The sequence below is a fragment of the Phoenix dactylifera genome, chromosome 6 (genome assembly GCF_051530095.1).
Source record: "Phoenix dactylifera cultivar Ajwa chromosome 6, Ajwa_hap1_PhDact_Kaust_v1.1, whole genome shotgun sequence".
NCBI lineage: Eukaryota > Viridiplantae > Streptophyta > Magnoliopsida > Arecales > Arecaceae > Phoenix > Phoenix dactylifera.
Window position 1 is genome coordinate 4,697,501 of NC_143195.1, and position 517,500 is coordinate 5,215,000.

Here is a 517,500-nt window from a genome sequence, read left to right on the forward strand (position 1 = left end):
ACATAAAGATAAAAATGAAAAAAGAATATATTATGTAATGAAGAACAACTAAGTAGTTTCATATAAGGTATATGAATTTACATACCGAGCTGACTGTGCAAAAATACAAATTGATATGAACTCGTCCAACCGAACCATTCCCATCTTGTTCTTATCAAAGCTCTAATGTGATCAAGAGAAACATTAAACAATAGTTCTAACAATTAGAACAATACAAATCACAAGAAAATGCAGAGGGCAGGCATAACACATATACCATCTCAAGATATACAAACATAAAATGCTTTAATGAGATGTAAACATTATGAATATAATCCTAACATGGTCAAAATGTTGCATTTCTTTAGTAAGTACGTTTTAAGAAGTGGTACATGCAATGACAGGTGCAAGTATATGTGAATGCCATCTAGTGACAGCACCACCTTGGACTTGCACTCCCCATATGTGGTTGCACCACAGAAGGTTGGTAGGTGCCCGCATATGCCCATGCAGCACGCAAGTGTTCAAAGCTCCATGCAAATGATAGCATGTTCTCCTTCTCTTCCCACTTTACTTACATAATTGATAGATTACTTTGCTGCATTTTCCAACTTGTAACTTGAACGTGGTGTATAGAGTAATATTATTAATTTACTCCAATACATGTCATACTAAGTTAAAATAGGCTCTCAAATAAATTTGTGAATCCTGATAACTTTTTAATATGGTTAAAAACTGAAAACACAAACTGCACAAGCATTACACAATAGCCCAACCACCTGCTACTGGAATACATTTTGAAACAGTGAGTGAGTGGGAAGAAGTTGTTAGTCAGGAGACAGAACTTCAATCATCTAGTAACACACAAATCCATGTTACCAAATCTTATATACTATACAACTTTTGCATGAAATTTGGTTGGCTTCAGATAGAAATGCAAGTGTCTGATCCATGTTCAAAGAAAGATCCATTAGTCAGGCATGGCTCTCAAATTAAGATGTAACTGCCAATCAGGTTTGGCATGGGCCTTGGATTATTGGAACTCTAGACCTGATTCGAACATGGAGAAAGAGACTCCACCTAACCAGATACAGGCCTAGGTCTAAACCTTTGGTTTGGACCTAGGTCAAGCTGGACCAGGAGTGGGTGATTCGCTTGAATTAACATGAAAGGTGATTCACTAAACACACCTGCTTTGTAGGCGAAAACCATCGATATGAGCAGGTAAAATAGCTTTTCTTTTGTTGCATTCATTTTCTTCCAAAAAAAAAAGGTTTTGCAGGGGGTGGGGGGAAGAGAGGGTGATGAAGTCTTTCTATTTTATCCTTGATCACTTATCTGGAATCAACCTAAAATCAAACAATGGGCAGATAATACACAGGAGTTTAGCAGCTTCATCCTGTGCTTGATGCTTACATTATATGGACCTATTCTTGTTTAACAACCAAGCTAACATAGAAAACATAAATAGGAGGTTTATAATGATCCCTATTGATAAATAGCCAATAAGATGGAAGCTTATTTCATTTTCCATGTTTGTGACTCCTCATACTATGACAAAAATTTGCTCCATCTTTTGAAGGTAGTAATCATCTCTGAACAGGATATAAATCTCTCATCGGAGGGCTTGCTGATCTAATATTTGCAATTGTTGATGATTTGAAAGATTAGGTAGCGAGGATCCATGTAATCCTTTGTCTGGAAATGGCCAAACAACACTTATGTGTTGAAAGCTACTAACTAAACTAATTGCACAAGTTGCATCATTGCTTTTAGAAAAATTATTGCTTTTTGTGATATAAAAGCACAGATGTATAGTACCTCACAGACTGTATAAAAGGCAGGTGAGTCAAGGGAGAAACCGAGTTTGACCAGCGCCTGTGACATTGTTTCAACAGTGGTCCTCAACTTAGAATTCACGATAAATAGTTAACATTGTAATAGAAAAAATAATCAAGAGAAACAAATACAAGGATCTGCATCATGCAAAACAAAATTGGGCATGAAAAGTATGTGCAGGTGCAAAGAAGTGTAGAGCAAAGGCATTTACTCATGCTTGCATACTAATAAAATAAATAGATTGATGTTGATGAGCATCATGTTTTCATTCATGGAAAAAAAAAAATATGACCCAATTTTCAATATATCAGGCACATCAACTAGGTCATGAATAATAGAATTCTTGGTTTGCTGTCACAATAGACTCAAATATTATCTGCAAACAAAAAGAATCTGCACAAATGGAGGTCAAAATCACATAGGACAAAATGCTAAATTGCAAATGATGAGTGCACTGTTCAAATGGCCAAAAGTTTGAGCTGTAATTCAAGTGGGTTGGATCAGATTGAGGGCTAACCCAAACCAAACCAACTCTATGCATGATATGAACAAAAAGTACCACAAAGTAGGGATGAAAGTGGACTAAATAATATCCATCCAGATCGATTTTCATATCCAAATTTCTCCGGATATGGAAAAACTTGAGCATCCAATTAATATCCGTATCCATATCCATATCCGTCAAAGAAAAATAGATATAAATATGGATAGACAACTACCATATCTGTATCCAAATATCCGATTCTATTTCTAATCTTATTTAATTTAATATAGTACTCATGAACTTTTAAGAAAATATATGACCACATTAACATGCTATTAACTTGATTTACCATCCAATTAATAATATCTTTGATTTTGTGGTCATAAAGTTTAATTATCCAACTTATATCCATAATTATATCCACACTTCTTGTATTCGATTTGTATCCATATCCATTTAAAACAAATATAGATATAGATATTTGCATCAACTAACATCTGTAACCATTTCTGTATTCGTCAAATAAAACAAATATGAAAATGGTATATTGGTATCTGATCCATATCCGATCTGATTTCAACCCTACCATAAAGACCATTACTCAAATTATAAACTATTTAAGATAGAGAATACCTCATAGACATCATCAAGAGTGAGAAATCCACGGCCCCTATAGAAATAAGCAAAACAAGATAATAAGAGCCAAGGTAAAGATTATTTTAACAAATGTTGATTCAAGCATGATATGTGATCATTACAGGATAAAGTTAAAAAATCCAAAATATGAAAACTCGCAAATTTGAAACATATAGTCATATATAGAATAATGCTAAAGTAAATTGTATGATATATCCATGTCGAGGAGAATAAGATCTATACAAAAGAAGACACATCTTGGCAAATATACAAAAGCACAAGCATATCAAAAGGTAAGATGAAATTAGCAAAAACATACAAATTACAATCACCACTAGTATATAACCACACTGTTGCAAAGAGATTGAACCGATGTTACCTAGACCTGTGATATAGGTGTATAGTGTCCAAGTATCTAGAATAATATGACAGGAATCTTCTAGAAATCACAGACATGGAGAGACATGTAAAGCTTATATACATGAAAATTGTATTAATATATAGGTATAATGAACAACAAGCTAGATCTATGCTCCTTAACTTCATAAAATTTAATAAAATGATTGCTAACTATTATGTTAGAATTAAAATACATGTCCTAAAGTAGAAACAATGATGATGGCACCATAATTTGATGGAATAATGGGCCAAAGAGTGTCATGAAGTAACCCAAATGTTCAAGTATCCACATCAGATTTAGTACTAACCTGTGAAGCCTGTCATATTAGGATTGCACAATTGGCCTGACTTTGATTCATGATATCTCAACATTTTAGATGTCTACTTTCACATGGAATTGGTTTCACTCAAAACTTTGAAATGGTTTTCAAGATCTTCCCAGCCGAAGGTCAGAGGGTCATTATCAGTATTTGGAACTCATTGAACTAGACTGACCCACTGTGGCAGCTAGTTCATGGATCACTGGTTCAACCCCAGTCCACCTGCGAGTTGATCGGGAGAGGAAATAAAAGGTAATGGATGGACCACCCTCTTCTCAATCTTTAACCCTCTATCTTTTTCTATCAAATACTCTCTGATTCTCAATTCCTTTTGTCACATCCTAGCACTCTCCCATCTCATACCCTCTCCAGACTCATCCCCCCATAACATGACTTCTTCTCCTTTGGTGCATCCCTTTCTCATCTCCAGGCCCCGTCGCCATTCACATTCCCTTGGCATCTAGCTGTCAACATTGAGCCCATTAACATCATCCCTTCCCTTGTTCATCCTTGCCTCTAATTTGAAGTTGAGACCCTTGTCACCAGCTCTATCCTACTCCTTGGTGTAGATGAGATGAAGGAGATCGACGAAAGCAACCTTGGTGGCCTTGCACTCAACCGATAATGGAGATAGTGACAAGATAAAGAAGCTCTCCAAGATACCCCAAAAGCGAAGCAGAGAAAACAAAAGATTGTGCCCTAAACCCATTCCCTTTTTATGTTTTTATTCAAATTTTATGCTACTGAATCAAACAGGTGGAAACCAGTCAATCCATCCAGGTCAACCAATTCAATCAGGTATAGCACCGGGTCAAATAGGTTCTTAAGGATGCCAGGTTTCTTAGTAACCCAACTAGTTACGGGTCCTAAGTAACGGGCCAAGCAGGTGGACTCGGTCGATCCACTAGGATCTCTAAACATTGGTCATTACCACTGCATGCTTTTATAAATCTTTAATAATTTAATGCCACTAAATCCTTAACAACCCGAATAAGCACAATATAAAGTGTGCATGTACATAGCATAGATAGCAACTATACACAGCATAAATAAAATATTTAGTTAAACCTAGGGATGTGCGGGATATTATTGGCATACCCACAAATAGCTTCAGAAAGAGTACTGGGCCACATTGACTGTGTAATTCTCCTTGGCCCCTATCATCGTACTCTAAATAAAGGGAACCACCTTAACCATTTCCTTAAGTGTCTCCAAGAGGAGTGGCCTATACTTAAGAGGTGTACAAATAGGCCTTCAACAATGATAATTTTATCCTCCAAGATACATGATCACCACAAAACATGTTGCTTCTACATTATCTTGGTGTCACATCAAGGACATACCTACTTTATCTAGCTTTATCGTGAAACTCATGTAGAGAGACCACAAGTCTCAAATAAACAAGGTTTGGAAGCTCAAAAAGTACCATCACAAAACTGAAATAGATTGTCCAAGAAAGCACAAACTTAAACCACTTCGAGCCACATGAGAACTATATATATCAATTTTCCAAAATAATCTAGGGGCAAAAAGGACAATTGTTGACAAAGGACAATGGCAGCAACAATGTTGGTATTTTTAAGCACGAACCGACCAATGATAAGCATGAGCTATTGTCAAACAAAAACTGCATGCACCATAACTTTATGTCGATGATTACCAAGATATTGGACAAGTGTAGGATACCGTCCGCAATGATATTAGAGCTAGTGGACAAATCAATGCTGAGAATGATAAAGGTGGAACAAAACAAGCAGAGGTTGTCGAACATGAAACGAGTTATGCACTTGACAACTTGATAAAGGTGATAATTGGGTTTAAGATGCTCCCAACAAAATAAAGTAATTTATCTTATTGTTCTTTCTACCGGTACATTAAGATGGTTTTAATTTTGATTGACACTCTGCTACATGGCAATGGTGATTTTGGTATGTAGAATTTGATTGTTTTGTTTTCTCATTTTTCTCCATCTAATTTTATGGTCAATTATGTCCTTGTGCTAATTTTTTTGGCTCCATAAACATAACCAAAAGGTTCATTTCTTTTGAATTGAAATTTCCATAAAGGCTAAAGGAATGCCTCGAACTATAAATCTTAGGGAGCTTTGACATCTACCTCCAAAAAGTAGTGATTGTTGTTCTAACATGGAGCATTTAGTGACCAGAATCTAATTTCCAATTTAATGGTACTACGAAGGCTCACTACCATGGTTGTCAAATAACATGGAGCATTCAGATTACCTCTCACGTTGTCAAATAACATGGTTCAGAGTTTTGGCTGAAGATACATTTTGGCTTGTACACAAATTTGTTTTGGTGATAGCATAAGTTTGGCCTCAATATTAGGGTTCCCTTTAAGATCAAAATAAATAAGTTTGGCATAAAACTGACCAAGGTTAACCGAACTGGTATTGGGACATATGCCGGTCGACTACTGGTTCGATATAGAGTGAACCAGGCGGTTCCACCAGGTTCAATAGACCATGATTCAATCCTATTAAAGAGGTAAACCACTCAGTTCGCACCAGTTCCGCTCCAAACGTCCAATTCGAGGAGGGGGAATTTCGAAATTTAGGACCGAGCCGACCTGATTTTCCACCAGTTCGGTTCAGTACAAGATGAACCGGGCAATTCAACCCATTTCGGCATACCTTGAAAATTTTCTATATCATTACCAAAAAATTTAAGGTTCATGTTTTCTCCTTTTGCATTGAAGAATTGACTTGTGGATGATATTATACCCTTAAGGAGCATTTTTGCAAGACTAATCTTGAACTTTGCATGTCTTAAGAAAATTTGAATTAATTGGATGTCTGATCTGAAAGTTATTGGTTATTTTCATTCAAATCTTCATACTAGTTGTTAAGTTCAAACAATCCAAGAATTTAGGAAATTCCATAAATTTGAAAAATACTATTGTATGAACACTAAGGAAAATTGACTTATATAGCTAGTTTCTACTTCCTGATCTAGGGGGAAAACACTTTTGACATGAATAGTACATGTCATGAAACACAAATTTTGGTACCAAAAATAATTCTAAAAGAATTAAAAAGATTATATTTCCAATATTATTCTCTATGAAAATGAAAGTTCTAGATTTCTTAATTTCAATATGAATACACATGTATTAAGACAAAGTAGGTTATATTATCGATAACTTGTTCGAACATAATCAACTACTGGTTTATAATTTTATAAATGTTGAGTTTTGAAACGTAGACACATCAAAGATTCTTTTTGGTTGTTATCATTCTCGATTGTGATTCCCAATCATTCTTCTACTATTTGTACAATTCTTACCTAAGTTGAAATATTCAATAGCCCAGTAGTTACTGGAACAACAAGGTAAACACTAATATTATACTATAAAATAGATTTCTACTCTATAAAATGGCATCTACAATATTTTTCTTCACCTTGTAATCTTTCCAAATTTCTATGATTTTCCATTTTATTCTTCCCATTTTCCTTTATTAATTTCAAAATGAAATCACAAAAGCTATATGCCTAAACAATATGATAATATATCTTAAATTGATGCTTATAGATCTCCATTTGCATTATTTTTTTTATCTTTTCTTTAATTTTCAGAGTTTTAATATATTTGTGCAAATGGTTTTTTATACTTTTTGCTGGTTTCAAACCAAGCAATGAATTTAATCCAACACTACCAAGACTATTAAACTGAAGAAGAACAAGTTTTTAACTAAAACCAAACTAAGTTCCCATAAATCACTCTATTATATCCTTTATATGTTTTCTCAATGTAAATATATACCACATGTAGATTCTTTCTCATGGTAATATTGCTATTTCAAGGCACTTTTGCCCTTTCAGATAGTTTCTGTTGCGCATAATGGCTCAGCAGAATGTTAATTCACTTCAACTATTTCACTAATGCATCATGGTCCAAAGTTTGATCAAGTCAGAAAGTTTCTTCGATAATTTTAGTTCCAATCTAGTCCATAATTATCCAACCATCTTTCCTAATGACACCAATAAAACAATATAATAATTTGGCCTTTTCATTTACAATTGTCCAGCACAAACTAATTCTACTTGTAAGCAATAATACAAAAATATTCATGTAACCATGTAATATACAAACAAAAATAACTATGAAAGATTTTAAATCTTGGGTTTGGCTTCAATTTTGGTCTCCTGGGTAGATTTTCAGTTTCAATGGTTCAGTAATTTTACTCCCAGCAATTTTAACCAAAAAAGTCAGAAAAATCAAAAAAAAAAAGAAAAGATAAAAAAAATCAAGGAAAATTATTTTACATCATTTCATTGTATCTTGAGTTATCTAGAATCCTAATTAATGTAGTTTAAGTAGTTTTGGCCTGAAATCGGATCCTATTGAAGCTTAATGCATTATGTGGATCACAATAATGTACCAGTGTATTAAGTACCAAAGGGCATCATAGTGCACGAGGCTCCCGCCACCGCAAGATCTTGGGAAGGGTCAGATGAATGCAGCCGTGCCCCGCATGCGGAGAGGCTATTTCCATGTTTTGAACAGATGATACATAGGTCACAATGGAGCAACCTTATCATTATACCAATGCATGCCCTCTACTAAGGTATTAAGTATAAAAACCAAAATTCATTCAATCAAGCACAATTAGCAAGACTAAGTACATAATAATATAGAATTAATTATATACTTATTCAGTATCACAAGAGTATAAAATCGACAACCATCCAACAGAAAACTCTTCTAAATATATTCCATTTTATTTTATTTAATTACCCATCTAAGCAAGAAAAAACTAATCTAAGCATATCCCATTCTAATGACCTCAACAAATGTTATTTTATTTCATTTTAATAACCTACCAAATTAAGAAAAACATTTTACCCATCTAGATAAAAAACATTTTATTTGATTATCCCATTTTAATATTTCATTTCTTTCCAAAAATAAAAAAACTAAGCAAAAAAAATTATTGAAACACAATGCTTTCTAGTTAGTAAACAAATTCAAAGACAGAGAAACAAAGAAAAGATTAAACATATGAATCTGTTAACCAAAAAAAGGTGGTTTCTATTAGTTTTGGCCAAAACTAGTTGAATCAACAAAACTAATCAAAACTAACTGAACTTGGCCAAAAATGTCTGAAACCGATCCATTTTAGCCAAAACTTGAAACTTTAATAACTATAAATCTAAGAGATAAATTGATGTGAAATGAAAATATAATAACATAAGATGCTCCACCTTAGATCGTGCCAGACAAATGATAAAAAGTTTATGAATGAATAGTGATAGCATGTACACATAGGATGGATGCAATGGAAGACCTTTCCAGCGCTGAGAAGACATTCTGAACCTACAAAGAGAATAAATTATAAATAAGAAAAATTACAGCACGTCTTTCATGAACCAAATAGAAACACATGATTGGACAAAATTCATCATTATGAATTTTTATAAAAAAAACAACATAATGAAGTTCAAGAATATATTCAAAATTATAGCTCATAATTGAACTGAAAAAATTAAAATAAACTCTACTTCATACAATGCACAGAATAGCAGAATTTGATTCTTCTTGAATTTATAATTAGATAGAAACACCACAGCAGCAAAGAGTTAATGGGCAAAAAGGACTTAAGTATATGGACTAGCACATACATCTACATTCACACTACAGATAACAATCAACTCTAATACATGATGAGCTACCTAACCTAATCTCATATATTCAGAAGCGGTATTAGCTTTAGAAAGACCCCACAGGATTGATGTACAATGAAACTCTAGATCTGAATCTTTCAGAACAGATCCGAATTTTCTGCTTGCATCTGAAACTTCCAGATCTCCCTTGCTGAAAATCAGCAAGAGGAAGACAAAACAAACCAGAGAAAATTTCATTCAAAAAAAAGCAAAGATAAGATGGCACTAACAACTCACATAAGATCCCTAGGTTAAGATCAATTAGATTGTGAACTTCAGATCTCGATTGAAAGAGCCAATTCATGGATCATGAGATTTAAACCAATCATTCCATCTAAATATCAATCCATGTGAATGGTGTCTAGATGGAGTGCATTTATCCAACTCACACTATACTCAACCTTCATAATTCTTGCGATGAAATTTCATCATAATGCTTCACTTGAAATTCAACCGTACAAGAAAAGAGATTTCAGAGAAAAGGATGAAAAATTGAAATGAACAGTTCTCTAAATTGCAGCCACAATGTTTGCATGTATAGCCATATTCAATTCAAAGTATTAAATTCAATCTAGCAAGGTCCGCCAAACTGGTACTGGGACCCATACCAGTCAGTAGCCAGTACAGTTCGATACCATACCGAGGCCGGTACAGGTAGGGCGTGTCGGCTAGGATGGCTAGGGATATTTGGGACTCCTGCTATGCTGATTCAGCACCCAGGTTCGTCCTTGTTTTCTGAGAGCCCCCACCCTCCGGCCATCTTAAAGTGAACTTTGACGGTAGTGCAACCGGTGATGGAGACAGAGCAGGAGTGGATTTTGTGATCAGGGGTCACGACTCACAGATTATAGCTACGGATGGGCGATGCACTTATGGGCTGACAACCTTAGGGACGGAGCTCAGAGCAGCATGGGAAGGCATTTCCTATGCTAGGAAGAGACTAGGGGCAGAGCGCATCATCCACGAGGGAAACTCGAACACCGTTATTGGTTGAATACGAGAGGAGGGGCGTACGGAGGACGAACGCCCTCTTATCGACAACATTCGACGGATGGTGCGAGATTGCAATGAGTTTCAGGCGGTACATGTGTATAGAAAGACGAACAGAGCCGCCGATTGGGTTGCCTCTTATGCAGCGTAGCATTCCGGAGAGGTCCTCTGGACGCATCAGAGAACCCCTCCTCCATGGTTATGCCGTTTTGTAGCTCTTGATTCTGTTGGCAGCACCTACACTAGGATGGGGTGAGCAGCCATTGTACCAAAAAAAAAGGAAAGAAAATCAAGCGAAGCGTACCAAACCACCTAGTTCGTGCCAAATTGGGGCCGAATTAGTTCTATCCCCACAAGTTTGGGGGTCAATCTAGGCAAACCACCCCCAAAGCAATCAAACCACTTAAGGATCAAGCACATTCCAAACCAAGCCTAAATAGCTCAATGTGATACTACTCAATACCCGTTGAGACCTCAAAAATAAGCCCCATTCTCCCTTCCCCCCCCCTGCCTAGAAAGGAGGCAGCACCCTCACTATAAAGACAGCATTTGGCCCTCCAAAATCCATGGTTTTGAGCTTGGAAAGACAAATCCACAAGGTCCATCTCTTCTCTCCGCCATTTTTTATTTTTCAAAAAAAAATCTAAGCATAAATTATGCTAAAATAGCTAAGTAAAAAAAGAGAAACTCTATCAATTTCTTTTAGAGAATAGATCCTTGAAGGATTCATTCTTTAGAAAATTATTTGGTGCTGAAAGAGTAGGATTTGGGGTTTTTTATGGCTAATCCAAAAACCTACACCCAATATCCATTTAGTCCAAAATTAATCCTATCAAATGGTGTTCGTTCAGATTGATTTTCGGATATGATGTGGGGGGTATGGTGATTCTATAACCATACTAGATTAATTATTCTTGCTATTATTGATTTAAAAATAAGTTTACAAAAAATATTTTACAAATAATATGTTAAATTTGAAAAAAGTTGGTACATTATTTGCACTTGTCACATGCACAAGCTACAAAATTTAAATTAAAAAGGGATCAATTAGAATGCTCAAGCTCCACTAGAGCCTGCGCCTAGAAATTAAATAAATTTAAAATTAATCTGTGAAAGATACAACCGTTTGAGTTGTTTTTTTACATGGTGTATATACAACGCTGAAAAATACAAAAGCCCTATTTCACATTTCATGATTATTTAGAATTTTTAAAATTAAATTATGCAGTAATTATTTGTAAAATATTTAAAATATTATAATCTCAAAAAGTTATGCATGATGTGCTAGGTTTGATAATGCACTTTGTTTCTAATAAATTTTTCATTTTTGAACTTTTAATAGCAAATTTTGAATTAATTATTTATAAAGATATTAAAAATATGTAATTTTGAGAGTATTAAATTATTATATGTTGATTTTTGAGATAGCTGGTGCATTTTTAAAATAAACTCTTTTTTCTATTAACCTTATAACTTTTATCTTTAATGAACTAGAAATGTATATGCGTTAAAAAATTAAGAATTCGATCTTCAGAATAGGATAAATAAATTGATGCATCTGCACACGTAATGTGGTGCATGGTCAAAATGCATGCAGTAAACTTGCACTTCTACCTCATCTTAAAAAATCTAAAATTTCACAAAATGAATAAAAAAAAATGGGGAGGGATTGTTTGGAGATTTGAAGAATATAATTTTCTTAATGAATGCCGTTACAGACATATTGTTCTTTGTTGTTTTGTCAAATGGTTAGTTTTACTTCTAGATTTTTTTATTACACATTGATCCATGAGTTAGAATAGTTAGTATGCCCCTTCTATAAAGATTTATGATTTCTAGTAATCTAATTGCTTTTTAAATGCTAATATGAATGCCTATATTATATATGGAATTTGGATATATTGTTTATGTGATACATATGCATGTTTCTAACTTTAGAATGCACATGAAATTATAACAAGGATAGTTAACTCGATATCCGCGCATTCTTCCTTGCAAAAATATCAAATGTTAGAGGATATGTAAAACCAAATTTGGAGGCCAAAAAAGGAGGTATCTGTCAAGGGTGTTTGGGGCATATGCAACCCAATCCCTTCATCAATACAATCCTTGGCTCGCTGCATAGCATACACACCTCTAGTCAGTGCAGGTACAATCATCGGCTTTTGAACCTTGGTTACAGCATAGTGTGTTGGTATGATATCATATCAACACCATATCAACTCGGCTCCCATTCAGTACTAGCAGCCATATCGGTATCTTAAACCTTGAGAAAATATCAAGGACGTAATAATGCTCACCTAAAATAAATATAACCATTTTTGCCACGAGTTACTTGGATATGTAATTAATCTTTCATGAATAAAAATAGAACTATATTAAATTTATCTTTTAAGATACCAAGAAAGAACTTATGCTTCCTTCATGTATTTGCAGTATATCCTGCATAAGCTAATGATACACTTTTTCATATGCTAGCCCATGCCAATACTCAACATCATATGATACAAGCTTTCAAAGATTGCGAAAAATGCCATGAGATGTGAAACTTAATGCTGGGCAACAAATGAACAGCTGAAGTATAGGCATGCAACACCCCAAGGTCTATCTTAAGTTCAGATATAGTACTTGAAAGTCCATAAATTCTTAATAAAATCACTTGTTAGAAGTACTAACCTTGAGCAGAAACTTGTTAAGAGCGAGAAATTCTGCAAGATTAAATCATAGAATTACAAATATGGCTTTAATACGACAAAGCAATCCATGTGCAATTTTGTTAATGTTAAAATAAATCAAGGTATATGCAATAGTAGCCATGGTGACTCAGGTGCATGTGCGGGCGTCTCCAACTTCAGAAATAGAGGTTTATTGCATATAACCCATAATTAGATCATAAATGACATTTTCATATACAAAATTTACTATGATATAAACAAATTCTTATACTAAAATAAATAAGATTGATCCCTCATTTTTTAATCAAAAAGCAATATATTAATAAAAAATGATTATTACATAACAAACTAAATATTGCATTAATGAAAATAAAAAAATTATTCATATATGGAACAACTGTGGATTAAAAAGTGTCATCCCTGCTGATCAGCATATACATCCCATACCAATGCCATTCGGACAGACAGCACTACCACCATGCCGGATAGATGCCAATGCTTGGCACACCATTGTGCCAGTTAGCCAATGGATTCCATATGTGCCAAGCACCAGCATTGCATCACACAGCATGGTAATATCATGCCAAGCCGGCACTAAACCAGCATGAGATACCAACTAAACATTGAATTAAAGAACATAAAAAAAAATATTCATATATGGAACAACCATGGAATAAAAAGTGCCATCCCTGCTGAATGGCATGGCACCATACATACCATACCGATGCCTCACCAACGCACAGCACTACCATCATGTTGGATACATTTCAGTGCTGGCATACCATCGTGCCAAATAGCCAATGCATTCCAAGTGTGCCAAGCCAGCACTAAACCAGCACAAGATACTTTAATCCTTAGAAACAACTACTCCAATCACATGCGAATTTTTTTAATTCATCAAGCTTTTGTCAATTCATCATTGTTCAAAAGTTATGTATCCGATGTATGTGCCTAGACCATATGTGTTTATGTATATGTATGCGTATGTCCAGATGAGATTATGTCAATACAGTGAATCCAGGCTTTCTAAAGCATACATAAGACAAGGTTTGGCAAGTTAAATGATGCATATCAAGCAGCCAAAAATCTTTTTTTCAGAATCAGTGTAATTTCGCTTGATAAAGCATCGTCTGCTTTTTTTGTTTCAATGGCATAACAAGCATGTGGACAACGGGGTATCAAACCAAGTGTTTAATAGACATATAAGAAACGCATACAATTATGGGCATACGCATAATGAAATCTTTTATAGTCAATCAAAATTATTTTACCGATTGGTTTATAAAAGCAAAAATTCATCAGTCCATACATTTGATTAATGGACCATGGGGTGATTCAGGTAATAGGATCATGAGTAAACACAAACTTAGATATATGATCATTGTGTAGTCCAATTTACATGTATAACATGCAAACCCTCAGTGTAAGAGCTACAAATGAACTTTTAACATGGAAAAAAAAAAGATCTGAATTGATAGTAGTAGCAAAAGAGAAACAATTGGAGAGGTAAAAGAAGAGGGTAAATAAAAAAAAAAGAAAAACATGTTGATAGAGAAGAGAGATAAGATTGAGGGAAAATCTCCACAATGGAGCTAAATAATTTGGAATACACCAAAAATAATGCGCATATTCATCACTCCTCCATAAAGCCCAATTTATAGGCCAATGTTTAGTGACCCACTCAAACCATCATCCAACACTTATATGGGTCAGGTCATGGTCAAACCTGGAATCTCCTAGAACCCATTCGACCCATCAAACCAAGCAATGCAACCATTCAAACCGCCCAGTAAAACTATTGTTGACCTACACATGTCCATATATTAAAGTATAAAAAGGACTTCTAAACCAATACCGAACCCATGCCAATCGGCTACCGGTTCAATACGAGATCAACCGAGCGGTTCACCTCGGTCAACAGACCATGATTCAAGCCTTTTGAGATATTGAAAGAGGGGGGTTGGGGCAAACCATTTGCAGTCTAAACTGCACAGTTTGGAGCAGTTCACGCTATTTTCTAAAAAACAACGTCAAACCGTGTTCAGCTCGGTATGGGGTGAATGGGACAATTCAGTTCGATTCGGAAGACCATGCACAAAACTGTCCTCGCCGCCTAGGGATGGGCATGCTAGAAAGCTTGTTTGAAAAGACAACGGCAGGACAAGTAGATAGATGTGTGGGCATGCCACCGGCATTAAAGCAATCTGAAAGACGATGATTGAAGGAAGGATATGAGAGTAATGTGGGTCTAAATGCCTTGACCTTTAAAGATTTTTGTCATCATCACACCACAATTCAAGAAAGATAGATTAGGATAGGTTATAGCTTGGGCTATGGTAGGAGAAATCTAAGTTAACAATACTTCCAAGGTAGAATCCCACTAAAAAGTAAAGTGCAAGATAAGGTAAAGCTAAGATAAGATCAAATTCATTGATATTGGATGTCGAAAGATTTCTTCACAGAATACAGTTCTATTTATTTTTACTAAAAAATGATAATTGTCCACTCTAACGGCTGCTACCCAATGGCTGCTACCCATGTTAGGTATCCACTTCTAACCAAGGTATGCCGTACTGGCCCAAACCGAACGGTATAGAACGTACCATACTTTACCGATTCGGTACCGATATCCGGTACGGATGGTGTACTGACACTCAATACGCCCAAAAAAACTCCGTACCGTATCATACCGACACTGTGCTAGTGTGGCACCGATATGAGGTCCGGTACCGAAACGGCGAACCTTGTTTCTAATGGTTATGATAACTAATGCTAATTGTTCTCACACTACTTGCATTCATTAGAACAGTCACTATGCAGCGACTGTTACAGTGATACTTATACCCTATCAATCTTGACCTATTATTAATCTCTTTTCGGCCTATCCTGGCATGGCTTACATAGGTTGTCTTCTATTAATCGGCCTAGAGCATAGTCTTTTGCATTTGGGAATATCTTCGAGGCCAATTCGGTCAGCTCTCCTTATACAACACTTGTCCACCTCAATTGGCCATCCGGGCATCCATAATAGCATTTGGCCTTGGCTCAAAGCTTTGGTAACCCCATCTAATTCTATTTCAAAGCCGTCACATGTACGATGATCTTTGGATGTTAGGATGTCGTATAAATATTGCCTTCTACATCCCACCAGTCGTCAATCAGGAGGGTGATGAGATGTATCTGACACCACATCTATCAATCTAATTTTAGACTTGGATATCATTCAACTTGGTTGATTTCAAGATCATGGAGGATTTGATAGAGGCAAGACTTGAGCTTGAGTAGCAAGTAGAAACCATGGAGGCTCTAATGGTGGTAGGACCCATCATTGTGCTTGTCTCTCAGCCTATGGATATGGTGGATATGGTGGTAGTTTGAATTGCTGCCCCTATCTGTTGCTCTAAAGGGACAACCATTTCCAAGGCAAGAACATGTGTCGGCGTGATTCCACTGACGTTTTCCTCAACAGTTGTCTGCAATCAGGATGGTTGAAGCCCATCTCGAGCTCGAATATCAGCCTAATGTTGACTGAAGCATCGTTGTTTTTCTATTCAATCTGATCAGCTCCAACATTCACTTGTAGGATCTCTTCTTTATTGTCTCGGTCTATAGATTCTGAGGGCTCCATAAGATAAGGTTCGGCCTCTTCCTTTTGACAAGCTGAAACTTGATAGTTAAATTTCTCGCAAATCCTAACATTTCTATGATGTAACAACCTACGATCTTATTCATCCGCCATGAAGATAGGATCGGCTAATTTCACCATTGTGTACACCAGAAGGTGTTGTGGCTTATAATATCGGCTCTTAACAACAGAAACAAGTTTTTTTGACCCGTTCCAACATAAAAAAATAGATGCCATGTAGCACTCCATAAGTGGCTTTAACATGATGGCCACTTTATTTGCAGTGGCTTCATTGATCTTCTTTTATAGCAACATGATGACATCTATGCAACCATCTCATCGAGCATGCCAAGAAACTTGTTCAGAGTACAAGGCTTTTATTGCTGCCTAAAGATGGGCATGCTAGAAAAAATGTTTGACAAATCAATGGCAGGACTAGTAGATAGGTATGCAGGTGTGCCACCAGCACTAAGAGCAGCTAGAAAAAGGATGATTGAAGAGAGGATACAATAGTAGCATGGGTCCAGGTGCCTTCATCTTGAAGGACTTTGGCCACCATCAGAACACTATTCGAAGAAGATAGATTGGGATAGAATGTAGCCTAGGCTATGATAAGGAAAATCTAAGTTAACACTACCTCTAAGGTAGAATCTTACTGTTAAGTAAAGTGCGAGATAAAGTAAACCTAAGATAAAATAAAATTCATTGATGTTGAATATCGAAAGGTTCCTTCACAAAATACAATTCTATCTATTTATACTAAAAAATTGTAACTGCCCACTCTAATAGATGCTGCCCACGTCTGGCTCTACTCCTAACGGTTCTGAACTTCTGATAACCTATGCCAACTGTCCTCCCACTACTTACATTCATCAGAATAGTCACTATATAGCAACTGTTAGACCGATACTCATACCTTATCGGTCTTAACCTTTTATTAACCTCTTTTCGCCCTATCCCAACATGGCTTACATTGTCGTCTCCCATTAATCGATCTATATCACAGTGTTCTGCATTTGGAAATATCTTCCAAGCTGATTCGGTCAACTCTCCTTACACAACACTTGTTCACCTTGATTGGCCATCTACACATCCATAGTAGCATTAGGGCCTTGGCTTAAGGCTTAGGTAGCCCCATCTGATTCTACTTCAAAGTTCAAAGCCACCATGTGTACGATGATCCTTGGGTGTTAGGATGTGGTGTAAACACACTACCAAGGAAGGAAGGCAAGGACAAGGTCTAGGATTTGAGAAGAGGAATGGTAGGTTTGAGATGGGAAATTATATTACAGCTTACCCATTGGTTGACCCATGGTTGATGTGCGGTTGAACCATGAACTAGTGATCTAGCAAACAAAATAGTTTGGACCGGGTCAATGGTTCCAAACACCATGATAGACCTTCATATAGGGGTGGCAAAATCTGAACTGCACCCACCAACCCACATGAATAAATGGACTTGGTGGAGCCTTTTAAAGTCAGGTCAATTCCGAGTTAACCATAAATGAACAAGATTATACATGGGTAGATTAGGTTTAGCCCATGGACCTAATGGTTCACTCAAGGTGACCTAGTCGGAAAACGACTAGCTCCCAAACCGAATATAGTTGATAGTTCTCTAATTTTTTCCATGCGGTTTGTTTCCTTTTTAGAGAAAAGGGGATTCCATATAGAGTGATGGATAGGACAGACCATGAGATTTTGTAATTTTGAAGTTTAATTTTAGCTACTTTCATTCTTTTAGTTTATGACTTCATATACCCTGGATTTCTAAGATTATTGTGATTATGATAATAATAAGTTATGTTAAATTTGGTTTTGTTGTTTGTGATCTTTGCATACCATATTTTGCTTTATTTTTTAATTTTAGATATTTTGTAATTTTAAGGTTGAATTTTAGCTAGTTTTATTCTTTTAGTTTATGACTTCATATATCTTGAATTTCTAAGATTATTGTGATTATGATGATATAATTTAAGTTAAATTTGGTTTTGTTGCTTGTGATCTTTGCATACCATGTTTTGCTTTATTTTTTAATTTTATGCATGACTGATAAGTGAAAACTTAAATGGGTCAACAGGTGAGTATGGATTTGCATAAAATAAATGGGTAGGGTATGATTTGAGAATTTTTGACCTGAACCTGGCTCAACCTGAACCAAACCTAGCCCAACCTGATACATTACCACTCCTACCAACAAACAAATCCAAAGCAATATTTTCTATCTCTAGGAGGACTCCAAATTGACCTATTACAAGCCTCGGATTGTAATATACATAATCTGACTCCATAAAGGACTTCTAAACAACTTAAAACTCCATAATACTTAAATTATCATCTTCCAAACAAACAAAAGAAAGCTAAGTACTTCTAAGGAATAATATTTTTTGTCATTCCACGGAATATTACACAGAAAGCAATCCACATTGTAATGACCCAAAACCTCATCTTAGGCCACATAGATCTAATGTAGGACCTTAGACAATAATCTTGCTCACAGAAGGACTCAAAAAATCCAAAAACGGTCCACAAACCTTGGCCAACATATATAAAGAAAAGACTGCTAAAACTCAATAAAACAATAGATTAATGAAAAACAAAATCCAAAAATTTTGAGAAAAAAAAAACACCTTGTTTAAATCTAAACTACATCTGTATAAGTCTCTGTGCACACGCGCACATGTACATGTAGTCATATACAAAAATATAGTACATGTTTATATAAAGGGGTAACAAGTCTTGTCAGCTTTAACCTAAAAATGCAAAGAAACGGCTAGTGCTAAAGTTTTGAATACATCCGTTATTACTTATCAAGATCAAACAATATGAAGGCACCATATGTAATGAATACCGCTGACTGGACTACTCAATAAATAACCAAAATAACATTGAGTCAACTTTAATTAGCAAGGTGTATTTGCACCACTTCAGGCTCCCCATTCTTCTATATGACAAAGGAGTTTCTTGGGTCAAATGTATGTTAGATGTATGCCCTAGAAGCCAATCTGGCGGACACATTATTAATTGTGGGACATAAATTTGTACTTGACTTTATTATTATTGAATAATAAATGGGCATCTTTTCATTCATATTATTTATGTGTCTATGAATCGTCCAAGGAATTAATAAGATGATGATACACATTCTCAAGAGTTGAGAATTTGAGCCATGTATCATTGGTGATTAATTTCTAAATACTCCTGATCAATGGATCATCACGAGGACGGTGATCGATCCGATCAGTGCACAGATCACTTTCCTTCTGGATGGACGAGACTCGAGTCCACAGTGTAGGGACACTGAAGTGATAGTGCATGTGCTTGTTAGAGAACAAGGGTACTGAGCATGACCAAGACAAGAAGTCACTTGAATGTCTATCCACTCGTCAGTGACTTACTTGATGTTGCAGTAGTATGACTGGTCCTTTGACCTGCGATGCTTCGGCTACTCACAGTGAGGTTATTGTAATTTGACTACACGTATACATGGTCTCTAGCCATATGGGTCCTTGTAGTGTAGATTGACTGCAGTAAGTTCTCTGTAGGAGTAGGGTATGCACTTACATGGAATCTATCGACCTTGATAGAAGAGGAGTGATCCTATGTGATTTATTAGACTGAGTTCTAAGACTTTGGCCAGGGCAGTAATATAAAGTGGAGAAAGAGTTTTTCACTATTGAACTCAAGTCGAATAAATCTAGACATATGACAGACGACGGGGTTTGACGAGTTATCCATGACCTCCGATCTGTAGGGATCCACGATAGGACTGTATCATACGATAACTGCACCTAGAGATTCATCATTCTATTCTGCTGGATAGCCACTACATACTGCTAGGTGTCACTGGTGGATGGTGAGACTCACAGGGATCATCTCGATGGTCGATAATCCCTGGTGAGTTGAGTTGGAATTGTTTCAACCCATTGAAAGGAGTTTTCAATGATATTATGATAGAGATCACAATATATCTCACTACCAGTCAGAATGGAACCTATGGGGTCACACACATTAGAAGTATTGACCGATCCGATGGTTGAATTGTGATTAAGAATCACATATGATCAATTAGATTGATAAATGGTTAACCCGCTAAGAGTTAGTGGTTAGAAGAAGAAACAATTGCAATCGGATTGCGATTTAATTTAATTAATTGGATTTAATTAATTGGACTTGATCATGAGTCCTACTTGGAGTGGGATTCATGGAGTCCTAATTGGATTAGGATTTCAAATTAAATTAGAGTCCTACTTGGAATAGGATTTCTAAAGTCCTAATTGTCTTAGGACTAAAATTTGGACAAGTCCTAATTAGATTAGAATTTTTTTAAGTCCTAATTAATTTTAATTTTAATCTAATTAATTAAATGACTCCTAATTGGATTAGGATTGAAGAGTTCAATAGAGTCATGGTTCAATTAAATCCTAATTAGATTAAGATAAGGAGGAAATTGAAATGGGTTCATACAAATCCTATTTTGACTAGGATTGGACTCATGCAATGCACCCAAATTAAAATACCCTTTAATTGGATTAAATGGCAGATTAATATGGACTTGAGGGAGGGGCTTACGCCCCTCCTCTTGGGCATTGCGTGGGAGAAAAAGGAGGGGCGCACGCCCCTCCTAGGTGGCATGAAAAATGAGATAAGGATGAGCTCCTAAAAATAGGAGCTCATCTTTATCTCTTAATATTTCAAAAGGGGAGCATGGGATTTCGGCCAAGGTTTATGTTTTTCTCCTCATTCCAGCCGTGAGCACCCTCCTCCATCTTCCTCCTTTGAGCCACAATCAAGAGAAGAAAAAGAAAAGCTTAGGACGCCCTCTTCCTTCTTCATCTTGGTTTCAAAAGGAAGAAAATGAAAAAGGCTGCATAGAACCTTGTTTTTCTTCTTCCTTGGTTCTTCCTTCTTCTTCCTCCTCTCAAGCCAATCAAAGGTTGATTCAAAGGAGAGGACTTCAGCTATCCATAGCCATCTCTGCAAGGGAGCTAGCACCCCGGTGAGATCCAAAGGCTTCGATCGAGTCAGTACTTCGTGTGGATACCTGTAGAGGCCGGACGCGTGTACGGCTTCCATTGAACCCTCATCAAATACCACGTAAATCAGATTTGCGGAGACCATCTACCCGCATAAGGTGAAGATCTGATCTTCTTAATCATGATTTTAAAATAATTTATTAAGAATTTAATCCTGATCAATCTATAAATGGTTTTAAAATACGTTCATGCGATGAACGGGATATGCACATGTCTTTTCGCTGCATATCTGAATTTTTTTGAATTTTCAGCGGCATGTGCTAGATCCTAACAATGTAAGCCTTTGAGCAGGGTAGAACTTTTTAAAAGACAACAACAGGGTGTTCGACAACAAAGAGGGCCTCAGGACATAAGATGAGAGGAAAAAAGATGATAAAATTAAGGTTAGTATATAGTGAAAACAAGGACATGTTAGTATGAGTACATCATAAGAAGAAGAGTTGCACCAATTTAGGCTAAAACAATGAAATGATAAAGATCGTATGAGAATGTCATGCTATAACTAGAGGCTCCTATATGGAGAGTCACCTAGAATTTTCAAGAACATGGGAAGGAAGGCCAAAAATGACATGAACAGAAGTTTGCCAAGATGATTTTGTCAAACTTATCAGAAACAATGCAGCTGAAATCAACAAGCCAGATTAGTTGGCACAGCTTGTTCATTGTGGTTTTGGTTCAAATAACTTCTAGTGCAGTATATGCCAAAAATTTACTACAATTTGCAGATAAACATAATTTATGTTTATTGAAGCTAAATTTATTGTCAGAAGCATGAAATTATATAGAATGGACCTAATTACTTTATAACATAAACAAACTAACTAACAAAGACTGCAATTTTTGAAACAAGTGAAAACAACATCTATGACTATCCAAAAAGAAAAAAAGCTCAACAGCCAAGACACATGGTAGCACTCTAGTCTGATTCATAATAAATCCATGGCATAACCTGATCTTGGGGGCTCGACATGCTACATAACTAAAGTTGGGGACTTGGCACGCTTGCTCAAACATAGAAAACTTTAAATTCATATGCAATGCATCAACAAACCATAACAAACTTCTCGAGAAGTTCAGATGCCATATTCGATTACCACACCAAGAAAAGTAAAACAGACAGCAGCAAGATCGATCAGCTACTGATCTGAAATTCAATGGTTGCAAAGATTGCTTTCCAGTGATGCAGTACATACTCAAGCATCATCAATTTTGAGAGACTGGAGTGAAATTATTTAATAACCCAAGCAACAACTCAGATTGGTGAACGAAGATATATTCTAACATTCCCACTTGGAACCTTTTGCAAACAAAATAAACATCAATATTTTCCTAAACTCCCAATCTAGAAGATCATGCTAAAAAAATGCATGTCTAAAGATGCAGCGCATACTCAAGCATTAATGCTCAATCAAATTAGATAAACAAAGTGAACATATTAAATTGCTGAATGAAGTTTCCACATTTTTTTTAAAGGAAAATAAACTTTAGAATGAAACTTCTTGTCCTGCTGATGTTTAACTCTCGATAACGATCATCATACAGACTTACCAGAGCTAACAAGAAGAGAGAGAGAGAGACAGAGAGAGAGAGAGAGAGGAAATGGGATGTTGCCGGTATAGCTAAAGTTTTTCATCATGACATGGTGGAGAGCTGTCATAATTCCCATTTCAGACATGGGTTCGAATAAGCATGTGCATTGGATGAATATGGATCCATCTTAGAAGTATATTTTAACTCAATGTCAAGATTTGCAATCTCGATACCAAATCCTTTACTGGTACAATTGCTGGTACAATGTTGCCCGGTGTGGTGTTGGTTCAGTTAGTGAACCCATCTTACTGAGTCTCGGTTTGGTATTGGTACGGCACACTATGCCCAGTATGGTGAACGTTGCTCAATCCACTTTTTTTTAAGCCAATCAGAAAGTAAGAAGCATTTTAAAGATGAAATTGAGGAGATAATATCAGAGAATTGATGGAGGATCCTATCAAGCCAAGGATCAGGCACTTCCTATAGAATGTGAGACATAACATACTACTGACGTCGACTCAACAATAAAGAAATTAAAGGTTGTCTAATGCCCGGTGCCTTAGGTGTCAAATGCATGACGAAGACACCATTCATTTGCTGGCACACTATCATAGATCCAAGCCAGTACAGAACATATATGAACAAAACCATGGATGTCAAGAAGTTTAAAAAAAATGCATGAAATGTGATTGCAAGTTAAGGGACCATGTGAAGGGCATTTGTGATTGGCTTTCATTTGTTGGAATATTTCATTGGATCATATCATACAAAACATGTATTGCCACGCTGTCAAAGGCTTGTACAAAAATCAGTAGGGAGGATTATCATGCCCAAATGGTAAATAAAGGAAAAACTAGGGCTCAGGACATGAGAGCTCATCAAATAATTTTAGCAAACTGAATGCCCAAGCAACAATCTATGAAGCTAAACAAGGAAGATGCATCCATAAGTATTAAGGAGGATGAGTCAAGTTTGGATGGATTTGATGGAAAGAAAATGGAAGATTATACTATATGAAAGCTGAATCCATTCATGAGGACATTCGAACTCTAGAATTTTACACTTTCTAATCAGGATTATGTACTTCCATCAGTGAAGGTTATAAAAAAATCTAGGCCACAAAGTGAAGATTGGTTATGGGGTGTATTGTTAGCAAGTTTGTTTCCCTATATTTTCTTATTACAATAATACAGGATACTTGGATGCTGACTTGTGAGATGGATGAGTTCAAGATCTCCCATATTCACAGGGAAGAGATTTTGTGGTGGGCTAGCTGGACATGCTGAAAAGTGCAGAAGAATGGGAGGAATACCATCCACCTGAGAGATGATAGAGTTGTATATGACTAGCTAAGAAAACCGCACACATACTCCCAGGGAGAGGGGGGTGAGGGGGTTACCGTAGACGAGCTTTTACATCACTCATACATCACTCAGCCTCAGAAAATGAAATGGCTTCAAATTACAAATCAGAAAAGAACCAACCTACATTAACGACATCAACTACATTGGCACAAATTGTGATGTTGATGTGTTTAGAACCTACAACTTGGATCAACAGAAAAAGCGATTATGAATAAAAGAATTGCTCTCCATGTCAATTGAAGCAAAACTTAGGCCTATAAAACTACGTCTCCTAAATTCTAATAGCATGATTTACTATCATGAATAACATGTGTGCCTAAAAATATTCTAACATGAACACAATGCAAACAATGAACGAGTGCAAAATATTATCAGATGGTATTGATTAGATAAAATAAAAGTTCTATCACTGCCTATCAACGTCGCATAACCGAAACAATATATATAATCAAACAGCAAAAAGCAAACACAGAGAAAGTAATCACCAAATATGCATCTGTGATTGAAAGAGCGACAAGACTCACCTTCAAAGTTCATGGTCCCGTTTCTATCAAAGTCGTACATCCTGCAAGGCCCAAAGCGTCAGAAGTTCTCCACATCATGAAATCAAAAAATAGGGGTTTTCTTGAAGTGAAAGATTAGGAGGATAACCTGATCATCTGCTGAACGATGGAGAGAGGGAAATTGAGGTTTCCAACAGCCAGCGCTCTCTGATCACCGATTTTCGAACCAAAACATGTAGAGAGGGAAAAATTGAGGGCTAATATTAGATTAGGGCAAGAAAAGAAAGGGGCCAAAGAATAAGAAAAGATTAGGGTTTTGGTAGAGGGGGAAGGAGGAGCAGAAGAGAAAGAGAACCTGAAGCTGAAGAGCGGTGATGTTGCCGGTGTGGCTGGAGTCTACTCGCTCGAACCACTCTCGCAGAACCCCAGCGTTCTCCATCGTGGAAGTAACCAGACGACGATCTTGGAGTGGGGCGCGTGGTATTTATAGGTAATGGTAGGTCAACGGGTGGAAACGTGGCTGGGAAACTTGGTTGAGAAGCGCCGCGGATTCGCGGCCCAAAAACATAAAAAAGATGCAGACAAAAAAATTTATATAACACTTTTTTTTTTATTAGCCAATAGAGAACAATAATATTTTTTTCCATCCAGTTTTTATGACGCTCGTATCATAATTAGCTCCTCTTTGAAAAAAAAAATCTACCATGGCTCAGGTACTCAATCCCGTATCTCTTAATGAGAGCCCTATATAACTAATAAAAATGGTGACATACAATAAATCTGACTTTGATGCCACGTATTATAGACTCGCAACCCAAAAGCTTAACTATTAGGAGGAAGACCAATCCATGCCCAAAGATCTGTATGACACTTTTTTTATTAATCAACGTAAAAGTATAACATTAGGCAGCCTAAAGTGGAAAGACAACTAGAATTTCTCTTTTTTTCTAATGAGAGAAATGAGGGAGACGTATCTACATGCTAGAGTCTAAGGATGCATGGATGCATCATTCAAGATTCAAACTAGAATAAAGGACTATATATGACCACCAGAGAAGGGGAAGGCCTTAGATCATGCTTTACCCAATTGAAAAAAAAAAAAAAAAAAACTCTTAACTTCCTCAAATAAATTTAGAGGGATAATTGTGGCATACCTTTTAAATTAACTATTGTATTATCGATGTGTTTGGATACATGCAGTTTGAAAATGGATGTAGTTGGGATTGCATGTACTTGTAGTTATTGCATTTGCAACTACATTTCCAGGTTCAATGGATCACTACAGAAATAGTAACATTTGCCGGCGTTTTTCTTGATTTTTCCCGACGCTTATTAGCGTCGGCCAAAACCCAGCCGACGCAACAGCAAGCGTCGTAAATGCGTTGCCTGAGTGGAAAAGGTTTTGGCCGACGCAAGCGGAAAGCGTCGGCAAAGTCCACGATTTACCGACGCTTAATAAAGCGTCGGTGTATCTTCTTTTGCCGACGCAATTTTGCGTCGGCATAGACCACTACTCGGGCGAGCCGGTGTTGTTGGGGTGGTTTTTGCCGACGCTTATAAGCGTCGGCTAAACCGTTTAGCCCGTCCCAGATGTGGTTTTTAACGACGCTTTAAAGCGTCGGCCGTGGAATTTTTTTAAAAAAAAAATTAGAAAAACACATGCTTGTCATAAATCACCATTTACATCAATATGAACCTGCATTACATTTATATCAACACAAATATTCAGATCATTCAAAACATTCATATTGTCATATAATTAATAAGTTTAGAATTACAATGTACTTTGAAAAATATAAGAAAGATACATAGAAAACTCCTTAAATAACAGTCTAAAAAGTATCACGGACCGGATGTAGCGCCATCATTATCTCTACGAGCTGTTGAAGTATCAGGAATCTACAAAAAAAAAAGATTTTAGAAGTTAAGAATATGAAAATCATTAACTCATGCAAAATAAATGATACATATGTAAAGTCATCAAATACATATAGTTATTTACCTGAGGAGGGAGAAATCGCTGTAACATAGATGAAATATTGTCAAGCTGAGACTGCAAAGTTTGTTGGTTCTGCTTCAACTCCGCCAACTCTGCCTGATGGCGATCCTTCATATCTTCAATTGTTGCCCGAAGTCTACTAACTTCTGCATTGCTACTACCTTCTCCAGCATTTCTTGTATACATGCCCACTGCAGACAACTGAGTGGGGGTAACTCCAACGCCATAACCCCTCACTCTACCATAACGCTCTGGGCCCAATAATTCAGCGAGCACCTGAGCTTCGACATGACTGGTCGCGTCGGATGATGATGACTCCCCGACGCGCTCTGAAATAAGAGTTGTTGCCCTGTCCTATATCTCTCAAAAGAAAAGGTCATATTAATGTATGCCAATAATATAACTAATAAAAATATCGTTGAAAGATTCAAAGATGAATACATACAACTATATCTCTTGATTCCTCCCGAACAAAACTGCCATCTCGGTGGGTGTGAGTCATCTTATAAAACTCCACCTTACCAGGCTCCCTTCCATTATCATCCATCTACAACAAAAGATATATTGGCAAGCTAGTTATCATGATACATGCTATATGATAGAATAGTTTAAAATAATTTCAAAAAGTTTCAAAAAAACTTACGAATTCAGCTCTACGTCGAGCATAACTCATCGAGCCTGAAGTATGAGGAACAGTCTGAGAGGCTCGTGCAACTCTACCAATGTTGGAATATGTCTTCCCAAAAAAGGAATAAACAATATAAATTTGTAATCTAAATTATTAATAAATACAATATAAGGTATTGAAAAAAATATACACAACCTGAGCTTTCTCGGAAAACCAATAGCGGACAAGCTCCCTCCACTGATGAGGGATTACATCAGGAGGACAAACACGGGCAACCTCCTCTTCTGTCATACCATCGTGCTTCCAATCCGCCTTTAACTTGGCCCTATATTCTTTCCACTTGCGATTGACGGACTTCAGCACCCAATCATGACTCTCTTTAGGGAGCAAAAACTTTTTCTACATCAAAGTAATTAAAGAATGTTATAACAATGTTAAATCAAAAAATAAAATTGTGATAGTAAGCAAATTCAATTCTTTACCTCAATAACTTTAAGAAGCTCAACCTTATACGAAGGAAGCATTTCATTCCATTTCGTATAGTTGAGCGGACACAACTGACCCTTCCGCGCAATCGATCCTAGAAAAGTCGATAAAATGCTTGCAGCCCTCTTGATGGGTTGCCCCAGTTCATTGCAATGTACCACGATCTTCTCATCCTCGCGTAGGCTCCACACGTCCCGTGCTCGAGTGGGTCCTTGTGTCCTCCTCACTCTCCCCAGTCCATCTATAAAAATAAAATAAAATATCCATTAATTAAAACATTAAAGGCAAATGATTTAATATAATTAGATTGTAAAAAAAATTAATATATAAAATTAAATCAAATTACTCTGGATGTGCACGTCATCCATGTCTGGACAATCAGCAGGTGACACGTGCTCAGACTGCGACTCGTGCTGAGTATGAGACTCATGCTGAGCATGGGACTCGTGCTGCTGGGGCTCGTCGGGTTGCTGGGACCGCAGGGACTGATCGGAAGAAGATCCCACGGATGTGTGCTGAAACTCAACATCTCTGAATCGTTTTCCTCGCAGCATGTTGTTACCTAGTATGCACAAAAATAAGCAATATTAGTTAAATTATAAATAAAATCTAAATAAAGATGCTGGCGTGGTAAGACGTGACTTCATTCATTAGATGGAGATTATGCTTCTGATCAGTGTCTGTATGCCGGTGCACAAGTAAATAAAAGCCCTTAAGAACTTTTTGTATGTGGGCATGGCATCATTCATCAAATGGAGATTATCCTAGTCTTTTAAGGATTTTCTATGTTCACCAAGAGTAAATAGACTAGCTAAAAATTCAGTATGGCATCAGTGGACAAGTAACAAGGTCGTCTTGACTCTTGAGTTTGAGGTGCACGAAAAACTACATCTTTAGCATAGGAAATTCCATGGCAGGACTGCATGACCAAACATTCAAACTTCTAAACAAAAATGGTTGAATAACATTAACCAACTCATACATTAAATATGCAATAAATGTAGTTTAATAACAGAATTTCCGAAGGAAAGATGGGCCCCCCTCAAAAAAACCCTCTGAGGACGAGTTCAATGAATGCCCCCCAGCCACACCATTGACTAACGGAGGCCAATGCCACCCAAATTTTTTTAAGTGAGAGAAACAATATATGTACAGATTACAATGTAGAGAAGGTGGAACAGCACAGGAAGTGCTGTTGGAGTTTCAGCAGGTTAGAGAATGGAAAGGGCGTAGAGAATGTAAAAGATCATAGTCAATATTTGTGTAAAGATGACCTTGAGTCTGATACCCAGAATGGTTTTAAGGGTATCAACGCATTAGAAATAGGCCGATATTCTGCTTGGCTTGAACCTAGGCTTGATCAGCTAGTTTTAGTTACATTTCTAAGTCAGTCACAGTCAGGGGCTAGGGGATCAGTTATGTGGAGCTCATCCTCATGTACTCATTTTCTGATTTCCCATTGATTAGCCTCATTCAACTATTCCCTCATGGTTTTGGCTGCTTTAAATTCTGAAGTCTTCCAACTTAAACCAGTTGTTCAAACACTCTTTACTCGAATTTTGTTTGTAATGCATATGCTGTTTAGTTTTCACCAATTGTTTTTATGGATTCAAGGTTATCAACATTCCTAAGCTCATCCAAATGATCAACAGTCCCGGTTGTCTCTGTCAAGATTTAGATTTTGCTGCAGCTGTATTAATGGGCAACATTAACAGGAATATTCTACTTCACTTAGCGAAGCAGCGACATCCCCCTTACGTAAATTTAAATGATAAAATTTAGCTTAGCATCTTTCCCTCAAATAGTTAATGTCTTTGCGATGGTTACAATTTTGGACAGACCAACTCGGTCTTTATCGTGAAAAATCCAATTACTAAAGGTGAGTGCTATTCACGCAGTGGATTGCAGTCTGAGTTAATTATTAGAGTAGCATATTTATCAGCAGTATGCTGAATTGGTCTCTCTGTGCAAATGAATATGTAGGAGAAGAGAATGAATGGCTATGGTTTGTATTGTCAATTGAACTCTGTCAAGAAGAAAAAAGAAATAAGAAGACGAGTGGCTGCAAATAATAACTTTTGTTCATTGAATATAGCAGTTGTTAAAATTAAGCAATACAATCGATTAAATCTTCTGGCATGGTGTCTGTCCATTTGTTTTAGCAAAGCATTCATAACTGGGTAAAGAATAGAATTAAAAATGTAGAATTTTATCTAACCAACCAAAATATATTTATTTTCTCTCAGTTGGGTGATTCCAAAAAGAAGCAATGATTGCTCCATTCTATACCATGGCACCAAACAGTAAAATCTCTCAGGATGGGATCAAAGAACATCTCTCAGGATGGGACTGAGGCAGTTGGCTGTTATTTTTCAAAATCAGTAACAATGTCCCTTCCCTTGCAGTCATAAAGAACCTCAAAGAATTGCAAAATTTGCAGAGGATTTAAATAACAATTGGTGGACCAGCAATACGACATCTGATGACGGATGAGTACTGTTGCTGGAAATTGGACCCGGGGGCGGCCGCGAACCGAGGAGGAGGAGCTCCGGCGGGGCACTGGCGGGCGGCGATCCGTCGGCGAGCGGCGTCCTCCGTGGGGGGCCTGCAAAAAGCCGGTGGCCGGGGTTTCCGGCGCCGGCCCTCCGATGCTTAAGTCAAAGGGGGGCTCAATTGTGGAGAAGGAGAGGGACTGTCTTTCCAGTCCGAAGCCTCCCTTGGGAGGAAGAAGCCTCCAGCCCCCTTTTTAGAGGGAGAAGCTCCCCTTTTATAGGAAGAGTAGCAGGGTTACCTGTGATGTGACTGGGCGAATTAATGGGTTACCGTCACGATTGGACGTGGGCGTGTGAAGTAATGAGTTGCCGTGGATGGCCCGTTCCCATCATGGGAGGAGGTTGCGTGCAGCAAGAGCTTGCTTGTGGCGTGCAGTGCAGTACATTCTTGGGAATGGTGAGGTGTTGACAGACGTAGCAGGGTATGGTCCCTGATTAATATGTCGTGGCGTGGCCGGCAAGTAAAGCATGGTGCGGTGAGGCTGCTGCAGGGGATGGCCGCAGCATATAGACGACGAGGTCGGCCTTCTGAGGTCAGCTCAGCCTTTTGGTCTCGGCCTGCTGTGCTCGGCCTTCTATGATTAGCCTTCTGTGCTTGGCAGCCTTCTGGATGAGCTCGGCAGCCTTCTGTGCTCGGCGGCCTGGATGAGCTCGGCAGCCTTCTGTGCTCGGCGGCCTGGATGAGCTCGGCCTGGATGAGCTCGGCAGCTTCTGTGCTCGGCCTTCTGGGCCTTAGCCTTCTGAGCTCGGCAGCCTGGATGAGCTCGGCAGCCTTCTGTGCTCGACGGCCTAGATGAGCTCGGCCTGGATGAGCTCGGCAGCTTCTGTGCTCGGCCTTCTGGGCCTTAGCCTTCTGAGCTCGGCAGCCTGGATGAGCTCGGCAGCCTTCTGTGCTCGACGGCCTAGATGAGCTCGGCCTGGATGAGCTTGGCAGCTTCTGTGCTCGGCCTTCTGGGCCTTAGCCTTCTGAGCTCGGCAGCCTGGATGAGCTCGGCCTGGATGAGCTCGGCAGCTTCTGAGCTCGGCCTGCATGATGAGCTCGGCTCGGCTCTCTGAGCTCGGCCTGCATGATGAGCTCGGCCTGTATGGTGAGCTCAGGCTTGTTGTCAGATTTGGGTGCTTTAATTGTACGTGTGGGGTGGTCTATTTTTCCCCCCAACACTACCCCCCGACTTCCGAGTTCGAGCTGCTTTTTGGCTCGGACGAAGGAAGTAGTCCAGTCGTTGATCATCCTGTGATATAGCCAAATATATATGGAGATGTGCGTGCCAAGTAGGGTGTACCTCTCATGCAGTTGGAGTCAAGTGCTTCAGGTCGACTCAGCAGCCTTCTTTGGCTTGTGGTCGACTCAGCTCTCGAGAACGTCGAGACGACGCGGCAGATCTTCCGCGTCGCACTTCTCCCAGCATTGGAGATCTGTGTGGGCGTTGCTTTGTTGTTATCCACGAACATTTTGAGGGTGCTTTGTTGTCAATCACGAACGTTTCGGGGGGCCGCGAAGGTACTACCCCGTCATTCCGAGGTCGAGGGAGCTCGGGCTCACTGTCGACTCGTCGGGGCATCTCGACCTTAGTCGAGGAGGCGCTACGGGAGGCCGCGAAGGTACTATCCCGTTGTTGGTGTTGAGCGCCACGGAGGGCCGCGAAGGTACTACCCCGTCTTCCCGAAGTGTCGAGGGGTCTGGGCATGCACTATCGACACTCGGGGCATCTCGACCTTAGTCGAGGAGGCGCTACGGGGGGCCGCGAAGGTACTACCCCGTTGTTGGTGTTGAGCGCCACGGAGGGCCGCGAAGGTACTACCCCGTCTTTCCAAAGTGTCGAGGGGTCTGGGCACGCACTGTCGGCACTCGGGGCATCTCGACCTTAGTCGAGGAGGCGCTACGGGGGGCCGCGAAGGTACTACCCCGTTGTTGGTGTTGAGCGCCACGGAGGGCCGCGAAGGTACTACCCCGTCTTTCCGAAGTGTCGAGGGGTCTGGGCACGCAATGTCGATACTCGGGGCATCCCGAACTTAGTCGGGGCATCATTGGAGATACATACAGGAGATGGATTTCGTTGGCGATCGTGCGCCCTTATTTGGAGCGGGGCGACGTTGGAGATAAGGATACCCGTAGGTCGTTTTTTGGATTCTCCGACCTGAAAATAGATGAAATATTGAAATTATTTGAAGCCAAAGTGGCATCCTGTACCTTTTGGAGATATTTTGATGGCTCCGAGCTTCGAAGTCCCTCAGGACTTGGCTCAGCACCGGCCTTCTTTGGCTCGATTTTCTGGGAGGGGTGTTCTGCACTCGGGCTTCTGAGCTCGGGCTTATGAGCTCAGCAGCCTTCTGGTCTCGGCATTCTGAGCTTGGCCTGCATGAGCTCGGCCTGGATGAGACTGCTGCAGGTCGTGGCTGCAGCATGTGGATGACGAGCTCGGCCTTCTGAGCTCGGCTCGGCCTGCATGAGCTCGGCCTGGATGAGACTGCTGCAGGTCGTGGCTGCAGCATGTGGATGACGAGCTCGGCCTTCTGAGCTCGGCTCGGCCTGCATGAGCTCGGCCTGGATGAGACTGCTGCAGGTCGTGGCTGCAGCATGTGGATGACGAGCTCGGCCTGCATGAGCTCGGCCTAGATGAGCTCGGCAGCCGTCTGTGCACGGCCGGGGCTTCGGTGATGGCGACGCTCTGAAGGAGAGCAACGTCACGAGCGCCGTCGTAAGGACTTACACCCATGAGGAGGGAGTACATAACTCTCCTTCTCCAGACCTCAGCTTTTATTTCTCTTTTTCTCCAACTCGTTGATGTGAGACTTTGGCTACTACTTCTCACTAGTTGCCCCCACGTACGTCGTTGTAGCGGGAGCCATGCCTGATTCGAGATAGCTCGGGAGAAAGTTTCTTCCTCTGCTTAACATGAACCCGTGGAGGCGGCACAGGAGGAGCCTCCACTTGTTGCAGGCTTTGGGCTGCAATGGCTAGCGCTTGGACTTGCTGCACTAGCACGTCGAAGTGCTCGGGTTGGACTTGTGGAGCTTGATCTGCCGGAGGTCTTGGTGGTGGATTCTGGACTGAGCGCCCGGGGCTTGGAGCATGATGTCGGGAGGTATCAGAGACTCCTCTGCTCCTTAGTTTCATGGCCACAACTCGGGCCCTTCCTCTAGCGCCAACTGTTGCTGGAAATTGGACCCGGGGGCGGCCGCGAACCGAGGAGGAGGAGCTCCGGTGGGGCACTGGCGGGCGGCGATCCGTCGGCGAGCGGCGTCCTCCGTGGGGGGCCTGCAAAAAGCCGGTGGCCGGGGTTTCCGGCGCCGGCCCTCCGATGCTTAAGTCAAAGGGGGGCTCAATTGTGGAGAAGGAGAGGGACTGTCTTTCCAGTCCGAAGCCTCCCTTGGGAGGAAGAAGCCTCCAGCCCCCTTTTTAGAGGGAGAAGCTCCCCTTTTATAGGAAGAGTAGCAGGGTTACCTGTGATGTGACTGGGCGAATTAATGGGTTACCGTCACGATTGGACGTAGGCGTGTGAAGTAATGAGTTGCCGTGGATGGCCCGTTCCCATCATGGGAGGAGGTTGCGTGCAGCAAGAGCTTGCTTGTGGCGTGCAGTGCAGTACATTCTTGGGAATGGTGAGGTGTTGACAGTCGTAGCAGGGTATGGTCCCTGATTAATATGTCGTGGCGTGGCCGGCAAGTAAAGCATGGTGCGGTGAGCCTGCTGCAGGGGAGGGCCGCAGCATATAGACGACGAGGTCGGCCTTCTGAGGTCAGCTCAGCCTTTTGGTCTTGGCCTGCTGTGCTCGGCCTTCTATGATTAGCCTTCTGTGCTTGGCAGCCTTCTGGATGAGCTCGGCAGCCTTCTGTGCTCGGCGGCCTGGATGAGCTCGGCAGCCTTCTGTGCTCGGCGGCCTGGATGAGCTCGGCAGCTTCTGTGCTCGGCCTTCTGGGCCTTAGCCTTCTGAGCTCGGCAGCCTGGATGAGCTCGGCAGCCTTCTGTGCTCGGCGGCCTAGATGAGCTCGGCAGCTTCTGTGCTCGGCCTTCTGGGCCTTAGCCTTCTGAGCTCGGCAGCCTGGATGAGCTCGGCAGCCTTCTGTGCTCGACGGCCTAGATGAGCTCGGCCTGGATGAGCTTGGCAGCTTCTGTGCTCGGCCTTCTGGGCCTTAGCCTTCTGAGCTCGGCAGCCTGGATGAGCTCGGCCTGGATGAGCTCGGCAGCTTCTGAGCTCGGCCTGCATGATGAGCTCGGCTCGGCTCTCTGAGCTCGGCCTGCATGATGAGCTCGGCCTGTATGGTGAGCTCAGGCTTGTTGTCAGATTTGGGTGCTTTAATTGTACGTGTGGGGTGGTCTATTTTTCCCCCCAACAAGTACAGCATCCAGCCGCAAACCAGAGACAAGAGATTAGATAAAAACTAACACAAGAGATTAGATTTATCAGCAATCTGTTTGCCATCTCAACGAGATTTGTTTGCAATGGTAGACAATTCGTACAATCTAGAGGTTTGAACAAGAAAAGTTATGAATGTTTACTTGACCGAGTTGGTCTGTCCATAATGAGAATTATGCAGCAATATAACCATTACAGAGATGCTAAGTTATGAAGCATCTTTCCCTCAAATAGTTATGAATGATGCATGAAAACTACCATTACAGAGATGGATGTTCTTACCAAGAACACAGAGAAAAGTATGCATCTAACCTTGCTTTGTTTCTAATCCCAACCTTTTGTGAGATTTGATTGTCTTTGCTAGCATACTTCCATTAGCATTACTCAAATTCAAGAAATGCAGTAATACTCGGTAAAAATTTTTTGAATTACCTCGGTCTCAGGCGGAGGGAGATGGGGTCGGCTGGTCGGCGCCGCAGAGGAGGGAGGAGGAGAGGAGGATGCGGACGGTCGCTCGGCGCTGGAGAGGAGGGAGAAGGAGAGGAGCTTGCCGTCGGACGTCGCTCGGCGCCGGAGAGGACAAGGGCCGGCCGCTCGTCGTCGGAGAGAAGGGAGGAGGAGAGGACCTAGGGCTTGATCGATCGGGATGCCAAATGAGGAAGAGGGGGCTGGCCGCTTGGTTTTGTTATTAATTTGACTTTTGACGACGCGTATACGCGTCGTCTTAGGATGCAAATAGGACGACGCTAATAAGCGTCGTCTTTTCTTAAAACGCGTCGGCTGTTCCTGTAACATTACGCCAACGCTCAGGAGCGTCGTCTGTTCTGGAGAATTACCGACGCTTATTTAAAGCGTCGGCAAATCTTGGCGTCATTCAATTTTTTCCCGACGCTTATACCTAGCGTCGGGAAAAATGCGTCGAGAAAGGCCATTTTTCCTGTAGTGGATCTATAGTTGCAATCATATTTGTTTGGATGTAAACAAGAACTGCAACTGTATGAAGATGACTCAAAAGTCTTTTTCCATCCAGTTGCATTAGTTTGTCTTACAGATAATTTGGCTATAAACAAACTAGTTCGAAATAGTCTCCAATTGTAGTTTGGTTTACACGTTTTGATGAAATTAAAGCAATCTAAATACTAAAAAAGTGCAGCTTCTGCAAGTGGAGGTCACTTACGCCCAATTATAGCTATCCAAGCACATATTTAATTATCTGTCGATTAATAAGTTTATTCTCACTTTTTAGTTTTAACGGTTATTACATATTTGAGATGGAGCATGCTTCCCTTGAGAGGATAAGGTATCTAGTATTCTTGACTTTAAATGAAGAATGAGGCATCTAGATCGAAGGTACATACTGTAGACAATGATCTATATCACTAAAGAAGGCCACTTTAACTTCTATGGATTGAAGATTCTCTATTAGAAAATATAATTGTTGCTGGAAATTGGACCCGGGGGCAATCTTCGGTCGAGGAGAGGGAGCGGGAGGTGGTTACTCACGGCGGGGCGGTGGTCCGTCGACGGGCGGCGTCCTCCGTCTGGGGCGATCGGCGAGAAGGAGCGGCTGATTCCCGCGGCTGGGCGACGATCCGACAGTGGGCGGCGTCCTCCGTCTGGGTGCCTGCACACGAGCCGGTGGCCGGGTCTTCCGGCGCCGGCCCTCCGACGCTCAAGTCAGGGAGGGGGCAAATCGTGTAGAGTAGAGGTAAACAGTGCCCGTCCCCAGTATCGATTTTCCAACCCCCTTTTATAGACCGGGGGTCGGTTTACCTGCGATGTAACGGGGCGAAGCCGTAGTACGGCTCGGCATGTCGTTCAGGTCGGCGCTTGGTCAGGCGAATAATTGCACTGATGTCGGCGATGAGGGCGTTGTACAACCCGAACTAGCACGCTACCAGGCGAATTTATTGCATCAGTGTCGGAGGTATGGCCGAGATCAGAGACTTATCACAGTTGACTAGACCCTGCTGGGCTTATTTGCCGTGGAGAGCTGGGAGTCCGTAGATGACAGGAGTCACGTGCATTAATTGTTGAGTGAGCCGAAGATCCACATTTATTGTGGAGTAAGCCGGAGATCCGCATTTATTGTGGAGTAAGCCGGAGATCCGCATTTATTGTGGAGTAAGCCGGAGATCCGCATTCATTGTGGAGTAAGCCGGAGATCCATATTTATTGTGGAGTAAGCCGGAGATCCATATTTATTGTGGAGTAAGCTGGAGATCCATATTTATTGTGGAGTGTGCCGGAGGATCACAGCAGTCATGCGCCATAAATGCCGGAGGGGCGTCATAGTACGGTCTCTGGCCGGACCTCGGAGACGTATAGCCGTAGTAGGTGGCTGACAAAAGTAGGCCTCGGGCATTGGGGTTTCTCTTAGGTCGGAGGTTCCGAGTTCGGGTGCCGACTTCGGCCTTCCAGGGTCGACGATTGTGCGGCTTCTTTGGGGCATTCGTGTCATTTGGGGGAAAAACCTTATTCCCCCAACACTACCCCCCGACTTCCGAGTTCGAGCGGCTTGTGGGCTCGGACGTAGGAAGTAAAGTCCATCGTTAAAGTTGGGGGGCGAACTTCGTCCGCACCCTCATGTTTCTTGGAATTTTTGTGGTAGGACCTGCGCCCTTGGGCGTTTCGAGGTTACTTTGTTCGGCGAATTAATGATGGGGTCCATATCCCTACGTCTTTCGAGGCGACTATAGCGGGGGCGGTGTCTCTTGGATTACCGAGGTTGGTTTGTGAGGCGGACCCAGGATGAGGGTCCTCGGGTTTGACGAGGCGGCGCCTCGGCCCCACAATCGAAAGTTCCCGCTCATCAATGAGCGTGCCATTTTGGGTTTCAAAACGGACACGCGGCATGACCAGGGGTTGGACGCTTCCGATTTCGTGTTACCGGGTCATAATTTCGGGGGAGTGGAGGCCACACCGGGGCTCCACGTGTCCCAGATTTTATTAAACGAGGGGAGCGGGGGTGCCGTCCGCTCATTCTTCGAGGCGATGGGATTCTGTGGACCCATAATGAGGTCCCGAGATCCGATGGAACAACACTTTGATTTCGTATTCGATTTATTGATCCGGAGTGGATGCAGTGCCTCGGCCTCAGAGGTCGCCACGTGGCGCAGCCCGATCGGGGGATGGAAACCGACCCCATCGATCCGGGCCATCAGGGGGGTCTATATAAACCCCACGAGTCTGCCCTAAAGGTCTTGTTTGGCTTCCCCTCATTTTCGTCGTCTTTTTTTCCCTTGTTTTCTCCCTCAACCGAATTTTGCCGGCGGTGCCCGGAGCAATTTCTGGCAATGTCCAGTAGGTTTTCTTCCTGTTTTCACTAGAGTTTCCTCTTTTCTTCTCCTTGCCAACTTCCATTTTCTGCTCTTAATTTTTACTCCATTCTTCTGTGAGAATGAGTCTCGGTCCCGAAGAAGTTGGGTCGAATATGTCAGAGGAGGAACTGGAGACAATCCGCTCCCGTTTCTTCTTCCAGCCCGGGTTTCGTCTTGAAACCGCAGGGCCGGGGGACAGGGTGACGCAGCCGCCCCCAGGTCGGATCGCGGTTTACCGCGAGACACTCTGGGCGGGCCTGCGTTTTCCCACCCATGAGTTCGTGAGCAGCTTGCTGGCCGAGTACCAGCTCGTCCCGGCGCAGTTGGCTCCGAACTCATGGAGGACCATAATCGGGTTTTTGTCCCTGTGCCTCGGGCACGGGATCCCGATCACGGTAGGCCTTTTCCGCCGGTGTTTTCTGTTAAAGAAGAACCCGGCGGACGCAGGGTGGCTATATTTCGCCTTTCGGGGCGGTATGTCACTCTTCCGGGGCGCCCCTTCCTCGATCCACGAGTGGAAGGTGAAGTTTTTCTTCCTGGCGTCCGCGGCGCCTTGGGGGTTTGAGCCGAGGTGGGGACACCCACGGCTGAAGGCCCTCAACAGACTCTCTGAGCCCACGGGGAGGGAGCTGAGGATCCTAGACTCTGTGCGAGCCCTCGGGAGGGGCAACGACCTGACCGAGCTCCTGCGGGAGGACGCCCTGGCGAGCGTGGGTCTGAGCTCGGCGCGCCCCGAGGGTAAGGGCGGCTACGTTATTTTCATTCTTTGTCTTTCGCTTTTACTGCCACTGGCCCGACACTTAACAAAATTTTTGATTTCAGATATTCCCCGCATGCCGACCAGTAACACGTCGCTTTTTTCCCGCCTGAGGAGGCGGGAGGCCGAGGCCGGGGGGGCTAATCCCCAGCCTCGGAGGAGGGCGAGGACAGACGGCGCTTCCTCGTCGGCCGGGACGAGTGGCCCCGAGACGGGGGCCCCTGCGGCCGACCCGAGGCGGGAGCGGGTGGTCAGTGGTGCGAGCCCATCGGCCCCTCCTTGCCCTGCCCCCCTTGCCCAGCGGGGGGAATCATCCGTGGCCCGGCCGCAGCAGCCAGGACCCAGGCCTGCCCGAGGCCCCGAGGCGAGCGGCTCCGGGACCTCGGGTCCGATCGTGCCGAGCTCTTCCCGAGCTTTCCGAGAAGAGTCGGTTGAGCCAGACTCTTCCGTTCCTGAGGGGAGCTCGGCCCTTCAGGACGCCGAGGTCGCACGCTCCATGTTGCGGCGTGCAGTGCTCCCAGCGGACCGGGCCGTGTTCCGGGGGATTTCGCTGGAGGAGGTCGCCGGCAGTGCTTACTGCAGCACCGCCCGGGTAAGTTCCCTTCTTAATTTTCCTGAGTTATTAGCGTGCATACGTGCCTTTCAACTCACAATACCCTCGCTTCTTTTTTTTTTTTTTTCAGCATATTCTCGAGCTCGACACCATGGCGTTCCTCGCCCACGGGTATCGAGAAGAAGTTCGGCAGCTCGGCCAGCAGCTGGAGCCGGCCAAGAAAAGAATCGCCGAGCTAGAAGCGGTGTCGGCCGCGGCCGAGGCTCGGTGGGCGGCCACCGAGGCCGAGCGCCTTGCCGTGGTGGGGGCGCTTGAGGAGGAGAAGGCGGCTCACGCCATGACCAAGGCAACCATGCGCGGCACGGAGGCGCGCTTGGGGGAGGTCCAGGCCAGGGTCGCGGCCCTCGAGTATGAGGAGAGGGCCCTTCGCCTCCGACTCGAGCAACTTGAGGCCCGGGAGAGGAGGGCTCTCGAACGAGCCGAGCACGCCGTGGAGCTCTTCAAAGAGTCGCAAGAGTTCCGCGACATGTTGGAGGAGGAGACGGTCGACGGTTTCCTTCGAGGCTTCGAGAACTTCCGAGAGCAGGTGCGCCTGTACTGCCCTCAGTATGACTTCTCGACGGTCCGTCCGAGGGAGGACCGGGGCTGGGGGTCCGACGTGCGAGCCCTTCCCACCATCCTGACATCCGAGGCGAGAATATATGAGCAAGACCCCGCCGAGCCTTCGACGAGGGTAGCCGAGGCGGACGGTGTCATGGAGGTGGCTCTGGCGGCCGAGACGGACGCTGTCCTGGAGGTGGTGCCCGAAGCTCCTGCTCCCGACCCCGAGCCTGTTCCGGAGGAAGGTCTTGAGGTCATCAATGTGCCGGACGACCCCCCGGATGTGGCTCCCGCCGCTTAGGACTTAGCGTATTTTTCTTTCTTTTTCATTGTATCCGAGGTCGGCCCTTGAGCGGCCGACTTCCAATTTTGTAATTGGCCTTCCGGCCCTTTGTTAATGAAAAAGTATTTTTGCCATTCCGTGTTCATCTTTCCCTCTGTTGTCGTGACCGAGGCCAGGGCCTTAGCGAACAGCCTCGATGGCCTAGCTTTGCATTTTAATTTCCGGGCTGCTTAACGAAGTTGCCCTTCTTCCCGGGCTACGTCTTAGCCTTCTCGGATTCCAGTCATCCCGACGAAGAGGAACTCCGAGTCTTGAGTTTTTTTTTTTTTTAGAAAATTTCTCTAAGTCCTATAGCTCGGATTTGGGAGTCGTGGAGGTCATCGCGTTTAGCCTTTAGGGAAGTCCCAAGGTGTCGAGGTCGGGCCTTAGCCCTTTAACTAAGACCGGACTAGGTCTGTGCGTGCCGCTAATCGGGGAGTTTAGTCGGGTCTCCGAACTTAACTCCAAACTCCTCAGAGGGAGCGCGGGCCAATAGGCAGGTTATTACCGAAGGTTTTCGTAGTTATTGTTCTCGGACTCTGCCGAGGCTTCGGTGAGCAAGGCTGGGGTTTTCAGAGATTGCCTTGGTACCCGTGTTTGGCTGGCGCATTCGTGGCCGGGACCACTTTTTAGCCGGACGTAGGAGTTTACGTCGAAGAGCCAAGTCGGGCACTAATTTATGAAATCCTCTGTACCAGTTTCGGAGACTTGACGAACGGTGCATGCATAATGTAATTAGGAGGTCGATCCTAAGCCGACCCGTTAGAGAGGCCCGACTTTGGGGCGAGATAAGGCTTCAACATTAAGATTCCGCTCAGCAATATGTAAATAAAATTTGACAAGGAGGGCGTCCAGTTGAATGTACCTCTTTTATTCTCAGAGTTATGCTTCGCATGGTGGAGTAGGCTGCTTCCCTTCCTCGTCGACCTGCGGAGTCATTTTTGACTTTAAGGGGGCTCGGGCTTCTCACGGACCCGACAGCACCCGCCGAGGTTGAGAGGGCTTGGGGAGACTTTATTGATTTGTAGCTCTTTGCGAGGTCGAGGGAGTTTGAGACCCTGTGGTCGGACCTCGGGGCACCTCAACTTTGGCCGAGGGGTCTTGTGTCAGGTCGGCGGGTCCGCGGACGCTTTGCTGACCTGTGGTACCTCCCGAAGTCGAGGGAGTCTGATTCTCTACGGTCGACCCTCGGGGCATCCCGACCTCAGTCGAGGGATCATACGTCAGGTCGGCGGGTCTGGGCACGCTCTACCGACCTGCGATGCTTCCCGAGGTCGAGGGAGTCTGGTTCTCTACGGTCGATCCTCGGGGCATCCCGACCTTAGTCGAGGGGGCGCTACGGGGGACCGCGAAGGTACTACCCCGTTGTTGGTGATGAGCGCCACGGGGGGCCGCGAAGGTACTACCCCGTCTTTCCGAAGCGTCGAGGGGTCTGGGTACGCACTGTCGACACTCGGGGCATCTCGACCTTAGTCGAGGGATCGCTCGCTTCGGGGATCGGGGATCGTCGACCGCTCCTGGGGGTCCACTTCGTGGCGCCCCAGGTGGAGCCACCCTTTTCACCCCTCACGGCGCCTTCCCGAGGTCGAGGGAGTCTGGTTCTCTACGGTCGACCCTCGGGGCATCCCGACCTTGGTCGAGGAATCGTTCGTCAGGTCGAGGGGTCTGGGTACGCACTGTCGACCTGCGACGCTTTCCGAGGTCGAGGGAGTCTGGTTCTCTACGGTCGACCCTCGGGGCATCCCGACCTTAGTCGAGGAGGCGCTACGGGGGGCCGCGAAGGTACTACCCCGTTGTTGGTGATGAGCGCCACGGGGGGCCGCGAAGGTACTACCCCGTCTTCCCGAAGTGTCGAGGGGTCTGGGTACGCACTGTCGACACTCGGGGCATCTCGACCTTAGTCGAGGGATCGCTCGCTTCGGGGATCGGGGATCGTCGACCGCTCCTGGGGGTCCACTTCGTGGCGCCCCAGGTGGAGCCACCCTTTCCACCCCTCACGGCGCCTTCCCGAGGTCAAGGGAGTCTGGTTCTCTACGGTCGACCCTCGGGGCATCCCGACCTTAGTCGAGGAGGCGCTACGGGGGGCCGCGAAGGTACTACCCCGTTGTTGGTGATGAGCGCCACGGGGGGCCGCGAAGGTACTACCCCGTCTTTCCGAAGTGTCGAGGGGTCTGGGCACGCACTGTCGACACTCGGGGCATCTCGGCCTTAGTCGAGGAATCCTGCTCCATTCCACGTTTCGTCGTCTTGCGATTCTTCCCGAGGTCGAGGGAGTTTGGGACTCTACGGTCGAGCCTCGAGGCATCCCGATTTTGGCCGGGGAATCTGAGGATCACAGACGACCCAATATTAAAAGAGGATTACAGTTATCAAGGTGAGAGAAATATTTGCAGAAAAAGGAGCTGAGTCCATTGTCCTGATTGTTTTGAACCCCTTAGGGTTTCATTGGTAATACATCCGTAGATTCTCGGAGTTCCAGCTTCGTGGGATCAGAGTCCCCTCCAGGGACTTCAATTTGTACGCCCCTGGTCGTTGTACCCGGGCGATTTGATACGGCCCTTCCCAATTTGGGGCGAGCTTTCCTTGCTCGGTCGGTTGAGAAGCCTCGGCTCTCCTGAGGACGAGGTCCCCTACTTTGAAGAGCTTGGGCTTGACTCTGGAGTTGTAGTATTGGGCCGTTCGCTGTTGGTATCTCGCCATGCGAACCCGGGCGATCTCTCTCGTTTCTTCGACAAGGTCCAAGTTGCTCCTTAGCTGGGAAGAGTTGGTGTCGGGGTCGTAATGCTCCATTCTGGGGGAAGGCAGGCCGATCTCCAGCGGGATGACGGCCTCAGTGCCGTATGCTAGGTTGAAGGGGGTCTCTCCCGTGGGTAGTCGGAACGTGGTCCGGTACGCCCAAAGGACATTGTACAAGTCCTCGACCCACTGTCCTTTGGACCGATCAAGCCTAGCTTTAAGTCTCTGCAAAATAGTTCGGTTAGTTACCTCGGTTTCCCCGTTTGTCTGGGGATGGGCAACCGAGGTGAAGCGATGATCAATGCCGAGTTCAGAGCAAAACTCCCTGAAATGAATATTGTCAAATTGTCGACCATTATCAGATATAAGGATACGGGGTAGTCCGAATCGGCAGATTATAGACTTCCACACGAAATCCCGCATCTTTTGCTCGGTGATCCGGGCGACAGGTTCGGCCTCGACCCATTTGGTGAAATAGTCGATGGAGACGACCAGGAACTTTCTCTGTCCGGTGGCGAGGGGAAAGGGCCCCAGGATGTCGATCCCCCATTGGGCAAACGGCCAGGGGGCGATGATGGAGGTCAGCAGAGCTGAAGGTCGGCGCTGGATATTGGCGTTTCGCTGGCACCGATCGCACTTGCGGACGAAATCTGTTGCGTCTTTTTGGAGTGTGGGCCAGTAACATCCCTGCCGCAGGATCTTATGGGCCAAGGCCCGGCCCCCCAGGTGATTTCCGCAGATCCCTTCATGGACCTCTCGGAGAGCATAGTCCGCCTCGGAGGGGCGGAGGCATCTGAGAAGGGGGGAAGTAAATGATCGTCGATAGAGCCTGTTCTCGTATAGGACATACCGGGGGGCCTGGCGCTTGATTCGGCGAGCCTCCATCTCGTCATGAGGTAGGGTTCCGTCCTGAAGGTAGCAGACGAGCCCGTCGATCCAGCTTGGCTCGGAGCCGATGCACATGGTAGGCTCGGGTCCCTCCGTGCTGGGGGTCTGAAGATACTCGAGCGCGGTTCCCTTAGGAAGCTCGCTCATGCGGGAGCTTGCCAGCTTGGATAGCTGGTCTGCCCTGAGGTTTTCCGTTCTGGGAATGTACTGAATGTTGAAAGAATTCAGGGCAGATATGAGTTCCCGCACCTTTTGGAGATACTTTTGCATGGATGGCTCTTTAGCTTCAAAATCTCCTTGGACCTGGTTCACCACCAGCTGGGAGTCGCTGAATGCCGTCAAGTCTCCCACGTTTAGTTCTTTCGCCAGTTTGAGCCCGGCGATGAGGGCCTCATACTCGGCCTCATTGTTCGAGGCCGGGAACTCGAGGCGCAGGGCTTGCTCAGCCACCACTCCGTCTGGACTAGTGAGGATAAGTCCGGCCCCGCTACCCCCCGAGGTCGAAGACCCGTCCGAGTGCAGGACCCATGGCTGCCTCGGGGCCTCCTCCGCGGGTCCAGATGGCAGGTCAGGGTCGTCCGGAAGGGTGCACTCCACGATGAAGTCGGCGAGTATCTGAGCTTTAATAGCCGGCCTGGGCCGATATTCGAGGTCGAATTCCCCGAGCTCGACCGCCCATTTGGCGATCCTCCCCGCACGATCCGACCTCTGCAATATTTGCTTCATGGGCTGGTCGGTCAATATAGCTATCGTGTGGGCTTGGAAGTAAGGCCTGAGTCTCCGAGCCGAGATGATGAGAGCTAAGATGGTCTTCTCAAGTTTAGAATATCGGGTCTCGGCATCCCTGAGAACCCGGCTGGTGTAATAGACCGGCTTTTGGAGCTTGTCCTCTTCCCGGACGAGAACTGAGCTCACTGCGGCTGGGGAGGCGGCCAGATATAAGTAAAGGACCTCGCCTTTCCGGGGCTTGGTGAGCAGCGGGGGAGAAGCCAGAAGGCTCCGAAGATCTTCAAAGGCCTGCTGGCATTCTTCTGTCCACCGGAAGTCTTTCGGCCGTTTGAGGCTCTTGAAGAAGGGGAGGCAACGCTCGGCTGACCTAGAGACGAACCTTCCCAGGGCGGCTACCCGCCCCGTGAGCCGCTGCACCTCCTTAACTGTCTTTGGAGGCGACATCTCTTGCAGCGCCCGGATTTTCTCCGGGTTGGCCTCAATTCCGCGCTGGGTCACTATGAAACCCAGGAACTTGCCCGAGGTGACCCCGAACGCGCACTTCGCCGGATTGAGTTTCATTTGATATTTTCTGAGCTTGGCGAACGTCTCGTCGAGATCGGCTATGTGGTGTTCCGCCGCTCGGCTCTTCACCAACATGTCGTCCACGTAGACTTCCATGTTCCGGCCGATCTGGTCTTTAAAAATCTGGCTGACTAGCCTCTGATAGGTGACCCCAGCGTTTTTCAGGCCAAAGGGCATCACCTTATAGCAGTAGGTGCCCTTGTCGGTGATGAAGGCCGTCTTCTCCTCGTCTTCTGGCGCCATTCGGATTTGATTGTATCCTGAAAAGGCGTCCATAAAAGTTAGCAGTTGGTGTCCCGAGGTGGAGTCGACGAGCTGGTCGATGCTCGGGAGGGAGAAACTGTCTTTTGGGCAGGCCTTGTTCAGGTCGGTGTAGTCGACACACATACGCCATTTTCCGTTAGCCTTCTTTACGAGGACTATGTTGGCGAGCCAGTCTGGGTAGGAGACCTCCCGGATGAAGCCGGCTCCGAGGAGTTTGTCCACCTCCTCGGCCGCAGCTCGTTGTCGCTCGGGGGCGGAGCCTCTTTTCTTCTGCTTTACAGGCCTGCTGGTTGGTTTCACCTGAAGTCGGTGGACCATGACCTCAGGGTCAATTCCTGGCACGTCCGCGGGCGACCAGGCGAAGACGTCGGCATTATCCCGCAGGAAGCTGATGAGGCGATCCCTCTCATGGGCGCCGAGGCCGGAGCCGACCTGCACGGTTAGCTTGGGAAAATTTTCTCGTAGTGGGATTTGAATTAGGAGCTCACCGGGCTCTACTTGCTTCTTCCAGGGGGTGTCCCTCGCATCGAGGGTTTCTATGGGGAGTGAGGGGCGCGTCGGGCGGTCTGGCGCCTCAGCTGGTTGTTTCACTGTGTGGGCCGCCATGTAGCATTGCTTGGCGACCAGTTGGTCTCCGCGGACCTCGCCTACTCCTTGGCCGGTGGGGAACCGCATGAGTAAATGGCGAGTTGAAACCACGGCTCGGAGGGTGTTTAACCCTGGGCGCCCAAGGATGGCGTTGTAGACCGAGGGCAGACGGACCACCAAGAAGTCCATCCTCACAGTGCTCTCCCGGGGGGCGAGGCCAACTGTGACAAGGAAGCTAGCCTCACCTTCAACCGAGACCGCATCTCCGGTAAACCCGACTAGCGGGGCATTGATTCTCCGGAGATGTCCTCCTGTCAACCCCATTTTTTGGTAGGCATGGTAGTACAAAATGTTGGCTGAACTTCCATTGTCAACTAGGACACGCTTTACATCAAACCTATTTACAATCATGGAGATGACCACAGCGTCATCGTGAGGGGTCTCGACCCCTTCTAAGTCCTCGTCCGAGAACGAGATGACTTCATCAGTACGTGGGCGCTTCGGGGGTGTTCCCTGGGCGGCCGTTCCTGCCGAGGCCCGCCCGATCATGTTGATGGTGCCGGCGATGGGCCTGTTGTCGCCTGGATTTTCGGTTGGTGCGACATTCTCCGCCGGCCTTCTTTCCTCAGGTCGATTCCTCACGAACCGGTTGAGTACTCCCCGTCGGATGAGCGCTTCTATCTCGTCCCGGAGTTGGAAGCAGTCCTCCGTGTCGTGCCCACGGTCTCGGTGGAAGCGGCAATACTTCCTGGTATTTCGGGGAAATCCCGTGTCTCGCATAGGAGGCGGGGGTCGGAAGAAGTCCCGACCCTCAATTTCCATCAGGATCTCGGCCCGGGGAGCATTGACGGGTGTATAGTTCTCGTACCTCGCCTGGTACGTCCGGGGCCGTGGTGGAGACCTCGGACGAGGAGGTGTCCTCTGCTGAGGTCGCCCCTGCTGACGGGGCGGACTCCTCAGTCTGGGGAGATTTTTCTTTCTGCGGGGAGACCGGCTCCTTTGTCGGCCGCGCTCCTCGCGGCGCTTCTTCTGCTTCTTAGAGGCGGGCTCGATTGCTCCCCGCCTGGAGGCGACTGCCTCCTCGGCCTTGGCATACTTCCGGGCTCGGGCCAGTATTTCGGTGAAGTCGGCCGGGAAGCTCTTCTCGATGGAGAAGAGGAATCGGTAGGAGCGAACCCCAGTTTTCAGAGCCGACATGGCTATCGACTGGTCTAGCTCGCGGACCTCCCATGTGGCGGCGGTAAAGCGGTCCAGGTACTCTTTGAGGGACTCCCCCTCCTTCTGCTTGATGTCCAGGAGGGAGTCTGATGTCCGTCGCTGGCGCCAGCTGGCAGCAAAGTTGGTGGCGAACTGCCTGCCGAGCTGCTCAAAGGAGGACACCGTGTTCGGCTTCAGTCCAGAAAACCAAAGCCGAGCGGTCCCTCGGAGGGTCGCTGGAAAGGCTTTGCAGAGTATGGCCTCCGAGGACCCTTGTAGGGCCATGAGGGCCCGATAACTCTCCAAGTGGTCGAGGGGGTCGGTGGTTCCGCTGTAGGGCTCCACCTGAGGCATTTTGAATCTCACGGGAACCGGCTCGTCCTCGATCTGGCGGGAGAAGGGGGACTTGGCAGTGAACTCAAAGTCCCCTTCCTGTCTTGCCTTCTTGCCGTGGAGTGCCGCAATCTGGCGCTCCAGATGCTCAACTTTTCGGTCGAGCTCCCCCACCCGTGGGATTGTCGTTGTGGTTTGCGCCGGCCCTTGGCGGTCCGGGGCTGACTCCGCCTCGGAAAGTTGGGGTCTCCGATCGAAACCTTCTCTCGGTAACTCCCTACGGGGAGTAGCCCGTTCTCCGTTGTTGGCTCTGGAGGAGCCATGCAGATTTTGACTGGGGAGAACCGGGCCGTTGGGGAGACACTCCGGCGGGGCCTGGGCCTGCGGGGGAAGCGCCGATGAAGCTTCCAGCGCCGTAGGCCCTGCACGGCGGCGGCCAGGGCCTGGACTTGCTGTACCAGGGCATTGAACTGTTCCAGCTGGACCTGAGGACCTGGGTCAGCTGGAGTTGGGGAATTCTGGACGGAGTGTCCAGGACTTTGCGGGGGACGCCGGGAGACGTTAGAGGCTCCCTTACTTCTCAACTTCATGACTGCTACTCGGGCCCTTCCTCTAGCGCCAACTGTTGCTGGAAATTGGACCCGGGGGTAATCTTCGGTCGAGGAGAGGGAGCGGGAGGTGGTTACTCACGGCGGGGCGGTGGTCCGTCGACGGGCGGCGTCCTCCGTCTGGGGCGATCGGCGAGAAGGAGCGGCTGATTCCCGCGGCTGGGCGACGATCCGACAGTGGGCGGCGTCCTCCATCTGGGTGCCTGCACACGAGCCGGTGGCCGGGTCTTCCGGCGCCGGCCCTCCGACGCTCAAGTCAGGGAGGGGGCAAATCGTGTAGAGTAGAGGTAAACAGTGCCCGTCCCCAGTATCGATTTTCCAACCCCCTTTTATAGACCGGGGGTCGGTTTACCTGCGATGTAACGGGGCGAAGCCGTAGTACGGCTCGGCATGTCGTTCAGGTCGGCGCTTGGTCAGGCGAATAATTGCACTGATGTCGGCGATGAGGGCGTTGTACAACCCGAACTAGCACGCTACCAGGCGAATTTATTGCATCAGTGTCGGAGGTATGGCCGAGATCAGAGACTTATCACAGTTGACTAGACCCTGCTGGGCTTATTTGCCGTGGAGAGCTGGGAGTCCGTAGATGACAGGAGTCACGTGCATTAATTGTTGAGTGAGCCGGAGATCCACATTTATTGTGGAGTAAGCCGGAGATCCGCATTTATTGTGGAGTAAGCCGGAGATCCGCATTTATTGTGGAGTAAGCCGGAGATCCGCATTCATTGTGGAGTAAGCCGGAGATCCATATTTATTGTGGAGTAAGCTGGAGATCCATATTTATTGTGGAGTAAGCTGGAGATCCATATTTATTGTGGAGTGTGCCGGAGGATCACAGCGGTCATGCGCCATAAATGCCGGAGGGGCGTCATAGTACGGTCTCTGGCCGGACCTCGGAGACGTATAGCCGTAGTAGGTGGCTGACAAAAGTAGGCCTCGGGCATTGGGGTTTCTCTTAGGTCGGAGGTTCCGAGTTCGGGTGCCGACTTCGGCCTTCCAGGGTCGACGATTGTGCGGCTTCTTTGGGGCATTCGTGTCATTTGGGGGAAAAACCTTATTCCCCCAACAATAATGATAGATCTTCCAACCATAAAAGAAGTGCATGATGTGTGCGAAGGCTGTCTACTTGATCAGCAACAAAGATAATTATTCAATTATGGAAGAGCATGAAGAGCAAAGAATTTGCTAAAGCTGGTGCACAAAGAGGTTTGTGATTCCATGAAGACTCCTACACCTTCTCAAAGGCAATGTATCCTCTTTCTTGACGACTACAAAAGAATGATGTGGGCATATTTTATGAAAGAAAGATCAGAGGTGATATGCATCTTCAAAAAATTCAACAACTACGTGGAGAAGCAAAGTAGCCAAAGCATAAAGGTACTAAGAAGTGATATAGGTAAAGAATAAAAATTGGACATCTGATTTGAATTGCTTCTCCTATTCATAGCCCTGATGTGCTTTATATACAAGTTAAGCTCTCAGATATAGTAGAATACAACAATAAATCTCATGATTAAAGGAAAGATATTACGGATCGGATATAGTGTAATACAATAGCAAAATCCTATGATTTGATACAAATACTAATTTTGAATATGACAATTAAATCCTATGATATTTAGTGATTAATCTGAGTTGATATACTTAGATTGTGCATGCAATATGTACCAGCACCTCCTTAACCGAGGGAGAAGGGCGGGGATGTGGGATTGGGAGGTTTAAGTAGGGAGCAGGAGGGTTGCACCTTCTTAACTGAGGGGTGCAGGGAATCAATAACCAAGTGCCACACAAACGAGCCATTTTCCCTGCTACGGATGGAATGCGATGGGATGGGGGTCGTGCCAAGCTCAGTCTCTTTGTTGGATGCTACGCCTTTAGTACAATTAGTGGGGCTTCCCCTTGTACCATGTCCGCTAGTCTTTGTGCTTCCTTTTTGGCATTTTCACCTTTATTCTCTTAATCCTCTACTCTCTCTCTCTGTTCGTTTCTCTCTTCCTATTCATTGCGGGCTTCAACGCCTCTTTTAAAACAATTGGCAGCGCTTCTTTGAATTACTAACCATTGCAATTAAATTAGTAACATGAAAACACATATAATATTATATGGCATACATTTAAGTAAGCTTGGCATGTAGTTAATCAATATTTGAACACTTAATCTAGCCTGGCACACAATTACGCTTTCTCGGTATACAGTTAAGTAAGCTTGGAACATATTTAACCTAGCCTAGTACACAATTAAATCATCTCAGAACACAATTAAGTCTTTTCTGCACACAGTTAAGTCTTTTCAGCACATAAATAAACCTTCTTTATGCACAATTAAGTTAAGATAGTACAATATTGCAAAAGGTTTGAAACAAGTTAATAAAATGTGGTATGCACTTAATATAGCTTGGCATATGGTTAATCTATATGTGAATGCTTAATCTAGCATGTTACAAAGTTAAGAAATCTTGAAACATATTTAATTTAGCTCGGAACACGCTTAAATCTAGATTAAGTATTTACATATAGATTAACCATGTGCCAAACATATTAAGTGCGTACCACATTTTATTAACTGATTTCAAAATTTTTGCAACATTGAGTTATCTTAACTTAACTGTATGCAGAGAAGATTTAATTGTGTATAGAAGACTCAACTGTATATAGAAAAGACAACCATGTACAGAGAAGACTTAACTATTTACAGAGAAGATTTAAGTGTATTCCAGGCTAAATTAAGTATGTTCCAAGATTTTTTAACTTTGTGCTATGCTAAATTAAGTATTCACACATTGATTAACCATCTTAACTAAACTATATTATGCTAGATATTAACTTAACCATATATTAAAGGCTTTGAAATCAATTAACATTTCTCTACAACCATCTATTAATTTTGAAGTGCCTTCTATTCCACCCATCAAGTCATTCTTTCCGTCTCTCTCCACTCAACTTCCCCGAACTCGCCGCCTCCCTCCCGCGCCCCGCCACCCTCTCCCCTCGCGATGACCAGGCCGCCGCCGCCATGGACCTCTCCTCCGTCACCCACCCCACCCATCTCGACGAGTCCTCCGACGAGCTGGGGGAGATCGTGGAGCTGCCGCGACTCGGGGAGGGGCTCTTCGACTCGGCCAAGTTGGGGGGCCGAGATTTCATGCTCCACGACTTGTCGGACCCGTGGGCGTACTTGCTGTCATCTCTCGTCTCTCTGCATTCCACAAAGCACTGGACTCCTCTTCCTCTCTTCTCCCTCACAAGCCCACTTCCATACATCCAATCTCCACAAGTAATTTTGATAGCTCTAGCATTCGCCAAAGAAAAAAAAATTCCAAGGAAAAGGAGATGACTGGGGGAGTGCTGGGCTGTAGTAGTGGACGGAGGCATTGCTACCAATGGAAGCGGAGGAGCAGGAAGAGAGGAAGGGCGGAAGAGTGAGGGTATTTTCATCTCATGATGGAAAATAGTGAAATATCAAAATATCGCTGGACCGATTGTTATAAAACTGGTAAACAGGAACTAAAAATTAGAGTCCGATCCAAAAATATATCGGCCATTAATTTTTTTTTTTAAATAATTGGATGGATGGACCCGGAATTCCTTTGCATCTTATCTTGCCTTTTGGAAGATACATCATACATGCCGAGGGATACGATTTTGCAAGAGAAGATTTCTCTTCCGGATAAATATATAAATCATAAAACCTACCCTCTCACGTTAAATCACGTGACTACAAGCTCAACCGCCTCTCTCGCATAAAGGTTTCCGTTCGGACAAACGCATCGTAACCGCCATTTGTGACATCATCTGGCGTATCGTCTTGTCGCACCGTCCGCGTTTTATGCGTGTCGCCTGCAGGCAAGCTTTGCCCACCTCCGCGGCGGAGAGCCGAAAGGTTGTCGAAGGCCGAGAGCGAGGAGGGAAAGGAAGCCATTTTTTCCCCGTTTTGGGTGGGCAAAGGCATCTCTCCCGACCTCTCGATCTCCTCTCATCACTCCCTCCCTCCCATCCACCCTCCCCTTCTCTCTCAGCTAAAATTCCCCTCTCTGATTGCAGATCGGGACCGGAGTCGTCTCCGTTTAGGGTTTGGAAGCCCCCGATCTTTGCGTGGCATGAGTGCCGAAGGCGATTCCGGCGGCGCAGGCGATACCTGCGCGGCCGGCAGCTGTGGCAGCGCCACCGTCCACATCCGGTGTTCCAATGGGTCCAAATTCTCGGTCCAGACATCGCTCGACTCTACCGTCGAGGCGTTCAAGGCTGTTGTTGCCGGGAGCTGCGACGTGCCGGCCGAGCAGCAGCGATTGATCTATAAAGGTCGGATCTTGAAGGACGACCAAACCCTAGCGAGCTATGGTGCTTCCTGGACCCTTCCCTTGATTCATTTTTTTCTTTTGCTGTTAGCCTAGTTTTGGCTTGGATCGTGATTGTTGCTTGCTGCTTTCTCTGAAATCTTGATTTTCCCTAATTTGTTAGCGGCAGGATTTGAGTGGAAGATTATTAATTTTTTCTTTTTTAAGCTGCCAATTCCATCAGTTTACGCAGTCTTGATGGTAATGCCATGCATTTTGCTGTTCGATTTGTCAATTGGAAAATAAAAAGTTGGGTAATATGTACCTCCCCGTTTCTTTCACTTGTATTCTCCATTTCTTTATGTAGTTTTAGGCAGTCTTGGGTTGATGATTTTAGAAAATTTGCCAGACGAATTGGCGAGGACTTGGTGGAGATTGGTCTTATTTATATATAATTTGTTAAAATTGAGAAATCTCCTAGTAATTGGTTATCCTTATATTCGTAGACTTTTGAATACAAGAAGATTCCATGATTAGATATGTGTTGGTGACAGCATGAAGTGCAATGATTGTTTTTAAGTGAGAGCCATCCATTGAGCAGGAGGTTTGTGAGTTACTCATGTTTGGCTGGAGATGGGTGAACTGTCTGATAGCAAATGAGCTGAGCTTGAGCTAGGTTTCCGAGCTCGAAATAAAATTAGCCAAACACGTGTCTACTAGGCTCAAATAAGCGTGATAATTGATGTGTTGCTCCTGTTTTTAAGTGGGCATGTGCCATGCATATTTTGCATTATATACCATTATTATTATTTTAATTCATTTACTTCTGAATTTATGATGGGTTCGTATAATGATGCTAACAGACTATAAACAAGATTAGATAATTATGATTATAAAACGACAAAAGATACAAAAAGAAAATTATTTGTGATATTTCATTGCATCTTTTTTCCTAATACTCTATCATATAAACTATGCTATTCTACCACACTGCTACATTTAATTGCATCTTCTTTCCTAAAATACTAAGATATCTGATTGCATTTTCTTTCCAAATATTTCATGATATTTGATTGCTTTTTCTTTATTTTCTTTATTTTTCTAGAATGGTAGACATTTTTAGAATTAATTTAAGGGCATCGTCATCCAAAAAGTTGACTCTATAGGAGAATATTCCGAAGTTCGAGACTGTCTCTTTTTTAATATACTATAGATATAAATAAAAACACAATTAAAAAATATTTATGTTTAATTTTTGATGTTAATGTATTTATGTAATTACAACTAGTAGATCCCAATCTGACAGCTGCTATGTGTATTTCTTAATGATAATATCAGCTGTGAGGTTGAGGTTTAACAATTGATATTAGACTTTATCAAACTAAGATATGTTGCCCAGGGTCTCTCTACGCTAAGTCTTTTCCGCTTCTATCCTTGTGCTTCCCTTCAATATCTTGGAATCTGCCATCATTGTTCATTCTTATTCCCGATGTGGTTGTGGTTGTGGTTGTGTTCTCGTGATGCCATTGGTGTCTTCAGTGACATTTTATTTCATCTGCAAAAATTAGAAGCCCACTCATCAGAACTTTTGAGTGGTAGGTTTTTAATTAACAAGATCAGACTGTCAGAGGCATTCTCGATAGACCCGGTCCTGGTGCCAAAGCTGGTACTTTAGAGATGACAGGAGGAGAGCAAGAGGATGGCAATGTTGGGAAAAGCACACCTTTCCTTCATAGTTGTTGGTTCCCTTTCTTAGTCATTGAAAGCTGGCAAGCCGTTTTTATACACAATCTCTGATTGCCTTTCCTCTTACCTGTTGGATTTTTCTCTCCATTGCTTACTCTCCTCTGTTGGTTTTTCCTCTCATCAATTGACTGATCAAGTCTAACTCAAGCTAGCTCGATATCAGTTGAGCTTGGCTTGAGCTGAAACTTTATGACATGTAACAAGCTTGAACTCAGTCTAGCTTATCTCTTTCATATTTGTTTTGTACTTTCCCTACTACATGCTACTAGTTTCCTGACAAAGTCTTATATAAGCTTCTACATAAACTCATTTGAGATGTCTATTATGCTAAAGCTGACCTTTTTGTATAATGGCTCATTGTCAACCATTCTTAAAAAAAAATTGAACAACTATACATGATTTAATGAAAATCTGTTAAAACATGAGAAAAATTAGTTTAATAAATTTACTAACCTTATATAATTCAATGAAAATCTGTCTTATATAAGCTTCCAAATCTTGCTTGCTAAATCATAAATAGTCTCCATATTGTTAAAAGTAAGTTATACAGCACACTGGTCATCATCTTGTATATACCGATCATGATTCAATTTATAGGTTTTTGTTCATGTCCTTGTTAATCTTTCAACGATCCCTAGTTCTTTGTTTTAAGATTTTCTAGCTAACCTCTCAGAATATATGTGTTTTCTGATCAGGCCTAAAAGTGCTTTTTCGGAAAGCTCCAAAATGGAGCTTCTCCTAAAAATCTGTTTTTAGCTTCTGTGAAAGCTAGAATAGCTTTCTGAAATTTTTACCAAACACCTCTATTTCATCTAAAAGTGCTTTTAGAAGGCCAGAAAGTGCTTTTTGGCCCTCTAAAAGCTCCCCCAAAAGGGGCTTAAAAGGGAATGCTGAAGACTAGTTATCTTCTTGCTATTTTATGGGGATTGGAGCCAGTCCAAATGTGTTCAACTTATTGGGCCTTGAGATGCCTTAGTTGGACGAACAATTGAGCTAGTCAATTGGGCTAATCCCTTTGGACTATTTTATTTTATTTTATTGTATTTTTTCATGTATCAGGCTGATATGTTTGTTTTCAAATAGTAAATAATTCTCTTTTGGAGTTTAAGGTATTTAGCTGAAGCAAGAGACAAGTTATGAGTACATTTAGAGGTTTGAAAGGTCACTTTTGGTTTTGATTGGGTCAAAATGGGTTTAATTTCTGCAATATTGGCAGTCCTAATGTTTGATTGAAAATTAATTAAAAATTTAAGGAATTTGAATAGTTAAAATAGTTTTCATAAAAATAGAAAAATGTAAATAAATCAGGTTTAAAACATTATCTCATTCATCATTTGAACATATTGTGTAAAGATCTTGCTGAAACAAACATAACTAGCTTCAATAGAGAATGCTAATTGAGATGGATAACAATAGATCCAATTCTATAGTTTCAGTTCAGTTTATTTTGAATAAATTTCTGAAGATCTAAATGATCTGGACATCGAGGAGTGTATTCAGTTTCATCAATAACAATGAACTTTCTGAGAATTATGAAGATTTGTAGTATCTCTACCTACTTGTATCATTGTCGAACCTTACTCAGTAAATTGCTTTCCTTTGAGGGAGTTTAGCAGAGTCAATGCAGATATGATAAATCATTAGCTTATGTTCTTTTTTAATCATAGCGAAAGCCTTCATGTTGGATAAATATGTAGGTTGCAAAACGATTTACTGTGGCATTGCGCAACTCTTTAACTGGAATAAAGTGAGTCTAAACAAGAAACGAAGTTGCAGGGTGATAAGTAAAAAGGTATAATTTGGGCCTTCTTCAATAGGTATTTTTTGGATGCTTGAGTGCTATGTAAATACTGTGCTGAAGAAGGTAATTTGAGAAAGATATTATAGACATGATGATGGGATATTATATAAGAACAATTTTAATCTATGGCTGGACATTATTAGAGTTCTTAATTAGTTTTGAGTTGGGACAATGCTTGATGGTTATGTTTATAGCTGATCATTTTCAAGCATGGGATATGGTTTTTTGGTGGGCATGTAAATGTATTTGGGGAGAGACTCGAGTATTTTTGGCATGCATTTCCTACTATGTGTGGAAATATTATAAACGGAGTGAATAATTTAGTGTTTGTGATAGGCCGTTCATTACTTCATTAGAGCATTTGCTTTCAGGTAAAGGTTTTGATCTTTTGGTGGGACTGGTATCTAGCACTATCTGTAACTTAGCTAGGAATTGTAAGTTTTATGAAAATCAATTGAGAGGGCTGAGTGGGAATTCTTGTACTGATAGAACCAATCTAATCTTAGATCTTGACCTGCTTGATTTAATCCATGATTTACCAATCCCCGACCCTTACAACCTTGCCCTAAAAAAATGCAGAACAAAAAGTTAAAAAACTCAAAGAAATGAACAAATACGACCATTAATGGAGCTGACTGGGTTTGACAAGATTGGATCCTGTATGGTTGTTTGGTCCCCATTTCTCTGTGTTTTACCTTCTTCCTCTTCTTTTTTTTAACTCATCATGCAGTGAGTGACATGTGGACTGGTGTAAATATATGTGCTTACACACTTTTAGAGCCCAATATGCTAAAATAAATCGATAGGATCTGGAAATATTATATTTTGCAATTCTTGAAGAATATATTAAAATGTAATTACCATAATCCAGTAGACTTCCACTTATTTACAGATGATCTCTTCTTCTTCTTCCTTTTTTTAAAAATAAGACTAGATTGTTAATTTTATCTATTTTCTGATGTCAGTAATCCTATAATATTATCTATTCAATTAGGTGTGAATTCTCACTATTCTGTAATAGAATCATAGTATGAGTTAGTTTATATGGCCTTGCATCTATGTGGTGTGTGTATCTTGGTTGCTTTAGTTTTTGATCATACGAGTTTAGTCAAACTCTTCTAAACAACTTTCCTATATTTTCCTTTGGTTGTTTATATTGTGATGGTGTTTGTCAAGGTCTACCATACCGGCCCATACCTTTGAGATTTGGTTTGGTATATGAGCCGAATCGGTCTGAACCAAGCAAAACTGCTCCATACTGCCTAGCATCGACCGTACCGCCCAATTTTGGGTGGTAGCATGGGTGGGAGTGAGAAAAGTATTGGAAGCATGTTCCGGTTAGGGTGCATACCGTTCCGTACCGACCATATTGTATTGAACTAGTAATATACCAATATGGTTCTCAGCATGGTCTGCCGTACCGATCCGTACCGGTCCGGCCTGGGATCGGTACCGGATCAGCGTGGAATCCGGTACCGGTAGTTTATGGTTGAAAAACCGGTTTGGACCGGTACGGGACCGGTTCGGGACCGGTACGGGACCGGTTCGGGACCGGTACGGGACCGGTTCGGGACCGGTACGGGACCGGTTCGGGACCGGTACGGGACCGGTTCGGACCGGTACGCCACCGGTACGGGTCGCCACCGGTACGCCGACTGGTACCGGTATGGCGGACCTTGGTTCTCAGTATTGGTTTGTGGACCTTTTTCATAATGTATAACTGCTTGCCAAATGTATACATATGATACAACTATAATCATAGCTCGCATTGGTGAAGGAGAGGAACTGAGGAAGAGGAAGAAATGTGCTAATCACCCCATAAGTACAAACTACTAGGCTGCAGAATAGGAAAAAAATATCTAGTCTTTACCCTCAAATTCTTATTCTTAAGTCATTCCTTGAAATATGGGATGACTTCAAATTTCACTACCAAAAACACAGCATAAAGTTTAAACAGTAATTCTAATTTTATACTACTAATAAACAACCCAAACTTTTTGTTCTCATTGCAATAAATTTTTAGGATGCTAAGTTTGTGACACTGATTTGGCGATGCAAGTTTAAGATTCCTAATTATTGTGTCATTGAGATCTGATATATTAGAGCAGTGTAGTGATGACATGTGAGTTTGATTTTCCTCATACTTTTGTCAATTTATTAGAGCAGTGTAGTTATTTAATTTAGTGACATGGTCTGAACCTGACCCTTTCTACAATTCAATTCCAGATTTAAAGAGAAGCAGAAAAGGTAAATCTAGATAGTCCATGATTGAATTAAGGGTCTGTTTGGATATTCCTACAGGATTGGGCTGAAAATTTTATAGGATTCATGGATTGGGCCATCCATTTATGTATGACCTTGTAACAACCAAACACCACCCATCCCAAATCTTGTGGGAAGAAAAAAAGACCTCCATGGGTTTTTTTTTTCTTCTTGCAAGCCAAAGGCTAGGATCTGGGCTGGGTTTGGACAAGATCTTAGAAAATGTAAGATAGATAGGCCAACAAGTCTGATTTCTATAGGATTTTCAACCCAATCCTATAGGAATATCCAAACAGGACCTAAACCTAAGGAGCAACCTTTGATGCTTAACTTTCAAAAAAGACACCACTTGCCCCAAGGCAAGCCAAAGAAGCAACAAAAAGAGCAAAAAGAAAATGGTTAATCATTTCCGCTGTAACATGTATGCTATTAAATGAGAAAAGTCAGCAGTTTTGCTTTAGCAGAGGTAGAAAATCATTACAAATCCATTTTAACACAAACAAGTTCTTTGCTATCTAGATTTTGTCCCACTTTTGAGGACCTTAATGTTGATAGGGTTTTTTTTGCATACATACTCTCCTAAATATTGGAATTTGTGTGAATACCCTTCCAAATTTGATATTTACATGTATACCCTCATCAAACACTTATTTTGTATATATACCCTTCTTTTATTTTTTTTTTTGCATATGTATCCATGCTATCTAATGCCGTTAAGAAATTAGTGGTTTAAAAATGAAATGACGAAAACACTCTTAACGGGTAAACATGTAAAAAGAAACGTTTATAAGGCTATACATGTAAATAGCAATTTTGGAAGGTATTCGTGCAATTTTATATTTTTAGAAGGGTATACATGCAAAAAAAATCGAACTTTTTTATAAATACCCTTCTACATATTGAAATTTGTACTAATGCTTTCCAAATTGATATTTACATGCGTGCCCTCACAAAATACTATTTTTGTATGAATACATTTGAAATAGCAATTCAGCGAACATGATTAAACAAAATTATATTTATTTAAAATAATAATTAATTAAAATTATGAAGGTATCTTTTTATTTCTGAAGCGGATAATAGGCTAACAAGTCTCACTAAAAACTAATATCTCTACCTCATTTGAAAAAATTTTCGATCTCTCTCGGCCCTCTCTTTCACTTCTCTATCTGAAATTAAAAACATTGCCTTGACCCCCTTCTCCACCATAGACCGCCCTTCATTGTATCCTTTTTTACATGAAGATGGTCAGATCCTGGCTTTAGCTTTATAAAGTATTTAAAGAAAAGTATTGTAAGAGATCTCATATGAGATTTGCAATGTTTATCTTTTAGAGCTGAAAATTTTTTTATGTGCAGACTGGTGGCTGATTTAAAATTGCTGTGACAAGTTGGGCCCCATATACTAGATCTTTTCTTGTTCTAGAAAATTGAAGCTCCAAAGAAAAGTGGCTTAAGGTATACAACGTAGGGGTGGCCTTCTACCACATGTATGCAGAGGTTGTTAATAAGTTTAAAGGGTTCGAAGTTCTTTAACGATTTTGCTTGGAGATGGTTAATGTTGTTCTTCCACCCATGAGCCTAGCAGTAGCAAGGAAGCTTGGTTATTGCAATCTATCATGTGCCATTGAGAGATTTTAATCCTTTTCTATATTCTAATACATGCCCTCATATATGCATCTATAACAATAAATATTATAAACTATGTTTTGATGAAATAAGATATAGTGGTTGTTATAAATGAAAAAGAATAAATAGAATAATTTCATGATTAGTGAAAGAACTTTTATAACTCTTTTTATTATCTAATTGTCGAATCAATCTTTTTCTTAAGCAATATTTTTACGAAAACCATTGAGGAGTAGGCACAAGACAAATCCAAGTATTAAAATAGGTTGAAATAAAAAAAAGATTTTTTTTTGCATATAAACCCTTCTAAATATGTAAAATTGCATGGATACCCTCGCAAAGTATTATTTGCATATATGCCCTTATAAATGTTTCTTTTTGCATATCTACCTATTAAGAATATTTTAGTCATTTTTAATTTTAAACCGTTAATTTTTTGACAGCATTAGATGGTGTAGGCACATATGCAAGAAAAAAGAAAAAAGAAGGGTATAAATGCAAAACAAATATTTTATAAGGGTATACATGCAAATATCAATTTTGGAAGGATATTCATATAAATTTCAATATTTAGGAGGATATGTAAGCAAAAAACCCATGTTGATATTAGATGTTACTTATGAAATAAATATTTGGGCGCCAAATGAATTTTGAAGAGAATATTTACATGCCAAGTCAGATGCATGTTTGTCAGGATTATGCCTACAAAATGCTGCTGAGTCATTAATGTTCTTGATTATTGATTCCTAAACAAGACTAGTTCAAAATTTTTCTAATATGCGAAATTAGAAAAGTTCAGAAAGGATCTTATGATGATTTGAAGCCTCGATGCCCCATGTGTGACTTTAATTGCATCGAATGGGCATACCATTTTGGCTTTTATGAATCCAAACCTCATTATCCTAACAGGACTTGCATTTCTAATTATAGATCCAATCCCCAAAACACACTAAAAGAAATCTTTGGAATAAATTTTAATCAAATCATGGACCCAAGCCTCATGTGGTCCTCAAATCTAGGACTTCTAACTAGACCTAGAAAGTAAAGAATGCTCAAATTACCAAATTAGTTATTTTGATTCACTCACTCACTCAAATTACATGACTTACTCCTTTTGGCTTCTATTCCATTTTGTCGTGTTGACATTGCTTCCTGTTCCAGAAAACCTTCCCTGAAGCTTAATCTTAGAATATAAAGAGGTTTTTTAATAGGATATGAAACCAAGGCTCGCCGTACCGGTAGCGGAACCCGTACTAGTGCCACACTAGTATAGTATCGGTACGGTATGGTATGAAATTTTTTTGGCGTATCGAGGATCGGTATGCCACTGGTACCGAACTGGTACGGTACGGTACGTACGGTACTATCCGGTATGGTACGGTACGACATACTATGCATGAAATCAATGAAGAGACCCTACTTAAAACAAATAGAAGGGAAACTTGTATCATTAACTAGTGCTGTTAGGAGAATACCAAATTTAATGAAACAGTGATTCTTTGAGAGACTTTTTTATATTGTTTAATCCAAGCTACGCTGAACCGGTACCGGTAGGCATATCGGTTGCCTACTGGACCAATTCGAGACCGGTTCGTATCGAAACCGGTCTGGTACGAACCAGTCTTTGTTTATATTATTTTTTTTGGTTCGCAGATGCGTGCGGAAATTTTTTTTTGTTCGCATCCGCGCGCTGCCTTGTGCAGGCGGGGGAATCGTGCTCGCGTGCTGTGAAATCGTGCCGCGCGCGGTGGAATTGTGCACTGAAACGCGCAGGGGGAACCGCGTGCGGGCGTGCGGCTCCGCGCCTGCGTGGGGCGCACACCACAGCGCGCACGCTGTTGTTTAAAATCCATAGCACGCGCGTTGTGGCTAAAAAAAAATGGTACCGACGCGAATCAACCGGTTCGCAATGGTACAGGCTGGTACGCAGCCGGTACGCATGCATACCGGTCGGTACCAGCCCGAAAATAGCTGAAATCGGTACCCAGACGACTGGAACCGGTATCCACGCCACGCTGTCCAGGTACCAGTTCCAGGCCGAACCAGTCAAGACCCGGCTGAAGCAGCCGGTACGGACCAGTTCAGCAGACCATGGTTTAATCAATGTGTTGTCAAATAATTAACAAGGTTTTCATTTCTGTCTTGCCCAAGTGTCCTGACTCATTCAATATTTGCAACCAAGGCTGGTGGTATTTTCTTTAAGAGAACAACATTTTATAGCAAAAGTATATTTTTCAATTAAAGGATTAATTGATTAATTCTTTCTTCTAGGGGTTAGGAGACCAACAAAAATATTGTTATCAATATTAATTTGTGGTATTTATTCTAATATTAAACCCAACCTCCCAACTGCCACTCCATTCATTGGCTGTCAATCTCCACATCCCTTCCTCAGAACATTAACTTTTATCTGATCTAAGTGTAGTGCAATTCGTACTTTTGAGGGGGAGAAACAGATATGCGCACACTCCCAAATTTGGAGTGTATTTACTAGATTATATGAATAATAAAATAATCTTTAGTCAGTTTGAGGTTATCAAAGTCATCCATACTACCTCTTAAGTACATGGTGGATTGCATGTGCCAAAGTCAATCTATATGTATTACAAATTGGAGGTAAATCCTAAGCTTAATATTTTTTAGCTGATATTTTCTCTCTGTTTCAGAAAATGTATAAATGATAGAACAAAGATAAAGGTATCTTATACCAGTGCATTGTCAGCTTGGCACTTCCATTGGAAGGTACACGTCATGCTATGCTAGTGCCTGACATGCAATGGTCCACATGCATTGGCACAATACATGCTGGTTTATGCTGGTAGTGTTGGTCGGCACTTCAGTCCTTGCAGTAGAAGTACGAAGTCTATTTATATGCAAATTTAAGCCGGAATATTGGAAAATTATTAGGATTACTAAAGGTATAGCAAGGGCAAGAATTGGATGGATTTAATTCCGATAGAGATTAGTAGTTTAATAGCTTATATTGGGCGGTGACACTTGTAACTTAACAATGGAAACAAGCATTTGGTTACTTAAGTGTGGGTTTGTCATGCCAACCATTGATTATTTTGTACATAATTTGGGGAAAAAGTGCAAGCATCAAAAGATTACACTAAGGCAGAAATTGAAGGTGCTAATTGGCTTATTGGTAAAGTCTCTCTATTTCTTTGGTAGTCATCGTCTATTTTTTTGGTAAGGTCCATATACCCCTAAACCCTCAAATCCTGGTGGAGGCAGGATTTTGAACCTAGGTCTCTCTGGCACAACCACCAAGAGACTTGACCAGCCTGGTAAGCTGGCATCTTCCATTGGAAAAGTCACTTTTGGTGGTGTAACAAGAGACTTGGTATTGACTCCCCCTATCAATGGTTATCAAGGGTTTAGGGGCTTTGTGGAAGTGCTAGTCCCCATTGCTTAGCCCATTAGCAAACACAAGAAAAAGGACTAGCGGTCAGTGATGATTATATCACAGGAAAGAAGGGACATGAGGGTGGGTTATATATAATGAATGATCATATTGCAGGAGTTGATTCTTGATTTCGTTTATAATTAGATATGAGAATCGAGTTAGAGGTCAAAAGATGAATTGTTAAGATTGGCATGATTTCCTTCATGATATCTCCTTGAGATATTTCCAAATCACATAAAGTAACCCATGGCTCAAGATGCTTATGCCTTGCTGTAATATAATAATTGGGGAAGTGTGATTTGTTCCTTCGGCCAAACTATAATTGGGACGAATGTTCCTATACATTTGCTTTACAAAATTAAGTTGTTAAATGCTAACAATAAATTGATATACAACCATTTTGTCAAAATTTAAAGGACAGGCCTCCTCCAATTGATGAAGGGGTTTAGACAAATTGAAATTCCAGCTGTACTATTCTAGGATATGTTTATTTGTGATTTAGGTAGAATAATGCCCAGTAACCCTACATACTTAGCCAAACAACCATTTTTTTGCTTGAGGTTAGAGGAGTTTAAAGGAGTAAAGAAGGAATTTTGAAGAAATTGACTGGTTCCATGTTTGGAAAACTGCGGTATGGGACCTCAGGTCCATACTGGTCACTGGTTGATACAGTGTGTGCCATGATATGGGCCCTTATTGACCAGCACAGTAAGTTGGTACAAGGCTGGTATGGTTGGCACATATCGACCAGTATAGACTGTACTGATGTGATACTTGTATCATCAGTTTAGCCCCACCTTTACCTTTTTCAACCTAGTTAGCTAAGATAAACCGGGTCAAAAATATTTTGCCAAAATGATGGACTAAAATTAACCCTCTCTATCCCATCACTTCTTTCCAAGATATTCCAGCTAACCCGTTTAACCTATTTCGTTAACCCTGAACCAGACAGCCTTGATAGATAAGGTGTCTAACTTTGCTCTCACCAAGAATTGAAGGGGTTGACATGAATTTGGTTCTTTGAAGTAGATGAATAGGTTGAGGTGATCAGAAAACTAGCTTTCTCTGAGAGATGGGGTTTGAGGTGAATTGGGATTCTGTTTTTGTTGTTTTCAGGAGATGAAAGAATCAGTTTCAGGGGAAGTCCTAGTTCTTCTCTTACATGCGTCATTTGACTAAAAGTTGTATAGATGGTATATATGGTATATATCATGTGGGTTAGGCCTTACCCTTACAGCGTGTTCTAGAGTCAAATCCCAGGTTTAACTTGCTAATGTATTTTAGTTGTAGGGCTCTTTAATCAGTCCTTTAGGTGTGCCTACTGCCTAGGAGTTTGTTGCTCTGATTTTCTGTTTATTAGGGCCTTTTGCTGAAGTAATGGTACAGATAATAGATAATTCAGATAGTAAATGGTAAAGATAATGGCGAGTTCAGATTAAATATTACCTGGCACTTTATAGGCTCATTCTAGTCCTTTACTAGTCCTAGTTAACATGCTAGTGGCTGGCCAAGCATATGGGCACCACTTTAAGGAGAGGGAGCCCTCCAGTCTCGTTGTTTCTCATACTGGGGGATGCCTGTTTTGTTTTGGCCTGCAAAGGGATAAGATGAGAGGAGAGAAGAGAAATAAAATAATGGAAAAGGAAAGAAAGAGGATACAGAACAGAAAAGGTAACTGAAGAAAGAAGCAGAGAAGAAGAGAGGTGCCCTTTTCCATTCTCCGGACTCCAGAGCCTTCTCTCTTCTTCAAAATATTGTCGAATGATTAAGTTCTCATCCATATAGTTTGTAGGATGCAGTATATGTCCGTATTGTTTGTAGGATGTCTTATCAATTTTGTATGGTTTGGAAGGGGGAAAGGATGAGGTGTAAACCAGATCTGATGAACTGTGAACGGAATATCTTGTTTCCATTCCTTCTTTCTCTTCATTGCAATTATTAGTTAATTGTATCCGAAGTTAATTATTGTTCCCAGGACAAAATTGCGATCCTATCTGGTGGAAATTCTAGCAGTAATAACAAACCTCTAATTTGCAATTAAAATTTTTCTAGAAGTCTGCGAGAGATCTGGTTGTGGGCTTTGGACTTTGCAATATCATGTGTATAATGACTGAGATTTCATGGATACATGTGCAGTTAGTAAAGTTGGACGATATTCATGAATCCAACAAGATTTCATTAAGCAATTTCCAATAATTCCTCTCTTCCCCCAGCCGAGGTTTATAAATAAATTTTGGCAGCGAAGATATTTGGATCCTGCTTTATTTTGGCCGCCAAAATATATTGGTAAGGAAAGGAGAAGAGATGTGCAATCCTAGAATGAACTGTGTGGATTCTTTTGGTCAGATGCAGCCAATAATGTTATTAAAAGAACAATTATTGCAGAAACAAATAAAGAACATGTCATTCATGCGCATCCTTTTCCCCCCATGAGTTCCAGAACATTTCAAATTTTAAGCAAAACCAATTTTACTATTTGTGCACCTTGAAATTCTGGATTGCTGTTGCATATCCTGCTTGCTGAAGTATGATGCCACTGCATTCTGTGTATGTATGATAGGTGCTGGTTTCTAACGATGCTTTAGGCAAATAGATAAAGAAGGAAACTAGAATAGGAATGAAAATAATGGAACCCACAGCAACTAGCAAAAGTGAGGAAATAATGGAGGAATAGAAGAGACAAAGAAAAAAGGGAACAAGAAGAAATGTTTACAAACTGCTGTTGGTGAAAGGAGGAAAGTGAAACTGAGAAGGAAAAATAAATAGACACTGTTTTTGCAGGTACTTGCTTGTGTGGCAAGAAAAGAGAAAAGGAGCAAAAAAGGAAGAGAAAGAAGTATAGTAAAAGTTATGACTAGAAGGTCAGGAAAGGAAAAGGTGAGAAATTGTACAAGAAAAAGAAGTGAAAGGAGAAGAATTAAAAAAATGATACTAAGAGGGAAAAATGATGACTTAAGAATTTATTCTGTCCTTATAATCATTTTTGTATAAATTAATATCAATCTTAGCTTGTAACAATTGCATATAAGTATTTCAAAGGCATCACCGAATATGGATTCTACTAAAAGTTTTGCAGTCTAATATAATTAAGTATGAAAATGGATCAAAATGTCACCTCAGCATTTGTAATCTCATTGTATCAAACAGTTCACTTAAAAGGTAATGTTGTTGCCCTTTTTAATTGAATCATGGTTGTCAACAAGAATAAGACTCTGACCTCCCTAATAAAATGCATATTTCAATATAACCAAGTTATGTAGCATGTTGACATCTTGTTGCGCAGAGCTAAAGGAAAAGAAAGTTACTTGCATGTTCTTTAACGAGTCAAATCATTCTTTTGTTTTGATAAAAAATCTTTTCTTGTTTCTTTATGAAGTTTACATTAGATTTCCACGAAGCAAGTGCATTGTTCTACTAAAATTCTATTATTAAAATGGATGTTTAATTCTCAGGATATTGTGTTAGAAATATAAAACAGCCTCTGTAGGATGCATACGTGCATACATTCATAGCATCTTGACTATATTTACATTCAATGCACATGAGAGGGTAAGAAGCATATAAATTAGATGCGCACACCAAATGCATGGGGTTTGTAGAAAGGTGCTAGTGTGTTTGTGTGTGTGTGGGGTTGGTTGGTTGGTGGGGGTTTGTGTGTATACATTTATTTTGTATCTAGATGATTTACATTCAATGTGTATGAGAGGGTAAGAAGCATATAAATTTGATGCATGATACCAAATGCATGTGTTTTGTAGAAAGATGGTGTTTTCAATTAAAGTTATAATCTAGAATTTCTAGATAGGGGTGTGTTTTTGGGGAAGAGGTCTGCACCCAGCTGGAATAGGAGCATGTAATACCATTGTATGATCGAACAGTAAGCATTAGTGAGGAGACAATTGGAGGTTGTGACATTGGTAATCGCCGAAGTATTATGGTATGCAAGAGGAAGAAGTTCTGTAATGCCAATTTATATAGCTGAAGTATTGATTAGTTTTTCTTCTTGCACCATCTTGGCCTTCATTCTTGCTCTATTTGGCTTCTGACCAAGCCTATCTCTGATTCTCTTTTTATCTTGGTTAGGCGTGGAGTCAGACCATACCATTCATTTGGTCCGTGGTGCTGTGCCATCATCAGCTAACACTGCTGCATCCAACCTAGGAGCTTCAAGTACTCCAAATGAAGGTAGTGGCCTTGGTGGAGCTGGTTTTGGAGGCTCACTATTTCCAGGCCTTGGTGCTAATGGGCTGGCTGGATTAGGGGGATCTGGTTTATCTGGGATTGGATTTCCAGAACTTGGTCAGGTGCAACGGCAGCTAACTCAAAACCCCAACATGATGAGGGAAATAATGAACATGCCTGCCATCCAGAACCTTATGAATAACCCTGACTTGATGAGAAATATAATCATGAGCAATCCTCAAATGCGCGAGATTATTGACCGCAATCCTGATCTTGCACACATCCTCAACGATCCCAGCACTCTGCGGCAGACACTGGAAGCAGCAAGAAATCCTGAGATCATGAGAGAGATGATGCGGAACACAGACAGGGCTATGAGCAACATTGAAGCTTCTCCAGAAGGATTTAACATGCTCAGGCGCATGTATGAAACCGTACAGGAACCTTTTCTGAATGCCACAACAATGGCTGGGGACAATGATATGGGGTCAAACCCATTTGCAGCTCTTTTAGGGAACCAGGATGTCACCCATAACAGAGATCGGTCACCCAACCCATCAGCTACTGGTTCAGAATCAGTTGCTGGGTCTCCTTCGCCGAACACCAACCCACTTCCCAATCCTTGGAGCAGCAATGGTAAGTACCATATGTTCTTTATGATTGCTGAGTCTTTGAAGTTTGGCGTTCTTTGTTTTCGTCCAGTTATGTAAGAAGTTAATTCCACAGCTGAAGGTCCGCAGCCAGTTAACACTAGGTCAACTCCTGCCAGCGATACAAGGGCACCAGGCATTGCTGGGTTAGGAGGACTTGGTTTACCAGATTTGGAACAGATGGTTGGTGGAGTGCAGGATTCTACCCCATCGAGTCAATTTATGCAAAATCCAGCCATTATGCAGATGGTGCAGAGCCTCCTTTCTGACCCTCAGTATATGAACCAGGTAGAATCTACTTTATGTTGAACGACTCAAACCTTGGTCCGAGCTTTCTTATTTTGTGATTATTTGATTGCTGCTAGATACTTAATTTCAATCCCCATATGCGTGGCCTATTGGAATCCAATACTCAGTTAAGAGAGATGTTGCGAAATCCAGAATTTCTACGCCAGCTGACTTCTCCTGAGACAATGCAGGTAGCTTTGGTATATTGCTATCTTTGCAATCAGTTTTCTGGTTTGTTCTCGTGTGAACTGAACAGCTCTTTCCTGCAGCAACTTTTGTCCTTTCAGCAATCACTTTTATCCCGGATTGGTCAGCAACAGTCAAGCCAGTAAGTCATCTTATACCTAATATTCATCTGTTGCCCAATTTCTTTTCATGTCTGTCATAAAAGTTGTTCTCCATGAGAAATTTGAAGCATTCTTTCCTATATATCGGATCAATATTTCATGTCTTGGTACTGGACTCTATATTGGTACCTTATCAATGCAGGCCAGATCAGTATGATATGCCCCATACTGGTGCATGGTACGCTGTTGGACTTGGTGCAGTACCTGTACCATGTGGCAGTATGGGACATATTGCAGGTGCTCGGTACTGTACCAGGTTGGTACAGTACGCCCTGTACTAGCCGGATGGGGGATGGTACTTGAAAGTTGAAAACCTTGCTATGGATTTTCATTTATGTTTCCTGTTGCTTGTTTTTTCATTTTATACTTTATTCTGTAATTCCTTTGCAACTTATTCTGTCCTTTATTTCGCTTTTCCATCACGATGGTTCTTGAACATTTTTATTTTCTTATATTCCTAGATGATTTTAATTTCTCATCCGTTCTTTGTACTTAGCTAGCTATACTTGGTAACCACTGATACATGAATTACTTGGTCGCAGGGAACAAAATCAGACAGGTGGTGGAGCAGGTAATTGATAATCTTCTTCACCTATGATTTGGTTTTTGGCTGTTTCGCCGCTGTCACTTGATATCTATATCATTTACTAGTATATTCTCTTGTATATCTGGATATGTTGATGAGTTGGTGGTGAAGTTGACTGGTAGATTTTCTATATTACTAGAATATCTGGCATACTTAGGGATACTTGGTTGATTAATGCTGTGGATTATTGGCAAATAATCAAAATTTTTGCTGAGAACTGTTCAATCTGATTTAACCACTTATTTATTAACTTATACTTGAGTTATTGCTCACTTGTGTGTTTTTGTTCTCTCTAATTAATATTGTTTGTTGCCTCTGCTTATGCATGTAGGATGCAACATCCCTTTTCCTTTTGTGTGCGCATCTTGGGCATTTATGTACATGTGCATGCATTTGGAGAACCGAGTTTTCTTTCTGTTCTCTCTCTCTCTCTTTTTCTCTCTCTCTGTGTGTACGTGTGATCTTAACACATACCTACTGCTGCTTCAGTTCGGGCAAATATGGGCTGTTTTACTTTTCGCTAGCCAGCCACATTTCCTTTCTGATATTGCATTTTCTAATGCCACTTGGCCACAGGTACACCTAACAATGCAGGGCTGGAATTGCTGATGAACATGTTTGGGGGACTTGGTGCTGGAGGTCTTGGTGTTCCTAACACCTCTAATGGTGAACATCATATTATTACCATGAATACATTTTAGTGTCTTTTCATGTAATGAAACCATTCCATCTCTGCTGAACTGGTGAAATGAATGCTTGTCATTGCAGTGCCACCAGAAGAGCTTTATGCAACCCAGTTGTCTCAACTTCAGGAAATGGGTTTCTTTGACACTCAGGAGAACATCCGAGCACTGAGTGCCACCGCTGGGAATGTCCATGCTGCGGTTGAGCGGCTCCTTGGAAATCTCGGTCAGTAGATAATTATGAATCAATGATCCTTTCTTTTATAGTAGCCTACATTATGTGGGTCTGTAAGATTAGTCAGCGTCACCTGTCTACATAGCTTTCAAGACAGCAAAACACAGATTCAGCTTCTATTCTCAGCGTGGAATAAGTAGAGGTAATTGCCAAGGGTGGTTAAATTTTTTATGTTGGAGCCTTATTCATGTATTTCTATTAAGATATTATATTGAGTCTGTTATGTATGTACATATACTAGTTAAAGGCTGTATTTTGTCTTGTGAACTGTACAAGCAGTGAATTTGTTTTGGTCCATGTGGTTACTGACAATTTCAGTTTCTCCTTATCCTATATTACTAAATTTACTGAAGTTGTGTTTAGAGAAGGGCAAACACTCTGCATCTCTAGTTGCAGCAAATCTCTATAGTAGAGCCACTCAATCTATGATAGCTGGAATCCATCAAATTTCCTAAGAAATTTGTATATACTGATTTTGGAGCTGTAATTTGAAGGCAATATTTTTTGTAGTTAATGATTAGGTCACCATATTTGGAATATTCTGCACCCTATTTTTTTTAAAATCTTATCATTTTCTTAATAGTAGTTGGTGGTTTAGTCCATGGTAGCCGTGCATGAATGCAACATGCGGATTGAAGCTGGTCTGAACTGAAAATCGAGACGACTTTTGCCTAGTTATGGCTTGCAATGAGTAAAAGGGAAAAATGCGATCATCTTCAAGAAATAATGAATATCTAATCCTGAATATAATTAAACATGCCTCGTAATATTTATTTCACATTGTCGACACGGGGATCCTGGATAAATTAAGGATAAATTTAGTTGAGAATGAAAAATGCTGAGACTGAGGCATTTATTGGTGTTGCAAGTATCATGTGGATGCACCAATTGATATGGGAGTGTACTATCGTATTGGTAATTATGCATAATTTTTTAAATTTGACACATGGATATCTGGTGAAAATGGTTCTCAATTTCCATGAGGATGATAGAACTAATCCCTAGTTTTTAAGAATAAGGTAAATCACCTTGAAAAGGGATGAATAATCCTTGAAGGATTAGTTCTGACTACCTCGATTTCGATGATGATGATTCTTGCCAGGAGATCTTGTTAGAGCAATACGGCAGTACCTGGTCTGACCGAACCAAGTTAATTGAGTCCATCAATGAACGAGTAGTGATTCCATTAAGAAACTTTTAGGCGCCAAACTTAGCAGTGAAGGAAAAGGAAATTGCTCTCAATTAGTAGTAGAATATGGCTACCAGAATTCCTGGATTTGTTTCAACTATTACCATTTTTTTTCCCTTTGGGCCGGGAGGTAAGGGGTCCTCTCTTTGGCTTGGGTATAAAGGCTAGGTATGAATGGTAGGTTGAGTTTTGGGGTTGGATGGAGGTAGAAGATGACATGCAGAAAGAAATGAAGTTCGAGGATTTTTGAATGGATTTTGGTAGTCTTCCGCTAATCGTTCTATGTTTTTCCTATTTTCTACTATAATTTTGGAGTAGAATAAAGGGATATTTATAAAGGATGAGAAGTGGTTAAATATTATTTTTGGGGTTAACCCTAACCCCCCTCCTCATCCCAACCGGGAATGCATCTCATCCTTGGATCTGAAATTCCCGGGAAGATTTCGAGCGATAGGTCTTAGAGTAAACCCAAGCGGCTACAACTCAAAAATGTTCTCTCGCAGCTATGTGCCATTGTCCAAATGTAAGTCTACCACCCTGGTACAAGATACCTAAGTTTGTGAAGTTTGATGGGAAAGGTGACCCACACCATATAACTCTATCAGGTTATTAAAAAGATTTTTTTTAGAAACAGAAACTCCATCAAGGATTCATTTTTGAAAAGGAGACTCCACCAGGCAAAAGAAGCTATTATTTTGAAAGAAAACTGGATTGGCACTCTAGATAGGTTTCTCTAGGATTATAAAATATCTTTTGGAATTTTAAAAAATATTTTTTAAGATTTTTCTCGAATTTCAAAACATATTTCAAACTTTTTTAGAAATTATATTTTTTTTGAAATTTAATAATTTTTAATTTTTTGAAGATTTTTAAAGCATGCGTGAGGTTTTTTAAGGATTTTTAATTTTGATAATTTTTGGATTTTAAAAGAATTTTTGAGATTCTTTTGGTTTTATATCATTTTTGAGATTTTTGGGGATTTTTAAAGTATTTTAATATTTTTTGAGATTTAGGATTTTTTAATATTTAGGATTTTAGGTGTTTCTAAAATTTTAATACATATATATACACTATATATGTGTATATGGATAAGTATATGCATGCATATGTGCATGTATGTATATATGTGTTCACACCATATCCTTATTCGAACTAATATGTGGGACATACATGCCTAAATTAGCCATATGTTGCGAGAAAATGTATAGTGAGTTTTCCAAGAGCTGAGACCAAAAGAAACATTATATAGGAGGCCGACCAAAGATAACCTGATAGAGGCCGAAGCGAGAGCATCCCACTAAAGACCGAATATATGAAATGACGATATAAAGTAGGCCGAAAGGAGTTATAGATAAAAGCATAATTATGGATCTAATAGGTGATACCAGGACAGGTCAGAGTAATAGGAGACAACTAGTGTTAGTTAGTAAAATTGCTAGACATAGAAGTAGAAGTGGGCAACAATCATAGTGGGTAGTTATTTTATTTTAGTATAAGTATTATAATTGTACTCCATATGAGGGCTCTTCGATAATAACCCAATGCATCTTCTATCTTAATTTCACTCTTGTTATGGGGGAATTGAGCCGCCATGCCCCACGTGATCGGCACGCGTATCCAGGAAAGCTACAGCTGCCCTATGATCCAGCATTCCGACCCCGAATCGGAGATCTTTTGATAACGACAGGCTATTCTCCAGAGGCACGCCGCGGCCTCCTGCTCCACTACTCCCTGCAACGGCTGTACCCGATGCTGCCCACGATCTCCTGTATCGACCGTACAAAGCGGAGCTCCACTACGCCCTGCCATGACCGTACCCGGCGCTGCTCCACGACGCCCCGTAACGGCCATGTCAGTGGCCATTCTATCGTGCCCCACGACGACAAACCCCCCTGAGAGACCTCCCAGCCAGGCATATATGCGGCTGGGGGGAGAAGGGGGGGGGGGGGTAAGCAATACCTCCCAAAGCACTCTCTCCCACTTGTGATTATCATCTCTCCTCCTCCAATCTCCTCTGACTTGACCGTCGGAGGGCCATCACCACCCTGGTGGTGGTGCAAGGCTTGTTTGCAGGTTCCTTGGCGGAAGGTGGAGCGCAACCAGCACCAACCAAGACAACTCAGGCGGAACCCCGTTCACACCGTCGTGTCAATCGTTCTCGGTTTGGACCACCAGCAACAGTTGGCGCTAGAGGAAGGGCACGAATCTCAGAACGATCGTAATGGCACGGCGAGGTGGTCGCGGAGCTTCCAATGCTTCCGGTCGCGGAGCCTCTCGCGCCTCTGGCCGGGAGGCTGCTGCGTCCCCAACACACTCTCAGCAGCATTCCACCGCTTCTCCTCCCATTCAGACGGTCGAACCTGCTCAGTTCGACCAGCTAGCCCAGCAGGTTCGCACCCTCGCGGAGGCAGTGCAGAATCTGCAGGGTGTGATCTCTCGGGTGCCGCAGCGAGCTCAGGAGCCGCTGCTCCCCGAGCACTCGCCTCTTCCTCACAACCCGCGCTCCTTCCTCTCCCATGGAGAGGAGCGCCGGCGCGGGGAGGATTCTCGAGTGCGGTCCATTCTGCCAGGACCTTCTCATCGGAGCTGCGCGGGGTACGAGAGGCGGACCCGGGCGCGTTCTCAGACACCCCAGTCCTCGAGGGGCCCGCACTCCAGTCGGTCCCCCTCGCGCCGCTCCTTGTCTCCCACCCACCGGTCGCGCTCCCTGGACCGGCGGGTGGACGATCTCCACAGACAGCTCCAGGTCCTGAAGGGCCACTCCAAAGATCCCTTCGCCGACTTGGAAATCTCCTCCCAGCCGGCGCTTGCCTCAAGGATCCTGCGAACCCTAAACCCGCCGGGGTTCAAAATGCCGGCGATCGAACCCTACGACGGGGCGGCGGACCCACGGGACCACGTGGAGAGTTTCAGGACTCTTATGCTCCTCCATGGAGCATCGGATCCTCTCCTCTGCAAGGCCTTCCCGGCGACCCTCCGCGGCCCGGCAAGGGCGTGGTTCGCCGGCCTGGAGGCTAATTCCATCCAGTCCTTCCACCAGTTCACCCGTCTCTTCATCAGCCATTTCGCCGTCAGTAGCCGGCGAAGACTGGTCTCCGACTCCCTCTTCGATGTCCGGCAGAACGAGGGAGAGAGCCTGCGGGATTATCTCACCCGCTTCAACAAGGCAACACTGGAGGTCCGGAATTTGAGCCAGGAGGTGGCTCTCTCAGCCCTGAAGCGAGGCTTCCGGAAGGGCAGACTCACCTTCTCCCTGGACAAACGTCTGCCGCGGAGCTTCCCGGAGCTGTTGTCTCGGGCAAACCAGTATGCAGACGCCGAGGAGGCAGCCTCCCACCGGAACAAGGAGGCCGCCGAAGCCCCTCTAAAGCCCGGGAAGAAAAGGCGAAAAGAGGCACCCCAGAGGAGGAGCCCGACGCCTCAACGCCGGCGCAGAAGCCCGTCACCAGCAAGGAACCACGGCGCCACACGCCCTCGTTCTCCGCACCGACGCTTCAACCGGTACACCCCACTCCTGGCCCCCCGGGCCCAGATCCTCATGGAGGTCAAGGGGCGGGAGGACCTCCCGGTTCCGAGGCAGATGAAGAAGATCCCTGGGAGGAAGCCTTCTCGGGCGTACTGTGAGTACCACCGAGACCACGGCCACGATACCGAAGACTGCTTCCAGCTTCGGGACGAGATCGAGGCTCTCATTCGCCGAGGACGTCTCGGTCGATATGTAAACGACCGACGTCCCCCCGCAGACCCGCGTCCAGCCGACCCGGCCCCTCAGGAGCCTCGGGAGCAGAATCGACCCGTTGCGGGAGTGATCCACACCATCACTGGGGGCTGCTCTCGGCCCGTGAGGAACGCAGGGGGCTCGGCGGAAGTATCAGGAGTGGCCGTCGCGAAGAGGCAGCGGGTCGGAAATGTAATCACTTTTTGTGATGAAGATGTAAAGGGGGTTCAGACTCCCCACGATGACGCCATGGTGATCTCTCTCACTATGGCGGACTATGATGTAAGGCGTGTTCTTGTGGATAGTGGAAGCTCAGCTGATATTTTGTATTACGAGGCCTTCCAAAAGATGGGCTTTTCCCGACAATTGTTGCACAAAACATCCACCCCCCTCATAGGATTCACTGGAGACGCTATCTCGGCCGAAGGTGTCATCGAGCTGCCTGTGACTGCGGGCATTGCACCCGCAGAAGCCACGGTGCGGCTCGGGTTCTTGGTCGTCCGTGTCCCCTCGGCCTACAACGCTATCCTCGGACGACCCGGACTGAACGCCCTTCGCGCGGTGGTTTCTACCTACCATTTGCTCATGCGGTTCCCCACAGCGGCCGGGATTGGAGAGGTCCGAGGTGACCAGCCGACCGCACGGCAGTGTTTCCTAGCAACTCTCAAAGGGAAGAAGCCCATGGAGGCCCTAAGCGTCGAGTCACTTGACGCCAGAGACGAAGTGGCCTTGCGGCACGGGGAGCCGGCCGAGGGCGTAATCGAAGTTCCCCTCGAAGAAGGCCGCCCGGACCGCACGGTCCGGGTCGGTGCCAATCTCGACTTGGAAGCTCGGCTCCGGTTAGTGGAATTCCTCCGAGCCAATGCAGATGTGTTTGCCTGGTCGGCGGCCGATGTACCTGGGATCGACCCGGAGGTCGTTTCTCACGCCCTCAACGTCGACCCGACCCACCGACCGGTAAAGCAAAAGAAGAGACACTGTGCCCCGGATCGGATCCGGGTGGTCGACCAGGAGGTAGACAAACTCTTGGAGGCAGGTTTCATAAGAGAGGTGAGCTACCCCGAGTGGCTGGCAAACGTCGTACTTGTCCGGAAGGCGAGCGGGAAGTGGAGGATGTGCGTCGACTACACCGACCTGAACAAGGCGTGCCCCAAGGATAGCTTTCCGCTTCCACGGATAGACCAACTGGTCGACGCGACTTCCGGATATCAGCTACTGTCTTTTATGGACGCCTTCTCCGGCTACAACCAAATAATGATGGCTCCACAGGACGAGGAGAAAACTGCCTTCATAACAGACCGGGGGCTGTACTGTTACAAGGTAATGCCCTTCGGTCTGAAGAACGCTGGCGCCACTTACCAGCGCCTCGTCAATAAAATCTTCAAGGAGCAGATCGGTCGGAATATGGAGGTGTACGTGGACGATATGCTGGTAAAAAGCCGCCATGCAGACCAGCACATTGCAGATCTGGAGGAGACTTTCACCACCTTGCGAAAGTTTCGCATGAAGCTAAACCCAGCGAAGTGCGCTTTTGGTGCTTCGGCCGGGAGGTTCCTCGGTTTCATTGTCAACCAGCGCGGGATCGAGGCCAACCCGGACAAGATCAAAGCCATCCAAGATATGTCCCCTCCGACCAAAGTGAAGGAGGTTCAGGAGCTCGCTGGAAGGGTCGCCGCGCTCGGACGATTTGTGGCAAAGTCGGCCGAACGCTGCCAACCATTCTTCAAGGTGTTGAAGCGCCCAAAAGACTTCCTCTGGACGGCCGAATGCCATGCGGCGTTCGACCAGCTCAAGGAGTACATGGCGTCTCCTCCCCTGCTGTCCAAGCCGCAAGAGGGGGAGATGCTCTACCTTTACCTGGCGGTCTCCCCAACCGCAGTCAGCGCAGTACTGGTTCGGGAAGAGGCAAGACTTCAGAAGCCTGTATACTACATCAGCCGAGTCCTCCGGGATGCCGAGACGCGGTACACGAAGGCTGAGAAAATCGCCTTCGCGCTGCTGACTGCGACCAGGAGGCTTCGCCCCTATTTCCAGGCTCATTCTGTCACCCTTTTGACCGATCAACCACTGCGGCAGATTCTCAGCAATCCAGAGAATGCAGGACGGCTGGTGAAGTGGGCAGTAGAACTTGGTGAGTTCGACATCCGCTACCAGCCCCGACCAGCCATCAAGGCCCAGGTACTCGCGGACTTTCTCGCTGAGTGCACTGTGCAGGAGGCGGAACCTAAGCCGCCGGAGACACCCAGCCTCGATCTCCCGATCTGGACGCTCCACATTGACGGGTCGTCGAACCCTGAAGGTGGAGGGGCTGGGCTGGTCCTCACCAATCCCGATGGAGTGATAGCCGAGTATGCCTTGAGGTTCGGATTTCCAGTGACCAACAATGAGGCGGAGTACGAGGCCCTAGTCGCGGGACTCAAACTCGCCAAGGAGCTCGGCATCCGGCGTCTGAAAGTCTTCACCGACTCCCAGCTGGTGGTCGGGCAGGTTCGAGGGGAGTTCGAGGCGCGGAGCCCGACCATGCAGAGCTACGTCCGGAAGGTGCAAACACTCATTCCCGACCTCGGCAGTGTTGACATTCAGCAGGTCCCGAGGAGCGAAAATGCCAGGGCCGACAGGTTGTCCCGCCTAGTGGACGCAGACGCGCACAACTTGTCGAGGGCAATCTACCTGGAGACCCTGGATGCCCCGAGCATTGACGGGGCTGGAGCGGTGATGGCAATTGATCCGGAGCCGTCTTGGATGGACCCGCTCGTCGCCTACCTCGCCGAAGGAATCCTCCCTGAAGACGAAGATCAGGCCCGGCGGCTTGTAAAGAAGTCCGCCCACTACGTACTTTATGAAGGGAGGCTGTATCGGACCTCGTTTACCGCCCCCCTCTTAAGGTGCCTCCGCCCCGCGGAAGCGGCCTACGCCCTCGGCGAAGTCCACGAAGGCATCTGCGGATCGCACTTGGGGGCTAGGTCCTTGGCGCATAAGATCATGAGGCAAGGCTACTATTGGCCGACCTTGATGGAGGACTCGAAGGACCACGTGCGGAAATGCGACGCCTGCCAGCGCCACGCCAACGTCCAGAGAGTCCCCTCTGTCCCCTTGGCGCCAATCACCGCGCCCTGGCCCTTCGCACAATGGGGAATGGATATCCTCGGACCATTCCCCGTCGCTTCGGCCCAGCGGAAATTTTTGATTGTCGCCATCGACTACTTCACCAAGTGGGTGGAGGCAGAGCCACTGGCCACCATCACGGAGGCACAAGTCCGGAAGTTCGTGAAGAAGAACATCATTGTCCGATTTGGAGTACCTCGGGTCCTCATCTCGGATAACGGTCGACAGTTTGATAACAAGCACTTCCGGGACTTCTGCGAGGAATTTGGGATCGAGCATCGGTTCACATCCGTGTCGCATCCCCAAACCAACGGCGAGGCCGAGGTCACAAATCGGACAATCCTCCAAGGTATCAAAGCGCGGATCGGCCGGACGGGGCAAGCTTGGGTCGAGGAACTCGAGAATGTCCTTTGGGCGTATCGGACCACACAACGGACTCCTACTGGAGAGACGCCTTTCAGCCTAACCTATGGCACGGAAGCCGTTGCCCCCGTGGAGCTCGGACTCCCCTCGCCTCGGGTGGCCGCGCACCGACCCGAGGCCAATTCAGAGCAACTCCGAGGGAACTTGGATCTCTTGGAAGAGGCAAGGGAAATGGCTCAGGTACGGATGGCAATGTATCAGCAGAGGGTGGCCCGATATTACAACTCCAAAGTCCGACCGAAGCTTTTCAGAATTGGAGATCTGGTGCTGAGGCGAGCTAAGGCATCTCAACCTACGGAAGGTGGGAAGCTAGCGCCAAATTGGGAAGGCCCGTATAAAGTTCGTTGGGTAAACCGACCTGGCTCCTACCAGTTGGAAGCCCTAGATGGCCGAGAAATTCCAAGGGGCTGGAATTCCGCTAACCTGCGGATGTATTACCAGTAGAACAACAAGGCCAGAAAGACAATTTAAAAAGGTGCAATACTTTTCATTTCAATAATTTCTGGTTACAGTGGCGTGCTCGTGTGATTACAAGGAATTCCCAGAGGGGAATTAGGGAGTAAAGAAAGTAAAGAAGAGGTGGGGACCCAAACCCTCAACCCAGGGCGGCTGCAGTCCCACCAGAAGTGGGTGCTTCTAACCGGAGGCGCCGTCCAGCACCTCACCAAAAAGAGGAGGAGCCGCCGCAGAAGAAGCTCCCGCTGCCCCCAGGGGAACGCCGCCTCCAAAGGATATTCCCATCTTCCCCAGTGGTAGGAAAGAGAAGGGATTCGAGGGGGAAGAGTATATGGAGGCGCGGTCCCGGATTGAGCGTCCGGCGCAGAGCTCAACCGGGAGGCTGAACTTCAAGGAGGGGAGATGTGATCCCGGATGAAACGCCTAGAGCGGAGTTCCGCCGGGGAGACCCTCCTTGTTGATCCCAGATGAAACGGCTAGTTGGCTGAAGTTGTAAGGGGAGCGCCTCCCCTTTCCTTCGACAGGAGTCTCTCAGTCATATGCCAAGGAGGAGGTCCGCGATCCATGGCAACCTGCAGCTCCGGCTTAGCAAATTCCATCGTACCTGCACCTGTATTTATAGCCAAGCTGCGGCCCCCTGGTAGTTCCGATACGGGTGGTTCCAATAAATGCAGGCGCACTGAATCCGGAGCCGTTCCGGCTCCCGAGGCGTATCTCTCCGCGATTTCCTAAGCGTCATTCTCCTTAAATCGCATTCTTTGTGCAGGACGATCCGGGTGACGTATACCCCTAGGTCCACGTGTCTCCGCTCGCGCCCAGGCCGCATCCTCCTCGAAGAACCCGCGTATCGCGGCCGCTCAACTAACACTCCTCACCAGCAGCAACTGGCGATCCGATTTCCCAGGTAACGCATTAATTAGCGTTTAATACCCTTCTCGTGTTCCCCCCAGGCAACGCTTGGAGGAGAGGAGAAACACGGTCGCGGCTGGGCACAGAGAAACCCCGATGGGCGGCGAGCGACAAGTGGCCGACCAACGAGTGGAATCTCCCGAGGCTCGGCCCTCGGATGCCTGGCTAACCCGATGATCATCCCGGGAGCAGACTAGCCGGAAGCCCCGACCGGTCGCCTCGGCTTGCGCCAGCCTAGGCCGACCAACGAGTGGAATCTCCCGAGGCTCGGCCCTCGGATGCCTGGCTAACCCGATGATCATCCCGGGAGCAGACTAGCCGGAAGCCCCGACCGGTCGCTTCGGCTTGCGCCAGCCTTGGCCGACCAACGAGCGGAATTTCCCTGAGGCTTGACAACCCTCAGATGCCTGGCTAACCCGATGATCATCCCGGGAGCAGACTAGCCGGAAGCCCCGACCGGTCGCCTCGGCTTGCGCCAGCCTAGGCCGACCAACGAGTGGAATTTCCCTGAGGCTTGACAACCCTCAGATGCCTGGCTAACCCGATGATCATCCCGGGAGCAGACTAGCCGGAAGCCCCGACCGGTCGCCTCGGCTTGCGCCAGCCTAGGCCGACCAACGAGTGGAATCTCCCGAGGCTCGGCCCTCGGATGCCTGGCTAACCCGATGATCATCCCGGGAGCAGACTAGCCGGAAGCCCCGACCGGTCGCCTCGGCTTGCGCCAGCCTTGGCCGACCAACGAGCGGAATTTCCCTGAGGCTTGACAACCCTCAGATGCCTGGCTAACCCGATGATCATCCCGGGAGCAGACTAGCCGGAAGCCCCGACCGGTCGCCTCGGCTTGCGCCAGCCTAGGCCGACCAACGAGTGGAATTTCCCTGAGGCTTGACAACCCTCAGATGCCTGGCTAACCCGATGATCATCCCGGGAGCAGACTAGCCGGAAGCCCCGACCGGTCGCCTCGGCTTGCGCCAGCCTTGGCCGACCAACGAGCGGAATTTCCCTGAGGCTTGACAACCCTCAGATGCCTGGCTAACCCGATGATCATCCCGGGAGCAGACTAGCCGGAAGCCCCGACCGGTCGCCTCGGCTTGCGCCAGCCTTGGCCGACCAACGAGCGGAATTTCCCTGAGGCTTGACAACCCTCAGATGCCTGGCTAACCCGATGATCATCCCGGGAGCAGACTAGCCGGAAGCCCCGACCGGTCGCCTCGGCTTGCGCCAGCCTTGGCCGACCAACGAGTGGAATCTCCCGAGGCTCGGGCCTCGGATGCCTGGCTAACCCGATGATCATCCCGGGAGCAGACTAGCCGGAAGCCCCGACCGGTCGCTTCGGCTTGCGCCAGCCTTGGCCGACCAACGAGCGGAATTTCCCTGAGGCTTGACAACCCTCAGATGCCTGGCTAACCCGATGATCATCCCGGGAGCAGACTAGCCGGAAGCCCCGACCGGTCGCCTCGGCTTGCGCCAGCCTAGGCCGACCAACGAGTGGAATCTCCCGAGGCTCGGGCCTCGGATGCCTGGCTCAGCGCCGGAAGAGTTTCCTGAGGCCTAACCCTCGGATGCCTGGCTTAGCGCCGGAAGAGTTTCCTGAGGCCTAACCCTCGGATGCCTGGCTCAGCGCCGGAAGAGTTTTCTGAGGCCTAACCCTCGGATGCCTGGCTTAGCGCCGGAAGAATTTCCTGAGGCCTAACCCTCGGATGCCTGGCTTAGCGCCGGAAGAATTTCCTGAGGCCTAACCCTCGGATGCCTGGCTCAGCGCCGGAAGAGTTTCCTGAGGCCTAACCCTCGGATGCCTGGCTTAGCGCCGGAAGAGTTTCCTGAGGCCTAACCCTCGGATGCCTGGCTCAGCGCCGGAAGAGTTTCCTGAGGCCTAACCCTCGGATGCCTGGCTTAGCGCCGGAAGAATTTCCTGAGGCCTAACCCTCGGATGCCTGGCTTAGCGCCGGAAGAATTTCCTGAGGCCTAACCCTCGGATGCCTGGCTTAGCGCCGGAAGAATTTCCTGAGGCCTAACCCTCGGATGCCTGGCTTAGCGCCGGAAGAATTTCCTGAGGCCTAACCCTCGGATGCCTGGCTTAACGCCGGAAGAGTTTCCTGAGGTTTAACCCTCGGATGCCTGGCCTAGCGCCGGAAGAACTTCGGGAATCAAAAGTCAGCAAGAAGCAACCAAGAGCTAAAAAAAAAAAAGAGGACGAGGGCGAGATGAAGAAATATTCAACGTGCATTAATTTTCAGGGCCGAGGCCCATACAATTGGGCAAAACGCCGACATACAAAAATAAAAAAGACAATGGAAGGTACAAGAGGTCAGCTTGGAGGAACTCCCGGGTCGGGAACGCCGGGCTCGTCCGCGGGAGGTAGGGAAGCAGCAGGAGAACCAGCAGGCGATGGCGCCGGAGAGGAGTCCAGGAGGGAGATCTCGCTCAGGTCAACTTCGGGATACTTAGCCGACACCCTTGCCAGGCCCTCCTCGAAGCCCAAGGTGAAGGCTTCGGCCCCCGCGTCCGACGCGTCATGGACAAACTCGTCAGACTGGCGATAGGTCCGCACTGCCTCCGACATATCATGGGCGAACTCGGCGGACTGGCGATAAGCCTCTACCGCCTGACGCCCGATTTCCGCCCTCTTCTCGGCCAGCTCCGCCTCAGCTCGCTCCATAATCTGAGCCTTGGCCTCCAAGACCTTCGCCACAATCCGGCCTTCGGCCTCAGAGGAGACCCTCAGCAGATCAGCCTGAGCCTCTTTATGCTTCGCCTCGGTAGCAACCCGAGCGGCCTCGGCTTCCTTCAGGCGCGAACGGAGCTCTTGGACGTCCGTGCATGACTTCTCCAGGGCCGACTCCAGTTCGCCTAGTTTGGCTTCAAAAGAGCGGATTCGGTCGCAGGCGTTGTCGGCAGACCGCTGGGCCTTCTCCCACCGCTCTCGATAGTCCGCGATCTTCCGGGACTGCTTTTCAGCCCGTTCCTCCGCCTTCTTGACCCTGCTTTCGAGGCCCGAGGCGGCTTTGAGTTGCTCCCGAGCCTCTGACAGTTGCTCCTCCAGGGCGGCGAAGCCGAGTGCCCGCTCTTCGGCCTCCCGGAGCCTCGCCTCGAGGTCCCCGGTCGTCCTGCCTGCCGCAGCCCGGCCTCCCTCTTCCATTGCTTTCAGCCGGTCCTCGGCCTTCGCCAAAAGCCCCGCCTGTTCCTTGTAGCACTCCTCCAGACGGATCATGTACTGGGCGAGCTAAGAAATAGGAAAAATAAGGGAGTCAGGCGGAGAACAACAGAGCCAATAAATGGTGAAAGACGGCCAGAAGAACACTCACCGACATGAGACAGACGCAGCTGGCGGCCCCAACGTCAGAGACATCCAACTCCCGGACCCGCCGACGGTCCTTCTCCAGCAACACTGTTTCGATGAGATTTCGGGCGCCATCGGTAGTGAAGGCAGACCCCGATTTCTCCCCGGAGCCGGATGGTGGTTCTGCAGCCTTACCCTTATCCATCGCCTGGGGAAGAGTCCGACTGATCGCGCTCGGGGCGGGGGTCGCCCCAGGAATTGATAGGGTCCCGCTCGGCCGGGGCCTCGGCGCGTCCCTCCTCGAGTCATCAGGAGCCGACCGAGTCGAAGGCCGGGTCGGGGACCGATCACGTCCGACCCGTCCGTCTTGAGCAGGCTCAGGTGGCACCTCCGGAGTAGCGGCAACCTTACCACCGGAGGGCTGGTACAGCGTCAGCTGCCGGTCGGTGCCCACGACATCTCCCTGACCGGTGGGCCCGGACTCGTCGGTCGGCATCGGAGGTATCTCCTTACGGGACTTCTTCGCCGGTGGGGCCCCGCTCGGAAGAGTCGTTTCCTCCTCCGGACTGCTTCCAGCAGGGACGCCCTACCAACAGCCTTCGACTTCACCGACCGCATGACGTCGTCGACCTCTGCAAGAAGGACGGGATGGTCAGGGACTGAGAAACCGAAAGGAAGAAGGAACGAAAGAGAAGAAAAGAGCTAAAGAAACGATGGCGGACTCACGGTCGGTGGGGACCGAGCTCAAACCGACGTTCACCAAGGTATCCTCAGAAATGAGGCGGCCCACCGGGGGAAGCTGGCCCTCGGCGACCAACCCCTTCAAGGCGGCGACGCCCTCGGATTCCTCCCTCGACAACTTCGACAGGCCAATTGGGGACTTCACCGGCGTCCCCCAGATTGCCCTGATTTCCCAGGAGGGGTCTGCATCAACGAAAAAGAAGCGCTCCTTCCAGTGGTGAATGGAGGTAGGACCCTCCTTGACAAGGCCGCACCCTCGCCGCGCTGCGAAGCACCACCACCCTTTGTCCTGGGGGTGGCCGCTCAGGCCGTAGAGCTCCCAGAAAACGTTCAAGGTGGCGGGAATCGCATGCAAGCGACAGAGAACCTGGAAGACCGTCAGAGCACGCCACGAGTTCGGCACCAGTTGCGTCGGTGCCATTCCTAAACCCCGGAGCACCTGTAAGACTAGGTCTGAAGGGGGAAAGCGGAACCCGGCTTGGAGGATGCCCTCATTGATGGCGATCTTCCCTCGGGGAGGATGAGACATCCTCTCCTCAGGCCCTGGGAGCGTGACATTGCAGGCCTCGGGAAGGTGGTACCGAGCCACAAATCCGTCTAAGTCCTCGGCGACCAGTTTTGATTTGATGCTATCTGCTCCCACTTCGCCCATCCCTAATGGCCAATCTACGGTCAGGACGGGGTCAAGAAGGAGGGAAAGGCCGGAACGACTGGGGTGCACTAGTACAAAAAGAAAAAGTATGAAGAGCTCAAAGTAGAAGAGTGGGAAACTCACTTGAAGAGGAGGAAGAACGGCTCCGAGAGCGTCAAAGGAAAAGCAAGCGAACGTTTCGGCGGCAACAACGGTAGCGCAAAGGAGAAACTCGAAAATGTCCGTAAAGAAGAAGACGGACGGGGGAGGGCCCCCGATTAAATAGACGAAAGGGCAAGTGACACCTCGATGACGCCAGAAGACGCCTGGCCGCCGAAGGGTCGCTCGCACCCCAAAGGCGAATCGACACCATTAAGGAAGGATGTCCGCCGAAATCCTCAGGTTGCCAGGTCAGCAGCAACCGCCATACGCCATAAAGAAGGCGGGAAGCTTGAAGCGCGCGCGCCTCTCCGAAGGATGGCGGCAATCTCGAAACATCACTCCCTTCACCTGTTCCCCTTCTGGTTCCAGGCTCGGAAGTGGGGGGCTACTGTTATGGGGGAATTGAGCCGCCATGCCCCACGTGATCGGCACGCGTATCCAGGAAAGCTACAGCTGCCCTATGATCCAGCACTCCGACCCCGAGTCGGACCTCCTCGGCTCCGCAGCCCGACCCCGGGTCGGCTGCCCTATGATCCAGCACTCCGACCCCGAGTCGGACCTCCTCGGCTCCGCAGCCCGACCCCGGGTCGGCTGCCCTATGATCCAGCACTCCGACCCCGAGTCGGACCTCCTCGGCTCCGCAGCCCGACCCCGGGTCGGCTGCCCTATGATCCAGCATTCCGACCCCGAATCGGAGATCTTTTGATAACGACAGGCTATTCTCCAGAGGCACGCCGCGGCCTCCTGCTCCACTACTCCCTGCAACGGCTGTACCCGATGCTGCCCACGATCTCCTGTATCGACCGTACAAAGCGGAGCTCCACTACGCCCTGCCATGACCGTACCCGGCGCTGCTCCACGACGCCCCGTAACGGCCATGTCAGTGGCCATTCTATCGTGCCCCACGACGACAAACCCCCCTGAGAGACCTCCCAGCCAGGCATATATGCGGCTGGGGGGAGAAGGGGGGGGGTAAGCAATACCTCCCAAAGCACTCTCTCCCACTTGTGATTATCATCTCTCCTCCTCCAATCTCCTCTGACTTGACCGTCGGAGGGCCATCACCACCCTGGTGGTGGTGCAAGGCTTGTTTGCAGGTTCCTTGGCGGAAGGTGGAGCGCAACCAGCACCAACCAAGACAACTCAGGCGGAACCCCGTTCACACCGTCGTGTCAATCGTTCTCGGTTTGGACCACCAGCAACAACTCTACTAGTAGTTTTTATACTAGAAGTAGGCGTAATTAAGATTTTTACCTAGCCCATTGCCACACTTCTACCCTAGCTCTTTGCTACACTCCTTATCTACCTTCGAATGGCAGTATGATGGTGGTAAAAATTTTTGAAAGTTAACCATCTGGATCTTCGCTACTTTCTATCCTCCATTCGATTTCCATCATCATCTTTCCGTGTTAATCAGACGCTGATCGCATGCTCGTGCGTGCCAACCTTTTTGCTACTGAAACTCGATGCCTTTCTCCTCCAACAAATCGAGTTTTTTGGGCCAAGTACTTGCATCACGAGCCAAGTTCACCATATGGTTACTTTAACCTAAATATTATATGCTCTTTTGGACTTGACTCTCTCTCACATATAGAAATTAAGAAAAATGCACTGGTGAAACAAATTATCCACGAGATAAAACGACAATAACAACCAAAAGAAAGAAAGAAAAAAAAGAAGAAATCTTCTGTTCTAGAAAGAAGCATCTATCCAACATGCGAGGACCAATGAAAACAATCATATTTTTTCTATAAAAAAAAGAAGATTTAGGATAAATTATACCCTGCATTATGCTGGCGGTGCACCATGCCGATCAGATTTTTCGATCCCATGGATCTCGTTCATCATGCGGCTTGTCTCGGAGTGTTGCCTCTTTCATCTCATCTTGGAATATTCCTATAGTGTACTTCTAACTTACTGCCCCTGGTGTAGGGTACAATGAGCCATTCTTTTGAGCCCTTTTTGGTGTAGTTTATCATCACAACATTTTTAAGGTAATAAAAAGGGGACACGTGCCATGGTGGTGCCCGCTAAATATAACTTTTGTTGATTATTTTCAGTATCATATTCTGTCGTTCTCAAAAGTATTTTCATGCTACACTCAACTTGTTAATGTAGGAGATAACTCGAATGTACAATAGCCACAAAAATTGAATGGAGGTGGTTTCAACTGCGCCCAATTGAAGTATGGTCTCCACTAACCATTCCTGTGGCTCCAGTGAGCCAATTTGAGATCAGTCCTTGGGCCAATATGTGGACTTCATCCATGCACACCAATGCTCCAGTGTCTTCGTATGGCATCTTTCTTTTGAGCAACAGTAAATAGTAACTTAATTTAAGATTATTTTCAAGGTTATTTTTATTAAGGTTATCTTCATTATTAATGCATATACAAAAGGCCAATATCAATATCTAATTATTCCCACTGTATTGCCGATATACATTCTTAGATAATTATTTTCGAAGACTATACATAATTATTTCGCATATATATAGTAATAAGGTCACTTAAATACAAAGTATGTCTAGCATCATTATTTCATTGATCTATGATGAATGATGATACATCTTGCTGCTATGACTATAACACAAAACTCAAATGTTAAATAAATAAATAAAGTCTTAGATTGAACTATATTATGAGCCACATATATTTGATTGAATCATATTGAATTGTTGTGAAACCCTTCGTTTCAAACTAGTTCATGGTTCACTTGAGTTGTTTAGTAAATTAAGTAGCCAAATGCTGCTTTATTTTTTTTCAACAACTAGCCCATGCAAGTAAGTAGGAATAAAGATAAGAAATTAAGGGCATGCCCTCCCATAAAAATTGAGATCATGCTCTTCTTATATCTCTCCTTTATAAATATTTCATCTTGATTAGTTCCAACCATCTAACTTTAGTTTCCAATATTTATAGTAGAATGGATACATGCAGTGCACTAAATAATATATTCTTATGATCTCACGCGGTGCTCTCACAAACCAAAAAGGGCACCGTTGTAGCTTTTTTAATAATACAGATAGAGATAAAAAGAAAAAGAAGAGAGCTCATCTGCCAAAAGTGAAGATATAATCAGTAATTTATACAATTTTTCTTTAAAAAACAAATCTTGAATCAAATAGAACCACATGACACCTATTAATAAATCGATATGATATTCAGCGAATACTCACCTCAATTAGGTCAATTATATGGGAAGGGAATTACATATATTGCATGCTCATTATGCTTAGTTTTTTGTTAATGAAGCAATCCAATCTCTTTTATCTCCATAAAAAAGGCAATTTTTAAATTTTTTTCAAGAACAAGGATATATAGATGTAACTTTACAAAGTAACCTAGCCTTTTTTTTTATTAATGTAAATAATTTGTCTACTTTTAAACTTTCACAGCCATACCCAAAAAAAAAAAGAAAAGAAAGAAAAGTTCCCAAGAACTACATATCAAGTGCTTTACAAACAAAGCTATTCTAGCTGCTGACCTGTGGAAATTCATAGAGTCACCGGTCGCCATGTCATGTTTTCTTTATTTCTATGACCATTTTTGTTCTTTTTAGCTAATCGATCGCTGCCTTGGCATCTGAATTCTACTTCAGCGGTCCAGCTTCTTCAACCCTTGTCCTATCATCTCCCCCTCAGCATCTTCGCGTTCACACTCCGCGGTCCCCATCCTCACAGGGAGAGCACAAACTCCAAAGAACCCTAGCTGACGCGTGGCAGTTGTAGAATGATAACACGTCAGCATGCAAACAGGGTGGTTATAGAGAAAACCCAAAAGAGATAAGAAGCCATGAGTCCATGACGGGATGGCGTTCATAAAAATTTTTAAAAAGAAAACTTTTAGAATTAGAAATTCCCCCAGACCTTTGTCCTCTTATGACACTACTTCCCTTCTATTAACTTACTTTTCCATCTCCATTATATCGCGATAAATTCGAACAATTCGCAAGTTTTGCTGGGTTTCTTCTGATCACTGCAGTGGATTTTTTCCCCCCGAGATGAGACTATTCTTTTTATTTTTCTATCACCAGAATATCCTCACGAATTCGGTAAATTTTATGATTAATTTCATAAAGTTCAAAGCTATGTATCAATCATACAAATACAAATGAGAAACAACTTACAAATCATATAATTCTCTCCTCTTCAAAAGATGCAAGCCTTACAGCTTTTTTAGGAATAAAACTGCAAGAGTTAAATGAATGGCTTATAGTTATAAAAAAGGGCATATATACAACATTTCATAGATGGATAGGTAACAATATCTTAATGTGGACAAAAGATCATGATCAAAGGCTCAAAGGATCAATTTGTCTTAGGTTGACCTTGTATTTCCGATTATGACTAATATAGTCAAGAATCTTGTTAGTAGAGCAATTTGTTAGGATGGGCTTGTTCTGCAAGACTAGCTAGGAAAAGTAGTGCATGCTTAACCTAGCCCAACCACAAATCTATAGTTTTTTTATATTGAATTGGGACTATCTTAATACTTCTAAATGTCACTTTTACTATAACTAAGAAAAAAAACAAGAACAATGAACGATACAAGACGATTAATTTATTTCTGCTACTAAAATGTAGCCTCCATAGGTTGAATAGTTGGCACTATTGTCCTTCTTCACGTATCACTGTGGTACTCCAGCTTTTGATAAATATCTTTGGTTTATATGTGTTGTTGAACATCATGTACACTACAAAATATGCCTAGAAACTAAAATTCATGTATTTTGATGATCTCTAACCTAATTATTAAGTTGGTGTTGAAATGGAGGGTTTTAATAATAAGATACTGAGGATGATAGTGTTATTTTGATGATTAACACAACCATTGAGGAAATATCTAATTAAATACTACAAGTTAATTTGATACATCAATACTGAGTTCGACACTCTCGGTACATTAAAAGAATGAGATCAAGATGTATTTCAATGATTAATAATGAGATAAAATTTGCAATAGAAAAGAGATAGTGAATTCTAAATTCTAATTCGGCAAAGTTTTCAGTGAAACGTACTCTTAAGGGGACAATAGTAATTTTCATTGTTAAGAGTATGTAGCAATACCATGGCATACATTCAAAATTACTTGAAGTATATTTCATTGATTATACGGATGACTCTAATCTTAAGTTGCAGCAAAGTGTGGAATGAGTCGACCCCAAGATTGATGGAGTCGACCCTGGCACATCATGAAACCATCAGGCACACTTCTGCAAAAATGGCACGGATGAACAGTAGTTGAGTCGACCCCAAGCTTGCTTGAGTCGACCCCATCTTCAAGCCTCAAGAAAACAAGTCTCTGGAATTTACTGAGAGGGCCGACCCCAACCTTCCTTGAGTCGACCCCAGATTGAGTCGACCCCAATGGAGTCGACCCCAACTGAGCATGAGTCGACCCCAAGGCTGTGTCGTTCAAAGATGTCTCTCTGGAATCCCTGAGAGGGTCGACCGCAATGGAACTTGAGTCGACCCCACTGAACCTTGAGTCGACCCCAAAAAGAGTTGAGTCAACCCTAGTGAAAAATGGCTGAAATATAAGGTTCTGTGTTTCCTGAGAGGGCCGACCCCAATATAGCATGAGTGGACCCCAATGAAAGTTGGGTCGACCCCAGTGAAAGTTGGGTCGACCCCAGTGAATGTTGAGTCGACCCCAAGTATGATGAACAGTAGTTTGAGTCGACCCCAGGAAAGGTTGGGTCGACTCCAACACGGGCAGAAGCATGACGGCTAGTTCTGCAGAAGTACTTTTTGTCCTCCCAACAGTAAGTAACGGCTAGTTTTTGAAATCTAACCAATGGGGGGTGTCCAATGGATGAGAGAAACTATTTAAAGTGACACTATTCATCAGAGAAAGTATCCTTTTACGAAATATCAAAGCTTACACAAGAAAGATAAGTGCCCTAATTTTCTTCATCCAAGTGCTTCACTCAAAGAGTCAAAAGAAAATGGTAGAGCAGATTCTAAGGAACATTAAGAGCTCCATCAACCCTTGAAGAGTGAAACAATCTTGACAAAGAAGAGAGAAGTCTCATCAAGCGATAACTATATTCTAAACTCTTCTTTGTAGCTTATAATTGTTATATTTGCTCATCTAGGAGTTTCAACCTTCTTCTTCTTTTTAATCACCTTGTAAAGGTTTGTTAGTGAGCCCGTAAAACCAACGGTGTAGGTTTGTTGGTGAACCCGTAAAACCAATTGTGAAGGTTCGTTGGTGAGCCCGTAAAACCAACATAGGTTTTTGGTGATCCCGGAAAACCAAAGTGTAAAGATTTTTGGATTGTGAGCCCGGAAAACAATTCAACTATAATCCACGGGATTATAGTGAATTCCTAAGGGGTCGCTTGGGGAGTGTACGTAGGTGCTTAGGAGAGCACCGAACCACTATACTTCTTATGTGTTTGCATTGTGTATTGTTTTAACATCACTCACTCATCAATTGACTAAATTAAGATAGTAAAAATTTAGAGAAACCAATTCACCCCCCCTCTTGGCTTGTCACCTTGGGCAACAAGTGGTATCAGAGCAAGGTGCTCGCATAGTATTTGTTGATCTCACAATCAAGAGACAAAGATCATGACAACCCAAGTAGGATGTTCTATGAGCGAGGGGCAATCCACAAATAGACATCTTCTGTTTGATGACACTAATTACACATACTGGAAAGCCGGGATGAGTATATTCATTCAAGCTCTAGACTATGAATTGTGGAATATCATAACTAGAGAACCACACACACCCACAAGTAGTATAGAGGGCACAATCATTTTCAAACCAGAAATGGATTGGAATGAGAGTGATAGAAAACTAGCACAACTAAATGCTAAAGCAATTAAAGTATTTTATGTTCACTAGATGTAAGTGAATTCAATAGAATATCTACATGCACCTCCACGAAAGAAATTTAGGATAAACTGGAGGTCACACATGAAGGAACTAATCAAGTCAAGGAGTCAAAGATAAATATATTAGTACATAAGTATGAGTTGTTTAAAATGGAATCCACTGAGTCTATAACTGAAATGTTTACTCGATTTACGGAAATCATAAATGGGCTAAAGAGTTTAGGAAAGTCTTATACTAACTCTGAACTAGTGCAAAAAATTCTCAGGTCTCTACCAAGAGTTTGGAAGGCCAAGGTAACAGCAATTCAAGAAGCAAAGGACCTCAATATACTGTAATTGGAAGAACTTCTAGAATCACTCATGACCCATGAGTTGATCATGAGACAGAAGATGAGGTCAAGAAAAGAAAGACCATTGCCTTGAAGTCTACTACTCCAAAACAGAAAACTGAATCAGAAGAATCAGATGATGAGGAGGAATATGATGAAGAAGGAATGACTATGCTTGGAAGAAAGTTCATGAGAGGAAAGAAGAAATTTCATAAAAGGAAGCCCTTCCTCAAAGGTAGCTCAAGCAAGAAAAAGGGAAAGGACAAAGAAAAGAAAAAGGAAACACCAATTTGCTATGAGTGTAATAAGCCCGGACATTTCAAGATAGATTGTCCGGAATTGAAGTGGATGACAAGAAAACTTAAGAAGAAGAACTTCATGGCTGAATGGAGTGAAAGTGAGGAGTCAAGTTCGGAAGAGGAAGATCAACAAGAGACGGCCCAAATCTGCCATATGGCCAATGACGATGAGGTAGATTCTGAACTTGAATGTGATTTTACTGTTGAAGAATTATATGATGCATTTTTAGAACTCATGGAAGAACACAAGAAATTAATCAATAAAAATAAAGTTCTAAAAGATGAAAATCAATCTCTTATCCAAGAAAAGCAAAAACTATCTAATGACTATGAAACATTAAGTAGGAGATTCACCAATGAAACCAAAAGTCAAATTGCTGAAAATGTCAAATTAAAAGAAGATGCTGAAAAATACAAATTCTTAGTGGACAAGTTTACACTTAGCTCAACTAAATTAAATATAATTTTTGATAGTCAAAAAACTGTATATGATAAAACTGGAATAAATTAGGAAACAAAAATACTTAAAGAACATATTTGTGAAAGCCAAAAATGAAAATATAACTTGTCATTGCTGTAATAAATTAGGACATAAAGCATATGAGTGTAACTATAGAAAGTCTAGCTACAACAAATTGAGTAATAATTATAAGCTAAAATCCAAGAAAATTTGGATTCCAAAAGGAACATCAAGTACTAACCCTAAAAGACCCAACATAGTTTGGATACCTAAAGCATATTCTTGATCTTGATTGTAGGGGTGTCTTGCAGCTAATAAGGTGGATAAACGATGGTATCTAGATAGCGGCTGTTCAAGACACATGACAGGTGACGTAGAACAATTTGTCATCTTGGAATCTAAGAAGGGTGGAGTGGTAACTTATGGAGACAATGGAAAGGACTTATCATTGGAAAGGGTAAAATTTACATTACTCCATCCACCTTTATAGAAAATATTTTATTAGTTAATGGTCTGAAACATAACCTACTTAGCATAAGTCAATTTTGTGATAAAGGTCTTAAAGTCACATTTGAAGCTTCAGTATGCATAATCACAAATCCTAAAGATAATAGCATTGTACTTATAGAACAAAGGCTGAGAAATATTTACATGGTAGATCTTCATAAGTTAGGCAAGAAAAATGGATTATGTTTAATTACTAATGAAGAAAGAAAAAATGAAACAAGTTGGTGTTGGGAATTGTATCCTAAATGTCAATCGTCAGCATATTGATGATTGAATTTTGTAAATGAATTGATAAATTAATAAAGTATTATTTGGCATTATTCATCATTTCATCTTCAAATGAACTCTTATATGATGAAGTCCTTAGGATTTATGTTATGATAAAGGAGGATTTATCTTTGAGTCTTTAAACTTGTTCATGACTAAATGATATGTTGTTACTAGGACGACAACATTATCGAGATTAGGTCGTTGTGTGACATATACGTTGGTTGTCCTCTTAACCAAGGAGTGTGGAGACACTGGTATGCCATACAGGTGAAGTGTAGGAGTACATTTCACTGAACATGACCAATTCCGGAACGCTCTACTGTCAAGAGATGTTCCGAGTGGATATGGGTATAAGTTTGGCCCTCTGACCTGAGATCGCAACCTGTGACTAGCAAGCAACTCACTGTACTTTGGTACCGGACTATCTGAATTTCTAATTCTGTGACGGAAGGTCACTGGGTGTAGTCAAGTACTTGCGTAGTCAATTGTGAGTCGAGATGGAATTGACCCCTCCTGAAAACAGGAGATAATGTCTTGTGATTAATTTAGCAAAACCTTGGCCAGGGTAATTCCAGTGAGGAGTCACGGGATATCTAAAGTTAATCACATAATGGATGTACTAATTATAGGGTTGACAGTGAGCTCTAAGTCATCCTGGCATTAGGAGTCAAAGGGATTGAATTATACAGTAACCATAGTCCAAGGTTCCAGAGTATTTGCTTCGCTTATATTCGGCCTATCCGGACATCGGGTACCATTGCTAGATGGTCACATCGATTAGTATAGGAAGATGTTCCTATACTACCGGCTTAGGTTCGAACCTATGAGGTCACACGCATAGAAGTTTCTAGGTTGATCAAATGGCTGATTGATGATTAAGAATCATTCAGGGGTAATTTGGTCAATTCGATTGACAAATTATCCTAAGCAAAAGTTGCATTAAAATAATTATTGAATTATTGGAAGATTAATTAACAATTAGATTGCTAATGAACTCAATTTGATTGAGTAATTGGGCTTAGGTTGAGCCAAATTGAATAGGATTCAATTTGGGCTGCATCAGGGTTTGACCTAATTGGATTGGGTTCAACCCAAGTAGATTGAGCTTGACCTAATTGATGGGACTTGACCCAATTGGATTGGGCTTGATCCAAATCAATTAGAAGACCTTATTTGATGAGGATTATGAGTCCAAATAATCAGAATTGGATAAGGAGAAGAATTCCTAAATTTTAGGAACCCATCCTTATCTTCTTGGAGAAGAATTACACCTTAATTTATTTCCAATATTTTCTACGCCTATCCTCTTTATTTTTAGCCAAAAATTGGCATGAGAAGAGAGGAGGCGTGGGGCTATATTGTCTATAAAAATGGTGCCTTAAATCTTTCTAGAAAGATTTAGATGAATTTTCTAATTTTTAGGGATTGCATGGCGCATGAAATAGGATGGTCTGCGGCTGAACTTTGGACGCATGAATTTATATCTTTTAGGGATCCAAAATGCACAAAATTTGGATATGTTTATCTCCTCTTAGCTGCCAAACCACCAGAATTTTTTGGGAATTTTATCAGCCAAATTAGTTGGCTAAATTAGGTGTGAGGCATGGGGTGGTCTTTTGGCTATAAAAGACCCCCATGCCTTGGGTTCAATATATACTATATTTAGAGGTTTCAAAAAATTCTGAAAAAATTCTCTGAGGGCCTCCATCCCTTCTTCTCCTTCTTCCTCATGTCCATCCTCCATCTCCTTGAAGAAAAATCAAAGGTTGAGTGTTTAGAAGGAGAAAGCTTCAGCCATTGCAACGTTCCTGCGCGAGCTAGCACTCCCGCGGAAGACGATCTACCTAGGGCTTCGCATGTACTTCTCATAGAGGCCATTCGTGTGCGTGGCTGCGAAGTCAAGGATCAGATCCACAGGTTTCTTCTATCATAAAAGATATTAATCCCACATCAATATTTTATTTTGGAGTCAGGGTCTAGGTCTGATTCCCCGAGGTTTTACCCTCCTTTGGGGCTCCTCACGGAGTTATCTCCAGAATCCATTCGATGGATATTCGGAGATTAATCGGAATAGAGTTTTTACATTTCAGATCTCATAGTTAATCATGCATGAATGTTTTAGCATAATTGTTTAAACGATTCCGGCATAATCCTATGTGTTCTTAAGGTGCTGATTTCTAGATTTGATCTTGTAAGCATGCATGAATTAAATTGTTTGATTTAGTTTTTCCGCTGTGTTTTAAAACTTAAAAAGAACTACGTATGGCTTGATCCTGCTTATGAAGGGGTACGTAGGCAACCCGATCAGGTTCAGCCATGTTTTTTTTTTAAAAAAAAATTCAGCATGCTTAGTACCGAAGAACCTAGGAATCACTTTCAGTTGGCTTTGGCATCGTAGACTAGGACATGCTAGTATGGATTTAATATCAAGACTAGTCAAGAAGAATTTGATAAAGGATGTGCCAAAATTGATCTTTGAAAAGGACAAAATCTGTGGACCATGCTCATTAGGAAAGCAAACAAAATCATCCTTCAAATCAAAGAATATAGTATCAACCACTAGGCCTTTTGAACTCATACACATGGATCTATTTGGACCCACTAGAACCGCAAGTCTAGGAGGGAAGAAGTGTGGACTAGTTATAGTAGATAATTTTTCAAGATATACATGGGTTTCATTTCTTACACATAAGAATGAAGCATTTTCAGCATTCTTCAAATATTATAAAAACATCTTAATTGAAAAGAAGCTCACCTTAATAGCAATTCGAAGTGATCATGGAACTGAATTTGAAAATCAACACTTTGAAGAATTTTGTAATGAAAATAGTATCTCACATCAATTTTCAGCACCTAGAATGCCTCAACAAAATGGGGTTGTTGAAAAAAAAAATAGGACCTTGGCAAAAATGGCACGCACAATGTTGTGCGAGTCAAATCTTCCAAAGTACTTTTGGGCTGAAGCTATAAGTACTGCTTTCCATATTCTAAATCGGTTTTAATACGACCTATAACCAAGAAAACTCCTTATGAACTTTGGAAGAATAAGAAACTAACTGCTAAATATCTTAAAGTATTTGGATGTAGATGTTTCATTTTAAACAATGGCAAGGAGGATCTAAGTAAATTTGATGCCAAGTCAGATGAAGGTATCTTCTTAGGATACTCTACATCTAGCAGGGCATACAGAGTATTCAACAAAAGAACTCTTGTAGTTGAAGAGTCAGTTAATATCATTTTTGATGAGTCTGATAGTGAGTCTCCTAGGAGAGAAAATATTCTTGATGATGATGCAGGAATTATTGACTTTAAAAATTTGAATCTTGATGACGTGCCAAATCAAGAAAAGAAAAATGATCGCGTGCCACCACAATCTCAAGACTTGCCAAAGGAATGGAGGTATGCACATGGACACCCTAAAGACTTAATCATTGGTGATCCATCTCAAGGGGTAAGAACTCGATCCTCTCTTAGAAATTTAAATGATTATCTTGCTTTTGTTTCACAATTAGAACCTAAGACTTATGAAGAAGCTGAAAACGACACAAATTGGATAAATGCTATGCAAGAAGAATTAAATCAATTCAAAAGAAGTAATGTATGGACAATAACTGAGAGACCAAAGCATAACTATGTAATTTGAACAAAATGGATCTTTAGAAATAAATTAGATGAAAATGAGGTAGTTATAAGAAATAAAGCTAGACTTGTAGCTAAGGGATACAATCAAGAAGAAGGGATAGATTTTGAGGAAACATTTGCTCTTGTGGCCAGATTAGAAGCTATTAGATTACTTCTAGCTTTTGCATGCTTCATGGATTTCACATTGTATCAAATGGATGTAAAAAGTACCTTCTTAAACGGTTTTATAGAGGAAGAAGTATATGTAGAGCAACCTCCTAGTTTTGAAAATCATGAATTGCCAAATCATGTGTTTAGATTACATAAGGCATTATATGGATTGAAACAAGTACCTAGGGCTTGGTATGATCGACTAAGCAAATTTCTACTGAATAATGATTTCAGTAGGAGAAATGTAGATCAAACACTTTTTCTCAAAAGAAGAGACAAAAATCTGCTAGTAGTTCAAATATACATAGATGACATAATTTTTGGTGCCACTAATTATAATCTTTGCAAAGAGTTTGCTAAATTAATGCAAGAAGAATTCGAGATGAGTATGATGGGAGAACTAAATTTCTTTCTCGGATTACAAATCAAGCAAACTAAGAAAGGTATCTTCATTCATCAAACTAAGTACACAAAAAAAAATATTAAAGAAGTTTGGGAATGAAAATCACAAGGGAATAGGCACCCCAATGAATCCCACTAGTAAGCTAGACAAAGATGAAAAAGGAAAAAGTATAGATATAAAGCTTTATAGAGACTTAATTGGATCTTTGCTTTACCTTACTGCTAGTAGGCCATACATAGTATTTAGTGTGGGAATATGTGCTAGATACCAATCAGATCCTAAGGAGTCACATCTAAGTGCTGTCAAAAGAATCCTTAGATATTTAAGAGCAACCACAAACATAGGTTTATGATACTCTAGAGACTCCTATCTAGATTTATTTATATATTCTGATGCAGATTTTGCTGGTTGCAAATTAGATAGGAAGAGCACTAGTGGAACATGTCAATTTTTAGGGAATAACTTAGTATCATGGTTTAGCAAAAAGCAGAATTCGGTAGCATTGTCAATGGCTGAGGCCGAATATATAGCTGCCGGGAGTTGCTGTGCTCAAGTACTATGGCTCAAGCAACAACTAGAGGACTATGGAATTAAACTTGACAATATTCCTATAAAGTGTGATAACACTAGTGCCATTAACCTTACTAAAAATCCAGTTCAGTACTCTAAAACCAAACGCATTGAAATAAGATATCATTTCATTAGAGATCATGTGCAAAATGGGAACATATGTATTGAGCATGTATGTACTGAGAAACAATTAGCTGACATATTCACAAAACCTTTAAGTGAAGATAGATTTTGCATGCTTAGGAGGGAATTAGGCATATGTGATCCTTTTGATTAAGGAGATATAAAAAGGAGCAAATTGTCTCATGATACTCTCCTCCCATTTCGAAAAACCCATGAAACATTAGTCAAACTAGTCATCTATAGATTCCTTACTCATGTATCATTGTCCCATAAAGAACTTGTAAGGATTGGAGGAAATGAAGAATTTTTAAAAGGAAAGGAAGAGAAAGAAAATTTTCTGAACTGGAGCCGACCCGAGCCAGAATGGGGTCGACCCCACGTTGAGTCGACCCAAGAAAATCCTGGGGTTGACCCAACGGCGGGACCTTGTTTTTAAAAGAGGGACCTGTGAGCTATGTTAGAGCACTGTTTCATCTTGTCCTCTTCCTAAGACTCTATTTTTCACTTTCCAATCCCTTCCAATCATCTCCAAATAGTGCTAGATTGCTTCCCCAAGCCGTTAGATCAGATCTTGGAAGGAATGGGACCCAAGCGAGCCGTTGCTAAGCGATCCGGGAGAGTCTCATGGCCAACCATTGTTGATAGGCATGCTAGGGACTCGTCTACAGTGCCTCCACAAGGTGAGACACGTGCAGAGTCTCCTCCACCTCTTTTCCCTTCAGTTCAACTTGCAAAATATGCGGGGAGACCGGTTACCACAGGGAGAAGGATCCAATCCAAATTTCTGGATTAAGAAGGATTCCGTTTGGGGGATTGGATCCGAAGGCAAGGATGGGAATATCTTTGCTTCCTAGATTTGGTGACCTACCCGGGCTTGGTTCGTGAGTTCTATGCCTTCCTAAAAGTTGGAATGGGAGGGCTTGTATCTGAGGTCCGAGGAGTAAGGGTTAAGATTTCAGAAGAAAGTTTGAGTGAGTTGCTTCATCTCCCCTGCGAAGGAGCTACACCGAAAAGACCAGAAAGTAAGTTGAGAGCTCTACAGCTGATTTTTGAAAGAGAGAATTTTGATTATTCAGAAAATTTAGTAGCTAGCTCTCTATCAGCTGAGATGAGGTTGTTGCATAACTTCATAGGTCGGATATTGTTTCCGAAGAGTGGGAGATTCGATCACATATCTGAGCGAGATATGGTCATTATGGAGCATGTCATTCAGGGCATTCCCCTGAATCTTCCAGCTATGATGATCAGGCAGATACGAGAGGCCATATGCAAATCGAGAGTCTCTTTGCCCTACGGTATGATACTCACCCTGATATTCAGACAGCATGACATATCTGTGGAGGGAAAGATATCCAGGCATCTGCTATTCACTGACACTTACACTGCACGGTCCCTAGTTCGCATGGGTTATGAGAAGGTGGACGGGCAGTGGGTGCGTGCAGGAGCAGGGATACATGCACCAGAGGGTGATGCACCAGAGGTTTGAGATCCCATCCCTGAGGCTGAGCCTGCGGATCATCCTACAGCACCTTCAGAGGCTGGACCTTCGTCATCCACACCCACGGGGTGCATAGAGAATTTTTGGAGTAGGATGACTGAGCTTGTATCAGCTCAGGTGAGGACTCTCTCTGACGGATTAACGAGCAGGATGGACATTATGACTGCAGAGCTCAGCGACCTCAAAGAGGAGGTGGGAGCATTACGGAGAGAGAGAGAGGCTCATGGTCCATCTGTGCCCCGAGCAGCTGAGTCAGAGATTTCGGCACAGAGTCATCCAGCTCAGCGAGGTCCACGCCAGACTCAGTCCCATCAGGCTCGACCTCCCCTCGCTACTTATGCTAGGAGGATGAGGACTAGATCACAGCCTTTAGATATCCCCTAGGCTGATGTTAGCATTATGATTAGTGCCTAGGATTTATCTAGTTCTCATATGTATTTTGTGTTGTTCATATACTTTGCACTTTGATTGAAGAACATTGTATTTTTGGCGTTAATGTACCACAATGTTCCATATTGATCAGTAAAACTTGACTGTTTATTATTTACTGCATCTGCTTATCTATTGCCATGCACCTATTTGATGATAACAAAAAGAGGGAGAAGCAAGGAAAGAAAGAAGTTGCAATAAGTTGACAAACGAGGTTGAAAAATATAATAGGAGATAATATACACTTAAGGGGGAGCAATATGTAACAATGAAAATGTTAAAGTCTAAACTTTCAATCAAATTTCAAAATTTGGCACATATCTCTCATACCTCGATACATAATCTGAAATTCTTGCTTTATCTCAAATTTTTGAAGTTTCATCTTTAACCAAATATAAAAGAAAGGGAGAGAAAATCAAAAGTTTAAATTGGCAATATTTGGATGAAAAAGGGGAAGACTTCACTCTCAAATTTGAAAAGCTGAAAATCAGCAACTTGAGCTCTTCTAAAACTAATTTTAAGATAAGTATCAATCTGCTCATACTCAATATTTTGTAATCATCAAAAAGGGGGAGATTGAGGATGATAGTGTTATTTTGATGATTAACACAACCATTGAGGGAATATCTAATTAAATACTACAAGTTAATTTGATACATCAATACTGAGTTCGACACTTTCGGTACATTAAAAGAATGAGATCAAGATGTATTTCAATGATTAATAATGAGATAAAATTTGCGATAGAAAAGAGATAGTGAATTCTAAATTCTAATTCGGCAAAGTTTCAAGTAAAACGTACTCTTAAGGGGACAATAGTAATTTTCATTGTTAAGAGTATGTAGCAATACCATGGCATACATTCAAAATTGCTTGAAGTATATTTCATTGATTATACGGATGATTCTAATCTTAAGTTGCAGCAAAGTGTGGAATGAGTCGACCCCAAGATTGATGGAGTCGACCCCGACACATCATGAAACCATCAGGCACATTTATGCAAAAATGGCACATATGAACAGTAGTTGAGTCGACCCCAAGCTTGCTTGAGTTGACCCCATCTTCAAGCCTCAAGAAAACAAGTCTCTGAAATTTGCTGAGAGGGCCGACCCCAACCTTCCTTGAATCGACCCCAACCTTCCTTGAGTCGACCCCAGATTGAGTCGACCCCAGGAATGCTTGAGCCGACCCCAATGGAGTCGACCCCAACTGAGCATGAGTCGACCCCAAGGCTGTGTCGTTCAAAGATGTTTCTCTGGAATCCCTGAGAGGGTCGACCCTAATGGAACTTGAGTCGACCCACTAACCTTGAGTCGATCCCAAAAAGAGTTGAGTCGACCCCAGTGAAAAACAGCTGAAATATAAGGTTCTGTGTTTCCTGAGAGGGCCGACCCCAATGTAGCATGAGTCGACCCCAGTGAAATTTGGGTCGACCTCAGTGAAAGTTGAGTCGACCCCAAGTCTGATGAACAATGGTTTGAGTCGACCCCAGAAAAGGTTGGGTCGACCCTAGCACGGGCAGAAGCATAACGACTAGTTCTGCAGAAGTACTTTTTGCCCTCCCAACAGTAAATAACGACTAGTTTTTGAAATCTAACCAATGGGGGGTGTCCAATAGATGAGGAAAATTATTTAAAGTGACACTATTCATCAGAGAAAGTATCCTTTTACGAAATATCAAAGCTTACACAAGAAAGACAAGTGCCCTAATTTTTATCATCCAAGTGCTTCACTCAAAGAGTCAAAAGAAAGTGGTAGAGCAGATTCTAAGGAACATTAAAAGCTCCATCAACCCTTGAAGATTGAAGCAATCTTGACAAAGAAGAGAAAAGTCTCATCAAGCGATAACTATATTCTAAACTCTTCTTTGTAGCTTATAATTATTATATTTGCTCATCTAGGAGTTTCAACCTTCTTCTTCTTTTTAATCACCTTGTAAAGGTTTGTTGGTGAGCCCGTAAAACCAACGGTGTAGGTTTGTTGGTGAACCCGTAAAACTAATTGTGAAGGTTCGTTGGTGAGCCCGTAAAACCAACATAGGTTTTTGGTGATCCCGGAAAACCAAAGCGTAAAGGCTTTTGGATTGTGAGCCCGGAAAACAATCCAATTGTAATCCGCGGGATTATAGTGAATTCCCAAGGGATCGCTTGGGGAGTGGACGTAGGTGCTTAGGAGAGTACCGAACCACTATACTTCTTGTGTATTTGCATTGTGTATTCTTTTAACATCACTCACTCATCAATTGACTAAATTAAGATAGTAAAAATTTAGAGAAACCAATTCACCCCCCCTTCTTGGTTTATCATCTTGGGCAACAGATACTATGTTTTATTATAATCTAATAATCAAACCTAGTTAATTTGAATCTATCTTATTTTAAGATATAAAGATTATGATATATAATATATATTTTTAACTTATGTACCCTATTATGTGTTTTACCATGCTGATGCAATTGCTATTGTTCTTTTTTTTTGTACCAAATTGATGCATAAGTTAGAGACTATTAAAATTTATGAGTTTTAGTTTCTTGCTATTTTTACAATGTAGATTATGTTCAATAGTTTGGATATTGAATTTGGATGACCAATACACACACACATGCATACATGGATATGTCCATCACCATACATAAATAAAAAATATTTTTTGATGAAATATGGATCTCTATATGAAAGATAATTAATATTTTGTAGATTTATTCATACAAGAACAATCTTGAGAGAAGTAATGGTTGAAAATAGAAGTCACTACTATCACTAGGAGGATATTGCATCATTATTTGTAATCCTTAAGTGCTTAGCTTGTAATTAAATTGATAATGCAAATCATCATAAAATTGACATAGTTGGTAAAGTTGTTGACATGCATGGTGCCTGGATTTGATCTAGTCTCCTCTCCAATATTCAATAAAGCTTTCAACCATCCTACTTTTTGAAAAAATATGATCATATCATAAAATCTATAAATAGTTAAGAATTATCAATTAACTTAATTATTTAAGAAAGATGGGAGACTCATTTAGCAAGGAAGAAAAGCGATGCAACTTAAAAACTGATAATTTGGTGTTTTGTAGCAAGAAAAATCATAAAAAACTTGTTTTTCTTCAAAAAAAAAAAACAAATATAGAAAATCTTTTACTACATTTATGAACTTATCATAGAAGTCAATTTTTTTTTTCTTTCCCTTTGTGATGAATTTTCTTGCAACCAAATATTTCACCCTATAAAGAAAAGTTTTGGGTTGCTTACCCAAAAAAAGAAAAGAAAAGTTTTAGACTGATCCTCATATATTGTGTTCATTTCCTATTTATTATCACGCAAGATGCAATACATTTATGTAATTAGATTTGATCCACCAAAGTTTATTTAGGGCATGTTTAGATTTTTTTTGTAGAATTTGGCTAAAAATCTTATAAAATTTGTGAATTGGACCAGAACAGCCAACATGATCACATACTGCGGGGTTGAGCTTCACAAAAAAATCCAAAATAGCTTTGGAGTGGGTTAGTCTAAATTTCATAAGAAAAAAAAAGACTCAACTCTGGGTATTTTATGAATACAGGCTTATGATTTTGCTGGTTAATTGATTTAATCTATGAATCTACACGATTTTCAGCCTAATATTATAAAAAGAGCCAAACTAACCTTAATTGTTCATTTCTGGTCAATCATTATAGTTGTTGTATATAGCAATTTGAATGGGCTCAAATTGATAAGTCTATGAAAAAATTATATCCTACATCATGTGCTCCACATGGTTGTATACCATACCAGTCATAGATATTTGTTTCTGTGAGCCAATCATCAAGCTGAGTGCTTGATCATAGCTCATAGAGTGTGCTGCATGGTGTAGGATATAATACCAAGTCAATTGGGGCGTTCGACTTTAACTGGGACCTGATTCCAGAAACTCACGAGATATCGGAAACTGATCCAATTTCCGATAAATCTGACTCAAAACAAAGGTTTGTTCATTCGACGCGAGCGGGTAGAACGTGGGTGCGCCCCAATCTTTCTTGGTGGGCCCCGGCCCATAAATTACGCGCCAAGCGCCCGCCACCCCACGCTCTCCGTCTGCTTCTATAAATCCCTCGCTCTCCGGGTTTGATTAGCTCGTGGATGAAATCGCAGACCACGCGAAACGAGGGAGAGCCGGCACCCACCCAAAGAGAGAGAGAGAGAGAGAGAGAGAGAGAGAGAGAGGGATAATTTAACCCTTGCTATCCCTCCATGGATCCATACAAGGTACCTTTTTTTTTATTTGGGAAATATTTCATAGGAGATTATCTTGCTGGCTTTCTTTTCTTTCTTGTTGATCCTATGTCCAGCTGCTTGTGGCTAGTTCTTTGTTTTTTTGTTTCTTTACTTAATCTTTTGTTACGGTTCTTGAAATCTTTTAGAAGTTTGAATTTATCTCATGATTGTAATCCTCCCTTCAATCAGAAAAAGAGGAATTTATATCATGATTTCTGTTGTTTTTATTGGAATGAATAATGAGTTATTGCTTTTTTTATCAATTGATTATCTCCAAATGGTCGATTTTTCTTTTTCTTTCTTGTACTTTTTTCATCCTAACTTTCCTCTTATCAGGATTGTTTTCATCCTTTGGCCATGGTTCTTGGAATCGTTTAGAGATTTAAATTAACCACGTAATTTCTAATGTTTACCTGGAAGTACTACCGCCCCCAAAGGTTTGATTTTTTCGCTTAATTGTTATATTTCCTTTTCATTATAATCTTTTTGTCTTATCAAGAGTGTTTTCGAATCATTTTTTTTAGTTTTAAGTTTTTATATGTTGAGAAGTGGATTTTTGGTCTTATTTTCTGCTTCTTGGGTTGTTTTTAATCGAAATATTTGTTTGATTGCAACTTCCTTATGGTATTCTGGTTTGTTGCAGTACCGCCCTTCCAGCGCCAACAATTCTCCCTTCTGGACCACCAACTCTGGTGCCCCTGTTTGGAACAACAACTCCTCGCTCACTGTTGGAACCCGGGGTAATACCTTTTTTTCTCCTTATTTGTTTGATCTATCTTTTTCTTTTGTTTTTTTTTCCAGATGTACTTGTTGACTGCATTAATCTTTGCCATCCGGTTTTGTGAGCTTTTGTTCTTGCCATTCCGAGATGCTGAATATAATGTTGCAGCTGGAGATATCTGTTGTTTTCATGGGAAACATTGGGATTTATTCTCTATTTGTTGTATATTACTTTTGCTAGTTTTACATGGTTGCGCAAAATTGGCAGTTTGTACCTTTGTGGAACTCAACAATCCGATGGACTAATTTGTTCATTAAATTGAAGTTAAAGTAAGATGAATCAGCTTTGTGCATTGAAAAAACTGGTGGAGGTTAAATAAATTTGCATTCAGTTATATTGATGAAATAAATGCTTCTAGTAAACAAAATTCTTTGTTAACTTCTGTCAGTATGCGTTTAGTACTAAAGTTGAGAATCTTTTTTTTTTTTCCTGATTGGAAAGGGAGATTGCAGATAAAGCAATTTGAAAAATGTCATTTCATTTCCATTCATAATATTTTCCTTGCTTCTTGCATCAATACCATGATATCCTCGGTGCAAAGACAAGCTGTGGAGGGATAAGGGGAAACGGTAAAAATTTCTGTTAAAATTATTTATTTTAGTGTATTTCCTTAAGGGCTATGTTTAGAAAAGTTACTTGTGTAGTTAATCATCTTGCATCTTACTAATATTCTTTCAATAACTGTAATAATGGGGAAATGATTTTTTTAAATTATTATGTAAATGAAAAGATCCTATTGTAAACAGAACCAGAATCATCAGCTGTGGTAGAGGCATAATCAACTTTACTTAATAGGGTTTTGGAAACAATAAAAGCTTGATGCCTTTATATCTCCATTTTCTTAAAATGTCTTGGTTCTGCTAAAGAATACATATTTCAACAGTTATGGTATAGATTATGGTCATTGGATGTCTGATATTTTCTCAACTCTAAATATAACTGAGCAACTACATCAACTTTGTTGTTTCCCATTATTTTGATGATGATTTAATGCTCATAGAGTGTTTGTGAGTTGAAATGCAATTTAGTATTTTTGGCTCTGTTCTAGATTTATATCAAAGGACTTATCTTTGTGATGATATAAACTTACTGTTCTTACTATAGTTGTTTCATTGGTGCTCTTAATTTAGTCTATCGAGTAAGGTCCGTACTGACACGTTACTGGTTTGGTACGATATGGTTGGTACGGTATGCACCGCATACCAAGACAACTTCCGATCCCTTTTTCTCACTTTTTATCATGGTACCATCTGGTTCATAGGTCATTATGGTATGGTACAAACTCTGGTTTTGGGTGGTACCGAACTGTATGGTATGATTTAGATCGGTTCAGGTTGATAAGCTCAAGCAACCTTAAATAGTTTCGGTATGGCTTGCCGATTAGTTTATGTAGATTGATGCCGACCATAACTAATTGAGTTTGGTGTACCGATAATTATACAAGAATGAAGTAAATCTGGTGCAATAATTGGACCAGTTATTTCTATTTTTATAGTATATTTTGCAATTTCTTGTTGCTAGTGTGGTTCAATATTGCTAACATTGTTTTCATTTGTAGGGCCTATTCTCCTTGAGGATTATCATGTCATTGAAAAGCTTGCTCAGTTTGATAGAGAGCGCATTCCAGAACGTGTTGTTCACGCGAGAGGAGCTAGCGCCAAGGGTTTCTTTGAGGTCACTCATGATGTTTCTCACCTCACGTGTGCTGATTTTCTCCGTGCTCCAGGGGTCCAGACTCCAGTCATTGTTCGCTTTTCAACTGTTATTCATGAGCGTGGGAGTCCTGAAACCTTGAGAGACCCACGAGGTTTTGCTGTCAAGTTCTACACCAGAGAGGTAGCAGGGCTTGTCTGTTCATACACTGATGCTTTAGCTGCAAAATCATGAAAATGCTTCTGCATTGGTTTAAATGTTTTATTTTCGTCTTGTTGTTTATGCTTTAACTTTATTTTTGTAGTACTTGGATGTCTTTATTTCTTTTTCTTTCTTGTGCTAAACTTCTTGTTATTGAGCCAGCCCTAATTCTCAGGTTCCTTTTTCTGCCCCATCTGATGCTTAATTTTGTGTTGCTGTGGATATCGAAACAGATTATGTTATAACTGTATGCCATCTAAATTTTAGTCCTATGCCACTGGTTTTGTTCATCTAGAGTGACCACTGTAAAATCCTACTCCCCATGAAAGGGAAAGACTTCTTGGTGAGCATACTTTGGTGGTGATCTCATATCACATGTTCATAGTAAGGTGGCAAAATACAGGCACACTATTTGGCTGTAGGATACCAATATTTCTTCTGTAATCAAGTTCGAGTTTCAATTAATTACATTTTTGTTTCTAAACTCAAGGGGTACAACTGTCCCCCTTTTCCTCATAAGGCTATTAACAAATACATCTATCTACCTAAAAAGCCACATATACATTTATTAAAACAATGTTAACCTTTTCCTTGTACTCAGTTTAGATATTTGTAGGGTGGAAATTCTTTTATGCTTTCCCTGAGATCCTGATGCTTGTGACTCCAAAATTTTGAAATTTATATCAGATTGAAGGATGAACTAGAGATTTTGATTTTTTTTTTAAGAGTTAGAGATAACGATTTCAAAATTGAAGTTTGTGCTATTGTTTATCGGCCTCAGGGTAATTTCGATCTTGTTGGAAATAACTTCCCCGTGTTCTTTGTCCGTGATGGGATAAAGTTCCCTGACATGGTCCATGCCCTCAAACCAAACCCAAAGTCTCACATCCAGGAGAATTGGAGGATTGTGGATTTCTTCTCCCACCATCCTGAGAGCTTGCACATGTTCACCTTTCTGTTTGATGATGTTGGTGTGCCAGCGGACTACAGGCATATGGATGGTTCTGGTGTCAATACCTACACTCTTATCAACAGGGAAGGAAAAACTCACTATGTCAAGTTCCACTGGAGACCAACATGTGGAGTGAAGTGTTTGTTGGAGGATGAGGCTGTGATCGTTGGAGGCAACAACCACAGCCATGCCACCAAGGACCTTTATGATTCAATTGCTGCTGGAAACTATCCAGAGTGGAAGCTTTTCATTCAGACCATCGATCCAGATCATGAGGATAGGTTTGATTTTGACCCACTTGATGTCACCAAGACATGGCCAGAAGACATCTTGCCTCTCCAGCCAGTTGGACGCATGATCTTGAACAAGAATATTGATAACTTCTTTTCAGAGAATGAGCAGCTTGCCTTCTGCCCAGCAATTGTGGTTCCTGGAATCTATTACTCAGATGACAAGCTACTCCAGACAAGGATTTTCTCTTATGCTGATACTCAGAGACACCGTCTGGGGCCAAACTACCTGATGCTTCCAGCTAATGCTCCCAAGTGTGCTCATCACAATAATCACCATGATGGATTCATGAATTTCATGCACAGGGATGAAGAGGTAGTCTTTAATTTTCATGCCTCACTTTTTTCTGTGGGGTGGTCTTCAGATTCCACTGTTATACCCCTTCACGTTCATGTTTTGTGTTGTTTTGCAGGTGAATTACTTCCCTTCGAGATATGATCCCGTTCGACATGCTGAGACGTTCCCAATACCATCCTGCGTTCTTACTGGAAGGCGTGAGAAAGTGAGTGCCTGTCAACAAAGATTTGTCTAGAGCCTCTAGACCTTAATCTTCTGTCATTTTTTCCCAAGATATTAAATTGTTATATTGCTACAGAACTTTAAAGTAATGCTTCTATACCCTAAAGAAAGCTATTCAAACTGCAACTAGAAATAATTATGCTTTATTAACTTACACTGAAAATATTTCAATATTAACTGTCCAATAAAAAAAAAACTTTTGCTGTTAAACTGAGTATCCATCTTGACAGAGTTTTAAGATAGATAGCACATTAAAGAAAAGATGCTAAATTATGACTCCTTCTCAGTTATCCCAAAAATATATAGGAGTTGAATATGTGAGGAAATAAAGTACAAGGTTTCAGAAGGCTGTATTAGGTTTAACAAAAATAACAATGTTTTCCTGGTGCTTAAGAGAGTTAACTAATGTTATTCTCTACTGGTAATTTCAGTGTGTAATTCACAAGGAGAACAACTTCAAGCAGCCTGGAGAGAGATACCGCTCTTGGGCTCCTGACAGGTTTGCACATCTATATGAAATTTAATCCTCAGTTATGCATACCTATTACACTGAGCTCATGAGCTAATTTCTTTCCAGGCAAGGGCGTTTCATCTGCAGATGGGTTGAGGCATTGTCTGACCCCAGGGTCACCTATGAAATCCGTAGCATTTGGATCTCCTACTGGTCTCAGGTTAGTCTTCACTGCATCTCCTGCTATTCATACTCATCCTTGCCCCATCTATATACCAACAAGCCCTCATGGGGAGGTCTATCAGCTGATGAATTTTCTGTGCTAAGTTCATTAGCTTTTTTTATTAATCAAATGAATTCTGAACGAAGTTTTCTATGGGATGCAGTGTGACAGGTCTCTTGGTCAGAAGATAGCAACTCGTCTCAATGTCAAACCAAGCATGTGAGGTGATGCAGTATGGTCAGAAATTGGTCTTGAGTGATAGTGTTATATAGAGAAGGGAGTCATGGTATTCACATAGAAACTAATGTTAATCTTAGCAACATTTGAATCTACTTATGGTACTTCTGGTTTAATAATGTAATGATATGCTTTTCACATTCCTGAGAGGAGTGCTTTTGAAGGTTGCTTTACATTGTTAATTACTGTCTGTGCCTTGTTGCTGATATCTTCGGCATTTATTTCTCATGTCTTGATTTTTCTTTCCTTTGTCTAATTTGAACTTAGATTAACTTCATCGCTTGTTTTCCGTATAAAGAGAATGAGAAGAGTATGTTAAAAAAACAAATAACTTGCCTTTGGCACAAAGTGATGGTGGTTTGTGATCGGTAAATGCTCATTGTTCCTGATTCTAGTGTCAACATGGCAACATGCTGTACTTGCTCATTCTGGTTGTGATTTCCTTCCTGCTTGTTAACTTTGTTTTTGCTCTATCTTCTCTTCCCATTAGACCTTTTTTTAAAGCACAATGTGAGATTCTTGGCCTTTGTTGTAATCCAGTGCTAAAGTGGATGGCAGAATCAGAGTAGAGTGAAAGTGGGTGCAATGTGGCAATGTTGGCCGCTCTGTTGTGGAGGTAGACGTACAATTGGAAAAAAAAGGTGGTAGTAATGGAGGTAATGTGTGGGACTATTTGTTGAGATATTGCATGGATTACATACTACATTAGGAGCTGTTTGTTGGCAGGTCACAGTTTTTTAGGTTTTTGGAATTTCACTTTTGCTTCACTTTTGTCTAGCTCCCCTCTTTCCTGCAACCCATCTCAAATTCGGGGTCCGGCAGGAGTCTGATTTTTTTTTTCCTGCCTAAGGATATAGGTTGCATACATTGAAGTGCAGATGTGTGTGTGAGAGAGGGAGATGAAAATTGGATGTTTTAGCTACTTATACCATATGTTGTCTAAGTTTTTTAGTTGCTAGGCTATATACATATAGGTTGGAGTACTTCTAAGAGTATTTTGCTGCAAATATTTTCTAGTGAAAATCAATGAAGATCCTCTTAAATTGAAAATTAACACTGCTTGTCTTTTGCAAAATATATAATATGACTAGAAACAAAATATCGTGAACTTTTGAGCTCTTTTGCCTATGCATCCAGTTAGCAAAAGATGAAAGGAAACAATATAGCTAGCCAATAAATATATATCATAAAATCAATGATTTTCTAGTGAAAATCAATGAAGATCCTCTTAAATTGAAAATTAACACTGCTTGTCTTTTGCAAAATATATAATATGACTAGAAACAAAATATCGTGAACTTTTGAGCTCTTTTGCCTATGCATCCAGTTAGCAAAAGATGAAAGGAAACAATATAGCTAGCCAATAAATATATATCATAAAATATTTAATTTTCAATTCCAAGCTATTAAATTTCAGCTAATTCGAATATTTTTGAGCTTTAGATCAAAATAAAGCATAATATTATGCCATTGAAGATTTGCTACCTCTTAAAATCTATAGCTCACCTCTTAAAACTGTAAGTACCTTGATTGGTCAAAGACTTGAACATGATATCCACTCAGAGAGAATTCTCACCCATATTTGGGCCGAAAACTTAAGGGATAACATCGTTCAAGTTTTGAACCCTGAATCTTGGTTTGCTAGACATGCTTCAACAATCAAACAAATGGATTAATAATTAGTTTAGATAAATGCATGGTAACAAGCTCAACTTATGAAACTTTGCGACAAAAGGAAAAAAATTGTAATTACAAGGTCCTAGCGGATCACCATTAAATTTCTTTAATTTGATGATTTGATGACTCTGGAACCTATCTCAGCACTTTTTGTATATTAATATAGGGTTTTTTGTGCCCATATCTTCCTAAATATTGAAATTTGTATGAATACCCTTCCAAATTAGTATTTGCATATATATTGTTATAAAATATTTGTTTTATGTATGCCCATACCATCCATCGTCGTTAAAAAATTAGCGGTTTAAAATTTAAAATGATTGAAACACCCTTAATAGGTAGACATGCAAAAAAAATATATTTATAAGGGTATACATGGAAATAGCAACTTTACAAGAATATTCATGCAATTTCATATATTTTGGAAGGTTTATATGCAAAAAATTCTAATTTTATTTTTGTCTATTTTAACTTATTTTAATACTCGGATTAGTCTAGTACCTGTTCCTTAATATTTTCTACAAAATATTTCTTGAGAGAGATAAATTCGATAATTAGATAACAAAAGAGTTATGAAAGTTCTTTCACTAATCATGGATTATTCTACGTTATTCTTCCTCATTTATAACAACCAATTTATCTTATTTTAACTAAAATTAGCTTGTAATATTTACTATTATAAATGCATATATGAGGGCATGTATTAGAATATAGAAAGGGATTAGAATCTCTTATTAAAGGCACCCGATAGATTGCAATGATCAATCTTCCTTGCTACTGCTGTGCTTATGGATGGGAGAATAACATCAATCATCCCTAAACAAAATCATTGAAGAACTTTAAAACTCTTCAAACTTACTAACAACTTTCGCGGCTACGTGGTAGAAGACGACTTCTCACATTGTGTATTTAAGCCACTTTTCTTTGGAGCTTCAATTTTCTAGAAGAAGAAAATATCTAGTGTCTGGGGCCCATCTTGTCACAACAATTTTAAATTAGCTACCAGCCTGCATATGACACCTTCTTTGCAGTGCTGTTCTCTACTGCATCTAAAAGATAAATCCTGTAAATCTCATACAATGTTTTTTTTTAAATAATCCATAAAGCTAAAGGTAAGACATGATCATCTTCATGTAAAAAAGAATATAATGAAGGGAGAACTTCGGCAGTAATGAGAGGGACTCAAATAGAAAACAATGAAAAGATGAAAATAGAAAAAGCACTATAGTACTAATTTATAATAATAAAAGTATTTAGGTGATGTGGGAGTAACTTGGTCGATTAATTCATTTAATAAGATTTTAGGAGCTAGAAGATACTTGATGAATAGAGTAAAAGCACTATAGGACTAATTTATAATAATAAAGATGATATTCAAAATTATTCGAACTATTATGGTATTAAATCTATGAGTCATGCTATGAAACTTTGGAATAAGATGATTAAATATAAATTGATTTGTAGCATAATAAGATCAGAGAATCTATTTGGTTTTATACTAGGAAAGTCGACTATCGAAGCTATTTTCCTCCTTTGGAAGTCAAAAAAGAAGTATAGAGAGAAGAGACAAGATTTTTATGTTGCTTTTATTGATTTAGAGAAAGTACATAATAAATTCCTTAGAGAAGTTTTGTAGTGAGTGTTGGAAAAGAAAAAATATTTTATTAGATATATTAATATGATCAAGAACATAGATGATGGAGTGATTACTAGAATAAGAACTACTATTGATAATATTAGTGAGTTCTCAACTATAATAGGTTCATGCTAAGGATATGCTCTGAATTTTACCATTTTGTTCTAATTATGGATGAGCTTACTAGACATATTCATAATGATATTTCTTAGTGCATGCTATTTATGGATCATATAATTTTAGGGTTAATTGTAAATTGGAATAGTGGAGGAGTGCCTTAGAATTCAAGGGATTTAAGTTAAGTAGGATGAAGATGGAATATGTGGAATGTAGTGTGAAGAAAGAATTGGAAATAGAGATGAAGATGCTGTAAAAATTCAGGATCATGAAGTTCTTAATGGTAATCATTTTGAGTAATTAAAATCGATCATTTATAAGTAAATAGAGATTGGGAAGGATGTTATCCATAGGATTAAAGTAGGTTGGATAAAATGAAGAAGTGCAATTGAAATATTATGTGATCATAGGATATCTATAAACTGAAGAGAAAATTTTATAGGATATACTATCCAGTGTAGAGTCTTGGGCAGTTCAAAATAACATGTGCCTAGTATAAATATGACTAAAATGGAAATATTGAGATGGATATATAGTAATTCAAGAAAGATATGATAAAAAATGAGATCATTCGTAACAAAATGGAGGAAGCATCAATTTAGGATTGAGAGAAGGACGATGTTGTGTTTGGACATGTATAACAAAGGTTGAGGATCATTCGCAACAAGATGGAGGATCATGGAATGATTTGACACATGTACAAGAAAAGAGGAGTATAGATAGACCGAAAATTCTATAGCGTAAAATACTATGGAAGGACGTGATATCTCAATGTCTTTTCAAAAATATAGTTCTAAATTGTGCGGAACGGAGGAAAAGGATCCATGTAGCCGATCCCAATTAGTTTGGAATTAAAACTTAGTTAGTTGAATTGACTTATATGCACATGAAAGTCTGGAACTTATTTTGTTTTTGACATAACAATAAAATCATATAAATTTCATCAACTCATATTCTAATCCTAAGATACATAACATTTACTTTCCTAAATTTAGGTTTAAAATTGTGAATTCTGTGGTGAGTAGGTTATTTATCAAATAAACTTGAATCATTAAAAATAATTTTAAAGGTTTAATACATGGATTGCCACTCATATTTATAATCAGAAATGTTAGCTTCAATGTTGATCTATAATCTGGTCCTCACGAAGACATCTTATGAGTATTGTTTACCCTCAAATTGTTCTGAGAACTACCTTTATGCTTTATTACGTAGCTATATATAAATAGGAAACCAATAAAACGAATACCTATAAGGACATCTTATTGGGATATACGTGATGAATTTTTCCGTATGTTGTAGATATTTGTCCCTATCAGGAATTACTCACTCATGAACTGTGAGCTACATGTGAATCAATGTTTCGAATTTGTTATTTGATTTATGATTACCATTCATGAATAATGTTAAGTTCCTCCTACTCAGCAGCACCTTATGGTAGTATAGACTTAATGTTAGCGTCAAGTGAAGAAAGGCATAGGGTAGATTGCCATATGGTTGGAGATGGGAAAGGGCATACAAAGTAACAAAGTACTTTAGCGAGTAGAAGATGATCATAGAATAGAGGATCTCCAAATATGATAACTTTTGAACTCATTTTTTCAATCGAACTACCCTAGTAGCCAAGGAAAAAAAACAGAAAATTGTCTCATTGTTTGAACTCATGATTTGAATTTCACACGCCCCAGTACATGCTCCTCGATGCAAAAGGACATTCTTTGAGATCTGGAGATTTCATGACACTTTTTAGTGGCTGTATTGTGTTTACGTGATGAGTGCAAAACTAATAAGAACAGCACTTTAAAGTCTTGACCAATAAAAAAGTATCTGCTTTCAAGATCATATAATCCTAAAATGTATTAAGCATTTTTTATTCTTAATGTCAACAATATTAATGTCAACAATATTTGTAAGAGAAGACCTTTTTTGTTTTTGAGAAAAAATGTCAGACAAAATTACAAAATTTTTATTAAGGTACATATAAATATGTGCAAAAGGAATTAAAGGACCTAGACTATATTTATAGAATCTAACTAATACTTTGTAAATGATATCGATTCCTATCCTTTAGATATTAAATCAAGGTAATGGAAAGTGACAATTGGCCAAGCTACTAAAGCTTTTGGTAGTGATACCAAGAAACCATGGTTCAAATCCCGACTTGACAAATATTTGGAGGGTAGGAGCATTTTGGGGAGGGCTACCCTCAATAACTGAATGGCACACCTTAAACACTTCAAATCCTTCAAAGTACAACCATATAAGTTAAGAAGATAATGCTTATCAAAGTTAATATATAAAAAAATAGGAATATAAACTTCAAACAAAAATTTAGTTTTCTTACAAATAAATAGTTTAGCAAAGAATATTATCTTTGTTCTAGATCACTTATCTTAATGTTCCATCCATAGTTGATAGTTTAAAACTGTGTACAGAAGCAGGGATGAATATGATGCAACTCAACATATAGTCTTCTAGCGATCCAGATATTGTGATTCTTTCTTTTTCTATTTTTTCATTTTTTTTTTCAAGAGAGAATTGGGCAACGCCCAATATTCTTTATTAAAGAGAAGAAAAGCAACAGTTAGCCAGTGCTAACTGAAGCAGCATGAATTAAAAATCAGGTTTAAGTAGATCCAGTACCGAGGTAAAACGAAACCAAAAGTAGCTAAAAGATACAAATCTGGTTTAAAGATATCCAGAACATGTTAAAGTAGAACTTTTTTCTCAGAGCAAACAGACTTCCAATTGAAATCAAGAATTCTACCTTCTTGGGTTGAGACTGATGCTTAGGGGCAGCAGACAGCTCTAACGAAGATAGTGCAAGAGTTACCTATCCATCTCTTCATTGCACTTTAAAAGAACAAAGTCAGCTCTAGCAGTATTACCACCTGAATTGAACACCTGAATATCAAGATGGAAGAACTCCTGGATTCATTAATGCTTTACTGATTTGGTACATTCAGTTGACATCAGCAACATCATGACGCCAACCATCCTTACGGCGGCAGTCCACTCCCTGCATAAGAACCCACATCCAAGTTTGTCAAGCCACAGATTAAGCTCACCATCAATCTACAGAAATCAGATTACACTTTTTTTCTTGAGAAATATAGATTAGCTTACATATCCGACCGTCATTGAGAACCAGCTTCTCTAGCGCTTAAGCCTGCATGGATTGTGTTTGGCTTGCTCATAGGCTCCACCAAGCTCTTTTGATTAGAAAGAAAACCAACCTAACCTTGTCCAGGGCTTGACTCGTAAACAAGCCAAGCGCAAAAATTATAGGCTTGCAAAAATAAATAGAACCTTATGCTTGTCTAAATAACTTGTTTAATTAGGACATAGACCAAGTTTGAAGAACTGTAATTGGGTTCAGCTTAAGCTTAACTCAAGTTTGGACAACCCCACTGCATATGATGAGCAAAGCCTTCTCCCTGATTTATCCATTTATTTTTTTGTAGCTGTTTCATAAAAATCATTTGCATTTTGGAAAAGTCTCGACAGGACTGCTGGGCAAATCCAGTTACATCCTTCAGGATATCCTAGTCCAACATCCATACAATGAACAAAATGAGGGACCATAACCATACAAGTTAACAATTTTTGCTACCTGAGAACTTCGAACATTTTGGTTACAATCAACATTAATCAGTTCCCCAGAGCAGTATGGCTACCCAGTTCTTAATAGAATTGATGCTGTTATTAATCCTCACCACCTGAACATATTTCTCTAGAAGATTCGGAGCATTGGAGCACCATAGATGGATACTTGATGTTTCAAGTTCAATCATTTTCTTTTTGCTCGTGCACTGTGATCTGGTTTCCAGGTTTACATGATGATACAAGCTACATATGCCTTATTGCAAGCAAAAAAAATGGATATGCACATACATGGTTCCATGATACACAAGCTTCAAATGCCCCATATATGTAACATGGGTACAGCATTATGAGATTTTGACCAAGTTAGAAATTAATTAGCTTTGCTGAGTTGAGGTTGTCGGCTGAATTTCTGGCCTGTTGACAGGAATGAACCTTGAAGGAGGGCCACAAATGCTCAACACCACCTGCACACAACAAAGCAATAATTAACACAAACTTCACATATCCCCAGGCCAATCATATCATAGAAAGGCATGTTTCAACAACATACTGGCAGGAACACGAGTCCATGCAGAAAACCAATAAGGACCAGTGCTAGATACATTTTAAAATAATAAACCTGCAAGATCATGTTCAAAAACAGAGATTTAAAACTGGTGGTTTTGAGGATAAATATGAAAAATTAAAAATCTAGGGTTCAATTAGAGACCACAAAGAGTTTTGATCTTGAGAAACGCAGGACAATCACTCCGACTAGCTTTGTCAGTGTAATTCCACTGCAAGAAAAAGGAAAACAAGTATTAGAATAGTTTCTAGAATCTAGATAAGCTAACAATGAAAAAGCAACTCAAAATGAGTGTATTTCATTAAATGTAACATCTCATGCGTTCCTTGGAATCTTCAAATCTCTGGAATGCTATTGAATTCTTTCCTTTTCTGATTATGGTTTTGATGCTCCTTATAGTACTACAGAATGAGCAGCTTGGGGAAAGTGAATATTTTATTGAGTGCAATTGTCAAATTCACCTGTGATGGATGTTTGGAGTCATATGTGTGTCAATTAACCAACGGTGCCGTGTATAGGCTTTAGCACAAATTCAACATACCTTTCAGGAAAAGGGTAAAAAAAAAAAAAGAAAGAAGAAGAAGGAAAACAATAACCTTCAGTAATTGCTGAACTGACATGAACCAAGCGGTTTGTCTCAAACCGAACCGAACCAATGCCAAATCAGAATGGTTCACCGGGTTGAGTTAGTTTGATTATAAGTCCCTCTGCATTCGATGGTTTGATGGTTCAAGAACTTGATGATTAGGTTATAAATCCCTCCATGTTTGATGGTTATAAAGCCCCCCCGCCCACCCCCCCCCCCCCAAAAAAAAAAAAAAAAAAACATTTGATTGTTTGAGACCTCGAAGGCTCTCTCATTCGCTTCACTGCCGGATGCTGCTTGCTCTCCCTCTTCGAAGTTGGCCCTTACCGGATGCTGCTTGCTCTCTCTCCTCTCTCCCCACCTTTCCGTGCTAGGGAATTACTCTAGGGTTTCAGATCTTCGGTTCCCATCTCTTTTTTTTTCCCTCCTAATATCGATCAGAAGTGGAATTGGAAGAACTGTATGCTTGCATTTATTTCGACGGAAAAAGATCGATCAATAGTGGCTTCCCTCAAGGTGAGGAGGACAGAGGGATTCTAGGGTTCCACTGCAGTGGAGTTTTGTGGGTTCTAATTGATTTAGGGTTTGGTTTGGGAAGAAGGGGTTGGAGTTAGGTGCAGGTTTTGTGGGTTCTGATCTCTCTCTTTCCCCCTTCCTCCCTCCCTCCCCCTCTCCCATCCTCTCTCTCCTTCCTCTCCCCCTCCATCTCCCTATTTCCATGTCCTGGAATGGCATGGTAGGGACCCATGCTGTACCGAACTAGTCGTTGGCCAGTATGAACCCCAGTAATGGTTCAGTAGACCTTAAAACCGTTGTTTGGTGGGGCTGATAAAATGGACAAATAGGTAATCTAGAACTTCTTTGGAAAAGAAAAGAATAAATTCACTGGGTTAAAGCTATTTTACCATTTTGGCACATTAGTCTAATCCACTCAGCTCGATTTAGGTGGATCAGATAAAGCAAAGGTAGCTGTCAGATTTTCTACAATCCCCATTCTACCCCTTCTAAAAGGTACTCTAACCAAGTAGCAGGAGTGACTGTATGGCCGAATACATGCAATAAGAAGCAATAAAAGGGTTCTTATTCCAAATTAATCCCAAACAAGTTTGGGGCCCATGATGTACAATACCGCTTGAAACCAATCGATTCAAAAGTTCTCTAGCCATAGTGCATCTCTTGGTAAGACCATAATGGAGGGCCTGTATGGAAATGATGCAACTTTCCTTCTGACATGGGACTATAAAAGCTGCAATAGTAACTTGCCTTGATAATTAGATATACAAAACAAAATGAGTCAAAAACAGCAGACAATTCATTCTTGAGCAGTGACAGTTGTAGGATATATCTATAGATAAAGATTTTCATGAAGGCAATCACATCAACAGTACCTCCTGGAGTGTCATAGTTATTCAATTCAATAGCTTGCTGTTTTAGTAGATGGTAAGTACAAAAGAAAAAGAAAATAACATCTTACCTGAATACAGAAGCGCCCATTGTACTCAGAGCCTCTTTGACCCTGGTCTGCCTATCCCCATTGCTGGCCTGCGACAAGCAGAACTATGATAGGCTCTGAAATCTAAAGCTTCCAACAAACCCATAACCAAAATCAAAACATCAGAAAACTAAAAGAGACAGAAAGTTATGACAACTTTTACTCAGTTACGGTAATTCTGTGAACCTTGGCTGATTGAAGAGGGATCAGACCTGGGTGCAAGGAAGTGGATGTCGGAAAAAAAAAAGAAGACAGGAAGTGCTTGGGAAACAGGTATGGGAATGAGTTTCTAGAGAAATTCTAAATTGCGTGCGACACTCTAAATTTATGTCTTCTATGGACATTTTAACTGAATTAAACCATCATAACTGAATAGCTTATAGTGTCATCAGGTTGTTGGATGTCTAGCTCAGTAATGTTACCATCCGTGCTCAATCTAAGTTCATAACCAGATCAAGGCCTGTTAATGGTCAGGTCATAACTTGAATCCATTCAATAACTCAAATCAGGCAATTGTTTTCCAGTTTATAGCCTGATAATGATCTAAGTCTTATCGATGCATTAGTATGAATGGCTGGTTCGTACTGGAAACCAATTTCATAACTCAAATCCACCAGCAGTTTTCAGTCTGGCAACCGATGGGTCTACCTAATCCATCCATCAATAGATGGACAAGATTTAGATTGAGAGCAAACTGACAAGATGGTGACAAGATCCATTAAGTAAAACAAATTTACAAAACAAAACATGTAGTCACATCTACAATTGAAGTCTAATCCCAGTGAATCCTGCTGCCACACTACACCAGTAATTTGCTTGCTTTACCACCATGCTCTCTATCTCTGATCCCATGATCACCTGCACCATTACAATGCCTACTTTATCACAAAGAAAGCTCTCTCTCTCTCTCACACACACACATCTCAAGTCCCATCCACCTCAAGTCAATCCGTTCTCCTTTCCCTTTCTAGAAATCCCCCTCCACCAGCATCCACCATAGTCATCCTCCACCTCCATATTCCCTTTCCTATGTTCCTCTTATCCTCAACCGTTGCTCCTTCATTATCATCCAATGCCACTTCCACCATTTTTCCCTTAACAAGTCTCTCTCATCTTCAAACGCCAATTTCTCCAGTCCCCACTCACCTCACCTGTAAGCCTCCTCCATACCTGCCTTCATATAATTAATATGTTGTACGCCAAGGATGCATACCACCTTCTTATGTGATCAATGTACAAGAGAATCCCACAAAAGACTTCAAGGACACCAGGCCCACAAAACACATTGATGGCAAGTCAGACTGGAAGACCCGGCAATGAAGTCAAAGCTCAAAACAGTTCCACTCTTATCAGATCTAGTTTTCCAAAAGTGACTAATGGAGTCCAGATAAGGAAAATATCACCCAAAAATTGACAAGGTGCCACTGTAAATTCTGTGGGATTATTATGACATTGCAAATTGACTGACACCTAATTTCTACCTTTAGATTCCATGAAAATCATGTAACTATCAGTTAACATGGATAGCCTATATTTTGATTTCTTATTAGTAATATGAGACCTAGTCAAGTTTATAAGGGATTTCCAGGAAACTTAAGCATTGTAAAGGCCCCTAGAACTTATAAAATACCAATGTATGGTATGAGAACATGCAAGAGACTTGTAGTGCAAGGCAACGGTTAAGAAAAGTACTTGGTCTGAGGCTATGCTCCTTCAATCAAATTCAGATAAAGATATTGGTTTGAAACTGGAATCCTCTATCAAAGGCTTTTGAAGCCAAAGGGGCAAAGCTAAATTTTCAGCATATCATGTTACCGAAACCGTCACGAGTCATGACCATATCAAAGAATGTGCCAGAACAAGGTTTGCTGTCTCGGTACCGGTGCCACACTAGCATTGTGTCAGTACGATACGATATAGGATCTTTTTAGCATACTAAGTATCGGTATGCCGCCCATACCAGATACCGATATGGAACAGGTACGGCAAACTAAGTATCGGTATGCCGCCCATACCAGATACCGATATGGAACAGGTACGGCAAACCATGTGTCAGATCTTACCAACAAGTCAGATATGTACTACACTCAAATACTCAACAAACTCTTCTATTGTATATTTCACAAAACGGTAGAGACAAGACCAAGATATGCCGTTTCGGTACTTTGGTGCCAACCTGTTATTGTGTCGGTACATCCGGTATGGGGACTAGTTCGGCATACCAAGTGCAGTACACCTCTCATACCATGTACCAATACCAAACCAGTATGGTACAATATGCCCTATACTGCCCGGTTCGGTATAGTGTGGCGTACCTTTAGACAAGACCTTTTCATTAATTATTTGACCCACAATTATGACAGCAGAAATAAGCTTTTGTTCCTTTGAGAGATTGTACATTTTATAATTTGGTAAAGACTTGGACCATTTCACAAAAATGTCATGTTTCTTATATGCTTAAACTAATTTAGTACTTTGACTAAGAAATCTGTTTGTTTAAACTTGAAAGTCATATTCTAATGTTTTCGTTTTAGTAGTATTGGAAACATAATTTATTTAATTTTTTTGTCCTGCATGTGTCCATATTCCTTTGTGTCCTCTTCCTAAGATGCTTGCATATGTATATGGACCTCATTCTCACACTCATATCCACATAACACTGTTAGAAATAAGAGGTATGACACCTAATGTTCGTCTCATCATCAAGAACATACCTTTCTTTGCAACATTCTTTTTTGCTTATGCAATCTTTTATTTTAATTCACTTTCCTGCTTTCTGTATTTGATTATGCTTTATATATTCTATATGTTATGGGCTAAGGGACTTCATATACCCACCTATATGATTGAAGTTTCCCTCGTATCTCTAAAAACAAACCCAAATGCTTCAGTTTCAATCAGAGTTAAAACAAAACTAGAGCTAGTTTCAGAGTTTTGCTTGTAAGTTGTAACTAGTTTGTGAGGCCAAATGAGGTGTATATATGGGCTATGTTGCTTCTGTTTTCTTTCTACCTTTCATTTTTTTTTCCCAAAACATCAGAAAACATTTTCTTTAAAGTCTAAACCAAACTTAGATTCCATGTCTTTTCAGAAGATCTGGATGAAAGCATAATAGAATGATATGAACAAAAATTGAAATTACTTGCCCAGAGGCTTAAGTAGCATGCAAAAATTTTCTCGAGGGCTGAGACAAGTCACATACTGGGTTACAAGCTACTTTTAATTTCATAAGTCTAATTTAAGCAATATAACATAATTCTTCCAATTGCATGCCCAAGTAGTGCAAGGTACTACCTCCAATCTCTATAACCTCATTAGGTCCCCAATCAGATCTACTTTTCACATCAGACAAGCCTAAAGGACTTCTCCAAATTCTAACTCCAACTAAGGAATGATAGAGAGAAAAGAGTTGGGGGGCTAGCTTCTTGGAGTAAAGCAAGTTATTCGAATTAAAAGTCAAACCAGGGGCATTAGCAATAGTAGGTTGACTGTGCATGTATCTACATAAAATAAATGCATGTTTATATTCATATGTGCTCCAAAAATGATTTTATGAAAATGGTCATAATCACATAGAAACATTGCTATTGCTGGATTGTGCAGAACGAAACAGCAGAACTCAAATAGTTGTGAAGAATAATAGAACCTACTTTATCAATGTAAATTTTCGTAGCATTAATAGTTGACAAATGAGAGATTATGAGACTAACCGAGAATGCATGTGTGATATGCACACAAAACTCAACAGCAATTCCTATTGACATGACAAGGTTTACAACAGAAACTGCATTCAGTTGGATCTCCAGGATGGCCATAATTCCCTGCCAGGATGTGCAATGTAAGAATATGGAAAAACTAAGTTTTGCAGTATACATCATCATAACAAGCAAAGCAATAGAAATCAAGAGTCCAATGATTTTATAATATATGTTGCAGGATTTGCCTCGCAAGATTCTCTATTTGTGGGAAAGTTGAAAAAGGCCCTTGTTCAGTCATAGGAAGGTTTGAAAAAGCATCATCATGGAGGTTGCTTTTCAGCAACTCAGTAAGCATTAGATGTGATAGTGTCAGAAATAAAAAAAAGAGAGCATCTTGGGCTGGTCCAACGAGGCTTCTATCTACCCAAAGACCAAAACTAATGGGCTAGTGCGTGAAAGGCTGGTTGACAACATCGACTGACTCCAGCATCTGACACGCTCATGGAACCAGTGTATTGCTTTGCCTGCCCAAAACAGGGCCAGGGAAGAAAGAGCCCGTACCAACATCTGAGTAAAGAACCATGCCCTCGCAGCATCAATCATATTACCTCCCAGCATATCGAATTGAGTGTTTTTTGAGTACTCGGTTCCCCTTTAACAAAAAATTGTTTTGTTTTAATTGGTCTCCCAAAGATTAGGTTACACGCTAACCAGTCTAAAAGAAAGTACTTTTCCTATGGGGTATGTTCTTTCGGGAAAACCTCTATTTCCGATGTCTATATGTGCCTATGTGGTATATTACATTTCATGATATGCTACAGTACAAAGTAGAAACAGTTGGCACCTTTTGGACATAATCCAAAAGGGAAGTAGAACTAAGGCCGTGCATAATCCATGCAAGATAAGGTTAAAGAAATCTTCATTATTGTCCTATAATAGAAAATTGCACTGTAAATAGACTCAACCTGTGGCATGACTAAGTTCTTATAATATCTGAGTTTTCCTCAAAGTGCAATCATAAACTTTTGTATCCATGCCCACTTAGAATTACCAGGTATAATTGAGAGTTAAGGTCCGCCGTACCAACCATACTGATGTACCCGTGGGCACTGGTACCGGTACGGTATCGATACCGTACCATACCGAACCGAACCGGGTCATACCGACCTAGCTCGGGGACAGCGCGCGCGAGAGCGTGCAGGAGCGTGGGCGCGCACAAAATACGTTTTCACGCATTTTTCTCATTTTTTCATTTAAAACCGCAACCACGCAACGCGTTTTCCTGCGCCGTTTCCCTTGTGGACGCGTTCCCCGCGCGGGCGCATTTCCCGTGTCGAATTTTCTTCATTCTTCCTGAGCCTTCTCGTTTCTTCTCCTCTTTCCTGCGCTCTTCTCCTCTCTCCTCCAGTCTTCTCCCGCGAGCAAGCCCCGACGAGGATCACCCCGATGAGGCCCGGTACCTGTAAGTCTCCTTTTTCTCTTCCTCTCCTCTTTCTCTTCTTCTTTCTTCCTCTTATTTCCTGTTCTTCTTCTTCCTCTTCTTTCTTTTTCCCCGTGCCGGTACCAGATGGTACCGGTGCGAACCGAAGTGGTTCGCATCAGTACGCAGCAGGAACCAGTCGGTTCCGACCCCTATGCCGAAACCGTTTTCCACGGCCGAACCATACCGGTTGGCCTCAGTACCGGTACAGTACGTACGGGCCGGTTCAGCATACGTTGATTGAGACAAACAGTCAAAAATTTTCTGTGGGAAAAAGTCTGCAAAATTTGCTAAATTAGCTTGTCGTAAGTAAAAACTGCCAATATGTAATCTATATATCTTCATGTAGGCAAAGAATTGCGCCATATTAGAGATCCTAACATTAAGCATACAAAAAAATTCTTGTTGGACCCATAAGTAACCTAAGTTAAACTCTTACTCTCATTTCTTATGCAGTCACAGACATGAGAAGAACTGATGTAGATGTGATCTAGCAGAATGAACCAACAACAAAGGGAACCAGAATAAAATTTCAAATCTGAAATATACAAAATCTAAATATATTTCAGATTTTCTGTATTGAAAAACTGCTATCAGGAACAAAACATTGCCCTTGATGGCAATTATTTCCATGACATGAGGTGATTAATCAAACCCAAAAAGAGGAAATGAGTGTTCTAGACAGCACATAAATAGATCAGAAAGCAGTCATATGGATTATTCATCACCAAAACTGACCTCACGCTCTTCTTTTTCTCCTTTTACATCATGACAAGACTTGATGACTAGGAAATATTTTAAACCTTTCTCCCTAAGAAAGAAATAATAAAAAGAAACAAATAGGACCCTTCAAGCATTTCCTAGCAAAACATAGTAGAAGACTTCCTAAAATGGAAAAAAATTGTATTTCTAGGGTACAACCAAAAAGAAAATCAAAACCTTCATGACTATGGAACTTCTCAACCCAACCTTGATCCAAAGACTGCAAACAACAAAGTTTTCTAAGACAAGGCAACATAATCGCTTAGACAAGAGCCTTGAATTTGCATCAGAAAAATTGAAAGAAGAAAGCAAAACCAGTTAGAATTACATCAACCAAGATTCACAGTACTGGTGCATACCGCTCTATACCGAGCACATTGTACTGCACGGGTACCAAACCAATACTCATACCCTCATACTAGGTGTACCAATATGGTACTTGTGAGGACCCGTGTGGGGGTGTATTTAGTCCCACATAGGCTATGCATTAGGTAGATCTTGGATACTTATACACGGTCAAGCAAGGTTCGCAATCTCGGTATCGGGTACCGTATCGATATCTTATAAGTTTGGTACGATATGATACGCTCCTGTACAGAAATAGCTCTTTAACAATTTTTGCTAATTTTTATTTTATTATGCCTCAATACAGGTCAGTATAAGGTTCGTCATCTCGGTATCGGACTCCGTATCGATGCCACACTAGCACAATTCGGTACGGTACAGTTTGAAGTTTTTTTGGCGTACCAAGTGTTAGTACGCCATCCGTACCGGATACTGGTACCGAACCGGTATGGTACAGTAAGCTCCAAACTGTCCAGTTCGGACCAATATGACAAACTATGGGTTAGCATGCTTCAGTATGGACTGGTATGCACTTCGGTACAGCTCGGTACAGGTTAGTACACCTCGGTACGAGGCGGTATGCATTGGTACGAGGTGGTACGGGGCTTGTATCGACTCGAAGTTAAGTTTCGAATTAGTTTCCTCCTGGCACAATACGGTATGCCCCGTACCAAATGATGTGAGGGGGTACGAAAACCATATGGTCAAGAAATCTAAATAACATCTTCTGGCTAACTTTTTTGCATGAGGTCCTAGGTTGACCAAGCCATATCGTATCAAATCAGGCGGTAAGGGACGTACCATAACAGTACCAACTACCAAATCTGTATGTAGTACAGGAGATGTACTGACACTCGGTACGCAAACCGTCCTCCGTACCAAGTGTATCGACATAATAACAGGGTGGCACTGGTACAAGGCCCAGAATCGATACGACGTACCTTGATTGTGACAAATAATATCAAAGCAGATCCAGCCCATGGCTCGTGTGGACCAGATGATGCTACAACATGGGCCTATTTGGGTTGATCACATGTTGTTTGTGGTGTTTGTGATTGAATTTATGGTACTTATAAATAGATTTAGATCCTAAGCTTGGCGAGGATGTTAAGGCTTAAATAAGGGAAGGATGTCAGAATCCGTGCGGGCGTTTGTTGAGTCCCATATCAGTTAGATAGATTTTGGGTACTTATATAGGACTAATGAACCCAAATAACACTTTCTGGCTAGACTTTTTGGGTAAGGTCCTAGGTTGTGATAGTATTGGTATGGGATCCGATACCAAGATTGCAAACCGACACAAACACTACCAACCTAATTTACTTGAAGAATATTGTGAAGTATGGAATAGAAACCCTTAGAAAACATAACCAAATATCAGATCATATAGCATTCTTTTCCAAAGACACTTATTTTTGTTTCACCACTATCATGGGCTTATTTTGTCCCAAATATCTATCCATTGCCCAAACTAGTGTTACCTAGGTTACAATATGTTCATTATTGCAAATCTATCATGTATCGATGCAGTAAATTCTTATGATGTATTATACCCTGCAAAGCTGATACTTATCCAATTGAAATTATGTTAGATAATCCATAGGTATATTACCAAGTACCAAGTGTCTACAAGAAGTACTTGATGCAAGGAATGTTGAACTGGCCCGTACCGGCCACTTTAGCCCGTACTGAACCGGTCCAGTTTCTGACTAGGTCAGTGCGGCCACAGAAAACGGTCCCGGTTCCTACAAGGCTGGAACCGGCCGATACAAGGCTGAACCTGAAGAACTGGACCGGTTCCGTCCGGTTCGGTGAGAACTTGATGCGAACCGAAACCTAATTCGGTTCGATTTGCCATAGCATTATGGTTGTGGCATTAAATGCCACAGCAATGCCACAACATGCTGTGGCTTGTTTGGCCGGTTCGGTACCGGTACCAAACTGGTCCAGTGGCCGACCAGTATGCCGATTGGTAACGGTTCGGCGATTCTTGACTTGATGGGTCATACCAATATATAACTTAGCACATTTATTAAGCCAAGCTAATTTTTTCAAAAAAACATATCATTACTTTTTATCTATTAATGCTAAAAATGTGCTAACATGCGTTCTAATGATTTAGCTCTGCTCATCACATGATTGTGTTTGAGATGTCTCATAACAATTGGACTAATCTGATTACAATTTCTTTTTCAAATTCATTGATTGATTTGTTCAATCTTTCGTTCTTGCTTGCTGCATGCATGCTTTCTTTCCTTAGCTTACTTGCCCGATATAAAGTACATAGATCCAAATATCTTTCTCATTGCCCCAAAAATGGGAAAAAAAGGTGATATCAGAGAACTAGATAACTAACAAAGAATGAACATGACACTGGCACGCTATTTCCGCATGTAACAGTCAAACATAGCTTTCCACACCAACTCCCATCCTAATACAATAACAATAACTATTAAACCTACCCGAACCAAGGGGTTCGAAAATCACTAGGTTCAATTATAAAACCATCGGTTCAATTGTAAAACGCTTGGTTATAACTCGTGATGGTTCAAGCCCTTCCCCCAGTCTCAAGATGTTTCAAGAGCATCCCCCCTCCCTTGTTAGAGGATCAAAATGGTGTTGAACATTGCATGTCATTCACTCTCAACCTAGTAAGCCCTTAACCCTCCCCTAACTCCCTCCCTCCCTCTCCCTCTCTCTTGCTTAGCTAGAGTTTGTATTCGAGTTTAGCCCTCAACCCTCCCTCTTCCTCTTTCTTTTTCTCCCCCTCCCTCTCCCTATTTTCGATATGCCCCGGAACGGCACGGCACAAACCCGAACCATGCCGAACCGGTCACTGGCCGGTACAACTGCTGGTCTGTGAACCTTGATCAAACCCATCCCAATTATTTGAGGTCAACTTTTCTGAATTTTCAGTTGCCAGGCATTCCTATTTGAGGCTATGTATTATTTCATCTCAAATTTTTCATATCCTTTTTCACAACTTCCATCCACGTTACCGCTGGTCTTCCCTCTCTTGTCTACTTCCTTTCAAAAAGACCAAAGCACCTCTTCTTGGTAGAGCCTTCTCAAGTGTTTGTTGTACATAACCGCACCATTTCAATTGATTTCTACAAACTAATATTTTTTAGTAAAATTCAAAAGCTAACATTATTAGGGCCCATTTCAAGCACAACAGGTAGTTGCTATCGGCTTGATAAAAGTGGTGCTTGGCTTGTAACACAAAGGCAAGATCCAACATCATGAGCTTCATGTACTTGATGTGTGCCACTTGAGAGCTTATAGAAAGTGAGGGACTGATAAAATCTACTCTAATGACATTCAGGTCTTATATAACTAAAAGACTTATCATGTAAGCATTCCTGTTAGACTACAAAAATACGCATTCCCAAGCCTGACTTATCCACAAGGGTAATTGAGTTGCAACATAGGGTTGGTCATATGGCTTAGAGCTAATTCTAGGCCAACAATCAAGTACTTTTCAGCAAGAGAACAAAGAGATGAAGGTGAATGCAGAATATTTGACAACCTCCAAAAATATTTGGGAGCAATCAATAGTAGGGACGGCTCGAGCTTTAGGCGACTGCAGCCGACTGAGGCGGTTGCCTAAGGCCCCCGGCCCAGGGAAGGCCCCCACCCCACGGCTCATTTTTTTTTTTTTGGCTTAATTAATGCACAACTTTCGGATGTGAAAGCTAGCTCATAGCTGGGCAGTGGGCGACGGCTACTGGGCTACGCCGCTACAATGCGTCCCTTCGGCGTCTCCCCGACGACAGACAGTTAGGCGCCTAGGCCCTAGGCAACGGCTACGACAAGCAACAGGCATTTTCTCCCCCTTCTCTCCCCCCTTCTCTGCCGGTGGTTTCTTTTTTATTGCTGAATCTTCTCCGGTTCTCGACAGACTCGGCAGCTCGGCTTCTTCAGTTCTTCAGCTCGACAGCTCGGGTTTCAAAGCACAAAAGAACGGTTTGAAGCCTCCGCTCCGGATCCTCTCCAGGCTCCACCGCTCCATCTCTCCTCGCCGTCCTCGGCTCCTCCGAGGCTCCGACCTTCGGGCTCCGGCCTCCTCGGCTAGTCGGCTCCGCTCTAAAGTCCACCATCCTCGGTCCTCCTCCTCCGGTTCCAAAAAGACAAGAACCCGGCGAGTGGCAAGCTGCCAGCCGGATCTCTCCAGCTCTTGAACCGCCGGCCGGATCTCCTCTCTAGATCTTGGACTACCCCTGCTTCGGATCTCCTCTCCAGCTCTCCTCGCCGACGTCGCCGTCCTCGTGTCCTCCCGTCCTCCAACCTCCGAGCTCCGGCCTCCTCGGCAGCTCGGCTCCATCCTCTGAGAGGAGTCCTCTCTAGCTCTCCTCGCCTTCCTCGGCTCCTCCGACCTCCGGGCTCCGCCGCTCCGGCCTCCTTGGCAGCTCGGCTCCGTTGGACCGTTAGCATCCCACTGATCCCTGGCAGTGGTGACCGGTGAGAATCTAATCCACCGTCTCTCCTCTCAGTCCTCTATTAGGCATTAGCTTCTGAGTTAGTTTATTAATTAATCTTTTGGTCTAATTAATTTTTATTTAGTCAAGTTAGAGACACTAGAATTGATTTTTATGGTACAATTGTAGATTGGTTGTGACTTCGGCGGTTCGGCCTCTTCTCACTGTCGAGTTCGGCACTATTCGGCCCCTTCTCGCCGTCGAGTTCGACACTATTCCGCCTCTTCTCGACACAATTAAGGTCGGCACTACTTGTTGGGATCCGAGTTTGTTTTTTTTTGACACAATCAAGTTTTATCATTTTTAACTTTTTTATATTTTGATTTGTTTAAGGTGTTTTTTTAATTGCTTAGTTTGATAATATTATTTATAGATTAAAATGTCTAATAGAAAATATAACTGTGGGTATGAAAAACTCAAAAAGAAAAGAAAAATCGATAAACTCATTCAATCTCAAAAAGGAGCTCTAGATAGATTTGTTGTTACAAACAAACAAAACACCACATCAAATTCAACTCAGGAATTAGCAACAGAACAGGCACCCGAAATAAAGTTAAAAAATGAGATTGCTATTGAAACAATATCTAGTAAAGAGCACAATGAAAAATCAGATGGAGATAGGATAAAAAAGAAAAAAGATTGTGAAACTAGTTCTATTCCTACAAATTTATATGATCTTGGTTAATAGAAAAAGATTGATACAAAATTTAGAGATCTAATAGTGGAAAGAGGCCCAATTAGAGATTATGATTTTCATTTTTCTAAGGATGAAAATAATAGACACTTCTCTACGATATATTACATTCGTAAGTTACCTAATGGTGAAAAATATGATAGAAGATGATTAGTGTATTCGAAAGATTTGGATAGAGTATATTGTTTTTGTTGTAAATTATTTGATTCAAAGCCTAGCACGAGTCAATTAGTCAATGAAGGAAGTAGGGATTGAAAAAAATTAGGTATCAAGCTTAAAAGTCATGAAACAACTAATGAACATATCATTAGTATTAATAGGTGGATTGATTTAGAAGTGAGATTGCTAAATAATAAGATAATTGATAAAAGTCTCCAAGAACAAATAAACCAAGAAAAGGATCATTGGAAAAAAGTACTATTGAGAATTACTGTTGTCGTAAAAAATCTTGCAAAAAATAATTTAGCATTTCGAGGAAAGAATGCAAAGATCTATCAAAGCAATAACAGAAAGTTTCTAAGTTTTATTGAAACGATTGCAGAATTTGATCCAGTAATGCAAGAACATGTTCGACGCATTCAACATGGTGAAATTCACAATCATTATTTAGGTCATAATATTCAAAATTAATTAATTCAAATGTTAGCATCTGACATTAAAGCTATAATAATTAAAAAGATTAAAGCAAAATAATTTTCTGTAATACTTGATTGCACTCCTGATGCAAGCCATCAGGAACAAATGATCCTACTTTTAAGATGTGTAGATACTTCAACAAGTCCAGTAGAAGTAGAATATTTTTTAGAATTTTTAGAAGTAGATGATACCTCTAAAAAAGGCCTTTTTAATGAACTTATAAATATAATAAAAAAATATAAACTTGAGGTTAATGATATAAGAGGACAAGGGTATGACCGGATCTAATATGAAAGAAAAACATCAAAGGTGTACAAAGAAGATTATTAGATATAAATCCTAGAGCGTTTTACACACCCTGTGGATGTCATAACTTGAATTTAGTATTATGTGATATTGCTAACTCATGTCCTAAGGCTATATCTTTTTTTGGAGTGATACAACGAATTTATACCTTATTTCCTCATACAAACAATGAAAAATGTTACATAATAATATATCCACATTGACTCTAAAACCCTTGTCACAAACACGTTGGAAAAGTCGTATTGAAAGTATCAAAGCAATTAAAAACCAAGCTCCTAAAATAAGATATGCCTTAGTTCAATTAGCGGAAACTAGTGAAGATCCTAAAACAAAGAGTGAAGCCACATGTTTAGCTACATATGAGATTGAAAATTTTGAGTTCTTATTGGGCATGAATATTTGGCACGATATATTGTTTGCTGTTAACTCAGTCAGTAAGATTTTACAATCTGAAGACATACATATTGATTTTGCTATAGATCAATTAAAAGGTCTTCTTTCTTATTTGAAAAGTTATAGAAAAAATGGATTCATGAATGCTTTGAATTCATCTAAGAAATTGCAAATGAAATGGAAATAGAACCTACATTTCTTGAAAAATGTGTGATCCGTAGAAAAAAATATTTTGATGAAAATAGTGATGATGAGACAACAAGATCAGCTGAAGAATCTTTTAGAATTGATTACTTTTTATATATAGTAGATCAAGCTATTTCTTCAATTCAAAATAGGTTTGAACAATTTATCATATATGAAAATATTTTTGGTTTTTTCTTTAATTTTAGAAAGTTAAAATCTTTGAATGAAGATGATCTGAAAAAGTGTTGTCTTAATCTTGAAAACTTTTTAAAACAGGGTGAATATTCTGATATTGATGGTATTGATCTGTTTTCAGAGTTAAAAGTTTTAAAAAAAGTTTTACAAACAGAAACTAGTACCCCTATTGATATTTTAAGTTTTATAAAAAAAACATATTCTTTTCTAAATGCATGCATTGCATATAGGATATTATTAATAATACTTGTAACAGTTGCTTCTGCTGAAAGAATTTTTTCCAAATTAAAGTTGATAAAATCTTATTTGCGATCAACTATGTTACAAGAAAGATTAAATGGATTAGATATATTATCGATTGAAAATAGTATTTTAATGGATATTGAGTATAAAAGTTTAATTAGTAATTTCGCTTCTCAAAAAGCTAGACGAATTATTTTTAAATAAAATTTTAAAGTTTTTTTATACTTATTAAAATTTTTCATCATTAAAATAATAATAATAAAAGGCCTCTTCTAATGAGTTCACCTTAGGCCCCCAAATGTATTGGGCCGCCCCTGATCAATAGCCCACAAGCTTTTCCTCTGTAATTCATAGCTTCATGCTGAATGCATATTGCTAGTGACCATACCATTGACACATTGTCCTGGTGCCAAGCTAGACAATCTATAATCAATAACCTCTTCAATTTTATTCAGGGTTTTTAGTTTATAAGCATTTAAAAGAAAACAGATGGTTCATTTAATTTATTAACCTCAAATATTCTAAAACCAAGTTTTGTGATTGGTTAACAACAAAGATTAGTACATAATAAAAAAATCTATGGTTGTATTTCTTTCTAGTTTTTGTTTACAGAAATTTACTGAAAACTTATTTCAAATCTTGAGGATGTTGTACTTGTATCATTTTGTACAGTGATCTATTCACCGTATATTTTTTGCAGCACTTCTTGCAACACTAAAAAAATAGATCTGTGCAGTGCAATGCATTTATATTTGTCAATATCATGTGCAAAAGTTGATCTTGTGCCTTAAAGATAGCAAGTTAAATTGACAAATCGTTATAAATAATCTAGTATGGAAAAACTAGGTTACATAAGCCTCACACTTGCTTGGACAGAACGGTTTCAATTGGAGTGAAAAATTATTTTCATGAGAAAACAAGCCAAAGGCATGATAGCCCTAGATATGAATATAAATGATTGCAAAAGTAACAAACGAATTTCTGCATAAACTTTGGTAGGTCATCCATGCATGACTGGATGAGTATCAAGAACTAAAAAGAATATTTGGAATTGCTATTTGGAAGTTACCATCATATCAACCAAAATCATTGCCAACACTATTAAAATGATTGCAGAAGTCCATAAGCTGCAGCCAATAATGTAAGCATTTAGAAATGAGAACCCAAATGACAATGTCGGCACTTTAAAGGAAAAAATCCATGATCTACAATCGTATAATTATGGCAACAGTGTTACAAACCTGCAGGTAATGACAAGACAAACAACCAACACAGCACCTGTTAAAATGAAACATTGTTAGTATCTTGCATTATTCTCCAACTTACTGAAAAGAAACTCTAATCGTTCTCAATTTTATCAGTAAAAACATTTTTTCTGATTTCCTACTGATTAATAAAGAAATCATGGTCTACGAACATTCTTGAATTTTTCAAATAACTAGTGGTCTTATTTTTGCAAAATCTTCACCAAGTATTTGCAAACAACTTGAAATTTTGTCTATATGTTATACTTTTCTTTTTAATTTGATTCTCTTCTTTCATACTTTAATCTCCAACACCTCCTATATTTCTTCTGAAAACTTGCAGTATTATGAATTTTTGTTAATAGAAAATTAATCATGAAGCCTGAATTTGTTACGACAGTGCATGACTGCAAGTTAAGTTAGATAAGAGCTCCTTTAATATAAGCATCCACCATGACATGAGTGTAACAATGTAAGATATGGGGCTGAAGTCGGCAGCCCCAGCCGACTTCAGCCCCGTTTCTATTTTTGGGAGGACCGGAACAGAGGATCGCGATTGCGATCCTCTCCGGCTCCTCCGGGGACAAATGGGGCAAGGGCGCCGCGGGTATCCCGCGGCACCCCCCTTCGGTCACACCGCGGCCGATCACGGCCGCGGATCGCGCTCGACCGCCGCGATTTTCGCGGCGGAGGGCCGTTATGATGGGGAGATAAAACCCCCATCTATCCTTCCCTAGGGCCACCGCCGAGTCCCCTTTTCTTCCTCTCCTCCCTCTCCTCTTCCTCTCCTTCCTCTGCTCCCACTTCCCAAGTCGCCGGTGAGCCGCCTCGGCCAACCACCACCACCACTCAAGCTTCCCCTGTTTCGAGATCTCCTTCCTCTTCGGAAAGTGCCATCGCCGCCGCCGCTTGACATCGGACCGAGCCTCCCTTGGCCGAGAGCCGCCACTTCCGTCGACCGCCGGTGAGCTTCCCTCCTCTTTTGCCCTTGATTCCATGCCAAATAACATGCTTGATTTCCTTCCTTTGCTTTGGCCCCAAACCGAGATCATTCGGTTTTCCTTCGACGCCCGTCGCTGCAGCAGCCGCCGGCCGCCACTGTAGTCGGCCGGCCGTCGACCGGGCAACAGCTCCCGGCCGCCTAGGCTGACCCCCCCCCCCCCCCCCCCGCCAGTCCCTTCTTCCTCTTCTTCTTTCCCTATTCGTGGGGGTTTGGGGAAGGGCCTTGTTCACGGGCCCTATTCACTGCGGGCCCAACTTGGGCCCGGTTCGAACCCGAAACCCGAAACAAAAAAAAAGAGAAGAAAACCCGAAACCCGAAATCCAGTTCAGACCCGAAACCCAAGATCCGAAACCCAGTTTAGACCCGAAGCCCGGAACCCGAAACCCGAGTCCGTTTGGCCAAAAAATGCAATTTTACAGTTAAGCCCTTGATAGTATATTATTTCACAAAAAGGTATTCTGAAATTTGTATTTGATCCCTGTAGGAAAGATTTATTACATAAAGGCCCTCAACTATATTTGTTTGGTCCTTTTACCCAAGTTTTATTACGGAACGGTGCTATGTAATTAGACATTGGTCCCTGAAACGAATTTTTATTGCATAAATGAACAAATTAGAGGCCAACCTTGGGAGGGCCCTATTGGGCCGAGTCTATGTGGGCCCATTGGGCCGTGTCTGATGTGGGCCCTATCGGGCCATGTTCATTATGGACCAACTCTGGGCCCTGTTGGGCCGTGCCCAGTAGTATTATTTTTGGATTTTTGCTTAGATCTGAAATTAACAAGGAATTAATTAAATTTAAACAGGTGAACCTGATCCGCCTATCTGAAGTAGGGATTAAGCGAGAAGAGGTAAGTAACTTAATACTTCAAGTGCGATTTTCAAATTATTTGATAAATAGATTAAATTCTGAAATATGTTTTGTATTTAGTAAAATGGGTCTGGCATGTTAAATTTCATTTGAAAATTATGCTCTGAAATCCGTAAACTATGACTGGAAAATTTGTGAAATATGTTTTTATATATATGTATTCTCAGCATGGCTATGATCTGTTCTGTTCTGTTCTGGCCCCGCTAATGGGGATTATACGTTGGACCTGTCGACTTGTAATCTGTGAGGAACCGGTTTCGACACCGCGCCACCGGTGATTAGAATAGTGGTTTCTGGACACCGTTTCCACCGGTGACTAACAATAGTGGTTTCTAGCACTCTGTGCAACCCATGCCACTGGGTTACGTGGTCGTAGCCTATTATGTTGAGATTCTGGTATCAGAGTTTTTGAAAAAATGATAATAAGTTTTGAAAACAACAAAACAATATTATTTATGATTTATTCCAGAAAGTATGCCTCTGCTTCTTAGTCGAAGGGCAGGACCAGGGGGCATCCCTTTAGTGTCGGAGGCAAACAAAAAACATCAAGGACAAAGTAAGAGAGAGCAGAGAGGAATGCTTTCGCATTTCCGACTTTGATTTTATTTGCAAAAGGAAATGTTATCCTGTATTTTGATCTGATATGCTCTGACCCCACTTTGGGGTATTTTGTTGCTTACTGGGCTAGTCTAGCTCATTATTCTATTTTCTCCATTTTTCAGATCCAGAGGCTTGATCTCACGGGATTGAGGAGTGCGTTAGATTTTCCGACGATTCCTTCAGTTATTGGCATTTTAGTTAGATTAGTTTGGACATTTAAATTATGTTGACATATGCTATTTTGCAATTTTGTAAGACTGCTTTTGAATAAATTTAAATAATTATGTCAGTTTTGAACATTTGTATTTGCTTTGATATGATCCGATGCCTTGCACGCCTGTGCGGCCCGCCGTGCGGGCGTGCGGCGTCTGCCGCGCCTCGGGCTCGGGGCGTGACATATTTGGTGGTATCAGAGCCAGGTTTAAGATCACTAGGGATTGTAACTGAAACAATTATATTGAGCCTAAGTTTTAGGATTCCTAAGATCCGTCAGAAAGGTTGAGAGATGGGTAGGAACCAGATAAGGGGATAATGTTTATTTATTTTATTAACTATTTCGTAATATTCTGTTTGGATGATTTTATAACATCTATATATTTTTACTAAATCAGAATGCCGCCTCGTCGTGTCCGTAGCCTGAATCGGATGGTCAGAGGCTCTCGGGGAAGAGCCCCTACCAACCAAGCTGGCGAGGCATCGCATAGCTCAGGACCCCAAGGTCAATCAACTCCAGAAACTGCCGCCGGAAATCAAACCCGGGTGCTCGAACTGATTGAGGAGGTCGTTGGGTTAGTACGCCAACAGAGGCAACAACCTCAGCAACCAATCCAGCAAGTCGTTGATCCTCCGGAGCAAAGAAGGAGTATAGCTGAATTCAAGAGAATGGCTCCTTCGGTTTTTAAAGGCACCACTAGTCCTTAAGAGGCCGAAGCCTGGATAGAGGAAATGGAGAAAGCCTTCAGAGCAATGGAGTGCACCGATGAAGAGAAGGTCAGATTTGCCACCTATATGCTTCAGGACCGAGCTCATCATTGGTGGATGTCTGTGGAGCGCACATTGGCACCCGAGCAGGAGGCACTTACCTGGCAAAGGTTTCGCACAGCCTTCTACTCCAAGTATTTCCCTTCAAGTCGCCTTAGGGAGCTAGAGAGAGAATTTCTAAATCTGCCTCAAGGAACTATGATCGTGGATGAGTATGAGGCAGAGTTTGACAGGTTAGCTCGGTTTGCTCCCACCCTCGTCATAGATGCAGAGTCCCGGATGAGGAGATTTGAAGAAGGATTGAAGCCTCAATTACGTCGGGGTTTGGCCGTAGTGCACTCAACCAACTATGATGACCTGGTAGACAGGGCCAAGAATATGGAAATTGTCTGGAAGGAAACACAAGATTCAAAAGATAGAATACAAAAGAAGAGGAGCAGAGATGTGAAAGAGTAGATGCCCTACAAGCCAATCGCAATATGTATTGCGAAAGGTTTTTTCTTTTGATTTGTCCAAATCATGTACATGACATTTAAATATGAATAAAGGCGTTATGTTTTATCATATGCTGTTGATTATATTTATGATAAACTCCTTAGATTAGGGCAATGGTTTTAAGACTATGATGAGATCATACTAGTGAGACTTAAAATCCTAAAATCCTAATCTTAAATATTCCCAGTCATTGGTATATTGAGTCGGGGATCAATGATTACCGGAAAGACTGGCATGTCTTATGTATGCTCGATGCAGAGGATGATTGATCTCACAATCATTTGTGTGGAGACACTAATACAAAGATGTGGGTGCTCATTAGAGGAATGAGTTCACTGAATTGACCTACAAAGAGAAATCTTATGAAGTCTTACTTACATGTTAAAAGATGATTCTCTTAGTGGGAGTTGTGCAACTGATCCTATGACCTGAGATCACCATGGTATCTTGTGCACATGAACCCATATTTTGGTTTACACTCATTCATGATAATAAGTTATGTACGAGGTCTTCTGGATATGGTGAATTGTGTACGAAGATTATGAGTAGGTCAACAAGGAATTAATCACTTCTAGTAAGAGAAGATAGCATCCTATTTATTCTAATCATATGATAATTCAGGAAACCTTTGATCAAAGTAGAATGAAAATTAGAAAGAGTTTCTAATGTTTCATTATTTGAATTATCATTAAAAGATTGAGAAAAATATGAATATGAAATTGAGTTTGACATATATTCATACTCATATGCATTTTTGGGATGCAGTTTGATTAAAGGATTGAATTGCATGGTAACTTGCCACTGAAGGGTATTTTTGGTATTTCCACCAAATTTCATATTTTCCGGATAGACATGACACGTTGCTAGACGTCAATCTTGTTTTATAGGTTTGATCAAATTAAAGAGTTAATTCGATCACCAATTAGAAAGGATTCTAATTGTTAAGTTCGGGTTCGCGCAGTTTGGACTTAAATCGATTAGAAGAGTTCTAATCAAGTTGGGTCAACTCGCACTCACACCTATTGCTGGCTAAGTATGGAACCCAATGGGTCACACACAAGAAAACTTATCAAGGGTCTAATTGGATTAGATCATGTTTGCAAGATAAACATCCTAGCAGGTGTTGCAAACCTTAGCTCCTAATTCGAATTGGATTCGAATCTGATTCGAATTGGATTCGAATCTGATTCTTAATTGATTTAATTTGATTAGATCATATTCTAATATGGGTTAGCCAAGAGTTGGCACCTAATTGGCTTGGTTTGAGTCTAATTGGATTAGATTTAATAAATCATTCAATCTAGACCGTTAGATCTTGATCTACCGTTGGATGAAGACATAATGGAGAGTTGGTTTAACCCAATTGGATTGGGTTAGAGGATGGCTACCATAATTGACCATTGGATCTTAATCCCACCATTGGATGAAGACATAATGGGTCAAGTGAATGGCACCTTGCATTGGAGCCCTTGGATCATCATCATGAAAGATCAAGAGGTGAGGCGTGATGGACATGTGATTAGCATGTGATGTTGACTTGGTCAAAATATGGCACCACATGAAAGGACATATCATTTGATACACCTCCTCACTTGATCTGCACCTCCTCTTATTTGATATGGCCCTTTAGATGATGCCCTTTCATGAAAGGATGTGTGGATGGGATGCATCCCTTGGAGATGCATCCCTACACCTATTATAAATAGGTTAGCACTCCATGGGTTTCATCATTCCAATTCCACCCCACTCCTCTTTCTTTCTTTCTTACATTAGTTTCTTTCTTTCTAGCATTGCTTCTAGTGTGTCCTAAGCCAAGACAAGGTGGTCTTCTTTAGGACAAAAGGATTAGAAGTGATTTTAGAAGGCTAAAGGAAAATAGAAAGGAAGGAAAGCAAGCCATTAGAGTTCTTTAGAAGAATTCTGCATTAAGGATCAAAAGTCTTTGGAGCTAAAGTCTTGATCAAGTTTTCGTGTGGATCACCATTGGAGGGCGGACACTTGGACGCCTCGTGGAGATTGTACACTTTGGATTAGCGTTTGAGGTATTCTACTAATTCTGCATTTATTTTATATCATTTGATTATAATCATTAAGGTGATCTAGGCTTAAAAGGGTTTCATGCATAGGGACTTTATTAAGAAAATTTTAAAATCCCTAGCTTCCGCTGCGCATTATAACATGCTAAAACCCTTCAGTGGTATCAGAGCCATCCTTAATTGGTTCAATCAAATAATTATGTATGATTATTAATTTACTATGAGATAGTTATGTCATATGCTTAGAGAAATGCTGAAATGTATGATTAATATATGATATGTTATGTAATAAAATATCATGATATGAAATTTTCCATATGAAAATATGTTGAAGCATGTTAATTAATTGCTTATGATTTATACATGCTATGAGATAGCCATGATGCATAATAGTTTATTTTAGACATGTTAAATGTATGTTACAATTAAAGAATGTGCTAGAGACTAGTAAGCCCTCAATAAAAATTATATTAAGTCATAGTGTTGAAAAACTTTGAGCTAACCCATTCTAGAACAATTAATCTAATTGGTGTCTAAGGAAAGTACTAAAGGTGGTTACTTAATTAGGACCTTACTCTCTGAGTAAGGGGAGCCTCCCACCTGCTTACCTGGCCAATTGTTTGATTGCCTATTATGGATAAGCTTAATATTGATATAACACTATTGATAGCCTTCCTTCATGCCTCGATATTATTATGTCAAGATCCATGCTAGTTTGTTGTGCTAACACAAGACTTGCAATGGGGACTGATGTTATACTGTCTTGGTGCATTAAGATGCTTATGGCATATTTTAATATATTGCCTTGTTGTGCAACCACAAGGGCAATATTATTCGAATATGACTATATGGAAATGAAGGGTTTGACTTAACTAAAATATTATTGTTTGTTGTGCTAACACAAGGCAATAAGTATTTTAAGAGGACAAGATAAAGTTGAGAATTGCATGAGATGCAATTGGAAAGAGTTTTCTACCTTTGAACTCATAAGAGTTTGTTGTGTAAACACAAGGCTTTTTATGATGAATTAGGATCTCAACCCTACTAAGAAAAATTATATTTTCACGTTTATCATAGGGGAGGGCTATGATATTCGATAAAAATAGTAGGAGACAAATTAGATTAAAGTCCTTATCTAGTTGCAAACATGTCATCATGATTGGTCTGCTTATATTAGTTTTGTTCTTGCATATGTAGAATTATTAAGTGGCTTCTTCACTTTCACTAAGAGGCATCTTAGATGCCAACAAGTTGACCGGACCAAACTATATGGACTGGTTGAGGAATTTAAAGATAGTACTCACTCAGGAGAAAATTTTCTATATACTTGAAACCCCTGATCTTGGAGATCTAGGGGATGATGCTACAAAAGAGGAGGTTGCCACACATAAGATGTGGAAAAATGACAGTGTGACTGTCAAATGTATCATACTTGCCTCTATGAACAATGAATTACAGAGGCAACATGAAGGCATGGACACTCAATCCATACTTTTCAATTTAAAAGAGTTGTATGGAGAACAAAGCAGGACTGCTAGGTATGAGATATCTAAGCAGTTGTTCCGTGCTAGAATGAATGAAGGAACTCCAGTGCAAAACCATGTTCTTATGGTTATAGACTTGATCACCAGATTAAGTCAATTAAGTTTTGCTATGGATAGTGAGCTCAGTCAGGATTTGATCCTGCAATCACTGCCTGATTCATTCTCTCAGTTTGTTGTGAACTTTCACATGAACAAGCTGAACACCTCCCTGCCCGAGCTGTTAAATATGCTCAAAACAGCTGAAGGGCATATTAAGAAGGATAAAGGTCCACTCCTTATAAATAGCACCTCTATGAGGAAATCGGGAAATAAGGGTTCTAAGAAACGATTGAACCCCAAGAGTAGCATCAAAAAGAAAAAAGGAAAGAAAAACTCCGGATCAAGTACCTGTTTTCATTGCGGCAAAGCTGGCCACTGGAAAAGGAATTGCAAGAGTTTTCTTGCAAGTATGAAGACCGATGCAAGAGTTGCATCAAAAGGTATGTTTATGTTACATGCCAACTTGTCATTAAGTTCTTCAAATTCAAATTCATGGGTATTGGATACCGGCTGTGGTTTTCACATTTGCAAATCTTTGCATGGACTACAGAAAATTAAAATTTTGAAGAAAGGTGACTTCGAGCTGTATGGTGTTGGAGGAGAGTCCATCCAGGCTGAAGCTGTTGGAACCTACAACTTGGAATTGCCTTCGGGAAAGCTCCTACAATTAGAAGATTGTTATTATATGCCCAAAATTATTAGAAATGTAATTTCCATTCCTTTGTTGTTAAAGAAAGGTTTTGAAATTAATGGAAAGGGCAATGGTTGCTCTATTTATTTTTCTAATAAGCATCTTTGCAATGGCATTATGGAAAATGGTCTTCTAGTTTTATTACTTAATGACAATGTCTTTCATATTAATAAAAGCAATAAAAGAAAGAGAGAGGAAGTGAATAATACCCTCCTTTGGCATTGCCGACTTGGTCACATAAGTGAATCAAGAATCAACAAGTTATACAAAGAAGAGTTCTTTGATCCTTATGATTATGAATCATTAGGAACTTGTGAATCTTGTCTTATGGAAAAAATGACCAAGTCTCCATTCACTGGACATGGAGAAAGGGCAAGTGAGTTATTAGGACTTATACATACAGATGTATGTGGTCCTATGACAACTCCAGCTAGAGGTGGATACTCTTACTTCATCACATTCACTGATGATTTATCAAGGTTCGGATTTGTGTATCTTATGAAACATAAATACGAAGCCTTTGATAAGTTTAAAGAGTATCAAAGTATGGTTGAAAAACAAACCGGAAAGTGTATTAAAATCCTTCGATCTGATCGAGGAGGTGAATACCTTTCTAGTGAATTTTTAAATCATCTTAAAGAAAAGGGCATTCTCTCTGAATGGACACCTCCGTATACGCCACAACTAAATGGTGTAGCTGAACGGAGGAATCGTACTCTATTAGATATGGTAAGGTCCATGATGTGCTTTACAGATCTTCCTATTTCCTTCTGGGGTTATGCCTTAGAAACTGCTACATATGTGCTAAACAGGATACCTTCAAAATCTGTATCTAGTACTCCATATGAGATATGGAGAGGTAGAAAGTCCAATCTTAAAAATTTTAAAATATGGGGCTGCCAAGCATATGTCAAAAGAAATTTTGGACATAAGCTAAGTGCTAGATCAGATAAATGTACATTTATAGGTTATTCCAAAGAAAGTATTGGATATCTCTTCTATCACCCTACTGAACAAAAGGTATTTGTTAGTAGGCATGCCACTTTCTTAGAAAAAGAGTTTATCTTAGAAAAGGGCAGTGAAAGAAGAATTGAACTTAATGAAGTTCAAGACCAAATAGAAACACAAGAAATTCTTCAACCAGATGTACCCATTGATGAAGTACAACCACAACACACATCTCCTCTCCAAAGGTCAGATAGAGTGCGAAATGCACCTAAGAGGTATGGGTTTATCATTGAGAATGATGAAGCCCACATCATCGAAAATGATGATCCTCTGACCTATTCGGAAGCTATCATGAGTAATGACTCTAACAAATGGTTAGAAGCTATGAAATCCGAAATAGACTCTATGTATACCAACCAAGTATGGACTTTGGTTGATGCACCAGAAGGTGTAAACCCTATAGGTTGCAAATGGGTCTATAAGAAGAAGATTGGAGCAGATGGCCAAGTAAAAACCTACAAGGCTAGATTGGTGGCAAAAGGTTTCAGGCAAAAGCAAGGAATTGACTATGATGAAACTTTTTCACCAGTTGCCATGCTTAAATCTATTCGGATTTTGCTTGCAATAGCTGCATACTATGATTATGAAATTTGGCAGATGGATGTCAAAACCGCCTTCCTTAATGGTTATCTTGAGGAAGAGGTTTACATGACACAGCCAGAAGGATTTGCCTCAAGTGGGAGAGCAAATCAAGTATGCAAGCTTAAGAGATCCATTTATGGATTAAAGCAAGCATCGAGGAGTTGGAACATCCGTTTTGATACAACAGTCAAAGAGTTTGGTTTTATCAAAAATGTGGATGAACCATGTGTGTACAAGAAGACTAGTGGGAATGCCGTTGTCTTCTTAATATTGTATGTAGATGACATACTAATCATTGGAAATGATATTCCAATGTTACAATCGGTCAAGACTTGGCTATCAAAAAGCTTTTCCATGAAAGACTTGGGAGAAGCATCCTATATACTTGGTATAAAGATCTATAGGGATAGATCTAAAAGGATGCTAGGCTTGTCCCAGTCTAAGTACATAGATCGTGTGCTAAAAAGATTCAGCATGGAAGGAAGTAAAAGAGGTTACTTACCTATGAGTCATGGCATACGTCTCTCTAAGAAGATGTCTCCTAAGACATCTGAAGAGAGGAATAGAATGAATTCTATTCCCTATGCTTCGGCAGTAGGATCAATTATGTATGCTATGCTATGTACTAGGCCTGATGTTGCTTATGCCTTAGGCATAACAAGCAGATTCCAGGCTGATCCAGGAGAAAATCATTGGATAGCTATGAAAAATATTCTTAAGTACTTAAGAAGGACTAAAGATATTTTTCTAGTTTATGGAGGATCTGAGTTGAAACTAGAAGGATTTTCTGATTCTAGTTTTCAATCAGATCCAGATGATAGCAAGTCCACTTCAGGGTATGTCTTTACCCTAAATGGTGGTGCAGTGAGCTGGAAGAGTTCCAAGCAGCAAACTGTAGCTGACTCAACTACTGAGGCAGAATACATCGCTGTAAGTGAAGCCGCTAAGGAAGCTGTCTGGATGAAGAAGTTCATCGCTGAGTTGGGAGTAGTTCCTGAGATTGCTGGACCAGTTTCAGTTTATTGTGACAACACTGGAGCTGTTGCTCAAGCAAAGGAACCAAGATCTCATCACAAATCCAAGCACATTCTAAGACGCTTCCACCTCGTTCGAGAGATCGTCGAGAGACAAGACATAGTCATTGAACGAGTAGACACAAAGAACAACTTAGCAGACCCATTCACTAAAGCTCTACCACAACAGCAGTTCGATCGCCACCTCGATTGTATGGGGATAAAATATAAGAGCGATTGGCTTTAGTGCAAGTGGGAGATTGAAAGAGTAGATGCCCTACAAGCCAATCGCAATATGTATTGCGAAAGGTTTTTTCTTTTGATTTGTCCAAATCATGTACATGACATTTAAATATGAATAAAGGCGTTATGTTTTATCATATGCTGTTGATTATATTTATGATAAACTCCTTAGATTAGGGCAATGATTTTAAGACTATGATGAGATCATACTAGTGAGACTTAAAATTCTAAAATCCTAATCTTAAATATTCCCAGTCATTGGTATATTGAGTCGGGGATCAATGATTACCGGAAAGACTGGCATGTCTTATGTATGCTCGATGCAGAGGATGATTGATCTCACAATCATTTGTGTGGAGACACTAATACAAAGATGTGGGTGCTCATTAGAGGAATGAGTTCACTGAATTGACCTACAAAGAGAAATCTTATGAAGTCTTACTTACATGTCAAAAGATGATTCTCTTAGTGGGAGTTGTGCAACTGATCCTATGACCTGAGATCACCATGGTATCTTGTGCACATGAACCCATATTTTGGTTTACACTCATTCATGATAATAAGTTATGTACGAGGTCTTCTGGATATGGTGAATTGTGTACGAAGATTATGAGTAGGTCAACAAGGAATTAATCACTTCTAGTAAGAGAAGATAGCATCCTATTTATTCTAATCATATGATAATTCAGGAAACCTTTGATCAAAGTAGAATGAAAATTAGAAAGAGTTTCTAATGTTTCATTATTTGAATTATCATTAAAAGATTGAGAAAAATATGAATATGAAATTGAGTTTGACATATATTCATACTCATATGCATTTTTGGGATGCAGTTTGATTAAAGGATTGAATTGCATGGTAACTTGCCACTGAAGGGTATTTTTGGTATTTCCACCAAATTCCATATTTTCCGGATAGACATGACACGTTGCTAGACGTCAATCTTGTTTTATAGGTTTGATCAAATTAAAGAGTTAATTCGATCACCAATTAGAAAGGATTCTAATTGTTAAGTTCGGGTTCGCGCAGTTTGGACTTAAATCGATTAGAAGAGTTCTAATCAAGTTGGGTCAACTCGCACTCACACCTATTGCTGGCTAAGTATGGAACCCAATGGGTCACACACAAGAAAACTTATCAAGGGTCTAATTGGATTAGATCATGTTTGCAAGATAAACATCCTAGCAGGTGTTGCAAACCTTAGCTCCTAATTCGAATTGGATTCGAATCTGATTCGAATTGGATTCGATTTGATTAGATCATATTCTAATATGGGTTAGCCAAGAGTTGGCACCTAATTGGCTTGGTTTGAGTCTAATTGGATTAGATTTAATAAATCATTCAATCTAGACCGTTAGATCTTGATCTACCATTGGATGAAGACATAATGGAGAGTTGGTTTAACCCAATTGGATTGGGTTAGAGAATGGCTACCATAATTGACCATTGGATCTTAATCCCACCATTGGATGAAGACATAATGGGTCAAGTGAATGGCACCTTGCATTGGAGCCCTTGGATCATCATCATGAAAGATCAAGAGGTGAGGCGTGATGGACATGTGATTAGCATGTGATGTTGACTTGGTCAAAATATGGCACCACATGAAAGGACATATCATTTGATACACCTCCTCACTTGATCTGCACCTCCTCTTATTTGATATGGCCCTTTAGATGATGCCCTTTCATGAGAGGATGTGTGGATGGGATGCATCCCTTGGAGATGCATCCCTACACCTATTATAAATAGGTTAGCACTCCATGGGTTTCATCATTCCAATTCCACCCCACTCCTCTTTTCTTTCTTTCTTACATTAGTTTCTTTCTTTCTAGCATTGCTTCTAGTGTGTCCTAAGCCAAGACAAGGTGGTCTTCTTTAGGACAAAAGGATTAGAAGTGATTTTAGAAGGCTAAAGAAAAATAGAAAGGAAGGAAAGCAAGCCATTAGAGTTCTTTAGAAGAATTCTGCATTAAGGATCAAAAGTCTTTGGAGCTAAAATCTTGATCAAGTTTTCGTGTGGATCACCATTGGAGGGCGGACACTTGGACGCCTCATGGAGATTGTACACTTTGGATTAGCGTTTGAGGTATTCTACTAATTCTGCATTTATTTTATATCATTTGATTGTAATCATTAAGGTGATCTAGGCTTAAAAGGGTTTCATGCATAGGGACTTTATTAAGAAATTTTTAAAATCCCTAGCTTCCGCTGCGCATTATAACATGCTAAAACCCTTCAAGATGATGATACTCATAGTGGACAGAATTCTAGTAGGACAGCAAAATCTCGCAATAGGTCTGGGCAATCAGAAAAGCAGGGATCTTATGGAGAGACTATTCAACAAGACCAGTCTAAATGTGAAGCATGTGGTGGTGCCCATAAGACAGAACTCTGTAGACGATTATCTGGCGCATGTTTCAGATGTGGCCAACAGGGTCATAAGATAGCAGAGTGCCCTCGCAATCGGCAAGTATCACAATCAGATCAGAGGCCTCAAGCTACAAGGACCCAGCAAGTGCAAGGTTCTCCTGCTTCGGTTCAGTTTGCTCAGCCTTCTTCTCCTAAGCAGCAGATAGGAGGGAGACTGCACACACAGGGTCGTATTTATGCGCTGACTCAGCAGGATGCTCTGGCATCCAATACTGTGGTGTCAGGTACCCTACCGGTTGCTTCTGTTTATGCTTATATACTGTTTGATTCTGGTGCTGCACATTCATTGTGTCATGGATATTTGTGCGAAAACATGACCTACCTTGCGTGCCGTTAGAGTATGATTTACATGTTAACACCCTGCCGGAAGTGGGATGATTGGTAATCAGGTCTGCAAGACTTGTCCGGTTCAGATAGTAGGTAGAGACTTGCCTGCTGATTTGATAGTTATAGATATGTATGACTTTGACATAATTCTTGGTATGGACTGGTTAGCGTCACACTTTGCTACCATTAACTGCCATGAAAAGCGGATAAAATTTCAGATCCCTGGATACATTAAATTTAGCTTCGTAGGTAGTGGTGCCTATATTTTCCCTCGAGTTCTCTGCTATGCACGTTAGGCAGCCTATACGTGTGGTTGATAGAAAGGAACATGTGTTGAGGAGGTGCATAATTCCTTATCTTAAGATCTAGTGGAACAATCACTCAGAAAGTGAGACTATATGGGAATTGGAGGACGAGATGAAGGAAAAATATCCGGGTCTTTTTGCAAGCTAAGGTATGTTAAATTTCGAGGACGAAATTTTTCTAAGGAGGAGAGAATGTGAGATATGGGGCTGAAGTCGGCAGCCCCAGCCGACTTCAGCCCCGTTTCTATTTTTGGGAGGACCGGAACAGAGGATCGCGATTGCGATCCTCTCCGGCTCCTCCGGGGACAAATGGGGCAAGGGCGCCGCGGGTATCCCGCGGCACCCCCCTTCGGTCACACCGCGGCCGATCACGGCCGCGGATCGCGCTCGACCGCCGCGATTTTCGCGGCGGAGGGCCGTTATGATGGGGAGATAAAACCCCCATCTATCCTTCCCTAGGGCCACCGCCGAGTCCCCTTTTCTTCCTCTCCTCCCTCTCCTCTTCCTCTCCTTCCTCTGCTCCCACTTCCCAAGTTGCCGGTGAGCCGCCTCGGCCAACCACCACCACCACCACTCAAGCTTCCCCTGTTTCGAGATCTCCTTCCTCTTCGGAAAGTGCCATCCCCGCCGCCGCTTGACATCGGACCGAGCCTCCCTTGGCCGAGAGCCGCCACTTCCGTCGACCGCCTGTGAGCTTCCCTCCTCTTTTGCCCTTGATTCAATGCCAAATAACATGCTTGATTTCCTTCCTTTGCTTTGGCCCCAAACCCGGTTTTCCTTCGATGCCCGTCGCTGCAGCAGCCGCCGGCCGCCACTGCAGTCGGCCGGCCGTCGACCGGGCAACAGCTCCCGGCCGCCTAGGCTGACCCCCCACCAGCCAGTCCCTTCTTCCTCTTCTTCTTCTTTCCCTATTCGTGGGGGTTTGGGGAAGAAGAAGGGCCCTGTTCACGGGCCCTATTCACTGCGGGCCCAACTTGGGCCCGGTTCGAACCCGAAACCCGAAACAAAAAAAAGAGAAGAAAACCCGAAACCCGAAATCCAGTTCAGACCCGAAACTCAAGATCCGAAATCCAGTTTAGACCCGAAGCCCCAGAACCCGAAACTCGAGCCCGTTTGGCCAAAAAATGCAATTTTACAGTTAAGCCCTTGATAGTATATTATTTCACAAAAAGGTATTCTGAAATTTGTATTTGATCCCTGTAGGAAAGATTTATTACATAAAGGCTCTCAACTATATTTGTTTGGTCCTTTTACCCAAGTTTTATTACGGAACGGTGCTATGTAATTAGACATTGGTCCCTGAAACGAATTTTTATTGCATAAATGAACAAATTAGAGGCCAACCTTGGGAGGGCCCTATTGGGCCGAGTCTATGTGGGCCCATTGGGCCGTGTCTGATGTGGGCCCTATCGGGCCATGTTCATTATGGACCAACTCTGGGCCCGATTGGGCCGTGCCCAGTAGTATTATTTTTGGATTTTTGCTTAGCTCTGAAATTAACAAGAAATTAATTAAATTTAAACAGGTGAACCTGATCCGCCTATCTGAAGTAGGGATTAAGCGAGAAGAGGTAAGTAACTTAATACTTCAAGTGCGATTTTCAAATTATTTGATAAATAGATTAAATTCTGAAATATGTTTTGTATTTAGTAAAATGGGTCTGACATGTTAAATTTCATTTGAAAATTATGCTCTGAAATCCGTAAACTATGACTGGAAAATTTGTGAAATATGTTTTTATATATATGTATTCTCAGCATGGCTATGATCTGTTCTGGCCCCAGCCAATGGGGATTATACGTTGGACCTGTCGACTTGTAATCTGTGAGGAACCGGTTTCGACACCGCGCCACCGGTGATTAGAATAGTGGTTTCTGGACACCGTTTCCACCGGTGACTAACAATAGTAGTTTCTGGCACTCTGTGCAACCCATGCCACTGGGTTACGTGGTCGTAGCCTATTATGTTGAGATTCTAGTATCAGAGTTTTTGAAAAAATGATAATAAGTTTTGAAAACAACAAAACGATGTTATTTATGATTTATTCCAGACATTATCCTGTATTTTGATCTCATATGCTCTGACCCCACTTTGGGGTATTTTGTTGCTTACTGGGCTAGTGTAGCTCATTATTCTATTTTCTCCATTTTTCAGATCCAGAGGCTTGATCTCACGGGATTGAGGAGTGCGTTAGATTTTCCGACGATTCCTTCAGTTATTGGCATTTTAGTTAGATTAGTTTGGACATTTAAATTATGTTGGCATATGCTATTTTGCAATTTTGTAAGATTGCTTTTGAATAAATTTAAATAATTATTGCTTTGATATGATCCGATGCCTTGCATGCCTGTGCGGCCCGCCGTGCGGGCGTGTGGCGTCTGTCGCGCCTCGGGCTCGGGGCGTGACAAACAACCCAGGATGTCACACAAAAAAGGTCAGCCAGAAGCTCATTGATTGAGGTCCTTGGCTCTGCTTAAGCATCCAAGATGATGCAGAAAGAATAGAATTCCAGCAAGAACAGGAGATTATAGCAAGGAAGTGTAAAACTGAATGAGAAAACAAAGGATTCTAGATTCAAGAGTCAAAGGAATTCTCAGATCTGCATTATTTCCATAAGACTACAAAAGTGCTTACAAAGACTCTTAATAGACCAGGTCTCTAATAAGCCTAGCATCACAGTCCTTAATTAGATAAGTATTTATGAAATCTCGGCCATCCAAGTTCATTAAAAGTTCACACTCAAGCATGTGATTTTTTAAATGACTTGGAACATAGCTACTGGTTAAAGCTTCAGAGAAAACATAAGAGAGAATAAAGACTATGTTCTTAATAACTAATGAGCTCGTCCAATGGACTTAATGGGCCCGATTGGACTTAAAGTCTTCTTAGATGCTCCTGCATCAACCTCTTCAAATGAGAGAAAACTTGGCTCTCACGAGAAGAACTTAATAGTCTCATCATGAATTTCCAGGTCAATCCTCATCAGCTCTTCTTCTGCAATCCATGTACTCTTACTAGCAGGTTTTCCCAACCATTTCACCAAGAAACACTGGTATGGGCTACCCCTCCTTGCTTTTACCTCTTTAACAACCAACATATCTTCAATGACATCAAGTTGGCCCTTTGATAACACATCAGCTTGGTTTTGCCAGCATCTCCTTTTCCATCAAATCCTTCCAATGAACACAAATCAGCAATATTAAAGATGCGGTTGATATGCAAATCTGGTGGCAGCTCAATCATCTACATGCTTGAGCTAATCTTCTTCAACATCTTGCATGGCCAGACTTTTTTGCCTTTAGTTTTTAATAAGTTCCCTCAGAAAAACTGTCCCGCCTTAAGTGCACCAATACCATGCCTCCTTCAAAGTTCTTGTCTCGTTGATGTTGGTTTGTTGCATTGGCATAGGCTTCATTACTATCCTTATATCAGCTCTCATTTCCTCACGAACTTATTTAATGTGATCAGCAAAAGCCTCTCCATCATCACTTACATAAGCATCCTGAGGTAGTGGAACAAAGTCAAGAAGGACAGGTGTCTTCTTGATGGCCTGATTCACCGAATTATTATAACCAAATCCAGCTTGCAGAATTACTAGTTCCCATGACTTGACATGATTTCTCAATATGCACCTCAACATATTGCCAAGCTTCAGTTAACAACTTCAATTTGTCCACTCATTTTATGTCTGCTGAAATACTTCAAATCAGTTCCAAGATTTCGCCATAATGTCCTCCAAAAATGCCCCATGAGTTTTTTGTGTCTATCAGAAACAATGAATGTTGGAACACCATGTAACCTCACTACTTCTCCAAAAAATAATTCAGCAATATGTATGGCATCGGAATTTTCTGAATATGGGATAAAATGAGCCATTTTTGAGAACCAGTCAGCAACAGTAAGGATGAAACTCATGAAATCATGTCTTTCTACTGTCCTTGGAAGTCCTAAGATTAAATTCATGCTCACATGAACCCAAGGAGGCTTAGGATTCGGTAATGGGGTGTATAAGCCTGTATTTGCGAAGTGCCCTTACCTAGTTGGCATGCTCGACACTGCTTCACTATCTTTCAACATCTTCAGCCAAGAATAATGATCAGCTACCATAGCCAAAGTTTTACCTCTAGCCAAATGTCCTCCCAAATCATTATCTTGGAGTTCCGTTATGATTTTCTCCTGAAGAGACTCATCAAGAATACATAATTGATTGCCCTTAAATAAGGAACCATCATGGAATCTTTACGGTGAATGGCCTAATCTCATTGGCTGTTTTAAGTCATCTATTACATGGCTGATGTATGGATCAATAATTCAGTATCATCAAGGATTGCCGCCTCCGTTCAAACTTGGTTGGAGGTCTCAAGCTCCTGGAAGTGATCGAATATCCTTTCTTTATTTTTCTGCTCAAAATATTGTTGGCACACAATTAGGTTCCTATCAACATGGTATTGAGCACACTTGCTGCTACATACCCTTGTGTGAAATCTGAAGAAAAAGCTCAGCATCTCAGATCTCATGTCCTATGTTTTGGCAAAAAAATGTTCTCAACAAACAAAAGACTGAACAAGAGACTCACAATAGGAGGCTGATATTAAGGCAAAGTTTGATCAAAAGCTTAATTAACTCAAGGAGTTCCTTCAGCATCAGTTGTTGCCAAGGATTCAATTGAAGAAAAAGTGGAAGATATGAAAGATCAACACCCTTATGCAAAGAATAGTAAATATACTAAAGGTAAAGGTATCCATCGTTTTCTTTGAGAGGAGAGTATGGTATACATCATGATTGAATCTAAGTTTTCTTGCACAAAGGTGGATGTTTTCCTTAATGGAATGATCGTAAGCCATCAGTGTGGATAATATAAGCAAAAAAGTATTTCCTTTTTTATAATACATAGGTAATCCAAAGGTTGAGAACTTGAGATTGCCTCAATCAATCTTACTGGCGATGCAATCGAGTGGTATGACCAGTTTAAATCATGCCATGTGATTCATATGTGGGAAGAATTTGGTGATGGATGCTTGTCTGCTTGGGTCCTAAAATGAAAATGTTGATGGTGAACTTGCAAAAGTTCACTAGGCAACAATTGTTTGGAGTACCTTACAAATTACACATGCAATTTTTTTGAACGAAAATATAGACAATCATTTATGTAATTAAGCAAATCAAAAAGGCCTCAGAAGTATTTAAGTGGATGTTTAAAATGTAAGCAGACTAAACGGGAAGCTAAGCATTTAAACAAATTATTGCCTCAACCAAGGTATGCTGAACCGACCGGAACCGGTCGGTTCAGCCTGTACCAAACCGGTGCCGACGGGCACCGGTACGGTACACCGTTTAAAAACGGTTCCAACCCAAACTGGGTCGAAATCGTTTGGTTCTGTACTTGGACCGGTGCGAACCGGCCCAGTTCGCACCGGTCCAAGCCACTCTTTCCTCGCACGTGGGCGCGCGGGGCAGCGCACCCCGCGCGCGGGGAAAAGCGCCCACACGGCTGGAGCCCGCGTGGGCCTCTTAATGCCACAGAGTCCGCGCGGACGCGGTTTTTTTTTTTTGGGAAACGCATGCGGACGCGCGAGCAGAGAATGCGCGCCCTCGCGCAACTCGCTAGCAGGGAATCCCGCCCGAGCGCGGTTCCCCGCGCGGCGCACCGTGCCCACGCGGGCTGCCAGCCCGCGTGGGGGCATTAAATGCCACAGAGTGGCATTTGACGCGTCCGCGGACGCGAGTGGACGCATTTTTTGTTGTTGTTTTTTTGGGAAATGCGCGCGGACGCGCGACGGAGAGACATACGCCCGCGCGCAATTCCCCGCGCAGGAACCGAGCCCGCGCACGATTCCCCAGCAGGGAATCGCGCCCGAGCGCGGTTCCCGCACGGGGCATCGTGCCCACGCGAGCTGCCAGCCCGTGTGGGGGCATTAAATGCCACAGTGGCATGAATGGCATTTGACGCGTCCGCGGACGCGCACAGACGCGTGTTTTTTTTTTGTTTTTTTTTTATGTCTGTACGCGCGTGGCCGCGCGCGCGGCTATGGTTCGGTACCGGTTCCAAGCCGGAACCGTACCGGTGCCGGTGCTCACCGGTACACCGGTATGGTCGGTCCGGTGAACCTTGGCCTCAACTGATAAGCATTGCAAAGACATTCAAGCAATAGTTAAGGCTTAAAAGCTTAATTGGTCATTCTTAATATGACTATGAAAAAATTAGCCAATGACTGGAATTAAGAACTTGATTAGTTGTTTCAAGACTATAAGGCAACTGAATAACTTCGCAAGCACAAAAATACATCTTCATTTTGCATTACTAAATGTGAAAAGAGCCAATGAAACAAATGGCCTAGAAATGCTAGAAATTAAGCAACACATATTGACAATTAGTCCCATGATGAGCTCCTTATCAGAATTTGACAGTACTAGATTAACAAGTAGAAATATGAGAATACTAACCAAGACCAATAGAAATGTTGATCAAAGCTGTCTTCCATATATAAAGATATTGTTCGAAGAATACATAGAACACCGAGTATGGAAAAATTTGCATCTGCATCAAAATGTTTACACAAGCGATAATATAAGATGATTTACTGTGAACAAACATAAAATATCAAAAATACAATATATGAATATCCATAAGATGTTGCATTTTAAAATCTCATTATCTTCATTAAAATAAAAGGTTGCCTAGACACTTATTGACTTTTATTTGGCTAAGTAGAACATATACATGTTATCACAAGATTAAAACATTCTAGATGAGTTAGCAAACTAGATTAAGAGTATGAATGTAGGACCAAATAAAGTGGCCTACATAGGAGTGGAAGGAGATGAAGGGTTTGGGAAACTAGCAAGGCTGGAGGAACCAATACCGGGTACCGTACCGGTTCTCCGGCAGGATGACTCGGTACGGGATCGTGGGAGAGAGGAAAAGAGAGAGATCGAGCAGGGGATGGAAGGCCAGAAGAGGGTGGCGGACACCAGCGGAGTGCCGACGGAGGTCGGAGGAGGCCGACTTCACTTAAAAATCACGAATTTTTTTAAGGCCGCGCTCGGACCCTATTTCGTTCGAAACAGGGTCAGCGGCCGCAGCTTCACTTCCCGCGATGAATTATATTTAAGGTCGTGCCCAGACCCTGTTTCATTTGAAACAGGATCGGTGGTCGTGGCCTTGCTTCCCGTGGCCAAGGCCAATGCCCACTGGCCTCCACCGGACTCCGCCGGCGTCCCCCCTTCTCTCTCTCCCTCCCTACCCCGCTTGCTCTCTCTTTTCTTCTCCTTCTCTAGCTCCAACAACAGGTTTCGTTTCTATTACCGGAACTGTACCAGTGAGCCATGGGTACGATTTGGGACGGCCGGAATCGCCTGATTTGGGATAGTTCCACCAACCTTAAAAATAGGATTTAGGTCAAGAAATCTCTCCATTGTCCTATTATTAGTAAACAGGGAAGGAAGTATTTTTTGGTGATTCTAAATTTCAACAAGGCCAAAAACAATTCTATTTTAGCTGTTCAGACGAGGCATAGGTCTAAATAAAAAGTTTCTAGTCAATTGGCAGCCCTCCATAGTAGTCCTTTCACTGATGAGGAGGTATGTAGGAGGAGAGATCTTGAGACCAGGAGTCATACGGTTTGCTACCAACTATGTTGCAGTTGATAGCCTTCTTCAAAAAAAAAAGCCCTATGTCAGATGTTTGTTAGTCCCAAGTGGTAGAAAAGTAGATAAGCGAGAGCCGACATTGAAGGGAGCAATGTTGAGGACTTGGTGATGAGACAGACATTCTAGCAGCGGGCCACTACGATATTGAAGGCTATTAGACATTGTATGAAGTGCTTCGAGCCGTAGACAGTGAGAGGTACCCCCAGATGGGCTTCCTGTATCACATGATAGAGAGGACTCAAATCATAGAGGCAGTCTAGCCCAGAAGTACATCGACATCATTGAGCGGTGGTGGAACGACCAGATGGGTAGAAACTTGTATCTAGAAGGTAAAAAGAACATTGAAAATTAGATTGTTCCTGTACTTGTATAATTTTACTAAAACAATAACGAACTCTGTGTAGCATACTATCTAAACCATCAGTTCTAGTACAACACAGCTAGAATCGATATGGATGACGAACTTCTGGCCGCTCTGTGTAATATCATTTACAACATAAAGCCTGATCCAAAAGTTGTAGCTCTATGTTTAGAAGAGGTAAGTCAACTTAAGTGACATGTGTAAGTTAACTAGTATCTCGATATCTTCTATTATTAACATAGTACAACACAGTTCTTTTTCATAAATCTAAATATTTAGAAAGAACAACGATAGATTTAGAGTCTCAACAGTTGTCGTAAGAAATCATTTTGGGATATGAATCTAGATATGTTATACACCAGGAGGACATTACCTGACATTAGAAGGTTACTAATATGGTAGTATGGTACTATCTTATATCTTATTTTTTTCAATATTTTAGCTGAATGATGAATTCATTTTGGGATGTCCGCAAAAAATCTTAAGCGGCTTGGTATCCGAATCCTGTCCCAGACGATCTCTTCAAGTGGATGTGAGTGCAATATTTCACGCGTTCTTCTAGTTGATCAGCCACAACTACAAGATAGCCGATCACCACATGACTCCTTGTCCGAGACAACCTCTCAAAGATATGATCGGGAGATGCTTAGACGAGGCCATTGCACTGTCCGGTCGACTCGGTCAGGAGGGCGACATACATCCAGCATAGCAGAGGACACGAAGGGTTAAAAGGCAGCTGCCTAATGTTAATAGGATCTGCAGGATCCTATTTACATATGGTTTCCATAGCAAATCTAATTACCTTTATTTCCACAATCTACTCATTTCCTTTATTATTTCTATTAACTATGTATAGCTTAGTCTTCCTAATTTAGCTAGCAGAACTAATTGGCAGATTTATTGTGTATAGCTATCTATAACTAGTTGCCATGTATTATAGCTAATTTCCTTGTAATGTACAGGTGTCTATAGCTAACTTCTCTGCACGGTTTTTCTATTTAATGAGATTCTCATAGAGATGAGAGATTATTCAGTCAATTTGACATGGTATCAGAGCCTATGTTATGAATTTGGTCATTAACGCTTTCTTCTTTCGGTTTTCTCTAGTTTTAGTCCAAAGGGCTCTTGGTGTTCTATATTTCTGAGTCTCGGTAGAGCCTTATGTTTTCTAGATTCTGAATTCTTGGTAAAGTTCTCTAGTTTTCTGGTTTCTAGCTTTCTTGGAGTTCTTTTTCTGGTGTTCTTTCTTTTGGTCATAATGTCTACAGAAGCCTTTTGTGTTCGTTTCACTGGGAAGAACTACTCTGCTTGGGAGTTTCAGTTCAAGATGTTTATCAAAGGCAGGGAGCTTTGGGATCATATTGATGGCTCTTCTAAAGCACCAACGGATGCTAAGGAATTTGCTCAATGGGAGACCAAGGATGCTCGGATTATTTCTTGGATTTTGGGGTCCACTGAGCCGCATATGGTGAACAATCTGCGGTCCTTTAGCACCGCGAAGGAGATGCGAGATTATTTGAAGGCGCATTTACAACCAAGACAACAATGCAAGGCGGTTTCAGTTGGAGTTGGAGATTGCAAATTATAGCCAAGGTAATCTTTCCATTCAGGAGTATTATTCTGGTTTTCTTAATCTGTGGAATGAGTATTCCGGAATCTTTCATGCTAAGGTGCCAAAAGAAGCCTTGTCCGCTATTCAAGAGGTTCATGCAACCAGCAAACGTCATCAATTTTTGATGAAACTTAGGCCAGAAATTGAAGTTACTAGGGCTGCGCTATTAAACAGAGATCATGTTCCCTCTTTGGATGTGTGTCTTGGTGAATTGTTTTGTGAGGAGCAACGAACACTTACCCAGGCTGTTATGGCACAAGAGAAGCTGTCCTCAGATGTTGCGACTTGTGAATGTTGCATATGCTGCTCAAGGGAAGGGAAAGGGCAAGGACAAGGTCCAGTGCTATTGCTGCAAGGAATTCAGCCATATTGCTCGCAACTGCAACAAGAAATTATGCACTTACTGTAAGCAGTCCGGACACATCATTAAGGAGTGTCCTACGCGACCTCAGAATCGCCGAGCCAATGCTTTTCAAGCTGCGGTCAGTTCTGCTTCTGTGGATCAGTCCGCAAGAATCACATCTGCTGCAGATACATCAGCAGGTCCTAACCAAGTTGTTCTTACTCCAAAGATGGTGCAACAGATGATTATCTCAGCCTTTTCAGCATTGGGACTTCAAGGTAACGGTAAGACAATTTCTCATCCTTGGTTTGTTGATTCTGGAGCATCAAATCACATGACTGGCTGTTTTGATTTTCTGCACAATGTTCGGTCCTATAACGGTACACAACACATTCAAATTGCTAATGGAAGTAATCTTCCTATTACTGCTATTAGAGATCTTAGTTCACCTTTCCGCAATGTGTTTGTGTCACCTAGACTCTCTACTAGTTTGATTTTAGTTGGTCAATTGGTTGATAACAACTGTGATGTGCATTTTTCTCGAAATGGTTGTCAGGTTCAGGATCAAGTGTCGGAGAAAATGATCGCGAAGGGGCCTAAAGTTGGAAGATTGTTTCCTCTGCATTTTACTCTTCCAAGTCTATTGTCTTTGGCTTGTACTGCAGCAACAAATCAGAGTGAGGTTTGGCATAAACGCCTAGGCCATCCTAATTCTCTTGTTTTGTCTCATTTAGTGAAGCATCGTTTTTTGGGCAATAAAGATCAGCTCTCTTCTTACAGCATGTCTTTTGATTGTACTGCTTGTAAACTTGAAAAAAGCAAAATTCTATCTTTTCCTAATCATGGTAGTCGAGCTGAAAAATGCTTCGATATTATTCATTGTGATGTTTGGGGCATTACTCCTATAACATCTCATGCTGGATATAAATATTTTGTGATGTTCATTGATGATTATAGTCGTTTCACTTGGGTGTATTTTCTCCGCTCCAAATCCGAAGTATTTTCTATTTTTCAGACCTTTGTGGCTTATGTTGAGACTCAATTCTCAACATGTATTAAAGTATTAAGGTCTGACTCAGGCAGAGAATATATGTCTCATGACTTTCAGGCGTTCTTGCATCAAAAAGGTATAATTTCTCAGCGATCTTGTCCTTATATACCTCAGCAAAATGTGTTGCTGAACGTAAGAATCGCCATCTGTTGGATGTTGTTCGCACCTTGTTGCTTGAATCCTCTGTTCCTCCTAAATTTTGGGTAGAAGCTTTGTCTACTGCAGTTTATTTGATTAATCGACTGCCTTCTCAAATTTTGGACTTTGATTCCTCTTATTATCGTCTCCTGGTTACAATCAGTTTCATACTTTTGGATGTGTTTGCTTTGTTCACTTACCTGCTAATGAACGTCACAAACTTGCTGCCCAGTCGGTTCAGTGTGCCTTTATGGGTTATAGTATTGCTCAAAAGGGTTTTGTGTGTTATGATGCTGCTACTAACCGACTTCGTGTCTCTAGAAATGTAGTTTTCTTTGACAATTAGTATTTCTTTCAGTCCAATGTTGCCTCATCTTCTGATCTTGCCATGCTTCCTAGCTTTGATGATATATATCATTCTATTGAGCGTTTCAAACCAAATATTGTGTACAAGAGACGTCGGCCACCTCAGCCCCTTCCCGATACTGATCCACCACCTGAGGCGCAGGGAGTCCCTGCGCCTCGGAGGTCCACTAGAGCCTCCCATCCACCAGATAGGTATGGATTCTCACATACATTACTCAGTGTGACTCTGTCTACCATCACGATTCCTACTTGTTATTCCCAGGCAATTAAGCAGGAATGTTGGGTGAAGGCCATGCAAGATGAGCTTCAAGCTCTACAAGAGAATCACACTTGGGATATTGTTCCATGTCCTTCTGATGTTAAATCCATTGGCTGTAAATGGGTGTATTCAGTGAAGCTACGTCCTGATGGGACTGTGGAAAGATATAAGACTCGGTTGGTTGCTCTTGGTAATAGACAAGAATATGGAGTAGATTATGATGAGACTTTTGCTCTGGTGGCTAAAATGACTACAATACGGACAGTTCTTGCCATTGCTGCTTCTAAAGGTTGGGCCCTACGACAAATGGATGTTAAGAATGCTTTTCTGCATGGTGATCTCAAGGAGGAGATTTTTATGACACCTCCGCTAGGTTTATTCACTACACCATCCTCTAATGTGTGCAAGCTGAAGCGCTCTCTCTATGGCTTGAAGCAGGCACCTCGTGTTTGGTTTGATAAGTTTCGCTCCTCATTACTTGGTTTTTCCTTTGTCCAAAGTCAGTATGACTCTTCCTTGTTTCTCCGCAAGACTGAGAATGGAATTGTTCTCCTTCTGGTTTATGTTGATGATATAGTTATTACAGGGACAGATTCTGTGTTGATTCAGCAGCTTCAACAACACTTACAGGCTTCATTTCACATGAAGGATCTTGGTTCTCTTCAATATTTTTTGGGCCTTGAGTTAAAGTCTGGACCTGCGGGTACTTTCTTGCACCAACATAAGTATACACAAGATTTGATTGCTTTCACTAGACTTCAAGATGCTTCTTCTGTTGACACACCTTTGGAGGTGAATGTAAAGTATCATCGTGAGGAGGGCAAGCTTCTTTCTGATCCCTCACTGTACCTACAGTTGGTTGGAAGTCTGAACTATTTGACCATAACTCGGTCTGATATTTCCTTCGCTGTTTAACAAGTTAGTTTATGCAGACTCCTCGATACCTTCATTTGGTTGCCATCTGCCATATCATTTGCTATCTGAGAAGCACTCCAGATCGTGGCTTATTATTTCCTGCTGGTTCACCTATTCAGTTGAGGGCATATAGTGATGCTGATTGGGCTGGCTGTTCAAATACGCGTTGCTCAGTTACGGGCTGGTGAATGTTTCTTGGCAATGCACTCATTTCATGGAAGAGTAAGAAACAGGACCGTGTTTCTAAGTCTTCAACGGAGTCTGAGTATCGAGCCATGTCCTTTGCATGTTCTGAGATTATTTAGCTTCGTGGATTGTTGGCTGAGATTGGATTCCCTCAACTTGAGCCCACTTCGCTTCATGCAAATAACACTAGTGCAATTCAGATTGCGGCTAATCCTATCTTTCACGAGCACACCAAGCATATTGAGGTGGATTGTCACTCTATTCGTGAGGCTTATGATCGACGTGTTATCACTCTTCCTCATATCACCACGGATTTTCAGATTGCTTATGTGTTTACCAAGGCTATGACTTGTCAACGTCATAAGTTTCTAGTTGGCAAATTGATGCTTCTTGATCACCCAGCATCAATTTGAGGGGGGATGTTAATAGGATCTGCAGGATCCTATTTACATATGGTTTCCATAGCAAATCTAATTACCTTTATTTCCACAATCTACTCATTTCCTTTGTTATTTCTATTAACTATGTATAGCTTAGTCTTTCTAATTTAGCTAGCAGAACTAATTGGCAGATTTATTGTGTATAGCTATCTATAACTAGTTGCCATGTATTATAGCTAATTTTCTTGTAATGTACAGCTGTCTATAGCTAACTTCTCTGCACGGTTTTTCTATTTAATGAGATTCTCACAGAGATGAGAGATTATTCAGTCAATTTGACACCCAACACATCAAAAAATAAAAGGCACCTGTAACCCCAATGGAGTGTTGATGAGGATTTAGTAACTTGGATTCAAATACCAAGAGCAGTAGCTATGACAATTTTGGTGGTCATGGATTTGTCGACTATAAAGAGAGTGGACAGGAGACCACTATTTTTAAGACAGCTGCAGGGTGGTCTTCGATTTACTAGTATCTCAGTTTATTCATGATACACAAGATAGAGACCATAATATACGATCTGATAGAGCCTACAAAGATACGATTGCATATAGGAGACGAGCTCCTCGAGGTCATTCAGAAGGATACGATACAGCTATAGATGTGCTCGCACGTGGAGTAGAATTTATAGACATATCAAGTTTCGAGTCGTATACTGGATCATATTATTCGTAGCTACAAGCAGCCTACGATCCACACAGATACGGATATGGATATGGTGCGTCTAATGCATATTTCGATGGATACTATTCTACGCAGCTCGGAGCATCTTATGAGAAGAATTTTGCTACAGGTATATTCAGATGGGCTCCTTCATAGCCATATTATCAGCCAGAGGACACCTCTTAGAGCTAGAGCTTCAGCAAGAGATTCGAAAGTGCTTATAATCCAGCAGCTTTCCTTATGGGATGAACATACAAGACTACAATGCTGCTTAGTTACAGGGGTGGGCTGATGTGCCTCCTGACTATACTAATGATCCAGATATCTGCCAGACGCATTGCCACTCAACCTAATTTTAGATATTAGTATGTATATTACACATTAAATGTATGTACTTGATTATATTATTTTTTTATTTTTACGCCACTACTTGATTTGAGGGATATTTTATATTGTTCATTGTAGAATGCAACATCTCACTAATTATTTTATGATTTGAATCATTTTAAAGCAATAAGATGCATCATCTAGGTTAAACTGAAATCATAGCAACATCAAAAAACATCAAATTAGACTTAAAATTATTAAAAAAGTTCAAAAAGAGTGATTACCAATTAAATATTCGTGAAAACTAAAAAAAATTGAGTGTGCCAATACGAAATTGGCATGCCTATCTATACTGGTACCGGTTCGGTACCGAGCCATCCCGGCCGCGGACCTTGGTCTGATCCTTCTCAACCGCTAACCCACTCTTGAGGAATCCTAGTTTGGCATCTACCTCAGCTACCTTCTCCCTTGCTTCTCAAAAGGCCAATTGAACCATCTCTAAGCGATGCTGAAGATGTCTTTTCCATGGAGACTCCATCCTACCAAGAAGAGAAAGGAGGATCGGCACAAGGGTTAACCTCCTTTGAAGAAAAGGAGAAGCTGCAAAATTGATACCTAAAATTGATTAAGAATGATTCAACGAAGCAGGTTCCACAAAAGCTTCTCAATGTGACAGAAAGGATGCTTTAAATCTCCCCATATACAGCGGATTTGCAAAGACCTTCCTCCTTGGATGAGTGGGATTGATCCAGCCGGTCGCCCATTTGTCCAGAAAAAAGATGTGTCGCACCCCTTACTCTAGATAGTCAACATCTCCTTTGAAGACCAAGAGTCAGGATCCATCCTTCGAGGGACCACCGCCTAGAAGTTAATGCCCTCCATAAAGTGGTGCAAAGTTTGACAAAGCAATTACTTCTTTTGCAGAGATGCAATGGACTCAAAAGTGACGGGCCATAATGTGGAGATAAATGACAAGTGATGTGGTACGACCAGATTCATCCAGCTTATAACCAACATGGTGACCCAGGCACATTTGAGGATTCTCTGAGGCATTTTGGTTAGAACCCTCCATCCGACTTGGAAGATGGGACAAGCAGACCAAAAATAGCCTCCCTCAAGAGCTGAAGCCTCTTAGCTCGACCCGACAGCTAGACAATCAACCCAAGACAAGCAGGACCTTCTCGCAGTAGGGACAGCTTAACCCTTTTAACCAAATACACATGAGGTCTTGGTAATTCTGTTATGTGCTAGACGGTTGCAGCACGTCTCTGGGTTGTTATGCCACAACAACAGGTTGTTACAATATGACCCCAATTTTGTAGGGATATGATTTGCTGGAGATTCGAGATCCTTGTTATAAATAGGCCACACGACCCTCACTAAAAGGTAACCCTCAATCTTGCTAGAGCATCTCTAATACTGGCATTATTGCAATTATCTCAATTCCTTCTTATTTCCCACCAAAAATCCTCTCTGACATAAACATCAGAGGGCCCGGACAAAGACAATCTAGCAATCTCTTTAACCTTGTCCTATTGTCTCGCAGATCCATGGAAGTGGTCCACGTCGGCATCTCGAGATTAGTGGCAACATTAGTTATTATATCTATAGTCACATCATGATGTCTCAGATTATCAATTTATTATAGTCTAGCATGATGTCTACTAGTTTTTCATCTTACATATTTTTCATGAATTCTCATACTATTCTATACAAGGTCTGCCGAACCGAGTTGAACCGTCCGGTTCAAACAGTATTGAACCGACCCGAAGTGAAACCGGATTGGTTGGAAACCGGTCCTTTTCGGGTCGGAACCGGCCGGTTCGATCCGGACTTAGTGTGAACTGGTCTATTCGCACCGAGTCAACCCAATTTCAAACAGGGTTGACTATGGGCTTGCCACTGTGGCATTATTACCACCATGCCTTACTATGGCATGATTGCGGCCACTATGGCATGATTGTGGCTGTGGCCATAAGATGCCTTTAAAAGGCAGTAATTCCATTGGGAAGGCATGAGAAGGCTTTCTATCGCTTCTCCTTTCTAAAAAATCCACAAACATCATCGATTCAAGCTATCAGAAAGAAGAGCCAAGGCCAAATAAAGTGCGCTTCCTCTCTCCTATCTCCTTCCTTTTTTTTGAGGGGGAGCTTAAAAAAATAGCTCAAAAATTGCAAAATAAAAGATCATGCCAAATTTTTCAATTTGGGTTTGATTTTTTTATATGTTATAGATCTATAGACGATGTACATGCTGACATAAAAATTTTTAATTTTCAGATTATATATAATTTTAAATAATTTAATATATATTTTTGCATTAAAAATGATAAATTTTTAAAAATAAAAAAATGTAAAAATTAAATGTATTTAGGAGCATGCAAGCTACATATGTTTACAATTACACATTTTTCTTAATAAGGTCACCCAAATGATTTGGTGCAGGTCCTCGACAAATTTGGATGCCAAAACCAAAATTTGATCCTTGATCTTTGTTATATTTTTGTTTTGAGATCATAGTAAGGATGAATCCATCCAATCACATAAATTTCTTAGTATTTTAAATCTGTTTTTGTCCTAGTCTATGAAAAAAGATATGCTATGAAGAAACCGTTGGTTATAAAAGGATAAGGAAGATGTCAGTAATAAGAATATAATATAAGAAAATAATATAATCCACCATACCTTCAAGGAATCAGAAATTTTGGAAGTGAAATCCCGTGCAGCTCTCATTGAGTTCACATAGTCACTCTGAGGGCAAATCCAAGCAGATCATGTCAACTTTACAGAATAACATTAAAAATGGCATTTGTACCAAAAAATGTTAAAAATGGCACAATAATAAGATTAAATAAGAGGTTTTTTCTTCTTTACTTGTTTATTAAGGGGAGTATGGTATGTACGAAATGATGCTGCTTGAATAATTCCACTCTTGTAACCTAAGAATTGGACAAATTGTCAAGTTAGACTATAATGAAACTACACATTCATATACTAACCATGTGAAATAAGTTGCTAATTTATGATTATGATGGATAAACATTAACTGTTGCACTATTGTATGTCACAAATAAAGGCAAGGAACACGATACAGACCAGTGAGATCCAAACTAGTGGTGTATGCTCCTTTGCCACCCTTAGCACAATCTGAGGATGGCAATGCATTGAGAAACCATGGGAGCTTTTCCTTGAACTGTACCGTAGACGGACGGCCATTATGTAATTCTGAATAACGGAAGCACTAAAACAAAAAACATTGAGTAAATTTTCATAAACTTCTTGACTATCAACTCATATATCATTAGGCAATAATAAAGAATCGAAAATTATATAAAATTCATATAGTAGTTGATGCAGCCAAAAACCAGAGCGATAAGGAAAAAAACACCCTTTTATTCAGAGTAAATGCATATTAATTGCATTCCGTTCAATTTCTATAAAGGGATACATCCTTAATCTTATGTGTACCAAATATAGAACAAGAGCTAGATCTCTGAAGATAAAATACCGTGGTACAATCTTTGCAAATTTCACCCATGCCACATGATCCTTCATCAGGTTGACAGCAAGGAGGCTAGTAAAGAAACAAATGAAAGTTTCAGTAAACATACTATTAAATAACACCATCAAAAGTATCAAAGCAAAAAAAAAAAAAAAAAAAAACCAAGAAAATGTTTATGAACAGGTTACTCTTAGACACATGAATATCAATTTAGAAAAATAAGAATCTTGAGATACGTAATAAGAAATATATAGCCTGAATAGTAAACACACATAAAACTACTCTTTCGTAGAAGCAAAAATAATACAGGCAAACCATATCCCATCTATATAAAATCATCTTTACGATGAAGATGTGATAATCGACATTTGAAAAGCAGTTTACCAAAGGTTTGCTAGCTGATACCATCCATTGATGAATTGGAGCTGGAATACAAAAAGCAACTGATAGCAACGGATGGGTTTGACTGACATGTACAGGTTAATACATAAAAACTCATGCAGCTGCAAAGCATCCAACCCATCTTGGTCCAGACTGGGAAAGTAGCCACATTGACCTTATCTTTTTATATACCTAAATGTAACACAAATATATTTCATAGCAAACTCTATTACTAAAAGCATTGTTGGACATGTATGTCTAGTTGGTACAAAACCACTTCTTGTTGCACAAATTCACACCATAAGTCAAGAGAAAGCTTAGTGTAGTAGGTAAACAAACATATTGCAATGGATCAGAGTTTAAATCCAGCAATCAGATCTGCCAAAAATAAAGCTTGCACTCTATAAAAAGGACATTTGACAACATCTCATTTTGGCCCACCGCCCTGCGGCTGCACTCCATTAAAGCTAATTTTTATTTCTCAAATGAGAAAAATTCTCACTTCATTATTATCAAATAACCAAAGGAAGACAGTAACGGAATTCCCCATAAGGCAATAGATCAACAGTTTCTAGATTCAGAAATCATATTTCTACCACTCAATGCATTAGAATGAGGTGCACAAAAACACATATGCACCCGCATATACATATTCAGTCCCTTGACCATACTACATGCCCTATATGTAGTTCCATATGTAATCGGGTACATATGGGCCAAAAGACAGTTTGTTAGCACTTTTTAGACACATAAGTAGTAAGGATTAGGATTATCTGGTTGCATAGAGGCCAACTTAGCATTGAGACCACATATGTGGCTTTTTTACACAACCACATATGTGGGCACTCTTCTGTAGGCCTATGTAAATAAGGCAGGTTAAAACTAATGGTTGGTTTGGATGTGGGTTTCAAGCAGATCAGGTAGAAATATAAAGTTATGAGCAGTACAAATATGTTATTTATGCTATAATTATTTCTAGTAAAAAGAAGTACTAAGTAGCAAGCACTAAGCACTAGTTGCTAGAACTTTCTATTATTAACAATGCTATTCTTTGTAGAAATATTGCAATTATCATTGCATATAACATATTCTATTTATTTTAAACATTTAAAGTACTGGTGACATGATAGGCCGAACCGGACCGAACCACCCGGTTCTGCCTGTACCGAGCTAACCCAGGGGGGACCGGATTGGTTCGTATATTAAATTCGGTTTCGGCTCTGAATCGGATGGAACGGGTTCCGAATCGACCGAAACTGGACTGAACCGGACCAAACTAGCGGAACCAACCGCAACTGGCCGGAATCGTTCGAAACTAGCCAGTTTAGTTCAAACTCAGTGGGAACTGTCCGATTCGCACCGAGTCGACCCGATTTGGAACCGGGCCCCCAACATCTTTTCCATTTGGTAAAGACTTTAAGTCTAAAGGGCTCCCCCTTTACCCTAATTTGCAAAATTACACCGATTCATCGCGATTGAAGAAAATCCAAGGCTAAATAAGGTATGCTTACTATTCTCTCCTATCTCATTTCCTCTATTTTTTTGAAGGGCGCCAATTCGCCAAAAAATAGCTCAAAATTTGCAAAATAAGGAGAGATCATGCCAAATTTTTTGATTTGGGCTTGATTTTATGATATGTTGTAGATCTATGGATGATATGTTGTAAAACTAAAAGCATATTTATGGGCATGCAAGCTACTCTCCAGCAAAATTTAGTGTCCATTTATTCAAGTTTTGATGCGACTGCGCACAATGGCCTAGGTCTAAATTTGAATTTTTTTTGGCATAATCACTCCTTTTTGTGCAAATTTTGAGCTATTTTTTAAAGCCCCTCGCCAAAAAAATAGAGGGAATGAGATAGAGGAGAAGAAGCACACCTTATTTAGGCTTGGATCTTCCTTCAATCGCGTTGAATCGATGTGATTTCGAAAATTTGGGGGAAGGGGGAGCCGTTTAGGCCTTAAGACGCTAAATGAAACAGAGAAGATGATGTTAGGAAGGTTGAATTGTTTTAACAAAAGAAGGAAAGGGGGAGGGGGCCCGGTACTGAACCGGGTCGAATTGGTGCGAACAGTCCGGTTCAAACCGAGTTTGAACGGAACCGGCCGGTTTTGAATGGTTTCGACTAGTTCAGTTCGGTTCGGGCCTTTTCCGAACCCGTTCCAGCCGATTCGAAGCTAGAACCAATTTTAATGGACAAACTGACTTGGTTCTCCACCGAGTCGGCTTGGTACAGGCCAAACCGGGCAGTTCGGTCTGATTTGGCCTACCTTGCTATATCCCCATATGATATCCATTTGACACAAATATAATTCTACTGTGGTGACTCTAGCACTCAAAACAAACTGCATGCAACATAACTACTTTTGCCCATGACCGCTTTGCAAAAGCAAACACCTTGACACAAACAGAAATATCATTTGAAAAGCAAAAGAAACAACAGTAACGCTTCTAGCTCAAATAACTTATAAAGGGGGCCGGTACGGACCGGTACGGCAGACCATGCTTTTAGGACATGTAATGAGACTAGATCAAAATTCAGAAACAAAGCAAGATGAAAAGCTCTGCAACCTGATCATCAGGGGGACAGTAACTCCCGTTCACAAACTTGCGGCAGCAACTAAATGCTTCTGGGGATAGCCATATAAGAAAGTCATCAAGCCATGAAGCAGCAGGCTTAGCAATGTAAGTTGACTCAGGTATCAATGATGCTTTTGCAATCTGAAAGAGGAATTATATATATTTACAAACATGCAGTAAGGTAAGCCAGTAAGGATTAAGAAGGTCCTCTAAGAAGAATGACTTGATTATACTGATTACACATTACAGTGAGTGGAGCAGCTAAGTGTCAGTGTTAATGTACTTCTTATTTAGGCTTTTTTAATAAAAACTATAAACATGAAAGGCAAGATATTTGGAACAGGTGCATGCTGCAGATCCATAGCAAAAGACGTGTCCAGATTTGGCTATTTTAATGTTTTACCTCATTCAAGAGAGAGTTTGAATCACATTGGCTGATGGAACATATCTTGTTTGTGTGCCTCGACTCCAAGCTGGAAAAGATCAAGTTTAGTCAAACAGCCTGAATAATTAGATGAAGAAGTCATTATATTGCTAACGTAAGTTATCAAATAAGCAATTTAGGGTCTTTCTTTGAATAAGATGAGATACTTTGTAAATTGGATAGTTTTTCTATTCACAATTTTAAACTGATGTGAGACATCATTTACAGATGTCTATCATGAAGGGCATCATGACTGTGTTGTTATGATAGACTGATAATAAACAGAATTTTGGGTACAAACTACATACGCATTACATGGCATAGAACAGTACTTCAAAATGCAACAATACCAAACACAGAAATGCCTGTTAGTACCTGTAATTAAAGTCCTTCACGACAAAATACAATGGTGGTCCCACTCTAAGATACTTTGCAAGATCATCAAAATAATCCTACAGAAGTATCACTACGACAATGTTACAGACCATCAAAATAATTGTACAGAAGTCCCACTATGACAATCTTACAGAACTGAAGAAGCAACAAAAGGAATCTTCCATGGAGAACATTAAGGTACAAGAAAAGCATGCTTCAAGGCAAACCTGAAGATACGAATCTTGGGGAAGGACAACTTTCTGCTCCAAACCAGGTTGAAGTCTAGTACACAGTGCCTATTAGATTTGAGAGAACAGGTATAAATAATTAAGATCGTTGGAGAATCAACCTTCCATGTTTCAAATAAAGTGTACATATATGTAGATTCATAAGTCTCCAAAAATGAAAAAAAAGTCTCATACAAGATTAAATGCCCCATAGAATATTGATTAATTTTTTTTGGTAGAAAAATATTGACTAATTCTTGAGCATGATTGCTGATATAGCTATTGTTTGACAAAGTAAACGAAATCTTGCAACTAATTTAGTTTTCATGGTTAAAAGTTAATAGTGAGAAAGCATCATAAGTAACATATGTAAGACTAGATTACAAGAAATAAGTGAAAAGAGGGAAAACTATAGGCAGTGCCTCCAACCCTCACAGGCCTGCGAGGTGCTCAGGCCTCCCTCCCACGTAGCAGATGGTCCCCTACCCATAAAACTCTCACATTGGCCTTCAGGTGCCCCCTTGCAATACAAGGTCATTTTAGTTCCACTTCCATCTGGGGCACAGGACTCCTAAAGTTTCCCCATGAGGATTCCTTTCCTCGTAAGGCCCTTTACATTATGTCAACTGTCAAAATAATTTTAAACTCCATCATAACAGTTTGTGGCCACTATTCTCTTTTAAATCCTCTTGACCTTATGATCTTGCATCCATCATTCATAGATATAGCTCCTTTACACTATGAAGAATCCTATTTCTCTAAAGCAGTAAGAAATCTTCTAGGATTTTACGTACCAGTTGCCTATTTTAATAGGAAAAGAGATCTGTACAATATTTTCTTGAATCCCTTGGACTGTAGACACATGAGCAAAAGAGACTAAGAGAGATAGAGACAGGAAATTGACTCCATATTCCATCATATATAGAGATAAAGGAAATTCAACTATTCAATAATAGTGTACTCATGCTACATGGTGTAGCCATTGCTTGCCTCAACTACCAATCTGTCATGAAGCAAGTGCAAGTTAGCCTAAATTTTTTTTATTTTCTAATGATGTTTGATATAATTCTAAATCAAAGACATCTAGTGGGAGGACATATTGGAGTCATTGGACAAATTTAGAAAGAAAAAATTGCACAAGCACCAAGTTATTGGACAAATAATCACAGATATGAGCTAGTTATTAACAATTTCATTGTATAAGTGAATGTGAGTGTTCTTAATGAGAAATCCTCAAGTATTACTTTTAATTGCGCCTACAAACAAATAATAATGTGGATTTTTCATACATTAAAGTTTCAATAACTTATTAGAATTTAAAAGTAATGATTATCCCAATTTTTCATGATTGATTATAAGATGATGAGATTGGTGAATTATGTTATATGAAAGAATGTCAGATGCAACTTAATAAACTTCTATACCAAGGTCTGCTGAACCGAGCCAAACCGCCTGATTTAGCCAGTACCAAAAAACTGGATTGGTTCGCTAATAGGAAATGGTTTCGGTCCATACGGGCCAGAACGACAATGGGACCGGCCGAAACCGGTCCTTTTCGGGCCGGAACTGGTCTGAACCAACCGATTCAATACCAACCGATTCACATCGAGTTAGGTAGCACTGTAGCATTATTGCCATAGTGCGGCCACTGTAGCAATAATGCTACATAATAGGTGTTGTTGATTCATTTTGGGTTGTCCGCGAGAAATCTTAAGCAGGTAGCTATCTGGATCCTCTTCCAGACGGTCTCCTCAAGTAGCTGTGAGCGCAACTGGTCTACCTTCGCCCTCATCTACAGCAAGCAGAGGAACCATTTGACACAGAAGCATCTCAACGACCTTCTATATATCCACTACAATCTGAGGTTGAAGCTAAAGTGCATTCAAAAAGAAGTGGAGCTCAAGTATACAGATCCGATCCATAGTGCTTGCGTTGATGATGAGGATGATCCTATGATTGGATGGCTTGTTGGCCAGCAGCAGGAGTCGGAGCTTGACGAGTCATGACCACCTCCATGACCGGCCAGCTTCGTAGCCAGCGAGGCTAGGGTCGATGCAGGGTAATAGGCTGAGCGCAATATTCCACGCATTCCTACAGCTGATCGGCCATAGCCACAAAGGAACCAGTCACCACATGACTCCTTGTTTGAGATATTCTCTTAGATATATGATTGAGAGATGCTCAAACGAGGCTACTATGCTACTCGGTTGACTCGGTCAAGAGCGCAACATGGCCAGGTAGAGACAGGCATGAAGGATAAGAAGGCAGCTGCCCAGTAGACTAAAAAAGAAAAAAAAAGGCACCTGCAAACCCAATGGCGAGTGTCAGAGGGAGTCCTAGAGCAACAACGATGATAGTTCTAGTGGTCATAGATCGGCTGACCATGGAGAGAGTAGAGGACAAGAGACTACTATTTATGAGACACAGCCGCAGGGTGGTCTTTGATATACCAATAAGTCCTAGTTTACAATCTGGAATAGAAACCACGGTGTACAATCTGGTAAAGCCCGCAAGGATACGATTGCATATAGAAGACGGACTCCTCGAGGTTATTTAGGAGATGATGCAACTGCAGATGACCTCGCACATTGAGTAAGATCCATAGACATATCAGGTTCTGAGTCGTATACTGGATCCTATTATCCGCAGCTACAAGCAGCCTATGACCCATACAAATACGGATATAAATATGGTGCGTCTGAGACTTCTTCGGATGGCAACTATCCTACGTAGCCCGAAGCATCTCACAAATTGGATTTTGCTATCGGCAGATTCGGTTGGGCCTTTTCATAGCAGTATAATCAGGCAGAGGATACCTCTCGGAGCCAAAGCTTTAGCGAGAGATTCGAGAGTATTTATAAACCGGCGTGGTTATAGGATGAACATACAAGACTACAATACCACTTGATTAGAGGGATGGGTTGATGTGTCTCCTGACTATGCTTATGATCCGAATATCTACGAGGGCTATCACCACTCGACCCAATTTTAAATATTAACATGTATGTTGTATTTGAAATGTATATAACTAATTGTATTATTTTATATTTTTACGTCACTACTTGAATTGCAGCAATTTTATGTTGTCCATTTTATAATTTGCATCATTTTAAAACAATAAGGTGCATCATTTAGGTTAAACCGAATCATAGAAACTTTAAAAACATCAAAAAGAATCAAGAAAACATCAAAAAATATCAAATTAGACTTAAATTTATAAAAAAAGTTCGAAAAATGCTTACGAATTAATTTTTTTGAGAACTGCAAAAAAAAATTAGGGCAAGCAGGTTCGTGAACCAGCACGCCCTAGCGGTTTGGTTCGGCACCGAACAGATACAAAACCGTATCGGGCGCCGACTGGTACAGGTTCCGGTACCGATTTGGCGGACCTTGTTTATATATTAATAGTATTTATGAAAATTTTTTAATTTCTATTTTTTTATTATTATATAGTCTTATTATATTATGTTGGCCAACCCCCAAAGGGAAAATCCAGGATCCACCTCTGTAGCCTCTTCTACTTAAACAGGACAACCTTGCAATCGTTACTTTGATTGAGACATGATCTATTTTGGTGGATGGTCTTTCCTCCCTCCCACACCCCCTTCCAAAGTTTTTGTTGGTGACAAAGTTAGGATGTTCTTTTCATTTTCATAAATTTTCACCTAATGAAAGAACATAGCAATATTCTGTTGTGAATGAAGCTTCAATAGCGCAACAAAAGGAAAGGTAAATGTATGCATATCCTATTGATGTATTCCCTTTTGTAACTAAACTTCACACGATAGAGGTGTGACAAATGTTAATATGTAGAGCAGTTGGTACTACCAAACAACTAAACATATAGTCAAACCATATAAATCTTGTTTTCATCAAAGTGCAATGTGGACTTATTTTATCAAGCCATGATACTTCTGTAGAAACAAAGGGACCTGATAATTTTGGAATATTAAAGCTTATAAGAATCAGGTAATGGAAATCATAGGGCTGACTGTTGAGCCTTTAATGTTTCTTCCACTTGAGTTCTGTCCCACATAGAGAGAGATGTAGGAACTACCCTCACTAGTTAGTACAGGTAACCAAGTCGTGCATTCAGTTAATCTGGACTTCCTTGGAGGTAATCACCTGATTCTAAACACACAAGTGATCAATTATAAGGAGCAATACTCATTAGGGATCAGCATCTAACAAAAGGGCTGCCACATAGCCACTATGACATAATCACTGCCATTATCTCATCAACTTCCTAAGTACAGGTAACCAAGTCATGCATTCAGTTAATCTGGACTTCCTTGGAGGTAATCACCTGATTCTAAACACACAAGTGATCAATTATAAGGAGCAATACTCATTAGGGATCAGCATCTAACAAAAGGGCTGCCACATAGCCACTATGACATAATCACTGCCATTATCTCATCAACTTCCTAAGGCAGCTTTGCTTCAATTTAGACAATTATCACACAGATGCATGGTTATATCCAAGGATTGCCAAACCTGGCCGAACCTCCCAATTTGGCCTGTACCAAGCCTACCCGACGAGGGACCTAGTCTGTTCACCTCTTTTTTTCGAAACCCGATCTGAATCGTCCGGAACCAGTCGAAATGGTTCCGTACTGCACAGACTCCGTCCAAACCGGCTGGTTCTGCATGGAACCGGTGCGAACCCGCCAATTCGCACAGAGTCAGACCGGTTTCGAACTGGGCCTCCCCCTCTCCTCTTTTGACTTTAAAAAGCCCAATGTTCTCTTTCAAACCTCCCAGCCAAAAACGTGTTGATTCAAAGAGGATCCAACCCAAAATAAGGTATGCTTCCTCTTCGCTACCTCATGTCCCTTTTTTTTTTTACATTGAACACCTCGAGATTTGCAAAATAAGGGAATATCATGCCAAAATTTTTGATTTTGGCCCGATTTCATGACATGTAGATCTACGGATGATCTACATAATTCCACAAAATTTTTTGATTTTCGAAAAATATATAATTTTTAAAATCAAAAAATATGTTTTTGTATTAAAAAATAAAAAATTAAAAAAGATTATAAATGTGAGGACCCGTGCGGGCGTGTGTTTTAGTCCCATATCAGTTATTCGCTGGATAGATTTAGGGTACTTATATGGGATCAAGGAACCCAAATAATATCTTCGGGCTAGCCATTTTGGGTGAGATCTTGGGTTGTTATAAATGGTATCAGAGCGAACCAGCTTATAACCTATGTAGACTAAGAAACACTGCAGCACGGATCCATTGAGGCTAACCATGGCCCGATCATGGTGCTTGTGATTAGATTTGAATAGATTTGAATGCTTAGCCTGACGAGGACGTCAGGGCTTAAACGGAAAAAAATTGTGAGGACTCGTACGGGCGTGTTTAGTCCCACGTCAGTTATTCGCTGAATAGATCTTAGATATTTATACAGGATCAAAAACCCAAATAATACCTTTCGGCTAGCCATTTTGGGTGAGACCTTAGGTTGTTACAGTAAAATCAGAAGCTTATTTAGGGGCATGCAAGCTACTCTCCAGTTAAATTTGGTATCCATTTAATCAAGTTTTAATGCAATCATATGCAAAATGACCTAGGCTTAAATTTTTTAAAAAATGACAAATAAGTAGCCTTTTATGCATGCTCAAGGGCCTAAAAAAATATATGTAGCATCCATGGTAGAATTCTACATGAATCTGAGCTTTTAATTTTTAAAATATTTTTATTTAAAAATTATTTTTTAATTTAAAAAATGATTAAAAATATATAATTAATACAAAAAATATGAAAAATTAGTAGTACGTATTACATATTTCAGAAGTATTTTTTGAAATAAAAAAATATATTTTTCTAAATTTATGATATTTAAACATATTTTTAAATTTTAAAATATATAAATATATCAAAAATATGAAATGTATTAGATAAGTTAGATGTATTTTATAAAGTAAAAAATATTTTTTTAATTGTAATGATAATATAGTCTCAAAGCTCTATCTTGGACAGTTTGTGTTTTTTGTTGTTTCTGTGTTTTTCATCCAAAGCCATGTTTAGACTTAGATTTTCAGTCGAGTCATGAACTAAGACTGTCAAGCAAAAAAGGTCCACCTAGGTATGATAGAAAGTCCTACCCAACCCCAAACCACCATAATTGCTTGAGCCTTGGCCTTTCTTCAATGCCCACGGCCATCACTCATATCTAGAAACGGAGAATGGATGAGTCTTGAAAATAGAATTATGCATATTGAATGTATGGAAGAAGGAAAGTTAGAAAAGAAAAAAAAAATATGCAACATAAATCTGCAGAAAACAGCACAGAAAAAAACACTGTTCATGTGAACAGTAACCCAACCCGTTACTATTCACAGAACAGTAATCTGACCTAGTTACTATTACGAAACAGTAACTCGGCCTATAAAAAGAGAGGACAACAGCCAAAAAAAAGAAGAAAAAACCCTAGAAAGATGAGTGCCACCATGGGCGAAGCCCTGAGAGACCCTTTTTCTTCCTCTTTCATCCTGCTTCGTGACCTATTTCTTCTTGGAGCTACCTTCTTGACCTCGTCATCCTTCATCCGATACGTTGGTGGAGTGCGGCCTGAAGATTCTCATTGGACTAGAGGGACCAAACTCGCAGAAGTAATTATCTGACTAGTTCTATCACCATCTTTTGCCCATCCCTCGTTTCTTCGTCCATTAATCATTATCTCCACCCATCACCATTACCATTATTGCCATCTATCAGATTCTTGAAACTCGAGTTTACTGGCAGTATTTTTTTATTGTTCTATTGTGGTTATTTTCAGTTTGCTGCACTAGTTATATTTCATTAATTAGACTTCATTAATAAGATATCTATCATGTTCTGTTTTGCGTTCACATACCTCTATGATATTCCTTTGAAATGATAAGTATTTGCTAAAGTGTCTAATCAATCACCATAATTAATTATTATGAAATCAATCTACACCTGTAGTAATCGATTATAGGTTGCACCAAATAAAAATTTGCTATTTTTAAATAATCGATAAACTGACGTATTTGATAAACCTACAGAAATGGAACCATCAAAGAAAAAAGACCCAAAGTGTGACATTGGTTGGGATCATGGGCAAATGCTCCAGGGTCGGCACCACTAAAGTCAAACTAGTGCAATATAGAGTTTAAGGGAGGAACGGTAACTAGGTTAAAACAATACCTAGCTGGTGCCATTCAGGCGAACCTAGATGGTCAGTGGCAGTAGGATGTGGTGGCTAGGCACATGGCTCAATTTGGACCCTCACACTACGAGTCGGGCTCCAATTCTGCAAGCAGCAAGGCAGATTCAGAGTTCAGGAGGACCTTAGTTAGGAAGGCCATCAATAAAGGCAGTGACCATATTGCATCTAAATCAGGAGCTTTTGGTAGTAAAAAAAAAGTTCTCAAGAAAGATTCCACTAGAAGACACTATCCAGAATTTAGATCCACATGCTTTCCAGCAAGAATTCGAAGCAGCAAAGGATTGACACAATACTAAAGAAGGATAAGAAAGAGAATATGTGGCGAGCTATTAGATCCTGGTTTCACTTCAGCCACATCCTGCAAATGCGGCAGATAATATATACTATAAATCTTTCATTTTTGCCATACAGACTACCGATCCCAGTGTGGATCCTTTAGAAGCAAAAGACATCTATGGTGAGCTTCTTGACAACAATAAAGAGAAGCTAGAGAAGTGGAATGCCTCATACATGAGCAAGTGGCCCATATATGAACTAACGATGATGTATGATGGTTGGATCGGTCCTCCCAGGTGGAGCATCAACTTCTTAACATTCTGATACGAAGACTTTCTTCTATAAGTCGGTTGATGCTTCCGATCAGGTGCACAAAGCCACATACATCCTCAGATTGATGGAGGTGATTGATCAGGTAGGAGAGGACAATGTTGTGCAGGTCATCACTGATAATGGGCCACAATATAAGACTTTCAGGGAGATCTTGATAAAGCGGTGGCTGCATATTTTTCGGATTTCATATGCTGCCCATTGTATCGACCTCATGTTGATGGACATTGCGAAGATTCATATGGTGCAGCAGACAGTGAAGACAACCCAAACCATTATCAAGGAGAGAGTGGAGGACATAAGACCACTGTTTATGAGACAACTATAGGATGGTCTTCGATTCACTAGTGAGTTCTAGTTTATACATGCTACATAGAATAGGAACCACGATGCACAATCTGGTAGATCCCGTGCGTCTACGATTGCATATAAAAGATGGGCTCCTCGAGGTCATTCAGGAGGACAAGATGTAGTTACAAATAACCTCAAACGTAGAGTAAAATCTGTAGACGTATCAGATTCCGAGTCATATACTGGATTCTTAGTGCAACCTATAATCGATTACTACAGGTGTAGATTGATTTCATAATAATCAATTATGGTGCGATTGATTAGATACTTCAGCAAATACTCATCCCAAAAGATCATCATAGAGGTATATGAACGCAAAACAGAACATGATAGATATCTTATTAATGAAGTCTAATCAATGAAATATAACTAGTGCAGCAAACTGAAAATAACCACAACAGAAAAATAAAAAAAAATACTGCCAGTAGTCTCGGGTTCCAAGGATGTGATAGATGGCAACGATGGTAATAATGATGGATGAAGATAATGATTGATGGTCGAAGAAACGAGGGATGGGCAAAAGATGGTGGCAGAACTAGTCGAATAATTACCTCTGCGAGTTTGGTCGCTCCAATCTAATGAGAATCTTCAGGTCGCGCTCCACCAAAATATCGAAATGAAGGATGACGGGGTCAAGAAGATGGCTCCAAGAAGAAATAGGTCAAGAAGCATGATAAAAGTGGAAGAAAAAAGGTTTCTTAGGGCTTCGCCCACGACGACACTCATCTTTTTAGGGTTTCTTCTTCTCTTTCTTTTTTTTTTAGATGTTGTCCTCTCTTTTTATAGGCCGAGCTACTGTTCCGTGAATAGTAACCAGGTCGGGTAAATATTCCGTGAACAATAACGGGTCAGGTTACTATTTCACGAACAGTATTTTTTTTCTTTGTTTTCTCTATACTGTTTTCTGCAGATTTCTGCGTATTTCTGCAGATTTATATTGTATCTTTTTTTTACTCTTCTAACTTCCTTTCCTTCTTCCATATATTCAACAATTCTATTTCCAAGACTATCATACATCCTCCTCTATTCCTAGAGATGAGTGATGATCGTGGGCATTGAATAAAGGCTAAGGCTCAAGCAATTAAATGTGGTGGTTTGGAGTTGGGTAGGCTTTCTATCACACCTAGGTGGACCCTTTTTGCTTGGCAGTACTAGTACATGACTCGACTGAAAATCTAAGCCTAAACATGGCTTTGGATGAAAAACACAGAAACAACAAAAAACATAAACTAAGTATAAGATGGAGTCCTGAGACTACATCAGTTCCCCCCAACTGGGAACTCGACTCCTGACGAGTAGGCCTCCTGTATGCGCTGCAACAAATCAGGTCTCTAGTGCCTGAACTCTTCTTCGCTGATCCATGAACCGTCTAACATAGGTCACCCTTGCTAACGCACAAGAAATCTGCGGTACTGCCCACACCTAGTGTCTACTGATCGCACGTCAAGAATATTCTCAATACCCTCATGGAAATTGGACTCTGACCTGGTGCTGGGTAGATCTGAAACTGCAACTGCTTCTGGTGGATCTCCATGGAACTGGTACCGGTCGGCGACGTTGAAAATTGGGAAAATCTAGACGTTGTCTAGAAGATCCAATTAATAGGTTCTTCAGCTTTCGACGTATGCAGAATGGACCATACTTTCGCGGGCTAAGTTTCCTATAACTGCCCAATGAAAATCTCTCTCCTGAAATAGTTCATCACCAGATCGTCCTCTGTAAAGTGAACCACCCTGCGATGACGGTCAGCATCATCCTTATACCTGGCACTGGAGTCAAGCAAGCGCTAATGGACTTTTCGTTGGATGTGATGGACCTGCTCAATAGTATCCTCTACTTCGGCACTTATCCGACCATGATAGAAAATAGAAGTACGATCGAGTATGCGTGGAATAGAAAAATCATAGATGATTTCAAATGGAGACTTACCAGTAGTACGATTTATAGAACTATTATATGCAAATTCAGTCTGTGCTAAAACCAAATCCCACTGAGTAGGACGCTTCCTAACCAAACATCTAAGCATGTTACCAAGTGTACGGTTCACTACCTCTATCCGACTATCTGTTTAGAGTTGATAAGCACTGCTAAAGTTTAGTTTTGCTCCTAATTTGCTCCAAAGAGTTTTCCAAAAATAACTAGTGAATTTAGTGTCCCTATCAGATGTGAATGATCTTGGAATACCATGCAGTCTAACAATTTCTTTAAAAAATAAATGTGCTATATGAGATACATCAGATGTTTTTCTACATGGAATGAAATATGACATTTTTGAAAATCAGTCCACCACAACAAAAATCGAATCAACCTTCCTAGCAGTCATGGGTAGTCCTGCAATGAAGTCCATGGTGACATCTTCCCTAGGGCCACTAGGGATAGGCAACGGAGTGTACAAGCCTGTATTCTAGACCTCTCTCTTTTTCTGCTGACAATGTTGACATTTTCGCACGTATTTAATGATGTCGTCTGTCATCTTAGGCCAGAAAGATTTTGAATTTAGAATTAAAGCCCTTAGAGTAGGTTCTTTGTCTCTTTCACGGAATTTTTCGTGTTATATCCATACAATTCTTTTTGTGGGTAGAGTGTGATATTCATTTTATCTTTCACAAAGGAGTATGTATTCTTTTCTCCATCATGTGGATCTTTCTATCATACTGCCAAGGCCTACCTAACAACACGTGGCACACCTCCGTAGGCATAACGTCACACCATACCTGATCTTGGTATCGTTTTCCAATGAAAAACTCTACTAGACATCTGTGAGTGACCGGAACCTCAACTCTCTCCTAAAACCAAGATACCTTAAATGGTTTATGAATCTTTTGTGTAGGTATCTTTAGTTTATCAACCATGTATTAAGACACGAAGTTTTCAGTACTGCCACTATCAATCAAGATAGAACATCTATATCCCCATGCAGTACCTATAGTCAAGAAAATACCTTGCCTCAACCAATTGTCCTAGACAAGTTGCTTAGGTGCGACCAAGACACGGTGAATCACCATGAGTGGGCCCACCTTATCACCTGTAATGTGAACATCGTCATTCTCCGACTCATCCTGCTGTTCAGACTTACCCTCATTTGCCTCTGGATTGGGTTCATCTGAATCGTCCTGGCGTCCTTGCTCAATCAGGTGTGACTGAAACTAAAATTTTCTTAGGGGACATTCAGAGGATTTATGTCCAAGTTGTCGGCACTTTGCAAATGATAGTGGAATCAGATGCCAGTGCCAGTACGCCTTTGCCCTTGATCCATAAGTCCTTATTAAAATTAGGCTTTAGGGCAGTTGTGGTCTTGGTAGGGTTCTGACAAACTTGTTTCCAAACTGACACTTTTCATGGGTAATGGAGTTTCCGTTTGAGTCCCACTTCCGACCACTAGTTCGTCTTTGTTGTGCTTCCACTCTCAGTGCACGGCAATGGGCATCATCAATACTCAAGACATCGAACATCTCCACTTGGTCCAGGATGTCCCGTCTCAAGCCATTGATATATCTACTAGCAATATGAATGGGGTCCTCACTAAGGCCATTTCTTGCTTGGAGCTCATAGAACTCCTCGGTGTACTCATCCACGGTCCTAGTCCCTTGTCGAAGGTTTCGAAATTTCAAGTAGAGGTTTTGGCGATAATCCAATGGGACAAATCTCTTCCCCAACTTCTCCTTCATCTTGCTTCAGGTACGGATCTTATCCTTACCTTGCTGAACTCTTCATTCCTGGAGTTGCTTCCACCAAACCAGTGCATGTCCCTTTAATTTGAGGGTCACAAATTTGACCTCTTTATCCGCAGGAATTTCCTTCCAATCAAAATATTGCTCGATTTTGTCGACCCAATCAAGAAAAGCATTTGGTTGGAAACGCCCCTCAAAATCCCCAACATCAATCTTAATGCTAACATCCCAACGTCTGGCACGAGGGGGTTCTCTATGTGGTGGTCTCTCTCTGTTCCTACATGGTGGTTGGTTATCTAATTCATTTTCTATCTCATCTGATTCACTACTCTCGACTACCCTTTGATGGACTCTGTCTACCTTGAAGTCGACTCTACGTTTTGGTTCATCCTGATGGTTTTTCTCTCTCCTAGATCTCTCATCTCAAGCATGGTTTGCCGTACCCGTCTGTACCGGCCGGTACGTACCGGTCCGGCTTGGGACCGGTACCGGATCAGCGTGGAATTCGGTACCGGTAGTATATCATTGGAGAACCGGTATGGGACCGGTACGGACCGGTCCGGGTATGTTCGATTCTAGTCTAGTCATGAAGTTGGAGAGGTCTTCTACCTGTCGTTGGATCTGCTCTAAGATTTGTTGTTGGGTTCTAAATGCATCTTGCCAATTATCAGACATGATTGTAGGCTAAGATTCGACCCAAAACTATTTCGGAGGTGCTTCTAATGATAGAGGTGAAAGAAATTTTTTTTCAGAAACTTTTTTCAGACTTTTTTATTTTTTTAATGCCGAAAATGAATATTTTAATACCAAAATTAATATTTTAATGCAGAAATATTTTTTATTTTTTAAATGCGGAAAATGAATGCAGAATTTTTTTTAAATGCAGAAACTAATTTTTCTGTATTTTTAACCCCAAAAATTAAAATTTCTGTAGTTTTAAATGCAGAAAATATAATTTACTGTTTTTTTAATCCAGAAAATATATTTCTTTGTTTTGAGAAGTGCAGATATTTAATTCTCAGAATTTAAAGTGCAGAAAAATATGAATGTTAGGATGCAAACACAATAATAATGATTTCTAAAAATACAGAACCTATTTGATCTAATACCACTTTGGTGCAACGTATAATCGATTACTATAGATATAGATTGATTTCATAATAATCAATTATGGTGCAATTGATTAGATACTTCAGCAAATACTCATCATCCCAAAAGATCATCATAGAGGTATGTGAATGCAAAACAGAACATGATAGATATCTTATTAATGAAGTCTAATCAATGAAATATAACTAGTGCAGCAAACTGAAAATAACCATAATAGAGCAATAAAAAAAATGCAGCCAGTAATCTCGGGTTCCAAGGATGTGATAGATGGCTACGATGGTAATAATGATGGGTGGAGATAAGGATTGATAGTCGAAGAAACGAGGGATGGGCCAAAGATGGTGGCAAACTAGTCGGATAATTACCTCTGCGAGTTTGGTCCTTCCAATCCAATAAGAATCTTTAGGCTGCGCTTTACCAAAGTATCGAGATGAAGGATAACGGGATCAAAAAGGTGGCTCCAAGAAGAAATAGGTCAAGCAGGATAAAAGTGGAAGGAAAAGAGTCTCTCAAAGCTTCGCCCACGGCGGCACTCACCTTTCTAGGGTTTCTTTTCTTTTTTTTTGGATGTTGTCCTCTCTTTTTATAGGCCGAGTTACTGTTCCGTGAATAGTAACTGGGTTGGATAACTTTTCTGTGAACAGTAATGGGTCAGGTTACTATTTTGTGAACAGTAACCGGGTCGGGTTACTGTTCCATGAACAGTAACAGGTTAGGTTACTATTCCGTGAACAGTAACAGGTCAGGTTATTGTTCGCATGAACAGTATTTTTTTTTTTGTGCTGTTTTCTGCAGATTTCTGCGTATTTCCACAGATTTATATTGTATCTAACTTTTTCTCTTCTAACTTCCCCTCTTCTTCCATACATTCAATAATTTAATTTCCAAGACTATCATACATCCTCCTCTGTTCCTAGAGATGAGTGATGACCATGGGCATTGAAGAAAGGCTAAGACTCAAACAATTAAGTGTGGTAGTTTGGAGTTGGGTTAGACTTTCTATCACACCTAGGTGGACCCTTTTTGCTTGGCAGTATTAGTACATGACTCGACGGAAAATCTATGCCTAAACATGGCTTGGGATGAAAAACACAGAAACAACAAAAAACATAAACTAAGTATAAGATGGAGTTCTGAGACTACATCAATTCTATTACCTCCAGCCATAGACAACATATGACCCATATGGATACGGATGTGGATATGGTGCGTCGGAGGCAGTCTTTTGGTGTCTACTATCCTATGTAGCCCGAAGCATCTTACATATCGGATTTTTCTGCCGGCATATTCGGATGGGCCCCTCCACAGTCGTATTATCAGCCGAAGTTAGAGAACACCTCTCAGAGCTAGAGCTTCAATGAGAGATCCAAGAATACTTATAACCCTGAGCACGTTTCTTTTGGGATGAGCGTATCGACCACGCCGCTTAGTTAAAGGGATGGGCTGACGTGCCTCCTGAATATGCTAATGATCCGGATATCTATAAGACATCGTCACTCGACGAAATTTTAGATATCGATATATATGTTGTACTTTAAATATATGTAATTGATTGTATTATTTTATATTTTCTATCGCACTAGTTGATTTTAGAATATTTTATATTATTTTTTGTAGCATGCAACATCTCACTAATCATTTTATATTTTGTATCACATTAAAACAACAAGATGCATCGTGTAGGTTACATCCGGATCATAGAAACATTAAGAAACATGAAGAAACATTAAATTATACTTAAAATCATTGAAAAAGTTAAAAAAACTGATTACCAATAATTCAAACCTAAAAAGCTTTAAAAATAAAAATTGTTCGTGAGCTTTAAAATAAAAAAATGGGCATGCCGGTTTGGAACTGGCACGCTTCGACATACCGTAAGTCGGTACCGTACCAAACTAGTACCGTATCGAACCGTCTACCGACCGATATGGGTCCGGTACCGGTTTGGCGGTCTTTTAATCTTCAGCTTTAATGAGCTACTTAGAACTTGGTCTAAAGTTGACCTTATTGCCTTGACTAAATACATATTCCTTCTGCCCAACCCGGACAATTCTGTGCCAGTTTGTCTGTATTTAGCACTTATCTCATACTCATGCAGAAGAAGCGGAGAGTAAATCAGCACATCACATTGTCTTCCGTTACTACTAGTAATGTGCCCTTTATGTCAAATGTAACTTCATATTTCTTAACACCACCAAAATTTCCAGCTTCTTAGCAATGGATGAAGAGAATTCAGCAAAATGAATAGAATACATTAATATCATAAAATTTAGACCATATTTATTCTAAGCATAACATACAAAAGTGGGAAAGTAAACAATGAAAGAAAGAAAAAAACAGGCACCATGAATGGTGAATACATGGGGAATTAGGTAGTAGCAAAAAAGCTAGGACAGAATCATTCCTTACAAGTGTTAACAAATGAACTATGTTAAATTGACTTGAAAAGAACTCCACATAATATTTAAGATAAGGAAATTGACACAGGCAGATTTTAACCTGATTGCAAGCTGATAAAGACTGGCATGACAAAAAAGGTTATATGCAAAATGCAATATCTGTCAGTTGTTCGGAAGGCTGAAGATGAAGTTGCACCATCTCCATTTGATTATATTAAAGACAAAGAAATGGAAATCCAGCCGCATTGCAGCTTATCAGAAGTATATAAGTTGAATCAATCGAACCATTCAAAAATTGATGTTTTCTTTGGTATGAAAGTTTGATGTTTCAATGAAAGATAAAATAGTAAATTAATGAATTAATCTTTCAAGAAAGGAACGGTTATTATTTTAATTTTCATGATGTGGTTCCATAATAATCACCATAACTCAAGCAGTATTTTAAGTTAAAAGGTAACTCAAAGTGCAAACATATCTAGAAGACTATAAGCAAAAATTTATTAACAGCAAAACGACCACAGGATACAGTAGAAAAGTTAACTTACAATGCTTGCCAAAGCAAAGCCAACAAATACAGCGATCACTAAAATTTTAACTCCAAGAAGACCAAGAATAGGCGCATGGACATCCTACAATAATATCCAAGAGAACTTTTGTAAAATATAACCAACTTAAAAGTATTTAAGCAATCGCTGGAGACTGCAAAACTCAAACGGACCATTCAGAAAAAAGTGTAGTATCTAAAGATGATAAAATTTCTAGATGACAACATTCTTATGCTACCAACATACATGGACATCCTACAATAATATCAAAGAGAACTTTTGTAAAATATAACCAACTTAAAAGTATTTAAGCAATCGCTGGAGACTGCAAAACTCAAATGGACCATTCACAAAAAAGCATAGTATCTAAAGATGATAAAATTTCTAGATGACAACGACATTCTTATGCTACCAACATAGCAACAGACAAAATAGTTCATCGAATAATGGAATTTCTTTTCTCTTCATACTTAATTCAATATTCATAAGTGAAGAGCATGAACAAAACCAAGATGAGAAGCTCAATTTCCCAAGGTTCCAAATCTTGGTCTCAGACCAGTGTTGGTTGGAGACCTGATCAGTGCAATACCTGGATAAAACCGACACTCAAGACAACCTAGCATCCCCATAATTCACTAAGATGCCCTTTTTTCTGATATTTTCTCTGTTGTTTATTGCTTTTAATGGCTTTTAGAAGATTTTCAGAATTTGTTTAGGTCATAAAAAGTTTAAAGGTCCTTTTCAAATTCTTTAAAAATATTTTATTCCAAGAATAACATGGTTACATTAAAAAATAAAATCCACAGCTCGGCCAAATACATTGCCCACCTATACCATATCTAAAATTCATGCCGAATGAAAAAAAAAATATTTCATGGTTTTCCCTTGTTATTTTAATTTTTGGAACAATAGAAAAAAAAAGATAAAAAGAAAAGGTGGGAGAGAAGACAACCAGGTTTTAATCTAGAATCGGGCTTGCAGGGGGGCTGGATCTAATCAATAAAACATGGAATTAAGCTCTCTTTCCTTCTTCATCTCTTTCTGCCTTCTCTCCTTCCTCTTGCATCCAAAGCAAAGAGCGGAAAGGAATGAGGCTCAGCCACCAACTTGCTTATAGCAGTCAGTACCAAGTACCAACCAATACAAACCGAGATTATCTAGGTTATCAAGTACTAGGTTCCCAAACCTGTCCAAGGATTCCACGTCTCAGCACTCCTATCTGGAATGGTCAGGAAGACCAGTATAGATCAGGTTTTAAAACCTTGCCTTATCCTCATTCATTTAAAATCAGTTTTATACATCATATTACATTATAATTTTCTATCAACAACTCTGAAGTCAAACCAGCTTCTAGTCCTCATAAAAGTTCTTAAAGGCTCGAGGCGCACTAAAGCACCAAGTCTCTTGAACAAGGTTCGTTGTCTCGGTACCGGGCTCCATACCGGTGCCACACTAGCACTGTGTTGATACAATATGGTATGGACTCTTTTCGGCATACTGAGTATCGATATGCCACCCGTACCATGTACCGGTGCCGAACCATAATGTTAAATTAAAATATAAAAAAATAGCAAGGGTCTAGTAAATATATGCAATGTACCAGTGCCGCACTAAAGATAATAAAAAAGTTTACAAAATGAGATGTGCGCCTCTAGTAAACAAAAAATATAAAAAAAAGGAATGAACTTATGTTGTTAAATACATATGACAATTAAAATGAAGATATCTGACAATTGAAATTATACAAACAAGCATTCAGAGACACTGTACACACAAATGAATACATGGTCGTTACTCATCACAACATAGCACAAAGCCACAAACAACAAAAGACAACCACCCATTGTCACACAAATGAAGATATGCATACGCATATAAGACAAACAAAAAAATAAAGGGAGAGAGAGGATGAGGGGAGATATGGGTCCGTATATACGATCACAGCCCCATTCTCAAAAACTATGCCATGAAAGATGACATAGGGCTATGTCCTACTAGTCCTCCACAAGATAAATAATTGAATAGATTCTACCAATTGATCTAAATACAAATGAGATTTGTCGATAATGTTCAGATCTAGCATCAAATATACGTTCATGAATTGTATGGACAATGGATTTTAAACTGCAACAGCTAGAGAATGCCCAAAGAAGATGTATAGTCCTACTTGGATTATACTACCACTTCTATGCTAGTATGCATATTTTATGCCATAGGTGCCATGGTAACTCTGCTGCTGGCGATCTGCTATACTTATCACAATGTAGCCATCATGAAGTACACTTGATGGTCCTCATGTTAGCTAATGCATTTGTTAGGAAGGATACCATAGCAATCACCAAGCCATATGCTAAGCATTAAAGAAGATCAAGCCATACATATTGATCATGTATTGAATTCATATCCATGTTAAACTTGGGAAAATAATTTCTACCAATTTGGTATCCATCTCAACTCATGTAACTAAAATTTGCATATCACATCGTATGCAAGTAGTTTAGTTGCAGCATCAAAGAGGCAATGTCTTTCAACACAAGCTCTACTACCAGGGAGAATCTATTGAAGTAACTAAGTTGCTTAAGATGGACACTGCAATCTTCTAACCTAAAATGGTACATGGTAGCGTAAAAACTGCAAGTCTAATACGTTCTTTTCATTCTTGCTCAAGCTTTAAAGCAAAAAGAGCAAGAGATCTCTTAACAATTTAGACCTTCAAAGGCATGCACTCAAGTACTGCATCAATTACTCTCGCTAGTCATGGGAAAGCTTGGTATGGTATTGTACCATGTTTTGTCATGTTGACCACATTTCCAACCATGTGACTATGCCCATGACAAAAAATTGAATTCATTCAACTCTGCATCTATATCAGTTTATGCTGACTGGTGCATAATGGCATGGACTAGTATGTGCAACACAGAATATGAAGTTTTGTACCCCTTACATAGGCAAAACACATGTCATAGCATGGACAATCACAACATAGATGCATGATCCGAAACCTGGTTAAGCTACTCAGGTTGATGTGTTTGACCCATCACCTTTTAGTTTGTGGGTCAGCTTGGAAAAAAAATCCACAAAATTACTAAGTCCATTCAACTTGACCTAGATAGATCAACCATCTTGTGATTGAACCAGGAATGCATGCCCTAGTCCATTGTCAAATTAGGGGGGAAATCAAAAAACCCTCCCATCTTGGATCAACCATTAGCGAATGAACACGGGGGCTGCCAGAACTTGTGGGATAGAAGGCAGGCCCTAGGCGGTCGCCTAAGGCCCTAGCCCAAAGAAAGGCCCACGCCCACCGCAGTCCGTTTTCTTATTAGAGGTGGCGATCGTTTTCTTGTTTATTTTCACTATTTTTTCTTATTTTTCAGCACTTTCTTTTGCTTTATAGAGCTTGGTGGTTCGGCTTCAATGGCTCGGACGACGTACTACCTCAAAGAACCTTGAACTTTGTATTCTCTCATGATCTGTTCGTCCTCGACCTTCATTTGATCTGCCCCAGCTCTCGCGATCTAGGGTTTCTGTGAGATCTCTGCCGGATTTCAAGGTATTCTTCGCTCTATTTTGCTTCCCCGATCTCAAGATCGACGCTCCAAGCTTGGGTTTTCTGATCTGCTGTTTTTTGTTGGGGGAAAAAGCTAGGGTTTTGATTTGATTTCATCAGTCGGAGAATCAGAGCGATATTGAGGATGCCGTGCGTGGAGGCAATGGATCCGCCGGCGGCAGACAAGGACGTAGAGCCGTTCCTAGAGGTAGACCCGATGGGGAGGTACAGGCGGTACGACGACCTTCTTGGTGCCAAGGCGGTGAAAAAGGTGTACAAGGCATTTGACCAGGAGGATGGGATCGAGGTGGCGTGGAACCAAGTGCGGTTCCGGACATGGTTTGCCATACCGGCCCGTACCGGCCCGTACGTACCGGTCCGGCCCGGGACCGGTACCGGATCAGCGTGGAATCCGGTACTGGTGGTTTATTGTTGGAGAACCGGTTCGGACCGGTACGTGACCGGTACGGACCGGTCCGTGATCAGTGCCGGTACGCCGACCGGTACCAGTACAGCAGACCTTGGTTCCGGAGCTTCAACGAGAATCGAGCGATGATGGACCAGCTCTTCGCCAAGGTCTGGCTCATCCGGGAGCTCCGGCACGAGAACATCATCGCGTTGTACCGGGTGTGGATGGACTTCGAACACAGCACCCTCAACTTCATCACCGAGATCTGCACCTCCAGCGACCTCCGCGAGTACCGGAAGCGCCACCGCCACCTCTCCCTTAAGGCTCTCAAGAAGTGGTCCCGCCAGATCCTCATGGGGGGATCTTTGCCGAGCACGTTCATTTTAGAAGGTGAAGAACTTTGCCTCTTTTTAATTTTAATAATTATGTTCTTTCTTTCCTTTTTTGTTAGTTTTGTAAAATCATATGTCAATTTTTTTTATGGAATTTTAGTAAGAATAGAGCAATTTGTAGGTTTGTCTTTTTTTCCTCCCCTTCTAAAATCTAAAGTTACCATTTTGTTGGATAAAAGAGAGATTTTGAAGGGTTTGCTGGCTTTTGGGTCCTAAGAGGACTCACGAGTATCTGTTCCTAGGGTTTTAAGTTTTTTAGAGGTGAATAAAAGGAAAGACTAAGAAATTTGATTGGAGTTATCTGAACCTTTCAATTTAGAGTCACTAGTCCGACTTTTCTTCTTGTTTATTCCTTATCTGGAGTTTGGAGAAGTTAGGGATTTAATGATTCTTTTTTTTTCAAAAATAGGTTTGCTTTTCCAGGAAAAATAGTTTCTTTAGGGATTTTTTTTTCAGAAATAGTTTGAAGAAAATATATTCATTTCTTCGTGATGGTAAAGGAAAACTTTGCGTTGAAAACTTAGTACAAAAGTTTGATTAGTAATTTTGCATCTCAAAAAGCTAGATGAATTATTTTTAAATGAATTTTTAAAGTATTTTGTACTTACTAAAATTTTTTCATCATTTAAAAAAAAAGCCTCCCTTAGTGAGTTCGCCTTAGACCCCAAATGTATTGGGCCGCCTCAAGGCAGGCCACTGAATTTTCCCCAGATATGTTAAAGCAAAATATTGAGAGGACAGAGACAAAGGTAGTCAAATCCCATAGGAATGGAGATGGGATCCACTAGATCCATATTGGTAGAGGTATGAATGGTAGATTTCAAGGGGGTAGAGGCAAGGGTACTGAATATTGCAGGGATGGAGGCCCTGGCATTGGATCCAGTGTGAATGGATGCATAGGAGGACAATTCTCAAGCAAACAAGGGAGGCTAAATCTCACAAGTGTGAAGGCGAGGCCACTGGATCTTACAAGAATGGACCAGAGACAACGAGGACTTAAGGTGATGGAGAGGTCGTAGGCAAATTTGTGCCTCTTCCTCCTTTTACTAGGTAGTTCAAGATCCAGCACATTAACATGGGAAGAAGAAGGGCAAAAAAAGTGGTTGACTTGCCATTAACACATGGTCAAATGGAAACCCATGACTCAGCCACCACAGAGGAGCTCGGTCTAAGTCAACTAGTTTAGATACATGGACAATCGCAAAAAACAATTTAATCTATGATAAAAGGCACTTCGATTACCAATGCTAACTTTAGACTGATCAACCGAACCTGTAATGAAACACCCACGACCTCACGTAAGAAGCAGCCAAAAAGTTATTAATCAGGGTCCTTGACTTTGCTGAAGTACCCAAGATCTCTACAATGCACATTTGATATGGGAATATGCACACAATGGCAGCCTTATGCACATCCCTTTTTAAGCCCTAGCATCCTTGCTAGGAGAAGGGTCCAATCACAAACACCACAACTGGTTAGCCTGAAGAGGACCTACACTGCAATGTCCCTTAGCCACATGGGCCATGGGTTAGGTCAGCTATGATACCATTTATAAAGACTCGGGACCTCGCCCAAAAAGGCTTGTGGGGGTCCTTGGTATCCAAAACCTCCCAACCACACACCTAATATAGGACAAAACAGACACACCCACAAGGCCTCACAAGCAAGATCTATTACTTAAGCAAAATATAAGCATGTGCACTTATAAGGACAATTTTTATTCATATTATTGTGGCAAACCAAACTATTACAGCTAGTTGATGTTAATATAAGATTGTTCATGATACTACAACTTTCCAGATAAATAGAATAAAAAACATACAAACTATTTTCTCAGTGGAGAAACTATTAGTCTCTTAGAATATGATAAATATTAAAGAAAAATTTATGGACTTTTTTTATTAATAGAAATAATTAGAGTGATAGACCTTACCTTCATATAGTGTTAGACCTTATCAACCAAATTTAAAAGGAAAGTGTTAGACCTTACCTTCATATAGTGTGCTAGCAATCCAAGCTCTCGTTGGCTATCACCTACATTTCAATAGAACATATGTTTATTGAGGAATAATGTGAATAATCAAAACTACCAAGAAAAAGGCATTCATGATCTATAGTAACTAAGACAATCAACAACTACTAATTAATAGAGAAATAGAAGAGGACTAACAACATACCATTATTAGAGTCAGTGCTAGATGAAAGTTTAATACATGGAACACAATCAACCCTATCATCTTCAGCTCTTAAAGCGTCAAAGATTATCAATGCAACGAATGCTGTAACTTGCAAAAGGAAATCCAAAAGAACAGCTAATGCTGCAGAAAAGTAGATCAAAGTGATCAAAATCTAGCATCAAAATTTCTTAGAGTGAAAGCAGGATTAAGTAAAATGATCTAACCAGCAAACATGGAGAACACACGGCATGCCGGCATGGGGATAAAACTACCAACAGCAAAGGCTACAACTTCGGATAAACTAGCAAGAGTAATTGATGGTCCAACTTCCACAAGCGCATTACTTATCCTCCCTTCTAATGGCAACTCTAGTGGTTGGCGTTTGACAGCATGCACAAGGATACACATATTATCCACTCCAACCTGATATATATAACATATGACAAAAGCACACAGTGATTCTAGGTTGAAATAAAAGGCACAAGAAAGCAATGTAAAGTGGATATGCTTGCACATGAAATAAAATTTCATAATGAAATGAAGTAAAAGGAAAGCTATATTGTTCTTTATATAAATGATCAGCAAAATGAACTAACAGAAAAAAATGTTATTCATTTCAGCTCCAGTTATTTGACCTGAAATGTTATCTAAACATTAAAAGGACGACTTCACAATCTTAGTCTCGGATAATGTACTGGTTCCTTACTAGATCGATATGGCATAGTACGCGCCCCATACCAAAACATCTCTAATCATTTTTCTAACTTTTTATCACGATACACCTTAGTACAGGTCGGTACACACCTATATACACCTTGGTACACCTCATCACATCCGGGTATGAGACGGTACACCTCGGTATAGGACGGTACGAAGCCTGTATGGGACGATACGGCAATCCATGACATATAAATGATGTGGGACTAAATACAAATCTGCACTGGTCCTCACACAGTCCCCCCATTTAAGCCTCAGCATCCTCATCAAGCTAAGGAATAAGGATACAAATCCAATCACAAATACCATGGTTAGCCCGTGCTTAGCTCCAAATAGGTCAGTGCTGCAGTGTCGCTCAATCCACATGGGCTATGAGCTAGGTACGCTCTAATACTATTTGTAATGAACCAGGATCTCTTCCAGAAAGCTAGCTGGACTTGTATAAGTACCCAAGATCTACCTTGTAAGGACTCATGCGAGCATGTATTTAGTCCCACATGCACTGGGAGATCTTGGATACTTAGGGCTAAGAAATCCAAATAACACGTTATGACTAGCCTTTTTGGGTGAGATTTTAGGTTGTTACAAATGATATCAATGTTAGCCCAGCCCGTGGCCTATCTAGACTAAGGAACACTACAACATGCGCACTTTTACGACTAACCATGAGCCAATCGTATAATTGGATTTGACTGAATTTAAACCTTGGCTTGGAAAGGATGCTAGGGCTTAAACAAGGAGTATCTATGGACCCGTGTTGGTGTGTGCTTGGTCCCACATCAGCTATTTATTAGATAGATCTTGCATACTTACACAGTGCCAAAAAGCTAAAATAACACCTTCTGGCTAGCCTTTTTGAGTGAGATCCTGGGTTGTTGCATACCTAGTATATAATCAATGTGAGACTAAACACATGCCTAAGTCCTCACAATAGAAATTAACCCATCCAACCAATCTACTAAGTAAAAGAAGGAAAATAGAGGCTACAAATAGAGGCTAAGAATGGTAAACAAAGGAGAAAAATGAAAGAGTGCTTTGGTCTTGTCAAAGAGAAAAGGAGAGAGAGAAGGAAAGTCTTCACAGGAAAATTATTCATTTCTATTGCATCATATTATAAGTAATCTTGCCACATCCTAAATTGAAAATCTGTTTTGTGTTTTTAAAGCTTATTGCTTCCTTTGAATAGTCATTTCTAAACGTAAAATCTGATATGTTTATAGATCCTACTCCACGTGTGAGGTCATCTGCAGTAGCATCGTGTCCTCCTGAATGACCTTGAAGAGCCCATCTCTTATATGCAATCGTATTCTCGCGGGCTCTACTAGATTGTCCGCTGTGGTTCCAATCCTGTGTAGCATGCATAAACTGAGACTCACCAGTGTATCGAAGACCATTCTGCAATTGTCTCATCAATAGTAGTCTCCTATCCTCCATTTTTTTCATGGCCAGTAGATCCATGACCACCAGAACTGCCATCGTTGTTACTTCGGGACTCCTCGACACTCTCCATTAGGGCTGCAGGTGCCTTTTATATTTTCTTTTTGGTCTGCTGGGCTACTGCCTTCTTACCCTTCGTGCCCTCTCTGCCTGGCTATGTCGCCCTCCTGACCAAGTCGATCGGATAGCATAGTGGCCTCGTCCGAGCATGTCTCGATCATTTTTTTGAGAGGATGTCTCAGACAAGGAGTTATGTGGTAATTGGCTCTCCTATATCTACGGCTGATCAACTATAGAAATCCGTAGAATAATGCGTTCAACCCATTGCCCTGCACAACTCTAGCCTCGTTGGCTACGAAGCTAGCCAGTCGAGGAGGCGATCCTGGCTTGTCAAGCTCCGGCTCCTCTTGCTACCCCATAAGCCATCCGATCATAGGATCATCGTCATCATCAACGAAAGCATTATGGATCAGATCTGTATATTTGAGCTCCACTTTCTTCTGAATGCACTTTAGCCTCAATCTCATATTGTAGTGGACATATACAAGGTCGTTGAGACGTTTCTGTGTCAAACGGATCCTCTGCTAGCTATGGATGAGGGCGAAGGTGGACCAGTTGCGTTCACAGCCACTCGAGGAGACCGTCTAGAAGAGAATCCAAATAACTAGTTGCTTAAGATTTTTCGTGGACAACCCATAATAAATCCACCATTCAGATGAAAAAATATTGATTTAAAATAGTTATAAGATAGTACCATATTAGTAACCAACTAATGCTAGATGAATGTCCTCTTAATGGGTAACATACCTAGATTTATAATTGTCTTACTCACGACAGCTGCCCGATGTCCAAAATTGTTGCCGCCCTCTCTCAATAATTTGGTCTGTAAAAAAGAACCATATTGTACTATGTTAATAATAAAAGATACCGGTTAACTTACATATGCCACTTAAGTTAAATTAACTCTTCTAGACCTAGGGCTGCGACTTCTAGATCAGACCCCATCGTGTAAATAACATTACGCAGAGCTGCCAAAAGTTCTTCATTTATACCAATTCTAGCTGCGCTGTACTAGAACCGAAGGTTCAAGTAGTATACTACACATAGAGAAGAACGTTTTAGTAAAATTATACAAGTACAGGAGCAGTCTAATTTTCAATGTTCTTACTTACCTACTAGATGCAAGTTCCTACCCATTTAGTAATCCCACTACCGCTCAATGATGTCGATATACTTCTGGGCATGGGCTAGATCTGCCTCGTTGATTTGAGCCTTTGCCCTCTCCATCATGATACAGAAAGCCCATCTAGGGTACCTCTCGCTATCCACAGCCCGAAATACTTCATATAATGGTTTGACAACCTTTACTATTGCAGTGGCCCCCTGCTAAAATGTCTACCTCGTCACCAAGTCTTCGACCCTACTCCCTTCAGTGCCGTTCCAGGAATATCTACATTTCTGCCACTTGGGATTGACAAACATCTGACGCAAGGTTGCTTTTTCTCAAGAAGGCTATCAAGCGCAACATAGTTGGTAGCAAAGCGTGTGACTCCTAGTCTCAAAATCTCTCCTGCAAACCTCCTCATTAGTGAAAGGACCCAGATATGGTTGTAAATATACCTAGTGATGGTTTGGGATGTCTCCACTGTATGTTGCATCCTACGGATCTTCACAATATCCATCAACATGAGGTTGATACAATGTGCAGCAAATGGGATCCATAAAACATATGGCTGCCGCTTCTTCAAGATCCCCCGACGCCTTATATTGTGAACCATTATCAATGACGACCTGCACGACATTGTCCTCTCCTACCTGATCAATCACCTCCTCCATAAGTTTGAAGATGTACGTGGAGTCGTGCACCTAGTCAAAAGCATCAACCGACTTGTGGAAGAAAGTCTTCGTATCATAATATGTCGAAAGTTGATGCTCCGCCTGGTACGATCGGTCCAACCATCACACATCACAGTCAGTCCATATGTGGGTCACTTGGTTTTGTAGAAGAAAATCCATTTCTCTAGCTCTTTATTATTGTCAAGAAGCTCACCATAAATGTCCTTCGGGCCTCGAGGATCTACACCAGAACTGGTAGACTTTATGGCAGAAATGACAGACCTATAGTACATATTGTCTGCCACATTCACTGTGATATGGCTAAAGTAGAACCAAGATCCAATAGCTTGACACATATCTTTCTTATTCTTTTTCAGCATTGAATCAACCCTCTACTGCTTCGAATATCTACTAGAGAAGGCATGCGGATCTAATTCATGGATTGCTGCTCCTGATGGAATCTCTCTGAATGTTTTTTTTCTACCAAAAGCCCCCAATATAGATGCAATCCGGCCACTGCCTCTACTGACGCCCTCCTTAACTGAAGAAGTCCTCGTGAACTCTAGATATGCCCTGCTGCTCGTAAAACCGGAGCTCAACTCACAGAACGAGGGCCCAAATCGAGCCCCATGCCTGGACACCTCCTGCTGCCACTGATCATCTAGGCTCACCTGCATGGCAGCCTAGATCTGTGCCTCAACATATGGAGTAGACACCTGCTCTGACTCCCTGAAGTAATAGAAAAGTGGCTATGCCGCTCGACGTTCCACCTCCGCCTTATTCTTAGCAGCCCTCTCCTTTGCATCTTTGAAATCAGCGAGGTTCTTCTCATCAACTGCCAAACCTCCTATGGGCATTTGCGACACATAGATCCAGCACTGTAACCATCAACTAAGTGCTGCTTGAACTGGGTTACCCCTCTTTGAAATTTTGGTTGCACCAATTGCACTACCACTAGTGCCGTCCTGAGAGCATTCGCCCACGCTCTTAGTCAAAATCACGCTCCGAGTTTTTTTTTCCTTAATGGCTCCATTCCTACATCGGATCGATTAAGTATGCTCTGGGTCCCTTTTTATCTCAAAATACATTTGATTTATCTAATAAATAACTCTAATTTTTCTTATTTATTTATTTATTTATAAATTTTTAATAATTTCTAGTTTTAAAACTATTTATATATCATAAATTCAAAAAAATTTGATTTCTACCTCAGAAATTACTTCTAAATTATATAATACGTACTAATAATTTTTCATAATTTTGGTATTAATTATATATTTTAAATTATTTTTTATATTTAAAAATAATTTTTAAATAATAATATTTCAAAAAATTAATTTCAGCTCAGAGTAGTGTAGAACCCAATAATGGATGCTAAATATATTTTTCTAGGACCTCGAGCATGCATAAAAGGTTACTTCTCAAATTTTTTCAAATTTAGGCCTAGGCTGCTGTTGCATGATCGCATCAAAACATGAATTAATAGACACTAAATTTATATATATAGTAGCTTGCATGCCCATAAATACTTTTGTGATTTTACATTTTTTATTTTTATTTTAAAAAAAATATCTTCTTTTAATCTAAAAATATATTTATATTTTTTAAAAATTATATATAATCCAACAATTAAAAAAATTTATGTCAGCATATGCATAGTCCATAGATCTACAACATATAAAAAAATCAAGCCCAAATCGAAAAATTTGGCATGACTCTTATTTTGCAATTTTTGAGCTATTTTTTCAAGGTCCCTACAAAAAAAAAGAAGATGGAAAAAAAAAGGCATACCTTATTTAGCCTTAGCTCTTCCCTCTGATAGCCTAAATCAGTGTTGTTTGTGAATTTTTTGAAAAGAAAAAATCGGTTCCATAAGCGGGCGCTGTGGCAATAGCCCCCGACTCGGTGCGAACCGACAAGTTCCCATCGAGTTTGAGTTGAACTGGATGGAGGTTCTATCTGGTTCCGGCCGATACCGGCTAAAAAATACTAGTTTCGACCGATATTATTAAGGTTCCGACCTCGTAGATGCCGGAACCGTTCCTATAGCGAACCGACCCGGTTTGAGACCAGGTCGGCTCAGTTTGGCCTAAACCAAGTGGTACGGCCTGGTATAACTAGTGTAACTTGGTTTAGCAATGCAGACAAGTGGCCTCAAGGATACAAAAGAAACTTTATGTGATACCATGTGAATTGATTGAACTCTTTTCCAAGTAATGTACTCTAATCATTTCACAGTATCCCATTTGTTAATAAAAATCCAATTTTCCTGTATCGATAAAAAATATTTTAAAAGACAATTGTTTTCATTGGACACCTAAATTCTTATGACCATGTTTGGGTTAATGAGTTGTGCATGTCACTTTATCTATCATATAATTATTTGAGTGATTGGTGAAGTATATAGTGGATCCTTTCAAAAAGGGGATTTCCCGTTTGAAGTTGCTTTTGGATCAAGCGATTATTGAAGCAACAATGGCAATATAGTAGTCTGTGGCCTGTTACTATTTTAAAGATATAGTTTTATGTGAAATAATACATTAAAATTTTGTAACCTTTTTAGCTATGTTTTTGATCATACAGTTTGTTAAAAATGCTTCACTATTAAATTTAATTTTCCACCCAGATTCAAAAGTCTACAAAAGTCCCATTGTTTCAATGCATAACAAACGGAATCGAAAACATACTTGATTATGATAGGACCAAATAAATAAGGCCATTTTAGAAGTAGAGAATATCTCACTAGATCCAAGTAATACCTGCTACAAAGGTTTGATGACTTTGATCCATGGTATGTTGTACCAGCCTGAACCGGACGGTATGAGGCGTACTATACTATCTCGGTTTGGAACCGATACCTGATACGGGTGGTGTACCGAGTACTGATGGTGTACCGAGTATTGTTGGTGTACCGACACTCGGTATTCTAAAAAAACTCCATACCGTACTATACTGACACTGTGCTAGTGTGACACCAGTACAGGGTCCGATACCGAGACGATGAACCATGGTATGCCATACCGACCCGAACGGAACAATACGGAGCGTACCGTACCATACCAGTTTGATGCCGGTACCCGGTAATGGTGGCGTAGCGATACTCAGTATGCCAAAAAAAATCTATACCATACCATACCGATACTGCGCTAGTGTGGCACCGGTACAGGGTCCAGTACCGAGACAATGAACCTTGCAGCGAACCTTGGTTTGACCTATTTGTATTCAATATCAATAATCAGCAGTTGCTAACTTACTATGCATCAGGGACCTTACAAAATAGTCAGAATAAGTCCAATTTCTCTGAATAATACTCTCTCATGGAAATGTTATGATGGGAAAGAGACTGAATTGAAATATCACAGAAAGGTAACAAACTTACAGCTAAAACAAGAAAGGGAATCACTTCCATTATAATGAGTGTTGACCTAACTCCAATGGCACTAAAGAATCCAATTGATCCAAGAACAGAAAGCATAACAAGAACAACTCCTGACAGGCCAAGCAATACCTGGAATATGCAATACTAATTAGACAAAAAAAAATACACAGAATTAAAGGACATACTGACAAGACATTAAGTAAAAACTCTTTATTACAGCAAGAGATTGTGTAAGTTCATAAAGGACAAAATTACATTATGATGGACAGCTTCCATTTCTAGGGACAGGCTTTACACACATTTAAGCTAGCTTGAGATGAAGATGCTGCATCAGTAATGCAAGTTTGCTTCATGAAATAACATTTAAGCTAGTTTGGATGAAGACAGTAATGCAAGTTTGCTTCATGCAATAATTGAATTTCCCATACAAAACCAGATAATGCATTGATCCAGCAGTTACGAACTAGTAGAGCATACAGAGATGTAACAAATGATAAGATTATAATACTCATGTATAAAAGGAAGCCAGCTTGTCACCAACATACAATCAAGTGTTGCATATTGTACCATAGTAATCAAGAACCAGCACATCAGAAAAGCCATACCACATTATGCCAACATAAATATGTGTGGAGTATCCCAGTGAGGAGTAGAAGAGTGTAAGTGCCAGCCCAGTTCACCACTAGTTTCTACAAGGAGCCAAGCTTAAACAACAGGGATCACTACCCATCTGTACCATGATGGCATGATGTACTCCATAGGATAAACTTGTAAAATTCAACATGAGCTCATAGTGAACTGGCACAGATTGACATAGTAAGTCACCTGATTTTCCATTATCATATCAAGCCCCTAAGTAGCTGTCACAGTGTGTATCAACTAGTCTAGGTTAGCATGCATTCGTACTTATGTTCTTGTTGCCAACCTACCAAGCCTCTCTACATGGAACATACAAACATGGAAAGATATGTAATATTCAGGGAAGCAGGTAACTAGCATTGATCGTTGCAATTAAATAGTGCTCCAAACATTTCAATGTTAATAAGATAAATAGGCTGGATTCTAAATTCTAAAAGAGCTTGTTACGCAGCTAATAGGCAATGCCTTAATTTTTTCATTGATTCTCTCTTCTCGATCCACAAATGCCTTGGTTTTTTCATTAATTCTCTCTTCTCCATCCACAATTCCACTACCAACCACTTTGAGAAGCATCATATAAACCCTCGCCATCACTGTTCAGTAGTCTATGAGCTCTTCACTGTCCCATATAACCATAATATGCGCTATGAGAGCCAGTTATCCTATTTTTTAATAGATTCTAATAAAACAAGGTTTGATCTGTATCATATTTCCACCTTTTGTCCCTTCAATTTATATAAGCATCCTTGATCCTTAACTCATATTCATTTCCTCAAATCTTATTATGGCTTGATAATATGCTAGATACAGTTCTTCAAAAGTACATTTTACTTTATATTATTTGTAATTCTAACCTCCTCATTTAAAGCCCCGATTAAGCTTAATCCTTTTTGAGAGTCCAACATTGATTATTTTCTCTACTTCTAGAATTTTTTGCTGGATCATTTAGACAGTTTCCTCATCCTGTCCACTAATACACCATTTCATTTTTTGTATCCCAATGTCCCCAGCGAGCCAAAAGGGGACATTGGGATCATTTTTTCCTGTTTGAGAGCCCAACATTTCATTTTCTAGATCCTTTTCTTTCATAACACCAAATATATAGCAAGTATTTTGTTAGTCTCCAGGTTAGAACTCAACTGCGGGACCAATGATGCCGCACATGCCTAGTTTATAGTTAATTCTATATCAGCTTAGCACGCTGTAAAACAGAATATGTCACAATAAAAAGAACTAGCAAACTTCCCATATATGCTTGCCGACAACAGGTGTCTTGTCATCTAGATGCAATATAATTTGAGACTCAAATGCCTTCTTGTCCTGTCTAGCGACTCACGGTAACCTATATAGCAAGCTTCCTTCAAGCTTGTTAATGTCTACTACTTAGTGTTCTATAATTCAACAACTTAAATTTATTAACAACCCAATTTTCATTCCTGCCAATCAAGTGCTTTGGGTACCATTCACACCTTGAACCATGGTTTTCCATACCGCCTGCTTGGTACGGGGCAAATTGTATTGTACCGGAAGAAAACCTATACAAAACTCAACTTTGAGTTGGTACAAGCCCCGTACCGAGTCATACCACCCTATACTAATATGTACCAAGGTGCGTACCGACCCATACCAACCCATAACAAAATATACCGAGATAAAAATTGAGAAAAATTGTTAGAGAGCTATTTCAATACAGGGTGCGTATCGCATCATACTGCACCGACTATACCAAACCGATAAGGTACCAGCCTTGAACCTATTTATCTAGTAGTTTTTACAGTTAGCATTACCACCTCATCAGTTTCAGCTTCTCCCAATCAATCTGAATCACAATTCGAGGCTCCTCTTCCCTAGACAAACACCATCTACTATTGCACCTTGGATCAGTGATACAGCATCCCATAGTAATAATTTTGTACTAGCAAGCATTGGAGATTTAAGATATCTGGGTTGATGGAAGATTGGTTGATATAGAAAAAGATACAACATATAAATTTAACTACCAATTTATATCCTAAACAATTATATTCCAACCCACTTTTCTCTAAGCTCAGATCCTCTCCAGACCTTGACCATTGCCTTTCCAGGATAGTTGGTGGGGCCCACCAAAATAGATATTGGTTCGTGACTTAATTGGAAAGTTCAACAAAGAAGAAAAATCAAAGAAACTATTGTTACTGTGATCCTCATCCAAAAACAGATTACATTTAAGTGACAACCAACATAATCTTTAATTCTTGGGGAAGTACGTGCTTCATAATAGGCGTTATAATGTTTTGTCAAGAGCCTTGCTAACACTCTAAAGAGATCTAGATGTAGAAGGTGACCCCAAGTTTCACGTGAACAGGAGAAGGAAATACCTTCTCTTTCTTATGTTGCTTCTTTTCCCAAAATTCCTATAAGTTACTTTGGAATTCAAGAAGGAAAGGAAATACTGAATCCCAAAGGAGACATTGAATCGTGAAAAGAAAAGAGCATCTACTTGCAAACATTGCAAATTTTATTTTCTTTTAATTTGCTAAAATGACAAGCTGATGAGGCAACATCACCATCGTCAATAAATTTAAACTGTTCATCTAATAATCTTTACATCTAATGAGTCATCAATAGCATACGCATACTACAATTCAGCATTGTTATTATAATTAAATATCTAATTAATAGATAAATGATTGACAAAATCATAGCTGCCAATGAATCACCCCATCTCAATTCGTAGACAAGGTCATAGTAGTATAAATAAGTACTCCTTGACGCCATGATTTGCGTTATATTATTTTGTTATTGGCCTCATACATTGATCATATCGTATACGGCCATAAGTTATTTTTCAGACAAATTTTAAGCATATTGCCATGTTCACAAATGCAGTTCTTAATATTTCAACTTTCAAGCAACATATTTGGCAAATAGCTATTTGTATTAACTTTATATGCTAATATTTATTTTTTCATTGTGCATTGCATGTGCTAATTTGCTAGTAACCACAGAAATGAAATGAAGAATTACAAGGAAATTAAGGTTAGAACTTAGAACAGCAGCTAAAAGAACAAGACGAACAAATGGAAAAGAGAGGCCAAAGCGTAAAACCATTCATATGATGATTGCCATCTCTAGTTGGTCAACATCTAGTTATGATCCTCCATCTGAGCTTAGCTCATGTGCTCTGTGTGAAAGAAAACCTGAATCTCAAAAGTTTCTAGTGCAAACCCATCGCCTAAACCTTTAACCAAGACAACTGGCATTTAACTTCACTTGAACTAGCATATCTTCACCATGTCTAGCTACCCAACATAGCACCTATTCCATAGAAAAGATTCTTGAAACCAAAATACAAAGATTAATGCAAATAATTCAGGGTAACCTAGAGTTCAAAACATACCCTTATTGGTTATAGAGAAATAAATAAGAAAAGAAATTAACAAGTTGTCATACCTTAGACGAAATAAGAAAGGAAGACATACGAGGACTATCACCCAGCATGAAAGATATGTAAGCAAACATCACAAGGTAGCTTACCTGATTCAAATTCAGAAGAGACAAATAAGTTAATAATCTTCAATTTTCTAATGGTCTGCAGAATATAAAGTTTCCATCACTTTCCAGCAAAGGGAAAAATCAATTTGGCATTGCACAGGCAATACAGACCGCTATAGTTATTGCATCAGCAGTACTTTCTCTTTTCAGTTCTTCCTGGATAGAACTTTCTGATGAAAAAGAAAGAGTAAGATTTTGCAGCTGAACCATCAGCCCTAGCTCTTCCTGCCATGTATGGACATCATTTGAGGACGATAACATAATAGAAAGAAGATACCAGGAAAAGGATAATAATTTGGATGCAAACAGGTGCAGAAATAATGCCATTAATTTAAAAGTATCCAGAAGTTCCAGCATGTTACCAGGTCTCTAGTGCACAGAAAAAAATGAGACTTGGCCAGTATCCATATATCAAGCAATAACATTTTATTAAGTTGTTTTATTGCATAAGATCTATAGCTTTTGGCATTGTCCTCAAGCAATGATCGCCGGACCAACCCGAATCGGGCAGTTCAATTCAGTAAGTCAAAATGGTTCAGCATCACATCTCGGTTTGGTCACAAAATCTCCCCCTCACTCCATTTGATGGTTAGAGAGCCTTCGAGAGCTCTCTCATTCGCTTGGCTGCCAGAAGCCGTTCATGCCCCCCTTTTTTTATGCTAGTCATCATCGATAAGCTCCCTCTCTCTCCCCCTCCCTCCTCTCTCCCTGCATCCACAGCAACCCTCCTCCCTAGATTCTGGCCCTCCGCCGATGAACATTGGCCCTCTTCCATGGTCCCCAAACCCCCAATGGGCCCCCATTAGACCCATCCCGTCGAATCTTGGCTGATCTAAGTGGATTCAGTGTCATGTATGACATCCGTGCTTTTGACCAACCAAAATAAGAGAAATTTGTCACTAGTAACGTAGTAAGCCTCCCCCCTCTCTCCCCCTTCCTCCCTTCCTTCCTCCCTCTCCCTCTCCCTTCCTCGCTCTCCTCCCTCTCCCTCTCCTTGATTTGGTATTGCACTAGAATGGCACGGTACAAAGCTCACACCGCGCCAAACTGGTCGCCTGCTAGTATAAGTCCCAATACCGATTCATTAGACCTTGTTTTATAGTGTTCCAAATGGGTACAAGTATAACATAGCTCGTTATAGGTCCTAAACTAGCTCCCTTCAAGGCATAAAATAATCACCACCACATAAAGTCAGATCATTGTCGGTATAACTTTTCTTATGTTTTGATATTTATTTTATTTTTACTAAAAATTTATATTTTTCTATGAAATTAATAGAAAAATAAAGGAGGTGTTAGATTACAAAAATTAGCATCATGCTCGGGGCATTTTCCACTCAAAACTAAATAAAGGAAACTTAAAACCTTGAAAAGAACAATACTTTATGGGGCACCATAAGATACAATAAGGTGTGATATCGGTACCATACCCAGTCTCATAGCAACATGCAGTTCAATACCACAACTATGATCCTTGGGAAAAATGTTGTCCATGCATGTGACGATTCATCCAAAGTTCCAAACTATCTTAGTTAATATTAGGGGTGATAATGGACCGTATAATATTCTTCCAAATCCATTTTCGTATCTAAGTCTATCCAGATATGGTTAAAAATTAGAGCATCCAACTAATATCCATATCCATATCTGTCAAAGAAAAAAAGAATATGAATATGGATAGAAAACCACTCGATTCATATCCAAGTATCTGATTCTATGTGGAACCCTATTTAATTTTATATATCGCTCAGAAAATTTTAAGCAAAATATATAGCCATATTAACATGCTATTACCTTGACTTACCATCCACTTAGTAATATCTTTGATTATATGGTCATAATGTTTAATAATTCGACTTATATCCATATTTATATATATACTTCTAGCATCCAATTCATATCCATATCCATTCAAAACAAACATGGATATGAATTTTTACATCCGACTAATATCCACAACCGTATCTATATTCATCAAATAAATAAAATATGGATATGGATATACTAGTATCCAATCCGTATCCGATTTGGTTTCAACCCTAGTTAATATGCTTGCCCATTCAATATGATTATTCTTGCAACAACACAAACATTAGTGAGTGCACACCATGGCACCAAATTCTGTCCACTTATATACAATGACATGTGGCAACTAATCAATATCGGGCAGAAGTTATGGCCAAGCCTTACTAATAATTAAGTTCTAACTATTCGTTAGTTCTATTAGTTCCCTCTTCTTTTTAGGTGATGACTAAAAGATCAATTAAGATGACACTTCTCACGATATTAGATACATTATGTCAAAGAGAAGGGAGACACATGAAAACATATGTTAAGAGAATTAGAGCAAGGTGGATAAATAGTGGCAGTAAGGATTAAGTAAAACAACATTTAAACTTTAGGATGATTCATAAAGCAATCATTAAGTCTACGCTATCATAGACTCAAATTATCAAACAAAGAAAGCATCCAAGGATGTGATTGAGCATCAAAAGCAAAAAAAGTAAGAACAATAAAGCTAGAAAGACTATTATTCGAGGGAGCACTGTAGTTGGATCATCCTATGGTCACAAACAATGTAGATGTTCAGGCAACCCCATGTCATAGGATACTGTAGTTCATTATATCATGTAAGTGTATTTGGTCTCAAGCAAGCACATGAGCATAAAAAGACACAGGATTAATAGAAGAAGAATGACATATGCATACTAACATCATAATCTCTATTAAGATATCTGCTCCTTTCTTCCCCTCTCCGCACTCTACAACAAAGTGAACATGCTGCAACTTTTACTAATAACGAATTCCAAGATATATATACCATGTTGCTTCAAATTTCAAAGTGCATATTTGGATATATCCAACACGTATCAACTACCAGTATTTGTTGGACATGGCCAGGATACATGTCAGATACATAATTCAAGTTTTAAGTTTCAAAAGAATTAACGGAAAAGATCATAAAACTTCTCGCATACACCAAGGATACTTCCAACATACTTCTGGACAAGGTTCGCTGTACCGGTCGGTACCAGTCGGTACCGAGCGTACCGTACCCGTACCGATGGGTACCGGTATCGGTACACCAATGTCGGTACGGTCGGTATCGAGCGTACGGTACCGTACCGACACTCGGTACGCCTATACTAGTGCGGCACCGGTACGGGGTTCGGTACCGGTACGGCGAACCTTGCTTCTGGAGATTACGGGGACAACGTTTTTAAATTAATTTTGACATTTTAATGATAAGCATGATGGATGGTTAATATAATCATGAGTTGCCTGCTTTCTCTCAATTTGGCAAGTTTCAAGCCCCTGGTTTTGTGTATAAATAAATAGTACAACTGAATGGAATGCTCGATAAACATGGTAAAAAGTTAATCAATACAGCTCGTTATGGTCACCAGCAAAAATACTAGTTTAAGGCATTGAAAGCATCTTTATACAACAGTATTGTAGCACTAATGACATTACATGTGGCATCATACATAGGAAGGAGGAAGAGCATGAAGCCATGAACCTTTACTAAACGAATGAAAGCCTTTTCCCAAGCCACAGCCTTTCCATTCTCCATGCCAGTTTTGTCAATTTCATTGTTCACTGGATATGTCACCACAAAAGCAGAAGCCTGCCAACAGAACCAGTACTAAGAAGTAGTACAGTTTGTATAGAAGAAAACTTACATGTTAAAAAAGCCAAGAGAATACCTCAGAGTATTTACTACCAGAAAATCCCCCTAATGCTGTCGCTGGATCCAGAGGAGCCTGAAATGCACTTAGACATGTTTCTGCAGAAGTGTAATGCTGATGGCCATTTGCAAATGGTGCAGGGCGTTTGCAATCAACCAATGGAATTCATTAGCCGGTAAACACAATTGTCAATACAATAGTTAAGTCAATAATGTCTACCATAAGATTAATTAAGAATTAAAATTTATCCAGAGAAAAGCAATAACTGGAAGCAAAATATTTTTGTGTTTTATAGTCTCTTGGAATAATTAGCAGATGCATTATGCATGCATTAATAAAACTCATACGTCATACCTACTAGTGCATAATGATAAAATTGCATCATGGAAATATGAACAGTCGGAAAGATGAAACTAACTTCTTTGCATCTCACAATTGGGCAGTGAGAGGTCCCGTAAAAAAATAGACAATAGCAGAACATAGGATGGGCATACAATTGAGCAGAAGTGCATAAACAAAATTAAGATAAAAATATATGGCTAATCAAGATTATGAAATAGAAATAGTGCATTCTGGGAACTTGGAGCAAGAATAGAAAAATATCTATGAACATAAAGTACAAAGAATTTACCTGAAAACAATACTCAGCATGGTTTACGCCGCCATAACCATCATAATTTTTTGGATCCATTTTGTAATACTGGTAAAAGAAAATTCTTACAATAATCAGATAGAAGATGCATTGAGTAGAGCATAATATAGAAAGAGCTGGGAAAAGCATTCTATTTTCTCAAGAAAAGGTAGAGTATTTTGACAATGAATGTCTTTGGCCCATAAATAGGATATAATTTCAATAACCTATTAGGATTGTCCACAACAACACTCATGCCTAAAATAACAAACGGTGTCATATCTAACTGCAAAAAAAAAAAAAAAGCTACATCTAGGACATGTCAAAAAATAAAAACATCTAGAGAAAACATAATAGCCAAAGTACATGAGTTCTACGATGCTACTTCGCTATATGAAGTTATGAACAACAGAAATCTACAAATTGTTATGAAAACAAAAAAAATGCAGGTACAAAAGTGATGGCTTTACGGTCGGCAGAACCGTCCTGAACCGGGCAGTTCCGACTACTCCGAGCCATACCGGCAGCTCACCGGTAAGGTTCTGGTAACCAAAACAAAAGCCATTGCCGGAGCTTGAGAAGGAGAAGGAAAGAGAGAGCGAGCGGTGGAGAGAGAGAGAGAGAGGGAGAGGGCAAGAGGCCGACGGAGGCCGCGGCCCTCCGCCGGCGTCCGCCACCCTCCCCTCTCCCACTTCTCTCTCTTTTTCTCTCCCCCACGGTCTGCGTGTCGTGTCCTCCATCGGTACGGGCCGGGCACGACCGGTACCGACTAGTGCCGTCGAAAAACTTGTATGGCGTCCGGTACCGGTTCTGCCGACCTTGGATGGCTTAATAGTGATTGAATACAAGGTTGGCGAAATCGTCCCGAACCGCCTGGTTCAGGACATCCCGAGCCGTACTGGCGGCAGACAGGAATGGTTCCAGCAAAGAAACTGAGACACCATCGCCAGAAGAGAAGAAAGAAAGAGAAAAAAAGAGAGAGCGAGCAAGGGAGGGAGGGAGAGGAAGAGGAAGGAAGGCGGAGGCCGACGCTTGTGCAGGTGGCGGAGGCCACAACCAGACCCCTGTTTCATTTGAAACAGAGGTCCGTCTACTAAAAAATTTTGCAATTTTTAAGTAAAGTTAGTCGCTAAAAATTTTAATTTGCCGACTTCACGTAAAAATCATAATTTTTTTTAGCGGTCGAACCCCTGTTTCGAACGAAATAGGAGTCCGGCCACGGCCTCCGCCACCTACACCAGCGTCGGCCTCCGTCAGCCCTCCACCACCTCCCTCCCTCTCCCGCTCGCTCTCTCTCCTGCGGTCTCCTATGTTAGTACAGGCCCGACACGGCACAGGCCTATACCGACTCATACCGTCGAACAACTGGTATGGTGCCCGATATCAGCACAACAGATCCTGATTTGATGTTTAGTAGATCTAGAGATATCTTTTAGAGAATCTGAATGATAAAGGTTTAATCCCACATAAAGGCATAAATGAGCTGAACATTAGCGAGCTAAGGTCATATCAAGCTTGTCTTGAAAATTAAGCATGGCCAACTAGGCTAGAGTTGAGGTATCACATGTCATGGACATAGCTAACATGCAACTGATCCGATGTACGTCAAAGGATAACCAAAGGAGCAAATTTGTTCCACAGTAAATTCAGATCTTAGTTTTAGAAGCTTGGTGTAGATTAAAAAACAAATATTGGAGGTATAATGAAATAAGAATTACATAATCGAGTCTAAACAAATTTGGAAGAACCTAGTATCAAGATAAAATAGAGATATTATCAAATTCTTATCCAATCACATCTAGATTGTTTGTAATCAAAGATTGCATAACCGGTGCCAACAGGCATGCTAGACACCAGTGATCAATATGGTACGGTAACGGTACAATTCCATATCGTACTAAACCGCTATATACCAAAACCACGAGGAGGAGAGGGACAAGGCCGGAGAGGAAAAAGGAGAGGGAGGGAGAGGGGGCAGAGGAAGGAGAGGGATGGAGAGCGGGAGGAGAGAGAGGGGGGCATCACCAATACTGACAAGCTTCAACAGGATTGGACGGCCATTGACAGCTTTGCAACAATGGAGAAAGGCTAGAGAGAGGTCAGAGGTCAGATCCGGACAGGAGCGAAAAGCTGGGGTCGATTCCAAGCTAATCCATTTTTGTCTTCCATCGAAGTGATGTTATCAGAGCCGATTCTGAGCCCTCGTCTTCCAATTTCCGCTTCAAGGGGCGAAGAGAAGCAATCAAAGCTTCATTTTCCTCTTCTCTTGCATCATCGGTCACGGTAGCCAAGCCGTTCTCGGGGCCAGTACTCTCTTGACGGCGTCGGCGATCGGGCCATCAGGTTGCTCCAGTTGAGGATTAGGATGTAGCATTTTTCGGGAAGGGGGAGAAGGGAAGTGGTAGTGGGCTAAAGGTTTCGGAAGGGGGAGGCAGAGGGATTGTGGGGATCTAGGGGTTGGGACGACGAATTTGAGGGGTCGAGGTTTGGGGATAGAGCGAAGGAGAGCCTCGAAGGCCCTGGAACGTCGAACAACTCAAACTATGGAGGGTTGTTACGAACCAAAGAAAGAGAATCGCTCAAACCATCGGGTGTTATTACCGAACCGTAAAAATCCCTACGAACTATTCGGACTTGGCATCGATTCGGTTCAATACAAGGCCAAATCACCTGATTCAGATCTGTTCGACAATCAATGTTTCTAATATTTACTTCGACATTGTATCAACTCAAATCCAAGCAAATTATGGGAGATTTTTTTCCACAATTTTTTTCCATATTTTTTAAAAAATTTACTACCCTTCCAGAAGCAAACGAATGTGGGCACATTCAAGGTCGGTTCGAGGAGGTTGTACAACTGTAAATAGGGGTTCCTAGCTAATGTAGAAGTCATCTTAAGTTGAATCAAATTTCTAGTTCTCTTCTATACATTTGATGATTTTGAGATTTATGTTTTTGTTGCTTTCCACCTATCTTGCTACTCTATTGTCGAGTAAACCTTCCTCCTCTATGAAGAAAGATCATTGCGTGCGATAGGAGCTCAGAAGGCCCAGATCAAGCTTAGGCCAATTAATTATGAGCCTAACTTGCTTAGGCTTGCTTCATTAGTAATAAGCTCCAGCGCAATTGATGATGTGGCGCCAAGGCCAGTTTGGCATACCGTGATGCCTTGGGGTTCAAGAGATTAGGAGTGACAAAGGATTCAAGCAAAGGCCCATCAATGGTGCTGTCGTCATCAAGTCTACCTAGGAATTCAGTGAGCCTAAACCACTTAGACTATGGCCAACTGGGTACTCCTTCACTAAAACTAGTACTAAGCATATGCAATGCACATTTGAGGGAAAAGAGAAGAAAGTGATAGAGTACAATTTGTATAGGAATCGAATCAAATAGTCCAACAAGTTTGGAGCTCAAATTAGAGAAATATACAGTCCAATGACTCCAATCTATTTGGGAGTTTTATAAAAGTATCTAGTTTGATTGAAAAATGACGAGAGAGTATGTGCGGTAGCTAATGCAGTTGACGAAGTTAGTAGGCTAATTAACATATTTTTAAGAGGAATAGGAGTGTATTCTTGGCAACAAGGTATGCCGTCTTAGTACCAAGCCCTGTATACACCAGTACGGAGGCCAATTCAGCATACCCAGTGTTGGTATGCCCTTCGTACCGTATACTGGTACTATACGATATGCTCCGTGCTGCCTGATTCGGTATGGTATGCCATACCTTGCTTGGCACAAACAGAATCAAGAAAGAATATTTTCTTATTCCAAAACTGCCACTTTTATATATAGTATGGAATTATGGATCATGGTTCAAAGTTTCGGCCGAAACGAATCCCTTTCAATGGAAATAGATCAGTTTTGACCTCTATTTTGGTTGAAACTAGTCTGAAATGACCGAAATTTTCAGTTGCAGTTAGCTCTAGCCGGGTTTGACTAGTTTCGATCACTTTTGACTGATTTCAACCGAGTTTTGACAATTTTCGCCAAACTGGCTGAAGCTGAAAGTTTTGTTATCTATATTTGGCTTCACAAGTATACATGTTCAATGTATCTAATGTTTTCTAGCATTTTAAATATTATTAAATATCACATTTATATAAGGCTTTAAAGTTTAAACCTAATTTATCTTATTTTTGGCAAAGTTTTGTAATTACAGTGGGCAAGATGCCAATTTAATGTGTCTTTACTAACTAGAAAGCATTATGTGTTCTTATGTTTTTTCTTAGTCAAATGAGACTTTTTTCCTCTTTTTTTGGAACAAAAAGAAATATTAAAATTGAATAGCAAAAGAAATTGGATTTTTATTTAGATAAATCTTTTCTTCTTTTTGAATTTTTAAAAGGTAATATAATGAAATATCCTCAAATGGTTTTTTTTATTGCTTAGATGAGTTATTAAAATGAAATAAATATGCTTTCATGATTCGTTTTCTTAATTTTTTTCAGTTTTTGGATTTTTCTTTACTTTTTCCCCAAAACTCAAAAACTTGGAGCGAAACTATAATTCTAAAACTTGGAGTGATACTATCTAAACCATCGAAACTAAAACTCTACTCAGACGATGGAAACTGAAACCAAAACAGAGTTTTTGAACCTTGGTCTAAATATATGCACACTGCCTTTTTGTCCATAATTTATTTTATTTTCCCAACTGTGATCAGCCCACATTTATATGTTTCTTTCCATACTTCCCCTTCTTCCTTTTCTTCTAATTCATTCTTCCTGTTTTATTCTGCTTACACTTCTCTTTTGAAATATTCTTTCCTTTTCACTCTTGTCTTCCCCTTCTCATATAAAAGATCCTTCTTGTTCCTCTCTCTCCTTTTTCCACTTTCATTTCCCTTTTTCCATCATCTTCATCCTAAATTTTGTATTTTCTATGATTTTTTTTCTTTTTTCTGTTTTTTCCTTGTTGCAATCTATTCCTAACATGAAATATGGGATTTTGAATAACCATATGACCTATGAGATCGAGTTTTTTCTTGTTTTTTATCCTTCTCAAATTTGCACCTATCATGTTTGACTTTTAATAATTTTCTTTTGTTATCACCTATCATTCTTACAATTGAAATGGCAGATTAATTTGTGATGAAATCCTGACAATAATTTTGATTATCACCTATCATGCTTTAATGGTTTTATCATTCATATGAATGATTAAAAAACAAAGAGAGAGACAGTTCTTTATTATTTGACCCATGTATTTTTCTGCCATTTTAAAATGGACCACCTAGGTCCCCATGGAGTATATAAGTCCCTATCAACTAGGACAGCCTAGCCAACTTGACAACCTTGGCTGTCAGCAGTTACATGGAAGTCAAAGACAAGCTTGTCACAACACAGATTCCCATCCGCTGTAGATTACTTTTAATTGGGATGCCAATCTACAATGGATGGAAATCTACATTGAGACAAACTACATGATCACGAGACAAACAGAAAGTCTCAACAACCATGACTTCCAAGAGAGTAAACATTGAAAACCAAACAATCATGAGATTCTAGAACAAGATTTCCACAAATAAAATATATTTAGCTTAAAAAGTATAGAATAATAAGTAAATGGATGCCATTAAAATAGCAGGACTTAGTTTTGCCAAAGCAAGAGCAGTAGATTTATGAGAAGTAATAGTCAAAATAGATAAATAATAGCATGGGCAAATGCCTATCAAAAATAAAAGCATTTAGAAATTAGGATACATTAAAACTATACCATGAGTTATGAAAACAAATATAAGCACGGAAACCATTGATACCGAGAAAGGAGCCTGAGGAAGAAATCTTTATAACGGTTGGAGATACTACAAGTAGCCATGGTAAGGCTGCTCGACAGGGAGCCTTGGCACAATGATAAGTTTCTCCATTGTGACCACTCGACTCCAAAATTGTCTAGCCCAAAACCAGAATTTGAAAAAAAAAAAAAAAAAACTCTTTTAATTGAGCACGTGCTCTGCATTTGCTGTGGGAGTGTGGGCCGCACATGCTGAGAAAAGGTGGACTCCCGATCGGAGTCGCCTTCTTCTCCAAAGCTTGATTCAATTCCTATTTATCCCCATGGATCCCTCCGACCTCCATCATTATTATCAGGCCTCAAAGATGAGCATTGCCATTGTTTTTCTTCCCTGTTTTCATCTCAAACACTGGCCACCACCATCACTATGGCCGCGGCCAAATGTCACTGGAAACCAGGAAACGACTCCTCATTCTTTTAATTAGTCTTGCTTTCCATCTTCCTTAACTTTAGGATCAAGGATTCCATCCAATTAGTCATCGGATTTGGCTGAGAAAGGATACCTTATTTTGGTTTTCATTCCCCTATTTTGGTTATTCACCAGAGACTTTGGGTTCTAAAAGGCTCCAACCGCCAACCATGGCCACGCTGAGCTCTGCATCTATGACGCCCCGAGCTGCCCCCGACCATGGTTGTCCTTGTAGCCATTCTCAAGGTGTTTCGAACCATCGGAATGATCTTTATTTTCTTCTCCCTATTCAGGCATCGCCCAGGCACCGCCATTTCCACCGTCACTAGCCGATGGATCTTCCTCATGGAAGGCTGCTACCAACTGGAACCCTACAATTTTTCTCCTTTTTTCCATGTTAGGGAGAGAAAGTAGAAGTTCCCTTGTTTTGCACCATCATCATGCCCTTTCTCTCATATTTTCCCACTCTTCTTGTGTCTTTGGAAGGCTTCTACCAACTAGAACCCTACAATTTTTCTCCTCTACTCCATGTTAGGGAGAGAAAGTGTAGTTCCCTTGTTTTGCACCATCAGCATGCCCTTTCTCTCATATTTTCCCGCTCTTCTTGTTTCTTTCTCTTTTCTCTCTCTTCCTCTCTCTTGTAATTAGTCATTCCTTATTTTTCTCTTCCTTCCATGCGACTTTGGTCGACTCTAGTAAAAGGAATTTGACTACTTTAGTAGCCATGCAATGTGTCGGTCCCTGCCCGACCCTCATTACCTACTAGACTCCATTATCGTTAGCCCCTGTTGTGTTATTGTTACCCTGGTCCGACCCTCTTTCTATGATTTGATTGATTAGATTTCATGATTAGGCTAACCGGATAGTTGGATTCCACTATCCGCCAGTCCTAATTTTCTATAATCGTCCGAACCTTTTCTAATTATTGGACTCGATTCTATACATGCGTGTAATCATCTGGACAAGATGTCCAGCAAGGGCATGACATGATTCATAATTGAGGATTTGAGAGAAAATTTTTGGAATTATTTGGATTTGTCAGTGATTGTGAGTTAAGTAATGTAACTCTTTTTCTAGATTTATCAACATATTATTGATTATTATAATAATAAAATTTGAATCGTACTATTTCATGATGTATAATTGATGCATTAGTACTTTATTATTGAATATATCTTATTCTGGAAGATTATATGATGCATAGCAAACAACTGTAGAAGTACTATAACACGGCATATTATTCTCAATTTCTAATAGTATTATCTTTGGATTACACTGTAGCCACTAGCTAAGTGCTCCTTCAACCTATTTACCCCTCCTCTCTTGAATTTTGTGGTACCAGTTGCACTTCCAATGGTGTCGATCCGAGAGTATTTGCTCATAATCCTAACCAATATCATGCTCTGGCTCTTTCTTCTTTTTCTAAATGGCTCCATTCCTCCAGATTTATCAACTATGTTAGTTTATCAATTATTTAAAAATAGCAAAATTTGGTTATGATGAAGATAAATTTATTATGTCAAAAAATACATATGATTTATCTAATACATAATACTAATTTTTCTTTTTCTATTTATTTATATATTTTTAATAATTTTTAAATTTAAAAATATGTTTAAATATCATAAATTCAGAAAAAATATGTTTTCTACTTCCGAAATTACTTCTGAATTAAGTAATAAGTACTACTATTTTTTCAAATTAAAAAATAATTTATATTTTTAATTATTTTTCAAATTAAAAAATAATTTTTAAATCTTAATATTTGAAAAAAATTATTTAACTCAAATCCATGTAGAACCTAACAATGGATGCTACATATATTTTTCTAGCCCCATGAGGTCAAAGGCTACTTATTTTTCAATTTTTTTCAAATTTAGGCTTAGACCACTATGCGCATAATCATATCAAAACTTAAATAAAGGAACACCAAATTTGGCTGGAGAGTATCTTTCATGCCCATAAATACGCTTAATTTTACATTTTTTTATAATTTTTATTTTTTATATTTTATATTTTTTAATCCAAAAAATATAATTTTAATTTTTTAAAATTATATATAATCCAAAAATTAAAAAATTTTATGTCATCATGTAGATCATCCATAGATCTACAACATATTAGAAAATCAAGCCCAAATCAAAAATTTTGGTATGATGTCCTCTTATTTTGCAATTTTTAAGCTATTTTTTCAAGCCTCCCCAAAAAAAAAGAGAAAATGAGATATGAGAGAAAAAGCACGCCTTATTTCGGCTTAGAGCTTCCTTCTGAAGTGCTGAATTAGTGTGATTTTTGTCGAGAGGAACAAGAAAAGGTGGAAAGCTCTTTGCCGCTTAGAAATTGTAACTCAGGACCTCACCCAAAAATAGCTAGCTGCTTAGAAATTGTAACTCAGTTCTGGCTGGTATGATCTGGTTCGGTCCTTTTTCGGTTGGTTCAGGGCGAAATCGACTCTAATGGATGAATGGACCCGGTTTCCCACCGGGTCGGCTCGATATGGGCCAAACCTGGTGGTCCGATCCGATTCGGACATCCTTAACTGTAGCAGTATTGTAGCACGGCATATTATTCTAATAGTATTATCTCTAGATTATACTGCAACCATCAGTTAATCAAGATTGAACTGTAACATGAAGTCAATCTATTTAGAATAATTATAAATGTTTATGTTTCATAATATGATCATCATCTGCTTAGCTTCTTAAGCTTATAATTAAGTGATCAGTTAATAGTTAGGTGTTTAGGTTTTTATCTTGGGTTTGAGCTGCCTAGTATATCCTAGGTGCAGGGATTGATTTCGGTAGATTGTTGTGCTACCCTTCAGATATTTCCTATACTAGTAGCTGACTTGCCATATGATGTAAAGAAGGATGAAGATTTAAATAGCGTTCACCACCCCTTTTGTACATTACGAATGTACTTGAAATAAAAAAAAAATAAGTGAAGTCGGCAAGGCACATAAAACAGAAAAATAACATTCAGAACTAAGAAACACAGACATAGGCCAAACTTCAAAGACAAGGTGCATCCCAAAAAAACATTCCTTGTTAAGATCATGAGAGAAAACATCACAAAAAAGTTTATTAAAAAAAATAGTTCTGCACCTGCAGTACACTCTGAGTGGCACAATCTTCACCAAGCGGCTTCAAGCAAATATCAGTAAGGGATACAGTAGATCCAGAATAATTTGCCCGTAGACCATCAATCTTTCAAAGCAAAGTAGCAGAAAATCAGAAATGAGCATCCATATTACATAAAGTTGGAAAATTGCAATGATAATTGTTTGCATACCGTGTACCTTTTTTTGTATTTCAAAAAGCAACTTTATATTTTTATCGGTCACAATACTAGGTGGCTTATCATGTTTTGAAACTGGAACAGTGGCTAGGATGAGCTGTAACAGAAACAACCATTTATTAACACTGAATTAACCCCAGAAGAAACAGAACAAAATGTCTGATGAAAAAGAGACTGAAATGTTTATTATCAAATGTACTTCATGATGTAGTTTTATATTTATCACAATCAATGGAATCAATGTAAATTAAAATGGATGCAGTAGTTTCATAATACCACATCAAAAGCACATGATTTCATTAAAAGAAGTCAAAATACATACATCATCAAAGCAAGGTTTGCAGTATCGATGCTAAACCCATGTAGTACCCAACCAGTACACCCCATACCAAGTGTTGGTATATATTATTTGGTTCATATCTCAGTACCGACACTCTATACATGGAACATATCGAGTCTCGATACTCTATCAGTACAGTAAGGTGCACCCTGTACAGGATCGTACAGTCTAGAAGAGCAAACCATGCACAAAGTCAGCACATAAAGGAGTTTGAATACAAAATCACTATTAAGCAATATATAACCATCAAAAGAAAAACATCTATTATTCTACTAACAATATGAAAACAAAGTAGAGCAACTACCATATTCTCACTATATAACAGAACCCGTATGAATATATAATAGTGAAATTCTATTAGTTCAAATAAAGCATTTCAAGGGAACCTTTTTGAAAACAGGGAACCTCCCACCATCTTATCTGGATCAAGTGCACCCCTCAATCAAAAGAAAGTGACTCAACTTCATAAAATAATCTAAAGATATATTGGCCCATTTTATGCCTTCACTTCTTAGGTCTGCGGCATTCCCCAAACAATCAACACGAGTAACAATGCCCAGACCATTGTCCCTTAAACTAGCTATAAACCATAACAATCTGTGAGCTGGAACTCAGCAAGGAATAATGTTTAAAAAGTAAAATATGAAATGTGCAATTTTCTACATCACTAATTAAAATCATTTGGCTTTCCCTCTGTCAAGAGTTCGTACTTAGCAGGGTTTTAGAAACTAGCAATACCATCCCAGCAAAATGATACTGCAACAGACCCTTGGATGATGTAACCACTTGGACCAATACATGCCTCCCATATCAGTTTGTACCGGTCAATACTGACAATTATACTGAACTGACAGTAATAGTTGCACACTAGTTGCTTTTAATTCTTATTGATTCTGACAGTCTAGGTCTGTCTACCAATACCGTACTGCAAGGTTCGCTGTGTCGGTATCGGACCCCATACCGGTGCCACACTAGCACGGTGTCGGTACGGTATAGTATGAGGTGTTTTCAGTGTACCAAGCAAGGTCCGCCGTACCGGTCCGGTCCGGCGTACCGGTCGCCGGCCGGACCGGTACGGTACCGGTCCGGACCGGTACCGTACCGGTCCGGACCGGTACGGTACCGGCCGGGCTCCACGAGTCAGACTTTTTTTTTTTTTAATGTTGTCTCTGTTGGATCTTAAATTAAATGAAAATTGATGTTTTTTTATTACTTTTTTCATGATTTTTGATATTTTCATATTTAAATTTAGGGTTGAAATTTGAAACATATATGATGCATGATTGCATGTTACGTTTTCCTCCCGTTCGAAATGATAAAATCATACACATAAAATATCTTCGAATTAAGATACAATCATTTACATACATTTAAAGTACTCTAGGATATCTAAAATCGGGACGAGTGCCGATGGTTCTCGTAGATATCTGGATCATAAGTATAATCAGGAGGAGGCAAATCAACCCAATCAGAAGGAACACGCGCCAGGTTATAAGAACTGTCGGATCTCTCGCTCACGCTCTGGCTCTGAGAGGTGTCCTCTGATTGTGTAGGGGCCCATCCAAATATGGCGGAAGCAAAATCCAATGCACCATATCCGTATTCGTCAGGCTGAGGCTGTGGATAATAGAATCCGTATCCGTATGTCCTCGGATCTGCAGTCGTATCCTGTCTTCCTGAACGACCTCGAGGAGCCCGTCTTCTATATCCAATAATATCCTCACGATCTCTATCAGGTGGTCGACCGTGGTCCGTATCCTGTGTAGCACCCATAAATTGGGACTCACCGGTGAAATAAAGACCACCCTCCGGCTGTGTCTCATGAGTACCATACTGTCCTCCGCTCCCTCCATGGCTAGAAGATCCATCACCACCAGAACCTTCATCGCTACTAGTCCAAGTCTCTTCCTCGACACTCTCCATTGGGATTCTTTGTTTTCCTTTCCTGGCCCTCTCTGTCTGGCTCCCCTGTGCCTGCGGCTGATCAGCTCTGGGAGTGCGTGGAATATTGCGCTCAGCCCATTGCTCTGGATCGACCCCAGCTTCGGTGGCTATGAAGGTAGCTGGTCGTGGAGGCGATCCTGGCTCGTCAAGCTCGGGCTCCTGCTGCTGGCCTACAAGCCAGCCGAGTAGTGGATCATCGTCATCAGCGGTGAAGGACCCGTAAATCGGATCTGTATACTTGAGCTCCACTTCCTCCTGGATGCACTTTAGCCTCAACCGCAAATTGTAATGCACATAAACAAGGTCGTTGAGGCGCTTTTGCGTCAAACGGTTTCTTTGTTTGCTGTGGATAAGGGCGAAGGTGGACCAATTGCGCTCACATCCACTAGAGGAGACTGTTTGGGAGAGGATCCGGATAGCTATCCGCTTTAGATTTCTCGCGGATCCGCCAAAATGCACCCACCATTCAGCTGCAAAAATATTTATGAAGATTACATATATGATAGTTCCATAATAGTAACTAAGTAACACCAGGTGAATGTTTTGCTGATGTGTCACGTACCTGGATTCATATTGTGTTTGCTGACGACAGCCGCTCGTTGGCCAAAACTGTAGCTACCCTCTCTAAATAATTTGCTCTGTGAAAAATAAGCATAAGAAAACCATGTTAATAATTGAAGATGCTGATATACTTACACATGCTAGTAATTACTAAATCATAATTACCTCTTCAAGACATAGGGCCGCTTTTTCTGGATCTACCTCCATCTTGTAAATCACATTACGCAAAGCATCCAGAAGTGTTTCATCCATACCAATTCCATCTATGCTGTACTGAAACTGGGGGTTTAGGTAGTATGCTGCACATATACGAGACTATCTTAGCATAATTATATAATTATATCCATCACTATAATTGTCACTATAATTATATCTTAGTTTACCTGCTAGATGTAATTCCGTACCCATTTGCGCTCCCCACCGTTGCTCAATGATGTTGATGTATGACCGGCCATGTGCTGGATCTGCCTCCATAATCTGATCCTTTGCCTTGACCATCATGTGATACAAAAATCCCATCTGGGGGTAGATCTCGCTATCTACGGCCCGCAGCACTTCATATAATGGTTTGATAGCCTTGACTATTGTAGTAGCCCGCTGCCAGAATGGTTGTCTCGTCACCAAGTCTTCTATCTTGCTCCCTTCAGAGCCGGCATAAGAATATCTACTATCATACCACTCCGGACTGGCAAACATCTGACGTAAGGCTCCTCTCTTCTCGAGTATGCTATCAAGTGCGATGAAGTTGGTAGCAAACCGTGTGACTCCTGGTCTCAGAATCTCTCCCCCTGCATACTTTCTCATCAATGAAAGAACCCAGTTATGGTTATAAATATACCTCGTAATGCGTTGGGCTGTCTCCACCGTTTGTTGCACCCTACGGATCTTTCCAATGTCCATCAACATAAGATCGATACAATGTGCAGCACATGGGGTCCAGAAAATATGTGGCCGCCGCTCCATCAAAACTTGCCCGGCAGCCTTATATTGCGGCCCATTATCAGTGACGACCTGCACGACATTCTCCTCTCCTACCAGATCAATCACATCCTCCATAAGTTTCAGCATGTACGAGGTGTTGTGCACAGAAGCCGAAGCATCAATCGACTTGTGGAAGAAGGTCTTAGCATCACAGTATGTCAGGAAGTTGATGATGCTCCGCCTGGTCGGACCGGTCCAACCATCGCACATGATGGTTAGTCCATATATGGGCCACTTGCTCTTGTAGGAGTCAATCCAATTCTCCAGCTCCTCCTTATTGTTGTCAAGAAGCTCACCGTATATATCCTTCGGGCCTGGAGGAGCTACACCGGGACCGGCAGCTTGTATGGCGGCAATGGCAGACCTGTAGTATGTATTGTCTGCCACATTCGCTGGGATGTGGCTGAAGTGAAACCAGGATCCAATAGCTCGCCACATAGTTTTCTTCTTATCCTTCATCCACATTGTGTCTACCCTCTGCTGCCTTGAATCTCTACTGGGGAGAGCATGCGGATCTACATCATGAATTGTCGCTCCTTCTGCAACTCTTCTAGATGACTTCTTTCGGCTACCAAAACCACCCAGCATAGATGCAATCCGGCCACGTTCTTTGCCGACGCCCTCCCTTACTGAAGTTGTCCTCAAGAACTCTGGATCTTGTCTAGTGCTTCGAGAACCGCCGCCCGACTCGTATGCAGAGGGCCCAAATCGAGCCCTATGCCTGGCCACCTCCTCCTGCTGCCACTGATCATCCAGGCTTGCATGCATGGCCGCCTGAATATCTGCCTCCTCCTCATCTAGATCCTCGACCTCCTCTGGCTCCCTAGAGTGATAGGAAGGTGGCTCTGCCGCTTGGCGATCGACCTCCGCCCTCTTCTTGGAAGCCACCTCCTTCGCTTCTTTGGCCTCAGCAAGATTCTGCCTCATCAGCACACGAATCTCGTTAGGACAATTTCGGCACGTAGCAACCTCACCGGAATTTCCGGCTAAGTGTTGCTTCAACCTGATTACCCCTCCTCCCTTGAAAACCTTGTCGCAAAACTTGCATTGAAACTGGTGTCGTTGCCCCTCACTTCCAAGTCTTCGCCCATAAGACCAGCCAATATCACGCTTTGCAGGGTTCGTTTTTCTTGATGGCTCCATTTCTATCATAAAAGGACAACTTATCAAAAAATTAAGCTAATAAAGTAAATTTTTGCATTATCTTATTATTTAAGTAATTTATAAACTATTTTTTTTAAATAAATTATTAACAAAATTAATGAAATAATATAGGATAAAAAAACCGCACCTTAAATAGTCTCCGCTGGATTTTTTGGGCAGGACCTCCTCCTCGCTATCTCTCAAATCTTTCCGTCTCCGCACCTTAAATAGAACCCATTTCTATCATAAAAGGACAACTTATCAAAAAATTAAGCTAATAAAGTAAATTTTTGCATTATCTTATTATTTAAGTAATTTATAAACTATTTTTTTTAAATAAATTATTAACAAAATTAATGAAATAATATAGGATAAAAAAACCGCACCTTAAATAGTCTCCGCTGGATTTTTTGGGCAGGACCTCCTCCTCGCTATCTCTCAAATCTTTCCGTCTCCGCACCTTAACTAGAACCTCTCAAGTCTCAACCTCAAATTGTTTGGGAAAGAAGTGAGCCTCGTTCGGTTTTTATAACCGAACGAGAGGCTTAAGTTAATCCCAGATTAACAGAAAATTCCAGCTTAGTAATGTTAAATTCGTACGGAAAGAAGTGGCCGGTCGGCCGCTTCTTGGTTTTTAATGGGAAGGAGTGGCCTCCGGCCACTCCTTTTCCTATTAAAAAAAGGGAGAAAGCTGTGGCCTGTCGGCCACAGCAATTTTTTTTTTTTTTTTCATTGAAAGAAGTGGCCGGTTGGCCACTTCCTTCACAAAACCACGCGCGGCGCGTGGTTTTTGAAACCACGCGCCGCGGTGGTTTTGGGAACCACAGCGCCTCGCTGTGGTTCCCCGAAAAAAAAAAAAAAATTGAAAGAAGTGGCCCCGTGGGCCACTTCTCCCTAAAACCACGCGCGGCGCGTGGTTTTTGAAACCACGCGCGCGCGTGGTTTTTGAAACCACGCGCGCGCGTGGTTTTTGAAACCACAGCGCGAAGCTGTGGTTTCGTAAAAAAAAAAAAAAACCACCCGTACCGGTGCGAACCGGCCGGTTCGCACCGGTACGGGTCCCGTACCGGCCGGTACGGGGTCCGTACCGGCCGGTACACAGATGAAAACCGGATATACCGGTTTTCATCGCTCTCCGGTACCGGTCAAGCACCGGACCGGTTCGTACCGGCCCGTACCGGCCGGTACGGACCGGTACGGCTTTCCTTGGTACCAAGTGTCCGTACTGATACAATATGATACGCCCTTACCGCCCAGTTCGGGCCGGTACGGTGAACCATGTTATACTGGTAGCATACCATTCCCAAAAAAACCAATATAGGGTTCAGAACATGTATTTGTACAATTGGTACAAGATGAGAGCAACAACCATATGACTCTGCCTTTCTAGCTAGTGAAAAAGGTAGAGCAAGAATCCCCAGATCTCAAGATTTTGTTTGAGCCTCAGCCTATCCTTGCGTCCCTCTTCTAAACCCATGTTTTATCACAATGCCAAAGCTAATAACAAAGGAAAGGAGTCTATGTTCATCCATATTTATTCATGCCAATGCCAGTTTGTGCTGGCAAGTAGACCATAGTATGTAACCATGTATCACCTGGTATGCAAAACATAGGCATCTGCACCCTGACACTCAAAGAATGACCTTGGTTCCATGAAGAAAATAGCCCTACATTTTCCAAGATCGATTTTGAATTTCTTATCAGAAGTTGATCATATTCATCACATAGAAACATCTAAAAATAAAATAAGAATCAAGTATAATATTTTGTGTTTTATTCTCTGAAAGGTCGCAATTTTTTTCATATTCCTTCAACATATGCAAATTCTAATACAACCTACCTATAAAACAACATAGCAAAGAATAAGCAAGTACCTGTTCAATTCTATAAAAAGGGGCAAGGTGGCTATCAAAAAATTGCTTTTCCTCCACAGCCCTACTTCCAGGACCCACCCAGAGCTGCATAAGAACATAGAATATAGAAAAACTAAAATAGCTATAAGCCTATAATAAACAGCTGGAAAACAGATATTAAGAGCCTTTATAAGATGTACAAACATCCATGCAGAACAGATACAAGAGTATGTTAGAATCATCAAAACAACATGTCCTCCCAGGCTAAAAACCAATAGAATTAATCTGAGAACATAAAACTTGACAGTAAAAACTTGACTTTTACAAATTTTATTTTTTGAAAGAGAAATTACTCATGTAGATAACATCTCAAACATTCAAGATGTCACACCAGACTGTTAGGCCAGCATACCAATGATGAAACTAAAAAGGTTATGCATTAGTAATACCAAAATGCTAGCCTTCAGGATGCAAAATGACCCCAAGATTTGGTGAACATACTGTTATCACATATAATATAGTTATTATGGATAATCAGATTGGAACCAAAACACGTACTGGCCTATTATCTATAACAAACTAGAAAATGTTTGCATTTCCAGAACCATAAAAATTTTAGACAAAGAAGCAAGACATGATACCTTTTCCGGTCGTGTCTCAACCTTGAAACGGAGGAGACCTAAGCAAAGGAGAAGAGGAACGGCCATTGATAAACACAAAACCAGCGTTGGATTTCTGGAGACAAAGGATCCATAAATCCTGCAAAGGATAATTTATACATGATAAAAACAACATTCAGCAAGCAATACGAATTCAATCACAATGGATAAACAACCTGAAGAAATTTGATATATGTCCTTGAACAAAAGAGGGATGCAGCATTTTAACTACTGGAGGAGCCTCTTCAGATACCTGAAATTGAATCCCAAAATTTCATCCATCAACGCAATTGCTAATATTAAAATACAGCATGTTGGCAATGTTAATTTTAAACCAAAAGGTTATATAAGCCTAACAAAAACAAAGTCTGTGCTAGAAGTGAACAGTCAGAAGTCAACAAAACCACAGATATATGAAAGTATAAACGGTAGTATCCTGCTTCCCAAAAAAAAGGTTGTGTCCAATATATTACATAGTAAGTATGAAGCAGACAAACTAACACAAACACACAAGAACAATCATATGCAAACATATATATAATTGCAATAATATATAAATAACACTCTTGAAAAGAAAAATAGTTGACTTCAACGATATTGATTTAACTAAAGCCCCGTTTGGCAAAAGCTTTTGGAGGATCAGAAAGCACTTTCTGGCTCTCCAAAAATACTTTTGGATAGTCTAGTGGTGTTTAGTTAAAAATCAAAAAGCTTATTTGGCTTTGCTAGAAAGATGAAAGGTCTACTTGGAAAAAGCTCTATTTTGGAGCCTCTCCAAAAGTGCTTTACGGCAAATGTCAGAAAGTTGTTTGGGTTTTAATAAAACTTTCTAATGACCAAAATGCCCACCAACAAATTTCATGATTACATCTTATATTATATCATATGATACCATAATATATTATTATACTATAAATACAATAAAATATAATATTATAAAAAATTAATAATATATTATGTTATATTCTATTATATAATTACATTATAATAGTATAATATATTATATTATTATCATAGTATGTTGTACCGTACCGTATCGAATGGTACCAGACATACCATACCGTACCGGTACTGGTGGCATATCAACCAAGGATTGTCGAACCGGTACCAGTAGGCGTACCGGTCGACCACCAGACCGATTCGAGACAGTGCGAACCGGTACCACTAGTTTAGCCTAGTTTACGCATCCAAAAGCTCAAAAAAATTTGGAACCGGTACGAGCCGGTATGGTTTGTCCAGTTCGGATTGGTACCGTCTGGTCAAGGTTCGCCGTACCAATGGTACCGACGTACCGGTCAGCTCCGGTAACGGTACGGTACCGGTGCCGAACCGAGCCGAACCGATACCGTACCGATGGGGCACATTCGGCCTGGTTTCGACCCCATCGTCGTTTTTTTTTTTGGAGTTCTTTCACTTTTGAATATTTTTTTGACGTTTTTATGTTTAGGTTTAAGGTTAAAAGTAGATGATGCAACTTATTACTTCCAAATGATTCAAATAATGAGATGAAGAACATAAAATATTTTCAAATTAAGATACAATCAATTACATACATTTAAAGCACTCTCGAATATCTAAAATCGGGTTGAGTGGCACTTTGGAAAGTGCCCCAGTGCGGTACTTTTGAAAGTGCCAGCCTCTGGCCAGCGCTGTGGTGTGGCGCTGGCACTATTTTTCAGAAGCGAACCGGTGCGAACCGAGCGGTTCGCACCGGTACGAGGCTCAAACCAAACGGTTCCGACCCATATTGGGTCGGAACCGTTTTATACCCCTGTACCGGACCGGTGCGGCTCGGTACCGGTCCGGTACGGGCTGAACCGACCGGTACAGGTCGGTTCAGCAGACCTTGCGTCTGGTACTATTTTTTAACGCCGAACCAGTCTAGTCTTTCATCGGACCGATTCGATACAGGCTGAACCAGCCGGTAAGGGCCTGTACCGAGCAGTACGGGATGGTACAACAGACCTTACTTGTACGTGTATATAACATGGGTGCACAATTGAAGTGCATCCAATGAACTTAAACTTCTACCATATCTATAAAAAAATCCTGAAATCTCGAGAAATCTATAAGAAAAATAAAGTAACAAAGTTATTTCCTGCATTCCATTATAGTCATGTTTCTTGATTGTTTGATGATTTATGCTTCCAGGTTCTATGATAGCTGATATGGGCAAGCACCAATAGAGGGATGTTGCTTGGTTACATGAGAGAATGTCAGGCCAGCAACACAAGTGGCAATGCAACTATTAATGAAAGATAGGTGATAGTAGTGGGAACGATAGATTGAAAAAGCACCTTGCAAGGGTTATTTAGAAGTAACCAAGTGTGATAGAGTATTAAAGAAAGTCAAAGAATAGATGAAGCATCTATCCAATATATAAGAAGAGAGAAGATGAAGTAGCTGCAGATGATGTTGATAGATGGACAATACAATGCTCAATGGACCCATAACAGGGGAAGCAATATAAGGAACAATTGAGCAGCAGCATAGGATCTCCAATTAGATGATGAGGAGAGTCAACCTGATGTTATGGAGGCTCCCGGGTTGAGAAAAGCCAGAGAATTATCCAACTATCAATGGGGGAGCATAAGCAAAGACAGGGCTTAGTTTGGACTAACACAATTTACAACATGGTGGTAGCTTTGGCTTTTCAACAGCCAAGGGTTTGCATACAAATCATCGAATAAATATGTATGCTCACACGTAACCAAGGTTCGTTTTCTCAGTGGACCCCATACTAGTGCCACGCTAGCACTATGTTGGTACGGTACAATATGGAGTCTTTTTGGCATACCGAGTATTGGTACACAACCCATACCGAGTACCAGTACGGTCTGGTACGCCTTGTACCATCTAGTTCGAGCCGGTACGGCGAACCATGCACATAACTGTTCTAACATGTGCCAATTGATGTCATGGGAAGATATTTAAGGACAGGCTAGGAGCTCCAAAGATAAGGATGCAATTAACCCAAGAACCTCTTACATATCCCCAAGTATTAGTTTAATTCAAAACGAGTAAATTAAAACATGTAAGATGAACCTTATGTTGATATTATTCTTTTAGTTGCAGCAGAGTGGTCGATCCAATATGGTAAATCTACTCCTATACTGAAGAAGTTTATTGTTTGCATCATCTCATAGACTATTTCATCAAGTGACTGAAAGAAATTGGAGCACCTTTACAATTTTTCATTCATAGATTAAGAACAATATCATGCATGACAAACTTATGCAATATGTTTGCGTGCATACAATATGTAATTGAGGCTTTGGTAAATTGAGCAACAATATGTATATGCTTATGTGTACCAATCGATACCCTTCATTGGTATGATCTTCAGCTGGCAAGTACCATACCGCCCTTGGTATAGGTTCGATGTCAGCAAGGTAGGCCAAACCAAACCAACTACCCGGTTCGGCCCATAGTCGGGTTCCAAACTGACTAGAACCTGCCGGAACCAGACCGAACCAGCCGGAACCGTTCAGAACCGACTAGTTCCATTCACACTCGTTGCGAACCGAACTCGCATCGACCAACCCGATTCAAAACTGAGCCCCCTCTCCTTTTCTTTCCTTTGTTAAAGGAAAGTGTCTGTTTCGTTTAGACTTGAGTCTACATGGCTCTCCCTTCCCTCCAATTTGCAAAATCACACTGATTCAGCGCCATTGAAGAAAGATCCAAGCCCAAATAAGGTGTGCTTACACTTTTCTATCTCATTTTCTCTATTTTCTGGGGGGCTCCAAAAAATAGCTCGAAATTTTTGATTTGGTCATGATTTTATGATATGTTGTAGATCTATGGATGATCAAAACGATGACATAAAAATTTTTAATTTTCAAATTATATATAAAATTTAAGAATTAAAAATATATTTTTAAAATAAAATATATATATATATATCATAAAATTCAAAAAAAATTGCAAACTCAAAAGCGTATTTAGGAGCATGAAAGCTACCCTCCAACAAAATTTAGTGTCTATTTATTCAAGTTTTGATGTGACCATGCACATAGTGGCTTACGCCTAAATTTGAAAAATATTGAAAAATAAGTTACCTTTGATGCATACCTACGAACCTAGAAAACTATATGTAGCATCCATTATTGGATTCTATATGAATCTGAGCTAAAATTAATTTTTTAAAATATTTATATTTAAAAATTATTTTAAATTTAAAAATTAAAAAAAATTAATACCAAAAATTATGAAAAATTAGTAGCACATATTATATAACTCAGAAGTATTTTTTGAAGTAGAAAACATACTTTTATGAATTTATGATATTTAATTATAACTCTCCGCTGTCAGCGTACTTCTCCGTTGTCGCCGCGGTTGCAGCAACGGTCCATAGATCCCCGAACTTGACTGCTTCGAGACCATCTCCGGATCTAGCCCCAACTTCCCCATTCCAAAAACTATAGCCAGCTCCAGCTTTTTAATTGCGTCCAGCAACTCGCCTCGCTACATAATCTTCACCTGCCTTGCCACTAGGTTGGAAAGGCTACATTAAATCATACTTGAAAATCAAGGTATCTAATTAGAAATTTTTAAACTATAAGGACCATGCAAAAACATTGTGAAACTTAAAGGAGCAGAAACATAATTGGTGCAACCTATAATCGATTACTACAGGTGTAGATTGATTTCATAATAATCAATTATGGTGCGATTGATTAAACACTTCAACAAATACTCGTCATCCCAAAAGATCATAGAGGTATGTGAACGCAAAATATAACATGATAGATATCTTATTAATGAAGGCTAATCAATGAAATATAACTAGTGCAGCAAACTGAAAATAACCACAACAGAATAATAAAAAAAATACTACCAGTAAATTCGGATTCCAAGAAGGTGATAGATGGCAACGATGGTAATGATAATAGGTGGAGATAATGATTGATGGACGAAAAAACGAGGGATAGGCAAAAGATAGTGATAGAACTAGTCGGATAATTACCTCTGCGAATTTGGTCCCTCCAATCCAATAAGAATCTTCAGGCCGCACCACGGTATCAAGATGAAGGATGACAAGGTCAAGATGGTGGCTCCAACAAGAAAGAGGTCAAAAAGCCGGATGAAAGTGGAAGAAAAAGGATCTCTCAAGGCTTCGCCTATGGTGGCACTCACCTTTCTAGAGTTTCTTCTTCTCTTTTTTTTTGGCTATTGTCCTCTCTTTTTATAAGTCGAGTTACTGTTTTGGGAATAGTAACCGGGTCAGGTTACTGTTCCGTGAAAAGTCATGGGTCGATTTACTATTTCGTGAACAGTAACAAGTCGGTTTACTATGCACCTAAACAGTGTTTTTTTCTGTGCTGTTTTCTGCAGATTTTTGCGTATTTTTTTCTCTTTTCTAACTTCCCTCCTTCCATACATGCACAATTTTATTTTCAAGACTATCATCCATCCTCCTTTGTTCACAGAGATGAGTGATGACCGTGGGCATTGAAGAAAGGCTAAGGCTCAAGCAATTGAGTATGGTGGTTTGGAGTTGAATTAGGCTTCCTATCACACCTAGGTGGATCCTTTTTGCTTGGCAGTACTAGTACATGACCCGATTGAAAATCCAAGCCTAAACATGGCTTTGGATGGAAAACATAGAAACAACAAAAAACATAAACTATGGATAAGATGGAGTCCTGAGACTACATCAGTTCTCCCCAACTGGGAAGAACTCGACTCCTGACGAGTAGGCCTCCTGAATGCGCTGCAACAAATCAGGTCTCTGGCGCCTCAACTTATCCTCGCTGATCCATGAACTGTCTAACATAGGTCTCCCTTGCCAACACACAAGAAATCTGCGATACTGCCCACGCCTAGTGCCTGCTGCTCGCACGTCAAGAATATCCTTAATACCCTCATGAAAACTGGACTCTTAGCTGGTGTTGGGTAGATCTGGAACTGCAATCGCCTCTGGTGGATCTCCATGGAACTGGTATATATCGGCGCCGTTGAAAATTGGGGAAGTCTGGACGTTGTCTGGAAGCTCCAATAAATAGGCATTCTTCCTCAGCTTTCAACGTATGCAGAATGGACCATACTTTTTCGGGCTGAGTTTGTTGTAACTGCCCAATGAAAATCTCTCTCCTGAAATAGGCCATCACCAGATCGCCCTCTGCAAAGTTAACCTCCCTACGATGACGGTCAGCATCATCCTTACACCTGGCACTGCAGTCAAGCAAGCGTTGATGCACTTCCCGTTGGATGTGACGGGCCAGCTCAATATTGTCCTCTGCTTCAGCACTTATCCGACCATGATAGAGAATGGAAGTACGATCAAGTATATGTGGAATAGGAAAACCATATATGATTTTAAATGGAGACTTACCAATAGTATGATTTATAGAACTGTTGTATGCAAATTCAGCCTGTGCTAAAACCAAATCCCACTAAGTAGGACGCTCACTAACCAAACATCTAAGCAAGTTACCGAGTGTACGGTTCACTACCTTTGTCTGACCATCTGTTTGGGGGTGATAAGCACTGCTAAAGTTTAGTTTCGTTCCTAATTTGCTCCAAAGAGTTTTCCAAAAATAATTAGTGAATTTTGTGTCCCTATCAGATGTGAATGATCTTAGAATACCATGCAGTCTAACAATTTCTTTAAAAAATAAATGTGCTATGATGCACCAGATGTGTTCCTACATGGAATGAAATGTGCCATTTCTGAAAACCGGTCCACCACAACAAAAATCGAATCAACCTTCCTAGCAGTCATGGGTAATCCCGCAATGAAGTCCATGGTGATATCATTCCAAGGGCCACTAGGGATAGGCAACGGGGTGTACAAGCATGTATTCTCTTTCAGTTCAGCCTTGAAAGATTTTGAATTTATAATCAAGGCCCTTTGAGTAGATTATTTGCCTTTTTCTTTCACAGAATTTTGTTGTGTTATACCCATACAATTCCTTTTATGGCTGAAGTCTGATATTCATTTTATCGTTCACAAAAAAATATGTATTCTTTTCTCTGTCATGTTGGGTCTTTCTATCGTATTGCCAAGGCCTACCTAACAACACATGGCACACTTCCATACACATAACGTCACACCATACATGATCTTGGTATTGTTTCCCAATGAAAAACTCTACTAAACACCTGTGGGTGACTGGAACCTCAACTCCCTCTTTAAACCAAGATACCTTATATGGTTTATGAATTTTTTGTGCCGGTATCTTTAGTTTATCAACCATATATTGAGACACGAAGTTTTCAGTATTGCCACTATCAATCGAGATGGAACATCTATATCCCCCTGCACCTATAGTTAAGAAAATACTTCGCCTGAACCAATTGTGTTGGACAGGTTGCTTACATGCGACCATGACACGGTAAATCACCATGAGTGGACCCACCTCATCATCTATAATGTGGACATCGTCGTTCTCCGACTCATGCTGTTGTTCAGACTTATCATCATTTGCCTCTGGATTGGGTTCATCTGAATCATCCTAGTGTTCTTGCTTAATTAGGTATGACTGAGACTGATATTTTCTCAAAAAACATTCAGAGGATTTATGATCGAGTTGTCGGCACTTATAGCAAATGATAGTGGAATCAGGTGCCGGTGCCAGTACGCCTTTGCCCTTGTCCCATAATTCATTGTTAGAATTGGGTTTTGGGACAATTGTGGTCTTGATAGGGTTCTGAGAACTTATTGCCTTATTTCCAAACTGACTCTTTCCTTAGGTAATGGAGTTTCTATTTGAGTCCCACTTTCGACCGCTAGTTTGCCTTTGTTGTTCTTCCACTCTCAGTGCACGGCGATGGGCATCATCAATACTCAAGACATCGAACATCTCCACTTGGTCCCAGATGTCTTGTCTCAAGCCATTGATATATCTACTAGCAACATGAATGGGGTCCTCACTAAGGCCGTTTTTTGCTTGAAACTCATAGAACTCCTCCGTGTACTCATCCACAGTCCTAGTCCCTGGTCGGACGTTTTGAAATTTCAAGTAGAGGTTTTGGCAATAACCCAATGGGACAAATCGCTTCCTCAACTTCTCCTTCATCTTACTCCAGGTACGGATCTTATCCTTACCTTGTTGAACTCTTCGTTCCTGGAGTTGCTTCCACCAAACTAGTGCGTGTCCCTTTAATTTGAGGGTCACAAATTTGACCTCTTTATCCTCAGGAATTTTCTTCCAATCAAAATATCGGTTGACCTAATCAAGAAAAGCATCTGGCTGAAAACGCTCCTCAAAATTTCCAACATCAATCTTAATGCCATCATTCCAACGTCTCGCACGAGGGGGTTCTCTATATGGTGGTCTCTCTGTTCCTACGTGGTGGTCGGTTATCTAATTCATTTTCTATCTTATCTGATTCACTACTCTCGACTACCCTCTGATGGACTCTTTGTCTACCTTGAAGTCTGACTCTACGTCTTGGTTCATCCTGATGATTTTTCTCTCCTAGGTCTCACTATCTCAAGTATGTTCAATTCTAGTCTAGTCATAAAGTTGGAGAGGTATTTTACCTATCGTTGGATCTACTCTACGGTTTGTTGTTGGGTTCTAAATGTATCTTTCCAATTATCAGACATGATTGTAGGCTAAGCTTCGACCTAAAACTGTTTCAGAGGTGTTTCTAATGTTATGGAGGTGAAACAATTTTTTTTCGAAAATTTTTTTTGGATTTTTTATTGTTTAATGCCGAAAAGGAATATTTTAATACAAAAATTAATATTTTAATGGAAAAAGTTTTTTTTATTTTTTAAATGCGGAAAATGAATGCAGAATTTTTTTTAAATGCAGAACAAATTTTTCTGTATTTTTAACTTCAAAAATAAAAACTTCTGTAGTTTTAAATGCAGAAAATATAATTTACTATTTTTTAATCCAAAAAATATATTTCTCTATTTTGAAGTGCAGAAATTTAATTCTCAGAATTTAAAGTGTAGAAAAAATGAATGTTATAATGCAAACACAATATTAAAGATTCCTAGATATGCAGGACCTATTTGCTCTGATACCACTTTGGTGCAACCTACAATCGATTACTATAGGTGTAGATTGATTTCATAATAATCAATTATGGTGCAATTGATTAGACACTTTAGCAAATACTAATCATCCCAAAAGAACATCATAGAGGTATGTGAACGCAAAACAGAACATGATAAATATCTTATTAATGAAGCCTAATCAATAAAATATAATTAGTGCAACAAACTGAAAATAACCAAAACAGAATAATAAAAAAATACTGCCAGTAAACTCGGATTCCAAGGAGGCGATAGATGGCAACGATGGTAATGATAATGGGTGGAGATAATGATTGATGGACAAAGAAACGAAGGATGGGCAAAAGATGGCGATAGAACTAGTCGGATAATTACCTCTGCGAGTTTGGTTCCTCCAATTCAATGAGAATCTTCAGGCCGCGCTCCACCACGGTATCGAGATGAAGGATGGCGGGGTCAAGAAGGTGGCTCTAAGAAGAAATAGGTCAAGAAGCAAGATGAAAGTGGAAGAAAAAGGGTCTCTCAAGGCTTCGCCCATGATGGCACTCACCTTTCTAGAGTTTCTTCTTTCTTTTTTTGGTTGTTGTCCTCTCTTTTTATAAGCCAAGTTACCGTTCTGTGAAGAGTAACCGGGTCGGGTTATGGTTCCCGTGAACAGTAACGGGTCGAGTTACTATTCCGTGAACAGTAACAGGTCGGGTTACTGTTCACATGAACAGTATTTTTTTCTATACTGTTTTCCGCAGATTTCTGCATATATTTCTCTTTTCTAACTTTCCTCCTTTCATACATGCACAATTCTATTTTCAAGACTATCATCCATCCTCCTCCGTTCCTAGAGATGAGTAATGACCGTGGGCATTGAAGAAAGGCTAAGGCTAAAGCAATTAAGTATGGCGGTTTGGAGTTGGGTTAGGCTTCCTATTATACCTAGATGGACCCTTTTTGCTTGGCAGTACTAGTACATGACTCGACTGAAAATCCAAGCCTAAACATGGCTTTGGATAAAAAACACAGAAACAATAAAAAACTTAAACTACGTATAAGATGGAGTCCTGAGACTATAATACATAGATGATGATGCGGCGTATGGGTGATGCTGTGGCACTCAGCAACCGAACACTTTTTGGCTGAAAATTCCACAGCAAGTGCCACATCACACTCAAATGCTGCGTCATCAAAATAAAAAAAATCATCTGTTATGACTTCTGCCACATCATCACCAATTGGCCATGTAATCACCTACCTAAGCAATTTCTGCCACATAATTGGCCATGTAATAACTAGTTAATGCCAGCAGGGATTTCTGGTGAAGGAAAGTGGTTAGAATAGGGGGGAAGGACGCTATTAAAATAGTTAATGGAGACCAAATTTGAGCTTTTTGAAATTCAGAGAGTAATTAAATATTCGAACTAAACTTAGAGGACCAAAAGGATAATTAACTCAAATAAAACAATAGAATGTCAAATAAACTAATATGAAACTAACAAATGGAAATTTATAATAGAAGGCATCCAAAACCATTATATTGGTTGTCATTTTAATTTGGTGCTATTCCGTAGTCCAAGGTATAATAAAAAATTAATGTACAATTACTTCAATTGTAAGTAAAACGAACTTAAGATATCAAAATGGGGAACTACCATTCCTTTCTTTTCTTGTCAGTCCTACATTTTGTGTGCATAAAATGAAATAGGAATGGTCCCTTATTTTCCAGTCTCCAATTCCCATTCCAACTCTTTCATTCAGGTAACCCTTTTGACATATGAATGTTAATTATAACAAAAGAACATGCCAATGTCTCCATCGTATGAATTATAACCAGAACCCGATAACCCAATCCAAACCATTTTGACGCTTGAGTCATAGTTGAACACTAATCAGCGGTCAATCCATGTTTCTAACTTAAAATAACCTAGCCCCCTTCAACACCTTGTTGTCTTGTAAAATTACGGATTACAGAGGCCACCCACCTTTCTCTATGATGCCTCTCGATTCCAATATTGCCTCCATTGCCTCTAATGCCTCGCCGCCGCCGCCCTCTCATCAACGTTGCTTCAATTTTCCTTACAACAGAGCTTGTTATGCCTCTTGTTGTGCCTCATCTTCATCAAGTTCTTCTCCTTTCCATGCACAATAAAATGATGGCTACAGCAAGATCTCTAGGTGTGGCCTCCTCATCAGGCTACCACGAGACACGAGTATAGAAGAGATGGAGATTAAACTTCTCCAGCATCAACCACCATGGTGATGGTTGAAGGAAGATATAAGATCTGGTGAGAAATGGAAATGGTGCCCATAAGATGAAAGAGATTGAAGAATTATTTTTCCTTTTATTTTACCTCTTCATTTGTTAACATATGCAAATCATTCCATGTGACTTAATCGGTTCACACATTGAAGCATCCTAGCATAGCAGTTCGCATAGGTTTTCCATATCTTTGGATTTTACATCCACCTAATAGTTCGACATGAATGGGTGGCGAGTCAATTCTAACATCAAGATCTTCAAAAAAACAATACAATGTTTCAGTTTCGCAAACAGGTCGGGACAACCTATGATCCAACCTAGTCCACACTTAGGCATGATTGAATCCAATATTTTGATCAGATTTGAAAAATGGCTTTTTCCATTATCAGGTTGGCTATGGGTTGCTCCTTTTTCCACCTAGCCAATGTACTAATCCTAACCATGTATAAAATAGGTCAAAAATGGGATGAACTAGCCTGACTGGGCATGGTCCAATCCTACTCAAGCTAAAGAACCATGACTTCAAAACACCTAACGTTTGTATCGTGTATCCTGTTGCCATGTCTTGGGACAAGAGATGGGTATCGGACCGTGCCGGACCCGGCCCGGCCCAGGCCCACCAGGCCACAGACTAAACGGGCCGTGCCTGGCACGGCCCTAGGCTCGTGGGGTAGCGGGCCATGCCGAGCCAGGCACGGGTCGTGCCAGGCACGAGACTGTCCTTCCTCTTGAGCTCGAGAAGCAGTTTCCATCCCCTTGGCAAGTCATCCCCCACCACCGATGCATCAACGATCTTCCTCCTCTTCCTCCAGCTCCCCACTGCCCTTCCAAGCCACTCAAAAACTGCAGCAGTTCCTCCTCCGCCTTTAACCCCGCCGTCCTTCGCCTCAGCTTCTCCCCGAAAGGATCCACCATTTCCCCCAACCCGACCAAATCCACCGCCACGCCCTTGGCATTCAGAACCTCCCGATCCCTATCATCCACCACTACCAACACCTTGCTACTACTATCACCCGCGTCGGGATTCCGATGGTTGGAGATGGGGGTGGCTACAGTTAGCGCTAGGTTGGTTTGAGACTGGGATGGGAGTTGGGGAGGGGGTGCGGAGGAATCCTCACAGGCGAAGAGCTGGCGGAGGAAAGAGACGATCCGCTGATTCTTGCGGCGTCCTGGGTCGTCGTCTTCGGCACTGGTGCTATCGGTGGCGGATGTGGCGAAGCAGGATTGGGGGGAGGAGGAGAGGTGGCCGCGGGGGCGGCGGCGGGCGATGGAGGATGAGGAGAACGAAGAAGGGGGGGCGTCGAGCTTGTGGGGGGCGAGGCGGAGGCGAGAGTAGGTCTGCTTGCGGCTACCGGCACTCTCATTGAAGACGGAGTGGTCAATCTTGGGGACGACGATATCGTCGCAGCGGTGGGGGTCGAAGGCGTTGGGACAGGAGAGGGAAAGGGTGTTGAGCTCGGCCTGGGAGAGGAGGCTGAGGTCGACCACCAGGATAAGATCCGTCTCCATGGGAAGAGGAGAGAGCGAGCTTCGAAGGAAGGGATCTCAGAGAGAGAGAAAGAGAGGGAGGCAGGAAGGGAGAGCGGCTCATGGACGGGTCGGGCCGTGCTTGGCCCACGAATCGTGCCAGCCCAGGCCCTTATGGGCCGTACCGGGCTCGGCCCGCGGGCCAGAAATCCTTAACCCAGCCCGGTCCCTTTTTATGAGCCATGCCTAGCACGGCCCGTTACTGTAGCAAGCGGGCCGTGCCGGGCCATGGGCGGCCCGGCCCAATGCCCACCTCTACTTGGGACTTTAAAATACCTAACCTTTCTATCACATATCCCGTTGCCATGTCTTGGTTTGGACTTTGGAGTTTAGATATTGAGGCTATATTATTTATAGGTTGATGGCTCAGTTATGCTTGAACTGCATCCTTGTTAACAACGCTAGTGGAAGCATTGCACACCAACATCCTTTCTTAGTTCTATCCACTGGTTATCCCATCACTATTAATTTTCCTTCTAAATAGAATGAATAGTGAGCTCTTCTTTTATCTTGCATCAAAGCTGAACCTGAATACCATATGTTGGGTTGGGGTCATGCATGACGTGGCCCAATATGAATGACCGGATGGGTCACAAAAAAATTTCCAAGAACCTGACCAAACCCAACCCTATTAGCCAAGGGGTTTAGTATAGGTCTAAAATTTTGACCTGAAAGGAACCAAGTCAAGTCTGGTTACTCTGGAGGCATTGACTCCAACATTTAATAACATAAATTTGTTGCAGAACCAAAAAAAAAGATAAAAACTAAAGAACGCAATGCAGAGTAAACATTAGAACAAACTAGATAAGGCTATCAATATTATCATTACGATTATAAAGAATTAAATTTTTAGTCAACAAGCAATTTTACAAATTCTTAAGAAAAATAAATGAAAGATTTTAAAGCACAAATGCAACAAGACGTAAAAGGGAAAACGCAATCACTTGAAATCTGAATATTTTACTGGGCAAGGAGACAAGCTGATAATACTTCCAAGTACAAAATAGCATACCGTCTACAATGCAAAAAAGAGAAAAAATGATAACAATAACAGCACTATGATCGTTGGATAACAAAGAGCAAGGTTCATCGTACTGATCGGTACCATACTGTATCGGTACCAAAATGGTACATAGTCTCGTACCAAACTGGTACAGACCAACACTATAATAGGATGGTACGGGCTCTGGAAGCGAGACAGCGAACCTTAATGAAGAGAGCAAAACATACTTAAAATTACAATATAAATTAATATGCACCTGAGTAACCTGAGTAGAAATTTCCTGCTTATTAACAGAAAGGAGCTCATTTTCACCCATAACATTCACCAAAGTTTTTGTTCTAGAAGGACCTGTTCTTTCTTGTTTTCTGTGTAACCAACACCATACTGAAAAAGCAGAAACTAAGAGAAAATACAAAATTGCTAATGAAAGATCCAAACATTTGACCTGCCAGCAACAAAAGATAAATGTGTTAAATCAGAAAGGACAACAGATGGGACAATCCTAAAATGAATCACAAATTACAGATTTTTTACAGAAAAAAAAAAAATCAAAACATTTATTATATATGAAAAAAATGAGGTAGAAAGATGTAAACTTACAAATGGTTTTACAAACAAAATCCCAAGAATACCTATTGTTTCAGATGTCAACTTTGTAAAGTAAATTGTCCCAACCATTTGTTAGTGTTACTGAATAAAATGTAGACAGCATAACAATTCAAGTAGACAGCATAACAATTCTACTGTTTCAGGCTCAAAATGGGAGGTGGATTTACCCTTGACTAGTTTCCTCGTTGGACTGCACCAATATATCATCCATGTAGCATCATTGCTGACAAAAGACCTAGTTATATCCTTGTTAGTTAGAGATCCATTAAATTGTTGAAATCAACTGTAAGATTCAGTGGTAACTGAATCACGTCCAAAATTTGAGGAAAGATAGTCAGATGCTTGCACAATGTTGCAATCAATCACACTTAGGGGCAAATTCACTCTCATCTATATACACAATTACAATGGTAACAAGCCCCTATGCATTCTTTCTGACGACAATAGAAATAGAAATAACTTATGGCATACATAATTGCGTATAAAATTATCTCTGACTCTACTGCTCAAATTAACATCAGATCAATGAGCAAGGATTTGCTAACAAAATCTTTAGAATGCATGGCAGTATGGGTCTTTTGAAAAACATAGGAGATGAGTAAAAGGTACAAGGATAAAATTAGTGGCAAAATGCAGCAATCAACCTAAATATGTTTTGTCCACTTATGTAAAACTAGATTATCCACAGTATGGATTGCAATAATGGAGCTAACGACATAAGAGAGAAGAATTGCTAAGGCAACACTCATTTGCAAGAGATGACAAACAAATCACCATCTCCACACAGCAGCATAAGTTAGTGAACAATACACTGCCAAAGCACTACAGTGGAGATTCCATGTCTAGCTTCTTGCTCTTCCAATAGATAAGAATCTCTAGAGAAATGATATTGGAATGTCAATCAACAAGATTACCTGCAGATCAGCATCAGAGTAAGCATGAAGCACCAGAGCCGATCTGGTAACAAAGCAGACAGATTAACTAAGTTGTCAGTCATCAAGTAACTTTCAGATCGAAACAAATATTGACCTTAACACATCAGGATAAATTGAATCTTATTGTAAATTGTATGATCCTCAAATCCAAGGTTTGCCGAACCAGGCTGAACTGGGCAAACAAATATTGACCTTAACACATCAAGATAAATTGAATCTTATAGTAAACTATATGATCCTCAAATCCAAAGTTGGTTGAACCGGGCCGAACAGGTAGGGGACCGAGTCGATTCACCTATTTTTTTCGAACCTGGCTCCAAACTAGCCGGAACCGGTCCCAAACAGATAGGAACACGCCGAAACTGGTCCCGAATTGATAGGAACCAGCCGGAACAGGCTGGAACCGATCATGAACTACACAAACTCAATCCGAGCCAGCCGACTCCGTGCAGAACCGGTGCGAACCAGAACTGTCTAGTTCGCACTGAGTCGGACTAGTTCCGAACCTGCCCTCCTCCCCTCTTTCTTTTGTTTTAAATAAGCCCTATTCGCGAAGTTTCTCAGGCCTTCCCAACCTATTCAAATACCCCCTTCCCCACGGTGAAAAGCACGCTTGATTCAACACCATTGAAAGAAGATCCAACCCTAAATAAGATATGCATCCTCTCCCCTATCGCATTTTTTTTATTTTTTTTGGACGTCAAAAAATACCTTAAAATTTGCAAAATACGGAGAGATCATGCCAAAATTTTTGATTTTGGCCTAATTTTATGATATGTTGTAGATCTATGGATGATATATAAAATCACATAAAAATTTTTACTTTTTAAATTACATATAATTTTAAAAATTAAAAATATATTTTTTATTTTAAAATAAAATAATAAATAATAAAATAAAATTCAAAAAAAATAAAATCAGAAGTATATTTAGGGGCATGCAGACTATTCTCTAGCTAAATTTGTTGTGCATTTATTTAAGTTTTGATGTGCTCATTTGGATAGTAGTCTAAGCCTAAATTTTAAGAAAAATTGAAAAATAAGTAGCCTTTAATGCATACCCATGGGCCTAGAACAATATATGTACCATCCATAATAGGGTTCTATATGGATCTGAGATCAAATTAATTTTTAAAAAATTCAAATTCAAAAGTTATTTTTAAATTAAAAAATAATTAAAAATATATAATTAATACCAAAAATTATTAAAAAATTAAATAGTACATAATACATATTTCAAAAGTATTTTTTGAAGTAAAAAAAATATTTTTCTGAATTTATAGTATTTAAACATATTTTTTAATTTAAAAATTATTATAAATAAATAAATAAATATAAATAATTAGTACTATGTATTAGATAAATTAAATGTATTTTCTAAAGTAAAAAATATTATCTTAATCGTAACAAAAATTTGTTATTTTTAAATAATTGATAAACTGACATACCCAATAAACCTACAGGAATGGAACCATAAAGAAAAAAACTACAATGCTGCTTGGCTAGAAGGGTGGGCTGATGTTCCTCCTGACTATGCTAATGATCCAGATATATACGAGAGGCATCTCCACTCGACGAAATTTTAGATATCAGTATGTATGTTATAATTTAAATATATGTAATTGATTATATTATTTTATATTTTTCACCTTAGTAATTGATGTTAGGATATGTCATGCTTTTTGTAGCATGCAACATCTCATTAATTATTTTATATTTTGTATGACTTTAAAACAACAAGATGGATCATTTAGGTTATACCGGATCATAGAAACATCAAAAAACATCAAATTACACTTAAAATCACTGAAAAAGTTGAAAAATTGATTACCAATTAATCAAACTTTAAAAACTTAAAAAAAATGGGTGTGCCTGAAAAATTGATTACCAATTAATCAAATATAAAAAACTTAAAAAAAATATTGGGTACCACGTATTGGTATGGTACCGAACTAGTACCATGATGACCGGCCCGCCAACCGGTAGGTCCGGTACGGATCTCGATACTAGTTCAGCGGACCTTGCCCAAATCATATCATGAGTCAGGTTTCCAGCATCAAAAATGTATAACACTATTAGTATTTTCATGTCCTAAAATCATATGGTTGTCTTGGCTCCTAAATCCAATTATTCACAATTTGAGTGAACATTCATATAATGTAATAAATAATAGCAAAAGAATCTTTAGTATAAACTTTCAAGCAATTTGAAAAGACAAGTTCGGTACATCAAAGAATGATAAAAAATAAGATCTAGAATTGTATAGACTGAAATTTAAACCAATAGTTCAATTATAACTTTAATAAGAACAAGGTTTGCCAAACCAGGCCATATCGGGTCGAGCCGCTCCGGTGGGGGACCGGGTCAGTTCACCTATTTTTTTGGAATCGGTCGCGAACCAGCTGGAACCGGTCGCGAACCGCACGGACTCGATCCAAGCTAGCCCGTTCTATGCGGAATTGGTGCAAACCGTTTGGTTTGCACCAAGTCAGACCGGTTCTGAACCGACCCCCCTCCCCTCTCTCTTCCTTTTGGTTTAAAGGTGGGAAGGCTCGAGAAGCTACCTATTCGAATAACCCCCTTCCCCACGGTGAAAGACACGTCGATTCAGCATGATTGAAGAAGGATCCAACCGTAAATAAGGTATGCTTCCTCTTCCCTATCTCATTTCCTCTTTTTTTTTAAATATCAAAATATACATTAAAATTTGCAAAATAAGAAGAGATCATACTAAAATTTTTGATTTTGGCTTAATTTTATGTATGTTGTAAATCTATGGATGATCTACATGATCACATAAAAATTTTTAACTGTAGGAATATATATAATTTTTAAAAATTAAATAATTTTTGGATTAAAAAATAAAAAAATAAAATAAAATTCAAAAAAATAAATGTATCAAGTTTCGAGTTGTATGTTGGATCTTGTTATCCGTAACCACAAGCAGCCTGTAACCCATCTGAATATGGATATATGGTGCATTTGAGGCATCGTCTAGCTGCTACCCTACACAACCTAGAGCATCTTACGAGTCGGATTTTGCTACCAGCATATTCGGATGAGCTCCTCTACAGCCATATTATCAGCCAGAGGATATCTCTCAGAGCCAAAACTTCAGCAAAAGAACCGAAAGTGCTTATAACCCAGAGTGTGTTTCTTATCGGATGAACATACAAAACTACAATGCAGCTTAGTTAGAAGGGTGGGCTAAGGTGCCTCTTAACTATGTTAACGATCTGAATATCTACGAAAAGCATCATCACTCAACGAGATTTTAGATATCGGTATGCATATTGTATTTTAAATATATATATAATTGATTATATTATTTTATATTTTTAATCTCACTAGTTGATTTTATAATATTTCATATTGCTTCTTGTAGCATACAATATTTTACTAATCATTTTATATTTTGTATCACTTTAAAACAAGAAAATGCATCATTAGGTTATACCAAGATCATAGCAACATCATAAAATATCAAATTATACTTAAAATCATTTTAAAAGCTGAAAAAATTGATTACCAATTAATCAAACTAGAAAACTTTTAATAAAATCAGTATGCCGGTTCCGACCCGCCTGTCGATCGGTAGTCCAAGGATTGCCGAACCAGGCCAAACCAGGCCGTACGGCCTGGTTCAAGCCGAACCGAGCCGACCCGGTCCCATACCGAGCCTGTTTGCCATAGGAAAACAGTTTCGGCCCCATAGGGGTCGGAACCTCAATAGTACCGGCTGAAATCGGTAATTTTTAGCCAGTTCCGTCCGGTTCGACTCGGACTCGATGCGAACTGGTCGGTGGCTACTATCCTACGTAGCTCAGAGCATCTCACGGATCGGATTTTGCTACCGGCATGGTCGGATGGTCCTCTCTACAGTCGTATTATCAACCAAGAACACCTCTCATAGCTAGAGCTTCAGCGAGAGATCCGAGAGTGCTTATAACCCGACGCGCATTCCTTATGGGATGAACATATAAAACTCCAATGTCGCTTGGATAGAGAGGTGGGTTGATGTGCTTCCTGATTATGCTGATGATCCGGATATCTAAGAGAGGTATCGCCACTCGACCCGATTTTAAATATCATTATGTATATCTGTTGGACTTTAAAAGTATGTAATTTGGTTGTATCTTGGTTTGAAAATATTTTATGTTGTTCATTTTATGATTTATATCATTTTAAAGCAATAAGATGCATCATCTAGCTTAAACCGGGATCCTAGAAACATCAGAAAGCATCAAAAAAATATCAAATTAGACTTAAATTCATAAAAGTTCGAAAAGAGAGAACTCCAAAAACAAAAATTAGGGCGTGCTGGTGCGTGAATCGGCACCAACTAGTTCGGTACCGGTTCGGTCCGAACTGATATCGAAACGTACCGGTCAGGCATGAACCAGCACCAACCAGTTCAATACTGATTCGGTTCGGTCTGAACTGGTACTAAACCGTACTGGGCGCTGACCGGTACGGCACTCGGTACCGGTTCGGCAATCCTTGATATGGATCCCGATTCGGTCAAGAAACAAAGTTAGCTTTGAAGTAGCACTAGATTTGGATCTTAGTTAACAAATGAATTGGGGATATAACTGGTATATTGGAATGAATGTTTAAGTTATGACTTGAAGCATAAGTGATAAATCAACCTGCAATTGTCAAGTTTAGAATGAATAGAAATGAGACTAGGATTTGACTCGGTCTACAATAAGATAAGAATTGAAATAAATCAACCTACAGTTATTGAGATTGTTGAAATAGATCATCAAGACATGTATTTGTGGACATCCAAAGTAAGTGATTTGGAAGATTAACTTTTTCTTTAAGTTTCACGAAGAAGTGGATCTAAGTCTTTAGTAAGGAATTTGTTGCACTAAGAGCTACAAAAGAAGATTGGGCCAAAAAATATTACCTCATGTTCACGAAACAAGGTATGCTCCTAGACAAGAAGGTCAACATTATGATAAGATCTAGTCATGGTTGAGGTTGTGATTTGACATCTTACATAGGCACTCACATCCAGCTTCAAAATGAATTGGATATATGTCAGAAACTTGGATACTAATGAAGTTCCTTCATTGCAGCTTTCAGCGATTGGTCAACAGTTGGACTCTTCCAACAATGAGTTTTCGCTCTCCAATTTGACACTAGAAATTGGTCGAGGATGTAAGTGTTGAATCAACTTTGAAAAAATGTTATTTTTCTTATACCCTTAGGTCAACTGGGAAGTTTGGACAACAAACAAATATGCTGAAAGACATCGATGTTTAAACAAACAATAGGTAAAGGTATAAATAAAAATAATCTTGTTAATATTGTATCTTTGATGGACCGTTCTATAAGAGATCTAGGCACACCACTATTAGGCGTAAATATAGGAATTAGAAAAATTCTATTTTATTTAGGTTAATTTTATTTTATTTGAAAAGAAGAGAATTTTATTTTTATTGAGAACTCTATTTTTATTAAGACTAGAGTTTTCTAAGGACTTTAATATTTTATTTCTACATGGACTCTTATTAGGATTTTGGGTCTATAAATACCCACTAATATGTAATTAAGAGCCCAAGTTCTTTATGTTTGAGATTTGAGAATATTGAGTTGCCCCTTCCTCTTATTCTTCTTCTCCTTCTTCCTCTCTTTTCTTCCCTCCCGTTCTTTTCCCTCTTCTTCCCTCTCCTCCTTCCATCCTACGTCAATCTTAAGTATTCACGTATCTTCTTTTTTTCTTTCCTCTTACTGAGTCAGACACTTGAATATACATCTAAATATGATTCTCATGTCTGCACCATGTAATATTGACACTTAGGACAAAGGCTCCATGCGTGGCTATTCTTAGGGATTCTAGTCCATTCCCATGTATTGCATGAGGATTGTAATATATCTAGAGCAAGATTCAGAAATCAAGATTAATTGAAGGATCAAGATCACAATTGAGGCAAAGATAAAGAGGTTGAAAGGTATTGAGATCAATACAAAACTTGGATAAGAAGTGCAACCAAGGTCAGGCCTCCTTTTTTTTTTGGGAGGGGGGGGTGCGCAAGGGGAGGGACGGGCAATACAAATAGAACCAATTTCCTTCCTTACTAATAAGATCTCGCTATATTTCAAAAAGTCTTCCATTTTTACAAGAAAGATGATAATAAGATTAATTAATCCATGCAATATTTCAATTCACGATATGCATGTATACACTACTTTGCAAGGTTCGCCGTACCGTGCCGAACCGGACGATACGGGACGTACCATACAATACCGATTCGGTGTCAATACATAGTACGGAGGCATACCGACACTCCATACGTTGAACCATCCCCATACCCTAACATACAGACAACAATAATGTGGCATGGTAGGAGGCCCGGTACCGAGACGGTGTATCTTGCTACTTTGCCTATCATCCTATGCACAAAATGATAGTTTTACATTATCCCAGTGATTTAATGGAACAGATGTCATCAGATACAAAACTTGGATAAGAAGTGCAACCAAGGTGAGCCCCCACCACCCCACCCCCCCTAAGGTGGGGGGTGGGGTATACAAATGGGACCAATTTCCTTCCCTACTAATAAGATCCCGCTATATTTCAAAAAGTCTTCCATTTTTACAAGAAGAAAGATGATATAAGATTAATTAATCCATGCATTATTTCAGTTCATGATATGCATTATTTTAGTTCACGATATGCATGTATATACTACTTTGCAAGATTCGCCATATCGTGCCGAACCGGACGATACGGAGCATCATACCATACAATACCAGTTCGGTACCAATACATAGTATGGGAGCATACCGACACTCCATACACTGAACCATCTCCATATCGTAACATACTGATACAACAATAGTGTGGCACAGTAGGAGGCCCGGTACTAAGACGGTGTACCTTACTACTTTGCTTATTATCCTTTGCACAGAATGACAGTTCCACATTATCCCAATGACCTAAGGAAACAAATGTCATCAGATTTTATCACATCAAAAAGCAACAGAGGAAAGATAAGTTATACCTTCAAAGAACCAATTCTAATAGCACAGGCTTGTTTCTCACGAGGAGCAGGTGAGGCAGAGTCGAAGCATACAGAAGATGAAGGACAATCACCACATGAACAGCCAAGAGAAGGGTCACCACATGAATAAACTGTAGCATTCATAGGCTTCATCCTGACTGAGTCATTAAGATTTGTTCGAAAGGCTATTGCATATGGTGAACCAGGTTCATTGGGATTTGCTTGATGACCAATAAATGCAAGCCACTCTGGAAAAGTAATCAGAAGCATAAGGTTAAACCAACCAAAAATAGAAGCAAGATTTACAATTCCGTCAGTTGAACATAACAAAGAAGCTAGTGAAGATAACAACTTCCCAGGTTTAGAAATTGTTTATCCAGCTAAATGTAAGGGCATAAATCAAGATACCAATGCAATGATGGCATGACTTGAGATCAAAGTTACAACAGAGCACCATAAATAGCACATGCTGATACAATAAAATAATGCGGGACCAAGAGAGAACAGCAGAAGAGAATAGGTACAAGGGAAATCTGCAACAACTTACTGGTTCAACTCAACAATGAGAACAGTAATATGATCATTTTTACGTTATGTAAGCATTAGCAATAATTGATAGGCAATTTAAACCAACATGTTTAAAAGTTAAAATATTTATTTCCCTAATTAAATTATGTTGCTGTCATATGAAAAATATCCTAGGCCAAAGGGCATCCATACTTTTTCTTCTCTTACACTGCTTAGTTCATTCAGCATGATAGACAAGGCATTTACAAAGATAGATGAACTTTAGGTCCTACTTGCAACCATGCATGAGTTAGACATAAAACCTTGGCACTTCTCACCTTTGTAATTTTGAGCACCTGCACCAACAAAATCCATTGCACGAGTGTTCATAGTCCCAAATTTCACATCCTTGCATGAATTAAATAACTCCTCTAAATACTGACTAGTTACATAAAAATCTATGCCATCAACGGTCAAACTGTCATTGACCTGCAACCACATAAGAATGCAATTTAAAAGTATATATATGACTGTACATCATAGGCAGTTATTTATAAGTTAATCATAATCCAATATTTATTCCATATATAAATGCCATTCACTTCAAAAAGAAGCGGGTGAGGGGAGGGAAAAAAAGTGTGAACCCAATCTTTAACATCATGAACTGGAACAATAAATTATCACAAAGAACAATCAGATGTTAACTATTAAGTAGTTTATCTACTAGGAAGCCATAACCTTAAATCCTTGTCTACAAATAAACTATGGGTATAAAGAAAAAGGACCTTCATCACAGAAGTCACGTTGATGAAAAGGCTTTGATTTGGAGAGCAAGAGAGCTCGCAGAAAAGATTTAAAAAGTTCCTCAAGCATGCTGGGCATCCCACAAGAAAAGGAATTGCCTGCAAAAGATATCACATGAAAAATAAGTGGGTATTACACAAAAAATAACAGCAAAAAGAAAAAAGAGGATCAAAGTATTCAAAAACAACAAAAGACAACTATATAAGTAATATAAGCAATGGACGGAACTTGCAATTAAGCAGTAACCCCAAATTAGTTCAAACCGAAAGGTTGCGGATAATCCTAGGTGATGGACTAAAATCAACCTAACAATATTTATCCTCTGAGAAGTCGAATTCTTATCCTACCAAACTGGAACATGACACCAATTATGATAAAAATTCAGTTCAAGCATGTTTCTGTCAATATTGGAACTGATTATTTTGAATGAAGCTATGACTTCAAATAAATCCACTTTTTTCTATAACAATAAATACAGAAGGAGAGGTAGAATGTGCACCAATTGTGATTTATTCTTACCTGCAAAACTTATTTGGTTATCATCCATGGTTCAAATATTTTAACACAATGCTTATATCTGCCTTTTTTGTATTTAAGAACTCTGAATACAAATACATACTGCAAAGCATAGACAACTCAAAGAATTCACACCAACTGATCAAACAAGGGAAGAAGAATATATCAATTGAAGAGGACCGGGAAGTATGCTAGCAGACAATATTCAAAATTGAGAGATTGACTTCTCATTTCAGACATATATTGTCATTGCTAAACTAATAGACTTTAAGAGAACAAATATAAAACTATAATACATGAAGGCAATACTCCAACCGGTTGGTCTTTGAACTTCGGTAAATGTAATTGTGTTCTTACCAAGGTCGGCGGAACAGATACCGGGCACTGTACTAGTTCTCCGGTGGCACGAGTCGGTACGGGACCGCGTCGTTCCGTGTCGGAGGGAGAGAGGAGGCAGGCGGACGATGGAGGAGGCCGGTGAAGGGCCGGCGGAGGCCACGGGAGGTGAGGCCACGGTCGGTTCCCCTGTTTCGTTCCCGCCGGCCTCTGCCAGCGTCCGCCACCCTCCGCCGGCCTCCCTCCCTCTCCATCTCCCTTCCTCCCCCGCTCGCTCTCTCTTTTCTTCTCTTTTTTCGGTTCTAGCAACGATTTTCGTTTCCGCTGCCGGAACCGTACCGGTGAGTCGCCGGTACAGCTCGAAGCTGTCGAAACCGTCCGGTTCAGGACGATTCCACGAACCCTTTTTCTTAGAATCAGTACCAAAATATGTAATTGGAGGATTTAGTTGGAGATAATTTAATGTAGCCGTGGGCTGAGCTAACCCACCAAAAAAAATCAAAGTGTATATACAAAAAGGATGTTCATTTTTTTTCCATTCCCTGTTGTCTACCTATTATATTTCCTTGTGATATATGTAATGTCCGGGCCCACAACCTACTAGGCCCAATAAGAAATAGGCCCAGTTAGGAGTTTGGGCCCAAATTTTTACTGTGGGCAGTACTATCAGAGTGGCAACCGGGAAGAGGTTGCCACCTCATGCTGAGAAGAGAAAGGATAAGGCCACAATTGGCCGACAGGGGAGGGTCACCTCATGCCCCACGTGGCAAGGCCAGACGCAACGGCAGAGCAAGGGGGGGCAGCTGGAAGCTCCCGAAGCTAAGAGGGCAGGGGGGATGGGACCTCACTGAGGGACCCCCAGCCATGCAGAACCTGGAGCCGCCACCTCAACCCCCCTACTGGCAGCCGATTCCGGCGCGCCTGAGACCGGGGGGAGCGGCTGACAGTCTCGAAGCAAGGAAGGAAGGAGAGGATGAGACCTCTCAGAGGAGGTCTCATCCCTTAAACAAATTATGTAAGCCTCTGCCGGCGATCCCAAAGTCACAGACCCCCTAGAACACTGAACGAGAGAGAGAGCCGAAGCCCTGGAGCCGAAGGCGAAGGAGCCCTGAAGCTCCAAGAGGAAGGAGGGACTACCAGGGGGAAGAACTGCCCAACGGTAGCCAGCAAAAATCCAGGTAAGTGGCCCCGCCAGTGGCCGAATGGACTTCGCAGTAGCATCCGAGAGAATGGACCACGGCATGCCGAGGGCACGGTTTCATATGCATGTTTTATGAAAATTTTTGTAACTTGCAATACTGCTTTGTTTAATTTGCATACATATTATGCCATGATGATTATCAGATAAACATGCATGTCAACTTCTCAAACCCTGTTATACATGTTTAGCCTACTAGTTGATCCAGTAGGATTATGCAGGATTACTTACTGAGCCGTGTAGCTCATATCCATTCATTTACTTTTTCTTTCAGATCCTCACCACTGATAGCTGCCAGAGACACGTTAATTTGATATCAGGGCTTCTTTTTTTGGGGTAAAGCAAGTATACTTTTGTGTACATAAACTACATAGAAGCTCTGTATTTGGGTACTGACCAGCATGTTGTACTAAGAATGCTTTCATATGAAAAGATTTGGTTGGTTTGACTACCCTGTTACCCAGGTATGAGGCTACGTGCTATTGTGGGCGGTAGTCGGCAATAGCACGGCCGTGTCACGGATCCGGGTCCGGGGCGTGACATCTAGTCGGCAATAGCACGGCCGTGTCACGGATCCGGGTCCGGGGCGTGACATCTAGTGGTATCAGAGCTCTAGGTTTAACAAGACTATAACCGTAAAAATTTGGGGTAATGGGTAGTTAGGAGTATCATAATATGTTAAGATTGTCATAATACCTTAGTCAAAGAAAGCAATTTATTTCAGTTTCATCCTAAACTCTTGACTGCTAGGTAGCTATAAGAAATAAGGAATACTCAGACATTTACCCTGATGAATTACCAGGAATTACCCCTGGTTGAGAAATCGAATTCACCATCGATCTTAGGAAAGGGACCCATCTTCAAGGCCCCCTACCGGGCGATTCTTGTTAAGCTATGAGAACTGAAATTTTTGGAGGAAAACTTTGTCTACCTAAAAATGTCCCTTTCGAGGAGTGTTGCCCGATTCGGGCAATACGGCAAAATGAGTCCTCGCTACATCGGTCCACTTGAGGTGTGTCTAATTTCGAGGACGAAATTTATTTTAAGGGGGTAGGATGTAATGTCCGGGCCCACAACCTACTAGGCCCCATAAGAAATAGGCCCAGTTAGGGGATTGGGCCCAAATTTTTACTGTGGGCAGTACTATCAGAGTGGCAACCGGAAAGAGGTTGCCACCTCATGCTGAGAAGAGAAAGGATAAGGCCACAATTGGCCGACAGGGGAGGGTCACCTCATGCCCCACGTGGCAAGGCCAGACACAACGGCAGAGCAAGGGGGGGCAGCTGGAAGCTCCCGAAGCTAAGAGGGCAGGGGGGATGGGACCTCACTGAGGGACCCCCAGCCATGCAGAACCTGGAGCCGCCACCTCAACCCCCCTACTGGCAGCCGATTCCGGCGCGCCTGAGACCGGGGGGAGCGGCTGACAGTCTCGAAGCAAGGAAGGAAGGAGAGGATGGGACCTCTCAGAGGAGGTCTCATCCCTTAAACAAATTATGTAAGCCTCTGCCGGCGACCCCAAAGTCACAGACCCCCTAGAACACTGAACGAGAGAGAGAGCCGAAGCCCTGGAGCCGAAGGCGAAGGAGCCCTGAAGCTCCAAGAGGAAGGAGGGACTACCAGGGGGAAGAACTGCCCAACGGTAACCAGCAAAAATCCAGGTAAGTGGCCCCGCCAGTGGCCGAATGGACTTCGCAGTAGCATCCGAGAGAATGGACCACGGCATGCCGAGGGCACGGTTTCATATGCATGTTTTATGAAAATTTTTGTAACTTGCAATACTGCTTTGTTTAATTTGCATACATATTATGCCATGATGATTATCAGATAAACATGCATGTCAGCTTCTCAAACCCTGTTATACATGTTTAGCCTACTAGTTGATCCGGTAGGATTATGCAGGATTACTTACTGAGCCGTGTAGCTCACGTCTGTTTATGTTCCATTTTCTTTCAGATCCTAACCAGTGATCGCCATCAGATATATTTTTATTTTGTTACAGAGCTTCGTTATTTTTTGGAGAAGCTTATATATTTTGTACATTTGAACAGCATAGAAGTTCTGTATTTTTGGTATCAATCTTCAAGGTTGTAATGCAAATTTTTTAATATATGAAAGTTTGAAATCTATTGGCTACCTGTTACCCCTGTACGAGGCTGCGTACTATTGTGGGTGGTAGTCGGCAATAGTACGGCCGTGTCACGGATCCGGCTCCGGGGCGTGACAATATATATGATCTTGGGTTTTCTGCATACATACCCTCCAAAATATATAAAATTATATGAATACCCTCGTAAAATTTCTATTTGCATGTATACCCTCATCAAATATTTATTTTGCACGTATACCCTTCTTTTACTTTCTTTTTTATATATGTACCCGTACCATCTAACTCCATTAAAAAATAAATGATTTAAAATTAAAAAAAAAATACCCTTATGGGTATACATGCAAGAAGAAAATTTCATATGGATAGACATGCAAATAGCAACTTTGTGAGGGTATTCATGCAATTACGCATATTTAGGAGGGTATACATTTCAAAAAAATCTAATAAAAAATAATCAAAATCCAGTAAAGATAATCATTAATAAAAAAAGATAACAAAAAAGATTAAATCATGTTAATATCAACTCTTACAGAATAAATCATGTTACTTTTACGAAATTCTCGTCTCAAAAACAAACACAACTCAACATTTACATATCACTAAAAAAATATTTTACTAATCTAAGCATCTATAATTAATTTAAATTTGATATGCTTTAATCTTTTAATAATAATGATGAAATATAGAAGTCATAAATTCAATAATGATAACTATATCAAAATCAAATGAAGAATAGAATTACCAAAATGACCACCTAATATTCCAACTTGACTGAGTCAAGATTTTAAAAAAAATTAACAATATGACTCGATCTTTTTTTGACTTATCAATCCAACTGAATCATAAAAGACTTAGAAAATTTCAGCTGAGTTTTGATATTTTTTAATAAATTTTTTGAATGTATACCCTCCTAAATATGAAAGTTGCTATTTGCGTATATACCCTTATAACTTTTTTTTGCATATCTACCCATAAGGTTATTTTCGTCATTTTAATTTTAAACCGTCTATCCTTTAACGACGTTAAATAATACAGGTACATATGCAAAAAAGAAAAAAAGAAGGATATACATGCAAATAGTAGTTTTACGAGAGTATTCATGCAATTTCGCATATTTAGAAGGGTATATATGCAAAAAAACCCTATGATCTTTTATGACTTAACGTTTTTACTATTTTAGCAGTTTGATGTCCTGAAATACGATGCAATGCCACCAGAACATGATTTGAAGAATGCTATACCTTGACCTAAGCAGTTCTAGTTCTCTAACATTCATTGATTCTACAACTTGCTTAATGGCATCCCAACTTGTCAGTAATATCCAATAATAAATTTCCAAAGAAAGATGATAAATTCGTAAGCTTGAGAGAAACACAAGATTAGTTTATGTAACAATGTAAACTAGCAAGCATTTACTATTTTATAAGTCTGCATATTGTAAACTTTTAATAATGCAAGAATAATAACTAGAAAGTCAGAGGTCTTAGCAATCCTGGCAACATCCATAGCATGCATGATTATGCATGATGAGAACAGTCAAGGCAATTAGCATTCTGTGTTTCAAAATGAAGTAAATAACGATCCATAACAAGATGACATTACACTGAAGAACCAGGTGTGAAGAAATAGATATACTAAATAAATGTACTACTATTAGTGTAGGAGACTGGGACCCCAAATCTAAGCACATGATACAAGCAGAGTAACAAGCATGGGGGTTCTATAAAAAAAATAAGAAATTAAAATAGCACAATGTGAATATTCTCTTTTTAAGGAGTGGTCATGCTAGTGAATGTTAACAATGTCACTTTAGCCACAAATCTTACTTGCTGGACTTGCCCTCGTAATGTGTCAAACTGATCTGCAGTGCAGCAGACATTGCCCGTGATTGTTGGACACAAACTCTGGATCTTCAAGGACAACAACTCATCTGGCTGAGAAGGAAAAAAGAAAACATTTTACAGATCAAGAGTCCAATCACAGTTTAACTTTATACTACTCAAGGTTACAGATACATTAAGACCTAATAATTTAGGAAGAAAAGGTTGAACACACATGCAGTAACACCAGCCCACCCACCTTTTTTTTATAGAAAGAAAAAGAAGACTGTTAATTTGTTTTCCTTTCCAGATATTCATGTCAAAATGATAACTTAGCAGCACAAATATAACTATAATCTTGCATACAAATCAAGGTCCGCCGTACCGGTACCGGTCGGCGTACCGGTGGCCGGCCGGACCGGTACGGTACCGGTCCGGTCCAGTACGTACCGGCTGGTACCGGTCCCGTACCGGCCGGTACGCGGTGGTTTCAAAAATCACAGCGCGCGGCGCTGTGGTTCTAAAAAAAAAAAAAAAGAGAATATTCGCGCGGCGCTGTGGTACGGGCCCGAACCGGCCGGTACGCACCCGTACCGGCCGGTTCGGATAAAAAACCGGAAAATACCGGTTTTTTATCCATTCCGGTACCGGTCCACGGCCGGACCGGTACGGCATTCCATGATACAAATATAAAATGATAACCACAATGTGTTACCAAGTACCTTCATAGAAGGGACATTATAAGGGCAGTTCAAAACCTTTCCATCACCGCGGCGTCCGCAAATACCATACATTGAACAATACCCTTCTGCATATGTCTTTCTGAAGGAAAATGATAAAATGTTTCAAATGCAAAAATAGAATATTGAATTTCTGAAAGAAAATGGACAATGATTATCAAAAATGATCAGATTCAAGAAAGGCAATGGAACTTGTAATTTTAGATGTGACAAAGGAGCTAAAAAGTGCCTATGTGAATGAATGATGATTACTATTAGTTATTGTGGCCAGGCACCCCATGTCTGCATCAAATATTTTTCTTTTTTCATCATTGTGTCTTACTTATCTCATACCTTGTTACAAAAGTTTAGATGTTTACTACCTTTGAGGGATTCTTTTCTAACAGATATTACAAGACTACCAACAAATGTGTGAGTAGTCAAGCTTCTAAGGCAAATCTATGATCCTTGGCCAGTCAAATGTAAGAAATCTTAGATCACCGTCACTTCAGCAGAACCTGCCCTCCTTCAATCAATGAAAATCCCTATATGTTCAATTTGGATCTAGAACAGTAAGAATCATTGGATAGCTCAAATGAGCATTAGAAGTCTTGCTTTGTGGCCTCTGGCTCACCCAAAAACATGGCAGTAAGGACATTTTCTTACACTGCCAGATAACTAATCTATCAGCTTGACTTTAACAATACCTTTTTCTATACGATGGAAGCTAATCAGATGCTTTTTTATGTTAGATTTTGGTCTTTAATATCATACTAGAGGGCATTTCTTTATCTAGTTTAGTACATAGGCTGTAAGATATTTTCAACAGTTTTTCGGTTTATTATTGAGTAAAAAAAAAAAGGGAAAGATAAAAAAAAATACATGACGCTTGACAGGCTGTGGACTACAAAAAGGCTGCTATTGTAGTTTATAAAGACTAACATGAAGAACTATGTACAAAAGATTTCTCAAAAGTCAAAAATAATATTAAACAAAATATAATGTTCAATAACTACATGCATTTTGACTAAATATCCATTTAATCTCAAAAATATGAGGAAATTAATTATGCTTCTGAGTTGTACTAAATGATGAAGGAAAAAATTTGAATGCAGTAGGCAAAGCTTCAAAATTACCAAGTATACTGACTTTTCAAATAACTGAAGTTCAAAAAGTAAATTATATATAAATGTTATATCTTTGCAATACAAAAAAAAATAGTTCACTTAAATTTCCGTTATATAAAATGTTTCTTTCACTTGAATTTATGCCTTTATGGAACAGACATTCAAATTTAACTAGTCATGCTAAACATGCTGAACTCAAAATTTTTCGTCGGAAGCACCAGATGCAGAAGCAGACAAAAAAAGGACTTCTTGAACCAGAACTAGCCAAAAAAATTGTACTAGTTTTTCCGGTGCTTCTATAGGCTGGTATAGGCTTCAGCATTCTATTGGATAGATTTACTAGTTTCTTGAGAAATGATGTTCCTGGTTCAATGGAATCAGTCATTGTCTGTTCAGAAATAATTCAGCACTCTTTCTCTAGCTAAGAAGTAAAGTCTAAACAACAACAAAAAATAAAAAGAAAGAAAGAATGAAACTATTGCATATCGCACCTAACACCAAGCAATGGAAACATAAGAACATTTTGCGCATGCCAGATATGTAGCCAGATATAATGTAAAAATTATAATTTGTAACCTGAAGCAGACCTATCAAATGAAACAATAGCTGAAGGCCTACATTTAAAATTTGTTTACCCAAATGGACATTATAAATCAAGATCTGTCAAGAGAATGTCCTTACACTGTTGTAGCATTGGACTGCTGAGCACCTGTTGGAGGCACAAGAGTGATCTGCACATTCAAATACGAGAATGCAACTTCAAAAAGAGTTGACAAAATGCTCAAAGCAAATTTAAATTATGTAAAAGCAAAAACATTTTCTGAAAACTACAGAGAGATAACATTATGTAAAATTTGTCTCGGATGTTGCACCTGGACGTCAATTAACCCCAACCCAACTCACCCCTCCCCCCAAGACGACTCTTCCTCCATTTTAAATCAGCAAAGGTAAGATGACAAATTAAAAGTAGGCATCGATCACAGAATTTTCATTTCCAAATAGAGTCACAGCCTTTAATTTTGAGAATAAATAACGACATTACCACCTTGAACAACCTTTATATCAGCACTAACCAGTTTGTATGGGCAACACTTTTGTGTCATAACAAACCCTCTAATAAAGGTGCCATGACTTGTGGACTATGTTCATTGATATAAATTCCTACAGTAACAGATGAGGTTTGTACCAAGACTGAACCATCAAAAAATGATTGCCCAACATAATCAATTCCACATGAAGGTGGGAATAGGACTTTATGTGGCAAAAAAAAATAACTAAAAAAGCCAACTTTTATTACCCTGAAGTTGAACATCTCATAACAGAACATCTTGTAACTAAGAATTAGAGAAGTTAACTAACATCAATGACGCTCACAGAAGTTGCTCAGCTCTGTCCCATACTTCTCTATCTCAGCAACACTGAAAAACTGAGCCAAAAATCATTGATCTCCTAACTTCTAGTAAGCAGTATATTTCATACCCTGCTCAGCTACTAAGAAGAAGCCATGAAAAGCTTTATCTTAGCCAGCCAAAACACATCAAATGATCACTTTTTAACGTCTTCCCATCAGAAAATTGTCAACGGATCATTCCCCCACCTAATGTCCATCATTAAAAGGAACAACGAGTAACACGACACAAATATCTTACTAAACCACTCCAGACCAATCCTTCCATTTTTAGCACTTTCACATTTACTTCTCTCCACTCTTTGCCTTAACTCTGAAAGTAAAAGCTACCAACCAAGATTAGAAACCCCCCAAATGCCCAATCCAATGTAACCACATCAAACTCAATGTCGTACATAACAAACTACTGATATGGCATAACAACCCAAGGATGAGCCAAAGTTGCTTAACATGTGATGAAATTGCTGAAACCACATGTGCACCTAGGTGAACTGGGGACCAAGGGAAGGGGAGCGAGTGGTGGTGGTTGGTGGGATGGAGGTTATTTTGGGCGTTTTCGCTTCTTGTTTTTGGGGGCTTGGATTAGGGATTGGAGTACCAAGGGTTCTTCGAAGGTGAGGTACATCGGGGGGCTGGTGGGGTCTTTTCTCGCTGATAGCTATCGTCCTAACACACACAAGCCAGTAAAAAAGTAATAAAAAATAAAATTAATATTTTAATTTTTTATTTTACTCAAAATTAATTGGCTATCAAAATGATAAGATTTGGTTAGTTACCAAAGAGCACAGAGATAACAATTTTTTCCATTTATAGCGGCTCATAATCACCGCTTTCTTCCCTTATGCCTTTTCTCACAACAGTCAAAAGTATGAAGTCTTCAAATGCCAAATATTGTTAAAAAGCTGAAAATCCCAAAGAGGAAACTGCTCAAACACATGAAGGTTATCCAAATTTATCAGTGGTTAAGTGAAAATCATAATATTAATAGCTAGCACTACTCAAATCAAGAATGAAAGAGAAATTTGAAAAAGAATTCCAACAACATACTTTCCCCAACATTCTCTTAATGATTCCTTTCTTCCATTCTATCTTTTCTCACCAACCAGTCAAAGCTGTCAGTGCTTAATATACCAAAAGTTACTGTCCAAGAACTCAGAATCCTCGACTCAAAACTCCTTAAAGACATCAAGAGTACCCAGATTTTACATCAGTTAAGTCAAATTGTTATTACAAACAGATGATATACCAAAGTAATTAACAAAATAGACAGCTAGAGCAAAAGAACTCCAAGAACAAACTAGCCTCTACCGTCCCTTAACCATCACCTTTCTTGCATTCTTTCTTCGGGTGCCGAGGGGAGGAAAGGAAGAACTCTTAATCCCATGGAAAATCCCCCCAATTTAACGAACCTTGAATCAAGAACTTCCTATCATCTAAAACTACTCGATCGAACAACATAAAACCAAAAAAATAACAGATGATATACCAAAGTAATTAACAAAATAGACAGCTAGAGCAAAAGAACTCGAAGAACAAACTTGCCTCTACCCGTCCCGTAACCATCACCTTTCTTGCATTCTTTTTTCTTACTGCCAACCCATCAATGCTTCAAATATGAAGACCTTATACTCCAAAACCATTATTAAAGAACTCAAAATTTCAGGCAGGGGGTGGGGTGGGGGGGAAGGAAAAACTGTTAATCCCATGGAAAATCCCCCCAATTTAACGAACCTTGAATCAAGAACTTCCAATCATCTAAAACTACTCGATCGAACAACATAAAACCAAAAAAATAACAGATGATATACCAAAGTAATTAACAAAATAGACAGCTAGAGCAAAAGAACTCGAAGAACAAACTTGCCTCTACCCGTCCCCTAACCATCACCTTTCTTGCATTCTTTTTTCTTACTGCCAACCCATCAATGCTTCAAATATGAAGACCTTATACTCCAAAACCATTATTAAAGAACTCAAAATTTCAGGCAGGGGGGTGGGGTGGGGGGGAAAGGAAAAACTGTTAATCCCATGGAAAATCCCCCCAATTTAACGAACCTTGAATCAAGAACTTCCAATCATCTAAAACTACACGATCGAACAACATAAAACCAAAAAAATAACAGATGATATACCAAAGTAATTAACAAAATAGACAGCTAGAGCAAAAGAACTCGAAGAACAAACTTGCCTCTACCGTCCCTTAACGATCACCTTTCTTGCATTCTTTTTTCTTACTGCCAACCCATCAATGCTTCAAATATGAAGACCTTATACTCCAAAACCATTATTAAAGAACTCAAAATTTCAGGCAGGGGGGTGGGGTGGGGGGGAAGGAAAAACTGCTAATCCCATGGAAAATCCCCCCAATTTAACGAACCCTGAATCAAGAACTTCCTATCATCTAAAACTACTCGATCTAACAACATAAAACCAAAAAAAATAAAACCCTAGCCCAAGAATTCCAAGAATTTCCACTCGAAGAACAAAAAAGAAATCAAACTACGTAGCAGAGATTCCCAGGAGAGAGCGAGGAGAGAGATCAGAAAACCCTAGTTCGTTCTTCACCACCTGGAGGAAAGAAGAGATCGCCAGGAGAAATCCCAACCGCCGGAGAACAAAAGTTCCGCCCGCCGAGAGCTCCATCGCCGGAAGAGAGAGAGAGAGAGAGAGGTGGGGAAGAGGGAGGTGAAAGAAAACTGCTGAGCCGAGTGAGGGAAGCCGTTATTTAAAGGGCAGCCCACGGTGACGTCACCTGACGAGATAACCGGGATTTAAATCGGTCGCCATAGGACCAAACTGCCCTTACAGGACCCCTCAAGGGAATGCCGGCGATGTGAGGGCATTTTGGGCATTTTAGGAAATTCAATCTCATTGACGAACGGGTCGACGTCGGCATGTTGGTCATGAATCCCGTCACTGTCCGGTGAGTTACACCCTTCAAAATGCCCCCTGCACTTTCTCAGGGTGGACGGTACAATTAATTTGGAATTTCGAAAGTGCTCGCCATGCGTCTATCAGTAGGTTGACCGATGTATTTCCGGTGTTGTCACGTGCTCTTATGCGTGTGGACTATTTGAGTGAAAAAGACACGGGGTGGATGGTCGTGAATTTGTCACGTATTTTTCATTTATCGATGCTTTATGTTTAAGGTTATTATCGTGATGCAATAAGTATAGCACTCCATGGAGCGACATGCAACAGCATAAGATGGGAGCCGGAGTTTATCTTTTCAACTCTAAAACTCAAAATATTATGAAGGAGTTTGTATTGGAGTTTTAATTAAAAAAATATTTTTTTATCCTTCAATTTTTAGTTGTTTTAAATACTTTAGAATATTTTTTTTAGCAAAATTTCTATTGTAGATTTAATAGCAAAATTTCTATTGTAGATTGAGAAAATAATTTTAATTATGGCCGAGCTGAAACAATTATTATTAAAACTGAACCCATTAATCCCCATCTCTAAACTCCCTATAACTGTCTCCATATAAAAACTATTAACATTATTACTAGAATTATTAAGATCGACCCTACACAAAATGCATGGTACAATTTTACGAAATATAATATAACTATATAATATATGATAACAAATACAAGGTTTCAGTAGTCAAAATTTTGTTGCAAATTAAGTAGTAAATCTTAATGATAGTGTAGTACATTAATACCAGCATTATTAATATATGCTGCATTTAAACAATGAACTTTAATGACAACCCAGTACATCAATATCAACATCATCAATACTAGCATCTAGTGGTAAATAGTGAACTTTGCATGAGCTATACCTCGATTTTTGATATAAATATATATATATATATATATATATATATATATATATATATATATATACTTGCTAGTTATAACCATGTGATGTGTGAAGTTTGTTCTTTTTTTTCTTTTTTAACAATTTTTATAATAAAATATGTAATCAATTATAACAAATAAAAGGCTTCAATAACTAAATTTCTGTTGGCAATCAACTTTAATAATGGCCAAGCAGAAACTCTCCTTCATTAACATTGACATATATACTAGTTATAATCGAGATGTGGACGTGAACCGCCATCATTGACCTATAAGGCAACAGAAAAGAGTTAGAAAACTCACTGGATTGGCTCCAGTCGAGTCCTCCGATGCTTGAGTCAGAGAGGGTTTATTGGTAAAAAGCAAAAAAAAATAAAAAAAAAGATAATAATGTCTATATTAGAGAGTAGTGGAGCATTCACCTTCTATAGATGACATTTTAGATTTTGTTATAGCCGGAATCCTACATCTTCAATGAATTGTATCCCATCAAACTCAAGATCGTACATAACAAACTACTGATATGGCATAATAACCCAAGAATGAGCCAAAGCTACTTAACACATGATGAACTTGCTGAAGCCACATGTGCACCTAGGTGAATGAACCAGGTTGCCTCTTCCGCAAAATAGTTCTGCTTGGAGAATTTCTAAGAATGTCTAGGTTGACATATGAATGATGAGCTGACGAATCAGATCACGGCACATTACATTGGTCATTTATTGCCATAATAACTTATAATAAATAGAAGCCTTCAATGGTCAAATTTTTATTACATATTAAGTAATGAGCTTTAATTTAATCATTATCGAGCATATTAATACTAGCATCTATATATTGAATGGAGAAAGCTGTACAAGCTCAGTCTCCATGATATATATATATATATATATATATATATATATATATGCACACACACACTAGCATATAAGAACGTTGCGGGGTACAATTCTTTTCTCCATTCACAAAGGAGAAAAAGAATTAAAAAGAAGAGAAAAGTTGAACAAGCACATAATTGATTGTCTACATACTTCCATGATAATTTATATTTAGTTTATTATCATTATAATGATGGGTGCAACTCATGTTAAAGTTCATAATTTGTTCAATAAACTACTTAACACTAACTCAAGCAGACTCGAAAAGGAGCTTGACTGATAAACTTCAACCTAATGCGGGGCTTCCATTGTTATAAAACTATCATCCATATGCTTACTTCCATGATTCTGTAGCCTTCACACTTGTCATTTGCAATTATTTCTCAAAAATGTCCTATCATACTATGCAATACCAAGTTTGTTGCATGATACATAACAAGTGAAATAGATGGTGATGTGGTGAAAATTAAGCCTGATGATGTGGCATAACCAAATTGGTCCAACTCACAGCTAATAGCATCTCAGATGTACTATAAATGCTCTAAAGCAATTAGATCGAGACCATCCTTGATGACCTAAGAGTAGAAACGAGCAAACAAAAAACAACCAAACTCTAAGGTCATGCGCTATCTAACATAAAATCCTGAATCTTAGACAAACAGATACTCAACTCGGTGTCCATCCCAAACCAACTTGAGCCCTCTCACCTAGAGTGATGGATCCCTACTTTATGTAGAAACATACACCCTCAATCATGCCCGTGATTGAATTTATTTTGATAGCTCTAAGTGGTTAGGCCAAATCTTTTGAGGGCTACAGCGCAATCCTAGATAGCTACACCACAATTTCAAGCTGTTAAGATACAATTCATAGAAAATTTGGGATCCTGCAGCTATAAATAAGCCATGAGCCCCTGCGAATAAGATAAGGCCATCATTACGATATTATTCTAATTCCCAAAACTCCACTAAGCTCCTCGTTCATATTGCTTCCTTCTTTTTCCTCATCTCCTAACATAGAAAATTCTTTCTAATTTAAGCATCGGAGGGCCCAGCCAAAGTCAATCCAACAAGTCCTTTGCCCTTTTGCTGTCTTGCAATTTGATGAAGATTGACAAAAGCATTCTATATCGTCAACTCAAGGATCGACAGCAACATATTGGCGTCGCCTATGGAAATGACGGAGGAAAGCCATGAAGCTCAGAAGAAGTAACCATCAAGGAATTACTCAACCAGAGTCTAATAGCTCTTTGCACAACTCCTAAGGATCTTAGCCCCTTCAGCCAACCATAGGAGCTATCAACGTCAAGCAGTTCAACCAGCTCATCTGGCAAGTGCAGACATTGAAAGAGGCAATATAAAAACTACAACAGTAGGCTAGTAATCCTCCTATTAGCTAGCTAAACTATCAAGACGACTCGGCACAAAGTAGTAGCCACCTTCATCCCGAGAGTCCGAAGAGGGGTCGGAGGTGTGGTCGCTCCAGTTTTTCCTCCAAAATGAGTTTTGGTTCTAACAACTCTTCTCCACATCAGCCAAAAAAGTCTCTAGGTGGGAGGCTAATCTCAATAGCAACATCATGGGGATGCACAATGAGATGAAGGCTCTACAAGGGTGGAAGGATGAAATAAGAAACGACTTAGAGATGATGAGTGAGCCTTCTTTCACTAAAGAGATCAACCTCTACTAAGGAAGTTCAAGATACTACAATTCGAGCATTATGATGGTATTGCAGATCTCATGGACCATCTTGAGAGTTTTAAAGCTCTTATGCTACTGCAAGGAGCAACCGACGCCATGATATACCTTTCGGCCACTCTTAAGAAGATAGCTCTGGTCTAGTATTTAAGTGCCTCACCATGCTCAATTGGCTCCTTCGACCTGCTTAGCTACTCATTTGCCAATCACTTCATCAACAACAAGAGGCGGAGGAAAACCCAGACTAGCTTGTTCACCATTAAATAGAGAGAAAATGAGTCACTTCGAAGATATATCAATTAGTTCAATAGCGAGTCATTGGAAGTATGCGAGCTGGATCACTCCGTCATAGTAACTATAGTGATGAGTAGGCTGAAGAGTTCATACTTCAGTTTCTAGCTGGAGAAGAGGCCTCTCAACAACTTAGCCTAGTTTCAATCTTGAGCAGATAAGTACATCCATGCTAAGGAAGCTATAGCTGCTTAGAAAGAGGAGACAAGAAAATATGGTAAGAAGTACAAAAGCCACTAAGAGAAAGACAAGCAAAGGAGAAAGCATAGCCGAGAGGAGAGAAGTGCCATACTCAGAGTCCATCTCGGAGGTTCCGAAAGTATGCTCCTCTCAATGCTCCAAGAACTTAGATTTTGATAGAGATCCGAGACTAAGGGTATCCGCCTTGGCCTCGAAGGATGAAGATCCCAAATAATAAAAGGAAACCATGCAGATATTGATAGTTCCACCAAGACCACAATTTGTCGATGTAGAACACCTTCATCTATCTCTATCGATCTACAAGACAACATATGGCTTTATAAAATAAATAGACCTTGAAGCCTGAATGGGAATCTCTGTATAGCTATCTAAAAGATAGTAGCATTCTTTTCTTTTTGATCTACCTTCTTCTAATAATCTATATAATTAGATTCATCTAATATTGGTCTGCCTTTATATGGGAAGTAATTTAGCCTAAAAGTAAGGGTACATATTTATACAATTATATGACACAAAAAGAATGCATCCAGCCATCCACATATATATAGTTGGATATCTTAGACGTTAACTTTTATCATTGTTGTGAATATTGCTTATAAGATGAATGAACTCCATTTATAACAAAAAAAAGATAATAATTCCACCTAGTTTGGTTCTTTTTATGGAAAAATAATTTTAGAAAAAGGAAAAATAGTAAATCCAATCAAATCTCACCACTCTTCCAAACTAAGGAGATTCTTAAACTTTGTAAAGAATTTTCTTTGAATGAAATGTTGATGATATCATTTTTTTAAAAAAATAATCAGTGACACTCTCATTATGAACCTTAGAAAAAATAATGATAGAAATATATGTATTTTGATGGCAGCTAGTGTGGTTTGTAAAATTATTGAGGTTAGGTACTGATGACTTGAATTTCTATCCCATCTTTGTATAGATTCTCTTCGGTATTTCCTCTTCCCAGTTCTAGAGAAGAGAACACTTGTTATAAGGAGTATATTTTTACCATTTAGAAAAGTTTGAAAGTATATTGATTAACATACAAAAATAATAAAAAACTTTCAATTAAATAAGGGGAGAATCATTTCCGTAGACGCTTTCTTTCACATATAAGGCACATGCCAAGTCTAGTTGAGTTTATTGCATTGAAACTCACTTCAATAATAAAATATTGAAACAAAATAATACATACGAATCCAACATTTTTTAAGCTTGTCTAAATGGTATCAATAGAAGAAACAAAAAATATTTAATTAGACCATTAAAAAATTGCATCCTATATTTGACCAATCAAATATTTGAATTAGTCATCTAGATCCAAGTTCTAATTTCAAGTAATTGTTATCTACTAGTGTAATATAAAATATTGCGATACCTACACATATTTTTTCTCTCTTTCTTGATACCTACCATGGCTAGTGGATTTCAAAGTTCTATAATAGATAGCTTCAATAGCCAAATTTTCCTTGCATATTAAGTAGTCAAATTTAATGATGGCCAAGCAAAAGCTTCTATAATTAATATCAACGTTCACATGATGAGTGGTGAACTCTGAAGGAGAACCACCATATAGAAATTCTAATCATTGACTATATATATATATTTCTAATTATTCTTGAAACGTAATATAATAATATAATAAATTATATTAAATAGAAGGCTTTAATAACCAAATTTTTATTAGACATTAAGCAATAAACTTTAATAAGCCGAGCATAATAATACCAATACTATTAGTGTTTGTTGCACATTAAGCAATGAATTCTAATAATGGTCGAGAGTAGTAATATTGATGACATTAATATTTGTTGCATATAAAATAATTAATTTTAATCATGGACAAGTATATTAATACTAGCATCATTAATATTGATTTCCACATGGAAAATGGAGAATTTTATGCAAGTTGAGCATCCATTTTATGTTTATACTGGCTTATAACTCATGCAATGCATGAAATATAATTTTTCTCCTTTTATTAACTAGTTTATATTATATAATATACTTGATGTAAGACATGCTTACACTTGATATATTTAATTAAAGAATGCTAGAAAATGTAATTATTTTAGATGCAGTTTCCATATTTTCAAAGAAAAAAATGGTTAGATCCGTTCCTATAAAATTGGTTTATATTTTTGAAGTTCTAATAAGAATAGGAAAAAAATCACATGTAAATAAGAGATACAACATTACTTCAGATTGTTTCCCTTTAGGATTTCTATCAAGTTTTTTTCTAATACCTGTTGTAACTTATACTATTTGAGTGAATCTTAAATTAAACAAATATTTGCTCCTCCCTAGTTTTACTTAATTAAATTTAAAAACTTCCTACTTCAAACTATGTGTATATGAGTTTTTACCTTCGGACTCTTGTTTTTATTTTTTCCTCACCTCTATACTGAAGACTAAAGTAAGATATCACTTTTATTAAGATATGTTGTTTGATTTGTGTAGTGATTTATCTTTAAATTTAGAAAGTATCACCCACCTTATGCTGCTCTTTAACTTATTTGTTCACCATTTTATGTGTGACCCTTTCTCCTCTCTCTTGAGTTATTCCTTTGATTTCATTTTTGTTTATAGCAACTATATTGTTCTATTATTTGATTTGGTACATGGATATTACTGCTAGTTTTGCCTTGTTAAGATATATATTCTGGTTTCAAAATTGTAATAGGTACTTTAGCTATTTTTCAATAATATCATGTTTCTATCGGATGAATCATCCAATGGATATATAGATGAGACCTACAGTGAATAATTATAAGTGTATAGAATTTTAGGTGTTTTGAATACTTTTAAGGAAAATTTATATATAATATATAGTAATAATAATAAATAAATGACTAACATAATATGAATCAATAATATTATATCTAATACTATTAGAATGATAATTTTTATATTTGTTTTACTTATATTATATATTACCAAATTTACCTAATTGTCCAAATATAATTGATATATGATTTATAATTTAATACATAATAAATGATATTTTCTATTAACAATTATCATATATACGTTATAATATTAGAATATTATACTAAATAAGAATTAAATTAATATTTTACTAATGAATTATATTAAAATTTTATACTTCAATGTATTAAAATATCTATTGTAATATAGAAGTACATAATGTATTATATAAGTTCAACTAAAGCATGCCAAAAAATAAAACTGTTGTAGATGCTTTACATGGGCTGAGAATTAAATTGTCATCACCCTACATGGTATTTGACTTTCACGAGTAGAACTTGTTCTACGAGGTAGTCTAAGTGCTTACTTCCCATATATTTGAGAGGTCTGACTTTACTTCAACCAAACATTTTCCTAAGCTCTAGAGATTCCACTCTTAGAATTGGCAACCATGACAAACTAATTTTTTGTTCATTTTTGAAAGTCGTTGAATGTTTGCTTTGATGTAGAATGCCACAAAAAATGGTTAGAAGGATAAAACTTTTTTACATTAATGATTCTGGACAACAATAATTTTCTTTGAACGCAAGAACATAGTATATATTAACTGTTTTTGAGAAATGGTGAGAAGGATATACTTCATGCCATTAATAATTTGCTTTGATAGGAGAATGTACACTTAACCATTTGTCCTCTTTGATCCTTTGACCAAACTTTAATTATGTGAAATTAAATTTTATTTATCCATATGGTAAATGGAGAGCTCTATGCAAGCACAACCTTCATTTTAGTATATATACTAGCATATAATCTGTGTGATATGCCAAATGCAATTATTTCTTTTTTTAATTATTCTTGGAATACAATATAGTAGAGTAACAAATTACAATAAATACAATAGTTTAATAACAAAAAATTTATGTTATATATCAAGTATTGAATGTGATAATGATGGTCAAATAAAAATTCTTAGCATTAGTACTTGCATTATTAATGTCGGCTTCCGTATGATGAATAGGAAACTTTGCATAAGTACCTCTTCTATCATTAATATTAGCTCTGCCGATGTGTGGTATGTTTTTTCCTTTCAAAATAATAGAATATTAATATTGATTATATGAAAAAATATAATATTTTAAAATAAAAGAACCGTATTAAATAAAAGCCCGACTTATAACTTATAATCTAAGTTTCGTTGAGTATATCACAAAATCTATATTATAATATAGACATGACTATGATAATTTACCAATAATTTCTTTCATATTAGTAAGTTCCTTTTGCTAACAATACTAACACTAATATTATTAATATTGTTGCACATTAAGCTTTGATCTTATTTCATGCTATTTATAATAAACTTTTGATATTAGTATTATGATGAACTATCATTGTACATAATTTTAATAGCATATTAATATCTATCAATATAGTATTATTATAAAATAATAAGATTATAGCAAGGTCATTGTGGTTATGCTTTTATTTTTAAGCATGATCGCGATTGTAAAAATACAAAAAAAATTAATAGAACAATGTAATCTAATGACCTTTGCGGGACATGGATGAGGATAAATGAATTTTTTTCATCAATACGAGCATACATTAAGCAAATATAGTTTGTTCCAATTGAAAGGGAAGGAGAGAGAGTTCCCCCTAATTGAAATCATAACAACTGAGTTACTATCAAATCTAAAATAGATCCATTCATCTTTGAACAATACAAAATAACAAGTTTTGTGATAGCATGCATGATTGCTTTCCAAATTACAATTAAAACTAGAAAATATTATGAATGGGTAGCTTCAATAACTAAACATGTAGGCAATGTAGTTTGTTGGAATCAGCGGACACCCCATCTAGTAATGAGACATTAAAGAAATATCCTTAATTTTAGCATTGTTTTGTCTTGCTTATTATGATTGTAAGAATAAATTTGGGGCAAAAAATGGAGGAATAAAGCTTGTAAGTTCTAAAAAATATTATGAGACTATCTTGATCAAATAATATTTTTAAGTAAATTAAGTATCCAAGGCCTTGTGTAACAACCTAGTACCTCACCCAAAATAACTAACTGAAAGATATTATTTGGGTTCCTTAATTTTATATAAGTATCTAAGATCTACCTAGCGAATAATCAATATGGGACTAAATACGCTAGCATGAGTCCTCACATACTCCTCCCATTTAAACCCTGACGTCTTCATCAGGCTAAGGGTTAAAATCCATTCAAATCTAATCACAAATACCATGATCGGCCCGTAGTCAACCCTATTGAATTCGTACTGTGTCTCTTAGTCTACATAGGTTATAGGCCAGGTTCACTCTGATACCATTTGTAACAATTCAGGAGTTCACCCAAAATAGCTAGCCAAAATATATTATTTATGTTCCTTAATCCTATATAAGTATCTAAAATCTACCCAGTGAATAACTGATGTGGGACTAAGCACACGCCCGCATGAGACCTCACACCTTGTTAGTTTTCCCATAACTTTAAGAAGATTATTTGACTAAACAAATAAGCTCAAGTAAATATTATTCTTTAAGTGAATAAATCTATTCGTCCCCTCCCTTTTGGATGGTTTGAATTCGGGTAAAGAGGAATATGGATCCCAAAACAAGGTCTTTCTTAACTTTTCTAAAATGTGAAAAATGCTAATCTTTATTGCTGCTTTGTGTGGATCAGAAAAAATTCTTGAATAAATAGAACTAAGAAAGTGGACTTCATACAAATTTACGTTTTGTGAAGGTCTACCCTTACTTTTAACCTATTTTACAACGGCACCAAAAAAATATTTTTGATTAGAGTAAAGTTAAGGATGTGGATTTTATTTAGGTGTATATGATTTTGTTTCCAAACCAAACTGGTCTTAGATTGGTATTTGGTGTGATCCAGATGGAGGCCAGAAGTACTTGGCTGCTTGCTTAGGGGGGGTGGATCTAATTGACAGTTACCAACTCCACCTACCCTTTTCCCACATTCTTCCTTCCTCTTGGTTGAGGGTCTTCCCCTACATCTACTTTCCTTTCAACTAAAAACAGGCTACAATTAAGCTTCAAAGGATCATTCCAGAGATGCCCTGTATTGCTGGTCCTGATCTTTGGGCTCATGTTAAGTTCAATTCCAAAACTAGCCCTTGGAAAATATATCTAGTAATCCCCAAGTGTCCCTATCAAATGGTAGAAAGCCACCTCTCTAAAATTCCACTCTCCCATCTGTCCTTAGTTGAACCAACTCATATTTCCCAAATTAGTCATCCAAACTTAGAATTTAGAATCATAATAGAATACAATAATTCATGTGCATCTCGTGACCCATAAGTTGTGCAAGCAATCTCCATACTTTCCATCATAATTTCCTTTACCGGCTTGAACACTTTCCCTCCTTGCGAATTACGCACAAAAAGAAAAAGTATTTAAATGTTGATTTTAGATTTTTTTCAAACATTACAAATTTAGGACAAGTTATTGCGTGCACGACTCCGCTGGTACATGCTACCCATCACTACATGCTCATATGTGAGCTCCATTTATCGCATGCTCGTCTCAATAATTGGCCCATAGAAATACACCACGGTGATTGGCGGCGTGCACCAGCATAGCTATGTACACTCTAGTGCATACAGTGCATATAATAATATTTTTTAAAATTAGAAATGTAATGTCAATTGTCCATTAGTCTAATCATGCGATAGATGATTACGAATTTGAAATGCCATATATACAATCCAATATATATTGTTTAGATTGTTGTCTATCATGTACTAAGATTCTAGAATAGAGTTATGTAAAAATATTTTTAAATATTTATACCGTTCTATTTAAGAAAATCTATTTTTCCTGTGAATTAGATAATTAAATAAATTTTAATAAAAAAATATTTTTTTTTAACGAAACCAGTTTGAACGCTGTCATGTTAGTGTGAGAGCTGGTGTGAACTCTTTTACATCAAAAGTGGGCAATGGGAGCAATGAGTGATCCACTTGGAAAGGGTGGGACTGGGGAGCACGCTTTAGGTGGGGCCCGTGGGTTAAAAAACATCCCACCCGCGGCCGAGCATGATTGCAGGCCCACTAGCTGAGATTATGCGTGTCGCGCCACGCCGCTCGGGTCGTCGGCGCAATCCAGAATTGTATCATTTATAATAATAATAATAATAATAATAATGAAAATTTATGATTCGGACTTGTTGATATGGTCTGCAAACTTTTTCCGTTTAACATAGATTGGAATTCCACATAAATATGTTTTAATTATAAACATATCAACTTATCTAAATCTATTTGTTTATTAAATGAGTTAGATTCAAGTTAGATATGTGATTCATTTAACATATTTTAATTCATTTAATTATTAGATCGGATCATAACTTAGACTTATTTAACCTATTTTAAAATATTTAATCTTGTTAAAAATCTACTTAACTTGTTTTTTCCTATTTAATCCGATCTACTTAACTTGTTTAACCTATTTAAATTTATTTAATTTATTAAAATTTTATTTAATCTGTTTAAACTATTTAATCTAATTTGACTTATTTAATAAACATGGGTTGGGTCAGATTGCTTGTTTAATAAATAAATAAAGTTAAGATTTAAATTTTTGATCTATTTAATAACAAGCCAAATTCAAGTTGATAAATTTTTGATCCAATTCGTATTCGACTCAATCTGATTTGATTGCCACCCATAAGAGAAACCAATGAAATATAAAATCGTATTCATAGAGTAGCAATCCAATCAAGCCCGCTCTATTAGACCTAATTTTAGGATTAAAATCCAATATCAAGCATGGCACTACTTTCAACTTGATCATCTTGATAAGCCTAATTTTGTTTTATAATTTTGTTTTCCCCACTTCCATCTAGGATTTAGAGTTGTTGACTAGGCTTTAATTCATAGTTTAGCATGATCATCATCGAGCTTAGCTTGACCAAGCCTAGGTCTGATCAAGAACTGCTTCCAATTAATTTTGAGCAAAGTCAAGTTTAAAACAAGCTCAACAGCCTCAGCTTACCATTGGATTAAATCTTCTTTTGTCTAGTTTGGACATGAGCGTAGACAAGTTTCTTTTGAGCAACTTCATGCCCATAAGTTCAGTACAGTCCAAATCAAGATTTACTAAAGTGCAAGTTAAATTTAATTTAAACTCCACTAGTTTAAAATTTAATACCATATTTAGACAAATGAAATTTGTGATTCACTAAACCATTAAATTATCAAATTGCATACCATCTAGTCCATCACATCATGGAATATAGTAATATAAGGAATCTATCAAATTATTTAAATAAGGTGCTATAATGGTTTTAACATTGCGATCGAATCTAATGATAGAATGTGCATATAAATTATAAACACACCATATTAAATTATTTCTTTAATATTTCAAATATATATTTTTGAGCCTTATCAATTCCAACCAAGTTGAGCTGGGGTTTACTAAAGTCCTAGCTTGTAATTAATATCAACCCTAAAATCCAGATCTTATTTTGGTGTGATATCTCACTATTAGCAACTAGTTCAAGCCCATTCACTTATGAAATATGCGAATCTCGATTAACTTTAAAGTTTGCCAATAAGTTAGTTTGCAAACACACAGTACATCAAAGTGTAATTCCAAAATAACTCATTTAAGTGGTTCTTAGCCCAAGCTGTATCTAAAGTCTCGACGAACCGAGCATGAAGAGCAGGCTTTTAAAAAAAATTAGGATAGGATTTGCTGTGATTCAAGAAGAGTTGTTTGAGCGACTCACGAACCAAATCCAAATCCTAAAGTTTTTTTCTTTCAAAAATATTTTAGTAACTAAGAAATGTAACTCAAAAATCACTCATCTACCTTCTTGTATTTCTAGCGTGCTCTTTGTATTTGCATTGTGAATTATATAATTGGTGGAAACTTTTCTGAGTTATCATAATATGTTTCTTTTTTGTTCGAGCCCTAAACCAATGTCTTATCCCTAAAACATAATTTAATGACTAGAATTACATGGGGAGCAAAATTTTCATTAAAAACTAAGCAGCCAGCAATAGCTTTAAGGAGCGGTTAAAATAGTCTAACTATCACGAAAAGATAGCGTATCAAAGTCCCTATCATTAATGTGAACTGAACTCAATAAAGAGGCCAGCTTTCTATTTTTTTAATAGAAGAACGGACGGCAGCTTTCCAGAGGCAACGATTCCATTAGGTGTGAAAAGGAATGATGAGTCGAGAAACAAGGGGCCTTTATGTCCTGGACTCATGATCCTTGCTCTAATTTTTATAGTCCAAAGAAAGCGGGATCCATGCACCTATCCCGTGAGTTTACCTCCTGTACTCGGACGGTGGAACTAGTAAGGTGTGGAGGACTTGATGATACCTCGAAAGCAACCTTCGCGTTTCCATTTGAAAAGGAAACGCCTGCTGGTCGGAGGGAGGCGGGAAGGTTTTTGGCAATAAAGATCCCGTACAGGTTTAGACCGGCGACGTCGGAAAGTTAAGAACCACAGACGTTTGGTAACCCCAACAGGATCACCACGGTAGTCTAAGATCCCCATGATCCAAATGCTGGAATGATTTGATCCCAATGATTTAAGATCAATGTATTTCGTAAGCCATGGTTCAGTGATTAAAAATCTCCAAATATCCATGAGTAACTTATTTGGTATAGTACAGAGATCCAAGATCACCGACCACATAATACCATAAATACCCCTAATATATGTTAGATGAATTTTTTATATGTTTTTAATTCTCATTAATCAAAAATGAGAGTCAATATGCTAATTCCTATAATAGCTCCATAATTTTGTCACATATTCTACTTTTAGTAGCCCTTATCATATATTTATTAATCATATAAAATATATTATAATAAAATATTAATATATTTATCAATATATTAATATATTTATCAATATATTAATTATTAATATATCCTATAAAAATATATTTATTACTCCTATAAATTATTAATCTTATAAAAATATGTTATTTTTCATTATAGAATTAATATTTTTATTTATACTTATAATAAATTTTTTAATACTAATAATTATTTTGATTAGAAAAATAAGGTAAATAGGAGTAATATATTAAATATTTTCATTATATAAATATCAAATATAATAATATATTTCTACTATAATTTAAAATTATCCTTCAATAATAATAGGATAATAATATGATTAGTCATATATAATAATATAATATATATATATATCATTAATATAATATATATATCAACGTAATATTATATATATATATATATATATATATATATATATATATATATATAATATAGACATAATATATTGATGGTATATTGATATATCAATTTTTCTGCTAAATTGAGGGGTATTTTTATCTTTAACTTTCAACCCAGGATCATTGCCATGGGGTGATTTTGGATTTCCGACCTCAAAGACGGGTATCCCATCACCGAGTTGGGCGGTGATTTGAGGAGTGAAGGTGATTTAGGATCACCGCCATGTAGGATCACCGTGATGCAACCAAATGCGGTGATCTCATCACCTCCACTCATATCATCCTTGATCCTGGGACGATCACCCCATACCAAACGACCCCACAGTGTGTAATTAATGGGTTGCAGGTGACGGCCGGACTCAGGTTTGGAGGGTATGTTGGGCCTAGGGTGGGCATTCAATTTTCGGCCACCCCATAATATATACTCTATTGTAATGGAGTATACAGTTTGTACGTATGTGTGTATGTCACATACACACACATAAGTGTATGCATGCATGCATGCAGGAAGATCTAGATGAATCTCTATTCACATTTTATTAGATTTATATTAAACAGTGAAAGTCCTACCTCAATAATCTAAATTATTGGATGTAATCTATTTTCTACTCCCTTTAGGACAATCATGGGCCAATCAAGTAGATTAGGCCCAGGCCTTTCACTCATTTAACGTAACCAGCTGCTCAACTTATTTAACTGAATTGCTAGGTTCTCCAAAAGATTAGTATTTAAATGACATTTATGAGTAGTATTTTTTTTTAAAGTACAACATTAGGCTCGATGTATTCCACAAGTTAATAAAACCATCAACTACTTGAGGGTCTCTTTATTGTTCTGTAGTAACTAGAGTCCATATGCTTGCTAACTACTACTCTTATTTCATTGAGAAAGATTACACTAGGCTAATAAACTTCATTCTCCCTTTGCTACCAAGCTAATAAATTTCATTAAGTAATTGAAAAGGTTAAAAAAGAACGAAAGAAAAAAATGAGAGGATGAAAACAAAAGAAAAAGTGATTGGATGTGTTCTCTAAACAAGGTTGAAAAGATAATTGTAGATGGGAAAGGTGAACTCTTGTCTAGATGGGGAAGATTGACTTTGATAAGTAACATTTTAGCTATTGTTATATTGTATTATGCCATAGCTGTTGTTATAACACAATGTTGCACTACCAAGATGAGCTTGAAAGTTCAAAAGCAACTTTGATTCCAGACAGATATTTTCTTGATACCCACATTCCAATCCTTGTCAGCTTGTAATAACAAATCTTCTTGATAACAACATAGCTGTTATTGTAACACATTCTTTGTTTTTGAGTTATATTTTTATAAACTACCAAAAGAGTTATCTTTTCATTAAAAAAATAAGAGATAATATATTATATTAATTAAAGATTAATATTATTCACCTTAGACTTTAATTGTTTTTAAGATCTTGCCATGTTTACTGAAGTAAGGATCTTATTGTTGTAGCTTAACCATAGGAAAACTTTCACCTTATGAGGGATGGGAAATTTTCACTAGATTAAAGAGACAAGGGATAGATTCCTCCCTCCATGAGGATAAAGTAGCAATGATTAATGCAAAAGGCTTTGTTCAGACTCCATTTTCAAACCGTTTTGTCTTAAGTATTTGGGGATTCCATATGGTATAATATAGAATCTACAGCCACAAGTTCTATGTTAGCTTGGTGGTTGAGTGGCACTTGAAATATTTTCTGTTCACTTCTTGCATGCATGAGTTAGTAATGGAGACTCTAGGATTCTTTATAGCAGGGAAAAAAAATGGAAATCTGATCCTAAGTGTTTCGCTGCCAAGCCAAGCATCTTTTCAAAATGAAAGTAGTTGATGAGATTAAAGTAGTATTTGGTTAATAGTTACCCTGATATTGATGAAGAAACATTTTCAAAGCTTTGGGGAGAGCAAGAAAAAAAAATACAAAGATACAAGCAGAGGTTCATCATTGTGTATCTAAGCCACCTTTATATCATTCGAGAGATCCTGAGAACTATGAGATGTCAGATCTAGATGGCATGGAGGAGGCTCAGATCTAGCTGTCATATGAGACATTCTAAACTATGGTAGAAGGAGGATGTTTCCAAGCATAGGGCATAGTTTGGGTCCTCACAGTAAGAGGAGGGTTCTGGTTCTGGAACCCTAGGACAGATCCAAGCTGTAGGAGCTAGTAATTGAAAAAAAGTTTCTTGATAAAGGTGACAGTCAGATAGAATCTATATTTGGGACCTTCATCGGCAATATGGAAAAGAAGCCTAGAGATATATCAGTAGGCGCTACCATTAATGACTTAAATCCATGTACCTTTTTTAGCAAAGACCCATAGCAACAAAAGATTGATTCTATGCTTGTTAAAAATATGAAAAAGGACATATAGAGAGCTATTGCTTCACGGTTCCACTTCAACTATTTTCCTGTAAATACTATAAATAACATCTACCACCGTTCTACTATCAGCTCCATCTAGAGAGTTGGCTAGCATGTCATTCCACCTAACAGAATGATATCTGCAGTGAGTTGCTTGATGGTACTAAGATGAGCTAGAGAGAAGAATAGTATCGTACCCTTATGGTGTGATATTGATATGTGATAGTTGGACTAGACCTAGCAACGAAGCATCACCATTTTTTTGACATATTGTGATGAATAATATATTCTTTCATAAGTCAGTTGATGCTTTTAACAAGGTGCACTATTTTTAGTATATTATGAGTTAGATAAAGTAGATAATTAAAAAGATAGGAGAGCAGCATGTCGTATAGGTGGTTATTGATAATGGAGTAGAGAATATTTTGATGATAAGGATGAGTCATATATTTTCTAGACCTCATATGCTATCCACTACATAGGCTTGGCACTAAAGGACATTCATAGGATCCAAAATATGAAGCAGGTGGTAGGGACAACCCATACCATCATAAAATTCATATATAAGCACACATGGGTGTTGATTGTGATAAGAAAGTACATTAGGAGTGAGGTATTGAGGCCAGTAGTCCCTGCTTTGTCACGCACTATATTGCACTCGATGGCTTTATTAAGAAGAAGGTAGGCTTACGTCAAATGTTTGTGAATGTCAAATAATAGGAGTATAGATATATATGTATATATATGCCTGTAGTAGCACAGAAGAAAGTCATGTGGAGAGATTAGTGACAAGCCAGCCATTTTGGAAGTGAGTTAAGAGAGTAGATTAAGGAAATCAAACCACTGCATTGAATGCTCATATGATGATGACTACAAAGTCTGAGATAAGATTGGTGAATCTAAAATATAGTAAGGAGTATACTGACATCATTAAGGAGAGGTAGGATTATTAGATGAGAAGAGCTGCATCCAGCAAATAATCCAAGCACAATCCTTAATACTTATTTGTTCTTGTAAAACGTAATCATGCAATCATTTGTTTTCTAATTAAATCAAGTACATGTTTTGACAACCTACTGCCTCAAATCAAAATTCGAATATAATATCCCAGAAATGGACATGGCGCAATATCATCTAGAAGATGGAGGCTAATGTGGTCATCACTGTCAAATGTTTGGATGAGGTAACTAATTTAATAAGAATTGGGAACAATACTTTGTCAATTAAAGCATATATACAATGTTATATGCCATGTTTGTAACACATACTAAAGCTTTTAGAAAGTGTTCCAATGGCAAATAATCAATTATGGTGCGATTGATTAGATACAGGTGTAGATGGTTTTACAGGTGTAGATTGATTTCATAATAAAGCTTTTACAGGTGTAGATTGATTTCATAATAATCAATTATGGTGCGATTGATTAGATACTTCAGCAAATACTAATCATCCCAAAAGAACATTATAAAGGTATATGAACGCATAACAGAACATGATAGATATCTTATTAATGAAGCCCAATCAATGAAATATAACTAGTGCAACAAATTGAAAATAACCACAACAAAATAATAAAAAAAATACTGCGAGTAAACTCGGATTCCAAGGAGGTAGTAGATGGCAACGATGGTAATAATAATGGATGGAGAAAATGATTGATGGACGAAAAAACGAAGGATGGGCAAAAAATGGTGATAGAACTAATCGGATAATTACCTCTGCGAGTTTGGTCCCTCTAATCCAATGAGATTCTTCAGGCCGCGCTCCACCACGGTATCGAGATGAAGGATGACGGAGTCAAGAAGGTGGCTCCAAAAAGAAATAGGTCAAGAAGCAGGATGAAAGTGGAAGAAAAAGAGTCTCTCAGGGCTTCGCCCACGGTGGCACTCACCTTTCCAGAATTTCTTCTTCTTTCTTTTTTTTGCTGTTGTCTTCTCTTTTTATAGGCCGAGTTATTGTTCTATGAATAGTAATAGGTCGGGTTACGGTTCCGTGAGCAGTAACAGGTCGAGTTACTGTTCATGTGAACAGTGTTTTTTTCTATACTGTTTTCTGCAGATTTTTTGCGTATATTTTTCTCTTTTCTAACTTCCCTTCTTCCATACATGCACAATTCTATTTTCAAGACTATCGTCCATCCTCCGTTCCTAGAGATGAGTGATGACCGTGGGCATTGAAGAAAGGCTAAGGCTCAAGTAATTAAGTATGGTGGTTTGGAGTTGGGTTAGGCTTCCTATCATACCTAGATGGACCCTTTTTGCTTGGCAGTACTAGTACATGACTCGACAGAAAATCTAAGCCTAAACATGGCTTTGGATGAAAAACACAGAAACAATAAAAAACATAAACTACATATAAGATGGAGTCCCGAGACTATGATACATAGATGATGATGCGACATATGGGTGATGCTGTGGCACTCAGCAACCGAACACTTTTGGGCTGAAAATTCCACAGCAAGTGCCACAAAACACTCATAGGCCGCGTCATCAAAATAAAAAAAATCATCTGTTATGACTTATGCCACATCATCACCAATTGGCCATGTAATCACCTATCTAAGCAATTTCTGCCACATAATTAGCCATTGTAATAACTAGTTAATGCCAGCAGGGATTTCCGGTGAAGGAAAGTGGTTAGAATAGGGGGGAAGGACTTTATTAAAATAGTTGTGAAATAATAGAGACCAAATTTGAGCTTTTTGAAATTTAGAGACTAATTAAAAATCCGAACTAAAATTGGAGGACCAAAAGGATAATTAACTCAAATAAAACAATAGAATGTCAAATAAACTAATATGAAACTAACAAAATGGAAATTTATAATAGAAGGCATCCAAAACCATTATATTGGTTGTCATTTTAATTTGGTGCTATTCCGTAGTCCAAGGTATAATAGAAAATTAATGTACAATTACTTCTATTGTAAGTAAAACAAACTTAAGATATCAAAATGGGGAACTACCATTCCTTTCTTTTCCCGTCAGTCCTACATTTTGTGTGCATAAAATGAAACAGGAATGGTCCCTTATTTTCCAGTCTCCAATTCCCCTTCCAACTCTTTGATTCAGGTAACCCTTTTGACATATGAATGTTAATTATAACAAGAGAACATGCCAATGTCTCCATCGTTTGAATTATAACCAGAACCCGATAACCCGATCCAAACCATTTTGACGCTTGAGTCATAGTTGAACACTAATCAGCGGTCAAACCATGTTTCTAACTTAAAATAACCTAGCCCCCTTCAACACCTTGTTGTCTTGTAAAATTACGGATTACAGAGGCCACCCACCGTTTTCTATGATGCCTCTCCATTCCAATATTGCCTCCATTGCCTCTAATGCCTCGCCGCCGCCGCCCTCTCATCAACCTTGCTTCAATTTTTCTTACAATGGAGCCTGTTATGCCTCTTGTTGTGCCTCATCTTCACCAAGTTCTTCTTCTTTCCATGGCATGGTATGCTCTAGCGTTTACCACAATAAAATGATGGCTACAACAAGATCTCTAGGTGTGGCCTCCTCATCAGGCTACCACGAGACACAAGTATAGAAGAGATGGAGATTAAACTTCTCCGGCATCAACCACCGTGGTGATGGTTGAAGGAAAATATAAGATCTGGTGAGAAATGGAAATGGTGCCCATAAGATGAAAGAGATCGAAGAGTTATTTTTCCTTTTATTTTACCTCTTCATTTGTTAACATATGCAAATCATTCCATGTGACTTAAGCGGTTCACACATTGAAGCATGCTAGCACAGTAGTTCGCATAGGTTTTCCATATCTTTGGATTTTACATCCACCTAATAGTTCGACATGAATGGGTGACGAGTCAATTCTAACATCAAGATCCTCAAAAAAACAATACAATGTTTCAGTTTCACAAACAGGTCGGGACAACCTATGATCCAACCTAGTCCACATTTAGGCATGATTGAACCCAATCATGGTCTGCCGTACCGGTCCGGGCCAGTACGTACCGGTCCGGCCTGGGATCGGTACCGGATCAGCGTGGAATCCGGTACGAGATCGGTTCGGACCGGTATGCCACCGGTACGCCGACCGGTACCGGTACGGCGGACCTTGAACCCAATATTTTGATCAGATTTGAAAAATGGCTTTTTCCATTATCAGTTTGGCTATGGGTTGCTCCTCTTCTCTAATCCTAGCCATGTATAAAATAGGTCAAAAATTGGATGAACTAGCCTGACCGGGCATGGTCCAATCCTACTCAAGCTAAAGAACCATGACTTCAAAACACCTAACGTTTCTATCATGTATCATGTTGCCATGTCTTGGGACTTTAAAATACCTAACCTTTCTATCACATCCCGTTGCCATGTCTTGGTTTGGACTTTGGAGTTTAGATATTGAGGCTATATTATTTATAGGTTGATGGCTCAGTTATGCTTGAACTGCATCCTTGTTAACAACACTAGTGGAAGCATTTCACACCAACATCCTTTCTTAGTTCTATCCACTGGTTATCCCATCACTATTAATTTTCCTTCTAAATAGAATGAATAGTGTGCTCTTCTTTTATCTTGCATCGAAGCTGAACCTGAATACCATATGTTGGGTTTGGGTCATGCATGACTTGCCCCAATATGAATGACCAGATGGGTCACAAAAAAATTTCCAAGAACCTGACCAAACCCAACCCTATTAGCCAAGGGGTTTAGTATAGGTCTAAAATTTTGACGTGAAAGGAACCAAGTCAAGTCTGGTTACTCTGGAGGCACTGACTCCAACATTTGATAAGATAAATTTGTTGCAGAACCAAAAAAAAAAAAACATAAAAACTAAAGAAGGCAATGTAGAGTAAACATTAGAACAAGCTAGATAAGGCTATCAATATTATCATTACGATTATAAAGAATTAAATTTTTAGTCAACGAGCAATTTTACAAATTCTTAAGAAAAATAAATGAAAGATTTTAAAGCACAAATGCAACAAGACGAAAAAGGGAAAACACAATCACTTGAAATCTGAATATTTTACTGGGCAAGGAGATAAGCTGATAACACTTCCAGGTACAAAATAGCATACCGTCTAAAATGCAAAAAAGAGAAAAAAATGATAACAATAACAGCACTATGATCGTTGGATAAAAAAGAGCAAGGTTCATTGTACTGATCGGTACCGTACTGTATTGGTACCAAAATGGTACATAGTCTCGAACCAAACTGGTACGAACCAACACTATAATAGGATGGTACGGGGTCTGGAAGCGAGACAGCGAACCTTAATCAAGAGAGCAAAACATACAAAAAATTACAATATAAATTAATATGCACCTGAGTAACCTGAGTAGAAATTTCCTGCTTATTAACGGAAAGGAGCTCATTTTCACCCATAACATTCACCAAAGTTTTTGTTCTAGAAGGACCTGTTCTTTCTTGTTTTCTGTGTAACCAACACCATACTGAAAAAGCAGAAACTAAGAGAAAATACAAAATTGCTAATGAAACATCCAAACATTTGACCTGCCAGCAACAAAAGATAAATGTGTTAAATCAGAAAGGACAACAGATGAGACAATCCTAAAATGAATCACAAATTACAGAATTTTTACTGGAAAAAAAAATCATAACATTTATTATATATGAAAAAAATGAGGTAGAAAGATGTAAACTTACAAATGGTTTTACAAACAAAATCCCAAGAATACCTATTGTTTCAGATGTCAACTGTGTAAAGTTAATTGTCCCAACCGTTTGTTAGTGTTACTGAATAAAATGTAGACTTGTCACTCCAAAACTATCAAATTTATATATTATTTAGATAAAGGCATTCAAGTAGACAGCATAACAATTCTACTGTTTCAGGCTCAAAATGGGAGGTGGATTTACCCTTGACTAGTTTCCCCGTTGGACTGCACCAATATATCATCTATGTAGCATCATTGTTGACAAAAGACCTAGTTATATCCTTGTTAGTTAGAGATCCATTAAATTGTTGAAATCAACTGTAAGATTCAGTGGTAACTGAATCACGTCCAAAATTTGAGGAAAGATAGTCAGATGCTTGCACATTGTTGCAGGACTCACATTTAGGGGCAAATTCACTCTCATCTATATACACAATTACAATGGTAACAAGCCCCTATGCATTGTTTCTGACGACAATAGAAATAGAAATATCTTATGGCATACATAATAGGGTATAAATTATCTTTGACTCTACTGCTCAAATTAACATCAGATCAATGAGCAAGGATTTGCTAACAAAATCTTTAGAATGCATGGCAGTATGGGTCTTCTTGAAAAACATAGGAGATGAGTAAAAGGTACAAGGATAAAATTAGTGGCAAAATGCAGCAATCAACCTAAATATGTTTTGTCCACTTATGTAAAACTAGATTATCCACAGTATGGATTGCAATAATGGAGCTAACGACATAAGAGAGAAGAATTGCTAAGGCAACACTCATTTGCAAGAGATGACAAACAAATCACCATCTCCACACAGCAGCATAAGTTAGGGAACAATACACTGCCTAAGCACTACAGTGGAGATGCCATGTCTAGCTTCTTGCTCTTCCAATAGATAAGAATCTCTAGAGAAATGATATAGAAGCTCATGGTGGAATGTCAATCAACAAGATTACCTGAAGATCAGCATCAGAGTAAGCATGAAGCACCAGAGCCGATCTGGTAACAAAGCAGACAGATTAACTAAGTTGTCAGTCATCATGTAACAAGGATCCGACCGAGAAGCTACCTATTCGAATAACCCCCTCCCCTCTCTCTTCCTTCTGGTTTAACGGTAGGAAGGCCCGAGAAGCTACCTATTCGAATAACCCCCTTCCCCACGGTGAAAGACACGTTGATTCAGCATGATTGAAGAAGAATCCGACCGTAAATAAGGTATGCTTCCTCTTCCCTATCTCATTTTCTCTTTTTTTAAAATACCAAAATATATCTTAAAATTTGCAAAATAAGAAGAGATCATACTAAAATTTTTGATTTTGGCTTAATTTTATATATGTTGTAAATCTATGGATGATCTACACGATCACATAAAAATTTTTAATTGTAGGATTATATATAATTTTTAAAAATTAAATAATTTTTGGATTGAAAAATAAAAAAATAAAATAAAATTCAAAAAAAAATAGATGTATCAAATTCCGAGTTGTATATTGGATCCTGCTATCCGTAGCCACATGCAGCTTATAACCCATACAAATATGGATATAAATATGGTATATTTGAGACATCATCTAGATGCTACCCTACGCAGCCTAGAGCATCTTACGAGTCAGATTTTCCTACCAACATATTTGGATGAGCTCCTCTACAGTCGTATTATCGGCCAGAGGACACCTCAGAGCTAAAACTTCAGCGAGAGAACCGAAAGTGCTTATAACCTAGAGTACGCTTCTTATAGGATGAACATACAAAACTACAATGCAGCTTAGTTAGAGGGATGGGCTAAGGTGCCTCTTAACTATGCTAACGATCCGAATATCTACGAGAGGCATCATCACTCGATGAGATTTTAGATATCGGTATGTTTATTGTATTATATATATATAATTAATTATATTATTTTATATTTTTTACTTCACTAGTTGATTTTAGAATATTTCATATTGCTTCTTGTAACATACAATATTTTACTAATCATTTTATATTTTGTATTTCTTTAAAACAACAAAATGCATCATTAAGTTATACCAGGATCATAGCAACATCATAAAATATCAAATTATACTTAAAATCATTGTAAAAGTTGAAAAAATCAATTACCAATTAATCAAACTAGAAAACATTTAAGAAAATTGGTATGCCAGTTCCGGCCCGCCGATCGATCGGTAGTCCAAAGATTGCCGAACCAGGCCAAACCGGATCAAACCGGACCGTACGGCTTGGTTCAAGCCGAATCGAGCCAACCCGGTCCCATACCGAGTTTGTTCGCTATAGGAAAATAGTTCCAACCCCATAGGGGTCGGAACCTCAATAATTCCAGCCGAAACCGGTAATTTTTAGCCGGTTCCGTCCGGTTCGACTCAGACTTGGTGGCTACTATCCTACGTACCTCAGAGCATCTCACGGGTCGGATTTTGCTACCGGCATAGTCGGATGGTCCCCTCTACAGCCGTATTATCGTCTAAAAATACCTCTCAGAGCTAGAGCTTCAGCGAGAGATCCGAAAGTGCTTATAACTCGACACGCATTCTTATGAGATGAACATATAAGACTCCAATATCGCTTGGACAGAGGGATGGGTTGATGTGCTTTCTGATTATGCTGATGATTCGGATATCTACGAGAGGTATCGCCACTCGACTCGATTTTAAATATCATTATGTATGTCTGTTGGACTTTAAAAGTATGTAATTTGATTGTATCTTGGTTTGAAGATATTTTATGTTGTTCATTTTATGATTTATATCATTTTAAAGCAATAAGATGCATCATCTAGCTTAAACTGGAATCCTAGAAACATCAGAAAGCATCAAAAAAATATCAAATTAGACTTAAATTCATAAAAGATCGAAAAGAGAGAACTCCAAAAACAAAAATTAGGGTGCCGGTGCGTGAACCGGCACCAACTAGTTCGGTACCGGTTTGGTCCGAACCGATACCGATCTGTATCGGTCAAGCGTGAACCGACACTAACCAGTTCAATACCGGTTCGGTTCAGTCTGAACTGGTACCAAACTGTATCGGAAGCTGACCGGTACAGCACTCGGTACCGGTTCGGCGATCCTTGACCGATACGGATCCCGGTTCGATCAAGAAACAAAGTTAGCTTTGAAGTAGCACTAGATTTGGATCTTAGTTAACAAATGAATTGGGGATATAACTGGTATATTGGAATGAATGTTTAAGTTATGACTTAAAGCATAAGTGATAAATCAACCTACAATAGAAATGAGACTAGGATTTGACTCGGTCTATAATAAGATAAGAATTGAAATAAATCAACCTACAGTTATTGAGATTGTTGAAATAGAAAATCAAGACATGTATTTTTGGACATCCAAAGTAAGTGATTTGGAAGATTAACTTTTCTTTAAGTTTCATGAAGAAGTGGATCTAAGTCTTTAGTAAGGAATTTGTTGCACTAAGAGCTACAAAAAAAGATTGGGCCAAAAAATATTACCTCATGTTCACGAAACAAGGTATGATCCTAGACAAGAAGGTCAACATTATGATAAGATCTAGTCATGGTTGAGGTTGTGATTTGACATCTTACATAGGCACACACATCCAGCTTCACAATGAATTGGATATATGTCAGAAACTTGGATACTAATGAAGTTCCTTCGTTGCAGCTTTCAGCGATTGGTCAACAGTTGGACTCTTCCAACAATGAGTTTTCACTCTCCAATTTGACACTAGAAATTGGTCGAGGATGTAAGTGTTGAATCAACTTTGGAAAAATGTTAATTTTCTTATACCCTTAGGTCAACTGGGAAGTTTGGACAAGAAACAAATATGCTGAAAGACATTGATGTTTAAACAAATAATAGGTAAAGGTATAAATAAAAATAATTCTGTTAATATAGTATCTTTGACGGATCATTCTATAAGAGATCTAGGCACACCACTATTAGGCGTAAATATAGGAATTAGAAAAATTCTATTTTATTTAGGCTAATTTTATTTTATTTGAAAAGAAGAGAATTTTATTTTTATTGGGAACTCTATTTTTATTAAGACTAGAGTTTTCTGAGGACTTCAATATTTTATTTCTACATGGACTCTTATTAGGATTTTGGATTTATAAATACCCACTAATATGTAATTAAGAACCCAAGTTCTGTATTATTGAGATTTGAGAATATTGAGTTGGCCCTACCTCTGATTCTTCTTCTCCTTCTTCCTCCCTTTTCTTCCCTCCCGTTCTTCCCTTTTCTTCCCTCTCCTCCTTCCATCCTACATCAATCTTAAGCATTCACATATCTTCTTTTTTTCTTTCCTCTTACTGAGTCAGACACTTGACTATACATCTAAATATGATTCTCATGTCTGCACCATGTAATATTGACACTTAGGACAAAGGCTCCATGTGTGGCTGTTCTTAGGGATTCTAGTCCATTCCCATGTATTGCATGAGGATTGTAATATATCTAGAGCAAGATTCAGAAATCAAGATTAATTGAAGGATCAAGATCACAATTGAGGCAAAGATAAAGAGGTAGAAAGGTATTGAGATCAATACAAAACTTGGATAAGAAGTGCAACCATGGTGAGGGCCCCCTTTTTTTTGGGGGGGGCGGGGGGGCGGGGAGGGGGCGCCAAAGGGAGGGATGGGGAATACAAATAGAACCAATTTCCTTCCTTACTAATAAGATCTCGCTATATTTCAAAAGGTCTTCCCTTTTTACAAGAAAGATGATAATAAGATTAATTAATCCATGCATTATTGTAATTCACGATATGCATGTATACACTACTTTGCAAGGTTTGCCGTACCGTGCCGAACCAGACGATACGGGACATACCATACAGTACCGGTTCGGTGTCAATACATAGTACGGAGGCATACCGACACTCCGTACGCTGAACCATCCCCATACCGTAACATACCGACAACAATAATGTGGCATGGTACGCTGAGACGATATATCTTGCCACTTTGCCTATTATCCTATGCACAAAATGATAGTTCTATATTATTCCAGTGACTTAAAGAAACAGATGTCATCATATACAAAACTTGGATAACAAGTGCAACCAAGGTGAGCCCCCCCCGCCCTCCCCCCTTTCTTCTTTTATTGGTTGGGGGGGGGGGCGCCAAAGTGGGGGATGGGGTATACAAATGGGACCAATTTCCTTCCCTAATAATAAGATCCCGCTATATGTCAAAAGGTCTTCCATTTTTACAAGAAGAAAGATGATAATAAGATTAATTAATCCATGCATTATTTCAATTCACGATATGCATTATTTCAGTTCACGATATGCATGTAGATACTACTTTGCAAGATTCGCCATAACGTACCGAACCGGACGATATGGAGCATCATACCATACAATACCAGTTCGGTACCAATACATAGTATGGGAGCGTACCAACACTCCATATGTTGAACCATCTACGTATCTTAACAGACTGATACAGCAATAGTGTGGCACAGTAGGAGGCCCGGTACTGAGACGGTGTACCTTACTACTTTGCCTATTATCCTTTGCACAGAATGATAGTTCCACATTATCCCAATGACCTAAGGAAACAAATGTCATCAGATTTTATCACATCAAAAAGCAACAGAGGAAAGATAAGTTATACCTTCAAAGAACCAATTCTAATAGCACAGGCTTGTTTCTCATGAGGAGCAGGTGAAGCAGAATCAAAGCATACAGAAGATGAAGGAGAATCACCACATGAACAGCCAAGAGAAGGGTCACCACATGAATAAACTGTAACATTCATAGGCTTCATCCTGACTGAATCATTAAGATTTGTTCGAAAGGCTATTGCATATGGTGAACCAGGTTCATTGGGATTTGCCTGATGACCAATAAATGCAAGCCACTCTGGAAAAGCAATCAGAAGCATAAGGTTAAACCAACCATAAATAGAAGCAAGATTTACAATTCCGCCAGTTGAACATAACAAAGAAGCTAGTGAAGATAACAACTTCCCAGGTTTAGAAATTGTTTATCCAGCTAAATGTAAGGGCATAAATCAAGATACCAATGCAATGATGGCATGACTTGAGATCAAAGTTATAACACAGCACCGTAAATAGCACATGCTGATACAATAAAATAATGCAGGACCAAGAGAGAACATCCGTAGAGAATAGGTACAAGGGAAATCTTCAACAACTTACTGGTTCAACTCAACAATGAGAACAGTAATATGATAGACAATTTAAACCAACATGTTCAAAAGTTAAAAAATTTATTTCCCTCATTAAATTATGTCGCTGTCATATGAAAAATATCCCTAGGCCAAAGGGCATCCATACTTTTTCTTCTCTTACTCTGCTTAGTTCATTCGGCATGATAGACAAGGCAATTACAAAGATAGATGAACTTTAGGTCCCACTTGCAACCATGCATGAGTTAGACATAAAACCTTGGCACTTCTCACCTTTGTAATTTTGAGCACCTGCACCAACAAAATCCATTGCACGAGTGTTCATAGTCTCAAATTTCACATCCTTGCATGAATTAAATAACTCCTCTACATACTGACTAGTTACATAAAAATCTATGCCATCAACGGTCAAACTGTCATTGACCTGCAACTACATAAGAATGCAATTTAAAAGTATATATATGACTGTACATCGTAGGCAGTTATTTATAATTTAATCATAATCCAATATTTATTCCATATATAAATGCCATTCACTTCAAAAAGAAGCGGGTGAGGGGAGGAAAAACAGTGCGAACCCAATCTTTAACATCATGAACTGGAACAATAAATTATCACAAAGAACAATCAGATGTTAACTATTAAGTAGTTTATCTACTAGGAAGCCATAACCTTAAATCCTTGTCTACAAATAAACTATGGGTATAAAGAAAAAGGACCTTCATCACAGAAGTCACGTTGATGAAAAGGCTTTGATTTAAAAAGTTCCTCAAGCATGCTGGGCATCCCACAAGAAAAGGAATTGCCTGCAAAAGATATCACATGAAAAATAAGTGGGTATTACACAAAAAATAACAGCAAAAAGAAAAAAGAGGATCAAAGTATTCAAAAACAACAAAAGACAACTATATAAGTAATATAAGCAATGGACGGAACTTGCAATTAAGCAGTAACCCCAAATTAGTTCAAACCGAAAGGTTGCGGATAATCCTAGGTGATGGACTAAAATCAACCCAACAATATTTATCCTCTAAGAAGTCGAATTCTTATCCTACCAAACTGGAACATGACACCAATTTTGATAAAAATTCAGTTCAAGCATGTTTCTGTCAATATCAGAACTGATTATTTTGAATGAAGCTATGACTTCAAATAAATCCACTTTTTTCTATAACAATAAAGACAGAAGGAGAGGTAGAATGTGCACCAATTGTGATTTATTCTTACCTGCAAAACTTATTTGGTTATCATCCATAGTTCAAATATTTTAACACAATGCTTATATCTGCCTTTTTTGTATTTAAGAACTCTGAATACAAATACATACTGCAAAGCATAGACAACTCAAAGAAATCACACCAACTGATCAAACAAGGGAAGAAGAATATATCAATTGAAGAGGACCGGGAAGTATGCTAGCAGACAATATTCAACATTGAGAGATTGACTTCTCATTTCAGATATATATTGTCATTGCTAAACTAATAGACTTTAAGAGAACAAATATAAAACTATAATACACGAAGGCAATACTCCAGCCGGTTGGTCTTTGAACTTCGGTAGATGTAACTGTGTTCTTACCAAGGTCAGCGGAACAGATACTGAGCACCGTACTAGTTCTCCGATGGCACTAGGTGGTACGGGACCGCGTCATGCCGTGTCAGAGGGAGAGAGGAGGCAGGCGGACGATGGAGGAGGCCGGTGAAGGGCCGGCGGAGGCAACGGTCGGTTCCCCTATTTCGTTCCCGCCACCCTCCGCCGGCCTCTGCCAGCGTCTGCCCGCCTCCCTCCCTCCCCCGCTCGCACTCTCTTTTCTTCTCCTTCTTCGGTACCGGTAACGATTTTCGTTTTCGTTGCCGGAACTGTACCGGTGAGTCGCCGGTACGGCTCGAAGCTACCGGAACCGTCCGATTCAGGACGATTTCACGAACCCTGCTTCTTAGAATCAGTACCAAAATATGTAATTGGAGGATGTAATTGGAGGATTTATTTGGAGATAATTTAATGTAGCCGTGGGCTGAGCTAACCCACCAAAAAAAATCAAAGTGTATATACAAAAAGGTTGTTCATTTTTTTTTTCCATTCCCTGTTGTCTACCTATTATGTTTCCTTGTGATACATATGATCTTGGGTTTTCTGCATATATACCCTCCAAAATATATAAAAATGTATGAATACCCTTGTAAAATTTCTATTTGCATGTATACCCTCATCAAATATTTATTTTGCATGTATACCCTTCTTTTACTTTCTTTTTTATATATGTACCTATACCATCTAACGCCGTTAAAAATTAAATGATTTAAAATTAAAATGACTAAAATACCCTTATGGGTATACATGCAAAAAGAAAACTTCATATGGATAGACATGCAAATAGCAACTTTGCGAGGGTATTCATGCAATTACGCATATTTAGGAGGGTATACACTTCAAAAAAATCTAATCAAAAATAATCAAAATCCAGTAAAGATAATCGTTAATAAAAAAGATAACAAAATAAAATTAAATCATGTTAATATCAACTCTTACAGAATAAATCATGTTACTTTTACAAAATTCTCGTCTCAAAAATAAACAACTCAACATTTACAAATCACTAAAAAATATTTTACTAATCTAAGCATCTATAATTAATTTAAATTTGACAGCTTCAATCTTTTAAAAATAATGACGAATATATAGATGTCATAAATTCAATAATTATAATTATATCAAAATCAAATGAAGAATAGAATTACCAAAATGACCACCTAATATTCCAACTTGACTGAGCCAAGATCTTAAAAAAAAAAAATAACAATGTGACTCGATCTTTTTTTGACTTATCAATCCAACTGAATCATAAAAGACTTAGAAAATTTCAGCTGAGTTTTGACATTTTTTAATGAATTTTTTGAATGTATACCCTTTTAAATATGAAAGTTACTATTTGCGTATATACCCTTATAACTTTTTTTGCATATCTACCCATAAGGTTATTGTAGTCATTTTAATTTTAAACCGTCTATTTTTTAACGACGTTAAATAATACAGGTACATATGCAAAAAAAAAAGAAGGATATACATGCAAATAGTAGTTTTACGAGGGTATTCATGCAATTTTGCATATTTAGAAGGGAATATATGCAAAAACCCTATGATCTTTTATGACTTAACGTTTTTACTATTTTAGCAGTTTGATGTCCTGAAATAAGATGCAATTCCACCAGAACATGATTTGAAGAATGCTATACCTTGACCTAAGTAGTTCTAGTTCTCTAACATTCATTGATTCTACAACTTGCTAAACTGATCTGCAGTGCAGCAGACATTGCCAGTGATTGTTGGACACAAACTCTGGATCTTCAAGGACAACAACTCATCTGGCTGAGAAGGAAAAAAGAAAACATTTTACAGATCAAGAGTCCAATCACAGTTTAACTTTATACTACTCAAGGTTACAGATACATTAAGACATAATAATTTAGGAAGAAAAGGTTGAACACACATGCAGTAACACCAGCCCACCCACCTTTTTTTTATAGAAAGAAAAAGAAGACTGTTAATTTGTTTTCCTTTCCAGATATTCATGTCAAAATGATAACTTAGCAGCACAAATATAACTATAATCTTGCATACAAATATAAAATGATAACCACAATGTGTTACCAAGTACCTTCATAGAAGGGACATTATAAGGACAGTTCAAAACCTTTCCATCACCGCGGCGTCCACAAATACCATACATGGAACAATACCCTTCTGCATATATCTTTCTGAAGGAAAATGATAAAATGTTTCAAATGCAAAAATAGAATATTGAATTTCTGAAAGAAAATGGACAGTGATTATCATAAACGATCAGATTCAAGAAAGGCAATGGAACTTGTAGTTTTGGATGTGACAAAGGAGCTAAAAAGTGCCTATGTAAATGAATGATGATTACTATTAGTTATTGTGGCCAGACACCCCATGTCTGCATCAAATCTTTTTCTTTTTTCATCATTGTGTCTTACTTATCTCATATCTCGTTACAAAAGTTTAGATGTTTACTACCTTGAGGGATTCTTTTCTAACAGATATTACAAGACTACCAACAAAAGTGGGACTAGTCAAGCTTCTAAGGCAAATCTATGATCTTTGGCCAGTCAAATGTAAGAAATCTTAGATCACTGTCACTTCAGCAGAACCTGCCCTCCTTCAATCAATGAAAATCCCTATATGTTCAATTTGGATCTAGAACAATAAGAATCATTGGATAGCTCAAATGACCATTAGAAGTCTTGCTTTGTGGCCTCTGGCTCACTCAAAAACATGGCAGTAAGGACATTTTCTTACACTGCCAGATAACTAATCTATCAGCTTGACTTTAAAAATACCTTTTTCTATATGATGGAAGCTAATCAGATGCTTTTTTATGTTAGATTTTGGTCTTTAATATCATACTAGATAGAGGGCATTTCTTTATCTAGTTTAGTACATAGGCTGTAAGATATTTTCAACAGTTTTTCCGTTTATTATTGAGTAAAAAAAAAGGGAAAGATTAAAAAAAAAATACATGACACTTGACAGGCTGTGGACTACAAAAAGGCCGCTATTGTAGTTTATAAAGACTACATGAACAACTATGTACAAAAGATTTCTCAAAAATAATATTAAACAAAATATAATGCTCAATAACTACATGCATTTTGACTAAATATCCACTTAATCTCAAAAATATGAGGAAATTAATTTTGCTTCTGAGTTGTACTAAAAGATGAAGGAAAAAATTTGAATTCAGTAGGCAAAGCTTCAAAATTACCAAGTTTAATGATTTCTCAAAAAACTGAAGTTGAAAAAGTATATTATATATAAATGTTATATCTTTGCAATACAAAAAAAATAGTTCACTTAAATTTCCATTATATAAAATGTTTCTTTCACTTGAATTTATCCCTTTATGGAACAGGCATTCAAATTTAACTAGTCATGCTAAACATGCTGAACTCAAAATTATTTGTCGGAAGCACCAGATGCAGAAGCAGACAAAAAAAGGACTTCCTGAACCAGAACTAGCCAAAAAAATTGTACTAGTTTTTCGGGTGCTTCTATAGGCTGGTATAGCCTTCAGCATTCTATTGGATAGATTTACTAGTTTCTTGAGAAATGATGTTCCTGGTTCAATGGAATCAGTCATTGTCTACTCAGAAATAATTCACCACTCTTTCTCTAGCTAAGAAGTAAAGTCTAAACATCAACAAAAAATAAAAAGAAAGAAAGAATGAAACTATTGCATATCGCAACTAACACCAAGCAATGGAAACATAAGAACATTTTGCTCATGCCAGATATGTAGCCAGATATAATGTAAAAATTAGAATTTGTAACCTGAAGCAGACCTATCAAATGAAACAATAGCTGAAGGCCTACATTTAAAATTTGTTTACCCAAATGGACATTATAAATCATGATCTGTCAAGAGAATGCCCTTACACTGTAGTAGCATTGGACTGCTGAGCACCTGTTGGAGGCACAAGAGTGATCTGCACATTCAAATACGAGATTGCAACTTCAAAAAGAGTTGACAGAATGCTCAAAGCAAATTTAAATTATGTACAAGCAAAAACATTTTCTGAAAACTACAGAGAGATAACATTATGTAAGATTTGTCTCGGATGTTGCACCTGGACATCAATTAACCCCAACCCAACTCGCCCCTCCCCCCAGGACGACTCTTCCTCCATTTTAAATCAGCAAAGGTAAGATGACAAATTAAAAGTAGGCATCGATCACAGAATTTTCATTTCCAAATAGAGTCGCAGCCTTTAATTTTGAGAATAAATAACGACATTACCACCTTGAACAACCTTTATATCAGCACTAACCAGTTTGTATGGGCAACACTTTTTTGTCACAACAAACCATCTAATAAAGGTGCCATGACTTGTGGACTATGTTCATTGATATAAATTCCTACAGTAAACAGATGAGGTTTGTTCCAAGACTGAACCATCAAAAAATGATTGCCTAACATAATCAATTCCACACGAAGGTGGGAATAGGACTTTATGCGGCAAAAAAAATAACTAAAAAAGCCAACTTTTATTGTCACGCCCTGAGCCCGCGGTGCGGCAGACGCCGCACGCCCGCACGGCGGGCCGCACGGGCGCGCAAGGCAGCAGATCATATCAAAGCAGATACAGCTATTCAAAGATGACATAATTATTTAAATTGTTCAAAAGCGGTCTTACAAAATTTCAAAATAGCATATGCCAACATAGTTCAAATGTCCAAACTAATTTAACTAAAATGCCCAAAATCGAAGAAATCATCGAAAAATCTAACGCACTCCCCAATCCCGTGCGATCAAGCCTCTGGATCTGAAAAACAGAGAAAATAAAATAATGAGCTACACTAGTCCAGTAAGCAACAAAATACCCCAAAGTGGGGTCAGAGCATATCAGATCAAAACACAGGATAATGACTGGAATAAATCATAAATAACATCGTTTTACTGTTTTCAAAACTTATTATCATTTTTCCAAAAACTCAGATACCAGAATCTCAACATGATAGGCTACGGCCACGTAACCCAGTGGCATGGGTTGCACAGAGTGCCAGAAACCACTATTGTTAGTCACCGGTGGAAAAGGTGTCCAGAAACCACTATTCTAATCACCGGTGGCGCGGTGTCGAAACCGGTTACTCACAGATTACAAGTCGACAGGTCCAACGTATAATCCCCATTGGCGGGGCCAGAACAGAATAGAATAGATCATAGCCATGCTGAGAATACATATATATAAAGACAGATTTCATAAATTTTCCAATCATAGTTTACGGATTTCAGAGCATACAACATAATTTTTAAATAAAATTTAACATGCCTGACCCATTTTACAGAATACAAAACATTCATCAAAATTTAATCTATTTATCAAATAATTTGGAAATTACACTTGAAGTATTAAGTTACTTCTTCTCGCTTAATCCCTACTTCAGATAGGCAGATCAGGTTCACCTGTTTAAATTTAATTAATTCCTTGTTAATATCAGAACTTTGCAAAATCCAAAAATAATACTATTGGACACGGCCCAACAGGGCCTAGAGTTGGCCCATAATGGGCATGGCCCGATAGGGCCCATATCGGGCACGGTCCAATGGGCCCACATAGAACCAGCTAAATAGAGCCCCCAAGGTTGGCTTCTAATTGGTTCATTTATGCAATAAAATTTATTGCAGGGACTAATACTTAATTTCAGGGTACTATTCTATAAAGCTTGAGTGGACTAAATAAATATAGTTGGGGACCATTATATAATAAATCTTTTCTATAGGGATCAAATACAAATTACAGAAGACCCTTTTGTGAAATAATATACTGCCAAGGGCTTAACTGCAAAATTTCATTTATTGGCCAAATGGGTTCGGGTTTCGGGTTCGGGTTCCGGGCTCGGATCTGAACTGGGCCCAAGTTGGGCCCACAAGGGTACTGCCCAACTGGGCCCAACCGGACTGGGCCCAAGTTGGGCCTGCAGCGGACTAAGCCCAAGTTGGGCCTGCAGTGGACTGGGCCCAGCGACCCATCAAAGTGCTCACGGCCCACAATGGGCCTTCTTCCTTCCCGATCTTCCCAAAGAGGAAACTGCTCAAACACATGAAGGTTATCCAAATGTATCGGTGTTTAAGTGAAAATAATAATATTAATAGCTAGCACTACTCAAATCAAGAATGAAAGAGAAATTTGAAAAAGAATTCCAACAACAAACTTTCCCCAACATTCGCTTAATCATTGCTTTCTTCCATTCTATCTTTTCTCACCAACCAGTCAATGCTGTCAGTGCTTAATATACCAAAAAGTTACCGTCCAAGAACTCAGAATCCTCAACTCAAAACTCCTTAAAGACATCAAGAGTACCCAGATTTTACATCAGTTAAGTCAAATTGTTATTACAAACAGATGATATACCAAAGTAAAGGCATCATGAAGTTTCATCAAATGCAATATCGCTTTCAGTTTCAGCATGTACCTCATGTATCTCATTTTCATGTGCCACGAAGCATGGATTTACAATATGATACTGCTCTTCTTCTACACATGTTGTATCAGATTTGTTAGTGCATTCATATTTGACTTCAAGCATATTCCATATTTCCTTAGCAGTTGTGCAAAAAGATATGCAATTAAGTTCACTATCATCTAATGCACAATATAAAATATTCATGGCTTTTGCATTTTGCTGAGCCATTTTCTTATTATGATTAGTGTTTGTGTGTGGACCATTGACTATGATACTCCATAAATCATAATCATGTGCTTGAATAAAAATGCGCATGCGTGCTTTCCAATGTGTGTAGTTTATGCCATTAAATAGTGGAGGTTTATCAATTAATTGTCCCTCTCCTAGAAAACTATCTATTTGAGTTGTCATGATCTTTGTCTCTTTGATCGTTAGATTAACAATCAATATTAGAGCACGAGGCTCTGATACCACTTGTTGCCCAAGGTGACAACCCAAGAGGAGGGGTGAATTGGGTTTTCTAAAAATTGTGTTTTCTAATTTTTACTTTAAATTGAATACAGCGGGATGATAAGATATTACTTACTTAAGCTCTAGGCAATTACAAGTAAAGTAGTGAAAAATTAAGCTAGAGCAATTATACTATGGCTTTAGGGTGCAATTGATCTAAAATTAACTTATAGTTGTATGATCAATTTTAATCTATGTGAATGGTAAGAATGGAGTGGAAACTAAGCAAGTTCTAAACAATCACTTATAAATCAATAGGAAACAAAACTAGAGATATTACACAATCAAGTATGAATGTAAAGCATGAAACACAAGAAATAAGGCATCACAAACACAAAGATGTATAGTGGTTCGGTGCACCCCAGCACCTACATCCACTCCCCAAGACCTCTTGGAGATTTCATTATAATCCCTCAGATTACAGCCGGTTGTTTTACAGGCTCACAACCTAACTTGTTGTTTTCACGAGATCACAACGAACTCAGTCGGTTTTCATAGGCTCACCGACTAGAACCAACCGATTGTTTTTCCGGGGTGACAATCAAACCCAGTTGGTTTTTCCCGGTTCACCAACCACAACCTTACACCGTTAGTTTTTCCTTTGGCTCACCAACAAACCTTAATTTCTTGATTCAATCCCTTGATTGAATCAAGTCACAAGATATTAGAACAAGAGTTTAAAACAAATACAAGCTTCTTAAACAAGCAAATATAACAATGTAAACAAATAGAGTAAAGAGAAGCCCTCAAACAAGTTTTGTAGATGAAGAGACTCGGCTTCTTCTTTACTTGACCCTCTTCTGATTTCGCACGAGGTAGAGGATCACTGAGGCAGCACACAGTTGGAGAGGAAGCTTTGGGATTCACTCGAATGCTCTTCTTCTCTCTCTTTTGCTTTGAATGGCCCTTTTGTGCTTTTGGGAGGTTACTCTTGAAATCTCTTTGAAATCTATTCCCTATGTGTTTTCTCCCACTTTCTTAACTTCTTCCCTAGCTCTCCTCTTGATTTTATGGCTTTGGATGGCGTGGGAACAAAGATCTAGCCGTTAGAGACAAAAATAAAGCCGTTGGAGTTGAGAAAAAACTAGCCGTTATGCCTCCCAGCGTGCTCGAGTCGACTCGGCTGAAGTAGGAGTCGACTCGGCTGAAGTAGAAGTCGACTCGTGAATAAGAGTCTGCCGGCACGGTAGCTGGGAGTCGACTCGAGCACTGTAGCGCTGAAGTAGGAGTCGACTCGAGCACTGTAGCGCTGAAAATCAGCTCTCTGTCTTTTTGTCTGTTCTCAGTCGGAGTCGACTCGCAGAGTCCCGGAGTCGACTCGAGCACTGTTCCTTGAAACTCCAGAGCGCCAGAGTCGACTCTGAACTTCCAGGAGTCGACTTAAGTTTTTCTTTAGAATTGTTCCTCCAACTTGAATCCTTTGAACTTGAACCTTGGACCAATGAAGTACAGCTTTCTTCCAACTTTTCTTGAGAGCTTTTGAGGCCTTCTTGTATTTTTCCAACTTGCTATGTTCCTTGCAAAACAAATTATCCAAATGATATTTTTTTCTCTTTTCCAACTTCCCTCCTTCCATACATGCACAATTCTATTTTCAAGACTATCATCCATCCTCCTCCGTTCATAGAGATGAGTGATGACCGTGGGCATTGAAGAAAGGCTAAGGCTCAAGCAATTAAGTATGGTGGTTTAAAATTGGGTTAGGCTTCCTATCACACCTAGGTGGATCATTTTTGCTGGCAGTACTAGTACATGACTCGATTGAAAATCCAAGCCTAAACATGACTAGTGCTGGGTAGCTCTGGAACTGCAACCGCCTCTGGTGGATCTCCATTGAACTGGTATAGGTCGACGACGTTGAAAATTGGGAAAGTCTGAACGTTGTCTGGAAGCTCCAATAAATAGGCATTCTTCCTCAGCTTTCAACGTATGCGGAATGGACCATACTTTTTCAGGCTGAGTTTGCTAATAACTACCCAATGAAAATCTCTCTCCTGAAATAGGCCATCACTAGATCGCCCTCTGCAAAGTGAACCTCCCTGCGATGACGGTCAGTATCGTCCTTATACTTGGCACTGGAGTCAAGCAAGCGTTGATGCACTTCCCGTAGGATGTGACGAACCAGCTCCATATTGTCCTCTGCTTCAACACTTATCCGACCATGATAGAAAATGGAAGTACGATCGAGTATATGTGGAATAGGAAAACCATAGATGATTTCAAATGGAGACTTACCAATAGTATGATTTATAGAACTATTGTATGCAAATTCAGCCTGTGCTAAAACCAAATCCCACTAAGTAGGACGCTCACTAACCAAACATCTAAGCATATTATCGAGTGTACGGTTCACAACCTCTGTCTGACCATCTATTTGGAGGTGATAAGCACTGCTGAAGTTTAGTTTTGTTCCTAATTTGCTCCAAAGAGTTTTTCAAAAATAACTAGTGAATTTTGTATCCCTATCAGATGTGAATGATCTTAGAATACCATGCAGTCTAACAATTTTTTTAAAAAATAAATGTGCTATATGAGATGTATCAGATGTGTTCTCACATGGAATGAAATGTGCCATTTTTGAAAACCGGTCCACCACAACAAAAATCGAATCAACCTTCCTAGCAGTCACGGGTAATCCGGCAATGAAGTCCATGGGGATATCCTTCCAAAGGCCACTAGGGATAGGCAACGGGGTGTACAAGCATGTATTCTCTTTCAGTTCAGCCTTGAAAGATTTTGAATTTAGAATCAAGGCCCTTTGAATAAGTTTTTTGCATGGTCTGCTGTACCGGTCCGTACGGGCCGGTACGGGCCGGTATGTACCGGTCCGGCCTAGGACCGGTACCGGATGGACTCTTTGTCTACCTTGAAGTCTGACTCTACGTCTTGGTTAATCCTGATAGTTTTTCTCTCTCCTAGGCCTCACTATCTCAGGTATGTTCAATTAGTTTGGAGTCGACCCCGATACATTGGCACGCCTTGGAACGAAGTGGCACGCCTTTGGAACACTTGCAACAGAGTAGGAGTCGACCCTAGAAGAGATGGGATCGACCCTGGCACGTTTTAGAAACATTCTAGCACTTATGGCACGGATGAACAGTACTTGGGTCGACCCAAGTGAAAGTTGAGTCGACCCCATCTTCAAGCCTCAAGAAAACAAGTCTCTGGAATCCCTGAGAGGGTCGACCCCAATGGAACTTGAGTCGACCCAACCTTGAGTCGACCCTAACTGAACTTGAGTCGACCCAACCTTGAGTCGACCCCAGTGAAAAACGGCTGAAATATAAGGTTCTGTGTTTCCTGAGAGGGCCGACCCCAATGTAGCATGAGTCGACCCCAGTGAAAGTTGGGTCGATCCCAGTGAAAGTTGAGTCGACCCCAAGTCTGATGAACAGTGGTTTGAGTCGACCCCAGAAAAGTTTGGGTCGACCCAAGCACGGGCAGAAGCATAACGGCTAGTTGTGCAGAAGTGCTTTTTGGACTCCCAACGGCTATAAACGGCTAGTTTTTTCAATCCAACGGTCAGGAAGGACTATTTGGAGGTTGGAGAAGTATTTAAGAGGGAGTATTCATCAGAGGAAGCAAGCTTTGAAAAATCATCAAGTCCATTCAAGAGAAAACCCTTGCTTCATTCAATTGCTTCATTCAAGAGCCAAAAGAAAGTGGTTGAGCAGATTCCAAGAGATATTAAGAGCTCCACCAATCCTTGAAGAGTGAAGCAATCTTGACAAAGAAGAGAAGAGCCTTATTAAAGCGATAACTATATTCTAAACTCTTCTTTGTAGCTTATAATTGTTTTATTTGCTCATTTAGGAGCTTTAGATCTTTGTTCTTTATTCTTGTTGTAAGGTTTGTTGGTAAGCCCATAAAACCAACATTATAGGTTTGTTGGTGAGCCCGTAAAACCAACGGTATAGATTTGTTGGTGAGCCCGTAAAACCAACGGTATAGGTTTGTTCGTGCGCCCGTAAAACCAATGGTGTAGGTTGTTGGTTTTTAAGCAAAACCAACATAGGTTATTGGTGATCCCGAAAAACCAAATTGTAAAGATTTTGGATTGTGATCCCGGAAAACAATCCAACTGTAATCCGAGGGATTATAGTGAATTCCCAAGAAAAGGCTTGGGGAGTGGACGTAGGTGCTTGAGGTGTACCGAACCACTATACATTATCTTGTTTGTGTTGTGCTTGTTCTTGTATTTATTCTTGCTTTATATTTGATTCTTGCTCTAGGATAAGTTCACACAAGTAACTTAAGAAAGCTTCCACCGCACTTAACTAAGAAAACATTTAAAACACCAAAAATTCAGAAAAACCCAATTCACCCCCCCTCTTGGGTTGTCACCTTGGGCAACAAGTGGTATCAGAGCAGGTGCTCTCTTGTCATATATAGTCTTAACCGACTAGAGCCAAAGATCATGGCAACCCCGCATAATATGTTATTTACCGAGGGACTTTCCATAAACAGACCTCCACTGTTTGATGAAAATAACTATATCCAATGAAAAGCTAGAATGAAAATCTTTGTTCAATCACAAAACTATGAGTTATGGAATATCATAACAAATGGCCCTCACTCACTCTCTCACACTATTAATGAAAAAGACTTAGCACAATTGAATGCTAATGCTATGAACATACTATATTGTCCTATCCATGAAACTGAATTTAATGAAATCTCTACATGCTTATCTGCTAAGGAGATCTGGGATACTTTAGAAAATATTTATGACAAAATTCAGATTAGCTCACATGTGCTTCAATTACATACTAACAATGAGCCTGCAGAAAAAGATGTTGAATCTCCCAATCAGGAAGAAAGAACAATAAATGAAGAATTCGGTGATGAAAATAAGGATCCATACCCAAACACCGAAAAATTCAAAAGCTTTTTAAAGACAAAGAAGAAGAGGAAGCAAGAAGAAAGGAAGAAAGAGATAAAAAGCAAAAAAAACCTTGACCAAGGAAGAGTCAAGCAAGAAAATGAAAGTTAGGAGCAACAATGATGATACTAGCTCCAAAGAACTACAAGAGGTAACTAACTTATGCTTTATGGCACAAGAAGATAAGGTAAAATCTGAATCTGATTTTACACCTAATGAATTTCAAGAAGAATTCTCTTATGATAAACTATTAAATGCTTTTCATGATTTGTATGGTGAATGTAGAAAATTAGCTATGAAAAATAAAAATCTTAAAAAGCTAAATCTGAAAATGTCAGAAGAAAGAAATTCTTCCGCTGAAATAAAAGACAAATTAAATTCTGAGAATGAACGCTTAAGGTTAAATTCAGAAGAATTGATTCAGAAAAATCAGAATTTAATTAAAGAAAATCAAAACTTAAGTGAAGAAGTTAACCAACTGAAATCTTTTATTAACAAATTAACTGTAAGTTCAAAAAGATTAAAAATGATGTTTGAAAGCCAACATGCTGTTTTTGATAAATCAAGACTTGGCTGGATTCCTTTGCTCAATAATAAACCCCTAAAGAAAAAGGTTATCAATTCGCCAAGCAAACCATCAAATAAGATAACTTATTTCAAACATAAAAAGATTGGGCATAAAAACTTTACCTATGGTTCTAATACGAATAAATCAAATGTTAAAGTTATTACTATTAAACAGATTTGGATTCCAAAAGGAACCATATGCACTAACCCTCAAGGACCCAAGCAAGCTTGGGTACCCAAAATAAAAATATGAGGGTGTAGATGTAGGTGTGCCAAGCTACCCATGGAACAAATGAAACTTTCATACAAATGGGTGCGTTGACACATAATTAAAGATAAGTCTCAATTTATTCATTAAATCTAGTATAAGGTTTAACATTCTACATCGTGTACCGAAATTATCTTTTTTATGAAATTACGATACTCTCTGCATCAAAGTTTTTAAATGCCTCATATGTTAAATCTTATCTCAACAATTTTAGCATGAAACTTTCTAGTACTTGCATCATGATAAAAAAAAACAATGAATGGATATATATAACCTTCTTCTTCAAGTTTACAAAATCTAAATTCCCTCTCTAGTATAAACGTTTGATGCTGATTTCATGCCTTCATGTTAAAACTTTATTGAGCATAATACTTATGAAATCTTATTTCATCTTTTGTGAAGGTATGAATATAATCTATCATTATATCATTCATTCCTTATATGATGATTCGAAATATACTATAAGTCGCATGGGTGCGTCATATGTTAAATCATCATCATCTCAAATTGGTTCAATCATAAATGATTAATGTGTTATGATCATAACGAAAAACTCACTTAAAAGTCTTACAATAACGAATTATTTTTCCTTTTACAAGTAATTTTCAAGATTATTCTAAAACTAAAGTCAATAAATCTGATCTTTCAAGTGTTTCATTGAGCATTATCATTGTATTCTTGATTGAATGATTAACACCCTCTCCTAAAATGATCTCAAATTCCACCGATTAATTTTAACTCATCATGTTTAATCTGAGCATAAAAATCTGTTAAAGTATGAATATTACTTTTCTTGAACTATCTCTCATAAGTCAAAAATATTTCTTATTTGCTCTAAAAGAAGATTGCTTGTCTTCCTGAAACAAGAGTATCTGTGTTGAAAGCTAAATCATAATCAAAATTTTGATAGAAACAACTATTTAAGATAATCTGATTAAAATTTAACTTGTATATTTTATTGATAATTATCTTAAGCAAATAGAATCTAAGTTAAATTGATTCTGAAAACAAAAAAATTGATTTAACTTTAATGAATCTTTCTATTGCCTCACATGCTTGTCCTTGAACCATTTTACTTAATGAAGTTATTTCTTTAGTTCAAGTGACTTGTGCTTGCTTATATTTAGACAATCTCTTGAGTAAAGTGACTCAAATTCAATTATTGTCATGTCTCATGTTGAGTCATCTAGTTAAGAAATATGTTGTATGAATGTTCCTGTATCCTAGAGAACCTAATGAATTGCCTTCAAGAAAAGAAAAAGATTTTGCTAATGATACAAAATTTATGAGCAAGAAATTTCAACTTGAAGGACACCTCGATGAAAGGTACATTAAACATTCCCTTGCAAACAAAAAAAAAGGAGAGATTTTCTTCAGCCAAGGGTGTAAAGAATCTAAAAGGTATTTGGCTTGAAGAATGCTAAATGCACTGGTAATCTAAACCCTTCTCTTATGAATTAGTTGAGCAAAATCAATAGTCTGAAATTATATAGTAGCATGATTAAACCTTTAATTGCTGATCATCTTGATATCATGCTTCATTCTCATGCTAATGACAATTATTTCATGGTATGATTAAATTGAAGTTATATTTGCCTGTATAATGCATAACCATGAAATACACAAGTTTATGCCTCAAATCTCTAATTCAAAATAACTTATGATAAGCTATGAACCATTGGGCATAATGAAAATGCTGTTTTCATGATATATATTTATATACAACATATTAGATTAATTCTTTATTCTGCTTTTTCATGTAATTACTTGAAAATAACAAAATAAGAGAGAGATAAAGAAAAAGAAAATGAACATTGTTGGAGAGAAGTAATCCATTTGCATTCTTTTAGAAATTCAAAGTATAGGGTGTGGTTCTCTCTTCCTCGCTTCCGTCCGCTATCTGTTGTGTCATGGCAAAGTTGGACATCTATCAGCCTTGCTGAAAAGGAAGCTTTAGCTAACATATGAACGTCGATGGCTAAGTAAATACTCCAATCTTAAGTAAAAGCAGAGCAAGCATAATATATTCAGCATATTTGTGAGAGTTGTGCGAGTATTCTTTTGGAAGGGATAAAATCCGTAAATAATTATATTTAAATAGGAAGAGTTTGGAGTGAATATCTTGTTGTTGAAGAGAACAATTTACCTTTCTATATTGCTCATCATAGGGATGGTGCCAATGGGGAGGCTAGTGGTAGTACCCGACACTATTTGACCCAACTATTCGGTGTAGGATATATTAAGGACGGCACAAGAGGGAGGCTAGTGGTAGTACCTCGTGCCTTTTCCAACTTCACCGGATAGGAAGCAAATAGAATATAGAGCATAGAAAAGTAAAATCGAAAAACAAATGAAGATAATCAAAATGTTCATTGAGTGGTTAAAGAAAGAAATTAAAAAAAAAAATTGGGGAATGAATGACAAATAAATGAAAATATATAAGAAGGTTGTGAAAAACCAAATGAAGTTTTAATCACTTGAAAACACACCTTAAGGATAAAATCAGTGCTAAATTGTATTTAAATAAGGGAAATTTTATTTGAAAAGAATTGATTTTGATCCTTGACATACTTGTTCTTAATACTTTAATGGTATGCATATTATGTTTTGCATGTGGCATGATGTTTTGAATTGTGAGTTTTCAGTATTCAGATAAATTGAGGATCTTATTCAAATATAATTTGTAATGCTATATGCCTAGATAATTTAATTGAAACATGTTTCTACCAACAACATCATTTTATTTTAGTAAATATCTGCTAAAAATAATAATAAAAAAAAGAACAATCTGAATTGCAAATTAGGCAGAATGAATTAATTCTGATTTATCTTTCATCTTGCCTAACATTGGCACATAATGTTCTGATACATGTTAAATGTTCTCCAATTTGTACCAAAACTCAATATTAAAAATAAAGATTCTGAATGTGCTCTGATGTGCTTGAAATATATATTTTCAATCTTAATGACTTAAAATGAGCTACAATGTAGAAGATACATATCTCAAATTATAAATTTTGAAAGCCTTCTTGAAAATTCTTATGAAATTCAGAATATGACCTAGTATAAAAGTTTAAACTCCATATAAAATGCTTATATCTTTGCATTTTTGTAATTTTCATTATATGCTTCAAAGATTGCATCATGCTGGAGAATAATTTACTATGATTCTTAGATAAAAACTACAGCCTAAGAAAAATAGAATTAATTTTGATACCTTGATTGTTTACTCCGATACGCATCTGAAACATATCATTTTTTATCTTATAAGTGTGCTGAAATTGGTCTAAATGATGTGTTCTTCAATGATCTTGATTGCGAACAAATGTTTCTAAATATATGATATTATTTTGATATTAAAAAGATTTATCGTGCTTCATATATATATTGCTGAAAAGCTATGACTAAGAAATTAATATTTTGAATATACACTCCTGCATAATTAAATGCTTCTATCATTAAAAAGAAAAGCTATTCTTAAGAAGAGAGTTAATGATCCTAAAGCTTAAAATATTTCAACTCACTCCAATAATTCTTATAGGAAAGAAAATGTAATTACTTTTGAAAGAAATTTGAGCTTCAAAAGAATTATTTTCTGATTAATATTTCCATACATATTCAAAAAAATTAAGAGGAAACATAATTTGCTCCTGAAAGATTAAAAAGAGTGATTGCTATATATCTTGAAAAATTTTGGATCACTCTACATTCTTGATATTATAGAATTTCAGTTTTATTCACGCTTCACATTAAAATCTGAAATTCATAAAAGAAAAGAGAGTTTGAAGAAAAATACATCTTTTGAGGGGGAGCTTTAAATACTCAATTTTTTTATTGAAAATTATCTTCAAACTCTAAACTCTTAAATGGAATGATTAATTAAGGGGAAGAAAGAAAATTTCAAAGGAAGAGATCATATAGAACTTAATCGTGTAAATTCACAACTAAAGATGAGAGAAAGAATACTAAATGTAAAGTTGTATTAAACTTTGTGCTTCATTGAATATCTTTTGAAAGTTGTATTTCCATCTATATTCAACGGTAAATCATTTGTTTCTGAAAATTAATTGAAAATGACTCCATTTGTCTTAGTATCAAAAATTTATCTTGGATCTACTTATGAGTTCTTATTGGGTTGCACTTTGGTATTTCAATCCTGAACCAATTTATTTTAATTGATTTTGATGCTATATCTTTAAAGGAGTAAAAGAAAGTCTTTAAAAGAGCTCTAAAAGAACTTTCAAAGCTTTGGACTTTATATATGCTCTAAGATGTATCATAAATTGCATGAAATTCATGTTTTGATATTTGTGCCCTAATTATTTTTTTAAGTTATTAAGAATTAATGATTTAACACGATCTTATATTTTTCGAGTATATAAGTTTTGATCTTTATCTGTTTTTATACTATACTCTGAAAATTAATTAGATTGCTCTCATATTGCTATATACTTAATATAATAAAAAAAATTATGAAAAAACTTTCATATGCTATTAAAGATCTTTAAAAAAAAAAGAGGTTGGATTTTCATTCGTGCTTTCATTGAATATCATTCTCGATACTCCTTGAAATAACTTAAAAAAAATTCTATTTACACTTAATTTAAAAACTATCTTTGGAATCTATATTTAGGATTTTTCTGGCTCACATCTTAAATGTCTCATTTTTAAAGCCAAACTTTTCATCCTTGATTTTGATGCGATCCAATCATAATTTTAAAACTATATTAATTGGCTCTGACCTATGCTCATTATCTTGCCTTAACAGTATTGTCTTGAGTCACATAATTCATATTCTTGCAATAATTTGGCATGCAATGAATGAAATATTATCTTGTGCTTAATATTTCATTATTTTGCAATCTTTTTTATGTTGTCAAAAAGGGGAAAAAATATCTGAGTATATGCTCATAATGAAGCACGTTCATTATGATTAGTGTCTTCTAGATTTAGTGTCTTTGTGTCATTACAATACTATCCATTGCTATTCATTCTTTTTGATGATGACAAAAAGGGGGAGAAAGTATAAGAGAGAAACTAGAAGCAAATTCTATAAGAAAGATAATTCTATAAACAAAGACTGTATAAGGAAAAAAATATAAAAGGTATATATTGTATACTTACGGGGGAGACATGTATTATACACTTAAGGGGGAGACATTTGACAAAGAGAAAATCTGAATCTGGCACATAATCATAGAGATTTTCCTTGCCTCGATACATAGCTTGAAACTCTTGCTTTAAGGGGGAGCAAAGCTAAAATTCATTGGGCATTCTACTTGGATAAGATAGGGGGAGCTTTTGGTTCATTGATACATTCTCTAAATTGGACTATTTGAAACTTTTACACCAAAAGCATTTCCTATATATTAAACCTTACTTCTCACATGAATATCAATTTGTTTATACTCAATGTTTTGTAATCATCAAAAAGAGGAAGATTGAGGATCCTAGTGTTATTTTGATGCTTACAAAGCCATTGAGGCCATATGGAAGTGCTAATGCTATTAACTCAATTAATCCAGTACATAAGTGAGTAAGAAAGAAATATTCGATACATCATTAATAAATGACACACCCTCGATACATTCACGATACATTAAGAATAAATGGTCAAAACCACTCTCAAGAATTGATAACGAGATATAATTTGTAATAGAGAATTGTAGAAAGCTCAAGAATCCATTTTGGCAAAGTTTCACGTTAAAAATACCTAAAAGGGCAATTCGGTAATTTCCACTGTTAAGGGTATGAAACTCTATTGTGCCATACATCGTAATTTGCTTGGAATATCATATTGTTGTTTCAATATGCATAATTAACCTTCAAAGTGCAAAAAAACATGGTTAGAGTCGACCCCAATTAGTTTGGAGTCGACCCCGATACATTGGCACACCTTGGAACGAAGTGGCACGCCTTTGGAACACTTGGCACAGAGTAGGAGTCGACTCTAGAAGAGATGGGGTCGACCCTGGCACGTTTTAGAAATATTCTGGCACATTCTAGCACTTATGGCACGGATGAACAGTACTTGGATCGACCCAAGTGAAAGTTGAGTCGACCCCATCTTCAAGCCTCAAGAAAACAAGTCTCTGGAATCCCTGAGAGGGTCGACCCCAATGGAACTTGAGTCGACCCAACCTTGAGTCGACCCCAAAAAGAGTTGAGTCGACCCTAGTGAAAAACGGCTGAAATATAAGGTTCTGTGTTTCCTGAGAGGGCCGACCCCAATGTAGCATGAGTCGACCCCAGTGAAAGTTGGGTCGACCCCAGTGAAAGTTGACTCGACCCCAAGTCTGATGAACAGTGGTTTGAGTCGACCCCAGAAAAGTTTGGGTCGACCCACGCACGGGCAGAAGCATAACGGCTAGTTGTGCAGAAGTGCTTTTTGGACTCCCAACGGCTATAAACGGCTAGTTTCTTCAATCCAACGGTCCGGAAGGACTATTTGGAGGTTGGAGAAGTATTTAAGAGGAAGTATTCAGAGGAAGCAAGCTTTGGAAAATCATCAAGTCTATTCAAGAGAAAACCCTTGCTTCATTCAATTGTTTCATTCAAAAGCCAAAAGAAAGTGGTTGAGCAGATTCCAAGAGACATTAAGAGCTCCACCAATCCTTGAACAGTGAAGCAATCTTGACAAAGAAAAGAAGAGCCTTATTAAAGCGATAACTATATTCTAAACTCTTCTTTGTAGCTTATAATTGTTTTATTTGCTCATTTAGGAGCTTTAGATTCTTGTTCTTTATTCTTGTCGTAAGGTTTGTTGGTGAGCCCGTAAAACCAACATTATAGGTTTGTTGGTGAGCCCGTAAAACCAACGGTATAGGTTTGTTGGTGAGCCCGTAAAACCAACGGTATAGGTTTGTTGGTGCGCCCATAAAACCAATGGTGTAGGTTGTTGGTGATCCCGAAAAACCAAATTGTAAAGGTTTTGGATTGTGATCCCGGAAAACAATCCAACTGTAATCCGAGGGATTATAGTGAATTCCCAAGAAAAGGCTTGGGGAGTGGATGTAGGTGCTTGAGGTGTACCGAACCACTATACATTGTCTTGTTTGTGTTGTGCTTGTTCTTGTATTTATTCTTGCTTTATATTTGATTCTTGCACTAGGGTAAGTTCACACAAGTAACTTAAGAAAGCTTCCACCGCACTTAACTAAGAAAACATTTAAAACACCAAAAATTCAGAATAACCCAATTCACCCCCCCACTTGGGTTGTCACCTTGGGCAACACGAACTAAACTTGGAGGACCAAAAGGATAATTAACTCAAATAAAACAATAGAATGTCAAATAAACTAATATGAAACTAACAAAATGGAAATTTATAATAGAAGGCATCCAAAACCATTATATTGGTTGTCACTTTAATTTGGTGCTATTCCGTAGTCCAAGGTATAATAAAAAAATTAATGTACAATTACTTCTATTGTAAGTAAAACAAACTTAAGATATCAAAATGGGGAACTACCATTCCTTTCTTTTCCCGTCAGTCCTACATTTTGTGTGCATAAAATGAAACAGGAATGGTCCCTTATTTTCCAGTCTCCAATTCCCATTCCAACTCTTTGATTCAGGTAACCCTTTTGACATATGAATGTTAATTATAACAAGAGAACATGCCAATGTCTCCATCGTTTGAATTATAACCAGAACCCAATAACCCGATCCAAACCATTTTGACGCTTGAGTCATAGTTGAACACTAATTAGCGGTCAAACCATGTTTCTAACTTAAAATAACCTAGCCCCCTTCAACACCTTGTTGTCTTGTAAAATTACGGATTACAGAGGCCACCCACCGTTCTCTATGATGCCTCTCCATTCCAATATTGCCTCCATTGCCTCTAATGCCTCGCCGCCGCCGCCCTCTCATCAACCTTGCTTCAATTTTTCTTACAATGGAGCCTGTTATGCCTCTTGTCGTGCCTCATCTTCAAAGTTCTTCTCCTTTCCATGGCATGGTATGCTCTAGCGTTTACCACAATAAAATGATGGCTACAACAAGATCTCTAGGTGTGGCCTCCTCATCAGGCTACCACGAGACACGAGTATAGAAGAGATGGAGATTAAACTTCTCCAGCATCAACCACCGTGGTGATGGTTGAAGGAAAATATAAGATCTGGTGAGAAATGGAAATGGTGCCCATAAGATGAAAGAGATCGAAGAGTTATTTTTCCTTTTATTTTACCTCTTCATTTGTTAACATATGCAAATCATTCCATGTGACTTAAGCGGTTCACACATTGAAGCATCCTAGCATAGTAGTTCGCATAGGTTTTCCATATCTTTGGATTTTACATCCACCTAATAGTTCGACATGAATGGGTGGCGAGTCAATTCTAACATCAAGATCCTCAAAAAAACAATACAATGTTTCAGTTTCACAAACAGGTCGGGACAACCTATGATCCAACCTAGTCCACACTTAGGCATGATTGAACCCAATCATGGTCTGCCGTACCGGTCCGGCCTGGGACCGGTACCGGATCAGCGTGGAATCCGGTACCGATAGTTTATTATTGACGAGACCGGTTCGGACCGGTACGCCACCGGTTCGGACCGGTACACCACCGGTACGGGACCGGTACGCCACCGGTACGCCGACCGGTACCGGTACGGCGGACCTTGAACCCAATATTTTGATCAGATTTGAAAATGGCTTTTTCCATTATCAGTTTGGCTATGGGTTGTTCCTTTTCTCTAATCCCAGCCATGTATAAAATAGGTCAAAAATTGGATGAACTAGCCTGACCGGGCATGGTCCAATCCTACTCAAGCTAAAGAACCATGACTTCAAAACACCTAACGTTTCTATCATGTATCATGTTGCCATGTCTTGGGACTTTAAAATACCTAACCTTTCTATCACATCCCGTTGCCATGTCTTGGTTTGGGCTTTGGAGTTTAGATATTGAGGCTATATTATTTATAGGTTGATGGCTCAGTTATGCTTGAACTGCATCCTTGTTAACAACACTAGTGGAAGTATTTCACACCAACATCCTTTCTTAGTTCTATCCACTGGTTATCCCATCACTATTAATTTTCCTTCTAAATAGAATGAATAGTGTGCTCTTCTTTTATCTTGCATCGAAGCTGAACCTGAATACCATATGTTGGGTTTGGGTCATGCATGATTTGCCCCAATATGAATGACCAGATGGGTCACAAAAAAATTTCCAAGAACCTGACCAAACCCAACCCTATTAGCCAAGGGGTTTAGTATAGGTCTAAAATTTTGACGTGAAAGGAACCAAGTCAAGTCTGGTTACTCTGGAGGCATTGACTCCAACATTTAATAAGATAAATTTGTTGCAGAACCAAAAAAAAAAAGATAAAAACTAAAGAAGGCAATGCAGAGTAAACATTAGAACAAGCTAGATAAGGTTATCAATATTATCATTACGATTATAAAGAATTAAATTTTTAGTCAACGAGCAATTTTACAAATTCTTAAGAAAAATAAATGAAAGATTTTAAAGCACAAATGCAACAAGACGAAAAAGGGAAAACGCAATCACTTGAAATCTGAATATTTTACTGGGCAAGGAGATAAGCTGATAACACTTCCAGGTACAAAATAGCATATCGTCTAAAACGCAAAAAAGAGAAAAAAATGATAACAATAACAGCACTATGATCGTTGGATAAAAAAGAGCAAGGGTCATCGTACTGATCGGTACCGTACTGTATTGGTACCAAAATGGTACATAGTCTCGAACCAAACTGGTACGAACCAACACTATAATAGGATGGTATGGGGTCTGGAAGCGAGACAGCGAACCTTAATCAAGAGAGCAAAACATACAAAAAATTACAATATAAATTAATATGCACCTGAGTAACCTGAGTAGAAATTTCCTGCTTATTAACAGAAAGGAGCTCATTTTCACCCATAACATTCACCAAAGTTTTTGTTCTAGAAGGACCTGTTCTTTCTTGTTTTCTGTGTAACCAACACCATACTGAAAAAGCAGAAACTAAGAGAAAATACAAAATTGCTAATGAAACATCCAAACATTTGACCTGCCAGCAACAAAAGATAAATGTGTTAAATCAGAAAGGACAACAGATGAGACAATCCTAAAATGAATCACAAATTACAGAATTTTTACTGGAAAAAAAAAAATCATAACATTTATTATATATGAAAAAAATGAGGTAGAAAGATGTAAACTTACAAATGGTTTTACAAACAAAATCCCAAGAATACCTATTGTTTCAGATGTCAACTGTGTAAAGTTAATTGTCCCAAGTGTCCCAACCGTTTGTTAGTGTTACTGAATAAAATGTAGACTTGTCACTCCAAAACTATCAAATTTATATATTATTTAGATAAAGGCATTCAAGTGGACAGCATAACAATTCTACTGTTTCAGGCTCAAAATGGGAGGTGGATTTACCCTTGACTAGTTTCCTCGTTGGACTGCACCAATATATCATCCATGTAGCATCATTGTTGACAAAAGACCTAGTTATATCCTTGTTAGTTAGAGATCCATTAAATTGTTGAAATCAACTTACAGTATTCAGTGGTAACTGAATCACGTCCAAAATTTGAGGAAAGATAGTCAGATGCTTGCACAATGTTGCAGGACTCACATTTAGGGGCAAATTCACTCTCATCTATATACACAATTACAATGGTAACAAGCCCCTATGCATTGTTTCTGACGACAATAGAAATAGAAATAACTTATGGCATACATAATTGGGTATAAATTATCTTTGACTCTACTGCTCAAATTAACATCAGATCAATGAGCAAGGATTTGCTAACAAAATCTTTAGAATGCATGGCAGTATGGGTCTTCTTGAAAAACATAGGAGATGAGTAAAAGGTACAAGGATAAAATTAGCGGCAAAATGCAGCAATCAACCTAAATATGTTTTGTCCACTTATGTAAAACTAGATTATCCACAGTATGGATTAAAATAATGGAGCTAACGACATAAGAGAGAAGAATTGCTAAGGCAACACTCATTTGCAAGAGATGACAAACAAATCACCATCTCCACACAGCAGCATAAGTTAGGGAACAATACACTGCCTAAGCACTACAGTGGAGATGCCATGTCTAGCTTCTTGCTCTTCCAATATATAAGAATCTCTAGAGAAATGATATAGAAGCTCATGGTGGAATGTCAATCAACAAGATTACCTGAAGATCAGCATCAGAGTAAGCATGAAGCACCAGAGCCGATCTGGTAACAAAGCAGACAGATTAACTAAGTTGTCAGTCATCATGTAACAAGGATCCGACCGAGAAGCTACCTATTCGAATAACCCCCTCCCCTCTCTCTTCCTTCTGGTTTAAAGGTAGGAAGGCCCGAGAAGCTACCTATTCGAATAACCCCCTTCCCCACGGTGAAAGACACGTTGATTCAGCATGATTGAAGAAGAATCCGACCGTAAATAAGGTATGCTTCCTCTTCCCTATCTCATTTTCTCTTTTTTTAAAATACCAAAATATATCTTAAAATTTGCAAAATAAGAAGAGATCATACTAAAATTTTTGATTTTGGCTTAATTTTATGTATGTTGTAAATCTATGGATGATCTACACGATCACATAAAAATTTTTAATTGTAGGATTATATATAATTTTTAAAAATTAAATAATTTTTGGATTGAAAAATAAAAAAATAAAATAAAATTCAAAAAAAAATAGATGTATCAAATTCCGAGTTGTATATTGGATCCTGCTATCCATAGCCACATGCAGCTTATAACCCATACAAATATGGATATAAATATGGTGTATTTGAGACATCGTCTAGATGCTACCCTACGCAGCCTAGAGCATCTTACGAGTCAGATTTTGCTACCAACATATTTGGATGAGCTCCTCTACAGTCGTATTATCGGCCAGAGGACACCTCAGAGCTAAAACTTCAGCGAGAGAACCGAAAGTGCTTATAACCTAGAGTACGCTCCTTATAGGATGAACATACAAAACTACAATGCAGCTTAGTTAGAGGGATGGGCTAAGGTGCCTCTTAACTATGCTAACGATCCGAATATCTACGAGAGGCATCATCACTCGATGAAATTTTAGATATCGGTATGTTTATTGCATTATATATATATAATTAATTATATTATTTTATATTTTTATGAAATATTATTTTAGATATTAGAGTAAGCATGAAGAACTAGAGCCGATCTGGTAACAAAGCAGACAGATTAACTAAGTTGTCGGTCATCATGTAACTTTCAGATCAAAACAAATATTGACCTTAACACATCAGGATAAATTGAATCTTATTGTAAATTGGATGATCCTCAAATCCAAGGTTTGCCGAACCAGGCCGAACTGGGCAAACCATGGAATGCCGTACCGGCCCGTACCGGCCGGTACGGGCCGGTACGTACCGGTCCGGCAGTGGACCGGTACGAGAACGGATAAAAAACCGGTATTTCCCGATTTTTTATCCGAACCGGCCGGTACGGGTGCGTACCGGCCAGTTCGGAGCCCGTACCGGCCGGTACGGGACCGGTACCAGCCGGTACGTACCGGACCGGACCGGTACCGTACCGGTCCGAGTCCGACCGGCCACCGGTACGCCGACCGGTACCGGTACGGCGGACCTTGGGGCAAACAAATATTGACATTAACACATCAAGACAAATTGAATCTTATAGTAAACTGTATGAACCTCAAATCCAAGGTTGGTTGAACCGGGCCGAACCGGTAGGGGACCAAGTTGATTCACCTATTTTTTTTGAAGCTGGCTCCAAACTAGCCGGAACCGGTCCCAAACCGATAGGAACACCCCGGACCGGTCCCGAATTGATAGGAACTAGTCGGAACAAGCTGGAACCAATCGTGAACCGCAAAAACTCAGTCCGAACCGGCCAACTCCGTGCAGAACCGGTGCGAACCAGAACTGTTTCCGAACCTGCCTTCCTCCCCTCTTTCTTTTGTTTTAAACGAACCCTATTCGCGAAGTTTCTCAAGCCTTTCCAAACTATTCAAAGACCCCCTTCCCCATAGTGAAAAACACGCTGATTCAACACCATTAAAAGAAGATCCAACCCTAAATAAGATATGCTTCTTCTCCCCTATCTCATTTTTTTTATTTTCTTGGACGTCAAAAAATACCTTGAAATTTGCAAAATACGGAGCGATCATGCCAAAATTTTTGGTTTTGGCCTAATTTTATGATATGTTGTAGATCTATAGATGATCTATAGAATCACATAAAAATTTTTAATTTTTAAATTACACATAATTTTAAAGTTTAAAAATATATTTTTTTTATTTTAAAATAAAATAGTAAATAATAAAATAAAATTCAAAAAAAATATAAAATCAGAAGCATATTTTGGGGCATGCAAACTATTCTCTAGCTAAATTTGTTGTGCATTTATTTAAGTTTTGATGTGATCATTTAGATAGGAGTCTAAGCCTAAATTTTAAAAAAAATTAAGAAATAAGTAGCCTTTGATGCATACCCATGGGCCTGAACAATATATGTAGCATCCATAATAGGGTTCTATATGGATCTGAGATCAAATTAATTTTTAAAAAATTTAGATTCAAAAGTTATTTTTTTAATTAAAAATAATTAAAAATACATAAAAAATTAAATAGTACATAATACATATTTCAAAAGTATTTTTTGAAGTAAAAAACATATTTTTCTGAATTTATGGTATTTAAACATATTTTTTAATTTAAAAATTATTATAAATAAATAAATAAATATAAAAAATTAGCACTATGTATTAGATAAATTAAATGCATTTTCTAAGGTAAAAAATATTATCTTAATTGTAACAAAAATTTGCTATTTTTAAATAATTGATAAACTGATATACCTAATAAACCTGCAGGAATGGAACCATAAAGAAAAATACTACAATGCTGCTTGGTTAGAGGGATAGGCTGATGTACCTCCTGACTATGCTAATGATCCAGATATGTACGAGAGACATCTCCCCTCGACGAAAATTTAAATATCAGTATGTATATTGTAATTTAAATATATGTAATTGATTATATTATTTTATATTTTCTACCTTAGTAATTGATTTTGGAAAATGTCATGCTTTTTGTTGCATGCAACATCTCATTAATTATTTTATATTTTGTATAATTTTAAAACAACAAAATGCATCATTTAGGTTATACCGGATCATAGAAACATCAAATTATACTTAAAATCATTGAAAAAGTTGAAAAATAATCGAACTTTATTAACTTAAAAAAAATAGATGTTGATTACCAATTAATCAAATTTAAAAAACTTAAAAAAAGAATTTTGGGTACCACGTATTGGTATGGTACCGAACTAGTACCGTAATGACCTGCCCGCCAACCGGTACGGATCCTGATACTAGTTCGGCAGACCTTGCCCAAATCATATCGTGAGTTAGGTTTCCAGCATCAAAAATGTATAACACTATTAGTATTTTCATGTCCTAAAATCATATGGTTGTCTTGGCTCCTAAATCCAATTATTCACAATTTGAGTGAACATTCGTATAATGTAATAAATGATAGCAAAAGAATCTTTAGTATAAACTTTCAAGCAATTTGAAAAGACATTTGGTCAATCAAAGAATGATAAAAAATAAGATCAAGAATTGTATAGACTGAAACTTATACCAATAGTTCAATTATAACTTTAATAAGAACAAGGTTTGCCAAACCGGGCCAAATCGGGTCGAGCCGCCCCGGTAGGGGACCAGGTCGGTTCACCTTTTTTTTTGGAATCGATCGCGAACCGGCCAGAACCTGTCGCGAACCACACGGACTCGATCCAAACTAGCCAGTTCTATGCGGAACTGGTGCGAACCAAATGGTTGGCACCAAGTCGGATCGGTTCTGAACCAACCCCCCTCCCCTCTCTCTTCCTTCTGGTTTAAAGGTAGGAAGGCCCGAGAAGCTACCTATTCGAATAACCCCCTTCCCCACGGTGAAAGACACGTTGATTCAGCATGATCGAAGAAGAATCCGACCGTAAATAAGGTATGCTTCCTCTTCCCTATCTAATTATCTTCCTTGGCAAGTCGACCGGAGGGATTCATCCATTCATGCAGTCAGTAGTCAAATCATTTTCTCTTTTTTTAAAATACCAAAATATATCTTAAAATTTGCAAAATAAGAAGAGATCATACTAAAATTTTTGATTTTGGCTTAATTTTATGTATGTTGTAAATCTATGGATGATCTACGCGATCACATAAAAATTTTTAATTGTAGGATTATATATAATTTTTAAAAATTAAATAATTTTTGGATTGAAAAATAAAAAAATAAAATAAAATTCAAAAAAAAATAGATGTATCAAATTCCGAGTTGTATATTGGATCCTGCTATCCGTAGCCACATGCAGCTTATAACCCATACAAATATGGATATAAATATGGTGTATTTGAGACATCGTCTAGATGCTACCCTACGCAGCCTAGAGCATCTTACGAGTCAGATTTTGCTACCAACATATTTGGATGAGCTCCTCTACAGTCGTACTATCGGCCAGAGGACACCTCAGAGCTAAAACTTCAGCGAGAGAACCGAAAGTGCTTGTAACCTAGAGTACGTTCCTTATAGGATGAACATACAAAACTACAATGCAGCTTAGTTAGAGGGATGGGCTAAGGTGCCTCTTAACTATGCTAACGATCTGAATATCTACGAGAGGCATCATCACTCGATGAAATTTTAGATATCGGTATGTTTATTGTATTATATATATATATAATTAATTATATTATTTTATATTTTTTACCTCACTAGTTGATTTTAGAATATTTCATATTGCTTCTTGTAACATACAATATTTTACTAATCATTTTATATTTTGTATTACTTTAAAACAACAAAATGCATCATTAAGTTATACCAGGATCATAGCAACATCATAAAATATCAAATTATACTTAAAATCATTGTAAAAGTTGAAAAAATCAATTACCAATTAATCAAACTAGAAAACATTTAAAAAAATTGGTATGCCAGTTCCGGCCCGCCGATCGATCGGTAGTCCAAGGATTGCCGAACTAGGCCGAACCGGATCAAACCGGGCCGTACGGCTTGGTTCAAGCCGAATCGAGCCAACCCGGTCCCATACCGAGTTTGTTCGCTATAGGAAAATAGTTCCAACCCCATAGGGGTCGGAACCTCAATAATTCCAGCCGAAACCGGTAATTTTTAGCCGGTTCCGTCCGGTTCGACTCAGACTCGGTGGCTACTATCCTACGTACCTCAGAGCATCTCACGGGTCGGATTTTGCTACCGGCATAGTCGGATGGTCCCCTCTACAGCCGTATTATCAACTAAGAACACCTCAGAGCTAGAACTTCAGCGAGAGATCCGAAAGTGCTTATAACTCGACACGCATTCTTTATGAGATGAACATATAAGACTCCAATATCGCTTGGACAGAGGGATAGGTTGATGTGCTTTCTGATTATGCTGATGATTTGGATATCTACGAGAGGTATCGCCACTCGACTCGATTTTAAATATCATTATGTATGTCTGTTGGACTTTAAAAGTATGTAATTTGATTGTATCTTGGTTTGAAGATATTTTATGTTGTTCATTTTATGATTTATATCATTTTAAAGCAATAAGATGCATCATCTAGCTTAAACTGGAATCCTAGAAACATCAGAAAGCATCAAAAAAATATCAAATTAGACTTAAATTCATAAAAGATCGAAAAGAGAGAACTCCAAAAACAAAAATTAGGGTGCCGGTGCGTGAACCGGCACCAACTAGTTCGGTACCGGTTTGGTCCGAACCGATACCGATCTGTATCGGTCAAGCGTGAACCGACACTAACCAGTTCAATACCGGTTCGGTTCAGTCTGAACTAGTACCAAACTGTATCGGGAGCTGACCGGTACAGCACTCGGTACCGGTTCGGCGATCCTTGACCGATACGGATCCCGGTTCGATCAAGAAACAAAGTTAGCTTTGAAGTAGCACTAGATTTGGATCTTAGTTAACAAATGAATTGGGGATATTACTGGTATATTGGAATGAATGTTTAAGTTATGACTTAAAGCATAAGTGATAAATCAACCTGCAATAGAAATGAGACTAGGATTTGACTCGGTCTATAATAAGATAAGAATTGAAATAAATCAACCTACAGTTATTGAGATTGTTGAAATAGAAAATCAAGACATGTATTTTTGGACATCCAAAGTAAGTGATTTGGAAGATTTAACTTTTTCTTTAAGTTTCATGAAGAAGTGGATCTAAGTCTTTAGTAAGGAATTTGTTGCACTAAGAGCTACAAAAAAAGATTGGGCCAAAAATTATTACCTCATGTTCACGAAACAAGGTATGATCCTAGACAAGAAGGTCAACATTATGATAAGATCTAGTCATGGTTGAGGTTGTGATTTGACATCTTACATAGGCACACACATCCAGCTTCATAATGAATTGGATATATGTCAGAAACTTGGATACTAATGAAGTTCCTTCGTTGCAGCTTTCAGCAATTGGTCAACAGTTGGACTCTTCCAACAATGAGTTTTCACTCTCCAATTTGACACTAGAAATTGGTCGAGGATGTAAGTGTTGAATCAACTTTGGAAAAATGTTAATTTTCTTATACCCTTAGGTCAACTGGGAAGTTTGGACAAGAAACAAATATGCTGAAAGACATTGATGTTTAAACAAATAATATGTAAAGGTATAAATAAAAATAATTCTGTTAATATAGTATCTTTGACGGATCATTCTATAAGAGATCTAGGCACACCACTATTAGGCGTAAATATAGGAATTAGAAAAATTCTATTTTATTTAGGCTAATTTTATTTTATTTGAAAAGAAGAGAATTTTATTTTTATTGGGAACTCTATTTTTATTAAGACTAGAGTTTTCTGAGGACTTCAATATTTTATTTCTACATGGACTCTTATTAGGATTTTGGATTTATAAATACCCACTAATATGTAATTAAGAACCCAAGTTCTGTATTATTGAGATTTGAGAATATTGAGTTGGCCTTACCTCTGATTCTTCTTCTCCTTCTTCCTCCCTTTTCTTCCCTCCCGTTCTTCCCTTTTCTTCCCTCTCCTCCTTCCATCCTACATCAATCTTAAGCATTCACATATCTTCTTTTTTTCTTCCCTCTTACTGAGTCAGACACTTGACTATACATCTAAATATGATTCTCATGTCTGCACCATGTAATATTGACACTTAGGACAAAGGCTCCATGTGTGGCTGTTCTTAGGGATTCTAGTCCATTCCCATGTATTGCATGAGGATTGTAATATATCTAGAGCAAGATTCAGAAATCAAGATTAATTGAAGGATCAAGATCACAATTGAGGCAAAGATAAAGAGGTAGAAAGGTATTGAGATCAATACAAAACTTGGATAAGAAGTGCAACCAAGGTGAGGGCCCCCTTTTTTTTTTGGGGGGGGGGGGGGGGGGGCGGGAAGGGGGCGCCAAAGGGAGGGATGGGGAATACAAATAGAACCAATTTCCTTCCTTACTAATAAGATCTCGCTATATTTCAAAAGGTCTTCCCTTTTTACAAGAAAGATGATAATAAGATTAATTAATCCATGCATTATTATAATTCACGATATGCATGTATACACTACTTTGCAAGGTTTGCCGTACCGTGCCGAACCGGACGATACGGGACATACCATACAGTACCGGTTCGGTGTCAATACATAGTACGGAGGCATACCGACACTCCGTACGCTGAACCATCCCCATACCGTAACATACCGACAACAATAATGTGGCATGGTAGGAGGCTCGGTACTGAGACGATATATCTTGCTACTTTGCCTATTATCCTATGCACAAAATGATAGTTCAACATTATCCCAGTGACTTAAAGAAACAGATGTCATCATATACAAAACTTGGATAACAAGTGCAACCAAGGTGAGCCCCCCCCCCCCCCCCCCCCCCCCGCCCTCCCCCCTTTCTTCTTTTATTGGTTGGGGGGGGGGGGGGGGGGCGCCAAAGTGGGGGATGGGGTATACAAATGGGACCAATTTCCTTCCCTAATAATAAGATCCCGCTATATTTCAAAAGGTCTTCCATTTTTACAAGAAGAAAGATGATAATAAGATTAATTAATCCATGCATTATTTCAATTCACGATATGCATTATTTCAGTTCACGATATGCATGTATATACTACTTTGCAAGATTCGCCATAACGTACCGAACCGGACGATATGGAGCATCATACCATACAATACCAGTTCGGTACCAATACATAGTATGGGAGCGTACCAACACTCCATATGTTGAACCATCTACGTATCTTAACATACTGATACAGCAATAGTGTGGCACAGTAGGAGGCCCGGTACTGAGACGGTGTACCTTACTACTTTGCCTATTATCCTTTGCACAGAATGATAGTTCCACATTATCCCAATGACCTAAGGAAACAAATGTCATCAGATTTTATCACATCAAAAAGCAACAGAGGAAAGATAAGTTATACCTTCAAAGAACCAATTCTAATAGCACAAGCTTGTTTCTCATGAGGAGCAGGTGAAGCAGAATCAAAGCATACAGAAGATGAAGGACAATCACCACATGAACAGCCAAGAGAAGGGTCACCACATGAATAAACTGTAACATTCATAGGCTTCATCCTGACTGAATCATTAAGATTTGTTCGAAAGGCTATTGCATATGGTGAACCAGGTTCATTGGGATTTGCTTGATGACCAACAAATGCAAGCCACTCTGGAAAAGCAATCAGAAGCATAAGGTTAAACCAACCATAAATAGAAGCAAGATTTACAATTCCGCCAGTTGAACATAACAAAGAAGCTAGTGAAGATAACAACTTCCCAGGTTTAGAAATTGTTTATCCAGCTAAATGTAAGGGCATAAATCAAGATACCAATGCAATGATGGCATGACTTGAGATCAAAGTTATAACACAGCACCGTAAATAGCACATGCTGATACAATAAAATAATGCAGGACCAAGAGAGAACATCCGAAGAGAATAGGTACAAGGGAAATCTTCAACAACTTACTGGTTCAACTCAACAATGAGAACAGTAATATGATCATTTTTACGTTATGTAAGCATTAGCAATAATTGATAGACAATTTAAACCAACATGTTCAAAAGTTAAAAAATTTATTTCCCTCATTAAATTATGTCGCTGTCATATGAAAAATATCCCTAGGCCAAAGGGCATCCATACTTTTTCTTCTCTTACTCTGCTTAGTTCATTCGGCATGATAGACAAGGCAATTACAAAGATAGATGAACTTTAGGTCCTACTTGCAACCATGCATGAGTTAGACATAAAACCTTGGCACTTCTCACCTTTGTAATTTTGAGCACCTGCACCAACAAAATCCATTGCACGAGTGTTCATAGTCCCAAATTTCACATCCTTGCATGAATTAAATAACTCCTCTACATACTGACTAGTTACATAAAAATCTATGCCATCAACGGTCAAACTGTCATTGACCTGCAACCACATAAGAAAGCAATTTAAAAGTATATATATGACTGTACATCGTAGGAAGTTATTTATAATTTAATCATAATCCAATATTTATTCCATATATAAATGCCATTCACTTCAAAAAGAAGCGGGTGAGGGGAGGAAAAACAGTGCGAACCCAATCTTTAACATCATGAACTGGAACAATAAATTATCACAAAGAACAATCAGATGTTAACTATTAAGTAGTTTATCTACTAGGAAGCCATAACCTTAAATCCTTGTCTACAAATAAACTATGGGTATAAAGAAAAAGGACCTTCATCACAGAAGTCACGTTGATGAAAAGGCTTTGATTTGGAGAGCAAGAGAGCTCGCAGAAAAGATTTAAAAAGTTCCTCAAGCATGCTGGGCATCCCACAAGAAAAGGAATTGCCTGCAAAAGATATCACATGAAAAATAAGTGGGTATTACACAAAAAATAACAGCAAAAAGAAAAAAGAGGATCAAAGTATTCAAAAACAACAAAAGACAACTATATAAGTAATATAAGCAATGGACGGAACTTGCAATTAAGCAGTAACCCCAAATTAGTTCAAACCGAAAGGTTGCGGATAATCCTAGGTGATGGACTAAAATCAACCCAACAATATTTATCCTCTGAGAAGTCGAATTCTTATCCTACCAAACTGGAACATGACACCAATTTTGATAAAAATTCAGTTCAAGCATGTTTCTGTCAATATCAGAACTGATTATTTTGAATGAAGCTATGACTTCAAATAAATCCACTTTTTTCTATAACAATAAAGACAGAAGGAGAGGTAGAATGTGCACCAATTGTGATTTATTCTTACCTGCAAAACTTATTTGGTTATCATCCATAGTTCAAATATTTTAACACAATGCTTATATCTGCCTTTTTTGTATTTAAGAACTCTGAATACAAATACATACTGCAAAGCATAGACAACTCAAAGAAATCACACCAACTGATCAAACAAGGGAAGAAGAATATATCAATTGAAGAGGACCGGGAAGTATGCTAGCAGACAATATTCAACATTGAGAGATTGACTTCTCATTTCAGATATATATTGTCATTGCTAAACTAATAGACTTTAAGAGAACAAATATAAAACTATAATACACGAAGGCAATACTCCAGCCGGTTGGTCTTTGAACTTCGGTAGATGTAACTGTGTTCTTACCAAGGTCAGCGGAACAGATACTGAGCACCGTACTAGTTCTCCGATGGCACTAGGCGGTACGGGACCGCGTCATGCCGTGTCAAAGGGAGAGAGGAGGCAGGCGGACGATGGAGGAGGCCAGTGAAGGGCCGGCGGAGGCAACGGTCGGTTCCCCTATTTCGTTCCCGCCACCCTCCGCCGGCCTCTGCCAGCGTCTGCCCGCCTCCCTCCCTCTCCATCTCCCTCCCTCCCCCGCTCGCACTCTCTTTTCTTCTCCTTCTTCGGTACCGGCAACGATTTTCGTTTTCATTGCCGGAACTGTACCGGTGAGTCGCCGGTACGGCTCGAAGCTACCGGAACCGTCCGATTCAGGACGATTTCACGAACCCTGCTTCTTAGAATCAGTACCAAAATATGTAATTGGAGGATGTAATTGGAGGATTTATTTGGAGATAATTTAATGTAGCCGTGGGCTGAGCTAACCCACCAAAAAAAATCAAAGTGTATATACAAAAAGGTTGTTCATTTTTTTTTTCCATTCCTTGTTGTCTACCTATTATGTTTCCTTGTGATACATATGATCTTGGGTTTTCTGCATATATACCCTCCAAAATATATAAAAACGTATGAATACCCTCGTAAAATTTCTATTTGCATGTATACCCTCATCAATTATTTATTTTTCATGTATACCCTTCTTTTACTTTCTTTTTTATATATGTACCTATACTATCTAACGCCGTTAAAAATTAAATGATTTAAAATTAAAATGACTAAAATACCCTTATGGGTATACATGCAAAAAGAAAACTTCATATGGATAGACATGCAAATAGCAACTTTGCGAGGGTATTCATGCAATTACGCATATTTAGGAGGGTATACACTTCAAAAAAATCTAATAAAAAATAATCAAAATCCAGTAAAGATAATCGTTAATAAAAAAGATAACAAAATAAAATTAAATCATGTTAATATCAACTCTTACAGAATAAATCATGTAACTTTTACGAAATTCTCGTCTCAAAAACAAACAACTCAACATTTACAAATCACTAAAAAATATTTTACTAATCTAAGCATCTATAATTAATTCAAATTTGACAGCTTCAATCTTTTAAAAATAATGACGAATATATAGATGTCATAAATTCAATAATTATAATTATATCAAAATCAAATGAAGAATAGAATTACCAAAATGACCACCTAATATTCCAACTTGACTGAGCCAAGATCATAAAAAAAAAATTAACAATGTGACTCGATCTTTTTTTGACTTATCAATCCAACTGAATCATAAAAGACTTAGAAAATTTCAGCTGAGTTTTGACATTTTTTAATGAATTTTTTGAATGTATACCCTTTTAAATATGAAAGTTACTATTTGCGTATATACCCTTATAACTTTTTTTGCATATCTACCCATAAGGTTATTGTAGTCATTTTAATTTTAAACCGTCTATTTTTTAATGACGTTAAATAATACAGGTACATATGCAAAAAAAGAAGAAGGATATACATGCAAATAGTAGTTTTACGAGGGTATTCATGCAATTTTGCATATTTAGAAGGGAATATATGCAAAAACCCTATGATCTTTTATGACTTAACGTTTTTACTATTTTAGCAGTTTGATGTCCTGAAATAAGATGCAATTCCACCAGAACATGATTTGAAGAATGCTATACCTTGACCTAAGTAGTTCTAGTTCTCTAACATTCATTGATTCTACAACTTGCTAAACTGATCTGCAGTGCAGCAGACATTGCCAGTGATTGTTGGACACAAACTCTGGATCTTCAAGGACAACAACTCATCTGGCTGAGAAGGAAAAAAGAAAACATTTTACAGATCAAGAGGTCCAATCACAGTTTAACTTTATACTACTCAAGGTTACAGATACATTAAGACCTAATAATTTAGGAAGAAAAGGTTGAACACACATGCAGTAACACCAGCCCACGCACCTTTTTTTTATAGAAAGAAAAAGAAGACCGTTAATTTGTTTTCCTTTCCAGATATTCATGTCAAAATGATAACTTAGCAGCACAAATATAACTATAATCTTGCATACAAATATAAAATGATAACCACAATGTGTTACCAAGTACCTTCATAGAAGGGACATTATAAGGACAGTTCAAAACCTTTCCATCACCGCGGCGCCCACAAATACCATACATGGAACAATACCCTTCTGCATATATCTTTCTGAAGGAAAATGATAAAACGTTTCAAATGCAAAAATAGAATATTGAATTTCTGAAAGAAAATGGACAGTGATTATCATAAACGATCAGATTCAAGAAAGGCAATGGAACTTGTAGTTTTGGATGTGACAAAGGAGCTAAAAAGTGCCTATGTAAATGAATGATGATTACTATTAGTTATTGTGGCCAGACACCCCATGTCTGCATCAAATCTTTTTCTTTTTTCATCATTGTGTCTTACTTATCTCATATCTCGTTACAAAAGTTTAGATGTTTACTACCTTGAGGGATTCTTTTCTAACAGATATTACAAGACTCCCAACAAAAGTGGGACTAGTCAAGCTTCTAAGGCAAATCTATGATCTTTGGCCAGTCAAATGTAAGAAATCTTAGATCACTGTCACTTCAGCAGAACCTGCCCTCCTTCAATCAATGAAAATCCCTATATGTTCAATTTGGATCTAGAACAATAAGAATCATTGGATAGCTCAAATGACCATTAGAAGTCTTGCTTTGTGGCCTCTGGCTCACTCAAAAACATGGCAGTAAGGACATTTTCTTACACTGCCAGATAACTAATCTATCAGCTTGACTTTAAAAATACCTTTTTCTATATGATGGAAGCTAATCAGATGCTTTTTTATGTTAGATTTTGGTCTTTAATATCATACTAGATAGAGGGCATTTCTTTATCTAGTTTAGTACATAGGCTGTAAGATATTTTCAACAGTTTTTCCGTTTATTATTGAGTAAAAAAAAAGGGAAAGATTAAAAAAAAATACATGACACTTGACAGGCTGTCGACTACAAAAAGGCCGCTATTGTAGTTTATAAAGACTACATGAACAACTATGTACAAAAGATTTCTCAAAAATAATATTAAACAAAATATAATGCTCAATAACTACATGCATTTTGACTAAATATCCACTTAATCTCAAAAATATGAGGAAATTAATTTTGCTTCTGAGTTGTACTAAAAGATGAAGGAAAATATTTGAATTCAGTAGGCAAAGCTTCAAAATTACCAAGTTTAATGATTCCTCAAAAAACTGAAGTTGAAAAAGTATATTATATATAAATGTTATATCTTTGCAATACAAAAAAAAATAGTTCACTTAAATTTCCATTATATAAAATGTTTCTTTCACTTGAATTTATCCCTTTATGGAACAGGCATTCAAATTTAACTAGTCATGCTAAACATGCTGAACTCAAAATTATTTGTCGGAAGCACCAGATGCAGAAGCAGACAAAAAAAGAACTTCCTGAACCAGAACTAGCCAAAAAAATTGTACTAGTTTTTCGGGTGCTTCTATAGGCTGGTATAGCCTTCAGCATTCTATTGGATAGATTTACTAGTTTCTTGAGAAATGATGTTCCTGGTTCAATGGAATCAGTCATTGTCTGCTCAGAAATAATTCACCACTCTTTCTCTAGCTAAGAAGTAAAGTCTAAACATCAACAAAAAATAAAAAGAAAGAAAGAATGAAACTATTGCATATCGCAACTAACACCAAGCAATGGAAACATAAGAACATTTTGCTCATGCCAGATATGTAGCCAGATATAATGTAAAAATTAGAATTTGTAACCTGAAGCAGACCTATCAAATGAAACAATAGCTGAAGGCCTACATTTAAAATTTGTTTACCCAAATGGACATTATAAATCATGATCTGTCAAGAGAATGCCCTTACACTGTTGTAGCATTGGACTGCTGAGCACCTGTTGGAGGCACAAGAGTGATCTGCACATTCAAATACGAGATTGCAACTTCAAAAAGAGTTGACAGAATGCTCAAAGCAAATTTAAATTATGTACAAGCAAAAACATTTTCTGAAAACTACAGAGAGATAACATTATGTAAGATTTGTCTCGGATGTTGCACCTGGACATCAATTAACCCCAACCCAACTCACCCCTCCCCCCAGGACAACTCTTCCTCCATTTTAAATCAGCAAAGGTAAGATGACAAATTAAAAGTAGGCATCGATCACAGAATTTTCATTTCCAAATAGAATCACAGCCTTTAATTTTGAGAATAAATAACGACATTACCACCTTGAACAACCTTTATATCAGCACTAACCAGTTTGTATGGGCAACACTTTTTTGTCACAACAAACCATCTAATAAAGGTGCCATGACTTGTGGACTATGTTCATTGATATAAATTCCTACAGTAAACAGATGAGGTTTGTTCCAAGACTGAACCATCAAAAAATGATTGCCTAACATAATCAATTCCACATGAAGGTGGGAATAGGACTTTATGCGGCAAAAAAAATAACTAAAAAAGCCAACTTTTATTGTCACGCCCCGAGCCCGAGGTGCGGCAGGCGCCGCACGCCCGCACGGCGGGCCGCACGGGCGCGCAAGGCAGCAGATCATATCAAAGCAGATACAGCTATTCAAAGATGACATAATTATTTAAATTGTTCAAAAGCGGCCTTACAAAATTTCAAAATAGCATATGCCAACATAGTTCAAATGTCCAAACTCATTTAACTAAAATGCCCATAATCGAAGAAATCATCGAAAAATCTAACGCACTCCCCAATCCCGTGCGATCAAGCCTCTGAATCTGAAAAACAGAGAAAATAAAATAATGAGCTACACTAGCCCAGTAAGCAACAAAATACCCCAAAGTGGGGTCAGAGCATATCAGATCAAAACACAGGATAATGACTGAAATAAATCATAAATAACATCGTTTTACTGTTTTCAAAATTTATGATCATTTTTCCAAAAACTCAGATACCAGAATCTCAACATGATAGGCTACGGCCCCGTAACCCAGTGGCATGGGTTGCACAGAGTGCCAGAAACCACTATTGTTAGTCACCGGTGGAAAAGGTGTCCAGAAACCACTATTCTAATCACCGGTGGCGCGGTGTCGAAATCGGTTCCTCACAGATTACAAGTCGACTGGTCCAACGTATAATCCCCATTGGCGGGGCCAGAATAGAACAGAATAGATCATAGCCATGCTGAGAATACATATATATAAAGACAGATTTCATAAATTTCCCAATCATAGTTTATGGATTTCAGAGCATACAACATAATTTTTAAATAAAATTTAACATGCCTGACCAATTTTACAGAATACAAAACATTCATCAAAATTTAATCTATTTATCAAATAATTTGGAAATTACACTTGAAGTATTAAGTTACTTCTTCTCGCTTAATCCCTACTTCAGATAGGCGGATCAGGTTCACCTGTTTAAATTTAATTAATTCCTTGTTAATATCAGAGCTTTGCAAAATCCAAAAATAATACTATTGGACACGGCCCAACAGGGCCTAGAGTTGGCCCATAATTGGCATGGCCCGATAGGGCCCATATCGGGCACGGTCCAATGGGCCCACATAGACCCAGCTAAATAGAGCCCCCAAGGTTGGCTTCTAGTTGGTTCATTTATGCAATAAAATTTATTGCAGGGACTAATACTTAATTTCAGGATACTATTCTATAAAGCTTGAGTGGACTAAATAAATATAGTTGGGGACCATTATATAATAAATCTTTTCTATAGGGATCAAATACAAATTACAGAAGACCCTTTTGTGAAATAATATACTGCCAAGGGCTTAACTGCAAAATTTCATTTATTGGCCAAATGGGTTCGGATTTCGGGTTCGGGTTCCGGGCTCGGATCTGAACTGGGCCCAAGTTGGGCCCACAAGGGTACTGCCCAACTGGGCCCAACCGGACGGGGCCCAAGTTGGGCCTGCAGCGGACTAAGCCCAAGTTGGGCCTGCAGTGGACTGGGCCCAGCGGCCCATCAAAGTGCTCACGGCCCACAATGGGCCTTCTTCCTTCCCGATCTCCCCAAAGAGGAAACTGCTCAAACACATGGAGGTTATCCAAATGTATCGGTGTTTAAGTGAAAATCATAATATTAATAGCTAGCACTACTCAAATCAAGAATGAAAGAGAAATTTGAAAAAGAATTCCAACAACAAACTTTCCCCAACATTTGCTTAATCATTGCTTTCTTCCATTCTATCTTTTCTCACCAACCAGTCAATGCTGTCAGTGCTTAATATACCAAAAAGTTACTGTCCAAGAACTCAGAATCCTCAACTCAAAACTCCTTAAAGACATCAAGAGTACCCAGATTTTACATCAGTTAAGTCAAATTGTTATTACAAACAGATGATATACCAAAGTAAAGGCATCATGAAGTTTCATCAAATGCAATATCGCTTTCAGTTTCAGCATGTACCTCATGTATCTCATTTTCATGTGCCACGAAGCATGGATTTGCAATATGATACTACTCTTCTTCTACACATGTTGTATCAGATTTGTTAGTGCATTCATATTTGACTTCAAGCATATTCCATATTTTCTTAGCAGTTGTGCAAAAGGATATGCAATTAAGTTCACTATCATCTAATGCACAATATAAAATATTCATGGCTTTTGTATTTTGTTGAGCCATTTTCTTATTATGATTAGTGTTTGTGTGTGGACCATTGACTATGATACTCCATAAATCATAATCATGTGCTTGAATAAAAATGCGCATGCGTGCTTTCCAATGTGTGTAGTTTATGCCATTAAATAGTGGAGGTTTATCAATTAATTGTCCCTCTCCTAAAAAACTATCTATTTGAGTTGTCATGATCTTTGTCTCTTTGATCGTTAGATTAACAATCAATATTAGAGCACGAGGCTCTGATACCACTTGTTGCCCAAGGTGACAACCCAAGAGGAGGGGTGAATTGGGTTTTCTAAAAATTGTGTTTTCTAATTTTTACTTTAAATTGAATGCAGCGGGATGATAAGATATTACTTACTTAAGCTCTAGGCAATTACAAGTAAAGTAGTGGAAAATTAAGCTAGAGCAATTATACTATGGCTTTAGGGTGCAATTGATCTAAAATTAACTTATAGTTGTATGATCAATTTTAATCTATGTGAATGGTAAGAATGGAGTGGAAGCTAAGCAAGTTCTAAACAATCACTTATAAATCAATAGGAAACAAAACTAGAGATATTACACAATCAAGTATGAATGTAAAGCATGAAACACAAGAAATAAGGCATCACAAACACAAAGATGTATAGTGGTTCGGTGCACCCCAGCACCTACATCCACTTCCCAAGACCTCTTGAAAATTTCACTATAATCCCTCAGATTACAGCCGGTTGTTTTACAAGCTCACAACCTAACTTGTTGTTTTCACGAGATCACAACGAACTCAGTCGGTTTTCATAGGCTCACCGACTAGAACCAACCGATTGTTTTTCCGGGGTGACAATCAAACCCAGTTGGTTTTCCCCGGTTCACCAACCACAACCTTACACCGTTGGTTTTCCCTTTGGCTCACCAACAAACCTTAATTCCTTGATTCAATCCCTTGATTGAATCAAGTCACAAGATATTAGAACAAGAGTTTAAAACAAATACAAGCTTCTTAAACAAGAAAATATAACAATGTAAACAAATAGAGTAAAGAGAAGCCCTCAAACAAGTTTTGTAGATGAAGGGACTCGGCTTCTTCTTTACTTGACCCTCTTCTGATTTCGCACGAGGTAGAGGATCACTGAGGCAGCACACAGTTGGAGAGGAAGCTTTGGGATTCACTCGGATGCTCTTCTTCTCTCTCTTTTGCTTTGAATGGCCCTTTTGTGCTTTTGGGAGGTTACTCTTGAAATCTCTTTGAAATCTATTCCCTATGTGTTTTCTCCCACTTTCTTAACTTCTTCCCTAGCTCTCCTCTTGATTTTATGGCTTTGGATGGCGTGGGAACAAAGATCTAGCCGTTAGAGACAAAAATAAAGCCGTTGGAGTTGAGAAAAAACTAGCCGTTATGCCTCCCAGCGTGCTCGAGTCGACTCGGCTGAAGTAGGAGTCGACTCGGCTGAAGTAGGAGTCGACTCGGCTGAATTAGAAGTCGACTCGTGAATAAGAGTCTGCCGGCACTGTAGCTGGAAGTCGACTCGAGCACTGTAGCGCTGAAAATCAGCTCTCTGTCTTTTTGTCTGTTCTCAGTCGGAGTCGACTCGAGCACTGTTCCTTGAAACTCCAGAGTGCCATAGTCGACTCTGAACTTCCAGGAGTCGACTCGAGGACAGTTCTTTAAGTTTTTCTTTAGAATTGTTCCTCCAACTTGAATCCTTTGAACTTGAACCTTGGACCAATGAAGTGTAGCTTTCTTCCAACTTTTCTTGAGAGCTTTTGAGGCCTTCTTGTATTTTTCCAACTTGCTATGTTCCTTGCAAAACAAATTATCCAAATGAGTATTTTTTTCTCTTTTCCAACTTCCCTCCTTCCATACATGCACAATTCTATTTTCAAGACTATCATCCATCCTCCTCCGTTCATAGAGATGAGTGATGACCGTGGGCATTGAAGAAAGGCTAAGGCTCAAGCAATTAAGTATGGTGGTTTAAAATTGGGTTAGGCTTCCTATCACACCTAGGTGGATCATTTTTGCTGGCAGTACTAGCACATGACTCGATTGAAAATCCAAGCCTAAACATGACTAGTGCTGGGTAGCTCTGGAACTGCAACCGCCTCTGGTGGATCTCCATTGAACTGGTATAGGTCGACGACGTTGAAAATTGGGAAAGTTTGAACGTTGTCTGGAAGCTCTAATAAATAGGCATTCTTCCTCAGCTTTCAACGTATGCGGAATGGACCATACTTTTTCGGGCTGAGTTTGCTAATAACTACCCAATGAAAATCTCTTTCTCCTGAAATAGGCCATCACTAGATCGCCCTCTGCAAAGTGAACCTCCCTGCGATGACGGTCAGCATCGTCCTTATACTTGGCACTGGAGTCAAGCAAGCGTTGATGCACTTCCCGTAGGATGTGACGAACCAGCTCAATATTGTCCTCTGCTTCAACACTTATCCGACCATGATAGGAAATAGAAGTACGATCGAGTATATGTGGAATAGGAAAACCATAGATGATATCAAATGGAGAGTTACCAATAGTATGATTTATAGAACTATTGTATGCAAATTCAGCCTGTGCTAAAACCAAATCCCACTAAGTAGGACGCTCACTAACCAAACATCTAAGCATATTACCGAGTGTACGGTTCACAACCTCTGTCTGACCATCTATTTGGAGGTGATAAGCACTGCTGAAGTTTAGTTTTGTTCCTAATTTGCTCCAAAGAGTTTTCCAAAAATAACTAGTGAATTTTGTATCCCTATCAGATGTGAATGATCTTAGAATACCATGCAGTCTAACAATTTCTTTAAAAAATAAATGTGCTATATGAGATGTATCAGATGTGTTCTCACATGGAATGAAATGTGCCATTTTTGAAAACCGGTCCACCACAACAAAAATCGAATCAACCTTCCTAGCAGTCACGGGTAATCCGGCAATGAAGTCCATGGGGATATCCTTCCAAAGGCCACTAGGGATAGGCAACGGGGTGTACAAGCATGTATTCTCTTTCAGTTCAGCCTCGAAAGATTTTGAATTTAGAATCAAGGCCCTTTGAATTGGTTTTTTGCATGGTCTGCTGTACCGGGCCGTACCGGCCGGTACGGGCCGGTATGTACCGGTCCGGCCTGGGACCGGTACCGGATGGACTCTTTGTCTACCTTGAAGTCTGACTCTACGTCTTGGTTAATCCTGATAGTTTTTCTCTCTCCTAGGCCTCACTATCTCAGGTATGTTCAATTAGTTTGGAGTCGACCCCGATACATTGGCACGCCTTGGAACGAAGTGGCACGCCTTTGGAACACTTGGCACAAAGTAGGAGTCGACCCTAGAAGAGATGGGGTCGACCCTGGCACGTTTTAGAAACATTCTAGCACTTATGGCACGGATGAACAGTACTTGGGTCGACCCAAGTGAAAGTTGAGTCGACCCCATCTTCAAGCCTCAAGAAAACAAGTCTCTGGAATCCCTGAGAGGGTCGACCCCAATGGAACTTGAGTCGACCCAACCTTGAGTCGACCCTAACTGAACTTGAGTCGACCCAACCTTGAGTCGACCCCAAAAAGAGTTGAGCCGACCCCAGTGAAAAACGGCTGAAATATAAGGTTCTGTATTTCCTGAGAGGGCCGACCCCAATGTAGCATGAGTCGACCCCAGTGAAAGTTGGGTCGACCCCAGTGAAAGTTGAGTCGACCCCAAGTCTGATGAACAGTGGTTTGAGTCGACCCCAGAAAAGTTTGGGTCGACCCAAGCACGGGCAGAAGCATAACGGCTAGTTGTGCAGAAGTACTTTTTGGACTCCCAACGGCTATAAACAGCTAGTTTCTTCAATCCAACGGTCAGGAAGGACTATTTGGAGGTTGGAGAAGTATTTAAGAGGGAGTATTCATCAGAGGAAGCAAGCTTTGGAAAATCATCAAGTCCATTCAAGAGAAAACCCTTGCTTCATTCAATTGCTTCATTCAAGAGCCAAAAGAAAGTGGTTGAGCAGATTCTAAGAGACATTAAGAGCTCCACCAATCCTTGAAGAGTGAAGCAATCTTGACAAAGAAGAGAAGAGCCTTATTAAAGCGATTAACTATATTCTAAACTCTTCTTTGTAGCTTATAATTGTTTTATTTGCTCATTTAGGAGCTTTAGATCTTTGTTCTTTATTCTTGTTGTAAGGTTTGTTGGTAAGCCCATAAAACCAACATTATAGGTTTGTTGGTGAGCCCGTAAAACCAACGGTATAGGTTTGTTGGTGAGCCCGTAAAACCAACGGTATAGGTTTGTTGGTGCGCCCGTAAAACCAATGGTGTAGGTTGTTGGTTTTTAAGCAAAACCAACATAGGTTATTGGTGATCCCGAAAAACCAAATTGTAAAGATTTTGGATTGTGATCCCGGAAAACAATCCAACTGCAATCCGAGGGATTATAGTGAATTCCCAAGAAAAGGCTTGGGGAGTGGACGTAGGTGCTTGAGGTGTACCGAACCACTATACATTATCTTGTTTGTGTTGTGCTTGTTCTTGTATTTATTCTTGCTTTATATTTGATTCTTGCTCTAGGATAAGTTCACACAAGTAACTTAAGAAAGCTTCCACCGCACTTAACTAAGAAAACATTTAAAACACCAAAAATTCAGAAAAACCCAATTCACCCCCCCTCTTGGGTTGTCACCTTGGGCAACAAGTGGTATCAGAGCAGGTGCTCTCTTGTCATTTATAGTCTTAACCGACTAGAGCCAAAGATCATGGCAACCCCGCATAATATGTTATTTACCGAGGGACTTTCCATAAACAGACCTCCACTGTTTGATGAAAATAACTATATCCAATGGAAAGCTAGAATGAAAATCTTTGTTCAATCACAAAACTATGAGTTATGGAATATCATAACAAATGGCCCTCACTCACTCTCTCACACTATTAATAAAAAAGACTTAGCACAATTGAATGCTAATGCTATGAACATACTATATTGTCCTATCCATGAAACTGAATTTAATGAAATCTCTACATGCTTATCTGCTAAGGAGATCTGGGATACTTTAGAAAATATTTATGACAAAATTCAGATTAGCTCACATGTGCTTCAATTACATACTAACAATGAGCCTGCAGAAAAAGATGTTGAATCTCCCAATCAGGAAGAAAGAACAACAAATGAAGAATTCGGTGATGAAAATAAGGATCCATACCCAAACACCGAAAAATTCAAAAGCTTTTTAAAGACAAAGAAGAAGAGGAAGCAAGAAGAAAGGAAGAAAGAGATAAAAAGCAAGAAAACCTTGACCAAGGAAGAGTCAAGCAAGAAAATGAAAGTTAGGAGCAACAATGATGATACTAGCTCCAAAGAACTACAAGAGGTAACTAACTTATGCTTTATGGCACAAGAAGATAAGGTAAAATCTGAATCTGATTTTACACCTAATGAATTTCAAGAAGAATTCTCTTATGATAAACTATTAAATGCTTTTCATGATTTGTATGGTGAATGTAGAAAATTAGCTATGAAAAATAAAAATCTTAAAAAGCTAAATCTGAAAATGTCAGAAGAAAGAAATTCTTCCGCTGAAATGAAAGACAAATTAAATTCTGAGAATGAACGCTTAAGGTTAAATTCAGAAGAATTGATTCAGAAAAATCAGAATTTAATTAAAGAAAATCAAAACTTAAGTGAAGAAGTTAACCAACTGAAATCTTTTATTAACAAATTAACTGTAAGTTCAAAAAGATTAAAAATGATGTTTGAAAGCCAACATGCTGTTTTTGATAAATCAAGACTTGGCTGGATTCCTTTGCTCAACAATAAACCCCTAAAGAAAAAGGTTATCAATTCGCCAAGCAAACCATCAAATAAGATAACTTATTTCAAACATAAAAAGATTGGGCATAAAAACTTTACCTATGGTTCTAATACGAATAAATCAAATGTTAAAGTTATTACTATTAAACAGATTTGGATTCCAAAAGGAACCATATGCACTAACCCTCAAGGACCCAAGCAAGCTTGGGTACCCAAAATAAAAATATGAGGGTGTAGATGTAGGTGTGCCAAGCTACCCATGGAACAAATGAAACTTTCATACAAATGGGTGCGTTGACACATAATTAAAGATAAGTCTCAATTTATTCATTAAATCTAGTATAAGGTTTAACATTCTACATCATGTACCGAAATTATCTTTTTTATGAAATTACGATACTCTCTGCATCAAAGTTTTTAAATGCCTCATATGTTAAATCTTATCTCAACGATTTTAGCATGAAACTTTCTAGTACCTGCATCATGATAAAAAAAACAATGAATGGATATATATAACCTTCTTCTTCAAGTTTACAAAATCTAAATTCCCTCTGTAGTATAAACGTTTGATGCTGATTTCATGCCTTCATGTTAAAACTTTATTGAGCATAATACTTATGAAATCTTATTTCATCTTTTGTAAAGGTATGAATATAATCTATCATTATATCATTCATTCCTTATATGATGATTCGAAATATACTATAAGTCGCATGGGTGCGTCATATGTTAAATCATCATCATCTCAAATTGGTTCAATCATAAATGATTAATGTGTTATGATCATAACGAAAAACTCACTTAAAAGTCTTACAATAACGAATTATTTTTCCTTTTACAAGTAATTTTCAAGACTATTCTAAAACTAAAGTCAATAAATCTGATCTTTAAAGTGTTTCATTGAGCATTATCATTGTATTATTGATTGAATGATTAACACCCTCTCCTAAAATGATCTCAAATTCCACCGATTAATTTTAACTCATCATGTTTAATCTGAGCATAAAAATCTGTTAAAGTATGAATATTACTTTTCTTGAACTATCTCTCATAAGTCAAAAATATTTCTTATTTGCTCTAAAAGAAGATTGCTTGTCTTCCTGAAACAAGAGTATCTGTGTTGAAAGCTAAATCATATCAAAATTTTGATAGAAACAACTATTTAAGATAATCTGATTAAAATTTAACTTGTATATTTTATTGATAATTATCTTAAGCAAATAGAATCTAAGTTAAATTGATTCTGAAAACAAAAAATTGATTTAACTTTAATGAATCTTTCTATTGCCTCACATGCTTGTCCTTGAACCATTTTACTTATTGAAGTTATCTCTTTAGTTCAAGTGACTTGTGCTTGCTTATATTTAGACAATCTCTTGAGTAAAGTGACTCAAATTCAATTATTGTCACATCTCATGTTGAGTCATCTAGTTAAGAAATATGTTGTATGAATATTTTTGTATCCTAGAGAACCTAATGAATTGCCTTCAAGAAAAGAAAAAGATTTTGCTAATGATACAGAATTTATGAGCAAGAAATTTCAACTTGAAGGACACCTCGATGAAAGATACATGAAACATTCCCTTGCAAACAAAAAAAAAGGAGAGATTTTCTTCAGCCAAGGGTGTAAAGAATCTAAAAGGTATTTGGCTTGAAGAATGCTAAATGCACTGGTAATCTAAACCCTTCTCTTATGAGTTAGTTGAGCAAAATCAATAGTCTGAAATTATATAGTAGCATGATTAAACCTTTAATTGCTGATCATCTTAATATCATGCTTCATTCTCATGCTAATGACAATTATTTCATGGTATGATTAAATTGAAGTTATTTTTGCCTGTATAATGCATAACCATGAAATACACAAGTTTATGCCTCAAATCTCTAATTCAAAATAACTTGTGATAAGCTATGAATCAGTGGGCATAATGAAAATGCTGTTTGCATGATATATATTTATATACAACATATTAGATTAATTCTTTATTCTGCTCTTTCATGTAATTACTTGAAAATAACAAAATAAGAGAGAGATAAAGAAAAAGAAAATGAACATTATTGGAGAGAAGTAATCCATTTGCATTCTTTTAGAAATTCAAAGTATAGGGTGTGGTTTTCTCTTCCTCGCTTCCGTCCGCTATCTGTTGTGTCATGGCAAAGTTGGACATCAATCAGCCTTGCTAAAAAGGAAGCTTTAGTTAACATATGAACGTCGATGGCTAAGTAAATACTCCAATCTTAAGTAAAAGCAGAGCAAGCATAATATATTCAGCATATTTGTGAGAGTTGTGCGAGTATTCTTTTGGAAGGGATAAAATCCGTAAATAATTATATTTAAATAGGAAGAGTTTGGAGTGAATATCTTGTTGTTGAAGAGAACAATTTACCTTTCTATATTGCTCATCATAGGGATGGTGCCAATGGGGAGGCTAGTGGTAGTACCCGACACTATTTGACCCAACTATTCGGTGTAGGGTATATTAAGGACGGCACAAGAGGGAGGCTAGTGGTAGTACCTCGTGCCCTTTTCAACTTCACCGGATAGGTAGCAAATAGAACATAGAGCATAGAAAAGTAAAACCGAAAAACAAATGAAAATAATCAAAATGTTCATTGAGTGGTTAAAGAAAGAAATTAAAAAAAAAATTGGGGAATGAATGACAAATAAATGAAAATATAAAGAAGGTTGTGAAAAACCAAATGAAGTTTTAATCACTTGAAAACACACCTTAAGGATAAAATCAGTGCTAAATTGTATTTAAATAAGAAAAATTTTATTTGAAAAGAATTGATTTTGATCCTTGACATACTTGTTCTTAATACTTTAATGGTATGCATATTATGTTTTGCATGTGGCATGATGTTTTGAATTGTGAGTTTTCAATATTCAGATAAATTGAGGATCTTATTCAAATATAATTTGTAATGCTATATGCCTAGATAATTTAATTGAAACATGTTTCTACCAACAACATCATTTTATTTTAGTAAATATCTGCCAAAAATAATAATAAAAAAAAAGAACAATCTGAATTGCAAATTAGGCAGAATGAATTAATTCTGATTTATCTTTCATCTTGCCTAACATTGGCACATAATGTTCTGATACATGTTAAATGTTCTCCAATTTGTACCAAAACTCAATATTAAAAATAAAGATTCTGAATGTGCTCTGATGTGCTTGAAATATATATTTTCAATCTTAATGACTTAAAATGAGCTACAATGTAGAAGATACATATCTCAAATTATAAATTTTGAAAGCCTTCTTGAAAATTCTTATGAAATTCAGAATATGACCTAGTATAAAAGTTTAAACTCCATATAAAATGCTTATATCTTTGCATTTTTGTAATTTTCATTATATGCTTCAAAGATTGCATCATGCTGGAGAATAATTTACTATGATTCTTAGATAAAAACTACAGCCTAAGAAAAATAGAATTAATTTTGATACCTTGATTGTTTACTCCGATACGCATCTGAAACATATCATTTTTTATCTTATAAGTGTGCTGAAATTGGTCTAAATGATGTGTTCTTCAATGATCTTGATTGCGAACAAATGTTTCTAAATATATGATGTTATTTTGATATTAAAAAGATTTATCGTGCTTCATATATACATTGTTGAAAAACTATGACTAAGAAATTAATATTTTGAATATACACTCCTGCATAATTAAATGCTTCTATCATTAAAAAGAAAAGCTATTCTTAAGAAGAGAGTTAATGATCCTAAAGCTTAAAATATTTCAACTCACTCCAATAATTCTTATAGGAAAGAAAATGTAATTACTTTTGAAAGAAATTTGAGCTTCAAAAGAATTATTTTCTGATTAATATTTCCATACATATTCAAAAAAATTAAGAGAAAACATAATTTGCTCCTGAAAGATTAAAAAGAGTGATTGCTATATATCTTGAAAAATTTTGGATCACTCTACATTCTTGATATTATAGAATTTCAGTTTTATTCACGCTTCACATTAAAATCTGAAATTCATAAAAGAAAAGAGAGTTTGAAGAAAAATACATCTTTTGAGGGGGAGCTTTAAATACTCAATTTTTTTATTGAAAATTATCTTCAAACTCTAAACTCTCAAATGGAATGATTAATTAAGGGGGAGAAAGAAAATTTCAGAGGAAGAGATCATATAGAACTTAATCGTGTAAATTCACAACTAAAGATGAGAGAAAGAATACTAAATGTAAAGTTGTATTAAACTTTGTGCTTCATTGAATATCTTTTGAAAGTTGTATTTCCATCTATATTCAACGGTAAATCATTTGTTTCTGAAAATTAATTGAAAATGACTCCATTTGTCTTAGTATCGAAAATTTATCTTGGAATCTACTTATGAGTTCTTATTGGGTTGCACTTTGGTATTTCAATCCTGAACCAATTTATTTTAATTGATTTTGATGCTATATCTTTAAAGGAGTAAAAGAAAGTCTTTAAAAGAGCTCTAAAAGAACTTTCAAAGCTTTGGATTTTATATATGCTCTAAGATGTATATAAATTGCATAAAATTCATGTTTTGATATTTGTGCCCCAATTATTTTTTTAAGTTATTAAGAATTAATGATTTAACATGATCTTATGTTTTTCGAGTATATAAGTTTTGATCTTTATCTGTTTTTATACTATACTCTGAAAATTAATTAGATTGCTCTCATATTGTTATATACTTAATATAATAAAAAAAATTATGAAAAAACTTTCATATGCTATTAAAGATCTTTAAAAAAAAAAGAGGTTGGATTTTCATTCGTGCTTTCATTGAATATCATTCTCGATACTCCTTGAAATAACTTAAAAAAAATTCTATTTACACTTAATTTAAAAACTATCTTTGGAATCTATATTTAGGATTTTTCTGGCTCACATCTTAAATGTCTCATTTTTAAAGCCAAACTTTTCATCCTTGATTTTGATGCGATCCAATCATAATTTTAAAACTATATTAATTGGCTCTGACCTATGCTCATTATCTTGCCTTAACAGTATTGTCTTGAGTCACATAATTCATATTCTTGCAATAATTTGGCATGCAATGAATGAAATATTATCTTGTGCTTAATATTTCATTATTTTGCAATCTTTTTTATGTTGTCAAAAAGGGGAAAAAATATCTGAGTATATGCTCATAATGAAGCACGTTCATTATGATTAGTGTCTTCTAGATTTTGTATTTGTTTTGGCCAGTATCTACTCTTTATTATTGTCTGCATTTCTTCTCTAGAATATTATACTTTTGGCAAAGATGATGAAATACATTTTTTCTTTACTCATGATCTTTGTGTCATTACAATACTATCCATTGCTATTCATTCTTTTTGATGATGACAAAAAGGGGGAGAAAGTATAAGAGCGAAACTAGAAGCAAATTCTATAAGAAAGATAATTCTATAAACAAAGACTGTATAAGAAAAAAAATATAAAAGGTATATATTGTATACTTACGGGGGAGACATGTATTATACACTTAAGGGGGAGACATTTGACAAAGAGAAAATCTGAATCTGGCACATAATCATAGAGATTTTCCTTGCCTCGATACATAGCTTGAAACTCTTGCTTTAAGGGGGAGCAAAGCTAAAATTCATTGGGCATTCTACTTGGATAAGATAGGGGGAGCTTTTGGTTCATTGATACATTCTCTAAATTGGACTATTTGAAACTTTTACACCAAAAGCATTTTCTATACATTAAACCTTACTTCTCACATGAATATCAATTTGCTTATACTCAATGTTTTGTAATCATCAAAAAGGAGGAGATTGAGGATCCTAGTGTTATTTTGATGCTTACAAAGCCATTGAGGCCATATGGAAGTACTAATGCTATTAACTCAATTAATCCAGTACATAAGTGAGTAAGGAAGAAATATTCGATACATCATTGATAAATGACACACCCTCGATACATTTACGATACATTAAGAATAAATGGTCAAAACCACTCTCAAGAATTGATAACGAGACATAATTTGTAATAGAGAATGGTAGAAAGCTCAAGAATCCATTTTGGCAAATTTTCACGTTAAAAATACCTAAAAGGGCAATTCGGTAATTTCCACTGTTAAGGGTATAAAACTTTATTGTGCCATATATCGTAATTTGCTTGGAATATCATATTGTTGTTTCAATGTGCATAACTAACCTTCAAAGTGCAGAAAAACATGGTTAGAGTCGACCCCAATTAGTTTGGAGTCGACCCCGATACATTGGCACACCTTGGAACGAAGTGGCACGTCTTTGGAACACTTGGCACAGAGTAGGAGTCGACCCTAGAAGAGATGGGGTCGACCCTGGCACGTTTTAGAAATATTCTGGCACATTCTAGCACTTATGGCACGGATGAACAGTACTTGGATCGACCCAAGTGAAAGTTGAGTCGACCCCATCTTCAAGCCTCAAGAAAACAAGTCTCTGGAATCCCTGAGAGGGTCGACCCCAATGGAACTTGAGTCGACCCAACCTTGAGTCGACCCCAAAAAGAGTTGAGTCGACCCTAGTGAAAAACGGCTGAAATATAAAGTTCTGTGTTTCCTGAGGGCCGACCCCAATGTAGCATGAGTCGACCCCAGTGAAAGTTGGGTCGACCCCAGTGAAAGTTGACTCGACCCCAAGTCTGATGAACAGTGGTTTGAGTCGACCCCAGAAAAGTTTGGGTCGACCCAAGCACGGGCAGAAGCATAACGGCTAGTTGTGCAGAAGTGCTTTTTGGACTCCCAACGGCTATAAACGGCTAGTTTCTTCAATCCAACGGTCCGGAAGGACTATTTGGAGGTTGGAGAAGTATTTAAGAGGGAGTATTCATCAGAGGAAGCAAGCTTTGGAAAATCATCAAGTCTATTCAAGAGAAAACCCTTGCTTCATTCAATTGCTTCATTCAAGAGCCAAAAGAAAGTGGTTGAGCAAATTCCAAGAGACATTAAGAGCTCCACCAATCCTTGAATAGTGAAGCAATGTTGACAAAGAAGAGAAGAGCCTTATTAAAGCGATAACTATATTCTAAACTCTTCTCTGTAGCTTATAATTGTTTTATTTGCTCATTTAGGAGCTTTAGATCCTTGTTCTTTATTCTTGTCGTAAGGTTTGTTGGTGAGCCCGTAAAACCAACGGCATGGGTTTGTTGGTGAGCCCGTAAAACCAACGGTATAGGTTTGTTGGTGCGCCCGTAAAACCAATGGTGTAGGTTGTTGGTGATCCCGAAAAACCAAATTGTAAAGGTTTTGGATTGTGATCCCGGAAAATAATCCAACTGTAATCCGAGGGATTATAGTGAATTCCCAAGAAAAGGCTTGGGGAGTGGACGTAGGTGCTTGAGGTGTACCAAACCACTATACATTGTCTTGTTTGTGTTGTGCTTGTTCTTGTATTTATTCTTGCTTTATATTTGATTCTTGCTCTAGGATAAGTTCACACAAGTAACTTAAGAAAGCTTCCACCGCACTTAACTAAGAAAACATTTAAAACACCAAAAATTCAGAAAAATCCAATTCACCCCCCCTCTTGGGTTGTCACCTTGGGCAACACGAACTAAACTTGGAGGACCAGAAGGATAATTAACTCAAATAAAACAATAGAATGTCAAATAAACTAATATGAAACTAACAAAATGGAAATTTATAATAGAAGGCATCCAAAACCATTATATTGGTTGTCATTTTAATTTGGTGCTATTCCGTAGTCCAAGGTATAATAAAAAATTAATGTACAATTACTTCTATTGTAAGTAAAACAAACTTAAGATATCAAAATGGGGAACTACCATTCCTTTCTTTTCCCGTCAGTCCTACATTTTGTGTGCATAAAATGAAACAGGAATGGTCCCTTATTTTCCAGTCTCCAATTCCCATTCCAACTCTTTGATTTAGGTAACCCTTTTGACATATGAATGTTAATTATAACAAGAGAACATGCCAATGTCTCCATCGTTTGAATTATAACCAGAACCCAATAACCCGATCCAAACCATTTTGACGCTTGAGTCATAGTTGAACACTAATTAGCGGTCAAACCATGTTTCTAACTTAAAATAACCTAGCCCCCTTCAACACCTTGTTGTCTTGTAAAATTACGGATAACAGAGGCCACCCACCGTTCTCTATGATGCCTCTCCATTCCAATATTGCCTCCATTGCCTCTAATGCCGCGCCGCCGCCGCCCTCTCATCAACCTTGCTTCAATTTTTCTTACAATGGAGCCTGTTATGCCTCTTGTCGTGCCTCATCTTCACCAAGTTCTTCTCCTTTCCATGGCATGGTATGCTCTAGCGTTTACCACAATAAAATGATGGCTACAACAAGATCTCTAGGTGTGGCCTCCTCATCGGGCTACCACGAGACACGAGTATAGAAGAGATGGAGATTAAACATATCCAGCATCAACCACCGTGGTGATGGTTGAAGGAAAATATAAGATCTGGTGAGAAATGGAAATGGTGCCCATAAGATGAAAGAGATCGAAGAGTTATTTTTCCTTTTATTTTACCTCTTCATTTGTTAACATATGCAAATCATTCCATGTGACTTAAGCGGTCCGGCCTGGGACCGGTACCGGATCAGCGTGGAATCCGGTACCGGTAGTTTATTGTTGAAGAACCGGTACGAGACCAGTTCGGACCGGTAGGCCACCGGTTTGGACCGGTACGCCACCGGTACGCCGACCGGTACCGGTACGGCGGACCTTGAACCCAATATTTTGATCAGATTTGAAAAATGGCTTTTTCCATTATCAGTTTGGCTATGGGTTGCTCCTTTTCTCTAATCCTAGCCATGTATAAAATAGGTCAAAAATTGGATGAACTAGCCTGACCGGGCATGGTCCAATCCTACTCAAGCTAAAGAACCATGACTTCAAAACACCTAACGTTTCTATCATGTATCATGTTGCCATGTCTTGGGACTTTAAAATACCTAACCTTTCTATCACATCCCGTTGCCATGTCTTGGTTTGGACTTTGGAGTTTAGATATTGAGGCTATATTATTTATAGGTTGATGGCTCAGTTATGCTTGAACTGCATCCTTGTTAACAACACTAGTGGAAGCATTTCACACCAACATCCTTTCTTAGTTCTATCCACTGGTTATCCCATCACTATTAATTTTCCTTCTAAATAGAATGAATAGTGTGCTCTTCTTTTATCTTGCATCGAAGCTGAACCTGAATACCATATGTTGGGTTTGGGTCATGCATGACTTGCCCCAATATGAATGACCAGATGGGTCACAAAAAAATTTCCAAGAACCTGACCAAACCCAACCCTATTAGCCAAGGGGTTTAGTATAGGTCTAAAATTTTGACGTGAAAGGAACCAAGTCAAGTCTGGTTACTCTGGAGGCATTGACTCCAACATTTAATAAGATAAATTTGTTGCAGAACCAAAAAAAAAAAAGATAAAAACTAAAGAAGGCAATGCAGAGTAAACATTAGAAGAAGCTAGATAAGGCTATCAATATTATCATTACGATTATAAAGAATTAAATTTTTAGTCAACGAGCAATTTTACAAATTCTTAAGAAAAATAAATGAAAGATTTTAAAGCACAAATGCAACAAGACGAAAAAGGGAAAACGCAATCACTTGAAATCTGAATATTTTACTGGGCAAGGAGATAAGCTGATAACACTTCCAGGTACAAAATAGCATACCGTCTAAAACGCAAAAAAGAGAAAAAAATGATAACAATAACAGCACTATGATCGTTGGATAAAAAAGAGCAAGGTTCATCGTACTGATCGGTACCGTACTGTATTGGTACCAAAATGGTACATAGTCTCGAACCAAACTGGTACGAAACAACACTATAATAGGATGGTATGGGGTCTGGAAGCGAGACAGCGAACCTTAATCAAGAGAGCAAAACATACAAAAAATTACAATATAAATTAATATGCACCTGAGTAACCTGAGTAGAAATTTCCTGCTTATTAACAGAAAGGAGCTCATTTTCACCCATAACATTCACCAAAGTTTTTGTTCTAGAAGGACCTGTTCTTTCTTGTTTTCTGTGTAACCAACACTATACTGAAAAAGCAGAAACTAAGAGAAAATACAAAATTGCTAATGAAACATCCAAACATTTGACCTGCCAGCAACAAAAGATAAATGTGTTAAATCAGAAAGGACAACAGATGAGACAATCCTAAAATGAATCACAAATTACAGAATTTTTACTGGAAAAAAAAAATCATAACATTTATTATATATGAAAAAAATGAGGTAGAGAGATGTAAACTTACAAATGGTTTTACAAACAAAATCCCAAGAATACCTATTGTTTCAGATGTCAACTGTGTAAAGTTAATTGTCCCAACCGTTTGTTAGTGTTACTGAATAAAATGTAGACTTGTCACTCCAAAACTATCAAATTTATATATTATTTAGATAAAGGCATTCAAGTCGACAGCATAACAATTCTACTGTTTCAGGCTCAAAATGGGAGGTGGATTTACCCTTGACTAGTTTCCTCGTTGGACTGCACCAATATATCATCCATGTAGCATCATTGTTGACAAAAGACCTAGTTATATCCTTGTTAGCTAGAGATCCATTAAATTGTTGAAATCAACTGTAAGATTCAGTGGTAACTGAATCACGTCCAAAATTTGAGGAAAGATAGTCAGATGCTTGCACAATGTTGCAGGACTCACATTTAGGGGCAAATTCACTCTCATCTATATACACAATTACAATGGTAACAAGCCCCTATGCATTGTTTCTGACGACAATAGAAATAGAAATAACTTATGGCATACATAATTGGGTATAAAATTATCTTTGACTCTACTGCTCAAATTAACATCAGATCAATGAGCAAGGATTTGCTAACAAAATCTTTAGAATGCATGGCAGTATGGGTCTTCTTGAAAAACATAGGAGATGAGTAAAAGGTACAAGGATAAAATTAGTGGCAAAATGCAGCAATCAACCTAAATATGTTTTGTCCACTTATGTAAAACTAGATTATCCACAGTATGGATTGCAATAATGGAGCTAACGACATAAGAGAGAAGAATTGCTAAGGCAACACTCATTTGCAAGAGATGACAAACAAATCACCATCTCCACACAGCAGCATAAGTTAGTGAACAATACACTGCCTAAGCACTACAGTGGAGATTCCATGTCTAGCTTCTTGCTCTTCCAATAGATAAGAATCTCTAGAGAAATGATATTGGAATGTCAATCAACAAGATTACCTGCAGATCAGCATCAGAGTAAGCATGAAGCACCAGAGCCGATCTGGTAACAAAGCAGACAGATTAACTAAGTTGTCAGTCATCATGTAACTTTCAGATCGAAACAAATATTGACCTTAACACATCAGGATAAATTGAATCTTATTGTAAATTGTATGATCCTCAAATCCAAGGTTTGCCGAACCAGGCTGAACTGGGCAAACAAATATTGACCTTAACACATCAAGATAAATTGAATCTTATAGTAAACTATATGATCCTCAAATCCAAAGTTGGATGAACCGGGCCGAACAAGTAGGGGACCGAGTCGATTCACCTATTTTTTTCGAACCTGGCTCCAAACTAGCCGGAACCGGTCCCAAACAGATAGGAACACGCCGAAACTGGTCCCGAATTGATAGGAACCAGCCGGAACAGGCTGGAACCGATCGTGAACCGCACAAACTCAATCCGAGCCAGCCGACTCCGTGCAGAACCGGTGCGAACCAGAACCGTCTAGTTCGCACTGAGTCGGACTAGTTCCGAACCTGCCCTCCTCCCCTCTCTTTCTTTTGTTTTAAACAAACCCTATTCGCGAAGTTTCTCAGGCCTTCCCAACCTATTCAAATACCCCCTTCCCACAGTGAAAAACACGCTTGATTCAACACCGTTGAAAGAAGATCCAACCCTAAATAAGATATGCTTCCTCTCCCCTATCTCATTTTTTTTATTTTTTTGGACATCAAAAAATACCTTAAAATTTGCAAAATACAGAGAGATCATGCCAAAATTTTTGATTTCGGCCTAATTTTATGATATGTTGTAGATCTATGGATGATATATAAAATAACATAAAAATTTTTAATTTTTAAATTACATATAATTTTAAAAATTAAAAATATATTTTTTATTTTAAAATAAAATAATAAATAATAAAATAAAATTCAAAAAAAATAAAATCAGAAGTATATTTAGGGGCATGCAGACTATTCTCTAGCTAAATTTGTTGTGCATTTATTTAAGTTTTGATGTGCTCATTTGGATAGTAGTCTAAGCCTAAATTTTAAGAAAAATTGAAAAATAAGTAGCCTTTAATGCATACCCATGGGCCTAGAACAATATATGTTGCATCCATAATAGGGTTCTATATGGATCAAATTAATTTTTAAAAAATTCAGATTCAAAAGTTATTTTTAAATTAAAATAATAATTAAAAATATATAATTAATACCAAAAATTATTAAAAAATTAAATAGTACATAATACATATTTCAAAAGTATTTTTTGAAGTAAAAAAAATATTTTTCTGAATTTATGGTATTTAAACATATTTTTTAATTTAAAAATTATTATAAATAAATATAAAAAATTAGTACTATGTATTAGATAAATTAAATGTATTTTCTAAAGTAAAAAATATTATCTTAATCGTAACAAAAATTTGTTATTTTTAAATAATTGATAAACTGACATACCTAATAAACCTACAGGAATGAAACCATAAAGAAAAAAACTACAATGCTACTTGGCTAGAAGGGTGGGCTGATGTTCCTCCTGACTATGCTAATGATCCAGATATATACGAGAGGCATCTTCCCTCGACGAAATTTTAGATATCAGTATGTATGTTATAATTTAAATATATGTAATTGATTATATTATTTTATATTTTTCACCTTAGTAATTGATGTTAGGATATGTCATGCTTTTTGTAGCATGCAACATCTCATTAGTTATTTTATATTTTGTATGACTTTAAAACAACAAGATGCATCATTTAGGTTATACCAGATCATAAAAACATCAAAAAACATCAAATTATACTTAAAATCACTGAAAAAGTTGAAAAATCGATTACCAATTAATCAAACTTTAAAAACTTAAAAAATGGGTGTGCCTGAAAAATTGATTACCAATTAATCAAATATAAAAAACTTAAAAAAAATATTGGGTACCACATATTGGTATGGTACCGAACTAGTACTGTGATGACCGGCCCGCCAACTGGTAGGTCCGGTACGGATCTCGATACTAGTTCAGCGGACCTTGCCCAAATCATATCATGAGTCAGGTTTCCAGCATCAAAAATGTATAACACTATTAGTATTTTCATGTCCTAAAATCATATGGTTGTCTTGGCTCCTAAATCCAATTATTCACAATTTGAGTGAACATTCATATAATGTAATAAATAATAGCAAAAGAATCTTTAGTATAAACTTTCAAGCAATTTGAAAAGACAAGTTCGGTACATCAAAGAATGATAAAAAATAAGATCTAGAATTGTATAGACTGAAATTTAAACCAATAGTTGAATTATAACTTTAATAAGAACAAGGTTTGCCAAACCAGGCCATATCGGGCCGAGCCGCTCCGGTGGGGGACCGGGTCAGTTCACCTATTTTTTTGGAATCGGTCGCGAACCAGCTGGAACCAGTCGCGAACCGCACGGACTCGATCCAAGCTAGCCCGTTCTATGCGGAATTGGTGCAAACCAAACGGTTTGCACCAAGTCAAACCGGTTCTGAACCGACCCCCCTCCCCTCTCTCTTCCTTTTGGTTTAAAGGTGGGAAGGCCCGAGAAGCTACCTATTCGAATAACCCCCTTCCCCACGGTGAAAGACACGTCGATTCAGCATGATTGAAGAAGGATCCAACCGCAAATAAGGTATGCTTCCTCTTCCCTATCTCATTTCCTCTTTTTTTTTTAAGTATCAAAATATACATTAAAATTTGCAAAATAAGAAGAGATCATACATAAAAATATACATAAAAATTTTTAATTGTAGAAATATTATAATTTTTAAAAATTAAATAATTTTTGGATTAAAAAATAAAAAAATAAAATAAAATTCAAAAAAATAGATGTATCAAGTTCCGAGTTGTATGTTGGATCTTGTTATCCGTAACCACATGCAGCCTGTAACCCATCTGAACATGAATATATGGTGCATTTGAGGCATCGTCTAGCTGCTATCCTACACAACCTAGAGCATCTTACGAGTCGGATTTTGCTACCAGCATATTCGGATGAGCTCCTCTACAGCCATATTATCAGCCAGAGGATATCTCTCAGAGCCAAAACTTCAGCAAAAGAACCGAAAGTGCTTATAACCCAGAGTGCGTTTCTTATAAGATGAACATACAAAACTACAATGCAGCTTAGTTAGAAGGATGGGCTAAGGTGCCTCTTAACTATGCTAACGATCTGAATATCTACGAAAAGCATCATCACTCAACGAGATTTTAGATATCGGTATGCATATTGTATTTTAAATATATATATAATTGATTATATTATTTTATAATTTTAACCTCACTAGTTGATTTTATAATATTTCATATTGCTTCTTGTAGCATACAATATTTTACTAATCATTTTATATTTTGTATCACTTTAAAACAAGAAAATGCATCATTAGGTTATACCAAGATCATAGCAACATCATAAAATATCAAATTATACTTAAAATCATTTTAAAAGTTGAAAAAATTGATTACCAATTAATCAAACTAGAAAACTTTTAATAAATCAGTATGCCGGTTCCGACCCGCCTGTCGATCGGTAGTCCAAGGATTGCCGAACCAGGCCGTACGGCCTGGTTCAAGCCGAACCGAGCCGACCCGGTCCCATACCGAGTCTGTTTGCCATAGGAAAACAGTTTCGGCCCCATAGGGGTCGGAACCTCAATAATACCGGCTGAAATCGGTAATTTTTAGCCAGTTCCGTCCGGTTCGACTCAGACTCGGTGCGAACTGGTCGGTGGCTACTATCCTACGTAGCTCAGAGCATCTCACGGATCGGATTTTGCTTCCGGCATGGTCGGATGGTCCCCTCTACAGTCGTATTATCAACCAAGAACACCTCTCATAGCTAGAGCTTCAGCGAGAGATCCGAGAGTGCTTATAACCCGACGCGCATTTCTTACGGGATGAACATATAAAACTCCAATGTCGCTTGGATAGAGGGGTGGGTTGATGTGCTTCCTGATTATGCTGATGATCCGGATATCTATGAGAGGTATCGCCACTCGACCCGATTTTAAATATCATTATGTATATCTGTTGGACTTTAAAAGTATGTAATTTGATTGTATCTTGGTTTGAAAATATTTTATGTTGTTCATTTTATGATTTATATCATTTTAAAGCAATAAGATGCATCATCTAGCTTAAACCGGAATCCTAGAAACATCAGAAAGCATCAAAAAAATATCAAATTAGACTTAAATTCATAAAAGTTCGAAAAGAGAGAACTCCAAAAACAAAAATTAGGGCGTGCTGGTGCGTGAATCGGCACCACCAACTAGTTCGATACCGGTTCGGTCCGAACTGATATCGAAACGTACCGGTCAGGCATGAACCAGCACCAACCAGTTCAATACCGATTCGGTTCGGTCTGAACTGATACTAAACCGTACCGGGGGCTGACCGGTACGGCACTCGGTACCGGTTCGGCAATCCTTGATATGGATCCCGATTCGGTCAAGAAACAAAGTTAGCTTTGAAGTAGCACTAGATTTGGATCTTAGTTAACAAATGAATTGAGGATATAACTGGTATATTGGAATGAATGTTTAAGTTATGACTTGAAGCATAAGTGATAAATCAACCTGCAATTGTCAAGTTTAGAATGAATAGAAATGAGACTAGGATTTGACTCGGTCTACAATAAGATAAGAATTGACATAAATCAACCTACAGTTATTGAGATTGTTGAAATAGATCATCAAGACATGTATTTGTGGACATCCAAAGTAAGTGATTTGGAAGATTTACTTTTTCTTTAAGTTTCACGAAGAAGTGGATCTAAGTCTTTAGTAAGGAATTTGTTGCACTAAGAGCTACAAAAGAAGATTGGGCCAAAAAATATTACCTCATGTTCACGAAACAAGGTATGCTCCTAGACAAGAAGGTCAACATTATGATAAGTCGATAAGATCTAGTCATGGTTGAGGTTGTGATTTGACATCTTACATAGGCACTCACATCCAGCTTCAAAATGAATTGGATATATGTCAGAAACTTGGATACTAATGAAGTTCCTTCATTGCAGCTTTCAGCGATTGGTCAACAGTTGGACTCTTCCAACGAGTTTTCGCTCTCCAATTTGACACTAGAAATTGGTCGAGGATGTAAGTGTTGAATCAACTTTGGAAAAATGTTATTTTTCTTATACCCTTAGGTCAACTGGGAAGTTTGGACAACAAACAAATATGCTGAAAGACATCGATGTTTAAACAAACAATAGGTAAAGGTATAAATAAAAATAATCTTGTTAATATTGTATCTTTGATGGACCGTTCTATAAGAGATCTAGGCACACCACTATTAGGCGTAAATATAGGAATTAGAAAAATTCTATTTTATTTAGGTTAATTTTATTTTATTTGAAAAGAAGAGAATTTTATTTTTATTGAGAACTCTATTTTTATTAAGACTAGAGTTTTCTAAGGACTTTAATATTTTATTTCTACATGGACTCTTATTAGGATTTTGGGTCTATAAATACCCACTAATATGTAATTAAGAGCCCAAGTTCTGTATTATTGAGATTTGAGAATATTGAGTTGCCCCTTCCTCTTATTCTTCTTCTCCTTCTTCCTCTCTTTTCTTCCCTCCCGTTCTTTTCCCTCTTCTTCCCTCTCCTCCTTCCATCCTACGTCAATCTTAAGTATTCACGTATCTTCTTTTTTTCTTTCCTCTTATTGAGTCAGACACTTGAATATACATCTAAATATGATTCTCATGTCTGCACCATGTAATATTGACACTTAGGACAAACCGACAAAGGCTCCATGCGTGGCTATTCTTAGGGATCTAGTCCATTCCCATGTATTGCATGAGGATTGTAATATATCTAGAGCAAGATTCAGAAATCAAGATTAATTGAAGGATCAAGATCACAATTGAGGCAAAGATAAAGAGGTTGAAAGGTATTGAGATCAATACAAAACTTGGATAAGAAGTGCAACCAAGGTCAGGCCCCCTTTTCTTTTTTCTTTTTTTTTTTTGGGGGGGGGGGGGCGCAAGGGGAGGGACGGGGAATACAAAAAGATCCAATTTCTTTCTTACTAATAAGATCTCGCTATATTTCAAAAGGTCTACAAGAAAGATGATAATAAGATTTCGCCGTACCGTGCCGAACCAGACGATACGGGACGTACCATACAGTACCGATTCGGTGTCAATACATAGTACGGAGGCATACCGACACTCCATACGTTGAACCATCCCCATACCCTAACATACAGACAACAATAATGTGGCATGGTAGGAGGCCCGGTACCGAAACGGTGTATCTTGCTACTTTGCCTATCATCCTATGCACAAAATGATAGTTTTACATTATCCCAGTGACTTAATGGAACAAATGTCATCAGATACAAAACTTGGATAAGAAGTGCAACCAAGGTGAGCACCCACCACCCCACGCCCCCTAAGGTGGGGGGTGGGGTATACAAATGGGACCAATTTCCTTCCCTACTAAACTAGCCGGAACCGGTCCCAAACCGATAGGAACACCCCGGACCGGTCCCGAATTGATAGGAACTAGTCGGAACAAGCTGGAACCAATCGTGAACCGCAAAAACTCAGTCCGAGCCGGCCAACTCCGTGCTGAACCGGTGCGAACCAGAACTGTTTCCGAACCTGCCTTCCTCCCCTCTTTCTTTTGTTTTAAACGAACCCTATTCGCGAAGTTTCTCAAGCCTTTCCAAACTATTCAAAGACCCCCTTCCCCATAGTGAAAAACACGCTGATTCAACACTATTGAAAGAAGATTCAACCCTAAATAAGATATGCTTCTTCTCCCCTATCTCATTTTTTTTATTTTCTTGGACGTCAAAAAATACCTTGAAATTTGCAAAATACGGAGAGATCATGCCAAAATTTTTGGTTTTGGCCTAATTTTATGATATGTTGTAGATCTATAGATGATCTATAAAATCACATAAAAATTTTTAATTTTTAAATTACACATAATTTTAAAAATTAAAAATATATTTTTTTTATTTTAAAATAAAATAGTAAATAATAAAATAAAATTCAAAAAAAATATAAAATCAGAAGCATATTTTGGGGCATGCAAACTATTCTCTAGCCAAATTTGTTGTGCATTTATTTAAGTTTTGAGGTGATCATTTAGATAGGAGTCTAAGCCTAAATTTTAAGAAAAATTAAGAAATAAGTAGCCTTTGATGCATACCCATGGGCCTAGAACAATATATGTAGCATCCATAATAGGGTTCTATATGGATCTGAGATCAAATTAATTTTTAAAAAATTTAGATTCAAAAGTTATTTTTTTAATTAAAAATAATTAAAAATATATAAAAAATTAAATAGTACATAATACATATTTCAAAAGTATTTTTTGAAGTAAAAAACATATTTTTCTGAATTTATGGTATTTAAACATATTTTTTTAATTTAAAAATTATTATAAATAAATAAATAAATATAAAAAATTAGCACTATGTATTAGATAAATTAAATGCATTTTCTAAGGTAAAAAATAATATCTTAATCGTAACAAAAATTTGCTATGTTTAAATAATTGATAAACTGATATACCTAATAAACCTGCAGGAATGGAACCATAAAGAAAAAAACTACAATGCTGCTTGGTTAGAGGGATGGGCTGATGTACCTCCTGACTATGCTAATGATCCAGATATGTACGAGAGACATCTCCGCTCGACGAAAATTTAAATATCAGTATGTATATTGTAATTTAAATATATATAATTGATTATATTATTTTATATTTTCTACCTTAGTAATTGATTTTGGAAAATGTCATGCTTTTTGTCGCATGCAACATCTCATTAATTATTTTATATTTGTATAATTTTAAAACAACAAAATGCATCATTTAGGTTATACCGGATCATAGAAACATCAAATTATACTTAAAATCATTGAAAAAGTTGAAAAATAATCAAACTTTATTAACTTAAAAAAAATAGATGTTGATTACCAATTAATCAAATTTAAAAAACTTAAAAAAAGAATTTTGGGTACCACGTATTGGTATGGTACCGAACTAGTACCGTAATGACCGGCTCGCCAACCGGTACGGATCCCGATACTAGTTCGGCAGACCTTGCCCAAATCATATCGTGAGTTAGGTTTCCAGCATCAAAAATGTATAACACTATTAGTATTTTCATGTCCTAAAATCATATGGTTGTCTTGGCTCCTAAATCCAATTATTCACAATTTGAGTGAACATTCGTATAATGTAATAAATGATAGCAAAAGAATCTTTAGTATAAACTTTCAAGCAATTTGAAAAGACATTTGGTCAATCAAAGAATGATAAAAAATAAGATCTAGAATTGTATAGACTGAAACTTATACCAATAGTTCAATTATAACTTTAATAAGAACAAGGTTTGCCAAACCGGGCCAAATCGGGTCGAGCCGCACCGGTAGGGGACCAGGTCGGTTCACCTTTTTTTTTGGGAATCGATCGCGAACCGGCCGGAACCTGTCGCGAACCGCACGGACTCGATCCAAACTAGCCAGTTCTATGCGGAACTGGTGCGAACCAAATGGTTGGCACCAAGTCGGATCGGTTCTGAACCAACCCCCCTCCCCTCTCTCTTCCTTCTGGTTTAAAGGTAGGAAGGCCCGAGAAGCTACCTATTCGAATAACCCCCTTCCCCACGGTGAAAGACACGTTGATTCAGCATGATTGAAGAAGAATCCGACCGTAAATAAGGTATGCTTCCTCTTCCCTATCTCATTTTCTCTTTTTTTAAAATACCAAAATATATCTTAAAATTTGCAAAATAACAAGAGATCATACTAAAATTTTTGATTTTGGCTTAATTTTATGTATGTTGTAAATCTATGGATGATCTACACGATCACATAAAAATTTTTAATTGTAGGATTATATATAATTTTTAAAAATTAAATAATTTTTAGATTGAAAAATAAAAAAATAAAATAAAATTCAAAAAAAAATAGATGTATCAAATTCCAAGTTGTATGTTGGATCCTGCTATCCGTAGCCACATGCAGCTTATAACCCATACAAATATGGATATAAATATGGTGTATTTGAGACATCGTCTAGATGCTACCCTACGCAGCCTAGAGCATCTTACGAGTCAGATTTTGCTACCAACATATTTGGATGAGCTCCTCTACAGTCGTATTATCGGCCAGAGGACACCTCAGAGCTAAAACTTCAGCGAGAGAACCGAAAGTGCCTATAACCTAGAGTACGTTCCTTATAGGATGAACATTCAAAACTACAATGCAGCTTAGTTAGAGGGATGGGCTAAGGTGCCTCTTAACTATGCTAACGATCCGAATATCTACGAGAGGCATCATCACTCGATGAGATTTTAGATATCGGTATGTTTATTGTATTATATATATATATAATTAATTATATTATTTTATATTTTTTACCTCACTAGTTGATTTTAGAATATTTCATATTGCTTCTTGTAACATCCAATATTTTACTAATCATTTTATATTTTGTATTACTTTAAAACAACAAAATGCATCATTAAGTTATACTAGGATCATAGCAACATCATAAAATATCAAATTATACTTAAAATCATTGTAAAAGTTGAAAAAATCAATTACCAATTAATCAAACTAGAAAATATTTAAAAAAATTGGTATGCCAGTTCCGGCCCGCCGATCGATCGGTAGTCCAAGGATTGCCGAACCAGGCCGAACCGGATCAAACCGGGCCGTACGGCTTGGTTCAAGCCGAATCGAGCCAACCCGGTCCCATACTGAGTTTGTTCGCTATAGGAAAATAGTTCCAACCCCATAGGGGTCGGAACCTCAATAATTCCAGCCGAAACCGGTAATTTTTAGCCGGTTCCGTCCGGTTCGACTCAGACTCGGTGGCTACTATCCTACGTACCTCAGAGCATCTCACGGGTCGGATCTTGCTACCGGCATAGTCGGATGGTCCCCTCTACAGCCGTATTATCAACTAAGAACACCTCAAAGCTAGAACTTCTGCGAGAGATCCGAAAGTGCTTATAACTCGACACGCATTCCTTATGAGATGAACATATAAGACTCCAATATCGCTTGGACAGAGGGATGGGTTGATGTGCTTTCTGATTATGCTGATGATTCGGATATCTACGAGAGGTATCGCCACTCGACTCGATTTTAAATATCATTATGTATGTCTGTTGGACTTTAAAAGTATGTAATTTGATTGTATCTTGGTTTGAAGATATTTTATGTTGTTCATTTTATGATTTATATCATTTTAAAGCAATAAGATGCATCATCTAGCTTAAACTGGAATCCTAGAAACATCAGAAAGCATCAAAAAAATATCAAATTAGACTTAAATTCATAAAAGATCGAAAAGAGAGAACTCCAAAAACAAAAATTAGGGTGCCGGTGCGTGATCCGGCACCAACTAGTTCGGTACCGGTTTGGTCCGAACCGATACCGATCTGTATCGGTCAAGCGAGAACCGACACTAACCAGTTCAATACCGGTTCGGTTCAGTCTGAACTGGTACCAAACTGTATCGGGAGCTGACCGGTACAGCACTCGGTACCGGTTCGGCGATCCTTGACCGATACGGATCCCGGTTCGATCAAGAAACAAAGTTAGCTTTGAAGTAGCACTAGATTTGGATCTTAGTTAACAAATGAATTGGGGATATAACTGGTATATTGGAATGAATGTTTAAGTTATGACTTAAAGCATAAGTGATAAATCAACCTGCAATAGAAATGAGACTAGGATTTGACTCGGTCTATAATAAGATAAGAATTGAAATAAACAACGTACAGTTATTGAGATTGTTGAAATAGAAAATCAAGACATGTATTTTTGGACATCCAAAGTAAGTGATTTGGAAGATTAACTTTTTCTTTAAGTTTCATGAAGAAGTGGATCTAAGTCTTTAGTAAGGAATTTGTTGCACTAAGAGCTACAAAAAAAGATTGGGCCAAAAAATATTACCTCATGTTCACGAAACAAGGTATGATCCTAGACAAGAAGGTCAACATTATGATAAGATCTAGTCATGGTTGAGGTTGTGATTTGACATCTTACATAGGCACACACATCCAGCTTCACAATGAATTGGATATATGTCAGAAACTTGGATACTAATGAAGTTCCTTCGTTGCAGCTTTCAGCGATTGGTCAACAGTTGGACTCTTCCAACAATGAGTTTTCACTCTCCAATTTGACACTAGAAATTGGTCGAGGATGTAAGTGTTGAATCAACTTTGGAAAAATGTTAATTTTCTTATACCCTTAGGTCAACTGGGAAGTTTGGACAAGAAACAAATATGCTGAAAGACATTGATGTTTAAACAAATAATATGTAAAGGTATAAATAAAAATAATTCTGTTAATATAGTATCTTTGACGGATCATTCTATAAGAGATCTAGGCACACCACTATTAGGCGTAAATATAGGAATTAGAAAAATTCTATTTTATTTAGGCTAATATTATTTTATTTGAAAAGAAGAGAATTTTATTTTTATTGGGAACTCTATTTTTATTAAGACTAGAGTTTTCTGAGGACTTCAATATTTTATTTCTACATGGACTCTTATTAGGATTTTGGATTTATAAATACCCACTAATATGTAATTAAGAACCCAAGTTCTTTATTATTGAGATTTGAGAATATTGAGTTGGCCCTACCTCTGATTCTTCTTCTCCTTCTTCCTCCCTTTTCTTCCCTCCCGTTCTTCCCTTTTCTTCCCTCTCCTCCTTCCATCCTACATCAATCTTAAGCATCCACATATCTTCTTTTTTTCTTTCCTCTTACTGAGTCAGACACTTGACTATACATCTAAATATGATTCTCATGTCTGCACCATGTAATATTGACACTTAGGACAAAGGCTCCATGTGTGGCTGTTCTTAGGGATTCTAGTCCATTCCCATGTATTGCATGAGGATTGTAATATATCTAGAGCAAGATTCAGAAATCAAGATTAATTGAAGGATCAAGATCACAATTGAGGCAAAGATAAAGAGGTAGAAAGGTATTGAGATCAATACAAAACTTGGATAAGAAGTGCAACCAAGGTGAGGGCCCCCTTTTTTTGGGGGGGGGGCGGGGAGGGGGCGCCAAAGGGAGGGATGGGGAATACAAATAGAACCAATTTCCTTCCTTACTAATAAGATCTCGCTATATTTCAAAAGGTCTTCCCTTTTTACAAGAAAGATGATAATAAGATTAATTAATCCATGCATTATTGTAATTCACGATATGCATGTATACACTACTTTGCAAGGTTTGCCGTACCGTGCCGAACCGGACGATACGGGACATACCATACAGTACCGGTTCGATGTCAATACATAGTACGGAGGCATACCGACACTCCGTACGCTGAACCATCCCCATACCGTAACATACCGACAACAATAATGTGGCATGGTAGGAGGCTCGGTACTGAGACGATATATCTTGCTACTTTGCCTATTATCCTATGCACAAAATGATAGTTCTACATTATCCCAGTGACTTAAAGAAACAGATGTCATCATATACAAAACTTGGATAACAAGTGCAACCAAGGTGAGCCCCCCCCCTCCCCCCCCCCCCTTTTTTTATTGGTTGGGGGCGGGGGCGCCAAGGTGGGGAATGGGGTATACAAATGGGACCAATTTCCTTCCCTAATAATAAGATCCCGCTATATTTCAAAAGGTCTTCCATTTTTACAAGAAGAAAGATGATAATAAGATTAATTAATCCATGCATTATTTCAATTCACGATATGCATTATTTCAGTTCACGATATGCATGTATATACCACTTTGCAAGATTTGCCATAACGCACCGAACCGGACGATATGGAGCATCATACCATACAATACCAGTTCGGTACCAATACATAGTATGGGAGCGTACCAACACTCCATATGTTGAACCATCTACGTATCTTAACATACTGATACAGCAATAGTGTGGCACAGTAGGAGGCCCGGTACTGAGACGGTGTACCTTACTACTTTGCCTATTATCCTTTGATAGTTCCACATTATCCCAATGACCTAAGGAAACAAATGTCATCAGATTTTATCACATCAAAAAGCAACAGAGGAAAGATAAGTTATACCTTCAAAGAACCAATTCTAATAGCACAGGCTTGTTTCTCATGAGGAGCAGGTGAAGCAGAATCAAAGCATACAGAAGATGAAGGACAATCACCACATGAACAGCCAAGAGAAGGGTCACCACATGAATAAACTGTAACATTCATAGGCTTCATCCTGACTGAATCATTAAGATTTGTTCGAAAGGCTATTGCATATGGTGAACCAGGTTCATTGGGATTTGCCTGATGACCAATAAATGCAAGCCACTCTGGAAAAGCAATCAGAAGCATAAGGTTAAACCAACCATAAATAGAAGCAAGATTTACAATTCCGCCAGTTGAACATAACAAAGAAGCTAGTGAAGATAACAACTTCCCAGGTTTAGAAATTGTTTATCCAGCTAAATGTAAGGGCATAAATCAAGATACCAATGCAATGATGGCATGACTTGAGATCAAAGTTATAACACAGCACCGTAAATAGCACATGCTGATACAATAAAATAATGCAGGACCAAGAGAGAACATCCGAAGAGAATAGGTACAAGGGAAATCTTCAACAACTTACTGGTTCAACTCAACAATGAGAACAGTAATATGATCATTTTTACGTTATGTAAGCATTAGCAATAATTGATAGACAATTTAAACCAACATGTTCAAAAGTTAAAAAATTTATTTCCCTCATTAAATTATGTTGCTGTCATATGAAAAATATCCCTAGGCCAAAGGGCATCCATACTTTTTCTTCTCTTACTCTGCTTAGTTCATTCGGCATGATAGACAAGGCAATTACAAAGATAGATGAACTTTAGGTCCTACTTGCAACCATGCATGAGTTAGACATAAAACCTTGGCACTTCTCACCTTTGTAATTTTGAGCACCTGCACCAACAAAATCCATTGCACGAGTGTTCATAGTCCCAAATTTCACATCCTTGCATGAATTAAATAACTCCTCTACATACTGACTAGTTACATAAAAATCTATGCCATCAACGGTCAAACTGTCATTGACCTGCAACCACATAAGAATGCAATTTAAAAGTATAAATATGACTGTACATCGTAGGCAGTTATTTATAATTTAATCATAATCCAATATTTATTCCATATATAAATGCCATTCACTTCAAAAAGAAGCGGGTGAGGGGAGGAAAAACAGTGCGAACCCAATCTTTAACATCATGAACTGGAACAATAAATTATCACAAAGAACAATCAGATGTTAACTATTAAGTAGTTTATCTACTAGGAAGCCATAACCTTAAATCCTTGTCTACAAATAAACTATGGGTATAAAGAAAAAGGACCTTCATCACAGAAGTCACGTTGATGAAAAGGCTTTGATTTGGAGAGCAAGAGAGCTCGCAGAAAAGATTTAAAAAGTTCCTCAAGCATGCTGGGCATCCCACAAGAAAAGGAATTGCCTGCAAAAGATATCACATGAAAAATAAGTGGGTATTACACAAAAAATAACAGCAAAAAGAAAAAAGAGGATCAAAGTATTCAAAAACAACAAAAGACAACTATATAAGTAATATAAGCAATGGACGGAACTTGCAATTAAGCATTAACCCCAAATTAGTTCAAACCGAAAGGTTGCGGATAATCCTAGGTGATGGACTAAAATCAACCCAACAATATTTATCCTCTGAGAAGTCGAATTCTTATCCTACCAAACTGGAACATGACACCAATTTTGATAAAAATTCAGTTCAAGCATGTTTCTGTCAATATCAGAACTGATTATTTTGAATGAAGCTATGACTTCAAATAAATCCACTTTTTTCTATAACAATAAAGACAGAAGGAGAGGTAGAATGTGCACCAATTGTGATTTATTCTTACCTGCAAAACTTATTTGGTTATCATCCATAGTTCAAATATTTTAACACAATGCTTATATCTGCCTTTTTTGTATTTAAGAACTCTGAATACAAATACATACTGCAAAGCATAGACAACTCAAAGAAATCACACCAACTGATCAAACAAGGGAAGAAGAATATATCAATTGAAGAGGACCGGGAAGTATGCTAGCAGACAATATTCAACATTGAGAGATTGACTTCTCATTTCAAATATATATTGTCACTGCTAAACTAATAGACTTTAAGAGAAAAAAAATAAAACTATAATACACGAAGGCAATACTCCAGCAGGTTGGTCTTTGAACTTCGGTAGATGTAATTGTGTTCTTACCAAGGTCAGCGGAACAGATACTGAGCACCGTACTAGTTCTCCGATGGCACTAGGCGGTACGGGACCGCGTCATGCCGTGTCAGAGGGAGAGAGGAGGCAGGCGGACGATGGAGGAGGCCGATGAAGGGCCGGCGGAGGCAACGGTCGGTTCCCCTATTTCGTTCCCGCCACCCTCCGCCGGCCTCTGCCAGCGTCTGCCCGCCTCCCTCCCTCTCCATCTCCCTCCCTCCCCCGCTCGCACTCTCTTTTCTTCTCCTTCTTCGGTACCGGCAACGATTTTCGTTTTCGTTGCCGGAACTGTACCGGTGAGTCGCCGGTACGGCTCGAAGCTACCGGAACCGTCCGATTCAGGACGATTTCACCAACCCTGCTTCTTAGAATCAGTACCAAAATATGTAATTGGAGGATTTAGTTGGAGATAATTTAATGTAGCCGTGGGCTGAGCTAACCCACCAAAAAAAATCAAAGTGTATATACAAAAAGGTTGTTCATTTTTTTTTTCCATTCCCTGTTGTCTACCTATTATGTTTCCTTGTGATACATATGATCTTGGGTTTTCTGCATATATACCCTCCAAAATATATAAAAATGTATGAATACCCTCGTAAAATTTCTATTTGCATGTATACCCTCATCAAATATTTATTTTGCATGTATACCCTTCTTTTACTTTCTTTTTTATATATGTACCTATACTATCTAACGCCGTTAAAAATTAAATGATTTAAAATTAAAATGACTAAAATACCCTTATGGGTATACATGCAAAAAGAAAACTTCATATGGATAGACATGCAAATAGCAACTTTGCGAGGGTATTCATGCAATTACGCATATTTAGCAGGGTATACACTTCAAAAAAATCTAATCAAAAATAATCAAAATCCAATAAAGATAATCGTTAATAAAAAAGATAACAAAATAAAATTAAATCATGTTAATATCAACTCTTACAGAATAAATCATGTTACTTTTACGAAATTCTCGTCTCAAAAACAAACAACTCAACATTTACAACTCACTAAAAAATATTTTACTAATCTAAGCATCTATAATTAATTTAAATTTGATAGCTTCAATCTTTTAAAAATAATGACGAATATATAGATGTCATAAATTCAATAATTATAATTATATCAAAATCAAATGAAGAATAGAATTACCAAAATGACCACCTAATATTCCAACTTGACTAAGCCAAGATCTTAAAAAAAAAAATTAACAATGTGACTCGATCTTTTTTTGACTTATCAATCCAACTGAATCATAAAAGACTTAGAAAATTTCAGCTGAGTTTTGACATTTTTTAATGAATTTTTTGAATGTATACCCTTTTAAATATGAAAGTTACTATTTGCGTATATACCCTTATAACTTTTTTTGCAAATCTACCCATAAGGTTATTGTAGTCATTTTAATTTTAAACCGTCTATTTTTTAACGACGTTAAATAATACAGGTACATATGCAAAAAAAAAAAGAAGGATATACATGCAAATAGTAGTTTTACGAGGGTATTCATGCAATTTTGCATATTTAGAAGAGAATATATGCAAAAACCCTATGATCTTGTATGATTTAACGTTTTTACTATTTTAGCAGTTTGATGTCCTGAAATAACATGCAATTCCACCAGAACATGATTTGAAGAATGCTATACCTTGACCTAAGTAGTTCTAGTTCTCTAACATTCATTGATTCTACAACTTGCTAAACTGATCTGCAGTGCAGCAGACATTGCCAGTGATTGTTGGACACAAACTCTGGATCTTCAAGGACAACAACTCATCTGGCTGAGAAGGAAAAAAGAAAACATTTTACAGATCAAGAGTCCAATCACAGTTTAACTTTATACTACTCAAGGTTACAGATACATTAAGACCCAATAATTTAGGAAGAAAAGGTTGAACACACATGCAGTAACACCAGCCCACCCACCTTTTTTTTATAGAAAGAAAAAGAAGACCGTTAATTTGTTTTCCTTTCCAGATATTCATGTCAAAATGATAACTTAGCAGCACAAATATAACTATAATCTTGCATACAAATATAAAATGATAACCACAATGTGTTACCAAGTACCTTCATAGAAGGGACATTATAAGGACAGTTCAAAACCTTTCCATCACCGCGGCGTCCACAAATACCATACATGGAACAATACCCTTCTGCATATATCTTTCTGAAGGAAAATGATAAAATGTTTCAAATGCAAAAATAGAATATTGAATTTCTGAAAGAAAATGGACAATGATTATCATAAACGATCAGATTCAAGAAAGGCAATGGAACTTGTAGTTTTGGATGTGACAAAGGAGCTAAAAAGTGCCTATGTAAATGAATGATGATTACTATTAGTTATTGTGGCCAGACAACCCATGTCTGCATCAAATCTTTTTCTTTTTTCATCATTGCGTCTTACTTATCTCATATCTCGTTACAAAAGTTTAGATGTTTACTACCTTGAGGGATTCTTTTCTAACAGATATTACAAGACTACCAACAAAAGTGGGACTAGTCAAGCTTCTAAGGCAAATCTATGATCTTTGGCCAGTCAAATGTAAGAAATCTTAGATCACTGTCACTTCAGCAGAACCTGCCCTCCTTCAATCAATGAAAATCCCTATATGTTCAATTTGGATCTAGAACAATAAGAATCATTGGATAGCTCAAATGACCATTAGAAGTCTTGCTTTGTGGCCTCTGGCTCACTCAAAAACATGGCAGTAAGGACATTTTCTTACACTGCCAGATAACTAATCTATCAGCTTGACTTTAAAAATACCTTTTTCTATATGATGGAAGCTAATCAGATGCTTTTTTATGTTAGATTTTGGTCTTTAATATCATACTAGATAGAGGGCATTTCTTTATCTAGTTTAGTACATAGGCTGTAAGATATTTTCAACAGTTTTTCCGTTTATTATTGAGTAAAAAAAAAGGGAAAGATTAAAAAAAAAATACATGACACTTGACAGGCTGTCGACTACAAAAAGGCCGCTATTGTAGTTTATAAAGACTACATGAACAACTATGTACAAAAGATTTCTCAAAAATAATATTAAACAAAATATAATGCTCAATAACTACATGCATTTTGACTAAATATCCACTTAATCTCAAAAATATGAGGAAATTAATTTTGCTTCTGAGTTGTACTAAAAGATGAAGGAAAATATTTGAATTCAGTAGGCAAAGCTTCAAAATTACCAAGTTTAATGATTCCTCAAAAAACTGAAGTTGAAAAAGTATATTATATATAAATGTTATATCTTTGCAATACAAAAAAAAATAGTTCACTTAAATTTCCATTATATAAAATGTTTCTTTCACTTGAATTTATCCCTTTATGGAACAGGCATTCAAATTTAACTAGTCATGCTAAACATGCTGAACTCAAAATTATTTGTCGGAAGCACCAGATGCAGAAGCAGACAAAAAAAGGACTTCCTGAACCAGAACTAGCCAAAAAAATCGTACTAGTTTTTCGGGTGCTTCTATAGGCTGGTATAGCCTTCAGCATTCTATTGGATAGATTTACTAGTTTCTTGAGAAATGATGTTCCTGGTTCAATGGAATCAGTCATTGTCTGCTCAGAAATAATTCACCACTCTTTCTCTAACTAAGAAGTAAAGTCTAAACATCAACAAAAAATAAAAAGAAAGAAAGAATGAAACTATTGCATATCGCAACTAACACCAAGCAATGGAAACATAAGAACATTTTGCTCATGCCAGATATGTAGCCAGATATAATGTAAAAATTAGAATTTGTAACCTGAAGCAGACCTATCAAATGAAACAATAGCTGAAGGCCTACATTTAAAATTTGTTTACCCAAATGGACATTATAAATCATGATCTGTCAAGAGAATGCCCTTACACTGTTGTAGCATTGGACTGCTGAGCACCTGTTGGAGGCACAAGAGTGATCTGCACATTCAAATACGAGATTGCAACTTCAAAAAGAGTTGACAGAATGCTCAAAGCAAATTTAAATTATGTACAAGCAAAAACATTTTCTGAAAACTACAGAGAGATAACATTATGTAAGATTTGTCTCGGATGTTGCACCTGGACATCAATTAACCCCAACCCAACTCACCCCTCCCCCCAGGACGACTCTTCCTCCATTTTAAATCAGCAAAGGTAAGATGACAAATTAAAAGTAGGCATCGATCACAGAATTTTCATTTCCAAATAGAGTCGCAGCCTTTAATTTTGAGAATAAATAACGACATATTACCACCTTGAACAACCTTTATATCAGCACTAACCAGTTTGTATGGGCAACACTTTTTTGTCACAACAAACCATCTAATAAAGGTGCCATGACTTGTGGACTATGTTCATTGATACAAATTCCTACAGTAAACAGATGAGGTTTGTTCCAAGACTGAACCATCAAAAAATGATTGCCTAACATAATCAATTCCACATGAAGGTGGGAATAGGACTTTATGCGGCAAAAAAAATAACTAAAAAAGCCAACTTTTATTGTCACGCCCCGAGCCCGAGGTGCGGCAGACGCCGCACGCCCGCACGGCGGGCCGCACGGGCGCGCAAGGCAGCAGATCATATCAAAGCAGATACAGCTATTCAAAGATGACATAATTATTTAAATTGTTCAAAAGCGGTCTTACAAAATTTCAAAATAGCATATGCCAACATAGTTCAAATGTCCAAACTAATTTAACTAAAATGCCCAAAATCGAAGAAATCATCGAAAAATCTAACGCACTCCCCAATCCCGTGCGATCAAGCCTCTGGATCTGAAAAATAGAGAAAATAAAATAATGAGCTACACTAGCCCAGTAAGCAACAAAATACCCCAAAGTGGGGTCAGAGCATATCAGATCAAAACACAGGATAATGACTGGAATAAATCATAAATAACATCGTTTTACTGTTTTCAAAACTTATTATCATTTTTCCAAAAACTCAGATACCAGAATCTCAACATGATAGGCTACGGCCACGTAACCCAGTGGCATGGGTTGCACAGAGTGCCAGAAACCACTATTGTTAGTCACCGGTGGAAAAGGTGTCCAGAAACCACTATTCTAATCACCGGTGGCGCGGTGTCGAAACCGGTTCCTCACAGATTACAAGTCGACAGGTCCAACGTATAATCTCCATTGGCGGGGCCAGAACAGAACAGAACAGATCATAGCCATGCTGAGAATACATATATATAAAGACAGATTTCATAAATTTCCCAATCATAGTTTACGGATTTCAGAGCATACAACATAATTTTTAAAAAAAATTAAACATGCTGACCCATTTTACAGAATACAAAACATTCATCAAAATTTAATCTATTTATCAAATAATTTGGAAATTACACTTGAAGTATTAAGTTACTTCTTCTCGCTTAATCCCTACTTCAGATAGGCGGATCAGGTTCACCTGTTTAAATTTAATTAATTCCTTGTTAATATCAGAACTTTGCAAAATCCAAAAATAATACTATTGGACACGGCCCAACAGGGCCTAGAGTTGGCCCATAATGGGCATGGCCCGATAGGGCCCATATTGGGCACGGTCCAATGGGCCCACATAGACCCAGCTAAATAGAGCCCCCATGGTTGGCTTCTAATTGGTTCATTTATGCAATAAAATATATTGCAGGGACTAATACTTAATTTCAGGGTACTATTCTATAAAGCTTGAGTGGACTAAATAAATATAGTTGGGGACCATTATATAATAAATCTTTTCTATAGGGATCAAATACAAATTACAGAAGACCCTTTTGTGAAATAATATACTGCCAAGGGCTTAACTGCAAAATTTCATTTATTGGCCAAATGGGTTCGGGTTTCGGGTTCGGGTTCCGGGCTCGGATCTGAACTGGGCCCAAGTTGGGCCCACAAGGGTACTGCCCAACTGGGCCCAACCGGACTGGGCCCAAGTTGGGCCTGCAGCGGACTAAGCCCAAGTTGGGCCTGCAGTGGACTGGGCCCAGCGGCCCATCAAAGTGCTCACGGCCCACAATGGGCCTTCTTCCTTCCCGATCTCCCCAAAGAGGAAACTGCTCAAACACATGAAGGTTATCCAAATGTATCGGTGTTTAAGTGAAAATCATAATATTAATAGCTAGCACTACTCAAATCAAGAATGAAAGAGAAATTTGAAAAAGAATTCCAACAACAAACTTTCCCCAACATTCGCTTAATCATTGCTTTCTTCCATTCTATCTTTTCTCACCAACCAGTCAATGCTGTCAATGCTTAATATACCAAAAAGTTACTGTCCAAGAACTCAGAATCCTCAACTCAAAACTCTTTAAAGACATCAAGAGTACCCAGATTTTACATCAGTTAAGTCAAATTGTTATTACAAACAGATGATATACCAAAGTAGAGGCATCATGAAGTTTCATCAAATGCAATATCGCTTTCAGTTTCAGCATGTACCTCATGTATCTCATTTTCATGTGCCACAAAGCATGGATTTGCAATATGATACTGCTCTTCTTCTACACATGTTGTATCAGATTTGTTAGTGCATTCATATTTGACTTCAAGCATATTCCATATTTCCTTAGCAGTTGTGCAAAAGGATATGCAATTAAGTTCACTATCATCTAATGCACAATATAAAATATTCATTGCTTTTGCATTTTGCTGAGCCATTTTCTTATTATGATTAGTGTTTGTGTGTGGACCATTGACTATGATACTCCATAAATCATAATCATGTGCTTGAATAAAAATGCGCATGCGTGCTTTCCAATGTGTGTAGTTTATGCCATTAATGTCACGCCCCAAATCCGGATCATGACACGGCCGTGCTATTGCAATCTTATGCACACAATAACACGAAGCCATTTAAAATTTCATAATAAAAATAAATAGTTTCATTTACTAGTGTCATAACATTATTAATGAAGTTGGAACAGTACAAAGCTTCTAAAATTAATTATTAAATAACATTTTTAGTTACCCCAACCCTGAATAACACCAAGCTCCCTGCTCCTAGTAGTCTTATTCATCTGTAGAAAAAAGTAGATAAAAAGGTATGAGCTACACAGCTCAGTAAGTAACCAGGTACTATCTTATTTGATCAAGTAAAATTATGCCAATGCAGTGATTAAAAAGCCAACAGTTGTGGTAAAATAAAACATTTTATAGATGATATACACAAATCAGGTCATAAAGCAATGCATGATCCATCCATGAAAGTTCATAACCATGATAATGCAAGTCATATAGAAATATTGCCATTTATCCATACTTTATAAAACATACTCTCAGACGGATGTGCTGCTATGGTCACTATAATCCCGTGACAGGGCCTGTTAATCTTAGTCGACTAATTCTGTTATTCGTTACCAACTTTAACCCGTTGGCAGAGGGCCTGTTATTCTTTGGATGCTAGCTCCAGAGTGTCGACTGACCTCTATTTCTAGAGGTGGTCATAGCTATCTGAGAGTTCATAAATTATATTCTTTTTCTTTCATAAATCATAATCATCATAAATAGGTTGGAAAATGATAAATGGCATCATATAATTTAAAATGCATAAACATGTCTCAAATATCATTTTTTATGTAGTCTAACATAATCATAATTTCATAACTCATACACCATCAAATATTCATGAAGAATGCTCTTTAATCAAATTCATGAATCACATGCAATCATATACTTGATCGTAATTTTTGAGAAAAATATATCATAATCAATACATTTTCATAATTGTATATAAACAGTAATTTAAAAAACTTTAAGATCAGTGCCAAGGTTACTTACATTGATTCGCTCACGAATCCTTAAGTACAGTTGGGCAACTCCACTGTACCTATTAATATCATATAAAATCAATTATTTGCTATTCTCAACTTTACTATTTATTTTATTTTATTTTATTTTATTTTTATTTATTTATTATTATTATTTCTTTTCTTTTCTTTTCTTTTCTTTTCTTTTTTCTTTCCTTTCTCTTTTTTTCTATTTTCTTTTCTTTTCTTTTCTTTTTCTTTCCTTTTTCCTTCTTTTTCTTTTTCTTTCCTTTTCTTTTCTTCTCTTCCTGTTTCTTCCCGAAGCTTCTCCCTTGCTTTCTTCTTTCTTTTTCTTCTCCTCCTCTTCTCTTCTCCCGACTCCTTCCTCTCTTCTCCATTCTTCTCCCACGAAGGAAGGAGGGCGAGGTCTGCAGGAGGTGAACCATGGCCGGCGGCGTCCATGGCGATCGGCCCTCTCCTTCCCGCGGAGGAGACGCGCACGGGAGAAGAAGAAAAGCCGCGGCGGTTGGTCTTCTCCTTCTTCCCTTTTTCTTCTTCTCTTCTTTTCCTTTCACGATTCATTAGATCTCCCCTCTTTTCCCGCGAAGCAAAGGGGGAAGACCTCCATGCCGGATCGCTTGGGAGGTGATCGGCCGAAGCCGACGAAGCCCGCGACCGGCCAGCAGCGCCCGCAGGACGGCTGTGGCCGAGCCTGCGACCGCTTCCCGCGATGGATCTGCCGTCGAAGACCACAGGTAAAGCCCTTCCCCTTCCCTTCCTCTTCTTCTTCTTCTTTTTCTTCTTCTTCTTTTCTTTTCTTTTCTTTCTTTTTTTTTTGTAATTGATCTATCCTCCCATGTGGATCGGGAGGAGGAAATGCAGGAAAGAAAACGAGGTGGTCAGGGGCTTACCTGGCTTCGGGGATGAACTATGACGCTCCTCTCCGGCGGCATCAACGTGGGTTCAGAAAACCCTATCGCTGAGGAAGGACGTTCGAAGCTTTTATAGCCCCCGAAGAGTTAGAGGCCGCAACGGCCAATAGGTCTGGCCCACTGGTCTAGCTGTATGCGGGCCGGTTAATGAACTGGGCTCTCACAATTAAATAGTGGAGGTTTATCAATTAATTGTCCCTCTCCTAGAAAACTATCTATTTGAGTTGTCATGATCTTTGTCTCTTTGATCGTTAGATTAACAATCAATATTAGAGCACGAGGCTCTGATACCACTTGTTGCCCAAGGTGCCTACCCAAGAGGAGGGGTGAATTGGGTTTTCTATCTTTTAAAATGAGCTACAATGTAGAAGATACATATCTCAAATTATAAATTTTGAAAGCCTTCTTGAAAATTCTTATGAAATTCAGAATATGACCTAGTATAAAAGTTTAAACTCCATATAAAATGCTTATATCTTTGCATTTTTGTAATTTTCATTATATGCTTCAAAGATTGCATCATGCTGGAGAATAATTTACTATGATTCTTAGATAAAAACTACAGCCTAAGAAAAATAGAATTAATTTTGATACCTTGATTGTTTACTCCGATACGCATCTGAAACATATCATTTTTTGTCATATAAGTGTGCTGAAATTGGTCTAAATGATGTGTTTTTCAATGATCTTGATTGCGAACAAATGTTTCTAAATATATGATGTTATTTTGATATTAAAAAGATTTATCGTGCTTCATATATACATTGCTGAAAAACTATGATTAAGAAATTAATATTTTGAATATACACTCCTGCATAATTAAATGCTTCTATCATTAAAAAGAAAAGCTATTCTTAAGAAGAGAGTTAATGATCCTAAAGCTTAAAATATTTCAACTCACTCCAATAATTCTAATAGGAAAGAAAATGTAATTACTTTTGAAAGAAATTTGAGCTTCAAAAGAATTATTTTCTGATTAATATTCCATACATATTCAAAAAAATTAAGAGGAAACATAATTTGCTCCTGAAAGATTAAAAAGAGTGATTGCTATATATCTTGAAAAATTTTGGATCACTCTACATTCTTGATATTATAGAATTTCAGTTTTATTCACGCTTCACATTAAAATCTGAAATTCATAAAAGAAAAGAGAGTTTGAAGAAAAATACATCTTTTGAGGGGGAGCTTTAAATACTCAATTTTTTTATTGAAAATTATCTTCAAACTCTAAACTCTCAAATGGAATGATTAATTAAGGGGGAGAAAGAAAATTTCAGAGAAAGAGATCATATAGAACTTAATCGTGTAAATTCACAACTAAAGATGAGAGAAAGAATACTAAATGTAAAGTTGTATTAAACTTTGTGCTTCATTGAATATCTTTTGAAAGTTGTATTTCCAACTATATTCAACGGTAAATCATTTGTTTCTGAAAATTAATTGAAAATGACTCCAATTGTCTTAGTATCAAAAATTTATCTTGGAATCTACTTATGAGTTCTTATTGGGTTGCACTTTGGTATTTCAATCCTGAACCAATTTATTTTAATTGATTTTGATGCTATATCTTTAAAGGAGTAAAAGAAAGTCTTTAAAAGAGCTCTAAAAGAACTTTCAAAACTTTGGATTTTATATATGCTCTAAGATGTATCATAAATTGCATGAAATTCATGTTTTGATATTTGTGCCCCAATTATTTTTTTAAGTTATTAAGAATTAATTATTTAACATGATCTTATGTTTTTCGAGTATATAAGTTTTGATCTTTATCTGTTTTTATACTATCCTCTGAAAATTAATTAGATTGCTCTCATATTGCTATATACTTAATATAATAAAAAAAAATTATGAAAAAACTTTCATATGCTATTAAAGATCTTCTAAAAAAAAAAAGAGGTTGGATTTTCATTCGTGCTTTCATTGAATATCATTCTCGATACTCCTTGAAATAACTTAAAAAAAAATTCTATTTACACTTAATTTAACAACTATCTTTGGAATCTATATTTAGAGATTTTTCTGGCTCACATCTTAAATGTCTCATTTTTAAAGCCAAACTTTTCATCCTTGATTTTGATGCGATCCAATCATAATTTTAAAACTATATTAATTGGCTCTGACCTATACTCATTATCTTGCCTTAACAATATTGTCTTGAGTCACATAATTCATATTCTTGCAATAATTTGGCATGCAATGAATGAAATATTATCTTGTGCTTAATATTTCATTATTTTGCAATCTTTTTTATGTTGTCAAAAAGGGAAAAAAATATCTGAGTATATGCTCATAATGAAGCATGTTCATTATGATTAGTGTCTTCTAGATTTTGTATTTGTTTTGGCCAGTATCTACTCTTTATTATTGTCTGCATTTCTTCTCTAGAATATTATACTTTTGGCAAAGATGATGAAATACATTTTTTCTTTACTCATGATCTTTGTGTCATTACAATACTATCCATTGCTATTCATTCTTTTTGATGATGACAAAAAGGGGGAGAAAGTATAAGAGAGAAACTAGAAGCAAATTCTATAAGAAAGATAATTCTATAAACAAAGACTGTATAAGAAAAAAAATATAAAAGGTATATATTGTATACTTACGGGGGAGACATGTATTATACACTTAAGGGGGAGACATTTGACAAAGAGAAAATCTGAATCTGGCACATAATCATAGAGATTTTTCTTGCCTCGATACATAGCTTGAAACTCTTGCTTTAAGGGGGAGCAAAGCTAAAATTCATTGGGCATTCTACTTGGATAAGATAGGGGGAGCTTTTGGTTCATTGATACATTCTCTAAATTGGACTATTTGAAACTTTTACACCAAAAGCATTTCCTATACATTAAACCTTACTTCTCACATGAATATCAATTTGCTTATACTCAATGTTTTGTAATCATCAAAAAGGGAGAGATTGAGGATCCTAGTGTTATTTTGATGCTTACAAAGCCATTGAGGCCATATGGAAGTGCTAATGCTATTAACTCAATTAATCCAGTACATAAGTGAGTAAGGAAGAAATATTCGATACATCATTGATAAATGACACATCCTCGATACATTCACGATACATTAAGAATAAATGGTCAAAACCACTCTCAAGAATTGATAACGAGATATAATTTGTAATAGAGAATGGTAGAAAGCTCAAGAATCCATTTTGGCAAAGTTTCACGTTAAAAATACCTAAAAGGGCAATTCGGTAATTTCTACTATTAAGGGTATGAAACTCTATTGTGCCATACATCGTAATTTGCTTGGAATATCATATTGTTGTTTCAATGTGCATAATTAACCTTCAAAGTGCAGAAAAACATGGTTAGAGTCGACCCCAATTAGTTTGGAGTTGACCCCGATACATTGGCACACCTTGGAACGAAGTGGCACGCCTTTGGAACACTTGGCACAGAGTAGGAGTCGACCCTAGAAGAGATGGGATCGACCCTGACACGTTTTAGAAATATTCTGGCACATTCTAGCACTTATGGCACGGATGAACAGTACTTGGATCGACCCAAGTGAAAGTTGAGTCGACCCCATCTTCAAGCCTCAAGAAAACAAGTCTCTGGAATCCCTGAGAGGGTCGACCCCAATGGAACTTGAGTCGACCCAACCTTGAGTCGACCCCAAAAAGAGTTGAGTCGACCCTAGTGAAAAACGGCTGAAATATAAGGTTCTGTGTTTCCTGAGAGGGCCGACCCCAATGTAGCATTAGTCGACCCTAGTTAAAGTTGGGTCGACCCCAGTGAAAGTTGAGTCGACCCCAAGTCTGATGAACAGTGGTTTGAGTCGACCCCAGGAAAGTTTGGATCGACCCAAGCACGGGCAGAAGCATAACGGCTAGTTGTGCAGAAGTGCTTTTTGGACTCCCAACGGCTATAAACGGCTAGTTTCTTCAATCCAACGGTCAGGAAGGACTATTTGGAGGTTGGAGAAGTATTTAAGAGGGAGTATTCATCAGAGGAAGCAAGCTTTGGAAAATCATCAAGTCCATTCAAGAGAAAACCCTTGCTTCATTCAATTACTTCATTCAAGAGCCAAAAGAAAGTGGTTGAGCAGATTCCAAGAGACATTAAGAGCTCCACCAATCCTTGAAGAGTGAAGCAATCTTGACAAAGAAGAGAAGAGCCTTATTAAAGCGATAACTATATTCTAAACTCTTTTTTGTAGCTTATAATTGTTTTATTTACTCATTTAGGAGCTTTAAATCCTTGTTCTTTATTCTTGTTGTAAGGTTTGTTGGTGAGCCCGCAAAACCAACATTATAGTTTTGTTGGTGAGCCCGTAAAACCAACGATATAGGTTTGTTGGTGAGCCCGTAAAACCAACGGTATAGGTTTGTTGGTGCGCCCGTAAAACCAATGGTGTAGGTTGTTGGTGATCCCGAAAAACCAAATTGTAAAGGTTTTGGATTGTGATCCCGGAAAATAATCCAGCTGTAATCCGAGGGATTATAATGAATTCCCAAGAAAATGCTTGGGGAGTGGACGTAGGTGCTTGAGGTGTACCGAACCACTATACATTGTCTTGTTTATGTTGTGCTTGTTCTTGTATTTATTCTTGCTTTATATTTGATTCTTGCTCTAGGATAAGTTCACACAACTTAAGAAAGCTTCCACCGCACTTAACTAAGAAAACATTTAAAACACCAAAAATTCAGAAAAACCCAATTCACCCTCCCTCTTGGGTTGTCACCTTGGGCAACACGAACTAAACTTGAAGGACTAAAAGGATAATTAACTCAAATAAAACAATAAAATGTCAAATAAACTAATATGAAACTAACAAAATGGAAATTTATAATAGAAGGCATCCAAAACCATTATATTGGTTGTCATTTTAATTTGGTGCTATTCCGTAGTCCAAGGTATAATAAAAAATTAATGTACAATTACTTCTATTGTAAGTAAAACAAACTTAAGATATCAAAATGGGGAGCTACCATTCCTTTCTTTTCCCGTTAGTCCTACATTTTGTGTGCATAAAATGAAACAGGAATGGTCCCTTATTTTCCAGTCTCCAATTCCCATTCCAACTCTTTGATTCAGGTAACCCTTTTGACATATGAATGTTAATTATAACAAGAGAACATGCCAATGTCTCCATCGTTTGAATTATAACCAGAACCTAATAACCCGATCCAAACCATTTTGACGCTTGAGTCATGTTGAACACTAATCAGCGGTCAAACCATGTTTCTAACTTAAAATAACCTAGCCCCCTTCAACACCTTGTTGTCTTGTAAAATTACGGATTACAGAGGCCACCCACCGTTCTCTATGATGCCTCTCCATTCCAATATTGCCTCCATTGCCTCTAATGCCTCGCCGCCGCCGCCCTCTCATCAACCTTGCTTCAATTTTTCTTACAATGGAGCCTATTATGCCTCTTGTCGTGCCTCATCTTCACCAAGTTCTTCTCCTTTCCATGGCATGGTATGCTCTAGCGTTTACCACAATAAAGTGATGGCTACAACAAGATCTCTAGGTGTGGCCTCCTCATCAGGCTACCACGAGACACGAGTATAGAAGAGATGGAGATTAAACTTCTCCAGCATCAACCACCGTGGTGATGGTTGAAGGAAAATATAAGATCTGGTGAGAAATGGAAATGGTGCCCATAAGATGAAAGAGATCGAAGAGTTATTTTTCCTTTTATTTTACCTCTTCATTTGTTAACATATGCAAATCATTCCATGTGACTTAAGCGGTTCACACATTGAAGCATCCTAGCATAGTAGTTCGCATAGGTTTTCCATATCTTTGGATTTTACATCCACCTAATAGTTCGACATGAATGGGTGGCGAGTCAATTCTAACATCAAGATCCTCAAAAAAACAATACAATGTTTCAGTTTCACAAACAGGTCGGGACAACCTATGATCCAACCTAGTCCACACTTAGGCATGATTGAACCCAATCATGGTCTGTCGTACCGGTCCGGGCCAGTACGTACCGGTCCGGCCTGAGACCGGTACCGAATCAGCGTGGAATCCGGTACCGGTAGTTTATTGTTGAAGAACAGGTACGAGACAGGTTCGGACCGATACGCCACCGGTTCGGACCGGTACGCCACCGGTGCGGGACCGGTACGCCACCGGTACGGGACCGGTACGCCACTGGTACGCCGACCGGTACCGGTACGGCGGACCTTGAACCCAATATTTTGATCAGATTTGAAAAATGGCTTTTTCAATTATCAGTTTGGCTATGGGTTGCTCCTTTTCTCTAATCCTAGCCATATTTAAAATAGGTCAAAAATTGGATGAACTAGCCTGACCGGGCATGGTCCAATCCTACTCAAGCTAAAGAACCATGACTTCAAAACACCTAACGTTTCTATCATGTATCATCTTGCCATGTCTTGGGACTTTAAAATACCTAACCTTTCTATCACATCCCGTTGCCATGTATTGGTTTGGACTTTGGAGTTTAGATATTGAGGCTATATTATTTATAGGTTGATGGCTCAGTTATGCTTGAACTGCATCCTTGTTAACAACACTAGTGGAAGCATTTCACACCAACATCCTTTCTTAGTTCTATCCACTGGTTATCCCATCACTATTAATTTTCCTTCTAAATAGAATGAATAGTGTGCTCTTCTTTTATCTTGCATCGAAGCTGAACCTGAATACCATATGTTGGGTTTGGGTCATGCATGACTTGCCCCAATATGAATGACCAGATGGGTCACAAAAAAATTTCCAAGAACCTGACCAAACCCAACCCTATTAGCCAAGGGGTTTAGTATAGGTCTAAAATTTTGACGTGAAAGGAACCAAGTCAAGTCTGGTTACTCTGGAGGCATTGACTCCAACATTTAATAAGATAAATTTGTTGCAGAACCAAAAAAAAAAAGATAAAAACTAAAGAAGGCAATGCAGAGTAAACATTAGAACAAGCTAGATAAGGCTATCAATATTATCATTACGATTATAAAGAATTAAATTTTTAGTCAACGAGCAATTTTACAAATTCTTAAGAAAAATAAATGAAAGATTTTAAAGCACAAATGCAACAAGACGAAAAAGGGAAAACGCAATCACTTGAAATCTGAATATTTTACTGGGCAAGGAGATAAGCTGATAACACTTCCAGGTACAAAATAGCATACCGTCTAAAACGCAAAAAAGAGAAAAAAATGATAACAATGACAGCACTATGATCATTGGATAGAAAAGAGCAAGGTTCATCGTACTGATCGGTACCGTACTGTATTGGTACCAAAATGGTACATAGTCTCGAACCAAACTGGTACGAACCAACACTATAATAGGATGGTATGGGGTCTGGAAGCGAGACAGCGAACCTTAATCAAGAGAGCAAAACATACAAAAAATTACAATATAAATTAATATGCACCTGAGTAACCTGAGTAGAAATTTCCTGCTTATTAACAGAAAGGAGCTCATTTTCACCCATAACATTCACCAAAGTTTTTGTTCTAGAAGGACCTGTTCTTTCTTGTTTTCTGTGTAACCAACACCACACTGAAAAAGCAGAAACTAAGAGAAAATACAAAATTGCTAATGAAACATCCAAACATTTGACCTGCCAGCAACAAAAGATAAATGTGTTAAATCAGAAAGGACAACAGATGAGACAATCCTAAAATGAATCACAAATTACAGAATTTTTACTGGAAAAAAAAAATCATAACATTTATTATATATGAAAAAAATAAGGTAGAGAGATGTAAACTTACAAATGGTTTTACAAACAAAATCCCAAGAATACCTATTGTTTCAGATGTCAACTGTGTAAAGTTAATTGTCCCAACCGTTTGTTAGTGTTACTGAATAAAATGTAGACTTGTCACTCCAAAACTATCAAATTTATATATTATTTAGATAAAGGCATTCAAGTAGACAGCATAACAATTCTACTGTTTCAGGCTCAAAATGGGAGGTGGATTTACCCTTGACTAGTTTCCTCGTTGGACTGCACCAATATATCATCCATGTAGCATCATTGTTGACAAAAGACCTAGTTATATCCTTGTTAGTTAGAGATCCATTAAATTGTTGAAATCAACTGTAAGATTCAGTGGTAACTGAATCACGTCCAAAATTTGAGGAAAGATAGTCAGATGCTTGCACAATGTTGCAGGACTCACATTTAGGGGCAAATTCACTCTCATCTATATACACAATTACAATGGTAACAAGCCCCTATGCATTGTTTCTGACGACAATAGAAATAGAAATAACTTATGGCATACATAATTGGGTATAAAATTATCTTTGACTCTACTGCTCAAATTAACATCAGATCAATGAGCAAGGATTTGCTAACAAAATCTTTAGAATGCATGGCAGTATGGGTCTTCTTGAAAAACATAGGAGATGAGTAAAAGGTACAAGGATAAAATTAGTGGCAAAATGCAGCAATCAACCTAAATATGTTTTGTCCACTTATGTAAAACTAGATTATCCACAGTATGGATTGCAATAATGGAGCTAACGACATAAGAGAGAAGAATTGCTAAGGCAACACTCATTTGCAAGAGATGACAAACAAATCACCATCTCCACGCAGCAGCATAAGTTAGCGAACAATACACTGCCTAAGCACTACAGTGGAGATGCCATGTCTAGCTTCTTGCTCTTCCAATAGATAAGAATCTCTAGAGAAATGATATAGAAGCTCATGGTGGAATGTCAATCAACAAGATTACCTGAAGATCAGCATCAGAGTAAGCATGAAGCACCAAAGCCGATCTGGTAACAAAGCAGACAGATTAACTAAGTTGTCGGTCATCATGTAACTTTCAGATCAAAACAAATATTGACCTTAACACATCAGGATAAATTGAATCTTATTGTAAATTGGATGATCCTCAAATCCAAGGTTTGCCGAACCAGGCCGAACTGGGCAAACAAATATTGACCTTAACACATCAAGATAAATTGAATCTTATAGTAAACTATATGAACCTCAAATCCAAGGTTGGTTGAACCAGGCCGAACCGGTAGGGGACCAAGTTGATTCACCTATTTTTTTCGAAGCTGGCTCCAAACTAGCCGGAACCGGTCCCAAACCGATAGGAACACCCCGGACCGGTCCCGAATTAATAGGAACTAGTCGGAACAAGCTGGAACCAATCGTGAACCGCAAAAACTCAGTCCGAGCCGGCCAACTCCGTGCAGAACCGGTGCGAACCAGAACTGTTTCCGAACCTGCCTTCCTCCCCTCTTTCTTTTGTTTTAAACGAACCCTATTCGCGAAGTTTCTCAAGCCTTTCCAAACTATTCAAAGACCCCCTTCCCCATAGTGAAAAACACGCTGATTCAATACCATTGAAAGAAGATCCAACCCTAAATAAGATATGCTTCTTCTCTCCTATCTCATTTTTTTATTTTCTTGGACGTCAAAAAATACCTTGAAATTTGCAAAATACGGAGAGATCATGCCAAAATTTTTGGTTTTGGCCTAATTTTATGATATGTTGTAGATCTATAGATGATCTATAAAATCACATAAAAATTTTTAATTTTTAAATTACACATAATTTTAAAAATTAAAAATATATTTTTTTTATTTTAAAATAAAATAGTAAATAATAAAATAAAATTCAAAAAAAATATAAAATCAGAAGCATATTTTGGGGCATGCAAACTATTCTCTAGCTAAATTTGTTGTGCATTTATTTAAGTTTTGATGTGATCATTTAGATAGGAGTCTAAGCCTAAATTTTAAGAAAAATTAAGAAATAAGTAGCCTTTGATGCATACCCATGGGCCTAGAACAATATATGTAGCATCCATAATAGGGTTCTATATGGATCTGAGATCAAATTAATTTTTAAAAAATTTAGATTCAAAAGTTATTTTTTTAATTAAAAATAATTAAAAATATATAAAAAATTAAATAGTACATAATACATATTTCAAAAGTATTTTTTGAAGTAAAAAACATATTTTTCTGAATTTATGGTATTTAAACATATTTTTTTAATTTAAAAATTATTATAAATAAATATAAAAAATTAGCACTATGTATTAGATAAATTAAATGCATTTTCTAAGGTAAAAAATATTATCTTAATCGTAACAAAAATTTGCTATTTTTAAATAATTGATAAACTGATATACCTAATAAACCTGCAGGAATGGAACCATAAAGAAAAAAACTACAATGCTGCTTGGTTAGAGGGATAGGCTGATGTACCTCCTGACTATGCTAATGATCCAGATATGTACGAGAGACATCTCCACTCGACGAAAATTTAAATATCAGTATGTATATTGTAATTTAAATATATATAATTGATTATATTATTTTATATTTTCTAGCTTAGTAATTGATTTTGGAAAATGTCATGCTTTTTGTCGCATGCAACATCTCATTAATTATTTTATATTTTGTATAATTTTAAAACAACAAAATGCATCATTTAGGTTCTACCGGATCATAGAAACATCAAATTATACTTAAAATCATTGAAAAAGTTGAAAAATAATCAAACTTTATTAACTTAAAAAAAATAGATGTTGATTACCAATTAATCAAATTTAAAAAACTTAAAAAAAGAATTTTGGGTACCACGTATTGGTATGGTACCGAACTAGTACCGTAATGACCGGCCCGCCAACCGGTACGGATTCCGATACTAGTTCGGCAGACCTTGCCCAAATCATATCGTGAGTTAGGTTTCCAGCATCAAAAATGTATAACACTATTAGTATTTTCATGTCCTAAAATCATATGGTTGTCTTGGCTCCTAAATCCAATTATTCACAATTTGAGTGAACATTCGTATAATGTAATAAATGATAGCAAAAGAATCTTTAGTATAAACTTTCAAGCAATTTGAAAAGACATTTGGTCAATCAAAGAATGATAAAAAATAAGATCTAGAATTGTATAGACTGAAACTTATACCAATAGTTCAATTATAACTTTAATAAGAACAAGGTTTGCCAAACCGGAACAAAACGGGTCGAGCCGCCCCGGTAGGGGACCGGGTCAGTTCACCTTTTTTTTTTGGAATCGATCGCGAACCGGCCGGAACCTGTCGCGAACCGCACGGACTCGATCCAAACTAGCCAGTTCTATGCGGAACTGGTGCGAACCAAATGGTTGGCACCAAGTCGGACCGGTTCTGAACCAACCCCCCTCCCCTCTCTCTTCCTTCTGGTTTAAAGGTAGGAAGGCCCGAGAAGCTACCTATTCGAATAACCCCCTTCCCCACGGTGAAAGACACGTTGATTCAGCATGATTGAAGAAGGATCCAACCGTAAATAAGGTATGCTTCCTCTTCCCTATCTCATTTTTTCTTTTTTTAAATACCAAAATATATCTTAAAATTTGCAAAATAAGAAGAGATCATACTAAAATTTTTGATTTTGGCTTAATTTTATGTATGTTGTAAATCTATGGATGATCTACACGATCACATAAAAATTTTTAATTGTAGGATTATATATAATTTTTAAAAATTAAATAATTTTTGGATTCAAAAATAAAAAAATAAAATAAAATTCAAAAAAAATAGATGTATCAAATTCCGAGTTGTATATTGGATCCTGCTACGTAGCCACATGCAGCTTATAACCCATACAAATATGGATATAAATATGGTGTATTTGAGACATCGTCTAGATGCTACCCTACGCAGCCTAGAGCATTTTACGAGTCAGATTTTCCTACCAACATATTTGGATGAGCTCCTCTACAGTCGTATTATCGGCCAGAGGACACCTCAGAGCTAAAACTTCAGCGAGAGAACCGAAAGTGCTTATAACCTAGAGTACGTTCCTTATAGGATGAACATACAAAACTACAATGCAGCTTAGTTAGAGGGATGGGCTAAGGTGCCTCTTAACTATGCTAACGATCCGAATATCTACGAGAGGCATCATCACTCGATGAGATTTTAGATATCGGTATGTTTATTGTATTTTATATATATATAATTAATTATATTATTTTATATTTTTTACCTCACTAGTTGATTTTAGAATATTTCATATTGCTTCTTGTAACATACAATATTTTACTAATCATTTTATATTTTGTATTACTTTAAAACAACAAAATGCATCATTAAGTTATACCAGGATCATAGCAACATCATAAAATATCAAATTATACTTAAAATCATTGTAAAAGTTGAAAAAATCAATTACCAATTAATCAAACTAGAAAACATTTAAAAAAATTGGTATGCCAGTTCCGGCCCGCCGATCGATCGGTAGTCCAAGGATTGCCGAACCAGGCCGAACCGGATCAAACCGGGCCGTACGGCTTGGTTCAAGCCGAATCGAGCCAACCCGGTCCCATACCGAGTTTGTTCGTTATAGGAAAATAGTTCCAACCCCATAGGGGTCGAAACCTCAATAATTCCAGCCGAAACCGGTAATTTTTAGCCGGTTCCGTCCGGTTCGACTCAGACTCGGTGGCTACTATCCTACGTACCTCAGAGCATCCCACAGGCCGGATTTTGCTACCGGCATAGTCGGATGGTCCCCTCTACAGCCGTATTATCAACTAAGAACAGCTCTCAGAGCTAGAGCTTTAGCGAGAGATCCGAAAGTGCTTATAACTCGACACGCATTCCTTATGAGATGAACATATAAGACTCCAATATCGCTTGGACAGAGGGATGGGTTGATGTGCTTTCTGATTATGCTGATGATTCGGATATCTACGAGAGGTATCGCCACTCGACTCGATTTTAAATATCATTATGTATGTCTGTTGGACTTTAAAAGTATGTAATTTGATTGTATCTTGGTTTGAAGATATTTTATGTTGTTCATTTTATGATTTATATCATTTTAAAGCAATAAGATGCATCATCTAGCTTAAACTGGAATCCTAGAAACATCAGAAAGCATCAAAAAAATATCAAATTAGACTTAAATTCATAAAAGATCGAAAAGAGAGAACTCCAAAAACAAAAATTAGGGTGCCGGTGCGTGAACCGGCACCAACTAGTTCGGTACCGGTTTGGTCCAAACCGATACCGATCTGTATCGGTCAAGCGTGAACCGACACTAACCAGTTCAATACCGGTACGGTTCAGTCTGAACTGGTACCAAACTGTATCGGGAGCTGACCGGTACAGCACTCGGTACCGGTTCGGCGATCCTTGACCGATACGGATCCCGGTTCGATCAAGAAACAAAGTTAGCTTTGAAGTAGCACTAGATTTGGATCTTAGTTAACAAATGAATTGGGGATATAACTGGTATATTGGAATGAATGTTTAAGTTATGACTTAAAGCATAAGTGATAATTCAACCTGCAATAGAAATGAGACTAGGATTTGACTCGGTCTATAATCAGATAAGAATTGAAATAAATCAACCTACAGTTATTGAGATTGTTGAAATAGAAAATCAAGACATGTATTTTTGGACATCCAAAGTAAGTGATTTGGAAGATTAACTTTTTCTTTAAGTTTCATGAAGAAGTGGATCTAAGTCTTTAGTAAGGAATTTGTTGCACTAAGAGCTACAAAAAAAGATTGGGCCAAAAAATATTACCTCATGTTCACGAAACAAGGTATGATCCTAGACAAGAAGGTCAACATTATGATAAGATCTAGTCATGGTTGAGGTTGTGATTTGACATCTTACATAGGCACACACATCCAGCTTCACAATGAATTGGATATATGTCAGAAACTTGGATACTAATGAAGTTCCTTCGTTGCAGCTTTCAGCGATTGGTCAACAGTTGGACTCTTCCAACAATGAGTTTTCACTCTCCAATTTGACACTAGAAATTGGTCGAGGATGTAAGTGTTGAATCAACTTTGGAAAAATGTTATTTTTCTTATACCCTTAGGTCAACTGGGAAGTTTGGACAAGAAACAAATATGCTGAAAGACATTCATGTTTAAACAAACAATAGGTAAAGGTATAAATAAAAATAATTCTGTTAATATAGTATCTTTGACGGATCATTCTATAAGAGATCTAGGCACACCACTATTAGGCGTAAATATAGGAATTAGAAAAATTCTATTTTATTTAGGCTAATTTTATTTTATTTGAAAAGAAGAGAATTTTATTTTTATTGGGAACTCTATTTTTATTAAGACTAGAGTTTTCTGAGGACTTCAATATTTTATTTCTACATGGACTCTTACTAGGATTTTGGGTCTATAAATACCCACTAATATGTAATTAAGAACCCAAGTTCTGTATTATTGAGATTTGAGAATATTGAGTTGCCCCTACCTCTGATTCTTCTTCTCCTTCTTCCTCCCTTTTCTTCCCTCCCGTTCTTCCCTTTTCTTCCCTCTCCTGCTTCCATCCTACATCAATCTTAAGTATTCACATATCTTCTTTTTTTCTTTCCTCTTACTGAGTCAGACACTTGACTATACATCTAAATATGATTCTCATGTCTGCACCATGTAATATTGACACTTAGGACAAAGGCTCCATGTGTGGCTGTTCTTAGGGATTCTAGTCCATTCCCATGTATTGCATGAGGATTGTAATATATCTAGAGCAAGATTCAGAAATCAAGATTAATTGAAGGATCAAGATCACAATTGAGGCAAAGATAAAGAGGTAGAAAGGTATTGAGATCAATACAAAACTTGGATAAGAAGTGCAACCAAGGTGAGGGCCCCCTTTTTTTTGGGGGGGGGGGGGGGGCGGGGAGGGGGCGCCAAAGGGAGGGATGGGGAATACAAATAGAACCAATTTCCTTCCTTACTAATAAGATCTCGCTATATTTCAAAAGGTCTTCCCTTTTTACAAGAAAGATGATAATAAGATTAATTAATCCATGCATTATTGTAATTCACGATATGCATGTATACACTACTTTGCAAGGTTTGCCGTACCGTGCCGAACCGGACGATACAGGACATACCATACAGTACCGGTTCGGTGTCAATACATAGTACGGAGGCATACCGACACTCCGTACGCTGAACCATCCCCATACCGTAACATACCGACAACAATAATGTGGCATGGTAGGAGGCTCGGTACTGAGACGGTATATCTTGCTACTTTGCCTATTATACTATGCACAAATGATAGTTCTACATTATCCCAGTGACTTAAAGAAACAGATGTCATCATATACAAAACTTGGATAACAAGTGCAACCAAGGTGAGCCCCCCCCCCCCCCCCCCCCGCCCTTTTTTTATTGGTTTGGGGGGGGGGGGCGCCAAGGTGGGGGATGGGGTATACAAATGGGACCAATTTCCTTCCCTAATAATAAGATCCCGCTATATTTCAAAAGGTCTTCCATTTTTACAAGAAGAAAAATGATAATAAGATTAATTAATCCACGCATTATTTCAATTCACGATATGCATTATTTCAGTTCACGATATGCATGTATATACTACTTTGCAAGATTCGCCATAACGTACCGAACCGGATGATATGGAGCATCATACCATACAATACCAGTTCGGTACCAATACATAGTATGGGAGCGTACCGACACTCCATATGTTGAACCATCTACGTATCGTAACATACTGATACAGCAATAGTGTGGCACAGTAGGAGGCCCGGTACTGAGACGGTGTACCTTACTACTTTGCCTATTATCCTTTGCACAGAATGATAGTTCCACATTATCCCAATGACCTAAGGAAACAAATGTCATCAGATTTTATCACATCAAAAAGCAACAGAGGAAAGATAAGTTATACCTTCAAAGAACCAATTCTAATAGCACAGGCTTGTTTCTTATGAGGAGCAGGTGAAGCAGAATCAAAGCATACAGAAGATGAAGGACAATCACCACATGAACAGCCAAGAGAAGGGTCACCACATGAATAAACTGTAACATTCATAGGCTTCATCCTGACTGAATCATTAAGATTTGTTCGAAAGGCTATTGCATATGGTGAACAAGGTTCATTGGGATTTGCTTGATGACCAATAAATGCAAGCCACTCTGGAAAAGCAATCAGAAGCATAAGGTTAAACCAACCATAAATAGAAGCAAGATTGACAATTCCGCCAGTTGAACATAACAAAGAAGCTAGTGAAGATAACAACTTCCCAGGTTTAGAAATTGTTTATCCAGCTAAATGTAAGGGCATAAATCAAGATACCAATGCAATGATGGCATGACTTGAGATCAAAGTTATAACACAGCACCGTAAATAGCACATGCTGATACAATAAAATAATGCAGGACCAAGAGAGAACATCCGAAGAGAATAGGTACAAGGGAAATCTTCAACAACTTACTGGTTCAACTCAACAATGAGAACAGTAATATGATCATTTTTACGTTATGTAAGCATTAGCAATAATTGATAGACAATTTAAACCAACATGTTCAAAAGTTAAAAAATTTATTTCCCTCATTAAATTATGTCGCTGTCATATGAAAAATATCCCTAGGCCAAAGGGCATCCATACTTTTTCTTCTCTTACTCTGCTTAGTTCATTCGGCATGATAGACAAGGCAATTACAAAGATAGATGAACTTTAGGTCCCACTTGCAACCATGCATGAGTTAGACATAAAACCTTGGCACTTCTCACCTTTGTAATTTTGAGCACCTGCACCAACAAAATCCATTGCACGAGTGTTCATAGTCTCAAATTTCACATCCTTGCATGAATTAAATAACTCCTCAACATACTGACTAGTTACATAAAAATCTATGCCATCAACGGTCAAACTGTCATTGACCTGCAACTACATAAGAATGCAATTTAAAAGTATATATATGACTGTACATCGTAGGCAGTTATTTATAATTTAATCATAATCCAATATTTATTCCATATATAAATGCCATTCACTTCAAAAAGAAGCGGGTGAGGGGAGGATGAGGGGAGGAAAAACAGTGCGAACCCAATCTTTAACATCATGAACTGGAACAATAAATTATCACAAAGAACAATCAGATGTTAACTATTAAGTAGTTTATCTACTAGGAAGCCATAACCTTAAATCCTTGTCTACAAATAAACTATGGGTATAAAGAAAAAGGACCTTCATCACAGAAGTCACGTTGATGAAGAGGCTTTGATTTGGAGAGCAAGAGAGCTCGCAGAAAAGATTTAAAAAGTTCCTCAAGCATGCTGGGCATCCCACAAGAAAAGGAATTGCCTGCAAAAGATATCACATGAAAAATAAGTGGGTATTACACAAAAAATAACAGCAAAAAGAAAAAAGAGGATCAAAGTATTCAAAAACAACAAAAGACAACTATATAAGTAATATAAGCAATGGACGGAACTTGCAATTAAGCAGTAACCCCAAATTAGTTCAAACCGAAAGGTTGCGGATAATCCTAGGTGATGGACTAAAATCAACCCAACAATATTTATCCTCTGAGAAGTCGAATTCTTATCCTACCAAACTGGAACATGACACCAATTTTGATAAAAATTCAGTTCAAGCATGTTTCTGTCAATATCAGAACTGATTATTTTGAATGAAGCTATGACTTCAAATAAATCCACTTTTTTCTATAACAATAAAGACAGAAGGAGAGGTAGAATGTGCACCAATTGTGATTTATTCTTACCTGCAAAACTTATTTGGTTATCATCCATAGTTCAAATATTTTAACACAATGCTTATATCTGCCTTTTTTTGTATTTAAGAACTCTGAATACAAATACATACTGCAAAGCATAGACAACTCAAAGAAATCACACCAACTGATCAAACAAGGGAAGAAGAATATATCAATTGAAGAGGACCGGGAAGTATGCTAGCAGACAATATTCAACATTGAGAAATTGACTTCTCATTTCAGATATATGTTGTCATTGCTAAACTAATAGACTTTAAGAGAACAAATATAAAACTATAATACACGAAGGCAATACTCCAGCCGGTTGGTCTTTGAACTTCGGTAGATGTAACTGTGCTCTTACCAAGGTCAGCGAAACAGATACTGAGCACCGTACTAGTTCTCCGATGGCACTAGGCGGTACGGGACCGCGTCATGCCGTGTCAGAGGGAGAGAGGAGGCAGGCGGACGATGGAGGAGGCCGGTGAAGGGCCGGTGGAGGCAACGGTCGGTTCCCCTATTTCGTTCCCGCCACCCTCCGCCGGCCTCTGCCAGCGTCTGCCCGCCTCCCTCCCTCTCCATCTCCCTCCCTCCCCCGCTCGCACTCTCTTTTCTTCTCCTTCTTCGGTACCGGCAACGATTTTCGTTTTCGTTGCCGGAACTGTACCGGTGAGTCGCCGGTACGGCTCGAAGCTACCGGAACCGTCCGATTCAGGACGATTTCACGAACTCTGCTTCTTAGAATCAGTACCAAAATATGTAATTGGAGGATTTAGTTGGAGATAATTTAATGTAGCCGTGGGCTGAGCTAACCCACCAAAAAAAATCAAAGTGTATATACAAAAAGGTTGTTCATTTTTTTTTTCCATTCCCTGTTGTCTACCTATTATGTTTCCTTGTGATACATATGATCTTGGGTTTTCTGCATATATACCCTCCAAAATATATAAAAATGTATGAATACCCTCGTAAAATTTCTATTTGCATGTATACCCTCATCAAATATTTATTTTGCATGTATACCCTTCTTTTACTTTCTTTTTTATATATGTACCTATACCATCTAACGCCGTTAAAAATTAAATGATTTAAAATTAAAATAACTAAAATACCCTTATGGGTATACATGCAAAAAGAAAACTTCATATGGATAGACATGCAAATAGCAACTTTGCGAGGGTATTCATGCAATTACGCATATTTAGGAGGGTATACACTTCAAAAAAATCTAATCAAAAATAATCAAAATCCAATAAAGATAATCGTTAATAAAAAAGATAACAAAATAAAATTAAATCATGTTAATATCAACTCTTACAGAATAAATCATGTTACTTTTACGAAATTCTCGTCTCAAAAACAAACAACTCAACATTTACAAATCACTAAAAAATATTTTACTAATCTAAGCATCTATAATTAATTTAAATTTGATAGCTTCAATCTTTTAAAAATAATGACGAATATATAGATGTCATAAATTCAATAATTATAATTATATCAAAATCAAATGAAGAATAGAATTACCAAAATGACCACCTAATATTCCAACTTGACTGAGCCAAGATCTTAAAAAAAAAAATTAACAATGTGACTCGATCTTTTTTTGACTTATCAATCCAACTGAATCATAAAAGACTTAGAAAATTTCAGCTGAGTTTTGACATTTTTTAATGAATTTTTTGAATGTATACCCTTTTAAATATGAAAGTTACTATTTGCGTATATACCCTTATAACTTTTTTTGCATATCTACCCATAAGATTATTGTAGTCATTTTAATTTTAAACCGTCTATTTTTTAACGACGTTAAATAATACAGGTACATATGCAAAAAAAAAAAGAAGGATATACATGCAAATAGTAGTTTTACGAGGGTATTCATGCAATTTTGCATATTTAGAAGGGAATATATGCAAAAACCCTATGATCTTTTATGACTTAACGTTTTTACTATTTTAGCAGTTTGATGTCCTGAAATAAGATGCAATTCCACCAGAACATGATTTGAAGAATGCTATACCTTGACCTAAGTAGTTCTAGTTCTCTAACATTCATTGATTCTACAACTTGCTAAATGGCATCCCAACTTCTCAATAATATCCAATAATAAATTTCAAAAGAAAGATGATAAATTCGTAAGCTTGAGAGAAACACAAGATTAGTTTATGTAACAATGTAAACTAGCCAGCATTTACTATTTTATAAGTCTGCATCTTGTAAACTTTTAATAATGCAAGAATAATAACTAGAAAGTCAGAGGTCTTAGCAATCCTGGCAACATCCATAGCATGCACGATTATGCATGATGAGAACAGTCAAGGCAATTAGCATTCTGTGTTTCAAAATGAAGTAAATAACGATCCATAACAAGATGACATTACACTGAAGAACCAGGTGTGAAGAAATAGATATACTAAATAAATGTACTACTATTAGTGTAGGAGACTGGGACCACAAATCTAAGGACATGATACAAGCAGAGTAACAAGCATGGGGGTTCTATAAAAAAAAATAAGAAATTAAAATAGCACAATGTGAATGTTCTCCTTTTAAGGAGTGGTCATGCTAGTGAATGTTAACAATGTCACTTTAGCCACAAATCTTACTTGCTGGACTTGCCCTCGGTAATGTGTCAAACTGATCTGCAGTGCAGCAGACATTGCCAGTGATTGTTGGACACAAACTCTGGATCTTCAAGGACAACAACTCATCTGGCTGAGAAGGAAAAAAGAAAACATTTTACAGATCAAGAGTCCAATCACAGTTTAACTTTATACTACTCAAGGTTACAGATACATTAAGACCCAATAATTTAGGAAGAAAAGGTTGAACACACATGCAGTAACACCAGCCCACCCACCTTTTTTTTATAGAAAGAAAAAGAAGACCGTTAATTTGTTTTCCTTTCCAGATATTCATGTCAAAATGATAACTTAGCAGCACAAATATAACTATAATCTTGCATACAAATATAAAATGATAACCACAATGTGTTACCAAGTACTTTGATAGAAGGGACATTATAAGGACAGTTCAAAACCTTTCCATCACCGCGGCGTCCACAAATACCATACATGGAACAATACCCTTCTGCATATATCTTTCTGAAGGAAAATGATAAAATGTTTCAAATGCAAAAATAGAATATTGAATTTCTGAAAGAAAATGGACAGTGATTATCATAAACGATCAAATTCAAGAAAGGCAATGGAACTTGTAGTTTTGGATGTGACAAAGGAGCTAAAAAGTGCCTATGTAAATGAATGATGATTACTATTAGTTATTGTGGCCAGACACCCCATGTCTGCATCAAATCTTTTTCTTTTTTCATCATTGTGTCTTACTTATCTCATACCTCGTTACAAAAGTTTAGATGTTTACTACCTTTGAGGGATTCTTTTCTAACAGATATTACAAGACTACCAACAAAAGTGGGACTAGTCAAGCTTCTAAGGCAAATCTATGATCTTTGGCCAGTCAAATGTAAGAAATCTTAGATCACTGTCACTTCAGCAGAACCTGCCCTCCTTCAATCAATGAAAATCCCTATATGTTCAATTTGGATCTAGAATAATAAGAATCATTGGATAGCTCAAATGAGCATTAGAAGTCTTGCTTTGTGGCCTCTGGCTCACTCAAAAACATGGCAGTAAGGACATTTTCTTACACTGCCAGATAACTAATCTATCAGCTTGACTTTAAAAATACCTTTTTCTATATGATGGAAGCTAATCAGATGCTTTTTTATGTTAGATTTTGGTCTTTAATATCATACTAGATAGAGGGCATTTCTTTATCTAGTTTAGTACATAGGCTGTAAGATATTTTCAACAGTTTTTCCGTTTATTATTGAGTAAAAAAAAAGGGAAAGATTAAAAAAAAAAATACATGACACTTGACAGGCTGTGGACTACAAAAAGGCCGCTATTGTAGTTTATAAAGACTACATGAACAACTATGTACAAAAGATTTCTCAAAAATAATATTAAACAAAATATAATGCTCAATAACTACATGCATTTTGACTAAATATCCACTTAATCTCAAAAATATGAGGAAATTAATTATGCTTCTGAGTTGTACTAAAAGATGAAGGAAAAAATTTGAATTCAGTAGGCAAAGCTTCAAAATTACCAAGTTTACTGATTTCTCAAAAAACTGAAGTTGAAAAAGTATATTATATATAAATGTTATATCTTTGCAATACAAAAAAAATAGTTCACTTAAATTTCCATTATATAAAATGTTTCTTTCACTTGAATTTATCCCTTTATGGAACAGGCATTCAAATTTAACTAGTCATGCTAAACATGCTGAACTCAAAATTATTTGTTGGAAGCACCAGATGCAGAAGCAGACAAAAAAAGGACTTCCTGAACCAGAACTAGCCAAAAAAATCGTACTAGTTTTTCGGGTGCTTCTATAGGCTGGTATAGCCTTCAGCATTCTATTGGATAGATTTACTAGTTTCTTGAGAAATGATGTTCCTGGTTCAATGGAATCAGTCATTGTCTGCTCAGAAATAATTCACCACTCTTTCTCTAGCTAAGAAGTAAAGTCTAAACATCAACAAAAAATAAAAAGAAAGAAAGAATGAAACTATTGCATATCGCAACTAACACCAAGCAATGGAAACATAAGAACATTTTGCTCATGCCAGATATGTAGCCAGATATAATGTAAAAATTAGAATTTGTAACCTGAAGCAGACCTATCAAATGAAACAATAGCTGAAGGCCTACATTTAAAATTTGTTTACCCAAATGGACATTATAAATCATGATCTGTCAAGAGAATGCCCTTACACTGTTGTAGCATTGGACTGCTGAGCACCTGTTGGAGGCACAAGAGTGATCTGCAACGACTTTTTTTTTCGTGGACAAACTTTCCGGTTACATTCAAATACGAGATTGCAACTTCAAAAAGAGTTGACAGAATGCTCAAAGCAAATTTAAATTATGTACAAGCAAAAACATTTTCTGAAAACTACAGAGAGATAACATTATGTAAGATTTGTCTCGGATGTTGCACCTGGACATCAATTAACCCCAACCCAACTCACCCCTCCCCCCAGGACGACTCTTCCTCCATTTTAAATCAGCAAAGGTAAGATGACAAATTAAAAGTAGGCATCGATCACAGAATTTTCATTTCCAAATAGAGTCGCAGCCTTTAACTTTGAGAATAAATAACGACATATTACCACCTTGAACAACCTTTATATCAGCACTAAACAGTTTGTATGGGCAACACTTTTTTGTCACAACAAACCATCTAATAAAGGTGCCATGACTTGTGGACTATGTTCATTGATATAAATTCCTACAGTAAACAGATGAGGTTTGTTCCAAGACTGAACCATCAAAAAATGATTGCCTAACATAATCAATTCCACATGAAGGTGGGAATAGGACTTTATGCGGCAAAAAAAATAACTAAAAAAGCCAACTTTTATTACCCTGAAGTTGAACATCTCATAGCAGAACATCTTGTAACTAAGAATTAGAGAAGTTAACTAACATCAATGACGCTCACAGAAGTTGCTCAGCTCTGTCCCATACTTCTCTATCTCAGCAACACTGAAAAACTGAGCCAAAAATCATTGATCTCCTAACTTCTAGCAAGCAGTATATTTCATACTCTGCTCAGCTACTAAGAAGAGGCCAGTAAAAAAAGTAATACAAAATAAAATTAATATTTTAATTTTTTATTTTACTAAAAATTAATTGGCTATCAAAATGATAAGATTTGGTTAGTTACCAAAGAGCATAGAGATAACAATTTTTTCCATTTATAGCAGCTCATAATCACCGCTTTCTTCCCTTATGCCTTTTCTCACAACAGTCAAAAGTATGAAGTCTTCAAATGCCAAATATTGTTAAAAAGCTGAAAATCCCAAAGAGGAAACTGCTCAAACACATGATGGTTATCCAAATGTATCGGTGGTTAAGTGAAAATCATAATATTAATAGCTAGCACTACTCAAATCAAGAATGAAAGAGAAATTTGAAAAAGAATTCCAACAACAAACTTTCCCCAACATTCTCTTAATCATTGCTTTCTTCCATTCTATCTTTTCTCACCAACCAGTCAATGCTGTCAGTGCTTAATATACCAAAAGTTACTGTCCAAGAACTCAGAATCCTCAACTCAAAACTCCTTAAAGACATCCAGAGTACCCAGATTTTACATCAGTTAAGTCAAATTGTTATTACAAACAGATGATATACCAAAGTAATTAACAAAATAGACAGCTAGAGCAAAAGAACTCCAAGAACAAACTTGCCTCTACCGTCCCTTAACCATCACCTTTCTTGCATTCTTTCTTCGGGCGCCGGAGGGAGGAAAGGAAGAACTCTTAATCCCATGGAAAATCCCCCCAATTTAACGAACCTTGAATTAAGAACTTCCTATCATCTAAAACTACTCGATCGAACAACATAAAACCAAAAAAATAACAGATGGTATACCGAAGTAATTAACAAAATAGACAGCTAGAGCAAAAGAACTCGAAAAACAAACTTGCCTCTACCTGTCCCTTAACCATCACCTTTCTTGCATTCTTTTTTCTTACTGCCAACCCATCAATTCTTCAAATATGAAGACCTTATACTCCAAAACCATTATTAAAGAACTCAAAATTTCAGGCAGGGGGGTGGGGTGGGGGGGAAAGGAAAAACTGTTAATCCCATGGAAAATCCCCCCCAATTTAACGAACCTTGAATCAAGAACTTCCTATCATCTAAAACTACTCGATCGAACAACATAAAACCAAAAAAATAACAGCTGATATACCAAAGTAATTAACCAAATAGAAAACTAGAGCAAAATAACTCGAAGAACAAACTTGCCTCTACCGTCCCTTAACCATCACCTTTCTTGCATTCTTTTTTCTTACTGCCAACCCATCGATGCTTCAAATATGAAGACCTTATACACCAAAACCATTATTAAAGAGCTCAAAATTGCAGGCAGGGGGGGGGGGGGGGGGGGGGGAAGGAAAAACTGTTAATCCCATGGAAAATCCCCCCAATTTAACGAACCTTGAATCAAGAACTTCCTATCATCTAAAACTACTCGATCGAACAACATAAAACCAAAAAAATAACAGATGATATACCAAAGTAATTAACAAAATAGACAGCTAGAGCAAAAGAACTCGAAGAACAAACTTGCCTCTACCGTCCCTTAACCATCACCTTTCTTGCATTCTTTTTTCTTACTGCCAACCCATCAATGCTTCAAATATGAAGACCTTATACTCCAAAACCATTATTAAAGAACTCAAAATTTCAGGCAGGGGGGGTGGGGTGGGGGGGAAAGGAAAAACTGTTAATCCCATGGAAAATCCCCCCAATTTAACGAACCTTGAATCAAGAACTTCCGATCATCTAAAACTACTCGATCGAGCAACATAAAACCAAAAAAGTAACAGATGATATACCAAAGTAATTAACAAAATAGACAGCTAGAGCAAAAGAACTCGAAGAACAAACTTGCCTCTACCGTCCCTTAACCATCACCTTTCTTGCATTCTTTTTTCTTACTGCCAACCCACTGCCAACCCATCAATGCTTCAAATATGAAGACCTTATAATCCAAAACCATTATTAAAGAACTCAAAATTTCAGGCAGGGGGGTGGGGTGGGGGGGAAGGAAAAACTGTTAATCCCATGGAAAATCCCCCCAATTTAACGAACCCTGAATCAAGAACTTCGTATCATCTAAAACTGCTCGATCTAACAACATAAAACCAAAAAAAATAAAACCCTAGCTCAAGAATTCCAAGAATTTCCACTCGAAGAACGAAAAAGAAATCAAACTACGTAGCAGAGATTCCCAGGAGAGAGCGAGGAGAGAGATCAGAAAACCCTAGTTCGTTCTTCACCACCTGAAGGAAAGAAGAGATCACCAGGAGAAATCCCAACCGCCGGAGAACAAAAGTTCCGCCCGCCGAGAGCTCCATCGCCGGAAGAGAGAGAGAGAGAGAGAGAGAGAGAGGTGGGGAAGAGGGGGGGGAAAGAAAACTGCTGAGCCGAGTGAGGGAAGCCGTTATTTAAAGGGCAGCCCACGGTGACGTCACCTGACGAGATAACCGGGATTTAAATCGGTCGCCATAGGACCAAAATGCCCTTACAAGGGCCCTCGATGGAATGTCGGCGATGTGAGGGCATTTTGGGCATTTTAGGAGATTCAATCTCATTGGCGAACGGGTCGACGTCGGCATGTTGGTCATGAATCCCGTCACTGTCCGGTGACTTAAACCCTGCAAAATGCCCCCTGCACTTTCTCAGAATGGACGGTACAATTAATTTAGATTTTTTTTTTTTTTTTGCTAAAACGGGCAATTCATACTACTCGGATACAGTTAACTTGGAATTTCGAAAGTGCACGCCATGCGTCTATTAGTAGGTTGACCGATGTGTTCCTTGTGCTGTCCCGTGCTATCACGTGTGTGGACTATTTGAGTGAAAAAAACACGGGATGGATGGTCGTGAATTTGTCACATATTTTCAATTATCGATGCTTTATGTTTAAAATTATTATCGTGATGCAATAAGTATAGCACTCCATGCAGCGACATGCAACAGCATAAGATGGGAGCCGGAGTTTATCTTTTCAACTCTAAAACTCAAAATATTATGAAGGAGTTTGTATTGGAGTTTTAATTAATTTTTTTTTTATCCTTCAATTTTTAGTTGTTTTAAATACTTTAAAATATTTTTTTTAGCAAAATTTCTATTGTAGATTGAGAAAATAATTTTAATCATGACCGAGCTGAAACAATTATTATTAAAACTGACACTATTAATCCCTACCTCTAAACTCTCTATAAGTGTCTCCATATAAAAACTACCAACATTAATACTAGTATTATTAAGATCGACCCTACACGAAATGCATGGTACAATTTTACGAAATATAATATAACTATATAATATATGATAACAAATACAAGGTTTCAGTAGTCTTGGTGAAAAGCAAGGAAGAATATAAAAAAGATAATAATGTCTATATTAGAGAGTAGTGGAGCATTCACCTTCTATGGATGACATTTTAGATTTTTTTTATAGCCGAAATCCTACATCTTCAATGAATTGTATCCCATCAAACTCAAGATCGTACATAACAAACTACTAATATAGCATAATAACCCAAGAATGAGCCAAAGCTACTTAACACATGATGAACTTGCTGAAGCCACATGTGCACCTAGGTGAATGAACCAGGTTGCCTCTTCCGCAAAATAGTTCTGCTCGGTGAATTTCTAAGAATGTCTAGGTTGACATATGAATGATGAGCTGACGAATCAGATCACGGTACATTACATTGGTCATTTATTGCCACAATAACTTATAATAAATAGAAGCCTTCAATGGTCAAATTTTTATTACATATTAAGTAATGAGCTTTAATTTAATCATTGTCGAGCATATTAATACTAGCATCTATATATCGAATGGAGAAAGCTGTACAAGCTTAGTCTCCATGATATATATATATATACACACACACACACTAGCATATAAGAACGTTGCGGCGTACAATTTTTTTCTCCATTCACCAATGAAAAAAAGAAAAAAAAAGAAGAGAAAAGTTGAACAAGCACATAATTGATTGTCTGCATACTTTCATGATAATTTATATTTAGTTTATTATCATTATAATGATGGGTGCAACTCATCTTAAAGTTCATAATTTGTTCAATAAACTACTTAACACTAACTCAAGCAGGCTCGAAAAGGAGCTTGACTGATGAACTTCAACCTAATGCAGGGCTTCCACTGTTATAAAACTATCATCCATATGCTTACTTCTATGATTCTGTAGCCTCCACACTTGTCATTTGCAATTATTTCTCAAACATGTCCTATCATACTATGCAATACCAAGTTTGTTGCATGATACACAACAAGTGAAATAGATGGTGATGTGGTGAAAATTAAGCCTGATGATGTGGCATAACCAAATTGGTCCAACTCATAGCTGATAGCATCTCAGATGTACTATAAATGCTCTAAAGCAATAAATGCTCTAAGAGTAGAAACGAGCAAACAAAAAACAACCAAACTCTAAAGTCATGTGCTATCTAACATAAAATCCTGAATCTTAGACAAACAGATACTCAACTCAGTGTCCATCCCAAACCAACTTGAGCCCTCTCACCTAGGGTGATGGATCCCTACTTTATGTAGAAACATACACCCTCAATCATGCCCATGATTGAATTTATTTTAATAGCTCTAAGTGGTTACACCAAATCTTTTGAGGGCTACAACGCAATCCTAGATAGCTACAACACAATTTCAAGCTATTAAGATACGATTCATAGAAAATTTGGGATCCTGCAGCTATAAATAAGCCATGAGCCCCTGCGAAAAAGATAAGGGTGTCATTACGATATTATTCTAATTCCCAAAACTCCACTAAGCTCCTCGTTCATATTGCTTCCTTCTTTTTCCTCATCTCCTAACATAGAAAATCTTTTCTAATTTAAGCATCGAAGGGCCCAGCCAAAGTCAATCCAACAAGTCCTTTGCCCTTTTGTTGTCTTGCAATTTGACGAAGATTGACAAAGGCATTCTATATCATCAACTCAAGGATCGACAGCAATATATTGGCGTCGCCTATGGAAATGAAGGAAGAAAACCATAAAGCTCAGAAGAAATAACCATCAAGGAACCACTCAACCAGAGTCTAATAGCTCCTTGCACAACTCCTAGAGATCTTAGCCCCTTCAGCCAACCGTAAGAGCTATCAACGTCAAGCAGTTTAACCAGCTCATCTGGCAAGTGCAGACATTGAAAGAGGCAATATAAAAACTACAACAGTAGGCTAGTAATCCTCCTATTAGCCAGCCGAACTATCAAGACGACTCGACACAAAGTAGTAGCCACCTTCATTCCGAGAGTCCGAAGAGGGGTCGGAGGTGTGGTCGCTCCAGTTTTCCCTCCAAAATGAGTTTTGGTTCCAACAACTCTTCTCCACATCAGCCAAAAAAGTCTCTAGGTGGGAGGCTAATCTCGATAGCAACATCATGGGGATGCCCAATGAGATGAAGGCTCTACAAGGGTGGAAGGATGAAACAAGAAACAACTTAGAGATGATGAGCGAGCCTTCTTTCACTAAAGAGATCATAAAGGAGCCTCTACCAAGGAATTTCAAGATGCTTCAATTCGAGCATTATGATGGTACCACTGATCTCATGGACCATCTTGAGAGTTTTAAAGCTCTTATGGTACTGTAAGGAGCAACCGACGCCATGATGTAACTTCCGGCCACTCTTAAGAAGATAGCTCTGGTCTAGTATTTAAGTGCCTCACCATGCTCAATTAGCTCCTTCAACCCGCTTAGCTACTCATTTGCCAATCACTTCATCAACAATAAGAGGCGGAGGAAAACTCTGACTAGCTTGTTCACCATTAAATAGAGAGAAAATGAGTCACTTTGAAGATATATCAATTAGTTCAATAGCGAGTCATTGGAAGTATGTGAGCTGGATCACTCCATCATAGTAACTATAGTGATGAGTCGGCTGAAGAGTTCATACTTCAGTTTCAAGCTAGAGAAGAGGCCTCTCAACGACTTAGCCTAGTTTCAATCTTGAGCAGATAAGTACATCCATGCTAAGGAAGCTATAGCTGCTTAGAAAGAGGAGATAAGAAAATATGGTAAGAAGTACAAAAGCCACGAAGAGAAAGACAAGCTAAGAGGATTGAGTGCACCCGTTTTCTTTTCCTTCAAATCCTAATCCAATTAGGATTCAATTGAACCATGACTTAATTGAACTCTTCAATCCTAATTAAATTAGGAGCCATCTTAATTTATTAGATTAAAATTAATTAGGACTTAAGAACTTCTAATCCAATTAGGACTTATTCAATTTTAGTCCTAATCCAATTAGGACTTTAGAAATCCTATTCCAAGTAGAACTCTAATTTAATTTGGAATCCTAATCCAATTAGGACTCTAGGAATCCTACTCCAAGTAGGATTTGTATTTAATATAATCAAGTCTAATTAATTAAATCTAATTAATTAAATTAATTTACAATCCAATTGCAATTAATCCTTCTTCAACTCACTAACTCTTAGTGGATTAACCAATTATCAATCAAATTGATTATTTGTGATTCCTAATCGCAATTCAACCATCGGATCGGTCAATACCTCTAATGTATGTGACCTCATAGGTTTTATTCTGTCTGGTAGTGAGATATATTACGATCTCTATCACAATGTCATTGAAAACTTCTTTCAATGGGTTGGAACAATTCCAACTCTACTCACCAGGGATCATCGACCATCAAGATGGTCCCTGTGAGTCTCACCATCCACCAGTGACACCAAGCAGCATATAGTGGCTACCCAGCAGAATGGAATGATGAACCTTTAGGTGCAGTTATCGTATAATACAGTTCTTCTATCGTGAATCTCTACAGAATGGAGGTCAAAGATAACTCGTCAAATTCCGTCGTCTGTCATATGTCTCGATTTATTCGACTTAAGTTCGAGAGTAGAAAACTCTTTCTCCACTATTCATACTGTCCCAACCGAGGTCTTACGAACTCAGTCTCATAAATCACATAGGATCACTCCTCATCTATCAAGATCGATAGATTTCATGTAGATGCATACCCTACTCCTACAGTGAACTTACTGCAGCCAATCTACATTACAAGGATCCAGATGACTAGAGACCATGTTTATATGCAGTCAAACTATAATAACATCACTGTGAGTAGCCGAAGCACCGCAGGTTAAAAGACCAGTCACGCCACTGCAATATCAAGCAGGTCACTGACGAGTGGATAGACATCCAAGTGACTTATTGTCTTGGTCATGCTCAGTATCCTTATTTTTTAACAAGCACCTGCACTATCACTTCAATGTCCCTACATTGTGAACTCGAGTCTCGTCCATCCATAAGAAAAGCGATTTGTGCACTGATCTCATTGGATCGATCACTGTCCTCGTGATGATTCATTGATCAGAAGCATTTAGAAATTAATCACCAATGATACATGGCTCAAATTCTCAACTTTTGAGAATATGTATCATCATCTTATTAATTTCTTAGACGATTCATAGACACATAAACAATATGAATAAAAAAGATGCCCATTTATTATTCAATAATAATAAAATCAAGTACAAAATTATATTCCAGAATTAATAATATGTCAGCTGGATTGGCTTCTAGGGCATACATCTAAAATCTTATATATGAAAGAAAGCGTCTACGGAAATGATTCTCCCCTTATTTAATTGAAAGCTTTTTATTATTTTTGTATGTTGATCAATATACTTTCAAACTTTTCTAAATGGTAAAAATATACTCCTTATAACAAGTGTTCTCTTCTCTAGAACTAGGAAGAGAAAATACCGAAGAGAATCTATACAAAGATGGGATAGAAAACATAGACATAATTCTTATATGTTTTATTTTAATAAAACATATACATAATTGGATTAAAAAATATACATAATCCAATTTCTTACAATTAAAAAATTAGCTTTGGGATACAATTTTTCTGTATAGCTATCCAAAACATAGTATCATTCTTTTCTTTTTGATCCACCTTCTTCTAATAATCTATATAATTAGATTCATCTAATATTAGTCTGCCTTTATATGGGAAGTAATTTGGCCTAAAAGTAAGGGTACATATTTATACAATTATATGACACAAAAAGAGTGCATCCAACCATCCACATATATATAGTTGGATATCTTAGACGTTAACTTTTATCATTGTTGTGAATATTGCTTATAAGATGAATGAACTCCATTTATAACAAAAAAAGATAATAATTCCACCTAGTTTGGTTCTTTTTATGGAAAAATAATTTTAGAAAAAGGAAAAATAGTAATCCAATCAAATCTCACCACTCTTCCAAACTAAGGAGATTCTTAAACTTTGTAAGGAATTTTCTTTGAATGAAATGTTGATGACATCATTTTTTTTTAAAAATAATCAATGACGCTCTCATTATGAACCTTAGAAAAAATAATGATAGAAATATATGTATTCTGATGGCAACTAGTGTGGTTCATAAAATTATTGAGGTTAGGTACTGATGACTTGAATTTCTATCCCATCTTTGCATAGATTCTCTTCGGTATTTTCTCTTCCCAGTTCTAGAGAAGAGAACACTTGTTATAAGGAGTATATTTTTACCATTTAGAAAAGTTTGAAAGTATATTGATCAACATACAAAAATAATAAAAAGCTTTCAATTAAATAAGGGGAGAATCATTTTCGTAGATGCTTTCTTTCACATATAAGGTGTTAGATGTATGCCCTAGAAGCCAATCCAGCTGACACGTTATTAATTCTGAAATATAATTTTGTACTTGATTTTATTATTATTGAATAATAAATGAGTATCTTTTTCATTCATATTGTTTATGTGTCTATGAATCATCCAAGAAATTAATAAGATGATGATACATATTCTCAAAAGTTGAGAATTTGAGCCATGTATCATTGGTGATTAATTTCTAAATGCTTCTGATCAATGGATCATCACGAGGACGGTGATCGATCCAATGAAATCAATGCATAAATCGCTTTTCTTATAGATGGACGAGACTCGAGTTCACAATGTAGGGACACTGAAGTGATAGTGCAGGTGCTTGTTAAAAAACAAGGGTACTGAGCGTGACCAAGACAAGAAGTCACTTGGATGTCTATCCACTCGTCAGTGACTTGCTTGATGTTGCAGTAGCGTGACTGGTCCTTTAACCTGTGATGCTTCGGCTACTCACAGTGAGGTTATTATAGTTTGACTGCATATAAACATGGTCTCTAGTCATATGGATCTTTGTAATGTAGATTGGCTATAGTAAGTTCAGTGTAGAAGTAGGGTATGTATCTACATGGAATCTATTGATCTTGATAGATGAGGAGTGATCCTATATGATTTATGAGACTGAGTTCGTAAGACCTTGGCCAGGACAGTATGAATAGTGGAGAAAAAGTTTTCCACTCTTGAACTTAAGTCGAATAAATCGAGACATATAACATACGACGGGATTTGACGAGTTATCCATGACCTCCATTCTGTAGGGATCCACGATAGAAGGACTGTATCATACGATAACTGCACCTAAAGGTTCATCATTTCATTCTGCTGGATAGCCACTATATGCTGCTAGGTGTCACTGGTGGATGGTGAGACTCACAGGGACCATCTTGATGGTCGATGATCCCTGGTGAGTAGAGTTGGCATTGTTCCAACCCATTGAAAGGAGTTTTCAATGATATTGTGATAGAGATCGTAATATATCTCACTACCAGACAGAATAAAACCTATGGGGTCATATACATTAGAGGTATTGACCGATCCAATGGTTGAATTGCGATTAGAAATCACAAATAATCAATTTGATTGATAATTGGTTAATCCACTAAGAGTTAGTGAGTTGAAGAAGAAATAATTGCAATTGGATTGCAAATTAATTTAATTAATTTGATTTAATTAATTGGACTTGATTATATTAAATACGAATCCTACTTGGAGTAGGATTTCTATAGTCCTAATTGGATTAGGATTCCAAATTAAATTAGAGTCTTACTTGGAATAGGATTTTTAAAGTCCTAATGGGTTTAGGACTAAAATTGAATAAGTTCTAATTGGATTAGGAGTTCTTAAGTCCTAATTATTTTTAATCTAATAAATTAAGATGGCTCCTAATTGGATTAGGATTGAAGAGTTCAATTAAGTCCTGGTTTAATTGAATCCTAATTGGATTAGGATTTGAAGGAAAAGAAAATCGGTGCACTCAATCCTCTTTGGAAGAGGATTAGACCCCCTTGTAAATAGGCCCCACCCCACGTACTTATCAAAGGAGGGGCGTACGCCCCTCCTTGGATCAAAGATAAGGTTGGAGCTCCTAAATTTTAGGAGCTCCAACCCTTATCTTAAAAATTTCAAGAGGCAGCCGTGAGAGAGTTTAAAAAAAAGCCTCCATGCGGGCCCGCTTGACCTACCCCTCCTTTGATAAGTACGTGGGATCTTTTCTCTCCCTTTTATGCCGTGAACACCTCTCCCTCTTGGTGGTTTTTCAGCCGCAAAGAAAGAAAAAAAAGGAAGATGGCGTTGGCTTCATCCATTCCTCCTTCTTCCATCCAAAAGAAAAAAGAAAAGGGGCAGCAAGATGGGATCTTCTTCCTCCCTTTTCTAGTCCTTCTTCTTCCTCTTAAGATCAATCAAAAAATTGATATATCAAGAGAGGATCTCAGCCATCAAAACAAATCTCTGCAAGGGAGCTAGCACCCCGGAAAGATTCAGATGTTTGGATTGGTCCTCTGCCTCGTGTGGATACCCGTAGAGGCCGGACGCATATGCGGCTTCAAGCGAACCTTCAATAAATATCACGATCATCAGATTGCGGTGATCATCTACCCGCACAAGATGAAGATCTGATCTTTCTAATCATGTAAAATTTTTTTAATCCTAATCTATCTACGAACGTCGGTTTTTGAAATACGTTCATACGATGAACGAGATCTCGAGCATGACTTCCGCTGCCCGCAGAATTTTTCTGGAATTTTCTGCGGCGTGCGAGGGATCCCAACATAAGGCACATGCCAAGTTCTAGTTGAGTTTATTGCTTTGAAACTCACTTCAATAATAAAATATTGAAACAAAATGATACATACGAATCCAACATTTTTTAAGCTTGTCTAAATGGTATCAATAGAAGAAACTAAAAATATTTAATTAGACCATTAAAAAATTGCATCCTATATTTGACCAATCAAATATTTGAATTAGTCATCTAGATCCAAGTTCTAAATTCAAGTAATTGTTATCTACTAGTGTAATATAAAATATTGCGATACCTACACATATTTTTTCTCTCTTTCTTGATACCTACCATGGCTAGTGGATTTCAAAGTTCTATAATAGATAGCTTCAATAGCCAAATTTCCCTTGCATATTAAGTAGTCAAATTTATTGATGGCCAAGCAAAAGCATCTATAATTAATATCAACATTCACATGGTGAGTGGAGAACTCTGAAGGAGAACCACCATATAGAAATTCTAATCATTGACTCTCTCTCTCTCTCTCTCTCTCTCTCTCTATATATATATATATATATATATATATATATATATATATATATCTAATTATTCTTGAAATGTAATATAATAATATAATAAATTATAATAAATAGAAGGCTTTAATAGCCAAATTTTTATTAGACATTAAGCAATAAACTTTGATAAGCCGAGCATAATAATACCAATACTATTAGTGTTTGTTGCACATCAAGCAATGAATTCTAATAATGGTCGAGAGTAGTAATATCGACGTCATTAATATTTGTTGCATATAAAATAATTAATTTTAATCACGGACAAGTATATTAATACTAGCATCATTAATATTGATTTCCACACTGAAAATGGAGAATTTTATGCAAGTTGAGCATCCATTTTATGTTTATACTGGCTTATAACTCATGCAATGCATGAAATATAATTTTTCTCCTTTTATTAACTAGTTTATATTATATAATATACTTGATGTAAGGCATGCTTACACTTGATATATTTAATTAAAGAATGCTAGAAAATGTAATTATTTTAGATGCAGTTTCCATATTTTCAAAGAAAAAAATGGTTAGATCTGTTCCTATAAAATTGGTTTATATTTTTGAAGTTCTAATAAGAATAGGAAAAAAATCACATGTAAATAAGAGATACAACAATACTTCTAGGTTGTTTCCCTTTAGGATTTTTATCAAGTTTTTTTCTAATACTTGTTGTAACTTATACTATTTGAGTGAATCTTAAGTTAAACAAATATTTGATCCTCCTAGTTTTACTTAATTAAATTTAAAAACTTCCTACTTCAAACTATGTGTATATGAGTTTTACCTTCGGACTCTTGTTTTTATTTTTTCCTCACCTCTATACTGAAGACTAAAGTAAGATATCACTTTTATTAAGATATGTTGTTTGATTTGTGTAGTGATTTATCTTTAAATTTAGAAAGCATCACCCACATTATGCTGCTCTTTAACTTATTTGTTTACCATTTTATGTGTGACTTTTTCTCCTCTCTCTTGAGTTATTCCTTTGATTTCATTTTTGTTTATAGCAACTATATTGTTCTATTATTTGATTTGGTACATGGATATTACTGCTAGTTTTGCCTTGTTAAGATATATATTCTGGTTTCAAAATTGTAATAGGTATTTTAACTATTTTTCAATAACTATCATGTTTCTATATGATGAATCATCCAATGGATATATAGATGAGACCTACAGTGAATAATTATAAGTGTATAGAATTTTAGGTGTTTTGAATACTTTTAAGGAAAATTTATATATAATATATAGTAATAATAATAAATAAATGACTAAGTAACATAATATGAATCAATAATATTATATCTAATACTATTAGAATGATAATTTTTATATTTGTTTTACTTATATTATATATTACCAAATTTACCTAATTGTCCAAATATAATTGATATCTGATTTATAATGTAATACATAATAAATGATATTTTCTATTAACAATTATCATATATATGTTATAATATTAGAATATTATGCAGGATATTATACTAAATAAGAATTAAATTAATATTTTACTAATGGATTATATTAAAATTTTATACTTCAATGTATTAAAATATCTATTGTAATATAGAAGTACATAATGTATTATAGAAGTTCAACTAAAGCATGCCAAAAAATAAAACTGTTGTAGATGCTTTACATGGACTGAGAATTAAATTGTCATCATCCTACATGGTATTTGACTTTGACGAGTAGAACTTGTTCTGCGAGGTAGTCTAAGTGCTCACTTCCCATATATTTGAGAGGTCTGATTTTACTTCAACCACACATTTTCCTAAGCTCTAGAGATTCCACTCTTAGAATTGGCAACCATGACAAACTATTTTTTTGTTCATTTTTGAAAGTCGTTGAATGTTTGCTTTGATGTAGAATGCCACAAAAAATGGTTAGAAGGATAAAACGTTTTTACATTAATGATTCTGGACAACAATAATTTTCTTTGAACGCAAGAACATAGTATATATTAACTGTTTTTGAGAAATGGTGAGAAGGATATACTTCATGCCATTAATTATTTGCTTTGATAGGAGAATGTACACTTAACCATTTGTCCTCTTTGATCCTTTGACCAAACTTTAATTATGTGAAATTAAATTTTATTTATCCATATGGTAAATGAAGAGTTCTATGCAAGCACAACCTTCATTTTAGTATATATACTAGCATATAATCTGTGTGATATGCCAAATGCAATTATTTCTTTTTTTAATTATTCTTGGAATACAATATAGTAGAGTAACGAATTACAATAAATACAATAGTTTAATAGCAAAAAATTTATGTTATATATTAAGTATTGAATGTGATAATGATGGTCAAATAAAAATTCTTAGCATTAGTACTTGCATTATTAATGTCGGCTTCCATATGATGAATAGGAAACTTTGCATAAGTACCTCTTCTATCATTAATATTAGCTCTGCGATATGTGGTATGTTTTTTCCTTTCAAAATAATAAAATATTAATATTGATTATATGAAAAAATATAATATTTTAAAATAAAAGAACCGTATTAAATAAAAGCCCTACTTATAACTTATAATCTAAGCTTCGTTGAGTATATCACAAAATCTATACTATAATATAGACATGAATATGATAATTTACCAATAATTTCTCTCATATTAGTAAGTTCCTTTTGCTAACAATACTAAAATATTACAAAATATATTATAATAAAATATTAATATATTTATCAATATATTAATTATTAATATATTCTATAAAAATATATTTATTACTTCTATAAATTATTAACCTTATAAAAATATGTTATTTTTCATTATATAATTAATATTTTTATTTATACTTGTTGCTGGAAATTGGACCCGGGGGCGACCACTAGCTGAGAAGGAGGGAGCTCCGGCAAGAGATGGCGGGTGACGGTCCGTCGGCCGGCGGCGTCCTCCGGGGGACTTGCAAAAAGCCGGTGGCCGGAATTTCCGGCGCCGGCCCTCTGATGCTTAAGTCAGAGGAGGCTATTATGTAGAGGGACAGAAATTATCTTCAGCAGTTTTTTAGAGTTTGACCCTCCTCTAAGAGGGAAAGGTTTTTTTTTTATAGAGGAGTACAGGATTACCTGTGATGCGACAGGGCAAACGAGTTACTGTCATGATTGAGTACGATCGTGTAAATTAATGCATTGCTGCGGGAGATCAGGCTGGAGTCAATGAGTCGTCATGGGTGATCGGATGCAGTCGAGTGGGTCAACTGGTTGCCGTGGAGGGCCTGAGATCCGTGGATAGCATACGCATTAATTGTTGAGTGAGCCGGAGATCTGCGGAGGCCATGCGCATTAACTGTTGACAATGGTAGCAGGGCATGGTCCCCGGTTGAGCTGCAGAAGGATGTGACCGCAGCGGGTGGATGGCGAGGTCGGGCTTCCGAGGCCAAGAATGCTGAGGTCGGGGGGCCCAAGTTGGACGCCTCGAAGTCGAGCGCTTGGCCAGGCGCCAAGTCGGGAGCCCTGAGGTCGGGCGCCTTCAGATCGGGCAGCTCCAGGTCAGGCGCCTCCAGGTCGGGTGGCTCCAGGTCGGGCGCCTTCAGGTCGGGCGCCTTGAAGTCGGGCGCCTCCAGGTCGGGTGCCTCTAGGTCGGGCGCCTCCAGTCACGTGCTGGCAATGTATTCACGTGTTTCGGAGCGATCCATTTTTTCCCCAACAATACTTATAATAAATTTTTTAATACTAATAATTATTTTGATTAAAAAAATAAGGTAAATAGGAGTAATATATTAAATATTTTTATTATATAAATATAAAATATAATAATATATTTCTACTATAATTTAAAGTTATCCTTCATAATAATAGGATAATAATATGATTAGTAATATATGATAATATAATATATCATTAATATAATATATAATATCAACATAATATTATATATATAACATATACATAATATATTGATGGTATATTGATATATTAATTTTTTTGCTAAATTGAGTGGTATTTTTGTCTTTAACTTTCAACCTAGGATTACTGTCATGGGGTGATCTTGGATTTCCGACCTCAAAGACGGGTATCCCATCACCAAGTTGGACGGTGATTTGAGGAGTGGAGGTGATTTAGGATTACTGCCATGTAGGATCATCGTGGTGCAACCAAATACGGTGATCTCATCACCTCCACCTATATCATTCTTGATCCTGGGATAATCATCCCATACCAAACGCCTCCACGGTGTGTAATTAATGGGTTGCAGGTGATGGCTGGACTCAGGTTTGGAGGGTATGTTGGGCCTAGGGTGGGCATTCAATTTTCGGCCACCCCATAATATATACTCTATTGTAATGGAGTATACAGTTTGTACACATGTGTATATCACATACACACACATAAGTGTATGCATGCATGCATGCAGGAAGATCTAGATGGATCTCTATTCACATTTTATTAGATTTATATTAAACAGTGAAAGTCCTACCTCAATAATCTCAATTATTGGATGTAATCTATTTTTTACTCCCTCTAGACCAATCAAGTAGATTAGGCTTAGGCCTTTCACTCATTTAACGTAACCTGCTCAACTTATTTAAATGAATTGCTAGGTTCTCCAAAAGATTAGTATTTAAATGACATTTATGTGTACTATTTTTTTTTAAAGTACAACATTAGGCTCGATGTATTCCACAAGTTAATAATACCATCAACTATTTGAGGGTCTCTTTATTGTTCTGTAGTAACTAGAGTCCATATGCTTGCTAACTACTACTCTTATTTCATTGAGAAAGATTACACTAGGCAAATAAATTTCATTCTCCCTTTGCTACCAAGCTAATAAATTTCATTAAGTAATTGAAAAGGTTAAAAAAGAACGAAAGAAAAAAATGAGAGGACGAAAACAAAAGAAAAAGTGATTGGATGTGTTCTCTGAACAAGATTGAAAAGATAATTGTAGATGGGAAAGGTGAACTCTTGTCTAGATGGGGCAGATTGACTTTGATAAGTAACAATTTAGCTATTGTTATAGTGTATTATGCCATAGCTGTTGTTATAACACAATGTTGCACTATTAAGATGAGCTTGAAAGTTCAAAAGCAACTTTGATTCCAGACAGATATTTTCTTGATACCCACATTCCAATCCTTGTCAGCTTGTTATAACAAATCTTCTTGATAACAACATAGCTGTTATTGTAACACATTCTTTGTTTTTGAGTTATATTTTTATAAACTACCAAAAGAGTTATCTTTTCATAAAGAAAATAAGAGATAATATATTATATTAATTAAAGATTAATAGTATTCACCTTAGACTTTAATTGTTTTTAAGATCTTGCCATGTTTACTGAAGTAAGGATCTTATTGTTGTAGCTTAACCATAGGAAAACTTTCACCTTATGAGGGATGGGAAATTTTCACAAGATTAAAGAGACAAGGGATAGATTCCTCCCTCCATGAGGATAAAGTAGCAATGATTAATGCAAAAGGCTTTGTTCAGACTCCATTTTCAAACCATTTTGTCTTCAGTATTTGGGGATTCCATATATATGGTATAATATAGAATCTACAGCCACAAGTTCTATGTTAGCTTGGTGGTTGAGTGGCACTTGAAATATTTTCTGTTCACTTCAGTAATGGAGAATCTAGGATTCTTTATAGCAGAAAAAAAAAAAGGGAATCTGATCCTAAGTGGTTCGCTGCCAAGCCAAGCATCTTTTCAAAATGAAAGTAGTTGATGAGATTAAAATAGTATTTGGTTAATAGTTATCCTGATATTGATGAAGAAGCATTTTCAAAGCTTTCGGGAGAGCAAGAAAAAAAAATACAAAGAAACAAGCAGAGGTTCATCATTGTGTATCTAAGCCACCTTTATATCATTCGAGAGATCCTGAGAACTATGAGATGTCAGATCTAGATGGCATGGAGGAGGCTCAGATCTAGTTGTCATATGAGATATTCTAAACTATGGTAGAAGGAGGATGTTTCCAAGCATAGGGCATAGTTTGGATCCTCACAGTAAGAGGAGGGTTCTGGTTCTGGAACCCTAGGACAGATCCAAGCTGTAGGAGCTAGTAATTGAAAAAAAGGATGTTGATAAAGGTGACAGTCAGATAGAATCTATATTTGGGACCTTCATCGGCAACATGGAAAAGAAGCCTGGAGATATATCAGTAGGTGCTACCATTCATGACTTTAATCCATACACCTTTTTTAGCAAAGACCCATAGCAACAAAAGATTGATTCTATGCTCGTTAAGAATATGAAAAAGGACATATAGAGAGCTATCGCTTCACGGTTCCACTTCAACTATTTCCCTGTAAATACTATAAAAAACATCTACTACCGTTCTACTATCAGCTCCATCTAAAGAGTTGGCTAGCATGTCATTCCACCTAACAGAATGATATCTGCAGTGAGTTGCTTGATAATACTAAGATGAGCTAGAGAGAAGAATAGCATCATACCCTCATGGTGTGATATTGTTATGTGATGGTTGGACTAGACCTAGCAACGAAGCGTCATCAATTTTTTGACATATTGTGATGAATAAGATAAGTCAGTTGATGCTTTTAACAAGGTGCACTATTTCTAGTATATTCTGAGTTAGATAAAGTAGATAATTAAAAAAAGATAAGAGAGCAGCATGTCGTATAGGTGGTTATTGAAAATGGAGCAGAGAATATTTTGATGATAAGGATGAGTCATATATTTTCTAGACCTCATATGCTACCCACTACATAGGCTTGGCACTAACGGACATGTTGGAAAAATGGGTTTGGTCCACCCATGATGGTTCAATCAAACCGGTAACCAAAAGACATGATCTCATGTCCAAAAGAGATGTCTTTCCATAGACATCTCTTCAACCCTGAAACTGTCTATTGACAGTTATGCATAAGGCTTCATTTAAAAAGGGGGTGGTTATGAGATTCTCTGCAAGTGACTTGGGCATTTAGGTTGTGGAAAACAGTAGATTTTCATTGGTAAAATCCACTCATTGATCAGTGAATCGAATCTAAGAAAAAAATCTGTAAGTGATCCGAAATCCTTATTTATGTTAATGTGTTTATCTTACAGGACATTCATAGGATCCAAAATATGAAGCAGGTGGTAGGGACAACCCATACCATCATAAAATTCATATATAAGCACACATCGGTGTTGATTGTGATAAAAAAAGCATATTAGGAGTGAGATATTGAGGCCAGTAGTCCCTGCTTTATCGCGCACTATATTGCACTTGATAGCTTTATTGAGAAGAAGGTAGGCCTACGTCAAATGTTTGTGAATGTCGGATAATAGGAGTATAGATATATATATGCCCGTAGTAGGATGGAAGATAGTCATGTGGAGAGATTAGTGACAAGCCAACTATTTTGAAAGTGAGTTAAGAGAGTAGATTAAGGAAATCAAACCACTGCATTGAATGCTCATATGATGATGACTACAAAGTCTGAGATAAGATTGGTGAATCTAAAATATAGTAAGGAGTATATTGACATCATTAAGGAGAGGTAGGATTATTAGATGAGAAGAGTTGTATCTAGCAACTAGTCCAAGCACAAACCTTAATACTTATTTGTTCTTATAAAATGTAATCATGCAATCATTTGTTTTCTAATTAAATCAATTACATGGTTTGACAACTTACTACCTCAAATCAAAATTCGAATATAATATCCCAGAAATGGACATGGCGGAATATCATCTAGAAGATGGAGGCTAATGCGGTCATCACTGTCAAATGTTTGGATGAGGTAACTAATTTAATAAGAATTGGGAACCGTACTTTGTCAATTAAAGCATATATACAATGTTATATGTCATGTTTGTAATACATACTAAAGCTTTTAGAAAGTGTTCCCATGGCTTTAGTGAGAGGGAAGCAAAGATCTATGAATCCAGGTATTTTGGACACCAATACTAACTTATTCAGCATCCAATATTTTATGATAAATAATATCTTTGGTTAACTTGATTGTATTTATAACTGATTGGTGGTTCCATTTTGGACCATTATCTAAAAATCTCATGAAGTTAGCAATTCAAATCCTCTCATAGATAGTTTCCTCCGGTGGTTGTTAGCGCAATTGGTCAACCTTCTTCTTAATACATAGCAAATAGAAAAACCGCCTAACATAAAAGAGACCGAATAACTCGGTATACATGCACGACTATCTAAAACTCAAATTCAAGTGTATCCAATAGGAGTTGAAGTATGATGATCTACTTCATAATAACTTTGTATATGATAACAAGAATCTTATGATTAGTCAACTGGAGAGTCAGCAATAATAGCTAGAGCTTGATGAGCCAGGATTGCCTCCTCGTTTAGTTAGTCTCTTTTGTTATCATAGGAAACTATTATTTAGTAGATGCAGAGTACGCCACAAGGTCCAATTTCACCATGCCGCCAAGATGGAGTTATTCATTCTTAGGCACTCCTCCTTAAGGGCAATCATTGAACATGCATTTGGAACTTCAAAGAATCATTGTGTGATTCTGGCATCTTGACTTTCTTTCCCTTTGACACATAAGTTTATCTTGTTCTGGCTTGCATATTGCATATTTATTTTAGGAATGGTGGTGATACATTTGACCCTATGAGAGTGGGAAGAGATTGCTAGATCCCACAACCAAGGAATGTGAGGAAGCACAAGGGGAAGGCTCAGGAATGGGTTGCCATTTGTGAACAAATTATGGAGGATATTGCAGAAGCCCTACGAATAATTTTTATTTTTATGCTGTATAATAACTTAAGTTGCGGCACTCTGTTTTTAACACTTCATGCACTTTATGGGCAGACTTGTGCCATTGAGAAGGTGGCCCATCAAATAGGTGAAGCGGCATTGGCTGTAAGCACTAATATGGGCTTTGCGACGCTCGTCTACACTACGACCTATGACCATCAAGGAACCCGAGCCTGAAAAAGATATGGATGGAAGACTTGTTGGCCTTTCAGGGCCGGTCCTTCTCACGGGACAACCTCTAGGCTTCACTAGACCTCACTCAACACTTGACTTGATAGGCCCTAAATTTATAATATGTTTAGGATTGAAAATTGGGCAGGCAAGACTTGTTTTTCGATTGTTGGTCCCTTAAGGGGCATACAGTGGTGCCTCTACTTAGAGGCTAGTTGGTACTAAATAGCTATCTACTAACTATATATATTTATATGGATGCCCGTGATTATTAATCTATAGATGCATGATTGGATGCTATTAACGTGAATATGTATGCTTGTATCTAGGGATGAAATCAGATTAAATACGGATCGGATACTAGCATATCCATATCCATATTTATTTTATTTGATGAATACAGAAATGGAAATGAATGTTAGTTGAATGCAAAAATTTATATCCATATTTATTTTAAACGGATATGGATACAAATCGGATACCGAAAATATGAATATAAATACGGATATAAATAGGATAATTAAACTTTAGACTACAAAATCAAAGATATTACGAAGTGGATGATAAATCAGATTAATAACACGTTAATGTGGCTATTTATTTTTCTCAAAAATTTATGAGTGCTATATAAAAATAAATAGGGTTACAAATAGAATCGGATATTCAGATATGGATTGGATAGTTGTCTATCCATATCTATATCCATTTTTCTTTGACGGATATGGATACAGATACGGATATTAGTCGGATGCTCATATTTCTATCCATATCCAGATATTATCCAATCCATTTTCAACCCTACTTGTGTCTTGGATGGTTAATATTTTGTGGATCGTTTGTGTGAATGTATTGCTCATTCAGCGCATTTTGTGAGCTCAGTGGGTGATGATATGCATCTCTAGAGGGTTCGGTCTTCCGGGGCTGCAGGCTTGGTATTTACAATCGCTGGCCCGAAACCGCTTAGCAGGTTCTAGGTTTTCTCAATGCCCAGCTACAAGAAGCAAGCCACAAGAGAGGAAAGCCTTGGAGTTTTCAACTATGAGGCTCCGCCAGCAGGGACCCTGGGAACCATTGGGCCGAGAAGATGACCTGCTTTCTACCTGTTATGCACCTCTCCTTGCTTCATGATAGAGTTCTCTCACTTTTTTTGCTGTTTGCCTGGCATGTTTACACATATAGATATACTTTTTGAAAGGTTGGACGTGCACACTATTACATTCAAGTGGTTGGAAATACTTGGACTGCAAAATTCTTATTCAAATAGTTGGAGATGTAAAATATTGAGTGTGGTAACAATTATTCCTAGCATTATGTTTTTTCAGAATGGTTGAAGATGTAAGTTGTTCGATTCAAACGGTTGTAAATAGTTGGAATGTGAAATGCTGTATTGAAATGGTTGGAGCTAGTAGCAATTGGATAGTTGTTGAACAGTTGTAGACACTTTCTATGTTGTATTGAAATATTTTTTTGATTTGAATACTAGAGTTATCTTCATGTTAATGCAAAATTTGTTATCTGATTGAACGGTTATAGTACTTGGGTAATTTTTATTGAATGGTAGTTTAGGAGGTAATTACTGTTCTATTTCAGGGGTGGTGGGATACTCCCATTTATATGAACAAACAAATAGGTGAACTGCAATTGCACCTTCCGGTTACAAGTAAATATATATTAAAATGATAGTTCTTGTGTCACGCCCCGAGCCCGGAGCGCGACAGACGCCGCACGCCTGCACGGCGGACCGCACAGGCGTGCAAGGCAGCTGATCATATTGAAGCAAATACAAATACTTAAAATTGACATAATTATTTAAATTATTCAAAAGCAGTCTTACAAAATTTCAAAATAGCATATGCCAACATAATTCAAATATCCAAGCTAATATAACTAAAATGCCAATAACTGAAGGAATCATCGAAAAATCTAATGCACTCTCCAATCCCGTGCGATCAAGCCTCTGGATCTGAAAAACAGAGAAAATAAGATAATGAGCTACACGAGCCTAGTAAACAACAAAATACTCTAGAGTGAGGTCAGAGAATATCAGATTAAAATACAAAATAATGACTGAAAAATAAATCACAAATAACATCGTTTTTTCTTTTGCCAAAACTTATTACCATTTTTACAAAAACTCTGATATCAGAATCTCAACATAATGGCTATGGCCACGTAACCCAGTGGCATGGATTGCACAAAATGCCAAAAACCACTATTATTTGTCACCGGTGGCAACGGTGTCCAAAAACCACTATTTTAATCACCGGTGGTATGGTATCAAAACCGGTTCCTCACATATTACAAGTCGACAGGTCTAACGTATAATCTCCATTAACGGGGCCAGAACAGAACAGAATAGATCATAGCCATGCTAAGAATGCATATAAATAAAAATAGATTTCATAAACTGTCCCGTCATATTTTATGGATTTTAGAGCATATAACATGATTTTCAAATAAAATTTAACATGTCTGACCCATTTTACTGAATACAAAACATATGTCAAAATTTAATCAATTTATCAAATAATTTGGAACATACTTGAAGAATTAAGTTACTTACGTCTTCTTGCTTAACTCCTATTTCAGGTAGGCGGATCAGGTTCACCTGTTTAAATTTAATTAATTTCTTTGTTAATTTCGGAGCTAAGCAAAACTACAAATGATACTATTGGACATGACCCAACAAGGCCCAGAGTTGGTCCATAATGGGCATGGTCCGATAGGGCCCACATCGGATACGGCCCAATGGGCCCGCGTAGACCCGGCCCAATAGGACCCCCAAAGTTGGCCTCTAAATGAATTATTTATGCAATAAAATTTATTGTAGGGGCTAATATTTAATTACAAGGTACTGTTCTATAATAAAACTTGAGTAAATGGACCAAACCAATATATTTGAGGACCTTTATGTAATAAATCTTTCTTATAGGGACCAGACATAAATTGCAGAAGACTCTTTTGTGAACTCATATATTGCCAAGGGCTTAACTGTAAAATTTCAATTATTGGCCAAACGGGTTTTGTTTTCGGGTTCAGGTTTCGGATTTCGGTTCTGGGTTCCGAATTTCGGGTTTTGGATTTTTGGGTTTCAGATTTTCGGGTTTGAACTAGGCCCAAGTTGGGCCCACAGTGAATCGGGCCCAAACTTGGCCTAGTTCGGCCCGTGATGGGTCTTCTCCCTCACCGAACTCCCAATGGACAGGGGAGATGGAAGAACGGATGAGGAAGGGGAAGAGGGAAGGGAGATTCGGCGGGGTGGCCAGGGGCCATCTCTCGGTCGACGACCAGCCGAACGCAGTGGCGGCCGGCGGCCGCTGCGGTGGCCGGTGTCGAGAAGCAACCGAGAAGATCTCTGTTTATGGGGCAGAAATAGAAAATCTAAAGACTTATTTGGCAAGAGAATGAAAACAAGGGGAGGAAGACTCACCGGCGGTGGCGAAGAGGAGGTATCTCAGCCGGGGATGGCTCGATCCGGCAACTAGCAGCGGCGGCGGCGCTCGGAACCGAGGGAATGGATCACAGAACCAGAGAAGGCCGCGAAGGGGATTCGGATGGTGCTCAGTCGGGAGAGCTTGTCGGTCACCTGACAAAGGAGGAGGAGAAAGGGGAGGAGAGGTGAGGAGAGGAAGATGCTCGGAGGTGACCCTAGGGGGAAGGAAGGATGGGGGTTTTATAGGCCCCATCGTAACGAATCTCCACCGCGAAGGTCGCGACGGTCGAGCGAAATCCGTGGCCGCAAATTGGCCGTAGATTGACTGGACGGGGGTGCCGCGGGATGCTCGCGCGCCTTCGCCCCAATTGCACCCGAAGGAGCCGGAGAGGATCGCAATCACGATCCTCTGCTCTGGCTCTTTCCGAAAAGGAGCATAGGGCTGAGTCGGCTGGGGCTGCCGACTTTAGCCCCGTATCTCACATCTTGCAACTGCAATCCTTGCAAACTAAACATTAGATTTGTGACTCCTAATCCTTGCAACTGGAATCCAGTAGTTACGCACCCATGTAACTCTGACAATAGGCAAATGGGAGTTACATCTCTCCAAATTCTACCTAAATAAATTAATGGACTAACATAAACAAACATGCATGCCATTAAACAACACCTACCAGCCAATCATTCTCAGCAACCTTCAAAAAATATAATCAAAGTGCAATACGCCTGGTTTCTTTTCCTAATCTATCTTCCACACTCTTTTAATCCTAAAGATAGGATAACTTTGCATTTGTTATAAACAAGAAAAAAGTTGTGGTGGTCCTGTGAAGTAAATAAGGATAAGCCCAATGGAGATTTACCGATAGTAGAAGTCAGAATTGTTCGTAATGAAATTTAATGTCCTTGAGAAGGGAATAGAAATTAGAAGCAATTTCATGAAATGTGATGATGATGATGAACAGTTTTTTTTCAACCATCACAATAGATCATATTAATAAAAGTTGGAAAGTTTTAAACATCTGAGTTTCTTGAATTAGTCTGAATCGTATCTGAGAAAGTTGGCAAGCATTCGGGAAAAAAAAAATTATAAGTTAAAAAGGATAAGGTGGATGGAAAGTTATTTAGCAGCATATAACATAGATCCATATATAAACTAGAAACATTCAAAAAATAATAACAATGAACAAGAACTATTGAATAAAGGAACAGGAACTTTATTGCCTCCACCAATTCTTAATCAGTGGAAAAGGAGAAACAAGTTATACTGGTTAAAAGAAGGACAAAAATGAGAAACAAATTTCTCTCGCTATTTCTATTTTTTGAACTGGTGACACTCAAGTCACAATGAAACAAACTTACTGTGAAACCCTGAAACTGGGCCCGGTCCTTTGATCGGCCCAGCACCAATTTCAACCTCACATGCGTCGCACGTGAGGGAGGGGGGGGAGCCATCCCGAAGAAGCCGGCTCCCCTATTTTTAGGGCTTCATCCTCCCCTTTAAGACCACCGGAAGAAAAGGCCACCAGACCCCAACGTGCAGCCGCCTGTGAGAGAGAGAGAGAGAGAGAGAGAGAGAGAGAGAGAGAGCCGTCGAAGCCGGATTTTTTTTCCGGGTGGTCTTCTTCTTCTGTTCGCCGATGGAAGGAAGCCGTCGGATCTTCGCCGGAGCTGTGGTAAGGATTCCTAGCCTCACCCCTTTGTTATACCATTTGATAAAATAAAAGAAGAAGAAGAAGAAGAAGAGAGAAGGAAAAGGAGGGGGAGGCACCCGTGGCAGTCGGCATGCCTTCGGCCACAGGCGCCGCCGGCCCTCAGTGGCGGCCATCTTGAGGACCGAAGAGCACCCCCATCCCTTGTTCCTCTTCTTTGTTCAGTGAAAACAGAGAAGGAATAGTGGAAGGAGAAAGAAAGAAGAGGAGAGGGAAGAAGGAGAAGGTTGATCGTCGTGGGCTTTTCCTCTTCTCCTGTGCGCATACCTCCTCCGCGGGAAGAAGGAGAGAGCCGGCCTCCTCGACTTGACCTCTTCCAAACTCGCCGACCTCCATTCGCGGGAGAAAGAGAAGAAGAAAGAAGAAAGAAAAGAGAGGAAGGAGAAGAAGTCGGGAGAAGCTTTGGAGAAGAAGAGAAGAAAAGAAAAGAAAAAGAAAAGAAAAGAAAAGAGAAGGAAAGAAAAGAAAAGAAAAGAAAAAGGAAGGAAAGAAAGAAAGAAAAGAAAATAATAATAATAAAATAAAGGGAAGAGGGTGGTTTACGGGTATGAACCCGAATCTGAACCCGAACTCGGGGTGCTAGACACCTCTGCAGGATCAGCTCTGGAAGAATGTTAAAATTTAAGTTTTATATATATTGTGTGAATTTTAAAAAGAAAAATATTATTTTTGGATATTAGGTTCTGCGAGGAATTTGTGAAATTAATTGGAATTGTTGTGGATCGCGTTCGAAGTAAATAATGAACTGCCTTCTCTAGACTCTTCATTTATATAATATTATTTTTGTATTGAATAACTTGTTAATGAATTTATATGTGATTTATGAATTTTACGAGATGATGATTTGAATGAAAAATAAATATGTGAATTGGAATAATATTTTTCGGACTATTATTATATTTACTGCTCTTGCATCGTATATGCATATTTAGATCGGATTATGATATATCTATTATGTTACTAAAAGAATTTTGATGTACATCAGATTTGGAACTCTTAGCCTGACTATGTTTTGGACCCTGCCAATTGGAGGTTATGCATTGGCAATTCTGGCCCCACCACAGGGTATAAATGGGGTATTCTGGCCCACTCCGCAGGGTATAAGTGCGGTTCTGTTTCTAGCCTACCCACAGGGTATAAGTGTAGTCGTAGTTAAAGGCTGTTGAGATGAATGTGATTTGTTTCGAATTAGATTTACGATTATGCTTATGGATATTTGAAAGATATAGATTTCAATGAATTTGTGTTTGAAAATGAATTGATTATGTTATTATGTTGATTCATTATAATTTGTAATTTATATTTTATGTTATTATATGATTTAACTAGTTAATGTGTTTATTATTTACTGGGCTGTCTAGCTCATTATACAATTTCTTGTTGTTTTACATATTCCGAGAACTAACCTATCGGGGTTTCAAAATGGGAGAGCGACTAAAAGAACTGTGGCACAAGTTATCTTAGATTAGGGTTTATTTAAATTGATATTTTATCTTTATTGTTCCGCTGCGTATTTAAAACCGTGAGACTTTATGACTCGAGTTAGTCAATGGAATAAGATTGCATTTATTTCAGCTGAATTATTTTAGTTATATTTTTGAGATTTGGCTAAGGTGCCTTGCATGCTCGTGGGAAGAGTTTCCTACGGGTGTGCAGCGGTTGGCGCGGACCTCCGGCTCGCGATCTTTGGCTGGGGGCGTGGTACTTACCATTGTACCAAGATCACCATGTTAAAAGAGGGAGGGGTTGAAGTTGGGCAAAAGATTGGATCAGTGTCCTAAATGGGCCGACAAACTGCTGCTGGTCTTCGTCGTCAAGTGTCCTGTTGCAGAAGAGGAAGGATTCAAGGAGTGTATAAAGGGATGGCAGCTTTTATTCTTAGAAAACCAAATTCCAGGTTACAATATATTGATTCAATTATAATGGGTGAGAAAGAAGGGATGTTGATAGTAACCCAGAATCAAATTAGAGGCCATATTACTTCTTACTATTTCTTGTAAGTTATTATGAGATATTTAATACTAAAACATGTCTTTTCCTAACCATGATAAATGGTGATGGGTCAGAAATTCAGAAGAAGAAAAAAAACCTGAAACTGTCTTCTAATAAAAGAAGCAGCAATTCAACATAAAGGAGAACCAGTTGAAAAATACAACATGAATTATGCTAAAAATAAAACCAAAACAGAGTTCTAGTAACCTTGTTCACAAGAAGAGGGTGCCGTTGCAGAGCATAACAGGAATCTATCAAGAAAATATTGCACAAATTGGAGAGGAGGGAGGTCAAAGGTAATTAAAGAGAAAATAAAGACGGAAGCACTTGATGAATAAAAGGTGATACTGATAGGTCATTTATGTAATTACATTTGCATGTGGTTGTGGGCTGTCTTAACATGTTGAGGTATTATCCTCCAATCTTTGGTTTCAATTTTCTCAGGAAGCCAGTTGAAATTCTAGACTTTGTGGCTCCAACAGATGGAGATCAGTCAATAAAGTGGATTTGAATCCCTTTGCAGTATCTCCATTCTGGTTAACTGAAGACCTGAGTTGTTTCAAAAAGAAAATAAGACGAGTAGCCTATAGAAATAGGCCAAACTATTGTTAAGTTGAAGAAAAGCAGTTTACACCTTCAGATGTCAGAAATCGATGGCTTTCCTCTGATAGATGAGATTACACCTATTAAATTTTCATATATTGGTCTTACCAATGCTGTCATTATAAGACAAAAGGAAAATTATTTTCACCACATTATTAAAATTATATAGATAAGTATCAGCACAAATCATTGATGCATTCTTGAACTCATAGGCCCCTTGAATTATAGAAAATAAGAACAGTTAGCTTACACAGAACAAATATTGGCTTGATATACAAGTACAACTAATTAAACCAGAGATTGGTGATGATTGATCGCTAATACAAATTACCTATACATCCTTGAATCCATAGAACACCTCAGATTGTGAAAAATAAAATCAACAGTTAAAGGTTAAATAGAGAAAAAATGTCTAGGTCTGCAAGCACAACTGATCAAATCAGTGCTTACGGTGTCAGCTCTGGGCACCATCATGCCTTGGATGCAAGTGGTCAACGTCGATGCACTGGGGTTGGGCCATGATTTCAGGCTATAGGCTGGGAAGCCACATCTTTGGACTCTTTTGATCTGTTTTTCAAGGCTTCAATATGCTCAAGGGTCTGCACAACTTCCTCCATAGATGGACGGCGTTTAGGATCACCAGCAAGACACCTTAGAGTGAGTTGCGCTGCCTGAAGAGCGCCTTTAGATCGATACCGCCCCTCGAGCCGTGGATCCATCAAGCTTGCAAGCTTTCTCCTGTCTGCTAGGAATGGTTTAGCCCAGTCTACCAAGTTTTGCTTCCCACTTGGTCGATTCGGATCGAGCGCCCGCTGGCCAGACAGCATTTCTAGCAGCACCACTCCAAATCCATATACATCACTCTTCACATAGAGATGGCCTAAATGATGCAAACTTTGGTCAGTACACTCAAAGAACTGTTAAAATACATCCATCTTTGATAGAAACCACATGAACCCTCCAGAATGCTTAACGTTGACTTGCATAAGAATGCCAACAAGCCATTTAACTATCTCTGAGCAAAGTTTTCAGTTCATGCAGATGGAGACAAAGGACAACAAGAGGCCATGCCAAAGGTTGTTTGATTGAGTTTTTATAATATCCGAATTCTAAATGAAGAATTTGGGTCCCTTGTAGCTCTAGGATAAATGTGATGGAGAATGACTAATGTAGAATACTGCCACCTTCTAGCTAAAGCACAACAGGAACTGAAAGCGACAAATAGGCCAAGAACCCACTTTGTGGAAATGGGTGGATCAAAGCACCATGACTTTAGCTTTTTTATGAATTAGTCACTGAGGAACCGAAAGGGATACATACCGGTAGCGATGTACTCCGGAGCTGCATAACCCCGCGTTCCCATGACTCGCGTGGTGACATGGGAGTCTCCATCGCTTGGTCCATTCTTTGCCAGCCCGAAATCGGAGAGTTTTGCGTTGTAGTTCTGCGTGAAACCAATTTAATTAGTTCAGTATCTCTTGAGAAGAATGCTTTGATTCTTTGGGAGGCATAGGGAAGAAAAATACCGAGTCAAGAAGAATGTTGGAAGACTTGAAATCTCTGTAGATGATTTTTGTCTCTGATGCATGTAAGAATGCAAGGCCACGAGCTGCACCTATCGCTATCTTCAGCCTCAGGCTCCATGAGAGTGGCTGGCAAGCTGCCGCTCCTGCCAAAAAGTGACATGTCATCGCCTTGGATCATGGACTAGAAAAAAAGACAATGCCATTGGTGAAATATAATCTTATTTAGAGTACCGCAATCAAGATTACTGAATTTAATATGCAGTGTGACATATATAAGAATAGCCAACAGTCTGTCTACTTGTGATATCAGTGGTAGGATATTACTTTTGTTTAAGATCCTTCATTGGATTTTATGTTCTGGTATGGCAAAAAATGTTGTACCACATTGTAAATAGTGTGAGACTTAATATTGAAAAGCATTAGTTTTCGTCATAGGACTCACTTCTGAAGAGGTGATGTTCTAGGCTCCCCTTTGCCATGAACTCGTACACAAGGAGAAGTTCCTTATCCTCCCAGCAATAACCCAAGAGTTTGACGAGGTTGGGATGCGAAAGCCTTCCCAAAAAATTCACTTCAGACTGCATTCCCCTCCAAGAATAGAACCAATATATAAATTAATGAACTAACCTGACATGCATACTGTACGTTAAACAACACCTACTAATCAAACAATGCTAGCAAACTTCACAAAATTATATATATATATATATAAAGAAGAAGAATCAAAGTGCAAGGCTTTTAGGTTCTTTTTTTAATCAACCTTTCAACACTTTTTTAAAGCTAAAGATATGATAAGTGTGCATTTATAAGAAACAAGAAGGACACTGTGGTGGTCCTACGAAGTAAATAAAAAGTAAACCAACTTAAATTTACTAAGAATATGTGAAAAGCCAGAAATGTCTGGAATGAAGTTTAACATCCCTGAGAAGAAGACAAAAAAAAAATATAAATCAATTTCATAAAATGTGAGAAATATAATAAAATTATTTAGTCATCACGCCAAATCATATTAATGAAAAATGAAAAGTACGAAACATCTGCATTTCTGGAATTTATCTGGATCGTGAAAGAAAATTGGCAAGAATTTAGAAATGGAATTGGTAAACCGAAAAGAATGAGGTAAATTGAAAAGGTGTTCAGTCAAATAAATTGAAGTATATTAGCAAACAATAACAATGAACAAGGAGAAAATACACAAACAATAACACCAAAGCTTATTAACTTTCTACTGATTCCCAATGCGTGGAAGAGCCAAAACAAACTAGATGCTCACATAAATAACACCGAAACACCTGAAAATGGCTACACAAAACAAAGAAAAAGTTCCTGAGTTGAATGAATTTAAGCAATCACCTGCCATTGCTCCAACCCTTGCATGCTCTCAGGATTAAGTTTCTTAACAGCGACCACCATCGCAGCCACACTCTTGGAGCGATTCAGAGTCTTATCATTGGCCCATCCCTTGTACACTCTCCCAAAACCTCCTTCGCCGAGGATGGTGTCTGGCTTGAAGTTCCTGGTGGCACTCTTCAATTCAGCAAATGTGAAGATCCGGAGGTTTGGCACCTCCAGGATGCGGCCCTCCTGGTGCACCTCATCGATGCTCACGCTGCTGCCCGTGGACTGCCTGAAGGTGCTGCTGCTGATGTTTGACAGCTTCTCCGTGGTGGCAGTGCTGCTGATGGCCTTCGACGTCAAGCATCCTTGAGCATTGGAAGACGGAACAGAAAGACGAGATATTGATAGCAAGCCAATTCCAAGTTACAAGTTGTTGAAGTAGAAGTAATTATACTGGAAACTTCAGATACTCATATGAGATATTTAAAGAGAAGGCATGCTCTTTCTAATCATGATAAAAGGTGACCGTTTCGAAATTCAGAAAAACTCGAAACTGTATTTTTTGTTGTTGTTGTTGTAAACTTATAATCAAACAAGAAGACAAGGAAAGAAAACCATTAAAAAGCATATCCACTTGGAATAATGTGAAGAATAAAACTAAAGGCAGAGTTTTCATATATAATCTTGATCACAAGCAGAGGGCATAACAAATAAGAAGAATTTATTCGGAAAATGGTTATTACAAAAAAAAAGGAGAATTTGGTATGGAGCAAGTATCTATTTCTATACAATTAGCAACAGCAAAAAATATACCTATAAAGAAGAAGGGAAGCAAATTATGAGCATTACCTGGACTGGGACATGACCAGGTGTTTGCTGGGCTCGAAGATTTCACAGGAGCACCAACGCAGTTCCCCATTTCTAAAAACTCTTCTTTTTCTCCTCTCTTTTCTCTTATGGCTTCTCTCCTTCGCCCTCTTACTCCCAGGAGAGGAGAGGAGAGGAAAGGGAGAGAAGGAGAAGAGAAGGCAGAAAGAAAGCGAGGAAGCAGGAGGGAAGGAAAAGAGAGAGAAAAGACGGTGAGGGGGCCGATGTTATATGACCACCCTCTCGTGCCTTTCTCTTCCTGGCGTTGGCGTCGAGCTATATAATCGCAAACGTCAAGAAAGATGGTAAACTTCGCAGCAAAAAAACGAAAGATGGTAAACTTTGATTCTAAGCCCCCGTTTTCACCTTCTTTTAGTTGACTTCGTGGGGCGCCAAGGCAGTACTATTGCTACCCCTACTACTACCATTACCATTTCTTTATCTCCGTTAAGTATTGGTACGGCTCTTCACTGCATTCAGTGATGCATTCTCACTGTATTGGTACGGCTCTTCACTGTATTGGGGTGGAGTGTAACAATCCATAACCCCACCCAAAATAGCTAAACACATTTATATAAGATCAATTAACTCAAATAATAACTTCCGGCTAAACATATGTCTGTACGGTCCACACATACTTCCCCGTTTAAGCATTTACATCCTCGTCCGATTAAGGGTCCAAATCTATTCAAATCAAGTTACAAACACTACGATCGGCCTGTGGTCAGTCCTAATGAATCCGTACTGCAGTGTGCCCTAGTCCACGTAGGTTATGGGTCGGGTCCACTCTGATATCATTTGTAACAACCCAAGACCTCATCCAAAATAACTAGCCGGAAGGTATTATTTGAATTTTTTGATCCTGTATACGTACTCAAGATCTACGCAACGAATAATCGATATAGGACTAAACACATGCACGCACGAGTCCTCACATGGATGTTGGTGCTTTCCTTCGGGTTTAGGCCATTCATCAAGCACCGAAAGGAGAATTATACCAAGAGGAGATGGGTTCGTGCGGCAAATCTATTTTTCTTGCATCAATTGCAAAAGCCTCCTTAAAATTTATATTTATTATACTTGCAACTAATAATTTATAAAATCTATATTTATGTCCATTTATATTAACAGTGTTAGTAAGACCATTTACCGCATATGAAAGTCGAAATTGCTCTGAATCAAAAGGAAGATGCATATATTTTCTCCTTCAGTGGCTGCTATGCCACTTAAAGTTATTTTAGTCATTTTTTAATTTTTTTTTCTAGTACGTACTTTCTATTTAAGGTCAATAGTTATTAGATTTCTTGTTGGTGATAGAATGATATCTGGAGGCAATGTTTTTAGAAGCTAGGGCCTAAATTAGCTAATTCTAACCCTTTACAGACCCATCAAGATCGCCTTATTCTTCGATTAGTAAAAGTCATGTTTAAATAAAGTGGAGAAGTTAGTTTAGTAAACAATGATTTAAGCAAGTAGAATCTTTGTTGTTTTACTTTCATAATAATACGAACAAAGAGTAATATTCATAAGAACAATCATTTTACTTTGTGAACTAAAGTTGAACTAGCAAATAACAGCCATCGCTTCACTAGTAACAATAAACAGTGGTAATTGATGGGGTTGGTTACATGAGGCCATTGGTCTTATTGAAATTTTGGTGCTTGAATAATAAGGGTCAATGGACTAGTTATGGGATTCAGCAATCTGGAACCCAATCAGTTAATCCAAGCTTAACTGCATCCAAATCACATCAAACCGTATGCAACCATTCTAGCCAAGCGTCCCATGGATTCGAGCCACGCTCATTTATGCTAAACCATTTTGTTTCAGACTAAACCATCCCAACCTATATCCCACATGGCCATTCTAACTACTTGGCATTTTGTTAAATTAGATTTGTGTCTCTTTTTCAAGCGAAGTATTAGCATGTACTTCGCTTGATTATTTTTTTTTAAAATAGATGCATCTATTTTAATGAAAAAATAACAGATAAAGAGAACAAAAAAGAATCTTAATTTCAGCCACAAAGTGATTAATAAGCTATGCCTAAGCGGCATTTCCTAGCATTAGCACCTAATATCCTCAAAATAGTCGCTTTAGAAGCCAGCTGTCTTGGCCAAAAACAAATGAAATTTTCGAATGGAACTACGGATTGGATGTCCTCCTATAATATGTTTTGATATTTGCGCTTGTTTGAGAAAGAAAAGAAAAATATGTATAGTAGCAAAAAAGGGAGGAAATGGCGGGATACTCAGGCCTCTAATCCTGGAGTTCGGCCAAATAGACCTACATTTTCTCTACCTGCTAATTTAATAAATTGGTAATCAAATATCACCATCAGTATAATTTGAATGGTCAAAGTTTTTTAAAATATTTTATTGTATTCACCATTAGTATAATTTGAATGGACAGAAAATTTTTAAAATATGTTATTATAATTTATCCAGGTTGGGCAATGAATCAATCCTCAAACAAATGTAGTGGCTACAAAAAGCATGATTAGAGGTAACTTCATGACTTAGGTGTGCAAGTTGGCTCCTGGATCCAATTTGTCCAATTGTGCGGCCACTAAGACCGACTTTTTTTTTCTGTTGAGAATAAGGATAACAAGTTGCTAGAGGACGGTAGAAAGAGTCCCAAATCACAATAGAAAGTCATTCTCTAAGGCAATCCGACACTGTCGATGAAAACGTGTTAGTTGTAGCACGTCTTATGACCTTAACCTTCCTCATAATAGTGGTTAATATAAAAATTTTAGACTCATTGTATTTTTTTGTTATTAAGGCATATACATCATTCATTCATATTTAGTATGAGTACATCCAATAAAATCAAAAGATTATAAAATATCATAAAAAAATAGTTTTGTAGCTAGCCCATAAAACACCATATATATGCTCTACCATATAATATGCAATCCAATCCGCTGCCCTCTTTGCCTCAGGACAAACAACGTGTGGCATAAAAAGCGACATAATCCCTCCTCATTCTGTGGATGTCCTGCTGTAGGGAATGCCCATATTTTTAAGAACCCGTTGGCATCATCCCTCATGAAAGGTTGCCCAAGTTTGATGGTACCAGGGACCACTTATTTGCATGTAGCAGTCCATATAACATATTACTTATCACTATGATAGTTTATTATAGCACAAATAACATCTGATATTTTTTTGTTACCATTTTTAAAATAAATATTTTTTCGAAATTTAAACTTTTTTTATTAGTTTTCATCCCAAAAAAGAGATTAATTATATGATCAAAAAAATAATATTCTTCATCAAATGAACAGTACTATTTGGAGAACTAATGTTTTATTTCACTGTTGATCACAGGTGTAATCTTCTTTCCTCCTCATAAGTATAATCAGTGTTTTCCAAAAGGCGTTTCTCTGGGAAAAAATAAACTCTGTGCATTGTATCCCACTTTGGCATTGCAGAAGAGATTTAAAAGAACTTTCTTGTCAATTTTTAATAGCAGATATAATCTTTCTCGGAGAAACTAATTTAGTAGCCAAATAGGTGATAGGGACCTGACATAATCTTAGTTTGGAAAAAAAAAGCCTGATATGATTGTCCACTTGGGACTTTCATTTAATTTTAGATGTATCAAAATGGTAACTAACCATAACCCTGGTGGGGGTCCCAGCTCACGATCGAGAATTCCGGAAGTGGAAGCCTAACCCACTTCTTGTTCCATGTCCTTAACCTTTTCAAACATTATTTTTCTCTTGAGATATATAATAAGAAAGGGATTGGATAAAGGATCTTCTTTGCAATAATTAAGATTAGAAAAACGATTAACAACTTTACCACAACACGCATGCGAGGACAGACTTTTCCATCCTATATAAGAAATTAACGGTACGTCACTAACTTCTGCGGATAGAGTGCCACGCAGGATCGTTGTTATTATCTTGTTTTATTAGGATAAACTTGAATTGACTATGGATCAGTTAATTAGTATATTCATATTCATATTTATTTTATTTGATGTTAATCGGATACAAAAATTTAGATATAAATTTATCTTAAATAAATACGGATGCAAATCAGATGTGCGGATATAAATTGAATTTTATGACTCAGAATTAATGATATTACTAAGCGGATGATAAAACAAGTTAATAACATATTAATGTTAATATGTCATTTATTTCCTCTTAAAAATTTATGAGTGTTGTATAAAATTAAACAAGATTAAAAATAAAATTGGATATTTGGATATGGATCGGATAATTATCTATTTATATCTATATCTTTTTTTTTATGCATATGGATGCGGATACAGATATTAGTCGGATGCTCTAATTTCTATTCATATCCGAATGATTTGAATACGAAAACGAATCCAGATTGATGAAATTTTATTAATATACTAATGGTGCATCGGAAAACTAGAATAGCAATATTCTAACCAAGCACAATCAACATCTCCGATGTTCTCCGCACACTAGTCAAGCAATTAAAAATCTCCAACTTACTTTATTTTTCCTTTGTGCTCTTTTATGTAATTTTGTTTTATATTTTGATTTGATATCCTCTATGTTTTTGCTGTCTAATTATCTTTTCTTTCTTCTTTGAAAAAAACCTTACTGCCATGCTGTTTGATAGATATAAGAGAAAGTACCAAGAGCTATGATCATGTGAGCGAAATCACTCGCAGCTAGATATATACGATTCTTGTTTGACAAGCGTACTTTCTCTTTTAACCTAAACATTACTATTTGTTCCTCTCCTTTAAGTAAAAGCAAACTCACTAGGATGTATTTTAATTAAAAAAAAGAAAGCTACATATAGACTACATGGCTCCAAAGCATTGAAATAACTAATACAGGGTTAGTCGAAAATAGACCGCCCCAGGAGCGTACGGTGCTTGCTGCCAAACTCATGACGAGATAGAACGACTCGTAGGTATACTCGGAGCTCTATTCCGGTTATCCCCGGAGTAGTTGGGCGGGAAAAGACCTGTCTCCTCTGCCAGCAGCAATAGCTAACAATAATAAGCCACCCTTAAAAACCACAGAAAAAGGTTTCAGAATAGTTTGCATTATAATAGTAAAAAAATAAAAAACTCCAAAGTACTCCACTGCAAATACCGTTAGGGGGATACGAGAAGGGCTGCACATTCCTACTTTTCCCTCTAATGCGTCTGAGAATGCTCCTCTCCGGGGAGCGGGAAAAAAAAAGTATCACCTGATTTAAGGCATTTTCAGTAATATATTTTATTTGTAATTTTTCTTTAGCCTACCATCTCAATCTTCCATGCTAATCAATGGCATCTATGGATGTAAGTAGGAATATTATCCTTTTTTTTTTTCTCTTACCATTGTTACACCATAACAACATACCAAAAAAATCGAGGATCCTTGTGGGCCGCTATTTGCATCATAGAGCGCCTTAATAACCTCCACCAGCAAATAAACAACCATCTCAATGGCCGCCACCAGCAGATAGACAGCCATCGAACAAGATGATATGCCATCGAGTGCTGTGCACCGTAAAGGATCCGTGTTCTACCTATTTTCATCGTTAACTGCGGCGGCCTCCTGATGGAAATGAAAGGAGAGAGAAGGTCAGGGATAGAAAAAAAATTAATCAAAAATAGTTATATATTTTGATAAATAATAAAAAAAAAGTTGTGTTTACCAATAGGTGAGACAAATGATATGCATGACAAGAATTGCGGAAACACTACGTTTGAGGGGGAGCCATGCAACACGTGCCATCCGTGCACACGACTAAAAACACAATCGAGACGCAACAATTCAAAAGCTGTCTGCTAATGTTGATGCGGATTTGGTAGGCGGACGAGTCTCCTTGTGATGGCTACATAGTTCACACTCCATTCTTCACACGGCTCGACGACCCAAAATTTGCCATGACTCGTGACACACTACTGAGTGGGCCACCCTAGATGGACACCGTTGTACACGGCCATATTTAAAATTCCCAGTTCATCTGACCATATTTGTTTGTGTAAGCTCAATTGGGCCCACCAAATGGACGGTGATGTAGAATATCTAACCTACCAAGAAACTCAACACGCATAAACGATATTAATTCCTATGGTGAGAGCTAGTCAACCAGCATTGCAAGTAAGCAAAGCAGCTAGTCATGAGTTTCCTGTTGGCCAGGTCAAAAATTGGTTCATGGTCGAATGTAATTATTCCGATTCGGCTCACTGACCAGGTATATGACTTGCTAGCATCCGAGAATTTGACCTGAACGTGCGCAATCTACCATGGGACCACTAGGATTCGTGTATCTCTATTTAGTCTTGATGGTCCAGTACGCCTCCATTGGATGGGTACGTACTACCAAACAGTAAAAAGAAAAAAAAAAAGTGAAGTCAAATGGTCTCTCGAGAGATAATGTTTTTTTTGACTATAATACAATTCTATTGTTTCAAAATTACTTTTAGAATTCTATCCAGAAGTTTCTCAATTGCAAGATTAATGGATTCAATTCATAGAAGTTTCTCGGTAACGTTAAAAGCTATTTTATTTGCATTAGGTTGTTGGCTATATGAGTAATGATTTGTAACATATCAAAATCTTAAAAAAAAAAAAAAAAAAAAAGCTAGTCATAGGGTATTATTTAGATTTTTTGGCTTTGTATAAGTATCCAAAATCTGTCTACTGCATAGCCGATGTGAGACTAAACACACGTATACTCGGATCCTCACATACTCCTTCCGTCTAAGCCACAGCATCGTCGTCAAACTAAAAATTTAAATCTTTTTAAATCTAATCACAAGCCCAATGATGAGCTCGTGGTCGGTTCCAATAAATCTCTGCTGCATGTCATCTAATCTACATAAGCTATAGACCGGATCTACTCTGATCGATTTTTAGGACCTCATCGAAAAAAGCTAACCGGAAAGTATTTTTTAGATTTTTTGGTCTTATATAATCTATATGAGACTAAACACACGTTTATTGGATCCTCACACGATTGATCTAACAATAATTATGCATGACCATGACCCATGCTAGACAATCCCATATTGCATGAGATACCCGAGATTCATGAGCTTTGGGAGATAAACCAATGAGCTCTAATGCAAAGTTACCCTAATATACAGACTTTGAAATGTGCACCTAGCAGATGATGCATTAAAGATCCATAAGCCATGCATTAAGATGGTTGTCCTGTCTCCATTTTGGCATTCTCTCTAAGTGCAGTTGCAAGACCTGGATTGGAATTCTGTCTGTCAACAAACACCTTGCTGTTTCCATGCACGCATGGAATAGCTTCAGATGTAAATGCTATATATCCAGGCTGACAAATCTCTCGTAGACCCAAAATATAAATATAGATCGATTAAAATGTATAAATTTGATGGCTGGAATAAAGGACAGGTCAAAACATGATTACATATGTTGGATCAAAATTATGTCTCTCTCTTTTCTACCTTGTTCTAAGCTATGCTGTATTAATGAAGTTTAATACCATGAAGCTGGCCTGTATATCAGGGTTACACCCCAGCTTGAAAATTCCAGGGCATCCTTCTAAGGCTGCATCCTCCATCATGATCTTGGAATCATGTTCTGGAATGTCAGGCTGAGATCCTGCAGGTACATCGAGGTGATGACAACCCAGGCGGTTGAAGGCACGCTTAGGGTTTGTAGCAATGGATTGGCCAGTTGTGCGAACCTCGTCCTATAGTTAAGAAAAGGACGTGACGCTTTAGCCAAAAAAAAGAAAAGGACGTGACTGGAATCAAAGAAACAACACTTTAAATGATAAGGAACAAAAAGTAACTAAAGTTTATAATGAGAATACGAATAGCAAGTTAAAATCACACATCAGAGTGTGGTGGCCTATTAAATTGCATATACGTGGAAAAAATATGCATGTCTTGCATGTTTTCCAAAAACTAACTCTCATTTTTGTGCACATATCTTTATGTAATGAATGTAGGTGGCATTTTGTGACCCAAATAGGATTACTTAGATGATTTTAGATTATTGGTGATTATTATACTAGGGTAATTTGATCCATGATGATCTAAAATCATCGTGTTTGCTATGCTTTGTTCCAGTAATTAAAGATCTTCGGATATCCATGAGTAATATGTTTGGTATTCCATAAGAATCCCGGATCACTATCCATACAATACCAAAGCTACTCCTGATATTTCTATAAAAATATATTTTTATTAGATAAAAATACATAACAACAAATTATTGATATATTCATTATTATATTAATTATTAATATATTCCATAAAATATATTTGTTAATCCTATAAAAATATATTAATTGTTATTATAAAATAATTTCTTTCATTTATATTTATAATATATTATTATCTTAATTGTAATATTTATTTGATTAGAAAAATAAGGCAAATAGAAGTAATATATTAAATAATTTTATAATATAAGTATAAAATAGAATAATATATTTGTATTATAATTTTAAAATATAATGGAATAATAATAATATGATAATACTATAATTAATTATATATTATAATATAATATATATCATAAATACTATATACATAATATTGATATAATATATTACTTGTATATTGATATACCAATTTTTTTTGCTAGACTAAGAGGTATTTTTATTCCTAAATTTCAACCCAAGATCACTGTCCTAGAGTGATCTTGGATACCTGTCCTTAAGAATAGGTTTTCAATCATTGTGTTAGGCAATAATCTGAGAAGTGGGGGCGATTTGGGATCACTACGATGTAGAAACATCGCAGAACAACCAAACATGATGATCCACGTACATTTCCCTTGATCTTGAGGTCATCGCCCCATATCAAACACCCTCCAAGGTCTATACAGATTCATCGGTTCATGAACATGGAATGGTGACATGCAATTTGGAACTACATCTTGTACACTTTGGACTTCAAGTACTTCAGCAAGCTTTTAATCTATTTGAATTACTACTGTAAACAATATTTATCTTGGCACCAAAATTATAACCAGTTTCATGTATTCCTTTGATAGATAACCAAATAATTATTATGTTGTATTACATACTTTATTTCATGTACATGAATAATGAATCATAGCATTAATGGAGTTCTGAGGAAGGATTTATTGTTATTTATTTATTTTATGCATGCTTATGGTAGTGTTTATGAATAAAAGCGGTGAAATAAAGCAGCAACAGGAAATGAATAATTCATGAAAAAGTTGAGCAATCCTCCAACTATAGCAAAATAGTACCCTTGTAGTAAGTCAAGCAATTAGAACTAACTTTGGTGTAGAATATTTACATATATTATCATGTTAGACTATGACATGGCAAACTAGTATAAGATGCAATGATAGCAGGGTACTTTGGAAAATAAGATCTAAAAAATTTGATCAATCAAACATAAACTATGTTTTCATGGCTACTAGTCCATATGTTGCATGCAATTGTTGTACAATGGGTCCAAAGCATGGGATTATCCAAACTCACTGACAACAAGTGTGCATGTCTTTAGCAGATGCAACAGCGAAGGACAGAAACATGAGATACAACAGAAACACAAGTATTAGGATATGAGTACAGACAACAATAGTGTAGTGCAAAGCCCCCTTCAATAATATTTCTTGACATTAAAATCAAATAGGCTAAATAACAGTAGAAACTTAAGATGATATACAAAATAATACATTTGAACATGCCATAAGTAGTAATGGATGAAGAATATATTCATGGCCCATTATAGATTAAGGTCTTCATTTAGATTGGTTTGAATGTCAAAGTCGAAATGCTTGCATATCATTTGAAGTTGTCAAGAGGTTGCATGTATTTTTTAAAGATAAATTCATCAGGGTTTTTCGGTAAAAATGGATAAAACTGAACAAAACATACAAAAAAAAACAAGAGATTAGCTGAGAGAGAGTGAGAGAGCAGTTGAGCTAGACTTTTGATGGTAGGATAAGAATCCAAACCCTGCCAATGCATGATTGAGGATGGGTCATCTAAAATGAAAATCCAGACTGGTCATCTTGATTTCCAATATTAAAGAAACTACTAATGGACATGCCTAAATCAATTTTCTGCAAAGCCTACAATCTGATTTCATGGTTTAGATTTGAGTTCTATCTGTTAGATCTAAAAATCCTAGGTCCTAGAGCTAAAAATCAGTAGATAGAAACCTCAACAATCCTTAATAGGCAAATACTAAATACTTTGGTTAAAAGTAATCAACCAAGGTCAACCAAGGTGAACAAAAGCAAGGGAAGAAGGGGGAAGGCATTAAAGTTGAATAACTTAGACTAGTTCTTCTTTAAAATTCAAAGGCTGGTAGCAAACAAAATATTTGGATGCCAAAGACCCACCTCATCAAGTGGACACTTACATATGGCACCAAGGCATCTAGCATGACAAAATGTAGTGTGGATTATATGGATTGAGAACTCACACTATTAATCATGATCTCCAAATATTGAAACACAAAAATCATAATTTATATGATTCTAAAGCTTAAACCATTAATTTAGACATTCAACCATATCAAACTTATGGCCTAAACAAATATTAAAAAAAGTTAACAATGAAAAGTATTAAAACAAATGAAAAATAAAAAAATTGAAGTCCTCTACCTCATATGGGATCAATATCCCTACATCAAAGGAATCAATATCTCTACATCAAAGGAATGATATGTTCCATATAGAGAAAATCTCTACAGATATATACTTAGTTGGCAAAATCAAGTAATGACTTCTATAACATGGGATTATATAGCTGGTCATTATCTACCAAATCCGGTTGCATGCTTGGCCGAGGAAATCAAGGAATGATTTCTGTTGCTGAAAATTGGACCCGGGGGCGGCCGTCGACTGAGAAGGAGGAGCTCCGGCATGAGATGGCGGGTGGCGGTCAGTCAGCGAGCGGCGTCCTCCGGGAGGCCTGCAAAAAGCCGGTGGTCGGGGTTTCCGGCGTCAGCCCTCCGATGCCTAAGTCAGAGGGGGCAAATATATGGGGGGAAAGAAAAAGTGTCTCTGGAGTTTCAGAGTCCAACCCCTTCTAAGATGGAGGGGTACAGGATTACCTGTGATGTGACGGGGCGAACGGGTTACCGTCATGATTGAGCATGTCGTATGAATTAATGCATGATCGTGTGAATTAATGCATTGCCGTAGGAGATCAGGCCGGACCCGATGAGTCATCATGGCTGATCGGACGTAGCCGAGCGGGTCAACTGTTTGCCGTGGGGGGCTTGAGATCTGTAGATAGCATGCGCATTAATTGTTGAGTGAGCCGGAGGTCAGCAGAGGCCATGCACATTGATTGTTGAGTGAGCCGGAGATCAGCGGAGGCCATGCGCATTGATTGTTGAGTGAGCTGGAGATCAGCAGAGGCCATGCGCATTGATTGTTGGCAGAGAAAACAGGGCATGGTCCCTGGTCAAGCTGCAGAAGGATGTGACCGCGGCGAGTGGATGGTGAGGCCGGGCTTCCGAGGTCGAGAATGATGTGGTCGGGTGCCCGGGTCGGACGTCTCGGGGTTGAGCGCTTGGTCGGGCGCCAGGTCGGGCGCCTCTGAAGCCGGGCGTCTTCAGGTCGGGCGCCTCCAGGTCAGACGCCTTCAGGTCGGGCGCCTCTGATCACGTGCTGGCGATGTGCTCACGTGCTTTGGGGCGAATTATTTTTTCCTAATACTACCCCCCGACATCCGAGTTCGAGCCGTTTGCGAGCTCGAGCTCAGGAAGTAGTTGCCTTTATTGCATTAGTGGGGGCCAAGGAGCCTTAAATTATTCCGGCGTTCCGCGCGCTTCGGGGCACCTGTAATGAGAGGACATGGGGCGACGCTCTTTCGTCCTTCGAGGTCGCCTCGCGTGGTGGGCTCATGATGGGGCTCCGAGATCCGATGGGACGCTGCCTTAATTCTGTACTCGAAGCGTCGATCCAGATTAAAAATGTCGCTTCGATTTTTGGAGCCGACATGTGGCAGAATCTGGGCGGAGGACGCGATCTGGTCCTGCCGATCTGGACCGTCGGGGGGTTCTATATAAACCTCCTGAGCTAAACCTAGAAAGGTTTCGTTTGGCCGTCACTATTTTTTCCCTCTTCCTCTCGTTTCCTTCCTTCTTCGACTGTCGCGACCGAGTCTCCCCGGCGGTGTGTTGAGGCGATTTCCGGCGGTTCCACAGTAGGTCATTTTCCCACATTAGCTCGGGGGACCTTTTCTTCCTCTTCTTCCCTTTTATTTCTTGTTTTCTCCTTCGTTTTCCTTTCGTTCGTTGTCTTCTTCATTATTTTTCCCTTTTCTGGGATGGGTCGTGGTCCCGGTGAGATCGGATCTAGCTTGACTGAGGAGGAACTAGAGCTGGTCCATTTTCGATTTTTTTTCGGCCCGGGTTTCATCTTGAGCCTGCGGGGTCGGAGGACCGGGTGACGAGGCCTCCTCCGAGTCAGATCGGAGTGTACGTTGAGATGCTCTGGGCCGGCCTGCGGTTTCGTCTTCATGAGTTCGTGAACGAGCTGCTGGTGGAGTACCAGCTCGTCCCAGCACAACTCGCTCCGAACTCGTGGAGGACCATCATCGGGTTCATATCCCTTTGCCTTGCGCACGGGATACCGACCTTGATAGGTGTTTTCCGCCGGTGCTTCTTATTGAAGTCGAACCCGGCGGACGGAAAGTGGCTTTACTTCGCCTTTCGGGGCGGTATGTCACTTTTCCGAGGTGTCCCTTCCTCTATTCATGAGTAGAAGGGGAGGTTTTCCTTCCTCTCATCCGAGCTTTCGTGGGGGTTTGACCCGAGATGGAGGAATCCCCGGCTGAAGGCTCTCAATCGGCTCACCGAGCTCTCGGCGAACGAGCAGAGGGCATTTGATGCTTTATGCGGCCTCGAGGGCGATATCCTTCTAACCGGCCTCCTGAGCGAGGTGGCTTTGGTGAACGTCGGCTTGAGCTCGGCACGCCCCAATGGTAAGAGCGGTCGCACTGCTCCTTTTTCATTTTGTTATTTTTTGTCTTATTTGCTTCTTTCCTTTTCTTAGCGCTGATCTAACACTTAGAAATATTTTCTTCTTTTCAGACGTTCCCAACATGGTGACGAGCAACACCGCACTTTTCTACCATAAGAGGAGGGTGGCTGAAGCTGGTGGGGCTCTTCCCGAGCCCAGGAAGAAGGCCAAGTCGGCCTCAACTTCCGCCCCTGCCGAGGCGAGGGGCTCTGGGGATGGACTCTCCGGGTCCGTCCGGGTTGAGGCCCCGACTACGGAGCAGGCGAGCTCGGGCTCCCAGGGGGCGACGGGCTCGGCGCCCCTGCCTTCCCCGCTCCCATTTCTCAACGGGCAAGCCGACCGATCGTCCGTCTGTGGCGCTCGGGCCCCGAGCCGAGCAGAGGCCTCGGGGTCCTGAGCTCGTCCCGCCCCGCCGTTGTGAGCTCGGGTGGGCCGAGTTCGATGGGGGTCGGAGGTCGCTCCAGGAGGGGATCTAGCGACCCGGAGTCTCCCATTCGTGAGGGCAGTTCGGCCCTCCACGATAGCGATGTCGCGTGCGAGGTATTTCGTCGCGCATTTCCCAGCTGACCGGGCCGAGTTCGAAGCCATCGAGCTCGGGGATATTGTCGATCAGACATACTGTAATGCTGCCCGGGTAAGTCGTCTTCTCATTTTTGCTTTGGTTATCGGCATTTTCCTCACTTTTACTTATCATTGTTTTTCCTGCAGCATCTCCACGAGATCGACGCACTGGTATTCATAGCCTCGAGATGCCAGAATGAGGCTCGGCGATTCCAACGGCAGCTGGAGATGGCCGAAAAGAGGCTCGCCGACTCTGAGGCCGCACGGGCGGAGGCCATCGCGCGGATGGAGGCTGCCGAGGCCGAGTGACGATTGGCAGTCGATCAACTCAAGGAGGAGAGGGTCGCGCACACTTTGGCGCGGTCAGAGTTGCGCGCCTCCGAGGCGCATTTGGCCAAGACTCATGCCGAGGCCGCCGGCCACAGATACGAGGGCGGGGTTCTCCACCTGAAAGTCGAGCAGCTTGAGGCTCGAGAGAAGAGGACGCTGGAGCAGGCCCAGAACGCAGTGGAACTCTTCAAGGAATCGAAGGAGTTTCGCGACATGTTGGAGGAGGAGGCCGTGGATGGGTCTCTCTGTGGCTTCGAAAATTTTCGGAGGCAGATGCACAGGTTCTGCCCGCAGCTCGACCTCAGGGGTATTCGGCCTAGGTCGGGGATCGGCGAAGAGAGCAAGGTCGATCTTCCCGCATCCCTTGAGGCCGAGGAGGAGGTCGCCGAGGCCGGGACCGGCGCGGCCGAGCAAGCGGCTTAAGATACTCCTTCTGGAAAAGTTGCCGGGGGCGTTCCCGAGGCCACTGGCGAAGCCCTGTCTGAGGCCACCGCGGAGGGTCCCGAGCCAACTATTGCCGAAGACCCCCCAGTGATCGTTGTGGATGACCCCGATGTTGGCGCCGATGAAGCCGCAGCCTCCTAGAGCTTAGCCTCCTCTTTTTCTTTGTTCTCTTTTGTTGTAAACAAGGTCGGCCATTGAAGTCGTTGTACGGCCGGACCTTGATGTTGTACTTAGCTTTCGGGCCTTTATCAATGAAGAGCTTTTTTCTAAATTTGTGCTTGTCTCTTTTTTGCATAGTAGGTAAACTTTTACCTTGGGTGCTTAAGTTGAATTCCTCTCCCACGAATTTTTTTAAGTCTTCAATCTCGGCTAAATCCATAGACTTAGATTCCGGTAGCATTCGCTAGATTGTCAGGTTTAGCTCTGATAGGGATCGCGTTAAGGCTCCGGGTTTAGACTTTAGGAAAATTCGCTAAGTCCTTGAGCTCGGGTTCTGAAGAAGTCCCGCTAATCCTTTAGGCTTAGCTTCCAAAAATTTGAACAAGTTCTTAGGCTCGGCTCCTAGAACAAGCTTGTCAAAGCTTTAAGGTCGGGCTTCGAAGAGATCCCGCTAGGCATTTAGGTTTATCCTCTGAAAAATTTTGCCAAGTCTTTGGGCTCGGCTTCCAGAATAAGCTTGTCAAAGCTTTAAGATCTGACTTCGAAGAGATCGTAGACTGAGGTCAGGCTATCGTTGAAGCTTTCGTGCTTTTTGGTCTCGAACTTGGTCGGAGTATCAAGAAGTAGAATCAAAACTTACGGTGAGTGACTGGGCACTTCCGGGATCGCCTAGAGTATCATTAGGCGGAGCTCAAAGTCGTCGTTATAGGCTATCTCGGCTTGAATCGACGTTTGGACTTGGTCGAGCCCTCGTTCAGAGGGGTCCGGAACAAGTGAAGTTTGAACCGGAGATCGGTGGTGAGGAGAGTACGCACAGGGCCGAGGGAACCTCGGCTTATGGTTGATTCAGGAGAGCATCCCGACCTTGGTTGGAGGGGGTCCCGAGTTTGGTCGGGATTTTGTCGATCGTCTTGTAATATAAACAAGTAGATGTAATGATATAGGTGCTGGGTAGGGTTATACCTCTTGCACCATTGAAGCCGGTCATCTCAGGTTGAGGTAAGCAACTCCGCCATGTGGTCGACTTTTAGGGGCATTCCTCGGCCTGTAGTCCGCTTTAGCAGGTGGTGTTATCTATTGTAGGGATGGCGCTTTGGTCGGGGTCTTGCGTAACAGCGTAGCTCGCACCGATCGAGCAGGGGAGAATGCTGCATTCCCTACGAGGTATTGTCTACTTTAGGCATGCCTGCAAGCCATGGTTGTCTTTCCGAGGCCGAGGGAGCTTGGGCTCACTGTCGACTCGACGGGACATCCTGACCTTAGTCGAAAAATCGAGCACGAGGTCGAGGAAGCTTGGACTCGTTGTCGACCTGGTGATGCTTCCCGAGGTCAAGGGAGCTTGGGCTCACTGTTGAACAACGGGGCATCCCGACCTTAGTCAGAGAATTGAGTACGAGGTCGAGGGAGCTTGGGCTCACTGTCGACCTGGTGACGCTTTCCGAGGTCGAGAGAGCTTGGGCTCACAGTCGACTCAACGGGGCATCTCGATCTTAGTCGGAGGATCGAGCACGAGGTCGAGGGAGCTTGGGCTCGCTGTCGACCTGGTGACGCTTTCCGAGGTCGAGGGAGCTTGGGCTTACTGTCGAACAACGGGGCATGCCGATCTTGGTCAGGGTCTTTGAGGGAGATTGAGACCGAGCTCGAGGTCGATGTGGCGAGGCATTCCAGGCTTGGCTGGGGCATCCGAGCTTGGTCGGGCATCCGAACTTGGTCGGGCATCCTGAAGTTCACGAGCGTCCCAATATCAGGAAGAGCATAGAATAACTAAGGGAGAGCTGTAAACAAATTATCATAAGTAGGGGGCGAGAGTTGTATTTCCAATCGTTGAGGACCCCTGGGGGCTTTACTGGTAGTACATCCTAAGATTTTCGGAATTCCAGCTTCGTGGAATGAGGGTCCCTTCGAGAGACTACAACTTGTATGCTTCTGGCCGCTGGACTCGTGCAATCCGATATGGCCCTTCCCAGTTCGGGGTAAGCTTTTCCTGCTCGGTGGGCTGAGAAGCTTCTGCTCTCTTGAGGACGAGATCTCTTATCTTGAAAAGCTTGGCTTTTACTCTGGAGTTGTAGTACTGCGCCATTTTTCGTTGATATCTCACCGTGCGAACTCGGGCTGCCTCCCTTGTCTCCTCGATGAGATCCAGGTTGCCCCTGAGTTGGGAGGAGTTGGAGGCTGCGTCGTAATGTTCCACTCTTGATGAGGGAGTCCAACTTCCAGAGGGTCGGCTCAGGCTCCTCCGTGTTGGGCATTCGGAGATATTCGAGCATTGTTGCCTTAGGAAGTTCGCTCATGCGGGAGGTTGCCAGCTTCGATAGTTGGTCTGCCCTTAGGTTCTCTGTTCTGGGAATGTGCTGGATATTGAAGGAGCCTAAGGTGGTCGTGAGGTCTCGCACCTTTTGGAGATATCTCTGCATCGATGGCTCTCTTGCTTCAAAATCCTCCATAATCTAGGTCATGACCAGTTGGGAGTCACTGAAGACCTTCAGATCCTCTGCTTTCAGCTCCTTTGCCAATTTGAGCTCGGCGATGAGTGCCTTGTACTCTGCCTCGTTGTTCGAGGCTGGGAACTCGAGGCGTAGGGCCTACTCCGCAACTACCCCATCTAGGTTTGTAAGGATAAGACCTGCTCTGCTACCCTCCGAGGTTGAGGAGCCGTCCACATATAGGACCCATGGCTGCCTCGGCGTCTCCTCCATTGGGATGAGTGGGAGCTCGGGATCCTCCGGCAAAGTGCATTCTACAATGAAATCGGCGAGCGCTTGGGCTTTGATTGCCGGCCTCAGACGGTATTCGAGGTCGAACTCCCCGAGCTCGACTGCCCACTTGGCAATCCTTCCGGCGCGATCCAAGCGTTGCAGAATCTGCTTCATGGGCTGGTCGGTCAATATGGCCATAGTGTGGGCCTGGAAGTAGGGCCGGAGCCTCCGAGCCGAGATGACCAGGGCAAAAATTATTTTTTCTAGTTTAGAATATCGGATCTCGGCATCCCTCAGGACCCGGCTGGCATAATACACTGGTCTTTGAAGCTTGTTCTCTTCTCGGACCAGGACCGAGCTTATCGCAACCGGAGAGACGACCAGGTACAAATAGAGGAGCTCACCCTGCTGGGATTTTGTGAGTAGTGGAGGGGAAGCAAGGAGGTGCCTAAGCTCTTCAAAACTTACTGACATTTCTCTGACCACAAGAAATTCTTCGGTCGCTTGAGGATTGTGAAGAATGGGAGGCACCTTTCGACCGACCTGGAAACAAATCTTCCCAGAGCCGCGACCCACCCGGTGAGCCGCTGTACCTCCTTGACCGTCTTCGGTGGCACCATCTCTTGCAGTGCTCGGATCTTCTCGAAAATTGCTTCAATTCCATGTTGGATGACTACGAAGCCAAGGATTTTACCCGAGGTGACTCCGAATGCGCACTTAGCGGGGTTGAGTTTCATTCGATACTTTCTAAGTGTGGAGAATGTCTCGTTGAGGTCAGCCACATGGTCCTTCGCTGTTCGGCTCTTTACCAGCATGTCGTCCACATAGATCTCCATATTTCGCCCTATTTGATTTTTAAAGATTTGGCTGACCAACTTTTGATATGTTGCTCCAGCATTTTTCAACCCAAAAGGCATCACTTTGTAGCAGTAAGTGCCCCTGTCGGTGATGAAGGCCATCTTTTCCTCGTCTTCTGGCGCCATTCGGATTTAATTGTATCCCGAGAAGGCGTCCATGAATGTCAGCAACTGGTGTCCCGAGGTGGAGTCCACAAGCTGGTCAATGTTGGGGAGTGGAAAGCTATCCTTTGGGCATGCTCTGTTCAAGTCGGTGTAGTTCACGCACATGCGCCACTTCCTGTTAGCTATCTTCACGAGGACCACGATGGCGAGCCAGTCTAGATAGGAGACCTCCCGGATGAAGTTGGCCTCAAGACGTTTGTCCACTTCTTCGACCGCTGCTCGTTGTCGTTCCGGGCGGAGCCCTGTTTCTTCTGCCGCACAGGTCTGCAGGTCGGTTTCACCTGGAGTCGGTGAATCATGACCTCAGGGTCTATTTCCGGCATGTCAGCGGGCGACCAGGTGAAGACGTCCATATTGGACTGAAGGAACTCGATCAGGCGGTTTCTTTCAAGGGAGCTTAGGCCGGAGCCGACCTGCACGGTTAGCTCTGGACAATTTTCTTGTAAAAGAATCTGAGTAAGAAGCTCACCAGGTTCTACCCGTCTTTTTTGGGGATCGTCCCGCACTTCCAAGATTTCGATGAGCAACATCTGGTCTGACGTTTGAGTTGGCGCCTTGGCCGGTAGCTCCTCCCGGCTTGGTGCCTTAGCTGGTTGCTTTGCTTGGTGAGTTGCCATGTAGCACCGCTTAGCTACTGCCTGGTCCCTACGAACTTCACCTACTCCTCGGTCGGTGGGGAACCGCATAAGCAGGTGATAGGTCGAGACCATAGCTCGGAGGGCATTCAGCCCTGGTCGTCCAAGAATGGCGTTGTAGGCCGAAGATAGGCGGACCACTAGAAAATCCGTCCTTATGGTACTTTCTCGGGGAGCGAGCCCGACCGTGACAAGGAGGCCGACCTCGCCCTCAACCGGAACCAAATCCCCGGTAAATCCGATCAGTGGAGCTTTCATTCTCTGAAGCTGGCTTTCCGTCATCTCCATTTTTTGATAGGCATCGTAGTAAAAAAATATTAGCCGAGCTTCCATTATCAACTAGGATGCGCTTTACATCAAATTTGTTTACAATCATGGAGATGACCACAGCGTCATCATGAGTAGTCTCAACTCCTTCCAAGTTCTCGTCCGAGAATGAGATGGCTTCGGAGGTGCGCGGGCGCTTCGGAGGGGGCTTTCTCTCGATTGGTTCTTCAGTCGAGCTTCCTCCTCTAATGGTGTTGATGGTGCCGGCGATAGGCCCGTTGTCATTTGGATTTTCGGACAGTGCGACATTTTTCACTGGCCTCCTTTCCTCACGCCGGTTCCGCACGAACCGGTTGAGTACCCCACGGTGGATAAGCATCTCGATCTCATCCTGGAGCTGGAAGCAATCCTCCGTGTCGTGGTCGTTATCCCGGTGGAAACGACAATACTTCCTAGGATTGCGCCGAGCTCCTGTATCTCGCATCGGGGGTGGAGGTCGGAAATAGCCTCGACCTTCTATCTCCATTAGGACCTCTGCTTGGGGAACATTCAAGGAAGTGTAATTCTCGTACCTCCCCGAGGGCATTCGTGGCCGTGGTGGAGATCTCGGTCGGACGAGGACCTTGGTCGAAGCTGTCCTCGCTGTCGAGGTAGGCTCCTCAGCCGAGGCAAGTTCTTATCTCAGCGGGGGGATCGGCTTCTTTGGCGGCCGCGCTCTTCGCGGCGCTTCTTCTGCTTCTTTGAGGCCTGCTCGGTCGTGCCCCGCCTGGAGGCGATAGCCTCTTCGGCTTTTACGTACTTCCGAGCTCGGGCCAGCATTTCAGTGAAGTTGGCGGTTAGCTCTTCTCAATGGAGAAGAAGAATCTGTAGGAGCGAGCCCCAGTCTTTAGTGCTGACATGGCTTTCGACTGGTCAAGCTCGCGGACTTTCTAGGTTGCAGCGGTAAAGCGGTCGAGGTATTCTCTGAGGGATTCCCCCTCCTTTTGCTTGACGTCTAGGAGGAAATCCGATGTTCGCCACTGGCACCGACTGACAGCAAGTTGGTGGCGAACTGCCTGCCGAGCTGCTCAAAAGAGAATACCGTGCTCGGCTTCAGTCCAGAGAATCAAAGCCGAGCCGTTTCACGAAGAGTCGCTGGGAAGGCCTTACAGAGCACAGCCTCCGAGGACCCTTGCAATGCCATGAGGGCTCGGTAACTTTTCAAATGATCGAGGAGATCGGTAGTTCCGTTGTAGGGCTCCACTTGAGGTATTTTGAACCTCGGTGGGACCGGCTCATCCTCGATCTGGCGGAAGAAGGGGGACTTGGTGGTAAACTCAAAGTCACCCTCGCGCCTTGCCTTCCTGCTGTGAAGCGCTTCAATCTGGCGCTCAAGGTTCTCGACCTTCCTGTTGAACTTCCTAGCCTGGGGGATTGCCACATTAGTCTGCTCCGGCTCGTGACGGTCCGGAGCTAACTCAGCTTCCGAAAGCTGCGGCCTTCTGTCTATGCTCCTCCCTGGTAATTCTCTTCGGAGAGACGCTCGGGCTGAGCCTTGGCGACAGCATCGTTCTTCATTGTTGGCCCTCGAGGAGTCGTGGAGGTTTTGGCCTTGGGGTACCGGTCCGTTTGGAGGAAGCACTGGCTGGACCTGGGCCCGCGGATGCGGCATAGGTGGGGCTTCCTCACATTGCAGGCCTTGGACGGCTGCGGCCAAGGCTTGAACCTGCTGCACTAGGATGTTGAACTGTTCCGGCTGGACTTGGAAAACTGGATCAGCCGGAGATGGCGAATTCTTGACAGAGTGTCCAGGACTTGGTGGGAGACGCCGGGAGGTATTGGAGGCTCCTTTGCTTCTCAACTTCATGACCGCAACTCGAGTCCTTCCTCTAGCGCCAACTGTTGCTGGAAATTAGATCCGAGGGCGGCCGTCGGCTGAGAAGGAGGAGCTCCAGTGTGAGATGGCGGGTGGTGGTCCGTCGGCGGGCGGCGTCCTCCGGGGGGCCTGCAAAAAGCCGGTGGGCGGGGTTTCCGACGCCGGCCCTCCGATGCCTAAGTCAGACGGGGCAAATATATGGGGGGAAAGAAAAAGTGTCTCCGGAGTTTCAGAGTCCAACCCCTTTTAAGATGGAGGGGTTCCCCTTTTATAGAGGGGTACAGGATTACCTGTGATGTGACGGGGCGAACGGGTTACCGTCATGATTGAGCATATCATATGAATTAATGCATGATCGTGTGAATTAATGCATTGCCGTAGGAGATCAGGCCGGAGCCAATGAGTCGTCATGGCTGAGCGGACGTAGCCGAGCGGGTCAACTGTTTGCCATGGGGGGCTTGAGATCCGTAGATAGTATGCGCATTAATTGTTGAGTGAGCCGGAGATCAGCAGAGGCCATGCGTATTGATTATTTAGAGAGCCGGAGATCAGCGGAGGCTATGCGCATTGATTGTTGAGTGAGCCGGAGATCAGCAGAGGCCATGCGCATTGATTGTTGGCAGCGGTAGCAGGGCATGGTCCCTGGTCAAGCTGCAGAAGGATGTGACTGCGGCGAGTGGATGGTGAGGCCGGGCTTCCGAGGTCGAGAATGATGTGGTCGGGTGCCTGGGTCGGACGTCTCGGGGTCGAGCGCCTGGTTGGGCGCTAGGTCGGGAGCTCTGAGGTCGGGCGCCTCAGAAGCCGGGCGTCTTCAGGTCAGGCGCTTCCAGGTCCGGCGCCTTCAGGTCGAGCATCTTCGGGTCGGGCACCTCCAGGTCGGGCGTCTCCAGGTCGGGTGCCTCTGATCACGTGCTGGCGATGTGCTCACGTGCTTTGGGGCGATTTATTTTCCCCCAACAATTTCCATCATATGGGATTGTATAGCTTCCCGTATCAGCCTAATCTAGTGCTGAGAGAATCAAGATATGATTTCAGTCAAATCAAGGAATGATTTCTATCACTCCCTGTTGCCCAAGGTGACAAGCCAAGAGGGGGGGTGAATTGGTTTCTTTTAATTTTAACTATCTTACTTGTGTTAAATGATGAGTTAGTGAACTTAAACAAATCGCAATGCAAACAACAAGAAGTATAGTGGTTCGGTGCTCTCCTTAGCACCTACGTCCACTCCCCAAGCGACCCCTTGGGAATTCACTATAATCCCGCGGATTACAGTTGGATTGTTTTTCGGGCTCACAATCCAAAAACCTTTACACTTTGGTTTTCCGGATTCACCAAAAACCTATGTTGGTTTTACGGGCTCACCAACGAACCTATACAATTGGTTTTACGGGTTCACCAACAACCTACGTTGGTTTTACGGGCTTACCAACAACCTATGTTGGTTTTACGGGCTCACCAACGAACCTTTACAATTGGTTTTCCGGGTTCACCAATCAACCTATTCCGTTGGTTTTGCGGGCTAACCAACCAACCTTTACAAGTAGTCTAATAAACAAAGGAAGAAGATTTAAACTCCTAGATGAGCAAATATAACAATATAATCTACAAAGAAGAGTTTAGAGAATATTTATCGCTTGATGTGACTTCTCTCTTCTTTGTCAAGGATGCTTTACTCTTCAAGGGTGGATGGAGCTCTTGATGACTCTTTGAATCTGCTCAACCACTTTCTTTTGATTCTTGAATGAAGCACTTGGATGAAGCTTGCCTTGCTAGGGTTCTCTCTTGAATGCACTTGATGTATTTTCCAAAAGCTTGCTTCCTCTAATGAATACTCCCTCTTAAATACTTCTCCAACCTCCAAATAGTCCTTCCTGGCCGTTGGATTGAAGAAACTAGCCGTTTATAGCCGTTGGGAGTCCAAAAAGCATTTCTGCACAACTAGCCGTGATGCTTCTGCCCGTGCTTGGGTCGGCTCAACCTGTCCTTGGGTCGACCCAACTTTCACTTGGGTCGACTCAAACATTCCTTGGGTCGACTCTCTTAGAAAATACAGAAACTTGAAATTCAGCCTTCCTTTCCTTGGGTCGACCCAACCATTCTTTGGGTCGACTCAAAGTTCACTTGGGTCGACTCAACTTCTTCTTGGGTCGACCCTCTCAGTAATTCCAGAGAACCATTTTCTGTCTTCTTTTCTGTCTTGCCTTTGGATCGACCCTCTCAGGGTTTGGGTCGACTCAAGCTTGGGTCGACTCAACTACTTCTTGGGTCGACCCTCTCAGTGAATCCAGAGAACCATTGTTCTGTCTTGTTTTGAGGATCTTGATGTTTGGGTCGACTCATGCTTTCTTTGGGTCGACCCAACTCACTGTTCATCTGTGCCATTTTTGCAGAAGTGTGCCAAATAATTTTTTGATGTGCCGGGGTCGACCCAATCATCCTTTGGGTCGACTCAATCCACACTTTGCTGCATCTCAAGGTTAGATTCATTCAAATAAACAATGAAATGTATCTATATCAATTTATACAAATATCCTAAGAGTAATAGTCTTATAAATGAAGTATCAATTTAACTTATAACATACTCTAGATATAATTGCTTGTTAATCATCAAAATAACACTATCATCCTCACTCCCCTTCAAGTTGGTGCATCCAGGTTTACAATGCCCAACTTGCCAATAATGAAAGGGAATGCATCTCTACCCAAGGATTTGGTGAAAACATCTTAGACTAATTGGTGAGTGGAGGAAACAAACTTGGTATGAAGTAGGCTAGATTGAATTTTCTCATGAATGAAATGGCAATCCAATTTAATGTGCTGCGTGCATTCATGGAATATGGGATTGGTGGCAATATGAAGAGCAGCTTTATCATTACAATACAATGTCATAGGTGCAAAATGAGTGACACCTAGATCATGGAAAGTATTTTAACCATTGCATCTCGCTAGTTGTTGTAGCCATAGCACGATACTCGACTTCGATAGAGGAGCGTGAGACAATGACTTGTTTCTTTGTCTTCTAAGAAATAGGAGAAGAACCAAGAAAAAAAATGCAAGAACCAGTTGTAGACCGCCAAGTCATGGGGCAGCTGTCCTAATCTGAGTTACAATAAGCTATGAGATGAAGAGAACTAGAAGAGGAAAGAAGAATGCCTTGGCCAAGGGTGCCTTTAAGATAGCGAAGCAAGCAAAGGGCAGCATTAAAGTGAGGCTTGCAGGTTGATGAATAAATTGACTAAGAATGTGGTCTGAGTAAATAATGTCAGGCCGAGCGAGCGTGAGGTAGATGAGTCAGCCATCGAGGTGGCGATATGAAGGAGGATCAATGAGCAATTGACTATCAGAGTTTGTGAGCTTCGATGTTGCTCCATAGGAGTCTCAATAGTTCTAGCTCCCAAAAGATCCATGTATTCTAGAATTTTCAAAACATATTTTCATTGTGAAAGATAAATACCTTTGGAAGATCGAGCAATCTCAATTCCCAAAAATATTTTAAGGGTCTCAAATCTCTAATGTGAAATTTGGAGTTAAGATCGGACTATAGCATATCAATAGCCATAGTATCATTACTAGTTAAGATGACATTATCAACATAAACCAAGATGAAGACTTAGAATGTACCTTGAATGTGAAAGAAAAGGAAATAATCAGCATGGGACTGAGTGAAGCCAACATCAAATAAGGCTTGAGAGAACTTGTAAAACCAATTTTCGCCAACTTTTTTGAGGCTATACAAGGACTTATTCAATTTACAAATTTAATTCTCCCCCCTAGCAAGAATAATTTTGTGGAATTTTTATATAGACTTCTTCAAAGAGTTTTCTATGTAAGAATGCATTATTAACATCAATCCCAACCATGAATAGCAGCAATGGAAAGTAAGCAATGAATTGTGTCAATTTTGGTAACTGGGGCAAAAGTCTCATGGTAATCGATGCTTTCCTGCTGTGTAAACCCCTTGGACACAAGCCTGGCCTTATATCACTCCATAGTACCATCAAGTTTGTATTTGATTTTATACACCCATTTGCAACCAATTGGTTGTTTTTCTAGAGGAAGAGTAATAATGGTCCGGTATTATTTGTTTCAAGGGCTTGATTTCTTTACCCATAGCCTCTCGCCACTGTGGGGTTTTGATAGCCCGTGAAAAAGTTCTAGGTCCAGAAAAAGGTAAGGGCATCTAGAAAAGCAGGATAAGAGAAGAAAAATTTATCATATATTAAATAGTTGGTGAGTGGAAAAGATGTACCTTGGGATAAAATCACCGAGGATGAGGATTGTTGGTGTGAGTGCTCGGAGGCGGTGATAGTGGAGTAATAATAATCCTTTAGGTAGATAGGCCACTTGGTATGTCGAGTAGAATGACGCAGAAGGGTTGGTTTAATGTCAGAAGATGATGTAGGAAAATGACTTGGAGAAGGTGATGGGTCTGAGGTTGACGAGGACATAGATGTGGTGGAGGAAAACTCTGGTTAGAGGATGAAATCGTGGTCTCATGTGGAACGATGGGTTGGATAGGAGGTATTGGTACAGAAAAAATAGAGTCAAGAAAGAGATCATTTGCAGGACAAGACAAGGCTAGTTTAGGAGAAAAAGAACTTGGTGGAATGTGTTGAAAAGAAAAAATATTTTCAAAACAAAAGAACATTTGTACTTGTGAATATTTGTTTTATTTAGATGTCATATATGCGATAGTCCATTTATCCAAAAGGATAACCCATAAAAATACCAAGAATAGCACGAGCTTCAAATTTATATTTCTTATGGATGTTAGAGGCAAAACATAGGCAAACAAAGACCCTAAGGTGAGCATAACTAGGTTTAATACCAAACAAAACTTCATATGGAGAATGATTAGACCAAATTGGAGAGGAAATGCAATCAATCAGGTAAGTTGTTGTAAGAGCACATTCTTCCTAAAAATCAAGAGGAAGGTAGGCCTGAGATCGCAAGGCACGAACAACTTCAAGTAAATTCCTATATTTGCATTCTACAACCCCATTTTCTTGGGGTATCGCACCATAACTATGTTCATACATAATACCTTTAAGGTATAGAAAATGTTGAAGTTCATTATGAAAAATTCAAGACCATTATTGGTCCTTATTCTTTTAATGTGGGTGTTATAATGAGTTTTAACAAGTGAGATAAAAGTTTGGATATAATGTTGGGATTAAGATTTACGTAAACTCATGTAGCACGGAAAAAATCATCAACTAAAGTTAGGAAGTAAGATGCACCAAAGTGAGATTTAACACGATAAGCACCCCAAATGTCAATGTGGATTAATTAAAATGGAGTAACAGATGAAATCGAACTTAAAGAAAAAGACAATCTTGTTTATTTAGGAATGGGACGAAACTGACACACATTTATTTGAAAAGAAAACATGATGAATGATTTTGGATAAATAAATTAGCCAAGATGAAGATGGGTGGCCTAAACAACAATGTCAAAGGTCGAAGGATTGAGGAGAGACTAAAAGAGCAGCAATGGAACTAAAATTTGATTAAAAAATGTAAGGCCTCTTTGCTCTTTACCCTTACAAATCTCTATCTTCATTGATAGGTCTTGCAAAATACATATGTCGAGAAAAAAAATAAGGGTGCAATTCATTTTGTGAAATTACTATAGAGAGAAGATTATGTTGAAAGGATGGAATGAAAAGGGAATCATTTATGGATAAAGAAGAGTTGAGATTTGTTTGTGAAAAACAAATGTATTGTACTATGTTAATAATAAAAGATACTAGTTAGCCTACACATGTCATTTAAGTTAACTTACTTCTTCTAGACATGGCGCCACGGCTTCTGAATTAAGCTCCATCTTGTAAGTTACATTACACAGAGCGGCTATAAATTTGTCATTCATATCAATTCCAGCTACATTGTACTAGAACCAAGGGTTCAGATAGCATGCTGATAGCATGCTGCACATAGAGTTCGTTATTGTCTTAGTAAAATAATATAAGTACAAAACAATCTAATTTTTAATATTCTTGCTTACCTACTAGATGCAAGTACCTATCCATCTGGTAGTCCCACCATCGCTCAATGATGTCGATGTACTCCTAGGCATGGGTTGGATCTACCTCTATGATTTGAGTCTTTGTTCTCTCCGTCATATGAAATAGGAAGCCCACTTAGGGGTACCTTTTGCTATCCATGGCCCGAAGCACTTTATACAATGCTCTAACAGCCTTCACTATTGCAGTGGCTCGCTGCCAAAATGTCTACCTCATCACCAAGTCCTCAACTGCTCCCTTCAGTGCCGGCCTCAGCATATCTACTTTCTTACCACTCCAGACTGACAAACATCTAACGTAAGGTTGCTTTCTTCTCAAGAAGGCTATCAAGTGCAACGTAGTAAGTAGTAAACCATATTACTTTTGGTCTCAAGCTTTCTCCCCTACGTACCTCCCCATCACTTAAAGGACCCACGTATGGTTATAAATATACTTGGTGATGGTTTGGGTTGTCTCCATTGTCTGTTACATCATACGAATCTTCAAAATATCCATCAACATGAGGTCGATACAATGTGCAGCATATGGAGTTCAGAAAATATGTGGTTGTCGTTACATTAAGATCTCCCCGATGGCTTTATATTATAGCCCATTATTAGTAATGATCTGCATGGCATTCTTCTCTCCTACCTGATTAATTATCTCCTCCATCAGTTTGAGGATATACAGAGTGCCGTGCACCTAATTAGAATCATCAACCGACTTATGAAAAAAATCTTCGTATCACAGTATATCAAAAAGTTGATGATGCTCTGCTTGATAGGACCGATCCAACTATCACACATCACAGTTGTCCATATGCGGGCCACTTGCTCTTGTAGAAGGCTATCCATTTCTTTAGCTCCTCCTTGTTATTGTCAAAAAGCTCACCATAGATATTCTTCGGGCCTAAAAAATCTACACTGGGACCGGCAGCCAATATAGTAAAAATGGCAAACCTGTAGTACATATAATTTGCCATATTCGTTGGTATATAGTTAAAGTAGAATCAGAATCTAATAGCTCGCCACACATCCTTCTTCAGCATTAAGTCAACCCTCTACTGCTTCGAATTTTTGCTGGAGAAGACATTTGGATCTAAATTATGGATTGCTGCTGATGGTGGAATCTCTCTGAATGACTTTTTTTTACTGCCAAAAGTCTCCAGTATAGATGCATCCGGCCACCGCCTCTACTGAACTCTAGATCTGCCATGTTGCTCACAGAACCGAAGTCCCGACTCATAGTACGAGGGCCCAAATTGAGCCCTATGCTTGGCCACCGCATCCTGCTGTCATTGATCATCTAGGTTGGCCTACATGGTTGCCTGAATCTGTGGATCTTCGTCATATGGAACAAACAGCTCCTCTGACTATCTGAGTAATAGAAAGGTGGCTCTACCACTCGGCGATCCACCTCCACCTTCTTCTTGAAAATCCTCTCATTCACTGCTCTAAAATCAGCAAAGTGCTTGTTCATCGGTTGGCGAACCTCTTGTGGGTATTTGCAGCACATAGATATATCAAAGTAACCACCAACTAAGTGCTGCTTCAACTTGATTACCCCTCCTTTCTTAAACTCTATGTTGCACTAATTGCATTTCTAATAGTATTGGCCCAAGAGCATTTGCACATGATCCTAACCAATATCACGCTCTAACTCTTTTTTTTCTTGATGGATTCATTCCTGCAGGTATATCAAGTATGTCACTTTATCAATTATTTAAAAATAGCAAAATTTTATTATAATGAAGATTATTTTTTTTACTCAGAAAATACATCTAATTTGCTAATAAAAATATGTTTAAATATCATAAATTTAGAAAAAAATTATTTCTACCTCAAAAATAACTTACGAATTATGTAATATGTACTACTATTTTTTGTAATTTTTGGTATTATTTATATATTTTTAATTATTTTTAAAATTTAAAATTAATTTTTAAATATTCAGATTTAAAAAAATAATTTCAGCTTAGATCCACATAGAATCCAAAAACAGAAGCTACATATATTTTTCTAGGCCCTCATGCATGCATCAAATGCTACTTATTTCTCATTTTTTTTCAAATTTAGGCCTAGGCCACTATGCACATAATTGCATCAAAACTTGAATGAATGGATAACAAATTTTTATAGAGACTATTTTGCATACCCCTAAATACGTTTATAATTTTTTTAATATATTTTTTATTTTAAATTTTTTATTTTTTATTAAAAAATATATTTTTAATTTTTAAAATTATATATAATCCAAAAATTAAAATTTTTTATGTCAATGTATAATTCATTCATAGAACTACAATATATAAAAAAACAGTCCAAATCAAAAATGTTAGCATGATCTTTTTTTTATTTTATAATTTTCGAGCTATTTTTTCAATCCCAAAAGAAAATTGTGAGAATGAGATAAGGGAACAGAAGCACACCTAATTTAGGCTTGGATCGTCCTTTTGGGCAACTGAATTGATATTTTTTTTATTGTGTGAGAAGAAAAAGCGGCAGGGAGAGCCGTCGTAAATTATCTACTATTATGACCTAGTTCCACAGTAACAACTCCGTTCAGAACCGAGTTGACTCGGTGCGAACCGACCAGTTCCTATCTAGTCTACACTAAATCGATCGATTCTGGCCAGTTCGGACACTTACTGGCCAGTTCCAGTTGGAAAGGGACCGATTATGGCCGGCTTGATAGGAGTTCCGACCGTACAGGCCAAATTCGATCTTATAAGCCGAATTGACCCGGTTCACACCAAGTTCCTTTGTCTTGTCAGTCGCTTCAGTACCATATTCTATTATCTTTGACCACCCTAGATTCAAAGGGCATGCAGAAATAAGAATAAATTATAGAGGTCTCGCCTCAAACATCGAATTCATCGACCAACGGGAACGTGTTGATTAGAGGTGAAAAGGAGCATTGTAATCTAACAGTTATGAAACAATAGCAGTTCAAAAAGACAATGGCTGAAGAAAAGTTTGAAAAAAAGGGGAAAATCAAGATAATTATAAAAACATACACACTAAAATCCATCAATTGAGAAGCAGCGAAGAGACAACATAGACATGGATCTAGAGAGCTTTCAGCTAAGAAAGCCTACCAAATAAGTGATTTTCCTTATTGATAAACCAACAGCTTCTCATCCCCCTTTGCGCAACATCCGATCAAGCTCACAAGATTCTCATGCTGCTGCAGTATGATCAGCATGAGAACTTCCACTAGAAATTCTTTACTCCCCTAAAGCCCATAGTGATTGAGCTGCTTGATGACCACCACACCTGTTCATCAAAAACCAATTATTGATTCACATATTTTACCAAGAAGAAAAAAATCTTTCCATCTAAGAACTTGCCTCGTTGAAATCGAGTTAGCTTTTGAAGACCCTTCCGAAGCCCCCCTCACCGATCAAATTGGTCACCTTGAAATTTTGGGTGGCTCAAGAACGAGAAAAATTCCCCCCAAAAAATTTGAAGAAAATTCGGAATAAAATGACAAGAAGTAATCGAGATGGAATTCCATCATACCAATGGAATCGACAGCGACGCAGGCATTCGGTGTGGCATTCGTACTGTCTTTCATCAGTCTTGCTGTTGGCCTTCGTTTTCCTCCGATGAGGACTGAAACAAGAAAAACAGCTCATCTATGGCTTCAATCCTAAATCCAACAGGAAATCTCCAACCTTAAACACTATCCTTCTCCCCGTTTCCCTCCCAATCGAACCCAGAGAACAAAACCCCATCCCACCACCACTCCCCATCCTGTCAAACCCAAACAAAAGATTTCTTTTTTTTATAACAAAACAGACACTCCAAAGGGTAACAAACACAGGATTTGATTAAACTAAGCCTAGAAACAACCACCACTAAATTCGCTCCAAAAATAAACAATCTTACCCATTCCTCGTGAAGGAGAATCTCAAGATGTTACCTTCCTTTTTCATATAAATTAGAATTAAAAGACAACGAGAATTCCAAAGAGAGGTGAAACAAGGAGAAGGAAGGATCCGACGGCTCTAATACCCGAAGCTGAGGAAAAGAAATAGGAAGGGTTTTAATTGCTCTTTCCTTTTTTTTCACTTCATTAAAATAGGGTGTTGCTGTTTATAAGAAGCTTTCCTTTTTTGTCACCATCTTTGAAGCTCGAAGGCTTCTCTTCTTCGTCATACTGTGAAGAATGGGAGAAGAGGAGACATCGATGGAAAGAGACTTTTGCCCTTGTTTGGCGTTTTTCTCCTCCGTCGCCTTCTTTTCTTTGTTCTCTGTCTCCCTATACAATCGGGGCATGGCCAGGCTTATCCACGTCCGAGTCGCCCAGTGATCCAATCGGGAGGGAAAAAAAAAAAAAGTCTCAGCCCAATCAGCCTGAATCTCTCAGAAAAAAAATTAAGTTAAAAAAGATAAAAAAATAAAAAGATTATGAAAGTAGAATATAAAATCTCATTTTCTTACATTAATAATTAAAAATTTGAGATATATGACTTCTATTTATAATATTAATGAGATTTTTTTTTCAAATTTGCTTTGAATTTCTCTTTTCGAAAGTTTTTTCGTTTTCTCCAATTCTCGTAATTCGCGAAACTCGTGATGAAGAGAGAAAGTTTTTGAAATCTGGCATCTCGCATCGATTTGGGTGATTTTTTTTTCTTTTCTTCTTTATCCTCTTCTTGGGACTTGCTTTAGGACTGTGTTCTTAACCTCTATTCCCTCTGTTTGGATCCTACTGGGTTCTCATCGTCAAATAGTAATTGGCTCTCAAAAAATAATATGACTAATAAAAATAATTAAAAAAATAAAATTTTATAAAAGATAAATTTTGATTTTTACATCAACTTTGCTTTCTATTGCTTACCTAATTCTTCGCAGATTAGAAGATAATACATGGTCAAAGTCTTTTTTTTAAAAAAAATGGTTTGACTAGCTCGTTCGGAAGCCTAAACGATGAAACTTTAGTTCGATTCAGCCCTCTAAGAGTTTGGACTAAAGTTATAGATCTTGAAGAACTATCCAATCTAAAAAAAATAGATCGTCTCAATCGGGCACGTATGACCAAGTTATAACCTCTGAAAGTTTGGTCTATAACTTGGCTTCTTGATATGACATATTTCGCTCTTAGGTGCTGTCCAGCCCTACTCGTGGTGGCCAAGGTGGTCCACATCGAATTTGAGGATCTTCCTACATCAAGATTTCCCCTATTTAGGAGATTTAGCTCTCGCTAAATCAAACTGAAGGTGGAAAAACACTTGCTTCTCTATCTCATGGTTGAACCATCTGAGTTTACTCGAAGATTATTTCTGGCTTTATTCCTTTGATAGATAACCAAATAATTGTTATGTTGTATTACATACTTTATTTCATGTACATGAATAATGAATCATAGCATTAATGGAGTTCTGAGGAAGGATTTATTGTTATTTATTTATTTTATGCATGCTTATGGTAGTGTTTATGAATAAAAGCAGGGAAATAAAGCAGCAACAGGAAATGAATAATTCATGAAAAAGTTGAGCAATCCTCCAACTATAGCAAAATAGTACCCTTGTAGTAAGTCAAGCAATTAGAACTAACTTTGGTGTAGAATATTTACATATATTATCATGTTAGACTATGACATGGCAAACTAGTATAAGATGCAATGATAGCAGGGTACTTTGGAAAATAAGATCTAAAAAATTTGATCAATCAAACATAAACTATGTTTTCATGGCTACTAGTCCATATGTTGCATGCAATTGTTGTACAATGGGTCCAAAGCATGGGATTATCCAAACTCACTGACAACAAGTGTGCATGTCTTTAGCAGATGCAACAGCGAAGGACAGAAACATGAGATACAACAGAAACACAAGTATTAGGATATGAGTACAGACAACAATAGTGTAGTGCAAAGCCCCCTTCAATAATATTTCTTGACATTAAAATCAAATAGGCTAAATAACAGTAGAAACTTAAGATGATATACAAAATAATACATTTGAACATGCCATAAGTAGTAATGGATGAAGAATATATTCATGGCCCATTATAGATTAAGGTCTTCATTTAGATTGGTTTGAATGTCAAAGTCGAAATGCTTGCATATCATTTGAAGTTGTCAAGAGGTTGCATGTATTTTTTAAAGATAAATTCATCAGGGTTTTTCGGTAAAAATGGATAAAACTGAACAAAACATACAAAAAAAAACAAGAGATTAGCTGAGAGAGAGTGAGAGAGCAGTTGAGCTAGACTTTTGATGGTAGGATAAGAATCCAAACCCTGCCAATGCATGATTGAGGATGGGTCATCTAAAATGAAAATCCAGACTGGTCATCTTGATTTCCAATATTAAAGAAACTACTAATGGACATGCCTAAATCAATTTTCTGCAAAGCCTACAATCTGATTTCATGGTTTAGATTTGAGTTCTATCTGTTAGATCTAAAAATCCTAGGTCCTAGATCTAAAAATCAGTAGATAGAAACCTCAACAATCCTTAATAGGCAAATACTAAATACTTTGGTTAAAAGTAATCAACCAAGGTCAACCAAGGTGAACAAAAGCAAGGGAAGAAGGGGGAAGGCATTAAAGTTGAATAACTTAGACTAATTCTTCTTTAAAATTCAAAGGCTGGTAGCAAACAAAATATTTGGATGCCAAAGACCCACCTCATCAAGTGGACACTTACATATGGCACCAAGGCATCTAGCATGACAAAATGTAGTGTGGATTATATGGATTGAGAACTCACACTATTAATCATGATCTCCAAATATTGAAACACAAAAATCATAATTTATATGATTCTAAAGCTTAAACCATTAATTTAGACATTCAACCATATCAAACTTATGGCCTAAACAAATATTAAAAAAAGTTAACAATGAAAAGTATTAAAACAAATGAAAAATAAAAAAATTGAAGTCCTCTACCTCATATGGGATCAATATCCCTACATCAAAGGAATCAATATCTCTACATCAAAGGAATGATATGTTCCATATAGAGAAAATCTCTACAAATATATACTTAGTTGGCAAAATCAAGTAATGACTTCTATAACATGGGATTATATAGCTGGTCATTATCTACCAAATCCGATTGCATGCTTGGTCGAGGAAATCAAGGAATGATTTCTGTTGCTGAAAATTGGACCCGGGGGCGGCCGTCGACTGAGAAGGAGGAGCTCCGGCATGAGATGGCGGGTGGCGGTCAGTCAGCGGGCGGCGTCCTCTGGGAAGCCTGCAAAAAGCCGGTGGCCGGGGTTTCCGGCGTCAGCCCTCCGATGCCTAAGTCAGAGGGGGCAAATATATGGGGGGAAAGAAAAAGTGTCTCCGGAGTTTCATTGTCCAACCTGTTCTAAGATGGAGGGGTACAAGATTACCTGTGATGTGACGGGGCGAACGGGTTACCGTCATGATTGAGCATGTCGTATGAATTAATGCATGATCGTGTGAATTAATGCATTGCCGTAGGAGATCAGGCCGGAGCCAATGAGTCATCATGGCTGATCGGACGTCGCCGAGCGGGTCAACTGTTTGCCGTGGGGGGCTTGAGATCTGTAGATAGCATGCGCATTAATTGTTGAGTGAGCCGGAGGTCAGCAGAGGCCATGCACATTGATTGTTGAGTGAGCCGGAGATCAGCGGAGGCCATGCGCATTGATTGTTGAGTGAGCCGGAGATCAGCGGAGGCCATGCGCATTGATTGTTGAGTGAGCCGGAGATCAGCAGAGGCCATGAGCATTGATTGTTGGCAGAGAAAATAGGGCATGGTCCCTGGTCAAGCTGCAGAAGGATGTGACCGCGGCGAGTGGATGGTGAGGCCGGGCTTCCGAGGTTGAGAATGATGTGGTCGGGTGCCCGGGTCGGACGTCTCGGGGTTGAGCGCTTGGTCGGGTGCCAGGTCGGGTGCCTCTGAAGCCGGGCGTCTTCAGGTCGGGCGCCTCCAGGTCAGGCGCCTTCAGGTCGGGCGCCTTCGGGTCGGGCGCCTCTGATCACGTGCTGGCGATGTGCTCACGTGCTTTGGGGCGATTTATTTTTTCCTAATACTACCCCCCGACTTCCGAGTTCGAGCCGTTTGCGAGCTCGAGCTCAGGAAGTAGTTGCCTTTATTGCATTAGTGGGGGCCAGGGCGCCTTAAATTATTCCGGCGTTCCGCGCGCTTCGGGGCACCTTTAATGAGAGGAGATGGGGCGACGCCCTTTCGTCCTTCGAGGTCGCCTCGCGTGGTGGGCTCATGATGGGGCTCCGAGATCCGATGGGACGCTGCCTTAATTCTATACTCGAAGCGTCAATCCAGATTAAATATGTCGCTTCGATTTTTGGAGCCGACACGTGGCAGATTCTGGGCGGAGGGCGCGATCTGGTCGTGCCGATCTGGACCGTCGGGGGGTTCTATATAAACCTCCTGAGCTAAACCTAGAATGGTTTCGTTTGGCCGTCACTATTTTTTCCCTCTTCCTCTCGTTTCCTTCCTTCTTCGACTGTCGCGACCGAGTCTCCCCGGCGGTGTGTTGAGGCGATTTTCGGCGGTTCCACAGCAGGTCATTTTCCCACATTAGCTCGGGGGACCTTTTCTTCCTCTTCTTCCCTTTTATTTCTTGTTTTCTCCTTCGTTTTCCTTTCGTTCGTTGTCTTCTTCATCATTTTTCCCTTTTCTGGGATGGGTCGTGGTCCCGGTGAGATCGGATCTAGCTTGACTGAGGAGGAACTAGAGCTGGTCCGTTTCCGATTTTTTTTTCGGCCCGGGTTTCATCTTGAGCCTGCGGGGTCGGAGGACCGGGTGACGAGGCCTCCTCCGAGTCGGATCGGAGTGTACGTTGAGATGCTCTGGGCCGGCCTGCGGTTTCGTCTTCATGAGTTCGTGAACGAGCTGCTGGTGGAGTACCAGCTCGTCCCAGCACAACTCGCTCCGAACTCGTGGAGGACCATCATCGGGTTCATATCCCTTTGCCTTGCGCACGGGATACCGACCTTGATAGGTGTTTTCCGCCGGTGCTTCTTATTGAAGTCGAACCCGGCGGATGGGGAGTGGCTTTACTTTGCCTTTCGGGGCGGTATGTCACTCTTCCGAGGTGCCCCTTCCTCTATTCATGAGTAGAAGGGGAGGTTTTCCTTCCTCTCCTCCGAGCTTTCGTGGGGGTTTGACCCGAGATGGAGGAATCCCCGGCTGAAGGCTCTTAACCGGCTCACCGAGCTCTCGGCGAACGAGCAGAGGGCATTTGATGCTTTACGCGGCCTCGGGGGCGATATCCTTCTAACCGGCCTCCTGAGCGAGGAGGCTTTGGTGAACGTCGGTTTGAGCTCGGCACGCCCCAATGGTAAGAGCGGTCGCACTGCTCCTTCTTCATTTTGTTATTTTTTGTCTTATTTGCTTCTTTCCTTTTCTTAGCGCTGATCTAACACTTAGAAATATTTTCTTCTTTTCAGACGTTCCCAATATGGTGACGAGCAACACCGCACTTTTCTACCATCTTAAGAGGAGGGTGGCTGAAGCTGGTGGGGCTCTTCTCGAGCCCAGGAAGAAGGCCAAGTCGGCCTCAACTTCCGCCCCTGCCGAGGCGAGGGGCTCTGGGGATGGACTCTCCGGGTCCGTCCGGGTTGAGGCCCCGACTACGGAGCAGGCGAGCTCGGGCTCCCAGGGGGCGACGGAGTAGAGGACTGGAGTTCTAATACTAACTTGATCCAATTATAAAGAAGAAAGATTTTTCTCAATCTATTCAACTCAAATATATTAAAAAAAACTAGAAAAAAGACCGAAGAAATACGAAAGTAGGGCTTAAGTCTCCTTTTCTTTCATTAATGATAAAAAATAAGGTACATAGTCTCTATTTATAATACTAGTGAGGTCCTTTCTTTCACAATTTGAATTGGATTCCTCTTCTAGTTCAAATAGGACCAGCTCTTAAAAAATAAATATGACTAATAGAAATAATTTTTTTTAAAAAAAATAAAATTTTTATAGAAGGTAGATCTTTACTTTTATATTAATTTTGCCTTCTGTTTCTCGGCTTAATTCTTCACAGATTGGGGCCTAATGGATAGAATTTTGGCTCAATTCAACCATGTAAGGAGTTGGCCCAAAACTGTGGATCTCGAAAAGCTACCCAATTTTAAAAGAAAGGATAATTTCGATAAGGCATCGTATTACCAAGTTATAGCCTCCAAAAGTTTGGTTTACGACTCAACTTCCTGATATGGCGGATCTCACTCTTAGATCCTGTCCAACTTTATTTATAGTGGCCAAGATGGTCCACATCGAGTTTGTGGATGTTACTGGATTATGAAATTAGTGTGATGATGGAGATAGTGGCCTAGAAGATCAGGATTGGATACAGTGCTTGCTTGGATGGATATCCACTACGTTATTGCTGTTATTTACTCAAAATGCATGTCAAGGTGGATTGGAAAATGGAATTCAAAATACTAGGACCCACCTACTGTATAAGGGGGAGAAATTATATCCTACACTGCATGTATCATATGGCCATGCACACCACCAATCATAGCTACTTGTTTCTATGAGCCCTATTCATCAAGTGCTCTTCTCAGTGCACCGCTATAAAAATGAGTAGTTATGATTATCGACGTGCAAGGCCACGTGGTGCATGCCTAGTAGAAAACAATTTCTCATAAGATGGTGGGAGACATTTTGAAGCATTGGAGGGTGTGACTATTTGTATGTGCATGTTGAAAAATAATTTCTTGCATTTTCATATAAGAGATGAATCTTTCATTACAATGCATTGTGTAGCTGCTTTTCAATGATATTATAGTTAAGCAAATACATTTTGCAACATATTTCTTTTTAGAATTAAAAAAATGTATTTTGAAGGATATAAGGGTTGTTTTCTCTTTTTTTTGTGTGTACATAAAGGGCAAGTAAGCATCTTGAAGGACATATTAGATGCTTGTGTAAGGTCGATTAGGAAATGGAGGGTGTGACCATTTGTATGTGTTTAATAAAAGATAATTTTCCAATGTTTATATAAGAAATGGATATTTCATTACAATGTACTCCATAGCTGCTTTTCAATGATATTATAGTTAAGTAAATATGTTTTGAAACATATTTCCTTTTTTTATATCTAAAAATGTGTTTTGAAGGATAAAAGGGTTGTTTTCTTTTTTTTGTGCATAGAGAGCAAGTAAGTGCCTTGAAGGACATATTAGATGCTGGCATAATTTTATTTTTAATAACTAGAATAAGAGAAAGCCATGCTGAAATTGGGATGAGGCTGGGATTATATCTAGCACCGATATCCAACACCAATTGATTTTGTGAACTCAACTCAATAGGGAACTCATTTTATATCCATGAACTTACCATATTGTATACTCAAAAGTAACAAGATTTCTTCAAACCCAAATAATGTTGGTATGGAAAATCTTAGTTCAACCAACCTCTTTTTTTTCTTATGAAATATATCAATCCTGCAACTACATGGTTGGGGGAACTTTTGAGTGAATGAATGAATGGAAACAAACATCACCTAATAAATTATGCTTCAAATAGCTTCTAATAAGGTCAAAAAGTTGTTAGATCAATCTAAAAAAATATTTCTTGGTCTAAAAGTATTGCCTAATTAGGTGTTTGTCCTTTAAGAAAAAAATCAATAAAAGCACCAACATAGAAGGTATCTACCTCATCTAAAGAAAAAAAAAAGTTGGATATTATTTATTAGTTTCTTCATTTCTTTTATTTTCTGTGAGATATATCCTTGCACTTCAAGCAAGCTTTTAGAAAAAAGTTTGGTTTTTCAAATGGACCTTTAATCTAAAATGCAAGTAAATGTAAAGTTAAGGTAGCTTACAAAATTAGGCCTCTTTCTCATGATAGTATAAGTAATAGTTGTACACTAAGAATTGGACTAATTTCTAACTAAGAAAATAATTATATATACCTTCACCCGTTTCCTTTCAATAGAGTACATATATCATTAGTTCGCATATTACAAGTCTTTAATAGATTATATTTGTACTAATATATACCAATGTTTTATATAAAGTAGGAAAACTGCATTTAAATAGACCAAAAGTTGAGAGAACCTGTTAACTCATAAGGTCATTGACTCAAACTAATTTCAACATCTATGTTAAGATCAATAATAAAGGCAAGCTACCTCCATATATCTTCTTCATGTTATTCGATGAATTATAAAGCCTATCAAGCATGGAAATAGGAGTGAAACCATCTATAAAGAAGCTATTATCCTAGAGAGGTAGTTAGATAGAAACTCATTTAATACATGAATTAGTATAATTAAATAATTTCTATTGAATAGTAAGTCATATCTATTGCTGTTTTGGCAGCATTTTTTTTAAATGGTGAATGAATTGCCTTTATGCCCTTATCTTATAAAGAGAAAAGAAAAGAAAATGCATGACTCAATGTTTAGGAATCCTGAAAGAGTAGAAGATTAGAAGACATATTATGCGAAGGCAGGTGCATAGAATGGGCTAGTGTCTAATCAAAGGAAAATAGAGATGAAGAAATTAAGAGAACTTAGTGGGGAAAGGGTAAGCATAAAATTCACTTAAGAAGTTGGTGACAACAACACACACTAGCATGGTAGAACTTTAGCCTAGGATTAGCTAAAATCAGTATTTACCTAAAATCCATTAGACTGATCTCTCTTCTTCCATTAGACTAGGCCTCTTTTATCAAAATAGGAGACTTCATTATCATTATGGTAATTTTGGTGCATGAGTTAACTTCAAATTAAGTTCATGTATAATTGTAAGCTCCAAGGCTCTAAGTTTGCATGTTAGTATGACATTGTACATGATAACTATTTAACCTTTGTTATTAAAGACACATATCTAGACAACATCTAAATTGAACAACATTGATAGAGCCTTGCCTTTTTCCATATAATGCTTCCAATATGGAGAGTGTAATGATTCTGATTATGACTACTTATTTCTTTATAAAAAGGTTCAACCTTTTAATCAAATGCCATACTTTGATGTCTAAAGTTAAATGTGGATCATAATATGCAATGTAAACTTTTTTATTTATGTACTCACTAAGTTAGAGGCTATCTATCTTATTCAAAAATTCATGCTTGTCTACATTATTAAATGTTATGAAAGAATAGGTATCAAATGATTTATGAATATAAGGCTATGTGTAACAATAGATAAGATCATTCTCTCCTTGCATGCATAGATTAGATAGTTCTTCAACATTAAAGTAGTTGGAAGGTTTTTGCAAGGATAATCTCCAATAATAATAAATATCTGATATTTCAACTGCATCAAATAAAAGAACATATAATGAATTTGATGGTTACCACAAAAGGAGGGTGAACTTGCTTTGAATGCTAATATATCCCTATTCTTGTTGAAGAGTCCTTTTTTTCAGATTACAATTTGATATTTATAAATGGCTTCTCTTAATTGGTAAGATGGATGCCATTACTCATCTTAGATATTGATCCTCACTATTATCTAACACATGGCACACTATTGCTATACATGATAAGTAATGCTACCTCACTTCTCATGTCATGTGTAATGGAAAGTTAGGTACCATTACTTATTATGAATACTTGTCGTTGTTGTTGCTTCAAATTAGCCACTATTCTCATGTTTGACCACTCCTCCAATGCATAGATAGTTGTAACCATTGGTCAACCACCTTCCCCAAACTTCACTCCACTAAGTCTTCATCCTAGGTCAAAAGCTCTTATTCCCTTCAGTGTACACCAAATTCACTCGGCCTACACCCTTGGTGTTTTAGCCTACATCTTTCTTACTATATTAGCTTTTTGATCATAGCCAGTCTGGATGTGGTGTAAATAGGTACTCAAAAGGAGACTAACATATACTAAAAACATGAGATAGCCAAATTAGCAAGATGAGAATGATCCTTAAGTGTTTTGAGCATAAGATTCAACAACCCAAAAGTTCTAGAGAGGCCTTCGACACAATTAAACTTTGCTAGAAATAGCTACCTGGCAGCCACTTCTCTTGCATCTCTCTAGTTCCAAGTTTTTTAGTTTGACGGTTGATGTCTCTGGCCCCTTATTAGATAGTAGAAGGCCATATCTATTGTTGAAACTTGCTGAGGTCTCATAAGGTGAGTGATGAATAGGATATCCTCTTCTTTGTGGTTATTTTCTTCCATCCTCATGGATTTTAGTTTCTTCTTTCACAGTCAAGCAATTCATCTAGTTTTCTGGAGTGGGGAGTGGTTGATGAAAGAACAATTTTGTAAAGCCAATCGAGGAGAATTCAGTGCCTACAATATCTAAGAAAGCAACTTGGTAACTAGTGTTGGAGTTTTTTAAGTTATAAAAAAAATTAAATTTCAAAAAATAAAAACCAATTTTACCCCTTATGTGTTTAGTATTTCAAAAGCTTTAAAACTTTTTCTTTTTTAGTCCTACATCGGATAGGTGGAAGCAAATATTCTTGCTTAAATAGAATTTCTTTCTCAAGAAGCCCAAATTGGGCTTTATAGGATTGGGCTGGTGACCATGCGTGCAAGTGCTTGGCTCGGCTCGATTGGTCATGCCATGCCCATGCACATGGCATGGCGAGGCGGCACATTCCCCTCCAAAGTGTCTTCAAAAGTGAGAAAACATTGTGTGGCTTCCCGAGAAAGATTGGCACAGAGAATTCTTCTCTTCTTTTTTGAGTTTTCTTCTTTCATTCGTTTCTAGGCATTTGAAGGAATCATTAGGGTCAAGCCTCACCAACGATTGTGCTCATTAGAGGAGGATCAAACTGAGCCAAGTTGTTGTACCATGGAGCTAAGATCGATACAAATCTACACATAAAGAGATTGATACAGTGAATTCTTCTCTTTTTTCTTTTTTTTTTCTTCCATTCTTTTCTGGACATTTGAAGGAGTCATTAGGGTCAAGCCTCACCAACGATCGTGCTCATTAAAGAAGAATCAGGCTGAGACGAGTTGTTGTACCTTGGGACTGAGATCGATGTATATCAACACATGAGGGGCGAATTACATTCTTAGGCCAGTGTGCATCACACGCCTCAATCCTAGCAAGCTTTCCACCAATTGATTTTAAAAAAGTTTTGTAGATATTAAGTTTTTAATTTTGATTTATTAATTCAGATCACAAATAACAATTTCTAGGTGCAATTTAATTCTAACAACTAGTATAGGAGCTAACCTGCAGAGCTTGAGAAGCTTTCATTATCATGATAGAAGAGTTATTCTAAGGATAAAATTCAAGAGTCATATCGGTTAGGCTTTCAGGCCTTCCAATTCTAGGTTACAAAACTAAAGAGCTATTTGAATTTGAAATGGGAGAGTTAGGTAGGTAACGGATAGTGGAGAGGAGCTCTACACGGATAAATAGGCTAAGATTTGTGAAGCAAGGACTTTAGCATAGACTCTACTAGTAAGAGAATGGATTCCACATTGATGGAATCCTGTCATGCCCCCAACTAGAGATCACAAGCCGGAAGGTCGCGAAAACCACCACATACTCATAGGAGGAACTCTCTTCATAAGCATGCAAGGCATCTCATCATGATATCATAAATAAATAATAGAATAGATTTAAATAATCAATATTCAAATATTAATTTAAATAACTGAAATTAAATTTTAATATCTCATAGAACCAACAATATTTAAAAGATCTTACATCAAAGTCTAATCAAATCCTAATCTAAATTAAAGATATTAAATTCGACCTCTAGTCACTTTTCCGATCATAACTCCGTGCCATCTTAGTTCTCAAAATCTGTAAAAAGATATAATGAGCTCAATAACCCAGTAAGTAACGAATACCCTAACAAGATAATTCATCTAATAACATAAGATATAATAGTAAAATACAATTGCCACGAATCCATGTAAAGCCATAATCAATTCTACTTTAAAACACAAATTAATTAAAATCGATATCTTTTAAATATTCATATACGTATTTATAAATCCAAATCGAAATAAATCACATTCAACTCAACAGGTTTTAACTATGGCAACAATTATACCCTGTTGCTAGGCTAGAAACAAAACTGCACTTATATCCTATGAAATGGGCTTGATGCACCTATACCCTGCAGAGTGGGCTAGAATATTATATTTATATCCTATGATGGAGCTAAAAGTAGAATCAATGAGCTCAATAATAGTCCAAATCCTAATGTATAACCCTAAATTGGCAGAGTCTAGAACATAGTCAGGCTGAGACTTCAAATCTAATATATATCATAATTTTCTTAAAATAACATATAGACCATATTTCAACCAAAATATGTATATACGATATAAGATCAATAAAAAATATAATAATCTAAAAAATATTATTTCAAAATTATATGTCTATTTTTCATTCAAACAAAATCTCATAAAATTTATAAATCACGTATAAATCGATTAACAATTTATTTAATGTTAAAAAATAATATTATATCAATAAAAAATTTAGAAAAGGCAGATATTACTTACTTTGCGAACGAAACCAAAGTATAGGTCTAAATAATTTTGACAATTTCTCTTAGAACCTAAGATTTTGGCAAGCGCTCAACTGAAATTTCCAGTGAGCACCATAAGCCAAGACTGTTGGAAGTCAAGGGAAGAAAGAGAAGGGACTAATGGTGATCTAGTGGTGGTCATTGACAAAACCTATCAGCAGTGAGGCGAAAAGGGTGTAGGGGCTTTTAAATAACCGTTGGAGGCTAGGTTTCCTAGCTTTAAAGTAAGAAATCAAGATAGAGAAGGAGTTCGACTTCTATTCCAAGTCAAGCAGGACTTTATTCTTTTTTGTTGTCACCTACTCTAAGTCGAACGGAACTCTATCCTTTTTTTTTCTGTCTCCATACTTTAACTCTTATATCTAGGCCGATCAAGTGAACTAGGCCCAACTCCTTATTAGCTGGGCTGAGTGTTACAAATCTCAGGGCTCGTTTGGTTCGCGGGAAGCTTTTCCCTTCCTAGGAATATGATTCCTGGAAAACAAATTCCTAGGAAGAGGATGCCTAGAAAAGTACTTTTGGCATGTTTGGTTGACCATGAGAAAGTGACAAATTTTCAAAATGCTTATATTTGGTTGGCTATCCACTTTTCTGAAAAAGTTATGTATAATTCCTATTATGCCCTTAATAAAAATTAGGTCTTTAATGCCTCTTTAATGCTTCTTTAATGCTGAAGGGCCTTTTTGGGAAAAAATAAAAATAAAGTAATTTCCGCCTCATGGGAAAGTAACTTTTCCATGTTTCTCATGGAAAAGACTTTTTCATGAAATGTGGGAATCATATTCCTATGAGAATACAACTTTCCCATCTCTCTCCTTTGAAAACTCCAACCAAACAAGAGGCATCTCATTACTTTTCCGTTGACCACACTTTCTCCCCTTCTTTTCCCGCGAACCAAACGAGCTCTTAGATTATACCAACGGGTTCCACCATCTGGTTAAGTTTCCTCTAAGTTGAATCTCCTCCACACCTTGGTTACAACTCTCTGAAGAACCATTTCCAGAGAGGTTCAAGTGGTGCAGACTATAGGATTGAACCAGAATTTACGGTCTCTATTATTCTCTTCTTTGCCTTGAGATGACAATGAAGAATCATCCGAGGGGACATAAGGGGAAAAGGAGTTAACAGCAATTTTAATGGTGTAAGTATATGGTCCAACAGTATATAAAAATGGAGATCAAAGCTTGCAAGGTCTTCCCATTATAAGCTTGTCCTTCTAGCTCAAAAGAGAGCACAAGATCAAAAATACTGGCACATATCTTGTACTTGAGTTTACAGGGGATACTACCTCCGAACCGATCCCAGTGATAACTGCTAGTGAGAAAACATCAACATCAACCTCTGTACTCTCTCATTTGGAAGACGAGATAAAGATTTCATCATCCTTTAGCCAATTTCCTGGTGGTCCAAGCCTACCTACTTTGCCTTCCGTGGGTTGGTGGAGGCCATGTCCTCGACCTTAATTGTTTGGCCAAACACTTCCATAAATGCCACCACCCTGTGGAGAGATGCCGATATATCTGCCATGTCTGAGGAAAAACGAACGAAAGCTTTGCACCGAGCAACTGAGAATACAGGGTTGGAGAACAAGGTTCGGGGAAGGGAATTTGATTCATAGAGGGAGGAAATCTATATTGAGTAGTCGAAGCAAAACTGAGTGGATTACATCACCTGGGTGGGGATGTTGCTTTCCTTGAAACTACGTAGAGGGAGTTAAAGGAATTTTACTTGCATAAGGTCTTGATGATATTATCCCCCCCTCCCTCCCTCTCTCGGTAAAAACGGCGTTTCATATAACTCTTAAGTAAGTACAACCATCTACATCAACAGAAAAAAAAAGAAAACAGAGCATAAGGGACATCAGTATCCCTAGTCCAGATAACCTCTCCAGAATGCTGGATAATCAAAGAAGCAATCCAATCACAGCTCTATTCGCCTTTCAATACATATGTGCTGCATGAAAGGAATCCATCTTCCTAACCAGTTTGCGGATCTTCCGAATCAGTGGGTGGTCATTTCCAAATCTATCTACTCTCCATATCCAATCAATCACCGTAGAGGAGTTACTCTCAAAAGTCAGGTCCTTAGCACATTTTATCTGGGTGTTTAACAGTCCTGTGCAACCTGGAGGTTGTTTTGGGATGTCTCTATTATTGTAGGTGAAACAATCTCATAGTTCTGTGTAAGTCTACCTTGGGAATAGGTGTTGCTTGTTAAATTAATTATAAGAAGCCATGTTTGAAAAGATAATATAATAGTTGTTATTGACTTAGAATAATAAGTTTCTTAATCCTTGTAAACTTGAAATAAGTTGTCTAGGGAAATAGTTGCAACCCATTTTCCATTCAGGATCGAGGACATGATTTCCAACATGCTCCATACACTTTCTCAAGAAACCTAGGCATGCACCTGTTTATACCCATGAGAAAATGCAAAACGTTGTGGCTTCATTCCCTTGTTAAAGTGGTCTCAGATTGCGGACTCATTTGGTTTGCGGGAAAAGAAAGAAAAAAAAATATAGTCAATGAAAAAACAAAAAAATACCTTTTATTTATTGAATTTTTTTTTTAAAGAAAAGAGAAAAAAGTAGCAATTCCATGTTTCATTGGAAAGAAAAACTCATGTGAAAGAAAAATCCATGGGAGACATGGAACCGGTTGGAAATTGAAGTTCCTTTTTTTTTTCAAAAATACCTTTAAGCCATCAAAATTCTTGGATAAGGTCTTTTCCTTTATTAAGGATATAATAAGTATTTTATACAATTTTTCTAGAAAAGTAGATGCTCAAGTCAACTAAATATAAGCCATTCTAGGATGTGCTACTTTTTCATGATCAACCAAACATGCTAGAACCATTTTTTCAAGCATCATATTTCTAGAAATTATCCTCTTAGAAAAAACATTCAAGTGAGGAAATTTTTTTCTACATTTTATCAAATGAGTCCTATAGGAATGCTAGCTCGGATCCTAACTAATACTTACGTAACCCTATGTATTGCATCAATCTCCAAATGCCTCATACGGTTAAATAACAGAGTAGGATATGGAATGTGGAGATCGGTATTGAAATTTAACAAAGTCGCTACTTATTTATTTAGACTTTTTTTTGCATATATGCCCTTATAAATTTTTAAAATTACATATAAATCCTACAAATTTACTTTTTTGTGCTTATCCTTATAATTATTTTTTTATATTTATAGATTTTTAGATATTTGAAATTATATGTATACACTTACAAATTTACTATTTGTGTGCATTATCTTGTAAATTATTTCTTTTTATGTATATACCTTTACAAATTTACTATTTGCATGTACATCATTATAAATTATTTCTTTTTACACATCCATTTTTATTAAGGATATGCATACAAAAAAAATAATTTATAGGGTATACATGTATTGAAAAAAATTTATAAGATTTGCACGCAGGTAGTAAACTTATAAAGGTATATACACAAATTTAAATATTTATGAGGATATATTTGCAAATAAAGTAATTTATAAGGGCATATATATATAAAAATAGTAAAATTGAAAATGTTTACATGCAATTTTAGGTATGTATAGGAGTATGCATGCAAAAAACAAAAAAACTATATGTTTTTCATTAAAGAAGCATGTTCTCAAATACTTGTAGTTGGTTGCAATTTACTTGATAGTATTTGATGCTACCATTTCTATTGCATGTCACATGTTGGGAGATTGGATTAAGAAAACTCTTACCATATGACTCACTCTACATTAAGGCTGAAATCAGATCGGATACGAATCGGATACTAGCATATCTATATCTATATTTATTTTATTTGGCGAATATTGATATGGATGTGGATGTTAGTTGGATGCAAAAGTTCATATTCATATTTATTTAAATGGATACTGATACAAATTAGATACCAAAGTATGGATCTAAATATGGATATAAATTGAATAATTAAACTTTATGATTATGAAATCAAAGATATTACTAAGTGGATGATAAATCAAGTTAATAGCATGTTAATATGATCATTTATTTTTCTTAAAAGTTTATCAGTACTATATAAAATTAAATAGGATTACAAATGGAATCGGATATTTGGATATGGATCGGATAGTTGTTTATCCATATTCATATCTTTTTTTTTTATGGATATGGATACACATACGGATATTAGTTGGATACTTAAATTTTTATCCATATATGAATAGATTCGGTTACAAAAATAGATCTAGATGAATATTATCCGATCCATTTTTACCCCGTCTTCGTATGAAAGGCCTAAATGTTATATGCCAAATGTCATATAAAGGCCTAAATGAAAGGATTTGACTGCCTATAGTCTATAACAGCTAAACCTCTTGCCACGTAATTCCCTCCAAGTAGTTCCCACATAAGCGACCTAGGGACGATTCCATTATTTTACATATTGGTAGCTCAATTGACTCATGCTGTTTGTTCACCCACTTACGTCACTGTCGATTTTCTATTTTCAAAATTTAAAAGTTATAATTTTATATTTTTAAATAAAATATAAATATATTTGGCATAGTTAATTATTTTAAAAATATAAATATATATTATATTAATTATTTTGAAAATAAAAATATAAATTACAGATGATGATGGTAATGATGGTAGCAACTATGGTGGCGGTAGCTACAGTGCTTGTAGTGGTAGCAGCAATAATAGTGATGATGATAGTAATAGAGGTAAGAACAATAGTGGTGGTGGTGGTTGAAAGAATGATGATGGTGGTGGCTGTAATTATTGTGGTAGTGGCGGCAATCATGGATGATGATGGTTGCAACAATGGCGATGCCAACGGTGGAGGAGACACAGTAAGGATAAATGAAATATGATTTCTTGTCAAAATGAAAAACACAACTCATTCATAGCTTTTGCTTTTTAAGAGATTTTAGAATCTATTTGGTTTTATTTTTTATTTTTTACTTTTTTTAAAAATAAAATTATAGAAATTGAGACAAAACAATATATTTTGTACTATTATTTTTATTTTTTATTTTTAAATATTACTTTTATTATTTCTAAAAAATTAAAAATAAGAAATTCTTGCTTTTTATATTTTTAGAAATAAGAAATTCATACTCTTTTACCACCATTACTCACTGTCTTTATTATTGCCACCGCCACTACCATCCTCACTACTACTATCAATGCCATCATCACCGCATTCACCATATAGCTGGCATCTCCGCCACCACCAATATCATTGCCACTACTATCAGTATTGTTGTTGCTTCTACTAATATCTTTACCGCCATCATCACCCCTGTCATATCATTGATGCCCTTGTTGCGACCACCATTATCACTGCCGCTATCAATATTATCATCGTCTCCACTATACCATTGCTATCATCGTTATCACCTCCAACATACCATCGTTAAATCTACCACTAACAGAACTTTCAGCTTTTCCTGCAACTATCATCATTTCCACCATCATTATCATATTTAATTTTTAAAAAATAATTAACTATATCAAATATATTTATATTTTTTAAAATAAAAAAGAAATAAAAATTATATCTTATTATTTATAAAAATAGAAAAAGTGAAAGTGATAAAAAATGGCTAAAATAAGGCCATGAGGTACATGGAGTGAGATGCCCTCGCCGCCTCTGCCCCGCACGGCTGAGAAGCAAGCTATGGGAGGTGCGTTGACCCAAGTTCCAACCCATGAGGGCAGCATATGGTAAAACGAACGACAACTTCCCAACTGCAAATTAACTAAAGGCCCAGGGTCTAAGGCGACGGTCGGAGCATCGATGTGATGCAGGACCCGTGGGTGGGTGCACTTCCACTGAGACTATGGGCGACGATGATCAGTGATGAGGTGGAGGCTGGGCTCCAAGTGTGTGACCTTCTTAGGTCGGAGGAGGCAGAGTGGGACGGCGTTAGACTGGGCCAATTATTTGGGGGGCATTTAGCAGAGCGGGTTCGATCGCTCCCGGTTCTAGGTTCTGCAGAGCTAGATGTCAGTTTGGAGCACTACTTGCAAAGCTAGTGACAGGGTTGGTGATGTTTTTTGGGTTCTCCAGTGGGAGTCGGAGCCGGGCCCGGATTGTGGCTGGGTATGGGGGTTTGGGCTACACCAAAGGGTTGCTTTGTTCCTCTGGAAGTGGCCTAAGAGTGTTTGCTGATAAGCTCAGTGTTGAGTAGACGAGGAGTGAGCATATTTCCCAGTGCTTGGATTGTGGGGTGGATGGGTCGGTGGACCATGTGCTATTCCGGTGTGTGTGGGCGAGTGGAGCTTGGATTTTGTCTAGGGTGCCGCGGATGCTTGGAGCCGGAGGGACTCTTTTCTTGAGGCTGTTCGTCGATGGTCTGGTATCCCTCAAATGCCCCGAGTAGCTATTAGGGTGTCTTGTACAACCTATCAGGTATGGCTGGCCAGGAACGCTTGGGTCTTTGGCGAGCACAGTCCGTCCCCGTGGTTGGTGATAGAGCGTGCTCGGGCATAGGCGGCAAAGATCATTCATGCAGGCTTAGATCATGGACCTTTGATAGCTCGGGACATCTAGGGCCCCCATTTTACTTCGGCAGCTCTTCACAAGGTATTCTTTACCTAAGAACCTCTACCTCTGAGTTTCCTCAAGATCAATTTTGATGGATCTGTCTTAGATAGAGATAGGAGAGGAGGGGCCGGATTTATCATCAGGAGCCTGACTTCTAGGGTGGTGGCAGCGGGGGGCTATCAGATCTTCAACATCTCGGTTCTTGGAACAGAGTTGCGGGTAAATTGGTGGGCTTGCATTATGCGGCGGTAGGTGCTTCAGACTACTTCAATTCTATTAGAGGGTGATTCAGCCATTGTAATCAGCTAGGTCTAAGGGCGCCCGAGCAGTGATGGAGGGGTTCAACATCTGCTCCGAGATGTTTGAGTGATAGGGAGAGAGGGAGTGACGTTTCAGGCTATGCATGTATTCCGTGAGGTCAATGGGGTGGTGGATTGGGTGGCTGCATATGTAGCGAGCCACTCAGAAGGCACCCTATGGGCGGAAGAGGGAGAGTTGCCCGAAGCACTTCGGAACCTGTTATCTGCCGATTCTATTGGGTATATTCTACTTGTGATGCATGAAATACCTATTCTAGCAAAGAAAATATTATTTAAAAAAAAATTGATAAACCATTCCCCACCTATTGTAATTAACTTCACAATCCAAAATCTAATTTAAAATATTCATCGGAATAATTATTTAAATTCCTTATCCCATACATTCTTACCATGCTAAGGATTGCAATCCAATCCAGTCCTATCAAAAATACTATGATCAGCTTGTAGTCAACCTCATATGGTACCTTTGAATTTATATGTGTCATAGGTTAGATTGACACAATATCTTTTATAACAATCTAGGATATGATTTGAAAGTCTAACTAAAAGATATTGCTTGGATTTTTTTGGCTTTGTATATGTACTCAAATTCTATATGGTGCATAGCCGACGTGACAGTAAATGTATGCCTGCATGAGTTTTGACATATATTTTGTTGATAATGAAGTTAGCCTGCATGAGTTTTGACATATATTTTGTTGATAATGGAGCAAAATAAAATAGAACTCAATACCACTCATACGTCCTTGAGGAGTCATTATCTAAGTTGCCAACCTGAATGGAATATCTTGCTTTATTTTATTTTTGTTCCAGGTAATTAATGCTCTTCTAAAGTCTAAACAAACAAATTTATGGAATGAATCCTAAAGAACACAAGGAGTTACAGCATCAAGCGGAGGATTTGATTAGCAAAGGACTCTGGTGCAATTGCACAAGTCCTCGTGCAGTTCCATTGTTATTGGTTGGTTCCTGCAGAATTTTAGAAAAACACCTCCCCTCTCTCTCCTACTCCCACTGCGTCCTCTCTCTCTAGCCCATCCCACCAGTTCTCACGGGATCTTGCCAAACAAAGCCCAGATAAATTTTTCCTCTCTGATGATTGGTCAAATTAAGGGGCAAGAAAAAAAGTTACAGCTAAGATTCATCATTTGACATTAGAAATTTAATGATAGCTCGAGCAAAAGATAGTTACTCTTTGGTGCGAAAGATACAACCCGAACCCTACTGAATGGCTTAAATGCTGCATGGACGATATAAAGAAAGCAACCAATTGCACAAAATGCTTAGTTCAATCTGAAGAACATTTCCCATAAAATCAAGTGTTTTTCATTAACAAAATTATTTGAAGTGGAAAAAGAAAGAGGAAGGTAAGGAGAACCTTACCTGCACAGCAACTCTTACTGGGCTCCCTTCCTGCTGGAGAATATTCGATACGAGCAACAAGTTTTACTCATATTCTCTTCACCTACGGAGGAGCTCCACCAACGTGGCAGCCTCTTCCACGTGTGAGTACGTCACACCACTATCATTTAAGTACCGGTAGATCAGATGATGATTCCACCGGACAAACTAGATAGAAAAATTCGGTCTCCGCATTTAATCAATGTACATATATTTTGAATCTGGACCACTTCAATAAAATTTTAGCCCCGTTTGAACTGTGCTACCGTCTTTGGTGGCGAAGTGCCTTTTGAATTGCGCATGGTGAGCGCAGTCAAAAGAAATTCAAAATGCTTCATGAGATAGAAAGGAAGCACATAACAATGGAACGCGTTTCGCATGCAATGGCAGATTCATAAATGGGGCAATTAAGGAGGCGTACCACAAGAACAAGATCTCAAGCAGCATAGCAGCAGTACCTATAACTGTAGAGCAAGACTCGGTTCCCATTTCCATTTTGCTGGTTATGATCAGAAATCTAAGTGTTTCCAAGTTCCATTTCATTAGTTATGGCGTCATTAATACATTCCAGAGATGGCAACATTGGAAAAGCCATCCAGCACTTCGTTTTTAATGAGTAGACATCCAATTAATAATAGAGAAATGTAACTGACTGTAACTTGTACGGGCTCAAGTGTCATGGAACTGGAAAATCTCCAGATGGAAGATTTAAAACTTACCATCTAATTGAAGTGAGGTGTGGTGCCATAAGCTCAATGGTGAATGGCGAAGAGACAATACCCTCGCCAAATGTGGTTGCTTGGATGAATGGAATGAGACCTATTTGGATGTTGCTATAAGATTGAGCTAAAAATTTTCTAGAATTCATAAATTGGGTGTCTATTTAAGCAAGGTCCTTATCAATCAAACACTACTTAATTTAAATTCTATGAAAAAAAAACAATTTTCATGCACTTTTTTTTTTATAGCTCCAATACCATAATCTGAGTGAGGTTTGGAAAAGTTCTTAGAAAATGCAAGCTAGAAGAACCAATTGATCCAATTTTTATAGTATTTTGCGTGATATAAGATGGATGAACATAGCACCTAGGAGTTAGAAAATATTTTAATTGATGGCCTTTTTCTTGATTGCCACAGTAATTGGAGTTGGTGGCTAATAGGATAACCACTTAAAAATGATCTAATTTGCTAAGACATATTTTTGTTATATCTCTTAATCGCAACACACAGACAATATATAAATATAAATATACTATAATATTATTAAAATTGTTGGTGGAAAAATGGACCACCCCACAAATGTAATTATAGCACCCAAATCCATCAGCAAGCTCGAGCTCATCCTAAGTGATGGAGCTCTTCCGCTCTCGAGCTCATCCTAAGTGATCGAGCTCTTCCGCTCTCGAGCTCATCCTAAGTGATCGGGCTCTTCCGCTCTCGAGCTCATCCTAAGTGATCGAGCTCTTCCGCTCTCGAGCTCATAGACCAGAGAGCCGAGACCAGAGAGCCGAGACCAGAAGGCCGAGACGAGAAGGCCGAGACCAGAGAGCCGAGACCAGAAGGCCGAGACCAGAGAGCCGAGACCAGAGAGCCGAGACCAGAAGGCCGAGCACAGCAGGCCAAGCCCATGCCTTAGCCAAATATTCAATTTCCACCTAACCCTCTAAGGGACCTGACAACTCCACTACAACCTGCTGCTATCTCCAAGCCATCAAGGCATAAGATCTCCGCAGGTATTCGGCACGACCTGCCATTAATACATGAGACCCCCTCAAGTCTCCGATGCATTCAGTCATTTAATGAACACGGCTCAAGGCGATCTCCGGATCACTGAACCATCAAAGCGTATGGCTCTCCCTGACTGCCGGTTCACTTGGTAATAAATGCACTTACCATCCACGGACCCCAGGTCCACCACGGCCGGCGGTTCAACCACCCCAACAGGTCCGATCGACCGTGACAACTCCCTGGTTCCGGTCTGATTCGGCCTTATTTTCCACCACGCCATTAATGGGCCAAATCGTGCCCAATTATCACAGAACAGGACAAACCTCCTGTCACCTCCCAGGTAACCAAATCCTTTTATAAAAGGAAGCCTGGGGGGAAGAGGGAGGGGACTCTGAGGACTCTCGAGACTGGACTCTGAGAAACCCCTAACAAAAACTCCCCGGACTGAACCCTCCGGGACGGGGTGGGAGGAAGCACAGACACAATTGATGACATCATCCCTTTCATCTTCTTGATCTTATCCAGATATCCTCTGTGTCTTCTCCACATACTCTCCTCCCCGCTCTCTCCACATACTTGCCCCCTCTGACTTAGGCATCGGAGGGCCGGCGCCGGGGAGCCCGGCCACCGGCTTTTTTGCAGGACAGGACAGGACTGGACGCACCACCCCTCTTCGGACGCTCCCACGCCCCACGGTGGAGGATGCAGCCGGCCGGCGCACCGCCGTCCGCCCCCTGTAGCAGCGGAGCTCCTCCTTCTCCGGCTTCGCGGCGGCCCCCGGGTCCAATTTCCAGCAACAGTTGGCGCTAGAGGAAGGGCCCGAGTTCGTTGCCATGAAGCTAAGAAGCAAAGGGGCTTCCAATGCCTCTCGACGTCCTCCACCTAGCCCGGAGCGTTCCGTCCGAAACCCATCACCTCCGACCGAGTCAGTTCATCAAGTTCGGCCGGAGCAGTTTGATGCCCTGGTGCAACAAGTGCAAGCCTTGGCTACCGCTGTCCAAAGCTTGCAACCCAGGGACATCCCAACGGCACCGCCTCCTCCGGCTCCAGTTCAACCAGAGCCCCCTACAAGCGGGTTTCTCCTTCGAGTATCATGCTCCAAGTCCCAAACGCTCAGTCCAAAATTCACCATCAAGATCTCCGGTAGATCAAGTTCCACAAGTCCAACTCGAGCACTTCGATGCGCTTGTGCAGCAAGTCCAAGCGCTAGCTATTTGCAGCCCAAAGCCTGCAACAAGTGGAGGCCCCTCCTGTGCCGCCTCCACGGAATCATGTGAAGCAGAGGAAGAAACTTTCTCCTGACTCTCGAGCCATCTCGAATCAGGCATGGCTCCCGCTGCAACGACGTATGTGGGGGCAACCAGTGAGAAGTAGTAGTCCAAGTCTCACGTCAACGAGTTGGGGGGAAAGAGAAATAAAAGCTGAGGTCTGGAGAAGGAAAGTTATGGAGCTTTAAAATGGGATTGTAAGCCTCTGTGACAAAGGGTACAGCCTTATTAAATCCCATTATCCTTCCAAGTCTTCTGTCTTCCGGCAGCAAGCAAGAAACCAGCATGTACTCCCTCCTTACGGGCGTAAGTCCTTGGGACGGCGCCCGCGACATTGCTCCCCTTTCAGAGCGTCGCCATTACTGAAGCCCCCGCCGAGCTCATGCAGACCGAGCTCAGAAACCCGAGCGCAAAACACCTAAAAAATCAAGCCAAAGAAGGCCGGTGCCGAACCAAGTCCTGAGGGACTTCGAAGCTCGAGAGCTATCAAAATATCTCCAAAAGGTACAGGACGCCACTTTGGCTTCAAATAAATTCAATATTTTATCTATTTTCAGGTTAGCCAATGAGCTCGGCTCGTTCTCCTACCCTGACCACGGTCAGGATGCCCTGAGACGTCAGGATGCCCCAATATATTGGGATGCCCTGCCACAACGGGATGCCCCGATTCGTCGGGATGGCCCGAGACGTCGGGATGCCCCGGCTATAGGGACGCCCGAGACGTCGGGATATGAGTTAGCGGTCCTCTCTGACCGGACGAGCTCGGCTCGTGCTCCATCGGCTATGAGTTAGCGGTCCTCTCTGACCGGACGAGCTCGGCTCGTGCTCCATCGGCTTCCACCGTCGAGCTCGGCTCGTGCTCCCCGACTATGAGTTAGCGGTCCTCTCTGACCGGACGAGCTCGGCTCGTGCTCCATCGGCTATGAGTTAGCGGTCCTCTCTGACCGGACGAGCTCGGCTCGTGCTCCATCGGCTTTCACCGTCGAGCTCGGCTCGTGCTCCCCGACTATGAGTTAGCGGTCCTCTCTGACCGGACGAGCTCGGCTCGTGCTCCATCGGCTATGAGTTAGCGGTCCTCTCTGACCGGACGAGCTCGGCTCGTGCTCCATCGGCTATGAGTTAGCGGTCCTCTCTGACCGGACGAGCTCGGCTCGTGCTCCTACCCTGAGACGTCAGGATGCCCCAATATATTGGGATGCCCTGCCGCAACGGGATGCCCCGATCCGTCGGGATGGCCCGAGACGTCGGGATATGAGTTAGCGGTCCTCTCTGACCGGACGAGCTCGGCTCGTGCTCCATCGGCTATGAGTTAGCGGTCCTCTCTGACCGGACGAGCTCGGCTCGTGCTCCATCGGCTATGAGTTAGCGGTCCTCTCTGACCGGACGAGCTCGGCTCGTGCTCCTACCCTGACCACGGTCAGGATGCCCCGAGACGTTGGGATGCCCCGATCCGTCGGGATGCCCCGAGACGTCGGGATGCCCCGGCTATAGGGACGCCCGAGATGTCGGGATATGAGTTAGCGGTCCTCTCTGACCGGACGAGCTCGGCTCGTGCTCCATCGGCTATGAGTTAGCGGTCCTCTCTGACCGGACGAGCTCGGCTCGTGCTCCATCGGCTATGAGTTAGCGGTCCTCTCTGACCGGACGAGCTCGGCTCGTGCTCCTACCCTAACCACGGTCAGGATGCCCCGAGACGTCGGGATGCCCCGGCTATAGGGATGCTCGAGACATCGAGATGAGTAGCGGTCCTCTCTGACCGGACGAGCTAGGCTCGTGCTCCATCGATTGTTGAATAGCGGTCCTCTGACCGGACGAGCTCGGCTCGTGCTCCTACCCCGACCTCGGCCGGGATGCCTCGAGACGTCGAGACGCCCCGGTTCATCGGGATGCCCCGATACGTTGGGATGTTGTCTTTATTGGCCAAACGAGCACGGCTCATTTTTTACCAGCTTCAACCAACGAGCTCGGCTCGTTCCTTTATTATTGGATTTCTCTGCCGACGTCCTCGAAGAACGGAGTCCGAGCAGAGAAGCGTCTTCAGTCGCCTCGGCGCAAGGACGCATACGGTACAAGGTACCCATTTATTTAATGTTTTTACATTACCCATTATTGGATTTCTCTGCCGACGTCCTCGAAGAACGGAGTCCGAGCAGAGAAGCGTCTTCAGTCGCCTCGGCGCAAGGACGCATACGGTACAAGGTACCCATTTATTTAATGTTCTTACATTACCCATTATTGGATTTCTCTGCCGACGTCCTCGAAGAACGGAGTCCGAGCAGAGAAGCGTCTTCAGTCGCCTCGGCGCAAGGACGCATACGGTACAAGGTACCCATTTATTTAATGTTTTTACATTACCCATTATTGGATTTCTCTGCCGACGTCCTCGAAGAACGGAGTCCGAGCAGAGAAGCGTCTTCAGTCGCCTCGGCGCAAGGACGCATACGGTACAAGGTACCCATTTATTTAATGTTCTTACATTACCCATTATTGGATTTCTCTGCCGACGTCCTCGAAGAACGGAGTCCGAGCAGAGAAGCGTCTTCAGTCGCCTCGGCGCAAGGACGCACATGGTACAAGGTACCCATTCATTTAATGTCTTTACATTATTTTATTCTTGAACTTTTCTCTGCCGACGTCCCCAAAGAACGGAGTCCGAGCAGAGAAGCGTCTTCAGTCGCCTCGGCGCAAGGACGCACATGGTACAAGGTACCCATTCATTTAATGTCTTTACATTATTTTATTCTTGGACTTTTCTCTGCCGACGTCCCCAAAGAACGGAGTCCGAGCAGAGAAGCGTCTTCAGTCGCCTCGGCGCAAGGACGCACAGGGTACAAGGTACCCATTCATTTAATGTCTTTACATTATTTTATTCTTGGACTTTTCTCTGCCGACGTCCCCAAAGAACGGAGTCCGAGCAGAGAAGCGTCTTCAGTCGCCTCGGCGCAAGGACGCACACGGTACAAGGTACCCATTCATTTAATGTCTTTACATTATTTTATTCTTGGACTTTTCTCTGCCGACGTCCCCAAAGAACGGAGTCCGAGCAGAGAAGCGTCTTCAGTCGCCTCGGCGCAAGGACGCACATGGTACAAGGTACCCATTCATTTAATGTCTTTACATTATTTTATTCTTGGACTTTTCTCTGTCGACGTCCCCAAAGAACGGAGTCCGAGCAGAGAAGCGTCTTCAGTCGCCTCGGCGCAAGGACGCACATGGTACAAGGTACCCATTCATTTAATGTCTTTACATTATTTTATTCTTGGACTTTTCTCTGCCGACGTCCCCAAAGAACGGAGTCCGAGCAGAGAAGCGTCTTCAGTCGCCTCGGCGCAAGGACGCACATGGTACAAGGTACCCATTCATTTAATGTCTTTACATTATTTTATTCTTGGACTTTTCTCTGCCGACGTCCCCAAAGAACGGAGTCCGAGCAGAGAAGCGTCTTCAGTCGCCTCGGCGCAAGGACGCACACGGTACAAGGTACCCATTCATTTAATGTCTTTACATTATTTTATTCTTGGACTTTTCTCTGCCGACGTCCCCAAAGAACGGAGTCCGAGCAGAGAAGCGTCTTCAGTCGCCTCGGCGCAAGGACGCACACGGTACAAGGTACCCATTCATTTAATGTCTTTACATTCTCATTTATCTTTACTTGGATTCTTCTCTGCCGACGTCCCAAAGAACGGACTCCGAGCAGAAAAAGCGTCTTCAGTCGCCTTGGTGTAAGAACGCTCACAGCACCAGGACGATCGATGACTGAACTACTTCCTTCGCCCGAGCCAAAAAGCAGCTCGGACTCGGAAGTCGGGGGGTAGTGTTGGTGGAAAAATGGACCACCCCACAAATGTAATTATAGCACCCAAATCCATCAGCAAGCTCGAGCTCATCCTAAGTGATGGAGCTCTTCCGCTCTCGAGCTCATCCTAAGTGATCGAGCTCTTCCGCTCTCGAGCTCATCCTAAGTGATCGAGCTCTTCCGCTCTCGAGCTCATCCTAAATGATCGGGCTCTTCCGCTCTCGAGCTCATCCTAAGTGATCGGGCTCTTCCGCTCTCGAGCTCATCCTAAGTGATCGGGCTCTTTCGCTCTCGAGCTCATCCTAAGTGATCGAGCTCTTCCGCTCTCGAGCTCATAGACCAGAGAGCCGAGACCAGAGAGCCGAGACCAGAAGGCCGAGACCAGAGAGCCGAGACCAGAGAGCCGAGACCAGAGAGCCGAGACCAGAAGGCCGAGCACAGCAGGCCAAGCCCATGCCTTAGCCAAATATCCAATTTCCACCTAACCCTCTAAGGGACCTGACAACTCCACTACAACCTGCTGCTATCTCCAAGCCATCAAGGCATAAGATCTCCGCAGGTATTCGGCACGACCTGCCATTAATGCATGAGACCCCCTCAAGTCTCCGATGCATTCAGTCATTTAATGAACACGGCTCAAGGCGATCTCCGGATCACTGAACCATCAAAGCGTATGGCTCTCCCTGACTGCCGGTTCACTTGGTAATAAATGCACTTACCATCCACGGACCCCAGGCCCACCACGGCCGGCGGTTCAACCACCCCAACAGGTCCGATCGACCGTGACAACTCTCTGGTTCCGGTCTGATTCGGCCTTATTTTCCACCACGCCATTAATGGGCCAAATCGTGCCCAATTATCACAGAACAGGACAAACCTCCTGTCACCTCCCAGGTAACCAAATCCTTTTATAAAAGGAAGCCTGGGGGGAAGAGGGAGGGGACTCTAAGGACTCTCGAGACTGGACTCTGAGAAACCCCTAACAAAAACTCTCCGGACTGAACCCTCCGGGACGGGGTGGGAGGAAGCACAGACACAATTGATGACATCATCCCTTTCATCTTCTTGATCTTATCCAGATATCCTCTGTGTCTTCTCCACATACTCTCCTCCCCGCTCTCTCCACATACTTGCCCCCTCTGACTTAGACATCGGAGGGCCGGCGCCGGGGAGCCCGGCCACCGGCTTTTTTGCAGGACAGGACAGGACTGGACGCACCACCCCTCTTCGGACGCTCCCACGCCCCACGGTGGAGGACGCAGCCGGCCGGCGCACCGCCGTCCGCCCCCTGTAGCAGCGGAGCTCCTCCTTCTCCGGCTTCGCGGCGGCCCCCGGGTCCAATTTCCAGCAACAAAAATTATTTCATTTGCAACCTACAAATATGTCTTGCTTAATTTGCTTTCAATCTTTATAGGTTATGAAATCTACTACCTTTTTTTTCCTAACAAAACAAAAAAAAGAGGATCCAAAGTGTGCTTTGCTTAGGTCTGACCTTTGGCTCCCATGGCAAGCCAGCTCTTGGACCACCCAAGTGAAATAAGAATCAGGTCTAATGGCACCACCTTTTTTATCACTTGGCACCTAATTCTCTATACTTTAATGATCTCCTACTATTTAATCTTCAAAGGCTTTCTAGGTGTCTCCATTCACAAAGGACAAGCAAGGCCATTAAGATTCCTTTGCCATCCGGCCGCATTAATTCGCCCATTAATTCAAAGCCTCCTCCCACAAGAACCAGGAGCGCTCATTAATTGTGAACTTATCAAAGCACCAATTCCCATCACACACCCACTCACTAAGTCACGGGCCCCACAAAAGGGTGAGATTGTGGGTGCTAGGAAGACGGAGAGCGGACTAACAGTTCGTTTCGCCCGGTCAGCAAGCGTGCCGGGGCCCACCAGGCCAGTCACGTGCCCACTCGCCGATCACGTGCGGCGTCGCTCCAAAACGCCCTCGGCCGAAATAGAGAAAAAATATTAATAATTCCAAAAAAACGCCCCGGTTTCTAGAGAGAGAGAAGGGGAGAGAGAAAGGGGGGGAAGGGCGGGGGGCCGCGCAATGGGCAGCAGCAACAAGCCAGTAGCGGAGAAGAAGAGGAAGAAGAAGGGCCGCCCCTCCCTCCTCGATCTCCAGAAGCGCAGCCTCCGCCTCCAAAAACAACAGCAGGAGAAGGAGAAATCTGGCAACCGGAACCCTAACCCTAACCCTAGCACCAATCCCTACCTCCGCTTCCCTTCCTCCTCCTCCACCCGCCGGATCACCCGCCGGAACACACATCCCGAGGCGGCAGAGGCGGCGGCGGATGAGGACGACGAGGAGGAGGCGGAGAGCTCCGGCGGGAAGCGGAGGGAGAAGAAGCTCAAGCTCGTTCTCCGCCTCCCCCCTGGTCTCTCCCCGAATTCCAATTCCGGCTCCGATTCCGACGACGATGCTGGGGGCGCCGCCCGCCGGAAGAGGAACATCGACGCCGTCGGCAGCCATGGGGATCGAGACAAGGTAGTCACTCCCGGCTTCTTAGTTTGACACGGTTACTGTATTATTTTTTTATTGCATTCCCTCTCTTTCCTTTGAATTTGGAGTGGGGACGCGGAGATCCGGTGCTCTACGGGATCGGGCGCCGGGGCTTCTTGATTCGAGGATGTTTTGCGGGATTTAAAAACTGGGGGTTTTGTACGGTTTCGTCTACGGATCGCGAATCTATGCGTCGATGTCGGTTGGATTTTTTTCTCGGATTCCGTTCTTTAGTTAAATTTTTTCTCGTGGATATCCAAACTGAGAAAGTTTTGAGATTTGACTAGGTCAACTTGTCAATCATTTCTTGAAAGCCGAAGTATCTCTGCTGTTGAAATTTTGAGTCTTTTTTTTTTCTTTTTAGTTTTCTAAGTGGATGTGGATGGGGGGCTGGGTCTTTGGAAGACGGATTTTATCTTTGAAAAATAATCTGACTGCTTTTTTGAGAAAAGTTAATCTTTGTCCTCTTTCTTCCATTTTGTTCTTATTCACAACATTTATCATGAGGTAGATCTGTTTGCTTTCCTTTATTTTTTTCGCTTCTTCCTTGGTGTTTTTCTTTTTACGGCTTGGATTTTTTCCTGACTGTTTTTGGAAATGATTTTCTTATTTTAGGCAGAAAGGCACAATTCCTCGAAAGCGATGGATTCTCTTCAAGGTTTGGTGCTCATGCATTTATTTCGAGAAGTCGCGGGAGAAAGAAGATCCGGACTATTTAGTGCGTAGAATTATCTAACATTTGTGTTACGAACAGGGGAGCCATCAGATTCCGGGCCCACAACATCTTTGCCAGACAAAAAGTTGTTGGTGTTCATCCTCGATAGGCTCCAGAAGTGCGTTCTTTGTTTTCTTTTTGGAATCTCTCTCGTGGTGCCCTTTTTTATGATTTCTGTGTTTAGTGCTGTTTTGTTTTGCTGTATTCATTAATTTTGATGATATATTCTGATTTATCTTTAGGAAAGATACTTATGGTGTCTTCTCAGAGCCTGTGGATCCGAACGAGGTCAGTTTGAAAACTGTTCAAGCTGTTGCTTTCTTTGCTTGTGTATTTTCTCCTTGTTTTTCATTTTCAACGTTCTTAGCTGTTTTTTCTGATGCTGCTTTGGTTATGCTTGAGTTTGTTTTGAAGCATAATATTTAATGTTTGATGTATTCACAGCTTCCGGACTATCATGAAGTCATAGAGCATCCAATGGATTTTGGAACTGTACGCAAGAAGCTGTCAAGTGGAGCATATGCAAACTTGGAACAGTTTGAGGTTGGTACAAGTATTGCAAACTTGCATGGATGTTTCATTGTTCTCTTCATGGATGATAAAGTTTCCTAGAATTGAAAATGCTATTATTTGCTGTTCTCTTCCACCCCCATTCTCCCTCTCACTCTCTCTCTCTCATGTTAGAAACCAACGTCTGTTGGGAGGTGCATTACATTCATTTGTTGGTTTATGTTATGGTTAATGATACAGAGATGGTAAATATGCCTGCATCACCTGTTATGTTAGTGATGCTGCTTTACTATTTGTTGACTTGATTATTTATGTGCTACTCTGCTCCTTGTAATTGTTCTGGATACTGGTTGACAGTTGTTATTTCTAATTTTATCTCCTTTTCATAATTGATCACAATTTGGACACGAAATTTCTTTTTTCATTACTGTTACCATGCAGTTCTTTCTGAAATTGCGCCATTAATTTTCTGTGATCTATGATGAGTGATAAATAGAATGCATATTTTTTGTTTTTCTTTTTGGGGAGTGGCGTGGGGGCATTGAAGGTGCAGTAAGGCAATAATAACTAATTGTTTCATCCAGTTTCTAATTTGTAGTCGTATAACCTAATTCATGGTCATAGAAGTCACCTTAGTGGATTGTTTTCATAATGTTCAAATATTTACTCAGTGATGCATTCTCTGTTGTCTCTCATGTCTAGTATCAGTCACATTTTATGCTGAGCTGTATGTGCTTAACTGTGATTCATGATCATTTAATTCATACTGCAAATGAAGAGGTTCTGATCTTTCCATGCCCATTAATACAACTAATTGTGTACCTGGTAGTTTTGCTGTGATGAAGGTGTATGACAAACTGAACCTATTTTATTTTCCTTTCCGGGAATTCATAATGTTGTGGGACAAAAAAAGAGGGCAAAAGATAAGAAACATATCATGCTTCTAGTGCAATGCAAATTCCAAAAGTCTAGGAAATCTTGTACTTTGAATGTCTCTTGCAATCCTATCAGCTAATCTATGTGATAATTCGTAGGAGAAGTTATTATTTTCTAGACAGTGTCCTTAATCGCATTGCTCAGTTTGGAAAATATCCATGTCTTATTTGCCCGAATATTCATGATATGATCTTTGAAGTCTGCATGTCTGGATGGACTGGAGGAACACTAGCAAATGAGGTAGACAAAATTTATTTAACATTTCAATGTGATTGAAGGTCGAGAATTTTGCAAGCCATACATTTTATGTCTTTTCTGCCATCAAAATTTGCTGTATTATGGTATCAGAGAGCACATAGAATTGCTTTTTATGCATGTCATTTGTTTTTCCAATTGTAACTTCCTAGCCATGAAAAGCATAAGAAAATGCTTGAAAAATTATTTGGAATGTTTTCTTGTTTATACTGCACAAATAATTGATTTTCGAGGTAACGTGGTTTATGCTTTTCATCAGTAAAACTTGTATGACTTGATGAGGGCACAGAAGTAAGTCTGGTGCAACCTCATAAGGCTGTAAAATTGTACACTTGGAGGTGCTATAGCCATATTAAGCTCCTCTTGTAGAGGTCAGCATAGCATTTTTTGTGACTGCAAAAAAAAGGGTTTGTCTGATACGTTTGCCCGCCCTGTCCTTCTAGATATTAATGATAGTGCATTATATTGCGCATAATCTGTTAGTATCATAGTTTGGGACGTTTCTAATTTTCTTAAATAGATGATTAGATGTTAAAGTTCCACGAGTGACTTTTGTTGCCATTTTCTCATTCAAGTGGAGTAGCTACCTTGTAATATTAAGAAGCAACAAATTGTGAGCATAAATAATTTAATACACTAATGATGCCTTGCCACCTTGTAAGGACTAGATGATTCTAAAGCTATGTTTTCTTTATTTTATAAATAAACCAAACATCAGACATAGTTTTACTCAAGCTTACCATCAGGTTTAACTATAGGTAGACGTTCTTTTTTCTCCTTATCAGTAATAATTCCTTACATAACTTGTTCATTTACTTCCTTAGATCTTTCCTAAGGATATTCTTGGTCCACTTTTTTGAATTTTGATTATAGTGGTATGCATTGGAGAGTAGGTTTGGTAGCCATTTTTGCTGAAGGCTAAGATCTTCTTATCCTTTTACTATTGACACCAACAACTGAAGGTGATATGGCTAAACATCTATAAAACATCTTAAAAATAAAGGAATGTTATTATTGTTATTCTATCTAGGGGTGGCAATTGGGTTGGGTCGGGGTTGGATGTGGGTTGGGTCAAATAACAATTTGAACCTGACCTATTTATTAAATAGGTCAAAAATCTATATCCAAACATGACTTTTTTATTAAACAAATAGTTTGACTCGACGTGCACAACTTGCTTAATAAATGGGTTGAATTAGGTTAAAGAGGCTAAACAGATTTTAAATAGGTTAAAGAGGTTCTAAAGACGGTTAAACGGGTTGTTTTGTGACCCATCCCCACTATTACATGGGCAAAATGGGCTAAACGGGTCAGGACTTCAAATCTGAACCTGACCCATTTAATAAACGGGTTAGGTCGGATTGGCCCATTTGTGACCCAGATCCATTTATACCAAATTTGACCCTGCTTAAACTGGGTTGGTTGCTGCAGGTAGGTTGGAAGGTTGAGTCATAAATTGCCACCTTTAATTTTATCATGCTTTAGTAATGTATCATAGCTGCTTTGATGATATCCTCCCTCAATCTTTTTCACATTTTGAGCAAGTCAGTTTGAAAAGGACTACCATGATGTCTCTGCATGTTTGCATATAGCTATTTCACTTTCTCATTGTGGGAAAGTTACAATTTGAATATTGAAACTTAGATATTGTGTTATAAAATGTTTTGTTAACATTGTTGTCTTATAAAATGCTTTGCTTAAAATGTTTCTTTAGTATATTAGATATTTGAGAGGGCTCCTTGTCAAAGTTTGCAATCTCGGTATTGGACCTGTTACTAAGATCATATTGTTATAGTGTTGGTATGCCCCACCCCCCACCCAACAAAATCGAGTATTGTTCAATATCGGTACGGCATGATATGCCCAGTATGGGGCGGTATGCACCGGTTCTGCGAACATTGCTCCTAATTTTCTAACATAGTATTGGTGTTTAACCAATCTTCTCGCAGCTTCATGTCAAGCTGCAGTTTTAACTAGTAACTTAGGATCTGATGTGCAACATTATGGATTTAACATTTGTATGTTGTAAAGCATGTTTATTAGTTAATGATTGAACCTTTGCAACTTGTCAGAAAGTGTTGTTTTTATTTCCTATTTTATGTAAGCCACATGAACATCAATTACTTGAGTTGTCTACTTTTTTAGAGGTAGGGAATATAACCTGCTAGAGATATAATCAAGCTAAAGCATGGTCATTACATGATCTATTCTTGAGTGTTTTTTCCTATCTCCCCCTTTTTTTTTTTACTTTTCAGCATTCTAGCACCAGGATTTTGTGGAATGCATTATTAGACTCTAAATTGTTTCTGAAAGTGAAATTCTTAGGTTATCAAGTTTCTGTATTTTATCGTCTTTTTAGCTGAAGACTGAGCATATCACCTCATATGAGTAGATGCCAACAGTGGCTGGACAACTGTTGGTGAAAATAACACTCAGTTTCAAAAGGACTAATTCATTATCATATTGTGTTCCTGCACAGTTGTATTTTTTCTAATTTAAAAATGTGTGTTAATGCCATATTACATCTACAAGTTAACATTGAAATTGCAACATCGGCATGATGCTAGAAGCACAAAATCAGAATGATATTCCTTTCCTTTTCCAGGGCTGGGGTAAAGTATTTTTGGGTTACTTGTTTTGCAGTAGTTTTCATGTAATAACTTTACCTAATTAAAATGGCTTCATGTAGTTGTGATGGGTTGACCATTTAAATCATCTAATATAATGGTTGTTTAGTTTTTGTTTCTCTTCTTTTTACAAGTTAGTTTAGATGGTTGAGATCCTCTCATTCTGAAAAATTTTCTTGATGCAATACTATTGCATATGTAAGTGACAAGCAGAAGATCATAATACTTTTCATTTGAACTTATATGCTGGGTCTTTGATTTGCATATCACCATTGATGTTGAATGCAATTGATATACTGGTGGAGATTATCAGGTGGTAGCACAATGACTAAATGAATGTGTGCGGTGAATTGCTGATTTCATACCTTTATCTTGTTTTTTTTTTTTTTTTGGTGGATAGGAAGACAGTAATTAGCTATAGGATTAGGTGGTCCTGTGATTCCAAAGGAAATACACTCTCTGATGCTTAGTTGGCTTACTTGAAAGGCAATATTCTTATTTGTGACTACTTTTGGGATTGATTATATGGTATGTATTTTATCAGATGTTTGTTAGTATCATCAGATTAATTTTAAGTAGATTTATTTTTTAGATGGAGGGTAAGAGACCAGGATAGTTAATTTAACTTCTGGGTAGGTGTTAATATTTTTGGTAGTTTCATAGAGCAGAGAGAGCAGCATGTTAAGGTACGGTATCTCTGGTTTCCTGTAGTAGGATATATTTGGGGATAGACGCTTTTTTTTGGTACAACGGGGATAGATGTTTGAGGAAGCAAGAGGTAAAATCTGCAGAAACTATGTCATATTAGCCTTATGTTATATGACCTGTAAAGTAGAAATAAAAAATTGCTGTATAGGAATGAGTATAAAAAAAATTAAAGGATTTCTATAGGAAAAAATAAATCTTTGCTTTGGTTAGATAATGAAAGATTGTTAATGATGCTTTGATAGCTAGATGCTTCTATAAGAGAGGGTAACTGGCATGGTAAAACTTTGTGATATTAGGTCAGGGTACATTTGAATAGGCATGGAAAACTTTATGACCATGAGACAGAAAGAATTAATAATCATGCTTTTAATGATGGGGAAAATATCTAGTTTTAAAAGGTGCTGATCTTGTGAAGCAGTATGGAAACATCAATGCCAGAGTGAGCATGGAGATAAGGATAGATTTACTGCTGTGTGTTGTCTGCATAACTTTATGAAGCTTCTAGCTTTTTAGCCTGGTTCAGTTGGGGAGAAAGCATAAGCACACAAAATTTCCAACAACCACAGTCACTATCTGATCTATATGTTGGCAATTAGACTTGCTAGGTTTGGCCTTCAATTAGTTAGCTCATCGTCTGATGTCAAACTTTGCACTATCTTCATCATAGTTAGAAATTGATGTTGACAATGTCTTTAAAGCATCAATTAAATGTTTGTGCAAACCATATACAACCATTTTCTTTGGATTGGCCTTATGAGTAGTGTATGTGTCAGCATTGTTTCCCATTTCAGAAAAAAATGTATGATAAAAGTATGTAATTGGGATAAATCCTTAACACTTCGCTGCTCTTGAAACTGTTGTCATGATGATTTTTAGCTACCGTGTTAATTTATGTTACATGGCCATGCTCCTTTCCTTTGATAAGTTAAATGAATAGTTAATGTTCTCTCTCTCTCTCTCACTTCCTATCTCTCTCCTGATCAAAAGTTGATATATAGTATGAAACTGACTGACATATGAAATACAAAAATTATGACAAAAATCTGCAGTATGATGAAAGATAGATTGGATTCTTTCATCAAAGAATCATCACCTTGTATTGCTCTACTAATATGATAAAGTTGAACAAATATTGATTTCTTTGGGATTAAACCCATTTAAGCATAACATTTATTATTGGAATATTAGCTGTATCATAACATAAGAAAAGTAATTAAAAGCCATTAGGAACATTTTACTGGTTCTCAGTGGCATCTATGAATTGTTTAGCAATGATTGTATGTAGACACAATAGGTTTGTCTTGCTATTTTAATACTTGTAGTATGTTTTACAACCACGGAATGCTACGGGGAACATGTCTTGACTTCAGTAGAAAGTTGTCACAAGTGGATTGGGGCATGAATAATTCAACAATTAAATATATGCAACTTCATTGCCTGTGGTTATTTATGCAAGTGTTTTTTTTAATTGTTTGGAGGGATAAAATCATGCTAAGAGTGTATTGAGTGCTCTTAAATTTATTAACACAATGAAATGTATGTTATAATGTAAGTAGGACTTAGTGGACTAGGTTCTATTGGCTTTAATTTGGATGGAGGAATGCTCACAATCTATATATCAAATTCTGAAACAGTAGCATGATAACAAGGAAATCAAGATCTTTATGTCCTCAACATCTAAATTTACACTGCTTTAAAAGTAGCAAGCTAGACCACTTCCTATAGAAATGAGCCAAATTGTTTTATATGAACAATTAATTAGAGAATTGGGTTTTCAGTGGTTTTGTGAATATACAGGAGCATGTTTTGAAATTCTTAATTAGGATTAGATTAGAAGTAATTTGCGAAAGCATAAAAAATAAATACACTAATAAGATTGGGTTGAAAAAAGTAAACGGCACTTTACTAAGTTTGTCTCTGAAAATGGAGCATTATTAGTTAGGGGACTTTTGATCAAGAGTTTATGTTTTGGCATAGTGTTATCTTTTAAAACTCAATCTGAAACTTCTTGTAAGTTCAGAATACTACTATCATCTTAAGGAATTCTCTGTAAATAAATGAAAGAAAAGGAAAGAGCATGTATCACACTGACATACATGAGTCCTGTACTGAGGGATCGCTCCTGCTTGTGAATACTGTGAAGAAATAAAGCTTAGTTGCTGGAATTGGGAGGTGGTGTGAGTGTGAGAAAGCAGAAATTTTAGAAACACTAGAGTACTTAGGAAGCGGGTGCTGGTTTGGGATTCCAGGAAAAATCTAAAGCAGGTAATGCATCCTAGATAGAAGATTCCGGCTGCTAAGGGTATAAAATCTGGCTTATACTACTTTTGTTGATCAGGAATAACTTTACCAGGATAACTGGTAGTATAACAGGCATAAGATCGTTTTAGGAACATGATTGCAGAACTATGTATTCTATTACTTAAGATATGATTACTAAAAAAATATTATTAATAACTTAGAATTAATACCTTTTATAAAATATGGTTCTAAGTCCCTTTTATGGGTTTTCATGTTACATGGGTCAATATTTCAGAGGATTAGACATTTGAGTTAAAAGATGGAATAATAGAAGTGATGAAGAGATAATTCTCATTCATATTTTTACCCATCCACCGAATTGTATTGTTTTACAAAAGCTAGTTTTTTTAGCTTAGAATATGTCTTTAACCTTGGTCATGTCATTCACGAACAATTCTTACATTATTGGATTTCTGCTTTTTAATGCCTCTATGAGCAGTGAATTCCACTATCCATTCTACCACATGCTGCCACTGCCTGAAATATTCATATCTGTGTACGATACTAGCGACAGATTTGGGATTTGGGGTAAACTGACAAAAGGATAAATTTGTATATGGAAAAAAGGGAGATTGTCAACTATTAGAAGTTTGAAGAACTGAGAAATAGATTTAATAATTGGAAACTTCTTAATAAATATACAGAAAACATTAAAGTTCATGAAATATTCCATATCAATGACAAGAAAAAATCATAAAGTTTATCTTTTTGTTTAAAAATTGTCAAAAAAATCTGTTGATAATCTGAGAGTTGAAAAAATTGCTGGAATTATATAGTGGGCTATATTTTACATCTATAGGTTATGAACATAACTCTTTGCCCATATGCACACTCATTGCTGCTCTTTATGACAGGATGATTACATTAAAAATCAAGATCTTTGCTACTTCATTGTGTGTTTTAAATGACAGGAAACAAAGGTGTGCTTATGTAAATTTGCTTGGAGGAGATGTTGTCAGGGGTGAGTTATTGATGTTGATTGAGGAATTCTGAAAATTAAAGATAGGCAAGTAGATTAAACTTTTGAAGTGTTCCAAATCATTTAGTTGTTGCAGAGCAAGATGATAAGAGTTCTGTAGCAAGCCAGTATTATTGAAAATGTTACTAGTATTAGAAATACTTTGCTTGCAACGATTGTTCAGAAAAAAACAAATATTGTTACATTGTATGGGGTTTAATGAGATGCTGGTCATGGAATTCTGCTGCTGGTTGAGATGAAATTGAGGGACCTGTTTGATGGATGCAGCCCATGTAAGCGTTATATACTAATGTCTGACATGTCCCCTGGTAGTCACGAAGTAATGATGCTATATGAAAAGGGGAAATTTAGGGATTGATTTAGTTAGCCAGATATGTGAAATATAGGTTTCAAAATAAGAAAATTCCCAATATACATACATGTATCAGATAAACAAAGTGCAAGCTCGTGCCATATGTTATTCTTGAACTGGATCTGATTTGTTTTTGGTTGAGGCTGTCCTATCTTTATTGAAACATTCTGGTCTCTAGTTTTTGTGTTCCTTGTGAGATTTATGTCAAGAGATAGTTTGATTATGCTTTTGTGTCTGAAGAAACAAAGCAAGGGCTACTTACATTTTGTATGGAGTCACTGTTTGATTGTTTGCCTAGCCTTTTTAGTTTGCCTACAGGCACCTCTTATAGATTGAATCATGTTATTAGCCTTGGAATATGCTTCTAACCTCTTTCCTACTTGCTAACTCTGTGCATGTTTCGATTCTGTAATATTATAATCAAACTTATAGGACCTGGGAACTGTAACTTCAAATTTGTTTTCTCCTCTCTTCTTTGTTTTACAGATTCTTTTGATTCATTCAGGAAAGATGTTGACATGCCGGTTCTTTTTATTTTGAATTTATATTGACTGCCTTTGAAGATAAACTTTGTTTTGCGTCGTGACAAAGCCTTAACGTACAGTGGTTTCACAAAAAGGAGATGCTTGAGTCGTATCATATTTTAATTTTGCAAAGCCTTCTAGAAGATATAACTATAGAGGACAAGGTTTGCTGTCTTAATACCTGAAATCGTATATGTACCATCTTATTACAGTGTTGGTATGCGGTATGGTATGGTAAGGTTCAGCATAGCAAGTGTCGGTATGGTAAGATTCAGCGTACCGAGTATTAGTATAATAAGGTTTAGGGTACCAAGTATTGGTACGGTTCGGTACGAATCGGCACGGTACCGACTGATATGTCAAATCTTGATGCATGACAATAGGAATTATAGCCAAAATACACTATAGATTTAAAACTGATAAAGAAGTTGACCTACCAACGCGAGTTTAAGTTTTTGCAGCTAAGTTAAATGTAAGCTTATAGGCTCTATTAAAGCAGTTCCATGAGCCAGATATAATTTTGATGTCATTTTTACACATCCGCTATTTTTATTGAATTTTTTTATCAATTTCACTTTTTAATCTATATCATATGTACTGTACCGGGGGCAGAAATATAATCTGTAAGAAATATGACGGAATAAATGCCCTTAATCGCCTTGAAGTTGTGATTTTCAGGATTCTCGAAAGATATGTCTAGAAAATATCATATTCATTCATCTTATGATCAAAATATGGTGAAAAATAAATATGGATTAAAATGTGAACCATCTGGGTCTATCATTACAAGGAAACGAGCTTCCATTTTCTTTTCATATGCCCTTTTTTTTCCAGGGGGACCTGGATCAGTATTTCTTTGTTTAGTAGTTTCTCCAGAATATGTTTCAGGAAACTTGGGATTGCGTTTACATTAGTGAATAAAGCCATTTGACTAAGCAAATATGGGGACTCAGTACCAAATTTATTATCATTGTAATTGTTGTCATCGTCATCAATTCTTGATTACTGGTATTCAGATAGCAAGCTGTATACCATATTGGGCAGCAAGTTTAGTAGCACGAATCCCATCTTTAGCCTCATTTTTATCATATCAACCGAAACTCCAGGTAAAGTTTTGGAGGTTACCCCTATAGGATAAGACATTTGTTTGCAATACTAAAAAAATCATGAGAGAAATTTAAGTTAGTATTACTTGTTTGCGCAAATGATTTGCTGTGAGAGGCTGCTTTAAACCTAACAATCAATTGAAGCATGATGACCATGAACATTAATCTGTATTATTCTAGCCTTCTAGGCACGTGTTTCATGTGAGTAATTGTTGAAGAAATCAAGTATGCAGAGGACAATTGAGCTTGATTTTTCAATATATTTTTTTGGATTCTTTTTGTTTAAACATACACAAAATTGAGGGGTTTATTTATACATTCAGATTATTAAAGGGGATATGTTTGAGATTTTTTTATTATACCTTTTTTTTTTTTAATTTGAAGTAATAATGTATTGTATTTGTTATTAAGTTTAGGGTGTCATTTGTGAACTTTTAAGTTTCAATATTAAATATTACGATACAAGGCTGGAGAATTTTATGCATTAACCCACTTGGCAAGAAGGTGGAGACATGTCTACAAATTGCCAAGGTTACCATGGATTGGAAGTATATTAGCAAGATTCAATTAGTTTATATTATAGAATAGCATTTTTTCTTTTTTGAAATCTTGATTGTAATAGAAGAGATGTGATCGCACTTCCCTGTTGTGTATGGGTTAGTTTGGAGGGATGTATTTTATGCTAGTGATAATGAAGCATTATCATAAGTCTTATACTCTTTCGGCAGGAAATTTCATATTAATTCATAATGCAAGTATGATCACCTGGAAAAATGAAGTACACCATTTGCCTTTATTGTTGGCTATATGAGACTCTGTTCTGAGGACATTATTATACCTAGTTACTTGAAACCAGAACTGATTTAAGTGTAGTTGTGGGAAAACAGATCTCTCAAAAGATTTTTAGAATAAGGAAACAGGTGTGAGTGCGGTGCGAATTTCAGGAGTGATTTGAGCTACAAATTTCTGCCTACCAAGTGTTACAATATAGGTTTAGCTTATCAGTATATAGTAGCTTTTGCATGCTTATGTTGATTTTTATTAGTAGTTGTCAGAGAGATTTTGTAACCGATCCAAAGTTGCCTCCCAAAAGATGACTTTGTTTTAACTTAACCTTCTTTTGTCTTTAGTTAAGATTTATGGGTTTAGTTCGAGAGTAATAATTTGAGCCTTTGATTTTAGAAAAGTTTCTCTTATATGATCTATAGCCTACGATATGTCAGGCATGAGTGATTGTTTTCATGAGCTCTATCTAATTACGTAGCTTGAAGTAATACTGCTTTAAGCTTTTTATGGAAATTTGCACTGACAATGTTTGATTATGTGAAATGACCTGTTGGGTGGACGTATATCTTCCCTGACTGTTGTGAGCCCCTGGGGATTATTGTTTGCATTAATATAGTTTCTTGATTGATGCGTAAATAAATAATGGAGAGTATGCAATCTGTTGTACATTTTTTTTTCAATTTGGAACACGATATTTGACTGACGCATCTGCTTGCAGGAGTTTCACTTCTGAGCTATTTTCCTAGAAGTCCAGAGCACATTTTGTTTTAGTTGATCTCATGAAATTTTTAACATGTACCTATTGTATTATATGTCTTTGCAGAAGGATGTGTTCTTAATCAGCTCAAATGCCATGCGCTATAATGCACCAGATACCATTTACTATAGACAGGTATTAGTCTTGTCAAAGGTTGTTACATGTTGTTTAATATTGTCGGGTTAATTTACTATCTTAAAATATATATTGTAAGTTTCTTCGGTTGTTTAAAAAGTGGTTCATATGTACAGGCACGATCCATCCACGAGCTTGCCAAAAAGAACTTTGAGAACTTGAGACAGGAAAGTGATGACAATGAACCAGAACCAAAGACAGTTGTGAGGAGAGGGAGACCACCAAACAAAAATAAACGGCCTGTTGGCAGACCTGCTGAGCGTGCTACTTTGGATTTCTCCTCTGATGCAACACTTGCTAATGCGGGAGATGGTATTCATTGGTCTAACATGGCACATGATTTGTCAAGAAAAGGATCAGCGGTGGATAAGTCTGTCATGATGGCTTCCCATGGTCTTCGCAACATTGACATGTTCAGTTTGGGCGAGAGAAAATCAGAGAGAAATGAAGAATACTCAGGTTTCTAATATACTCTGCTGCTTTGATTTGTATCTTGCAACACTCAATGACTTTTTGTTTTTTTAAAATATCTTGCTTTAGGGGAATCTGTAACTGCTTGCTTTGATCTTTTTTACTTATTTATTCTCCTTTGAAGACTGTCAAGTATATTTTTTGAATTGCTTTTGCTGCCTCTTTTATATTTAAGGTTCTGCACTTAAAGGGATTTCAACAAAATATGGGAAGAAACTCACTGTTATAGATGAAAATCGTCGCAACACATACAAGCAACCCCAACAATTTACCTCTGTATGCGAGCCACCAGTACTGACCACCTTTGATGGAGACAAGAAACAACTGGTGCCAGTAAGTACCTAAAGACTATCTCAGTTTTTTTCTTTATCTTTTCTCTCTTTTCTTCAGTGAAAACAGTACTAGAAGTTTACTGTGATTTGCCTAATTTATAGCACAGTTTGCTCAAGTAAGTTTGCACTATCCCAAACATTTTATTGTCTTGGTTTGTTCAGAAATTCATGAATTTTCAACTATCATGGTATTCTCAATCAGTTCATAACAAGCTTTGAATATTCCATTATTAACGGCCCCCACTGAAACCATTATTGACTGTTATAATGGTTATAATAGCTATTATTTGTCTCAAGAAAGAACTTTTCAAAATCTAAATATTAAAAGAATTGCTAAAATAATGGCTGTTGTAATGGTGTTATAATAGGAAATAATGGGGTTATAATAGGAAATAATGGACAATTACCAAAAAAATAATGGCATTATCTTTTCCTTGGTTTTTTATTAGATAAAATAATTTATTTCTTGGATTGTACAATCATTTTCGGAGGGAATTTTGAGCAAAAAAATGGAATTTTTAAAAATATTATGTTATTTAAAAGAAAGTACAAGCAAAATTAATGGCCATTATTTATGTTATAAGATCCTTTATGATGGGCATTGCAGGAGTAATGGAAAATAATTGGCATTATATTTTTCCACATTATTTACCTCAATAACATAACAGGGGTGGCTGAAACTGTTATAATGGCCATTATAACAGTTGTAACGCCATTATTTAAAACCATGGTTCATAATATCTTGTGGGCTTCAATTTATATACTGGAAACTTATTTTGCCGATCAAGAAATGCAAATTGCAAACTCTTCTCTCGTGGTGTCTCCTGTGAAACTCATTATATGTGGCCATGATTTTATTTGAAACAGGTTGGGCTTCACATGGAGTATTCATATTCAAGGAGTTTGGCTCGATTTGCTGCAAATCTTGGCCCCATTGGCTGGGCCATTGCTGCCAAGAAGATTGAAAGAGCATTGCCTTCTGGGACAAAGTTTGGCCCTGGTTGGGTTAGAGATGGGGATGCTCCACAACAATCACAACCACCTCTGTTATCTGCATCATCTCCATATCCCTCTTGTCAACCAAAAATTTTGCCCTGCACCACAATATCCAGAAGTGATAAACTTCCACAGAGGCTGGAACCACCCTCAAATGTCTCAGCTGTTGAAGAAGCCCATTTCAGCAGGACTCTTCCACCTGCTTCAACAGCTGCTGCTGCTAATAGACCCCCTGATATTATGGATGGTCCCGTGTCTTCTAGGGGATCAAATTATGAGAATGGGTTGAGTGCTTTAAGTGCTGTTGGTGGTGGTGATGCTAATCAGTTCAAGGCACCCTTTCAGGTTCATCAGAACCCAGGAATGCAGGCCACAATAAATGGCTTCAATAATGTGTTTAAAGTGTCTTCGCAGTTTGGTAAAATGCTGAGACAAACAAGAACACCTGGGTCTTTTGGTTCTGATGTACAGATGACACATTCTCAAGCACTTGACATGGTTTCCAGAAGCAGCAACAGCATCATCCATCAGGCACCCACCAGCCACTTGGATGCAGAGAGGGTAAAACCGATGGCAGGTTATTCAAATACAGTAAGTTCCAGAAACCCCTTGCCGGATTCTGGCCTCTCCCAGGGGTCATGGCAGGGTGTGTCACTGCAACCAAAGTCGGATTCTGTTCCACCTGACCTCAATGTTGGATTCCAGTCTTCAGGATCGCCAACTTCTGGCATGTTAGTTGATTCACAGCAACCTGATTTAGCCTTGCAGCTTTGAAGGTACAAGTTATTCTTCATTTCGGTTAACTAGAGAGAGAGAGATTCATGGTGTTGGACTCGCAACCGACAAGCAGTGTTAGATGATGAAAATATAGATAGTGAGGGTTTTTAACAATTATTCAACACCAGCATTATGTTGTAATGGTGCAGGGGGTGGTTGTACAGATTAATTAATGTATTAGAAATTAAAAATCTTCAGATGAAGAAGCTGAATCCCATTTGTCACATTCGAATTCGTCTTAGTAGAGAAGATTTTGCTTCTGCTGATAAATTATTCACCCTCTTGGTTGATTGAGCTAAACATGGATCCATGCTCATTTTGTCTCCAAAGATGACAATAGATTCTTCACATCAGGATATTTTGTTCTATGCGGCTTGCCAATATATATCAAACAGCAAGGAAATGAATATAGCAGTGCTGACCTGACCATGGATGTCATGACATCAGATATTCAAACTTGTATATTGTTGTATGACATGGCATATGTTAAGGTTGTGTTTGGAAGCAAGCAATGTTTTAATGGTATCCCTAATCGTTAAAATTGGGTTTCTGTACTGAATTGAGTTTGAATACAAGTGTTGATGATCCAAGTCTCTGGAGACACCATGATAACTTAATTTTAAACCGGGAATGAATGACAATGCAAATGTCATAACTAGAATTCCAAGGTTGGCGCATGAAAAGGGTTTGGTGTAAACCTTGTAATATATTTAATGATGCTAGAATGAAATTATTGGTCCTGCTTATGGGACTGGCGTTAGCATGGATATCCCTCTCCCAGTATCCTCAAAACCTCTCAACCCTAACAGCCATCAAGAGCTCGCGGGCACCTCCATGAAACCTGCTAACTCGCAGCTCGAACCTCAACGACCCCAGAAAACCTGCATGAAATCCCAGTTTTGTCCTCAGAAAGGGGTCGCAAGATGCACATAAAATGCTAAGTTTCTCATCATACGCATGGGGTTTTTTCTCATATTTCAGTTTATTCGATTTTGGTTTATTGTCTTCTTGGCTCAATTTCTTTTTCATGATCCCTGTCTTCTTTTGCCTCTTCATCTTGTTCCCCACCATGACCCTTCTATATATGAACTTTTTCCAAATACCAATCTCCAGCTTACATCTTTAGCCAGAGAGGAAGAGAGACGTGGGCCCCACAACAAAGTATCTGTGGTTTGTAGTGGCCTCCGACAAAGGGCCCCACCTTTCGTGTGGATGGGAATTTCCAGTAGAAAACAAAAATTCCAACCGGGTGTCAGTGGAAAAGACTCGAGAGGAGAGAGTGGCAGTTGGCACGCAGCCCACCAGCCCTCAAAACGCCCTTGGGCATTTGAGGGGAGGAGAACGCCACGAGACAAATCCATCCTGGTGGCAGTGCCAGTCGTCCAACGAACTGCACCAAAGCCCTTCTCTTTTCATCGCTGCAAAATTTTTCCCAAACTACAACAGCCTTCCTTCTCTCTCACACCAATAGCACACGAAGCCAGAAAGTCTTGATTGCCCAAACTGCCCCTCCTTGTTTCCGTGGCTACTTTAGAGTAAGGGATTGCATGCAACCCACGTAACATCGCCTGCATGTTTCTACCCTTACAAAATTGCTGCCAACTCAGCAGAAAGTTAATGGCCGTTGTTGACAAATGTCTGCTGAAATCGAAAAGGAAATAAAAAATCGATGGTTTATAACTTAGAAGATATGTGCTTGTCGTCTGAGCTATCTCATTTCAAAGCAAATGCAGATCATTAGGGTAGCATCATGATGCTACTACCTTGGTACAATTTGATGGACAGGAATCGCAACAGAATGCACATGTTTTCTGGTGTATAGCCTTCACACTTTGTTTAGATTTCACATGATTCTAATCATCCAATTGATGATCTTTTAATTTGATTTTTTTTTTAATAAAGAAAAAGGTTTGGTCAAAAGGGTGGTGGTCTTCGGATGCATGTCGGTTTATATCGTACAGATGGTGTAGAGAGAGCAACTTATGATATTTGATTGATTTGACAGTTGCTATGGATGGATGCGTAGACCATGGTCAAAAAAATAATGTGGCCAGTTTCTCGGTCATTTAGTTCATTCTTCTAGAGATTTAATTCTAATTTACTGGATTTAAGTCAGCAATTTTCAACATAGTTGCATTCTAGTTGTTATACTCAATACAAAATAAAATTTTTCTCAAAAAAATGTTTAATATAGAACATGGAAGCAAAGAATCTACCTAATCAAAGTATTTCATGGATTAAAACTCCAACGAAATTATTCCCTCCAAAAAAAATTCAACAAAATTATATAAATGCAACATTCTAGTACGGGCTTATAAGTGACAGCTGTTCTCTTTTGTTTTTTTTTACATCATCTATAGAACAAAATACATGCATGAAGTCACTCTAGAGTAAGCATGGCCTAGAAGCAATTAAACAAGTTAGTTCAGGCGGATGAAAAGGGAACTTCCTAAGAGACAAAGCTGCAACATGAACTGGCAACTTGTCATATGAGAGTGCGAGCTTTGAACTTTGAATGGACATGCATGGTGAATGACCATGTTAACATGTATTTAAAAGAAATGATGATATCATTCCAAAAACTACAAAGGTGGAAAGATCCAAAACCTCTTCTCTTCTTCATGCTCCTCTTGTCACGTTGCCCCTGCGGTACTCACCATGTTTCATTATAAAACAGTAGCCAAACCATTTGAAACATGACCCATGAGCATCCACCATCAACCAGCATGGACTCCTCCTCCTCCTCCTCCTCTTCCAACAATCACCACCCACATCCACCCCCTTCTCTTCTCTCCTTTCTCGCTGTTTTCAAAAACGTCCTCAACCAAGGTCTCTTTTTCATCACAACCCCCTATAATGTAAAACTTTTTACATCCCATCAATCCTCACTCTTTGTTTATATACTTTTCTTCTTCTTCTTCTTCTCTTCTTCTTACAGAGCTAATCAGAAGCGTGCATGCCTACCGAATCGTTCCGGAGGAGGAAGGTGAGGGGAGGGAGCTGTGGGTGGAGAGGGAGTTCCTCTTCTCTCCCACCTCCCACCTCGAGATCACTGCGCCGATCCCCCGCCAGCTCCTGCTGGCGGATCCAGTGGTGGGTGGTGGCGTCCGCCACCGGCCGAGGTTCCACGAGGGGCAAAACATTGGCCTTTGGCTTTGTATTCTAGCATTCGACTCTGCCACCGCCGCTGCCATCTCGCGGCCTCCTCCCATCCCTCCCATCCTCTCCTTCTCCAGGTATAGACATATTGTGCAAGATAGGCCAAGATGTTACCAAAAAGAAAGAAAGATGGGCCAAAATGGAATGATCTCCTTTCCTTTAATTTTGTTCAGATTTTTTATGTGGTTTGGGGATCTGTTAAATTGGATGAACTTGATGAAATCCCAAGAATTTTATGGAACTGCATCGCAAATCTTCCCTCAATCTAACATGACAGGAGTGTGATGAAATTTAGTTCTGCCAATTAAAGCATTTGCGAATTAGTTCATGATTATTTGTAGCCCTGTGTTACTATTATTTTGCAATCTATTTGGAATCTTTGGGAGTTGTCCATGATATAATTTCTTTTTAATTTCATTTTTCTTTTCTTTTCTTTTGTGGTAATGCATTTGGAATATCTAATTGATTATGAATCAATGCTATGAAAAAGTTTGCTTGTTTCATTTCTTGCTTGGATGACTTCTTGTTGATACCAGGGTGAATCGTGATGTTATGAACGGAAATTGGGACGATTTGGATAAAACCAGTGGTTATTTAAAATAAAACTGAACATTTTTCATTAAATTTACAAAGGTAGGCTTTTATTGCTTCCTTGCATGTGTACTCCAGAAATAATTGAATTTTTATATTTGCTAATACTATGGCTGGATGTTGTGGTGATTTTCCTTTTTCTTTTGCTATTTTATCACAGAAAAGGTTTTGCTCTTCCTTGCTTTTTTTTCTTTGTTTTTAGTTTTCTGACTATAGAGCGCTGATATGGAGTAGCTTGACTAAAGCATTCACAACTTTGAAACTTGGAGAGATGAAAGAGATATAAAAGTATGAAAGTATAGTATTCAAATTTTTCATCATATCTTGAGAGTCCCCGTGCTTGGTATTTATAAAAAAAAGGATGCAAATCTGCATGGTTAGGATCATATGATTTGCTGATTGAGCTTTTTTTTTATATATCTACTGATTGGGGTAATTAGGAAATCTATTTTCAAGTATGCCATGACCGGGCGCTTTTCTTATCTGCTGATCTGGTCGATTATGATATTTTTTTTGGGCACATTAAGATCACAGCTAGTTGTAATTGATCATACTAATTGTTCAAAGATTTGATTGACTGTTGATTTTACTGGACGCATATTTGGTGGGATGAGCTGTTAGGTGAGATTTTGGGATCATGAATTCGAGCCATATTCAGCTGCTTCTTCTTTCCTCTTTTTAGTCATAGTCACCTTTAGCTGCTCATATTGTCCGGATAGGATTGGCCTTTACGCATGCTGAGAAAAGGGTTATTCCTTGAATTTTTTTTCTTTTTTCTTCCGATGTAAAAGATGGGGCTAATCTATTGACCAATACATTATGCAAATAAAAAATGTAGACAAAAAGACCTAGGAGACCAAAGTAAAAATGATGGCTTAAGAGGCCAGGAGGAAAAGAAGGAAAGCGTGAGGTCCTTGACTTATCTATGATTAAAGCTTTCTCAAAGTATCTCCTTTTTCCCTTTTTTTTTGCCCCTCATGAGCTGATAATCTCGCTACCTGTATTTTCAAGTTATAGGTAATTTCTAATGCTTGGTAGGAATGTATATTCTATCATTAAATGAAAAGCTTTCTAGCTTCAACTTCCCCTGAACAACTTCTCTTTGTCATTTACTTTTTCCCCCTGCATATTTTTACTGTTTGCATTGAGAAAATATGATTATAGTTTTAACTTGAATTCATATGTCTGTTTCAGAAATCCAAGATTACAGTCTGTTCCAACTTTGTCCTGTGATCTTCAAAAGGTTTTCGAGTTAAGGTGCGAAACAGAAAACCAAGAGCTGATGCATGTTGTTTCAGAAGAAATCCTTGCAGACAAAGATAATAAGTTTTCTCGGCCAATGAAAAATGCACCTGATTATGATGAAGATCAACTCTCACACTCCGGTCCCATGATGAAACAAGCAACATCAGACAATCAACACTCCCATGAAATTGTACCTGGTTAGTGAGTTTCTTACTGAATACCTGGTGCACAACCATTAGAATCATCACTACAATTCTATTTAAAGTGGCATTTTTCCTTAGTTATTTGAACTGAAAGGTGGTTGCATCATGAAATATTTTATAACACAAGTTTGAGCATGTTGTGGATTTGTTCTAGTTGTCAGCTTGAGATACATGTTTTATTTTTGATTTTTTTTTCATGAAACCTGGATTTCAATTATCAACAAAAATTCTTTTTTGATTCCCTTTAACTTGGAGTTCTTTGTTTAATTTTTCAAATTTTGAAGCTGTTTCACAGTTTGAATAATCGAGCGAAGATCTCTATTTTAAAGAGAATCAAAAAGAAATATTGTAGATAATTGAAATCCAAATTGTGAAGCTAATTTCATCATAAATTATTTTACTTCTGCATATTTTCTAGAAATTAATCATTGTTTGAGCTGCTTGCATTTATGCTCTAACTGGAAGCTTGAGGTCTTGCCACTCATTGCTCCAAAAAGAAAAAGCATAAGCTTGAGAAATCAAATCCTTCTTCAGGAGAGTTTGCATAAGATTGCCTAAAAATTGGGAATGATCTAAACATGAAAGTTCTCTGTCTTAGCTCATGATCTTTACCGAACCTTTGGCTGGCTTTCTACTTTCCAATGGCTAGAAGGGTCAAGAGTTGGACTTTTAGGATGCATAACTTAGTGTCATTTAGATCATCACCCCTGCATTAAGAAATTCTGAATGATGCATGGCTTTCTATCAAGTCTGGTAATATCTTAGTCTGACCTAAAGGGGATTTTGATGTGATGAACAGGGCACAATCTCAGGGTTAAGAGCATCACATATAAACAAACTTAAATTATTTTATTCAGAGCAGTCCAGCGAAGAATTACATCGAAGTTTATAGAAGATCATGTATGTCACAAAATGGTTGTTTTCGATCTTCAATAGAATTTTCAGGGATTTTATACAGCTTCTAAGGCATCGATTCCCCAGCTAGTTCAAGGTCTAGGCTGTAGGTTATCAGGGTAAGATTTAGTCAAAATATGGTCAATTTGATCTCTAAATCATTAAACAAGTTCACTAGTGGGAGTGTCTACGCTCTACAAATTGGTATACATCTCACTTTCCATAAACAAATGCCACGTAACTGCTTTCCATGGTTTCAAGACGAAGGCCCTACTAAACGAACATACAAATAGGCCCTGATGATATATGTGAGACTAAATAGTAAAACTAGACCACATTCTCCCTTACATGTAGAATACTCTTATTAGTGTATCAGGCTTGTTTAAATAGAAACACAATTTCTCAGATAAAACAAAAAGAGAAATACATAATTATTTTGTTTATTTTCCTCCTTAGCTTGCACTATCTTCTTATGGCTTGAATAAAAGAATGCAGAAGTTGGAGCATCCATGAAGAAGAAGAGAGCTGCAGCAGAGCATGTAGCTAGCATTTCTTTAACTGATCTTGTTAAGTACTTCAATCTTCCAATCATAGAAGCTTCGAGAAATTTAAATGTCGGATTGACTGTACTGAAGAGGAAATGTAGAGAATTTGGTATACCTCGTTGGCCACATAGGAAGATGAAGTCTCTCGACACTCTTGGTACACAATCTCCAGGTAATCTTCGTATCTCCCTTCAGATACTTTTACCAAGTCTCGCATGTAAACATGTGCAAATCATCAACTAATTCTTGTATTTATGTCCAGTAAAATGACACAAGGAAGTTTGGGCCATCTTTTTCTATAGTGTCAGTCCTAGATACTGAAAATGCTATTCTGAATCATATCTGTTGAATAAAATTTTAAGTGGTTGTTAAAGATTGGTCACACTGTTGATGCATACTAATAAATTATATACTACAGCTAAACAATATCATGTTTAAATTGAACTTCAAATAATAAATGAACTTGAATTGGTATTCTCAGCCATGGTGTCATGTAAAAATCAAAGTAGTGGTTGTAGGGCATTTGTCCATACTTAATGGCTCATTACAGTGTTTCATGGTGACCGGACATACATTATTATGTTCTAATTTTAGAAATTCTATATGACTGTCCATCGATCATTCGATGTCATTTCTCATGCATAAGAATTAAGGAATTGATATGCAGGAAGAGATTCATAGACAGGAGAAAGAGGACAAAGCAGCTGCAGCCAGAGCAGCCACTAAGAGAAAGCGAATGCTAGAAACCGAAAAGGAGGGTATTGAGAGGAGCCCATTCATGGAGTTGCAGGGAGAAACTAAGAGGTTCAGGCAAGATGTTTTTAAAAGAAGACATAAGGAAAAAGTTCTAAGCAAGAAATGCCAACAACCTTCTTCTTAGGTTCACTACTGCTTCCACAATTGAGTAAATCAAATGGTGTGAAGTTGTAGCTTTTGCTATATTACTAATCACTAGCAAGAAGGAATAGAGACATCACATCATGGTTTGCTCTAAACTATAATAAAATTTCACATATTTCTCTTATTCCACTCCAGCATTCACAGCCTCCAGTGGCTAGTGATGTTTTATGTCATCGATTTGTGATCAATAGCTAGTAGCCAACCTACGTTTTGCTTTAAAGATTTTGTTAGAACCTGCTAAGACACAGAGAGCCAGTATTCTGCTTTGGCCAAGTTACTTACGTCTTGTGAGTTCAAAGACCTCTTTTATTTCTTTCCTCCTTTTTTTCTCGCTTGCTACCCCATTCTTTCGCAAGACACGCATGACCAAAAGAGGTGTTCTAGTCATTAATCAAATTACACCCATTATAATATAAGGATCTAGGGGTGGCAATCGAGTTGGGTGACATGCGGATCGGGTTAAAAATTATCAACCCAAACCTAACTCGTTTACTAAACAAGTCAAAATTTCATATTTGAATTCGACCTATTTATTAAATAAGTAATCCGACCCGACCCATATAATCTATTTATTAAACATGTCAAATTAGGTTAAATAGACTTTCAACGGATTAAATGGATTTAAACAGGTTGAGCGAGTCAGGTTAAATAGGTTAAGAAGATTTCAAACATGTTAAATAAGTCGGGTTATGACTTGACCTAATTATCAAACCGGTTACAAGTTTAAATCTGAACCTACCGATTTAATAAATAGGTCTAGATGGGTTAATCCATTTATGACCCAAATCCATTTATATCAAATCTAAATCTGCTTAAAGTGGGTCGTTCGCAGGTCGGATTGACAAATCAGATCATAAATTGCCACCCTCAAGTACTGTTATAAAATCTCTCAGTTTTGTTACATAGCTTCTTATGTATATAGAAAATACATATAAGTAGAAATTGATCCCTTTGAAACTCCAAAAGCATGGATGCGTAACAACCTTTTTGTGTTATCGGATTCATAAACATCTAATAGCTTATTGAGATTTTGAAATTGTTCCATAGTCCTATGGGGTATATGAGGGAGGTCATGGGCTTCTTATCATGATATGGGTCCATTATATTTTATTGGGCTCTATATGTGATGCAGACCAAGTTTTTAAGGCTTAGTGGGCTATTAACATGTTAGAACTGATTACTAGGCCCTCACTAGGCTCACCTCTTAGGAAACAAATGGGAAGCTCATATATCACATAAAAGAGAGAAGGGGACGGTGCCGATTAGTGTATATGCCTCTCTCTTTCTCACATAAGAAAAAGATAAGGGGCACCATATAGCATGCCCCACCAAACCATAGTTGGCCCTCCCCTTTCTCTCATATAAATATATAGCTAGGGTTGGTGTTGTAGATGAAAAAATATAAAAAAATAAAAATTCTCCCTCCCTCTCATAATTTTCTCCCATGTTCCCTCTTCCATCTCTTGTTTCTCAAGGGACCTCTGGGGTTTGGAGAAACCCTAATGAGGCCATGCAATGAGCGAAGAGAATCTATAGGGACTTAGCATCAATATTAGGGTTGGAGACCGTATGCTATTCCGAATGGGAGTACTCTAGAGACTCTCTCTACCAAATATTCATCTTGATTTGTTTGCGCATAAGTATATTCCAAATCCTATATTTATTATTGAGAAAACTTTTGCATGCGTTATAACCAATTTGGGAGAATGGTATTTATTTATTTATTTTTTGCTGCATATTCGTGATCTACCATGCTTCACATCTTAATTTGATTATGGCCCAGATGTAGGATGAACTTTGGATTGTCATCAGGTTGATCTCCAATCGCTGCATCTAAATTTTATGTGATTTCGATTTCACCACTTTTGAGAAGGACTGTTCACAGCACATCAAATTTGCTACAATTCCTTTTCGGTTCCAAGTTTGAAATATTATATGGATTAAGGGACTATGCTCCAAACAACCAAATGTGTGAAGCTAGGAATTATTTATTTACTATAGCAACATTCTAGATGATCCATTTTGGACTCCATTGGGTTTTCAAGAATAATTTATAGGCATGGCCCTTTGTAGGCCTACCTGGAATTCTTGGGTTTGTGCACATAGCTCATGTTTGGTAAGTTGTACAATAGTCCCTTTGTTGTGTGTTAGGCTCGTAGACTCAGCTTCCATATGGTGTTCAATTTGGTTTTCACTTGGCTAGTGCACCTAACTTATGTTAGACTAAGCCCATGGTAGATGGTTTCTATGTCATCCACTATAAATATAATTAAACATGGGGGCTTATAGGTACCAAGGTTGAGCACCTAGCGTGTAGGTATTCAAGCCCTGGTCCTATAGGGTTTGTTTCAAAACTCTATTGACCCTATTTTGTAGGTTAGTGCTTCTGGGGATTGGCTTTGGGTGTAGAAATGAAGGAAACTAGTTTTCTAACCTTGATATGGATCAATTTCATACGTTTGAAGAAAATTCAAGAAGGTACAAGAAACTAAAAGAAAAGAAAAGAAAAAACCGAGCAAGAAATTAAACTACTATGCTAGGGACAAATGCGATCTTGAGAGGAAATTTGTTTATTGAGTAAGAAGAAATATGATTACATGCTTTGACAAGAATTTGCCATTAAATATAAAGAAATGCAAGAAAGTTTTGAAGCAAACAAGGTGCTTCTCGATTTGTAAATGGACATTTAAATGCTCCTCTCTTAGGAGGACCTTGTGGGAAGCCTCCTTGTCGGGACCTTCATTTTTATTCTTTGCTCTCCACTTCCCTTAATTCTTGATTCGCTCGATTGTGGGTCGGGGTTTTAGAATAGAGGTGGAAAGCTAATGAAGAATTTAAAAGGGTGAGATGGAAAATTCTAAAAGAGGGTCCTATCATCAAAAGGATGGGATTTAGATGGTTGGTACCATTTCTTCTTGTGCAAGCTTTCTATTACTTGGAAGATTAGTTTAAGTATCAAGTTATAGTTGGTCTTAGTGTAAAACAAATTATGATAGTTAGAGATAGTGTAAGGCATGGTTTGGGTTTTGGGCTTGACCCAAGGTTAATCTAGGGTTAGCCTAGGGTAGGGTTTGGGGTTGAGTTAGATGTTTTAAGAGGGATTTGATCTATAATTGTTTAGTAATCCAATCAAGCACTTTGGAGTGCAAATAATCAAGAGAAGAATTACAAGTGTTTCAAGGATAAAGATCAAAGTAAAACATCACCTTGAAATCGTAGGATAAAGATCATAATGAAACTTGTTGAAGTAGACTGCTTTGAAAAGATGACCATACTATATATGTACGATATTCACAATTCTATCATCGTTACTTTTCACAAAAAGATATCTCTCCTCAGCTCATAGCATGACAGTTTATCGTATCTAGAATACAGAATTTACACCTTGATTGAGCAATGAGGTCACATAAGGACTATCACTACAAATTTAAGGTATAGTTCTCCTTCTCCCACAACTTTTACCATATGCATCATCTCCCATCGTCCGTGGGCTACAGACTTCTACCAGCCAATGTACCAACATTAGAGAATCTAAGAACCACACAAATAGCTGCCGTCACTGTTGCCTAGGACGGTCACAATAAATAAAACACATATTACCCAAATCTATTTTTTTTCTCTATTTTATTGATCCAAGTCAAAAATAGGAAAAATGAAAGAGTTTTCTTGCCTTGTACTAACTATTAACTCAAAATGAGTGAATACAAAAACTAGTTGATTATATAAGCTAAGAGAATCAAATGAATAAAACATATTAGATTAAACGACACTAACTACTCCTGCTGCCTTCAGTGAAGATAATTTGGTCAGGCTGTGAGGCTGAGGTGGTGCAATTAATGCTGAGCTCCAAATCGCTGTTTTCTAGTATTGGAGGAGAAGTAGTAGACTGAGTTGGATAGTGCCGGTGCGGCTGGATTGACGAACTGGAGGGTACTTTGTAGAAATCTGGGGCACATGCAGTAGAACTGGCTTCCGACGCAGCTTGGGTTGTAATAAAAACTGGGAGTTTTTCCTGCAAATAAAATAACCGATTTTTGGCCATATTTAAGAAAGGATTCTCACAAACCAGTTCGTGCAGTTTGTAGGAAAGAGTTTAGGAAATTGGTGAATGTTTACTTTCAAAAATATAAAAAATTGTATGGACACGAGAGGGAACGCAGAATTTACCAAATAACTTTCTTGGAGATGGTGATAAATCTCTTCTGTAACTTCACAAGGTCTTTTAAATGATAATGGTGGGGTAGAAGTTTCGGATGCAGGAGTCTGGAAGTAGAGTGATTATCACAATATAAGAAGTGAGGAATAACATAGTAAACTATATGAACAATTGATAGAATGATTGAAAATTTGATACTTTTTGGTCAGCAGCGCTAATAAGTTGAATGAATGAGACTTACTAGATCACCTATCCCGATATCAAAAAGGCTAGACTTGCACTTCTTTTTATTCAGATTACTCTGCCGAAGAAAATATTTCTGAGCATGACTGGCTACCTGAGTTGGAGTTCTAGTGGTAACAAAATTTCTTGATATTCCCTTCCAGTCCCCCTTACCAAGCATTTTAAGACCAGCTAGAAATGTTCGATGTTCTTCTTCTGTCCAAGGCGCGCCTGAATAAGAAAAGAGCAGAGTCACCGAGAGATCAATAATCGAATAAAGAAATACGAAATCTCATTTCTTGCTAGCCCACTATACACAAAGGATGAAAAGAGTACATGAGAATCTTGGCATGAAGACAATGTCAAAAGCAAAATGATTTTGTTAAGCAAAAATAGCTATTAATAGAAATTGACCTTATGGCCAAAGAATGACACGCGGAGGCAAGTTATAAAACCATATTTTGGTAAATTACCAACAGCATTTGTCATACACCCTTAAAATTTATGTATACTACATTGATAAGTCTTCTAGAGTAAGAGTTTTTTATTACCGTAGAAACTGAAAAATTTAAATGCAAAATGAAAAGTTTACACAGTCAAAAATATCAAGTAGATAGTAAAAATTTTCACTTTTGTTATATTTCTTATATGGACCCTATGTTGTCCCGGTTCAAGATTTTTTATTTCCCCAAAATTTCTTCAAACTACCAAGAGAAAAGATTTAAGTGCATCCCTTCTATTTTTTTCCGGTGTGAAGCAAGTAAAAAAACAAAGCTTGTTTGCCCTAACGCCGATTGAAGAGTGTAAAACAAAATTAACAAATAATATTAGAAACAAAAACTTTCTCTTAAGAAAAAGATGAACAATAATCAGAACAAATATATTAAGATGCACGAACACAAGTTGCATCTAGTTAAGAAAGTTACTAGGTTTCATGATAAGAAAAGCAATGACAGAAAATATCAACACACTTAGTGCTAATTAAAATCCAATGGCGGATTTTATAAGCAAATTGAAACCAAGAAACATAATAAATCCACCTTTATTAACTCCAGGATCCAACCTACAAAACGTTGCAAGAGTTACCAAATTATTAGGGAAAATATTGTT

General features: G+C 39.1%; 9 protein-coding genes, 2 long non-coding RNA genes and 1 pseudogene across 22 annotated transcripts in view; 4 read left to right on the top strand and 8 right to left on the bottom strand.

Annotated features, from left to right (window-relative positions):
• LOC103716591 (uncharacterized) overlaps positions 1 to 25,629 on the bottom strand; it is a 27,127-nt gene extending 1,498 nt beyond the window's left edge. Inside the window, exons 1-8 of one of the 4 annotated variants that reach the window (XM_088723200.2) lie at positions 25,417 to 25,629; positions 25,210 to 25,268; positions 25,083 to 25,123; positions 13,005 to 13,036; positions 8,963 to 8,991; positions 2,936 to 2,972; positions 1,801 to 1,857; positions 86 to 162 (exon numbers count right to left, since the gene is read on the bottom strand). In XM_088723200.2, the coding sequence (XP_088579326.2) occupies positions 86 to 162; positions 1,801 to 1,857; positions 2,936 to 2,972; positions 8,963 to 8,991; positions 13,005 to 13,036; positions 25,083 to 25,123; positions 25,210 to 25,268; positions 25,417 to 25,500 (416 nt within the window). In that variant the 5' untranslated portion in view covers positions 25,501 to 25,629. Of the gene's footprint in view, positions 1 to 85; positions 163 to 1,800; positions 1,858 to 2,935; positions 2,973 to 8,879; positions 8,992 to 13,004; positions 13,037 to 25,082; positions 25,124 to 25,209; positions 25,269 to 25,416 lie in introns of all 4 variants that reach the window. The other 3 variants (XM_089923824.1, XM_089923823.1, XM_089923825.1) reach the window with 3 other exon arrangements.
• Positions 25,630 to 52,251: 26,622 nt separating this feature from the next.
• On the top strand, positions 52,252 to 70,985 carry LOC103716592 (ubiquitin domain-containing protein DSK2b-like). 4 transcript variants are annotated; one of them, XM_088723201.2, is made up of 9 exons: positions 52,252 to 52,477; positions 52,584 to 52,880; positions 67,746 to 68,480; positions 68,571 to 68,782; positions 68,860 to 68,973; positions 69,052 to 69,110; positions 69,672 to 69,700; positions 70,292 to 70,381; positions 70,484 to 70,985. In XM_088723201.2, exons 1-9 carry the CDS (start codon positions 52,369 to 52,371, stop codon positions 70,630 to 70,632), a joined length of 1,794 nt encoding a protein of 597 aa, XP_088579327.2. In that variant the 5' UTR covers positions 52,252 to 52,368; the 3' UTR covers positions 70,633 to 70,985. The 4 variants fall into 4 exon arrangements, with proteins under 4 accessions (XP_088579327.2, XP_038974040.3, XP_088579329.2 ...); XM_039118112.3 differs by having other exon boundaries at positions 52,318 to 52,487; XM_088723203.2 differs by having other exon boundaries at positions 52,318 to 52,487; positions 68,911 to 68,973.
• A 418-nt stretch (positions 70,986 to 71,403) lies between these two features.
• Positions 71,404 to 86,447, bottom strand: LOC149753255 (uncharacterized). Its single transcript, XM_089923766.1, has 3 exons — positions 84,440 to 86,447; positions 84,227 to 84,345; positions 71,404 to 71,430 (listed from the first exon to the last, which is right to left on the bottom strand). The coding sequence occupies exons 1-3, from the start codon at positions 85,104 to 85,106 to the stop codon at positions 71,404 to 71,406; spliced, it is 813 nt and encodes a 270-aa protein (XP_089779892.1). The 5' UTR covers positions 85,107 to 86,447.
• Positions 86,448 to 104,857: 18,410 nt separating this feature from the next.
• LOC103716593 (catalase isozyme 1) lies at positions 104,858 to 110,518 on the top strand. Its single transcript, XM_008804644.5, has 8 exons — positions 104,858 to 105,019; positions 105,672 to 105,768; positions 107,368 to 107,645; positions 108,445 to 109,221; positions 109,319 to 109,408; positions 109,857 to 109,924; positions 110,003 to 110,096; positions 110,263 to 110,518. Exons 1-8 carry the CDS (start codon positions 105,005 to 105,007, stop codon positions 110,320 to 110,322), a joined length of 1,479 nt encoding a protein of 492 aa, XP_008802866.1. The 5' UTR covers positions 104,858 to 105,004; the 3' UTR covers positions 110,323 to 110,518.
• Positions 110,519 to 117,538: 7,020 nt separating this feature from the next.
• Positions 117,539 to 398,896, bottom strand: LOC103716598 (uncharacterized). 2 transcript variants are annotated; one of them, XM_089923826.1, is made up of 67 exons: positions 398,758 to 398,896; positions 395,672 to 395,721; positions 393,907 to 393,970; positions 393,473 to 393,581; positions 390,335 to 390,451; positions 389,878 to 389,895; positions 389,032 to 389,279; positions 388,908 to 388,966; positions 382,071 to 382,113; positions 380,756 to 380,944; positions 368,601 to 368,650; positions 366,801 to 366,900; positions 363,828 to 363,944; positions 363,382 to 363,532; positions 362,536 to 362,783; positions 329,724 to 329,773; positions 327,925 to 328,024; positions 324,940 to 325,056; positions 324,494 to 324,644; positions 323,648 to 323,895; positions 314,026 to 314,214; positions 295,430 to 295,479; positions 293,631 to 293,730; positions 290,692 to 290,778; positions 290,246 to 290,396; positions 289,436 to 289,683; positions 283,486 to 283,674; positions 258,034 to 258,083; positions 256,229 to 256,328; positions 255,513 to 255,620; positions 249,511 to 249,627; positions 249,064 to 249,214; positions 248,219 to 248,466; positions 248,095 to 248,153; positions 241,186 to 241,228; positions 239,919 to 240,107; positions 226,081 to 226,157; positions 225,887 to 226,004; positions 225,267 to 225,350; positions 218,425 to 218,520; positions 218,231 to 218,332; positions 208,922 to 208,990; positions 208,309 to 208,404; positions 208,122 to 208,229; positions 204,714 to 204,827; positions 204,501 to 204,584; positions 200,430 to 200,558; positions 193,285 to 193,483; positions 193,061 to 193,201; positions 192,874 to 192,917; positions 186,533 to 186,616; positions 170,646 to 170,714; positions 170,419 to 170,495; positions 170,023 to 170,092; positions 169,611 to 169,760; positions 166,665 to 166,730; positions 166,253 to 166,397; positions 166,031 to 166,095; positions 165,842 to 165,907; positions 155,291 to 155,384; positions 134,673 to 134,709; positions 134,501 to 134,558; positions 123,726 to 123,836; positions 119,998 to 120,065; positions 118,082 to 118,148; positions 117,923 to 117,991; positions 117,539 to 117,836 (listed from the first exon to the last, which is right to left on the bottom strand). In XM_089923826.1, the coding sequence occupies exons 1-67, from the start codon at positions 398,830 to 398,832 to the stop codon at positions 117,747 to 117,749; spliced, it is 7,230 nt and encodes a 2,409-aa protein (XP_089779952.1). In that variant the 5' UTR covers positions 398,833 to 398,896; the 3' UTR covers positions 117,539 to 117,746. The 2 variants fall into 2 exon arrangements, with proteins under 2 accessions (XP_089779952.1, XP_089779953.1); XM_089923827.1 differs by lacking the exons at positions 241,186 to 241,228; positions 248,095 to 248,153; positions 283,486 to 283,674; ... (24 more) ...; positions 395,672 to 395,721; positions 398,758 to 398,896 and adding an exon at positions 261,329 to 261,457.
• On the bottom strand, positions 220,153 to 223,630 carry LOC148714369 (uncharacterized). Of its 2 annotated transcripts, XM_089923829.1 has the most exons (5): positions 223,541 to 223,630; positions 221,652 to 223,394; positions 221,434 to 221,567; positions 221,270 to 221,345; positions 220,153 to 221,177 (listed from the first exon to the last, which is right to left on the bottom strand). In XM_089923829.1, the coding sequence occupies exons 2-5, from the start codon at positions 223,390 to 223,392 to the stop codon at positions 220,153 to 220,155; spliced, it is 2,976 nt and encodes a 991-aa protein (XP_089779955.1). In that variant the 5' UTR covers positions 223,393 to 223,394; positions 223,541 to 223,630. The 2 variants fall into 2 exon arrangements, with proteins under 2 accessions (XP_089779955.1, XP_089779954.1); XM_089923828.1 differs by lacking the exon at positions 223,541 to 223,630 and having other exon boundaries at positions 221,652 to 223,401.
• A 19,743-nt stretch (positions 398,897 to 418,639) lies between the features above and the next one.
• On the bottom strand, positions 418,640 to 422,474 carry LOC148703079 (uncharacterized). Its single transcript, XR_016395697.1, has 2 exons — positions 421,645 to 422,474; positions 418,640 to 418,815 (listed from the first exon to the last, which is right to left on the bottom strand). It is a non-coding gene; the product is annotated as an uncharacterized LOC148703079 (long non-coding RNA).
• Positions 422,475 to 425,113: 2,639 nt separating this feature from the next.
• LOC103723987 (putative serine/threonine-protein kinase PIX13) lies at positions 425,114 to 428,531 on the bottom strand (annotated as a pseudogene). The gene is made up of 6 exons (XR_016395671.1): positions 428,303 to 428,531; positions 427,469 to 427,818; positions 427,389 to 427,417; positions 426,558 to 426,703; positions 425,910 to 426,258; positions 425,114 to 425,469 (listed from the first exon to the last, which is right to left on the bottom strand). The product of XR_016395671.1 is annotated as a putative serine/threonine-protein kinase PIX13 (transcript).
• A 29,570-nt stretch (positions 428,532 to 458,101) lies between these two features.
• LOC148703080 (uncharacterized) lies at positions 458,102 to 459,464 on the bottom strand. Of its 2 annotated transcripts, none has more exons than XR_015987823.2 (2): positions 458,752 to 459,464; positions 458,102 to 458,645 (listed from the first exon to the last, which is right to left on the bottom strand). It is a non-coding gene; the product is annotated as an uncharacterized LOC148703080 (long non-coding RNA). The 2 variants fall into 2 exon arrangements; XR_015987822.2 differs by having other exon boundaries at positions 458,102 to 458,505; positions 458,752 to 458,977.
• A 29,188-nt stretch (positions 459,465 to 488,652) lies between these two features.
• Positions 488,653 to 504,745, top strand: LOC103723982 (uncharacterized). The gene is made up of 9 exons (XM_008815093.5): positions 488,653 to 489,193; positions 489,824 to 489,866; positions 489,963 to 490,041; positions 490,166 to 490,211; positions 490,368 to 490,466; positions 501,831 to 501,899; positions 502,016 to 502,358; positions 502,546 to 502,703; positions 503,570 to 504,745. Exons 1-9 carry the CDS (start codon positions 488,756 to 488,758, stop codon positions 504,470 to 504,472), a joined length of 2,178 nt encoding a protein of 725 aa, XP_008813315.4. The 5' UTR covers positions 488,653 to 488,755; the 3' UTR covers positions 504,473 to 504,745.
• A 2,355-nt stretch (positions 504,746 to 507,100) lies between these two features.
• Positions 507,101 to 511,902, top strand: LOC103723984 (protein RKD5-like). Of its 2 annotated transcripts, XM_008815095.5 has the most exons (5): positions 507,101 to 507,304; positions 507,414 to 507,711; positions 509,420 to 509,667; positions 511,063 to 511,284; positions 511,780 to 511,902. In XM_008815095.5, the coding sequence occupies exons 1-5, from the start codon at positions 507,172 to 507,174 to the stop codon at positions 511,791 to 511,793; spliced, it is 915 nt and encodes a 304-aa protein (XP_008813317.4). In that variant the 5' UTR covers positions 507,101 to 507,171; the 3' UTR covers positions 511,794 to 511,902. The 2 variants fall into 2 exon arrangements, with proteins under 2 accessions (XP_008813317.4, XP_089779956.1); XM_089923830.1 differs by lacking the exon at positions 511,780 to 511,902 and having other exon boundaries at positions 511,063 to 511,775.
• Positions 511,903 to 515,466: 3,564 nt separating this feature from the next.
• The window catches only part of LOC120110761 (putative transcription factor At5g61620), a 3,390-nt gene continuing 1,356 nt past the window's right edge, over positions 515,467 to 517,500 (bottom strand). Inside the window, exons 2-4 of the mRNA XM_089923749.1 lie at positions 516,410 to 516,621; positions 516,180 to 516,275; positions 515,467 to 516,024 (exon numbers count right to left, since the gene is read on the bottom strand). Of these exons, the coding sequence (XP_089779875.1) occupies positions 515,782 to 516,024; positions 516,180 to 516,275; positions 516,410 to 516,621 (551 nt within the window). The 3' untranslated portion in view covers positions 515,467 to 515,781. The remainder of the gene's footprint in view (positions 516,025 to 516,179; positions 516,276 to 516,409; positions 516,622 to 517,500) is intronic.

Excerpts from the sequence above, each read along its gene's own strand:
- LOC103723982 (XM_008815093.5), top strand. The coding sequence starts at position 488,756 with ATGGGCAGCAGCAACAAGCCAGTAGCGGAGAAGAAGAGGAAGAAGAAG. Across the intron at positions 489,867-489,962 it reads AGCGATGGATTCTCTTCAAG|GGGAGCCATCAGATTCCGGG; the intron begins GTTTGGTGCTCA and ends TGTTACGAACAG. Across the intron at positions 490,212-490,367 it reads AGCCTGTGGATCCGAACGAG|CTTCCGGACTATCATGAAGT; the intron begins GTCAGTTTGAAA and ends ATGTATTCACAG.
- LOC148714369 (XM_089923828.1), bottom strand. The coding sequence starts at position 223,401 with ATGATAGAAATGGAGCCATCAAGAAAAACGAACCCTGCAAAGCGTGAT. Across the intron at positions 221,568-221,651 it reads TACGGAATTACATCTAGCAG|CATACTACCTAAACCCCCAG; the intron begins GTAAACTAAGAT and ends GTATATGTGCAG. Across the intron at positions 221,346-221,433 it reads CGGCCCTATGTCTTGAAGAG|AGCAAATTATTTAGAGAGGG; the intron begins GTAATTATGATT and ends TATTTTTCACAG.
- LOC103716593 (XM_008804644.5), top strand. Across the intron at positions 105,769-107,367 it reads GCTCACTGTTGGAACCCGGG|GGCCTATTCTCCTTGAGGAT; the intron begins GTAATACCTTTT and ends TTTCATTTGTAG. Across the intron at positions 109,925-110,002 it reads CGCTCTTGGGCTCCTGACAG|GCAAGGGCGTTTCATCTGCA; the intron begins GTTTGCACATCT and ends ATTTCTTTCCAG.
- LOC103723984 (XM_089923830.1), top strand. The coding sequence starts at position 507,172 with ATGACCCATGAGCATCCACCATCAACCAGCATGGACTCCTCCTCCTCC. Across the intron at positions 507,712-509,419 it reads CCCATCCTCTCCTTCTCCAG|AAATCCAAGATTACAGTCTG; the intron begins GTATAGACATAT and ends TGTCTGTTTCAG. Across the intron at positions 509,668-511,062 it reads CTCCCATGAAATTGTACCTG|AAGTTGGAGCATCCATGAAG; the intron begins GTTAGTGAGTTT and ends AAAAGAATGCAG.
- LOC149753255 (XM_089923766.1), bottom strand. The coding sequence starts at position 85,106 with ATGGGCGAAGTGGGAGCAGATAGCATCAAATCAAAACTGGTCGCCGAG. Across the intron at positions 84,346-84,439 it reads GAGCTCGGTCCCCACCGACC|AGGTCGACGACGTCATGCGG; the intron begins GTGAGTCCGCCA and ends TCCTTCTTGCAG. Across the intron at positions 71,431-84,226 it reads CCCACCGGCGAAGAAGTCCC|GATCCCCGTGTCGACAATGT; the intron begins GTAAGGAGATAC and ends TAATTTATCCAG.
- LOC103716592 (XM_088723201.2), top strand. The coding sequence starts at position 52,369 with ATGCGTGTCGCCTGCAGGCAAGCTTTGCCCACCTCCGCGGCGGAGAGC. Across the intron at positions 69,111-69,671 it reads GGTCAGCAACAGTCAAGCCA|GGAACAAAATCAGACAGGTG; the intron begins GTAAGTCATCTT and ends ACTTGGTCGCAG. Across the intron at positions 70,382-70,483 it reads TGTTCCTAACACCTCTAATG|TGCCACCAGAAGAGCTTTAT; the intron begins GTGAACATCATA and ends TTGTCATTGCAG.
- LOC103716598 (XM_089923826.1), bottom strand. The coding sequence starts at position 398,832 with ATGGAGCTCTCGGCGGGCGGAACTTTTGTTCTCCGGCGGTTGGGATTT. Across the intron at positions 218,521-225,266 it reads CTTTTTATAGAATTGAACAG|CTCATCCTAGCCACTGTTCC; the intron begins GTACTTGCTTAT and ends TTTCTGTTACAG. Across the intron at positions 134,559-134,672 it reads TGTCTTGTCATTACCTGCAG|CTTATGGACTTCTGCAATCA; the intron begins GTTTGTAACACT and ends TATTGGCTGCAG.